The sequence below is a fragment of the Mugil cephalus genome, chromosome 19 (genome assembly GCF_022458985.1).
Source record: "Mugil cephalus isolate CIBA_MC_2020 chromosome 19, CIBA_Mcephalus_1.1, whole genome shotgun sequence".
Lineage (NCBI taxonomy): Eukaryota > Metazoa > Chordata > Actinopteri > Mugiliformes > Mugilidae > Mugil > Mugil cephalus.
The window spans coordinates 21,236,209-21,812,924 of record NC_061788.1 but is presented as its reverse complement, the minus strand read 5'-3'; the positions used below and the strand labels follow the sequence as shown (position 1 = coordinate 21,812,924).

At 40.0% G+C, this 576,716-nt stretch overlaps 31 protein-coding genes and 1 long non-coding RNA gene across 60 annotated transcripts in view; 16 read left to right on the top strand and 16 right to left on the bottom strand.

Moving 5' to 3' along the window:
* The window catches only part of LOC124996413 (E3 ubiquitin-protein ligase MARCHF3-like), a 6,651-nt gene extending 1,185 nt beyond the window's left edge, over window positions 1-5,466 (top strand). For all 3 annotated transcript variants that reach the window (XM_047569405.1, XM_047569406.1, XM_047569407.1), the window contains exons 2-5: window positions 665-975; window positions 1,928-2,132; window positions 2,216-2,425; window positions 4,629-5,466. In XM_047569405.1, coding sequence (XP_047425361.1) covers window positions 722-975; window positions 1,928-2,132; window positions 2,216-2,425; window positions 4,629-4,790 — 831 coding nt within the window. In that variant the 5' untranslated portion in view covers window positions 665-721 and the 3' untranslated portion in view covers window positions 4,791-5,466. The remainder of the gene's footprint in view (window positions 1-664; window positions 976-1,927; window positions 2,133-2,215; window positions 2,426-4,628) is intronic.
* A 1,582-nt stretch (window positions 5,467-7,048) lies between these two features.
* Window positions 7,049-17,364, bottom strand: lmnb1 (lamin B1). The gene is made up of 11 exons (XM_047569404.1): window positions 16,808-17,364; window positions 14,134-14,290; window positions 13,920-14,045; window positions 13,233-13,403; window positions 10,902-11,027; window positions 9,905-10,125; window positions 9,604-9,832; window positions 9,409-9,513; window positions 8,819-8,938; window positions 8,540-8,647; window positions 7,049-8,253 (listed from the first exon to the last, which is right to left on the bottom strand). The coding sequence occupies exons 1-11, from the start codon at window positions 17,161-17,163 to the stop codon at window positions 8,212-8,214; spliced, it is 1,761 nt and encodes a 586-aa protein (XP_047425360.1). The 5' UTR covers window positions 17,164-17,364; the 3' UTR covers window positions 7,049-8,211.
* Window positions 17,365-30,215: 12,851 nt separating this feature from the next.
* LOC124996274 lies at window positions 30,216-40,199 on the bottom strand. Its single transcript, XM_047569109.1, has 2 exons — window positions 39,956-40,199; window positions 30,216-36,006 (listed from the first exon to the last, which is right to left on the bottom strand). The coding sequence occupies exons 1-2, from the start codon at window positions 39,984-39,986 to the stop codon at window positions 35,570-35,572; spliced, it is 468 nt and encodes a 155-aa protein (XP_047425065.1). The 5' UTR covers window positions 39,987-40,199; the 3' UTR covers window positions 30,216-35,569.
* Window positions 40,200-44,321: 4,122 nt separating this feature from the next.
* Window positions 44,322-52,277, bottom strand: prrc1 (proline-rich coiled-coil 1). Its single transcript, XM_047570365.1, has 9 exons — window positions 52,131-52,277; window positions 50,607-50,727; window positions 49,395-49,787; window positions 48,328-48,473; window positions 47,955-48,057; window positions 47,695-47,858; window positions 46,853-46,956; window positions 46,299-46,401; window positions 44,322-46,201 (listed from the first exon to the last, which is right to left on the bottom strand). The coding sequence occupies exons 2-9, from the start codon at window positions 50,704-50,706 to the stop codon at window positions 45,992-45,994; spliced, it is 1,323 nt and encodes a 440-aa protein (XP_047426321.1). The 5' UTR covers window positions 50,707-50,727; window positions 52,131-52,277; the 3' UTR covers window positions 44,322-45,991.
* Window positions 52,278-52,490: 213 nt separating this feature from the next.
* LOC124997075 (very long-chain acyl-CoA synthetase) lies at window positions 52,491-66,175 on the bottom strand. The gene is made up of 10 exons (XM_047570621.1): window positions 65,595-66,175; window positions 63,440-63,643; window positions 62,091-62,249; window positions 60,521-60,645; window positions 59,214-59,408; window positions 57,784-57,874; window positions 57,470-57,668; window positions 55,385-55,482; window positions 54,303-54,433; window positions 52,491-54,217 (listed from the first exon to the last, which is right to left on the bottom strand). Exons 1-10 carry the CDS (start codon window positions 66,070-66,072, stop codon window positions 54,041-54,043), a joined length of 1,857 nt encoding a protein of 618 aa, XP_047426577.1. The 5' UTR covers window positions 66,073-66,175; the 3' UTR covers window positions 52,491-54,040.
* A 2,686-nt stretch (window positions 66,176-68,861) lies between these two features.
* Window positions 68,862-115,981, bottom strand: megf10 (multiple EGF-like-domains 10). Its single transcript, XM_047570599.1, has 25 exons — window positions 115,553-115,981; window positions 105,314-105,449; window positions 103,354-103,455; window positions 101,542-101,642; window positions 98,447-98,539; window positions 86,646-86,892; window positions 85,891-86,011; window positions 85,104-85,240; window positions 83,150-83,362; window positions 81,618-81,792; window positions 80,587-80,707; window positions 79,942-80,105; window positions 78,789-78,891; window positions 78,336-78,482; window positions 78,055-78,189; window positions 77,581-77,709; window positions 77,334-77,462; window positions 76,466-76,594; window positions 76,246-76,374; window positions 75,853-76,080; window positions 74,602-74,717; window positions 74,383-74,506; window positions 73,317-73,361; window positions 73,024-73,233; window positions 68,862-71,858 (listed from the first exon to the last, which is right to left on the bottom strand). Exons 2-25 carry the CDS (start codon window positions 105,430-105,432, stop codon window positions 71,692-71,694), a joined length of 3,384 nt encoding a protein of 1,127 aa, XP_047426555.1. The 5' UTR covers window positions 105,433-105,449; window positions 115,553-115,981; the 3' UTR covers window positions 68,862-71,691.
* A 929-nt stretch (window positions 115,982-116,910) lies between these two features.
* On the top strand, window positions 116,911-123,563 carry chsy3 (chondroitin sulfate synthase 3). Its single transcript, XM_047569660.1, has 4 exons — window positions 116,911-117,528; window positions 117,645-118,342; window positions 118,959-119,242; window positions 119,519-123,563. Exons 2-4 carry the CDS (start codon window positions 117,769-117,771, stop codon window positions 121,088-121,090), a joined length of 2,430 nt encoding a protein of 809 aa, XP_047425616.1. The 5' UTR covers window positions 116,911-117,528; window positions 117,645-117,768; the 3' UTR covers window positions 121,091-123,563.
* Window positions 123,564-124,676: 1,113 nt separating this feature from the next.
* sptlc1 (serine palmitoyltransferase, long chain base subunit 1) lies at window positions 124,677-133,022 on the top strand. Its single transcript, XM_047569661.1, has 15 exons — window positions 124,677-124,780; window positions 126,195-126,302; window positions 126,393-126,487; window positions 127,217-127,310; window positions 127,401-127,473; window positions 127,577-127,709; window positions 127,871-128,000; window positions 128,092-128,181; window positions 129,022-129,129; window positions 129,276-129,371; window positions 129,804-129,900; window positions 130,171-130,225; window positions 131,279-131,396; window positions 131,728-131,801; window positions 132,291-133,022. The coding sequence occupies exons 1-15, from the start codon at window positions 124,727-124,729 to the stop codon at window positions 132,382-132,384; spliced, it is 1,419 nt and encodes a 472-aa protein (XP_047425617.1). The 5' UTR covers window positions 124,677-124,726; the 3' UTR covers window positions 132,385-133,022.
* A 2,751-nt stretch (window positions 133,023-135,773) lies between these two features.
* ror2 (receptor tyrosine kinase-like orphan receptor 2) lies at window positions 135,774-180,923 on the top strand. The gene is made up of 9 exons (XM_047570500.1): window positions 135,774-136,943; window positions 156,571-156,642; window positions 166,655-166,942; window positions 167,220-167,250; window positions 174,365-174,486; window positions 174,631-174,945; window positions 175,288-175,542; window positions 177,506-177,711; window positions 178,359-180,923. Exons 1-9 carry the CDS (start codon window positions 136,880-136,882, stop codon window positions 179,805-179,807), a joined length of 2,802 nt encoding a protein of 933 aa, XP_047426456.1. The 5' UTR covers window positions 135,774-136,879; the 3' UTR covers window positions 179,808-180,923.
* A 3,553-nt stretch (window positions 180,924-184,476) lies between these two features.
* nfil3 (nuclear factor, interleukin 3 regulated) lies at window positions 184,477-191,439 on the top strand. 4 transcript variants are annotated; one of them, XM_047570303.1, is made up of 3 exons: window positions 184,477-184,671; window positions 187,270-187,470; window positions 187,605-191,439. In XM_047570303.1, the coding sequence occupies exon 3, from the start codon at window positions 187,709-187,711 to the stop codon at window positions 189,086-189,088; it is 1,380 nt and encodes a 459-aa protein (XP_047426259.1). In that variant the 5' UTR covers window positions 184,477-184,671; window positions 187,270-187,470; window positions 187,605-187,708; the 3' UTR covers window positions 189,089-191,439. The 4 variants fall into 4 exon arrangements, with proteins under 4 accessions (XP_047426259.1, XP_047426258.1, XP_047426260.1 ...); XM_047570304.1 differs by having other exon boundaries at window positions 184,481-184,540; XM_047570302.1 differs by lacking the exon at window positions 187,270-187,470.
* Window positions 191,440-192,786: 1,347 nt separating this feature from the next.
* auh (AU RNA binding protein/enoyl-CoA hydratase) lies at window positions 192,787-201,952 on the top strand. Its single transcript, XM_047569911.1, has 10 exons — window positions 192,787-193,052; window positions 194,708-194,775; window positions 195,189-195,276; window positions 195,475-195,561; window positions 196,054-196,146; window positions 197,009-197,065; window positions 197,589-197,776; window positions 197,890-197,940; window positions 199,318-199,365; window positions 200,353-201,952. Exons 1-10 carry the CDS (start codon window positions 192,827-192,829, stop codon window positions 200,428-200,430), a joined length of 984 nt encoding a protein of 327 aa, XP_047425867.1. The 5' UTR covers window positions 192,787-192,826; the 3' UTR covers window positions 200,431-201,952.
* Window positions 201,953-209,086: 7,134 nt separating this feature from the next.
* Window positions 209,087-232,700, bottom strand: syk (spleen tyrosine kinase). Of its 2 annotated transcripts, XM_047570553.1 has the most exons (16): window positions 232,555-232,700; window positions 227,508-227,652; window positions 227,332-227,419; window positions 223,747-224,218; window positions 223,166-223,326; window positions 217,457-217,595; window positions 216,469-216,550; window positions 216,102-216,154; window positions 214,790-214,852; window positions 212,830-212,896; window positions 211,971-212,130; window positions 211,092-211,298; window positions 210,159-210,348; window positions 209,805-209,945; window positions 209,504-209,616; window positions 209,087-209,413 (listed from the first exon to the last, which is right to left on the bottom strand). In XM_047570553.1, exons 4-16 carry the CDS (start codon window positions 224,146-224,148, stop codon window positions 209,341-209,343), a joined length of 1,851 nt encoding a protein of 616 aa, XP_047426509.1. In that variant the 5' UTR covers window positions 224,149-224,218; window positions 227,332-227,419; window positions 227,508-227,652; window positions 232,555-232,700; the 3' UTR covers window positions 209,087-209,340. The 2 variants fall into 2 exon arrangements, with proteins under 2 accessions (XP_047426509.1, XP_047426510.1); XM_047570554.1 differs by lacking the exon at window positions 214,790-214,852.
* Window positions 232,701-233,815: 1,115 nt separating this feature from the next.
* On the top strand, window positions 233,816-253,272 carry chd1 (chromodomain helicase DNA binding protein 1). 3 transcript variants are annotated; one of them, XM_047569246.1, is made up of 36 exons: window positions 233,816-234,170; window positions 235,631-235,746; window positions 236,875-237,082; window positions 237,788-237,913; window positions 238,063-238,259; window positions 238,414-238,688; window positions 239,217-239,442; window positions 239,645-239,745; window positions 239,837-240,015; window positions 240,192-240,316; window positions 240,492-240,708; window positions 241,044-241,133; window positions 241,261-241,451; window positions 242,185-242,373; window positions 243,051-243,213; window positions 243,655-243,807; window positions 243,935-244,006; window positions 244,104-244,253; window positions 244,626-244,774; window positions 244,925-245,021; window positions 245,121-245,216; window positions 245,308-245,484; window positions 245,975-246,135; window positions 246,226-246,267; window positions 246,354-246,484; window positions 247,402-247,540; window positions 248,296-248,446; window positions 249,172-249,294; window positions 249,376-249,519; window positions 249,612-249,914; window positions 250,033-250,164; window positions 250,269-250,447; window positions 250,640-250,739; window positions 250,831-250,882; window positions 250,976-251,228; window positions 251,664-253,272. In XM_047569246.1, the coding sequence occupies exons 2-36, from the start codon at window positions 235,694-235,696 to the stop codon at window positions 251,950-251,952; spliced, it is 5,433 nt and encodes a 1,810-aa protein (XP_047425202.1). In that variant the 5' UTR covers window positions 233,816-234,170; window positions 235,631-235,693; the 3' UTR covers window positions 251,953-253,272. The 3 variants fall into 3 exon arrangements, 2 of the variants coding, with proteins under 2 accessions (XP_047425202.1, XP_047425203.1); XM_047569247.1 differs by having other exon boundaries at window positions 233,816-234,231; XR_007110841.1 differs by lacking the exon at window positions 251,664-253,272 and having other exon boundaries at window positions 250,269-250,451; window positions 250,976-251,076.
* A 1,323-nt stretch (window positions 253,273-254,595) lies between these two features.
* Window positions 254,596-263,079, bottom strand: reep5 (receptor accessory protein 5). Its single transcript, XM_047569248.1, has 5 exons — window positions 262,856-263,079; window positions 262,514-262,607; window positions 257,273-257,411; window positions 256,577-256,745; window positions 254,596-254,887 (listed from the first exon to the last, which is right to left on the bottom strand). The coding sequence occupies exons 1-5, from the start codon at window positions 262,971-262,973 to the stop codon at window positions 254,838-254,840; spliced, it is 570 nt and encodes a 189-aa protein (XP_047425204.1). The 5' UTR covers window positions 262,974-263,079; the 3' UTR covers window positions 254,596-254,837.
* Window positions 263,080-268,711: 5,632 nt separating this feature from the next.
* Window positions 268,712-274,304, top strand: macir (macrophage immunometabolism regulator). Its single transcript, XM_047570165.1, has 2 exons — window positions 268,712-268,813; window positions 270,831-274,304. Exon 2 carries the CDS (start codon window positions 270,838-270,840, stop codon window positions 271,486-271,488), a length of 651 nt encoding a protein of 216 aa, XP_047426121.1. The 5' UTR covers window positions 268,712-268,813; window positions 270,831-270,837; the 3' UTR covers window positions 271,489-274,304.
* Window positions 274,305-275,616: 1,312 nt separating this feature from the next.
* Window positions 275,617-285,978, bottom strand: pdzph1 (PDZ and pleckstrin homology domains 1). 2 transcript variants are annotated; one of them, XM_047570163.1, is made up of 13 exons: window positions 285,752-285,978; window positions 284,828-284,916; window positions 281,683-283,854; window positions 281,404-281,565; window positions 280,805-280,966; window positions 280,479-280,580; window positions 280,062-280,172; window positions 279,755-279,933; window positions 279,512-279,669; window positions 279,273-279,315; window positions 278,929-279,115; window positions 277,531-277,666; window positions 275,617-276,931 (listed from the first exon to the last, which is right to left on the bottom strand). In XM_047570163.1, the coding sequence occupies exons 2-13, from the start codon at window positions 284,886-284,888 to the stop codon at window positions 276,832-276,834; spliced, it is 3,573 nt and encodes a 1,190-aa protein (XP_047426119.1). In that variant the 5' UTR covers window positions 284,889-284,916; window positions 285,752-285,978; the 3' UTR covers window positions 275,617-276,831. The 2 variants fall into 2 exon arrangements, with proteins under 2 accessions (XP_047426119.1, XP_047426120.1); XM_047570164.1 differs by lacking the exon at window positions 280,062-280,172.
* Window positions 285,979-287,573: 1,595 nt separating this feature from the next.
* On the bottom strand, window positions 287,574-311,461 carry pam (peptidylglycine alpha-amidating monooxygenase). 4 transcript variants are annotated; one of them, XM_047569274.1, is made up of 27 exons: window positions 311,340-311,461; window positions 309,177-309,270; window positions 308,978-309,088; window positions 307,726-307,846; window positions 307,100-307,157; window positions 306,485-306,572; window positions 305,228-305,319; window positions 304,871-304,954; window positions 303,891-303,939; window positions 302,969-303,036; window positions 302,511-302,591; window positions 302,348-302,424; window positions 301,709-301,812; window positions 300,840-301,030; window positions 300,586-300,645; window positions 298,918-299,193; window positions 296,336-296,462; window positions 295,744-295,860; window positions 295,583-295,655; window positions 295,107-295,317; window positions 294,467-294,670; window positions 293,966-294,084; window positions 293,161-293,254; window positions 292,995-293,045; window positions 292,105-292,350; window positions 291,893-291,952; window positions 287,574-290,315 (listed from the first exon to the last, which is right to left on the bottom strand). In XM_047569274.1, the coding sequence occupies exons 3-27, from the start codon at window positions 309,052-309,054 to the stop codon at window positions 290,137-290,139; spliced, it is 2,907 nt and encodes a 968-aa protein (XP_047425230.1). In that variant the 5' UTR covers window positions 309,055-309,088; window positions 309,177-309,270; window positions 311,340-311,461; the 3' UTR covers window positions 287,574-290,136. The 4 variants fall into 4 exon arrangements, with proteins under 4 accessions (XP_047425230.1, XP_047425231.1, XP_047425232.1 ...); XM_047569275.1 differs by lacking the exon at window positions 311,340-311,461 and adding an exon at window positions 310,359-310,381; XM_047569276.1 differs by lacking the exon at window positions 298,918-299,193.
* On the top strand, window positions 311,029-317,468 carry pomk (protein O-mannose kinase). 2 transcript variants are annotated; one of them, XM_047569278.1, is made up of 4 exons: window positions 311,029-311,148; window positions 312,193-312,322; window positions 315,280-315,561; window positions 316,587-317,468. In XM_047569278.1, the coding sequence occupies exons 3-4, from the start codon at window positions 315,280-315,282 to the stop codon at window positions 317,355-317,357; spliced, it is 1,053 nt and encodes a 350-aa protein (XP_047425234.1). In that variant the 5' UTR covers window positions 311,029-311,148; window positions 312,193-312,322; the 3' UTR covers window positions 317,358-317,468. The 2 variants fall into 2 exon arrangements, with proteins under 2 accessions (XP_047425234.1, XP_047425235.1); XM_047569279.1 differs by lacking the exons at window positions 311,029-311,148; window positions 312,193-312,322 and adding an exon at window positions 314,287-314,344.
* Window positions 317,469-318,165: 697 nt separating this feature from the next.
* LOC124997009 (thyrotropin receptor-like) lies at window positions 318,166-322,437 on the bottom strand. The gene is made up of 11 exons (XM_047570470.1): window positions 322,274-322,437; window positions 322,130-322,201; window positions 321,942-322,016; window positions 321,783-321,857; window positions 321,517-321,591; window positions 321,336-321,413; window positions 320,738-320,806; window positions 320,423-320,500; window positions 320,080-320,268; window positions 318,673-319,759; window positions 318,166-318,593 (listed from the first exon to the last, which is right to left on the bottom strand). The coding sequence occupies exons 1-11, from the start codon at window positions 322,435-322,437 to the stop codon at window positions 318,327-318,329; spliced, it is 2,229 nt and encodes a 742-aa protein (XP_047426426.1). The 3' UTR covers window positions 318,166-318,326.
* A 3,298-nt stretch (window positions 322,438-325,735) lies between these two features.
* On the bottom strand, window positions 325,736-356,096 carry nrg1 (neuregulin 1). 8 transcript variants are annotated; one of them, XM_047570377.1, is made up of 10 exons: window positions 355,519-356,096; window positions 354,422-355,407; window positions 343,980-344,118; window positions 340,775-340,833; window positions 336,327-336,350; window positions 334,036-334,138; window positions 333,130-333,283; window positions 332,906-333,027; window positions 331,002-331,202; window positions 328,681-328,819 (listed from the first exon to the last, which is right to left on the bottom strand). In XM_047570377.1, the coding sequence occupies exons 2-9, from the start codon at window positions 355,125-355,127 to the stop codon at window positions 331,010-331,012; spliced, it is 1,500 nt and encodes a 499-aa protein (XP_047426333.1). In that variant the 5' UTR covers window positions 355,128-355,407; window positions 355,519-356,096; the 3' UTR covers window positions 328,681-328,819; window positions 331,002-331,009. The 8 variants fall into 8 exon arrangements, with proteins under 8 accessions (XP_047426327.1, XP_047426329.1, XP_047426330.1 ...); XM_047570371.1 differs by lacking the exon at window positions 331,002-331,202 and having other exon boundaries at window positions 325,736-328,819; window positions 355,519-356,075; XM_047570378.1 differs by lacking the exon at window positions 336,327-336,350.
* A 9,538-nt stretch (window positions 356,097-365,634) lies between these two features.
* Window positions 365,635-381,393, bottom strand: slc38a9 (solute carrier family 38 member 9). The gene is made up of 15 exons (XM_047570161.1): window positions 381,073-381,393; window positions 378,494-378,622; window positions 376,818-376,950; window positions 375,442-375,560; window positions 375,289-375,352; window positions 375,081-375,174; window positions 372,692-372,862; window positions 372,012-372,071; window positions 371,608-371,817; window positions 371,357-371,464; window positions 370,875-370,981; window positions 370,462-370,575; window positions 369,970-370,118; window positions 369,175-369,264; window positions 365,635-367,619 (listed from the first exon to the last, which is right to left on the bottom strand). Exons 2-15 carry the CDS (start codon window positions 378,574-378,576, stop codon window positions 367,454-367,456), a joined length of 1,668 nt encoding a protein of 555 aa, XP_047426117.1. The 5' UTR covers window positions 378,577-378,622; window positions 381,073-381,393; the 3' UTR covers window positions 365,635-367,453.
* A 5,172-nt stretch (window positions 381,394-386,565) lies between these two features.
* purg (purine-rich element binding protein G) lies at window positions 386,566-397,559 on the bottom strand. Its single transcript, XM_047569054.1, has one exon. The coding sequence runs from the start codon at window positions 396,510-396,512 to the stop codon at window positions 395,475-395,477; it is 1,038 nt and encodes a 345-aa protein (XP_047425010.1). The 5' UTR covers window positions 396,513-397,559; the 3' UTR covers window positions 386,566-395,474.
* A 152-nt stretch (window positions 397,560-397,711) lies between these two features.
* On the bottom strand, window positions 397,712-413,105 carry il6st (interleukin 6 cytokine family signal transduce). 2 transcript variants are annotated; one of them, XM_047569052.1, is made up of 16 exons: window positions 412,940-413,105; window positions 412,123-412,194; window positions 409,685-409,984; window positions 408,603-408,753; window positions 408,025-408,179; window positions 407,736-407,890; window positions 405,811-405,973; window positions 405,467-405,543; window positions 404,800-405,061; window positions 404,099-404,266; window positions 403,672-403,773; window positions 402,330-402,476; window positions 402,099-402,239; window positions 401,355-401,451; window positions 399,937-400,018; window positions 397,712-399,498 (listed from the first exon to the last, which is right to left on the bottom strand). In XM_047569052.1, exons 2-16 carry the CDS (start codon window positions 412,187-412,189, stop codon window positions 398,866-398,868), a joined length of 2,700 nt encoding a protein of 899 aa, XP_047425008.1. In that variant the 5' UTR covers window positions 412,190-412,194; window positions 412,940-413,105; the 3' UTR covers window positions 397,712-398,865. The 2 variants fall into 2 exon arrangements, with proteins under 2 accessions (XP_047425008.1, XP_047425009.1); XM_047569053.1 differs by lacking the exon at window positions 409,685-409,984 and having other exon boundaries at window positions 412,940-413,104.
* Window positions 413,106-415,227: 2,122 nt separating this feature from the next.
* psmb10 (proteasome 20S subunit beta 10) lies at window positions 415,228-419,390 on the top strand. Its single transcript, XM_047569922.1, has 8 exons — window positions 415,228-415,397; window positions 415,521-415,614; window positions 415,836-415,933; window positions 416,990-417,130; window positions 417,274-417,389; window positions 417,573-417,631; window positions 418,245-418,396; window positions 419,163-419,390. Exons 1-8 carry the CDS (start codon window positions 415,333-415,335, stop codon window positions 419,272-419,274), a joined length of 837 nt encoding a protein of 278 aa, XP_047425878.1. The 5' UTR covers window positions 415,228-415,332; the 3' UTR covers window positions 419,275-419,390.
* Window positions 419,391-420,473: 1,083 nt separating this feature from the next.
* Window positions 420,474-425,914, top strand: LOC124996735 (histone H3-like centromeric protein A). The gene is made up of 5 exons (XM_047570016.1): window positions 420,474-420,587; window positions 423,555-423,723; window positions 424,667-424,788; window positions 425,072-425,146; window positions 425,441-425,914. The coding sequence occupies exons 1-5, from the start codon at window positions 420,498-420,500 to the stop codon at window positions 425,567-425,569; spliced, it is 585 nt and encodes a 194-aa protein (XP_047425972.1). The 5' UTR covers window positions 420,474-420,497; the 3' UTR covers window positions 425,570-425,914.
* Window positions 425,915-426,925: 1,011 nt separating this feature from the next.
* Window positions 426,926-438,802, top strand: dcp2 (decapping mRNA 2). 3 transcript variants are annotated; one of them, XM_047570345.1, is made up of 11 exons: window positions 426,926-427,218; window positions 429,226-429,377; window positions 429,688-429,815; window positions 430,275-430,373; window positions 430,481-430,633; window positions 430,718-430,830; window positions 431,180-431,281; window positions 432,963-433,071; window positions 434,352-434,441; window positions 435,045-435,096; window positions 437,071-438,802. In XM_047570345.1, exons 1-11 carry the CDS (start codon window positions 427,151-427,153, stop codon window positions 437,187-437,189), a joined length of 1,185 nt encoding a protein of 394 aa, XP_047426301.1. In that variant the 5' UTR covers window positions 426,926-427,150; the 3' UTR covers window positions 437,190-438,802. The 3 variants fall into 3 exon arrangements, with proteins under 3 accessions (XP_047426301.1, XP_047426298.1, XP_047426302.1); XM_047570342.1 differs by having other exon boundaries at window positions 426,932-427,218; window positions 434,352-434,456; XM_047570346.1 differs by lacking the exon at window positions 434,352-434,441 and having other exon boundaries at window positions 426,932-427,218.
* A 726-nt stretch (window positions 438,803-439,528) lies between these two features.
* On the top strand, window positions 439,529-462,093 carry LOC124997042 (3'-5' RNA helicase YTHDC2). Of its 2 annotated transcripts, none has more exons than XM_047570545.1 (32): window positions 439,529-439,676; window positions 440,602-440,767; window positions 440,944-441,034; window positions 441,721-441,917; window positions 442,516-442,718; window positions 442,934-443,100; window positions 443,598-443,700; window positions 444,911-445,067; window positions 445,632-445,739; window positions 445,823-445,968; window positions 446,095-446,230; window positions 446,517-446,643; window positions 446,914-446,979; window positions 447,710-447,888; window positions 449,730-449,826; window positions 450,157-450,244; window positions 451,501-451,581; window positions 451,674-451,756; window positions 451,903-452,008; window positions 453,124-453,243; window positions 453,346-453,618; window positions 455,649-455,775; window positions 456,269-456,474; window positions 456,918-457,107; window positions 457,862-457,953; window positions 458,385-458,504; window positions 458,597-458,748; window positions 459,343-459,490; window positions 459,655-459,861; window positions 459,947-460,129; window positions 461,417-461,491; window positions 461,581-462,093. In XM_047570545.1, exons 2-31 carry the CDS (start codon window positions 440,608-440,610, stop codon window positions 461,486-461,488), a joined length of 4,185 nt encoding a protein of 1,394 aa, XP_047426501.1. In that variant the 5' UTR covers window positions 439,529-439,676; window positions 440,602-440,607; the 3' UTR covers window positions 461,489-461,491; window positions 461,581-462,093. The 2 variants fall into 2 exon arrangements, with proteins under 2 accessions (XP_047426501.1, XP_047426500.1); XM_047570544.1 differs by having other exon boundaries at window positions 459,652-459,861.
* A 7,371-nt stretch (window positions 462,094-469,464) lies between these two features.
* hmgcs1 (3-hydroxy-3-methylglutaryl-CoA synthase 1 (soluble)) lies at window positions 469,465-479,412 on the top strand. The gene is made up of 10 exons (XM_047569698.1): window positions 469,465-469,627; window positions 470,833-471,281; window positions 471,792-471,917; window positions 472,241-472,405; window positions 473,203-473,371; window positions 473,662-473,832; window positions 474,152-474,258; window positions 474,362-474,487; window positions 475,427-475,584; window positions 476,763-479,412. The coding sequence occupies exons 2-10, from the start codon at window positions 470,834-470,836 to the stop codon at window positions 476,838-476,840; spliced, it is 1,548 nt and encodes a 515-aa protein (XP_047425654.1). The 5' UTR covers window positions 469,465-469,627; window position 470,833; the 3' UTR covers window positions 476,841-479,412.
* LOC124996556 lies at window positions 478,950-482,309 on the bottom strand. The gene is made up of 2 exons (XR_007110866.1): window positions 482,166-482,309; window positions 478,950-481,803 (listed from the first exon to the last, which is right to left on the bottom strand). It is a non-coding gene; the product is annotated as an uncharacterized LOC124996556 (long non-coding RNA).
* tln1 (talin 1) lies at window positions 482,265-543,497 on the top strand. Of its 2 annotated transcripts, XM_047569696.1 has the most exons (58): window positions 482,265-482,425; window positions 497,673-497,741; window positions 500,308-500,470; window positions 504,455-504,552; window positions 505,186-505,315; window positions 505,426-505,578; window positions 506,130-506,272; window positions 506,505-506,632; window positions 506,775-506,835; window positions 507,064-507,168; window positions 509,013-509,168; window positions 510,347-510,448; window positions 510,668-510,744; window positions 510,846-511,026; window positions 511,307-511,420; window positions 512,000-512,108; window positions 512,550-512,758; window positions 512,859-512,957; window positions 514,134-514,301; window positions 514,444-514,738; window positions 516,047-516,213; window positions 516,316-516,444; window positions 517,080-517,193; window positions 517,953-518,066; window positions 519,239-519,373; window positions 519,727-519,855; window positions 519,995-520,097; window positions 520,306-520,514; window positions 520,955-521,074; window positions 521,427-521,624; window positions 521,868-522,007; window positions 522,094-522,187; window positions 522,409-522,498; window positions 523,669-523,791; window positions 523,945-524,088; window positions 524,175-524,336; window positions 524,537-524,677; window positions 524,936-525,117; window positions 525,678-525,810; window positions 526,089-526,190; window positions 526,304-526,474; window positions 526,664-526,912; window positions 527,197-527,316; window positions 527,421-527,567; window positions 527,716-527,882; window positions 528,886-529,069; window positions 529,171-529,296; window positions 529,589-529,705; window positions 529,824-530,009; window positions 530,319-530,426; window positions 530,992-530,994; window positions 533,403-533,508; window positions 535,309-535,433; window positions 535,728-535,853; window positions 536,361-536,423; window positions 536,504-536,686; window positions 540,604-540,729; window positions 541,953-543,497. In XM_047569696.1, exons 3-58 carry the CDS (start codon window positions 500,341-500,343, stop codon window positions 542,085-542,087), a joined length of 7,629 nt encoding a protein of 2,542 aa, XP_047425652.1. In that variant the 5' UTR covers window positions 482,265-482,425; window positions 497,673-497,741; window positions 500,308-500,340; the 3' UTR covers window positions 542,088-543,497. The 2 variants fall into 2 exon arrangements, with proteins under 2 accessions (XP_047425652.1, XP_047425653.1); XM_047569697.1 differs by lacking the exon at window positions 530,992-530,994 and having other exon boundaries at window positions 482,266-482,425.
* A 1,558-nt stretch (window positions 543,498-545,055) lies between these two features.
* On the top strand, window positions 545,056-567,344 carry tpm2 (tropomyosin 2 (beta)). 4 transcript variants are annotated; one of them, XM_047569624.1, is made up of 9 exons: window positions 545,056-545,350; window positions 552,225-552,350; window positions 557,318-557,451; window positions 557,739-557,856; window positions 558,679-558,749; window positions 559,312-559,387; window positions 560,926-560,988; window positions 561,653-561,722; window positions 566,516-567,344. In XM_047569624.1, the coding sequence occupies exons 1-9, from the start codon at window positions 545,237-545,239 to the stop codon at window positions 566,596-566,598; spliced, it is 855 nt and encodes a 284-aa protein (XP_047425580.1). In that variant the 5' UTR covers window positions 545,056-545,236; the 3' UTR covers window positions 566,599-567,344. The 4 variants fall into 4 exon arrangements, with proteins under 4 accessions (XP_047425580.1, XP_047425579.1, XP_047425578.1 ...); XM_047569623.1 differs by lacking the exon at window positions 566,516-567,344 and adding an exon at window positions 563,242-563,616 and having other exon boundaries at window positions 545,058-545,350; XM_047569622.1 differs by lacking the exon at window positions 559,312-559,387 and adding an exon at window positions 560,309-560,384 and having other exon boundaries at window positions 545,060-545,350.
* A 4,104-nt stretch (window positions 567,345-571,448) lies between these two features.
* Window positions 571,449-575,020, bottom strand: tdgf1 (teratocarcinoma-derived growth factor 1). The gene is made up of 6 exons (XM_047570177.1): window positions 574,707-575,020; window positions 574,562-574,617; window positions 573,830-574,030; window positions 573,078-573,192; window positions 572,568-572,677; window positions 571,449-571,766 (listed from the first exon to the last, which is right to left on the bottom strand). The coding sequence occupies exons 1-6, from the start codon at window positions 574,721-574,723 to the stop codon at window positions 571,660-571,662; spliced, it is 606 nt and encodes a 201-aa protein (XP_047426133.1). The 5' UTR covers window positions 574,724-575,020; the 3' UTR covers window positions 571,449-571,659.
* Window positions 575,021-576,716: the final 1,696 nt, after the last annotated feature.

Sequence of the window (576,716 nt, the reverse complement as noted above, 5' to 3'; positions counted from 1 at the left end):
CATTCCATTTAAACACATGCCCCTTTAAGCAGCAGCTGTGTGTGTGTCATTATAGTGTGGCAGTGGTTCATACAGTACATACATTGTTCAGAATACTCAGTTGCAGCCCCCATTTCTCATTGACCTTCAAGTGTGTGATTTCATTGGGGTTGAAAGGATATATATATTACATAAGTTCAGATTTTGCTCTTTATTCCCAGATATAAAGCATTCAAGCAGATCTGTCTGTGTTTTGTGAGTGTCAGTCAGTCAGTTGTGACTGATGCACAGTAAATTGTACAGTGAGAGAATGAGTGCTTCAGGGCTGGGTAGTGTCGAATGCCTGCTAGGATTCTAAGGCTTGTTTTCTTGCTATTTCCTCCCTTAATGCTGGAGGTTATGAGAAGCTCTGTATTTATCTGATTTTCAATGCGTACATTCTCCACACTTGATGGATGTTATTTGATTTTCGTTTTGTGTGATTTTAGCTTGTCCCAGGCCATAATCTCCTATAGTTATGACAGAAACATCATGTAAACGTTGTTGTTGATGTAGAGATTTGGAGACCAAAAACAGACAGACATTTATCATATTGTTGTGTACATACTGTATCAGTGCTTAGTTGTGTGGTTTGCAGAGAAGGGGGTTGTGGATCTATTCTGAATCCCCTCTCTTGTTTCTGTAGATGGGAGATGCCCAGTGAGACCTTAAGAGCATCCTCAGCATTCGACTGTCTGCCATCATGACGACCAGTCACTGCACACTGTTGCCAGAAGTTTTGCCAAGCCAGTGCCTGTCAGTCCATGTGAGATCCCAGTCAGAGCTGGACCTTGGTGAAACCATGTGTGGGTGCTCTGAGGAGCCACCTCTGCCTGGTAAAACCATGGAGGAGTGCAGCGTGTCCACCAGCGACCAGGTTCAGTACTACGCACAGATGCCGACTGGGCTGGAAGGTCAACTGATGTCTGCAGGGATGGATGCTTACAGCAAACAGCAGTAGGTCAAGGATTGTGCCTTAATTCAGCTTATAAATAGTCCAGGTCACTCTGACATGACCAACTCAACTTACAGCTGCTACATCTTGATAGGTTTTGTTGTATTCAATATACTGCATACACACTGTCAGCGTACAAGATACATTATACATACATCATTCAAGATGCCTGTGTTTTAATCTTAAAAACTGCTATATTTTACATATAACTTAATAAAAGGTTTATATATAACTTGCATGGATTCAGTTGGCAATAGTTAGAGGGCAATAATACAACCGGTATCATCAAAACTGCCAAAAAATCCCCCAAATCCCAAAAGCAGACAAAAATGAGAGCCAGCTGAAATAGATGGACAGAGAAAGAGCCCTTATGAATGGCAAGTTCAGCTTCAAAGCCCTGTGAGATGGTTCTCTTGACAAGAACTATGACACTATTGACACTATTCCAAAAATACTGTATTTGTGAGTCTTTGTGTATATTATCATAATATTACCACTAGTAATATTGCAAAAACTAAATAAGCAGTGTTCTCAATTTCCCCTTTTTGCCTTTCCTTCATGCATGTATTTAATTTATGCACACACAGTGTGATAACACACATTTGCATAAATTAAGCATATTTGTCTCCTCTCCTTTTGAAAAGAGTTATAAAAAATGTATCCCTTCCCCGTCTCACACTTCTGAGTGCAGAGTCTGTAGTTGAAGGACACCTGTCCCTGGTCAATTAGTATTACTGGCTACAATTACACCATGAAGACAAAAGAAACCCCAAGTGTCTCAGAGACGGGTCTAAAGAGTTTTAATTGCATCCAGGGTACTCCCAGGCTTCTTTGATTTCCTTGATAACTCTGAAATTTGTTGCATGACTTCTACTACAGGAGTACATGTATCTGGAAAAAGTACACACTGGCACAGTAGTTAATGTAATGCATCCGTCTCATTCTCCTCCCCAGTGCCATACCAGAGAACCCAATGTGCCGTATCTGTCATGACAGTGGAGCCCAGGAAGAGCTGCTGTCCCCCTGTGAATGTTCGGGGACTCTGGCCACCATCCATCGCAGCTGTCTGGAACACTGGCTGTCTGCCTCAGGGACCAGCTTCTGTGAGCTCTGCCACTACCAGTTCACTGTGCAGAGGAAGTCCAGACCGCTTCTCGAGGTAGAGGACGGTCTGGAAGATTAAGTTTCACTCATTTGTTCCCTCACATTTGACGCTGTCTGCTTTAATTCTTGGTGGTGTAGTGGCTACAGAATCCCGGGCTTCGGCAGGAGAAGCGCACACTGTTTGGTGACATGGTGTGTTTTCTGCTCATCACTCCTCTGGCCACCATCTCTGGCTGGCTCTGCCTTCGTGGTGCCATAGATCACCTCAACTTCTCCAGTCGAATGGAGGCTGTGGGGCTCATTGCATTGACCGTTGCCCTCTTCACCATCTATCTTTTCTGGACTCTGGTTGGTATCCAAAAGCATGTTTGTGGGTTTGTGTTTGTGGGTGTTATACGTTTTTATTACATAAGCTATACATACAGCATAAGATCAGTAAGACAGGGGTGTTGAATGGATTTAAGTTTAGATTTTAACCTATAATAACGTATAAATAATGACATATTATTCAATAATGAAATAACTTCCCTTTGTTTTAACGCACAATATGGAGATATTTTCATTTAATGAACTACCCTTTTGTAACACATTTTTTTATACAACACAATCTGAAATTTCTTAAGAAAAATAAGTCAAGTAAAGACCTTTTGATGTGAATCCCAAAAGAGTTTAGGCTTTTCAGAGGTATAGGTTCTTAATTGTGTAGTACTATCAGAGCAGTTTCAGGAAGGATTTCTGCTGCATCACATCATGACCAGCCATAATCTTCAAGATCTAACCTCAGCCACACTGAACCATAGACTGTGTAAAGATGGATGACAGCTACTCTAAAATGAAGCCAAAGAAAGTAGAGCTCCCTCTGGTATCTGGCTTCAGTATGGGAAAGCTCCACCCCCTCCATGTTAGTGGATGGGACTTGGGCCATGCCCTGAACTCTCTCAGGGCACGGCCCTGATTTCAACATCAACCTAACTGCCAAGTAGCAGCTGTACTGAGTGTAAAGCTACATTCATGTACAGTTTCTTTTCATTGGTGAAAGCATTTCAGAGTGGTCTTTTGAAAGCAGCTTGTTATGGTTATGCTACATCTCTGCCTGAAGTCACCACTGCATGTAAATGCTGCGCTTTTTAATCCACACAGCTGTATTCGCGGGAGTCTGCTGGATCACATCTTCTGATACTTTACCAGTAACTAAACTAAACTAAACCTTGGTACACGTCTGCGATCAGTGGGAAAATATAACAGGCATGTCATTATTTTCTGACAGGCAAAGCAACATTTCAGATTACTGAGAAATGGTCATATCAGTCAGCAATCATCAGGGCAGACCTAGCTCAACGTCAAAACACACACCTCGTGTAAAGTCTCACATTTGATGCCTGTGAGCTCTTCAGAGAAGTAACGGTGTTCTTCTTGCTGATGCATGGTGCATCTGCTGTGCTCTACTGGTGGGCTTCAAATGATGGTACACATTGTGGTGAGCGTGTGTTGCAGTATGCGACATCCTGAATGCTGGTGAAAAACGTCACACAAGTTAATGCAACTGAGGGCTGCAGCTGAACTGAATTAGTTTTTCAGTGTGGTCTAGCATTCGTGTTGGTTGTTAACAGATTACAATCTGCCTCTTCATGTCTTGTGACAGGCCTCCACTGTAAATAACCAACCTTTTACTGGTAATTAAAGCTCCGTGTATGAATGTGGGCAAGTCTTAAGTTCCAGCAACATATTATACTGCACTTGGGTTTCACTTGTTTATTTCCCAAGCATGGAATGTCAAGAAGTTATTGTATTTCTGCTGAACAGCACTAACCATGCACAGTGAACTCATGTACAGTAGTGGAAAAAAGTTTTCAGACACCCCATGCATTTATGAAATATTGTATTAAGAATCACTCTTAGGCCTTTGAGTGCAATTTATTTTAGTACAGTCACAGATAAAATACTAAACAAATCCTAAAACAACCATTGAAAACTTAAAATTGATTGGTTCCACAAAAGTACCTGAGATATTTTCTGTTGTTGTGCTTTGTGTCTGTATACAGCCAGTACATTTGAAAGTTCTTCAGAGATAAAAATAGCTGTAACAAGGAACCTAACTCAGGAAACACGCCCCAAGATACAGATTCTCTGAAGAAGATTTTGTGGTCAGATTAGTTTATCTTCCTCCTGCTAATGTGAGGGTACACAGAGGCCAGGTGAAGCATTATCTCCAGCATGTACAATACCTTCTGTAAAAACTGGTGGAGGCAGGGTCATGGTTTGGGGATGCATGAGTGCTGCTGGTGTTGGTCATCTCACTGTCTGTGATATTATGCCATCCTTGAAACCCACATGCTCCCCTCTGCATGTGCTCTGTTCCATCAATGTCTAAACTGGAAGTTTTAACAAGATAATGCCTCTGGCCACACATCCGGGGTCAGTGAAACTTGGCACAGAATCCAGGCACTGCGGCGTATTTAATGTCATTTTATTACTGCAAAATTCATTTTAGTTAGTTCATCATGAAGATGCGTTTCAGGCGACATCCTAATGTGCAACATGTCTTTCACAGGTATCTCTCAGGTATCACTGTCGACTGTACAGTGAGTGGCGTCAGTCCAATCAGAAAGTGGTCCTCCTCCTTCCCAGGTCACGCGGTGATGCCTCGGCGCTGCACTCCTTACAAGGCCTTTCCCAGCGAGGGAAGCAGCCGCTCAAAGAGTCGGTCGTGTGAGCAGAGACCGCTCCGGACAGGCTCTCGTTGGACCCTGTTCGTCTTCTCTTCTCGTTGCACTTTAAAGCTCTGATGTTTTTCTAGAGCTGATGTCACGTGTGTGAATGGCCACAGGTAAGATGGTCCAAGCAGCACTTTTTTCACAAACTCACTGTGAACATAGTGAAAGGTTGTCTGATAGAAGCTGTCAGCTGATGAAGCAGCCACCCCGGCTCCTGATTGGGACTGGAGAGTTTCGCTTGACAAACAGAAGTAAAGGCTGTGACAGTAATCCACAGTAACAGATCTATGTAAAAGCTCTTTGAAATTTGACTTTAATAATGGACACATTATGGCTCTAGTATTACTTAAAGAACAGTTTGACATTTGTAAAGTCCAGTTTCAAAACAAAGGCTGTTCCTTTAAGGACCATTAACATGGAGGAAAAGATGAACCCATTTGATATGAAGTTGGTTAAACTCTTTTTGGAGAGAGCTACACGTCTCAACTGAATCACAGCCTTACAGTCGTCTGCTGTTACAGGTGCATGTATGCCAACAGCTGCAGTCCGTGTGATTATGTCCCGTCTTTGGCACTTTTATTGATTAAACCAAAGGTTATTTTTTTATGTCAAACATTTTTGCTTGTTCAGGTTCATGTGTGTTGATGTAGAAAATAAAATACAATGTCAATACAATCAAGCTGTTGTGATCATTTTAGATTGTAGATTGAGCTCATGTGAATCTCATGTACATTCTGATCCATTGTTTCCACTTACTGATAACAGAACTGAGCCTGTGCTTTCCCACTGTTACGAGTTCAAATAAAGTCCAGAATATAAAGGAAAATGGAAAAATGATGCAGAAAAAATCCAGGTCCAGGCACTAATTTAATGGGCTGGAGTCATTAAAAAAACACCTACACATTTTCTGCGCCTTCTTTAGAGTGTGGAGACAGCGAACAAGAGTAATTGTGAAGCCCAGGATATATTCTAACCATGGATAACAACTGAACATGATTAAGAATGTTAAAGATAAACTGTCAATATTGATAATCCAACTTTATCCACATATTTCAAACTGAAGCTCCATAGAATGATTTTTAGAGACTGTAAAATCCTGAAATATGCTCAATTTGACTGGAAATATCTAGAAATTATACATTCAACTAGGAACTTAAACTCCCATCTGCTTTGAAATCAGTATAGCTCAGAATGAAAAGGAAATCACATTGATGCTCATGAATTACACTGCATTATAACTTTTTGTTACAGCTTTAAACACATTTTCCTATGTTTCATGCAACACATGTAAGCAATCCATATTGGTTTCAAATACTTAATATATCAGAATTTATTTCCAACATGTTATTATGAATTCCACTGTTGTAACCTGAGAAAGGTTCTGGAGAGCACAAAGTTCTTGTTTTAATTGTTCAGAAAACATGGTGCTGTTATGGCAGGTATTAAGTGTAAGGTGTTGCTGCACAGGAACTTCATGTAATGCAACAAACTTAGACTCTGCACCCCACACACTTCCTCTCATCTTTACCCTGCTCCGCTCTTAACATCTTACACACTTCTGTAACATCATGGCACCTATTTTAAAAGTGTGAGAAGAAGTTCAGACTAATTAAGGTCTGTTTGCAGAAAACTAAAAGGACGTTTTTCATAACTCCACACTGGTCTTCCTGATTTTAATCCTTGCCTCGGTGCTTCACATCTCATGCTGAATCCAGATCTGGTCATAGTGTGTCCTGTCTTTCTGAGCAGTAACATTTATGCAAATATTTTTCTTTATCGAGACTTAAGCTACTCAGTCTTGCCATTTTGTAGTTTAAATGCGTGCATCTGCCAACACTTTTAGGTTCATTTGACTTGAGCATTTTAACACCTTTAGTTGCATGGTTACCTCATCCCTTTTCATTGCACCTTAACATCTGACATCACTTTAACATCAGGCTGCCCTCAATTTCTAATCAGCTAGCCACATGTGAGCTCTTACATGTCCAACCAACGTGTCAAAAGAGTGAAATCTGTTCCCTACAGTTCTATCGATCTTGGTACAATTTAATGTTATATGCATTATTGCATTTCAGTGTGCTGATAATTTCAAATTGTCCAAAACCTCACAATGAGGACTGTGCATACAACAAAAATGTTTGGCAGAACAACTTGAAATGATTATTTTCAAGTTAGTTATTTGCGGATGTCTACTTTTCTAAAAATGTATTTCTCACTGTCCCCGTCCTCACAAGTATATAATGAATGGGAAACGAAGTAAAATACAAGAAAACATTTAATCCAACTATGAAGATTACAGACTCAATAGCATGCATAGTAACACACAGCACAAAAGGTACTTCAAACACTTCAAAAATGTCAAAAGGTTAAGAATACAATCAACACTTCTTAATTAGTGGTGCAACGCTTATTCTAAGTCAGCAAAGAGAAACGTGTGGGTGCTGCATGATATCACATTAAAGAACTCTGTGTAAGAAAGTGATTAGAAAATCTGTTAAATGATTTCAAGCCACAGAAAATGCAGACTTCCTGTTGGAAACTGGCCCGTGCCATCACTGTCAGTTCATTTTTGTAGTGTCTGTAAGGTCTGATTACTAAACGGTAGATACTACCACCAGGAGTCACCAAAGTCAATTTTAATTTCAATCCTACACTTAAGAGGGGATTTAAGATTATGCAACAAATTTAACAATCTGTCATATCACTACATTCTAAATTCCATCATACATTGCTTGTATGTTGTTTTTTCTTTAGTCTATTAGACCAATGCCACTGAACAGCATATACCATGCTGTCATTCTGACATTGTGTCCAGTCAAGGTCCAGAAAGCTGGAAGAAGTAACTTATTACACCAACTCTTGTTACCAAAGAGATTCTAGTGTACTGCTTTGCTTATATTTTTTTTTTATTTTTTTTTATTTTTATTTAAAAATCATACAGTAGGTTTTAGATAACTGACACACTGACCTAGACCAGCTGATCTACAGGGATCACTGGCATATTGTTGCTTTTGTTGTGGCTTTAAATGCCTAAAATAATAGCATCAATAACATTAATAATAAAATGATATACAAAATTAAAATAAAATAAAAAAAACACAGTACATGACTCATTGTTTTCACAGCCCATCCTTGAGTTTAGTTCCGTGTTGCTTGGTTTCAAGAAAGAAAAGGTTCTGAACTACAAATACATATTTTGTTCAATAACCATGTTGTTTTGGTTTTCCCAGATGAAATCATCTACAAAAAGCAGTTTTGCATTTCATGACAAACAAAGAGATAAAATAAAGTCATACATTTTGCTGAAATACACTACAAAAGATAGAAAAATAGTTCTAGTATTACAGTTGGCAGCAGACTGGCTGGGCTCACTGGAAGAGGAAGAGGAGGAGGAGGTGGTGGCTGGTTGGTGCTGTTAGATCACATGATGGAGCAGCCTCTCTTGGCAACGCGAGGGTCTCCCTACGGAGTCACCACAAACAATCAATCATGGTCCCATTCAAACACAATGCTACGGTCAGGCTGTTTACAAGTTTTAGAGCATAAGTTTCAGACTATAATTGTAATCTTAACATCTAGACCAACTTTGAGGTTTGAAGAAATGTCTAACCATGAGGAGATGTAATGAGTGGGAGCCTGGAGCCATCTTTATACTGTGACAACTGAGCAAGTTTACTGCAATGTGGGATGTGTGGGATACCTTTAGCAGCTGCACTTAAATTGTCTGTGTACTGAGCTGAAGCCTCACCTGTTGGTGGAAGAGGTCCTCCTCAATGGCTTCTACTCCATTGTCGTCATCATCTTCATCCTGCTCTTCTACTACAGTCTTGTATGTAGTGGTTCTCTTTGCCACTTCCTGCCACACACAAAATAGGTGTCAGGACACCCAGCATCCAAACTAACACACAACTGTTCAGTTGCTTTTTCCAGGAAAAAAACATGATCAGTGAAAATAACACGACTAGACAAAGCACAAGGCACAAAGCATAAGTGGAGATGGTGGATGGAGGTGTGTGCATTCCCTCACCTCTCCTTGGGGGTTGATCAGTGCCACATGGACGTCTTCCCCTGAACCCCAGGATGACTGGTTCTTCCACACCAGGTCTGTGGGAGGTTTGGAGCTCACACCAGCATCAGATGCCCAGACCTACCCACAAAGCCTCACAGTTATATTCAACACAATGCCATACTGACAGACTGAGGACACACACACTGGTAGACTGGGGCCTGTCTGTGTGGGTTTTCTCCACGTATTCCTGCTTGTTTTCACAGTCTGGTGACATGCGTATTAGATTAAGTGGTGATTCTAAATTAGCAGTAAGTGTGGATGTGTGCGTCTGTCTCTCTGTGTTAGCCCTGTAATAGACTGTCACAGGGTGCACCCCGCCTCTCAATCAGTGAGAGCTGGGATAGGCCTCAGGCCCCTGTGATGGTCTAAGGATAAGCAGTAATAGATAATGAATGGAAAAACACACACACACCACATTATTAAAATCCAAACATGGTTCCTCTGCTAGCTTAGTACGCTGTAAACACAACAACTATTTGTAATTTATGTTCAGTGTTACAGTTGCTGAAGTCCTTAAAAGGCTGAGGAGGATCAGAACAAACTCTTACCGTGACTTTCTGCCCAGCCTTCAGGACAAATTTGGGAGTGAACTTGTAGGTGGCCTCAGCATTTCCAATGGTCTTTACCATCTCATAGCCCACCATGGCCTGATCCTGAGACAGATAATGATGGAGAAATAAAACACTAAATCTAATAAACAAAAGACAGCAGGTAACTAAAAGCATATAGGACAAAACCCCCACCTCCTGTCCACTGTTGTGGAGGCAGATGAACTTGCCATCGGTGTCAATCTCTTCAATGGAAATGGATCCTGTGGCTGAAGCAGAGTGAGAGATGGACACTGAGCTGCTGGCTTCCTGTTCCTCCACATCAATGCGCTTCCTCTTTCCCCGAGTGGTTTGCACACTGCGACTGCTGGATGAGGCTCGAGACACTGTAACTCGAGATGAAGGACTGGGAGACAGCTTCAGTCTGGGGAAGAGAGAAAGTGTGTCAAAAGACAAAAAAAAAAAATATACACACCACCACTCTGAGGACCCTCACCTTTCTTCTTCTCCCTCCAGAAGTTTGCGGTAGGCATTGATCTCCATGTCCAGAGCCAGTTTAACATCAAGCAGCTGTTCATACTCATTCAGCTGTTCATGCATCTTGGCTTGGATCTCAGCCACCTCACGGTCTTTCTCTGCCAGAAGCTTGCGGCTCATGTCTTTTTCCTTCACCAGTGCTGCCTCCAGCTCATCTATACGATCACGCCAACCACGAGTCTGCATATAAACAAGGAGGTCAGAAATGAACACAGGGCATGAAGCAGACAACCAGTGTGTCATTTTGCAAGATATGATTTCAGATTTCTACAAATAAAACTGAGCCTGGTGTAAGACTTTGTGACCACTGCTGCGTGTATTTGTTTACTTTAAAGTATATTTAATGTATTTAACATGACTGGTGGTCAGTAAGAAAATTCAGTTATTATAATTGCTTAGTATGTCAGTAAATACATCTGAGCTCCAGAATACGGACAGCATTCATAACCGTTTGTTTTTAAAGGAGATTTTTTCATCTATCTCTCTCTCCTCTGCTCATTGTGTTGTGACCACACATAGAACCTATGTAGAGAGGATGCATGAGGCATAGTAATGTTTATCACTTTAAGACTTTAAGTAACCCATCAACAGCCCTTTATATTAACATTCTTTATAATATTATTATTACGTCTGAAATAAAGAAATAAAGATAAATTAAGACAAAAACTGAAGAATCAGTAGGACCTGAAAACACACTTGTTAAGCTACTTCATATTTACTTGAACTAAAGACGGAGCAAAGCTGATGCATCTGTGCTGGCAAGAGGAGGATCTGTTCAGCTCAGTACAGCCGATCAAAAGAGATTGTTTCATCTAAACAGACCTTTCTAAAATCTTTATGTTATATTTAGCCCTGAGATAAACATTTAGGATTTTACAGGGTTCTACTAAACATTGCTAGTTAAGAATCTATTTTGTCAAAAAGCAAACATTTGCTGAGTAAAATCAAGTGTCAACCTCCTTCTGCAGTCCGGACAGCTGGGCAGTGAGGCTCTCTATCCTCATGGCAGACTCTCTGATCTCCTCTCGGGCCGAGTTGGCAGATGCTCCGTTCATCTCTGATAAACGCTGCAGGTCTTCTAGCTGGATAAAAACACACAAATGGTTCGAAATTCAGCAACATCAACATCAAAACGATTTCCTTCACATCACACCCCGAAAGAGGAACCGAGACGCGTCACTCACTTCCTGACATGCAGGAAGTTAGTAAAGTGACATTTAATACGTCGGTAACTGTTCTACAAACGCTTGTTGTCGTATTTCTAGAGCGTAAAAATACAGATTGTTGCACACTTGGGTCCCATTTATGAAGAATGGTTTAATCCTGCTTGTCAACATACTAGAGAAAGCATGTGATAGTGTGTTGGCAAAAACATTTCAACATTTATTATCATGTCAGTAATCAAGCAGTTGGACACCTGACTCCTGCCAAACAAACATTAATTCCTTCGATCATGTCTTGGATTTTTATTTTAATGTTTGGTGGATCAAACTAAAGGTCCATGTAATGTAAAATCAGAATTACACCCATGTCTGTCCTGCCTCCTGTTTATGGAATAAAATCCTTTAGATTCACTTTTCATCACTGAATTTGCAGCTTAACACATTGCAGGTAGACAGCTCAGGAGTATTGTGTGATTTTCTTTGAACAAAAAATAATTTAGACAACTCTGTGTCAATGTTGTTGGGGGCTTTTCTGTTACTGTGGAAAATCTGGTTTCACACCTTTTGGATGACTGGTGTGGCTGAGTGGGATCAAATCCCTGCTGTTACCTAATATTTGATAATGCACAGTCAGGTAGAACCACAGAATGTTTCCAACATGTTCTTGTTAAATTACAGGAGTGTTGTTTTGACATACTTGGACCATGTAGTGCAGTTACCACTATCAGCAATAACAGTTTATTCTGTGGCTATAAAAATGACTTCTAATTGAATCTTCTGAGGCACCTGTACAAAGTTTCTGTTATGGCTCATCAATTATACAATGCAATAAATTTTTTAAAAGCTTTTGAGGGAAGTTCAATGTACGAGTCAGTGAGTTCACATTCCTCCTGTCACAGCCATTACACACAGACTATCAGGATAGAAATTGAAGCTCAAATGTTTTCTTGAAAAGCAGTGATAACAGTACAAGGATTTTAAGAAGTGCAAGAATAAAGGTTAGTCCAATGGAACTGATATGATACAAGTCAAGAAAGCTGTTGATTGTAATGTACCTGCAGTAACCTAGAGTTTAAATTATTTTTAGCTTTCCCATTAAGCAAAGCTCAAAATAAACATTAGTGCAATTTAGACACAGGTCCTAAGTGTTGGAAGAAAATGTCAAAGAGAGAATTTCACTGAGTATAAATTGTTGACCATCAGTGTGAATTATTTAGAAATAATCACTAATACATATTTATTTATATGAAACAAACTTTTGATGCCACACATGGACAACGCTAATATTTTTTTTGCTTTGGGATGAACGCCTCAAGTGAATAAATAAAGATGGACGTTAAGACATTTGACATTAAATAATTATCATTATATTTGAACAACAACAAATGTAAGCTGTTCAGGTATGCGTTGTTAGACTCCTAGAATATATATTTGTAAGACTTAAGACTAGAAGGCATTTAATGAAACTATATCTGCACAACATTATGATGTTACGGAGAAGTTGGACCTTTAGAATTAAAAATGTCATTCTAATGTCATTCATGTCAAATTCTAATCAGTTCATTTTTGAATCCCAGTGCAGGTTGGGGCCCAATTTGAAGAGATATTGCATCTGTCCATGTTTATACCTCCAGCCATGGATTTTGTTGGCAAGGAGAAATAAAAACTTTGTCTTTATAGTTCTCTGATACTTATATACTTTATATTTGTAGTGGTTTAGAAAGATAAATAAAATTAAAATAAAAAGGCTCTTGTGATGCATCTAGATGTGGAAGCAGATCTGGTTTCTCTAAGGACTGTTATATTTGTTACTGATGTTTGTTAGATGGACAACTACCATTATAATTTATACTATTATGTATAAATATAATATATACTGAAGAATTACTTATTTCTACTCCTTTTCAGACATAATATTATTGGATGGATATCCATGTCTTGTTTAAGTATTTGCTGTATAAGTTTACTCTTAATTTTGTTGTTCTTGATTTTTCTTTTTAGTCCTTACTTGTTGTTGTGAATCTATTGTAATCCCTAATCAAATCTTTTTTCAGACTGAATGAAATATGATGTGAAATGTGTATGGAGGACATGTACAGATTATGAGGCTGGGTGTGTCCATACTTTGGCCACGTAGGTGCTCGCCATGTTGTCTTTGTAGATCTTGATCTGCTCCTCGTTCTGAGCCCTCATCTCAGCCAGGGCCTGAATCAGTTTATATTCATACTCTTCCTTCCGTCCAGAGTCCACCTCCACCAGTCGGGTTTCGTACCGCTCTCGGGCCTCCTTCACTTCCTAAAGCACAGTACACAGTCTTTGTTCAGGCAATATTCTGAGGTGACATTGTGACCACCGACCATTGAAACACAGTGTACCCGAAGGGCTTGGACACCTCAGCTGAGGTAATTAATACCTTCTGTACTTTTGATGAGCACTGTTGTGACAACTGCACCTCCAAACTCCAAGAATAGAGTATGGCTACAACAGGCTATAATATCAATTGGAGGCAAGTCAATACAGTGGAATTTTAAATCACAATTCATTTTATTGCCTTGTTTGTTCATACATACTAACCAAATGCATAATGTTAAATACTTTTCTACTTTCCTGGCCAACTAAATGAATGGATTTGAGGCAGAATATTTTACAAGTGTAAATGCAACAAATGAGAAACTGCTCTGACACAGAGTATAATAGCCTTAGTTAAAGACATAACACATAACCCAATGAGCTACTGATGTTAAAAGTCAATGTGAGCATCACCACTCACTGCTCAAAATGAGGCCAACCATCCAAGAATCAAATACTTACTTCCTCGTGCATGCTCTTACGGAAGTCGTTTTCCTCGGTTAGACTCTGGCAGCGGTTTTCCAAGTCAACACGCAGAAGCATCTCCTCTCCAAGGTGCTTCTTGGTCTGAGCCAGACTTGTATCCAGCTAAAAAAAGCACAAAAACAAGGAAGGCTCAAGATAAACTCTTAGTAGCAAATGGGAATGAAAGCCATCATATTGTAGAGAAGTATACCTCCTGCAGCTGTTCTTGCAGGTCTGCCAGAGTGGCCTCCAAGCCCCTCTTTTCAGATAGTGCAGTAGCTAGCAGGGCCTCCTTTGAGTTCAGCTGAGCCTCCAACTCCTTCAGCCTGGCCTGGGCACCTGCTGCCTCATTATCTTTTTTATTGTAGCTAGACAGAGGAAGACAAAGAACAGTGAGTTTACAGTGCAGAACGCTGGAGACTGCTAGGAGAGTTAAAAGCCCAGAGTTAAGAACCTAACTGACACCTGTACTACCTCTAATGCCTTTATATTCCATTTATAAACATGCTACTCTGTTTATATTTTGTAGTATTCCATGCAATTTGGCATCTTTCTTTAACTGACGTTAACTACAACAGCAGCAAGAATTAAACCAAATAGACTGGCTTTACGGGCCCCCAAAAACTCGTGGAGAAACCAGTGTGGGCTATCTGCTAATAAATCAGTCACCGTGCTTTTTAAATACTGACATTGGCCACTGAAAACCCCATATGGCTCAAGCAATAATACATTCAGGCAAAAGTAATTCCATTCAGTCATCACTTCTGTCAGAAGTGTGTAGGAGTGCATTATCTGCAGACTTGCTCTCTGGCAACTATATTTTCTCTTTTTATTTTGCTGTGTTTGAGATGTTTCTGGGCTATAGCCTTTGGGCAAAGGGTGTGTAACCCTGAGCCAATAACCTCAAGCAGGGTGTGACAGCACAGCTTTATAAAGACATAGCAACATTTAAACAACTGCAGGTTTGTGTGTCTGTTTGACCAAGTGGGGCGGAACCCCTCCCCCACATAGAGTAAAGAGGCAGAAAGTGTGTTTATTTGGGCCTCAGAATTTAGCTGCCACCAGTCTGTCGCAGAGGAGAGGACTGTTGTTTTTACATTAATAAAATTAAATTTTTCTGATTTAACTAATTTAATTTAATGCCATCCCGGCTCCGAGTTTTGGTTACCTAGTCAATAGTGAAACTGTTTCAATGGGTTTGTGACTAAATGCTGTACTGTGCTGAAACTGTGTTTTCATGCGGTGCCTCTGGGTAACAATGGGCAGGTGGGATTGCTGTTCAAGTGCACAAACTATTTGAGGAATGCTGTGTGGTATGCATTCTATACAAAAAGTCAACACATCCTAAAAAGTGTAGACAATGGCATGTACCTGCATTCTTTGTCATGGCCAGCAGGGGGCAAGGCTCTAAAAACCTACATTATAAGTATAAAGTGATATGAATACCTGTTTAGCTTCATTAACTGCTAATTAAACTGTTCTCCATTCCACCAACTGAGAGGATACAAAATGTTAGTCTGGAGCCTTGTAAAGTGCCCTTTGACTGTAGGAGGAAGCCAGACTAAATCTACACATGCAAAGAAGACGCAAACGCAAAAATGCCCCAGCTGGCTAAAACACAGAAGTTCCTTGCTGTGAGACATATGTTAGCAATAAGTTGAAAAAAGAAAATGGTGGATATTTGTTGATTAAATATGCGACAATGTACTCCATAAACTAGTTAAGCAACAGACAGCACTGAAATGAGAACCCTCACCTGCTCCACATACTGAGTATATCAGAAAAATTGAAGTGTGCTCAGCTAGAGAAGGTTTGTGAGAACCCCATTTTTTGTTAATTACCCCAAGTATCTTTTTCTGCATTATTTGCAAAAATTTGTTTTCATATTGAACCAATACCTTTACTGTCATTATTGCATTACGTAACTTTATGGCCTATAAAGTTTAAAAAAAATTGTGCTGCATTCATTTAGACTAACAGCAGCAGTGGCTCAGGGCGACGGTCTTCCTGCCCATCCCGTCCAGCTACATTGATTTCAAATGATGTGAGATTTTTGTGAAAAATTATTACACTACATTTATACATTAATACATACACACACACACACGTGTGTATATATACATACACACACACACACACACACACACACATATGTATATAAAGATTTCAAGTAAAAGGCAATATACTACTAAAACCGCAGCTGAAACAACACACTTTCAGGAGGAAACGCACCCCATTGTCTATTCATGTGCTTTAGGTCAACAGTTGGGAGCAACAGTTGCTGCTGTCAAGCTGGGTAGTAAGCAAGTGACAACACACCACTCGTAGTGTGTACAGAAAGCATCAAGCCCAGTATTTGATTAATACAAGGTTGCTGTTTGTCCTCTCAAATACCTATTTGGTTAAATGTTTACACCAGAAAAAAACGCACATATTCCACTCCATTTGTTTTTAACTAACTTTACCAGTGGAACCCGAAGGTACCACGGGACCTTCTGCCAACGCCTTGCTCTCGACTTTTTTTTTTTTCTTCTTGTCACCATGAGGGGGTTAAAAGCAAATAAACATGGCTCACACATGCAAAAAAATGACAATTCTCTGTTAACAATAGCGGGTGGATAACGGTAACTTTTCATGAAAGAAATATAAGCGTATTTAGGAGTACCCCCGCTCCCTCCTTTTTTTTTTTTTTTTTTTTTTTTTTTTTTTAAAGTAGGCCGAGTTTGAATGACGCCAGACGAGAAAACGTAACCCCTCCACGGACTTACGTACGTAAGGCTGCAAAAGTGGCTCCAAAATCAAAGTCTGCACAGAGCTTGTGCTAATCATTCTGAGTTGGTTTTCGCATTAGACCCAAAAGCACGATTAAAGTTTTAAAGGCTTACTTCTGCAGAAGCTGCTCATGCTCGGATTTGATCTGTCCCAGCTCAATCTGCAGCCAGGCCCTTTCCTTGGAGGAGTCATCCAAAGACCTTCTGGCGTCGGCTAGCTCGGTCTCATACAATGATTTCAGCCCGGTTACTTCGCGGCTCCTCACCTCCTCCTTCTCGCTAATTTGAAGGTGGAGTATGTCGTTTTCGGACTCCAAACTACGAACTTTATCAATGTAGACAGCCAGGCGGTCGTTGAGGTCCCTGAGCTGCTGCTTCTCCTGCAGTCTGCTTATCCTGGTCGGGCTCAATGGTGTGCTGCTGCCGCACGTGCTTTTCTGGCCGGTAGGAGTTGCAGCCGCGGTCGCCATTGTAGCAGAGTGGCTAAATAACCCGTACGAAAGACAGAAACAAAGCCAAACCAAGATAACACTTGTGCAAGCGATCGAATTTAGACTGAGTCGCCGAGCAACAATCAGTATTTCCCAAAACAATCCTGATAGTGTATTCTATCTTTTCTTAACCGAAAGAAAGAGGGTTTGGCTTCCCAATATGGCGGCTTATTGAAAATGTTACGTTGGGTACAACCAGCCAATGGCGTGGCACGACGCAATGCGTTCTTTCAACTTCGATTTGGGGTTCGTTTGTAAATGTTCCTGTCGTATGCCGAATCAACCTGGAGCAGGCGGAGTCGATTTCTGTTACATAGATTGAGTTGGCGGCTCGCCCTGTACGTTGAATCCGAGCGGCCCGGCATCAGTAACGAGCGTTGCCGGACATTTTCATAACGGCTGAGTCTGAATTCGGTAATTTCCCTTGGACTGACTGCAGATCTAGTACAGGATAGAATACAATGGGGAAGGACCGGCGATAACTTTATGAGACTTTATAGTCCTTGTTTGTTCTAGTAATCCCCGAAAACAAAATAAATAGCACAAATATAGACCACTGTAATGACCCATAAATAAAATAGTTATTAATTATATAGACAAATTAATTGTTGATTGTTAAATGTAATTATGCACTCGGTGTTGTATGCAGTTGCTATACACAATATACTATACTATATTATATTATTACAATATTCAACTGTAATCATCTACTGTTTTCCATACTCATTCATTACATCTTGATGCGTTGTTTTCCACAGGCGTGGAAGCTTACTTTTTCTTTTCAGACTTCTTTGGTGCAGTATATCTTTCTCTCATTTTATTTTATTATTTTCAATTTGACAGTAAAATGTTATTAAAAATATGTAAAACTACAGAAGTATGGGACAGTTGATACTACTTAGATGTGATGTCATTGATCAGGTCAGAGCACAATGTTAAAGTAAATGTTAGTCTTCAGGAGTTTAAGTCCCCAGGTCTTAAAAATGCACTTAAGACTAGAGGAGTCTATAAACATCTCTGATAGAAAATAAATTCCAAAGTGAGTTTTATTTAATTTGATAATTAATTACACAAAATGGATGTATTTGGGAACATTCTCAGTCGTAATATGATTAACAGTGGGCTTGTGTGCGGAAACAACTGATACTTTACTACTGCACAAAGTTAATACTAGTTATCTTTAGTGCAGTAAGTTATGCATCTTAAACTTGTTTAGCATGGGAATAAAAATATATGACTAATTCTTCCAGCTAAAGAGGACGTTTATTTACCGTGGGTGATGATCATTGCTGTAATACAAACCACGATTCGGAGTGGTTCATTTGTTCCTATTTTGCGCTTCATAATACGCCACACAATTTTAATGTGAGACAGCTCTGGACTGCAGAGAACTGCAGAGAGTGAAAACATGAAATTGGTGATATATTGTGTAGCCAAATGTAGATATTAACCCCAAAGCATATTTTATTTATTTAGATTAGAAAAATTCTAAAACAGTGGGCTACAATCTTAAAATATATATGCCGAGTTCAGTGGCCTAAGTCATCTGACTACCCAGCCTTGTGGCATAGAGCCTTCATCATCTGTGACTGTGTCAGTGATTGCTAGTGTTAGTTTGCTGTAATGTCTTATTAGGAGCCATTGTTATTACACCTGTACTTCTGTTTTGTGACAAGTCAATGTCTGTCATTGGTTCTGAATTTACGTTAGCATCCATACTGGGAGATACAATCACAAATGACAATGTAAATTACAGGTGTGAACACACCCAAGATGCAGTAAAGTCACATTTGAGAGAATATGAGTACTCTGGGGTTCTCTCATTCAAAAAAAAGTATAACCATGTGTTCAATTATTGATGTGATCATGTTGATGTATAAGGAACTGCGTGAGTTAACTGTTTCTTCAAAAATAACCTGTGTTTTTATTTGCCTTTATTTCCTGGGATTACAGTGCATATTCAAGGATTTTTATTTGTCATTCACAACCATACAGAAGCATGAGCTAGAATGAAATTATGCACTCAGGTCCCGGGTTGTTACCCATAGTAACTATAATATATAGATACTGAAGTAAACAGTACATAATACTAATAGCTGTGTCTAACAAGATAAATAAAAGAAGATAAGCTAGCTAGGGTAGAAAAAATATACATGAGAATAAAAATATAGAACAGCAACAAGCAGCATGAGTGATGGTAGTAGTGCAGTATGGATTATTCAGATGTAAACAGAGTTTTAGATGTGCAAAGCTTTAAGACTTTAAATGTGCAAAAACACTTGAGTTCTGCCAATCACACAGCTTCACCAGAGTTCAACAGTCTTACAGCTTCTGGGATGGTGGTCCTGCTCTTTATACTCCGCAGCCTCTTGCCTGAGGGGAGGTGGACAAAGAGAGAGGGAGTCAGATAGAGGCTGACTCCAACAGTCCTTTGTGCAGCCTTCACCACCCTATGCAGAGCCTTCTTCTCTGCAGCTGAGCAGCTGCCACACAGTGATGCAGGAGCACAGGACTACTGGCTACTAGCCTCCACCACACCTGTAGAATGAGATGAGAACTGAGCGCCCAGACCAGCACGTCTCAGCCGTCTGAGAAAGTAAAGGTACTGGTGTGCCTTTCTGACGCTGATGTGAAGTCCAAAAAGAGCACACAAACTTAAGCATTCCTACTCTCCAGGTGGGTGAGGGTGGTTTGAACCACAGAGGAGACTGCATCCTCTGTGGACTGGTTGCTCCAGAAAGCATACTGGTGTGGGTCCACAGTGACATCGACAGGTTTTGATGCAGGTCATTACCAGTCTCTCAAAGCATTTCATCACTGTCGGGTGAGGGCCACTGGCCAATAGTAATTCAGTCCAGTCTTTAGGCTGGTGGGGACGGCTGCCTGGGTGAGGGAGGAGTTGAAGATGTCCGTCAACACCCCAGAAAGTTGGTCTGCACGGTCCCTCAGAACACGCCCAGGGATGCTGTCCAGGCCAGCAGCTTTGCGTGGGTTAATCCTCTGAAGGGATCTCCTCACTTCTGCTGATGACACGCTGAGGGGCTCTTTAGCGGGTGGTGGGCTGAGCCTGGTGCTGGAGAGGGTGCTGGGGTCCTCAAAGCGGGCATAGAATCTGTTAACAGTGTTGGGCAGGGAAGGATCCTTGGGGCATTATATATCACTAGTGTTATAGTCTGTGATGCATTTAATGCCTTTTCACATGCTGCATGGATCCTGGGAGGAGATGTGTCCCTGCATCTTGAGGGCATATTGAAGCTTCCAGGGCTGGATATATAATCTGGGTTCTGTGCAGATCTAACTAACATCAGGGCGGAGATCAGTAATAATGACTGAATGTGTGTGCCCAAGTCATTAGAGACGGTAGCTGTTAAAATATTCTTCTGTGTCCTAAATCGTGTCTGTGTTTATTGGCACACAGAGCACAAAACTGAGATTGGATCTTAAGAGTTTCCGTATAAGACGCATGTGGACACACTTTTTAAATGTGTGAACCGCAAGTTTTAGAGCTGTGTTTAATGGATTGATTGCAGAATGGTAATGCCATACTGGTGAGCTGTGTGTGATTCCAATATGATTTGAAATCAGCTACTTTTCTGCCCATCCTTGATTAAGGCGATGTTGTGTATACATATTTGTGCGTCAACCAGCTGTCTACAGTCTAACTCCGGTCTACCATTATATTTTGAGGTTCGTTACTGGATATAGCCGCCTCCCTCACCAACTGTATGCTAATACTGGCTTGCCTTCTTTGAATGTAAGACGATTTACATACTGGTTGACTCTGATCTATAAGGCTCTTCTTGGTTTGGTTCCAGGTTATTTATGCTCTTTTCTCCAGAGAATTAAAAAAAGCCACTATTCCTTAAGATCTAATGACATTGTGCACCTAGCTGTTCTGAGTGTTCTGAGTGAATTGAGGAAAAAAAGCTTTTAGTTTCTCTGCTCCCTCTGCTTGGAATCCCTTTCAGTCTAAACTGAATATGTCTGAACGTCTCCCATTCGAGGCCTTTCGCTCCCTTCTAAAAGACAGACAACAGGAATCCATTCAGCAGTGCCTGTGTTTTTAAACTGTTACTGAAGTCATCACCCCTGCATTTTATCTGCTTAACAGTTTTAATGTTTATTTCATGACTGTTGTTATTTGTGTGTTATCTGTGGCTTTGTGCTGCTGCTTTTCTTGGTCAGGTCACCCTTGTGAAAGAGGTCTTGATCTTAGTGGATCTTTTATCTGGCTGAATAAAGGTGAAATAAAAAAAACGTAAGTCTAGATGCTCAAAGATTATACATATGTTGAGCTGGAGTTGGTGATTAAAGTTATTCAGTAATGTAAACTCTAATGGACAAAATGTGAATATATTAATATTGTTTATAAAACAGAAATTTTAAGATTAGCTGAATCCAGAAAAAGATAATAAACGTGTTGTGAGACAGACAAACGATGCATGATTCAAGTTTTGTAATTATAAAACATTGTTTTCTAAAAACAGTAATTGTATACAAAGTTGAATGTCTGTATAACATTAGCATATATATTATGTAAAAATTATTATTTTATTTGCCAGGGAAGGACATGCCTTAAGGACAATTCTGTCCCCACCATATTCTTTGTCTAGGAGGGAAGAGAAGAACAGACAACTTGTCTTGTGCTATAGTTTCTTGTATGTTTGTCTCATGTTTCCACCCTTGGCCTGAACCTTGTCATGGTGAGTGGGCTGGTAACTAAGACAGGCCTTACTAAACGTTCTCTGACACTGATAACCACCTTTTTCTTTTGTAGGACACTAGGGGAAAAGTACGATGCCCAGGCCACTATGATGCGTGCTCAACAGCAAAGAGGTGTGCAGTATAACCAAGCAGCAACCTAAATACAGGATTTTTCTCTACTGTTCTCTTTGTTTCTCTATTGCTTGTATAGCTGTGATTATTATGTTATTAAAAAGGATCAGACGAAAAATAGTTTATAGTAGGAAATTCTTATAATCTGCCATTCATCAGTTTGCTATCTTAATATGATGGTGATCTAAATATGTTTGAGACAATGTTTAAGACATAAAAACATTTCTGTTTTATTTCTCCAGATGATGAACATTTAATGTGAAATGTCATTAGTCATTTCCAGGCTGCATTAAAGGCAAAATTAATGCAGATATAAATTGAATTTAATACAATGAACAATAATGCTATAGAACTCCAAAATATAAAGTTCTAAATAATAAGAACATTAACCACAAATGTTTAAAACTGCATGGGCTGGTAGGGGGAAGTGGGATGAGGAAGAACAGATGGTAACAGTGTCATGGCTACAGAACACACAAATAAAAACATTAACACACATTTGGAGGTGGCTTTGAGGCGCACGGCTAATATACTTAATATCATTTAAATATCATGCTCGGGGTCTCTGCAGGTTTGAACAAGTGAAGTTTAAGATTTTTTAAGACCTTACTTAGCGACAACCAACAGACTTCATGACGTCAAATACAGTGGGCTCATAAACATCAAGAATGGAAAGACCAAAAATAATCTCCATCTAAAAAAGCCTGACCAGTTATATAAGAGCATTTATTTACTTTTTTGGACAGAGGAAGGCCAACCTGATGGAGAGATGGTCACCAGATGTCAACCTGATTGAGCATGTGTTTCATAACACATAACGCAGACAAAACTAAAAGCAGAATTGTATCAACAAACAACTGAAGACGGCTGCACAAAAGGGCATCACAAAGGAAGAAACGCATTCTTTGTTGATCTTCATGGCGTCGAGGCTTCAGGCTGTCACTGCTTTCTTCTGCAACATGTTACATCAGTATTTGCAGTTTATTAATATTCTTATTCGTAACCGACAGAACTGATCATTCCTACCATATTCAGAAAAAAAACCTGAAAATCAAAACTGAGCTGAACCCCCAGTTGCTCCCAGTACATGGCTCTGGAGTGTGAATGTGTGCCTGTTTGTGTGAGTGAATGGCTAGAGGTGCCTATGACTGTAAAGCACTTAGTAGAATATAATAGGTAGAAAAAGCGATATATAAAAACAAGACAGTTTTACCATGAATGATTAGTAGCTGTATTCACAGAGCAACATCTTACTGACTGTTGATGAACTGAGCCTGAACAGACTGGAAAAGACTCAGATAAAGAAACATCATACATTTCAGTATTAAATACATATGTATTTTCTGTGCCTGCAGTTTGTGTTGAATGTTTATCTTCAGAAACATGTAAAGGTCCAGAAAGTCACTCCACTGTGTTTCTTTCTTTTTTTCTGTGCTACTGACTGACTTTTTTGACCTCCACAAATATCATTATTACTGTGGGTTAAAGGGAGCGCAGAGGTTTTTCATGTGTTGTTCTCAGCTGATGGTCCCATTCAGCCTTCTGTTGGCTTTCAAACTGCTTTTGTAACTTTTAGGCGGTTTGAGATCAAATCAAAATGATTGAAACTATATTTTCACAGGTTTGAAAAGTGGAGGAACTCATGAGTGATTAAATGTTCAGCAGGTTTTGCTAGCTTTTCACTCACTTACATTGTTGTCATATGCTGTGAAGTAATGCAGCTGTGTATTTTTGCTCCATCAGAAACCAGCAGCTGCCTGGGGAAAAAGTAAACTGCAAAGAGGAGGGGCCAGTAGTAAAACTTTTATTTCTTTGGTGAGTGTTCACTGCTGGAGCCTTATTCACAGCAGAAGTTAGTAGGAAAGTTACAAGTCTGATTAATAACACTGTTCATCCATATTCTCAGTCCTTTCCACCAAAATGTAGCTGCAAATAAACATTGCTTCTGTCTTGTTCTTTCTGCTGTCACCAGTTTAGGACATACCACTACCCTAAAGAGGAATTTAGGGAGTGACAGACTTCATAAACCTAAACAGCAACAAGGTACTGACACACAGATGATGGACAGCTGTATCAGGAAGATGAATATCACATCTACATCTCATAATTATCTGCACGTCTTAGTAAGACTCAGGCTCTGTGGTCAAATTGCCACTACACCAAGAGCCAAATCACCATCTGGCAACGTAACTATTATTGATTGATTTGAATGATCAGTTTATTAATTTGCAAAATGTTTTGTCACTTTTTAATCTGTTCAGTTTATTCCTTAGTCAATCACGTGTGTAAACATGTTGTAGATATAATATGATGTGAATCCTGATGCTGAACCCTTATCATTAAAGAAGGATGTTGGTCCTGATGCACACACTGGGATTACAAACCAGTAACCCAACCAGTAAGTAATCAGAAAATATTTCATGATAAAGTATCATTCAAATAGAAAGATGTGGTTGTGTTTCTGTTTCCTCTGTTAGCTCCATCATTCTGTTAACAGAGAGAACAGATGCTGAAGCTGAAGTGTTTTAGGTTCACATCATTCTTCAAAATATGGGATCACCTAACGTCCTCCAAACAGGTAAAATGTTCAGTATCTGAAAATAAGAATAAGATTTTTTTATTATCATTGTCCAGTGAAAAACGACGAAATACAGTTTGGCAGCTGTCCGGCTCAGGGGCGAAACTATAGCATCAAAAAAAAAAAAAAAAAAAAAACCTATAGCAGCTATACACAATAAAATGCAACATATGCAATAAAAGCACACAGTAGCATGGACATGAATGTAATTGGTACAATGATGGAAAAAAACAGTATTTAAAACAGTAAACAATTTAACAATAGTGCAAAAGGCATCTGTGTTTGTACAGATGTGCCTATTGAGTATAGGTGATAAAAATAAATATGGTGATTATTGCACATATAACAGTCGAAGATAGGAAGGTTGAAGGTGTGAGGGATTTGATGGCTTGAGGCTAGAAACTGTTAGTCTATTGGTTCTGGATTTGATAACCCGGTATCTTCCCAGAAAGCAATGTAGAGAACAGTCTATATCCAGGGTTTGGTCTATGGAAATGTGACTTACTTAGGTAATGGCATGAAATAGAAACAAGAGAAATCCAGTGTGTCATCCGTTAAATATAGGGTGAATGAAAAAGCTCAGAGCAGGTGGATCCCTGTAGATGACAGAAATTACTTAGAAACATGGAATAAATATAAGTGTGTGTAAGTCTTCATTTGTCTGAACTAGTTCAAACCTATATCAAAGCTGACTTTCGTGTTTGCTGTTAGACATTTTTAGCCTAGCTTAGCAAAAAACATTGGGGTCATGGGCAGTTAGCGTCAGCATAAAAATGTTCTTTCCGTATATAAACTCCGCCAATTTTGTCTTGTTAGTCTTGCTATCAGTATAATTACCAGCAGCCATTTTTAAGTTGGCTAACTGTATTAACGATGCGCTCAGTCACATATATTTTTTCTTTTAACGCTTGAAATACTAGTGCTAGACTATGATCATTGGGAAATGAATCAGACTCCTTTTTATTTTCATGCATTTTATTTTGAAAGCTTTCAACAGTTCATTGGATTTCATTTGTCTGTTTCTTGGTACAGATACTGGAGGTCTATACTTTCTTGACCAAAGGCTTTCCTCCTCCTGCATTTTGCTTTCAGTGCTTTATTGAAGGCTTTTCTTTCTTTTTCTATTTCCTCCTTCTCCTGCTGGAGACCTTCTCTCATCTTCTGGATGCCAGACTTTTCCTTAATGTAGGCCTTCCTCATCATGGCCATCTCTTCCTTCTCTATCTTGAAGGAGTCTCTGTCTGCAGTCAGTGCCTCGGTTTCAGCGTTGAAGGCTTTCCTCTTCATGCGCTGTGCCTTCTGTTCTTTGTTGAACATTTCTCTTTCTTTCTCCATGTTCTCCTTCTCCAGCTGGAAAACTTTCTTTGTCTCCTGCATGTCAGACTCTTCTTGAATGTGAGCCTTTCTCATCATGGCCATCTCTTCCTTTTCCTTGTTGAAGGCCTTCTTTTCTTCAAACATGGCATCTTTTGCCTTATTAAAAACCTTTCTTCTCTGATTGGCTCGGAGTTCTCTCTTGAAGGCTTTTCTTTTTTTTTTCCATGTTCTCCTTTTCCTGCTGGAAACGTTCTCTCATCTTCTGGATGCCAACCTTCTCCCGAATGAAGGCCTTCCTCATCATGGCCATCTCTTCCTTCTCTAACCTGAAGTACTGTCTGTCTTCAGTCATGGCATCGGTTTCAGCGTTGAAGACTTTTCTCTTCATGCAGTGTGCCTTCAGTTTTTTGTTGAAAGTTTCTCTTTCTTTCTCCATGTACTCTTTCTCCAGGTGGAAGGCATTCCTCAACTCGTTCATCTGAGCACACTCTCTTTGAAAGATTTCTCTCTCTGTTCTCAGTCTCTGCCTTTCCATCTCCAGTTCCTCCCAGATTTCTTCAAGAGAGAGTCTTTTGGCTTCAGCCTCCATCTGGACCTCCAGCTCTGGAGCACGATGAAGACAACCAGTGCTCAAGTTGGGATGCAAAGATTGCATCGCGTTGATAACCTCAGGGTTAAGGAGATCAGATTCTTCACTGGAAATCATCTAGAACAAAACAATTTTTTAAATAATTAAGATTTAATATGGCTCTGTCCTCCTTGGATGTACCCATTCTACAATATACAAAGAAGAACTTGCGTTGGTGGGAAGGCTGTCAGTCTGTATCTGGATAAACAACCGGACTGAGGTCCGTATTTGCCAAGGAATCCACACTACAAAAATGATAGCAAATCTGTCCGTGACTCTGGTTTCTGGGTAAGATATTAACATAGAGGACTATTCCAGAGTTTTAAAAACAGCTCCAAACATACAGCGTCATGAAGAACTAGCTTTAGCAATGCAAAGAAAAAAAAATCTGCAACACGTAATAGGTCTATATCCACATGAATGAGTGGATCTAGCTTTATATTTCTACACTCATATCTACACATTGTGGAAATGCAACAACTGTTATTGGTCTGAAATCCATTGCACCACATCATCCTCCCAAATCATCCTCCCACCCTCCTTCTTTGTCCCACACACATCTGATGTCTTCTCTCTTTTCTGCATTGCGGTCATTTGAGTAAAAATATCTGTTGTTAACATTTATTAATTCAGTTCCAGGAGATCGATTAGCTTTTTAGTGGAGTAATTACAGAACAATATAACCAAACCTTTTTCATGTCAGGTTTTTTGAAACATGTAACTAACTAAGAGTATTTATTGTCAAAACAGGTGTTCAAATACAGCAAACCAACTAACATATCCTGCAATATATCTCTGTGAGTCAGCATTAACAACCAGTGTAGCCGTTCATCTGTTTTCCTTCCCATCATCTTGACTTTCTCTCAAAGACATTTATGGTACTTACCACCAACAAAAGTGTCAGAGTACAAATTGCGAGAGCAAAGAGTATTTTTTCTCTCGAAGTATTCTCTTCTTAAATGTCTGTGCTAGCGTCAGCGCTCAGTGTAGTGAAATGGCAGTTGAGCTTCTTTCCAACATTCTCTTGATTCTCTTCCATTATGACAAGTTCTACATTCTAGACTTTTCATGTGGAAACAGTTGACCTCAGTGTGAGGTCACATAAACTCAAAAAAACTCCATCAATCCCATACAAAAGCTAAATGTTACACTGCATATATACCACCATCTTCCTGTTGGTTTTCACTCTCACATTCTTCAGTAGTTAATAACACACTGTAATAATCACCTGTGTGATAGACATTGAGGGGCTCGTCAGATGAAGAAGCAGCAGAAGGTTTAGGATCACTTTGACATATTTCCAATTGATGTGGCTATGTGATTCAATTAACTTTTAATTATACAGTGTCAGTAACAAATTGTCTTGAGTTGCTTTACAAAACCTGGCTTGAAACCCCCAGAGCGAGCAAGAAGGCCATGGTGGCATGTGAACACTCCCTTTTAATTGGAAGAGACCTTGAGCAGAACCCAGCTCCTATGGAGGAACCCATCTGAAAAAGACAGAAGAACTTAAATAAACATGTGAGAATATTTGGTGGATGCCCACTTAGTTTTAGTTTCAATGCCCTGTGTGTTAGGGCAAACCCTGTTGTAAAGTAAAATAAATAAATAAAAGGGACTGGAGCAGAAACCTAAATTAAATTAATTTGTCACATCTCAAGTTTATTCATTATTTATATACATATATTTATTTCAGTGTGTAATGAATGTTTGATGTGGAAACATGAGCATGCTAATTATTTTGGTTTTAAGATAATGATAAAAAGCAATTCAGGCCACCTGTTACAACCATTCAATTAAATGCATTATTGTATTATACAAATTCCCATTTATTGATTTAGATGAAACTTTTAGGTGATGAAATTGTTTTTGATGTGTCCTGTTGACATGTTGATATTGATATTGTTGGTATATAAAAAAAATTAAATTTCCGTGTTCCTTGGTATTAAACGATGATTGATGATTGATTTCAAGTTGCAGTAACTGTAGTAACAAAACTGACCTTGCGAACATGTGGCTTGAACAACTTTGATATAATTTAACATCCAACAAAATATGTTTAACGCCCACATTTTTGTTGGTGCGTATCACCCCACACACCAGTGAGTAGCCAGTGAGGGCTTCTTTGATGCTGACAGGAAACTTACATGATGTTTAGGCTGAGTGTTGTAAAATGTCTCTTATTGACACTATATGTAGAAACTCAAATTGATTTGGCCAACATAAAGTCTCTGTTCAATCATTATAGCTTCATTACAGTCGTTATTCACCAACCAGTAACAAATTTTGTTTTAATTTCTATGACAAGTGATATGTTTATAGTAAATGTAAGAACATTTATATAATACTGCTTTTACAAGAAACCCTGCGTTGTTTCAGTGTAAAGTAGTGCAATTACATTATAAAAAATAATAATATTTACATTTAACGAACTATCCTTTTGCAAAACATTTTATGAACAATCTGAAATTTCTCAAGAAATGTAAGTGCACTTTCAACCCAGATTACAGATGGCGGTTGTTGTTTTTTTTTGTTTGTTTTTTTACCCACGTTTTGTAGGATTGAATCCCCTGTTCGAAAGAGGACCAAGAAATAATATTAATAATAATAATAATAATATTATTATGCATTGTGTGCATTATATGTTTTTGTGCATATAGAGAACTATTTTGTGATATGAAAAACATAGTCCGGCATTAATTAATATATATTATATGTATCTGGGCACTAGCTGGGAGACAGCAGACTAATGACATTAGTTTTACTTATCCAAGTCTCCAGGATTAAATATTCAATATGGCCACAAGAGGGGGTAGTTCGAAAAGATCTTACAACTGAAAAGTTAGTGTCAGCAAAGCTGTATGTGTTGTTCTCCAAGTCTGTGATGCTCATTCATGGGAAAAGCCGAAATGATTGTGCTGTCTTCAATAACTATCTGTTTATCCCTGATGCTGGTAGAAATTTGGTCTGTGGTTTAATTCACAGGGAAGTGACAGTGTCCTGCATTTTGCTTTTACTGCTATGCTCTTCCTGTAATGCGGATGCGGATTAGCATTGTTGCTGTAATCCAGCACATTTACAGTATGTCTATTGCTGTCTGTACAGATGTGCATTAATGTGCACTGTCCCTAGCAAATAAATAAATCATTTTTGGTAGCAGACATTGGTGCTTGCTGTATTTGATTTATTTTATTATTTTTTATTTTATTCTGTTTTATTACATTTAAAAAAATGTTTCAATGGTGTTTTTTTATGTGCAACTGTGAGCAAGCAATTTCCCTAATGGGTCAATAATGTCTATCTCATCTGAAGTTATTAGATACAATAGTGTAATGATCTTGTAAAATGCTCCTTCTGTTTAGTCATTTCCATTTTTACTGCAGGTGATTACTATCAAACAACTTCTTCAGAAATGTGACTCATGGCTGATACCTAACTGAAAAAAAAAACCCTACAAAATATCAATATTGAATTTTTCTTCTTCTTTATTTATTTATTTAGCTTTTTTAAAGTTTGATTACAGCTGTGAGCCTTGGGCATTCAGTTAGGTTTGCTGGATTTGGTCTGAACAGCAGTTTTGCTGACCATAATAAAAAATCCTCTGTAAAACTTTGTGATGACCAGGAGAAAAAGTAGCTCTTGAGAAAAAAGAAAAAAAAAGAGACTAATGCACTGATTTGGAAATAATTTATTCAGAGTTAATCTTTTACACATATTCAATCATATATTCCATTTATTTATTTTCTTTAATAAATGTACTGCTTTCCAAGCAGACACAGACACCACAGTGTACAGTAGCACACTCAGCACTAGAGCTATGGCCCTGCGTATGTACACAGGCTGGGTCACTGATGAGAACATTACAACTCTACATCAGCACTGGAGCATTTTCTTTTTTTCTCCAACAGTGCCTTGGTCATTGTTACAAACAGTTAACGGAGGTTACAGCAGCAGAGGCTCACCAGCAGTATGACACAACAACAGTACTGCAAAACTGAAATTTAGTTTAAATTCACAGTCAGTGTGAAATATAATATAATATAAGCTAAATAAACCAAAAAGCTACCTTAGTTCCATGCTACAGTGGATCCATAAATAAGAGTGAACTGAATTCAACCTCAGTATATTTTGCTTCTATTAGAAAACATGATTCTTTAATATTAGCAGTGTGATTATAATTGTGCATTATTAGTCTTTGTATTGCATGAAGCAATGCTCCTACATGTTGTGGACGTTAATACAACAGCTCAAATGTGCTCGGCTGCATTCATGTCAAATGGACTCTGAGCACCGAGTAAGCACTTAGAATTATTCATGTGGATGCAGTCTTTAGCTCATATCTAATGCAAGAGGGATATATGTTTGTGGTGGCGGTTTTCTAAACTAGTAGCTGAGTTTAAGAAAAGCGCTGATGCAGGCATACAGTCAACAAGATAACAGAGGTAGTTCATGTTGCATGTCTGACTTCACACTATACGATAGGCGACTCTCTCAAATAGCGCCAGCATTAGAAGCTATTATTGTTTTGATGCTGAAAAATACTCAGAAGCTACTTAATCACCTCGTGGAAATCAGGACATTTTCCTTTAAATGCTCAATGCAGCAGCATCACGGTTACAGTACGAAACAAATGTCATAACAACTGACTGCTTATTTTAGTTTTCTCACATCTCCTATTCATCTTCATGTTCTGTATAATTGCTATAAACATTAGACAGTGCTGTAACTTGAATGTAAACACTATTCACTTGCTAAAAGACAGATGCTGTCAGTCCTCTACTGAGGACAGTTTATGGATTTGTAACAATACGCATACAAACAAATGTTTGCTCGGCCGGAATGCAGATCAGATGGGTGTTCTCCTGTTTTCAGCTGTTGGAACAAAGATTCATCTACTAATAACATTGTCGTACAGTGCAGAGGGCTACATGGGAGCAATAGTAAAAACATGGCAGAGGTTGAGTCCACAAAGCCGCACGGCTGCTGCAGCTGCTTACAGAGGCCACTGCTGAAAACCGCTATGAGAGGTATAGCTGATCTTAACGTGATTCTTGTCAAACGCAAAGCTTGAATAGAAATTCTCCATCTTTTAGAGCTTTTTCGCTGTGAAACTGGTTTGCAAACTGATGTGGAGGATGTCAGTAATGTCAGTGCAACAACTTTTTCAGTACATGTTTCATACTTGGTAAAAATAAAGGCCCAACATCATCAACAGTTATTATCAACATTGTCACAAAAGTAGTAATCTCAGCATTTGACATGAATGCAGGGTGACAACACTGAAAAATTAGAGGGGCTTTGCATCATGGTGCCCAGTGCCCTGGCAGAAAGCTATTGTTGTGCGACTTTGAAATATTTGTGCATTACATTTAAACAGTAAATTCAAACAGTCTTCAAAATGTAACCATTCAGACTCATGATTGGTCTAGTGTCAAACCAGTGTCATTAACCGTGAGAAACTCAGAGACAAGTGTTTCTCTACTCACTGATGAGCGTTGACTTGATTAAAACCCACAGGTAAGTTATCTCTGACGGCTGTCAGACGGAGCGGGACCCAGTACACTGGACATGCTATGTACATTCATGTGTTCATTGTACATTCGTTGGTTGTATGTTTTAGAAGAGCAAAGGACGAACTTGTTCCCGAACTACAGCCAGAAAGCCTACGAACAAATGCATCCCACATGTCACTCTGGTTTAAAAGACAGGAGTGAACGTAAATTAGAAAACTGATTGGGCCCAAAGTGGCTGAGACAAACAGCGTGGCAAGCAAGGTGAATAAAAGTTAACAGATGTAGTTTCTTTGGCGGATGGACTCATAATGGGTAGCTTATTAAAACGATAGAACATTACTCTTCTTAATTAAAGCTGTGATTTTCTGCTCTAGGTAGCAGGACAATTAAAGTCTAGTTATGAATTCACATTTTCTGGCTTGTGATAAACTTAGTGTTAACTTCACGTGTGCAAAGGTATCAGTTCCATGCGTGGGTTGTGTGCATCCCTATAAATGAATGCTGTGTGCGTTTATTATAGGTTAAAAGCCTGCATATAGTAAGGTCCGCCTGTTTGAATGTGAAGGAAGGTAAGCGAGTTTTTCAGTTAAGCACATAGAGCCTGTTACTGATGGAGGTTTTTCTGTAGAAAACTTAACATAAATAACAGAATAACCTTCTTGAATGTCACCTGCCAATGATGATCTTATCTTCCCCCGAGAGGACGATCTTCAGTACACAGGCTAGTATGTCAACGATGCAGCTGCATGTTGTTTAAAGTATATCATGGAGTCTAACACAGTCACCTACATGCACACTGTTACCCATAAAGCTGGAATAATTTAGTTTTCTGACACATTTTGCGTTTCAATCCTATGTATATAAATCGCATTGTCACAATCATTTCAAGAGAAGAGGTAAAAAAATGTTTTAATCCAGCATTATGAGCAACAGTGTATGAGAATTTCACCCTTGAACAGATTACATCTGACTCTATTTGGGAAATGTATCCAAAAGGTACAAAATCTAATAACTGCACAGCTTAGTTTAAGTCATTTTTAAACCAATAATCTAAAAAGTAATGATGATTAAAATGCTTGTGCATGGCAAAATGAGCCTTCAACTTGAATCTTGGTTCCGCTACCCTGTTAGCATAAAACCCTGTTTTCTCTTCTATTGAATAATAATTCCAAACATTTTAAACCCCTCACAGGAAAAATGAACGGAAAGTAGCATCGTCAAGGAGTGCTGTTGAGTTTTTGCATTTCACGAATAAGAGCAGCCATGGTAACACCATGGTTTAGCTTGGCTGTCAACAGCTGAACATATACACCCACATTCACAGCCACAGTGTAACTGGCCGTCTGCGAGCGCAGAGAATATGCGTCTCTCTCAGCTCGTTCATCATTCTTGGTTTACCTATTTCTGTCACACACTGGCTACCACTATAAATATCCTCAACAAGAGACTGTCTGAAAATGTGTACTGTTCAACCTATATTTAAACAACATTTTACCTCCCTGCTCTATATGACAGCCTCCCTATCACTCCAGCTCTCACAGCAGCCATTTATGATGTGTTCAGACAGCATGACTTAACACACCAGTTCTGTTTGAACAGAACCCGAACTATAACCCTAGTGAGGACGTCTGATTTCTCACTCAAATAAAGTGGTTATAGTGTTAGATGACCCTTGAAGCTTGACTATTTGGCAGCTTACCACAACAAAGTAGGTTCTTAAACGGAGCAGAGAGACAGTACTAGGCTGAGACAATGAGGCGTTTGAAGAAAACAGCTACCCTGTATGAATGAGCCACCCCAAAGTCAAGTATGTACTCTCTGTCTCTTGTCTCAAAAAAAACTACAAGCGCCGACACTGTAAACAATTCACAGCGGCTGAGATCTCCGCAGAAGTGCACAGGGACTCCACTGTGAAAACTCAGGCTTGTTTTTTTCGGTGGACTATATGAGATAAACATCACATCTCAGTTAATGTAAATGTTCTGGTAGTAGTTCACATGTTCCAGGGGACATTGAAAAATAGACGCACGTACAATTTAACACTAAGGTTGGTCAAACCAGCCACCAAGTGCTTGACTAAAGTGTCACTGTACCCGTCGTAATAAGTGCAGTAGGGCTGGGCATCAATTCTTTCTTCCTACCAACAGATATTTGTCAGTATCGTATCAAAAAACTGACAAATACAAGCTGGAAATAAATAACTATTCAGAACTCTCCTCTTTGACCAGGTACAGTGGTGTAGATAGTCTGAAAGAACAAGTGAATGTGAATGATTGTACTGAATTTCATATAAAATGTTGCATTAGAAATGACACTAAGAGTCTAAGTGAAAAGCTGTGGCTCTGAATTGTCTATGGATTTCAGAATATTTCAGTATTTCTCTGCATTTTCCTCCACAAGAGCGTTTCTCTTCAAGTGCCTCCATACATGTTCAGTGGGGTTGAGGTCAGGTGGCCGTGGAAGAAAGTCTGTGACTGTCAGGATTCCGTGGACTTATTTGTCTTCAAGTACTTCTTGCAAAGCTCTGAGTTGCGCTTGGGATCGTGATCCCTCTCCAAAAAGCTGTAAAACAGATGGCATATCACATCTACAGAATGGGATGCTACTTCAGTCTAGCCATGACATGACACTGACAAGCCCCCCCTCTACTTAGAATTTGACTTGTAACACTTTTTACACTTTTACTTTTAGTTCTGATGCTGTGCTCCCACTATCACAATGCTGTCTATAAGCAATGATGTTTGTAAGACTTGAGGCGCAGCCATATTTAGAATTGGTGGACAATAGCTGCAACTTGATCTGCTCTCACAAGGCTTTATAGTTGACCTAGAAATAGTGTAGAATATGAATGTAAAGTGTAATATAACATTTGTTGTGTGTTAAAACTACATTTGAGGAGACTGGGTGGGTTGTTTTTTAAATAAATTAACACTACAACAAAGAAAAGGATGTTCAAACTGAATGCAAAGAAAACTTTAGGGTTCCCATTGTAGTGGGGACAGAAATGAAGCCAAGCTTGCTGCAGCATGGTGGCATTAATCGAGCCAAAGTCTATATAAGTAGAAGAAAGTTTAAAACGGAGCAATGTGGAAATCTGTGCATATAAAGCTGAAGACTGAAGTTCAACTGGTACTGAAAATTTCCTCAGGATGTCTAATCAGTAAATAACTTGAATAAAGTTCGAAATGAGGATCTTCTCGTTCTTTATTAAAATAGTTTCCCTCTTTGTAAGTACCAGCCTGGCAGGGTAAGCTTAGGCATATTCAGCCACGCTACGGCGTGGAGTCCGTTTGATCTATGTAAAGTAAAATGTGGGTGAAATACACCCACATTATGCTCTCGCTGAACTTTGTTCAGTTTGTGCATGTAAGAGTAAAACAGACAGTGTGTGCACATCAAAAAGGCAGTGTGAAATGGAGCAGTGCAGGAACAGACACATTATGTGTGCACTTTTGCGTGTGTGTGCATAAATACACGCTAATGTGCTGAGACGTATGTATTTGGCTGAGGACCCTAGGCCAGGGTGTAGTCGAACTGGCCCTTCTCCAGACCATCCAGGCCATCAGCCCAGGTGGAGGTCGGCATACTCCGGTAGGGGTCCAGCAGGATCCGGAAGCATCGTACGATGAGGATGAGGAGGAAAACAAAGAGGAAGATGACCAGGGCAAAAGTTGTCTTCTGCTCCAGGGACATGGCAGCAGCAATGGCCGAATCCGACGAGGACGAGGAGGGAGACAAGGAGGAAGACGAAGAGGAGGAGAGGGCCACAAAGTGTCCTCCGGCAGAGTAAATCAGAGAGGAGAGAGCAGAGGTGAAGGGCTCTCCCTCCATCATCCAGGAAGAGAAGTGTGAGAAGGGGGCAGGACAGTGGCACTGCAGCTCCCCCAGGGGGTGCTGTGGCATCCTCTTCACACTGGCCCGGCCAGGCGCCTTCTGATGGACCCCATTGTCTGGAGAGAGAGAACAAGAGAAAAGAGTCAACATTAAGTGTCATTTCACTCAAATAACAAGACAGACATGCAGTTTTATACATTTTCCTGTCTTACTTAACCTAAAAAAATGATTTTTTTTTAAACTCGGATTCAATTCACAGTGAAGCCAAGACACCATGAAAACCATGTACAATACACAATCGCCAATGTGACAACTGGCATTTGTTATAGGTTTACTTAGTCAGACGCAAAGATTGTGCAAAAAATAAAAAATAAAAAAAATGGACTGTTTGTGTATCTGAAGTATATTTGGAAAGCTCTAGAGTACTTTGCTAATATTTGTCCATGATTGCTGAATCCATAAGATGCTAGTGTTTCTCCCCGTATGTCATTTGTTAATCTCTGTGGGCATCTGCTTTCCATCTTTTTTTTTTTTTGTTCCTTCTCTATCTCCAGACACAATATTTGTTTCTCCATCTGTTTTCATGGTCCAAACACAAACAGGCAAAGAGACTCTCTGTGCTTGGAATTTGATTTCAGACTGAAAGTAGAGGGAGGCTGGAAAAATTGAGGCAGGTTCTCTGTAGTTATGATGCAACAATAGTACTGTGTCTGTTGTTATCTAATTAACATTCCAGTTAAAGGACATGTTGGATGTTTGATTTATTACAACACTACAGGGACAGTATTTATCCCTGTGCTCAATGCTGTCACCGTCTAACTCATGGGGCTTCAATTTTGCCCCTTAATCTTCTAACTATCTTCTAACTATTGTAAAGTTTAAAAACTTCACGATAGTTGTTGAGATGTGTGTACAACTGTTGAAAGCTGCTAGTCACAGACGTAGTTAAGGAATTGTGAGTCTAAACCAGTATGTGTAAGTGTAAAGTCTGAAAGCAGAATAACCCACAGATGCAGTGTAACCTCGAAGGAGAATGGCAGCATTAAGTCATTCTCTGCGCTAGAGCTGGGGGAGGTAGAGGTATTAAACTCCGTGGAAAATAGAAAGGTCATCGTGTATGTCTGTAATAGCCCTTCTCACTGTGAAATATTCATTAAAATCCAACAGTGCATGTGAAAATGTAATAGCCAGAGGGGGAACAAGCAGGAGGAGAAATCCATCAGCAGTTCATTCCAAAATGTACAGTCTAAATATATAGATCCCTACAATCATTCTACAGGTTTTCTGGCTCTATAGTCTTAAACATCCTATTAGTTAAACAACTCAAAGTGCCAGTCAAGCTTTTGCACTCTTAAGGATTTTCTACATTTCCACAAAAAATGAGTCAAAACGTCAGCAGATTTTTGATCAAAGACAACCCAAACCAAACAAATGAAACAAATATAATAACAGCAACTGAATGTTTCCAGTAACTGCTGATCAGTCGTCTACAGCAGCTGGGAAGAATGTTAGCCCGTTCCTCAGTACAGAACCACTTCAGGTCTGAGATGTTGGTGGGTTTCCTCACATTAAGTGTTTGCTCCATGTCCTTCCACAACATTTCTATCAGATTAAGGTCAGGAAGTTGACTCCTTTCTCCCTTTTTCTACAACAACTTGTGTTCTTGGCCTCGTTGTCTTGCTGCAGTTTTCTCTTAAAATTCAGCTCATGGACAGATGTCCTGACATTTTCTTTTAGAATTCACTGGTACAATTCAGAATTCATTGGTCCAAGCCAAACCAGGTCCAGGCAAGGACATTACCTCCTCACTGTTTCACAGATGGAGGTTCTGATGCTGGAAAGCAGATCTTTGCAAAGCACTGATTTTCTAAACATAATGGAAACAATGAACAACACCTGAATGTCATCTCGTTGACTGGAAACACTTCAGAACAGATGGACTCTAATTTGGGCTCGAAATGAACTCAATCCCAGAAGTGCTCTTACTTTTCCAACTTTTTTTTGAATATGTAATATTGACTCATTTTCTTGAATAAACAAATGCATTTATAATTGTCTCTCTTTGTCTGCTTTCAGGACTTGAGTGGAAATTGCTGATGTTTTGAGTTATTTCAATGCAGAAATATATATATATAAGGAGTTGCTTAAGGTGACCTGACTCTGCAGTCCCTCATGAAGCTCGACTTTCTACTTTGAGCATTTGCTTTTGTCTTTGCTCCCTCTTGGGCTTTTATGACCCACAGCTCTACATTTTGGTTTGTCTCCTCACCAATCCACCTGGTCCCTTTTGCAGGTTTAAACAATGAAACACAAAATTTAGCAACCAAAACCAAAATGCAGTCTGTTCCCTATCTAATCTTAACACGGTTAATTGCCATATGTCTCCCCTTCTTTCTGCCTCTCCTGCTCTCTTATGGCTGCATCCTAATTCAGGGACTGCATCCTCTAAAGGACACGGCTCACAAGGCGTGTCCTTGATAGGACCTGCAGGCCAGGCTGAACATGTTCCTCCCCAAATAAACCAAAACTCACAAGAACCACTTGAAAAATCAATACACTCATGTATTATTTTTGGGTGTGGATGGCTTCATTTAATCTATTGTAATGGTGAGCATTGAACAACATATGATATTGTCTATAACTACATATACACCGTCATCAATCTCCGTCATGGGATGTGTTGCTTCAAGATGTTTTTTTGTTTTTTTCAGCTTCTAACTTAATACCACTTATTTTCCATTGCTAAATGTCTTGACATGAGCCCACTGATCAGTTCTTCCTTCCAAAGAACAAAAAAACAAAACAAATAATTGAATAATTGGAGGTCCAGCAGGTAGACTTATTAGCAATCTGTGATCACATCTCAGCTACACGCAGTTATGAGCATGCTACATCTGTCAAGTTAAAACAAATGCTTTGGGGAGCTGACTTTGACCTGGAACTGTACTGAAAATGTCAGTCTCCATAAAAAATATTACCTGAATTTATTTCTGTATAGGTATAAGGTAAGAAAAAGGCCATGTACTATAGTTTATAGGTAATACATTGGCGGTTAAAAGTTTGGACACACTTTTTTTCTTTACACAGCACAGTTTCATGATAGTGCTTGCCGCAATTGCACTTGAGGATACGTTGAAAGTTTCTCAAGTTTTCTGGATCGCTCTGTCCCTTCGTGTCTTAAAGTAATGACAGACTCTGTTTCTAAGTAATTTCTCTTGACTTAGTTGAGTAGTTTTGTCATAATATGGACAAGGACAGCAATTGACTAGGGCTATTCACTGCAGTAAACCAGATCTGCACAATACAACTGATGGCATCAAACGCTTTAAGACCACAAATTCACTTTTCACCAAGGCGCACCTGTTAATTTAAAACCACTCCAGGTAACTACCTTATGAAACTGGATGCGAGAAAGCTGTCACCAAAGCAAAAGGCTTTTTTCAACTCCAGTCATATTTTGTCATTTAGTTGGGAGGACCTCTTAATTTAATTGGATGCAACTTATCAACTTGGAGATGTGAAATGGTGTATAAACACACACACACACACACACACACACTTCCAAATCTGCTGTCTGCAACATGAGCAGCTTCATTGTGTATCACAGCAGTTGATCTGATGCAGCCTCGTTCTGTGCAGCACAGAAAACGCACCATCATGTTAAGAGAGAGGGAGAATGGGAGAGGAGCAGGGGCCAGGATGAGAAGTGAAGTTAGCAGCTGCAGCAGCAGCAACAGCAGAGAATAATCCGACAAGGACGCTGCAACCTTATTACTTCCACACATCTGCAAATCACACATTGCAACAGAACTGCAACATGACAGGCTCGGGTCTGACTGAAGCTTACCGTTATACAGTCGTTCACACATCCACATCGCTCAACAAGTGCAGAGCCAACATCCTCACACACACACACACACACACACACACACACACACGGCTGGAGGCTGTCGCAGAGATGCCTCGGCTTACGAGCGCGCACATGCAAAACACAGACGCAAACTGGTAACGTGCGCACACGCACGCGTGGGCATCTTGTTAAGACACCATCGAAGTGATACATACCTTTGTCTGTTTGCGCGGATGTCGGATCCATGTCCACAGTTACAAGGGGGACCAGGGGGTTTGGCCCATTCTACCCTCAGCTCCCTGCGTCAGTGTCGGCAGCATGTGTGACCAGCAGGTGAAATGCAGTGAAGAACAGTGACGGGGGTCGGCAGAGTGTGGTGCTCCGAGTGCGCTGACACCCGACAGGATGCCATCCCAGGCTGAGAGCTCTGCAGCCTCCTCCTGGCTCGCTCAGCTGTTCCCTCGCTCCGCTGGGAGGAAGGAAGGAAGGAAGGAAGGAAGGAAGGAAGGAAGGAAGGAAGGAAGAAAGGGGCGGATCAGCCCGGTCCACATCACAACAGCCCTGCCTCACCCTGGTCCTGCAGAGATAACCTCATGAGTTTTTATCTTTATCAGCATGATCACAAGCAAATACACCACAGTAGTCTGTAATAAATATAAATAAATAAAAAGATGGGCTCCGGCAACATACTGTGCAGAGGATCTATGAGAGATCTAAATATACTTCAAACTAAGAGAAGAAGTCATCAACACACAACTGAAAATGACTTTTATTTTTCCTTACACGTCCATTTCTGTCTGTTTCTTTTTAAACTCTGGCAGCTTGTGATTTTTTTCATTTTTGCAGCTTTCAAACACAAAAACACAGGCGGACAACTAGCACAACAACCTGGCTGTATAAATAGAATACTGTTTCTATTCTATTCCTCCTCTTCTTGGTGCTGTTCAGATTGACTCACTTTCCCTTTGGCTTACATGGAAGTCATTGGCCAGTTAGCGTTTCACTGAAGAGACGATGTCTTGGTATGCGCAAAGAACCCTATTAATTGACCCTATTAAGGGAAGGGAGGTGATAGGTGGAAGGGGTCAAAGGGATGGGATGAGAGCAGTCTGAAGTACAGGACAAAGGAGAGAGATGTGAAGACTGGAGGTGGTCTTCAGTTAGTCCTGCTCCATCAAGAGATGGTGCTCTGTGTCATCTGTATAGTTTTGAAAAGAGAACTAAACTCAAACCTTAGAGAACCTCACATTATTTCAGGGTGCTTTGAGAAACTGTCATCATTTGGTTTGGAAAACTGTGTGACAAGAAGATAAGAAACCAGTTACTACAAGGTCATACAGTGCAATCCTTCTATATACTTAAAATAATATGGGATCTAGCAGACTATCAGTTGTAGAATTAAAATGAGTTTATTCTTTCCCTATTACTGTATATGTGGGGTGTAAAATCAACTGAAGTAGTCTACTTTACATCCTCCTGCATCATTCTTGAAACAGAAACACCCAGTTATAAAGTCCCATTAAATCCTTAACATTGAAAAATTAAACAAAAGCACCTCACAGTCAAAGCTTGGGTGAATCTGCTTTTAATGCACCAGTTCATTGTGTCTACCTGTGTGGTAACTTAATGATCCCACGTTACCATTCCTTTTTAATTGTGCAGTGAGATAGTTTAGGTTTAAGACCAGCTCATAATGAGTGAGAAGACTAACACCCATATGACCATACAACAGTGATCAGCAATATGGTATGATCAGGAGAAAGCACTTTGCAGTTAGTCCAGCAAGATGTAAAGAATAACAAAAACTGGTAATTTCTTAACTGGTGAGAATGGTAGTTGTCAGCCTTAGGCCTTAATGATGCCCTGGTAAGGATACACAGTGCTGTAGCAAGTGTCATGGGATTTTTCTGGAAGCTGATTAAAGTTAAAGACAGGGGAAGCCAATAATCCCCAGATTAGTGTATGGACACAAGAGGAGTTCTAATAGGAACCAAATCATTCAGAGCTTCTGAACAAGGAAGGATCTTTAATGGCTACATTCCCACAATGTTTCATTATCAAATCCCACTGAAGTGCTGTTCAGATGTCTATGATTAGTATGATATGAATATCTACCAAGAAGAATCCTTTACTCAGTGAATTCTCAAGGATGCTTGCATGTCCAGCATACGTTCTTAAAGCCACCACAATCCCATGTGAACGTATGAAGAATTTTTCATTGGCATCCACCTGCACACCAGACTGTTCCATCATGTTTTCTCCAAATGCTAGGGAGCGGAGCGTAGTGGATGTGTTGTCATGTAGTGGCAGCAGTGACCGCACTTCAGTTGTTTCCTGGCAGATATTAAACGACCTTAGCCTCCCGAGGAAATAGAGACAGCTTTCAGTACACTGACTCTATGTTAGCCGACCAGTCCAGTGTGTGATCCAGACGTAGACCCAGGTACTTCTAGGTCTGAGCCACCTCTACACGCTCCCCATTGATGGTTACCTGCAGGTAGGGCCTGGACCTCCAAAAATCCACTACATCTCTTTGGTTTTAGCTGTGTTGATCCAAATGTAGATTGTATTACGTTAACATTGTGTTCGACTGTCAGAAAAAGGTTGACTTTGATTAGCCCTCGTTATCTGTGACCACTTGTCTTCTAGAGGGTTACAGGGGGCCTGGAGACTATCTCAGCCATCACTAGACGAGAGAAGGGGTACACCCTGGACAGGTTTCCAGGACAAACACAGAGAGACAGACAACCATTCACAACAATTTAGAAACACTAATTAACTTAATGAGTATGTATTTGGACCGTGAACAAAGGAGGGAGAATGCCCAAGGGAGAACATGCAAACTCCACAGCGAAAGGCCTCGAGGCATCAGTGCTAACTGCTACACTCATGTAAAGCAGGTCCCTATCAGTATGCATTTCCAAGAACAGTGTCAAGGAACACAGGTAGGAAAATATAAATGTGTAACTTTTCAGCACCCTACAAGTGTACTATATTCACATATAAACAAAGCTGCAATAAATGGCATGTAGTTTGAGGCCTAAGGTCAAACTGTCTCTGTTAATTGAGAACCTCTTTACACTGGAGATGCACAAGGCCTGGTGGTGGTCAGATGAACACAAGTGATTTTTTCTGCAGTCCATTCCTGTCCTGTTCAGCGGCGAGTCCAACCCAGACAGAGATGGATGGGCACAAAGTTGTCTGGATGATGGTGCAGAAAGTGAGGCCCATTACAACAGTTTCAGTTTGGAGCATAGATAGGTCAACAGTTAATGATTATTTGCACATACTGACAATCTACTCAACCATCAGAGATGATCAGAACATGGTTTTACTTGGCCAATAAGGAAATAACATGAAAAACATTCATGTGAGCATAATTTACCGAACCACAAACCTCAAGCGCGTTCGTTGGACCTATACAGCAGCAGTAGATGTTGAGGTACCTGCAACAGTATGGGGAATGTTTACTCCTATAGTGACTGCTTGCCCCAGGCTGCAGTCAGACAGGCCAGATTAAAACACCATGATAAATAATGCATACAACGTCGGTCACATTTATATTTCGAGGCAGCAGGAACATATAGCTGAAGGCAAACTCGTACTCACTCACTTCTAAAAGATGAAATCTATTCAAGTGCAGTGACAGAAGATGCAGTCTAAGGGCTACCAGGTGAAGAGCCACGCGATGCTCAAGGCTCACATGGTTTCCTCTTTGGTTTTCCAAAGCTGCCTTAACATGCCTCGCTCTCAGCGCAGGGATGAGTCAATCTCCTCAGGGTCAGAGACTATTAAAGCATGGAGCTCCAGTGGCAAGAAAGGATTTCTGCCCCCTATGCAGCATGAATCATTGATGTGTAGATACTGTATACCCCCTCTTTACTCTAATTGAAAGCTCAGTGCATGAGGATTTTATTCATCAACTCCGAAACCTGTGCAGAAGCTCAACAGATGAAGCTACACTCAGGCAGAATTTTAAGAGGCTTTATGGGAGCCAGAGAGCGCTTTAGCTTTTAGACCTGGATGAAGTGATTTTAGTCTACATAGAAGATCTGCTCCTCTTAGTCAGGCTGCATTCTCCTCAGTGGTTTTCAGTACAATTTATTTTTGAACACTACAAGCTCTGTCTTGTCAAGACAGAGAGAAACTCAAAAGACGCATGGAGCACATTGTCTTTCTTAGTAAGTGTGGGAGTAACTGTCTTTCTAACAATTATTCTCAAGCAAATTTAAGTGTTAATTGTCGATTGATTCTATAACCAGCTTGGTAAAGGTGTACATAATGCTGATACACAATGATCAGGATCACACTTAACTGTGTGAAAACTTGAAATCAGCATCATTCACCATAAGCATTTCGTATGAGTGGAAGAGCCATTAAGGTCACTTGTGATTTTTTTAAATCAGTGTATCATCATGAATCCTCCGCTAAAGAGCATGAGGAGGAGTGTACCTGTAGCAGGCTGCTCAGTAGTGAAGAATTGTAGTTTCAATTGGCTGACATCACATTTAGAACATCTCATACACATATCAGAATGTGTATGATGTAATCTGTGGGGAAGGGGTGCAGAAGGGGTCAGTCTCAGTAACAACTTTTCATCTTGTAACCTCACATGAAAAAGTTTTTTTTTTTTTATTTGTGTAAAAGGCACATTTACAGAACAAATCACACAGCAGAACGTTCTATCCGCCCATAGTCACAAACAGACTGGTGCTTAGTCTACCGTATGAATAACTTCTGTTCCTGACAGTGTCTGAAACTGCAGAAAATAAATTAATGTCCTACTAATTGAATCCCAGGCTACTGTTAATATCCTGCTATGGTTACCAGTGGGTCAGAGTGTGTTCTTCACAACAGTTGGGGTGGTTAAATGTAATGCAAGAAAACAAGCAAAAATGAATAACTGTGATATTATTTTTTAAAGCAATACATTGTAGCTAAAACATGACAACATCCTTTGACTCATGTGACTTTCTTGCTGTGTCCCAGTCGCACTCATCTATTCCAGACTTTGGAATTTGTGCCAATAGAAGGAGCTGCATGCAGACAAAACATGCAGAGGTGTTGAGGGCAAGGCGGAGAAAGATGAACACAAACAAGTGTGTGTTACAATGCACTCAGTGGTGAGGTCAACACGATCACATAAACATAAACAGACCTGCAAAAGCTCTTTAACATGAGTTTATATTATTCAGCCTTTACTGAACTCTCAATGATCAAAGCACAACTGTTCAATACTGATCCAGTGCTTCTGAAAGCTGCTGTAACTGTCATAGGCCTCTGAGACCTCCTATGCCCGGAGTTCATGTTGTGTGCTTATGTTAAAAAAAAGGCAACAAACTAAGCGTTTTCTGAGTGAATACATATGATAATATGATCAAAATTAGAGAAAACCATAAATGCCCTCGTAAAGTAGGTTTAGATTGTTTAGCTGTTCTTACAGCTCTGTGATAAAACCTAGATTTAAAATGTTTAAGTGTTACACATTCCCAGGTATATTTGTAAGGAACACATTTAATTATTTTCTTTTTTGTGGACGGCAGATTGAGAGCTCTAGCAGCACTTTATAAAATCTTTTAGGCAAAAACTTAGTTAAAAGTAAAACTTTTTAAAATTTCCCTTAGATCTTGATATGTGAAACGATAATTTCCAGTTAATACAAAACAGTTCACTAGTTTCTTTTATACTAAAAACCAAAATAGTGCACTACAAACATTAGTACAAGTAGAATTGAAAATAGAGGACACAGGTCCATTCAATTACTGGTTGAAGATGGACCAAGGTCAGGTCCGCGTTGCATCAGGTAGACTCATGTTACTTTTCTTCATATTTAACGTTTTCCCAAATGCTGGATCTGTGACCTCTAGTATATAGAGTACTACTGGGACACAGTCTCTACAATAACCAGAACAATCATAATCAAAAGAAGAAATATTGCCACAAAAGGTGCTGTTGACACCATGACCAAGAATGATGAAGAGTTAACCAGTTAACCATCCCAATCTCTTCATCCATCAACAAAGTATTGATTTGATATGTGATCAGATTTTGTAAAACACATTGGAATGTCAGTAAACAGCTGTGGGCACGTACATAAATATCTTTAAAGAAATGTGCATTTGGCTTGCCCTGCAAGGACAGGTGGAGGGTAGACGAGGAGCTATGTGGAATCCTCTGCCCCACCAGCTAGTTTATCCTCCAACTTGTCGTCATCTCCTCCAAGTATGGGACCGGAACTAGAACCACTCGCCTCACAGAGTCCTGGGCGGCAGCTGCTGTTTGTAGAGTCCAGCCAGAGCTTTGGCTGCACTGTGTATCATCTGACGCTGGGTCATCCCTGTCATGGCCTGGTGCCAGTCAGTTCTGTTGATGTTGGGCAGGCTACGCTCCAGGACCTCACCTACTGTAACAATCAGACCGGACCAGCGCAGGCTGTAGTCTGGAGGAGTCATGGACTGAGCCTGCATAGGGAAAGGTTACACAATATTACAAAATATAAAAGTGTTGTATATTGTTATCAGTTTCAATCCATCAAGCTGCATCCACTATGGAGCGTACCTGCTGGACGTGATCTAGAGCCAGAGGAGTTGCCTGAGTGAAGACCTCAATACGGACATTGTGTCCAGGGTCCTCCAAAATTAAACAGCCGATGTCAAACCACCTGGACACAAACGAGAGCACTATGAAGATTCATTGCTTTTACACAGCCACTACATTAAAACCACTGAAACCACAGAACACCCTCAGAAGGCTCATGTCCACGCTCTGATGGCTCAATTGGAGGCACAAGGGAGGTGGTCATAATGTTATGTCAGATCAATGTCAATAAAATATTAAGATGCCAAGGGAAGAGATTACACATATTTGTTTTAATTTATTCTGGTTTAGTGTAGACAGAAACTAAAAAGGCTTGTGTCACATGTAAACAGTTTCTGCCCATTGTGACTCATCAGAGAATGGACATGGTCCTTCTGAGGGTGTCTGGAAACAGAATGTTATTGGTGGGGGCCTTTGGGTGCTATGGGTTGAGGGGAACACCATGGCAGCTCCAAGCTGTGTATGTTATTTGTATAAATTCGTATCCAGGCATCGATCAGAGGTTTTCTTCTTACTTGTCAGGAAAAAGCTCGGCAATGAAGTTTTCCAAGGAGACCACAGGTTGTTTCTCATGAATCACTCCAGATCGACGGAGGCTGTCAATGCGCTCCTGAGCCCCCTGCAAACACACACACACTCAAATTATTAACAACTGAAGTCGGAAAAACTCACTGCTGTTGAGAGCTGAACTACAGACTCTCTGTGTGACTTGAACTTATCTTTTAGCATCTATCCAGTTGGAAAGATGAAGGGTTAAACAAACAATTCATTCGCTTTACTTGTATGTGGTTAAAGAGGGAGTCGGAGGATGACTGAAACTGACCAATCATGCCCAATGAATTTAGATTATGCTGGAAAGCTTTAGGACATGTATCCCAGAGAAATGCAGCAACAGGGGCATCACGACAAAAAAAGCTGGACTTGGAGTGGCTGCGCTGCTCTTCAGACAGTATGCAAGTGTGCAAGATTTGAATTTCTTCCAGATCTCAGATTATTTCTAAACTCTGATCAGTTTTTTGTACCTCTGACCAAGCCACATTCATATATGTTTTATGTCCATCTGCTTTTATTACTTAAAGTCTGTATATTGTGCATCCCTCAGTCCTATAAATCTATCCAATCTGTACCTTGTTCAAAATGTAGCAGTATAATAATTGTTGAGCTGAATACATTTGTCCAGCAGTTAAGCAACCCTTGAACCTCCTGTCAAAGTAAAACAATGTTTTATATACTTTTGGCCTCCTCTGATTTTATCTCAAATTCGTGTAACTAAAAATGCAGATATAAATCAGATTTATATGTTCTGCTTTTTCTGTTAAAAATAAAAGTAATGTTTATGAAGTAAGTGGGAACTAACCTTGACACCAGCTGCGTAGCCCACAGGTTGAGGGGCGATGTTGGACTGACCAGGCTCTCCGGTGACCATGGCCATCCCAAAAACCTCCTGGAAGGCGTTTCTGACTGCGTCCACGTTCATCTCCTTATCTGAGGCCACCACTATGTCAATGTCCCCGCCAGACTCTGGAGAGAAGCAAACCAGAAACATTAATGGAAGAGATCTGAATGTTTGGTCACTGGGATAATTCAGTGAGGAGGAGGGACAGCAGGTTAACGTACTGATGTATGGAGCCATGCCAGGATCCAGAGTAGTGATCATAGACTCCACAGAGTGTTTGGTCTTATCCAGGACTGTCTTCACTACAGGGTTACCCGCTACTCCCTGAGGACAACACAGGATATGAAGTGTGACATGACGGTCTCACGTCCTTAAAAGAATGCTGACCTGGTCATTAGGGTGCATATAACTAAAAGCCATCCTGATTACAAAGAAGAACAGAGTGTAAACATAGTGCTGATAGTTAAAGTTAATGAAATTGCAGTTCAATATATCGCTTTCTCTTCTGTAAACACACAATGTTACCTCACTCATTCCACATGGGAAAGCTTCTTCAGAGTAACATAAAGCCACACTGGTTTAGAGTGGTGTTACCTTGAAAAAGCCCCAGAGGCCTCCACCAGCGTTGCTGTCTCCAGACCCTCTCAGATCCTCCTGCTCCTCTGGGAAAGTGATTGGAGATCCGGCATCTAATCTTCCTGTCATGATTGGCTGCTGAACCATGGGGTTGGACACAACACCTGGGGGAAAAAAAAAAAAGAGTGTTACCTGCCCTGATTCTGACCATTCTTAGTTATTCTGTGTCCGTTGACTTTGTAAGAGTGTAATAATGCAAATACATCGGAAGACAAAATAAATAAACTTTTCAAACAGTGACTGCCTTTACTAGTCTCGCCTGTGTCCTATCCTCCGGTCTCTCAGTCAGTCTCTTCCCTTTTCACCTGTGTTCCCTGCTCAAGTTCTTTTATGTATTCCTCATCTGAGTTCCTTGTGTCATGCTGGTTTGAGATTATTATTATTTTATTTTCTACATTTCCTTTGTTCCTAAGTAAATGCTTCAGCCCGTTGCACATTCTTCTTTATGTATATATATTTTTTTTATTTTGCATGAGCCTAAGCCACAACCTGCCCTCCATCATGTCGCAGGAAATTTGTGTGGTTTAACAATTTATCAGTGGGATACAGTTGTTGTTGTAGTACTACACTCTTTTACAACTCATTTACAGCTAACAGGACAGTTACAATGCAGAAATAGAATTGGACAGCAATGGTCAAACTACTTTTAGTTGCTTAAAGAATGAACTTCGTTGTAAACCTCTATTTTTTAATACTTTCAAGCCAGCATGGAGAAGTTATTCAAGCGCTCTAATAAAACGGCAGAGGAAAAATCAAGGGATACAATCGTTAAGCACCGGAAAAGCTGCCAAATGGATATTAAGATAAGACTCCTGAAAGTTTTTCATCTTCTAGCAACTAAGGTTTGGTTGTGTTGGGTTTAGCTGCTTCAATTGTACAAATGACACAATAACCTTCATGTGGAAGTAGCACCGTATGTAAACCGTACATTTGGATTGCAGGTGTTCACATGTTGATTTATGAGACCCTCCTGAAAACAGGTGTCCCCATGTAGTCAGTATGTTACCAATGAAGACGTGTCTGACCTGGCATGGCAGAGGGGCTGGAGAAGGTTGGCATCAGTGGTGTCTGTGGTGTTCGACCCGCGTGACCCCGAGTGATGTCATATCCTGCACTCATAGAAAACGTGGACACTGGTGGGCCAACGGGAGGAGCAGACAGGCCGACAGCCGCAGGAGGTGGTGGTCTCATGGAAGAGGCCATAGGGGGCACAGAGGGGGAGGCGGAGGGAGGGAAGGGGGAGCTGCTGGTGTATGGCGAGGAAAGCATAGAGGAAGGCGGATACTGGGAGGAGAGGGAAGGGGGTGCAGTCAGAGGGCTGCTGAAGGCAGGATTGGAGGGAACTGGAGGGAGAGAGGTGGAGACTGAAGGTGAACCAATGGAGACAGAGCCGGGGAGGGACAGAGGACTGGAGAGACCTGAAACATAAAGAACGGGCTTTGAAGAAACCTCTCACTGTGTACTTTTTCATTGCATCAAAATCTCAACCAACTTTTTCAATCACTGGTTCTTCCACACTGAACGAGCTATATGAGCAAACTTGTTGAGACTTGACCTATTTACTTCAGATGGAAAACCGATGGAATTAATACTGCAGAAACAGCATGACCCAACTGCTGCCTACTGAAAGTCTGAAACAGATTATCATCAATATTTGATTGTTTAATAAAAATGGATCAGCTCAATAATACTTTCTTTCTTTCTTTCTTTCTTTCTTTATGGGCACACTGATAACTGTAGCCAGACATTTAACATTATGTGTGGAACCGCTGATATGTGATGAGTACATTTTTAGGCAGTAATAAAACATATATCCATAATGAAAGCCATCATTCTGGATGACATGTTAGTCTGTGTAATTTCATAGAAGCTGCTTCTGTACACAGCTGTGAGAAAAGTTTTGAGTCACTCTGGCAGGAATTACAAATTTATTTGATTTTCAATGCAATTCAATTCAGTTATATTTTTATATAGCGTCACTAACGATACAAATTGTCTCAAAACACTTGCAAAATTCAGCCCGAAACCTCCAGAGCCAGTCTGAAGGCAACGGTGGCAAGGAAAAACTTCCTTTAAATGTTAGAAACCTTGATCAGAACCCAGCTCATATGGAGGAACTCAACTGCTTGGAATGGAAAAAAAGTAAATAAAATAAACTTGAAAATAACTAAACGGCTTTTCTTTTCCAAATGAAAAATAAAAGAAACACAGAGCAACACATCTTACTCATGTCTTACCGATGGGGAGTGGTGGGCCGCTGGCTGTGGTGGCAGCCACCGTCAGAGGAGGTGTAGGGCTGGCAGGAGGTGTAGTCTCGATCCCACTTTCTTCCATCATCTTCTCAGCTGTGTATGTAAACTTCACCACAGAACAGAGTTGCAAGAAAGATAAGATAAAATAATCCTTAATTTATCCCACTGTGGGGATACACTTGTCCACTTTGCCTTGTGAAATGGATAAGGTATTGACTGTCAGCTTCATGTTAACACTGACTGATGCTAAAAACAATGTCCTCAATATCAATGGACTTATTAAAAGTTAAATGCATTTAGTCACCCATTCAGTGTTATAACTTAGAGAAAAAAGTCAGCCCAGTGTAGTCCTCACATTCAGTCACAGTGCTCGCTCTTAAAGAATCCAACGGGTTGCACTGGAAATGCAAGGTTGAATTACTGGAATACAGACAAAGATCTGCCATACAGATCTATTCCAGTTAAACTAACAATATGTAAACCTGTAAGTTTGTTTTGGAATCAGAATCAGAATAGTCTTTACTGCTACATATGTTCGTACACTACAGTCAAAAGTTAGTATACGCTTTTTCTTTGAATTGAATGAGAAGGTGTGTTCAAACTTTTGACTGGTAGTGTACCTATGAGGGACTTGCTGTTATCGTTGGTACAATAAACATAAACACAAGTCATTAAAACATAAATAAAGAAGAAGCTGCACAAATTGTACCTGAAAAGGGCGCACATTAATAAGCAAGGTGTCAAAATAAAAACATTCATTAAGAAACAAAGTGTGCCAGTAAGATTTACGGGGACCACTGCTGCACAGTTTAAACTGAAACACGGCCCTCAGGGTTCCTACATCCTCTCTAACTTTGAAAACTTATTCCAGAATGTGATCTTAAAATCTTAATTCACCACTGTCCTTAAAAATCACACACAAACACAGCACAGGGTTAGAGCAGGTGACAGCGGGGGGAGGACATCCTGCTTTTGTCCCAGCCCTGAGGACGCTCCAGGACTCCTAACCATCCTAACTTGATGCCTTTAAACAGCAACGAGCAACTATTGCACGAGCACGCAATTAGCAGACACCCGCCACGTCACTTACTGACTCGTGGTTAAAATATAACTAACTTTTTCAGTCTCCAAAGCACACTTAGCTAAAATTTAGGGCTGCTCAGTCTCGCTGGGGACAGAACATCACAGCTCTGTTACTAAAGTCGTTAACGCGACTCGTTTTATACCAAACTTGTCTCATAGTAAGATATTCCTGAAGCATTAAGTCCTAACAGCGCGTCAAAGTGTGTGTAACTTTCATTAACTACTACGGTTTAAATCAACTGTTAGCATCCTTTTACAACTCAGCTGTACACGTGTGACTTACAACCCCTTAAAGGTCAAAACACAAAACAATGAGAATACGGAAAAGTGACATATTAATCTCTGTGTAGTTCTGCACACAATGAGCGTAAGTGAATGGTATGTGTCCTAGTAAATAAACAAAGAACAAGTAGCTTGACTACTCACCTGCTAACTGGACTAGCTCAATAACCCATGAATAGTAGACACCGCCGACCCACTCTGATGACGTAGCGTGTTGCCACGTCTGCTCGACGGTGACTCCTCCCACTACCGGGAGCACCCGGACAAGTCTTCCCAAACCACGTGAACGACGAAACCCTCCGAAAGCCACCGATCATAAATATCAATGCAAAAATAAATTAATTAAAAAAAGAAAGAACCCCTCGATTTATTCATCGCGAACGTGTCTCAGCTATTTCAACTCAACCAACTATTTTAGAAATAATGTTTAATTAAATGTATAATATCGTTTTTGTTAAATCCATCAACAAAAGTACAGTATACAACAAATTACACAAACACGAATAGCATTGTATTCTTTCTTTTATTAGAGATTACATAATTGCTTTCAACTGTAAAGCCATTTTCTTATGTCCTATCAACAAAAAACATATTAAAATACATGTACAAAATACATTAAAATTAGGCCGATGTCCAGTTCAAAGCATATACCCGTTTAGGAAAATCTGTATTGAAATATTTCTACATGTTCAAAGCATCTTCCGCTAAACTAGACGTTGACACAGAGTGCTATGGTCAGTTTTGATGTAGAGTTGGATGGTTACTATGGCGAAATGTACTCAGTGCCTGCAAATACATATCACAAAACTGAGCAATGTTTAATACCTGAAATTCCTGAAACAAAATAGCAATTTCAAAAGTGTTAAATATTTTAAGAAATATTCTCATTCAGATGCTTTAATAACCCGCATAACAGATAGATTCACCTCATTTTTTTGTTTTGTTTTGTTTTGTTTTTTGTTTGATTTGATTTGACATTTGATTTATACAGGATAAGCGGGTATAGTTCATACATTTGCCATTTTACACTCAAGAAAAACAAAAAAACTCAACCTGGAAGTTTGTATTTGTCGTCATGATATGAAATACTGTGCAGAAGTTTTTAACACTTCACTTGTATACAGTCTTATCCATCACTCATAATTATATGAAGAGACAGAAGACACTGAGGCAGTTTAAAGTTACAGAAGAACTGTGGCAACTTTTTCAAGATGTTGAACAACCTTTGTATAATGCTACAGGGCACAGCGCCCACTAGATGTTCAACGGATCAGTAACAGACTGATGGAAGAAGATAAAGATTATCTCTGGAAATAATGCTGGAGTGTAATAGTTGCCCACGTAGGCTGAACGTTAACGCACTGTGGCAGTTACTGCTGAGGGAACATCATAAAAAATCATTCATTCACAACAGCCACTCTTTTTTGTTATTTTCCCCCATTTATGGAATCTGAAACATGCTGCACAAAAAACACACATTCACTTGTGAAACGTCAATGTCATTGTTTCCTTGGGTGAAACATGTGCAGTGGGTGTTAAGCTCCCTTAAAGGCAATACAAATACAGCTATAGCAACACGAGGGAAATGATCATTGAATTCATGGAAGTTGAAGCAGCAGAGTGGTCTGATGTGAATGATGAGGAAGTTTTAACAGACATTTAAAATAAACCAGAACACAAAGTCTAATTAAAATATAAAACTCAAAATATTCTTTAAAATGATAAAGTATATTAACTTCTAATATAAACCTTTCCTCTAAATCTAATAAACCTGATTCTCTTCGATGTAAATAAAATACACGGCATCTATTTGCGGTAAGTATGCTGAATTAAATAAATGACATACATAAAAACACATTTTCTTTAGAATTTCTGGACATAATTACTTATAAATTATTAAAATGTATATGAGAAAAACAAATGGGTTACAAGTAAGTCACTCTTCACTATCATAAAAGAGGCTTGTAAGTGCAGAGGAACTGAAATGTGGCATAACATGGATTACATTTATCTTGTATGTACAGTGGATCCCTGCCATTAACGTCCTAACAAGTTTAGAAACGGATCTTTCCAGACACAATGTCTTGATATAGGGCTGAGGTCAGGGGGATATATTCCTTCTCTGAGACACTTAAGAAATATAGAGGATCATCCGTGACATCTGGATTAAAACCTTCCTGGACCAGCTTCGCCTTCTGCTGCTTAAAAGTTTCTGTCACGTCAAGGGAGGTCTAAATACAGGAGGGACACGTATGAACCACATTAAATTATTTCTGAACACACACGGTGAAGGTGATGAATATCTGCAACACGTACCTGTATTCTGAGGAACAAGGGCCAGGCATATGCAGGAAGTGTTTCCACCAAATGGTGATAGAGTTTATTTCCAACTAACTCTTGATCCCGTTTTAAAACGATAGCAGCCATGCCTGCACGACCTTCATGTCCTGTAGATTAAATAAAAGCACCAATTCAGATGAAAGCTACCCACACCATTGTTTCACTTTAATTTCTTCATTATAGTGCAAAACTGTACTGTTTTCCAAACAATTTATTATAAACTACAGCACCCACGAGCCTCACATTCCTTAAGGAGAAGGTGCCACTTAAAGGACTGAATTGCTGCTTCAGTTCTATTATAGAGCGACACAGAACAACTCAAACTATTTGAGCAGCACTTGGTGACTGTGGGGAGGACTGTCATCAAAACAGATTTTAACCAGATGAAATTAGCCATTTGAATGAAACAACTGCTTTAGTCATTGTCACATTTTAACACACCCACCCAGTTGCACAACCAGTGCTTTCGTCCTTAACAATCAGCATAAAAGCTACACACTGCATGTTGAAGTGCCTCAACAGGAGAAACTGAACTGTTTTCTTAGGGTGTGTATACATACGATCATGATTGGAAGTTTCTTTATGCACTATAATTGCTAGTAATAAAGGCAACTAAGGACAACAGAGATTGAGGAAATATATAAGTTAACCACACAAGGCTCCTCATAAATCAAAATAACCACATCAATAATTAACGCAGAATTGCATTTGTGCACTCATATATTAGATTTATTCTTTTAGTTGATGACAGAATATTTTAAAAGGCTCTCATTACTGGTGAACGGAGATGATTTATGGTGCCTTTCCCTTTTCATGTGATCATTTATTATAGCAGTTGTATGTTTTTTTCTGAATGAATGAGATAACACTCTGCTGATGGTGGAGTCTACATGGTCTTTAACGTGACTCAGGACGCATTTTGTTCACACAACTGAAAGATTGCACACACATGTGACCCAGACCGCCTCCAAATGTGGTCAGAGATTGGATTTCTGGAATGCGACCTCAGTGGGTGTGGGTGTGTTCACATGCGTCTTTTAACGCCCAGGTCATCTCACCTGGTATGGTGACTCCGTACACATTTGCTTCCTGGATAAAATTTAGAAGACCCAATGCCTCAGACACTTCTGTAGTGGATACATTCTCTCCTTTCCACCTGTTTAACATGAGGATAGATGCAGTTAGACCATCAGTGACTGCTACAGAACTACAGATTCAACAGATTATATTCAATACTGGAAACATCTTCCATATGATCACATCATATCTGAAATAATGTTCTTATCGTAGCCACTTTAAAGTAAACTCCACACAAGAAATCTACAATCTACAGCTTTTAAATGGAAATACAAAATGTCTTCAGTTATGCAGTATAACACCATTCATAACAAGGTGTCTGTTTAACCATGTCATTTTGGACAGCAGAGGGCGATGTGGAGCTTGTTTTCAAATCTGTAACAGCTCACATCATCAACAGCTAAATGCACAAGTGTATTTAGCTGTTGTGTGATTTTATCTCATCTCATCTTCTACTACCGCTTATCCTCACTTGGGACATGGGGGATGCTGGAGTCTATCCCAGCTGTCATCAGACAAGAGATGGGGTACACCCTGGACATGTCTCCAGTCTGTCACAGGCTAACACAGAGACAAACAACCATTCGCACTCACACTCACACCTAGGCTCAATTTAGAGTCACCAATCAGACTAACAAGCATGTCTTTGGAGGTGGGAGGAAAACAGAGTACCCAGAGAAAACCCACGCAGACACAGGGAGAACTTGAATCTGGACCTTCTTGATGGGAGGCCATGTGAATTTATATGACACATATATAAGAAATAAACGGAGGGACTGACACCCTTTCAGACATCTAGCAGACATCAAGAGCTGACCGATAATGTGCCAGGGTTGAAACAGAGGAATTGCTGCTTTAGGGGACCTGTCATAAGAAGTGTATGCAACCTTCATCACCTTATTTTATGCTCGTTCTTACTTCCCATGATTACTCAGTTCTTTCTTCTGTTATTCTAAGTATAGTCACATCCTTGCTTGATATTAATTATGTGATACTTTATAATACCATTGTGGTTAATTGGCAAGACGGCTATGCATTTGATTCTACACAATTTGGGTAACCTGAGCAAGAATCTGGTCTACCATCATTAAGCACAACTCACTCTCCTTCTTCCAGCTTGAAATTGGAGGCTTTGAAATCAAATCACAAGTTTTAACATTGGTGTGGACAGGCAAATACCAAATGTAATGCTTTATTTTACTGATGAGTAAAAGCAAATTCATGCTGCTCCAATTTCCTAAAAATTAAAAAAAAAATGTTTATAATGGTAAATACCCACTGAAGTCAATATCAATATAACAAACGGGTAGCTTTTGAAAGTAGGTGGCAGTAATGCACCTCCAAGCTGATTTGCCGACCACTTAGTGGACAAAAGGAAGGTAGGCCAGGTTAGCTGGGGAGGATGTTTTAGCTCAGATAAGTGTTGCAGGTGTGTTGGAAGTATAGACTGTATGAAAATGGATGACAGAGCAGCACTTCAAAAGTGAAGCCAAAGCAAGCAGAGCTCCCCCCGGTGACTGTCTGCAGTCTAAGTCATAAGCTCCATCCCCTCCAACGCAAGTGAGCTTGGAGGAAGTGTGGGCGGATCATCGATAATACGGCTCTGCGCTCTACACTCACAAGATGCTGCCATCCGTATTGACAGAAAGCTAGCATCAGTTGGGTGTATACAGTTTTTATTTATTAAGTACTAGAATTAAGTTCTAGTGTCAGTGCTTCATAGAATTAAGTATCCAAATGTAGGTGTCTGGTCAGATGAAAAGGGGTGTAGGGACATTCCTACACTTTTGGACAGTATATGGCATATTTACTTTTCTAAAAAACTAAGAGAAGCATGTGAGATCCGTATAAGAATGTCATCAGAGGCAGCACACTTAATGGAGATGTGAAAGTATGCATTAAGGGTATTTGTTGCATCAACTGCGCTAAAGACAGATGGGTGAGAGGCACAACTGAAATGTAAGGTGTAGACAGTGTATTGGATGTTGTATGATGATGGTCATTGTTAAACTTAGCTTAGTGACGTTATTACAGCAGAGTCCTAAGTGTACAGACAGTGATGGTACCTGAAGGTGTCTCCAATGCGGTCACGGAAGTAAAGGAAGTCCATGTGATCATGAAGCAGGAGATCTCCAGTGTTGAAGTAGACGTCTCCAGCTTTAAGCACATCCCTGACCAGCTTCTTCTCAGACTGGACCTTGTTCCCAGCGTAACCCAGGAACTGGTTCATAGCCGTGAGAGGAGCTACCAGGATCCCTGCCTCTCCTGCACATAGAAAAAGGATTTACTAGTTTTCAGGATTTACAAGTCAGCACTGTACATACAGTCATGTGTTACAGACTGACTCACCTTCATGTTAGAGGACTTGTTATTCATTTACCTGTTTGTGCTCGTATGCATCTTCCAGAGTCTGTTCGGACTGGTTCATATGTTTGTGGATCATATCTCAGGAGTTCAAAGGGCATGGAGAGCTGAAAAACAAGAAAGGACGGTAGACGCTTTGACTTGGTGGGACACTGCTTCAGCAGGTACCATCTGAGTGATGTGTTATAATACCAGGAAAGCTTCTAAATAATTCAAACCATTATCTGTAAAAATCATTTCAATGCATCGCTGTTATATATCATTCTGTCAGTCTTTCATTTAATAATTTAATTTCACATCCATATGCATCAGACTGTACATTACACTGTACAATGGTCAAACATTTTGAATTTTAAAAACATTTCTTCCTCTCAGATTCTCTATTCTGATTTCAAAATGTGCCTTTTATATTGTTACGTTACGTACTGTTAGTTTCACTATAAAATTCACACTAAATGTTTCTTGTGTGTTTCCTATTATATCTTTCTATCATTTTCTTGAGCTACTTTATCTACTTTAATTGCGCATCAACAGAAAATGGCAAAAATCCTTTCACTGCTCATTGTCCTTGTTGGTCAGTATTTTTAAAAGAACAACTACTACATTGTGTAGTAAATTAGCATCAAGCTATAATATTCCAATTAGTTATCATGCAGCTAATTGGGCTCTTTGAGAGCAGTTTGAGGACTGATCTTGGAGGGCATTATTTTATGCTCACGCTTTGAATGAAGGCAAAGAAAACAGAGCTGATTTGTGTGAGTGGTGTGTTTAGAGTGCTGAACATGTCACGGCAGGTGTATTAGCCAGGTTTTAGCAAACCTTCTCAGCATGCACTTTGGGGAACACATTCCTTGATTCATTTTATCTATGCTACTGCTACTGTTTTGTTAAACAATATGCAAAATGTTTCCATGGGTTCAGAAGCTTAATCACAGTTAAATTAGCAAATATAGTCACATTATACAATCTTGGTGTTGGTGCGTTACTGCTAAGGTTCTCCCCAGGTATGCAAAAAACTCCTAATTATATGCCTTTGATAAAATCTAAACAATTCTATTTTGTATAGTTATCATGTGGACACATATACTTAATTGTAATGTTATATCAGTTGAGCTTAAGGATGTGTCACTAAACTGCACCTTTTCTCTAAAATCATCATTATGTGAACATCCTCTCACAATAACAAAAGGAAACCTTTGTATCTGAATCAGTGGCTTAACAATCATGACTAACACAACATCTTAAATTAACAAACCCATTAACCCATCCAAACGTGGAATACCTGCGTTCTAACACAGGGTGGAATCTTTCAGCCTCTGAAGTGTTGAAATTATCAGCACTATTTGTTTATAGTAGAAAATACTGATACCAATTATTGCTGTGAACGTAAATAAAGATGGAACTCAAATGTCCAGAGGGAACAAGTCCTAATCTTTTCCTGCTGACCTTGTTGAAGTAGCTCGCTCTCCCGATCGGCCCAACCTCATCGGTATAGTTGAGGAAGCCGATGCTGGCTTCAGTCAATCCGTAACCCTCCCTGATCTTTTTTATACGAAAGCGTTTGATGAACTTCTTCCAAACGTCTGTCCTGAGACCACTTCCTGCTGCCAGCCGAACACAGTGAGCTCTCTCCTCTGGAACCTGGAGGACACATATTTAATGGATGAGACAAGTGATGTACAGACAAGAAGAGAGCATGGTAAAAGGTAGAGAACAGGCTGCTTAGAAAGTGTGAACTTTCAGATGCCACGCACATGGTAGTAAATCAATAATTGTATATTTTTTTTCATCATGTCACACAGTGTGTTTACATGTGGATTTTTTTTTAGCCTTAATTGGACTATAACAGGAGAATTTAAGTTCATGTAAACACATTCTCATTATCCGAGAATTATTATCCGATCCGACACCCAGATAATGCAATTGAATTGGAGTTTTCAATCGGATGATGCGTGTGCGCATGCTCCACGACCGCAGCGCTGCTGTGTGATCCCGAAACAAAAATGACCGAGAAAGCCGATCGCAGAAGAAGAAGAAGAGAAACAGAGCTGTCTGAGGGATAGTGCGGATCTTACCTGCACCAGAAGTAGCGCGAACATTACGTACAAGATTTAAAAAAAATGTACTATTATCCGTCTGGCTGTTGTTTGAAATGCCGGTCTGCTGCATGAAAACTCTTGAGCCGGAAATCGGGCCATATTAATGTGGTATTAACCCGCTGAAAAGACACGTATCGCCACCTAGTGTGGAAGAGGAGAACAGTTATTCGATTTTCTTGCGCTGCATGTAAACTGGGACAAGGACTGTAGTGAGAAAGTCTAATTTTGAGCATAGCTCGATTAAGCTCTGCATGTAAACGCACTGAGTGTCTTGCTAAAACACGAAAGGTCCCAGTGTGACATCAGCAACAAGACTCGTGGTTTTAGGGAAAACACAGGAAGCACAAAACCCATTTTTGGCACATGTTTTTTAGGTCTTTATCTATAGACCTATAGAGCTATAGGTGGCAACTTGAGGTAAGCTGTCACCATCAGATCTGAATTTTCAGTTGTACACAAGATTCCATGACATCTTTTGACTTCTCAGTAACCTATTCTATTTATTTTTGTAAGGTCATCACAATGTCCACAAGTATCCAGTTCTCCTGAATATATCCATGTGTTCCATGTTGAAAACATCCAAAACTAAACAAAGACAATATCAGACTTTTGACTTTGAAATGACTTGTGTTTTCAACTAGCAGCCAGTTTTACCATCGGATGGTTCAGCAGGTACCGGCAGAGCTCTCCTATGTACTGCACCACAGTCACTTTGTGTTTCACGCAGTCCTTCCAAAATTGAGTGGCGGAGAACTTCTTCTTTAACACACACGTCGCACCTTTGAAGGCAAGTGAGGAGACAGAGAACAGGCAGGAAAGCAAACATCGAGTGTCAATGTCATTGCAAAGTATTTATAGTTGGAGCTGCGGTGTGAAAGTTCCCCTGCTTTGTTTCAGCCTTTGTGTGAGGAAGTGAGAATTCCTTACAGGCCTATAAAAGGGTTTCTGTGGTCATGTTGGCTTCCTACAGTGTTTGCCCTGGGCATTGTCAATAGTTATCTGGGAAAGCACAAATAGATATAGAAAATAATATATTTTTGGGTGCCACTGTTGGGTGTGATTATACTCACTGTTTCACTTTAACAAGTTGTATCTTGTTTGCTGATGTTCACAGAAGCATATAAAAACAACCTTGTGGAAGGTGGAAGCAGTTGCAACGGTGCAACAGACAGAACAACAGTGACTTTGTTTCTACTCAGGAAGGACAACATCCCTTCTCCTGGTTCACAGACTTTGAAAGATAAAAGATATGTACTAATAAGAAAGAAATGGTATTTGCCTGTAAGATAAGATAAGATAAAAAAGATAAACAAATAAATGTAGCGTCATGATCCCTTTGATTCTGTTGCCTTGCTTGCGGCTGTTTCCTGTTCGTAGGCTGAGGACTTTGTCCTCTGGTCACAAGCAACTGGGAAAAAATACTTTGTGCACACCTGACATTTTAAATTGTTGGGTTTGGGAACAATCAAGTAGAATGTTACTTCTGTTAATTCACCTTATCAATTGTTGTCTTTCGCTTCGCTACAGCTTGCTCACAGACTAGGAGACATTACACCCAAATATCTCACATGCTGGAGACCAGATAAAGCTAATCGGCTACACATAGAAACTCACTGACACATGAGAGGCAGTACTCCTCCCTATTGTCTTACGGGCGGGGTCTAGGTAGACTAAGGTCACTGTACGTCCCTGAAGGGGGTTTTTGGTTCTTTTTACCCCTAAGGTGAACTGACCGAAGGCTCAGCGCTGAATCAATATCTATTTTCTGTGTACCAAATAAATATCCAAAAACGTGAGAAATTGTCGCGTGATTTGTGCGTAGGTGAACTACCCTTTCCAAACGGTATAAAGATCCTGGGCTGAAGGAGAGGAAAAGGTCCGTCCTTCACAAAATGTATCTCCAAATGCACCTCAAAATCCAATCATATACGATCAGCCGCAGCATTGAGACCACTGACAGGTAAAGTAAATACAATTGGCCATCTTATAACAATACAAACTTTCGGACCTGGCATTCTTTAATGTGGATGTTACATGTACCACCCACCTAGACCAGACCAGGCACTCCCACCCCATAGTATCTTATCTTAATGTGACCCATGATGTACTGATCCCTTAAATCCGTCGTCAATGCATTCTGGGTGTGTTCACACCTGTACTTTAACCAGGTCTGAACTGGAGCTGAGATTTAATTCCGGACTGACTGAAGATTCTCTCCTCTTACCAAGCTGGATGCATCCTCCAATCCCCAACAGGGAGGCAGACATGTGGTAAAGAGGGAGAGTGATGTAGATGACGTCATCGGATGTTGCTCCACACATGTGAAAAAAGGCCATGCTCGCGATGGCTTTCAGGTGACCTACACGGGCTGCCTTGGAGAGACCTGGAAGACAATGGCAACATGGACTACAGCTGTAGGTGATGTGCTGGACAGTTCTTTTAAATGAATATTTAGCCAGACATGCTTGCGACAGTTTAACCTATGCTGCCTAAACTGATTTTGTGATTCCATGGGTCCTCTGACACTTAGGCGTAGGTAGGTAAAATATATTTACCACACTCTTATTGCCTTTTGTGCCATGATGTCTTTATAAGGAAGGCCAGAACAGACTCTACAAGGACACTTAGTGAGTTTTAATTCTCTGTGGTGACTTAAGCCATCCTCTGTGGAGCGGCAACACTCTGCAGCACACAACAAAAAACTGAACAGACTGGGAAAGATGGCCGACTCTGTTCTGGGCTGCATTCGAGAGCCCGTGGAGGTGGTGGGTGATCGGAGGAGGAAAACAAGGCTGTCATTGCTGACTGAAAACCAGTCATACATCCTCCATGGTGCTATAGCAGTACTAGACAGCACCTTCAGCAGCCAACTGCTTCCCCCATGCTGCGTGAAGGAGCGTAACCTTAGATCCTTCCTTCCTGCTTCTGTGAGGTTGTACAACCAAACCTGCTGTCCACTGTCCTTTGGACTGTTTGTTGCTGAAACACTGCAATTCACTCCACTGTGGCATAAGTAAAGCATTATCTTATCTTATCTTTAACAAATTCAATAGCTATGTATTTTATCTCTGCTTTGAGGATGATATGTTTTACATGTCTTTTCGATTTCTTTGGCTAAACAAGAACACAAGGTGAATGAAGATAAATGTATTTGTGAGACAATAAATCAGGTTTCATTTATTTACATTTATTTTATTTTTCAAAATGATTTCTACCACTATCTGTGCTCCATAATGACTGTAAAGTTGATGTTTGACTTGTTTTAAACAAGACTAAGTCATGCTCCTGCTCTACGAGGAGGTGCTTTGAGCTACTTGCTGAACATCAGTATGCTAACATGCTGAGGTAGAGCAGGAATACATACTTATTCTAAGTTTGGCACTAAATAAGCACACCTAAGGTTGGACAAAACTCTCCTGGTATTTGCGAATATTTGGTCAATTAAAGATCAACCACTACAAACGTACTTAAGCATACTCTTCACTTGTTAATTCATGTGGCCCAACAGATGTGGTTTTTGAAAGACTGGTCGTCTGTAATTTGTGTGATAACTGAACAGTATTCATACAGTACCTGTGGTGCCAGAGGTAAAGATGTAGACAAAGTTTGACATGATGTCAACTTTAGGAATGTCACTGATGGTTTCTGCAGACATGTTGTCCACCTTATCTAGTAAAGTGTTGAAGTCCTCAGAGGGTGACGTGTGATCCACGACCCACACGGCCACATTGTCCTTCTTCAGGTCAGGTCGCACCTCCTTCACCACACGCAGCAAATCTGCAGGAAACAGAACAGTGGGTCATTCCAGGGAGACAGATCAAAAACAGGATAATTGAGGTAAAACTCTAAATCCCTGTGAATACCATTCACACACATGATGTGTGCTAACGTAGGCTACTTCATGGTATACTGAACTTCACTTTAGTCAAATATCAGTACAACCGGCAGCTTTTTGCATGTTTAGAAATGTTCCTCAGGAATGCTTGACTTGAAAATAAGACACTTAATGATGTTAAAAAAAAGAACATTTCCCTGGTCATAGTTTTTAGGATGTGAAAACTAGCCAGTCAAACATCTGTTGAACTTTACAATTGTAACGATAGAACCTTGTATTGTATTAAATTAAGTATGTAATATTTACTTAGGACAGGCTTAGATCAGATATTCCTTATGTCCTTAGGGTTAAGATAAAATAAGCTCCACTGCAATTTGCTCCAAAAAAATCTACTAACACATATTAATGCACCACCAACAATGGAACATTAATACATCATTATAAATACAAGTCTTACTGCATCGCAATCTATTATTTTTTTCTGCTTTCATCCAGTTTCTTGTTGGGAAAATTTCAGTCTTTCAAATCCTTTCTCTGGATACTGTAGTTCTCTTCTTATAACACTGCTTAAACAGTGGAGTACAAAGCTGTTTGTATTATTGTTTATATGATGAACACATCGGAGGCAAAACAAGTTAATTTGGAATTTAGAGATCTGACTATGTGATGTTCAACTTAAGCAGCAATACCGCCAGTAAATATGAGATGGCGGCCATGCATCAGCTGAACGGCTTCCATTTTTATTTTAAAACTTTGGTCCTCTAAAAAATTCCCCTTTGTGTGCTATCAGGCATGGTCCTAACTAGTTCTGGCTTCTGGCTGTTAGTGCAGGTTCTCTTAAAACCCAATAACTTTGCACTGAGCAGTTATGAGAATGATCCCAGGGATTTTGTCCAAGTAGGCTAGCAGTACTTCATAGAACTCTGTTGACACTGATTGGACTATATCCTTAGAGGTCCAATGTTTACACCATCGACAATCACTGACAGGCAGCCACATTGTGGTTAAATGTAGTAGAACAAATCCCTTTCTTTCACAGGACTGCACCAACGGAAAGGCCACCCATTTTGTTAATTTATTATATCTGATGTGACTACAAGAAGGTTAACATGGGTAATTGCCTTGGGATGAGTCAGAATAATGAGAAGCTTTTTTAGAGCGTAAATGGAACAAAATGGTTGGGCAAGAACGGAGACTTCTTCAGTTGCACTGAAGAAATGTACATTGCACAAAGGCTATGAGCTTTTACCTTAAGAGGGGAAGTTTGTTTTGGGGGGGAATACAAGTGTTTTATTCATATGTATTATAAACATACAAATAAATCTTTACACATCCAAACTACAATGGGCTGAACGTAAACCTGATGGCAACTTTAACAGGGGAACACATTGTGACTGCTGGTGTCTTCACCATCACCAGTTTACCCAGTCTTTACTTTCAAAACAGAATGCTTCCAAACCTAGTCAGAGATCAGATCTCTCAAATGCCCTCTCACACCTGTTTCCTACAAAATCAGATCGCCCAGATCTGATCTTAATACAAGGTCTGAACAGGCCCATACAGTGGATGTTACCATAACACATGCTCCAAAAACTCGTGGAATGAGCCCACCACCACCAGCCCCCTAGCAATTTTTCTTGGGTTCTGCTGCCTGGTCCAATAACAACTAGTGACTTTTTAATGTGCATCTTTTGGCAGATTGCAGCCACTCCCATTTCTGTGGGAGTGGCTGCAATTTGCACGCACACACGAAGGCGACTTTTTAAACACAGCGAAGTCTGTGTTCAGCTTCAGAAACCAGAGCCCAGGGAGCAGGATAGACAGGAGTTTGCCTCAGTCAACAGCGATTGCCCAACTTGCAGGAAAACGTGTAAGAAAACGTGTAGTAGCTACCTGCGCCAACAACGAGCGTCTTGGCTCCGCAGGCCTGGAAGCAGTGGAGCAGAGATTTGGCTTTTATGTTGCTGTTGAGAAAGGCCACTTCACAGTCCAGTTTACATAGCCCCAACCACGCACACATAAAGTCCGGCTCGTTGCACATCAGCACAGCAACAACGTCTCCTTGTTTCAGGAATCCCTCCGACCTGAACGCGTTCGCAAACTGGTTACTCCTCCTGTCCACATCTCTATATGTCAGCGTCTGGTCTTCGAAGACAATAAAGGGTTTGTTCGGGATCGTCCTCGCTTGGTAGAGGAAACAGTCGAGGTATGTGATGATCCCTTGCAGCATGCGAGCCTGCAAAGTCTTTCTGTAGCTCCGAAGCTTCAAGTAATACACCAGGTCCATCCAGAAGAAGGGATACGCGTTTCTCTGGTAAAGAAGCAGAGCCAGTAACCCTGCCAAAACGCTGCTGAACAGCAGGGCTATCATCTTAGAAAAAACACCACACCTCACTTTAGGACTGCTCCAAAACTTTAAATAACAGGCTACAATCGCGCATGCCTATAGGAAGCCCGCAGCCAGCCTGATAGAAGCTCTCATTATGCAATTTGACAGTAGCGCAGTCACAGCCAATCAGCTGCGAGCAAGGAGATGAACAGATTGGAGACTGAACAGGCCTGTCACAAACTATTCTGGGGCCCCCAGGAAAGACTGAATACCCACCTCTACCCCCACACTAAAACAGACAAGGACTTTATACTCTAACTCACAGGTGTCAAACATACGGCCAGTGGGCAAAAAGTGCGAAATTTACATGGGAAACTGCAATTTTTCAACGAAAATAACTTCTAGCCCTAATTTCACCCTGTTTTAGTCAGAGAAGTGGACAGAACACAGTAAGAAACAACAGGCAGCAATGTTCCCTAATTGCACTTTTTTATTTTTTTTAAAAAGGATAGTTTATTAAATGTAACCATTCTCCTAATTTACTTGTTCTTCTTTGCACTAAAACAAATGGAAAAAAATCTATAGGTTATCTTACTGATTTGGCTGAATGTGGCACCCAAACTAAAATGAGTTTGACAAAAAACCTTTCCCACATGAAGCTGGTTCGCAATTTTTTTTTTTCATATTTTTTTTTGTTTGTTTGTTTGTTTCAGCCCTCTGTCCAGAATAAAACTGTATTATCCCAGACTGAAACTTTTCCAAAGTAGACTGTCAATCTGAAGACAAAAGTTGTCTGGTAGTCCAGACTTTCAGCATCAGCAACTGGTAAAACACATCAATGTTTATCTACTATGATGAAGTTTCTGTTTCATATTATGACAGTAAAAAATGAAAATGCTGCGAATGGTCTAGAATGGAATAGAATAGTGTTTTTTGCCATTTGTACAGGTTCATTGGAATTCTTGCTCATTTTGAAAGAAAAATTCAAAATTTTAAAATGCAGGCAGACAAAACTCAAATAGATGATAAAAACAAATACAATTAAATACTAAAAATACTAAAGTTGGAAGGTGGACTCACAGGCACAGAATAATATAGATACAATTTATATAATACAGAAAAAATGGACCTAATATGCAAAAATCCATAAGAGGACCAGTAGCAAAGGAAAATCTTGCAATGCAATCCAGAAGTACCTTAATCAATACTCTCACAACAAAAACAAGGTGGCCAGCAAAAACCAACACAACATAGAAACTTCACCCAGAAAGACCCAAGTAGGACTTGAACCCAGATCTTCTCAGTGGGAGGTATCAATGGTAACCACCACTCCACTATGCCAAAGATGCTCATCACATCAATGATACCATGTGGTCAAGTTCGCACTATATCACATACTCAAGATCAAAACAATAACATGACAACAATAAAATACACATTGCACGGCTCATGCGCACAGTAATCAATATACAAATCAACTACACACAATATTCCAGAATATACCCCCCCAACATGAAAACTACAAACAATTGAGGTCGAAGTTGAACTTATTATTAACTTACACAGGAAAAGCATATATTCCTCCAGTGCCTGTCACTCTGACATGTTTTTACACATGTATGTGTTAAATGCTGACATTTCACATTTCAGGTGTAATGAAGTTTATTTTTGTTGCAACTCGACAGTAAGCACAGTCAAAACTACTCTATATCAGTTAAAATATACAAACATAATTTTTGGTTCATTATATTTGGTTTCAAAAAACTGCAACAGCAATGTGCAGAAATAATTTATAGTGCAATAACGGTAATTGAGTGGTTTGAACATGGTTTAAAAAAATAATATAAAGTTGAGTAATTAGTCTTAAAACTGTGTAAATGTATGGAACTATGAGCAAAAGCTTTAGTTAAAAAAAAAACTAAACTACCTTAATCTACACATTTGAGTTTTTTTTTAATGTTACTCTTCCTCAACACTCCACCCACTCCTTAAAATCTTTGCTTCCTGGAGGCAAAGTCATTTATGACATCATTAATACTAATCACTGCCAGTGTACTCAGTCTTTCTTGTGCCATGGAAGGTCTCAAGTAGTTCTTCATTAATTTGAGCTTGGAAAAGCTCTGCTCTGCAGATACAACAGTCACAGGGAGAGTGGAGGCGTACAGTGTACGCTACAAGAGACAGTTCAAGGCAGAGCTCTGTAGAGGATGGAGATGGACCTACGATGAAAAATGTACACATACACACATATTAATGAGGTACTTTGACTAAATCAATTTCCCTGGGTGTAATTGTTCTGATGCATTACCTACAGTTGAGCCTGAGGATGGACTGACACTGGGCTGATTCTGTCTCTCCAAAGTACTTTAACAGTGCTCCTGGGCAAGTTTCACATAACTTATGAGTTGATATAAAAAGCATATTAGTATCTTAAACTAAATTTAAGGGTGTAACACACAAGTCATGTTTGCTAGCATAACATGTTGCTAGCAAACGTCCCTGTGCTTGCTAGCACAAGGTGACGTCAAAATCAAAGTCTATGAGGCTGAAATCAGAGATATTCTTATTTTCAGTCCACTGGAAAAGACTAAATGCACTTTGTGGGGTTCCACTGTCCACGTCAGAATAGCGACAATGATCACTGTGCAATGGATATACTGGCTTCTCATATTGTCCGTCACCTTTCTTGTAAAATCAGCAGTATAACAGTATAACTGAAACACAGAATTTTGAAAATGACCATAATTAAATTATATTTAGAACTAAACAGTGTCTGTTTAGCAAAGCAAAATGTCAACAATCTCCCGTATAGAAAAAAAGACAAATACCACTGAAGGTCCATCTGTCTTGTCATTTTATTCAAAAGCATTTGCACAAAAACTCTACAATGAAAAACAAACCCCCTGAAAGCACAACAGCGTCCCATGGTGATATTGTGTAAATCACCTTCTTGGATAAGAACTGTGCAGTGGTGGTTTGTGTGTAAATGTGTAAATTCAAACTAGAGGATAGAAATATCAATTAAGAAAAAGATGAGTTTGGCATGTTAATCTTGAGAAAATCTCAAGCATTCAGTTCAGAGCAGAGATCACTTAAATACACAGTACTAGTAATCTGGCGGTTTACATGGGGAAACATCGACAAAAGAACTGCAGCATCCGTAGATGAAGGGTCGTGAGTTGTTACAATCCATCAGTTTGAATCCAAATGCCACATCTGTTCCTTTTTTCAATTTAGAACATAAGACACTTGGCGATGTTAAATATTACATCAGAACTAATCAGACTATGTACATTTTTTACAAACAGGCTCAGAATAATAAAACCGTTTGCTATTTGGACCATTCAGAATACAGGAAACGTAAAAACAAAACAATGTTTAGTGAGATATGACATTATTTATAACACATTAGTAATGTGATCTCTTTTTGTTAGATTCTTTCCAAAAGCCAAAGTCCAGCTTAAGCTTTCATCTCGTCAGATATGCTGAGCCCATTAAATTGCACTCTTATAGAGACTATCAACTAACTTATTGACTTGCTACAATTGTACAAATGACTGGGTTACTTTGGTAATATGAGGATGCTCATTGAAGTGAGACAAGATGAAGATACAATGATGTTGTGAAACTCTTAGCAAACCTGACTTCTTAGCAAATATTCTGGCCACTGGTGGAAATTCTAGCGGCCATGGATCCTAACGATGGAATGAGGTCACAACGTGTCATCACAGCAAAACATAAAGTGTCCTATCAATCTAAATTGCTGCAATTCAATTTTTGGCTCGGCAAATTCCAAGTACTTTCAGGAATTGCCAGCAGTCCTGTCAATTGGGAACGGCCAAGCAAGCTAACACAATCACCGTGTAGTGCAGGTGTAGGACAACCAATACACAAACGAGAAGGAAAGTGGAGACTTTTCGTTGGACAAACCAACATGTCACTGCATACAACAAAGAGAGCTGGAGACATAGGGGAAATTTATAATATGAGTGTACACTATAAATTACCCACTCAAGAAACAAAACATAAAATGACATATCTTAATATACAAACCTTGTCGCATCCTGCATCCTCAGCTTCCATCCACACACTCACTTTATGCATTACATTTTACACCAACCGACCAAAGAACAAAAACAAAAAAACAGAATACATTTAACTTATTTTCAGAATGTCATCATTTGAAGAACAGGATGGTATGATGTGTGTTTTTCTTAAATTTAACAACATTTCATATATAGGATGATTAAGAGGTCTTGAATCTAAATTGTGTAATTTTGCCAATAATTTGACAAAATACTAAATCAAATGCATTTTTAAAAGCAATATTAAAGTAATAGATCTGTACTGGGAGGCTGGGACAAGTGCTTGAAAATTGGGACATAAGGCAGAGGGAGAAAGCATCCGCTAACCAGTTAACTAAACTGAAGGGTTAGCATGTCTGCCATGGCCCCTCTGGATTTTCTTGTTGTGTCACTGTATGGGCTCCATGCATAATTGTTTTTCAAGCAACACACAGGTCTGACACACAGGTTGAGGCAGCAGAAAGTCAGAGGGGAAATGAGTCTCATCCATGTACACACCTTCTACTATCATTTATCTGGGTTGCGAATGCTAGCGCTACATATAGTATAGCCACATTGTTAGTGAGTGGTCCAGTCAAGGACTGAGTTTAGCCAGCGTGCTGCTTTTTGACATGGCGCAGCAGCAGACATGCAAATTTGCCTAAATAATGTAGATCGTTGTCTACTTCTTCAGGGTTTTAACTCAACAATGTTGTTAAGAAAACCATCTGTATTACCATGATATGGCAACAAGAATCTAGGCTATCATCTGTACAATGCAAAAGTTGATTGACTGAGTTGCTTTTGTGAAGTTTAACTATATGGATGTAGATCCACTAAGAAGAGCTCACGTAAATGGCAACAGGTGCCACAGCGTAGTGACCACTCATGATCACTTAGTAATATACTGTATATGACTGATATTATGATATACAAAAATGAATTGTTCTTGTACGAAAAACATTACTGTCTTTTATCTGACAGATGTGTTGATTCACTAAACAGAACTAGTGAATATTGGTAGGACCAGAAGGAGTTTCATGGACAAGGCTTTAAATGGCACTTATACCTTTGGTTAACTTAAATACTAGTCCAACACTCATGACTACATTTGATGTTATTACTATGTGCAAACACCAAATATTGTGTAGATCGAATCCTAACGCATATCATGCTCATATCAAACTCCTGTGGCAATGGCAGAAAAATGCGAAAGCCTACTGAATTCTTGGAGAGAGAACACTGCAAACCTGCAAGGTCACTGTTGAGAGTGGCCATTTCGAACAAGTCGACACTGGCTTTAACAGCAACACATCATACGAAGTACTTTGTTCAAAGCATACACCATCTTTCAGACTTGTGGAATGATCTACAAAGACTTTATCATAGTTACAGCAACTGTTAAAAAAAAATAACAGCCGCAAAACTAACCTGTAAACCTGTAAACCCACTTTAAATCATAGTATATACTTACAACGATAGTATCAAAGATAAAAAAAAAAAAAGAAAAAGAAAAAAAAGAACAGTTGAAAATATGCTGTGGGTACACAGTAAAGTATGCTATTTTGTGAACATCCAGTGCTGAGTCTCTATCCCATCATTCAACTTCCAGCTCCTTGAGCTCTGAAGAAGGACTCTCTCTGGCTGGCAAGAGGTCATAGTGACAGGGGATATGACTGTTTTTCGGTAGATCATATGGATCTTGGCGAAACTGCACATGGCTGCAGCCGTCTTCATTGGTCTGGATCGTGCTTACAGTTGGCTCTGAAATCAAAAAAACAAATTAGAAGGTATTTACAGAAGGAATAGCATTTAAGGCAGTACATTGAAGGGAACACTCTGACATACTGTAAACATACTGTCAATGTTATTTCTATATCAAGATGCTTTACATATCCATCAGCCTGAAAGCCCCAGCGCAAGCACTAAGGTGACTGTGAAAAGAACAAAGTCCCTTTTAAGAGGAAAAAAACAGACTGTGTATAAATATGGACAATGCGTTCCCACACCCTTGCATTGGCCAAACCGACGGATGTTTTCTGAGGATATGATCAGTGTGAGTTTTGTATGCACAGTACAGTCCAAGAGTGGAACCACCTTCTACCAGACTTACTCACACTTTCATTTGTTTAATACTACACTCTGCCCTACTCCAGCAGTTAAAAAGGAATTTAAAAAGAAATGTTGGATTATACATTGTACTTATACCTAACATTGAAAAAAAAGAAAAGAAATGATTTGATGTTTATTTTAGTGTTTTAGTTTAGCTCAAGTCCCATCCATTAACCTGAAGGAGATGCAGCTTATGACCTATACAGTAGTCAGACACAAGGGGAAGCTCTACTTGCTTTGACTTCACTTTTGACAAGCTATTCCACCATCCATCTTTATTCAGTCTATGGGGAAAAAACTTTGAGCAGTCATAAATATATATGAATAAAACACACATTCAGCAGCTAAACAAGATACAACCAAGATTTAGTATTTAAACTTACACTTTGTCATTGAATTCAATGAGAAGGTGTGTCCAAACGTTTGACTGGTAGTGTATGTTACATGATCATGACTGATCATATATATATAGGTAGCATTTCTAATATTAAGCTATTAGGCTAGTAGGTGTAATGCATGAATATAAGAGGCATAGCATGCTATGTAGTAGTAGCAAACAAGCGAATGGATAGCAAGACATAGCAAGAATTTAAATCAAGTAGAAGACAGACTATTCCACTCCCCTCCTCTTTTTATAAAGTAAGTCTGAAAAACAGAAGCTATTCATGGCTTTACTTTTAAAAGCATATCCACTTTACATCTAACTGCACATCACTGACCCACATAGCAATGCAGAATGTTGTTAATCAAACTGAAAAATACGCTTTAATAAATCAGTTTTGGTGACAGCAAACAAATATAAGACTAAGCTCCTCACCAGCTTCATAGACATTCCGGTTATTGGTCGGGCTGCTGTTGCTAATCTCAGCATATGGTGAATCCCTTCTGGCCGGTGATTTCATTTCCACATAGCCACATTCTGTGTTTTTGGCTGTCAGCATGGGAGGGTCCTTTATTGTGGCATATGGGTTTTCAGAGCTGTTGAGGGAACAGGAGCTGGCATGATAGGGTGTGCCCTTCACGAGATCTGAATAACATGGACAAAGGATCCAGTGAGATTTGAATAACAGCATTAAACTGAGTTTTCCAGCTTTGATGTGCAAGACCTACCTCTTAAAGATTTCCCCATGTATCTCCTGTCAACTCCATAGGCTCCTAGCATGAAGAAGCAATGGGATTAAGGGCTGTTGACTAATCTTATGTTCAGGGCTCTCAAGTCTCACATACTGAGCATGAGACACACACATTTCAATAAGTTCACACGCTCTCACGCCACAAATGACATATATCACGCCGAAAAATGATGATAAAACTTGCCACACATAGACTTAGATTAGTAATCTATGAACAGATGAGACGAAAGCAATCACCCAATCGGAAAACATCAGTAATATATATCTATATATCTATATATATATCTATATATATATCTCTATATATATATATATATATATAGAGAGAGAGAGAGAGAGAGAGAGAGAGAGAGAGAGAGAGTTACATCTATGAACTATGTAGGATATTTGCTTATGAGTCAGTAAAAACATCTTAGTCAAACAAATTCAAAAGAGTCCTGCTTATGTTAGGGTCAGGGTTACAATATGTGGTACATGCATGATGTACATCTGTAAATCTGTTTGTTTAAACAGAAGGAGAATCATATTCATTTTAGTTCAGGGGCAACATATAGCCAAATTTTATCTCAAGTAGTCCACACCACTAACGTAATAGCATAACAACCTGTAAGTAACGACAACTCCATTTTCCCCCTTTGTTTAAGTGCAAAGACGTACTTCACAAACTACAACTGGTCCAGAACACTGCAGCCCGCATTATATCCCCCCTTGTTATTTATTTTTGCTTTCACTCATATAATGGTATGAATGGAAATGTTTCTCTGTCACTTATTTTTAAACTTTACACAGACACACAGTTGTCTATCATCTGCATACAGTGGAATTTAACACAAGTGATTGTCTTTATACATTCCCTCAGGGGAGTCATGTTTAAAAACAGAATAGGACCCAGAATGTATGAAAACCACATACAGTCAATAACATGCCTATGTGATAAAGAAAATCCCATGGAGTAAATTAACTAAAACCTGTCTTCTTGAAAAGTATGACCAAAAGTGGTCAAAGAGAGGCTTCTCATTATTTTTTTGTATGCTGCAACTTACCCAGTTCATTGAAGCAGTCATCTTGTTTCCAGTCTGCTGGCAATGTGCCAGTATGATTAACAAGAGGCGCCCGTTTTCTCTGATCCACATTCTTCATGTTAACAAATAGTTGATTGTTCTTGGCCTAAAAATAAGGTGGGATCACAAAAAATGTCGTTACAGTTATGGTCAACTGACAATCTACAGTAAAATGATAATATGCTCCTCTATTTCCCATACCTTTCCGTATGGACCGTTGTTAACATGTGGGGGGCTGACGCACTGGGTCAGAGTATGGTAACTGGGGTTGGAGAAGTAGTTTGTAGGGTGGGTCTCACATGCTGGTGAGTGAGCATCTGATGAATGACATGGTGACAAGACATGTAAACAAGATGCACTGAATGAGTCGTTTTATCAGTTCTGTTAGAATAAGATCCCAAATCTTAATCTGTGATATCATAGAGATCAAGATTGCAATAGGATACACTACAAAACTAAACAATGAATGATATGAGTTTTAGTGAATTTCCAGTACATGTACTCTATTTATAAAAGTCCCCCTTTTCATGCTAAGTGTGGGATGTGCATCTTTTTCCTTGGATGCACTGTCAGTACTCACTGTTACTAATTAAAATAATAATTACGAGTCCAAACGTGGCATTTTCACATCAATCTCCACTCAATAAAGCAAAATGAGATATTTGTGCAAATTGTGTAAATGTGTGTCTGTGAAAGCTCTCAGTCATCTAGGTCATAGTATGTCCCACCAGCTGAAACAAATGCAATTGGACATATTGGAAACCTGAGCCAACAAGTCTAGCTACTAGTGTCAAACTGAACAGACTGTATTTAAATGTCCCACAATTCATGTTGCATGATGGTAGAAAAAACAAGCCAATTTTACACGAGAAAAAGTTTGATGGGGTATAGATCAAGGCAAGGATATAACCCAATTTTAAAGCTTTGCATTGTATGTAAGCAATTCAGACAAAACAAGTATTTCAATGTGCATTACAGTGGACTCTTGTTGCTTTAGTTGTTCTAATGTTTTAATTTCTGTTGGATTAATAACACAATAAAAGCTAATGTGTACATGCAAATAACAGTGTGATATTAGTCTAGTCCAGTTAATAGTGCAGTACATTTTCTCAAATACTCTGAGTTATTCCATTTCAAGCTACTTCCACTCCACTACATTTCAGATGTTAATATTGCACTTTCTCAAAACAGGTGGTATGTCTTTGAAGGTTCTCAATCATCCAGGTCATGACATATCCAAAAACAAAGCTAAAACTGGACTTGTTTGAGTTTGTGTCACTCATTCAAGTAGCTTCTGCAGTCCAAGAAGACTGGTGGGGATTTGGGCACACCTGAAACCCTGATGACTAAGGTCTGTGATTCAGAGCTGAACGTCCTCAAGAAAGCTTAAATGAGTCTTATGTTTTAACTTTGTTTTAGATTTGAAACAAGACACCCTGTAATGTACTGTACCTGCCATGGTGTAATCAGCAGTGACCCTCATAGCAGGAGTGTAGGTCACGGCCGGCATGGTGGGCTCTTTGCCCTTTTGTTTCTTCCTGTAGATGATGAAAAGGAGCAGAAGGAAAAGCACCAGCAGCACCAGGACGATAATTCCTGCGATGGCTCCAATCTGGTAGGTGTCCACGTGCATGGCTGCACTGGTCAAGCTGTTAAGGCTGCCCACCACCACAACACCAGCTGCAGACAGGTAGATTGAGGAAATGTACGACCAGAACATGGTCTTTGAGTCTGTTTGATCAATTTAACATTTTTAAGATGTTTTAGAAGGACACATAAGTCAGTGGAGTCAAAACATTGTGTTTTCACATCCATTGATTCAATTTCATTGAGGTGTGTTCTCACCTTGGTCACATCGAGCCCCCTTCCATCCTGGGTTGCAGTAACATGTGCCAGTCATGTGATCACAGGTGGAGTTATTCATGCAGTCACAAACCTGACGGCAGCCATAGCCATACGAACCAGGGGTACACTCTGGAAGGGACAAATTCAGTTTAGGCAGAGTTCAGCTGTATCAGTTGAACTCTAGTCACCTTTGTGAGAACAGTAAGAGAGTGTAACGTACTTTGTTCACAGTGTTGCCCCATGAAACCAGTGCGACACGTGCACTGTCCAGAGATGTGGTCACAGTCGGCTCCATTCCTACACTGGCAGATCTGAGAACAGTCCTTCCCATAGAAACCCAAGGGGCAGCCTGCAAGGTAGTCATCCCCATCATATGCTATACTTTTATAAGTACCATATGATGCTATTTCTGAGCTCTATTTCTGAAATAAACGACCAATGCTGTGTAACAATCAAGTTTGTTTGCTGTAAATAATTTCTCCATGAAAGTCCAGATGTTGAGTAATGTATTTGAATAGTTTTGCATCTCCTTTGTTCTTGAAACTCTGTGCTTCAGCAAGTTTGGAATAAAGCAATTGAAGCTACATGAAAGTGTCAAAGCTCAGCTTTAATTTGAGCAGATTTATGCTAATAATGAAGCAATGAGACTCCTGGCTGCTAAATGTTTCTTGGACTGCTTTGTGTTCTTTTAATGATTAGCTTGCACACAAAAGAGCTCGCACAAAGCTCACAAAGAGCGGATAAGAATTAAAAACAGAAAGGCTTGCTTCACAAAAAACTTCCAAAAAGTTCTGCAGCTGTGACCTATTGGCTGATAAAACAAATCACATCCTCTGTCAAAATGATGGAAAGAAGAATGTGTGGGAACCAAATCCTGAAAGAAACCTTTGACACAAAATTATCATCTGTTCTGTCAAACATTATGGTACAGCATCACAGCAGATACATCGCTGTGTCTCCAGATGTCTGTTGGTTCTAGATTCCAAATTCCAGCTAAAATTTGGAAGTTTAACATAGTTGTATGTGTATCTGAAACACTGATGGTGTGGACATTTGTCTATGTGTGTGTGTGTGTGTGAGTAACTGACGTTGTGTGCAGTAGAGGCCGGTCCATCCTGGGGTGCACTTGCACTCTCCATCATAAGCGCTGCAGTACGCTCCGTTGTGACAGTTACACGTATGGATGCAGTTGGGTCCCCACTGACCAGGCGGGCATGCTGCAGCAGCACAATAACAATGCAAGAACGTTTCACTACAGTGTGAATAATCTCTTGAAGGAACAAGTACATAAGGACTGCCATGTATCTTATTTATTATTTTACTGAGAGAACCCACGCTGGGAGCAGTCGCTGCCGATCCACCCTGGATAACACTGACAGGAGCCATCAATGGGGTTACAGGTGCCATTGTTGGTGCAGCTGCAGCTCCAGGCACAATTCTTTCCAAAGCGACCACTGGGACACACTGCACAAACGCACATGTGTTAATTCTCCATGTTTCTCAATTCAGTTCTATAACTTCATGAAATCCGGACTGTTTTTTGGCACCCTGGGGTATGAATTGCTGATTAGGTTCATGATTAGGTTCACTGTGACTGTGTTATGCCACTGGGCCCTGTTGAGCAGACCCCTGCGGTGAAATGTGTACACATTATTTGTCTTTAGGCTTTGATCATTTGCAGAAGAAAACTCAGATCACTCTCAGGTGAGGTCACCCTCATCAGATGAACCCTGAAGCTACTCCCATATCCCAGTAGAAACAGTACGCTACATGGCTACATGGCTGTGTGTGTTGTGGTGTGACACTCACCCTCGTTACACAGAGCTCCCTTGAAGCCAGGCAGACAGTCACACTGTCCTGTCACGTGGTGACACGGTCCGTTACTGTGGACGCACTGTGGACAGGTCTGACTGCAGCGATGGCCAAAGTAACCAGGGGAGCAGACTGCAGGCAAACCAGGGCAATCACAATGAGTTTATTCGAAGTAATAGAATCAGGGATTTAGAATGCAATAGAATATTATTCTTATTGGGATCAATCCTTTAAGTCAAGCACCAGCTTGACTGGGAGGATCTTGCTGTAGAACTTACTCCTCTGACAGGTGGTGCCTCTGTATCCTGGAGCGCACTCACAGGTTCCTTCATCAGGAGAGCAGGATGCTCCATTCTTACAGTTACAAGGAAGAGAGCAGTTTGGACCCCAGCGACCCTCTGCACACACACTGTCACAGTGGATGCCTGTTCACACACATAAAGTTCCATCATTTCAGAGGTCATTATTCAGTTACACAACTACCTCTGGAAGCATTCACACCTCTTCACCTTTTGCATACTTTCCGATTGTGGGTTTACATCCAAAATTTGGGTGTTAGACACCTGTGTGGGACTGCCCAGGAAGACTCAAGACAAACTATGACCCGCATACCGTACCTGAACGATCAGGAAGTAACGGGATCTATTTTGGAGAGTATGTTTGAGAAACTATAAGAATAGCATACAGACTATTAATAAAAAATTAGCCAAGAGGACATTATTATTACTTACCAGTCCATCCAGCAAGGCAACGGCAGTGACCAGTGGAGTGGTGACATCCATCAGCATGACTGCAGTCGCAGCGCTCTTTACAATCCAGACCATAAGTACCATCCTGAGGAGGAGGAGCAGAACCATCACAGAGATGAAATGCATGTCCATACATACCACACAACTTTTATTTAGAATTTAGAGAGAGCCTTTAGAGCCTGACTCTTTTAGACTCATATATATACATATATATGGCATGCCATTCAGGAAGTTAATATTTGAATATATTGAATGAACCCCTGAATATATTGAATGAAACTTTGAATATACTGAATGAACCCTGGATATATTGAATGAAACTTTGAATATATTGAATGAAACCCTGAATATATGGAATGAGCTACACTATTTCTATGTTGTCAGAAGGAGCTCAGGGTCAGGGTCTCATCTTAACAAAGTCTGATTGTCACACCGTGGTGAGGGCGTCTTGTCTTGGGGTTGTTCTGTCCTGTCATTTCCTGTTTTATTTTGAAAAGTAACGCTCCTCTCGTTTCAGGCCACTTGCCCTTCCTCATGTGTCACAAGTCTGATTGTCTTCCCTGATTCCTGATTGTGTCCACCTGTCCCCTATTTCCCTCCATGTGTTTAAGTAGTCTGCGTTCCCCTTGTCTTGTGCCAGAGTGTTGTCGTCGTCAACTTGTTCTCGTGCCTTGCTTCATGTTTTCAACCAATGAATTTCCAAGTAAGCCTGTGAATCCTCTCGGAGAGATAGTTTTTGTTTGTCTAGTCTTTTCTTAGTTATTTCCTCAGTTCTGAGGTTTTCCTCCATTCGGAGTGTTTTGTGTTTATTTAGTGATTTGTTTCTTCGATTTGTATTTCCTCCTTTTGGAGAGTTTTTGTTTTCACTGATTAGAATTACGTCCAGGAATTTTTGTGGCCATTTGTTTGTCCCTCTGTGAGGGATCTCTGTACATTCCAATTAAACCCCCTTTGTCATCTCTGCATACTGAGTCCTGAGTTCTGCTTCGAGTCCCGGCCTGACACTGATGCACAAAATGTAATTCATTCCTCTATTGAATTGTAGTTTTACACAGGCTTTAGGACAAATCGTCACCTTTTTAGTTATTTGAAAACACAAACTTGTTATAAGGTCTTAGTTTCCCTATCATCTCACCTGGCAACGCACTTCACACCTCTCTCCTCTCCAGCCTGGAGCACAGGTGCAGCGACCATCCAACGCGTTACATGCTCCTCCATTCCCACACATGCAGGTGAGGTTACAGCCCAGACCCCAGGTCCCACTGGGACAGTTGATGGAGCAGTCCACACCATGCCACCCTGATTAGAGGAAGTAGGTTAGACTCAAAGACACCCACATGATCAACCAGTGACTATCTTCAGCATTCAGTCTTACACATGGATCAAAACATCCACTGACTTCTGATTATTCTGATTCTACATTAACAATTTATTTAACAATATGCTCCATATGGGTCTCTAATGTAGTGTTGTAAGCTGAATTGAAAGAGAGGCATCTAGGAAAGGGGAAGAAGCAGAAGAAGAGAGAAAATATACAAATGATGGTAACATGCAAGTAAAATTAATCATCTTGGGAAAATAACATTTTTATTTTATATAAAATGTGTTTACTGATGGAATGCCAAGATTCCAACAGAGATGATTTAGTATTTTGACATTAAGCCAGTCAACAATAAGGTACTATGAAACCTCTTATTTTCTCTTCCTTTCCAGGTTTTTCTCTCATCTTCTCCCTTAATGCCTCTTCTCTCGCCCTCCACGTGTGGCCTCCACAACTCACCTGGTTTACAGGAGCAGGATCCATCCACAGGTGAACACTGGGCTTTGTTCTTACAGATACAGCTGGAAGAGCAGTTCACTCCATGGGTTCCTGCTGGGCAGGGGATGGAGCAATTGGGACCCTGTGAAGGTCAGTAGACAAATAGTTAAAAGTGACTGTGACGATAACACAATTGGATTTCTTAAATGCACCTCTCAGATTAATTCCTTAATCTTAATTAAGACTAATGAAATTTAGATGATCAACAGGTTGGGATAAAGATTTTTCACCAAATTACAAAACAATTTAGTGAAAAGACTAGGCTTATTTGCTTTTCCTCAGTTTCTGTGCACAGGTACAGAACTGGAGTAAAACTGTGGTTACCACATTTCTCATCTTGGTGTAACAATTGGAGCTGAGACAAACTGCTAACACCTCTAAAACTCATTTAGATTTACAAATATAATTTACTCCACGAGTACACAAATGTAATAATGAAACAGAAAGTATCCAATTAAAATGACTGTTGGCAGTTTCCTGGACTCTTAACACCATGATCAATACAGAAGTTGTCTGTTTTTACAGCACTTTTAGCAGAATCACCAGAATGACCAGCATCCTACTGGAAATACAAACATGAGACCCATTTGATCATGTGAGAATAAACTGTATTTTACATTTTGCTGTCCATCTTGACACCACTTTGCAACCACGTGAAATGTAAATATTCTATTTTTAGTTAGCTAGTGTAAGGTAACACAATTTTTCCTAACTCAAATAAAATAAAATGAGAAACTAATGATGCAGTTTTGAACTTCTGCCACTAGATGTTACCAAAGAGCTATACATTTAATAGATATCCACTCCAGTTTGCATTAAGATAAGTAGGTAGAACTGACATTTTCCCTTAGTTTCTGTAGTGCAAGTATTTTTGTCTATTTGCGGACTATGAGCCCACAGACCACCATATGTGCATAAGCCTAATGAATTAACAGGACTTGTGACCAGAAAAGTTATTCACTGATGTTTAAGCATGCTAAATATGGGCTTACCATAAAGCCTGGAGCACACATGCAGACTCCGGTCACACTGTGGCAGTCTGCGCCATTCTGGCACTGGCACACCTGCTGGCAGGACTCGCCATAAAATCCTGGGGTGCACGTCTCATTGCAGTAGAGGCCTGACCAGCCTGGCTGACAAGTGCACTCCCCTGACATTGGGTGGCAGCTAGTAATAGGGGGAGAAATGCATCATCATCACAAATTGCACTTTTCTGCAGTTTGACTGCTTAAGGCTAGCATTCCTACTTGTGAGTGTATCAGGGCTTTAGTATGTGTGAAACAACCACATTATTAGTCACATGGTTTATTCCTATTCTGAGCGTGTGCCCCCCAGAGGCTCATCTAAATAGCACCGTAAACAATGCTGACTCAGAGAAACAGACGTCACCCAGCTTGTAATGGCTGATCTGTGAAAAGATTGTTTAAACATATACCACAGCATCTCTACCACCTGATAACCAGCAAATGAAAGAGAACTATGCACAGTGTTGTTTCATAATGCATGCATAATGCAATCCCTTCAAGACTCACTGGTGTTTTTGTTAAATTAACACTGCGCTCTGGTCTACCTCCACCAGCTACAAAGAAAGTTTGGATTACACACTGTATTTATTTATTATTTCATTATTATTTTATTTGGCATGGCAACTTGATGTCACATCCTGTTTCTATAACATCAAATAACTAACCTAAAACAAAACCTATCAGAAAAATTGAGTATGTATCAGTATTATATTTATTACCTAAAATGACAGGAACCACCCTTGAAAAATAATTACTTGACGTGTATTTTAGGGTTTTAGTCCCATCCACTAACATGGAGGAGGTGGAGCTTATGACCTATACAGAAGTCAGCCACCAGGGGGAGCTGTATTTGCTTTGGCCTCACTTTTAAGGAGCTTTTCCATCGCATCTTATCAGTTTATCTTTAAGTCGAGTTTGGAGCCAAATCTGAAAGAATGACATAAGTTGGGAACAGCTGCCAGGCATATCTTTATCTATGAGTATTAACAAAATTCCCATAACCACTACCATTGCCAGCGTGGACGCATAAAAACAAATATGAGCTTTACATAACAAAATGACACCAGAACTTGCAATAACTTTTTTTGTTGGGAGCCATTAAGTTTGTTCTGGATAGTTGCAGAACTCACAACAGTGGCTGATGTTTTTTTCATTTCATGCCACCAGTGTGGAGATTATGTGCAGGACCACAGGTGGGGTATTTGTTAATGATTGTATTTGACTGACAGCTGGCCAACCTGACACAGCAGTCCCATTGACAAGGAGCACAGCAGCTGTTCTCTTCAACGACACATGTGACCCTCCAGTTGTGCCAGCCTGACTGATCACTGACTGCAGACAGCTGTCTACAGCGTTAGAAGACAAACTGACAAATACATACGCTCACATTCACCGTTTGAACGCTCAGAGTAAGGTTTTTTGACTTTAGACAACTGAAGGACAACGATTATGACTTTGACCCTCTCATGGTTTGTCACAGGTGGCTATTTGCTGCATACCTGCGAGTGTTCTGGACGTAGCAGGGACACTTCCTATCACAGCGAAGGCCGTATCGTCCCTCGGGACAGAGTCGGACGTCACACGTCTCCCCGGTGTACCCCGGCTCACAGAGACACATTCCGTTGGTGTGGTAGCACTTGCTGTTGTTCTTACAACGACATGTCTTCGCACAGCCAGCGCCATAAGTACCAACTGGACACTGATTCTGACACCTGTTTACAGCAAGAGACACAGTGATTGGAAAGACAGACGTGATTGATACTGTTCCCTCAATAGAGATAAAAATGATTATCTTATTTGTGTGTGTGTGTGTGAGCATGCTGTGTACCAGTACATATATATACAGAAGAAAAAGGACAATTAAAGCAATAAAAAACTGACATGCAGTGTCAGTGTCATATTCTTACTCTCCTACCCATATGTGCAGGATTTTCAATTCCACTTTTCATCCATGACCATATCTTGTCTGCGTACATATAAAACTATGCACAGTGAATGCTTCTTGCTTATTGTTCCTACCTTAACAGATTTAAAATGAGCATGTTCTATCTAGACTCATCTACTTCCCTGAACCCATAAGCTCTTCTTGTGTTGCCTGTAAGACTGATGAGCCAAATGTTAAGATATGCAACCTCAGATCAGTGTTCTAAGTACAGAAGAATTAAGTAGATGACGCCATTAGAAACAGAGAATAGGATTCAAGAAGTTTTCATCACTGTATACTGCTGACTCAAGTCAAAAGGTCCCGGTGATGATTTGGCTTATTCTGAATCCCAGTCATTGCTGGAACACAGAGATTCAACTAATATAGCAAACACTTAATCAAACAAAGGACTCTTGTAAATGAAAGCAGTAGGTCCTAATTATCTCCATTAATACCAGACGCATCTCCATTCCAGCTAACAGTGCGGATACATTTTACAATAACCCTTTCAATATATGAAGCGTTGCCAATATGCACTGCAATTCATTTCACAGTTGTTGGTGTTCTTCTCAAGGGGCAAATAATGCACCCTCCTGTTAATGGATTCCAGCGGTTCGGGTGTGGCATGGACGGCCCAGTTCCAAACAGTGCTATACTGTGACGTTTGGTTTCCCTCAAACTCTTATTTACTCATAAAAGTGCACTTGGAAGGGCTATTCCTGTCTCGTCACTGGTCTGCTTAAGTACATGGTGCATGCTCTGATATTTGTAATTATATGGGCCCGAAACCCTGCGTGGCGCTCTGCTGAGATTAGTCTGTGACAACATACACCGAGCTTCCTGGTTGTGTTTTCTCTCTTCTCCCTGGAGGATGTGGAAGAGTTAAGCAGACACAGACCATTTGATTTGGTTTTTGCATGCATTCATGATGGGGTCCAGTGAGGACAACAAGGTCATGTCCTCTGTATTTCACAGAGATCAGCCTGTACAGACCTAAGATTACAGAATAGGGTCACAAAGCAACTGTCAATCTCTAAATGAATTCCTGCCATATACAAAATGTAGTGCATCATTTAAAATATGAACCAACTGCAATATGGACACTCAAAAGACACTTAAAAATCGACAAAAGAAGGTCTGAAGCTCCAAAAGCTTTCCTAACCTGCCTGTGTCTCTCAGGCCCAAACTCACTGTGTTCTTTTGTGTCAGCACTTAAGTGCTAGTGGAAACACTGGCTAAAACTGATCCTCCTACAGTCAGCTGCCATGTAGAGAGTCCAGGAGCCCAAAAATGTGCAAAACTGACATCTGGAGCTGGACACTCAGTGTGGGAGCAGACAAAACAATTTGAAAAAAAGAAGGGAAAACTGCATCATTACTTGAATAAATGTCAGCAGTCTGTCACATTTTTAACTCCATCCAGCAGCCAGTCCAATCATCATGTATTGGTTCCGCAGCAGCCAGCGACTTAAAAACAACTGTCATCAGCGTGTTGTATACTGTATGGTAAATTCTAAAAAATGATCTTACCGCTCTCCTGTGTATCCAGGGCCGCAAAGACACTGTCCAGTGGATGACAAACAAAAGCCGTTGTTGTGACACTGACATTCCTGGGAACAGTTTTGTCCAAATCTCCCTTCTGGACATGGCTGGCCACACACTGTCCCCTGCAGACCGCAACATCAGGGACATATAAACTGCACTGCTTGCACTGTAAGTCTTTACATTTTTACGCAGTGATGTAATAAAATATTGTGCTGCAATAATATAACTGCATCAATCAGATATAATGTGGACAGCCTGTGGTGTTTCACTATGTAGACAAATGCAGACCAAAAAAAAATAAAAATCTTTATATTTTCCAGAGATTTACGTGCTGATGTTTGTGATTGGCGAAGGAAAGCACAGACTCCTCTTCCTAATGATTGATACAGCTCCTCTTGTCTGCGTTGTCTAAAACATCAAAACCAAACGGCTTCTTGGCAAGAATTCACAGAACCCTGATCTCATTATGACCTCAAGATACTACACAGGAGACTTTCATATGGATGTCTGCTACTTTTCAGGAGACATGATTCACTCCTTGAATCATATCGTGACTTTCTCTCTGGTTCAGCTTGTGTTGATGTGTTATCAGAGGTCTGAGGGTACTGCCATTACTGCGATAGTTAAACTGTCTGCCTGGGTTGGCAGGTCTCTTTCATGTCCATACTGCTCAGAAATGCTGTTGTATGATTTTTTCCATCTATTACAGTCTGTTTAGATGATTTTGCTCATTGTGTTGTATGCAAAAAGATAAAACAAAAGAAATGCGTACCATCCAGCCAGCAGGACAGGAGCACTCTCCAGTCACATGGTGACAAACTCCTCCATTCTGACATGGACATCTTTCCTCACACTGCTGCCCATGTTTACCTGGAGGACACAGGTCTTCACAGCTGCAAAGAAAAGGAAGACTTGTGAATCACTTTAGAAGCTCATGAATTATATGAAAGGACACTTTTTTTTCCTTATTATTATTGCAAATTATGCTACTGACATCATAAAATGGTGTGTATTGTCTGAGCAGCAGTCCAAAACCAAAGACATTTCCTTTAGGTTAATATGAAGCAAAAATAAATAAATAAAAATTGAAATAAATAAATAAATCCTTACATCCTTTTACATTCAGATCAAAATGTAATTCATCACAATTTAAACAAGCTTGTTTGATAGAGTTTTTAAAATGTGATATATTTGCTATACTTAAAACTTCTTTAATCTTGTCCACCTTAATACTAACAATAAATGAAAGTTGTTTTCAGTCATTTTAGGTAGTTAATATAATGCTGATGCAGACTCAAGCGCCATCTGTATCTCTGGGAAAACAGCGTCAGCTTGGCCAATGTGAGGGAGTGGGCGACGCATATTTATACATAGGGGAATCCATGTTTGGAATCCAGTAACACAAAATGTCGGTGCTACTCAAACAGAAAACTGCTTTCTCCACACATACTGTGTTTTTAATTTTGACAACAGCATTGAGATTTAAAACAGAAACAGTTCTGACACAGATGATCTCCCCTGACTTACAAGGCACCGGTGTATCCTGGCGAGCACTTGCATTCTCCGGTTACATGGTGACAAGCGGCTCCATTCTGGCATTGGCATTTCTGTTGGCATCCGTTACCGTAGGTGCCCAGTTCACATTGAGCCTCACAGCGCCAGCCTCTGTACCCAGGAGTGCAGATACAGGCTCCGGTGATGGGGTTACACAGGGCTCCATTCTGACACTGGCATCGGTTACTGCAGTGGGGACCCCAGTGGTTACTGTCACAAGCTGAGGAAAGGTGGAGGAAAGAATTCAAGATTTAAGCTTGCACCGGTTGAAGCTGATTAAGGTCACTTTTGGTTGTCTTACGTCGAAGTGAATACTCATCTATTTTTGACTCTTCCTACTATTTTCAAATTAAAATCTGGAACAATTTACAGTATAATCACCAGAGATGATAAAGTAAAATGAGTCAAATGATGGTAAAAGCAGTTATTTTTGTAAACCACATGTATGATTTTCTCTTTTTTTTTCTTTTTAAAGTCTGACTCAAAATAAGCAGGCTCAAAATAAATATCTGTTATAATTAGTGCACACTCAAATGTTTCTCATACAAATAGTAAAGTGTGCTTTATCCCCTCTCCAGCCTATTGATATACTTCCATGGATAAAGATCTTACTGTATTCATCATTCTAACACTTTCTTTTCAAGGCAGGCATGTTCTATATGCATTGTGGGACCCTTTTACATCAAACCAAATGACATGTAATGTGATATCCCCATGTCAGTCTGTAAACACAAGACACAACATTGAGATGAGGTACATTGTTGTCTGTTGTGTTATCATCTAGGTGATCACTGGACCTGTAATGGTAGTGTTTTTTTTTTTTTCACCAGGTGACTCACGATGGAAGCACATGGCTGACAAAGGAGAGGCGTTTCACACTTGGAGTGGAACCTAGTTCCACAGGAGTACTGTGACAGCTAGGCTAGGATAAGGGTAAGATTGGTGATACATACTGCAATTTGATCTATAGTTTGCAGGTGCTATATTTCATTTCTTTCACACCATGGAAAGGCCAACATTAAATTGGTCCAATTGTCAAAACGGATCCCAATAAACTAAGGTAGCACAGTCACACATTTTCAGTTTCTGATATCAATCAACTAATTTATGCTTTTCTCCTTATTTGGACGCCTGGAACTCTTAACTCCAGTCAGAGCTCATAAGTAAGTTACTTGCCTGCAGCTCATTAAGATGCTGTTGCTGTGGCTTTAACAGACTCTAGAAAATCTGATTAGATCCCATTCTTGCCTCTTCACACTGGCTCATTGTGGCTCAGGATGTTGCTGATAATTACAAAGGTTTTGCACGGAGAAAGGTCCAAGTTGAACTTGTTTATATGTTAATCCCTTATGAGCCACAGCATTGCCTGAACGGAACTTGAAAGTTGACAGCGAGCTGTGTCCCACCACATCATCACTTTAAGCAGCCCACTTGAACTAACTCTTGAGGCTGAAAGCCTGTTCCTCATCATGGGCATGAAAACGCTCTGAATCTAAAAGCAACCAGAGACTCAATTACTGTGCGGCCAGGCGGGGTACAACCTTAACCCACCTCATTAACCTTTGGCTTCTGGATTTTAGCGTTAATCAGACCACACCTCGAAACACATGAGCGAGCTCTGCCATGTATCTGGCCTTCACATCACTGCTTGCAAAGGCAACTTCACCACATGTTGCCACAGTAAATTGATAAACATGAAAATGTGTTGGACCATATGTTTATTCTAGATGTCTTTCATCTTGTAGAGCAAACGTTGGGACCCCAGTGCACGCTCGGGGCAAAATTGGAGGGAGGTTTACAGTGACTGCCAGACCCTTCATTATGGGATCCGACGTCATGGAGGTTCTATATTAAGTTCAGGTTAAAGTGAGATCTTTCAATTGGAAAAAAGACAGAGACTGGATTTTTTGTCAAGGGCTTTGTAACCTACAGTCTGTACATTACTGTTGTCAGCTGACAACTTTCATAGCTTTAGGTGATAACGCACTCAAAAATGAATTCATTGATTATCGGCTACAGTAACTATGTAGATTTACACTACAAACAACAAGCTACAGGCAAAGATGTCAAACGATGTTCACAAGCAATATGAATGTGAATGGCTGTGCTAAGGCTTTTTTTTTTGTTATTGCCGTTAATTTTTTAAATAGGCAATAAAGGCACGCATGTTATGTTATCATGACACTCAAAAAGTAGTTTGGGAAGTCATGAAGTGATCAAAGCTGCACTAATGCCACAGAAAGCAAGTAGAATCTGAAGTGAGGTTGTAGCAAATAATTTGATCTTTTAGAGGCCAAAAATCCCCAAAGAAGCAGAAGAAGCAAATGAGGAAAACAGATAGAAAAACTGGGCTTCTCAACAACAAGTCCAGCTTCAAAGCTGTGCCAGGTCTGTCTACAAGAACAAAGTTACAGCATCAGCATTTACTATTGAAGTGAACTGAGCGGATGAGATGTTGATGAGAGGAATACAAACCTGAAAAATATCCTTTTCTGGAACATTTAAAAGAGACAACCATTAACACGCATTAACTAAGGAAGTCATGAGATAGATAGATAGATAGATAGATAGATAGATAGATAGATAGATAGATAGATAGATAGATAGATAGATAGATAGATAGATAGATAGATAGATAGATAGATAGATAGATAGATAGGTAGGTAGGTAGATAGGTAGATAGATAGATAGATAGATAGGTAGGTAGGTAGGTAGGTAGGTAGGTAGGTAGGTAGGTAGGTAGGTAGGTAGATAGATAGATAGATAGATAGATAGATAGATAGATAGATAGATAGATAAACTTTACTGATCATAATCACGATTAACTAGGGTAATCTATTGACTGCCCTAGTATAAACTGCATGTATAACTTCTTTGAGATCTAATAAGCGGTTTATGCTTCTGTGTCAATTTGACGCCATAGCCTACGCAAACCCTAGCGACGCAGCCTGACGTGCAGCTCCCTGTCACGGTGACACAGACCGTCAGAGCTGTGATTGGTCTGCTTGGTAGCAGCATGTTTCTGCTTTAGCATAACGGGCTGCTTCTCCATCTCTGTCACATTTTAATTGATTGTTTTGGATCAGTAAAGATGGAACATGTCAAAGAAAGACTGGCTGCAGAGGTTCAAAGTTACAAGAATTTGTACGACTCATCTGCTGCGAAGTTACGTGAAAGTTTCTGTCGCCATTGTTGAAAGTGAAGCAGGAAGTAGAAACAAAAATAAACCCGACTGGCAAAAAAGACACAGCGCGGACTAGTGTTTGGGTGGAGTGGTTACAGAGTGAGCCAGACTGAGGAGCTCATAAGTATAAGGGGCTGCATGCGTAGGTTACGGCATCTAGTCACCCATAAACCACACTTTATTACATATTTAGTATTCATGTCATCTGCAAATGCCCAGGACAAACTCTGACATCATTTCCACAACCCACTGTCAACAGCTGGCTATAGGTTCTGATCTTCATATCACTCCTGCTAACTAATACGAATCTGTGCTGCGGTACGGGGCTGTGACTGTTCTCTGCTTTACTGTGGCTTCACTGCCTTGATTAGAGTCTAAACATGGCAGTTGCAGAAAAAACTTAGTGTTTGCAGTGATGATATCCCTGTGGTTTATGGCTGTATGTGACTTTCTTTCTATTTAGATGTGCGTTTAATATGCAGTGCAGAGAAACACAGCAGCTAAGGGGGACGATACATAGAATATACAAAAATCAAACATAGTCTTTTCAGTTTGCTTTGAAAAATGAGCCTCATCCTTAAAACAAAGGTTGCTAGCATCCATCAAAGTGCAATATTTCATATTTCACTTCAGCTCAGTTCAATTAGATAGATACTCCATATCCGTCACATGAACGCATCTATGGTGTTTGTGTAACTACTCTTGCTGCCAGACGGGGGAGACAAAAGTTCCGTACTGTAACTTTAAATAGTACTTTAACTCCATTTCCTTGAGTTCAGTCACGCTTGTCACATTTGTCCTTTAAAGAAGACAGAAGGCTACTGTTAGATGTACTCACAAGGATGGCCTGGAGCACTTTAAATAAATAAATTATGAAGAAAACCATAATAAATACCAAATACACGTGATCGTTTAAATCTGAGTTGATTTTGGAATTAAAAGCTTTTTGAGACCCACAGCCTTGTGGTCCTTAGCTTTGCCCAATCAAATACACTGATTTTTCTGTCTTATTTTCCATAATAAAAAGCATTTCAGTTCTTACTATTTTAACTGGTTGATATTGATTTTTTTGTTAGAGTTTATTTTATTAAGGTTTTATTCACGTGCATTGAGTCGACATAATTACTCACACAAACTGTTCTATAAAGATGCCATCCTCTTAGCTTAGGCTTCTCTCTTCTACATAAGCAGCCTAGTGTTTATGTGCCCAGCATGCAGAATAACAACCATTTCCAACTATTCCACCACTCTGAAGTTGTTCAAGTGATTAACAGGCTCCTTTTATTCCGGCTGCATTAGAGAGCTTCACTCTGACCTGATAAAAGTGCATACTTCCCTTTCCTCGGGCAGTCTGGCCGTGTGTGTCAAACAGTGGCAAGGACTGGGGGGGAGGGGTGGGGGACAAAGAAGAGGAGGAGATTAGAGATACTAAGATGCACATGTAAAACCCTCCCTGCATTTAAGCTTGTCATCCTGGTACCTTTGTGAAACCTGACCTAGATTGAAGAAAGGCCAAACTCCAGGAGCTTGGGGCTCCTCATCCGCTTCCCGGAGAACAGATTGTTCTCTTTCATCGGCCTATTCAAGATGGTTGCGAACAAAAAAGACTGTACTGTGCCAGGGTTTGGTCACAAGGCTGGATGCATCACAGTCTCATGCAGGATCTGATGTTTTTTTTCTTTACTTTAGGTACATGGTGGTAAAAAAAAAATACATAATACCTCACAATGTTATCCAGAGGTCATGTCTCAACACATACTGCAGTGAACTCAATTAGAACTTGTGTATTATCATCATTTGAATGAACGTAGTCACAACAAATCATCACCATGTAAAAATGTTCCTCACATCTCACACCAAGAGAGATTTTAGAGGGAGAGGAGTCGGTGGGGTACAGACAAAGCTGTGAGTAACTCGAGATGCCAGTTGTAGAGAGTTGGCTCAGCTCTGACTCTCCGCACTGGGGAGGGATTGGGACTGGGATGTTTTTCCATCTATTTAGTGATTACCCAGTCTACCAGGAATGGTGCACTCATGGGAACAGAAAGTGCCTTCCACACTACGGAGGATTCCCAGTGAGAAAAAACATCTGTAGGATTCCGGCACTTTTCTGTGCTGGGGCGGAATGTGTGTCCACCCACAGAGTTATGTTTTTATTATTGAAGAAATTACAATAAACCTAATTCACCGTAAAACAGTCTCTGCATATAAAATAAGAGACCTACACCATAGCGCATCTTTCTCCCCTGAGCCTTGGACCACTAGTAGCGTCACCTCTGTACATACTTGCACTTCTGGTTAGATGCTAACTGTATTTGATTCACTTCGTACCTGTACTCTTTCATTTTTTAATTCACAGATTAGACTTAGACCTAGATAGAGTAAGGGAAACAATGAAAATTTCTTATGTGCAACATATTGCACATATATGAGGGATGAATCTCTATGATGGGAGAAATTTCAAATGTGGGAGAATTATTTATCAAGTTCAAGTCACTACAGGAAGGGAGGTAATAATTTGAATGTTTATGGAGCAGGTTTAGGAATTTAAGGCTACTTAGAAATGTTGGATAGCTGTTGTTTTACCTGTGAGGACATTTATGTACTAGGTCTACAGGGTTCTGGTCAGTTTTATTAGAGAGAGATATTTTTTATGAGATATAGGCATTAGTTATTAGTAATTATGAGTTATTAGTCATTTTGGTGCCATCATAAAAACTTGTCATGCAAAGACCAGTAAGTAGATCGAGTAAAACTAAAAAAAAGTTAACTGAGTGAAATCTTCAAATTTAAACACTAAATAAAATGTTTTAACGAATAGGCTGTGTGGTATGCTGTGCTGTTATTTTTTTGCCATATACTCACGGCTGAATTTGAGGCCTCCTGAAGATCTTGTGTCATTATCATGTGTACTAAATCACAAGCTCCAGTGCCCCAGGTCATTTCCTCCCACACAATTTTCTCCCCTTATTATTTCCGCTTCCCCCCTAAACACAGGCTTCTCCCGTTTCCTGCTCTTGGTCCCCAAATTGATCTACAGACATATTGTTGGGGCCCACTGACCTGTATAACACAGTCAATACATTTGGGTTTCTGTGGGTCTTGAGGAAATTAAAGATATGTCACAGAAGGAGAGCATGAAAGAACAGTGGCTGACTGGCTCGGCATATATGTGTGGTGCTGTTTAACAGGAACACACAGGCTGTAGACATAATTCTTCTAAAACTATTTCAATTCAAGTGTGTAGATGGAGCACTGTCACCGTTTAGAGATATGTTTCCCCTCTAAAGCAAAAAAGAAAAATGAATGTCTGAAGACACCTCCCACAGTCTCCCAGACATAAACAACACTTATTAGCTACTCTATTACACACATCACAGCACGAAGCTCAGTGTCTGTCTGGCTTTTATCCATCTGTAGACTACAGTGACTGAACACGAACTTTTTAAGATTAAACCAGATAGGATGATTCTATGCGCTGAGCTAAAACTTTTGTAACATTTTGACTCAAAGTACAAGACTTAAAGTAACCCATTCAATCACAAGACCCATTGGAAAAGTGATGTAAACTCTAGGTCATTGGTCAAGAGCTAAGCTAATGACACATTCGTTTATACTTTATATTTCCGGCTGCTTCTCCAAATTGATTGTTTTGGATCAATAAAGAATTGGCTAACTAAGGAGGTTTGAAGATACAGACATCTATATGACTCTTGTTTGGCCACCGAAAGTTTCAGTCGCCATTGTAAATGAACCCAAATGGCAAAAGAGACAAAGCACAAACAAGCATTTGCGGGCATTGTTACAGAGAGGGTGAGCCAGACTGAAGAGTGCACAGGTATAAATGACTCAGTAGATGACTGCCATTGGCTACATAAGTTACAGCGTTAAGGTCCCGCAGCACTCTAGAAACACCGCAACACATATATAGTACATGATATCACATTTAAAACTAAATATACTTAACTGTAATCAGTACTTGCTATTAATCAGAAGGTGAAACAGCTATCCTGATTAAGTGCTCTATCTGTTCTAATGCAACTTGCCATCAACTGTTTGTAGAGAAGGCCTGGAGTGCCACACCAGGCTTCTCAAATGTTTTCAAATAACATAAATGGAAAGGCCACCTAGCACTACTAGCACTAAAACTGGTGCAGCATTTTTTAAAAAGAAATTCTACCTCAACATTTTGTGGTCTCATTCTGGTCGGGTGACGGGAATTCAAAGACGAACGTGTATTTTAGTCTCACACGTGTCTGTTACCCATAGACCTTAATGCTGCTCCTGTCAGCTTTACAGTTATGAGAGTTACTTAATGATTTAGTGAAGATTAAGCACACTTGGATTTTAATATAAAAATTGATGATGACCTTGATGTATTTTGAGACAGTGAAAAACCTATAAAAGATGAAGACACATGGTTTTGAAAAAAGCATCTGCTGACTTTGAATAACCACTGGAGCAAAGAAAAGAGACGGTTCAAAGGATTCTAGAATGTAAACTAACAGAGAATGTGGACAAAATATGGACAAGCCAAAAAAAATCTAGTGAGACCTTTTGATTTGACAGCACAGCTTTGTCAGATCTCACATCAGCCACACCCCTTTTCTTCTTCTTCTTTTTCCTCTTTTTCATCTCCACTTTGTCTGTTTATTTGCGCATTATGGTGCCTAACAGCACAATATTCAAAATAGGTCAAAGAAAAGAAAAAAAGAGGGAATGAAAAGGGAAGTACTTTCCATCAGTGTCACCCTTCCAAATCATTTATACTTTCATTAAACTGAGAATTTATACTTTTTTTTTTTTTTGTCATAGCTGAACACTGTGTATGAGAGAGCAGACAGACAGGCTGGGCATATTGGGGCCCACTAGAGCCCTGGGGCCCAGACACAACAATAAGCTTCTTTATTACAGGCTGAAACTGAAGACAGCGGGGCACACCCTGTGGGCTCCTCATGCATATCAGCATATAGGTCTGGATGGAGACTCGCTCTTAGTCTCATAAGCAGAAACAAAAATAACCTCCCACAGACAGTGAGTGGACACTGTCTGCAAGTTCGCTGAAAACGGAATAGTTCATGTTTCAAGCGGTGGCTATTAAAGGCACCGCAAAGACAAACACACAACCATATTAATGTGCAAATTAGTTCAAGCCAGTCCAACACTGAAGCCTGAAGACATGTGCTGGTCTGAGGTCAGGGCCAAGTGTTAATTGATGAACTTGGAGAAGCAAGAGACAAGAAGAGAGGAGAGGACTTCCCCACATCTGTCCACTGTTGTTTTTATAGAATTGTATGTCAGATGAACACAACAGATAAGTTTGACAAAGTAAAGACACACAGTAAGAATACATGTTGACTGTACTGTGACTATTTAATCAGCCTGAATCAGGTTGTGTAACAAGAAACATATTGATTTGTATTTATAAAATGCTTTTCTACCTCTTGTCCGTGTTTTACAGTGGCAATGACACATCTACCAATTCATTCTCAAAGTAGACACACATTTACACACTGATGCCAGGGACAGGGAGCAACTCCAGGTTCACTGTCTCGCTCAAGGACATGTCTGGATGTACTGAACTGCTGACCCTTAATCACAGTGATGTGTTGTCCACTTGTGAACTAACCAACAGGAGTGATCCACATTTAGTGTTGCACAGCCATACAGGAAAAAAAACTGTTTACATCTCCCACACTGTAACAGTTCCAACTTTAATTCCACTGCAACAAGAGACAATCGAAGTGCAGGAGAAAATATATCAGTGAGTGGTGATCAAGCTGTGCTAGAGGATATGGATCAAAAGTCAAACTAAGCCTCTTCAAACACCCAACCTTTTGCTTGGTACGCTTTTGAGTTTCTACTTATATTGTTCTCCTTTGTATCTAGTGGTTTTGTTTTCTCCCTCTGTGTAGTTGCCCTCCCAATTTTCTACACACCTGCGTTTGTTTTGTCAGTCACAGACCAGACTATGTGTATTTATAGTCAAGCCTTTTGCTCTCAGTTTGTCGTTGTTTGCGGTGTTCTGCATGCCTTTCTGATTGGTTTAATCCTTTGGTATCCTTTAGTCTGACTTTTCATTCTCATTTTGTTCTATGAACTTTAGTCCATGTTGGCCAAATACACTTTATTCTTGCATTCTACAATAATTAACTGTACTGAACTGCAACTATCTTATGGTTCATGTTGTATAGGAATGTTATAGTAGTCACAAAAAAACAACATTTAATTGCAGTCTGGAATGTGATGTGTGAGCTCAGATACACACAGTTTCACGAGTTCAACCTCTTCATATTCACATTTTCCTTCCCTACATGAGGTATACACTACTTAAGACCAATTCTGAAAGTTAAAGGTGAGCACAAACTTGGTCAATTCTAGAAAACGGATTGTTCAAAAATGCTTTCAATATCTAACTGAACTGTCATTTATCACTGCACATGAATTACAATTACAGTGAAGATCATTGTCAGAGGAAGCATTTCTTCTTAAGGGACAAGCCAGTGTGCCAGTCAGAGGTGTAATAATACTTCATGTATAAACTGGTTGGGGATGTATGTGTTGTTTTAGTTTGCTGTGTTCTGTCTCTTTCAAAAGAAAAAGCAGTGAAGTGACATTATGCTGGCTAGCCTCCTGTTGTCCTTTATAAAGTCAGAAGCCTACAATCTGACGTGGTCCCATTTAGGGCTCTGGTAATCCACATTTGATTGTTCTGAAAAGTTTGGAAAGTTTGATGATCTAATGCAAAACTACTTTAAAAATGGCACAAACATAGATGGATAGCAAATCGTGGGCTTTCCAAATCCTCATCATTCTGATCCACATTTAACTTTTTTTATCAGCTCAGTTATTTCACAAGCATATTTCTATACTTTGGTATAGTGGTACAATAAACAGAATGTTGTGGACCGATCTCTCTTTTTCTTTGGACTGAGATGATGAGCACTGATTTAGTTTTTGCCTGTTTAATAATAATACCATTTATGCATCAACTCTAACTTCCAGAACTACACACTGAAAACTCAGTTCATGTCCGCAGAGACATGTTCTTGGAATGTCTCACTCATAATTCATCGTTCCTTCCGAACATCCTGTTTCATCAGATCACAGTAAGGATGTAATAAAACTGTTTCATGGGACATCTTTCTGTCCAGTGTGCTGTTAAGAAATTAATTAATTAATTAATTTTTTTTTAAAAAAAAGAGCCGTTGCTGCTGGTGATTTCCTGGTGGAAATCTGAAAAGGGTATTTTTCCTCGATGCACTGATGCTAAGGAAATGAAGGGGGTGGGGGAGCAGACACTGTGCCTGGGGTTACAGATCATGATGTTGTGTGAATGAAAGACAGAACTGTAAATGAGTTTCTATGCTACCTAATTCAATTGAGACATGACATCAGTGTTTGTCTGCCAGATCTCGGTGAAGGACACATGAGGTGGTCTTGATAATGTTCTTTGTAAAGTTCTTGGTAAAGTTCTTGGTAAAGGTCCGTGACAACACGCTCCGATTGATTCAGATTCAGAAAGCTTTATTTGTCTCCGGGGGACAATTTCAGACACATGTGAGCAGTATGACATGCAAAAAAAAAAACAACAACAACACTTTTAAAGAAGAAATATATAGAACAGTACACAATATGTACATATGTGTGCTGTGTTATGAATGTTTGAGAAACTTCCAAACCATCCACAGGGGATGCAAACATGCATGTAGGACTTCAAATAACCAACCTTTTGCATCTTCATGTCTTGGTTTCGAGTTTATGTCGATGTTATTTTTTTCTCTTTGGTACTTTTAATGGGTTTATTTCCTTCCTCTGGTTTCACTTCAAATTATGTACACACCTGAGTTTCATTTGTCCTTTAGTCCTTTCTGTATTTATAGACTGGAATTTTGCATCACAGAGTTCAATTCGTTTACAACAAAATGGAACTGATGGTTGTAAGAATTGCCTGCTGATTTTTTTCTCTATATCCACATAGATCAAAATGAAATCCACATGTCGTGTTAATAAATGAGTAAGTCAACGCCAGGTTAGGACAGCATATATTTGCAAACTTAAATTATTAATTTGTTTTGCTTTTGTGAACTGTGATTTTCAGAACTAGAGCTATCAATTGTAGAAAAAAACTTTGAACCTAATGGCATATCTTGTGGTATACTTGTCCAGCAAAGGAGGAAGAATCCATGTCCTTGACATGAAAGCAGATTAACATCAAGCGGACTCAGCATATTCGGTTTCTTTCTGAGAGTGAGATGATGAGTGACATGGCTGTGTGATGACTACAGAGCTGGATTCAGGACTTGGTTAGATTAGTTTAGCCTAGACACTGAAAATACTGGAAACCCGCTAGCTTGTTCAAAGATGGCCGTATCAATGCAAATGCAAACAGTAAGAGTGAAGTTAAACTCTTTGTCTATGAAATTCAGTGGTGTGGTGTCTGTCTGACTGGTGGTGTGGTACAACGCAGCAGTCAGTAAGACGATACCAGTCTGTTTTTCCCCTTGTGTGTTCAGAGTTCTTTCACAGAAAACCAGTCACACACACAAAGACATGATAGCTCACTGACAGCAGCAGCTGGAGGACTTACCGCTGGAGCAGTTGGAGCCTCCCCAGCCCGGCTCACACTGGCAGGTGTTGGGTGCCATGCAGCGGCCATGAACACAGCTCTCTGCACAATGAGCTGGACATGGAGGAGACAGGAAGACAGGCCCATGATCAGTATGCTCATAAAAACATCAAACAAGTAATATGGGCAATATCTATTTAGCCATAGCAGTTGAAACAATGCATGACGAATGAAACATAATGAAAATTGGCTTACTTGAGATTTCCTGAAGAATTGACACAACTTAAAACTGGACCAAAAATATGTCGGTCAATTTATAAATAGACATTGTTTTCAGTTCTAAATTAGTTTCTCTGGAAACACCCAGACTGATGGAAAAGAGCAGATTGGTTTAAAGTGGTTTTTAACTAAGGACTAGACGGGTGTTGGTATTACACTGGCTTAGATGCTTAGGCTTGTTCATTAGCTATTTTTGCTTTTTGGCAATGTGCAGGTGGAACTACAAGACAAGCTGAAAACCATATGTGTTTAGACAAATGTTGTATTAGATAATACATAAATGAAATATATTTCTAGAACTATCAACAGACACAGTGAAAATATGAATATGAAATGAAGCATGGTTTAGCTGGATGGACATGTTTAATGGTTGTGCCTGTGGCAAGGTGGAAAAAAATATTTACACATAACACTTTTGCTACAGTTTTTAGGAAGCAGTCATGTTTTGTTATTAGGACCACGAGTGTGAGTCAATGTTTCTGCCAATCACTGACTTCCATGGGTCAATGGGTCAAATGTTCATTAAATGTAATTTTGGGAAATTATTATTTTTTGTTAGTTTTTTCATAAATAACTGGTTTTGTAAACATACTGGGATCTAAAGGGTTAAAAATCCCCAAAATATAAGTAGTATTAGTATTTGATACTTCTATTTCAGGCTGAAGTTGTTTTAAAAGATCGACTCCTTAAAAGAGAAAAAAAATTAATATATTATACTTTTACAGCAGTTTTACAGCAAGCAAATGTATTAGGATATCAAAGGACCTCTTGTCTGTAATTAATCTGAAGCTACTCAAATAGCTATAATAATACTATAATACGTGTGTGTGTGTGTGTGTGTGTGTGTGTGTGTGTCTGTGAAGCTGGAACTGTATCTGACAGCACCAGTGAGACCATCCCCTCAAACTGTTCATTAGATGGACCAACTTGGCACTGTATTTGTAGATACAGTTTATTCGTGTAAAGGAGTCTTGTTATCGTTCATATACTGTATTTCTTGGACCATTGGATGTAAACCATCAAACCATCTGTGATAACTCTCTATGGAAGAAGAAGTTCTCCGTGTCATTTAAAGACAGGGAAATTCTGTTGAGAAACGTCATGGAAATAAACTATTTAATCTGATTAATTATTTTTCAGCATTTTATCCAAGGCGAACTGGCTCACCATACTTATTTCTTAACCTTAATGAACTTTTATTTCCTTTCCATTCAGACCCGTCTGAAAATGCTATATCGCCCCTAGTATCTAGCACATCCGGAGTTCTGTGATTTTCGGAGCACCATGTGATAGTTGCTTATACAACAGAGCCTATTCATAATAAATTCCCCTCCAAACTCCTGGGGCATATTGACTGTGGTCTATAGCCCCACCAACGCACACAGAAATGGTGTCTTATTTATCACAGACTACTTACATCACAATAACAGCAGGCTGTTTTAACATAATGCTTTCTTTTACTGTTGCTGCTGACCAACAGTTGTTGTTTTTGCCACTGGCTACTGCAGCTTCACACCTGTCACTGCCTGCTGGCTACTCACAGAGAGGGATGTAGTGTGCAGAGCAGTCCCATTGGAAAGTGAGGTCACTGCCGTGACAACAAATGTACTGGACACAGTTCTGTTTTGTTTTGTTTTTTTGTTTTTTTTTTCGGCTGGTGACAGTCATTCAGTTGAACCACATTTTCCAGTTTCCTCAGCACATAGAAGCTGCAATCACAAGTTTCACCACAACCCCCTGCCTCCCACCTCAACAAGACTGAGATGTGCTGATTTATAGCACTTTCACCACGTTGTATTATTTAAGGATTCATATGATTTTCATACCGATCAAAACAATCAATAATCTGTATTGTGCATTTTTTCTTTAATTTCTCACATGTGCGTGTCATGTGTCAAATATTTGTAAATGATCTTCGCTCAAATCACCTGAAACCTAATCACCTAAACTGAAAAGTTTACATCAAAGCATTGAAGAAGTCATCTTGATCAGAAAACGCAGACACCTTCAACTGTGTTCAAGACAATACTTGACTGGAACACAAGCTAACTTGGACCAATAAGATCAACAAGCCATACACCGATCAGGCATAACATTATGACCACCTCCCATAATTGTGTTGGTCTTCCTTTTGCCTCCAAAACAGTTGTGGCTCATCAGAGAATGGACATGGGCCTTCTGAGGGTGTCGTATGGTGTCTGGTAACAGAATGTTGTTAGTGGTGGCTGTTGGGTCCTATGGGTTGAGGGGAGGGGCCTCTGTGGATCATCCCACAGATACTTGATCCGTTTGGGATCTAGTGAATTCAGAGGCCAGGTCAACACATTGTGCTGTTCTTCATGTTTTTTTTTTTTTAGTTGTTCCTAAACCATTTGTGTGTGTGTGTGTCAGGCTGCATCCGGTTGGGGATGGCTGCTGCTACAAGGAGTGTCATTGGTATGGGGTGGAAGTGACTGGTCTGGTCTGGGTGGGTAATACATATCTAAGTAACATCCACACTAATACCAGGTCCAAAAGTTTCAAAGCAGAATATCAAATGGTCAATTCATGTCACCTGTCAATGGTTTCAAAGTTGTGACTGATCAGTGTATTGACTTAAGGGACGCAGTATAGAATTTAAATAGTAGTTTGGCGAGCTTTGAAAGTAAGAGGAGCAAGCATCCAATTTGGATATGCTGTCTATCCAAATAAAAACATTAGTGGAAAGTGCAGAAAGAGTGGAAAATGGTCTTTAAAAAGAGCATCACTCTTATAAGTGGTTCCAGGAAATTTATGTCAGTCTAGTGTTGTCTCTTGGAAGCATGGGAATGTGAACGTGTGAGCATGAAGAAACTCACGAGCACAGATCTCTCCATTTTCAAAAAAGCCTGGACAGCATTGAGACTTTCTCCGGTACATGGTTTTCTCTCCTCTACGATATGCTGTTCGATAGCTCACTCTGCAGAAAGACAGAAGGAGAGGACATATAGAGGGTCAGACACTCACAAGGAAAACTGCTTGAAGACACATACATATATAAGCAGTGTAATTACTGTAGTCTTGTAACCATTACATTCCACAATGTAAAATATGGAGAGTGGATAATCTATAAATGCATTGCTATTAACAGGATATGTGCCCTAGTCTTTTAAGACTACTGTAATTAAATCTTTACTTTAAAAATACTCTAGACACAGATATTTTAGCAAATTATAAACCAATTTTCAACTTTTTGTTTCTGAAAAATTAGAAAAAGTTGTTACTAATCAGTTGTGTGACAATTTAAACAGGGATGATTTGTTTGAAGAGTTTCTGTCAGGTTTTAGAGTTCATCATAGTACATAGCTCTGGTTAAAGTTATTAACAATCTCCTCATGGCTTGTCTCCATACTCATCCAGTTAGATCTTAGTGATGCATCTGACACTACTGATCAAAATATTTTACTGCAAAGACTTGTGTGATCAGGATTAAAGTCATTAGGTTATTTTGAAACATATCTGTTGGACAGATTACAGTTTGTTTAATGATTCTTCAATTTATACAAAAGTAGGTTATGGAGTCCCCCAGGGTTCTATGCTAGAACCAATACGTTTCACATTAGGCAATATTATTAGGAAACACGGCATATACTTCCACTGCTATGCAGATGATACCCAACTCATCACTTTGTCTGTGTGACTGTCCAAATAGCTCTTTAAAAAGTCTCCAATTGATTCAAAATGGAGCAGCAAGAGCACTGGCAGGAATTAGCAAGAAAGATCATATTACTCCAGTTTTAGCTTCTCTTCATTGGCTCCCTGTAAAATCCAGAATAGAATTTAAAGTCCTTACATACAAGGCCATGAAAGCCTGAAGTTGTCAGCTTCCAGGCTCCTCTCCTGTGGAACCAGCTAGCAGATTGGATTCAGGAGGCAGACACCCTCTCTACTTTTAAGGTTAGACTTAAGTCTTTCCTTATTGATGAAGCCTAATAGTTAGGACTGGACTAAGCCATCTCTTAGTTATACTGCACTAGGCCTAGGCTGCAGGGGGACAGTGCACTGAGGATGCACTGTCCTCTACTCTCTTCTCTCTCGCACTGAGCTCCCATCCACTTATTTCTTATCGAATTCTAAGTCTTCTCTATTACTACTCACGCATTTGTGTGCTACTAATGTATAGCATTTTAATAGTTGTTTGTCCTCCTCTCCCTCCAACCTGTCCATGATTCCTCTCTCAAACTGTCACATAAGATCATCAGCTATATCTTGTATTTGTATTACCATCAGATTCTACATGCGTGCTTTAGTCAGATGTATATTTATCTTGTTCCTCCTGCTGCTCTCCTCTCTTTTTTTCTGTCTCTACCCAGCTGTCCTGGTTTCTTCCTTTTAAAGGGGAGTTTTTCCTTGTCACTGTCGCCTTCATGCTTGCTCTGGAGGTTTCAGGCTGGGTTTGGTAAAGCTTCTCGACACAATTTATATTGCTATCAATGCTATATAATTAAAAAAAATAACTGAATTTAATTTAAATGTGTGTCCATACAGATTTAGCTTCTCACAAGTAAAAAATAAATGCATTAAATGGCTGACAAGTAAAGGCTGTCAAAGTGTACAGTACCATGCAAACTGAGTGGTAAAAAAACAACAACAACATGCTCTCTACGCACATTCTGATCTGTGGTCCTCACCTGTGTCTGGTGCACTTGAACCAGTTGAGGATGTCAGTGCAGCTGGTGTAATAAATCTGATCAAACGGATGGGCGTACGACTCCTGTACTGTCACAGAGTAACTGAAACCCAAGGAAGAGAGAAGAGTCAGAGACATCAGACATGAGGAACAGAATTAGTGGGTGTGCGTGTCTGTGTATGTGTGTGTGAGATTTCATGCATGGCATACTGTCTCCATGTTTTCCTGTAGGTCCTGGTGATACATCCTGTTCCACCATTTCACCTCTGCTTTATTCTTTACTCCCATTAACCACTGAAAGTGTGAATCAGGGAACTGGTTAATCTGATTCTGTGTGTGTAGGTGTGTGTGTGAGCGAAGGCCGGATTAGACAGTCTCCCCGCCACTCCATGTTCCATTAACCACTGTACTGTGTGGTCCAGAATTTCTGACAGTACTTATACTGTCAAGACTTATATGAGAGTGTCTTACAGGCAAATGAAAAAGACGTTGGTGGGGTGCTGACAAATGGTACCTCATGACTGCCTCGTGAACTTTCTCTCACAACAATCTCTCTGCTCAGACACTTTCTGTGTTGCAAATAAATGATTATTATTTCATCTAACAAATCTGGCAATGGTAATTCATTCAATTTTTTTTCTTTCCAGGTATTCAAATCAGAAAAGCAGCAAATCTCAAATCACATTAAAGCTATTTTCAGTACATACCTGTGCAATTTCGCATACGTGTGGTTTATTATGTCTGGTTTCAGCAGATTGGATTCCCTCAGTTTCCCTCAAATTAATATCTACTTAGATAGTTATACTAGTAATTTTAAGTAGTCTATACTTAAAATTTAAAAAACAAAACAAAAACATGTTGTTCATGAAAGGGCATGGCAAATTCACAGCATTGCACATGCATATCTCAAACATCCCAAAGATCTCATTGGCTTTCACATGAACCCTCATTATGATTGACTTGATAAACTGTGTGTGTCCTTTCTTCACTGTCTTTTCCCCCTTGATTCTCTCTCTGCCGTCAGTCTTCAGGACAATAATGACACAGAGGGAGGTTCTGAGCGTGTATGCAGCTGTTACCTCAGATTAGTTAGTGAAAGGCAATATAGCTGGGAAATCTGCCTCCACCTTTCTTCTTTTACAGCTCGTGTAATGGATTTCCAAGCTCCCTTTTAATCCCGAAATCACGCAACAGCTTCATTTTACCTTTTAGCTAGCCTGGAAGCCAATCAAATTGTGCGAGTCGGCTTTGTGTGGTGATGGACAGAAGAGTAACAACAACGTAGTCATGTACGTCATCTGGGTGCCGTGGATTTCAGTTTGTTTACAGCAGAATATCTCTGGTTGGAGGACTAGCCAGTTGTGTGCAAAGGGAAGGCATGTTTTGTTTCTCAGTATGGGTGAAAACCCCCATAATGAAATCTCAAAAGCCAGACCTTTTAGCACATTTGTCATAAAAATGATCTTTCTTTCAATGATATATCTAGAGGCAGTAAAGAAGTCCTGTATAAAAAGAGTACAAAGGGCTTTATAAGCATTATACAGGTATTTTGCATAATGTACAGCAGCATTGGAAGGATTAAAAAGTTCGGACAACTGTAATCTATTTTCCCCTAAAACTTTTGTCAGATAAACAACGAGCTTAACAGTAGTGATACTTGACAATGCAAAGTAGTCCACCAGGATTGTGCTGTGGTCTCCCTGCTGAGGTTATAGATCGCTTATAAACTTTCTCACAGTTGAAAAGGTGGTTCTCTCACAAGTTGTGATATTTCTTTGCACATCTGAGCAGTTAGCTGTTCAATCTCAGGCACAGAAACCACATGTCAACATGTTAAGCAAGATACTAAAAAGTGCTTTGCATAGTAGTAGTGGGCCATTTAGTATAATCAGTGAGGACATCATGACACACACCCCTGAGGTGGAACGTCCTAAAGAAGTGATCAGAACATTGTGACTGACCTCTCCCAGTGGCTGCAGACATTGGGATCATCCAGGTTAAGGGAGGAAGTGATCCAAGGCAAGCAACAGAAGACCACAGCCAACAGGACTGCCCCTTGGCAGGGTAGTGACACAGCCATCTCAGTCAGAGCTGCACCTTGGGGCAGGGGAGAATAGGGAGAAAACACAGGTTAGAAGGATTTCAAATTCAAAATAGAAAAGCAGAATCTAAGGAAGTTGCATGTCATAGTGTATATGTTTGTATGCAAGGCGGAGCAAATATCAATATTTTGCAAGTTGCAAATGAGACCATGGTCGTGGCTATGAAGGCCTTAATCAAGAACAGGAGAATACTTCATGACATTTAAATACAAAAATGATCTGGTGTGCTTTTAATGAGTCTAGTTTTGAATTCTAATCAATCCATAGATACACAATTACAATGTACAGAAAGTTAAAAAAAGAAATGTCAAGAATTGTATGGAACAGCAGGACACTCTCCAATCCGTACGTCAGACCTAGGAATATAAAATGAGCTGCCACAGATATGAAGAGCTGCTTCAACAAGACACATTCAAATAATAGCTGTAGCCAAGTGACCATAGCCCACGTCACATCCCATAAGCCACCAAATGCAAATTCTGAGGGCCCAGCGTGCTATTTGGCTCCAAAAGCATTTCACTTGCAAGTATGATTTTGAGTGATGCTTCTTTCAGCTGAATGAGATTAGACTGAGTACACAAACCAACTTGCAGTCAACTTCAATTAATTCAAAGCAGCCACAGGCCTAATTATGCACAACCTTTAGCTTTGATATGATTTAAATGGGTGAGATGCATAAAAAAAATCACCCCATATCATGAATGGAACTACCTATCGTCAAATGTCAAACCTGTTTTTTATGCCAATCTATAAACATATTGAGTGCTCCCAATCCATGAATTTGGTAACACGGTCAAGTCATTCCAAGTGGCAGCCCAAGTGCAGCCTCCACTATTTTTGACCAAGACAACCTGCGTATGCCGGATGCATCTTATCCACTGTCTTAATTTGACAGACACTACAGACTAAAAGGTACATTTGATTTTTCTTATATTTTTTATTCTTACATGTTTTGAAGTCTTTTTTTTTTTTTCTGTCAGCAAAATCTGCTGTAGGAGAATTCTAGCATTGCAGCCTCTTTTTTCTTTTCTTCTTTTATTTGGATTTGTTCACCACTAAACACATCACACAAACTTTCAACTGGAACCTTCAATTTCCAAAGTGGTGCCTTTAGTCCAGCAACATAAATGTTTGATTAAAACAAATATGGGTCATATAATCAACAGCATTCAGCGCCGTTCTATCTTTACTGGACGGTGTGGAACCACAAATATGCAGATACCCAGTTCTCTTCCACACAGTTGTGGGGCTATATCATTGTTTACCAAAATGAAAGAGCTACAGTAAGAGATTGAGGGTTCCACAGTGCTCTGGTATTATTGAGGTATTTTCGAGCTTTGTGTCATCATAAGAAAAATCTACAGTATGGGAGGCACAGTTGTGTCCCACCAAAGCTGCTTGATAAGAAATGGAACACTTTAATTAAAAACACATAACTGAATAACACAGCTGCACATTTGTTCAATTAGGAATAACATCAACTGCATAAATGCATGATTTTATGCACACTTCTGCAGCTTTGTTTATACACATGTTTGTGTGTATATCATGAGAGATGTGAGATGAGAGATGAGAAACATTCCTGAGGGTTTATGTCCATGCAGAAGATGTTCTGGTTTCCCAGCGGGTTTCACTAGCAAGAGAGGAGTATCTTTTTTTACCCATTCAGTAGTGGTGTGGCATACCTCTGACATATTTCAGCAACCAAACTGCAAGACATTTTCAGCTATGAGTTTGCTTTGTACCAGGGCTGTGGTCAGGACAGCCATGCTGTTGGAACACCCAAGATTCTCAGTGTGATGTGACCATAAGATGCTGGTGAATGAGTTCATATTAAATCGACTCTTACTTCTCTTATTTTTGGCATCTTGGCTCTTACTAATAACTAGAAATACCAAGTATAACATAGCATGGAGCAGGGAGTGACAATAGTACCTACACCTCAGTTTAGAAACCCCTTATCAATGTTTCAGGGCTGTTGATGTAGCCAGCAGATACACACACACACATATATATATATATATAAGCCATGACTGCATGGCCCCCCTGTGTTGGTCATTGTGTAAAGTCCTAACTATAGCAACTTGAAACATGAAAATGAAGTTGGACTGCACGCTTTGACACTAATAGTGCCTTCACCATGAGCAACAAAAGCCACAGCTTGGTCAACGCTGCCAGGAACATGGTCACCGTTGGACTGTCGCTCAAGCCCTATATGACACCATTGACTAAAAGGGGGATGATCACTTACCGGATGTACAACACAGGAACGAGCGAAGCAAACAAACACAACTGTTTGAGATGTCACTCAGTTAGTGGAGTAACGACCATAGTTGGAGCTTAACTTAACAGACAAGATCCAGCTCATCACTTACTGCCAGCTTCTACTGAAAATGTAATGTAACTTGTCACGCTCTTAATGCTTGACCGAACGCACCATAAAAGTTAACAGCTTAAGATCACATCAATGTCTTGGTTTAAGGTGTGTTAGCTTGCATGTCAACAGGTTATGACAGAGCGCTCTTCCTCCTTTGTGGTTTTAGTGCATGACACAAAAACTAGCTGAGACTGATTAGCATTTATTAGTACTACAGAGTAAAATCAAATCCAGAAAATTTTCACAATCAAAACCTTGCCATTTGTTGGGTGCGTTGAACATACAGTATGTTAAGCTAAAAGACATCCTAACCTAGCTTGTAGTCTTTGCTTGACGTGTTGTGTTTTGCTCTTGTTTAGCACTTCGGCCTTATTCACTTCATAACTGAGGCAGAATACCCGCTGAGGTTTTCATAAGGCTTACTGCAGATAATTCACAAAGCCAGCCTGGCTACAACTAGACTAATTGTGTTTTAACAAATTGCTCTCATGCAGGGTTAATCCTCTAGGCCTTGGTATAAGCACAGTGTGATCATATCAACAGGGACAAGGAAGACATAGAAACCCCCAATCCTTGGATGTGTGTCCCATAGTCCCCCAGGATTTCTCACACTTCTTAACAAGACACCCTGAGCATCAGTAGCCCTACCTCCACATCACCACCGACATATCAGAAACAAAGACAGACAAAAACAGGAAAAGCTTTACTTCTTGTGTTTCTTTGTTTTTCCACCACTGTTGAATGTTTGCTCTGCCCTCATTAGTTTACCTGTGTCTTGTTTCACAATTAGTTCTGCATGCGTATATATAGTTCTGTCTTTGCCTGAGTTCATCTGTTGATTCCCTGAATCCTTCCTTGCTGTTAGTACTTGTTTTTTTGTGCTTCGTGGTTCTTTGACTGGTTTAAGTTTTTTTTTTTTTTTTGATAACCTTATTCTGGATTGTCCTGTTGTTTTATGAGTCACTTTGGATTTATCTCTTATTTCTCATCTCATCTTACTGCAGGACGTTTTGTATTAGTTTCTTATTCTTATTTCTTCTAATAATTTTCTTTCTTCCTTGTGTATGCTACACTTCGGTCCAACCTCTTTGTTGCTAAACTTGAAACAGGACAGTAGTAGTAATAAAGCAAACAGGAGACAGTTGTAAACATTATCTCGTGGATGTGGGCAGTTAATGACTTCAACATCTGTAACAGTGCAGGAACGGAAACACTCCCACAATTTGGTACTGGAGATGACATTGTGTTTTGTGAGTATAAGGATATGTTTGTCTTTAAAAAAAAAAAAAAAAAAAAAAAAAAAATCTATCTTAGTAAACTATTAACACCCCTACCGTGTCTAAAAACCTCTTTGTCCCTATAATTATTCCTCATGAGAGTTGAAGATGATCAATAGTGGAAAAATATGAGGAAAATTGAAGATGACATGATTCTTCATCAGTTTTTGCACAAACCGTTTCCAAATCTAGTCCCAGTTAAGTTTTCATTGAAATAGCATCTATTCCCTGTGGAACAAAAGGTTCTGAGATGTTCCAGGTAGAGTAAAGAGTTGTACACTATAATTTACAAAGACATGGAGGGAGTTAGAATTTCTAAAATGAGATGCTCTTTAACCTCACCCCAGCCCCAGATGCAACCACAACTAGTTATTTCTACTTAACCATAAACCAACATCCGCCTAAATTAAACCAGCTAAACATTTTTGTTCCCCAGTGAAACAAAGACTTTTGTTTCCAGCTACTAATGCCACCACACAGCAGACTTACACTGTGGAAATGTCCAAACCAGCTCTGTATGTGAGCTGACATGGTTTTCAGTGGCATTACAAATAACTTCTTTAACACAGTTTGTGTCCAACATCACCAGGCATACACCGATCAGCCACAACATTAAAACCACTGACAGGAGACGTGACAAGTGACTATTCAATGTTCTGCTGGGAAAAGTTTGGACTTGGCACTCATGCGGATGTTACCCTTAGAAATGACACTTCCTGATCACTTCCTGAGCATTTTTGTGTGTGTGTGTGTCAGGCTGCATCCTGCTGGGGATGCAGCCTGACACACACACACACACAAAAATGCTTTAGGAACAAGTCAAAAAACACGAAGAACAGCACAAGGTGTTGACCTGGTCTCCACATTCACTAGATCCTAAACTGATCAAGTATCGTGGGATGATCCACAGAGGCCCCTCCCTTCAAACCATAGGACCCCGAAGGCCCTCACTAACAACATCCTGTTGCCAAATACCACATGACACCCTCAGAAGGCTCATGTCCACTCTCTGATGAATTATAATGTTATGCCTGATCGATGTACATATGGTGTACATATGGAATGGGATTGGCTCATAGACTACATGATCTCAGTTTGGGAATGGACATTGTAAACAGTGGACGAGAAGGTGTTAGGTCAGTTGAGACGTTGGGTGTTTAGGCTAAAAACGACCCTAACCAGTCGACTTGTCTTTCTTAACATGAAGTTTCAGTGACTCAGACAGTAGAATACACTCGTCCATTTATTACAGATCATTGATAGAGCGGTCGGCCACTCACACCTTACAAATACAACTGTGATTTGATTGGACTTCATCCTACACTAACTATAGATTAAGAACAAATGTACCAACTACAGGAATTTGGATTTTTCTCCAGAACATTTAAAATGGAGACTAACACCAAATGTCACCACTCAGAAGTAATGTGATTTGACCACATAGAGGAATAATCTCTCAAAAGAGGTGACTTAAAGTCACCTCTGAAAGAACGGTGCAATACAAGTGCAAATCTAAATCCTTATACATCCAAGTTTCCTGATAAGAGTTTGTCCTTAAAAAAGTGAAGTTTCAAGAGTTTAAGATTTTTTTCTTTATAAAAAATGGAAAACAAAACAAAACAACAAAGTGTTTCAAACTTAAAAACATATATTGCACTTTCTAATTGCTGGATGGTATGTCAATTTCAGTAGATACACAAAACATAAATGTCTTTTTCATATTCCATTCATAATTAGCCTCTAGCACAAAAAAAAAGTTTTAATCCTAAAATCTCACGAGTTGCCCCTTTAAAGCCATTTTAAAAACCCCGTAAAGCCCATAAACATTGGAGAAAAAAGTGTGAAAAATATGTGTGAACTAAAAAGGTGCTAAACTCTAATCCAAGTATCAAGTTTAAAAGTATCAGTGAAATCTCCTGAGGGATATTTAGGATTTGTTGGCGTGTCCACAGTTAGTACGTCTGGTCTTCTTCCTTAATGGTACAGAAACAGCTGGTGACTACAGCACGGTATGGCTGCTTTATTAGTCCAGCTGCCTGATGAATCTCTTGGTGATAGTGGGCGAGCTTAATCTTTTGAGGCCAACAAGGTTAGCCCTGTGTCTTCTGGCTAGCCTTCTTTCGAAAACTCTGGTTGACGGAGGAAGCCTGCAAGATGTCTCAAGTCACTGTTTGCCTGCTGACAGTGTGTCTGTGCAGACGCTTTATGGGCCAACAGGGCCAGTCCTCTCTGGTTTCACTGAGCTAAGAGAGGGCACAGCTGCAGCCACCAACGCCAAAACCCTCCCCGCTCCAAGACAACTGCACTGCTTCCCAAACAAGAGCTATGCTGTATGTGTGAAAGGGCTCCAGACACAGGCCCTAATGGAGCGGATTAGGAAGGGACAACTTTGATACACTGTTCCAAGCAGCACAGTAGTGACGCCTCTCTGTCCGTTCACAAAGGACTGCCAGGAACCAAGACCTGCTGTCTGAAGTCCCTCCAGGACCAGACAAAGGCTGCACTCAGGTTACGGACCAATATTTATTTGTCCACACATGCACTTTTGAGTGATGCTTTCTTGAATGCCAGAAGTCAATCTAGATGAGTGAAACACAGATTTCTCTGGATCTTTACTTCCAACCCATCACTCAAAACTTTCATTGCAAGCCATTAATTCAGTACTTGATTCAAATCTTGTACAGTGTAATTTGTTGGCTGTGTGTCACTTCATAGGGCTCTTGGATATAAGGAACATTTTCAGGATGAGTATTTCAGCAACATGACTGAAAATGCTGGTGGTGGTGTGCGGTATGAGAATGGCAGTGATGACAATGAGCACTGAAGGATCAGCTATCTTTGCCTGTGGCCCCGTTGCATGCTCCATCACAGCATATGTCAACCAGGAACACAGTGGAAGCCTAGTACTCAAAAACAGGCTGCAGCAAATTTGTATACAAGTGTGGAAGCAGCATACTAGCAGCTGTACATATTTTATACATATGGTCAAACTCAGCCTGAATTTCATCAGCTAGCATTTGTTAGCATTCAAATACCTTGAAAAACCTTCAAAACACAACTGAGAATGATATTGAAATGGCATTTAAAAACAGTCAGAGCGTATTTATGTCCAACAGAGCATTTGGGAAGAAATAAATAGAAATTGCTGTAATTTATTATTACTTTAATCAATCTATGACTAGAAATAGCAATAAATAATTGAGAATAATTATTTTGTTTGAAGGGTTCTTTAAGAAAGAAGTGGCACAAACAGCACTCAAACTTTCCCATCGAGCGTCATTGGTTGTGCCTGACAAAACAACAGCTGAAGCTGATGAAGTAGGTCCACAGCTGACTCTAATGGATGTTGAGCAAGCCTGACAAAGTACAGCTTAGACTGATTATAGAATACAACTCCGACCACATTGTGTTGACTCAGACAAGCTGAGTCCATGGTGTGCTAAAATGATCATCATACCAAGGGCACGGAAGAAACATTAGAATAGAAGCCAACCTCCCTGACTGGAAGATAACAGTTTTACAGCCAACTTTGAAGGAGACCACCACAAAGACGTTTTCATCATGTTTACTGAACACACATTCTGTTATGACAGCTTCAAGTGGGGGATTTAGAGACAAAGATTTAAACGTCTTTGAATTGTTTACTCAAAAACATCTGTCACTTCTGGTTACTTCTTCGGGTTAACTGAAACCTCTGAGAGACAAAGATATGTATGTATTTTTTAAAGGGTTAATACACATGTTTATGGATTGTCCGAGACAAAAGCTTCTTATTTACAATGTTGCTCACAGACCAGTGGTTGCAGGTATGGCCAGATATTTGCAAGCCAGCATTGCACTGTTCCATCTTGGGGTTACTCAAATTCTTCCATCTTTATTATTTGGTTCTGCTGCCTGTCACTACCGGATCAACTGCCCATTAACACACGTGCGACTTTAACTCAAACTTCCTGAAATATGTTGCCAGAGACGTTCAGAGTCATTCTAATCATTATCTAATCATGTTTGATTAATACACATCAATGCGTTATTTTCACAGAACTAATTAAATATTTAGTTACATTTTAGTGTCAGGACTTATTTTAAGTAGGGATTGGTTTAGAGTAAGTAAGAAATCCTCTGTGTGTGTGTGTGTGTGTGTGTGTGTGTGTGTGTGTGTGTGTGTGTGTGTGTGTGTGTGTGTGTGTGTGTGTGTGCAAGTTCCACACGCAAGTGTGTTTTGGCTTTCGCCTCACACAGTCAGCTGTATCTCCTGCAGTGAGAACTGACTTTCCCTCGCTCACTTTCACTGGGGAAACACTACTCGGTATGTGTTATCCTTTTGTGTGTTTCCATGCATGCCTCTCAGCAAGTCATCCTTCAGGCCAGCAGTTGAGATCAAGATTAAAAGGTCGTCACTAGGCACCGTCGACAGAACATCCACAATATACTGCCTTTACATATCACAACTTGATTGCATTGCATCTTCTGGCATTTAAGGAAAGCAAGGACACAAAGTAGTGAGTTTCAGTTGTTGGCACTGAACAAGCAAAGATGAAATTAATGCAGGCATAGTGATTCTCACTGCAGTCAAACTACTGAAGATGGTGAGTGTCATACTGCTGATTCTCCTGCACCTCCTGGAAGCTGCTCAGTTGCTTTACTACACTATGATATTACTCCTTCAGGTATTTACTATGCTCACAGCTCCTTTCAAGCTCTTCACCATAACTTCATCTAACACTCACTCTTCACTAAGACTCTGACTCCTCTCTTAAATGACCACTTTAAAACTGCCTTGTCAACCTCTTTGAGTGGGATCCTTGAGATAAGATCCAACTTCATACAGGATTATTTCAGTTAAGAGCGTCAGTGTCTCTTACTCAACCCTAACTTTTTAGAAGCTGTCTCAGTTACAGCATCTAAGATGAAGAACAATTTACACATTTTAGTCGACGTCATGGATATTGTTGAATAGACTTAGACAGAAGAAAAGTAATAGTCTATATATGCCTAACAACAGTGTTTAAAATAGTATTATTGAAATACATTTTGCTCATTCTATAGTAACTCATTTAAACCAATATTTTCTCAACACAATACTGGATACAAAACATGGGCAAGTAAGTGAACAGAGATGCAGCTTGTTAACATGTTACCTCCTGACAACACTTGCAGTTGGTGGTCTGGAAAAGTGTAAGTGTGTGTGCGTGTGTGTGATTTTGACAGGTGCAACTTATTAGGCCATTCAAGTCTCTCGGGCCCTACTTGTTGTGTTTCTTCAGTGGTTCCCCTGCTACTCTGGAACAGGTGGAGCATGTGAAAAAGCTATATACACTACAATTAAATGAAAATAGGTCACTGCACAAAAATAAAAACTGTAAAGCAAGCTGATTGTAAAAAAGAATTTCAATAGTATGGAAAAAGGAAGATTTAAAAAAAAATCTTAAAGCATATGCATCATTTGATTGTATTTTTAATGTGAATTACCAAGAGAATTTGTCAGTCATCTGCACCGCATACATCCCATGTCTGCATTAGTATCCATTAACAAAATGAGAAAGCTGATTCTGTAGTAAGCAGATCCGTTCAACAACAGACTTAGAAAGTGAATTTGAAAACAAGCTTCCAACAAATCCAACAAGAGTCCCTGCACTATTATCACCTGATAATATCCCAATGAATCCTGAATCCAGTGTGCTTACCATTCTCCTACCACATACACATCATTATCATCATCATAATATTCAGTGTGCAATAGCTGTGGACTTCGTCATGCAGAACCCATTCTATCTATAGGGCACATCACTTTGACTAGACAATACAGGCTAATACAACACAAATACTGTCAAACAACCATCAGTCTTATCTCCAACATCACTGAGAATGCAGGCTGTCTCAATCACAATAGCTGGTTTTCCTTTGTGTCAAAAGAAAGGGAAAAGGCTATAAGATGAACTCTGTCTGGTTTATCACAAGAATAAGAATCAAACAAGAACATGAGAAACTACTGTATGAAGTTGTTAACTTCTTACTGGGGATGACAACGTTCCCAATAATAAAAACAAAATGATGTACCTTTCACTATGTTGCAAAATTAAACTTATTTAAATGCCTATTGCACATTCATCCACAGACTATTCTGGATGCGACAACCATACATTTACCAGAACTGGCTACTTCCACCCTCTGGAATGGGTAGATGGGCAAACTAAGTCTAAGTAGCACTTTCACTCACTTCTAATTGCCATCTTGAATAAATGCCCTTTCAACTTCCAGCGCTGCTTACAGAGGCTGTGGACTTTCTCACGAGAACAAAATATGCCCTGACTCCACTTTCATGCCAGTCCACTTTACTTCGATAAAGTCTGGGATGAAACTCTTAGTGATGTGCAGTATTAAAAAACTCTCATCACATCAAATGAAATCAGATTACTGAGCTGAGTGGTGAAGAAGACCGTTTACCTGATCTATGAGCGAATACCGATCCTGTCTTGGCTCATGGGTGAGTCCTTCGGTGCTGATGCTGATGATGATATGTCCACTTGTTAAACAGCGCTGGCGTCCTCCTAAAAGTCCGCAAGACATTAAGAGGAAGTCATGCAACGCGCTGTTTACCGCGGAGTTCAATCCGATGAGTGAAAGTTCCCCAGCAGCGTCTCATCAACACCCTGGTGAACTTTTCTCATTGTCAAAATACTGGCCTGACTGCTCCCGTGACGTCACGAGTGCCTCCACCAATCACGGACAGCCCCAGTCCAGCAGGTTTCATTGAAATGAAAATGATATGCAGATTTGCTGGTTTGAACATCGTCTGCAATTCCGCCGTTTGTAATTAATGCACGACTGCGCCAAAATAAGTAAATAAATGCTAATAAAAAAATTAAAAAAAAAAAAAAACATAAGCTAATGCTTTGTTCTTTCAGACCTTTTCCACACATGCAAACTTATCTGGAATACATTTTAAAAGCAGAGAAACCTCATGAAGTACTCATGTTGAGACGTAGAGATAGGGATTGTTTTTTTCACCTTTTTACTTTGTCTACTTTAATACATAGATAGATAGATAGATAGATAGATAGATAGATAGATAGATAGATAGATAGATAGATAGATAGATAGATAGATAGATAGATAGATAGATAGATAGCATATCTATCCACAGCCCCGCCTCATTCACAACTTCATCCCTCATCCCCTGAACCAATAGGACCCAAAGGCATCACAGGGTCCACTCAGAAGGCCCATGTCCATTCATATACTATACATATACTACATCTTAATGAGAGATCGTGGTACAAACCGGGTATTCTGGCTTCAGCATGAAACGTTTGGCTCTGCTGCCACCTGCTGGTACAACAACTGTCCCTAACCCAACAACTGCTACAAATTGTTTGACACAAGCGTATCAGACTTAAACACATATGACTTTACTCTATTTTCAAAAACGATGTTCTTTTTTAACAACCACAGAGTAAAGCATAAGCATTGTGTCTTTCACTAACAGAGTGCATACAGCTTTGTGTTTATTGTGTCTAAAATTGGAAATGACCAACCAATAACCCAAATAAAGCATAAAGCTCAAAAAAAATTTTTTTTGGTTTATTCTGAAGTCCGGAACTGTTGCAATTCACAAAGAAGAGGAAGTTGTTTTCATAGAGTGTAAAAAAGTGTTTAAGTCCAAGTTGCGACTCCTCCACGGGCAAAGTTTTTAATATGTGTGCGTAAAGATTCTCAGTCATTCAGGTTCTGGTATATCCCAAAAATGTTCAAGAAAGGGAACTGGATTTTTTTTTTTCAATTTGTGTCTTTTATTCTGTATTTCTCCAAGCAATGTCCTGTTTGCACATACACTATAAAAAAAGAGTATCGACGTCCCGCTGTGTGACATATTATCAAGTTAATATTAAATTTACGCTTTACTTTATATTTCCGTGTTACTTTTAGTTAGTTAGGTTCGGAATGAAAAATTATGTTTAACTTCCACAGTCGTGCGGGAGTATGAAAATTAAACCTTTATTCTGAAAAATGTAAAACGCGGCAGGAAGTCGTCTTTTTCTTGACAACGGAAAAAAGGACGATAGCAACTCAAGCTGTTCGTGATGAGGACAGGAGCGACTGAGCTTCTGTAAAACTGGCTTATAACCAACAGGCCAAATGTCGACGATAAACCTGATGGTGAGTCGACAGCACGGTACATTGACTGCTGCTGGAAAGACGACGGGAACAGTGGCGTGTCTGCCAGATTAACGGACTAGCTAAAGCCTTGATGCGCACAACGGCAACGGCCAGAGACAGAAAAGACTGATAATTAAAACAAAAAACAAAAAAACAAACAGGAGCACTAAGTTACTAGGAAGTCGGCACATCTGGAAGATTCAACGCAGCTATCAGTCGGGATGGAACTTGTCCATAAAATATTCGTACCGTGGGGCGTTGAGGTACAGTTTGAAATGGGACAGGCGAGAATGGGTCTGACTCTAATGGAGGGGCTACCTTTCTTTTTGACCCCATTCATTATACTGCCAGAAGTGCAAACTGTGTTTTTCCACACCAGGTAGGCACCACAATGCTCCACAGAGATGCTGGATGCCCGTACACGTCAGCAGCTCCCCAGACAACGGCGGCATTCATACGTCCCCATTAACCGCAGAGCTCAACTCCTCGGAAGGTAAACAGCCATGGCTCTGAAGTCCAGGAGACCGTGGACGACCGTGATATTCGGCGTGTTTATTGGCTTCACTGCGTCCTCTTGGCTCATTGTGCCCCACGTGCTGGAAAGCAAAAGGAAAAAGTCCCCCGTGTGTTTGTACTACAGTGACTCGGTCGCCAAAGCTCCTGACACCCTCGGCAACTCCGCGGCTCTCAGAGACCGGGGCGGCCCCCAGTTCAGTCCGGAGGAGGACAGGTTGTTGGGTGCGGGGAATGGCAGCGGACATGCCGGGAGACCCGTAAGCAGACCTCAGCATTTCCTCTATGTCGGAGTAATGACAGCTAAAAAATACCTGGGCACTCGCGCCGTGGCTGCGCACGAGACGTGGGCGGCTTCCATACCCGGGAAGGTGGAGTTCTTCTCGAGCGAGGGGTCTGGCAGCGTCCGCGTGTCCGTCCCAGTGCCGGTGATCTCCCTGGATGGCGTGGACGACTCGTACCCACCACAGAAGAAGTCGTTTATGATGCTCAAGTACATCCACGACCACTACCTGGACAAGTACGAGTGGTTCATGAGGGCGGATGATGATGTTTATATCCGAGGTGATTATACTGGCACTGCAGTGTGAGAGAATGAAATGCAGCATGAGACTTGTACCTGCAAAACGCACTAAATTGCATGTTTTTCTGCCATCTGGTCTGAACATCAAGCTGCACTATCTGTTGAATTGCAAAAACAAGACTCACATTTTAACAAATGTGAATCATCCCTAAATCTAATTTTAGCAGAATGCTTTCATGACTACCCTTTTCCCAGTCAGCCACAGGTGCTGTTTACTTCGAAGAATAAAAGGCTTCAGTACTTTTTTTTATTTAAAGTTGGAATCCGGGCATTAAGTGATTTTCAAATTTTCAGTAAAGCTTTTTATAGATAAATTCTGTTGTGTGTCATGCATCAATGTTGCACAGTCAAGAACCAGGAATTGGACACATGTATCATGTTGTGCTGTCCACTGCACCACAAGTTTTGAGAAGAACCAATGCAGAATATGCTATGTGTTTGGAGCAAGTTCTTTTTCATGGACAATGCAGCTAGTGGAGCTGTGGTTTGTATTGTTATCATTTGCAAGGATACATCTTTTAAGTTATTTGTTAAAAAGACATTTTCCTAAGATGACCATATAACTATATTATTTCTCTCCCGCCCCTTCTGTCCCAGGTGAGAAACTGGAGTTGTTCCTGCGGTCACTGAACAGCAGCAAGCCCTATTACCTTGGCCAAACGGGCCTTGGCACGCCAGAGGAGCTGGGAAGACTGGCCCTTGAGCCTGGGGAAAACTTTTGCATGGGAGGGCCTGGGATGATCTTCAGCAGAGAGGTTCTACGCAGGATGGTTCCTCACATCAGCACCTGCCTGAGGGAGATGTACACCACCCATGAGGATGTGGAAGTGGGCCGCTGTGTGCGACGCTTTGGAGGAACGCAGTGTGTGTGGTCTTATGAGGTACGTATGGACTCAGCCCTGTTCTTGTTCCTTCTGTTGTTGTGTAACATTAGTAACAGTATAAATTGTCTCAAGACACTTGACAGACTCATGTGACAGGAAAAATAAAAATAATTTGCTGTCTTTATTTTCACACTTGTTCTTCTTTGCTGATATCAGATGATGTGGTAACAAAGAATATAACTAATTTGTACATTTGGTTGTAATGTATTTGAATCAAACAGTGAGTCGGGAAACTGAAATTAAATGAATGTAGTATTGCAACTATTTCCACAGATGCAGCAGCTTTTCTATGAGAACTACGAGCACAACAAGAAAGGTTTCATTGAAGAACTCCACAGCAGCAAGATCCACAATGCCATTACACTCCACCCCAACAAAAATCCCGCCTATCAGTACCGGCTCCACAGCTTCATGCTCAGCCGTGAGATCTCGAGGCTACGGTACCACACCATCCTGCTCCACCGCGAAGGCCTGATCATGAGTTACCTCAGCGATTTAGAAGTACAGTGGGAGGACCAACAGCTGGGGTCTCCACCTTCCTTCATGCGCTATCAGCCCAGTGAGAGAAATGATGTAATTGAATGGGATTTCCTGACTGGTCGGCATATTTATTCTGCTGTTGAAAACAAGATGGCCCGGCAAAGCCTTGGCAACTTGCTTCGGACTGCGCTGGAAGACATTATACTGCAGGTCATGGAGATGATTAATGAGAATTCCAAAGCACGTGGCCGTGTTATTGACTTTAAAGAAATTCAGTATGGCTACTACAGGGTAGATCCAATTCATGGTGCAGAATACATCTTAGACTTATTGCTCCTGTATAAGAAACACAAAGGACGTAAAATAACAGTGCCTGTGAGGCGGCACGCTTATCTCCAGCAGTCCTTCAGCCGACCGTTCTTTACTGAAGCTGAAGAGTTGGACGTAGCTGAACTCGTGGCAGCCATCAACTCTGAATCCCAGTCACTGTCCTTCCTATCTAACTCTTTGAAGTTCTTGTCACCTTTCCAGTTCTATGAAACAACTAGGGAAATGTGGGAGCAAAGCCAGAGAAAGGTCAACATTCTTGTCCCACTCTCTGGTCGCTACGACACCTTTGTCCGCTTCATGGAGAACTTTGAGAAAGTATGTTTGATACCCAAACAAAATGTGAAGCTATCCATCATTCTGGTGGACAATGAAAGCAATCAGAGCAGAAGAAACCACCTTCAGTTAATCAAAGACTACAACAGGAAATATCCCAAAGCTGAGCTTTCTGTAATCCCCATGACGGGCAACTTTTCACGAGGCCTGGCTCTGGAGCTGGGCTCCTCACAGCTTGATAATAACACCCTACTCTTCTTCTGCGATGTTGATCTCACCTTTAGTGCAGATGCCTTGCAGCGCTGCAGAGACAATGCTGTTCAAGGGAAACAGGTCTATTTCCCTGTTGTGTTTAGTCAGTACAATCCTAAGATAGTGTACGGTGAAAAGACCCCAAGAGAAAACAAATTTGTGCTCACCAAGAAAAGTGGTTTCTGGCGAGATTATGGTTTTGGAATAACATGTGTTTTCAAGAGTGATTTACTAAAAGCCGGAGGTTTTGACACCTCTATCTTAGGCTGGGGACTGGAAGATGTGGACTTGTTCACAAAAGTTATTAATTCTGGTTTAAAAGTATTACGCAGTCAAGAACCAGGAATTGTCCACATTTATCATCCCGTCCACTGCAACACAAGTCTTGAGCAGAAGCAACACAAAATGTGCCTTGGTTCAAGAGCGAGTACGTTTGCATCGACAATGCAGCTAGCGGAGCTGTGGCTGGAGAAACACATAGAGGCCGGGTATAACAGGTCTTCATCCTGACACTCCAATCCTCCTGGACTCTTGAGTGCAAGTTTACCTCAGTTCAACTTGAACACAAACAGTGATGAAAAACTCCTGTAGCGTGACTGCGGATCAGACATCTTCATAGGCTGGAAGATATGACCCAGAAAGGACACAAGACTACGCTTTCCAACACAGGGGTGATGGCCTAGACCCCAGTTGACCTTGCAGCAGGTAGACCAATGCAGAAGGCCTCCAAAAGAGATCATAAAGAACAGTCTATGATTGATGCACCTGGTACTTGTGGAGGCAAGAAGTGTCTGTTACTTTATCCACTTCCAAACCAGCCGAGAAAATCGCACATGATGTTGAACATTTACACTTCCTACAGCTTTGCAGAAGTATCATTTCCTGCGCCAGTGATGCAAATATAAAGCTTTGGAATCAGCATACAATTTACAGTTTACTCTAACTCTTTACTAGTGTCATTTTTACACATGTGTAAATGAGTATGGCAACTTTGAGAGAATGCCAGTCTGTGCAACTTAAAAAGTTACCCAAAGAGCAAGTTCAGCTCAACCAAATTATTTAATTTCAAGTAAAATGTATTGAAAGGAAATGGGAATCAAAGGGAAAAAAAAGTGAATGTTGGGCTTTATACACTAAGTGACGCTTTAACGTGTTGGAGGTCTCAGTATGCAGTAGAACCATCACTTGCAACCATGTCAATCACTGAAGCGAATCTTCTGTAACTTTAATGGCTAAAGTCACTGAGGAATGTGGATGGCTGCGTTATACAATCTCTTTATTGTGTGTTTCTGTGTGAGTGAGGAAGTGAGCCGACCTTAATACCCTAAATTAATCTACCTTAATCCACGGTAAATTTTTAGAAATGCCCTTGTGCAGACCTGAAGCTGAGGCTGTGTTTTTACTGCCCATGTCACATCTACGCTAGTGATCTAGTGATATTAGCACTGGTTCAGCAGTTCCTCTTATTTTTCAAGACCAGCAGGTTTCTCTTATCTAGAGGGAGTGGCCATAATTTGCACACTGATTTGTTATTCAGAAAGTATCAAATGAGGTCCAAAAACACAGCTGCAATTACTTATGATCATAGGTGGAAACTAAATGAACAGAGATCTTGGAAAGATTGTCAGTTTAAGGTGGGAGAAGGTCATAGATGCAAAGACAGGACCGTGGTTTACAAACAAATCTAAATGGCTATATGAGCATTTTGAGTGGTTCACTGATGGTGCAGGACCTCATATATTATCAGTATATTTTGCCATCGCTGGTCGTGTCCGTTGCAGACAGATCTTACTCCTGATTGTCGTGATTTTAGTCTGACTGGACTAGTGTGTTGGACTGGTTTGAGTAAGGTCTGTTGTTATGTCTTCCCGTTTCCCATTACCTTCCAGTGGCAATTATCGGGCTAAGCCAGTAGTCATTACAATTTCTGATAGGATCCAGCTTCAGAAGCCCAACATTAAATTCACATTCCCCCACTATATTTTCTATCAATCAATAACAATGTCAGTAGAAGCATCTAAGAAAAAAAAACTATCCAATATGAATTTCAGTGGAGTAAAGGTCAGTGAGCTCACTTCAGTAAACATAATTTTCCCTCCAGTCACCCGGCAGTTTGGGATCCAAGTGTAAAACGTTCTTACAGCCATCAATTTGAGATTTGAAATTCATTTTGTCCTGCAACCAACCAGTAAGTTAACAATGAGGTACTTTGTGACTGCTTCTGTACTGTAATTAATCATTGATGTATTGGCTTTTTCTTACTGCCATTGTTATTATAACGTTTACACTTCTGCCTCAGGACCGCATCATACCACCTTGTGCATTGCAACCTTTTGCTTTAACTGATAGGGTACCCACTGCCTATTGTGCATAAGAATGATCTGGTAAATAATAGTTGCACTAGGGCTGCAGAAGATTGTTAGCTAGCCTGTTTCCAACAGTGCTGCTACTCATACTTCATTTGTTGTTACTACACACTAAATTGTTCACTATCACAGAAACATCTAGTAACATTCATCATTTTGAGAAATTGAGCGAATGTTCTTGGTCATGTGCTCAGCAGTTGTTTTCAGACTTGAATCGCTGTACACTCCTCCTCTTGTAGAAAAATCTATCATTGAAATGTTATTATATAGTCAGAACATTTGCCTGTACAGGAACCCTTTATGTTGCATTTTCTGTCTTACATTACCAAAGTGCACTGCAGCCACCAAGAAAAAAAAATGTGTCTCATAACAAGAACATGATTTCATAATTACTTTATTTTTATCTCACAACCGCATCCAACTATTGTAGTAATACTACAATCCTCATAATTATGAGATACTAAATCATTCCTTTGGTGACTACAATTTACTGTGGGTTGTTTGTATAGTTTCTGTCAAGATATAGAGTTAGTTTATGGTTCTGTTGCCCGAGTCTGCTAGCAATAACAGCAGCTATAGTATCATCTGATTATTTATAATAAATGCTTAAACACAAATATTTCATCAGTGCGTCTGCGTTTGTGAGCTCCCTGCTTTCACTGTATGCTATTATACATATTGTTATTCTGTATGGTAAATCTGCCTGCTTATGTACAAGTCAGTACTGAAATCATTTACCAAATGGAAACAACTGCATTGTAAGATTGCCAGCCAAGATTAGCTCATACTATATGTCAGGGACACAGCTATACTCATTGTACTGCCTGCAGAATAGTGTGTATTGCATATTGCACAGACATCCTATCATCAACTCACCATAAATTACTGTGCACATATCTTGACTCCTTGGTGCAGTCTTTAAATAAGCATCCTTTCAGTACAGGACACAGTTCCCACTAAATCTTATTAGGATCAGTCAAGCTTAATATCAGCATCTCCTAAAGAGTTCTCTACAGCTCAGAGCTGGTAAAACAGTAGTTATTTCCGCTCTGCCCACTCTGTTCAAGCATTCAAAAACAATGTGGCATAGGTTTTATGGGTAAAATCCTAAATTTTGATACTTGACTAATCTGAATTTTGATTACTTTTACACCAGCAAAAACTATATATATTTATTTCACCAGAATATCTAAATTCCACCATAGAGGATGTGTTGCGCTATGACCTTTGTGGTGTACAATACAATTGACTGAGTCTAACCTTCACAACATTTCTTTGATTTCCAGGAGTTATAAGTTATTTATCCCACTATTCAATCTGAAGCCTGCATGTGAGCTTCACGCTCACACAGGAAGCTATGCAATTACTGCCCCTTGAACAACTCCACGGAAACTGAAATACTTTGGTGTGTTCAGTGCGGAAGAAGTAACGGATGCACCAGCTGAAGCTGAAAAACAATACAGTGGCTAATTAATTAGTGCAAGAAAGCACAAAAATAATGTTTTGTTTATTGTTATTCTTCTTAAATAAAAACATTTATATGTCTGTAATCTGATTAAACTAAATTAATTATAACTTTCTTTCCCCAATTGACCATCTATTCTTTTATATATTTATGTAATTGACATGATTTACGTTTTTTGAAACGTTGGAATCAAGAAACTGGGGGTGCAGTATGTCTACAATGAGCGCCGTATTTACGACTGACACTCCGGCATACGATTTTCCTTGTGGAACGCAAATGCAGCATTGCTGGTGACGTTGCGGAAGAAAGATAAACATGGCGTCCGGGCAGCAATGGGTGTTGGTGGAAATGGTGCAAGCCTTTTACGAGGTATTTTTTTTTCTTCCACAGTTCTTTCGAGTAGAGTTATGTTTTGTCGTTAAGTAGTAGACCCCTCGTATGTTTTGCTGTACTGCGGAGTTTTGAAATGTGTCCGTAGTTGTCATTTTTAAACTTTTCAGGAATGAAGTCAGAGCCTTAGGTAAGGTGTTTGATAGACAGACTCTCTCAGCCAATCAACTGCGGTGTATTCGCTTCTCCCCGGGCTACTATTCATGTAAGGGCCAATCAGCTTGAAGAGACGAAGAAACAAGGAAGTTGGACGAGTCAGTCTTTGATAGCTAGCTACAAAACTAGAAAATGCCATCAAAACTCTTTAACTGCGAGAGTCACAATGTAGGAGCCCAGATTAATAATGAAGCTGAATTTGTAAGATGATTGTCTGACAACACTGCTGATTTGTGAGCGTGAACATGGTCGAGTTCGAGGCACAGAAACGTGGCTAACACTAAGCCTAGAACTGAAAAGAAATGCAGTCGCCCTTAACAATTCTCTATATTTCTACTTAAACATGACTCCCAACATCCGGGGGGTTTCACACCTATCCTGGCGGTAAACGGAGAAAACCCAGTCAAGCTAATGAAATAGAAATGCTATTTTTTCTTTTATTTTAATTCACAACTTTTACATCTCTCTTGACATGAATTGTTTGCTTTTCAGGTCCCACCACACCAGATGTCAGAAAGTTGACTTGACGAAAACATTGACAAAACATTATATTTTGTATTCAACTTGTTCTTGGTCGTTATCGTGTTGCATGATTTTTTTCTTTTAAGATTCAGCTCATCAACAAATGTCCTGACATTGTTTTAGAAGAATGAATAATTCAGAATTTAGTGGTCCATCAGTGAAAGCAAGACGTCCTAGATGCAGCGAAACAGGCGCAGACGAGAACATTAGCACCCCACGTTTCACAGAGAGTATCGGCTTCTGATGCAGGAGTACAGTATTTTTTTCTTTTTTGTTTCCAAACATGACAGGTCTACTTTAAGTTTGATTTGGTTTCATCTGTGCACAAAACGTTTTCCCAGGAGTCTTCTTGCTTGTCCACATGAAACGTTCTTTTTAGAGAGCAGCGCCTTTGTCAGTGTGACATGCACGCCATAGTTGTCCAGTGTTGACATTACATTAGCCAATGTGAGAAAGCCCTTTAGTCGTATTAGTAACCTTGGGTTCCTTTATGACATCTCAGTCATATTTTTGTTTGGAGTGCCTGCTGTTTGGTTGAGCGTTAAAAGTTGTAAAGAGACAAAAGTAGTAATGTTTTATTGTGTGTGTGCTGTCATTCAATTGGAGTGGTTACTTAATTTCTACTACATGATGCCAATAACTGTCACTGCATGAGTTGTAAACGTTCTGATGGTTTTATTTATATATGTATTAACCTTTACCCTCGTATCCTCAGGCTCCTGCTTATCACCTGATTCTGGAGGGGATCCTCATTCTGTGGATCATCAGGCTTCTTTTCTCTAAGACCTACAAACTTCATGAAACATATAGACTGACAGAGAAGGTAAATTCAGTTCTGGGTAATGGAAAAAAAAAATAACAGCAGTAGTGTATTTGTGTGACCCACCAGCTGTCACATGGTTCCACATTGCAGGAAAAGGAGGACCTGATTGAAGAGTGGCAACCAGAGCCTCTCGTTCCCCCCATCTCCAAAGAGCATCCCTCCCTCAAATATGATGTTGTGACAGGGTAAAATGCACAAGACACCCTTCTGCTTTATTGAACTGCTTTTAAATATTGTCTGAAATGTGCTTACCGCGGTGTTCTCCATCTTTAGTGTGCGACCAATATCACTTAATATATGAAGTTAAACACGAGGTAGAAATAGAAGTCTAAATAAATAACTTATGGTATTGTTGTCCTATATATCTAAGTTCTGTGTGTAATGGGGCTGTACAGGTCAACCACAGTTTGGTGCAAATTTTCACCATATCTTTTCATCAGAGATGAAAAATTAAAAGTTAATGTGACCCATATGTTAGAATTCTCCATGAACAAAGTATTCATGAAACAGCAAAAACAACATATAACAACAACTACGTTCTAATACAACAGTCCTGCACTGAGTCCTCCTTTATGATGCCCCTTTATGTTGAAACTGTGTTAGAAAGGTGGTAATTCAGCTGGATGATCATTGTGGAGGATGTACATTGAGGTGCTATTAAATTGGTTAAATTACACATTCAAGCGTCTGCAACCTAGCCTACTGACTGAAATGTGCAGACAAAATAATACAGTACAGTTCAACAGTACTGCAAACCACAGCCTTCAGAATAAAAACATTTGTGTAAATAATAAGCTGGAAAGTAAGTGTATGTATTTAATACGTCTGAAGAGGAACCAGGCTGTTACGATCCTCATGTAATGTTGTCTACAACAGTGTGTGAAGCCAAGCATTTAAACAGTTTTCCATTACAGACCGCCTAGTCACAAAATCATAATCAACGGAAAAGAGTGCATTAACTTTGCATCCTTTAACTTCCTGGGTCTCCTCGACAATGAGCGCGTTAAGGTGAGAATTCGATATTTGAACTTTACTCTTCATTGATTCCTTGTTTGACTGCAGCTTTGAATAACTTGTTTGTTTCCCTCCTCATCACAGCAAAAGGCTTTATCATCACTGAAGAAATATGGTGTGGGCACGTGTGGTCCGAGAGGCTTCTACGGGACCTTTGGTGAGCAAAACCGTCTTCCTGTCTACTTTTATTAATGTCCCTTATGATGTCCAGATACACAAGAAAACAGAAGTGAACCCTTTGACATGGTTCTTTCCCACAGATGTCCATTTGGAGCTAGAGAGTCGTCTGGCCAAGTTTATGAAAACAGAAGAGGCCATCATCTATTCATATGGCTTTGCAACTATTGCTAGTGCCATCCCTGCCTACTCCAAGAGGGGGGACATCATCTTTGTGTAAGTGCTGACATGCAAAGAGAAACCAAGATTCGGTCTTAGAAATAACCCTTTACAGTGAGTGCCAGTCTGATTTAGTAAAAATATCTACCCTCTGCAGCCTCTGAATGTGACTTGATAGATTTGTGTTCCATGTGTTTGTGTTTTTGTTGTGTGTTCAGGGATGAGGCAGCTTGCTTCTCCATCCAGAAAGGTCTTCAGGCATCCCGCAGCTTCATCAAATACTTCAAACACAACGACATGGAGGATCTGGAACGGCTGCTGAAGGAGCAGGAGCTGGAGGACCAGAAGGTTAGTAGAGGACTAAAAAACAATACTGGCAGTGACTAACATCATTTTTTTTCATAGTTTTTTTAACATTTCTCATATGTGTATCTTCCAGAATCCTCGTAAAGCTCGTGTGACCCGGAAGTTCATCGTGGTGGAGGGGCTGTATATCAACACTGCAGACATCTGTCCTCTTCCTGAACTGGTACATGGAAACACTGCCAAATACATTTCACAGTAAAATATTTTTCATTCATAAACTCAGATGAAGGCTTCACAATTTAGTGATAATCAAAGTGCACATGTATCATAATCATAATCATAATCAGAAAAAACTTTATTTATCCCCGAAGGGCAATTAGGAGGGCGAAGAGCGGTTCATAACATAATAGCAAGAGAATAAGATAACAAAAGAATAAAAATTGCAAAAGTGGGCAAAAGAAAACAAAAAAAACAAACAGCATATTATGTACAATGGCAGGCCTGCTGACAGTAACAGAAGAGAGATGGATTGTGGAAAATAATATCAAGACCAATATGTTAAAAAATAACAAAAAAAAAACTGTAAAACAGCAGATATGTAGGGACACAAACAAGAGAAAGAATCTGTGCAGTTTTCTCATGTCTCATTCTTAAATCGTTGAGATGACAACATGTCGACAACATTCAGGTTGAAGGAAGCACTAGTTGCTCCAACTCCTCAGTCGTTTCTGAGATTACAGATGATATTGTTACATAAGAGTGTGTTAGTCTGCCAGGTTTGTAGAGACTATGTAACAACCGTTTTATAGGAAGGAACTGAAGTTGTTTAGGTAACATCATCAGCATATTTAATATAGCTGGTCCAGTGTCACCCTCCCACATTACTTAATGATGTGTTTCCAAAATTTCAAGTAGTTATTGTAGTTACTGTTAATCACAAACACATCGGCATATGTCAACAACTACCACAGTCTGTGTAGGCAGAGATTTTGACTGTCAGCCTTTAAAGACAAAAGACATACTGGAGATCCCAGAGTGTCTCATTCATTTCTGTAACCTGCAGGTGAAGCTCAAGTACAAGTATAAAGTGCGGATCTTTTTGGAGGAGAGCATGTCGTTTGGTGTGCTGGGAGAGCACGGCCGAGGCGTCACAGAGCACTTCGACGTCAACGTGAGTCAAATAAAAACACTGATACTTTTGTGATAGTCACTACAGGTAGCTACACATGTAGCTTTGGAAAACCCATCGGGGCCTTTCCCTGTTCATTATTTGCAAATATGAATCAAGCAACATGAGGCTGTCTGTGCTCCATGCAGATAGATGACATCGATCTGATCAGTGCCAACATGGAGAATGCTGTGGCCTCTATCGGAGGCTTCTGCTGCGGACGCTCCTTCGTCATCGACCACCAGGTAAATACAAAAACCATTTTCCCACTGCGGAAGATTTCTACTTGCTGCTGTCACCATTAATGATGGCTCCATGTGAGAGCCATTAAGCTTTGTCACTCGTGCTTCACTGTGTCCACTGCAAGAACATATGTTGCAGCATTATTAAATGTCTGATCACATGGTGTTTTTTTTTTGTTTTGTTTTAATAATGCAAAGAACTTTTTCCTATGGACATCTCTAGTTATTTCACTTTTGTGTGAGTTGCTCATACTTTCCATGTATGGCATCTAGCTTTGTTTCCCATGGAACAATAGTAAAGTTGTTTTATTGAGGGCGACGTCTATGCCTTTTTAGAAGTATCCAAAACAGATTTAATGAGGTGTGAACCGTTTCCAGCAGACAAGCAGTCCCAACCGTAAACTGTAACTGATTCGTCTCTTGTGTGCTTCGTAGCGCCTCTCAGGCCAAGGCTACTGTTTCTCCGCCTCACTGCCTCCAATGCTGGCTGCTGCTGCCATTGAGGCTCTCAACATCATGGAGGAAGATCCAGGTACTGGATCTGTTTTCAATTGCTCCCCCCCCCCCCCCCCCCCCCGTGCTCTGTTCCAGCTCAGAGGGCTTTTATTGGCCTCAGCTGTGAGATGTGTTTTTTCTTTTTTTGTTTTTTTTTTTTGAGACAAGTTGTTCTTCTGTTCTGTGAGGACTTCCCGTCTCTTATTCCAGATGATTAGAAGATTAGATTTTTTTTTTTTTTATTGAGAAGCTATTTTGTTGTCAGATCCATTTCCATTCATGCTTCTTTCTATCTTCTGTTCTGCAGATATTTTCACTGTCCTGAGAGAAAAGTGCAAGCATGTTTACAACGCTTTACAGGGGTAAGTTCACTGATACTATGACATTCTTCTGTGAATAGGTGGACACTGTGACTTTAATAAAGAATTACAAAAGCTTTAATAAAATGTAATGTCAGTTTATGAGTGGGATACTCACTAAGGATTTGTAGCCATCTTGGACATAAACAGAGCAATAACTTGATTTTCTAAAAGACAGCACTGAGAACTGACACATCACTGAATCGTATACATGGGGTTTTTACGTGAGTACCCTCATAAAGACTGCTTCAGTTGGGGGCAGTGCAACCTTTTAAAGGACATGTGGCTTTTTGCTGCTTCAGTTCGGAAGTCTCTTGCTCATATTGTACACTACTGTCCTCTTGAGCCATGTCTTTACGTCCACTATTAAAAGGACAGAATGTTACTGACAGATGACAGCTTAATTAAGCCTTTTCATCTTTGTCTTGTGTTATGTTCAAAAGCTTAATTCCAAGCTTTCAAGATTTTCCCTCTCAGAATTTGGTGTGTCCATTTTTTAAGGGGGGATTAGACGTTAGCTCTCCTAATACCCACTTCTTTTAAGAAGAACTCCCAACAGTGATTGGATTTGTAAGCGTCCTCACGGTAGACTCCTGCATCAGAGCACACTTATAGACAGGTTAACTCATGTTTCATACTTCGGTAAAAGCTGGATCACATTGTGCTTGAGCTCAGAGGACATGTACAGGTGGGACAGTCCAGGTACAGCTGGAGGGTTGGTCCGTACCAAGATAACTCTCATGCATTAATGAGAGGATGAAACCAGAGTGATCCACACCGTGAGAGAGGGTGTCATTGTAACTCTTCTCTGCTCTACCGCAGCATCAGTATTTGCTCAAACAGGCTGCAGCGTCCCGCTGAAGCTCGTTGCTGACATAAGATACAGAAGATACAGAATATAAAGTGAAACTGAAAAGTGTTTGGTCCACCTTACTTCCAACAGAGGAAGTTACGCTGTAAATAAATTATAGTAGTTTACTAAAAACCTTTCAGTCTGATTTTCTGCAGTGTATTACATTTTTTTCTTTTCTTTTTTTGATCATTCTTGTGTGACAGAACTCCAGGTCTGAAGTTAGTAGGAGTACCATTTGCCCCGGCTCTTCACTTACAGCTGGAGAAAAGTTCAGGCTCCAGAGAATCCGACATACAGCTGCTCCGTTCTATTGTAGATTATGTAAGTCCTCCCTGATCCAGCTGATCACATCAAACACAGCCTCAGTGTGATACCCAAGACATTGATTTTACGTTTTATGTTTTAGATTAATGCACCAAGATTCATATTTTGAAGTTTGACAGAAGTCATGTGTTACAGTATCAACACGAGGCTCTTGATGATTTTTAGAAGGCTCTTTATTTTTATACCCATATGGTATTGGTTTTATAATTGTTACCATTTCAGATTCAGCTTATTTTTGCACCATACTTTAGAATCCATTATCGTGCATCAATGACGCACTTTGCTGTTTCATTTTCTCATCTCGTCTTCCCCAATTGTTCTGTATCAGTGTTTGGAAAGACATGTGGCTCTGACTCTGGCTCGATACTTGGAAAAAGAGGAGCGCTTCCTCCCCCCACCCAGGTAAGAGACTTTAGCTGACTGTGCAGGCAATCTTGTAGGTTTTTCTTATGTGTCTGAATGAAAGTCTTTGGGAGTTTTTGACAATAGTAGAAATTACCACAATATAAGTTCTTCAGACTTATACTAATAATCTTAAAATGACACAGGTTTAAAAAAAGAAAGAAAAAAATCTAATTTGGGGAAGGAGAAATAAAAACAAGATAAGAAGGTTTAAATGTTTAAAACATTTAAGATGGAAACTTATTCTTTAAGGGTGTACAAGTGGCTGTTGGTATAAAGAGCTCACACTTAACTGATGTCTTTGCATCCAAAAGAAAAGTGGATGGTTAGATTGAAAAAATAGAAAATAAGTGGTATATTACTCATCTTGTTAAGACCTTAAGAATTAGCATGTCCGGGCCACATTTTTAAATGGAATTATTTCTGTATTATATGACATTAGCCTTGACACTGCCTTGTTGTGTCTGACTGCTCCACCTGTTTCCTTAGTATCAGAGTGGTGGTCACCATCGAACAGACGGAGGATGACATCCAGAAGGCTGTGTCTTGCGTCAAAGAAGCAGTTTCAGCCCTTCTCAAGTGACATTGTAGTGTTAATCATTGCTGAACATAAGCAGACGTCACTGGGGCTTTATCAGGAGCCCCACTCCGTTGTTTAGGTAGGACATCACTGTGAGGGCAACACTCCCACCGAACGCTCTCATCCACAGACTGTGAGCTCTACACACTGAATGTGTCATGAGGACCTCGTCTAATAAATACACGACTCCTGGCCTTTTTAATCGTCTTTTATTCATTTGCCTTTTTTCATTTTGATCATGTCTTATAAAACACTTTGCTGTTTGTGTGTGTGGGCCTACAGCAGGACTGACCGTGCTTGTCTTTCTCCTATGATTAAGAATGGCACCCATGAAATACTAAACTAAAAATGTGATGATGAGAACTAGACTTGATATCCACAGACCAAATGACATGTTGCTTTTTATGTACTGACCAAAGAGGAGACTCTGTGCCCATTGTGTTATTTAATATGTCTGCAGTCTACTAGTACAGAAAATGTATGGTTGTGTTTTTATATGCCACTGATTGTTTTACTGCAAATACATTGATTTTTACTTCTGCATTATTTGATCTGTTTTTCAGTTGATGTTACTTTTCTTATGCGAGAGGTCACTGCATCTCTGGCCACTTTTATCAAAAGTAAATGTATCTGATTCAAAATATATGACTGTCTGTGTGTTTTAGGGTAAAACCCTGCTGTGTTAATCTCAGAGATTCCCTTCTGTTGAGATCTAAAATGTCGCCTGTGTGACATCTCAGTCTGTTAAATGTTGGTTAATTGTCTCTGGATGGATCACACACATGGAGGTGTCTCCAAAGAATCCCAAAACTATTATATATTGTTATCAGTGAGTCTTATTATCAGTCACCTTTTTGTTGCCTCCTTTGGTGAGATACTCAACAGACGCTCAATAATATTACAATCTTTTAGCTCTACCTTTTATATTTTGACAATCACACCAACCTAAACAGTTCTATGAGCACATTGAATAAATAGTATTGCGAGGCTGAAACTGTTTGAGAAAGATCAGTGAAAACAAATAACTTTTTAAAATGCCTATGAACAATTAGTCTATTAAGTAAGTATACATTTATTTTGTTCTATAATACTATTAAAGTGAAATACCTATTATTTTACCTAATTTGAAATACTATACATTTACTACAGTGTAAAATATGGAGATTGGGGATTTGGCACAATTCAACACTCTCCCATTGCCTTATCTGACATGGCTAAGTGCCTCCATACCTCAGAAGTCAACTAACTCTACTCCCTCAATCCTAACAAATATATGTTAGTATAATCTGTGGGGTTCAGCCTGAAGTATAAATCCAGATTTGCAATATATACTAATCTATCAAATGTTAAAGTGTTTATTATACAACATAGATGCACCAGTTAGTCTTCTAATATTTGATTATTCTGGCATATTTAGAAGGAAGTTTGATGCTTTGGAAACCTTTAAATACAACAAATTGACTGATTCACTGAAGAAACATTCAAATCACAGAATGGTGAATTTGATTATTGACTCATCAGAGTGCTGCATATTTCATTTGTCTAGGTCTTTGTCAGGTGACGTCACTCTCGCAGAGCCTCGGTGCCTTTTGGGTCATAAGCACCATTTTTGTGGGTAAACTAACAGTGTGAAGCCCAGTATATACAGTCAATGGATGAAGCGCGGTTGCATGAAAGGATGCAATTATCATTAGAACGGTTTCTAACTTTATTCCTCACACAGAAAAAAAACTTAACACTCAAAACATGCAGAATAGTAAATTAACATGTTAAGTAAATTGTTTGGTTTTGTATAGTACAACTGCAAATGTTAGAGTTTTTAACACATTTGTTCCAATTTAACTGCTTTAACAAACTGCGTATAGGACATTTTACATAACTGATGTTATTGACTACAGTTCTTCAACATGCTGACAAGCCAGCAGTGGATATCAATCAAATGAAAGTTTAGGAGAACAACAAACCATGACAATAGTGCAGACTGAAAATTATTACTATTATTTCCTGCAGATACTACCTAACTACTAGAAATTTATAAGAACTTATTCCATATACCAGATAGTTAGTGTCAGGGAAGTTGGATGCAGCAGTTCTGTGTCGGAGCTCCAGCTGTTTGCCCTCAGGTCGAACGGATCGATATTATTTATAGTGACCAACTTAACCAAGTGCCTCTCACTGGCATCTTTGCTGAATTTGTCTCGTCATCCGCTCATTTTTCTTCAGTTTTTCTATTTTCCACCTTCAGTTAAACCCTCCCTTTCCTGTCCTTACGTTTTGTTTACACTCAGGTAACCATCCAAAATGGCGACGGGGGGCGTGTCACTCACGTGACTGGCAAAGCCCGTATCCTCCTCTGCTCCTTGTCAGACTCACACTATATCTGGTTGGTTAACCAACAGCTGTTAGTCAGAGTAAACCCATGGGATCCGATTACTGGTATGGATATAAATGACTCCCTAGTGTCCTCGCTGCACATCCTGGTGAGGTGGATCAATGATGTTTTCCTTGTGTAGGAGGTGGCTGATGGTTTGTCCACTTCAGAATCAGTATCCGTATCCATTTTTCACATCCATCTGTCTGAGGGGGTTCAGGAACAGCAGTGTTGGAGACAATGTACCATGGCATATGTCACACTTGATGGTCACTTGTGTGGTGGCCTTGGAGATCTCTTCCAGAGTTTTCACGTAGCAGAATTGCATCCGTGATTAAGTTTGTAGCTGCTCAAGACAGTTAAGAGAAGGATGAAATAATTATCATGGACTTTTAACTTTGCACATTGTATGCTAGCATTGTGATGTTAGACTTGATGGCCAAGTGTCACTTTTTAGGAAAATCTCCATAACTTGGCCAGGGCTGACATGGTCCACATGTCCATATTAAAGTAACAAATCCCTTTATGTAAATGATTTGCAAACAAATTATAGTTTCTTTGTGTGTGTGCGCGTGTGTGTGTGTGCGTGTGTGTGTGTGTGTGTGTGTGTGTGTGTGTGTGTGTGTGCAAAACTAGTCATTCCCCCCTAAAACATATTCGTGCCACCTTTGACACCAACATTTGCACCCAAACAATAACTGAGATCAGACTCTGACATTCCTGTGGTGGAAGTTGCCCATTCTTTCTGCTGAGTTGCTTTAACGCAGCCACCGAACTGTCAGAGAACACAAGCTCCTTCTTGCCTTCTTGTTGTCAGATACTGTCACAACGTGTCGGTGTGGTTTAGGTAAGTAGAATCCTGGCTGTCACATTAATGCAGTGAACTAGTGAAATAAATACACAGAAGCACTCTGGTACAAGTAGGTATTGTTGACTTTATTAACATGCATTATTTGGCTGAGGAAAAGGAAAAATCTGCATATCTTTGAGGCAGTTACCATTTTTTACCCACTGACTCCAGGTAGAGACAAAGAGTGACCAGGCTCTTTGATCACAGACATACCGGCAGGAGGAGGTAAGCCTCATAAAGGACAGTGAGCAGGAGATTTATAGGTAACAGATGCATCTCAACCACACGTACTTCATCTGACTCTGACTTACAGATGAATCCGCTCAACCTCTGGAGACATTCCACTGTAATGTTGGAGAACAATATGTAAAGAAAAGTTCTTTATCTTTTACCACTTTTATCAAATTTAAATGTATCTGATTCAAAATGTGTGATTGGGTGTGGCTGTTTTTGCATGTTTAATCTTGGCCCTAGGTTATTAGATCTGTTTTCCAGTCAATATCACTTCTATTTTGTAAGATTCCACTGCATCTCTGACCACTCTCTGACAGAAAGATGGGGGTGTCTCCGAAGAAACCAGTTTAGAATACTGCTACACCTTTTTTCTTACCTTTTTGCACTAGTCGTTTATTGAAATTAAATACTTGGAGATATTGTAAGGTTGTAACTTTTGAAAGTAACACCAACAGAAAACCTTAAAAGAAAAATGGGAGAAAATAGAGGAAATGTCACATGCTCCTGCTAGTATGTTTATTTTTATTTCTATAGAGCTGTTAATGTTTAGCTTCTTGGTTCTGGAAAGTCTGTCTGAACATGGTTGATAAGAGGTTTCCTTGGTTGCAGTTAGGACTCCTTCAGTCTCTAGATGGGGCACTCTGCAAAGAGGTCCCTGCACTCCTTGCGCCCCCCAGTTTTCCAGTTTCTTTCCAGCGCGGGGACAGAGCCAGTCTTGGATCGCTGGCTCTCGCTGTGATCGCTGTGGCGGACCGTCCTCGGGATGAACGCGTCTTTGTCTTCCTCACTCCTGAACCCGCATCTGCGCCGCCGCACCTCCATGCCTGACTCCTCCGCCACCTGGACCGTGCGCTTTCCCTCCGCGCCCGGCTGCTGCTGACTTGGAAAAACGAGAGGAAGAAGGAGAAAAAAAGAAGAAGAAGAAGACCCGACTGAGCAACAGCTCCAGGATAATATAATAATAAAAAGAAAAACTGGATAAAATAGTTTTCAGTCTGATTTTAACATTCTCCTGCTCGCGTTTGAGAGAGAAGTCGGACGCTATGGCCACCTTCTCGACGAGTCTTCTCTGGATGCTCCTCTTGGCTCCAAACCTGAGATGTGACGGTGAGTTTCTTTAATACTGCAAATAGAACAAAATCCGAGGTTAGCTGAGAAGTGATGCCCTGCACGAGATAAATCCCAGTTCGCGAGTCTTAGATTGCACATATTATTTAAGATAGTTTCACTCCTTAAAGCGTGGAAAACTTGGGACCCTGTGGCATTCTCTTCCTTTTCTGCGATTAGATAGTCTTACACAATGGACTGAACTTTTTCCTTTGGCTTTTTCTTTCTGCATTTTAAGATAAAAAAGTTCAATATAAATCAGTGGTGACTGTTTGAAGCAGGAGATTTCACATCGTCAATGTAGAAAAAAAAATCTCAGCGAGAGCCCCTTAGAACTGCGTCAAAATCTCACTTAATAGCCTGAGACGCGCACTTTAATGTTGGAGGCGCTCCTCTTAAATTCATTTATTCGCTTTCCTCTAACACTTCTGAGCTTTGATTTAAGAGCAGGTGATTGTTACGTTTTCAAGTTAACTCGTTTGGATTTGTTTCATGGACATTTAGTCGTGCTGAATGATGGTCTTAAGGGGAGGGGGCCGTGTGTGTGTGGAGGGAGGGGGGACTCCCTATAAGTTTCTGTGACCACTTAAACACTCTTTGTCCTCTTTCAGCTTGTTGACATGTGTTCCTCGCGGCTCTAGTCTTCATAAAAAAGGTGCTTGTGTCAGACTCAAAGGGCCACTGTGTCGTTGTCATGTTAATTGAACGCATAGCTCCAGGTGATCTCGCGTCTTTGTCAGTCATGTTAATTCATTTACTCCCCCTGCGGGGGGCGAGGGCTGTGCAGATTTCCTGTTTTCAGCTTTGGCTCTGAGGACTTACCATTTGGTATGAAGTGAAAGGGGCATGGGGGTGGGGCGCAGGGGCCTAAATGATTAGCACCTTCACCCCCCTCGTTCTGCTTCTTGGGTTTGCACGCAGCATTTCTTTGACCCCACTGAGAACTGAAGAAGCAGTGCAGGGACACGAAGGAAAAAAGGTCAAGATGGACATCCTGGTATGCTGCACTAGGCACCACTTGACCCAATTATTCATACATCAACAAGTAGTGTGTATCCTCTTTGACATTCCAGTGTATTTGCATGTGTTCACTCAGTCTGCTAATGTCCATATCCCAACATGTGTCTGACATGAAGTATCTTGTCTTATCTTGTACTTTTATATGTGCATATACACTGATCAGGTAAAACATTATGGCCACCTTCATAATGTTGTGTAGGTCTCCTTTTTGCCTCCAAATCAGTTGTGACTCATCAGAGAATGGACATGGGCCTTCTGAGGGTGTCCTGTGGTGTCTGGAAACAGAATGTTGTTAGTGGGGGTCTTTGGATCCTATGGGTTGAGGGGAGGGGCCTCTGTGGATCATTCCACAGATACTTGATCAGTTTAGGATCTAGTGAATTCAGAGGCCAGGTCAACACCTTGTGCTGTTCTTCATGTTTTGAGTTGCCATCAAGGAGTGTCGTTGCTATGGGGTGGGAGTGTCTGACCTGGTCTAGGTGGGTGCTACGTGGCTAACATCCACATGAATGCCAGGTCCAAAAGTTTCCCAGCAGAACATTGAATTGTCACAAGATGGTCGATGTTATTCATTTCTCTGGTCGTAATGTTGTGGCTGAACGGTGTATGCACATGTAGATGTGTTTCACATATAAAACGAATGAAAGCTACTCGTACTGGCATCCTAGTATGACCATAGGAACATTATCAACATGCAAAATTCTGTTCTACATGAGATTAAATACGAGGTTCTGCAGTTCACACAGAACATACTCAAGAAGCACATGTACTTAGACTTTTGACTTTTAAGACTTTGCACACGTCAAATACTATTTTGTTTGTTTCACACATGTTAAATGTACACATGCTGCTGTTTTTTTTTAGAACATACATGACAAATCCTTGCAAACTCATATATGAAGCCCTATCATGTTTAAAGCAGTCAGTTTTGTGAACGTTGTCCAGTGCTTCGTAGTTAAACGAAAAGGACCCCTTTTTGGTTTGGAATTATGATAAAGTTTTAAGCTTTTAAGACAGTTAGAACTACAGAAATCATTGCACAGTACCTAAAATGCATGTTTCACTGAAGCCATCCATCATGCCTGCTTCTGTTTCAAGTCTCTGCAAGTTTTTCATAGTGTGGTGAAGTGAATGGAAGCCAACTGCTGACTGGAAGCTTGAAAATCAACTCAAATATTGAGGGGCTCTGATGCACCGAGATGATGTTGTCATCAGCAGCAAAATGCACATATGACCTGCAGCTGCATGGGTGGACACAGCTAGAATTCTGAATTCACATATAAAGGATGTATTGCAAAAATAAACTGCTGAACATTTTCACCCTACTGCAGGCCTAATGATTAAATTATATAAGACTTCATCAGTTGTTATGTCCTAGCAACACATGCTGGGGAAGTATCTGTTGCCATTTGTTGGCATAGCTTTGGCATAGAGATGCCACAGGCACTAAGCGAATTCACCGAGTTCCTGTGATGGTTCTGAGCAACAGTCAGTGGGCAGCATTTAAATTACACATGAAAACTATGTGAGAATGATTTATATTAAAATGTGAAATGATGTGAGGACGCTGCACAGAGGGACTCACAGAAATAGCTGAGATCCAAAAGGCAACAGCTGTGACTGACATGGAAGTTTTTTACTAATGAGTACCCACAGCCCTATGACTCACCATGTTGGGTTTAGAGTAGAAAGACAGCACTGCTGCTGCAGGAAACAAGGCCAGAGGGCCTTCTGTTGCTGTGAGGATGTTTAGGAAGAGCTTAATCATTTCTGTGATCACTTTTGAACAAAACCCCGTAGGCGATCCTAAAAAACAACCTAGCTACCCATCACAGAATTGTTCTTTGGTCATAAACAGACATATGAGAACTACACCTCAATTACATGTCTGGAACTTGAAAGATTTTCTTGCCTTAAAATGAATTTTAAAAGTTAAACAAGCATTTCTTGTCATCTTTTGGTACTCAACCCCAGTTAAAAATCTACAGACTTTATACAATACAGGACCATAAATGCCTCTGAAGGCAGAATGTGAAAGTGGGCACTGATCCCCGTTTGAACAAACACAGTTTGTTTATAGCGGCAGGCTTTTCACGCCGCCTTTCAGAGCAGCTATAAACACTTTTCCTTTCGGTCATGTTCAGACACATTTGTTTCAGACACACACCAGCCTTACGTCTGCCCCCGTCCTCAATGACAGAAGGAAGTTTCCATTAGCGAAAGTTGACAGTGCAGAGGAGTTGGAACAATGAAATAACATTTGGTGCGTTGAGGATAGATGGAAGAGTCTCATAAAGACAGGTATGAATAGAGGGATCAGTTCCAGGGGGTTTTGCTTGGTTGAAAGTTGGGATCCCTCCTTTCTTTATTTTAACTCCTGTATTTTCTTTTGTCTCCTATGATTTAGTAAAGCGTTTAGTTTTGTGTAGCTCTTAGCGGTGGTCCAATTGGTTATTTCATTCCCCTAAGTAAGCAGGGAGTCAGACCAAAAGCAGCTGTGCATTAGGATATGTGTGTTGTTTTAGGTCCAGATGAAGCAAGGAAATAAGGTTCAGGAAGTGCAGCTGTAACATAATAACAGATAAATGCTCATCAATCATTCCCCGTCTGATTGTTTTACTGTGAAGACAAGTTAAAGTAGAGCGTTGACGGTACAAAGACATCCGTCAGTCATGCGTGCTTACAGGTATTTGATTGGCACCTTGCTACAGGAAACTTCAAAGAAGTTTCCTAGATGTGCCTGTTTTTGTCTCACAAGAAACAAAAGCTTTAAAAACCAAACAAGCCACATTCATTTAGTTTGACAGAGATAGCGGAGCTCAATGGCAAACACACAAATGCTCTGTCTCATCCGAGGTAATCACTCCTTTACATTTGCAGTGAAGCATGTTTATTAACTAGCATGTTTACGGCCTGTCTGTTTACGTGTCTGTACATGTCTGCCGCGTCGTTGGACCTATTTTTTAGTGACGTAGCTAACTTCAGAGATCTGAGCGAGGACTTTAACGGGTGGTGTTATTATAACAAGTTGTGGTAAAATATTTCAGTTTTCCTTTAATAATGAGCTCCATCCCCGTCGATCTTTTAAGCGTCTTTCTCTTCCTGACATAAAACAGCGGGTGAGGATGATTAATGTGGATACTCATTCATAGTTAGGGGAAACAAGCTCTTAATGGTGTTGTAATCAGGTGCTCCACCAATCAAATTAGACGCAGTTTCATAAATACATGTGCCACTCTGGGGCAGAAGCCGTCTAGGGTCTGAAGTATGAACTAATGACTTTGTTATTTTGCTACAGGCTAAACACTAATGTTACTGATAAACACAAGGAGACATGATTAACTGTTGTATGACACAGTCAGTGCAAGGATTTCCCAAAGTTTTATTGCCCTCACTATTCACTCTATGATCCCCTGGTTTACCCCTCGTCTGTGTGTCCCCTTCCCCCCGTCTAGCTGTGAAGTGAGGCAACGCATAGCATGGCTGGACAAACCAGAAGAGTTAGCCAGAGGTCACTTCCTTCATCTGCAATTTGTGGGAGTCAAGGGGAAATATGTATTGTATCCCCTTTTACAGCAAGGAACTAATTCTAAGCTAGATGCCAAAACTTCAGTTGTCCTAACAGTGGCCTTCTTCCAAGGACAACAGGGGAACAACACGTAATGAGAAAACATAAAAAATGGAGGCACTGTTATGACGTTTTATAAACTTGGGCTGCATGCAGGGCTTTTGCAGGTATAGCCTTTCTTTATGGGATATGTCTAATGGGATACGGTGGCAGTCATTCAGACTCTGTGAAGGAAAGTTGGCCTGGAACCCTTTTGTTGGGAACTGATTATGCTCTGGCTCTATGCATATCTGCTGGGCCATTAAAATTGCTTGGACAGCCTTGATGTGGTGATGGACAGTAATGGCAACATAGTCATCCACATCATCTGAGCACTGTGGAGTTGAATTTATTCTCAAGAAAATTGCTCTGACAATCTAGTGATGTGCTATTTTTTTTAATCTGTATCAGTTGTGGTAATGAAATCACATCAGTGTGCTACCTGACTCATATTCTAACAAGAATTCAAACGGCCTATGCCAGGCTAGCTTGTTTACTTGTGTGACATTTTGTGATGCTTCTTTTTGGGCATCCGTACTGGCTCAAGATTGATATAGAACTCCTCCCTTGCTACTGAAGGCAAAGGTTATGTTTTTTTACTGAATTTCACCTGTGGTTTTTGTAATATTAGCTTTTTCACTTGCTTCATCACGGCATTTCATAGCCACCCTACTCCCATCAGTACCCATGCGTAGTCATCCCTATTGCAACAGTGGTTGCTTTGTTCTAGCTCTGGTTAATTAGTGGCTGGTGACAAGCAGTCAAAGGAGTGTGAAACTACTAGATGGTGGCTGCAGGATGCGTTTGTGTTGATGTACACCATAACATACTGCCACGGCTGGAGAAAGATGACATGTTTATTTTTACATTTCCAGAAGCAGACTTTGACACATACAGACTGAGTGATGCGAAACGCCTGGTCATTGCTTCATGTGGGAGATTTTTTGTTGATCCAATTGGCCACCAAACCCTAATCACCGCTGTTTGTGCTCTACTGTTATTTTGGAATAATTTGGCTTTTTTAGGCCAGAAAGCGTTAGACAAACATCCTTATTGAAAGGAAACAGCTGTAGCGTTGAAGCCACCATGTGTAAAGTTTGAACCATCCTTCGCTTGGCATCTCTGTGGCAGGCAGCAACGCATGCTTCCACCCCATACTCTCCAGTGTAAACACTCCAACAACCATTTTAATGTGAAGAGAGCTCTGGTAACAGACTCAGGTCTTGTGTGAACGGTAATAAGGAGGGATTGACCTACAGCAGCCATCTATGAATGGGTCAAACACAAGCTGAACATGTGCTTATTATCCTGACACTAGATAAACACAAGGGGTTTTGTCTGGGAAGCCGTTAAAGTGACACGTTTGGTATGAAGGAAGGGAGAGGGAGTAGTGGAAATGATAAAGAAGGACAAAGAAAAGACTTTATCTGTCACTTCTGGGGATTTCATTCAGCTCGAGATCACTTTTTGCAACAAACCTTTCTTAACATTTAGGCACCATCTGACTAGTTGTGGTTTGGCATCAATTGTATAGTTTAATTCATTTGAAGCACACTATGGACTTAAGTTTAAAAACAGTATTTGGCATGTTTTTAGCCTGCAGACAACAAACACTACTATGCTCAGAGACTGTGAAAGTCAATTTCTCCATCAGCAGCTAAACTAAACGGAGATGCTAACAAGTTAGGATGAGAGCAAAGAAGAAACGGAAGAAACTCAAAACAGGACGTATGGTAAATGTAACTTCATGTGACAATTTTCATACTTAATGGCGCTATATGAATAAAACTGAACTGAAAAAATAATTTTAGATGTTTCTTTTATCTTTCTTGTCTTTAATACAACTGGCTTAGACCTGATCTGTGAGGTATCAACTCCATAAATATATTTAGTTAGATTTTCACTACACTGACCCAGTTGTAGGCACAGATGCAGCTATCCAAATGTATACATTTTAAAACTTTTAAAAAGATTTCTAGAAGTTAAACTTTTTTTTTTTTTTTTTAAATTTAAAACAAATGTTTTACTTTAAAAATGTGCTGTTTTTATGTCTTTGTGTGTGTTTGTGTTTGTAATTGTGTCTCAATTTCCCCTTGGGGACAATTGAAGTGATGTGAATTGAATTGAACTGAATTACACAAAACTAACAATCAAGTGAAAATGGGCAAAGTTCACAATATAAGCACTACCAGCGTACTTTAGCTAAAAATTAGCATATTGTTGTTGAATGCCAAAGCAGAGAGGAGATCCATGTTGGGCTGTCAGCAAACATGCACCATAGAACGAAAAGGATTATGAGAATAATTATGGAGAGAAACTGTCAGGCCACAATAAAGCTGGAAACAAACAGCAGTAACACTGCAGAGATTTTCTTGTATTTGTTAATGTGACAACACAGAGAAAGATGACTGTCAGGTGGAACACTGCTGTATGTCTTGGGTCTGGTACAAATTATAATCCTGGAACTGGGACTAATTAGAGAAAAGACATTCCCACGGGCAGGCCTCAGTGTGGATTGGCTGGTCGAAAGAATAGGCTATGTTAGCATGCCGCTGTAACTAAAGTAGTTGGCTCGCTTTTTCCACAGAGTTTCTGTTTATTTAATGATCATTTTTTTTCAATATTAATTATACTGCCGATTGTTGAACTTCACGTTGACAACAACATGTGTGAATGTCATAGATGACCTTATCTGGATTGTTTTTTCATGAAAAACCGTCGAGGCATAATGCTGACATATGCTGCTAATTATGCTAGTGGCTAAGCAGGAACAGAGGAGGCAAACTGTTTGCCAGCAACAAGAGAAGTATGACGTGGTTGGAGGAAAAAAACTCTCAGATCTTCCAAAGCTTCATTGTGTTTCTGCAACCTGCTGTATATGTTTGGCTGTTTGTGGCATGAGTGGAGTGTAAGCAGGATAGTTTGTTCACTAGAACCAGCACTGAAGTGGTGCCCAGAAAGATGGAACATTACCAAAGCAGAGAGTTTTTTAATTAAGTATAAAGTTGAGACATCAAGGTTTTTGAAGCTTTCTTTAGAAAAGAAAAGGTTTTAGGCCATGCTGGCTTATAAGTCTGCAACTATATGCCAGAACAATACAGCAACAGGAACATTTGGGACAATACAATGACATTTGGTGGTGAATGAAAACTGAATCTGCACACAGACAGACAAAGAAAAACAGAAATTTATCATTTTATCCACATCAGGGGAAAATTCACATTTTTGAAAGAATCTGAAGACGGAGCCTTGAGGCACTCCACTCACACACTGTTCAGAGAATCACCAGATCACGTGAAAGTGTTAAAAACATAAGCAAAAAACAATAAGGTTGTCATTAAGAATGAGTCACTACATATTTGGTCAGCTCACAGTTTGTGTAGGCTTAGTAAGGAGGTTCAAGTTTGTCAGTTTTTTTAAAAAAAAAACATTGAATATGTCAGGAAGAAGTCAGAATGCCTGCTCTTGTGTGTGTCGTGAAAAATTGGTCATCCTAGCAAAGCTATATTGATTGAAGTACTGTTCTTCCTTCAATCATGCAGTCTATACAGCCACAAAATATTATGTTTCTTTAAAAGTTTAAAGGTTGCCTGTTAAGCATGTGACCTCTACCTCACAACTGGTGTGGGGCCTAGTTGAGGGTGTTTCTATCATGTGGCCACAGTACACACCTGAAGAATACAAAAATACAAGGGTGAAGAAGAAGGGTGGTTTACACAAAGACATCAGTGTAAATGTTTAACTGGCAGATGAGATTCCAACACAGAAAACAAAAGACAAAAGTAACCGTGGGAGACTCTTTTGTGCAGCATACTTTTTTCATCATGTCTTGGATCCAAATGGATTATTCCCGACAGTGATAATGCATCTGAAACAGACATTCCCCTGTTGTGTGTTAGGTGTTAGAAATATCTGGGCCTGATTCTTTGGACATTAGTCTGCGTTCATCTTAGAAAACATCTTTTACTCATCAGTGGGGGTGGAGATGCAGAGGAGGTACGACTGTCACTGCATGTAGTTATCACTCCTGGAGCTTTAGGGAAAACATTTAACTAACAGGTAAATTTGTTGCTTTCTTGGGGATTTCCCACCAGTTTAATTTAGAAAACAGGATGAATTTATAGAGTGTGGGGACCCGAGGAGGCAGACCATGTCTTTGTGAATTAGTCTGGCCTAATTTTCATAGAAGGGCAGGCAGATTTAGCCTGCAGCAGACATAACACACATCATAGATCACACACCCTTCACTGTGCTGGGAGGTTTTTATCAGTGGTTCACATAGGAAGTTGGCCGGATCACCTCCTGAACTGTTCAACATAAACTGTATAGTCTGTTAAGTGAGAGAGGGCTCCACCCCCTCTACACACACATAGAGGTCAAAGTTGAGCTGAGGCACTCATAAGGCCGCCAGGCATTTAGTGTTTATATATTTAGGACACTTTGTTGTATTTTGACGCATTAATCCTGACTTTTTTTCCTGGATAAAACATGAAGGTCTATTATTTATGCGAGTTTCCCAGAAAAAGAAGAGATTGCGGATGTTTTTAATCTCCAACTTTCGCCTGGCCATCGTCTGTTTGGATTCGAAGAAATTTGGAGCCACAGGCAGTTGTTGAGTCTGTTTGTAATTATCCCGTTAAAGTGTCCCAGGATGTGTTCTCATGTTTTATGGTGCATACTTCTCTACCTGTGTAACTGTATTCTTTTTGCATGTATGTATATTTGACTTTGGATCCCTGGCACATTCCTCCTTAACTCAATTAATAGGAGCAGGTCTACTTTAAAAGACGTGCAGCTCAGCACAGTTTGTCTTGGACCCTGGGTTGTTCAGCGTTTTATCAAACTGCTCATGTGTGAAGTGAAAACGTTTTACCCTCATATTGCAAACCTTTTAGGAGCACAAAGAACAACTTGATAGGGATTCAGCTTTCAATTTAAAACGTTTAGAGAGGAGATTCTGAGCTGTTGTGAAAATATGAACTGATCCAAGTCTTTCAGTCACCAGCCTATATGCACTGTTATCTTACATTAACAAGCGATAATCAAATTATTGTCAACACACCCTCACCTAACACTGCAGCTCCCACATATGCATACGAATAAGGCATCTAATCTCACAGCTGTCTTAGAAGCAGAGGGTTTGTACTTAAGAGGTTTGTACTGTAACTTACAGTACTTGATTTAAAAGTGTACTTGTCAAGTTATTTCTATTTGGTAGTACTTGGTGACACCTATTTTTGTATTGGACCATTGCAGTTGTCAGTACTATAATAGTGTTCATTTTAAATCACTATTTTAATGCAAACTGGCTAGATTTCAGAAAATGTAGGCTTAAAAAAGGGAAACTTTGCAAGCTGTTATAAGCTTTTGCTATCTTTAACGGGCTACATAAACAGGCAGGTCACACTTGTTCTCTGTACCATTAAGAACCTCTGCTGCAACGGTTGCTGCAAATGTCTCTCACAAAAAAAAAAAAAAAAATGGTTTTACTGGAGGACAACCCTGATTTACTGGAGTATACCTTTAACTTTTAATGTTTAATGACCATTTGGAGTTTTTTGTTTTGTAGTAGAGTCATTTATTAGGAATTTTATATTTATAATAGTGCTGTCAAACCATTAAAATGTTTAATCAGATTAATCACAGGGTTGCTGTCGATTAATTGCGATTAATCAAGATTAAATATCCTTAAATATCGTGTTTCATTTTGCATGGGCAAACAGACTGAAGAAAGAAGGAAATATATGCACTTAAAGTGTTTATTTAAACACCTTCAACAGTTTGAACAAAATAACTTTAAACAACTTAACAACTTTTTGTCTCTTTTTTTAAACAAACATTTCTCCACATTAATGTGACCTTGTTCCTCCTTTTTCAGCAGCTACTAAGGAAAACTAACTTGTTGACATTGTCCAAGACGAGAGCTGACCGAATCTTGTTAATAACGTTGCCTGCAACTGAGAGCAGTCTGTCACACGGAACAGTGGTTGCAGGAGTGGTCAGATATTTGCAAGCCAGCATTGCCAGCTTGTCTTTGTCTTGGTTTGTCTCAAGCTGGGTGAAGCATTAGCCAAAGTGCTTGCAGCATCCCCGACTAATGTATGCTTGATGTTAATGTAGTTTATTTTATTTTATGTCAGTTGACTGTCTTGTTTTTTGTGTACTCAAATTTCCCATGGGGAGTGCTGTTTAGCGTCTTCCATCGTTATCCATTAGTTCAGCTGCCTGTCACTACCGGATCAACTGCCCATTTGTTCATGTACGACTGTAACTCTACTTTGATAAACTGCCCGAAATGACGTTTGGAGTCATTCTGCTGCAGATGGGTTAATAGCGTTAAAATTTTTAATGAGATAAATCATGATGATGGATTAATCTGCGTTAACCCGTTAATTTTGACAGCCCGAGTTTATAATTTCATTGCAAAAAATTAGGATTTAACACTGAATAAATGAATGAGGGTTATTTAGCCCTATAGTAGTAGGAGAAGGAGCGAGAAAGCATCAGTCAGCAGGAGTTCAACACTGGAAACTGGATAACTTGGATGACTATTGTCAAGTGAATGCTCATCAATTGTGAGTTCTTGCGTAGGTCTCAAAAAGAAAACAGAAATAGAAGAAGAATTAGAAGCTCAAGCATGCCATTGATGACAGAGTTTGGGTTTGTTTGTTGAACTGAAGCACATTGGCTCACAGAGGTGGACATGTATACACTGCATGCTGAAAGCGCTCGGTAAGCAGTGGTCGACCCTCACGGCCTGCCATGGGTCTGGAAATATTTTAACAGCAGGCTTGTCAAAGTAATAGCCTGTCCCTCCTCCTCCAGCAGATGCTTTGTTAATCATAGTTTAGAGACGGGGGCCCAAAGTGGAAGAGTTCTGAAGAGAATGGGAGCAGAGTTTTCACGCTTTTTCACAAGTAAATCTGTGTAACATTCTGCTGCTGGTACCTTCCAGCTCCACATTCCTGCTCCTCCCTCAGACTATTTAGATGATGGAAAGAGTGACTAAGAGTGAGCAAGATAAACAATTGTCACAAGATTTTTGCTTTACCTGCATCCAAAAACCTCCTTTTCCACTGCTCACTCTGGTTTTCAGCAGACCTAAGCTGGTATGCACCCGCTTATCAGTGAGCCAATAAAATGCAAATGACTCAGCTTGTTCCCCATCACGACCTTCCCTGTCTCGTGTATTGTCTTGTCTTTGAGCCTCCAAATGGCCAAACATTTGAAGGGAAGTGCTTGGTTTTTTATGAGATGGCTATTGTTGTTTTAACTCAGTCATGGGGATGGAGTTACCCCTGTGTAAGCTCCCTCAGTGATGATGGCTTGCAGGGTGGGAAGATAGCATCAGAGCCAGAAAGGGGAAATTCCATTGCAGGCAAGTGATACCATCTGACAATCCAGAAAGTGCCATGATACAGTCATTATGGCAGAAAGACCATAAACGCATTTCACATGCATGTTTATTTCTAGATGATAAGAGTGATGGAGCCACTTTGACAAAAGTAATCACATCTGGATATGGTTTGTATTTGAGAGGACCTTCACCACCAGTGCATTTCTGTATGGAACTCTGGTGGTGGCTCTGATGGTGCTGCCGTTTAAAGAATGCTTCCAGTATATAGTGGATTCAGGACGTAAATGTATCGTAGTTATATTTTAAATGGACAGAAGTGTAACTTTCAAAAACTACATAAATCGCTCAAGGTTAGTATCTCCCTGATCAATCAATGTGGGAGCAAGCACAGGGATTCCCAGATGGTGCCAGATTCACAGAGTGAGACTGCTGTGACAAGTTCTCAGATGGTATTTTCCTAAGTATTGTCAAGAGGAAGACTTACAGCGTGGGTGCCATGCACAAAGCATAACAATGCTCAACAGTGGAGTGGAGTGTGTTGTGTTCCTCCATGCCAACTCTCCCTTTCTTACAAATTCACTCTTTATGACTACACCCACTTGAGGCTTAAAGGCACAACGACAATACCTCCCTTTCCATCTCCAGGCTTTTTACACAGAACCCCAGAATAAAGCTTGAAGAGTCCTGCATGGAAACTTAAGTCTTAAAGGGGCTAATGCAATGAAATATGTGCACATGGAATATGTACCTTACCCTTTCTGTTATCTTATCGTAGAGGTTAACCATTGAAAGTGCTTTTTCCTATATTTGTAGCTCACCTTCTCAAGTCCTAGGTGGTAGGTGCGTAAACACGAAAAACTCATCACATCTAAGAAAACTCACCCATCTTATGACAGCCCTATATACGAATATTTTAGTCTTAAATATTTCAGCCTTATTATAATTTCTCTGTCATTTCAACAATCTCCCCCTTTCTCTGTTTTGCTCATTGTAAATGTCATTATGATTGTCAGTGTTGATTAACTTAGTAACTAATGCCACTAATCTTTCCTCATTGTTTCTATTATTTATTCTCATTTTTCTTTCATTTAATCTTTATTTAACCAAGAAGCTCCCATTGACATTAAAAACCCCAAGGAAGTCCGGGGCAAAAAAGGCAGCAGCAAATGCAAAACACAATTATATTTTGGTATATTGAAAGTCATATTGTTGTATGGTCTTTCATGTCTAAATTGCACACAAAGTACAGTTAGTGCTGGTTTGTTATATTTACCCGTTTTGTAGTTAAATTTGTGATTTATGTTCTCACTGAGCCAACTGTAATTAGGCACTCGCTAAAGCAATAATAGACGCTGTGTGTATGGCGTCTTGCGAACTTGTACCATTCATTTGTGATGTTCAGGCCGATACCCTGAACAAATGTAAGGCAGTCACCACACACACACATTTTAGTCAGAGCCAGATATTTGTCTAGGAGTTGATGGAGACAAAACTAGATCAAAAGAAAAGCAAATACTGGACACACTGTATTTACGTCAGATGGAGGAAGCGTTCAGCTACAAGAGGTTAGCCATAGCAATTAAAAAATAAGATGGAAATAAAATGAACAGTTGATACTTTTATGAATTGCAATGTAAGTGTAAAATTATTAAAATAGTTTTAAATTTAAGGTGGAAATTACTACAGTCTAGAGGGTTTTCAATTATATGTATGTCACAGCAAAGGAGGAACTGAAAAATGAATACATACACTGTAAAATATTACAGCCCATTAAGTTATGTGATTGTTTTCCTTCTCTTTAACTCCACTAGTCATGACAAGTTTTTGATATTGAACGCGATTTAATAAGTCATAAGTTATAATAAGTAATCCGTTGTCTTGACTTCCCGTAAGTTTTGTCTCTTCTGAGTTGAAAAAAGTGATGTAGGAGAAGAATTAGGGACGATATGTTATGAATACTGGGAAATATAAAGTCTGCTGCAGTTTTCACAATTTTAAAGTCTATAAAATATATAATATATATATAAAACATATACTTTAAAATGATGATACCTTTGGTACAAGGCTCTACAAAGAGGATTACACCGTGGTATTTTTACGTCAGCAAAGATAGTGGCACCATTAGTGTAATGGATGGGCGGATTTTAGAAACCGTTTCCCTACCAGGAATGCAGTCCAAAGAGGTTACTTTTGGATTTGGACAAATTTGAATGTTTCTAAATAAAATAAAAGTCAGATTTCTGAGCAAACAAGATGTTGAATGAATCTGCAGGAAGTTTAGGTAAACTTTAAATGTAATGTTGCATTAATGTATTTTTAATGTAACATTGAATTTGTATTAACTCATATTAACATTTTTATGGCAGTTTTGCTGACAAAATTTATTCTGTTTTCTTTTGGAGCGATGTGTCAGAGTGACTGGTGAATGGTATATGGCTTCAAGGCAGTTTGACCCAAGGTGCTTCCATCAGATGCACTTACCTCCAACTTTTATGAGAGGAGGAGGTCATAATTTCTGAGTGTCTTTCTGTTTTCTTTCCCAGTGGAGAGAAGGTGTGTGTTGGACAAGTGATTTGATGAAATACCAACAACACATTCCAACACGTTACATTCAGACTTTCCAGCCCACCCTTAACTGGCTTGGGAAAGTAATAATTTAGGATTTCCGCTCTCATTTTTTCCTTGTCTGATTTGGCCATTGATTTAAGTCCATTCCCCTGGCAGCTCGGTCCAGCAGACAGGACGTTACTTGTGGTGGTGCGTAAATGGCTTCTCCACAAAATTAGCCTGTCATTTAGTTTATGGAGGGGTAGTTCACCATTTCTTTCTTCTGCTGGTCATACCGTTCTGGTTTTAACCAGTAACAGAGTAAGGAAGGTATGCTCAGCCCACATAGCACACTCACGTAATTTTACAAGACTTGTGCCTCAGATAGATTTTATCAGGGAAGAATTAAGAGATTAAGTAGGTTGTACTCCTCAGAGGGTGAACTGAACCCTTTCTCAGTTGAAGTCTCCTTGAGATTCCTCCTTTTATATGAGCACATGACTTGTACTTGTTGAGCACATGCATTCTCCAATTTTGCTAAATTCTATAGTTTAAAGTTTATTTTATTTAATGCTCTTTCCTCTAGCCTTGAAACTAACAGTTTTTAGCCTCAGCACCGGTGAGACTTGTACCGTAGCAACCTTTTAATAATCCAGCTTTAAACTTACACATAACATTTTGAGAACAATCCAGAGATGCCCATATCTAGTGATCCCACTGATTTAAAAGCTCAAAGCAGCAGCGTGGGCTTTCTTTTTAAGACTGCACTTAACTCTGTAACTGAGGAGGTCCTGAGTAACTCCCATGACAGAAAACTGAGAGGCTGACCAGGGTAAGAGAGACAGAGGAGGCACACAGTGTGGTCTGAATTGGATATCTAGGAGAGGGTGGTTGACCAGGACTTGACTCATTTAAATTGGGGAGATAATGGCTACTGTAGCAATGTATATGGAGTCTGAATCGCAGCAGGTCAAGTGCCAGATTAAAAGACTGAATGCAGTTGGTTGTGTTGATGCCTTTAGTGGAGAAAGAGAAGTTAAAGCACATTTAAATGAACGTCTTACACCCAACCGAAGCCATTCCAATATTTACCACTACCGTGTAAAACTTAATTTTCACCTATTTCTAAAAAATTTCTAAAAAAAGCAAAATGAATTTTGCTGTGTCATATTATGACCACAGTGGTTTAACATGCCAGCAGCACTTTCTCGTTCCAAATTTATATTTTCTACCAGTCTCTATTGTCTTACGTAAGAGGGCGAAGAAGGGTGGAAACATAAGCAAAAGCTTATTCTTCCCTTTGTTTCAGTCCAGTTTGTTAGACAGTAGGGGTATTGGTAAGACGAGGAGGGACACGGGTCCAGAAGAAAAGTGTTTTTTGTCTCAGTGTGTCAGCAAGGAGAGATGCCGATCAAATTTTTTCGGGAGCTCAGCAGGATGTGCGTCATTAACTACGTTACTTACTGCATACTCCTTACATATTGTTTTAAAATCATCATGCTGCTTGGAGCTTTAAAACACTCCATTAACCACTAACCTTCTTGGAGAGAAGAAAAGCAGTGGTTGAGTTTTCAGTCATGTTTTCCTTCTTTGACACTCTGTGGTTCTTTGCGTCGATCCACTGAGGTTTAACTCAGCCAGCAACACCATTTGTGCCTCTAAAGTAGCTCTGCCTTTGAGACATGTTTGTGTAACTCCCGTCTGCTCTCTTCAAACTGCTTAATCGGCCCATACTGGAATCTCAAGGAAGGGTTGGATGTAAGGGCAAAAATGTAGAGGGGTGGAGGATGGGGAGCAGTGAAGACAAAGGTTAGAGGACTGAGTGGCAGGAGGACACACGCACACACAGACAAACACACACCAAACACACACAAGCAGTTTAGACAGGAGCGGGAAGGAAAGTGTTGAGGTGTGCCAGAAGGCCCTCAGTCAAAACCCCAGTAGATGGAGCCGTGGCCTGGCCTCTCCGCTCTCAAAGGACCCTTTCATGGCAGAGGCAGCAGGCTGTTGGAATGCAGCAACCAGCAGTCTTATTCAGTTCTGGATGGAAAAGCATCCCATTGCTCCCAGTCCCTCATTTTCCAAAGCAGTGGATGTATGCAATCAATCAGGACCGTTGCCTTGTGTAACCAGCTTTAGGAAGTTAAGCCTGGTCTTGGTTGTCTCAGTTTTCTCTTGTGCCTCACAACCCATGTGTTTATTACATAATAAAAGACAACTTTGCCCTGTTGTGGGGTGCCCATGGGTTAACTGGCGACTCTCTCCATCTACGAGACTAAAGTCCCATTAGTCAGTGCGTTTACATGCAGAGCTTAATCGAGCTATGCTCAAAATTCGACTTTCTGACTACAGTCTTTGTCCCAGTTTACATGCAGCGCAAGAAAATCGAATAACTGTTCTCCTCTTCCACACTAGGTGGCGATACGTGTCTTTTCTGTGGGATAATACCACATGAATACGGCACGATTTCCGGGTGACCTATCACGTGATATAATAAACAAGAGTCGTTCATGCGCAGACCGGCATTTCAAACAACAACCAGACGGATAATAGTTTTTCAATCTTGTACGTAAGGTTGGCGTTACTTCTGATGCAGGTAAGATCCACGCTATCCCTCAGACGGCTCCGTTTCTCTTCTTCTGCGATCGGCTTTCTTGGACGTTTTTGTTCCAGGGTCACATACCAGCGCAGCGGTGGTGGAGTATGCGCACACGCATTATCCGATGAAAACTCCGTTTCCAGTCGCATTATCTGGGTGTCTCAATCGGAACATGAGATCTCCGATTTTAAACCGAGTAACGTGTTTACATGCACTTAAATTCTCCTGTTATAGTCCGATTAATTAATTCGTTTTTTTGACGTGCATGTAAACGCACGGACTGACTCCTTAAGGTCGATGTATTCATAACACCTTGCAGTACAATAGTATTAGAAGAAGCATATAACATAGATCTTTACATGTGGAGTGAGACATGTGGCGAGCGTGGATGGATTGATGGATGTGTAACAGAGATAATATTGTTTCCAGTAAAAGGAAAAGAGGCCTCAAAGTAGACCCTGTGGGACACTTTTACCAACTTCCACTCAAAGCAGCAGCTTGAGTTCTTCCTGACAGCGAGCCAGAACACCAGTTAACTGAAAAAGTGCCTCTGGATGTAAAAGGGTTGCATGGTAAGGTACTGCAGCATTAATAAAGCAAAAAAATGTTTTCTTTCCCAACAAACAATACTGCTATGGCAACCCGGGTGTTTGTGTATTGCTACCTAAGCGATATATTCAGATAATTCCTATTTTGTCTTCCCATTATTTTAAATCCACGTAGTTTATCTGACTCCTTTTGAAATATGTGTTGAGACTATCTGGATTCTGGGACTATCATTTTCATTTGACGATATCCCTGGCTGAGAATTAGGAGCCTGCTCGCCTTAATGTTCTGCACATTGCTTATGAAAGATAACGTGTGGGATTCTTTAGATTTGGAGCTCCATCAGCCAGGAACCATTACACCCAACCCTGCTAGATTTAGCTCAGCTCTGTACACATTAGTAACAGAAGGTCAACATGACACATTGGATGTGGGGTTTTATCAGGCAGGGAGGGTTTAATGAAAAAATGTTTTGGCTGCAGTCTTGTGGGAAATGTAGGATCCATTATTTGTGGAGCTTAACCCAAACCGTGGACTTCAGTTTTGATTATTTTGCATCAATCTGGTGAATCCCTTTGTGGAATTGCAATGTTGAATCATTGAAGTAAACCTTCAATATCTAATCATATGTAGCCTACCTGAAGCCTACCTATAGAATGTTTAGCTTTGTATTTTCACATTCACCAATTTATATCAAATTCTTTTTGGGACCAGATCACTCTTCATTGTTTCCATTCAGTTCATTGGGGAATGACTTCTGCAGTAGATTAATAACAGATGGGTGCAGTGGGCTGAGAATGATCAATGGAAAGATCAGAGAAAGACCAGGATTTAGCTTTGATGTGTGTGCTACAAGGATATCGAAGGTCTGATTACGTGTTGTTTCTTAAAGTTCTATGTCTCACATGGCATCGGCCCAAGGGAAACAGTAGAGATAATCTCTAAAACAGGCACCGCAACAACAGTGCCTCTTCATCTGATGCAAACACATTTTGTGAGATAATCTATCCTTTTCATCCTAAATGTGTCTGCCTGCATATAATCTATCTGCGACTGAATTTAACTCTGATCTACGGAGGGGTATTTGGCTACCGAAAGGAATGCTGTATGGTTTTGTTCACTGAAGTCCTCAGCACCACCAATTTCCTCCACCACCCACATCTGTCAAGCATATGTTCTGTATCACAGAGAAGACAGCAGCCTGTGCCAAGTCAAGTGTAGCTAATAACTGAGCCATACATTGTGCCTGCTCGCATGCGCCGGATTCTGATTAGCTCTCAAGGAGAGCGGGCCCCCATCAAACAGAAAATCCAGAGCATGTATTATCCATATTTCTTGTTAAAAAGAAAAATATACACCGATCAGCCTGATCCACAAAGGCCCCTCCTCTCAACCAACTAACAACATTCTGTTGCCAGACACCACAGGACACCCTCAGAAAGTCCTCGCCCATTCTCTGATAAACTGTTTTGGAGGCACAAGGGACACCTACACAATATTAGGAAGATGGTCATAATGTTATGCCTGGTTGGTGTGCAGTGTACAGTGCAGTGAAAAGTGTGTTCTAGTGCCATCAATCCAAAGAATTCCCCCCGCACACAAGAAATATCGAAATCAACGGCTCAACCAACCATCTCATTACATTACCTCTAAATATGCAGTCAATTACTAACTTGCAGATTAACCTAAATGCTACTGGGAACATTTATACTCCTGACCCTTGATATTAAAGGCGTAAAAGCCTTCTAAGCACTACGTTACGGACAAACTTCAAATGTTAGGTATTCTATAAACTATTGTTTATGCAGTTCTTTTTGTCCAGTGTGTTTTGCATTGTTTGTGGTCTTCTTTGCAGCCTCTGGAGACCACCACCGCATAGAGTTATCCTGGTCTTGTTTTTATTTTGGCTTTCGTTTTAACTCTTCTGTCCTCTCCTCTGCTTTTCCTGCAGCTGATCCAGGCCTTTCAGTGGATGCAGATGGTTTGGCTGAGGCTCAGAGTGGCGCTGCCCCCACGGCTGAAGGTAAGAATACTTTTGTTTTTGCGTACAAAGCTCACTAATTAATAACAAGTGTTTGGCCCTATTATACTCATACAGAGAGCCAAATCTGTTCTCATTAGCCTTATCTGATATCCAGTCATGGCGACGATGAATCAGCTCAGACCCAATAGTACAGTATATTATTAATAAGAATGAAAAAGTCTTGTCAAAGTTATGCAGTCTCACTATTCACTCTTACTATTTATACTGGTACATTCCGAGCCCCAAGCCACTAAAACCATGGACTATAAACGACACGTCTAGGGAGCTACATTACAGTCGTCAGTGTGCAGTTCAGGGGGACATTTTAGTTTGCTCTTTCAAATCTGTTGCTTAGCTAAATTTTTGAGGACTGTTCAGGAAAATGATTGATGATGAGGATGACCTACTTAGAATTAACTCAGTAAACTATCTTTCCACTGTGTCTTGTATTTCTTGGTCAGGTTCTTCTCAAAACCTATGTGGGTTAAATCAACGTTCTAAGGGTGTGACATGATTATTTAATGCTAATGCTTCATTTTGGGAAAAATTTGCCAATTTAAACACAGATACACCCGGCCGTGTCCCGTTGGCTAGCTGGTGGTGGCTGCTTCTAGCGTGGCTGTATCTGCTGAGTGGCTGTCCTTGTTAGGCAAATCTGTCTTGTTATATTTGGCAGGTAAAAGATAGAGCTGGAGTTGGGTGGGTGAACAAAACTGGGGCTGGTTTTTATAATTAGTTTTTAGTGCTTATTTGAAACTAACCCTAAGTGCATTTGCGCCTTTCAAGACAGTGTTTGTGTGTATGCCACTGTGTGAGTCCACTGAATCTGCTCTGTGCAGAGAAGGGGATACCTGTTCAGTCTGTCATCAGCGGTTCAAGCAGTTGTTTGAGCTACTGCTCTCCAAAGAGTAGAGGCTATCAGTGGACTACATGATCTCATCAAATGACTTCCTTGTAGCCAGCTGTGAGTTGCTGTGGTTGGCTGCTGAGTTGTTTTGCTGGGTGATTCTATTACACTTTTACTTCTACTACTTTGCTTTTTAGAACAGGCCACACTAACCAACCTGCAGTGTTAAAGTCCTGAACAATATATTCAGCTAATATTTTGGATGATGTTCCTTTCTCCCGTTCACCACTACTGGATTAGAAAGGCCAAAATGATAAGAAAATTGAACACAAACTCAAGATCAATTTCACACTTTATTGCATTGTGGAATGTGTCACCTGAATATTCTTAATGTAGCTCAAGCTCTACTTGCTGGCCTGTTGGTCTGCTATTTAAAATAACAATAGATGTACATGTTCTTATTATAGACATGACAGGCATAATAACACTTACAATAAAGCCGAGCGGCTGAATGCCTTGAAACCCATGGTGGACACTTAGGCAGGGGGTGCAGTAAGTTGGATGGCTGAGGAGGATGTGCGAGTACTAGAGGGCGGGGAGTGTATATTTGGAGAAGTTCAGACAGGAGGTATTTAGTAGGATCTTGTTCTCACTACAGCATTTTATAGAAAGCCACTGGAGCTGCTGAAGAACTGGGGTGGTGGGTGATGGTCCACAGAGGGAGTTCAGGTGATGATGCAAGCTGCGGCATTTTGGACCAGTTGAAGTTTATGAACACACTTGGAGGGTGGACCAACACAAACAGAATTACAGTAATAAATGTGTGATGTAGCAAGGGCGTGGACACTTCATCACCACTTCCTTCAGATAGGAATGTGATTCCTGAGTGAGTTCAGTACTGACCTCCTGGGGTGTGCGTTTCCTCCACCAGTGTGTAAGAAGCCACACTGATTAAGTGTGCAGTCTTGTTACACACAAGATTGCACGTTAAGGGAGTTTACTGGAATTGCATGTTTTTTGTGGACTGAGTCAGGCATGGTCATTTACGTGCTCATAGCTTAAGTAGACTAATTAACCGACCAATAACCAATTTTCTCAGAGGTACCTTCATAGCAAAACAGTGTGAGCACCTGTTCAGCGTGTAACCCTCTGGGTTTAGTGATAATTCAATTTCCGTTGAGGTATCAGTTCATCCTGGGACTGTTTAACCAGAGATGAAAATACTGCAGCTAGGTCAGTGGAGTGCTCTGCATTTATGTTTAACCTGGCTTTTCATGTTTAAGTCAGCCTTATCATGCTGTTAGTGGTATAATCTTCAGGCACCACATTCATTTTACTTTGTTTAACAGGTATACCCGTTTTGGCACATGTATACACTAGTGTGGTTAAATATGATGTGACTGTAGTGATATGCAGATCATATACTCCACTGGGTCCAGTGTAATGAAAGTTTTGTTATACTTGTTTATAGTGTCTCCTACCAAATGACATAGATATGTTAAGTACAAATTGTTGGTGTTATTTTACCTTGTATTGTTTTACATGATTTACCGTACATGCTGGTTTCCTGAAAGAATGAAATATATTGTGGTTATTGTGGTAATTTGTGACTAACTGTTTTTGTATCTATGTACTGTAAGTTAAGATCAATTTGTGGTTCTTGCATAGACCCTCTGTTTTTATACTAGTTTCTTACTCTGAGGATGTTATTGGACTCTTAAAATGAACATACCTTAAGATGATATTGGAGCGTATTCTGTGCAGAGTGTTGGGTAAAGACTCCCATCTGTATTTATGAGGTGTTTTTGAAGATTTACATCTTAGGAAGGAACCTGTTGGCAACAAACTGTGCAGGAAGTGAGGAAGTGTGGACAAATGAAAAACACATTGTACTGGGATATGTTGACAAGATGGAGAATATTAAAAGTAATAGCGGACGTATGTTTAAATGAACTGTAGTTTTGTCCTTCATTTCTATTAGTCATTGGGAACATTCTTTTCACCAGATGTATTGCTGAGACCTAGAAGTGGCAGCAGCAAAGTGAGATAAGCACTCTGCATTTCTTGTTTTAAACTAGGTTTCCCAGGACTTTTGTCCATATTAAAGCATTCATTAATGATTCCAAACAGGTCTGTTAATGGCTGCGCCTTCTGGTTTATAACCCTGTCCTCTTGACTTAGCCCAGTCATGCAGCCTGGTGGGTGTTCAGTGAGGCCTCCTGGCCTGTAAGCATGAATCATGTTATAATTTAAGGGGAAGGTTCAACACTGCTGCTGCAAGGTCTGTTTAATACCAGGGTAGGGAAATTAAATGGTACAATGCAAGGACTGTTTGCATTGACCATCGGAGGCCAAGGAGAGCACTGAGAGTGGTAATTGTGTTTATGAATATTTTCAGTCAGTGTTTAGAAAGGGAAGCAGTTGCTGTATTCTTTACTTTTTTCTAATAATTATGTTCAGTTATGTCTGTTTAGTTGTAAGTGTGGGATGTTCACAGAGGTCACCATTTATCAGTCAACTAAAGGCTCTTTCAGAGTACTGCAGGAGCTAAATGCCATAACCTACACATATAACCTATGCTGGTGTGAGCCATTTATACTCGTCAGTCTAGCATCTGTAAAAACACCACCCAAACGCTAGTCGGCGGCTGTGTCTTTTTTTTTTTTTATCAGTCGGATTAATTTTGGTTTCTGCTTCCTGTTCTCTTCCAACAATGGCAGCTGGAACCTTCGCCAAAATTTCACAGATGAGTCATACAAATGTTTGTATCTCGAAACCTCCTCATTGAATCTTTCTTATGTTGATCCAAAACAATCAATTAGATTATGGCGGAGATGGAGAAGCAGCCAGAAATACTAAACGGAAATACGCAACAACCACCAGACCAATCACAGCTATTATGTGTTGCGGTGGCACATAGTTAGATTGTGCACATAAGTTATTCTGCTAGGGTCTGTGTAAAGAGCCGTGCTGTCGCTGTAGCCTCTGTCAAGTAAACGCACAAGTATACACCACCTATTAAGTGGAATAGTTTATTGCGTGAATGTAGATACATAAAGCATTGTCTTCTGGAGTCTATTGTGGGCTCTAATCACTCCTCACTTACCAAAAATAATTAGGAAAACTCAGGCCAAACTTGAGCAGACCATAATTCAGCTGTAGGTTTAGACCAGGTTTATACTGTACATGGTCTACTTTAGGCAAATGTGTTTGACTTTGGAATAGCTCCTTAACTCTGACTCAGACCATTCATTTGTTGCATTGCTTGAGCAGTCATTAGGCAAACAAGCTGGTGGTCCAAGTGGACCGAGCTTTGGAAGCATGCCAGAGAGTTGACTTTGCGAGAAAGCTGCTTTTCATTACCTCTATCTCTTGGGGATAAAGCTAATCAATCAAGCACTTCAGCCTTGATATTTGAGACAGTCATGCCTTAAGTACTTTAGTAGTCACAAAGTAGTTTGGATTTTGACCAGGATGGATGATGTCTGAATCGCCCAGTGAGGACCCAGCCTGCACGCAGGCATGCTGCCTTTACCTCTGCTGGGTTATATTACATCTCATGAGTGAATGTGAATGATAAGAGAGTTGGACACTTTGACTCATAATAATACAGTCACAATTTGGCAACAAACCTGCATTGCTGCTGGGATAAGACTGTAATTTGGGAGGTGAAGCTCAGTTTTTAAGTTAATATCTGCTGCACTGTGAATCACAGTTTTTTGATGCCACGTCCACATACAACACCAATGTCAACAAAGCTGATTCTAGCTTTTGGAAGGAACTAGTTTTTGATTAGCATAATAACCCAAGGCTGAGAAATAGAAGGAATAGAAGATGACTGTAGTGGTCATGTAAACTTATACAGTAATATTTTGAAAACCTAAAGTACAATGGATTGATATTTAAAAATATGATGCTGTAGGGAGGAATGGTTTGGCTGAACTAGACATGAAACATTGTGAAAAAAAAAATAATAATAAAAAAAAGCTCCATCTTGTGTTAAGCAAAGATCGCTAAATATCAGAATACATTTCCTAAAAACTTTGAGACCAGCAAATGAAACCGTCATCCCAAGAGTTTTTGAAAGACAAAAGTGTGTGATGGAGCAATTCCAATTCCCTGCGCCAGTGATTCGTGTTTGTTTTGAGTCTTTTAATCACTACTGAATGCACGCTGTTTCATCTCTCCTTACCTGCCTTGCCCTTACACACTCATTCACACAGTCGCGGCACTTCCTTAAATGACAGATGAAGACTTTATAATTAAAGAGCTGAGTGGTGACTTCACTCATCTGTAGTCCGCCCTGAGCAGAGCTCTGCTGTGCCAAGATGGGAAACTGGCCACACATCTCTGTTTTTCCATTGCGTAAACCCAAGAGCCTGGCAGCTGCTGGAAATGCAGATGATACCAACAGCTTCAGGACGTCTGAGTGTCTGTGTTTATCATCTCTCTGAGCCCCAACTGTTCATTTTTATTCCCATATACAGTAATCTGCATAGCACTAACTGGGCCCCTTGCAGAGAGGCAAGAATTCTGTAAAGACATTCCTGCATCACCTCTGCCATCACGCTGACTGTGTGATGTAGTACAGTTTGTCAGTTTAAAAGGTTAACACTGGGAATAATGATAATGATTTGGCTAATTACCTTGATATCCCATTATCCTATTATAATATAATAATAAGTTCAATATAATAATATAATACAAGTTCAGGAACAACCTGCACTAATTTGCATACCTACTTGGCCATTTGTTGGTAATCCCTATCAGTGTTTTCCGAATAACAACAACCCTCTGTCCGTCTAACTCCAAGGCCATTTAAGGGAGAATTGTTTTAAATCAACAGTTGGTGAGCAGCCAGTAACGTCTCAAGCCTGCAGAAAGAGGAAACAGAGCTGCAGTCATTTTCCAAATTGGAATATGAATGGCGCAACTCCTGCTCTCTAGCGGCCTGGTTACCCTTGTCCTTGTTTACCTTTGTTTTTCATTTGTGTCCGCTCCTCTCTCTGTCTTTCTATCACCAAAGGCCATTCGCCCAGCTTTATTTCATCTGCAGCCGCACTCACTGCACAAATAAAGACTGTGGTCTCAAGTCATTTTTCTGAAAGGGAGCCGTTCTGTGTAGTGCGTTCTTACTATTACACAGTAAGAAAGACATATTGTTACTATAAATACAGCCTACCAGCACATTTTAATTCCACAGGCTCCCACCCTGATCTCCTTATGTCATGCCTTTTTTGTGGGCTTAATATGATTCACTGTTCCTATATGCTCTGGTGAAATCATCATTCAAAGTTCAGGGGTATGGTCAGATGTAGATGTGATTTTTTTTTTTTATCAAATCACGGTGCATTGGCCTCACAACAAGAAGGTACTAAGTTCCAATCTGCCCTCCAGCTGGGGGCTTTCTGTGCAGAGTTTGTATTTCTTCTCCCCGTGTCCACGTGGGTTTCCTTTAAGTTCTCTAGCATCTTCTGGATATTCATAGTAGAGTTAATTGTTAAATGCAATGATTCCAAACTGACTGCAGGTGTGAGTTTAAGTGGTTGTTTGTTTTCTGTATTAACCCCGTTCATTCGGTTATGAACTGCACAGGGTCTACCATGGTTGTATCCCAGTTATGGCTAGGATAGGCTGCAGTGTGACCTTCTAGAGTCTAGATGATGGATATAATGGTTAGTGTAATAGATCATTGAATGAACTATTCAATAAATCGTATAGAAAAGCTGGCTGCCTCATTATTGTCAATATCTGTTGTTGTGCGGACCTTGGTGCTTCTTGGATCAAGCTGTAAGTTAAAACTGATTATACCTCACATCATCTGCTGATGTGTTCATCAACAGCAGTAATACGCATGTGGTGGTGAAGATTTAATTGCAGCTGACGTGAAAACCAATATGGAAGGAGAAACACTCAATGGACACAACATAAACTATTGAAACCATTGAGAAGAATAAATAAGCCGTGTTCAGCTGTCTGATGATGTGTGCGCAATATTCCTGGGCTGCAAGAGGGAATGAAGTTAGTTTATGACTCCTGACCACACATGCTGACTGCACATGTGTGACCAGGTCTGCATACACACGCATTGGGTGTACTATAAACAGAGCCACATGTGTGTCTGTCATCCACTTCATATTGGAGTATATCTGAGCCTTTAGTTGTTGGTTGTTATTTTTGTAAGTCAGCAACAGTATGGATTTCATTTATGTCTCTTTCCTTCACAATACTCAGTCTGTCCAATTTAGGGGAAAAAAGGAAAAACCCAGTAGTAGGGCATACACAAGGAGGCAAGTCCAGATGGAACTTAATGAGACAAAACTTACAACAAAAGGCACTGCAGGGCTGAGGCAAGGATATCCAAAAAGACTCCAACCGAAGTAATCTAAAACCCTTTCCAAAAAAAAAAACAAAAAACAAAAAAAACAAAAGGATCAAAAACATGATGGAGAAATACAAAGAGCTACGGGCAACGGCAGGCAATCATCTCTGGGAAGAACAGACAAACTGACGGGATAGGAAACAGTAAGGAAATGAGACACAGGTGAAACTAGTGGGGGCCGAGCCAACAATCAGAGTGAAAAACACAAAAAGCAAAAACTAACAGAAAGACACAGGTACAAGGAACACTTCAAGTAACACAGGAAGACAGATCAAATAAAACTTTTACAATAATGTATTTCATTATATTAAGTCAAACAAAACTCAGTTACATGACACAGGCAGTCAGTCTATACAGTCTTTACTATCTAAACTGGGGACACTGATAAAGACTGGATACAAAAAAGGGAAAAAACCCTTTCTTGGCTTCAGAAGCATGGTAATAAACATCCTTTATCTTCTGTATATCCAGAAAAGACAAAATCAGTGGTCATGAGGGACTCACAGGAAGACAATATTTATTTCATCGTGAATGTCTCCTTTGCAAAATCCACACTTCCATGTCACCCAAAGATAAACATACATTTGGCCTTGGGCAAGGCAGTTGTTTCTGCTTGCGTTTGTCTTGTGGTTTAGCGCAGAGATGACACATAGTATAGAGGCAACAAACAAAAACCTAAAGAAAAGATCACCACCAGCTTTTCAATTCAAATATTAGTGAGCTGACAACACAGTATTTCCACAAGAAGCTACAGTAATATTATTATGTATACTATCCAGCCTTTAGAAAAGATAGATTGGCTAATTTCATATGTATCCTCGCATCAGTATTACTGTACTATACGTCAGACATTAAGCAACAAGAATTGTCAACAGTTCATAAAACAAATACAGTTAGCAAAGAAAAACATTATTGCATACTTATGTACTTTATTCACTCTGTTTATACTAATGAGTTTTGACTAAATATTATACAGTTCAACAGTATCACCTCCAAATGAGCAGGAGCTTTAATTAACAGCTTTCTTTTTTAGGTCATATTTAAACATTGGAAGGTGGATTGTGTGTATTTTAATTATTGTATTATACTGCTTTAATTTAGGTAGGTGTCATACACAGTTTATACCTGCGTGTAAATTTAATGCCATACTACTGTGACAGCCCAGACCCCACGCTGACCCCAATGCCCGACGTGCACCTCCCCAGAAATCATATTTCCACTTTACTATTTCCGGCGGCTGCACATCTCTGCAATTTTCTAATTGGTTGTTTCGGATCAATAAAGATGGAAGACATCCAGGGCAGGTCTTCTATGAAATTTTGGTGAAAGTTTCAGTCGCCATTGTTGAAAATGAAGCAGAAAGTAGAAACAAAATTGAACCCAACTGGCAAAAAAGACACAGCACTAACTATGCACTGACATACAAAGTTTTTTTTTTTATTATTGCGTAAAGTTGATCTGGAACTACTCTGTTGGGATCTGCTTATGCTGCACCAAAACAATCAATTCAAATTGACAGAAATTGAGAAGCGGATGGAAATACTTAAGTGGAAACATGCAACAACCAAGCAGACCAATCAAAACACTCTTTATTCTTTATCGCAGAAGCATAAATTGCGGGTCAGGCCAATCATTTGCATGGGCTTTATGTGGTTCTGGACAGAAGACATATTCATACCTGTCATCTGAGAGCTGTTTGGTTCAATTTGTTTACAGCTTAATGGCTCTGATTGGTTGTAGGACTATCCACTTGCATGCAGTGGTATTTTCTTTCGTGTATCTGTTGAAGCATGCACCACAATGACATCCAAATGCTGTGTTACCAGACTCATATTCAATGAGAATTCAGTCTGACTACACCAGTCTGGGCAGGTGTATCGGGTATTAACAAAATGAAAACACAGGGGATACTTAGTGGAGTTTGCATGGTAAATCTAGTGTCTCTTTGACTGCTGCCAGAAGTTTCATCAACCCCTTTGGCAGACCTGCACTGCATCCAGAAAATGGTGGGCTGCTTATACTCCTGCCATATGTTGTTTGTCTCATGTCCCCACACACGGAGCCATACTGGAGGCTTTGGCCTCATTTTGTAAACCCCTGTGGGTCACTGAAGACTGCAATGCACCCTAATCACTACTCACATTTTTTCCTGGTTTATAAAAGAATAGTCACTGCTATCCCAGAGCTAATTTTACCACAAGCTGATCTTTAATCATAGCCATATGATGTACATGTTCTTCATCTGGTTTCATCTAAATGGACTTGATGGGACAGATGGGCCTCTTGGCTGTGACCAAGGACCATGCTTTTGCAGATATTCCTGTATGGAAACTGTGTGCACAATGTCAAAGCAGGAAGTAGGCCTGCAAGCTGTGATAGATTTTTATAGCCGACACTGTTTCACCATTTGTCTTTGTGGGGCTTTGTTTATTGGGGGTTTGTTTACAGTCCGTATGACTGGCTAACAAGCAGTGATGTCACCATGTTCCCTAGCTACAAGATTTAGCACACTGCACACATTATCAGACTCAGGGATCACTTCTCATGCAGTTTTTTTTAATCTTCCTAAGAAAAAAGAAAAAATGCAAAAGTTGGTGCCTGCATAACATTACCCACATTGAAACTAGGACTCCCAGCACCTGGAAATACTTAGATGTGTACACTCAGCTGTGAACGGTCTTATCATAAACACGAGAACAGATGGCAGACCATGAAAACAACATCAGAGCTATATGAAACCGGGACCGTTTTCAATTCTCCCCATTGTTTTTCATCCCTTCAAGGTAATTTCTTGGAGTTCCAGGAGCCAGTCAACAACATCACTCACTTCCAGGGCCAGACAGCCACACTGCACTGCAAAGTGACAGGAAACCCTCGACCGTCCATCCGCTGGCTCAAGAACGACGCCCCCGTAGTTCAAGAGCAGGGCCGCATAACCATACGCAAGACAGAGGCAGGATCCAAACTCCGCATCCAGGACCTGGACACAACAGACACCGGCTACTATCAGTGTGTGGCCTCCAACTCACTCAAGACCATTACTGCTACAGGTGTCCTCTATGTCAAACTAGGTAAGGTTCACAATTACTTACACCACAGCTTAGTTTCATGGGGCCAAAATATCCCTCATAATAAATATCTTGCATTTAATTTATACAACATCTGTTTTACACAGTCAGTAGCTGTGCAGAGCTTGTGTTTTTATTAAGCTGCTCTTAAACGTTACTTTGTACCGTAACTGCACAAACCTGTAATAGCTATGCTTTGCACGTAGAGTGATAAAACCAAACGAGCCACTCCTAATATTTATTATGTGCTCTTTGTTTATGTTTTATTTTGGATTTACAGGACAGATGCCCACACGTGGCCCAGATGAACCGTGAGTAAACACTTTTTACATGACTGTTTGTCTGTGTTCTCATAGGCACAGGGAGGAAAAAGCCTTCTTTTAAGTATTACCGTATTGCACATTAAACGTGCCTATGAGATGTTTGTAACACCACTGATGGAGAGCAGCATCTGTGGTCAGCTCCGATGTATTTCAGCGAAATTAGGCATTCACAGCAGGAAATCATCCTTAGAACCATCTTAAACCACTGTGGCACTGCTACCCACTGTTCTGTGGTAAATCTAGTAAATTAGTTTTGCTTAGAGAAGGCTAAACACACTGCTTCATCAGAGCTGTGACTTGTGTGACACACTTAATGCTTACTGCACACAGCCATCGCACACTGAAGAACAGAGAAGAATTACACAGATGGTGTGACTTGAGAGGCTTCTGTGGATGTTTTAATCCATTTCTAGATTAGAAAACACTGAATTGTGTAGGTCTCCCTTGTGACTCCAAATCAGTTGTGACTCATCAGAGGATGGACATGGGCCTTCTGAGGGTGTCCTGTGGTGTCTGGTAACAGAGAGCTGTTAGTGGGGGTCTTTGGGTCCTATGTATTGAAGGGAGGGGTCTCTGTGAATCATCCAGGTCAACACCGTGTGCTGTTCTTCAAGTTTTTTGAGTTGTTCCTAAAGTGTTTTTTGTGTGTGCCTCTGTCAGGCTGCATCCTGCTGGGGATGACTGCTGAGTGTCATTGCTATGGGGTGGGGGTGTCTCGTCTGGTTGCACGAATGCCAGGTCCAAAAGTTTCCCAGCACAACATTGAATTGTCACAGAATGGTCAATGTTTTACTTCTCAATGACTTACTTCTCCTGTCAGTGGTTTTAATGTTGTGGCAGATTGGTGTAATAAGTCATGTATTTTGTGTTGATGCCGCATGTGTATTATTTTTACAAAGAAATACTAATGAAAATAGACGAATGGCTCTGCTCTGACACCTAAATGGAGAGTGTTTATAAAACTAGTAGTAGAAGCAGCCTGGGCTGAACTGGTTAGTGTTGTGTATACAGGCTTTGAGTTGCTTTCGAGCACTCACGCTAAGTATATGAGAATTTTCTGGAGTCATTACGCACCAGTGCACACTATAAATGTACCACACCAGCAAATATACTCATTTTGTTTGTTTTTGACCAGCCCCAGATTGAGCTCAACAAACCTTTCAGCCACAAAATGACTAAAAATTACACTTAGTTCTTTTAGAGTTTAATTATATTTAGTAATTACATTTAAAAAAACAACAAACAAACTGGATATTTGAGGTCATTGCAAAATTGCAAAATTGCTCTTGTGAAAGAGACCATGGAATAAAACAAGTTAATCTCTCATTCCGTTCCGTTCACCCTGCCTGCCAGAGGGCCAGTCCAGACCTTGCATATATACCTCAGAATGCATTGCGTTCACACTGCCAAAGGAATACAGATACATGTGATCCAGACCACCTTCAAATGTGGTCAGAGATGAGATCTCTCAAATGTGATCTCAGTTTGTCCTGGGGTGTTCACACCTGTCCAGAAGCCCTAGCTTCGTCAGAAGAGCCAATGCTGACAGGAAGACAGTTTCTAAGATGAGCTGACAGCACAGTGAGAGTATGAAGTTGAATCATTTTGCCAACTGAATATTTTATCACTGTTGATATGTCGGCAATATGAAATATCAGGCATGTAATGTGAAAGGTAAATGGTCTTGTATTTGTACATGTTATGCATTTCTACATATTTGGTACTCAAATAGCTTTACAGTCCCAGTGACACATCTATTCATACATTCAATCTAGTGCACACACATTACACACAGGTGCCATGCAGTGGGACTTGGGGTTAAGTGTCTTGCTTGAGGACACATTGCATATTCTGGGGATTGAACCGCTAACCCCCTGGTTTGTAGAGAACCAGCTCCACCTATCTCTACTAATGTAGGGTACTGTTTACCACCGGGGCCTTTTCATCTGGGTTTCTTTCAAGTGTCATTTTAAATTTGTGCTAAGATGATATGGTTAACGGTTATGTTTGGTTTAAGATTGTTTGGTTTTCAAATATCCTGTGGTGTGGATTAAAGTTTTAGGTTTAGAGTTTAGTTTAGATGGAAAAAATACCATGGCAAACAAGCATTTCCCTAATTATATCAGTTAAAGTTGTGAGCATGGATTAGACGGTGGGTGTTGAGGAAATGACTGTGGTCAGTGAATGTCCTTGTAAGATTAGAGGTGCAAATACATGTGTTAGAAGTGCCTCCTCAAAGCTGAGATGGGCCTGTAAGGACATGCCAGCTCATAGTCATACCTTCACTTCTTCGACTGACTATTACAAATGTTGAAGACTTTGTGCTATGCTGCGCTGACTGATGCAACCAAACCATGAGGGTAGCACGGCATGCAGCATTTCTTCTTTCTTCTCTCTCTCTCTTTTGTGGTATTGAGTCACCCGAATGGGGCTCAGATTAGATTCCTGCACCAACAGTCAGACACTAGCTAGTGGTTTGGAAAGACCTACTTTAAACTCGAAAGAATGCTGATTCATGTCCTAAATCAGACCAAGTGTTTCATAAAGCCTCTTCCAGGGACATTATCCCATTAGCCAATATGATTCCTTTGCTGAGTTATATCTAGAGCTGGGGCAGGGAAAAAGATTAGATTTGACAGATGTTGGGGAGGATACAATCACTTTGCTGTCTATCTAAAAAATGTATGTTATCTATTTGCTTTTATAATTTATCAGAAAAGCCATAGTGACACATTATGTTCATTCTTGTATTAGTGGTGTGTGACTTCTTATTTGACGACCAAATCATCGGAGCTTTGATACTTCATTTCCCCCTTCTTTCAAAAATATATAGGCAATCAGATTCTTCACCAGAAGAACATAAAAGTTAGACACAACAGTTAAAATGCAGAGATCACTAACATCTTAAACCCAAAGAGTTTTACTTTGCTGTCACATGTGACAAAGAAAAGCATTCACTTTTCATATTTGAACTGCAGTAACCGTCAAACTGTGTAACTGGTAAACTAATTCAGATGAACTGTATTCATCTTGTGCTCCCAGCTGATTATCTTCTCTCAGCTTTATTGAATTGGTAGCCAAGCCCACCCATAAAATTTCTGTGGGGGAATTTCGCTCTTTACTCCCTCCATTTGAAATGTACAAATCAAATCTTTTGGGCAGGCTCAATGGACAAAAGAGAAACAGCGATACATTTATACACATCCAAGGACAGGTCAGTTGATTTTGTTTAAAATAAAATGACTGATGTTAGAAAGGAGAGATGCTTAGATTCTGTTAAACTTTAAAAGATGAACAGCGATTAAGGCCACTGGCTAGAAGCATATGTCCTATAATGACTGGCTGTGGAACTAATCAGTGATTAGCAGATGTATTCTTATTTACTGAAATTCAAATAGTGAGTTACAAGATTAAAGATATGACAAGAATCAGCCTAGTGATAGCCCAGTAATTTCATGAATCATCGTGGTAGCAATTGTTAAGTTGCCACTGGAGACGTTTTAAATGTAATCTTCACTATGAATCGACCGCTATGAATTCAAGATTCAAGAATCAGTTATTGTCATTATGTGTGTACATAATGAAATTTTAGGTGGTAGCTCCTGGCTCAAGTAGTGCAAATATAAACGCTGCCTCAGCCCAACATAAATCACAGGCCCCCAGACTAAACCCACTGTCATTCTGGTGTATCCGAACCAATCACAGTCCTGAACGCTAAGCCCAGGATGCAGAGACAGTGGATCAGTGGAGCTCGAGGAACTTCTCCTATATTGATATGGCCAGTTCCGTCACCAAAACCCTAAAGGACATAGATTTTCAGACAGACCTTTACTGATAAAAAGAGGCCACTATATCATTAGCCTAATAAGGTAATTGCCCAAGTCATTTTTTGACTTACTGTTACAATATCAATAAAAATATCACTGCTAAAAAATTGAGTTTTTTCTTGTTTTATGTAACCGTTCAAATATGACTTAGGCAATTATGCTATTAGGCTAACGATATGTGGTTCTCTACAGATGCAGCCTGGCTTAGCTCCAGAGGAGCTCACTGCACTCATTCAAGACCATTTACTAGATTGCACATTCCACCAGTCCAGTGTACAATAGTGTCAGGAAAAAGATCATACCAGGTCATCAGCCGCGAACACTGTGAACATATTTTTTGTAGATCCAGTGTCCACTGATAGAAACACACAAATTCCCATCAAGCTGCCATTTTCAATGTATAGATTGCTACTGTGGGGGTTGTTCTTGTTGTTTCCCATGGTAAGGGCTTAGTAACATGTAGACATAGGAAGGGGAGTCGAATGCCATGTGAAAATGCCATGGCTCTACCTCCAACTGTCTACATTCATTGAGTCAGACAACACTCTTATCAGGACACCCAAAACAGTCAAATGAATGCCTTGTTCTGCTCTTTGTACTAAGAAGGATAATTCACAAACTAAATTACCTCCAACATATCTTTGGAAGTTAATAAAAATTGATATCGGAAGATGCAATCAGCTGATAATCATGCAAGTTAACCATTGTGTTGCCCTTTAGCTGCTGAGCCCTGGGCTAATGTTGAGTTATCTTGAAAAATAGCCCACTCCAAGTGGAGTACTTTGTAATGTGGAATGGGTATTTCTACTGTTTACTTAAGACTAAAGATAAAGTAGTTCCTGCTGTGAAAACTTTTCATATGTAAAATCCTCTCTCTAACCAACTGTTTACTCCAGCTGAACTTCCTGATTAGTTTTTCATGTACTTGAAACAACACCCTCCCCATCAGCACAGCACTTTGGTTGTTGGCAGTGCAGGGACAACTATTTTTGGGTCTTCTTTTATTTTGGCAGCTCAGTGATAGGAACATACTTTTGCCTCTATTTAAAGACTTGTATGGATGGGGAAAGAAGCCATTAAAGCCTACTTAAAAGGAATACTACACGGGTACCTCAATTTATTAGTAAGTGGTGGTATGCAATAAAATGGAACAGTACGCTGGATCAGAAGCACTGGTTTGTTCTCTATAGTATCCAATTCGAGCACTGCTGGTAAGAATAGAATTGTTCAGTAGACAACAAGGGTCATTGTCACTATTTCTTCCCATACTTAGTAGCTCAATGCAATTACCTGTGTAAATCCGATTGTAGATCTGTGCTCACAGAGCATGAAAGAGCACCCAGCACAGCCATCTATAGTGTCTGATGTTTACTGTGTGAAATATATCCCATGCTTTGGGCTCTGTCTATTTGTTTTTCGGATTAAGTCTTAAACCGGTACTGGGAGACTAAGCCGTGTAAAAACATAACATATGAAAGCAAAAAGCCAAGTTTACAACAAGTGAGAACCAGTTGGCTTAACCAGAACAACTTCCGGTACAGCATCAGCATTTACTCACAGTTTATATCTTCATTCTCTTTATTTACTCATATCTCTGTGCTGAAGATGTCATTGTTATCCATTAGTCTTGAGTTTTTATACTTTTAGTATGCACCTTTACTCCTAGGTTTTTAAATAAGTGATTTAGAACAGGTCTGTAGAAAGCATGTTATGATACTGGGACACTTGAGAGGCCTATGATGGGGGGTCATGGTCATGGCATAGGGCCTCAAGACTGGCCAGCACTGCCAGGACGGCTACAGGAAGTCATTTTCCAACAGCCACCGTCTGACTCCACAATTCACCCACTGTGTATCAGAGCAGGGCTAACATTGATTAATCTGTGGACCAGCTGTTATACTCTCTGTGAGACAACTAGTGGATTCAGAACCTGAACACAGTACCTGCATTGCTCTTTTATTCATACATTTATCACATTATATATTTTCATTCCAACACATGTTGAAACAACCTGGTCCAGGCTAAACATAACCCCTCTCCCAGCATCACATCTAGCCAGGTTGAAATCATTTACTACTGAGTGAGAGTGGATTAATAAATAATTTTTGAATAAAGTTGGTTTACCATCAGTTCTTTCCTGACTTCCAGTGATGCTAAAAGCAATAGCCAATATCTTCTCTTATGCAGTATTGTTGGGGTCTAATCGTTGCACCCATCAGCACCCACTAGCAGTCCTAGAGTCTTCTAGACGTTAATGTTGGTTCTGATAAAAAGGTGTCAAAATACACATTGTATCACAATTTGTTGCATATGGGATTGCATAGACACAGACCAGTCAGGTTGCCCATGCTGACCCCTGTCCTTCGCCAAAAGCAATGGGCTCATGAGCATCAGAAGTGAGCAATCGTTTCTTTTTTACGTGGATTGCCGGGTCTGTGTGCATCGCTTACCTGGGGACCACATATCACCGGAATACATTATTGGAAGAAGGCAAGCCAGCAGAGGCAGCATGAGGCTGATCTGCTGGGAAATCTTGCCACCCGTGTGTATGTTACTTTGACATGTACCACCTATCTAAACATTGTTGCAGACCATGTACATCCTTTCATGGAAACCGTATTCCCTGGTGGCCTCTTTCAGCAGGATAATGGGATACCACAGGGCAAAGGTGGTTCAGGAATGGTTTGAGGAGCACAACACTGAGTTTGAGGCGTTGACTTGGCCTCCAAACTCCCAAGATCTCAGTCCAGTTGAGCAGCTGTGGGATGTGCTGGACAAACAAGTTCTATGGAGGCCATGCCTCACAACTTACAGGACTTAAAGGATCTGCTGCCAACATCGTGGTGCCAAATACTACAGCACAGTAGTGAAGTCCATGCCTTGACGGGTCAGCAGCACAATATTAAGAAGGCGGTCATAATGTTATTCCTGATCGATGATCGACAAAAATACATAGTTATTAATATCTTAATTTGCCCATGTAAAAGATAGGGGAAGTATGACTATTTGAGACTCTATATTGAATTTGAACATGTGATCTTACTGTACTGAGGTGTAGATGTGACAGTTTCATGTATGTAGGCGTCATCAGTTTTTCATATTTTGACACTGCTTTTTCTCTCCCGGTGAGACTGACTTTCCAAAATCCAAGCAAAAGATTGATCTGCTAGTATGCATGCTGTGAAAGGTAAACAGGGACCTACTCTGCCTTATTAAGCACATGTTCCTAAACTGTAGTTTTTGTTGTTGTTGTTTGTTTGTCTGTTTTCCCTTAGGTCACGTGAGAAAGGTTTCTGCCAGCCATACCGAGGCATCGCCTGTGCTCGATTAATCGGTAACCAGAGCATCTACGTTGAGTCACTGCAGATGCAGGGAGAGAGCGAAAACAGGATCACAGGTGAGCAGATCAGCTGGCTCTCCAAGTTTGTTTATGACGCCACCATCAGTACTGAACTGTGTATTTATGACATAAAAATATAAATAAAAGATATATCAAACATGTTCAACATGTTCATACATGTTCCTCTTTGTTCCCTCCAAGCTGCCTTCACTATGATTGGCACCTCCACCCACCTGTCAGATCAATGCTCCAGTTTTGCCATCCCGTCCTTCTGCTACTATGTCTTCCCTCTGTGTGATGAGGGCTCCAGGGGCCCTCGGCGGCGTCAGCTCTGTCGGGATGAATGCGAGGCCCTGGAGAACGACTTGTGTCACGCCGAGTACACCATAGCTCGATCCAACCCCATGATCCTCATGCAGCTTGAGCTCCCTAACTGCCGCTTGCTGCCACGGCCTGGCACACCTGATGCTGCTTCCTGTATGAGGATTGGAGTGCCGCCAGAAAAACTAGGCTCAGGTAGGTGGATGCTAACACAGAGAGACACCACAATTATTCATGTAAAAACACACCACCTAAAAGTATTTGTAACCATGTGTAAGTGTACATCATAATATTGTGCATTCAGTGGGAAGAAATATCCTCTATTCAGCATCCAGCATTTGCATTCCCTATAATCGTAAGATGTAGTGTGTACTTGATCATAACTTTTAGGAGGCGGGGGTGAGACCAAACTGTCCCTGTCACAATTATAAATCTGTCTTGAAGTCTGAACTTGGAGTCAGCACATTTCCGAGTGTCATGTAAAATAAAAATGTAATGTGTAGGCATATCCATGCTGAGCCACTGTCTTCTCTACAGATTCTCCCCCAGATCACAGCTGCTTCAATGGAAGTGGGGCTGACTATAAAGGCACATTGAGCATCACTAAATCTGGTCACCATTGCCAGCCGTGGAGCGCCCAGTACCCTCACAGTCACCACCTGTTACAGGACTACCCTGAGCTGTGGGGAAGCCACAACTTTTGCCGTAACCCAGGAGGCCAGATGCAAGCGCCCTGGTGCTTCACCCTGGACCCTCAAGTCAGGGTGGACCTTTGTGATATCCAACCCTGCAGTAAGTGCTCTCTTAATACTTATTTAAACAGAAACGCTATGTTCTGAAGTCATTTTATTGTGTAACTGGACAGCAGTGTACATCTATTTCTAGTGGTAGCAATTCAGCCTGTTTCAAACATGATCCTCTGGATGAAAATGTGAGTGTTAAACAGTGTTAAATGAAACACTATACTTGTGTTTAGGTCCATACAACTATGATAAATGTGAGTAAGATTGTGTGTAGCATATGCCTGTGGGAAATGTGCCAAAATTAGTTACATGGAATTTAAGGTTTGAGAAAAAAGTAACAGGAAGAAAGAAAAGAAAGGTCTACATGGCAGTGGTGTAACTAGTAATGCTCTATGGTTTAGAGACAGTGGTTTTGAGGAAAAGAGAGGATGCAGAGCTGGAGGTAGCAGAGCTGAAGATGTTGAGATTTTCTCTAGGTATGACAAGGATGGATAAGATCAGGAATGAGTACATTAGAGCAACAGCTGAGATAAAGTCAGAGAAGCCGAGTTGAGATGGTTTGGACGTGCTCAGAGGTGGCATGGCGAATATGTTGCTGAGGTTAGCAACTGCCAGGCAGGAGGTCTGAATGTCTAGAGGACCAAAAAGGAGGACATGAAGGTAGTTGGTGTGTTAGAAGAGGCTACAGAGATAGGCCAAGATGGAAGCACCTGAAGGGAACAGCCGAAAGGAAGAATTTAGAATTCTGATTTTAAAATAACATAATTCTGTGTGACTGGAAATGAGTGGATCACTGACTGATGAGCTTAAGATGTGTTCCCAGGCTTTGTTGTTAATTTGACCGAATTTCCCAGGGTCGTGTTAAAAGCTGACAGCTAAGGGTGGTAAATCTATTGAGCAGTCAATGAGCACAGATAGGACAGTGTAATGTATCATGATCATTTGTCAGCACACATGGACCAGCAGGGTCTAGTGTTACTGGTTGGTTGTGTGTGAATGTCACACGTTTTTAAAAAAAATCACTTCTGTGAACAAAAGATTCTGCTGCCTTTACTGGAACAGTTGGAGCAAATGATTTCATCACTGTCCCTGATGAATGTGTGAAGGAGATCTTAGACTCCATCTTTTGTTGTGATTAGAGACCCTTCGTTCTTTCAGAATGGAAGTGAGCTGAAACAAGAGACTGTGGCAGCTGGATGGTCTGTAGTGAAGGACAGCACGCAGTAATTTTTCAGCACGCGCTTTGTAATGAAACACTGCAGCGTGATGAAGGATGTCATCCACAAGCTACAGGATATGCGCAGTTTAGCCAGTATCTCCAGACTGTATTTGTTCCAGTGGTTGATGATGGGTTACAGACGCTGACAGTCTTCACACGCCCCAGGTCTTTGTGGCGTGAAGCAGTTCCTCTGCAGGATTAACTACACTGTAGATAGAAGGCTATTTTGAAAGTACAGAAAACACTGGAATTTTTAAAGCTTCCCTATTTGTCTTCTGTACTTCCTCCTCATTCTTTAACTTTTAAAGTGGGTGCTGACATCTTTCAAGGGTATCCTTTGCTCTTTCTGGTCCACTAATTGGTAGCAGGGGATGTTCATTAAAAGTATACTAACAGTGTATACTTTGTGTATGCTTTTACTTACAAGCTTACAAGATTCCATACTTGTACTGTCCTTTTGATACAATATGTATGTGCAATTTATATGTAACTTACATATTTAAAATAAAGTTAAAAATTTGCATATATGTTTTTGATGAACACATAATGTGTTTAATGACAAATAAAAAGAGTACAGTTGACACAAATGTATAAAGCAGATAATACAACTTCCTATTGCCCTATATAAACGGGGTGGTAAGTAGAGCGGGTTGTCCATGAACAGGTTCAAACTCAGGAAAATGCCCATACTGAACTGTGAAACTGTGACTGTAAAATGCTTTGAGTTGCAGTAGGCAGAAAAGTGCTATATAAAATTACAAGACCATTGACCGTGTTATCTTATTTTCTCCAGAGCCTCCAGAAAACCCTAGGAAGGAGATTCTGTTCATTCTGATCCCAGCGATTGCCATCCCACTGGTCATCGCTTGCCTCTTCTTTCTGGTTTGCATGTGTCGGAATAAACAAAAGGCTTCAACTGACACGCCTCCTCGCTGCCAGATCAACAGCTCACCCAACCAGGACATGGAGCTGTCTCTCCTCAGTCAGCAAAAACACCAGGTAACAAGAACATTGAGGATAGTACCTCAGTGATTTAGGAGGATGTCATTCTCATCCTTTCTGTTTGGCTGTATCCACATAAAAATGTCTGATAAATTTCAATATTTTTCAGAGAAATGTATTGCAGAAATTGCACCATGGAAATACAACCCAAAATGCATTCAGACCAACAATTTGACAAGAATTTTGTGGTTAATTGCCCACTCAAGGAACTCAGTTGAGGCCATTTAGAGGCGTTTGTTCACAAAAACACTGCAATCAGTATTGCTGTTTGTTTTTATTGCTCTCACCTACAGCCATGTCTTTGGCAAATCCTTGAAATAGTTTTTAAGTCACAGCTCTTATTCAAGATAGGGCTATAACATGATGTAATACCACAATTTCCACTTGAAGAACCTTGTAATTTCAGTGTAGCATACAGGAATAAGCAAACAAATGCTCTAATTTCTGGTAAGTACACAGAGAACTTTGTGCTTTCTGAACCTCAACTTTTTGGCCCCACATGCTGATTTGGGTCTGCACCCCCAGTAATAAAAGTTAATATGACCTCCACGCACCTGCAAATGATACTGTTGTATTCCGGTGCTAAAATATGACGGGTTTTATTGTTGGCCATACACTTTAATGATATTCCTTTATGCCTACAGGCCAAGCTACGGGAGATTAACATGTCAGCAGTACGATTTATGGAGGAGCTTGGTGAGGATCGGTTTGGAAAGGTTTACAAGGGCCACCTGTATGGCACAGCACCTGGAGAGCAGACCCAGGTGGTGGCCATCAAGACTTTAAAAGACAAGGTTGATACTGCACTGTGTGAGGAATTTCGCCATGAAGCTATGCTCCGCTCTCACCTGCAGCACCAAAATATTGTGTGTTTGCTTGGTGTAGTCACCAAAGAGCAGCCAATGAGCATGATATTTACCTGTTCCAGCCTTGGTGATCTGCATGAGTATTTGGTGATGCGTTCCCCCAACTCAGATGTAAGCAGCTCAGATGATGACAAAACAGTCAAATCAACATTGGAGCAGGCTGATTTCCTTCATGTCATCACCCAGGTTGCGGCTGGAATGGAGTATCTTTCCAGCCATCAAGTAGTCCATAAAGACCTTGCTGCTCGAAACATTCTGGTCTTTGACAAACTCAGTGTCAAGATCCTGGATCTGGGCTTGTTTAGAGACGTCTACTCTGCTGATTACTACAATCTCATGGGGACAAACCCTTTCCCTATTCGGTGGATGTCTCCAGAAGCTATCATGTATGGCAAGTTCTCCAACGACTCTGACATCTGGTCTTATGGTGTGCTGCTGTGGGAGACATTCAGTTATGGTCTTCAGCCTTACTGTGGCTACTCCAACCAGGATGTGATTGAGATGGTGCGCAGCCACCAGCTACTGTCTTGTCCAGATGACTGCCCAGCCTGGATTTATACCCTCATGCTGGAGTGTTGGAGTGAATTCCCAGCAAGAAGGCCTCGCTTTAAAGACATCCATGCACGTCTGCGTTCCTGGGAGAGCCTGTCCAACTACAACAGCTCTGCCCAGACTTCCGGCACCAGCAACACTACCCAGACCAGCTCTCTCAGTACCAGCCCTGTAAGCAACATCAGCATGAGCACAGCAAATGCATCACGCTACACTAGCCCTAAAAAGAGCTCACCATTCCATCAGCCTCAGTTCATGCCAATGAAGGGTCAGATGCATCGGCCAATGGTGCCCCCGCAACTCTACATCCCTGTCAATGGATATCACCCCATGCCAGCCTATCCTTACCTACAGAACTTTTACCCGATGCAAATACCAATGGCGATGCCTCACCAGCAGATGCACCACCAACCACAAATGGTCCCCAAAGCTGGCTCTCACCATAGTGGAAGTGGATCCACATCTACAGGGTATGTCACCACTGCCCCTTCCAACACTTCTGCCACAGAGCGAGTGGCTTTGCTAAATGAGGACTCCAAGACCAATGGTGATGGCTTGGCGTCCCAGGAAGACCTAAACCCAAACGAGGACTTGTCAGTGCCTGAAACAGAATTGCTAGGTGACAATGAGGCTACTCAGACTGACGAATTGGTGATCCACTTGTCAGACACATAAGTGCAGTGTCGATTTAAAGGACAGTGAGGCTGAAATATTTTGTGAGCTGTGCTTGCTTGCCAACAATTCAATGAGCAGCAAAAAGTGAAGGGAGCAATTTTGCAGTGACTGAATGTTTTTTTATGATTATATGTTTTTTGTTTTTTTAAGATGCACTTGAATGTCAAGTGTCGTATTTGTACCTCTCAAACCCCTGTGTCAGTGATTAAGAAAAATGAATCATCCAATTCCTCTTTAGACCTCGCTTTTATTATGTTGCCATTCAGAAGATTTTATGTTCTTGCCGTTGCTGTGCAACATAAAACGTTTTCTTATAACTTAAGCAAAGTACTTTAAAGGGTTCCTTCCATTGATATACTCCTCTGGTGGTGCTACCAGCTGTTTTGTAAGGGAGAGGTTTGTGCTACCAATGCTCAATCTCCCATCTTGGATATCATACTCCTTTATACAAGTATCTTGGCTGACAAATATGAACTGCTAGTTTGACTAAAAGTGTAGTTTTCTACAGGACCAAGGTTGAGGTATTGCTAACCCAGAACTAAAAAGATGTTTCTATAGTGTTGAAGTATTTTGCTTCCTTGCAACTCTTGTGCCCCTTAATAACAACTGTTACGTTGTTTTTGAAGTCATTATTCTGGGGTTGGTGAAAACCACAATCCTAGAATGTGAAAATGTGTGATGAATATAAATGATGTAAAATGAGGTTTGAAATAAACTGTCTCTAAGTAACTTTGTTAATGATTAAAACTCACTGAGATGTATTTTGAAACGCTATCACTCAAAACCATAAATTTAAGACCAGAAACTTTTTTATTTTCAGGCCAGTGACAAAAGTTTTACTGCACATGACATTTCAGTGGAGTCGATGCATTTAACATCAATTGCATTATCCAAGTTGTATAGATGTGTAATTGATGTACTTTTGTTTGAACATTGTATTTGTTTATAGTTTTTCTTTATCGGTAAAGATTGCTAAACTTGGTGTTAATACAGTGTTTTATGTTTTTTTTTCTCACCACATTTGTTTGTTTAAGCATTTTTTTTGCTTACCATATACTGAAGTATCTAATAAAGTCATATGAATAAAATATTGTATTTCACACTGGTTAAATCATCTATCACTTGCAGATTCTATTTTGTCATCTGACCTCTGGCCCAATGACAGCTGCGATTGGCTCCAGCAACCCCCACAACCCTAGTGAGGATTAGGTGGTATTATGAGATGAGATGAGATGAGATGAGATGAGATGAGATGAGATAATAAACCTATCTCATGAGTGTCATTGGGTCGCTTATTAAGAAATGTGCCAATTTGTTTGATACCATAACAGAGTATGGAATTTTTGACCATATAACCAGTGTCTACATATCAAGGCAGAGTCATTTATACATGACACTGTAGTTGTCCTGTAAAACACAAAAAAGCTGACAAAAGGACCATTGCTGAAGATTATCAATTAATATTGTTAAGATCTTGTACATTGAACTTTTCTCAGATGTCTGAGGCTGTGAAGGAAGATGCATTGTCAGTAACACATACTAAGATACCGTACCGCAAGCTCAGCTGATTCTAAAGCTGATGTTCACTTAAAGTCATCATCAGACCACTTGTCAAATATAGATTTGCAAAACTGCATCATACACATGGTGGACACAGATGTCAGGCGAGTAAATGGACAAGAAGACTAGATAGTGATACTAGAAATCTCCAGTCTATAACCAAAAGAGGAAACAAAATAGAGGAATTCATCAAGTGAAAAGTACATTTAAAATTTAACCAAAACATAATAACCAAATGTGTGTGTTACCAAAAGAGCAAAGTCAAATGATATAACTAGAGTAAAACACATTGTATAAAATTCTGTGATACATAACATGAGGAAATCACAGTAAATTCCAGAAAGACTCTTTGCTTCATCTTCTTCAGTTGCACAACTCACAACAAACTGGAACAGTCCTCAGCAGGGACTTTAAACCTAGAGGAACAGTGCATAGCCTTGACCCCACCCCCTACTCTCTGGTAACAAGCAGGAACTCATTACTCACTGGTTCCTTACTCCTCCAACCTATCCACTCTGTACTTAATTACACAGTGTGTAGTTGTCCAGGGAGTTAATGAAATCTGATCTGCGTTGACAAACTTGCTTTACACATATGCTTTAATATGCTTATTGTCTGTGAAGATTGCCATGGATATACAGTACATTATACACATAATTATCTTCTATTATTTCTTTAGAGCGACACCACTGTAGGTGGCCTTACTATTAATATATACTTTGGGCAAGACACTGTGCCACTGTTTATACGTCTGTGTAACATCAGATAATAAAATGGAACAATGCTATCCTGACATTGTGCTGGTATAAATGTGTTTTTACTGATGAGAGACAATGCATGTTACTGTTTATATCATAATTTAAACAACTTGGGTTCTTAGCAAGGTCAACTATACGTATAGTATATCTACTGATTCTGGCAAGAAGGCTCCCCTGCCACCACACAAATGTATAGTGCAAGCAAATGAGTCACAACGCTTTATTTCCTTGATTAAAAGAAAAAGTGAGAAATCTACCCTGGCCATTTATTACCTGAATAACAATGTAACGTAGGGCCAAACATAGCATAACTCTTCATGCCATTGTTACCAAAGACATAGGTTAGTGTGAGTTGTTATGGTTCAGATTATTTGTCCCTTTACTTATTTGTTATTTGTGAGCACCATGATGGGTAAAATAATAAAATTAAAATAAAGAATAGCACAATACACAGTATTTACAAAAAATTATGCCATACATGTATGAACTTTCCAAACCGTCCATGGAGGATGTAAACATGTCTGTATGAGTAAAGTGAATGCAGTTCATGTGCTCTATGAGACGCTGAATAAACTAGCCACTCAATAAAAAATTTAATGGCATATAATGAGATATATCTTCTGAGCTCACAGAATAACTCAATGAAGAAGCTGCACTTTGTCTTATTTGGGACTTCAAATGAAGCAACAGAATTAAATTAGGCCAATTTCCAGATTTCATCAGTAACTGAACAATAAACAACAAAGTAACATGATAATACCTTAATGAAAGTCACTCCAGTTCTTACTACCACACGCTCTGTGCTAGCAAAAAGAGAGAGAAAAGTATGTTTGACCACCTGGTCCCTACTCACAGTTCCTGCTAGATCTTCTAGACTTCTTAGAACTTCAAACCTATTCGTGCCTGGTTGTGCCATTATAACTACATGCAATGTTGTGTAATGCAGCACTTCAAACACATACTTGTATGAATGTTTCATATAAACATTTAGCCATGCCCTACATACAACATCATAGCATTGCACTGTCATCAGTTTTGTTTTGTTTTCTAAAATTTAAAGCTAGTTTCGTGAAAAAATAGTGGGCGTGTAGCTACAAATCTCATTGGTTTCGCAGGCTGAAACTTTGTAACATTTCTTAATTTGTTGTGTCTTTAAAATAAGAATAGACTACCAGTTTAGAGAAGTACACTCCTCAGGAGCACAGATGTAAACTGAAGCCATGGTGCAGCATGCAGCAGCCATTTTAAGTCACTCAAGTAGAAGCGGCATTTAAATTCACATCAGCTATACAACACTGACCCCTAGAGGTGTCTAGCAGCAACGACGCATCGCCACCATAAACCGTGTAGTGTGTTTTCAGCTGAGTTTAAGAGGATCGACCTATATTTAACTGCATCTAGATTAATCATATAGACAAAAGGACCTTTTTTAGAATTAAGATGCAAAATATAATAAACAAACAAGGAATTAATTAATTATTTTCAGACCATTTAAGAATGTTTGTTTTCAAATCAAAATAAAAATAATCTTAAAAAGTAGAAAAAGAATGAGTTAGTAAGTAAGAATTACAGTGTGTCTCAGTGTGATGTTATGTTATATACAGTAAAATATATGTGTGTGTGTGTATTATTTTACACACACACATATATATATTTTATTTATTTATTTATTTACTGCTTATACCACAAGAATCCTGGGGAACTGAAAACTAAATATCAAATATCATACACTATACAATTTGTGTTCTTTGTGTTCAGGCTGAATCCCCCAGAGAAAGCACAAAGTGATGGAGGCAGGGAAGACAGCAACTTTTAACAGCAGGTAGGAGTTGAGGTGGTGTGACATAATGTCGCAAGACATTGTGGACTGTTTATTTATTAAATATTAGCAGCATTCGTGCCATATGTCTAATTAATTTGTCTGATCACACTGAACTTTGTCTTTTTGGCTTGTTAAACAGAGACCAAACACTCAAAATGCTGTATCAGCGACTGATGGACATGTAAAACCATGCTTATATAAAAGTTAGCAGGTAGACGACTGTCTTCTTGATTAGCGCACCGTAGCGTAGAGGTGAGGCGCTGCACGTCGTGAAGCTCTCCGCGGCCTTGTTTATTTACGTGATGAGTGTACTATGAACATTTAACGCGGAAGGTCCATGTGTTGAACTGACGGACCTGAATGCTCCACACGTAGACTACTGTGTATGACGACACTCCGGCACATTTGGGAGAGTTGAGCCCTCTTCTGAAGCCAAGAGTCATTGGCCGAAGTTAGAAAATGCCGCGTCCTGATTGGCTGCGGTGGCTGCCATTTAATCTCGCGCTGCCAATACACTTAACCGCTGACCTACTAACACAGATCCATGAGTCACTAGCCACCTTGAGAGGAAAAAGCCAAGGGAGGAGAGCAAGGTACTTTGTAACTTGAAGGATATTTGTCGACAGTTATTTCCTTATAAACTGATGGAAAACCCATACTGCTTCTCTGTGCTTGGTACGCGGTGGAAGACGAGACCAGCCCCCCTGCCCAGGTGGTAGAAGAGGTACAGTTTTGATTTGAGGATAACACTAACAAGTGTTTGTAACGCTTTAGCGTTAATCCCGTAGATGTCTGCGGGGTGGTGTTGTGTTGACGCGCTCCGGGGCGTCCAAGAGGCGCAGGGATACCTCGTTACATTTCTGTGTCATGAGGATAACGTGTGTTTTTTCTTGCGTAAAGTCATTTTTTCTAAACACAGGGCGGCGACGTTGGTGTTCATCTTAGAGGTGTGACCGGGCTCATGTTCAGCAATTCGTGTTAACGCTTGCATTTGTGTTCGTTAAGGGGGCATATCTGATGAAAGCTGGATAATAATGGCCGGTTAGGGGGTATGTACTGTAGGCCGGCCAGTGGCAGGAGTTTACGGCTTACGAAACTGTTGTAACACGGGAATTTGATGTGGCAGACATTTATGAAAGCTTTGCGGCCGCTTTGACCGCAATGAGCGAGCAAGTTGTGAATGGCCAACAAAGCGGCGTCTGCTGTGTTCTGTGTGTGTTAGTTTGTCCTCACGTTTTAACCGCTCACTTTTTAGGGCGTAGAGCTCCAGCCGCCAGTGTCATGAGTAAGCACGGCAGTGATGTCATGTAACACAGTGAATGGCCACATTGTCTCAGCACAGCCTGTTACACGCAGCGTTAATGATCTAACGCGCGTTCGTTACTTAAGAGACGTTTCACAGTGCAAACTACCGCGGGCCCATATTGTTATTGCCACACAGGCAAATATTGCATAATGTCTGGAGCCGTAGAAATTGCTGCCACTCGGAGGCCGTGAGCTGAGTCGGGTTGGGTGGGGGTTTGAGGGGGGGTTATTGTGTAATACGGACAATGAAGGAATCTGGGGCAATAGGACGTGATGACGGGCCGCTGCTGCTGGGAAGCCGCCGCGATCCATAAGCCCCGAGCCGGCCCGTCGGTAAACTCGCAGTCGCCCTAACCCTAACCCCCCCGACTGTAGTGTATTTAGCACACGTCGAGATAATATTACCACCCATTTTCATCACGTGTGATCCAAATTTAGTCCTGATCATGTCACATGTTGCCCCGTTAGAGAAGACAAAAGGGAGCGACCGTCCTCGCCCAGGGCCAGCTGTGTTGTGCAAACATCAGCATCTGTACAATCTTTACTGGTGATGTAAGAAAAGACAAAGAGAAAGGTCTTTAGTGAGATCAGCTCTCTCTGGCAAATATCAGATGGTTAGAGACTATTAGGCATGACACATTTTAGACAAGTTCGCTACCATAAGACAGAACACAGGGCTTGTTGGGAATTGCATCATTAAGTCAGCATTACATACATTAAGTTAGTTTTATTTGGAAGGTATTGAGCTATGCATTACATGTCTTCCCCTTGATTGGTCAATTCCCAAATGTAAATAGAGATCCGAGTTCAAAATGGGGACAAGTCAGAGGAGACATTTACCTGAAAAATGTTTGCATAGCCCTACAACCTTCCTTACATCTGCAGCCAAGATATTTCTGCAGCAGTCACTATTAACATTATGTGGAAGTATGTTAGAGTGAGTGTGAGTGATGAAGCCTGCAGGTTACAGGCTTCTGCTGGCCACGTGTTATGATTCCAGCTGTCTGTGGTCCTTTGTTTCTTCATGGCTGACTCTATGGGAGCTTGGAAGTCCAAAACACACTGAATCGCATTATTGAATCACTCCCTTCTGAAACCAGGGTTTTAAACCCAGGGTTAGAGATTACATTAAAACTGTATGTTATTTGTAAAGTAGTAATCATTTATTATTACTGAAGTAATGCTTTAGTGAAAACAGTGCTTAACTGTCACTTTAAGAGAAAAAAAACATTAGTGCCTGTGTTGCCACAGGAAGAATAAGTGAACTGCTATTTGAATCTGAAATCCACTGGTACATCAGTGGATGGTCAGTATTTGGACATGTTTTCACGCTGTTAAAAGTCATGAGTGTCAGTGAGTTTTATAGTTTTATATTTTTAAGGCATGGACATTTATGGCATGTGTCACTAACTAAGCATTGTTTGTTGCTACTGTTATTTTTACTACTGATTATTTTCTTTAATCATTCTCTATATCCTAGAGCCCAGGGAATAGTGCTTTGTATTCACGTGTGATCAATTCATTATGAAAATAATGACTTTTTGACTCCTGGGTATTTGAATGAATATGATGAAGGATCAGTCAGGCTTGATACAAAATGAAACTCATTCTGTCACTGTGCTTTGTTCATTTCAATTCCCTTTTGAACTACAGATCTCAACAAAAAACAAAAAAGATGATTTCATAGTTTTATTAGATATGCTATATGGGAGAGAAGTCAAAATGGATGGTGAGATTGTGGAAACTGTATGTAGATCTGTATTGAATCATCTGAAGTCTAATTTATAGTATTGCGCTGACCCACATATGGACCCAAAGCACAGACTCCCCGCTGGTGCTAGACATTTATACATGTGCCTTGTAAGGTGGTGGTTCGCTCTGTAACAACACCGTCCAAACACTTTCCCATTTCCTGGTTCACTTTCAACAATGGTGTCTGAAACTTTCACCAAACGTTTGGCACGTTATTACAAAATTTCGACAAACATGAGTCATACAAATGTTTGTTTCTCCTCAGTTAAGCTTACAGATTCTTTATTGATTCAAATGGAGAAGCAGAAATACTAAACTGGAAACGCGTCACTACCAAGCAGACCAATCTCAGCTCTTGTGCTCTGCATCGCCGCAGTTGTTACATTTCTGGGGAGGTGTACGTCACCTATGGAACTAGACGGGTCTGCAAAGGTGCCTGTGTTAACGCCCCTGTGTCAATTAAACCGTAAGCATAAATTGTAAAAGGGAGAGCTACATCCCATTGTGAAAATATATTACTCATTAAATGGACAACTGGATTAACTTGTTTCAACTTAACACTGACATGTCAAACTTTTGTGTCACCTTGTTATTTCACAGATATTGTCAACTGGATTAATTCAGTGTGGCAGTGGGAGAATACAAACGCTATGATGTATAGTTAAAGACCTTCGAGCAGACTGACACTAGCAAAAAGTGATAATATGCAATCAATCAAGCAAGAATTGGACTCCAGTGAGTCCTACAATGGAGAGGATGCCCTGGTCCTGGCGGTGGCCTTACAAGGAGCTAACAGAGACTTGATAGGCCACAAAATCTCTTCAATTCCCTTCAAGGCTAAATCCGCTTGTCGGAGGAAAAGGGAGTTTATCCCAGAAGAGAAGAAAGACACCATCTACTGGGAGAGGCGTCGTAAAAACAATGAGGCAGCCAAGCGCTCCAGGGAGAAGAGACGCATAAACGACATGGTGCTTGAGAACAAGCTGATGGCCCTTGGGGAGGAGAATGCTTCCCTCAAGGCTGAGCTGCTGTCGCTGAAGCTGAAGTTTGGCCTGGTGAGCTCGGCAGCATATGCCCAAGAAGTCCAGAAGTTATCCAGCCCCGCCACGGTCAACCTCTACCAGGAGTTAGTTCCGCCCAGTACTAGCCAAGGCTCGGTCAGTCGAGATCTGGAGCCTCTTCACATGCGCAGCAGCTGCATATCAGTCATCAAACATTCACCTCACATGCCTGAGACATGTACTGCAACTCAGGGTAGCCTTACTGTCTGCAGAACAGCAGAGGTTAAGCAAGAGCCAGCAGAGCATGGCAGCTATGCACAGGGGCGGAGTAGTCCGTATGAGTTATATAAACACTGCATGGCCAGCCCTTTGTCTGGAGCCTACTCTCAGCCTGCCTCATTCATGCAGATTAACAGGTCATCCAGTAACTCACCCAGGAGCTCAGAGGATGGTGCTGTAAGCAAATCATCAGATGGTGAGGACGAGCAGCAGGTCCCCAAAGGTTTGACGCCATCTGTAGCTGACCCAAGAAGTGTCATTGTTTCCACACACAAAGTGCCGGATGCCAGTTCTTCAGCTTTGCCCCATAAACTGAGGATTAAATCCAGAACCATCCATATCAAAGTTGAGGCCATTGACCCTGAGTATGAGTCCTCTGGAAAGTCTTCATCTCCTGTGAGTGTTTCAGAGGGAGAGTGCTACCCGACCACTCAGGACTCTTCAGAGTACATGCAATCCTCCCGCTGTCCTTGGTCCGTACAGGTCGCCAACATGCAAGACTGGTCCCAGCGTCCTGAGCACTGGCATAAAAGCAGCAGCACAGGGACACTGCAGGGTGGCTTTGAGAGTAGCAAGCAACCCCCAAGCCCTGTCTCAAACAAATCCAGTGGGGATGTAAAAGAAACTTCCTATGCACACTCAGAAGCTGAGGCTCTGTATCTCAAACAGGGTCTTGCCACACTGTCTGCAAAAGTGGCCTCTTTGAAAAGACTGATCACAACAGAGCAAGGATCTGTGATCGAATCAACCAAAAGCACAGCTGATCATCATGAGTCATTATCGAAAGGATGTTCGTCTGAATGACCCTCGTATGTTTTGCATTTCGCCATAACAGCTGTTGCACTGTGTTGTTCACATTCAAGTTAAGCAGTGTTTTAATTTGGTAAAAAATCATCTAAAAGGTGTTTAAATAATGCCAAGAGCCTCAAACAGCCTTTGTGATCCAAACAAGGGCTGTTTGCTAGTCAGATTACTGTATTGTACGGCAATAGTACTGTACTGTAATAGTTCACATGATAAATTCTATATGATGTACAATACCGCCGCACTTGTTCCAACAACAGTTACATCATACCCACCACTGGGCTCCTCAATTCCTTGTCTCTAACACAAATATTGTTTCCATTGTCAGTTCCAGACCCTGATACTTAAAGATTTTTCAACCTCTGTTAATTTACCAAGTGTAGCACTTCACGCAGTTTTTATCTTACTGTAAAAATCTATCAGGAATAGGTGGGGTTATTTTCTTTAAAGAAGCAGGAAAGCTTTCGATGTAAAAATCCAGGAAGGAGGTGTTTCATTGACAGTACTCTATCAGGGATTAAGACTGGAATCAAATGGCTAACGAATTTCAAAAAGCAGCAGATTGGAGATGATGACGTGACTCAAAGACTGATCAAGTTAAGCGCTAAAATGTACATGATATTGAATGTATTCAGTTTGATGCTTTGCAGATAAACATGACTGAGATGTTGTTATTAAGAGTAAATTAAAACGGGGGCAGATCAGACATATAAAGGTTTCAAATAAACACCCCGATCTCTCTGCAGCATAAGTAGCCTACATATCTGCAAGAATTTACCATCAGTCTTTGTGTGACAAACTCCACATATGTGTAGAACACGGTTATGTGTGACACTTTTTTTTTCTTTTACCAAATGACTGCTGTCATGGGGTCTGCCTGTCAGTAGCCACCTGTCATTTTGCTTTTATTGTGTTTTTTTAAAAAAAAGGCCCCAGGTCCTTAGATCATTACTTCATTACTATCATTACTTAATGTGACAGACAGACCATTGTTTGCCTTAAAGTTTCAATTCCTAACGTTTTTAAATAATATGCTGTTGTCATGTCCTTTTATGTGTATGCGTGGTGACAGATTTACGCAAGTTGGAAACACAGTTTGTATTCTTCTCTTTTAGAGGAATAATGTGCTCTGTTTTAAGGATTTGTAATTTCAAAATAATTTCCCAGCGATTTTCATGACATTTACTGGAAATTCAGTTTGATACATACTGTATGAAAGGGAGATGCTTGATGTTCGATGACAGATTAATTCATTCAAATTCCATATCAATGCAACCTATAGACTATTTAGTAAGATCACAGAAGGCCAGCTGAACAGGCAAACCAACACATGTGAGTTAACATTGAATTACATACAGTAGTTCAAAGATAAAGAAAAATCTCAGTTTGCATCACAGCTTTTACCTTGCCATCGGATAGCCACTGTGTGTGGATAGTGCCTCACGCAACCCCACTTCAGAGACACTGTCCCTTTAAATTGACCTTTTCTGTAGAGTACATTCCCGTCTTCTGTATTCTGAGTTTCAAATTAGTTCTTTTCAGGAAACCTTGCAGGAGTTTATAATGGTGTTTCAGACCCATAAAATACAGCATTTGTGTTTTCCCATGTTCTGATTAATGTTAATGCAGCTGACCGCCATCACTTCAATAAACAGTAGTACTGCAGAAGCAACTTCAAAGACATCACAGTACACGCTTCATTGCCTCTGGTGTAGGTTAAAAAAAATAATAATAAAAAAAAGCAGGTAGATGCTTTGCCTCTGACTTTAGTGTAACTTTTAAATAGGCTCCGCTACATTCACTGGTTCACTGTTTGCCAAATAGCCTTTGCTTCTCGTTTTGTTTTTTTGTTTTTTGTTGTTTTTTTATGTTTTATGTTTTAGTAGTTTTACTGATTACTTAAACCTTCAAGGCCGCTGGTTAAACCAATAATATGTGACTGCGTGGTGACTACAACTGGATTTTAGAAAGCTTCAACAAAACATTTGCTTTACTAAGAAGTCACTGTACTCTTACAATTCATGGTATTTCATCATGTTATTAAATGTCATGGAATTCAGACCTGTCAGCTGTTATCAAATAGTTTATTTATTAATTTCTTGGAGCCATTTTGGGATGATAATGTCAAACTACATGATTTTATTTGTAACAGTTGAAAAAGTTAATTTAAATCAACAGTTGTTGATATGATGTCAAATATATATTTTTTTTTTCAGATGAATAGTGTACATTTTCTGGTCACATTTGGAAATATACCAGTGATGGTTATCTTTTTGTCTCTTTGCCCAGCAGCCTCAAGATTTATTGTAATGGTGTGTTTTTGTTTACAATAAATGTCCTGTCACTGATGATCATGTATGCATTTGTGTTGTTTTTATACTATCCAAGAACACACCTTTTTTTTTAGTTTTTACAAATACTTTATAAGTAATATGACATACATTTAAGTGTTTGTAAACAAATCACTCTTTTTCCATGGAAAGGGAGGCAAGAACAGAAGGTCAAACACAGATTCCGACTGTAATTTTAAATGCTGATACTAATGTTTATATGTGTGATTTAAATCACACATTGTTGTAATATTCATATTTTCTTTAAGAAAAAAAGAAAAAACAAAATCATTAGCGATCAAGTCTGAGCAGCCCACTGCAGGTTGGAAAGATTAAATCTATCCAGTTCCACGGTGGACAACTGGTCTGCGGTGTGAAATCTGATGATGAATCACAGAAACAAAATATCCACAAACATTAGTAACGCTATATAGTAAACCAGAACACACAGGGCTCACTTACCTCCTAGACTGAGGGTGGTAGAGGAATTTAAAGAGACAGAAACCTGAAAACCTTCATTCAAACTAAAGATATCCTGAAAGTGGTACAATCCTTTCCAGAGTAACAATGACTATAGTCTTAACATTACGGTAAATGATATGGTATAATGGCCTGGTTAAAACCTCGTATGTGACTTAAGTATGAGTTCAAAAACATGTGATTAATAAGGAGAAACAGGCTGTTCTCCATGTCAACTTTTCATGCTGGCTTAGCTGTGACACTTAACACAGGTGTTGTAAATGTTGTCAGAACTCTTATCAATAGGTCTGATAAAACTCAAAGAGGTGCAAATCATATTTATTATTCAACTGGAAGTTATACGGTATATCAGAGCAATATAGTGGTATTACATACTGTTTGTTGTGACTGCTACAGAAATTCTTTCATGCCCTTTTTAACTCCATATTAATGAACACTATTGCACCTGACTTATTCCTATGTATGTACCGTATATTCTTCTATCTCATCGCTAATTATGGATATATATTTTTTGTTTACATTATTTTCTATTTTATTTTACTATATATTACATTTTATTTTAATCTAATTTTATTGTATCTTTCTTTTAAAGAGTGTGTCTTTTATGCTCAACGAAGCTACTGTGACTAAACAATTTCCCTTGTGAAAAATTACAGTCTAATATTAGCACACTGTGTGAAATAACCACTTTACTTGTTACTACCCCACTACACTACAGACCATAAAGCTGAATAGTTGTGAAATTAAATATATATTTTTTCACCCATACCATGCAACTTTAAACTAGTCGTGTACGAACTTTGCATTACAGTAAAAAAGAATGAGATTAACGAAACGATGCTGAAAGTTAAAGCCAAGTTCGTCACGTGACAGCAGCACGTGACTAAGTTCAAAGTTGAAAGTCAAACGACACTGCGGCTCTTCCAGTATGGCGGTCCTGGCAGGACGCAGAGCCCTATGGCAAGCCTTCCGCCTGCAAGCAGCGGACCGGGACAGCGCGTCCAGGCTGGCGTCTGCCCTCTCCTGCTCCAGACACTATGTTATTACCAGCCCGCACTGTGCTCGCACTAGTGGCCACGGAGCAGCAGCACGACACTACAGCTCCGACAGCAAGGATGACTTGCGCGTCAGGTACTTGGACGACGAAGACACCGGTAAGTTGCCCGGCTTTGACGAAACCTCGTCGTCCGTAGGGCAGTAGGGAGAGTCGCGTTAGCATTTGAACCGACGGAAAGTGACCGTGAAACGGTGCAGAGACGCAATCCGCTTAAAGTAGAAGGTACGCGTTGACGTCACCGTGTAGCGTAAAAGGATACCCCTCACTCACCTCTACGATTACTTAAAACAACTGAAGCCGCTGGTTTAAACATTAAGACTAGCAGGGGGCCTCGAAAAATACAGTCATCAGAGTAAAACAGCATTAACTCTTTATAGCCTGGCACTCATTTAAGTGCTTGGGAATACTAAATTTCAACCCTAGAGTGTTACTGTAAGGAGAAAATGAAGATTAATGAATCAACCATTTATGGTCCAAAGCCATTAAGTGGTAAACAAATGTATATTTAGACCATTAGAGCATAAGTGCTAATTCAGGCACTTGTTAACATCATCACATTAGACAACATTAGGACACTTTGTGTTAGCTAATAAAGCAGTTACACTCAGTGTTCATGCAGAGTTGGACCTTGAAGACCACCTTTGACCGGAGAGAGTGTTCTTGATCTTTTCTGGTTGACTGAATGAAAACCACGTGCTTCTAAACCTCACTGAGAGGAACAGTGGCCGAAGTTACCATATATGCTTCCTTGCCCCATAAAGGGTTAATTATGGGCATTTCAGTGATTAGAAACAGAGCAGCCTGCTCTGTGACTACTGGCTGAGACTCACTCTCTGCTAGTAGTCAGTGTCAGACATCGCCACAAGGTTGTCACTGTCTGCCACATGGAGTGCCCAGAGTCGCCACAGAAGAGAGCTCGATTATAATGTTACGATTATAATGTCATATCGCATGTCACTGCAGTGACATTTTTACTTTCCCAAGGGCTTTTTCTGCCGAAGCCATCCTGAAATACTGCACACATGTGAAACTGATGAGAAAAAGTGAAGGTAAAACAGATGTTTGCTCCTTCAGTTTCAGTGTGAAACCAGAGTCTAGAAGATATTAATGTGTCTCCCCGTGTCATTTTCTCTTTGAATACCCCAGCAGTATCCCTCAGTTCAGTCAATTTTTTTTTCCTCGCCCAAATCTTTACATATTTGTCTCTCTGTTGAAGGGATCAGTAAAATTCTACGAGAACTAATCAAATCACTATTTGAATCCATGAACTTTGTCCAACTTGTAAGCATCTGCTTTCCTCCCTGTTTTGATAGCAGCCCCTTGATTTATTCACTTTCAATTTGAAAGTGACTGATTTTTTTTACTGGATGTTAGGTAACACTGGACTGTAAAAATTGATGTAAACCTTGTTGTTTTTGCACAATGGTACTGAAGAAGTTTAAATTAATGTAGATTAGTCATTTAATGAGTAATATCTGCCAGAAATCTGCTATACAAGCTCCACACTGGCTGAGGTACTGGTTCAGAACCCGTCCTTCATACAAATGGCTCAGTTGGCAGTTTGATGTTTTAATTTCAACTTGTGTAGAACAGGGACATTGCATTTATTTTTATTTTGCGATGTGGTTTTGGTAGATTAATGCTTGTGTGTTTTGTTATGTTAATCATGTTAAATTATGTCTCACCTTCTGCTCTTCATTATTACAGTTAATCAGCGAGACGTTGCACCTTCTATGTCCATTTGTCTTTCAGGTATTGTTGTCGTTGGGATAAATCGTCCAAAAGCCAAAAATGCCATAAGCAAAAACCTTGTCAAAATGGTACGTATTGCTGTCGAACTTTTTTTTAATTTATTTTTTTGATTAGTATTAAATTATTTTTTAGTTGGTATTCCGGTATTGTCAGACATGGATAATGTTTGTGTGTCTGCTTGTTTTCCACCTGTTTATGACATTTCATTTTATTTTTAAATTTTTTATTTTTTTTGGTATTGTTTGTCCAAAACTTTATCTGACACAATATGAATCAACCAGTCAGCTTGCTGGCTACTATTGCACTATGCCAATCAGACAAGATGTGTATCCTCAGAGAAGTGTAATTCCAGCTCAAATATGACGATTCAGCAATTCATAGATTTGGGTATAATATTTAATGTTTTTTGTAATAATATATAATGTGTGTACAGTAAGGTCTTTACTGAAACGTTTTTATGAAAAAATGAATTGTCTTTCAGATGTTTGACACTGTGGAGGATATCAAGAAGAATAACAAAGTGCGTAGTGTGATTTTATGCAGTTTGGTTCCTGGTATCTTCTGTGCAGGTACACTTCTCTTTTTGTTATTGCGCTCGTCGTTTATGTTCATATTTACATTTTGACTGTTGTGTATTCAGCTTGATATTTAGAAGCTGTGGTGCGCCCCAAAGCCCTGTTTCATGTTCCATACTGTACTCCTCGGCTGCATGTTTTAGGAAGCCACAGAACTTTGGCTTGATGCCACTGGTTGGTGTCTGTGTGCAGGTGCAGACCTGAAGGAGAGAGCCAAGATGCACCAGAGTGAAGTGGGACCGTTTGTATCCAAAGCAAGAGCCCTCATCACAGAGCTAGGTAAAGAATAGATTTAATGAAGTGGAAGACTTCTGCTCTTTAGATGGTGATCCTCGTGTAATTCTAATGATAAATATTTGTCCTTTGCTATGATGTAATATTTGTTGTAATCAATAGCTACTTAAAAGAAGAGGAAGGAAATTTTGACGTATTCCAAAAATCAGAATGAATTTACACAGCAATAGAGATATATTTTGGGTGTTTTATGTCCTGTTTTTTTTTTTTTTTTTTTTTTTTTGTGACCTTATTACAGTCACAATGCTTATTTTTGCCAAATGCTGGGTACACATCTCAGTTGATTATGTCTAATATTGAGGGGTACACAACTCAGCCTTTGTGAAGCAAGTATTGGGTAATCAATAACTGGCTCATTCTGACATGACTGGATGCAGCGGGAGCTTCTTTTGTAGTGAAGAAAATGAATTTTGTTAATGGCCTGATGTAGTTGATTCCTTGTACACCTCTTAACTTGAGCGGTCTTTTCTTTTACAGGTAACTTGCCAGTACCCACAATTGCTGCAATTGATGGAGCTGCCCTAGGCGGAGGCTTGGAAATGGCCCTTGCTTGTGACATCAGAATTTCTTGTAAGTCTTAGTTAAATCTTCCTCCGACCTCTGAGCAAAACACTATTTAGCGTCAGTTTTTCTCCTCTCGTTCTCAGTAGTCACCCTCTGTAATTCCCAGGGAGTGGTCTCAGTTAACACATTATAAAATTACGTTTTCTTTTATGTTTTTAGTAATATTACTTTTGTTGAGGTACATACAAATCGTGCATTAATATCCGACCTGGACAATCCAATCCTTAGCGGCCAGCTTTAGATACATGTGTTCACTCAAACATTACAGTGCATCACGACGTGTGTCCCACTTCCATAAGCTTCATAATCTCAGGTAATAAATGGAAGTAAAGACACTGACGATTGAAAAAATACCTAACTTAACCTAAATAATTTTATTTGTTAATTCTTACTTATTTACTTATGTTTTAATTAGTTGTCAGCTACAATGACACAATATTTTATAAGGCTCTCATTAATGAACGAACTTCACTTCCGATCATTTATAAAAGCAGTTTTGTGTTTTATTTTGAATGATTGAAGCAGAGGACGCGGACACAAGTCTTTAATGAGACTCAGGACACACTACCAAAGGAATTTAGACAAATGCAACCAAGACCACCTCCAAATATTGTCAGAGATCAGATCACTCAAATATGATATGTTCAAACCTGTACTCTAAGCTAGTCACTTTGAATCAGATTGTCCAGGACAGGTGTTAATGGAAGGTCTGAACAGGGCCATTGTTGTGTTTTTTTTTTTGTTTTTTTTAACCTTTTTAGGATTGTGACCTTTTGAGGATCCAAATATTCTAAATGATTAACTCATGTAATATTTCTTCTTAATTATTATTGAAAGTGTAAATAATGCTGCTTTTTCATCTCTTTAGCCAGTAATGCAAAAATGGGACTGGTGGAGACTAAACTCGCAATTATTCCTGGAGCAGGTAAGGTTTGCAGGCAGACTGCACACTAAACTAAGAGATCTGTAATCATTAGCTGTGTTTCCATTGAACTTTTTTGCTAAATGAAAGCGATATTTCTGAAACTTCCATAAAGTACAGATGCGTTTTGTACGTGTTTCTGTTGAAAGATGTTTTGTGAAGTCTCCTCTTGCGATATCACTTATTTCTCTTAAATTCTCGTGACACAAGACTTCACTATGAGGTAATGGGCTTCAAATGAACTGCTCACTTCATCTCCAGTGACGTTGGGAACGGGGATTGTGGAATAAGTGTTTCCATTGTACTTTTGTGATACAGTTTTATATCGATACGTCTGAAAAACCACCTCTTTAGAGTGTAAAGACTTTTTAGCAATATTTGAGAGGTATTTTGAAATGTAGGTGTTTTCATTCCCAGTTTTTAAACACAATATCTGGGTTTTGCACATTTTTAGGGGTAATGGAAACTGTGATCTGTGGGTGATGCAGTATTCCATTCAGGTTTTTCATGCTGCTGTTTTGTGCAGGTGGTACACAGCGCCTGCCTAGGGCGATTGGCGTCTCTCTTGCTAAGGAGCTCATCTTTGCTGCACGGGTGGTTGATGGAACAGAGGCGTGCCGCCTGGGTCTTGTCAATCATTCTGTGGAGCAGAATAGCAGTGGAGATGCTGCCTACCTACGGGCTCTGGACCTTGCTCGTGAGATCAACCCTCAGGTACCCAGAACACATTACTGACATGCAGACATTTGTATTCATCGAGTGAAAAACCGACTTAGTGGTGAAAAGTGTATAAGTGATTAACATATTTTGGGATTTTGGCTCAATAGGGTCCAATTGCAATAAGGATGGCAAAACTGGCAATCAACCAGGGAATGGAGGTGAGTCTTAAAGATCTGTGGAGGTCTGCTTTTACACTTCTCGGTCCCCATTTCAAATGAATATTTCATTTACAAAAGCCTTGTAAACGATAAATCATATGTCTCACCCATAACCAGATGGCACCAGTTATGTATGAGGCACCATCCACTTCCATGAATAAAATAACTCTTTTATTTGGAAGTAAGGTTGAAGCGTAGTGTGCAGATTAATTAATATGTACAACTCCTCACTCTGAGGGTGCAGAACCCATACTTATTTCTAACATACTGATAATGTGCGATAACTCATGTTCACTTTATCTCATGTACTAGTACATATTCCCTGGATACTATTAGACTCTAGACCTACTATGGGAAATAAGCCATGTTTATAACTATATTGATCCTGAGATTGTGCAATAACACAGGCTTCACTTCATTATTTTCATATACTTGTGTATATATATTTCCTTTTATATTCTCACCATGTGCAATCATTTTTCCCCACTGGCTGTGCAGTACCCCATATTCAATGTCACTGTAGAGCAACAACTCAGAGCACAGGTTCACTTACACGTGTACATATTGTTATACATATTTCTTATATTTTTTACATTCTCTAACTTATTCTTATTGCCTGCATTGCTCTTTGTTCTTATCATTGGCACACTTGGGTAGGAGCTGCTGTAATGAAAAGTAATGTCCCCCTGGCATCAATAAAGTGATTCTGATACTGATTAGCTACACACCGCTGTCTAGTATAGCCAAGGCTGGATGGAATTGACCTTGTCTCAGACAATGGAAAACCAAAGTATTTATCTCAGATCATTTTCACATTGAAAGTTTAGTGAGCACAGAGCTCTGGAATCCTCTGCTTCTCAACATGTCTGACGTAATGTACTGTGTGGAGACACAGTCTGGGGGTTTGAGGAAGAAGGGCTTACCTTTTACCTAAGGTCACCAAGGTAGTAATAAAACACGGTTATGGTAGGGCCCAAGGGTGTAGAGTTGCCCTGTGGTACTGAAGGCTGTATACATTATGGGGATGTCAGCCTGGGATAGTAGTGTACCTTACATTTACAAAAGAAGATATGAAGAAAGTGTAACTACTAACTGTGTTCATTGTATGTGTAACTTTTAGATCAGGAGAACTTTCAAACACATCCCTTTGTGTTTGTGGCATCATGTGCTTTGAGAATATGGACATGGCAAAGGGAAACTGACCACAGTCAAAAATTAATTTTGATGTGTGTGACAACAAACCTCTTTGGTTTAGATCTTTGGGTCTTTAGATTAGTTCTCCCCATTGTTCCCTGGAAAACATCAGGATTGAGTCACATGAGGAGAACAGCTCTGTTGCATTGTGAGCTTTGACTGACAGATGCTTCTTTTTTTCAGGTGGACTTGGCTACAGGTCTGGCAATTGAAGACGCATGCTATGCCCAGGTGAGGATTTAAACAAGTCAACTACCCAGCTGTTAGAAATATGCATTAGATTTCTTATATAAGAAATGTTAAGGATGTACAACAGAAAGCCTCGTCTTAATATATGTTGAATTCATTTGTGTTGGTTTCATCTAAGAATGACAGTATATGTTCAGGATAAAGGAACAGATTAGAACCAATGAACATCAGCATAAAAGCATGAATAAAACACATAGCTGTTTCTTTTATTGCATCATTACTAAAGATGTATTTGTGTATGGTAGAATACAATTATTTAGAAAGTGAAAAAAGTTAGTAAGATGGATTTTGCCACCATGTTTATGTTCAGAGGCTTTTCAGAAACCACGCCCAGTTTTCCCTAAATGTGACACCTACATTATTACTCAGATATTTACTAGATTTTGGTTGAAATGTCATATTTTGGACAGTATTACACATGTAACTACAGTACATTGAGTGCGTGTTGGGTTGTGAGTTCTGGTAAAAACAACTTGCTACTGGCCTGTGTAATGTGAAACCCTTGGCAGGATTGTGTGTTGCTTCACTCGTTTGCACAAGAACACAAGTGGGACCCACAATGGTGGAAAAATTGTTCCATCCCTACTTTAGTGCAGCACATGTGGGGAGTTACAAACTGTTCCAGGCGAAAAACAACCAGGGAAGCAGAACTGTGCAATAACTGATAATTAAATTAACTCATTTAAATCACGAAACAGAAACTATACGAAAAGCATATAAGAAAGCTTAAGCTACAGAGAGAAAACAGACATATACACAACACATGGCACTGGGCCGTAAAAGTTCCCATTATATTGGATTTTATTCAAACATTACTGTCAGCAATAGAGGCTTTTCAGCCATCCAGCACCTAAGTGAAGGATCTTCCTCAAGAAAGTGATCAACAGATGGAGTAAACATTCCACTGTGACAGGCTTCAAATACAGAGATGCATCCATTGTAGCACTCACATGTCTGTGTCGTTTTTAGGTGATCCCTACTAAAGACCGCCTGGAAGGTTTGGCTGCCTTCAAGGAGAAGAGGCGTCCCCACTTCAAGGGGGAGTGAGGCCACACTCCAGAAACGACCTGCTTTCAGCTCTCCTACTGTTCTCTGCTTCCAACATATTTATGGGTGAAACTGTACACATCTAGACATTAACCTGTGCAGTACCCAGAGGATGCCTTGTTTGACAGCAGGACGTTAGGGTCCTTCTTTGCTGATGTTTTTGCCAGTGATTAAAGTGTAAACCACTTAACTGGGTGAGTCGACTAACTGCTTTAGGATTTGAGAAAACAAGCAAACTAACCAATCATTGGCCACCGCTAATAATAAACCATGATCTACTTCCCATGGTTATTGCTGTTTACAGTATGACTGGTGGATAGTCACTAACAGCAGCCTCTTCAGTAACGAACCCGTCCTTAGTTCTGTGAATCCTGCTCATGAATGAAGGGTTATTATTTTGGATGGGAACATTCTCTCCACAACACTACAGGTTTCTGCATGAAGGCATAGAACAGACAGATTTTTTTCTTTACTAATACTGGGAGGGTGGAGTTTTTAATTTGAGACTATGTTCAAGCTGTGATGATTCCTTACTTTATTGCCTCTCTGTGGAGGAATTGATTAAAAACAACAAAACCCGAGTTGTCTCCTTTATCTACAAGCCAGAGCTTATTTTATGAGATCAATCTCATCGGTCTTTAACTGACCAGCTTTCCTATGTTTTTTTGTTTTGTTTAGTTTTTTTAGATTTTGGTAGACTGATATCAGTAATATTTTTAAAGATGTTTTAATCACAGATATTCACACGTGCCCACCAGAATGATTTTTAGAGAGACAGCATTGCAAGTACACTGATACGTATGTCAGTGTTTCATAAGAGCATCCGTCCATAGATCAGCTGGAAAGGTCAAAGGATTTGTGTGTTTTCAGTGGCTCTTGGCACACATCTGTTGCTGGTATCGATTATTAATACAGGACATTTGTGAAAATGCAATTATTAAGACAATAAAACATTTCAGAAATGTTTATTATTAAAAATACATTGTTTAGATAGTCACATATTGCAAAGTTATGATTCTACAGTATGCAGTGATTTCTGATTTTGCTTGGATGGACTTCTCTTGTTCAGATGGTACTTAATTGGTAGTTTGCTCATACTGAGGCCACTCACTGATATGAAGCAAACTGCTTTAACTGCTTTTCTGAACGAGACACTGTACTGTACTGTGTAATAGTAATGAATATATTGGCAGAATTTGCTTCGCAGGCTACAGCGTAAATACGTCAACAAATTCTTGCTGACCGGATGCCTTGTTTACGGAAGTGTGCGTTCATGTTTTTTTTTTTGACCCACTGTGTATAACCACCGAGAGCATTCATTGCTGTGTCCACACAGTTGAAAGCCATTCTGTTCATTTCCTGCTGCTGTTTCATTTGTACAATGTGTGTCTTCATTGATGTTTTTTTTTTTATGTAAACCAGTATGAAGCCTCAAACTGCTTCTATGAAACTGTAGAATGGAACACAAAGTGAAGTGAGACCATATCACACAGCTACAAATAAAACAACTGTCACACAGAAATGTTCCTCCTTACTACGTTTGTATTGCTTTAAGTGTATAAAATCTGTCCACATGCAGTTTTAGATTAGGTTAGGCTAGATTAGATTAGATTTGTGAGTGAGATGCAGTGTAAACATGTTCATACTGTCTTATGTTTCCTAAGTAGGGACTGCATCTCATCTGCAGTGACCTCAAATACAGGTAGAGACAGTGGAAAGTGTATCACTTGGACTGCTTTAAAGTGACATTCAGGGAATAAAACTAGAAGTAATGATCAGAACTTTGACTACTGTCTTTGATCAGATCTACACAAGGGTGTAAAAATCGAAATGACAAAATACACTCTGAAAATGCAGACCAGTAGAAAATGCCAAATACCAAAGCTGAAGGTACAAAATCCCTGATTAAGAGGACCTCCAAGCAAAGTTACAACAAACAAACATGAAGACAATCATGAAACGCTGCTGTTTTCATCCTTCCTGAGATGTAAATCCAAATGATTGAACAGTCAAAGTTTACTTAGACTATCATTATCATAAATATACTGCAGAGTCTTGAGTCTACATTGGTTACAAAAGGCTTCCTTCTTTGTGCTGCCTTGCCTTGTTTTTGTATCTTTCTGACTTTGGCTTTGTTTTTAGCAAGTGAAATCCTTGATAGGGTATAGATCAGGTGAGTGTCCCTTCCATTGCAGAAAACCTTCAAAAGCTCCTGGGTTGCTTTCACGGTATGTTACGGAACACTGTGCACCTGTATTGTGAAACACCTTGAATGGCCGTGGCTCAGTAGGTGGAATGGGTGTCTAAGGTAGTGGTTGGATTCTAAAGTACTACTGAACCCCCAGTTTCCCCATGCTTGGTACTGGTGTGTCAATTTGTGCATGCTTGTGTGAGCAAATGGGTAGATGCGTCACTGTGACTGTAAAGTGTTTGAGAACCAAGGGGTGGAAAAATGCTGTACAAATACAAGAATATGTACCGCTACATTAGTGTCTACCCTTACATACTTCAGAATTTGTGTCCTGTTTTCTATCAGTAAAGTCTTGTGACACATGACAATGGCTCATGCTTCAGAACATGAGCCATTCAAGGACTCCATATATTTTTCTTCCTCTGTCTTCCACCTGTCCAAAGACAGATTCTATTCTATTCTTGAGATTTGTGAAGGGTTTGCACCTGAACCCTCTGTATTTGCTCTAGTTTAAAGACTGGTTTAACACATTATGCAAGGTAGACTTGGATAAGGTTATGCCTGCCCCCTAAATGATGTTGTCCACCTGGCTGGATGTTGTTTTTCCATAGAAGGGATCCTGTGATCGTTTGAGTGTCGTAACATTCTCTTTTCTAAGAATCTACCTTACTGTTAACTTGCCCAGTCCTAATGTTCCTTCTCCTCCTTCTCTAACGGATTTGCATGGATTTGCAGCCTCAGGATGGCATGTTTCATTTTCATTGAGAGCTCCTTTGAACAATTATTGCTGAGTTCACACCAACAGTCTCCAAATTCAAATGCGACTCTTGAAGGCGACGCCAGACCTATAATGCTTAGTTGATAAGGAAATAGTGAAGGACAGAATCCCACACTCTCCATGAAACAGCTACCAGTGAGCTATCACCTTTGAGCTCTTCAGCATAGGGGATTGCAAAAAAAATGGTTATAGCTCCTACATTTCCTCCAATTTGGATGTAGATACAGTGATTATTTTAATCTCAAGGCTGGAATAAAAGTTTAACCAACAGTCCAAAGCAATGAGTGTTGACACCGAATGGGTGACATTACAGAGGCTACAGCCATGTTGGTGTGCATTGTTTGATTGGGGTTTAGTGCTCAGGCTTTGAAGCAGGCTCCTGTCAGGGTGAACTTTTACATACAGTGCTGATGGTTGGATCGGGGTTATCATGAGGATATAAGTAGAAGGCACGTGTGTGACTGTTGAGGCCCTGACCAGCGGTTGCGTGCAGGCCTGCCCTGTGGCTTCATGTTGCTGCTGCACAGAGCCTGACACCAGACTGAACATCACCACTGTGGCTGGCCTCCTTCCGGCAGATGTCCCAACTCTAAGCCGGGGGGAATCCCACCACAAGTCAGAGTTGCGTAAAGAAAGACCGGTTCCCCAATACTGGAGGCCTGCACCCCAGCCGCTTCTCATGGGAAATGTATAAGGTTCAACTGTAACGGCATCTTTCACTAATTTTTTGTTTTTTGTTTTTCCTCTTTCATTTATGTCTTAGGAACAGTTTTTGTCACCGCACGGCAATCTTGGAGATGTAGCTCTTCCTCCCTGGCTTTGCAGACGGGCTGTTTGTGTTTCAACAGTTTCTCAACAGGTGGTGTGCGCCTCAAAGTCCAACGTAGGCTATCTCAACTGTATTTCTACTATAGTTAACCACTTCAGACTTTGTAACTGAAGTGAGGGCATCATTACAAACTGTTTCTTGGCAGTAAAGTAAATAGGATATTGTTTGACTTATTGTAGAAGAAACCTGGATAAATAAAACCCTGTCTGCACCACAGACTCCGTGGGGGGGACACATACTGTTATTCCTTCTTTAATGTGGTTGAACTGATCCTTTAAGCCCACTTAATGCCTTACTGACATGTTGTTAGTCACCTGGGCAGCTGTGGCACAGTAGATCAGCAGATCATATGGAGCTGGAGAGCAAACTCTCACAACAATGCATGAAGCTGTCTTTACAAAAGATAGTGAGCTGTAAATGCCACTTATTTACACACTGTGTCTTTTAATAAATAATACAAAGGCAAAATATTAAATGTTGAAATTGAGCAATTATTTTTTTGTATGCTTGTGTTGGATTTCCTACCAACAGCACATTTCATAAATGTGGAAATAAGGGCATGTTTACAACTGCATTGCATCACATGTTTTTTTGACAACAGTCTGTGTTCAGAGAAACATTTTGCTGTAGAAAGGAAGTGTTTTTCCAGAGTGGGATGAACTGTTTCAGATCATTTATATTATGGACACAACTGAATCAAAGTCTCACTGGACCCTAAGATGATTTACGGAATCTATGCTTATTTTGTTTGGAAATACTATCTCCTCTACTGTAAACAGAATGGACTATAGGTTATGGATGAACAGAAGAACCTTCCATCTTGAACAGCATCCTGGCCCATTGCATATCTAAGCCATGGATCATGAGGACCCTTAACATTTCAATGGACAATCATGGTTACAAAGAACCTCTTGTCATACAGTACAATATGATCCAATCCCTCCTTGTTTTTTGTTTTACACAACATCAATTGGTTTTAATTTGCATATGATTGCTCTCTCTGGTGGCCTTTAGCCTGTTTGTCTGCTGTGTTGTTTGATAAATAAAGGTGAAAAAAAGCAAAGTTTTCCTGATTTTCTTACATGATGTAGGATTTTTAGCAACATGTATTTTTTTGGATTTCATTCATTCATTCTTTTTCCGTAACCACTTTTTCCTGAAGGGTCACGGGTTTACTGGAGCCTATCACAGCTGTCATCGGGCGGGGAGAGGCGGGGTACACCCTGGACTGGTCTCACAGGTATCACACAGTGTGTTTACATGCATGTGAAAAAAACTAATTACTGCCTTAATCGGACTCTAGCTGTGGCAGGAAGTCAGAGTACCTGGAGAAAATCCACACAGACACAGGGAGAGCATGCAAACTCTACACAGAAACTCTACACGGCTGATGGATTCGAACCCAGAACCTTGTGGATTTCATCATGCACCAAATGTTTTCAGTGGTGACAGATCTGTTTAATACCTGAACTCTTACTATTGAGCCATGCTGTTGTAATACTTCCAGAAGGTCATTATATTGTCTTGATGGAAACACACAAGGCTGGAGGATGCGGCAACCAATATTTCCACGACAGAATAATTTCTGTATTCAGTGCCACGTATTTGAGCCTGAAGATCACAGTCATGTGATATTGATTTTCATTATCCCTTATGTACAGAGTTTCCTCCAGCTTCTCTGAATCATTCAAAGATATGCTGTAGCATAGACTGTACATAAATATGGACAATACATGCCCACTTCATTTGTCAAACTGATGCTAGTTTCCTGGGGATATATCTGTGGCCTTTCAATTTCAATTTCAGCATTTAATAATTTGCCTTTATTAAGTACATATCTACATATGTAGATGATTTGCAAATCTGTGTATCAGAAACAAATATAGTAACACAATGGGGCAACAACTCAAGTATAACAATCATGAGCTACCTAACATGACAAACCAAATACTAGAAAGTTTGTCAAAATGATTCAACAGAAGCCTAACAGATGTTATTCATAAGTAGACAATATGTATAAATCTCTTCTCTCAGAGATAAATAATGGGAAAGGATTTAAGAGTGCATTGTTTTAAAAATCCAGTCTGATCTCCCTCCTTGTAATAAATCTGTCAGTAGAAGTTGGGTTCAGCAACAACATTTAGTGAGATGCAACTGAAAAATCACTTCTCAGTAGATTAAGGTTATTGAACACTGACCACACTCCAGTTGTGTCCTCACAAGGACATATATGTAAGAACATCCTATCATTATTTGTGTGTCCTTTTTTGTAAGACTGCCGTCTGAGGCCATTAACGAACCATTTTCTTTGACTCTGCTGCCATCTGCTGGTGCAGCAGTTCAACTCATCAGAACATAGTGAGTGTTGAATCCAATAGAGATTTCATGGCTGGTATTAGTTGCTGTTGGGAAGCTTCCCCTTAGTGGAATGAACTTGTAATTGCTATACAGTGAACTTGTGCTTTCCCTTCAGAGACAAATCAAGAGATCTGCTGACAAAAGACTTCACAACCATATTTCACATGTTGACATTTTTCATGACAATAGTATTTCTCTGAAGAATTATTCAATTTAAGCCCTCTTTTGGTCTTTTGTATTGTTATTGGTGCTATATAAATGGAATGGAATGGAATGGAATGGAATGGAATGGAATGGAATGGAATAACTTCCTGGGACCTGGAATGGGACTATATGCTCATCTCGTACTAGTACCCAAGTACTCATCTCACTGGTACTCAAATGTTTGACCTGGATTCTGAGCTCTGCTCTGATCAAGGTCTCTTTTCCTTGTCACCATTGCCTCAGAGCTTCTGGGATTTTCAGAGTTTTTCTTGAGAAAACTTTCATTGTTACTGGTAAAACATTAATAAAACATAACTGGATTAAACTGTCAGAAGGTCTAAATGAAAGGTTTGGTTTTGGTGTTTAATGTAATTATTCTCAAGAAAATGGTATACTGAAAAATGAATCATCAGGCCATTTTCTAACTTAGACTTTCTGTGGTGGTGACAGTGTTAAAAAAGATAAACCCAGACATGGTAGAGAATAGTGTTTCTGCTGCGCTTTTTGTCACAGTCAGATAATCCTTTTATTTGTCTTCAGTCTGATTGGCATGCTGCTCAAATAGTTTTCTGGTTAGAGGTATTACTGTGAAGCTAAAATATTTGCTCTTACCACAACAAGGGAGCAGGAATACGATGGCACTGGTACCAAAAGCTAGTTGATGCTCTAAACATTATTTGTTTACGAAGAATAAGATCTTTTCTTGAGCTGGAAAAAACACTTTCCAAACAATTTGTACAGTTATTCCGGCAACGGGCATCAACAACACGTACATCTATGTTATGGAATGCTCTGGTTCAGCAAGAAAAAGTTCCTTTTCAGGTCACTAACTACAGGTTGGATCAACATGAAACTCTTTTTTCACAGATATTTTTGAAAGTACAGTTGCAAGGAAGACTACAAACAGTTTCCCTTTCATCATGTGACTATGGTGTCTTAAACTACAAATGTGTCTGCATTGGTTTCCCAGTTGGGGTGTACAGGTGAACTAGAAGAGGCTGTGCCATCCTGCCAGAAATATGAGGTCAGGCAGCAGGCGAGGGAAATATATATTTAATTCATACAGAAAATACTGCTATCTTTACCTTCTTACCTGGAATCCTTTTTCCTCTGTCAAACATCAAAACATCGGTACAGAGGAGAAAACTATTGGATTCAATGCAGAAATTAGTCCCTTAAATGTCTGGTATAACAAATTTTGATGAGATAACATTGCATCCACCAAGGAGACGCATGTATTATTTGGAGGCTAGCAGCCCAGAGGTAATGTCTTAATTTTACAGTACAGTGTTTACCTTTATGTTATTCACTTTTAAGAGTGCAGTGCACAGAAATACTTTTTTACTGTAATCTAGAACAATGTTTAGTATCTCTGCAGTTGTAGAAGCCTGAGCACATTTAATTTGGGGGAAAATGTCTGTTAAAGGGCTATTACATTGATAGAGGTACATATAAGGTAAATATAGTAGCCCTAAAGAATCATCATAAACAGATTCTACATGTTTGTTTTAGTCAGATGTATATATATCTTGTTCCTCCTGCTCTTCTGTTCTGAGGTAGATGGGTCCCTCCATATGAGCTGAGTTCTGCTCGACGTTTCTTCCTGTTAAAAGGGAGTTTTCCTTGCCACTGTTACCTCAGTGCTTGCTGTGATGGTTTCAGGTTGAGTTGAGTTTATTTATTTTTCAAGTTCTATCCTTTTCTTGTAGAAAATCAAGGTCAAATCAAGGTCAGTGAATTTAATAATAATAATCATATAAATACATTATGATTAATTTCCCTTAAGTGGTAAACAAATATAAACATGTATTTAGACCATTAGCACATAAGTGCTGATTCAGGCGTTGTCAGCATTCACATTATCACATTAGACAACATTAGTCCACTACTTCATGGTACCTAATAAGGTAACCCTCAGTGTTCATGCAGAGGTAGACCTTGTAGACCACATTAGATCCTGATTTGACCTGAGAAGCCTTAATATTCTCTTATTGCCTGGGCGAAACCATCAGACTTCGAAACCTCACTGACAGGCAGAGGAACGTAATTTGAAATGTGTGCTTAAGTGACCATATATGGTTCCTAAGACAAAATCATGGAATTTATTTTGTGAGTTCTGAAACACTACTCAGAAAGCTTTCCTTTCCTTACATTCTGACTTCCAATCAAGGTTCTGAGGATTTCAGTATTTTGACTATTATGACATGCAGTGGTGCAGCTTGAATAGATCTGGAGGATGGAGCACATCTACCAAAAGATTTATGCGGTTAGTTATCAGTAACATTGCTCATGTAAATAAGCCGGACTTGTATCTGTTTATTACAACTTTCATATTGTTCACATTCAGAGAGGAAAAATAAAAGTAATAAAATAAATGTAATTTTGCATAATTAAAGTCAATATTTCAAAGGTGAAAGAGAAACCCCATGCTGATATCTATATTTTACAGCTTTTTATAAGTCGTCCTACTCGAGTCATTGATATATATTTAAATGCAGTATCTCTCAAAAGCCAACAGTTTGCATAGCCTCATAGCGTCCATGTGAACAATCACTGTGCAATGTCGTAGTAATAGTCTCGTAGTCTTGGCTCAACAACAGAAAACGGAGGCCTTTCATCCACCCTGGAAGATATGAAAATAGCAGGCGGTTGTTAAAATGAGGTCTGCTGTCGGCCCAACCTTGTGATGATTATGAGACTATGTGTCACTTACTTGTACGTCCAGCAGGTTCTCATGAGGTCGTACATTTCTGATGGGCAATTTGCTGGTGCTTCCATCCGCTGTCCACTCTCAATCATCTGCATGACATCATTTCCTTTCATGCCCTGTGAACAGTGATACATTCAGATTAAAGCACTCCTTAAATGAGTCTTCTCATTACATATTCATACACTCACATCCTACGTGCAATCAGTAAGTCTGTGTATTTTAAACTTTGTGTCTAGGTTATGTGTCATATATGCCAGTATGTGCAGAATGTGTCATCACCAGTTTGTGTAGCAAGTGTTCATACCTTGTATGGTTTTTGGCCATAGGAGAACGCCTCCCACATGAGCACTCCAAAGCTCCAAACATCACTTTTGGATGAGAATTTGAAGTAGTTTATACACTCAGGAGCGTACCACTTAACCGGCCACTTCCCATGACCCTTGGCCTAGAGGAGGATACAGACACCAGTAGCTGTGATTATATCGTCATTGTTGATTTTGCAGGTTCATATTGAGATTGATTGACAATTTCAGATACAAAAGTAGATACTTAGTATGGCAGCTGTTTATATGCTATAAGTGGTCAATCAAGACCTTTAGTGTGACTATATATGCTTTACTAGACATGCTGAAGTACCCCCAGGCCCATCAGCATTTACCTTGTAGTAGTTTTGCTCCTCAGCGACAGCTTTGGAGAGGCCAAAGTCACTGATCTTGGCGTAGTGCTGTGTGACCAGCAGAACGTTCCTGGCAGCGAGGTCCCTGTGGACGAAGTTATGCTCTTCCAGGTACTTCATCCCCATAGACACCTGGTGGACCAGCTCTGTGATGTTCTTTATGGAAGTTTGTCTGCAGATGATCAGTTGTTACATAAAAGTAAGTGTAAACCATTAAACTCCACACAGAAAGGCCCCAGCCTGGGCCAGCCTTCTTGCTGTGAGGTATCAGTGCTAGTCACCACACCACTGTGCCGGCTCTCTACGTTAGACATGGAAGGTTTTAATGCCCTACCACTTGATTGACGGGTAAGCTCTTCACTTCATTCACTAGATCTATCAGGTGACCAGTAACGCTAGGTAATCTAAAAGTAGTCCTCCTCATATGAAGAAGCTGAGGCAAAGGTCTCACCAGAGGTCTCCTTCATTCTCTTTTTAACTACAATTTCTTCTCCACCAGCACCAGCGTCTTGACTCTGGGGCTCCTGTACCTATCTATTGTCCTAAGTGTCTAAATACTGTGCTTTCTCACATTTCCTCAATAAAGTCCCCCTCCCATGTGATCTCTTCTAATTCAATAAACTGTGGTATTACAAAGTATTTCCACATATTATCACTTTCTTTCAGTGATAATACTTCTACTACATTAAGATATTTCATAACTGTTAAGCTTTTTGACAAAGTCCAAAGCACAGTCATTTATAAGAATCCCTTATCTTCATGATGATTTGAGGTCTAGAGTGGATAGGTGAAACAGACCAGCCTGCTCATCTGTAGAGGAAGAGGTTTGTATACGTTCCTAACAATTAATATGGAAAAAGTCATGTCAGAAGGTCTAAACTGAGAGACAGGACAAGGCCCAGCTAGAGTACATACTTGTTTTTCTGCAGGAACTTGTGGAGTGGTCCAAGCTCAGCCAACTCCATGACCAGCATCAAGCTCTCGGCCTCGCAGATGCCAATCATACGGACGATATAAGGGTTGTCCAGCTGCTGCATGACGTCGGCTTCTCGCAGCATTTCATCTCGTACTGATTGGTTATCATCGTTCTTCAGGATTTTGACAGCGACTGTCTTCTCTGTCCTGATAGGCGAGAAAGGGTTTTTGTGAGGATTACCTCACCATCAATGCATATCTCAGACATTTCAGACATCAGTTCTCAACAGTCCTGGCAGTCTAGGATAAGAGGCAGAAGACACTCAGACAATCCCAGGCCAGAACTGCTGTTGCCCAAGATGCTGAACAACCTCCCTGTCAAGTAGCTTGGGCCAATGTTTGTGTGTTCTGAGGAGAAGTGCTACTGTTCAGAAGGCAACCAGCTTTTTTGTCTTTAATGAATGTAAATGATAAAATAATAATAAAATACATGTTATGTAGCTGTGTTCAGTTGAGTGTTTTCTGAATTTCTGCTTAAATGGATTTAAACTGAATCTGTGTGGAACCGTGAAGGGATGACTAATTATCCTTATGTCAGAGAAAACAAGGTCCATCATGGAAAGTTCCTCATGTGGTTCGGATGCCTGCTTGATATGAGCTGTGGGTGTAGGATTTTCTAAGAATAAATGTGTGTGAGAGTAGGGTATTTTACATTTGGGATGCTGTGCCCATTACATCAGAAATTACTGACTTTGATTTACAATGTGGAGACATTTGGGGGTAGACTGCAGATATCTGACAAACTATAACAACGGCATCACAAGTGATTTAAGTGTAGGGGTCTTGTTGTATGTAGTGATGAGATGTAATGTGACATACTTTCTCATCTTGTAGATGCCCTTCATGACGGTGCCAAAGTTCCCAGAGCCCAGTTCTCCATCCTCTAGGAAAAGCTGGCTCCGGTCCACTGTAGAACTCCTCAGTTCATCTGGATCTGCATATGGACTCTCATATACTTCTGTGTCCATTGGCATGGCCTCTGATGTGGAAAGTTTACAAGTTGGTCATTAACTGATCCTATGCACACTGAAGGTAAAAAAGCTAAACTTAAAAAGGCATTTTAAACGTGAAGTTAATTAGGTAAAGAAAAAATCAGGATGTAAAGAAAACACAATTTTAATGAGAAAAACTTGCTTAATTGAAAATGAATACAAGTGTGAACTGGCAGTTCAGTGTTTAGAAAGGTTGAATGTCATGGTGCCTGATAGACCAGATGTGTGGACTACATGTTGTAAAGCACTCTGTGCATCCGTACTGTGGAGGGTGCTATATAAATAAAGTTTTACTTTTCTTTTGTCTGTGAAGGTTATCAGTCATTCAGGTCATGGTATATCCAAAAAAATGTCAAAGAATCATTCTTCCATTCTAATTTCTATCTAGGAATCAATCTCGGTTTTATTTGCTGAGGCACTGGCATGCTTCTGAGACTATCACCACACAGTGAATGTAGACAACTTAAATGCAGTGTTATTTTGTGTTCTTTAATTCATGTGGACAAACTCTTTTAAGAATAGCCGTGTGGAGAATAATGTGGATGTGTAAATGTCTATAGAGACCTACATACTAGCAGATAACACGTGTACTGACTCGGCAAGTTAGTCATTGCAAATTAACAACACCCACTCATCATTGTCTTGAATACATGGCGCGATTACACATCTATATTTGAATGACTTACCTTTAGTAATCTCATAAGGATTGAAATTACCCTGCCCTGTCTTTTTGCCGTGAGCATCTCGGGTCGACTGTAAGTCCAACACAGAAGACAACATGTGAGAGAGCATACGGTCTGCAATGCATAAAATATGCAATATGTTTGACACTGAGTGCGGAGCTGAAATGTTATCTGCATTTAAAGAAGGGGTGTTGGACATGTTTGGAAACCAATTTACTGTTTGTATTGTAACAGTGATATATCAATGATATGTTAACATTGTCCCTCACCCATGCTTTAAGTATGTATAAGTATGTGAACATACAGAAGGACCGTTCTGAATCTCAAGCAGGTGATTGGAGTTACTTAATTCAATTGTACATTTCAGCAAATAAAAATATAAAAGTGAGAAATGATGATATCAAAAAAAAAAGAAAGAAAAAGGGAAGGCATGAGATTAGCAAAACCAGGCAACAAAGTCAGGCGGTTTTCGTTTCAGGGGCTGCCTCCTTCAAAGATCTCAAACTGGATAAGGGGGATTCACCAGCGTTTTAGCATGGAGACTCACAGGGCCAACTCATTTCACACTAAAACATTTCAAGGTCAGATACACAGTAACAGGCCAACACAGCTGTTCAAACCCAAAGGCTTCTCCAAAAGGACATCCAGCACCGTAGTTACTCATCAGTGTTAAGAATGCCACGGCATTGTTGTTGTTTTTGTCTGATAAATGAGTGTGTCTCCTCATATTGTGGTTTTACATATATGTTGTGGTTTTGAGCGTTCTCCATTTCATGCTACTATATACTTCACCACCTTTGGAGGCGAATATTGTGCTTTTTCCTCCTACACTACATTCATGACTACTGACTAGTTACTCCACAGATTATTAATATAATATTAATAAAGTTACTAGTTGTTACTTTTAACAACTAATATTATGAAACTCATTTATTGATACTTCTCTACCGACTGTAGCAATAAACATGAAAACATGACTGACTCAACAAGTATCAATCTGTACTGTATTTGATCTGTGATGAGTCATTCTCCACATTTGGTTTATTTTAAGGCTACGGTTATAGATGCCTTTTACTTGTATTTCTACAATATGTTATTGACAGTTTTTTATTAAAAGAGCCTTTACCACTGTAAAACAGTATGAAGTAAAATTTAGGTAATGGGTTACCTACAAGAACCTTTCCTGCACATAAATTATTCTTGAGTTAAATAATAGTTTGCCTGGTATTTGCCTCTCATAAAAGTCTAACCAAGCCACTCAAAATGACGTAAGATAAATTTACAATAATAATGTTAAAATGTTCCATTTTTGTCCACTTGTAAATAGGTATTTGTTGGCACATCAACAAGCCAAAATCTTTCCAATTAACACATAAGCCTCTATAATAAGGATATACTTTTTAACAATGAGAAGAATATTCAAAACAGTTTACATTTAATTTATGGTGTTAAAAAAATTAAATCAGATAAATGAATACTGTCATAGAATATTGTAATTGTAATTGGTTTCTGTGGAAATGTATGAAAACTTTACTGAATACGTTTCCCATCAAACTGAACAATCCCAGTGCCCAAAAAGATTCCCCAAGAACACATGGGGGAGCCTTTGGAAGAGAACAGAGGCGTGACCAGTTTATGACGTAGGCACAGAAAGAGGCAGCTACTGAATAGGACCACCGGCTATGGATTGGATGTAACTGCAGTGAGTAACCTCTGGATGGTGTTAGAATGTAATCACAAGTAAGCTGAGCCCTTGTGATCTCACACAAACTTTAACAAGCTGTGCAAGTGTGCAGTGAACTCCAGTTGTGAAACTATGTGCTCTGACGAAAGTCTCTGAGGTTAGTAAGTACCAATCCACACTGAAGCATTAGTGAAGGGGAGGGGGGACGGAAGGGAAGGGCTGGTGTCACACAAAGCTGCCATTAGGTTGACGAGGGGGGTACGAGGTGTGTTAGTGCACCTTTGTTCGGCCAGGTATGGGAATATTTTTGATCATGGAGACAATTCCTTCCGCTGCAGTGTGCTAGAACCCAAAATGTCAGAGAGGTTATGAGTGAATCTGCTAATGTTAAGAACATGCGTGTGATCATTACAGTAGAAATAGATTCAGGGAAAAGGTTAGCTCCAAACAAGCATGACTATTTATGGCCCTCAAATCAATGAGTCATGTCCAAGAATTTCCCATTTGGATACATATTCATTTTAAGGGCAGAATGTAGCATTGAGCAGGACTACAAGTTTAATTAAAAAAAAAGAATGTTCAAAATAACATAACAGGTATAAGTCAGCAAACATGTATTTCAGTCCAAACAAGATAGCATTTAAGGTAAGCAGGTCTTTTGGGTTATATTGTTTGTGGTTTGACTAAAGCAGATCCACACTTCTGTCAACATTAACTCTGAGCAGTAAGAGCTGATGTCTCAGGTTGTGGTTTCTATTCCAGCCAGTTAGAGACAAACCTTCAGCATTACCATCAGCGAGGGGCTGTGTTAGCATCCAAATATTGTTTTCTTTCTTTCATATTGATGTGAACTATTGCTATAGCGCCTGTAATAGTGATCAACTCTGGCTGCTGTTAGATACTACTATTATCTCCATATCCACTATTGCATCCTAATACAATCTATGTCTAATCTAAATGAAGTGCTTGTTTTGAAAGCAGTTTGGTTTTCTGAGTGTAAATTAGGTATGATTTGGATGTAGCCCAATGGTGGTGTGTTATCCTAAATACACATTAAAAACTCTTAATGCATTCATACAAATATGTCATTTAAAAAATCTGAGAAAATGAGAGACACATGTCTAAACAAAGCAAAGCCAATACTAATACCTCTAGATACGTGTTGGATTTTTCATTATTGTTTCCTGAATCAACCCTTTAAATGTCCACGGTCGTTATTTTGACACGATAAACAGAAATTCCACATTGTCGGTAAAATAAAGCATAAACACATGCATCAGCATTTGCCGAGTCCTTATTTCCTTTCACTAATCATGTGACACACAAGTAACTCAGCTCGTGGAGTTCATGTTTTCTGGACATAAAAATCTGCAAATGCATTAATGGTTCCACGTGTTAAACCAATGTTCGACCCAGTTGTGACAACTGATAAGATTCCTCACTGGTAACCTGCGCCAGAGACCCCACTCATGCATAGGCTGTATTTAACCTCGGCTCAGCAGGAGTTGACCCATGCTGGAAGGTCCCTGAGGCAGGGTTAACCAGCCACTGTGTCAGTCCGGATGTGTTAATGCACACGCACACTACTTACAAAAGAAGGCAATAATCCAGAACTGGCCTGTGGATTTGGCAAGGGTCTCGTGTCTATGAAAACAGAATATGGCATTTTTGGATCAGATCTTAGACTAACACTTATTTGACATTCAAGCTACATTTGAATGACATTTCATTACACTAAATCAAAATAGCAACTGCACACAGATGTAAACGAAAACGAAGTTGGAAAAAAGATACTATAGTAATAAGAAATATATATATATATATATATATATATATATATATATATATATATATATATATATATGTATATACAGAGAGAGAGAGAGAGAATGGATTGTTATTAGATATCAATATGCTATGAGCTTTGGTCTGAATGACGGTGTCTTGTGGACTCTTACTAATTTCCCCAGGAGGTCTTGGACAGGGATCTGTCAGCACTCGCAGCAGGCCATCAGGCTTGTACGAGTAATGCTCCACGAGCTGCATTAAAAGACAAGACATGCAATCATGGCAGACACCAGTCACAATGGAGTACATTCATCTGCACCTACACAAGACTAACGGTCTAAAGTCTTTCAACCTTGTTCAGAAGCCAATTTTTTTTTTTTTTTATACCACAGAAAACAGGAACTGAAAGAGTTATTCTTAGAGCCTTCCACAAGCTTAACATGAAAATGCTGAGGGTGAAGCAGAAGGACCTCTGAGCCATGCTAGGCTGATTACCGCGAGCTTGTGTCATCAATTAAGAGGAATAGTCCAACATTTATGGAAATACCATGTTCTCTTTCTTTCAAAAATACAGATCTTAACATTTATTAATCTCACATCTTGATGTCATGTACATTGAGACTGAGTCAGTATGAGGTAAATTCAGCTTTGTATAAAAAGTGCAGAAAAAAATCTATTGGCCCGGCTCCGTACCAAGCTGACGGACACCTCTAAATACTGTATGTAAAGACATTATGTACATCAATTGATTAATCTGTACACAAACAAAATATAACGGATGGTACACATGCTCTAGTGCAGAGAACACGTCTGGAAGTAGCCAGAGAAGACAGTTAAGAACTACACAGAGCCACCTGCAAAACTGACTGTAACATCCAGTATCATATAGACTAAATTAATGAATATTACATGTAAGGACAATTGAGCACAGTGTTTCCTAAAACAGAAACAGTCAAATATCTTTTGCCAAATACGTGCAGTCATGTGGATGATACTTGATCCCTAACCTCAGTATTTCTAAATTTTTGATGCTTCACAATGCAGTGTCCAGAATTAATATCTATGTAACATACATCCAAACATTATCATTATTTTATCACAGTTTCTGATAAAATGGGTGAAAATTGCTGAGCAACACAGAAAATCTGTTGTATTAACCTGCCACAGGGTGTCAAACTTCTTTCCGTCTGGGATGGAGAGCTTGCCAGTCCTGTCCCTGTCAATGCGATAATGCATGACTTGTCCTTCGTGTAGTAAACACAGGGCATAGGATCCATCCTGGTCCCTCTGTCGAATCCTGCACAGAGACAAGACAGGGCCGATAAGACACTTGTTGTTTGTAGTGTCAGTAGAAGGAGGTTCGGGTTGATGGTGCCGTCTGACTGTGTGCGCTTGATGGGACCCAGAGGGAGTGTGTCATGAAGTGCTTTGGAGACCTGGTTCATAGGACCACAAGTACGTCTGTGCCTTCATTCAGACTCTACGGGCGGATACATGTTTGCATCCCTCCCTCAGCAACAAGGAAACACCATGCGATGACATGCAACTGGCCAAACATCCACATCACCTTGGACACTGTTGCCAACTACTTTGGTATTTTGCTTATAATGCTGATTCTGTAATTTTTTTATAAATTACGCGGTTTAGTTTATTTTGCTAAATAATACTTATTTTTATTTTACTTTAATTTAATCTCATTTTATTTTATCTTTCTAGAGTGTTTACTTTTGCAACAAAGCTACGGTAACAAAGTAATTTCCCTTGTGGATCATTAAAGTCCGTCTTAGTCTCAGTCTATTGTGGAATAGCATTGTTTCATGCTGGAAAAGTAGCATCAGACATTTAGACTTGGACAGACAAAAAAAAAAACTCATCTCGGGGCCTTTCTGTGTGAGGTTTGCATGTCCGCATGTTTGCATGTCTGCAGGCGTTTCCTCTGCACAGTGCAGTACAATTGTACAGTAATGTATAATGACAAATAAAAAAACACTTTACCTTACTTTGCTTACTTTGTTGTCATTGTATAAGGTATGGCTTCATACACAAAGGCATACAGTTTGGCATCTTATCAGAAGTGCATAGATAGATAGATAGATAGATAGATAGATAGATAGATAGATAGATAGACAGATAGATCGATGCTGTGGTTAACACTGTGGTCCCACAGCATGAAAGAAGTCGACCACAACCCGAGTTTAAAGATTTTCTCTGGGTATTCCAGCGTCCACTGATCTGCATATTGACATGTGGCTCACTGTAGGGCTCAAATGTGATGGTTGTCCATGTCTATATTTTGACTTTGACACAGACTGAGAGCCACCGGATAAAGCAAATATAGCTGATGGATGTCATCAGCCACCGTAGGTTTCAGTTAATCAACCTAAAATATCTATCGCTATTGTTTTTTTGTTTGTCGGCTTTTTTGTCTGTGGTACCTCAGAGTTCCACACAGATCAACTTTGTTGTGCCTCTTTGACCAGATGCCAGAAAGTTTAAGATTATCTTCAAAGCCCCTCATCTTCTGTGTTTTGCCAAAACGCAGTATAAAAATCTAATTTTTACGATGTTGAGATGTCTATCAATTAACAGCACCAAGCTAAATGCAATGGACCTCAAACACACAAGACCCAGAGATGGGTAGGCTACCATAGTGGAGGATAAGTCTTCAAATTAATCAAGTAAAAAGAATATTAAAATATCGTATCGTATATCGTAACCATTCATCACATCGAATTTATCAGTACAAGATCGAAAAATAAACCATACAGGAAATACATCAAAGTTACAAGAGACGCTCAACTCAAGTTGAAAAGTCTGAAGGGAAGAGAGGTGGCTCTTTGAAGAATATGGCTTTCTTCTTTTAAGTAACGGATTTCTGTAACAGCTCTTTCTGTGTCTGTGCTGTTTCTACTAATTTTGGCATATTGAATTTTTGCTCCTGTGAAGTCGAGTGGGCTCCATGCACCAAGAATTTCATTACTGGTAATGATTGTTACAGTGTAGTGTTACAGTGAGTATTTGACAATAAAAAATCTTGAATTTTGGATCTTGAAACTCATTTTGTTGTAAATTGTGAATTTTGTCAGTATTTAAATCACCAAATCAAAATGCTTGTCATTTTTTAATTAAAAACTGTTATTTGTCTCACAGAACGAGAGTTTTGTAGGCATCTAAAAACTACACAGAGAGGAATTAAGCGTCATTGAAACGCCGCTCTAGGCAACGGTTTTTGTTGAAGACATTAAGTATTTCTCTGCCAGCAAGAATTCAGTTCAGTTTGCAAATTTATTTATACAGCGTCAATAATAATACCAATTGTCTCAAGGCGCTTTATGAAACCCAGTCTGAAACCTCCAGGTGAAGCACAAAGGTGACGGTGGAGAGAAAAAATCCCTTTTAACAGGAAGAAACCTGGGAACCTGTTTTTTGGTGATTTATTTTCTTGTAGCTTGTATTACTGGAGTTGTTTTATGGTTATGGCCCCTGTTTACTCATTAAACCAGCTAACTGCTGCGTCTACTGTATGTCACTTGGTTTATTTGATTTTCCTGGTCGTTTCAATCGTTTGTTTCCATTTCTTCTACCAAAGCATCATGTCTTCATTACCTCACTATTATACCGTTTTATTAAAAAAAATGTAGTCTTTTTGTTTTTCATTTCAAAAATCCCTGCGGAGCAAATGGAACATTTTATTTAAATTTACAGGTGTTTATTTCTGTTTTATTTTTCACACTTTGCAATTCTTGAGATGGTTTTGATAATACTTAACCCCACCTGCAACCACACAGTATGTCAGCCATGACTGGGTGTAACTATTTTAAAAATGAAGGATCTGAGAAAAGCTGAGACATTACAGTAAGACAGAGGAGGCAAGTTTACAGGAACAAAACAGGAACCTAAAGAGACGGCCTGTATGTCACTATAAATAGCTGCTCTGCTCCTCCAAAATTATGTTCGAAAACATAAAAACATGAGAAAAAGAAATATTTGTTGTCATTTTGTATTGGTATGACCAGGTCATTTTTTTCGTGGGCATAATAACTTCAGAATATTGTACCCGAAACATCTGAAACATGAATTAATTTTTCAATTTCAAACTAAAACTGTAACGTTTCAGTGGAACAAAAAAACAAAGCTTCCTGCGCAACGCTTCATGAGAAAAGGGACTGAACAGTCACATCTCGCCCTGCTGTCATTCTTCCTCTTGCTTTGGCTACTTCAGGAAGTCCTTTGCTAACTGCCAGAGCGGAAACCACACTGTTTGTGTATGTGTTCCCTTGTGTTTCTTCAGCTGAGACCACTGCTGCTCAAGCGAAGCATCTGCAGCTATAAATACTCCACGTGCACTTCATTCAAATGTAACGAGGCAAAAGAAACATTTAAGTCATCAATGCTGCACTAGATTAACTTGGTCAGAATGTTGACTTTTGCAGCTTTTTTGCACATTTCACATCTTGCACCACATACTTATATAACATTTACAGCAGAGTAACAACACCTTTCTGCTAAAACTCCGACTAAGTCCCCTTGGTCTGACTTTCAACAAGTCACTACAGTTAATGAATAGGAACAATAACTACTAACATCAAATATCAGGCTCCAGGACCATTGGCAAAAAGAAAGCACATCATTTTAATGCATGGATTTTTAAATGGTATTTCTTACTGACACAAGCAGACTTTTTGCCCTGTATCTCTGAAGGTTCTGTGGCAAATTGTGAAACCATTTAACAATAAAGTCAAAAAATCTCAAAATATGAACCACTAGCTTAGCAGTGTCTTACTGGAGACTCACAGGTGTCTGGAACTGGTTCCACCATTTGTGTCATAGTTTGAAAGAAAATTTAAATAGTCAAAAAAATATATATATTTTGACCTGCTCTTGTTTCCACTGTGCAACGTCAACTCTCTCAAACTAAAATTTTTACTCAAGTACAATATCAACTACTGTATTAAAGCCTCACATGGTTATTGAAAGTTCAAGTTGTAGCCTCAGGTTGCAGTTGTCTCTGTCACAGACAGAATTAAGCAGACAGTATGTGGTTTACTTTCAGTCTGGGACAGCTGAACAGACGATCAAGTTCAGAGCTAGAGAATAAATAACTTCAGGTGACTACGACCCCCACAGCATGACAAGAATTGTGAGACCTGCAGACCAGGTCTGATTTCAATGCTTCGCAATTTGAGCTCAGATAAGGGCATGCTGCATCTTAATGAATGAATATACAGGAAAGCACACAATGGGCACTGGGTCACCACATGACCACAGTCAGCGGTTCATTTGTTCCGATATGGTGTTGACTTTTATGCTTCATTTCATTTATTCTTATTTTAAATAGCAACAACAGCAGGTCAACCTTTACAAACAACAAACACATTCTGACTGATCATTTTTACATTTTTAAATTCTTTGTATCAATTAGCCAGGGGACTCTAAGAGTGGGTCTAGAATAGATCTAGATGCTAATGTAGATCTGATGCTAAAAAAAAAAAAAAAAAAAAATCCAAAGAATAATTTCAAAAACAATGGTATGAATAAGAACAATCAATTCCAACAAAATGCAGGAAAGAGAAAAGGGTAAATCCAAGTAAATAATTCATCAATACTTGATATAAGCAACTTATACTGGGAAGCAGCACCAGCTGCCACCAATGCACTTTTAAGCCACTTGGCAGGTGGGTTGTTCCAGCATCTAGGCTTCTTCATATAAAAGACTAACTGAATGATGTTGAGATCATGTAATCTTGAGTCTGTGGGGGTCATGTGTTGAAGAATCATGATAAAACATATAGCTGATGATGTTACATGACAGTTTGAGAATGAATATAAATATATATGTTAGCGACAGCAGTAGTTCTGACATGGAAGCTGCATTATTAGTAGGAGAGAGCCGTTAATGTGCACTTGAGCATGCATCATAAAATTTAAGTTAATTTGTGAGGTAACTCTTCCTGTTCACAACCTGTATATCTGTGTCAATCAAATGCACACTTCAAGCATCTTCACGCCACTGTATACACACTAGTTCTTGTCAATCTGGTTCGCTCTGTAACAACGCCACCGAAATGCTAGTTGTTGCTGTGTCATTTTTGTTTCTACTTCCTGCTTCAATTTCTACCAAGCGCACCAATCACAGCTCTTGTGGTCTGCGTCGCTGTGAAGTGTAGTTATATTTCTGTTGAGGTGTACATCAGGCTATAGTGTTAGAGTCTGCGTAGGGTTTGGGCGTAGCTGTGATGTTACATTGGTGCAGAAGCCTAAACGCATTTAATTTTATGCAGCAACTTTTGCTGTTTTTTTTTGTTTTTTTAACTCTTGTTAATAATTTTAAAGAATACCATCCTTCATTTCCACTTGGTGATCTCTTATCTTGGTTTCTCTCCTGGTTGACTGGTTCACTAAGCCAAACAGCCAGTCAGAGTGATGTTTCTTTCAACATGTTCATTCAGCCCAAAAGCTAGGGCCACAGGAGTCAGCCCAAAAGCTAGGGCCACTGATGCTCACCAGCCTAGCACCAGGGCCAGCTGCCAGCTTAGTGTGTCATGGCGTTTTGGAATACTTCGTCAAGATGGTTCAAGACGTGTGAAATGGTTTGAATTGATGAAAGTTGTTGGGGGGCTATCACATACTAGAAGTAAAAACCCTGCTTAACAAGAGGATTTCAACCTCTCTAGAAACACACAAACTTACATTTGCAATTCCATCTTTTGAGGCAAAAGTTTGATTGCGTGTGACTGGTGTTAGACAGAGAAGAATTTCAGTTTCATGAGGGGAATTGTGGCCTTAATGAAAGTCTGGATATATTAATTATAGTATTTACTGTGAATACAGCCATAACTTACACAAAGACATTTATAAAATACTTACAAGAACTTTCCATTTGTACGGGAGCCATTCTGAAGCCTTGGCTCGGACGCTTCTCGCGTTATTGCTCCATGGAACCAGGGCATTTTTTCATGGGCAGTGGTGGCAATGCGTTTCTCCAGTTGAGGCCTCTGGCTGATGATGGCCTGCTCCAGAGCTGCCCCCTGTACACATGCATGATAAACTTAATTGTCATTACAATTACATTATATAAGCAACTGAGTATTGAATTTTTAACTATCATATGTTTGATTTTCAATGCATGGTCAACACTGAAAACACACCAAACACAGTGGTACCAGTAATCAGTATGAAGCAGCAAAAGCTCAGTGAGTCCTTAATCCAATTCTATTCATCATCATCAACAATATTACAATTTGTCTCAGTATGTTTTACAGAACCCAGAGCCCGAAACCACAAGAGCAAGTACTAATGTAGAAGAAAAAGCCCTTTTAACAATCAGGAACCTTGAGTAAAACCCAGCTCATATGAGGGATCCATCTGCATGAAGTCACTACAAAGAAGTCAGATGTGTCAAAAAACTAAATTATTGAACAACTTTCCTTATCACAGGTGAAACTAACCTGCAGGTTCCAGGTCTGCTTCACGTACTCCCGGATCAGCTTTTCTTTCAGGTCCTCAAATGGGCCCACCTTGGGCTGCATGTTTTTGGGCCTGTTGCAGGGCTTCCTCAGTAAACACACAAGACCATCCATCTCCTGGGAATGGTAGTCAATTACATCCACAGGATTCCGGTGACTCTTACCACCAGCGATTGCATACATTTCATTGGGTTGTCTTTCAATGGTGTAGTGGTAGCAGCGACCTGAATGTGACACAGACAGTGCAAAGCCTCCGAGGTAGTTACGGCTTTGCCTTAAGAGGTATAAGCCGTTGCCCATGCCTGTCTGCCGCAGGTATTCCTCTGCTTCCTCCCTGGTGATATTGCCATAGAAGAAGGGCAATGAATTCACATTGTCAGCCATGTTGGCTTCCAGGTGGAGTCTCCCTTAAGGAAGTCCCTCCGCAATATTCAGCCACCAGGATGCAATTAACCTGAAAACAAAAACACAACCAAATAACAAGAATATTATTAATATTAAGTAAATTGTGAAGTTTCTATTACATTTTACAGGTAGCCTCAAATATGGAGCCATCTGACAGGAAGCGCTAGCTGTCTACTTCATTACTGTGGTAATGAGGTTTGTAGGCTCCCTTTTGTACAGCTTATAACAGGTGCATGACAACATTTGCACAACCCTAAACAGTGGGTTGTAATTTGAACACTCTAGTATGAGAAATAAACACACTTTAAAACTTCTGCCATGTATAGAGCCATGGTTCTGTCATAAAAAAAAAAAAAAAATTACTAAATGGCTTGTAGTTGTTAAGATATCCTTCAGCGGACCAGGTTCATTTTACTTACGCAAAAGCCAGTGAGTCATAAAGCTATTTTCTTAACTTCTCAACATTAGCGTTATGTTGTGGGTTACATAGTTCTTAAGCTTCCTTATTTAACTTTATTCTTAACTCTTTAATTTATTATGTGAAACCATGTCACTTGACTCATCACAATATACGCCAAAAACACACGTTTTAGACTCACGCTTTGATAAATAACACTGTATATGAACATCAAAGAAGCAATCTATTTCAGTGCTGAGTAGAGGATTAACAGTATGAAATGCTTTTTGTAGAAGCACACATTTTCAACAGATGGATGGAATCTAATTCAAATTCAGCAAAAACAGCAATCAGTCAGAACATTAAAGGTGAAGTGAATAATTGATTATCATGTGACAATACTACGTTCTGCTGGAAAACTACTGGACCAGGCATTCATGTGGATATTACTTAAACATGTACCACCCACCTACACTAGACCACACCAGACCAGTCACTAGTAAATAAATGGATCAAGTATCTGCGGGATAATCCACAGAGGGCCCTTACCTCAACCCATAGCACCCAAAGCCCCCCCACTAACAACATTCTGTTACCAGACACCCAATATATGGGACATACGTAAGAAAATAAGCAACGTTTGGGTTAATATAATTTAGGTTAGACCTTGAATCCAGAATTTCTGTAGGAAATAAAACAGGATGAAGGCGAACCTCCACCTTCCCCCTATTAGGCCCCCACTAACAGCATCCTGTTGCCACAGTTATCCTTCTCAAAACATATGATAAACATTAATGTTACACACTGAAAACACATGTCATACACAGACAAGGTGAAAGACACAAAACCTTGATGCTCCACTGTCCAAACCCCGTGAGAGTCAGTCAAACAGCCTTACAGTTTCATTGCGGCCACATTCTGAATTGTGGAATACATTTATCACAGTCATGTGTCTTTATGCTATGTGTTCTCCGTTTGTTAATTTTCTTTGTCCCACAGTAACATTTTTTTGGTACGAGTGTGTATAGAATTCTAGACGTAGTGGCTGACCTCCATTAAAGTCTTTCACTTCAAACTAGGCAAGCTTTTGTCTTAGTTTCTAACACAACATAAAATAAAACACATGTCTATCTATTCTCAATCATCTTCGGTACCATGTCAAAATATTAGGCCAGCTTCATAGCATCCAGAGCTGCAAACATTAGATCTGCTTCCTGAGAAAAGCTCAATCTAAATTTCAGCTTTTGTTTAGTTTGGTGTTCAGTTGGATTATTAGTATACCTAATACACTTTGAACGGCACTTATTTATTTTTTTTAGCTTTGGGTACTTGACCAGAAGTTATACCACTCACACATAATTAATTACATAAACATATTACAATGGTTAGACGAGAACCCTCCATACTCGTGAGTCTGCATGCTTTAAACCTCATTGTCACACTTTCATACTACCCAAACAACTCTCAATCTTTGAAATGCCCCTTAAAAACTCCTCCTCCTTCTTGAAAAAACAAAAGGTTAAAAACAGACTTTCTGTGCACATAAGCGAATCAGAACAGACATTCAGCTTTAAAGAGTCAAAACTGGGCCACAATCATGCCGTAAGTGAGTTTGTGTGCCGTTTCCATCTTCCATGGTAACTGACTGTGTAACAATGAAGGTAGGTGGACTTCAGCAGAATATCAGACCCCTGGATACGGGCCTCTTCAAAATAAAAAAATAAGAAAAAAAAAAAAAAAAAACTTATATGTTAGGCCGTGTTTTTCCAAACTACTACAAATGTACTTAGATTGAAATTCTTTAAAATATCCATAAAAAACAACTTTACGGGGGCAAAATGTTAACATGAAACGTTGCTTCCAGTCACTTGTAGGAGTCTTTCCTCTGAGTTCATCAGATACCAGCAGGATTTATCTATTCATCTCCAAAGCGAGAAAGTTGTGAACTTTTAAGCACATGACACAGCGGTGTTAACTCCACTGATCATCTCATCTCATCTCATCTCGTCTCATCTTCTTCTGCTACTTATCTTACTTATACTAGGGTCGTGGGGGTTACTGGAGCCTATCCCAGCTGTCAGGCAAGATGTGGGGTATACCCTGTACAGGTCACCCGTCTATCGCAGTGCTAACACAAACAACCATTCACATTCACACTCACACCTAGGGTCAGTTTAGAATCACCAATTAATCTAATGAGCATGTCTTTGGAGGGTGGGAGAAAACTGGAGTACTCCACTGATCATATATTATAAACTATCCACAATATTGAGGAGGAGATCTAACCTATCTCACGTGAAGAGACGTGCAAACTATCACACAACATTTTTTATTTCACTGTTAATAATCCATTGATCCATTCCCTAAAGTCTAGAATATTTTCTGTAATGTCGAGCAGGACATTTGCAGTAATAACATTATTATGAACCAGACAATATATTGTGAATCCTACATTTAAATACTCGTTATAAATGGTTATCTTTAACTACTTTGTTTTCAGTTAGGCAGTTAATATTGTCAAATTATCAGCCCTGGGGTTGAGCATACTCAAACAAGAGCAACAGCAGTTCATTCTTTTTTTTTTTTTTTTTTTTTTTTTTTTAGATGAAACGAGTCAGAAGTCTGAAACGACACGACTCGGTAACACCAAAAACTCAGTAAGAAAAAAAGGGGAACTGTAAATGTCGACTTACACAAAAGTACAACATTTATAAACGGGGAACCGAGCTAAAGACTGAACAGACTGAACAGAATACTGCACTTACCGTATGTAATGTGGTAAACTAGTTCCAGACTTTGATACTCCTCGAGTTCGGTCTTTTTCAGTCCTTCAGCATATCAGCTGCCAGCAGTCTGAACAACATAAGAACATGTCATCTTTAATTCGCCAGCTCCCGACAAACAAAAACCACATAAGAAAAACCCACAGTCAGTTACTCACGGGCGATACCGGCTGAGTTTTCCTGCAGGAGCAACTTTAACTTCAGTCCATGTACTGACACACAGCAAAGTGGTGGAGCTCTGATGCTTCCTCATTTCAACGACTTTTACTTCCTTTTTTATGTTCTGCACACTGACCAACACATCTGTAGAGCGCCAAGAAATGAGGTGACGACAGTTATCATACAAATGACGAGAAACTACCTTTTCCGTAATGCAAACTTTTGCACAAACTATATATTTTATTTTATTTTTTAAATTAGCTACCGAGGAAGATGTCTAGATGCAGTTGAAAGTAACAGAATTTATAAATTCAAATTTATACTTTATTTTTAATATTTAGTTTTGGTGTCTGGCCTGTAATCTAACATTTTAACGTGAGTATTTGATAAAACATATTAAGTGGAATTATTTGCTTTTCATTGTTCTATGTATTTTCGTGTCTTTTCAAGACATTTTAAATATATGACGCTGTATATCTGTTAGAAATTAGAATAATGCATAGATATAAATAACAGATTTGAGTACAACTGACTCTATAAAGCTGGTGTTATATGAACACATATATGAATATTAGAAAGGACATGGGAATGATTTACATACTTTTATTAAAGGCAAATTTTATGTTTTATGTATAATATATTGTCGTGCAGTTTTTGGAACATGAATTGTGCCACGAATTGTAATTATTGGTCGATTAATTTGAATATTTTATTTTTGCTTCATTAATTTAGTTATATATGTTGATATAAATGTTATACTGTAAATGTTATGTCACACATATGTCAAAATGTTAAATACTGTACTGTACCTGACAATAATAGTACATGCATCACATGAAAATTCTGGTAGATGTTTTATTGTATAGATTGTCATTGAAATCAGTTGGGACTTTATTATTATTATTAACAATAATATATTTTGTACAATGCAGTGTGTAAGCTTGTCTTGTGCTTTGGATAGAGCAATATTATCCAAAAATTAAGAAGCAAGTTTTATGGGAATGAAAATTGACTAAATTCTTATAACCTCAAATCTGTATTTTAGTTAAATGTTTGCACAAATAGTTTTCTAAACTCGACACAGATCTGTTGACTTAGCTGGGAGTGTTCATCAGCCATTACTGACGGAATATCTCCATAAATATCATCTGCGTGTCAATTTGAAATTAAAACAAAAAAAGAAGAAGTTTAAACTTGTGTTTTCTCACATTTTGTGTGGACTGGGTGTATGTGCTAGCATCGAGCTGAGATAAGCATGCAGGGACACTCTTAACGCTCTTCACACACTCAGGAAGTGCCAGCTGGCTTTGGTGTGTATTGTGTACCCTAAACACAAACACATTCACACGCACAGACACACACACAGAAACTGAAGCCACAGCCTTTTGCTGATTGGTGAACATGACCGACGGAGAAATACAGGTAAATATAAAATGATTTCACTGAGACTACAGGAGGAGAGATTACGCGTCTGTGTGTGTGTGGTTGTGTGTGTGTGTGTGTGTGTGTGTGTAGAGCTCTAGAGGCTGGTTGAAGGCTTGGCCCTTGTTGAAGGATGAGGTTTAGGTGAAATTAAAGGATGGAATTTGAGCATGCAGTTAGAAGTACGTCCTCACAGATATAGAAATACAAACGTGGAGTTTATATTTGTTTGTGCGGCCTGTATGCCATTTGCACTTCCTCAAACTTCAGAGTACATCAGCACTGTCTGTATCATAAGAGTGATCACCCTTATCGCGCAGTCTACTTCTACTTCTTGTGTTTCTTTCAGTCAATGAAATGGACTGTTTTGAGCATGAATTGTTCTTATTTGTATTTTTCTTTTAACAGGAAATATATACTAGCCCCAAATTGCAACAAGCAGTAAATGGACACTATGCCAACACTATGCACAACAAATGTGAAAGTACTCACTGATCCCTTCATTTTATCAAGGCCATTTTTCTATCTCTATGTTACGTGTTTGTCTGCTGTGAAGATGAGAAAAAGGAACAACAAATGTTTCTTTTCATTTCTACTCCATCTAAAACTAAGCCGGCACTAGTAATAGTATTGTCTTATAAAATTACTGAAACACGCAGATCTTATTTATGTTTTCTTTCTTCTTCACTTTCAAAGACTTCTTCAGATTTTAGATAATATTGATATTTAGTGAAATAATTTGATGAAATTGATAGAAATAAATAATAAAATAATAATAATAAATCACAAGTCTCTGATTAATATCAAATATTAACTGTAAGAAAATATCACCTAGTTATTCACTTTAGGTGAAGTTAGCGTTTTCTTTATCATGCTACAGCAACTTCCGTCGTATGATCTGAGAAAAAGTGAAAAGGAGAACAGTAGATCTATCTACCACACAGTATGACAGAGATTGCGCAACACTGACATTTCAGTCTAAAGAGGCTACATGCCGTTTTTAGATCATCTTCAAAGTGATGTGGCTCCTGTTTGTTTGGACTCGATGCACTGAGGAACGGAAAAATCTTACTGTGTGGTGTGTATTTTACACTTTGCGGTTTTTGCACTGTCCCCTCTCTGCAACTATGTCAAACTGCTCAAGTGTCTTCCCACTGAAGGAAGTGAACTATCTTGGCTTCCTCGACTGCTCTTTGAAATGCAGCCTTAAAAAGCTGTCGAGCTATAATGAAGAAAGAAAAAAACATTTTCAGTGTCGCCCTTTCTTATCTACTATTGATAACCACAACTAATATAAATATGTGAAGTTAGATACAGTGAGTTGGAGGGACTGTGCTTTTTTAAGAAGAAATTTGATAAGAAAAAAAAGATGATCAGGACTTAAATTAAAAATTCTGGTAGACACATTTACCTACACAACACAGTGTACTATGGCTCCACCTTGTGGAAGAACTCATCATTCTAAGGTATTTTAATCACTAATGTAGTCATGTCACATTAACATGAAAGCACTTATCTAATATATCTGACAGTTTTAAATGTTGTATAATACCTTTGGATAATATTCATTATTCATTATATATATATCATTGTTCAAATGTAGCTTCTAACCAACACCACAGGAGTTCTTAGTTCAAATCTCTCTGCAGAGGCTGCAGGCCTCTCTGGATTCTGAATGTTTCTGCTATTTACTGACCGATTACACCATTTCCTCTCTGTAGAAAATATAGATGGAGCAACACATAGCAGATTGTTTGACATATACTTTAAATTGTTCAAGCAAATGCCAGCTTGCGTGACTGGGCTTGGTCAGAGACCAACATTTCTTTTCTTGAGCTGCAGTAGTGTTCTCTTTTTTGCATTCATCAAGTTCCTGTTTTCTATTATTAAAAATAAAATTTATGCTGTGTGACTGTCATTATTACATGCTCCAGCAGTGCTGCTGGTAGCTGTTAGGTATGCATGTGGACAGATTTTGTGTATAATATTCTGAACTTTTTTGAAGAAGTAAAATCAACTTATTAGATAAGTTAAGGATTCAAATTATTAAAATGTCTGACACAATAACTACCCCCACCTACTTCAAGGTCAGTGTACAAAATGAATCCCTTTGTAAACAAAACAAAAAAATGACAAAGGACAACGCATACAAGTTGTTAAACGTAACAGAAAGAAGCTTTCATAAGCTCTTCCACTTATGAAAAAAAATAAATAAATATTGAGCCAGAAACCAAGGTAATCAGTATGACAAAATAAATAAAGTATAGACAGATGACAGGTATGATTTGTTTCAGTGTTCATATTTTATTGCACTCACACCCACTTTGTACACAGTCACTGACAGTTACTTCGCTGATGTGAAAAAGGATTTAAATATACAGTAAATATCAAATCACAGGTGTACACGATGAAAATGCAAACTGCTAAATAGTGCTGCACAATACATTTGTGTGATAAAAGGCATGAGCAATGTTATTATTTGCTCTCTTTTAGTCTCTGTCAAGTTCTTTAAAATTGACAGATTCTGTATGAATATAATAGGAAAGAGAAAAGTAGGAGTATAGGAAAGTACAGGACAATACAAGAAAAATTAAAAATAAACGAGTGAGTGCACTTGTGGCTGCTCCCAGTGTTAAGATGTGGAGAAAACCACGGTGTGGTGATGTTTTTACACACACACAAAGATGTCAAATAAAAGTAAATAAAACTAGTTCAACTCAACCAAGGCTTTCCTATACACTCCCATCTTTAATCAGCAGGTGGCGGACTGACAGCTGTTTGTGAAACACTGTGCACGGACTGTGACGGTTTCATTTCTGTATAACCCACTAAACACTTTAAACAATGTCCTCTTCTCAGTTGTTCCAGCAATAATAAAGTATACTACATTAAACCAAATTGTAGGCGATAGGCATTGTGAGAATAAGCCAGATCACTACTGCAATTATAGCGTTGTTAATGAAAATAACATCAAATGTCTTCTTCACGGTTTTAACACATACATTACAGGCAGTGTGTGTATAATGCAAAACATAACTTTTTTTTAAGTATTACCGCTTACATTAATGTATCTTAGTATTTTCTGTCTTAGTGTTGTTCTACAATGTATTTGTAGAACAATGTTTTTTGTAAAGAAAACTCCATGAATGAGTGGGTGTGTGCAAATACTTTTGTCTCGTAATGCAATGGAAATGAAATTCAAAATATGAGTACAGACACGCAGCTATGGCTATGCAATGCATGAGCCCACAGCTCATTTTGCTCCATGAGGACACAGTTCATATGAGCCTGGCTCCTGTCCCGTGTTTACTTTGCATAATTAGTCATATTGAAGATGATATCCAGTGACCAGTGCCTTTGAAATAATCCCCGTAGAAGCACTGCAGAGTAAAATGCTCGTGTCTGCGACATATGGGTTCTCTCTGATGATCATTTGGGACGCGACTCCCTAATTTGTCTCATTCCATTCACCGCACTGCGTTTAGTTCTCTTACTGGGACACTGGTCATCGACAATTTATCTCTTCTTTCTAACTGCTGCCACCCCTGACGGTTCGTGTTTGCTGTGAATGCTCCCAAACTGTGAGAATGCGCCGATACTTGGGTTGCCGTGCATGCTACTCACCTTCTGGAGGTGCAGTGCATTTATTCTGGACAGTCGCTGTCTGTCATCTCATTGCTGTTCGGAAAGGTCGTCCAGAACTTTAATATTAAAACACTCGAAGGGTCTGGACTGTGTGCCTCCTCACAGCTGAGCAGCAACATCCTAATATTACTGCTTTGGGATATTTTGTAGATGCAGAATATGTGCTTCCGTTCCGGAGCTGCTACATTCCTGGATCACTTCCTATTGGTCCACAGTCATAAACACAATCATCCAGCCAAGAAACAAATGGCGTTGCCTGTTTAACTAGGCCAATGTTGTTGTTTTTTTTAAATGTATTTATCATAGTTTATTATCACCTATATAATACACGTGTTGTAATCAAAACGGTTAAACATGTAATATATTAGGATAGAGTCCTGATTTTAGACTACTCCATAATGTGTTAACCGGTACCGCCAGCAGGTGGTGCTGCTACATAAACACTGACAAAGAACTGCTGCGCACTTATCCAAGCAGTTCACTGTTAAATACTCACAGGCACCACGTCAAAAGTACTACACGCGTGAATGAAAATGTGTGGCATCTGGCATGAAATAGATTTTCTCGTTTGGCTTCCATTTTATCTTCATTCTCACATTTCAAGTCTCAAGTCTAATTCACCTGTAAAATTCAAAAATGGAAGTGGAGATTAAACACAAACAAAAACATAACTCGGACATAAAAAAAAAAAACAATACAAAAGAAAATGCATGGGCGAAGCACTGAGTAGAATAGGCTTTCGTTTGAATGCAAAGGACTGGTTCTGATTAAACGGTTAAAAATAACAGCTTAATTGTTGCCAACTTGAGGAGAGGGTTGGTGCCTTGTGCCGATTTTTGTTGGAAATCTTAGAAACGAGGATAATGCCAATACGCTACGATTTGGAGAAATACTCTCACAGATTTTGCCAAAACGGCATCATCAGCAGGCAATAAAGGCGATACAGTACTACATACTATACGCCCAACAAAATATCCTTTAATTGTCTTTAGGCAGGTGAAAATCACAGATCGGCAGGTGCACACGTGCACGCACAAAATGTTACTGGGATCATTATTTATTTTTTAATCCTTTAATCAAACTGCGATCTCGCGTTTTAGTTTTGCTGTTGGTGATCAAGTTAATTTGACCCGTGTTTATTTCAATCACTTAAGTAAGCATTTCTTGTTAAAATACCCGCTGCCAGATGTTTACTGCTGTTGCAGCGTAGTAAGGAACACAGTCGTTACGTCACTGTCCGGGGTTTCCTAGTGAAGTGAACCCTACGGCGTCATGGCGGAGGCCGGTTGTTGGAAGACCCTGGATTGACATGCCAGCTTTCTACAATCGCTGCTGACCAACGGGCACTAGACTTTGCTTACACCCTTAACGGCAAAGGGGATTTACCAGATTTTTGAACGGAGAGGAAAACCAACATTCCACAAGTTCTACCGAACTGAGTGGTTCGGGGCTGCTCTCCCTAACCGGGAGATAGCCAGCTAGCGTACGGTAGCGTTAGCTATCAGTAGCTGCTAGCTCACCAGATAAATAAAAGAAGAAAGGACCTCTGGAGTGGAAAGGCCAATTTTGACAACTATTTTGTTGGAGTTTCCCAGGTAATCCAACTGAACGCCAGATACCACGCAGAGTGGAGTTACTTATTCCCTTGTTCAGCCAGTAAGTAAGCTAACGTTGCATGTTGATGGGGTAAAAGCCGCGAGAAGTGAGCGGCGAATGAAAACAAGATGGAAGAGGGTGAAGTTAGGTTAGGTTAGCTCATTTGGATTTGCGGGTTTAATAATGAATGCTAAATAGGCTTAACACTTTGCTGTGGTTCATTACGTACATAGCCATTTGCATAGTGAAATATCACAGACGGCCGGGCGCAGAGTGCCGCGTCTATCCAGAAAGTGAACATTCCAGTGGTTCCCTATTAGCGCAAAGTTTGGTCATTTTGTTAGCCTGCGCGCTAGCCTCGTGCTTAATAGCACTAGCTAACGCCACTTTTCCTTGACAACCACTGGAAACGCAAAGCTACGATTCCTCTCTTCGTGTTTACACCACCCAGTTTTACCTAAAACAGTATGAACCTCTTGGCCGTGGCACATGTTGCGGAGTTATCACACTGAATGTTGCTTTTATTGTTTTACACGAGTTATGACTCACTAACCTAGAACACCTAAATACTAGCACAACACTTGTGAGCTAGCAAACTATAATTGGTTAAACATATGAAATGTCTCTAGCCTTTAGCAATAAAGTCGCTCTGGTGGCAGTGTAATAACAGATTAACTCAGTTTATTGTTCCTAGTTTGAATTTGGAGAAAAATAAAGGCTGGCGCGTTGTGAGAGTATGCATACATTATTGCTAACCTACCCCGCCAATAGCTAATACTGGTGGATTTAGCCGCTAGCCAGTTTAGCTCGGTAGCTAACGCTACAAGCTCAACTGTAGCCACACAAAGTCTAAAGGATAACCCAAATCGATGACACCGGTTGGCATAAGATCGTTTACAACTAGACAGTGAGGGGGCTTCTGTTATTTCGCGTTTATTTGGTGCGTGGAGCTTTTTGTGGATGTGAAAACACGCTGCTGATGTACAGGCCCAATAGGCCTTTGCTGCGGTGAGTGAACAAATAGCGTTCAGCTAAGTTACATGTAGCTAACGCCAGCCACACGGGTCTGTTTGTTGTGGTTTTAACTTCAGGTATTCATAGAAATAGATGCGTAGGTGAACTACGGTTAACTTCTCTCAAAGCTTAATTGCGAAGTATAAACTAATTTAGAATCACATCTTTAAAATAACTGGCATTGAGTGTCTTGACATCTCCACAGGGAGAGTTCATTGGCTGAACTTTGATGCACGGGTTGTAGTTGACCAAGGATGGTGTGGTGTTCCCCAAATGCATTTTATTTGTACAAACATGAGTACTGTTTTATTTTGCCATGTTTTTGATTGGCCACTCGTGGTGCATTTTGCTGGAAAAGCATAATATTACTCCACTGTGGCATAATACTGGTATTTCCCAGGCAGACAGCTTTTCTGAAATGATTAATATGTATTTTATCTCACAGGTCAATCACGTGGAACGTTATACTACAGATTGTCAGGGGGAAGTCTATAATTTGGACTTCAGCATGGCTGGACGCAGCGAGAATGAAAGTGTAAGCAACAGCAGTGGCGAATCAAGGTAAAGTCAATTCATCACCCCTCATAAATGACATAAAAGTAGCTTTAGAGATCCTAATTTAAATCTTGATGCAGATCACAGTATGTTGAATTACCTCTTTTACATGACCGTAATATTGCTGATTGGAAGAAAACGCTTTAAGGCCTTTTGCCTACCACTTCTGTGCTTGGGATACACTCATCTCCTGATGTACGCTACCGTTGTTGATAGTGTTGTGTTTTGTACAAGTCTGTTTATGCACTGGGATGGGATTATACAAATTGGGATACCTGGATAGTCAAATTATTTGCATAACATATTGTGTGACCTGAATGATAAATTTAGTCTAACACTTTTGCACTTTACAACGCACTGCTGGAAATTTGTAAAACGTCAGCTACATGCCTTTTTTCACTCAACATACACAATCTATACATATGCAAGTTTTTTTTGGGGGGGTAAATGATTTCTCCTGCATAATTGAAAGTCTGTTCTAAGCGTTTATGTGGTGTAAGCTTTAGTTTTCTACATCATGCTTGTTTTAGTTACTATTTGGTCCAGGATTAGCTTGCAGTTTGTTCTGACGTAAACAAAGCTGGTACGCATCATGCAATGAGAATGAGAACTTACTCAGAAATTTCCCACTTTTGAAACTTAACCAGCTGTTCAGTGTCAAACACTGCTCATACATCAGTGGAGCACAAACATCAAGAGAAGCAACCAGAGCACACATTTAAGCGATGGGGTGGTATTCCAGATGCATTAATACAATTATGTAATTGAAATTATTGACCGGGTGTGTTTATGTATTTTGTTTCTCATATAAATATGTGAGCTACACACACGTAGTCACTCAAATTACTATGCGTTACTGTGTTTATCTACGTACCTGATTGGAATGGATACCGATGTAGTAAGCAGAGTCCAACTAGTCCATCTGTAAACGATGTATTGTGGAAGAACACGTTGATTCTTTGTAAAGGCTGATATAGATAGGGATTGCCAGGAATATAAAGGCCACTATTACAAAAGATTTTAAATCACTCCGATAAACAGACTAAATCACTCTGTACAACATTTTCATTTGAGTATGATTCATGTGACATTTACTAATGCACAATTATGTATTTTTGTCTTTACACTTGACAGTAATTCTGATGATGAATCCGGTTCTGGATCGGGCTCAGCATCAGGGTCTGGCTCAGGCTCCAGTTCCAGCTCATCCAGCAGCAGCAGCCAATCAGGGAGCAGTGACTCAGGAAGTGGCTCAGACTCTGGCAGTCAGTCAGATTCTGATACAGAGAAATCAAAGGAGAAGATGGAACCACCAAATAAGTCAAACATTGATGGAGCTGAGGTAAACAATTTAGTTGGAAAATATCAAAGACTGACTGCCTAATTTGGCATCTGGAGACACAATATTCATGATATGATAAATGTACTTTTTATATCATCTGTGTTAAACCATAAAACATTGAGAGGAACTATCTGTCAGAGTAAACTCAACATTTACTTGCAACTGCAGTAATGTTGATGACATGGTTTTACACTTTTACACAGTGCTGTTTTTGGAATTTATTTATTTATTATCGGATCTCCATTAGCTGCTGGAACTTATCTACACCTACTCTTCCTGGGGTCTTGCCAGTTTCATCAACCGAACAATGCAGCAAACAGAAAACACTGTTACATCAATACACATTCATACACACAAACAAACACGACACTACACACCTGCTCAAAAGTTGATACAACTAATACTCTCACTCTATTTACTGACAATTCATTTCAAAATCATTCATGAGGATCACTTGACATTAACATTGACGTTAACATATTAATATATTTAGTCAGCATATTACAGTGAGAAGTTATTATTTTTAGTTAACACAGTTAACTAAGGGTGTTAAACATCGTGGTCAACAGTGAAGGTTCTCAGTCATTCAGGTTGTGGTCATTTAAAAGGTGGTCTTTTGGATGGTAGTCAACACTTATCAGGAAATAAGTTCTTAACCTTTTTGTTTATTTTTGTCTAACCTTTCAATACATTAATTGATTGCAGTTCTGGAAGTCAAACCCAAGTATCCTAGCAGTGCAAAGGTCTGCTATGCTCAGGAAACAGCAGCTTCAGCAGCAGCAGCAACAACAGCAACAGAGACAAAGCTCATCAAATAGTGGATCTGATGAGGTTTGTTTCAAACTGCATCCTTTCATATGTTTTCCTGTTGCTTGATTGAAAAGTAATTTGCATCAATTGGAGATGTCATTAGTGTACTTAAATTTTGTCAACATTACTATCTGCTTATTGATTTTGTCTTTGGTGCTAATCTTTCCTAGGACTCCTCAAGTAGTGATGAATCTGATTCATCAAGTGGATCCAAAAGGAGAAAAAATTCAGGCTCCTCTGACTCGGGATCAGGTTCTGAATCTGGGAGTGGTTCTGGGTCAGACTCATCAGCACGGAACAACAGTGACGAAACAGCGTCAGACTATGAGCCCAGCCATAAAAGCAAAAGCAAAAAGCCTCCCACCAAGTAAGTGGACATTTACTTGTAACTTCTTTTCTAAATATTTCATAGTGGCCTCTCAATTCAACTATTAAGGTTGATCAGAAGTGCTACAAACTTGTGAAGGAATATACCAAGTGGTTTATCTCTGCTGAAGCACCAACTCTTAATCTTGTCCCAGGATGAATTTTCGGAATGGAAAGAAAAGCAGCACCCAGAAGAAGAAACCCCCAAAATGTTCTTCTTCCGACGATGAGGGTGATAACTACAAGAAAGTGGTGTCTGCAGGGCCACGGCGGCAGGCCACAGTCAACATCAGCTACAAGGAGGACGAGGAGCTGAAGACGGACTCAGACGATTTGGTAGAGGTTCTGGGTGAAGATGTCCCACAGCCTGAGGAAGATGAGTTTGAAACACTGGAGAGAGTGATGGATAGCAGAACGGGAAGGAAAAGAGGTAAGGACACAGTACTTAGTCATATGGTGTTACCCACTGTAGCTTAATTTGGCCTGTTGACAGGGTTGTAGTCAAAATTTGCAGGATGTAGGTAGGGCTGGGCAGTATGACCAAAAATGTATATCACAGTATTTTTCAAAATTCTGAAGGATGGACTATTTTACTTTGATGATGAGTAAATATTGTAGAATAATCCCACAATAGTAGTAAACTGGTTTGCATGGCCCTGTGTTAGTGCTGCCTGCTGATGTGGAAATCCGGGGACACTGATGGCTCAAAGCTTGAGGGGAAAAAAAATGAATAAATGTTATCAAGATTAAAAGGAAGAAACAGGGACAATTACGGTTTAATTTATTTTGACATATTTATTCGTATTAAAACTGCTATGTCTCTAATGTGTGTAATTCCAATAGCAGTGTGATCGGCTACTGTAATAATTGTAGTCTGTGCGCATTATTTCTTTTCTGTACTGTCTACCTTCAAAACAAAATACAAATATTTTGTACCCTTTATTTTACTCCCTAACAGCAACAGGAAGTTCAACAACAGTGTACGCTATAGAAGCAGATGGGGACCCCAATGCCAACTTTAATCCCCACAAAGAAGCTGGTGAGATCCAGTATTTAATAAAGTGGAAGAACTGGGCCCACATCCATAACACTTGGGAGACAGAGGAGACACTGAAACTGCAAAACGTTAAAGGCATGAAGAAACTGGATAATTTCAAGAAGAAAGATCAGGAGAAAAAGAAATGGTGAGCGCTTTCTTAATGCCAAGTTGGAATATTGGGTTAATCTTGCCTCAGCACTTAATGCCTATAGTTTTCTGGTTTTCTATGTAGTTTCAAAGTCTTGTCACTAGTTGCCCTGTTTTTGATTAAGAAAAAGAGCTAAATTTGTATACATTTTGGATTTCCAAAAATAGAAATGACTCTAATTTTGTTTCTATGTCCCTAGGTTGAAAGCGGCATCACCAGAGGATATAGAATATTTAAATTGTCAAGAAGAATTAATGGACGACTTGCACTCTCAGTACCAGCTTGTAGAGCGAATCATAGGTATTACTGTCAGTATGAAGCACTCTGTTCTGAATATTTTGACACTTCTAGATTTGTGGAACTAAATATGTCTCTGATTTTCTTTGAGCAGGACATTCAAACCAGAAATCAGCAGCTGGCTATCCTGACTACCTGTGTAAATGGCAGGGTTTACCATACTCTGAATGTAGCTGGGAAGATGGTGCTCTGATTGCCAAAAAGTTTCAGAAGTGCATTGATGACTACATGAGCAGAAACCAGTCTAAAACCATTCCATTCAGAGACTGCAAGGTAACTCACTGCCAAGATTTTTTTTCTGATAGAGGTAATATTACACGTGGGTAATGCTTACACTTTTGGTGGACTGGTCAGGTGTTACATTTAATTTGCCAGTTCAGCCTTTCAGTCTTAATATACTGAACTGTGACTTAAACGCTAAACGCTCTGGTTTCTGTTCTTTTCTTTAGGTGCTGAAACAGAGACCCAGGTTCGTGCCTATGAAGAAGCAGCCATCTTACATAGGAGGTGAAGGACTGGAGCTCAGAGACTACCAGTTGGACAGTTTGAACTGGATGGCCCACTCCTGGTGCAAGTATGACTCAACAATCCTTGAATTCTTATCAAATGTATCAAATATTGCCATTCTAATGTGACTTTCCCTGGTTCCATGCCAATTTACATGGAAATCTTTTATATTAAGTTATTTGCAGTGTGTGCGCTTTCTGAACCTTTGCTGTTGCTCTCCTCTGGTCTGTCCTGATTCATAGAGGCAACAGTTGCATCCTTGCTGATGAGATGGGTTTAGGAAAGACAATTCAGACCATCTCCTTCCTCAACTACCTGTTCAATGAGCACCAACTCTATGGGCCCTTCTTACTGGTGGTACCTCTCTCCACGCTAACATCTTGGCAGAGAGAAATCCAGTTATGGGCCCCTCAGATGAATATTGTGGTCTACCTGGGAGACATCAGCAGCAGGAACATGGTATGGTGGTTAAAACATCTGTTACACACACAGTAGTGGACATAGTTGTGCGTTGTGCAACAGCTGCAAAAAAAAAAAACAATACCGTGTTGTAGACTTGAGAACCATATCCAGCATAATTGGTGGTTTTGTGTGTACTGTATACTCTGCTGTATGCCATCCCTCTCTGAGTTGGTGGACATAATCTCTTTAAGGTAGGAGGTTCTGGTTATGGTAAGCTAGTGGTGTAAGATGAAGTGTGCTCTGTTGCAATGAAATTGTATGCCCTGCTTTAATTTCGCCTCCACAATTACTGGATATATTTTAATTGTAAGATGTGCCTTTTCATTTAACAGATCAGAACACATGAGTGGATGCATGTCCATAACAAGAGGCTTAAATTCAACATCCTCCTCACAACGTATGAGATTCTTCTCAAGGACAAGGTAAGCACCTGCATCGCTTTACCATCCATCACACACTTTTTGATTGTTACTTACAGTTAAGTTCTGAAGCTGTGGAGTGTGGTGTAAGCACATATAAAACTTGTCATGAATGGGTGTCTGTCTCCAGTCATTTTTGGGCAGTGTTAACTGGGCCTTCATTGGTGTGGATGAGGCCCACCGACTGAAAAATGATGACTCCCTCCTCTACAAGACAATGATCGACTTCAAGTCCAATCACAGGCTTCTGATCACAGGAACACCACTCCAGAACTCCCTGAAAGAGCTATGGTCTTTGCTGCACTTCATCATGCCTGAGAAGTAAGCAATATCAGTTGATTTAAATTTAATTATTTTTCTTGCTGCTGAGACTTTCTTGTACTCTGAATATGGTCTGTACTCCTTCATTCTACTGTTGGATGAGCAAACCTTACAAAACAGTAAGATGACCCACCAGAGCTGTGGGATATCAGGCCTTATACCATGGTCTGGGTGAATCCTCGACTCTGATTGGCTGCGAGGTTTACATTAAAAAGTGATAATGGACACCTATAAAGACGTTCCAGTCAAATTACCTGATGACAGTTCTAAATGACTGCGCTGGCTCAAACGCTTTGGTAACCGTGGCAACAGAAACACAGAACATAGGTTTTTTTCACAGTTTATTTATCACAACAGTAATACAGTTTTCCCTGGCAGCGATTTAAACGGTAAAAAACAACATTAACGTATTAATAATTGACCTAATATTTATTTATTTGGTAAGTGACCGTAGTATAAGCGGGATAATGCCCTTTGACGTGTCCATTATCAGAAATGAATGGACTTCACGGAAGTCCATTCATTTCTGATAATGGACATCTCGTCGGGCATTATCCCTTACTTAACTGCAACTGTGGAATAATTTGTATCAATTCTTTATATCCCCAGATGTGTACGTATAGCTTTCTCTCTGAAGTTTGGTAAACCTCAAGTGAGGTTGTCAAGAGAACTGTTCAAAGTTAAGTAATATCTACACCCTCGCTGAAGTGTGCTCTATGTGTTGTTTCTTAAGGTTTCATTCTTGGGAGATGTTTGAGGAGGAGCATGGTAAGGGCAGGGACTCAGGATACACCAGTCTACACAAAGAGCTGGAACCTTTTCTGCTACGACGTGTCAAGAAGGATGTGGAGAAATCTCTTCCGGCTAAAGTGGAGCAGATCCTGAGAGTGGAGATGAGTGCTATCCAGAAACAGTATTACAAGTAAGAGCTGAAGTCATTATGTTCCTGTCAGTCTATTTAAGGTGTCCCAACTTTGACCTATAATGACTTTTTATTAAGAAGAAATTAAGATTTAATGAACTGAACTGGACACATAACCAGGTGCAGTACTTGCTTTTCTAATGTGACAATATTAAAATTAATAAAGATTTTGAATATTTGTTATAGAAGGCATAGAAGGTGACCTGACTTTTTGGAATTAAATAAGTGCCAAGGAATGCATTTTACATCCACCATAGGCAATGGCTGGCTATTTTAATATTTTGTCCAGTTTCGTACAACTGCTATTATGTATTTACCTTTAGGTTGCATATATATGTGGCTGATTTATCCAAATAATTCCTGTTTTAAAATGTGCCAGGTACAGTTGGCTGACTGATTGTCTGGTCCTAGAAGTTAAAGCTCCTGACTATGGAAGTCTGAACTTGGCAGACAGAGAAATGTGTATTTTCAGTCTAAAAAGAGCACTTCTTCCACAATATATATAGAAATCCATGAAAGTGTCATTTAACCATGTGGTCATTGATCTTTAATCACTTCCTGCTCATGTGACACAGTTAGTCAGCTGTGGAAGATGGTACATTATTATACCATCTATAATTATGACAATAGTAATGTTTTCATAGTAATGTGTGTGTATGTTATCTGTTGATAATCAGATGGATCCTGACCCGGAACTACAAGGCTCTGAGTAAAGGTACCAAAGGTAGCACTTCAGGCTTCCTAAACATCATGATGGAGCTGAAGAAGTGTTGCAACCACTGTTACCTTATCAAGCCACCAGAGGACAACGAGTTTCTCAACAGAGCTGAAGCTTTACAGGTTTGTCCAATTTGTTATTGTGTTACAACTTCTGCATTTCTGGGACAGCTCTACCCATCAAAATAAAAAGTTTCCCAGTGTAAATACAAATGGTATCCGTTTACTGTCATTTCACAGTTTTAAACTTGATTGGTGCTCTTTCAGTATCAATTTCATATACTCTCCTTATGTCTTGCCAACTCTTAACATAATATTAGACTGAATCATTTCTCTCTTATTATGTAATATGCATTCATTTGGTTTCATTTACCAACATTTGTAAAAAAAAAAAAAAAAAATTTAAAAAAATAGGTAAAATTTAATCTTCATTTGGATGGAAGCCTTATATGTTGAGACGGTGAACTGATTTTTAAATAACTGTGATTCATTACAGCAACACATAAATTTCAGGATATTTCTGGGTGACAGTATATCATTTTCTGCTCCTCTCTCTTCTTACAGCAACTGATCCGCAGCAGTGGAAAGCTGGTTTTGTTGGACAAACTGCTGGTGCGCTTGAAGGAGCGAGGTCACAGAGTTCTCATCTTCTCCCAGATGGTACGGATGCTGGATATCCTCGCTGAATATCTGAAGAGTCGGCAATTCCTTTTCCAGGTAGCTACACACTTTTACTTACTACATATTATGCGTATATGTGAGAATTGTGTTCCACCTAACTCAGAAAAGGTAAAGTGCTATGTGTATATGTGTCCTAATGTTTCCATGTTGTAACTTTCTGTAGAGATTAGACGGCTCCATCAAAGGGGAGATGAGGAAACAGGCATTGGATCATTTTAATGCTGAAGGTTCAGAGGTACAGTGAGATTTCTGTTGATACAACAAATACAGTTTTATAAATATAAGTAAACCAGGATTGTTAACATGAATCAAATGTCTTCTTGCGTGCCCAGGATTTCTGCTTTTTGCTATCTACACGTGCTGGTGGTCTGGGTATCAATCTGGCATCAGCTGACACAGTAGTCATCTTTGACTCAGACTGGAACCCCCAAAATGACCTGCAGGCCCAGGCCCGAGCCCACAGGATTGGACAGAAAAGACAGGTCAGCAGTTTGCAAGAAATCGTCCATTCCCACTGCTTTGCCTGCAGTGGAATGTTGCGTCCGTGTTTTGTAGATATGCAAGCTGTTGCCAATATTTACACATCATGGAGCTGGTTTTTCAATTACTTCAGAAGTAGCAGTGAGGAAGCATTGTTCGGTATTAACAAAATTGCATTTCAACTAAGTCCTAAAAGCTTTACCTCACTTAAAAATGACCTTTCCACAATTTTGAAATGTTCTGTAGATTTCCATAAAAAAAAAACTTTCATATTATTCCAGTAGTGACCATGTTAATTCAGCCTGTCAAAGTGTACTGCCGGAACATGTTCAAATGTTGTTCTGTATCTGATTGTGTGCTTGTGTGACTGGCAGGTGAATATTTACCGTCTGGTGACAAAAGGCTCAGTGGAGGAAGACATTATTGAGAGGGCAAAGAAGAAAATGGTGCTGGATCACCTTGTCATTCAGAGGATGGACACCACAGGGAAGACTGTCCTCCATACTGGTTCTGCTCCTTCCAGGCAAGTCATTCATAAAACATTCTGCCGCTTGAATGACTCTCCTCCCTTTTTCTATTGTGTATTGTTTCTGTGCTTGTTGGCCTCATTGTTTCTGGTATTGTTGTATTGTTTCTGAGTTGATCTCAATAGAATGTGTTTTATTGCATACAGTTCCGCACCGTTCAACAAGGAGGAGCTGTCTGCCATCTTGAAGTTTGGTGCTGAGGAACTTTTCAAAGAACCAGAAGGTGAAGAGCAGGAACCTCAGGTATGTACTTAAAAACTATGTCTAAAATTCTTACACTGGACTGTACACAATTGCACAATGTATAATGGTAAATATGGATGTTATGATGGTGTTTTATAGGAAATGGACATTGATGAGATTCTTAAAAGAGCTGAGACCAGAGAGAACGACCCTGGACCCTCTACAGTAGGAGAGGAGCTGCTGTCTCAATTCAAGGTTGGAAGAAATTTCTCCAAAAACATCCAAAATTGTTATGTTCTGCTATTTAGCAAGTACACTTACAGTTTGTGTGGCCTGACATACACAGGTGGCCAACTTCACCATGATGGAGGACGAGGATATAGACCTGGACTCTGAGCGAAGTCAGCGGAGTTGGGATGACATCATTCCTGAGGAACAGAGGAGGAGGATGGAGGAGGAGGAGAGACAGAAGGAGCTGGAAGAAATCTACATGCTACCACGCATGAGGAATTGTGCCAAACAGGTACACCTGCAGCCATATCCGCTTTAATCATAGCGCATCTACACAAGGTGTTTAAGCTACGTTCCATTTTAATTAATCCTGTCCATGGAAACATAGTTAACATGCCATGTTTTCAGTCACTCAGTCACTCTGTGACTGAAAACATGGCCTGTTGCAAGTCTCTTGTACTTGTTGACATGCAAAACTGTCACAGTGTCATGGACTGTGTTTGACCTATATTTAGTAGGGAGGCAGCGGTAGCAGATATTAGTCCAGTGCTTCAACCCTAGCATCTGTTCTGGGGGAAAAAAAAAAAAATCAAACCATGTTAGAACTGCAATTGTAATTGTATTAACCCAGCACTTAGAAAAAGCTCGGTTACAGCAATATATGCAAATGTGAGTTGTTGTTTTTTTAAATTGCAACATTTGACCCACTGGAGAAATAATTTCCGTGGTATTTTGTGCATTTTGGTGTATTAATTAGCCTGTTTTCTTGTTTTCACTAACAGATAAGCTTTAATTCTAATGAGGGGCGGCAAAGCAGGAACAGGAGGTACTCTGGGTCCGACAGCGACTCCCCATCAGATCGAAAGAGGCCAAAGAAGAGAGGACGGCCTCGGACCATTCCACGAGAAAATATTAAGGGTTTTAGTGATGCGGAGATTCGAAGGTGATTATACTGAACAACTGATTTCTTTGTGTAGTTATTCCTCTGCTTATCCTCACCTAATCCTGTTCAATGTGTGTGAATTACTGGCAGGTTTGTAAAGAGCTATAAAAAATTTGGAGGACCACTGGAAAGGTAAGCTGGATTAGATGTTCTTTTTATTTTTATTCCGAACAACAAGATGCCACACATTCTGCTTAGCATGTATTGTCTCCACTCAGGTTGGATGCTATTGCTCGTGATGCTGAACTTGTGGACAAGACGGAACACGACCTGAAACGGTTGGCGGAGACTGTTCACAACGGTTGTGTGAGAACACTGCGAGAAAACCCCTGTGGAGAGAGGACTTCAGGTACTCCAAGAGATCTGTTTCAGTTATAATGAAAGTTTATTTTATTGATTGGATACCAGTGGATCTAATCATTAAATCATGGAAGATGTTTTAATGTCAGGCACACATTAAATTGGAGCATGTGGTGCTAGAACACAACCACTAGTGGATTTTTGGGATCAATAATATTAGGGATATTTATAGTGGTTAAACATTGATGACTTGCTTATTCCTACACTTCCTCCATGTTCTCTTTGCAATCGTCATTTTTTTGTTGTATTAAGGATGTGAGTCTTGACATTTAATCACCACCGTGGTGCAGAGTTGTTGAGGAGATTGTGTTGGTTTCCTATGGAAACGTAGCAGCCAATGGAATGGAATGGTCTTAAACAGACACTAGTCACGCCAGCGTCTGACGGGCAACACCCACAGGTGTTCCTATTTAAACCCCAACTCTCCACCAGTCTTTTAGAACTGAAGATGTGTTTGTTTTATTGTTTGCTTTTGCTGACACTCTTGGCAGTAGGGCAGGTATACCTAAACATACAACATTCACATAAAGTAGCAGACCGTTTCTAACTTGTTTGTTTGTTTTTTTTGTTATCTGATGCACAGTTTCTTTACTAACATACAGAATACCTTTCTTTGTGGCCATATTTTACCTTTCAGTGCAGTTTTCCACAATACTGTCCAGTGTTTGTGCTGGATTTAGATCTAGTGGAAAGAAGGACTAAGCTATAAACACTGTGCTAATGAATTGCGCTCTCACCTGGTTGTTTCTTGCATTGTATTGAAAGACATCGGCTTGTAATGTCAGCCCATACCTTAGTTGCAAGAGCGGGACACATTAACAATAACACGTTTTGTTTACTGACGTGTATGTTGCTCTAATATGAATTAATTTCTTTTCATTCTTTTACCACTGGTTTGGTCATCAGGAGGAAGAAGAGGGAAGGTAAAGGGCCCCACATTCAGGATCTCTGGAGTGCAAGTTAATGCCAAGCTTGTTATCTCACATGAGGAAGAGCTGGCTCCTCTCCATAAGGCCATTCCTGCAGACCCTGAGGAGAGAAAGAAGTAAGGCTCCTGGTGTAAAACTTAGTGACTTATTCTGTTGATCAGAGTGATTTGTTATTTACTAAACAACGGTTGTATGGCAATATTAAGTCATCTCATAGAATTTATTTAGAAATCCAGGTAGTATGACTTGTGCCACAACTGACAGCTGAGCTGAGACAGATGGTTTGTTGTGAGAAAGCATGTAGCGCATCAGTTACTTTCCAAAGTGACCTTTAGTTTCTGTGCCTGTGAGCTTCAAGTGTAGCATTTAAAAGAACATCAAAATCCCACCAATCTACCTTTAATGGAACCTAATGTATATTCTTGTAGATAATGGTGTTTCTGTTTCATTATCTATTTTTTTATTGAATGTATATGACATTCTGTATTTTCTATGGTAATCTGCAGTAAAGTTATGTGAAATAAAGAGGGATAGAGGTGTATTTAATTGGTTGAAGAAAATTAAGACTAAAATGGTGTAATTTATTCATACGATATATTCACACTACTTGATTTAGCAGTATTTAATCCCTCCATATACTGGAGTGTATGACTCTAATTTAAGACAGAATCTGTTTAACAGACTTTTGCTAAACCATTTTGCATTTTATATGTGAGAGTGAATATGGCAGTCTTGACTTGTCTTTACTGTTCACTGTACACCAAGAAGCATATTTTGATAAAAAATGAAATAAGACAAAGGTGACCAACCCGCTTGATACTATATGATACAACAGAATATATTTGTATTTTAAACGTGTGTGTTTGATTAGGTATATGATTCCATGCCACTCGAAGGCAGCGCACTTTGATATTGAGTGGGGTAAGGAGGACGACTCAAGCCTCCTCATAGGAATCTATGAGTATGGTTACGGCAGCTGGGAGATGATTAAGATGGACCCAGACCTCAATCTCACACACAAGGTAAGTCCATTTCTCTTCTCCTTATTTGTACAATAAACATTGTTGTAATATTATTGATGAAGTTATGTCAATGCATTTAATGATGACCAAAAAGATAGATAATGTAAAACTACCATGAAATGTTAATTAACTGTAGACATAAGTTAAGGTACTTCATGAAAGAAACGGCCAGCCTGCTTTAAGATCTAAAAGGGAAAAAATGTCTACAAACTCTTTGCATCCTGTCCATCCCTTATTAAAGTCTGGCCTGTCTTTTTTCCCATGAAGTCCCGTCTATGACTGAGTCCTAACATGAACATGAGGAGATTTGAAGCTTTAAGATCTTGTTATTTTCACTGTTAAGAACAGCCGCGCTTGCAGTGTGACTTTAGAATCCTTTTGTGTTTTTATCACATGAAACGAGACTCTCTGGCCTTTCTAAACATACCAAATTGGGAAAAAATAAAATAAAAGTTATCATTACAGTCACATGGTTAACCTGAACGTCTATTTAATATAAATATTTTTTAGCAAATAACTTCTTGATCTTATATTTCTATCCCTCAGAACACACATCTATTCCTTTTTATACAGTAGAACAGCAGTCTTTAATATTGGGACATTTACTCTGATTTCCTTCCTAATTTTGTAATTAATATAATTATATTGTATTAATATCTTTAAGCCAACAAGGTATAAAAAGTATCCCATATGAAAATTACACATCACTGTAATTTGTTGATCAGCTCCTACCAGATGACCCTGACAAGAAGCCACAGGCCAAACAGCTACAGACCAGAGCAGACTACCTCATCAAGTTACTGAGCAAGGACCTGGCAAAAAAAGAAGCGCAGAAACAAGCAGGCACAGTAAGTGTGAACACATCTCCAAATATCAACATCATGCTGTATGTGTGCCACGGTGTACCATGTTTCTTTGTTCTTATTTAGGCCAATTCACGGAAGAGGAAACCAAGAAGTAAAAAGAGCAAGACTCTGAAGCCAACTAAGACAGAAGAGGTGATAAAGAGCCCATCCTCAGATCTCCCATCGGACAAGAGGTCAGATGATGAGGATGAAATTGAGGAAGAAAAGGTACATTTAGAAAATACTCTTTTTCTCTTTGATGCCTGAAGTGTTGAGTGTTTTCTGTTTGGAGTTAATGTGACATGCTTCCACCGGTTCAGGAGGTGGCACCAGTGAAGGCACCAACGAGACGGAGTCGGGCGGACAGAGTGGTGGTGAAAGAGGAGGAGGAAGAGGAGGAGGAGGATGACGACGATGAGGACGACGACGACGACGATGAGCCTGAGCAGGAGGAGGCTTCTTCATCAGGGGAGATGGAGGTCAAAGAAAAGGAGATCAAAAAAGAAGGAAAAAAGGATAAGAAGGAGGAAAGTTGTGACATAAAAGAGGCAAAGGAACCAAAAGAGAAAAAGGAGACAAAGCCTCTGGAGGCGGTATACAAACTGGAGGAGAGCCTGGAAAAGGTAAGTCATAATTCTGTATGTTAAGTGATTAAATGGCTGGATGGTTCTGCTCTGTTGTAGCCATCCGGTTGAAAAACAAATCTTATCAGGAATTCATTTTTCATCAACTCTTCATCAGAATGACACAAAGCCTGAGGTACGAGAACGGACGAAAAAACCCTCTGACGGGCCGGTTCATATAACAGCCAGTGGAGAGAATGTGCCAGTATCTGAGGAGTCTGAAGAACTGGACCAGAGGACCTTCAGTGTGGTAGGTTCAGCTTAAGCTCACTGATTAATGACTAAGAAGCAACTCGTTCGGCGAGGGGTTGTCGATGAGACTTCCTGCAGTTGACGTTTGCTTTGATGTTGCAGTGTAAAGAGAGGATGCGGCCAGTGAAAGCAGCCCTGAAGCAGCTAGACAGGCCAGAGAAAGGGCTGTCGGAGCGCGAGCAGCTGGAGCACACGAGACAGTGTCTCATCAAGATTGGAGACCACATCACAGAGTGTCTGAAGGAGTACTCAAATCCTGACCTGATCAAACAGTGGAGAAAGTTAGTATACACAAATGTATTCTTAAGAAATGCATTTAACAAATATACTGTATATCATTAATTCCACAAAAATGTTGTCAGTTCTCTGCATTGGAGGTCAGACCAGTGTGATCCACATTTGTTCACGAGAAGGTCGTCACAAACAGAACTTTGTTAGTATGTTACATTTGATAAACTCTTTGTTCTTTACAGAAACCTGTGGATATTTGTTTCCAAATTCACTGAGTTTGATGCCAGAAAACTACATAAACTGTATAAGCATGCAATCAAGAAAAGGCAAGAGAATGCCCAGGTATGTGACGGTCCAACAGTGATTCTCAATCAGTATGACCACCTGAACTCATACCATGATGATGATGATGATGATGATTCTGTTTCTTCAGGCAATGGAGCAGAACACTAGAAGTATAAATACCCACAGCTATAAACATGCAGGTACAGTCAGTTTCCCTCTGTCCTAACACAGAAGATTACATGAGATGAGATAGTTGTCACGGTTGACTAATAATTTATGGTCTTCGCCCTCAGATATTGAAAGACTGAAGGACAACTCCCACCAGGACGAGAGCAGCAGGGACAGCTACAGCTCAGACAGGCATCAGCCTTCAAGTCGATACCACGAAAGCAGCAGCAGCAAGGAGAGACACAGCTCTGAATCCCACAGGAAGACGACAGTGGGAGAGTCCAGGAAAAGACCGTACTCCTCCTTCAGCAACGGCAAAGACCACCGAGACAGAGACCACTACAGACCAGACAGCCGGGACAGAGACAGACAGGACAGGTGAGGAGCAAAGGATCAGAAGTTCTTCTTTTGTTGTATTATCTACCCTGGACATTGAAGAAAGGAAAACTGTGTTTGTATTCTGTATTAGTTTCAAAAATTCCATGGGCACACCTAAACCAGCAATAAGTGAAGAGATAAACGGACAAACCTGTGGTTATTGGAGGTTTAATTCTCAGAGTATTTGTTTGTTAGACGGTCTTATCACATATTGCAGTTGAAGATGGTTTCCTATCTTTTAAGCTGTCAGCAGGTGTCTGACCATGCAGTTCAGTGTGTAGCCACATTCTAAATTTGATGGAAAGTCTTTGGAAAAACTTAAATGGGAAGAAGATTAACATCTTTTTAATATCTTACCGTCTTTACACTAGCATTGAAAGAGTTAAATTTTCTGTGTTGATGCTCAGTCACGCCAATGCTGCTGTGTATGTGCAGATACTACAACGACAGTAAACACAGGAAGCTGGATGAATTCCGCACCAGCAGAGACCGAGACCATCGGCTGGACGTGAAGGAACATTCCCACTCAGACCACCGCTCTTCCTACCGATACCACTCAGACTGGCAGACAGAGCAGAGAGCCTCAGCCAGCGGGCCCCGCTCTCCACGAGACCAGCGCTCACCCTACAACTCCCGCTCACCAATGGGACACCGCTCACCTTTCGACTACTCGTCAGACCACAAGAGCACACCGGAGCAGATCTGGAGCAGCCGCAAGACATAACAGGAGCTGTCCGGGTCTGCTCGTAGCAGCCATAGACTCAGCAACACAGCAAATGCCTTAAATGGACTGTGGACTCCAACCTGAAGCTGTTTGAAGCACTGTGTATCAGTCAGTTCAGCATGGCTGTCATCTCCTCGCTTCAGCAGCAGATCATCTCTGGAATCTGGAAGATGAACACCAGGGGTTGGCTCAAACCCAGCAGCAGATTGAAAAAAAAAAAATCTAAGCTTATTTTTATATTTAAGAGTTTAAGCTGCATTGTTGTGTGGGCTCAACAGCATGCAGCACTTTTTTTTTGGGTTATTTTTATAAAACATTTTTGTTAAACTCTGGACACAATTGACCCTGAGTGCTGCCTCATACTCCCACCAACCCATGACACTGGATCCTGTATTTGACTGTTCTCTATGTTTGTCTGTCTGTCTCTGTGTCTCTATCATACTTAACATGATTATCTACCTTATTTAAGTGTTAACTCAATGAGAAGTCGGTCGTCACATGAATCATGTTACAAGGTGATATAACGGTGTCTGGTTGAATCCAGTCTGGGCTCAGGCTCACCACCTGAAGTACCTCATTTACAGCATTTGTCATTTCCTCGGCAGGTTTTCTTTTTTCCACCAGGTGTGAATTATTTAATAACATATCCTAGCTGTAAAAAAAAAAAACAATAACCTGCTTTTTTTTCTGAGAGCAACTCATGTTTTTTTCTTAAATAATACCGTTGTAAATTTTTTGTAAAATAGTAAATCAGTGGTCTTTTTCCTCAGGCTTTTTGGATTTGTCATGACTCTACTTTCCCCATCAACTCAGGCTTTTTTGTCGTTCTACGAGTGAGTTTGTGTATAATAGTACTTTCATGATAATGCTTTCAGAATGTAACTTTTGGTAAAGGGAAAGTTCTTTAACGATACTCAGTTTTATTCACTAGTTCTTAGTTGTTGTTTTTTTTTTCCTCAGTGTGTTTAAATCAGAGTTGGCAGGAACTGACTTGTCTGGACAGAAGACGGTTGTCTTTCTATAGAAGCTCCTGTTAGATCTAAATGAAATAGACTTTTTACATGACCTTTTTTCTTTTTTTTTTACCTTTCCTTTTATTTTTCTATGTAGGCAATAATAATGTCAATGTTTTCTATGCAGCCAACTATATTTGTGGTGAACCACCCAACTGAATGAAGTCACTGTTATGGTTCGCACTGTTGTACATAAATTTCCTCTATATTTCCAAATGAATTTACACTGAAAGTGCATGAATTTTTATGAACTGTTTTATATAGTTGTTTATGAAGCCATTAAAATCAATCACTGTACTCACTCGTACCAACTCTCTTGAACAAAGTGTCACTTTTTGGATTTGTCACAGCAATAATATCTGTCGAGACAATTACTTAAAGTAAATCTATTTTACATTTCAGTCCTGTTTAAATGGAGGAGGGGATGTATTGGGCTTCACTTGTGCCCCCTGCAGGAGCAAAAAGCCACTGCTGTTATACACTACACTTATACATTTGCTATGGAAATCCTTTCAACAAGCTGTTAACTCTACAGGAAGCAGACTCAGGAGAGCAGATTGTCTCAAAACAGAAATGTTTAATGGTTTCTTGACATGTTCCAACTCTTAACACAGAAGCCACTCCTATTCTAAACTCACCCTGGCTGCAAGGCTCACCACATCTCCCGCTAAGACCAGCTCTCTGCATGTCCAAATAAGGATTCTCTACTCATGTGCCGAGCTTCTGTTTGCTAAATAATATAATAATGATAATTATTCCAAATCATTCACGCAGAGGCTTATGTAGCACACACACACAGAAGGCAAAGCACAGGAACACAGGCCCCTCAACTTCACTGCTGATGAACCAAGTTTGTTGCCAGTTGAATACAAAAACCGCCAAACACCTTAAAACCACACAGACTCAGGGTGGCATGCTGCTCAGAGGTGAGTAACGAATGTAAGCTTTTCATTCATGACACATTTCCACATCTCATGAGGAGAAGCACGAAAATGAAAGTTTCTGACACCGACAGTTATTTTTACCCATGAACGTGGTTCAGTTGCTGCTGTCAGCTCTTCAGTGCCAGTTTTCAGTACACACGTGTTTCTAATCTGTGGAGCTGCTACTCATTTGACCTCATTACTCTGCACCATTCATTCCTAGATGAATGTCATTCTCCAACCTGCCCATGATACCTTATTTATGTATTACACCAACTTACCCATCTGTAATAGAAGTACTGCTGTCACTGACAGTCTTATGACCTTGTACTCTTGTTCGTCCCTATAACAGTAACATCATGAGCACTCTGTATACTTAGTAAACCTTGAAGATTGTACTCGAGCTTTCTTCCCATGACCTGAATCAAACAGTTAAAAATAGAAAGACTCGCCTTAGAGATCATTTCATCTTGTAACGCGCTCATCACACCAGCGCACCTGTTCTACAACAGAGGTGCTTATGTTGCAGAGGGCCTCCTCCTAAGTACACAGTCCTGCTGTAAAAGCCTGAGAGCAAACTAACCCTGCTCTCTTTCTTCTGTGGACAGAAACTCTAAGGAAAATGAGTGGACATGATACTATTTATTTACCTTTTTGCATGTAGTTTGACGTTTATCCGTTTTTCTACTGAGACAGACCAAAAAGAATCCACATTAGAGTGAGTTTATTTTTATTTATTTCATAAAGCAAACCCCGACCAGTTGTCTGAGAGCCCTCCAGAAGTTAAATAAGTAAACTGACACGTGGAACGGCTTTAATGGATGCATGTGTAACACTAATACAGCTGGGAGGGTGATTACGTTTATGTACTGAACAAACATTTTCAAGGCCACATATCTTCTGTAACAGGGTTGGATCCAGAGCGGACACTGTGGTCAAGGCCTCGTTCTTAGGAGCTCTTCTTCTCCTCAAACATGATGTTTGCTGTGGCTTTCTTGGCTGTGAACAAAAAAACAAACAAGGTACCACGTTGGTTATCAGGAGTATTTATCAGCGTGAAGCTGCTGTCAGTCAAAGTCAGCACTTCCTGCTGATGTTTGACCTCAGACACCTGTGAGCCCCTTTCAGCCACTGGAAGGATGTTCATGTATATCTGTGCAGGAAATGACGACTATCTTTCATATAAGACCTCGTTCTGAACAAGACTAAAGTGAGAAGAAGTGGCAAAAAATAATGAATTAATTAAAATTTATGTTTGTAAAATATATATACTAGGGCGGTCAATAGATTTGAATTTTGATCACAGTTAACACACTTTAACGCAAATCATTTACTACAACTGCACTGCTGATCCTGCAGCATACAATTATCAGAGGCCTGTTTTTTCCTGCAGTTCAGGTGTAGAACTACCATCACAGTCAGGACTCGGCCAAAAAGACCAAAACTATAGTTCAACACAAGTGAATCTTTGCAAGAAACATCACTTAAAATGATCTTTTTATCTTATGATATTATTGATGTTTTTACAACTCGTTTTCAATAGCTACTTGTCCGAATTTCTCTTTGGCAGGGCTGAGCACAAAAAACAAAACAAACAGAGAAATCTTTTGAATGTTTAAAAGTTGTAGGAATAAACACACAATCTCAGGGACAATGACTCACGTGGGTTGTTCCAAAGAACTGTTAAAACATTTCAAAGGAAACAATAAAAGGGATTATATGCTTCGTTCTTATCACATCACAGGATGTGATAACAGCTCAGCTGTTATCTTATGTGATAATAAGTGAGCCAGACTTAACACTTTTGGGCTTTGGCTCCCTCTAGTGACACCATCACCACACCGTCAGTAAGAGTGACCTGACAGGACAGAAGGCCTGGCTTGTTTTTACCATTCAGTTGATAACATTATGAACAATATGTTTTCAAACTTTCTATGATCACTAACTTTCTTTGATCACTAAATAATTTGATCTACTTTGGGCATAGAGCTCAGACACAGAGTAATTCATAATGTTACTCTAAAGCCTCACTCTGTTCTACCTCCACCAGTTACAAAGACATGTTGGATTATACACTGTACTTATTTATTTGTTTATTTATTTATTCCAACTCTCACGGCCCTATGGACCTGCTTCACGGAGTGGTTGGCATGATGGCTTCTGTTTCTGTAGCATCACATAACAAAACCTGGTGAATGTGGACACTTGAACAAACATCATCAATATATTAACTACTATCTTAAATGACAGAAACTATCCTTTTATAAAAAGTATATATGTTTGACATGTATTTCAGTGTTTTATTTTGGCCCAAGTCCCACCCACTAACATGGAGGGGGTGGAGCTTATGACATATACTACAGCCAGACACCAGGGGGAGCTCTACTAGCTTGACTTTACTTAAGAGGAGCTGTTCCATCCATCTTCATACAGTCTATGGTATATGCAGGATATACATATTGATTTATATAGATAATGTTTCATAATTCTTAATGTTTCGTTTTAATTCTTTCTTAGCACTTTTTATCTCTTATCCTTATTAATGATGTTTACCATTACAAACCTAATGTTTTTCTCTTTTGCTGTTGTTGCTGTATATTGTCTGATACCGTACAATGCATGTACAGTGTAGTACTAGGTACTTAGGTTTTTCTCTGTTTACTGTCAACACTATACAAACATTCTCACCCTCATCCTTGAACTTGTCAGCAGCCTCTGACGCCTTGTCCTTGAGGTTCTTCACCACGTCGTCAATCTTGGCTTCGTTCTTCAGGAAAAACGGTCGAATGATGCGGTTATAAATCTGGACTGATCCGTTGGAGGGTGTCGGAGCCATGCACCACACCAAGAAGGCACACTGAGAAAGAAGACAAGAGCTCTCTCATCAAACTGGAACAGGACACAGTCTGGCAAAACTGCCAGCATCTGGTTTACAGTAGCCTACAGAGACTGCACACGGCTGCACATTTTAAAAGTTTACCACATCAGAATTTATATTTGACTGTATGACAGGGGTTCATGACAAAAAAAAAACATTAACCTCAACAACAGAGCGGACGGGGGCTGTATCTACCTCTCCCTGCCTGTCAGTCCTCTGTTTGGATGAAGATTATCTCATACATTTCACATCCCTTAAAGCAAACACAGTCTCTGCGAATTACCGGCTGCTGGAGAACCTGCTGACAGAGCCTTCAGCACTCAGATATTCTTTATCATCAGTGCAGCATGTCCACACTCACAGGCACTCCCTCACCACGTCACACACCAAAGGCGAGGATATGTACACTCACTTCTCATTGAGGTATGGCTGAGTGCTGGAACACATTTACCATTTACCTGCGTGCTCACTGATATAGGAACAAGCCCAGGGTGTTTCTTAATTACCTTTCCAATATAGTAGAATGGGAACCAGGAGAGGAAGATGTCAGCAAAAAACTCGGCCACGCTGAAGACTCCATACACCACCCAGTAGGTCAGCCATTTAGTATCATCATCTTTGGTAGCACTTTCAATGGCCTTAATCCTGAGGGGGAGAAGCACAGCATGTTAGTTATTAGTTTAACATGTTATCTGCTCCAGTGTGTGGTTCTCTTTAGTTTTAGATCCATTCCTATTCTCTACATCCTTTCTCCCACTTCTGACGGTGAGTTATTGCAGATGACATGATATAAGTCTGCAGTCAACAACCCTAGACCCTTCTTTTCTTTCAGCACTTGCCAGTAAGGGGAAGTCATATTTATTTTTGTTCTTGCGGTCAATCAATTTATTTTGAAGACCATGTTCCTTCCTGTGAATCATTAATCCTCTTAATGAAATTGTTCTTTAAGGTGAAACATCAGAAACTTTTCCCGGAGGCTTCCTTGATTGTACTTCATGCTTGTTTACTGCCAGAGGAACCATAGCAACTGTGGTTTCTAGCTCATGGACTCCTCCACACTCCTAGTTGCTGTAGGATATTCAATCCCCTCGTTATGGTTGCTCCACTCTTCACCTATGGCCAACTGTCTGGCTGATGTAAAATGAGGACAGGTGTTCATACATATGTAAATATAGACACTATATTTGTGTAGTCAGTTTACCTTCTTAATACAAGACCTTCTAACAGTTGACAAAACAGATTCAGTGCAAGTTCAAGCATAATTCCATATCATCTGTAGCCTTTTTCATTTGTACAGTGTCCACTTCTCTCTTATTTTCCCTCTTTCATCACAGGAACCGCGGCAGACCAGGACCAAAGAAATCTGAGATGTGCCCCCATCCTGAGTCTCATTCCCTTGGTTCCTCCGTATATCTGAAGAACATCATCCCTTCCCTACGACCCCTTTCATCCATCCACTTGACCCACCATCATACTTCTCCCCTCCCTAGTTTAGTAGAGTGGAAAGTTCCAAAACACAGTAGTTTCTCTGTTATTTGTAATAATATAAATAGAAGTATAGCATCTATTCAGTTTCACCTTAACACCAATTCTGTAAACAGCGGTATGTCCCTGTTTTGAATACCAGCTGAAGCAGTCGAGCTGCTGGCTCTTGCTCTCAAGCTGCTTCAGCCAGCTCTACGTCTACACAAGGACATCCACACAAAGTCTTTCACAACAGCTGCACATTCAGCTGTTGAATGACCCCACCTTCTTTTTGGGTGCCATTGTGAGACGGCCATATCGCTGTCTCTGACCCATCGTCTTCCTGATCGAACAAGTTGCCAGCTTCTGCCCACTTTCTCTTTACTCTTTGTGTATTGTGAAGACTAGTGCAATATGATATCAAACCTGCCTGTTCCTCTGACATCTAAGTACACAGTGCTGTACAGATGTTGAGGACAGCACTCGTTTGTGAACCCTAGCTCCCCTAGGTAATGAAACCTGGCGAGGAATCATGCTCACTTGACCTGTTTGCATGCGGAGTCACAGACAATCATCTGATCATGATTGGTTGATAAGTGAACCTGGAACCAGGAACAAACCAGCTTGTTATTACTTGTCTGGACAATCCATCTAGTATTGTAAAGCTGCTTACTGAGATGTCAGGTGTGGTAACACTAGTATATCTGCTAACTGTTGAACTTACAAAATGATCCCACTGACACAAAAGTAGTGAGTGTCTGTGTTTTGATTTCATTTCCACCGTAGCAGAAATACCAGCGCCCTGAACTAAAGTTCACTGCAATGTCTGAAGATAATGAAATCCTGTGAATTAAGCATTGTAAACAGACCCATCAACCCGTCCAAATCTTTAGTGACACCTTGACACTTTGTCTGCACTAACCCTTTAAATCCCTGCACCCACCTAAGACAGCACAACAGCTATGTGTAATAAATCCGCAGGTTCCAGTTTTAGAAGTGCAATCAGAGGCGTATTACATGTTCGCCTTCACTGTCTGTTTCTGTTCCCAAACTAGTCTTAATGTTGCCTACACAAGCACTAAAACCACACAAAAACAAATACTATTGAAGCCAAGCACTGTGCTCCTAAGCTATAATATACTATACATCAGCGCGTCGCAATGTGACAACGTGGAAAAGCACAGCAGAAATGTAACAACAGGTCTTTCAGCTCTGCAATTGGCCTCGAGTGCCCATTTGTGGTTGCTGCACTCATGCTCTGTGTCTAACGTTACACACTCCCTGTACCGAGAGGCATTTTTGTCCCTTCTCTTGTAACAAAATTGTGGTTGTTATTAACTCTCAACAATAGTCGTTTAATGGTACAAACCAGTGTTTTATTATGCAATTCAGTTGGACAATGCAGTGTCTTTTATTCCTGCTCATTCATTTCAACAGAGGCACGCAAAGTCACATATCCATTACACTTTCAGCTATATTAGTGGAGTCATTTGAATTAAGTTAATGAATAATATAATAGACTACCATCTGTTATGAATCATTTGTGCTCATAAGTCTTTACTTTTATGTGCAACAAAGCTACAGTGACAAAGTAATTTCCCTGATGGATCATTAAAGTCTGTCTCTATAGCATAGGTAACCTGACTATTTCATTCATATGAAGACTTTTTAAAACAGAGGCTGTATTGTTACATGGGCATACGGGAACAGACACTGCCATCTTGTTCCTGTTCGATTTGAATACATTTCATGCATTGTTGTCAAACAGGAAGCAGCACTGAACAGCCAGTAGTTCGTCTTCTCTTGAGCTTTCTGCGTTTCTCTCGTCCCAATCTTTGTCGTGACTTTATATCCACCCTGAGGGCTCTCTGCAAACACTAGCAAACAGCTCAGCTATATTCTAGATTGTCACACTCCACTAAACAGCCTGGAAATGTTACTGCTGTCATGGCACTGCTGGATAGACGCGTGTGGACAGTCAGTGAACACTGTGGCCTTTCAGAAGGTGGTACTGTATATGCAAAGCTGTTGGTAACGACACTGAAAGGACGGTAATCATTAAAATACTGAGCTGCCTAACGTGACCCTCCACAAGTCTGCTACTAATGTCACTGACCTCATGTTAGTTAATCCTAATTTTAGATTTCACTTTATCACTAGTGCCGTACTGGATAGTCGTAATCACCTCCAGGTGTAGACGCAACTCTCACATCAAGCGTACTAAAGGCACCAGAACTAAGACACTTCACAGTTCACTCTGAAATGTCTGAGTGTTTGTGGTTCCCTTAAAGTTCCCATGAAATCTAATTTGTTGCTCGGGTGTTTTTATATGATGTATATTGAATCATATGTCGTCACGGTGGCATCTGGTCCAACTTTGACTCTATTCATTCAAGTATGAGTAAAAGACTGGTGGGAGATTATTAGACTTAAATACGAGCTCATATAGTCACAAAATAACTCACCATTGTGTAATCGATAACTCCATCTGTGTCATTGCACCTTATCATTATCCTTCCTATGTATATAGTGTAGATTTTTTTTTATCTCTTGTCAATTTGTATCAATGCAAGTACATATTTTTGCTACTTACATATTGTATCCTATTGTATTTACTGCATTTGTTTCATTATTTCTGTTTTATTTTATTTTTATTTTTACACCTTACACCTACTTCCTTTACTAGTGGTTTTCAAAAGTGGTTTCTTTTATGTGCAATCAGGTGCGACTATTGTTTCTACCATTACCAAGCAACTTCTCTAGTTGACGAGCACAGACTATCCTTCATCAAACTCTGTAAAACGAGTATTAACGGTAGAGTCACAGATTTTCTTTCAACAGAAACGGAGCAATTAGACTAAATCAGCGCTTTAACCCTGCTCACATCTGCCTGACCCACTATTTATCAAGGAGGTGATATGAACAGGAGGTATCCCTGGCCTGATGCCACCGTAACAACCTGGGTGTAACCACTGCTCAGACCAGCTCCTTTTAATATTTAATAACCGTGCTCACTTTGCGAATGACTGATCAATGTGACGATCAATTCAAAAACCATCACAGACGTGAAAAGAGCCGAGCTTAAAAACCAGTTTCAGCAGTCAAACGTCATGTTGGTGGCCGTTCACTGATCACATATAATAACTGCTAGCTTTAGGTGTTCTTAACCACATGATTGTCTCCACATTAACGCATGCGCACAAAGCCCAGCAGGTTTGGGGTGTTGGATCCCCTTTAGTAATGAATCAATAGACAGGAAACTGCGTACCTCAGCATGACTATGCTGTGAAACTGGAGCAGTCGTTTGCGTATTCACATATTAGTCACGACTACTTGATGGAAAAAGACGATACAAATACACTTTGCAGCCACTTTAACACACCATCATATCACTGGCACAACATATATGAAACTCAATCACCATGGCAACAAGAATAGGAAGGAAGCAGAGTGGTTGCGGTCCTATCAGACTGACTGCGTTAGGTCAATACTACTTTTTAAAGACAGCAAATGGCGCATTAGCAACGTCAAAGCGATCATGTGATTGTAGCAGTCTTGTATTTTCACATCAAACTTTCAGCAACCGAGGATAATCACTCTCTGTCAGCGTCATCCTCGAGCCACAAACCTCAGCCTTAAAACGAGGAGGCGTCCCGGGAACAAAGCAGAGCCGAAGGGACAGATGAGGACGACGCTGATGGGCCGACATGTGACACAGCACTGACTGCACAGAGGCATTGTGAAATCCTCCCAAAATGATCTTTCATAACTTCACATTGAGAACCCAATTAAAACCATCTCTGGGTTCAAAATCAGATGCTTAGGCACATCCGTCAGAAACGATCACAAGGTTATCACAGGGGAGCATCACACACACAGAGGATCAGTCACTTTACTAGCAAGTAGTAAAAACATGCATGTGATGTCTTTGTAGGTTTGTGGTGAGAAAACTAAAAAACAACACCCATAATTCTCTTTCTCTAATGTCAGATATCAGAAGATTTAGTTAAATGAGAAAGATTCAATAATATGTGTACATATATATATATATATATATATAAATATATATATATATACATATATATATATATATATATATATATTGCACTGAGACCTATTCCAGTGTGTGTGTGTGTGTGTCTGTGTGTGTTTGTGTGTTTGTGTGTGTTTGTGTGTGTGTGTTTGGTGGCGGTGCAGGCCCCTCCTCCCCTTCCTCCTCTTCCTCCCCCTCCTCTTCCCTCCCCAGGAGCGTTATACTGAGAATAAGAGAATAATATACTTACGATATGTAGGCTGGATAAATAAATCCGATGAGGTTACACAGCAGCGAGGCTCCGTAACCGATCACCAAGTAGATAGCGATGACAGCGATGACAACTGCAAGAAATCACACCACATGTTGGCCACGTTTTGTTTTTTAACACATATACTACATGATAGAAAACAGCTGGGTTACAGCTGATTAAAAAACAGAGCATAGTCAGTGTTCTTCTGTTCGACTGAGATTGAAAGCAAATTCATCTGACTCTTCACATCTATAGATCCGTTCCTTTGTGATGCAGGCAGTCTCCTTCCGTTTTTTTCCCTCCTTCTCTTTTTCCATCCCTCTCCCTGTCAACACTCACCGATCGCGATGTATGTCCTGCTCACTCCGGTCTTGCCCTCGACTTTGGCCAGAAGATCTGTCATAAGATTCTTCTCATGGAGAAACTTTTCAAATCTTTCTTTGATCCCCTGCGCCATGGCTGCACTTCCTCCTTCGGCGATGAATTACGAAATAGACCTGAATCAAACTGCGACACCCCTGCAACCCAACACGCCGCTGCTCGTCTCAGATTCTCAGAGCGAGTCTGATCGGTCAAGCGAGACGGGATGTGAGAGAGCTGCCTTCCTCAGCATGCTCCAAAATAAAAGCACGATTATGCTCATCAAGTCACATGTGCATTAAGTAGCTAAATGTTTTATTTTTAGTTAACTTTATTCAACCTGCAGTAAAAATAAAAAGGTGTGATTTGTCTTTTTGATTTGATCTGTCTCAGTGAGCTGTTTCTCCATATGACGTATAGCATGTTAACTGCTGTATCTCCCCCGCCCCTCCTCCCCCTACTTCTCCATCTTCTTGCCGGTGTCTCTGTCCTGGAGTTGTGTGTTTTTGTGTGTTTCTGTTGTCATGGTCTCATCAGTCTCCCAGGTCTTCATGGCCAGCAGTTATCTACGTCTTATATTCTCAAACTGTCACGTGACATCATCAGCTTTATCTTGCATCTGTATCATCATCAGATTTGTATGTACGCTTTAGTCAGATATGTGTATCTGTGACAGATGGATGTTTATCTTGTTTCTCCTGCTGTTCTCTCTCTCTTCTCTGTTTCTGCCGGGCTGGTCTTGGGCAGATGGCTCCCTCCATATGAGCTGGGTTCTGCTCAAGGTTTCTCTGGAGATTTTGTAAAGCGCCTTGAGACGATTTGTATAGTTATTGATGCTATATAAATAAAACTGAATCAAACTGAATTTCAGATTGACTGCATGAGGTTAAGATCACAGCTCAGATTGCTCTTTATTGGCCCCCTTCATAACTCACATCAACATGTGTCTTAGGAATGTGATTACAAGTGACCAGCTTAAAGTGCAGGTGTGAAAACACACGGGACGAACCATTTTACTCTGGCTGGATGTTGGGGAATGTTGTCCTGCTGCAGAATAAATGTGGAAACAATTTGATACTTCCCAGAAGGCATTTTATGCAGTATCAGATATGTATATGTACTCAGAATCAGCTTAATCAGTTTAAATCTTTCGCAGAGCACGTTCTCTCTCATCAGCACATGATCTTTCTCATCACATGGTTTAAAGAGTTGACCACTGCTGTATCTGCAGTGACGAGTGAGCAAACTCAAGCAGCTGATGAAAACCTTTGAAAATGGCCGCCTTCTTCCTGTTACCTCTGCAAGCTGCACAGGATGTATCCATAACATGAGCCTCAGAGCAGTCGTGTATGAGAACTCTACTGTCTTAATATGTGTTTTAATGCATTCATCATCACCCACTCACTGCATGCAAACACCTTAATATGCACAAGGCCCAAGTTTTTGGCTTTTCATTTTATATGCAGGGCCCTGCAGAAAAACGGAAAACGTGACCTCAAGCCGCTGTTCTACATGTCTCAGCGTGGTTCATCTGTCTGGAGTCAATGCACCGTCAACAAGCTCCTCTATTTTGGTTAGGCGCTTTTCCCGTTTCCCCTTTTGATCTGCATTTACTGTGAAGGTAAACGGAAGTGTCAGCTACTGTAACCATGGCTGCCTTGATGCAGCTGGTGCGCAACACATACAAGAAAAGGCTTTGCCCTGACTGTTGTCTTGCAGGCTTTGCATGTTTACAGAGTTTTCTGGCAAAAAAAGCTGGAGCCATCAGCAGCCCTCCGGTTATGGGTTTATGAGATTAATCGTAGATCAGCCTTTTTTTAGAAAATACCGCTAGCTGCTAGAGCTGATGACCTCAGAGGAGTGTCTCCTGTGAGGTTGCAGTGAGGGCACAAATAATGGAAAGCTAGCACTAGCCTCTGCAGACACACCCTTCCTTCTGCCTGATGACAATGCAAAACACAACTGCTAGCACAAAATGAATGCATTTATCTTAGACAGCTGGCTGCTTGTTTCCAGCTGCTGCTTCTGACATTAGAAGAGTTTTAATACCAGGGTACATTTTCTTTCCTTTCCTTTTTTAATACTGTCCACTTTATGATCAATAATTTATGATGCATTTAGGCTTTGCTCGTTTGCTCTGTTTAGTTGATTTGGTATTCCTAAAATTGTTGTTTCAAATATGAGGCCAAACCGGCCTGGTGGGTTGGACCCTCTGACGTGATGGAATCAATCTGCAAAGGAAGAAGAAAATAAGAAGGAAGGAGGAAGAGAGAAAAGAGGATGAGGAGAAGGAGATGGGCAAGAAGGAGAAGATGAAAAGGAGAAAGAAGCGGGAAGAGAAGGAGATGAAGGAGGAGAAGTGGGTGGGGAAGGAGGTAGGAGATAAAAATGAGAAAGACAGAAGCAGAAGAAAGGGAAGAGGAGAATAAGGAACAGAAGATGAAGGGGGGAGGAGGAAAAGGAGGAACACAAAAATCAGGAGGAGAAGGAGTACTGAAAATCAGAAAGAAGGAAGAAGAAGAAGAAGGCATGAAGGAAGAGGAGGAGCAGCTAACAATATAATCAATGTTATAGCATAACGTAATGCACACAATACATATTATTGAACATAAGCATGTAAATATGCCAGACTGTAGCCAGAGGCTAGTGGAGAAAAACAAAAAAAGAGGACCGAAAATCAGAAGAAGCAGAACGGGGAGATGGAAGGAGAGGAGCAGCTAACAATACAATCATGAGTCTGTTGTTTAAAATGAAAATTTATCAAAGGTAACTTTCTTTCTGTCAAAAGTCACCGTCACTGTCGCTTTAGTGCTTGCTCTGAGAGTCTCATCTAAAGAAAATATATATTATTATAGTATTAAACTGAAGTGAATTAACTAATAGTATCCACACTCAAATATAATCACCTCTATATCAGTGATTCTTTCATTGTATCTAAGAGAGACGTGTCAAAGCTGCACTTTTGCACATTTGGTTTTAAGGATTTGTTTCTCTATGACAACAACCTCAAAAAACTATCCACTGCAGCTGCCATTCCAACGAAAATGAGAAGAAAGACATAAAACAAACGTTATAAATAGGTATAACGGATGCCTAAAGTAGATAGTGAACACTGTGTTCAAGTTTCAGATCTGGAAGATCGGGAGACTGGAATCACAGGTACTGCAGGTTACGTCTTGCATTGCAAGAAACCTACGCTGTACTGTAGATACACAAACAGACAATCACTAGACACAGTTAGTTGCCATGTTCCATTATGTCAGTGGTCCCCAAAGGGCCTGTTCAGACCTTGGATTAACCCTTTATAGGGCACTCATTGAAATACTTGGAAATTGGGAATTTCAACCCTAAAGTGTTACTGTAGTGTGTGTTCTAATTTTGTGAAACTATTCAGAATTTTACATTTTCGTGGAAAAATTCATTATTAATGAATTTAACATTTCCTTGCCCTTAGCTAGTAAAGAAATGTAAACAGGTATTTAGACCATTAGAACATAAGTGCCAGTTCTGGCACTTGTCAGTATTCATATTATCACACAAGACAACAACACCTAATAAAGCAGGTGAGAAAGTTGAATCTTAAGACAAAGTCTGAACAGGCCCAAACTGAAGGACTATAATTTAATGTGGTGGAAAAAAGAAAAAAAAAGTTTCCTGATCCTATCTAATCATTATGTTACACGAAAGCATGTTGGTACCAGGAAACTGGGTGGAAACATTCAATATCCATCAGATGTTTTACATACTGGGCGAAAGTATCACTTTATAAAATATGTAAACTTGCACTGAACTATAATATTGTGTCTGTGGTTAAGAAAGAAGAAGAAAGTTAGAGTAGAAGAAGAGGAGAAGATGAAGAAGAAAAAGAAGAGAAGAAGATGAAGAAAAAGGAAAAGATAGTGGGTTGACTGTAAGTAATTTTCCAGAAACACCAACGTTTTTATTTTATTCTCTTTGCCTGGCAGTGTCAGAGGCATTTATGAAATGTAGAATATCAGTAATAATTTCCTTATTTCTTACAATCATCTGGAGATACAGTGTTAACACTCACTGTAGGTGGATATACTGGAAAATTCCATAATATGCAGTAAAAGTGAAACACCTGTTCAGTAGAAATATTGCCAAGTCAGAAAAATAAACAGATCTGTGTTAAATTTGAGCCCAGATTTAGTATTGTTGGGACTGATCATAGCTGGTGTCTGTTCCTGAGATCTGTCTCCTGTCTTACCTCAGCCATACACCAGATGTCCCCATACTTTCCTTCTGCTCACCTGATTATAACAAACACCTGCATGTTACACTTGATCTTGTTTTATAATGCCTGTTTCCATTCTCTCCTGGTTTTTCCTGTTCTTGTCACGTGACAACTTGCACGTAAGCTTGCCTTCGATCTTTAAGGAACCATCTAAACTGTTCCTGCCTGCCTGGCCAACTCTGTACATGGGTCATCCTTCCTGTTCTACTTGCACCAACCGTCCACTTGCCCATGGGAAAAAGAAGTCTAGCAATTAAATGTAAGAAGCGGGAGCATACCTTGAAAACAAAATCATTATCAAAGGTGAAAAGAACTCCAGCAACAGCTATATAGAAAAAAAACAGAACAGGAAATGAAATCAGAGCAAAAATTCTAATTAAAGCAAAAATGCTATTTCACCACAAGCTCAATTTTTATCTTGCCAGTGCTGAAATGTTATCAACATCATTTAATATGGGGAAAGATGAAGTGGTTTGTGCTGCTATCTTCACAATTGAAAGGTCATATGTATACAACAACAGAGAAGAGTCAGCGTTCTCAAGCTACGTTCAAGTGCATGAACATTCAAGTCCTGACATGCACCAATAAGTGAGTCTGGACAAAAGCTAATGATAACAGTGTGAGAAGTCACCATTTTATGAGAGTAAAATGCATGGTCATAGGTAAAATAAATAAAAGATGAGGATTTGTGGAAAGCACTGAAATACTTGGGTAACTGAGGTTTATTTTAAAGCATGCGCGACTACATTTAACTACATTTAAAAGTATGAGCAAGAGATAGCCACTTACAAGGAAAGAAATGGTGCAGAGGATGTGTGAAAGACCACGATGAGAGAGCTTGTGATGAAGTTTAAAGATGTTGCAAGTGTGCAGAGTGGAGAGGATACTCCAACTTCTCGCAGTGGATGCCCAAAATATGTCAAAACAGATGGCACAAGGTACAAAGCAAAAGGTACAATTCCAATGTTGTGGGAGCACTCTAACAATCTCTTACCAGAATCAATCAATGTGCACTCATTATAGGTGTTAAAAGAGCAGATAGTGTGGCTGCAGACTCACTGGAATATCAAAAATGATGTTGCGGGACTGGTGAAAGAGAAAAACTGGCATTGATCAGCATATCTAAAAAGTGGACGGAAAAACATTTTTCCGTTCACATAAACCCTGTGTCCTTTTACTTCTACCATCTAGCAACAACTACAACAAGCTACAAAAAACAGGAATGGGGGCAAGGGGTGTCAGCAGCACCTGCTCCACCTCTTCTGCCAACCACTGCAGCATTATTGGAAAGACCAAGTGTTTATGTTCGTGTGTCTGCTGATGTTTGTCAGTTTTTTGGGTGAAAAATTACCACAGTGGGTTTAGTACTGTTACCATCACTAGCAACTGAAAAATATTTTTCTTTAAAGGTCAACTTTTCTTAAAATTTAATTTAATTTAATTTAATTTAATTTAATTTAATTGTCCGTTAAGCGCAACCTTACGACGTAGGAAAATGACTTTTTGTTTTTTTATTTGTGTATTTTTGGTTTGTGCGCGTGCGTGCGCGCGAAGGAGAGACCGGAAGTGTACCTCTTCCTCGCTGCTGTTGACGGAACAAGGGCGTGAGACAGCGGAGTGCACTGTACTAGACCGTACAGAGGGACGAGAAGGTTGAATTTGGATTCTCCGCTGTCAATCAGGTTAGTGTTAAAAATAATAATAATTAGACAGTTTTGTCACAGTTTGTGAAACTATGACATATTTGAAGGAGAACGTTAAACGGCGAAGATGAAGTGTCCTTATTTATTCCCCGTAAACGTCGCTCGTGGTCTGGTCCTGACAGTCATGTGTTAGCAGAGCTGACGTTAAAAATGACCGATGTGTCGCGTTTAAGAGTGTGTTAGACAAATGGAAACGTGTGCTTTGAGATGATGCTTGTTCTCATGACAGTGCGGCGTTGCTTGGAGTCCTGTTCGGCGGAGACGGAATGAACCCGGCCTGTCGCTTGTTGCAACAGCCATCTTTTACACTGTCATGTTATCTGTATTAGCTGCTGCTCTCATAGTGCTAGCTTACATGTATTAAAGATTAGGACCTACATCGTACCAGTTATGTCCGTGTGTATGTATGTATGTGTCTGTGTGTGTCAGGTCCGAGACGTGAAGCCTGTTACATCAGGGGGGAAGATCTTTAATTGTCGCTGTTGCAGCTTTTCCAGACTGGCTCAAACTGGCCCCGCCATTCTGCTGCGGCTTCGCTCCTCTCGTGTTAAACATCTCAGTTCACCTTCGTAACTATCAGTGGAAACCGCATAGCCTATTTTTCTTAGCTTCAATCATAAAATAGCGCACGACGTGTAAACCAGGAATTAGCATGCACCTTCCCTATTTACAAATGACAAGTATATGTCGAGTAATGTATATCTAGTATTTCATTCAGATTGTGGTGTTTAGACTAGATTCGACTTTATTATCACTGCATGTAGTGTGGGTACACAACATACTTTGAATGGGCAAAATTAGCCCAGTGATAGGGTACAAGTCATGCCACATTTGCACTTGGATGTACATAGGGATGAAAAAGTGTTTGCACCCTTGCTGATTTCTCTTTCTCTCTTTTTTTTGCATGTTTGTCTCATCTAAATGTTTCAGTTCAGATCATCAGACAAAGATAACACAAGTAAACACCAAATGCAGTTTTTAAATTAACCTACAAAAACATGAAAACATGACAGTCACTAAGATACCTCTGTTAATACATAACTTAACTGTGGTTTATCACATCTCAGTTCATTTTGTAGTCACACCCAGGCCTGATCACTGCCACACCTGTTCTCAATCAAGAAATTGTTTCAATAGGACCTGCCTGACAAAGTGAAGTAGAACAATAGATCCTCAAGAGCTAGACGTCAGGACAAACTAAATCAAGACTTTGGACTTTGGCAAAGTCCTTACCTGGATCCTATTGAGATGCTGTACCCTGACCTTAAAAAGGTGGTTCATGCTGGAAAACCCTGAAGAAATGATCCAGAATTCATTGGTGGTGTCAATAGTGTCAAGCTGCCCCAACTCAGTTCTAGCAGAACAGGCCCCGACAACTACACTAGCACCCCCATGTTTCATGGATGAGATGAGGTTCTGATGCTGGAGTACAGTGTTTTTTTTTTAGTCTCCAGACATGAGCCTCTCATTTAAATCAAATAATTCTGCTTTGGTTTCATTTGTCCACAAAACTGTTAGTCTCCCGGCTTGTTCATATGATGTTTAGAAAATTGCAGATTGTTGAAAATGTTCTTTTTACAGAGCAGTGTCTTTGTCCTTGCCACTCTGCCATGCCACGGTTGTTCAGTGTTGAAGAGAGGCCTCGAGTTGCTTAGAAGTTACATCCCAACTGAGTCATGAGTTCAGGATTAACACCTCATTCATTCACTTGCTGCCAGACTGTAATTCACTGTAATTCCCTCGTTCATTCAGAAGTTAGTTAGATGTGTGGTTAGCAATAAATATCTGCATGTATCACCAAGACGTGATCCTGTTCATTTCTTCAAAGCCAAAGTCTACGATTATGAGAATCATTATTTGTTGTCACTTTACAGTCCTTTAGAAATGTCTGAGGCTCTTTCCATGAGATGTTCAATGAATGTTTGCTCTTTAGTGTTTGTTTTCAGTGTAACTGTTTTACCCCCAAGTAATGTTTTTTTTCTCTACCTCTCCTCAGTCAGGATATGTCTGTAGGAATGGAAATGGACATCAGTGGGGTGTCCAGGGCACATGTCTCCATTCCCACAGCTGAGATCAAAGCCACATTGAAGCCAGAAGTAGAGAGACCCCGCTGTGCCAGCACCCCGTGCTCCCCCATCAGAGGTACTGTTGCAGGATATCAGATCCTCCACATGGACTCTAACTACTTGGTGGGCTTCACCACTGGTGAGGAGCTGCTCAAACTGGCCCACAAGTGGTCAGAGGGCACACCAGAGAAGGGCTCTGTATCAGAGGCCGTGCCTACCTCCATCCAGAGCACTGCCCCCAAGTCTGCGGACTTGGGCGTCCACCGGTCCTCACGAATCTTCAAAGCCAAAGGTCGCTACTACCAACCCTACGACATTCCTGCTGCCAACGGCCGGAGACGAAGGCGTATGCCCAGCTCGAGTGAAACCCTCCTCAGGTCCATGGCCCTCAGTGAGCCTGGGAAGGCTCTGCACTCTCCACTTCCCCTCTGTTTGCTCAAAGGGAAAGGGGCCCAGTCCAAGTCTCTGGACTACCTTAATCTGGACAAAATCAGTATCAAAGAGTCATCAGACACTGAGGTGTTACAGTACCAACTGCAACACCTCAACCTGCGAGGGGAACGAGTATTTACCAGAAACAAGACATGAAAGCACAGTGGAGGGACTTTTTTAGGCGTCTTTTCACCCTCCTTGGGATTTAGGTGCTATTTCCAGCTTGTTTCTTTCTACTCAGATTATAAACAGTTCTCTAAGCAGACAGCCTGATAATCCTGTTATATTATTATGTGAGGGGTTTACTGTGTACTGTACGCATAACATTGTGAGGTCATTGAGGTTAAAAATGTGAACTATATAAACTTAGCAATAACTGGTGGACCTATGTGTTGACAGCATTGTGTGTGTGTGTGTGTGTGTGTGTACTGGTTAGATACACACTGGTAAATCAGCTTACAGCTGAGAGAAGCACATATCACATACTGTATCAGCTTTAAAACGCTCCATCGCTATCAGTCCAATGCTAGTTTTACTGTTGAGCCGTGAGGAGTTGTTAATGGTTGTTGTTTTTTTAGATTATGAAATTGAATAGGACTGTCAGTTCAACAAGATGATGCTTTATTGTGTTGCAAATGTAGGGTATTTATTTATTTATTAATTTATTTACGTTTTCTTGCTGTCAGTCAATGCCAATAGACGTTTAAACCTGTTATATACCATAAGGAAGTGATGTAAGAGATAATACTCCTTTTCATATTTGATATTTGAAGAATGAGTAAAGATATATTTCTTACAGTTGGTCTTACATTAGGACTCTTAAAATGGCATAAGAATATTGTATTAGGATTCATATGCCACTTTTAGGAGTTAGTGTATGTTGCAAACATTCTCTCAGTCCATACTGTTGCTAAGGTGAACCCTTAGTTTTCTTTTATACACTGGAATGATTTAGCACCATTAGAGGGATGTAGGAAATAATGAGGAGGGGAGGAATGCACCACATGTCCCATGGCTGGATTTGGCCCAAAGACTTTGGTCAGCTACATTGGTTAAAAATGTATTTTACACAGAATGGTGACTGTGCCGTGCTTCTTAAGTCACACACGGAGCACTACTTCCTGTAGCCGGACTGGACAGAAGAATGATATTTACCTATACCTATGACACCTTTGTGGGCTTTTCAGTGCTTTAATGCAGTGGTTCTCAAACTTTTTGAAATATAGCCAAAACAAGTTTTTCGCCCCACAGCTAGTAACCAGTTAACAAAGACAGTGAAAGCATTAATCCATCAATCATATTAACTCTGCTTAGTTTCTCTCCGTACCACGCCCAGCTCATCCACAGTTCTGTGTCCTGCCAGGGGGCCAGTCCCCCAGTTTGGGAACCACTGCTGCAGCGTGTACTGTTTTCAGATGCTACAGAATTCTACACTCCACATAGAGAGTGGGAAAGATCCACAGACACACAGATGCACACGAGTGGAGTGTCACTTCATTTTTTTCTTCAACTACTTATTGGTTATTTTTTGCAAATATACTTGGGAATATGTTGGCTTTTGTAAACCATATTGGTGTGTCATCAGTTTTGTATATTGGTTGTGAGCGCACAGCAGTGTGTAGACGTGTGTCTTTTTAAGTGTGTGTGTATGTGAGTCCTTACAGCTGGTAATGGACGGGTTCCCAATGCCTCTACTGCAGAAACAGGCTTTCTGCACATGATTGCACTGTTGGACATCTACTGTCAGACTATCTCTGGAAATGTCAGTGCACCTTGATATCATCACCGTCATGGCACCGATTCGACGTTCACTGTAAACGCTGGAATATTGTATATAAGTAAGCCATTCGAACACTTACACTCCTCTGGAAGAATCTCTACACCCCTTGAGTTTATCACAGTTCGTTGTACTCTTTTGTCTCATTTTGTCTCAGAACTTTGTGTTCTCTGTTACACTGAAACACTAGAACATTAATTTTATTTAAACCACTTGTAACATGCTTCTGTGTTGAATTTGAAAATGATAAATGCATCTTTCTAATTGTTCTGTTGTAGAAAATGAAATGATCTGAGTAAACCTGGTGAAGTCTGTGAGACCGTTCATCTCGATATTCTCAGGTCAGATTATTAGGGACAGAAGTGTTCAGTGACACATCTCTAAATAGATGTTATGTTTCATTTCTAATTTAGAATATGTACATTCATTCTTTAAGTATTGCAGTTGGTCAGAAAGTGTCAGTTAGGATCAATGTGAAGAGCATGAATTTGAAATTGAAGTATTTTGAATAATTTAGTGATTGTCCTTTTAAGTGAATATGCTGATTATTACTATGATGAGTTTTTCCAAATGTATTGTGACACACAAAAACTGAAGCTGCAACAAAAATGGCCATAGTCATAAACATATCTCTGTGGACTGATGAGGAGAATGTGACCTTCCTCAAATGAATACATGAAACTAGCAACATGGCACATTTCTCTTGTGTTTGTCTTGAGGTTTAAGTGCAGTTCTCTCATCCTCATATTGCCTGGCTGACCTCTGCAATGTTTAATGTTTACGTGGCCTAACCTTACTGGAACAGGAGCGGATGGAAACATCATTAATTTGTATTTGATTGTGGTGATTTAGTTGAGATTTGAAATGCTGAATGGAGCCGACTCTTATGTGCGCTTGAAATGGATGTCACATGATGTTTCAAAACTCTTTAGAATTTCACTGAGACCTTTTATAAATGTTTAGAGGAAAAAGACGATATTACATCCATTTTTACGCTAGGCATCAGTGAGCCAGTGTGCGACTAAAATCTGAATCTGAGCAGTGAAGGATGTGAAGTGTTGGTCATTTAGGCAACAGTTAAATTACCATCCTTTAGACATGTTGGGTGGTAATCTTCTTTTCTTCAACTTTGTTGTACTCATCTTATTGTGTTCAGTATTTCTAGGTTAATCAATAAATTCATAAAAGTAACTTTCTTATGGGTACTGTCCTGTTTTGTTGCAAATATTTGTAAAGGCTCCTGTTGTGATCCACAATGCACAATAGTAAAGAAAAGACCTTATAGTTGCTGCATTGAATGCTGCTGTATGTTACAGACACATACCGGAGTAACCACCTCTTTCCTATCACAGTCTCACTGTAGTAGAGGACACATAGCAGTACATGCTACACAGTAGTAGCACAGAAGTGCATGACTTGTAATGGAGAAAAAGAGCTCTGTACCAGAGAAAGGATCCCCCAGCAGTCTAGGCCTATTTCAGCAACAATAATAATTCAGTGTCAGCTGAGTCAGCCTTAGAACTACAAGCTGTACCAAAAGCCCTAAACCTAACCTTAAAAGTAGAGAGGAAGAAAGATTCTAGATATTAAAGCGCGCCAGTGAAGAGAAGCTAAAACTCGAATGATATGATCTCTATTACTAATTCCTGTCAGTGCTCTTGCTGCAGCGTTTTGAATCAGTTGGAGGCTTTTTAAAGAGCTACTTGGACAGACAGGAATGAGTTACAATAATCCAGCCTGGAAGATACAAATGAATCAACTAGTTTTTCAGCATCACTCTGAGACAGGATGTTCCTAATTTTGATTATATTATGCAGGTGAAAGAAGGCAGTTGTGGTTATTTGCTTTATGCGAAAATTCAAGGACATTCAAGGTTTCTCACACACTGGAGGCTAAGATACTGCCATCCGAAGAGCTAAGTGATTAGATAATGAATCTCTGAGATGTTTCAGGCCAAATACAAATCTGTTCTGAGTTTAAGAGTAGGAACTTATGTGTCATTCTAGGCGTTATGTCTTTAGGGCACATTTCTATTTTTTCATATTACAATCATATTATTAGTTATTAGTGACACATTTTTGTAGAATAAAGTAAATCTTAGCTACTAATATGGCTAAATTTAATACTGGCTGAAATTATTTTGTTGTTTTGTGTGAAAATTCTTTATTTCTAATTTTTCTTATTAAAACTTAAGGGGTGTTCAGCTTGTTTAACTCTATAATGTATGTCTCTTCTATTAATCCCTATATTCAATAGAAAATGTACATTTTGATGTTAAACAGTGACTGTTAACTAAATGAATTAAAGGTCGTTAAACAGACCGCTGAGAAGATACAGGTGTTTCTGCCTGAGACGATTTGAACCTGTTTATTGTTTGATCTTTCCCAGAAGTACAAGTACAAGGAGTACAAGAAGATGTACTGTCATAAGTCACACACGGTGGACAGTTGTTTCAGTCTACTACTGTAAGACAAAAATGGAAATTGCAATAAAGTAGCCACAAATCATAATGTCAGAAGAATTTATTTGGCTAACACTTTGAGGCTTTACTCTGTCCTACAGTGAATAAAAGCAGTATCAAAACATCATCACACATAATTATTCTACGTGTAGCAGAACACATGGTGTCAGTATAAAAACATGCAAATCTCAGAAGTACACATGACAAAATGAGACTGCCTCGAGGATTTTTAGACAAATACTGAAAGATTGTCTAAAAGGTTATGAATTAATATGCAGCACATGCAAACGGAAGAGAATAAAAGCAGGTCACATTCCCATTCAGAAAACAATTGGGCCATCACAAGTTTTATAAATTACTGACTCTTATTTTGAAAGCCTATGGCACAATCCAAATACCTGACACAGACAATAACCTTCAGCCTGCTCAGGTAGCAGGTGTTGATGATAGAAACAAAGGGACTGTAAAGAGTGGCAAGGGTCATTTCCCAAAGATAAATTAGTACATTTAAGTTAAAAGTAAATACATGCCTTAGACATGGCTGTCTCTTTTTCACATACAGTATCTGAAATAGTTTCCAGTTGAAATGACAGTTTTTTTTTTACTTCATACTTAATTTAAACGTTTCCTTGCAATGTGTTTCTTAATGACCCAGATGAAGGAAGGCCATGAGCTGAAACGCGTCAGTCTAATAAAGTTGATCCATTTACTACAGTTTCATTTCCTCCTCCATGCACCTTGGGAGCAGGCATAAAAAATAAACATTTGATCTTCTTTGACACAGAGTCCACAGATAGAGTTGATATATTTGAACAATATAAAAGGAAAAGGAAAAAATGTATTTCTTCTTTCTTTTTTTATTTTTATATGGACCACCCCTGATGATGATGATAAAGGATAAAATATAAAGTAGTTTTTTTGTTTGTTTTGTTTTTATTCTATTTACATTTTCAAACATAACCCTGGATGAATTGCTTGAATCAGCTGCACATTTGAAACTGTGACATCGTCTTTAAGAGAGAGTAACATTTCTGGTGCTACTTAGGTGCATGAAGGAGGAAAAGAATTTGTGAAAAGATGAAGACTCCAGCAGCACTTGTAGTAAATGGAACAACTGTGTTAGGCCGACGGTGACCCCGATGAAGACAACGAGTCTCAACTGAATGCCAGCACCTCGAAAAAAATAAAGTGCAGTGATCTTCAAACCGGAGGCTCATCCAGTGGTCAACAGGCTGACTGAACTTGTAGAGTTTGCTGTGTCTCACATTCTGGTCTCTTCTGAGGGGCAGTTCATGTAGTCCTGAAGGGCCTGGTGTAGAAGCAGCCACTTATTGATGGAGGCTTTGATAGCAGCGATCCATCTGTAAAGAGCAGAAAGGTCAATATGAATTAACTTCATCTGGTGTCTCTTTTCACTGAAGGAACCCAGGGCTGGGTTACCGAGCACTAAATTAGGTTTGATTTGGAAAAACTAATGAAAAGCTACATACAAATTGTTCTATTTGTCTTACACAATACTATAATATACAATACAACTATCAAATTATCACTGTTGTGTTGGGAATAAGTTTTATGGCCCTATTGCTTTCAGTGGCAATCAACTGCATTTCCCACCTCTCCTTCAAAACAAATGTGTCCAAATAGTCACCCAGTGCAACTAATACAGCTTCCTCTGTCAACTGTGAGCCTCATATTTGTTGGATAACCAGGAACGAAGGTGGGAAACTCAACCCAAAACCACACAGACTGAGTCAGAACATAAACAATACTGAGAGATGAACACTTTCTGGCTTAGGCAGATGTGCTGGTGTCCCCGTGAATATGGACTAAACTGTCGCTCACTGCACTACTATGCAGTAAATGTAGTCAGAAATAATGAAAAACAACAGTGACAATTAAACCAAACACCCACAGAAAACGGCAACTGATAAGTTTGTGTCTCATCTTAACAAGTTCTTACCTTTTATTTTCATTAGGGTTTTCAGCACAGAAGTAGAAAGTCTTGAACTCATCAGATGGTGGTTTAAGCTCAATGGTGGATTTCTTGGGGCCGTAGGACTGTTCTCGCACCATATAACCCTGAAGGTAGATCCCACCTGAACACACACAAGAAGACTAATATGTAACTCTTTTAGATTAGCATAGATCACTCATAGAACATTAAACACGAAAAATGCAAAAAAAAAAAAAAAGAAAGAAAAAAGTTTATCTCAACCACATTACCTTATAACAGTTAATTTTAGTTAATTTTAGTGAATTAAATTACATTTCAGTTCCAATAAAAGACATCAGTCACACCATATACCACTTAGGACCAAGACCAAGGTTAGTCAAATCTCCAAAATTCCTCAAACAGTATTCTTCTAAATGAACCGATAGTGTGCAAATGTTCTTTCTACTTTTAAGAACAAAGATAGAATGTCTTTCGTTTTTCACAAATATAATAAAGCTTTTGTAGATCAGAAACTGGGACAATCTAGGTTTGACTAGAAAGTGTGAATAAAGAGGTAACTTCTGATATGTATGTATTCCGCCTTTGGTTCAGTACTGACACAAAACAAGATGGGAATCTACTTCGGCGAAAAAACAAAAAACACAAAAGCAAATCGTTGGTGCTCCCCTAGTCGCTAACCAGGACTTAAACTATTCAAGAACCTGGAATCAAACAGGCAAATCCAAATGACTGCGATACAGGAGCTTACAACTACCGAACACAGGAGCCATTTCTTTCCTCTTGTCATCAACCCCATTAACAGTTTGTAAAATCTTATACATGTAAGTCATGATACACATAAGTGCAGTTGGCACCACCATACACATTTGTCTCATAAATATATATACACTATACAGTATAGCTAGTCTTATATTGTCTCTGTGTTGTCAGTATATTATTTTATATAATCTCTATACTGCGTCTTCTCTGTTGCTGATATTAATGCACATTTCCTGCTACTTGACCTTGACCAAACAGAACTGTATTGTCATCTTACACACAATTGACTACATGTGTACAACTCTGGCTATCCTCTGCAGCTCATTATTTGATCCAGGAGAGGCAACATGAAATTACAGTATCAGGAGAAATACGTCATATATTACAAAGCTAATTTGTCAATAGTAAAACCACATCAAACACAAATGTTCTGTCTGGTGATGCCTTATGACTTGCTTCAATAGGCATAAAGTAAGAGGCTTAAGTTAAGCCCTACTACTGAGCAAGCACCGGCCCTTTAGCACAACCTGCTGGTGACGCATGGTAACCTGTCAAATCAATTCTACAGTTAAACATTTTACAGTTTGACTGCAGTTTTTAGCACCCTGTGCAGCCACTTGTTTAAAACATGAAACACATCCGTACCATGTGCATGAGTTGCGCGTATGCCGCTGTACAAGTACAGGCAACTATCCTTCAGAATGCAGTAGTTCTGGACCCACGTGTCCTTGCTTTTGTCCATTTTATGGAGCAACCCGAGGCAGTCTGGGTTCTTCACAGCAAGCGGCGGCAGATTGGAGTTGTGTCTGGTGACATCCACCCACACATGGTTCTGAAACACGAGAGTTAATTGAGGAGATCAGTGTCGGCCTGAGAGGCTAACGTGACAGGTGATAAACCAGTTTGATCAACAGCCAGAGCAGTCTAATGCAGCTCAATGATAAACAACAGTCACAGGTTCACTACAGGTGAACCATCTGATCTGTTACCTGTGTGACGGGATGAATGGCTTTCTCCATTGCTTCCAGCCACCTAAAGTCAAATCCACAGCATAAACATGATGTGTACCACCAAACATTTTGAACCAGAAAGCGACTATCATCAGCATTCCTCACTCTGAGCCTACACAATATATACAACCATTTGAATGAAGTTATCTGGCTTCCAGGCTTAATATAAATACTTTTAGTATGATATTTGTTCTAGACGGTTCTTTTCTGCAATGTACCTTTTCATTTCCTGGTTTGAGGTGGCGCAGAAGAAGTACATTCGACTGCCGGACTGCGGGCAGCACTTGAAGACAAATGGCTTCCCCAGGGAAAGATCTGGTCCCACCTCGGCGCCTTCCAGCTTTACTGCTGACAAAGCCCGTCTCTTGCCTTCATCCTGCAGGGAATATAGAGTCATTTTAAAAAGAGGATGGATGGATCCATCTCAACTGTTCTAGAATGCATGACTTTCTCCTTCTTACCCGTTTATGCCTGTAGTAGTAAAGGCAGCAGTCATGTGTGAGCACAAACCACCTCTTCCTCCAGCCTTTAATCAGACCAGACTGGGTACGCTTATGAAGGTAACCACGACATGCTGGCCTGGGTGTGTTTGGAGCACGAGCAATGTCTGACCCAATGGTCAAAGTTAGAACATCTGGACCTGCGTTATGGAAAAGAGTGATTTTCACATATGTTTTAAACCTGTACTCCACTAAGGCACTTATTGGATCAAGGCTGTAAATGTGCAGTGTGATTACTAGCTGTTATCAGGCTGATAGCATAGCATACCTTGTCTGGCTAAATCAGCTGCCTCAGAATGAGGAATGCTGGTGACATCTATTCCATTGACAGCTAGGACATAGTCCCCTACCAACAAGCCTGCTTCCTCTGCAGCTCCATCTGAAACCACATAAATGAAAACTGTACCTTGAACATATGACGACACCAAGGTAGATAAACAGACGGACTGTTTGTTGCAGCTCTTTCCCAAAGACTGCTGGAATACATTTCCTGGCAATTCAATATCAGCCATTGAGAGGAGTCTGGACATAAGTGCTATAATTTTCCAGAGATTTGAACAAAGGTTATCTGCAGCAGCACCAGCCACGGATTAAAACCCTGGTTTGCCATTTCATGGAGAAGCCTCTCAATTCAGAGTTGATAACACCATGTGAAGTCAGCACTGGGAAGTAGGAATTCACTTACTTGTGTCAACCTCTGTAACCACAATGGGTTTAGAAAACTGTATCCGAAAGCCCCAAGGATACTCTCCCGTCCCTTTGCTGATCTTGACAGTCCTCTCTCGAACTGAGAGAAAAGCAGAAGGTCATGATTAACTGAACGCAGGAACATATGGTATGCAGTGTGTGTTTCATTTGTTTAGCTTGATCTACAAGAACATTTCTGAACCATTTTTCAGCAACATCAACTCAATAATCTGAATGAGATAAAACACTAAACAGTCCCATTGGCCAAGCTCAATCAAAAAGCTTAATTAAAGTTGATTTTCAAGCAAATTTAGAAAATCTTACTTGAGACGGCTCTAGTTCTGTTGGTGAGGCCGGGACAAATGGCCCCCGAGACTACATCATCTCCCTGGTAAATCCATGCTGAAGAGTGGAACGTCTCTGTGTAAAAGCCCCTGTCTTCATTGTCTTGAACTGTCACGTCCATAGAGCGAGTGTCCTCAGATACTGGGAAATAAAAATATACAGTCCCAGTATGAGAAAGATAGAAAGAGTGCAATAAGTATGTTACATGAACAATAATCTTCTACTCTAATTCTAAATAAACAGTATTCCAAATTATTGCATTTAAACCATTTGGATTTGTAGAAATGGGGCTTTTTACAGCACAGTATTTTTCACCTATTTTAGGCGTATTATCTGAACATGAGGTCAGAACATATGTCTGGGTTGGTTTTTTCACCATAGTTTGCAGTACATGACATCACATCGCATTAAAGTTAAAATCTTAAATAAAATTTCCTGGTGGCTGTTATTTTTACCTGGTCTGTTCAAGGCACTACAAATGAGTGGAGCAATAGCTGCACTCGAAGTTATGCACTCATGGTGAATGTGGCCGTTCACCATTGTGCCACATCCTGTAAGATGTCCCCTGTGGGATGTACCTGATTCTTCTGTGATGTCGCTGGTGATTGAGCTTCCTCCAGCAGAGCTCCACTGCTTGCTCTCCTTGAAGAGTGTTCTCCTCTTGGCCCAGTGGTCAGAGCCACAACTCTCCTGGTCTTTAGGAGCCACAGGTTTCAGATGCTCCTTGCCTTCTAAAGATGCTGGAAATTGACGTGAAAAGCCACACAGGGTCAATTCCATGTCCACTACATTTCACATGAAAATAATTCTATAAAACAGATTTTAGAAAGCATTTTACAAACATTAGTAGAACTTACATCTGGACGGTATTGGTTTACTGAGCAGCTCTTTAGCTTTGGTTTGTGTGTCTGTGCATCCTTTGGCAGGACATGATGCGGGTTTATTTGAATCGTCTGTACCAACATTTCCTGGGTGCAGCTGCAGATGATCTGCCCCCTGTGGCAGAGAAAGGCTTCTACTTCCTGTTTGTTCAGCAGTCGGTTTAGAATCATTCTCCTCTGGAACATCATTTGTGTTTAATGAACTTGCATCTGACTCTTGCAAAGGGGAATTGCAAGAGTCCTCCGAACCATTTCTATCCTTTTCCATACAGCTACCCAATGAAGATCTTGAGTCCATCTGCAGGAATCTTTGTTCCAGAGCACCAACGGTTATCGTCATGACCGAGGACTTCCTGTTTACGGGGAAAACGGACACAGCTTCCTTTTGACCTGGCTGTAGCTGTTCCTCTGAGCCACTGCAAGATGGAGGGATGACTTGTATAGCAAGGGTTCTTCTACTTAGCTCATGTTTGAGGGGCTCTGGGCTGTGATATTCTACATCTCCCATTTCTTGGTCAAATCCACTGTCTGCTACTTCACTCTGATCAACTTTATATTCACATTCATCAGTGTCCAGACTTTCCATGTCCTTACAGACTCTCCCTATTAATTCTGTGTCCTGTTGTTTATTGCTGCTTCGCCTTCTATATTGTTCACTGACAGCAAACACATCATCTGGATTCTCCTCAGAGCTGGTCACATAGAATGGACTGAGCAGCGTCTGTTTTCCATCATGCCTGTCTGAGATTTCTGAGACGGCCTGAGAACTCCCTTTGATTTGCGAAGAAATATGGCTTCCTATTCCAAATGCATCGCCTTGGTGAATCCTCCCCATCCTTTCTGTCTGGAAAGGAAGTGAACACATGACCAAAGAGGAAAAAGATTCACTAGAGGGCAGCAGAAAATCTTCTTGCATCAATCCGAGACCCTGTGACATCCCAGGAAATGTCTGCCGTCTCTTCTTTGGCAATGAACAAGCTCTGTGTTCAACAGTGCCAATACTATTGTTTCTAATCCAGGACTTTCTCTTCTGACAACTGATGAAATCTTTGGTGAAGCTGGACCTGTTGGTAGATAAGGAGGGTCTCATGAACATGGGTTCATAGTTGTCAGATTCTGATAACTGATCAAAAGGATATGCCAGATCTGCTCGTTCCTCTTCTTGTGGGCATTTAGATTCTTCGCTGTAGGTCTGGTAAAATTCCCTTTGCTGCTTGTCAGCAGGACTGTATGTGTCAATCCTGCAGGAAGCCAGGTCGTGTGTCAGGTCTTCTAAAGTGTTACATTTAATGTCTGCAAACTCTTGCGGTGGAGGAATGTCACAGTGATCACAGCTGGAGCTTTTGTAAAAACATTTCCTCTTCTCTTGAGGGCTGACATTTACCAGCAGTGATGGGTTAAATGGATGATTTGCGGCTGATTGGCGTTGTTTGTGAGCGCTGCAGCACTGGCAGCAGTTTTGGTTGTCCCACATGTCTGTTGAGCTAATAGATTTAGAATCATTACAAGCTTTAGTTTGTTCACTCATGCTGCCAAAGGTGAATGTGTAATTAGAGTTCGGATGTCCACAGTGATCGCTCACATTTTGCGAGGACTTCTCAGATGACTCATTGTTGGACATCGACGTCCTCTCACATTTACCGTTAAACAACATCTCAGAATTGCTCCTGTTTTCATTCATAAAAACGAACGTGGTCTTGATGCCAGACACATCACGCTGCAGCATTTCTTGAATTTCGAGCCTGACATGTGATCCGGTGCAGTTAATTTTCAGGATGTTGGTAACTGGCTTCGATGAGTGGGATGTATTTTCAGACAAGGGTTCATGAGACTGCTGAAACAGGATGTTTGGAGAGGAATCCTTCGTGTCACTGACGGACACCGACGTTACTATCTTTACTCCGTTCTCTTCGTCCTCTGTCGTCTTGGTATAAATACTCCTCTGGTGGGGGAATGAGTTTATGTGATAATCTTGTTTAAACCTTTTCTCCTTGGGTGGAGCACTGTTGTATTTCTCTTCATCTTCAGATACCGACAGAATGCTTTCCTTTCGAAGACAGTCTGTTTCCCCCTTTTCAACAACGTCATCTTTGTAACAGATGCTGTTACTTTTGTTCTGCTTTTGAAAGATGTATGGCGAGACACTCTCTGAAAGTAAAAGACAGCAAAAAAGCTCATGTCAAAAACAGTACACGTACAAAATCTTGACATTAATTAAAGCTTTGTAGTGTTATGTCAGATTCAAATATGTTTTTAAATTCTGATTTATAGCCTTCCACAGTATAGATGAATGATAGATTAATATTATACTGACAATCGAATTAAGTTGTAAAGTGAGGGGAAACACTGTATTCTGATGTATGTTATGCCATATCTTTCTTTATTAAGAATTTAGCTGAACTCAACTTTCTGATATACCTGTGCCTGTACCCCATTAAGATCAGCCTATCAGAACCCCTCTATACCCCACATTGGATTACATGTCACATCTTTGCATGCTACAGCCTACAAATGCCACATGCCATGGTGGATAATGGTGAACAGATGAAAATAAACACTCAGAAATTCTGTTCAGTTTCATCTAGATGCAAATGTTCAATCTGAAGATTAGGTTTCAGTCATGATATTGGTTGATTGCTCATATTACTTGCCTATCAAACAGCAGAACTGTTTGTTCTGCTTTTTTCTGACTGGCTGTCACAGAGAGACATCTGAGTAGGCTCATAATTTATGGTGGATTTGGTTTTAACTTCGCTAATGTCCCATGTTTACTGACCAGTCACTGTTTCATATCATTCGTCTTTGTTGTATTACATTAAATTAATATATATAAAAAAACTAAATCTGAATGGTAATTTGTTTTCTGGAGTAATGGAAATGGCAACCTTTATTACAGGGACAGTGCATGTGAACAGGCTGATAATGATTGATTATCAGCTGAGCCCATCATCATCATACAAACTGATAAAAACCAGAGTTTTTCAGAGTCTCCAGAGTCTTCTACTGTTCTAGATGAATCCAAGTGCTGGAAAACTACATGCAGGTGTGGGAAAAATGTGACTCAGCTAAGCACAAGATTAACCTCACTCCCTCCACGCCCCCAGCCAAAGCTCCAACTCACGTTTGCTGCTGCTGGAGCTCTTCCTCCTCCTGCTGTTCCTCCTCCTCCCCCTCTTGCTCATTCTTAAATACGCCACAGCCTCACATCGACTGCAAGATGAATCAAAGAAAATAAACAGGTTTTGTATCCGTGTAAGCTATAACACAACATTTTAAATGTAAATGACAGCATTGTTGGACAGCACATAGAGCAGATTGCGTTTGACTTAAGTTTGGATGCCTTGTGTGATGTGTGGGAAGTTAAGTTTTCTGTGTTCTCCTTCTAATATGGACATGAACAGTGCCCAAGTAAACAGAAAACTTTAAATGTCAAATATTCAATCAGCATACTGAATACATCATCATTGAGATGATTGCTGAATTATTTCATAGTGCTGAGCAAAAGGGAATATTAAGATATTTAAAGTTATAAACAGCAATGTGTAATTACATGTTTTAAGCACATTCAGTACTTGAGGCTAAACTTTTGGCATCCAAATAAACACGACTGTGCTGACATGTGCATCCGACACCTGCAGTGTTCCTGCCAACAGAGCCAGCAGATCAGTGATTAAGTGTCTGGTCAGATGTAAAAGATTCATTCTGAATGAACTCTGGCTACACAGACAGACAAAACTGAAACAATATTGTCAGAGCTTGTTATATATTATCCATTTGTTAAAGTTATAAGTTTCTTTTTAACAAGAGAGATACAAACAGTTGATAGTCTATGGAACTACACTAAATAAAGTCAATCAGACACATTCTGAGCAATTTTAATTTGAGAATTACATTTATTTCCAGTCAAGCCCAGTTGGATAGCTACAGTGCAATGCAATGAGAACACATTTTAAAAATGTGTATCTATGGGGTTCATGATGACCTGGTTTATTAAAGATTACAGGCACCTCTACAGAACAAACCCATACAAAACAGCTGAACTTACCTACTGGTGTCAAGTCCTTAGGTGCTATCAAAACTTTAAATGTTGGATATGATAGGACAGACACACGGATGGTCTGTGAGCAGCTGCTGCCTCTCCACACCGTCCACATTGTCTGTGCCTCTCAGACTGCTCCACTTCTTATTGTTTCTATTCTCAACGTAAAGCAGCTTAAAGGTGTTTAATCTCATCAGCCACTGGGGATGCCAGAATGAAGCTTGTTTTTTCCATCACGCTTCCACTCTCAAATGAGGACAATTGAGAAAAAGATCATGTAGCTGTAAATTAAATACAGTATGTACATCTTTACCAGATGTTTATCAAGCCTACTTTCCAGCTTAGCTCTCTGCATTACTCTGTGTTACCAGCTGTATCTTTGTGGAGACAGTCCTTGTCATAATGCCTTACTAACTAGATGCTGCTTTTGACACTATTGATCACAATATTTCACTACAGAAACTTGAAAGTGCGATCAAGATAAAAGTACTCACATTAGACTGATTTGAATCCTATCTGTCAGATTCCAGTTTTTCCAAGTCAACCATAATTCAAAAATAAGTTATGGAGTTTCTCAGGGTTCTGTGCTAGGACCAATAATGTTCACATTTCCATTGTTATGCAGATGACACCCAGTGACAGATGATTATCTGTCTAATTGTATAGTTACTCTGGATGACATTGCCTTGACCTCCAGTTCTACAGTAAAAAATAGTAGGAACATTTTGTCTCAAAGTGATGCTGAAAAACTGTCTTCCAGGTTGGATTACTGTAATTCAGTACTGTGTGTCAATCCAAATAGCTCTTTAAAAAGTCTCCAATTGATTCAAAATGTTGCAGCAAGAGCTCTGATGGGAATTAGCAAGAGAAATCCTATTTTTATTTTAGCCCCTCTTCAGTGGCTCTGTGTATGTGACACCCCTCAGCTGCAGTTTGCTTTTGTCTGGTGACCACCAGCTGATACACACAGGTGCAGGGGTTCAGCTGGGTATTTAAAACACAAGATGCCTAAAACATAAGATGCCCAGTGGGTTCTCTGTGCCATCACCTTACCCCCCTTTGTTCATGGCTTTTATAAATTCCTAGCTGAGTGTTAATTATCCAACGTACTAGGTTATGATACCTCTTATGTCATCATATAATCTTACTTACCTTTAATTAACTGGAATTGCTACAGACAGTTTTGCACCGTTGTTCTCTGCATACCCACTAAAAATTTCTATGAATATTTGGAACGCTAGATCCATCAATTCTTTTCAAATTCATTTTCAATCTGTCACATAAAAAGGGTCAGATATATTGTATCTTGTACTGCATGTTTACTCAGATGTATATATCATCTTGATCTGCCTGCTGCTCACTTCTCCTCCGATTTTCTCTTTCTGTCTCTACCCGGCTGGCATCAAGCAGGGTCCCCTCCATATGAGCTGGCTTCTGCTTACCACTACTCATGGTGCTTGCTCTGGCGGTTTCAGGCTTGGGGTTCTGTAAAGTGTTGTGACCATTTGAATTGTATACAAGTAAAATTATATTGTACTGAATTTAGCCGAATTCTAACCTAAAATGAAGTCTTAACCCTCATTTAAAGGGTTAACTCTGAGTGGTCCCTGCATTTTAGTCCCCACATAGTAGTCGGCCAACATAAAGTTTGGAAAAACCTGAAGAGCACACACAAACCCTGCATGGCTGGAGTATTAGAGAACTTCAAACCTGACCCTACCTCCAAGGTGTGCGTGAGAGTGTGTGTGTACAGCTCTCAAGGCTAATTCAAATAACTAATGTCAAAGAATGTAAAGTCACTATAAAAATCACTTTCATAACATTGCGGTGCTTTGCAGACACTTTATTACACAAATAACATAGTTGCTGAAAATAGTACTCTTGCAGCATAACCAGTGTGTCACAACAAATATATAGCCAACATGTGACTGTAATATCAGCAATCTATGGCATGCTGTTAAGGAAATGATTGATTTCATGGGGATATGGAAATAAATATTTGACAAAGATCTGGAAAGTAAAAATAACAAGAATGAGCAAACAAAACCTGAGAATGAAACTAAATGTTCTGGATGGATAAACATCAGTCTTCATCCCAGCTTGTTGCTTACTTTGTGTGTTTTCAGGTACATCTGAAGTTGGCAGCACAGAAAATGACACCGAATAAAGGAATTCATCACTTTCTAATCATGACTAATTGGTGGTTAAATCCATTTCCAATTAACATACTTGGTCCCACCACTATTCGTCCTCTTTCATACTGTGCAGGTCCTGACAGTATCCTAATGATCCACCATAACACAGCAGCTGTTAATTTGTGGGGTATTTAAGTTTGCAGTTTTTAACATATGATTCACAGTGAACAAAGGATTGGGACTGGATTACACTGCTAATAAAGATCCCTAAAACTGGAGAGAAGCTACTGATGACGACCAAAGAAAAGCATTTAAAGAGACCACACTAGCCATTTCACACGTTTTAGCCCGTCTGCTACAAATGGGGTACTTTAAAATACAACTAACCTGAGCTATGATGTTTTTGCTGTTCCAGGTATCAACTAATTTCCACAGGATTCTTGTAAACACTTGTTAGAGAGGTGAAGCAATAAGATGATTTACATTTTTAAATCAAATGTATATCATCATCCAATGTCTCAAATATACTGTTGTCTGTGATAGTCATTGGCACATTTAGAGTTGGCGGGACTGTTGTCAGAAGAAACAAAAGATTAGAATAATTCAATTTGGGCTCTTGGGCTTAAAGGTGGAACTGTATGGTTTGAGATTCTACTGAAAGGAACATGGATTAAATAATTTAGTTGATTCAGAGCATTAACAACAATAACATTCACTACCATTATCTACACAAGTCAATGGTTTGAAGGCAAGACGCTACAAAAACAGACTGATGTGGTCCCTTTAAGCCACAACCAAAGAGTGTAAATATATTTTGTATATATATATATATATATACACACTCTATGGTCAGCACATAAGAAGCATGTAGCAACTGTTTCTCAGTTCAATTTAGCTGTTGGAGAATGGCTGATTGGCATCAAACACACACACATTCAGACATAAATATACATCTATTATATCAATTTTCTGTTCAATTGAAGGGAAGAGAAATCTGTATAGTACAAGCTTACTAGCAGCAGTTGTTTTTTGTTTGTTTTTTTTATCCCATGGTACACGTTGTAATGGCAGGTGATAAATAAAGGCAAAATACAAATGCAAAAAGGCACAGAAGAACAAGTGAAACGACACTGAACTGAAACATAAACAGTTATAATGAAATAATGCTGTGTGTATTGTTACTATATGGAAGAGATTTACGTGAGGAAGTTTCACTGTTTTTCAGGAAAACAAAACTGGACATACTCTGTTGGTGCTGAGATTCATTCATTTATGAATCCCAATGATACCGCAAGCTTTCCCTAACTGATCCCACTTCACTGATTTCTTGCTTCGACGGAGAAATGCTGTGGACAAACTGTTTAAGTCCAGTTCTGAAAGTGCAGATAAAAATATCAAAATGAACATTCAACTACTTAAATTATGGCATCAATTTTCAGTCAGGGCTCTGTTTTAATGGAATAAGCACAACGACCAGCTGTTGACATGATACATCAAACCACAACTAAGGCCAATTGTAAAGTCTAGTCTAGAGAAGTCATTTTCCATTACAATGTTTAAGAACTAAAGTATCTGTGTTGCTGGAACAAAAATCACAACACAGAAGCAGCATGTGCTGGTCATAGTACCACCATGAAAACAGAACCCTTCAGCTTTTCAAACATGTCGCTTTGAGTGCAATTGATTAATAACATTAATTGAATAAAGGTGAAATATCTGACCACGTTTCAGTCGCAGAAATTACCTATTGTAAAAAGTCATCAAGTGAAGATCATTATGAGTCTAAGTAAAAATCCACTAGTGGGATGAGGTTTGAGTTTTTCTGTTTCCAATACAAAACTATTGAGCTGAAGAAATTTCTTTGATATCCTATTTCAAGACAATGTCAAAAAACAATTAGAATTATCTCAAGCCATTAGCAGATTTATTTTTTTCGTCTTAAGGCTGAATCTGACTCTAGACTTCACAGACGTTTGTCCTGTGGACTGTGCTAATCGTTTCAGTAAAAGCAAGTTTGATGAGTGGAGAACAAACAGGGACGTGGGTGAGCCAAGTCACCAAGGCTGTATCACCACCACGGGCAGTTTAAATTAAGATGAAATAAATTAAACCTTAATTATGCCAAATTATATTCATATACAGTATCATATTTAAATATATAAACCGTAAGATTGGCAGCTGACACAACAGTTACACATGATGAATAACCACATCTCAGCAAGGTAAGCAGAATGTTGGCGGCCGGCTCCGGGGCGTCTAAGAGGATGGCTGAGGAGGCGGGAGAGCAGAGTACTCCTCGTTTTCAGAGTCGCTGCTGTCCTCATCGTTCCTCTCTTGGTCGCTGCCTTCAGTGCTCAGCTGATCAAAACCCTGGCGAGTGTAACCCTTATGGGATGCAAAGAAGTTCCCCAGGTTCAGACTGCCCACTGCTTTACCTGGACAGACGGGAAACACCAGAGAGGACAAAATTAAAGGACTGTCTTATTCTCAAAGAAGACTTGTAACTCCCGTCCTCAATCTGCCCATGTGCATTTATATAGAAATACTAAACGCATACACTGCTGAAAAAATAAAAGATAAAGGAACACTCTTTTATCAGAGTACAGCATCAAGTCAGTTAAACCTGTGATACTGTTGTGGTTAGTTAAGAAGCAGTGGGAGCTCCAAGGGGTGGATTAGATGGGCAAAAATGAGAGAGACCCCAAAACAGGAAACGTTTTACTGATATTTCTTCCCTCCTCTTCTTTTCTGACTGTTTCTCTCTACTTATGCATTTGACACAGGCAGGTAGTCTAGGAGAGCTGGACAGGGCCGTAGAAGGTCCTCAACCCACCAGCAGAGCTGGCATCAGCTCTTTCGTGCAAGGAAGAATCAGAATCAGAAAACTTTATTAATCCTTGAAGGAAATTGTTTTGTTACTGTGGCTCTCAAAAAGTGACAGTAAAAATGGATATATAGGGGCTTCTGTTACAGGGTGGTGAGACGCATCTCAGCATCGAGGCTAGCTAACTTGTTATTAAGCAGACCACAAATAGCTTAAACTGTACATATTTTAACAGCAGACAACCAGTCAACATCATGGTCAACACCAAAGCTCAGCAAAATCCAACAAAATCGAAACTACCACCGTATATTCCACAAGCCAAAGCTAGCTCAGCTGTGGCTAGTATGGAGCCAGGTCCACTTTTCACATCTGATGTCCTTTAATTTTTTAAGCAGTATAAAAATCAGTGTCACTATGGAAATAACTCATTTTGAAATGTTTTCTGTGGGTGAGGTCGATACGGTAAACGAGTCAGAGGTGACGGCTAATCCAAGATATATAAATGAAGTCAAACAAATATCTAATACCATTCCTCAGCCACTGCATTAACTATTCCATCCGATAGGCTAAATGTGAATGCATCACAAGTTTCAGATGTTTTTTGTGATTGTGTTTAATGATGACAATAAACATATGATTCATCAGTCATGAGTAGACAGGGACACTCAGGGTGTTATTGGGATTTTAACATGATTGTGATACCAGTTGTATGTTTATCAGTTAAATGTCAATCTTTGTCAGTCTTACATACTTACATACTGTAGCTATATGCTTCAAATTCAAATTAATTTATCTTCCCTTCGTAAACTTTAATTCATATAATATTAATAATTACTATCATTTATATATTTAACTTAAAACATTCAATCACTTGGATCAGGATTGGTTGGTTTTTACTGGGAAAGCTACTAGGAAACATACAGTAGCTGTCACATATATGGTAATACACAGGTAAAGCCACCCACATGCAGGTCAGAAATTGTGGAAAAACCATTACGCAATTCTTAATGTAATAAACGACGCTGACAACAGACTTGGCAATAAAATGATCCACCATCAGTTCACAAATGTAGCCAATGAGTGTGTGGACATGAAAAAACCTGGCTGAGGATTGTGTAATATAGCTCGGTCAAACGTCACCTGCTTGCTTTAGGAATCTCAACTAATATAATGTCATAAACGACTTGCCTCTTATTTTTCCCAAGATCCCTCCCACAGAGCTGGGTTCAGATTTCACCTCACATCGGTCTGCAAATAGAAAAGAATGTTATTTTGGAAGGTGACCAAATGTAAAAGTACAAATGACAACAAAGCAAACAGAGCACAGCAATATGCAGCCAGTACGGGCAAATCAAATCAGTCAAACTCTCAGAGCTCATCATGGTTAACATCATACATACTGTTTTTCCTCCAGCAAATGAAGACTCCTACAGAGATGACAACCACCAGAGGTATGAGCAGCAGGGTGGTGATGACGGCCGGGAGTAGACCCCCCTCTTTGTTTGGCTTTGCTGCACTCTCCTTCTTCTCCTCGTTTCCGACTCTCTGAGGAGCTGGTTGATTCACCGTTTGCTTCCCTTGGATGGCCGCTGGATTCGATATCTTGTGATCGGGCTTCAACTTGGTTTGGACGATTGTCTCTATTTCTGCACAGACAGAGCCGCTATCATTAACAGAGTTCCCACACTGTAGTGGTCCTTTAGTAGTAGGACTCCTGACTCGGTCCTGGAACATCTATTCAACAGCCAGCACCAGCTTTGTACTGCTTCAGCTGAACTAATTCACATTTAAGGTCAACAATACTTTGAGCTGGTAAAGTAATGCTCGGAAATAAAAGTTTAAAAGTGTGTAGAAGTAAATTAACATCTATAAACCTGTGAAATAAATCTGCATGGATAACCTGCAATTAGTATGTGTAAAAATAAAAGTGGTGCAAAGTACTTTTGCAAACATGTAGGAATGCAAAGAAAGACATTTTTGAATAAACATCACTTTACTAGTTCTAAATCATACGATCTTTGATGTGAGTCCATGTCAGACATATGCAAATTTCACAATCAGAAAAAAAAAAAAAAACATATTGCAACCCATATCTACTGCGTTGCCTCCTTCCATGTCCATTACACAATCTGAACATTCTAAACGCGTCACACAGGAAGAAGCAGCAGTTAGGGTAGAATAACCCAAATGTGCCAGTTATATAATGAATGCTGGATGCTGATGGCACATGGTAAATACGATCATTAAAGCAGAAGGCCAGACCCCCAGGAACCAACTCAATGGAACTCACCTGCAAGTTCCTGAACCTCAATCCCAGCTTTCTTGACAGAGCGATGAGACTCTGAAAAATTAAGATAATTAATTGAGAAATTGAATGAAACAAAATGTCACTTAACACATATGTAAAGCACATCTGATCATGTGATTCATCACGGTTTTAAGGAAGAAGAGCTTACTCTCAGAGGTGAACTTGAAGACTGATTTACTGCCTACATCCCCAACAAATACGCTGCCATTTCTTTCAACTATGTCGTGAGGCATCTTAAACTCCTGCAAATAGAGGAAAACACAGATTAGTGACAACAGACTTGGCAATAAAATGATCCACCATCAGTTCACAAATGTAGCCAATGAGTGTGTGGACATGCAAAACTTGGCTGAGGATTATGTAATATAGCTCGGTCAAACATCACCTCTGTTTGCTTTAGGAATCTCAACCAATATAGTGTGCAAACATTAGGAGGTGGATGGAATATTATATCCACTACACACAAGCAGAGGAAGTCAAAAGCCTGTACCAGCAATGTCCTGTGTTTGACCTGGTTGATGCATGGAGCCTGATAAAAAGCTTGATCCTTAGTAGTCTCTAGGATATCACATACATGACTGACTACAGTAATTACTGTATTTCTGAAGTGCTCTGCGTGTGCATAATGACTGCTTCATGTATCCTGTGACGTTTTAGAACAAAGATGGTGCACATTCTCAAGATTCAATACATGCAGGACAGTGTATGCTGTCCAAACGGTAAATGAAACAAGTGTGAGGCAGTCGTGTCAGTGCGCAGTGGTAAATGTTTAATAAACGTGTTCCGTCCCTCATCATTCCACTGATACTTCATTCCAACAAAGTAATTTGGTAAGTGAATAATACAGAAGCTCTAGACAGCCTGATGTAGCTGTTTATGGAGATGAATGTTAAAAAGCATACTTTATGTTGATGTAAGTCAGTGTAACGTGTTTTGTCTTGTTGTGTGCTTACCTTCTTGTTTGGGCTAAAGGTATCCACAATATCCTTGGTTGAATAATTTATAACAAAACCTCTGAGTGGAACTGAGTGATACAGAGATTCCCCATTTACTGCGAAGATCAAGCCATCATCTGGTAAACACAACACACACAACAAAGAAAATGCTTTACTGTCATTGCAGAGAGGACATTTAGTCCCTACTAATGGCCACACTCTAAAAACCTTGGCTTCTGTATCTCTATCATTATTACTAACAACATGTCTGTTTGATCCTCTCCGTCTTATGCTGTAATTACTAATTCAGTCACCCTGACATTATACACCTTTATATAACACAGTTTGGGTAGTCCTAAACAACTGCTCCTTCAACCTTTCATTAGGTCATCAGTGTAATACATGTAAAATAAGAGATTTCCATTAAGGGAAGACGCACTATTGAAACAGTTGTGGCTCAGTTTGGCAGAGCGACAAGAAAAACAAAGAGAGACAAGTGGACATGATGTGATGACTCACCTCCAGCAGGGCGGTAGGTGATGGCAAACACCTCCCTACCAAACTCCTCCTTCTTTATCTCCTTGACGAACTCTCCGGTCTCAGCTATGAAGCACTGGATGCGTCCGTTCTCTCTGTCGGCCACACAAATTTCCTTTCTGTCGGGAAGGAAGACGAGGCTGTGGGGGATCCTGAACGGTGTGCGCCTTCTCCGGTCCGACGTACCTTCAGTCAGGAAAAATAAGGCAGATTGATATTTGCAAACTGTTTCCCGTGACGTACTGGTGGCAGTGATGTGTGAACCTTTTCTTGCTTATTGACCACCAAGGCCTTTCTTGTATGTATGATCATATGCTACAAGGCTTACTGCAAATTAGTTCCCCTAGAGATAAAAACAAATAAATAAACCAATATTATCTAAGCTAGCAAGTATACGTCAAGTATAACTAAGAATAATACTCACACTTTAAAAAGCAGAGAAAGAAGCTTTAAAGAAATAACACTACAGAATGTGCAGTGCACTACATTGCTTGGCAGATATCAAAAGTGTCATGGTTGCCCCTTCCAGTGCAAGAGAAATACTGAGATTCCTGGTCTAAAAATAACTAAAGGTAACTTATGCTTAAATCTATGTGTGTATTTGTGTGTTATGGTTGAATACCTGCGCCCCACTCAGACAGGTATTTGCCATCGGCAGAGAACTTTAGTATCCTGGCATTGCAGTACCCGTCAGACACGAAGATGTTGCCAGTTTCGGTGTCTACTGCCACATCAGTGGGCTGGCAGAAGTGGTCCTTGTCACTTCCTGGCATGAAGGCCTCTCCCAGTGTCAGCAAGGTTCTGTCTCTGCCGTCGCTGCTCACTTTTAACACCTGAGGTGCATACAAAGGGAGGAGTACTCAGATCACATCATGTTAAAAAACAACATCTAAACAATTTGGTGAGATAATTAATAGAGTATTATTATAAATGTCGCATTTTCTTATGAGAACGAACTCACCGATTTCCAAAATATTATTCACACCTAATCTCAGTCATACGCTTTATCTATATGTACTAGATATTAATTATTGCTTAGGAAAAATAATCCTAAATGACTTAAATACACAACACACTCAGTTTCCAGGTACAGCTTACCTGATGGAGTGCCACATCAGTCACCCAGTAATTATTCTCCTTATCTGTAGTTATTCCATGAGGCAAGTAAAACCTACATCACCAGAGAAACACATCAGTACTCAGTAGTCTTGACAGCAGTCTAATTCTAATTGTGGAAAATGAAACACACAATCACTCACATGTTTCTGCCAGAGGCCTTCAGGATGTTGCCATTTGCCGGGTCCACAACCAAAATAGTGGACTGCTGAATAGGCCCACGGGACCTCTGCTGGTAAACAGCCTCGCTGTTAAAGGACCTGAAAACAAATAAAACAGCTAGTTTCACCAGGGGTGGATGTGGTGATTTATTTTCACATTAAATTTTCATCTCTCGGGATGGTATTTAGCTCAATGAGTAGAGCACCCGCCCCATATGCTCAGGCTACAGTCCTCATCATGGTTCGAATCCCACACTGGGGGCCCTTTCCTGCATGGCTTTCAATTAAAGGCTGAAAATGCCCTATATATATATATATATATATATATATATATATACATATAGATTTAATTTTCCTCTCTTATGGGATGCTCATCCTTAAATGCTCATTAATCACATCACTGCTCATGGCTAAACTAATACTGAAAGAGAGAATAACGCTTCTCTTAATTAACACTCTGTTTATGTTAAATTTAAATGTCATTTTGGAGATATAGTCACAGTAACACACTGTGTTACATTGGAAATATTTTAGATAAAAGAAGTCTTATATATTATGAGTGAAAGTGACTTACTCTGCCCCCCAGTGGTGATCACCTCTGTGGAAAATGACCAGGTTAGAATCTGTGTCCACAGCAAGTCCTGACACTTGACCCAGCTGGAGAGAACTCTGAGGCCATGCTGAGACTTGCTCCAGGTGATCTACACACAGAGACACACTCATGAGTTGAGGTATTCAACACGGCATAGATGAAACACAAATATAATGTTGCGATGGAGTCACATGGACACAAATAGATGGCAAAAATTAGTGCCTTACATAGAAAACATGACACGTCTGTGTGTATACAGTATATACTGTATATGTTTATATATGTACACAAACATACATGTATGCATGTATGAATAAAGTGGTTGGATAGGTCAGTGGGTAACAACACTGATTTTGGTGTCAGTCGAGGCTGAAGACTGAACAACACTGGAAAAACATTCAGGAGAAGGAGGCATCACACAACAGCGTTGCTCAGTGGTTAGTGGAACTGTGAGGACACCACAGCCATCTCCTTGAACACGATCTAATAACAATCACAATTTCAGACGTCCAAGAATGGGCATTGGGTATAAAGAACTCTGCAGCATCAGGCCCTGACGTGATCCACGCCTACTGGCTGGAGAAGCTGCCTGCAGTGTATGAGAGCCTGGCAGAACAAATGTACCAGCTGCTCATGAATGAGACCGGTCCCGAGTAGGCAGATGGATAAATACACAAAGGCCTAGAGAAGAACTAGGAACAACAGCGGTGCAAAGCACCGGCAACCGGTACATACGCCACTCACTTGAGAATATAAGACCAGACGGACAAGCTTCCCTAATCCAATATGTGGGCTATAAACAACTATGCCCTACCAGTCATCAGAGCCACTGTCAAGGATGGATATACACAGAACATACATTCATCTCCATAATCTCCATCCTCTGGACACGGCAGTGGAGGACCAGACAGTACCGGAGCACTGTGATAGGTTGGTGTTGCTCACAGAAGGGAAGGAAGAAGGAAATGTTGTTGGTGTTACAACATCAACAGACACATCAGTGGAGTGTTGCCAGTATGGAGCAAATTATTTGACCTACAACTGATCTATGTTCCAACCCTCACTGATGGTTGTGAGCTTTGTGTGTGACAGAATGGAGCAGTGTATTATTTGAGCAGAGCATTCAATACCATGCCTGCATTATTAATTAGCAGCACCTTGTTGTAGTTGCCATTAGCCAACTGGCCTCAGCTGCTTCATTTATGTTCCACCACAAGGTGCTTGGCTACCAGCTGATTAGTTAGAATCATATTCACATTTTAACAGAAGCGTTCATAATATGATACCACTAACTGATATTCTGTTGTGCTTATGACCAGCGTTAAAAGGCAACAGATTTAAACAGTTATAGTATGGTGTTAGGGGGGACTACTTGATGATAGGGTCCATGATGCCGAGTATAGAGTATAGTATAGGACTTACTTCTGTGTGTCAGGGAGATTGAGATCCAAGGTTTGTTCGGACTCAGTGTAATTATGGAGCACTTCACACAGCTTCAGTGATCCACAGTGCAAAACTTTGTTATGCTTGTCTACTTTCCTGTACTTCTCTGTGTCTGAACTGACATGCATCGTCTCAACAGAACTGAGTGCAGCAGTGGAGGATGAGGTGAAGCAGATTTTTTAAGGGATGCAGTCGGTAATTTGATGTCTGAGGTAGTGCTATATCTGGACTATAGCTGTTGATTTATCCTCCCTAAACAGTGTGTTTAAAGGATTCCCACACTATAAAATCTCAAAATACTGGTGTTCTATGTATCTGTGTAAAATCAGAAAGTTTTCTCTTTTTTTTTTTGCAACTACTAGGATTCTTCATGTGGTTGTTCTCAGACAACTGCGCATGTATATGAACGCAGGGCAATTCAAGCACCATGAAAAGTAATTAGTGACATGGTATGCCAGAATTGCTCTGCATCACACAAAGGAATTAAAGGCTCTTAAAAAGGTTAACATTTTATCCGTGTTGCACATGTGCACAAGCAAACATGCAAGAACATTCCTGTCAACAGTTTCACAGGATAGTAATGTGCCAGGATTTCTAGAAATTAACCCACAAAAACAAACAAGTACACTGGACTGGGAAAAAAATGCAGGATTCATAGTCCTCAAAGAAGTGCGAAACAAATCTCCTGGAGGACTGAAGACACAATAAGTTCTTACGGGGCATACAAACCAGATATCAGGCACTACAACGTTAAAAAAAATGCAAGGGGCTGCTTTGGAGGAGGCCAGGTAACATTATCAATGAGTGACAAAACAAAAAGAAGAAGGAGGAGAAAAAGTGAGCAGGAAACACGGGATGCAACAGCCAGAGAATACGAGAAACATGGGAAGCTCACGTCAAAACATAACTGGTTTACTAATATGTGTGTATTTTCTCCACACATTGATTGTTTTATTTGCTTAATTTCATAATGACACAGCTAACTTGCATGTAAAACTGAGGGTGTCCCAACACATATGGAATGGGCATGTTTTACTGCTAAAGAACACACACAAACCAAAAAGAAGAAGGGGTATGTTTTCAGCACCAATGACGAGAACAATACAGCATCCAGGACCCACCTTGTCCTTCAGCTAGCAGCTTGCTTCTTGGCGGCTTGGCCGTGGCCTCAAGCTGTAGGAATTTGTGAACTCTGTCCCTCACCAAGACAGGGTCCTCCCTGGTTTGGAAGGCTAGTGTAGAACTAGGGAAGCCCAGGTCTTTCTTTTGCAATAATCTATCAATTTCAGCCACCAACTCAGCCTGGGCTCTCTGCATCTCACTGGGGTTGTATTTATGAATTTGAACTACATCCTTACCCTGGCCTAGCAGCTTTGACATAAGAGAATAGAAGTCACCTGCACAGACAGACAGAGAAGGACAGGAAAAGGTGGAAATAAAAGACAAGACTGTAGGCTGAGCAAAGTCCACACAGGGCACATTCAACAGTGCTGTTAGAAAGGCTGGTATAATACGTCTCATCAAAAGTGATGTTAAAAAGATAATCATTTACTGTCCACCACATGGACTAAAATGTAACAGTTTGTTAGATGATAGCTACATGTTGGCGTCATGTGAACCAGTTTTAGGTGTAAGACCTAGTTCCAGTACTCATGTGGGGTGTGAGCCTACAAATGTACCTGTAATGTAAATAATGTATATCCAATCCTTCTCAGTTTGTAAAACACAGCAAATCACAACTGACCAACAGTAATCAGCACAAAGATTAATGGACTGCCTCTTTGCAGAAAAATGGCAAATGATAACATTTAAGTCACACAAACCCTTAAAACATCAGTTCTCCTAAAGGCCAGACACTGATTACTTTGTAACATCAGTGTATCTCAGCATCTAAGACAAAAGAATACTATAGGATTTTAAAAAGTAAAATCCTGTCTCTAAATAATATGAATTGTTCTGTATTTCATCCTTTTCCAGTAGGAACACATCCCCACCGACACAACCCTTTGCCTCAGTCATTGTTCACAAGCTGACAGGCTGATATTACCCTTCACAACAAGAACAAGGAGAACTACTTTGCCAAAATGATGAAACTAATAGCTTTTAGTAAAAGTGACGATTTCAGAGTAGCTTGTCTGTTACCAGCTTAAACATTCAGTATACTAAATTTTCCTTTCTCTCACACATCAACACCACTATATAGCCACTAACACCACAAACTGGTGCCTTCCAAACATCTGATCTGAAAATAAAGCAGCTTTTTGAAAGTCACTGTTAGAACTGTACTGTTATTAGGCACTACCTAGGCATTGCCTAATGAGTTGTAAATAGTAGCACATACATTCACATCAATACACAATTATATATTGACAGACACTGTGCAGACACTACTGGACCAAACTACCGTATTTCTGTGAATGAATCATTCTGCAACAGGATGCCTAACATCCTTTTATACAAATACTTCTGTAAGACAAAGTCTGTGATGCGATTTATTGGTTTTATAAATTTATGAGTGCAGTATCCGATCTCACACACCCCAGAAGCTAATTCTAGCTTCTCTAATTCCTAATTACAATCATGGCAAAACGTAAGTTCATCCAAGGTTAAAATACTTGTTTGTTTTTGTTACTTTTTATGTTTTTGTGTCACGTCCTATATTAATTACTAGACCTTGAAAATCTTATTCTTCTGTATATATGTATATATTTTCATAGACATGATAATGTTCATGTCCAGGAGGGTTTTAGCCTGGTGTAGTCCATTCAGCTCTTTGTCATCAAACTTACCCTGATCCAGAACTTGCTCTGCTCTGCTGGTATCTATCATCAATTTCTTATTTTGAACATCTTTAGGAGAAGGTACAAATGAAAATGTTTTTAAATTGCCAGTTAAATCAAACAAAACAAGACAAGGAGGCATAGATAGAATGTTAGAACTTTTTCACATTCTATTCAACAGAAAAGTAAATGTTAAACTGGTTTAACAGGTTTAGGTTACAGATACGAAAGGACTACGATGAGAACGTTTGATTCATTTGTACCTGTTGAGTGTCCCATATGCATCATATTCATATGACCTGGAGTGACAGCGATGGGTTCGTTTGCCTCAGCTGGAATGTGCTCAAACAGCTCTTTAGAGCCGGTCTCCATGCAGTTCATGAAGGGAATGGCATGTCTGCTGTCCATGTAATACATTATATAGAAGTTGCACATTTCGTCACTGGAGGTACCACTGCAGACAAAAAAAAGAAAAAATACCAAACACTCACTCATTATACAGTACGTAAAAAGTTGGATCAATCAATCAGTCAGATTCTATATGTGAAGCATCTGTCAAACAAACAGAATGTAAAACACAAGAACTATCCACAGCACAAACTGGCTGAATAATATAAAACTAAAGCCGGGCAAATTTCTAAAATATCAACTGCCCCTGCTGTCTTCAGGAAGAAGGCTGGTTGATAAGGCCGGTTGAGAGACAGGGACCATAATTTTAGGCATGGGTTTTTGTTGTGTATAATTAAAAGGCCACTACCAGGAGACCTGAGAAGATTTTAAAATGAATTAAGAAGCAAACAGGTGGCCAATGTAGAGACATCAAAATGCCTGTAGGCTCTCTTTCCAGTGTTCCAGTTTCCAGCCAATCCAGTTCCTAAGTAATTGTAGTTCAGATATACATTCATCAGGCATAACATTAAAACCACTGACAGGAGACGTGAATAACATTGACCATATTGTGACAACTCAATGATCTGACCATAAAATGAATTCTTAATTATTGTGAAGTTAAAGCTGAGGACTAAGCCAAAGATGGTTTCTAAGATTTTTAGAAACAAATATACATTAAAAGGCACTTAAGAGGCATTATATCTAATCACAGAAGCAGTGCAATCACACGTTAGTAACTCACCCAATATACGTTTTGGAGTTTTGGCCCTCACCAGTAAACATACATCTGGCAGCGAGGGTGTCACCATATTTCACATTCACGTCCTTGTTAGCAGGATAGAAAGCCTAGAGAGGAAACACAATCACAACAATGAACAAACAGCACACTACTTTAAAAACTGTGATTAATGTTAAATTCAGATTCAGACTGGTTGATTAGTTGTCACAATAAACACTGTGCATCTAACGTGTTATTTATTAACTCATTAAAAATCTGGGAACACATTGGAGAAGCTTATGGATGATTAGAACAACATTAGAATCCTAGACAGAGTGCCAACTGGCTCATTAAATGATTAATGAGGCTGTATTATGAATATAATACCAGATATGCATGCATCCCATCCCCTTGAACTCAAGAGGTCAGAGACGCTCAAGAAAAATCTGTCTGCATTAAATAGAGCAAGTCTTGATTATCACAGATAAAATTCAGACCCTTGGTTAAGTTTTACACCGATTTTTTGTATTTATTTGTTGCTACTTTCTTTTAAATTTCAGTTTACAGTAACTCCTGCATTCAGAAGACAAATGTGCCAACAGCTCACATGTCTTCACAGACGTGCAACAATTTACATGTCTCTGATATTATGTGTTAACACACCTGTGGAAGCTGAGGGGACTGCCTTCCAATCAGGCTCCACTTTCCACCACGAATCCTGTAGCCACTGACCACTTTACCTGTAAAAGAAACACTCATCTGGGCCACTGATACTGATACAAGATGCTCTGGAACAACAGACAAGAAATTCCGTTATATGACTCACCAAGGTGGTGTGTGTGGGTCCTGAAGGCAAATGGGTAGATAGGATATGAAGAGTAATCGCAGGCGATGTCTGCATTTGTAACTAATAAAGACAACATCAAGAAACAAAAACATCAAGTCATTTCCTCTCCTTCCTCTTTTCAGCCTAACAGGTCATTAGAGGGTAGACAAACAGTAGACAGTGTTGTACACCAATAGTGAGTTCAATACTATTTTTTTGCATTTAGGTCCGTGTAACAATGCACTTTTAATTGTCTTAATTAAAAATTATATTTCAAAAAGTGAAATAAAGTTTCCCTTCCTCCCTCCTGAACGTCTCCTCCTCTAGTTGCGTTGCCAGCTTGAAGACATATAAATATGCACTCATGATGCGAAGAACGCATCAATAGCACTTAGCTAGCACTTTCATGGGCTCTTTAATACTTTCAGCTAAACAATATTAAATTGCAGAAAACATACCTCTTTTTCCTGGAAGGATAACTGTGTCCACAGACATAAGCAAGTATATACCAGCAATGAATGGCTGCCTTTGAGAAAAAAAAAGAAGAGGATGGAAAAATGTTAGTTTTTAATCTCAGAGAACCGAGTTTCACAGAGTTTCAATTTTATTTTTTGCTGCATCATTCAAGTCATAAACACAATGTGGTCAAACGACTGCTTTGACATTATGCCAAAGATATCTTTAGTATGCACTGGTCTGAGGAAATGTTAACCAGCTTGTTCGGTCCCATTCTGTCTCATCCCCCCCACCAATCTTTTGAGACAGGGAGTCACTAGAGCATTCAGTCTTGCCACAATCCAACACAAACAAGAAGAAAACAAAGCAATTAGGTTTGACGCAGACCTTCTGACTCATAAGTAAGTTGGCTATGTAGCAAAGGTTAACAGATAGAGCGGCATTAAGTTCCTTCCAGTGATTATATGCTGGCTAAGTTTGATGTTTTAAAATAGTTGTATGTGTATGTGACTCAATAAGCTTTTTATTTTGCTACCTATCAGGTGAGGTCATTTTCTACAGCAAACAGCCCAGGTGTTCTTCTATTCCAAGTGGTAGCTACTGCTGTCTACTTAAAAGCTGAGCCTAGAAACCAACTACGCCATTAAGGTCATACATGAAGATTATGAGAAAGCAATGTTAACCTGACTGGATCTCAGAGTTTCAGCTTTAGATTAGAGATACTGAGGTAGTGAGTCTGTCTGCAGACTGTCCAGCTTGACTTTCGGGTATCGTTGCTGAATTATGACTAACACAGCCTCAGTGAAATGAGGCGTTAAGGAGGAACAGACTGGACATTACAGGACACGCTATCATCCCTTGAGGTACAGACTGGTATTGTGTTTTCAACTAAAATACTTTCAGTTCCTATAAGCAAGTACTTACGGTTTGGTTGTCATTCTTAATGCAAGGCCTGAGCAATCTCTATGATGATCTGAACAGAAAGGAAATTAAAAGGTTTATTTTTTCATGTGAATGAACACTAATAAATAAAAAAAATCATTTGACATTTAAATCATAACATCAGTTTAGATGAGTTAGAAACACCTTTTTAACACAAGCAAACACTTAAAAGTATGAGCTTTGTAATTAGTTTTGCTTGGGTCATGGTCACTGGCCTAAGACATAATGCTTTTCTACTTATTGGTACTCAACGATCTTTACAGTCACACTCTGATCAGTCTAATTCATATACTGACGACCGAAGGTCTGTGGACAACCTGCCACAGCCGCCCATAGTCCGGACATTCATAAAAATTTAATGAAAAGTGTGTGTACAAACATTCATGACAACACATCCAACATTTAATATTCAGCTGTGGACCTGACAGTGGTGCTAGAGGAAGAGAGGAGTACCGTCAGAGTCACAGGAATCCCTGTTCTGGGGAACATGAAATTCTATGGTGGGTTTTGTGCATATCCACTCACAGACACAAACTACCACGTGTCGCCTAAACCACTGCAATCTGCAAATAGAACTGTACTGAAATGATAGAACTCATTTTGTGTTTTGATGATGGTGGTGGTGGAGAGCACAATCTAACATGGCCCCATAGGTGTTCAATTAGGTTGTGCCCTGGTGGCTGTCAAGGCCACATCAAATCAGTTATATAAATAAATCATTAAATCATTCAGTGACCCCTCCGACTTGTCATCATAGAAGAGACCGCCTCCATCAAGACAAAAATATTGGAATCAAGCATTCAGCTCTTCAATGTGTTCAATTGTTTTTGGTGACACAGTCTGATCAAGTCATGGGCTAAAAGTCCATGTTTTTATTAACCCTTTGACATTCCTTTGACTACTACTGTATACCTCCTGTATGGTGGATGTTAAACTACAGACAACATTCAATTAGGACTCACCTTTGAAAGCAGAGACATCTCCATAATGAATTTGCAGCACAAAGTAGGACATTCCTGAATTTCTTCCAACTTTAAATCCAACATCTGATAATGAAAAATAGACACGAATACATCATATCGATACATAACATGTATGCTATAACATTTGAACCATTTTAATTTAACAACATCAAAGAACCATACATATAGAAAGTAAGTAGAGAAGATGCCAAAATCTCAGACACACATATTTCAAAATCAAAACAAACGACAGTGAAAATCTGTACATGGCTTAATTCAGCTAAGGGTCAGTGAACAATTATAATTACTGAGAGATAACTGTGAGCCAACATTTGGCTATGAGAGACATTGACATACCTTTGGGTAATTTAGTAGGTGGTGCATTCCGAGCCCAGGCATACATGATGGAGGCTTCATCCTCACAAGTGCCCTGTACACTACCACAGTCCCTTGAGATAGAAACGACACAATCAATACCACTTACAACCACATGGGAAAACACAATGAATCACAGAGGCACAAACACAGTCACAAAGCACAAACACCTGTTTCCACTTAGGTCAATTGCTGTAATGTAACATTGCATGTAGACACTTCTATAACAAAGAATTGAGCCCAGCAGTGTACATTGTCCATCCATCATAATGCCACAGTAAATCCAAAAGGGAAAAAAATCAAAGACAACTTCTGACTATCTATAATAGTCAGTCCAAGCCACAACATATTAACACATCATAAAGTCACTGAACCTATTTGTCTGTTGGTATATTCAGCAGACATGGAGAAACATTTATTTTGGTGTTGTGTTTGTATCCATTAGATATTCCTTCTCCTTTTAGCTTGGTTTTGATGTAAACCCAACTATGTTTACCAGCTAGTCTCTAACTCTGAATGCAGTTTGGTGCAGTTTTGTCCTTTATATAGGAAGTGCAGTAAAAATGGAACCAATGCTGCCATTACTATGTTTTGTGGAGCTGATGTTCAAGAAAGTCATGTAAAGCTTTAATATGGATAAGAAAGAAATTTCAAAGTTCGCATGGGAATTTGTGGGCTTTACACATGGCAACAAAGTTCAGTTTCATAGTTGCTTTTGGCAAACAAAGCTTAACAACAAAGTCAAAAAGCCATAGGCCCCAACAAATTAAAGTCTGTTGAACCGGATTAGAAACGTCATATGTAATGTTGCTTCTCTCTTCCACTAGCAGAGCTTGGTCTTAACATGCATTTACTGGTGACCGTTGGTGTATACTAAATGAACAAAAAAAGGTATGCTGGTAGCTGCTTCAGTGGACAGCTCAAGGATGGTTTGGCATGTGGCATATTCCGGGGATCGTTTGTGGACGACCCACTCTACCTACTGAGACACAGCCACTCTGAATACAACAGAAGAAGACAGAACATTTGCTGTACTCTCTTCACAACTAGTCATCATTTTAATACCTAACCGGTTTTTAAATTATTATTTGTGTGTTAAACTATAACTGCAAATATTGTACAATAGCTGTTCTGCAGTCAACTTGTCCTCTTACCAAATATGTCTACAACAGGTACAGTATTCTATGGATAATTTTTCCTGATGTTAAAAAAAAAGAGCTATGTAGAGTTAGACATTACCAATAGTTGCGGGTGGAGACAGGGGTCTCGCAGCCAAACAGCAGCATGTGATGGACAGTGTCCATACTGGCATGTGGTATGAAGTCCACTGTGGAGGAAAAACACTGAGGTTAAAATATTTAATATTTAATGAAATGCCTGGAGTCACTCAATGTGCTTCATGTATATCGGCTAAATTGTTTTGACCATTTCCGTCTCACGTTGCTTTCAGATTCAAGCACAAACTCTGGGCTGCACCAGTCTGTGTCCCACAGTTCACAGAGGTCTGAACACATTTTATGTGTGGAAACAGACTACTGTTTGGATGAGTCATTAGTAATTAAATGCATGCCAACACCTGAAATATGTTTAAGAAACAGTAATTAAATTCCAAACCGTTCGTTTTGGACAAACAGATTTTACTGTATGTGTCCTGAGCAGAAACAAAAACAGTACAGCAGATATATACTATAAAGTCATGTCTAAAGACAAACAAGGTATTCACTACAGCTGGCCTATAATCATCTCACACAAAAGTAATGTCTTTTCTGTGTAATTTCCAGTTTCTATTTTTTTTCTAACATACTATACATTCATGTTTGTGAACACTAACTATTTGAAAGAATATACACTTACCAATATATGCATCCCGAGTAGTTGGAACAGGAAATGCCATGCAAAGGTAAGTGTCAGACTGAAACATTACAGAACACAATGACAGTAATTAATTACTGAATAACACATAATAGTCATCAAATTGTTGTTATGTTTAGCAGCCCCCAATTAAATTTATATTTGGGCAGATTAAAGATATTTAGGTGTTACCAAAGACACATGGATATTTCCAGTACCATCAGTTAACACTGCACCAGAGCAGACCCTTATTTTATATCACGAGCTATGACTGAATCCTAAAAGTTGTTCCCTCCTGTCAAAATGTAACCAGGTTCCTCGCATCATGAAATGCTACACAGATGATGAATTCCCTTAAGACTATTTTCACCAGCCTTGTCTTTCCTCCTTCATTGTTCCCAAATCTAATTGGACGTTGGTGTTAGCAACTTGGTTATCAAGGACATTTCTTCTTTGTCAGTTGTAGTAAAATGCAAAGTTTATGTGCTGAGCTCACGCCAAGTAACAGTGTCAGATATGCTAAAAACTCTTGAGATCCACTTGATAGGACAGTATTTGGACACTATTTGGTTGTGGTTAAATTAATTAGCAAGGCTACTAGAAAGCATGTTTTAGAGAAACACACTCACCGCACTTGGTATAACACCAGGCATCCGGATATCCACAGAGAAGTTGTTAGAGTTTGTGAAAACCGGCTGCTGCTTGGTTCTCAACGCACAGTCACTTGGGTTCAAGACATTTTCCTGAGACCTGGGAGGAACACAGCAATTATAAAGTGTTACATTCCTGATTTGCAAGATGATAGCAGTATTACTAAAGTCATATGCTCTTTAGTACAACACAATAACCATTATGTGATCCATATACAATTGCATCAGGACATAGTCAGACCCCTTCACTTTATATATATATATATTATTGTGCATTATCTCATCCTGCTGTTGGCTGTCCAGCCAGAATTAGTACACGTTGAAGGGCCTTGACCAGGGAAGTGGCCAAAAAAGCTACAAGTCACTCTAGAGGCAGAAGTTATTAGCAAAAGAGGGAGAAATTGCAAAATGCACAGTCATCTCAGCAGCACTCCATCGATCAGGCCTTCATGGCAGAATAACCGAAAAGAAAGCAATCTTGAGTAAAGGATGTGACCGTCTGTTATTGTCTGCTAAAACAGCCTTTGACTCGAGGAAGTTTTCACTTAGTTTGGCAGTGCTACAAAGGGATCAGCAAAAGCCCAGACATGAATTGCACAAAAACATCTGTGGAGAAACCTAAAGGTGGTCGTTCACAGATGCCTCCCAGCCAGTCTGACAAAGTCTAACAAGAAGGATGGGATGAAGTGCAGAAAATCCAGGTGTGCCAAACTTGTAGACTTACTCAAGAAGAGTTGCAACTGCTGTTGCTACAATGTCTACAAAGTAGACTACTAAGGTCTACCAAGTATAAATGAATGCTTTTGATGCTTTGCTTTTAAATGAGAGACTACAGTCTTTACAGTGAGATTAGAAAAAAATGTTTTAAACAAAACATGTTTTCAGTTATTGGGTTATTAATGAGGAAAACTGACCTGTATATTTAAAGTTAAACAGCACAAAGCACGCACCATGACAGTGCATACATGAACTGTACCCAAAAATACATGTGGTCAAAAAACAGAAGTTACCGTGTAGAGTTAGTTTACAACAAAAAAAGAGCACTCAGCACCTTGAAGTCCGCAGGTAAAAACTTCAAGGGTATAAATTCATGATAAATAAGACAACCATCTAAGACACCAGATGTAAGAACAAACACTATGCTCCTAACCTGATTTATAACTGAAACTTGACATTTAAGTACTGGTTTTGAACCATCATTTACAAGATCTTAAAAGAGCTTTTATCTTACCTTTCATACCCATGGAGGCTGTGGCTGTGACAGATGACTGCTAGCACCACCATACAAAACACAGGGACTCCCATCATTTTTGTGGTTATCACAGCGTAATTTGCTACCAGGCTGCAAATGGATAAAAATAAAGACTGTCAGCACTATCCTGTGGGAGACAGCAAGGTGGATAAAATGCAGAAAAGTGTGGCTGTCACACCTGCTTTTGTTGCTCAGCTTGAAGAGTAAGGATATGTCAGGAGGTGAGGGTAGTATTCCACAGAGACCTCACTCTGTCACCATGGTTTAAAAATCTGTAACCAAAACACAAGATGTGTTAACCGAAAGACAAACTAAAGTGACAACACACGGAATACGGAAACCTGAAACAGCAGACTGTGTCAGTTAATTTTAATTATTTTATTTTATTTTATTTTGTTCATGGTATGCAGTTTTTATGTCACAGTGACCACTGACAATGCAGTTATAGCTCCCTCCCCATTTCCTAACCCTAACCCTTACTATCCCTAACCCTAGTGCCCTGGTATTGTTAGTCCCAACTGACTGCTCAGGACCATTACCAAGATGACTGCCAAGTGGTCAGACTTGCCTTGAAGGATAGCATTTTATATCCTCTGCCAATTAAGCATATAAATTCTTTAGTAATTTTCAAAAACATGCATTGTGACATTTCACCCCCAAAGTTGAATCTGTTCCATCCTTGAGTCCAAGGGTCCAAATTTGAGAAAATGCCTTCAAGATATCAAGTTGATAAGAAAGGACCAGATGCACAGATGGAAGGACAGGTGGACAACCCAAAAATATAATGACAGCAAAGCGTTGTAAAAAAACGCACGGGCACCCCGGTGAGCAAGAAGCTCCAGTGTTATAAGCGATCTCTGCGATTCCACCCTTGCTTGCTTTCAACACACACTAATTAGGAGACAAGCTGAACTTGTTAAAGATAAATATTACACATGTAAAAGCTGTTAAAGGACTACAGGGTAATATGATTCATCATCCAAACTACTGATCGCACATCTAACTTTATTTCACTGAGTGGCTATGTTGGATTCTTTTCCCAAATAGTTATGTTTCTTTCAAAAACCAGCATCAGTAATTAATAGAGAACGCACAGCACAGATAATCGGCTACTATGTCCTCAATCCCCCAAAGAGTTCACCAACTTTCTTATAAGACACTTAGGGGACATGCTGTCTGATATTATGATACAGGAGTTTGTTCTTTTCTGGTGAATAAACTCTCAACCTTAACAATTAATAATGGGAATTGATCCCATCTATGCATAAATCATATATGGTCATAAATCAGTCACGGCAACCATTTGCAAACATGGAATTGTTGAATGTGCAACTGTTGAGACATTAAACTGATCACGTACCAGAATGTGAAGTGTCAACCCTGCTGCTCAGCACGGAGGTCCTGCCTCACTCATCTAAGCGTGCTAACTGCCTTATCTAACATTTAACCTAGGATCCAGAGGATGTTTATAAATGGCAAAGGGAAAAATCCTTGAGCTTGCTGGGTGACTCATCCCTGTCATCAGAGTAAGGTGGTATAACAGAGAGGGGAGGAGTGTGAAGGGCCAGGGCTGTGCTGCTGACATCACAACCCAGCGAGGAGATAGAGGAAACTATGGAAACAAGGCTCTACCCACTCATGGACCACAGCACGTACTCCACCAGAAAACATCACAGGGTTAACACTGAGCACGGCCATAGTCGCACATACCGCTAAACGCATGTAAATCACTTCCACGATACAAAAACCATGTTAGACACCACTGTTAGTTTAATTATCAAGTATCAGCTGGCCTATGGCAATAATAGCTGAGACATAGCTCACGTTGGAGCGAGTTCGAGCTATGAGCGTGGAGGGAAATACATATTGATTTAAACGCAACAAAAGAAAAACATGTTTTATCGTGTCATTTTCAATAAAATAAAAAATATATCATCTCCATTTATCTTGACGCAAGGACACCTTCGACGTTTCGGACAAACAGATGTCACGCCTGAAGCAAACAGGAAGCGACAAAAGAAAACAGCCATTTTTAACCAGAGCTAAGCTGTTGCTACAGTGTACACACCTGGCCCTATATCTGGTGAGCAAAATGCAAACATAAAAAAAGGCAGGTAGAGTTTGCTGCGACTTCTCAGCCAGCCGATAAGGTGAGCTATCTTGTCGGTGTGTATATGAGCTAATGTTAGCCCGTCCCCTTACATTGGTATGTATTTTGACAGGGTAAACATGACATCAGATATTAGCTACGATCACTTTCATTGAACAAGTCTAAACTGTAATTAAACTGCGACTAAGCTAGACGAGAGGCTTTAAAAATACATGTAAATAGAGGGAGTACCTGTTAGCTGCCCCCGGACGTCTTTCGAGTGCCTGTATTGAGGCGATAACCTGTGTTTCGTTGCTAATGACCATTAACGTCCACACTTCCACTTTTCAGAATAAAAGCATCATGCCCGCAAACGTACAGTCCGAATAGAGACCTTCCCGTATCTGTTATCAACACGACCCCGCCCCTTTACGAGTAGAGACAACTCCCCGATAATCATAGATCCCAATAATGGACCCGTTTTACACACGTTTCCAAACATTCAGTGGTCTCTTTCACACTTAAGGCTGGGGAGTATGCTGTGTGTCGGTGTACGTGTGTTTAAATGAGGGTCTAGGGTATGGGGGTGAGGGTGGTTAATGTAAAGCACTTTGTGTTGCATTGTTGCATGCTCTATAAATAAAGACTGATAGAGTGATTAATTGATTAATTTAGATATCATCGGGCAACTCAAGACATGAGGACTTAATATTGAAGACTATGTTATGCCATTTGTGCACTGCAGCTCGTAATGCATCATCTTTGGTAACGGATGCAGTTTACAAACTTGTGCGCAAGGTAGTAGACACAAAAAAATAATCGTTAAATGTCAAGGGTGTCCAACTCATTTTAGTTCGGGGGCCATATGCAACCCAGTTTGATCTCCAGCGGGTTAGACTAGTAAAATAATAAAAGCATAATAACCTATACATAACAACAGCCACAGATGTCTTCCATTTGTTTTGGTGCAAAGAAGAGTACGCATTAGAAGAATGTTTACATTTAATAAACTATCGTTTAAAATAAAATAAAATAAAATAAAATAAATGTCCTAAAAAAATAGTACTTTTATTCTGTAAATCTGACCGGAAGTCGTTTCTTGTAGATCCGGCTCCTGAATGCTGTTGGAAAACAAGCCTAAAGAAGACTTCATAGAAATGGTGTGTAGTTGGACCAAGAAGCCTGTGGCCAAAAACCGTCAACCATGTAATACCATGTGAGCCCAGTTCCAACAGGTATGTCAGCAGATTGGTAAATAATGAAATGCTTACGCCGTTCTCCTGTGTTGTTGCTTTACATTAGCCGGTCGCAAGCTTGCTGCGCCTGACCCTTCAACTAATAATAGCCTAAATAACATAACGTTTTTTATGAGTTTCTTAAATGCCCAGCGTTTGGAAGCTTGTTAATGAACCATTAATGAAACGTGGTTTTAATTTAAGCGCACTCAAAGAATTCCACTTACTTAAACACTCACACTAAACGTTTACTGCGTTGCTTTTTGTTAAAACTCATACTTACGTTAGTTATGCTGCTGTAGGTCTAGGCTGTTGGGGGGTTAAAGATGCACTGAACACCTACACTCACTGCCCACTTTATTAGGTAACGTTAGACCTGTTCAATTGCACACCAATAGCTAATCAGCCAATAAAATGGCTGCAGTTCAATGCATTTAGATATGTAGAGGTGATCAAGACAACTTGCTGAAATTCAGACCGAGCATCAGAATGGTGATGATAGCAGATGATAGAAAGGCAACAGTAACTCAAATAACCACTCGTTACAACCAAGGAATGCAGAATACCATCTCTGAAAGCATAACACGTGGAACCTTGAAGAAGATGGACGACAACAGCAGAAGACCACACCGGGGGCCATTCCTGTCAGCTACGAACAGGAAACTGAGACTACAGTTTGCAAACACTCACTAACATTGGACAATAGAAGATTGGAAAAACATTTCCTGGTCTGACGAGTCTCAATTTCAGCTGTGACATTCAGATGGCAGAGTCAGAATTCAGTAAACAACATGAAAGCATGGATCCATCCTGCCTTTTTATTAACGGTTCAGGCTGGTGGTGGTGGTGTAATGGTGTGAGGGATATTTTCTTGCCACACTTTGGGCCCCTTGGCACAAACTGAGCATGGTTTAAATGCCACAGGCTACCTGAGTATTGTTGCTGACCATGTCCATCCCTTTATGGCCACAATTGACCATCTTCTGACGGCTACTTCCAGCAGGATAATGCACCATGTCACAAAGTTCATATCATCTCAAACTGGTTTCTTGAACATGACAATGAGTTCACTGTACTCCAATGACCTCCACAGTCACCAGATCTCAATCTAATAGAGCACATTTGGGATGTGGTGGAACGGGAGATTCACGTCATAGACGTGCAGTCAGCAAATCTGCAGCGGCTGCGTGATGCTATCTTGTCAATGTGGACCAAAACCTCTGAGGAATGTTTCCATCACAGCACAAGGGGATCCAACCTTTTACTAGCAAGGTGTACCTAATAAAGTGGCCGGTAGTGTGTATATCATCTTGTTCCTTCTGCTACTCTCTCCTCTCTCCCCTTCTCTTTCCTTTTCTGTCTATCTATATGGCTGACGTCACAAGCAGATGGGTTCCTCCATATGAGGAACTTATCTGGTACGTCAAGGTTTCTTGTTTAAAGAGAGTTTTTCTTTCCACCGTTATCTTAGCGCTTACTTTGGAGTTATCATGTTCTAGTTTCTGTAAATTATTTGAGGCAATTTGAATTGTTTTTTAAGCAATATAAATAAAATTGAATTGAACTGAACTATGAAAAAGAAAGGTCAAAATAAGTGATCTAATATTCATCCAAGTCATAAGTACAGGCACAAATGAATTTAGATTAAAATATTCATAGCTCTTTTTTAATTTATGTATAATTCCCTTTTTGTTTTGTTTACTTGTAATGAGCCCTTGTATATAGGGTCCTTTCCACAGAAGCCAGCAGAGAATATCTCAAACTGTCACATAAGATCATCAGCTATATCTAGTATTATTAGTTTCTACGTGGTCCTTCAACTTGATGTATGTATCTGTGACAGGAGTTTATTTATCTTGTTTCTCCTGTTCTTCTTCTCTCTCTATCTTCTCTGTTTCTACCCGGCTGGCCTTTGGCAGATGGGTCGATCCATATGAGTTTTGTTCTGCTCAAGGTTTCTTCCTGTTAAAAGGGAGTTTTTCCTTGCCACTGTCACCCTCAGGCTTGCTCTGGAGGTTTCAGGTTGGTTTTTGTAAAGCATCTTGAGACAATTTGTATTGCTACTGACGCTATAAAATTAAAATTGAATTGAATTGAATGTTGCGTTGCAATTTTTTCTACAATAGCTCAAAATGGGCAAGCCAAACACGGAAATTTGGGGAGGACATTTCATATTTGCGCATTTAGCTGGCTGTCACTTGTTCTACACGCTTGGAAAAGTAGTGGTGAAGGACAAATATTCTGTTGATTATAATCTGCCACATCAACACTAGATGGAGCTAATTGTACACAACGGACCTTTAACTGATAATTTTAAGAAAATCTCTCCTAGCTTCACTACTTATTGTAATACATTTGTCTTTTATTTTAAAACAATGGCATAGAACGATGCATTTCTATGCTGAATATCTTCATTTATTGTCATTATACCCTGATGCATTTTACTCTAATATTTTTATCTTGGAGAAAAACCAAAAGAATGTTGTCATTGCAGCCAAATTTCAGATGGAACACATTCACTCAAGCAACTTTACAAAGGAAACTGTATCATTGAAATAATTGCAACAATATTTGACTACAAATGATCTGAACATGAAGTATTTCATATGTTTATGGTTCTCTGACTGTGTTATCACAAATGGTTTACCTGTAGTTTGCTTTAAATGTACAACTGCCCGTAAAATAAGTACAGGCTCTGTAACTTCTTTAAAGCTGTAATCTGGAGGGTTCACTTTTTTTGAAATATTAAAAAGCAGGTTAATACTTGGCCTAGACTTAACTGTTGGATGAGGTCACAGAACACATCACAACAGGTTCAACCACCCTTCCAGACCTGTATTATCTCTGACCACATTGGTGCAGGACTTTAACGCCAAAATACTGCTGCCTCACATAAAGTTATTCGTTCCTGCTTTGAGCTGTAGCTAATATATCTTCTCTCTTGTTTTTCGTTTTAGATGCAGAGCACCATGGTTCAGCGCAGCAGCAGTTCTATCTCTCACAGTGTTCCAGTAGTGGCAGTGTGCATTGCTGCTTTACTCCTCAGCAATGCATTGATTTACCTGTACCTGGACTCTGTGTATCAGACTGATGGGCAGCTGGTGTCCCCTCAGACGGGCTGTGCATCTCAACACTTTAAAATGGTGCCCATGAAGAACTGCACCCCATGGCTCCAGTGTTCACAGATAAATGCTGAAGTACGCAAACTGAAGCTGATTGGCCAGGGAGTGGTTAAGAAGGTAGGTGGTTTATTGTCTTTGAATGAGACAAAATTTACCAGTCTAATTGCATTTTCAATTATAGACCTTAAAATAGACGGACTTTAATGATCCACAAGGGAAATTACTTTGTCACCTAGTTGACTAGGGTTAGGTAAAAACTAATTCACATAGGCATTGCTAATCTTGCCTTTAAGTGTTTAACTGTCTTACTAGAACAAAAATAACACTATGTTACTATGGAATGAAAGAGGCGGAATGCTCCTCCACTCTTGAGCGAATTTGTGGTTGGTAATTAATGAAGGAATTTTTCTGGAGTAGTAGATCTGCCAAATAAATAAATAAAACGCTTTACACAATTTCCAGAGACCTTGTTAGGTTGTACGGTTGTACAAAGATACTTAAATAGTTTCATATCAAAATCTGCCCCACCATCCTGTATGTCTCTGTCGGGTCAAAGGGTCAAATTCCCAAAATCCCCAAAACTTCCATGTGCAATAGGTCATAGCATTGGAGCAAAGAGGTGTTCTCCACTACTGGAGATATATATGTGTATATATATATACACACACACATACACGTTATACTCTACACTCTACAAGTTTTTGGTTTTTGGGTTGACAGCTTAGCAAGTGGTCTAATTAATAATCTTAATGATGGCTGAGTGCTATTAAGTGCCCTATTAAGCAATGTCAGTCAGTGAGCTTTCACAATACCAAGAGCCAAGGAAGGGCTCACATAAACCCAATCCAGGCCTTGTTAATGTTATCACTGATGTCTGAGGTTTGATGTTTCCATTTAAATTGTCTACCAAGAATAGGTCTATCCTTTGTGCCACTCTTATGAATATGCTACTACTAAATTACAAGTGACATCCATCAAGTTGAAATGAGCAATTTATGCCAAGTTTGTACAGAATACAACAGTAGAGAACTCTTGCTGCTTGTGGCTTGTTTTTTGGCAGCAGCAATTGGCAGTAGCCAGTATGATTTGTGTGACTTTAAATCTAGTCTTGCCCACTTCAACATTTGCTTTTCTTTCCTCAGGTCTATTTGGCAGAGTGGAGAGGTCAGAAGGTGGCTCTTTCCAAACTGACCTCTCTAGATTACCTGGAGGATTTTCTCCATGGATTATCCATGTTAAAGGCCCTACAGGGCTCCCGGGTTGTGCAGTTGGTGGGGTTTTGCCTTGAAGACCACATCTTTGTTACAGAGCACCACCCACTTGGCTCACTGCTTAACTTGGATTCAGTTCTTGCACAAAAGCAGCACCAGAAACATGACACATGGCAGAGAAGGCTGAGGCTTGCTACAGATTATGTCTCCCTCCTCCATTACCTCCATAACAGCCCAGCTGGAAGACGAGTTATGTGTGATTCAAACAGCCTGGAGAAAACCCTCTCCCAGTTTCTGCTGACAAATGACTTTCATCTGGTAGTCAACGACTTGGACGCACTGCCTGAGGTGGACCCGTTCAAAGGCCTGTTGGTAAAATGTGGCCACAGGGAGCTAACTGGAGACTTTGTGGCCCCAGAGCAGTTGTGGCCGTTTAGAAACAATGGGAAGCCATTTTCAGACGATCTCATGCCTGGTTATGATGAGAAGACAGATATCTGGAAGATCCCAGACGTGACATTGTTCCTGATGGGAAGGGTGCATGGAGGGGATTTAGTCCACTTCCATCTTTTTCAGATCCACAAGGAATGCAAGAATGAAGACCCCAAGCTCCGCCCTTCAGCTTTAGATGTTTTGAATGTGTATAAGTCAGTCTACAGCAGCATTCAGAGAGACAGTTATGGCTCTAGAGATATGCTGTAGAATAATGAGTTACAAAGACCATAAATCTACAATAAAAAAATGGAAGGTACAGTCTTGTAATGCTGTGCAGTACAATAAATACCACTAGATTTGTGTGTTTACTTTTTACAATTTAGTGTCACTTAATCACATTTATGTATTTCTTTTCCAACACATTTTAGAGGTGAGCTCAGCTGAGTATTGTTGCAGCTGAGAGGGTCCTAAACTAAGCTTATTTTGACATCATTTTTGAATAACTTAAAGGGAAAATAGTGGTAACTAAATTTACCAGTTGACTTAAAGGCCTTTCTACTGCAATGCAGAAAAAGTATCTTTTTTTAATATTTTACAAGTTCACAATGAAAAATGGGTCAGGAATGAAGTGCAGCAGCGCACAGTCAGTTCCCTCAATTATTCTGTAGGACTATTCAAGCCATGAATTCCTAATAGGGCTAACAGGCACCTGTGGAAGAGAGCACTAAAAGCTGTACGTAGGCAGTCTGAAAGACACATTAAACAGTATAAAAACATTTTTGCAGAGACAATTAGCAACTGTAGAGTATGCAAATGGAGGACTTGTAAATGCACACACGTATTCTATTTCAGTCAATCCTATGAGAACATGAGAAACTTTTTATACTTTATTCACAATTTATAGATATAATATTGAAATAAAAAAAATCAACATTTTTCACCTTAACTTTCCATAGTAATAGAAGCTCTTATTGACAGCCTGCATTTAAGCTTTATATAGTTTAGCTTAGCTTAACATGTTATATCAACATCAGCAAATTGGAGCATTTGAAATGTAATTGGCATTGCCAGACAACCTGCTGTGGTCCCACAAGTAGGCAAATATAAGACTAGCAATGATGGTCTTAAAACTGCTAACAGAACTTTTTAATGAATCGGCAGTACCAGGTAACTTACACTGTATGTAAACATTGTACAATTTGAACCACGTGATCGACATATGTTTCAGAAAATGACTCAGTCGCATTTAAAAAGCCAGCTATGTAGCCTGGTGATTCCTGTACGTTTTGGGATGTCGTGGCTGGTCTTCCCTGCAGACATTGTTTGTCTGTATATGCCAGGAGTAATACTGACGAGCTGACTTTTATAGAGGTGTGCTTGTCGCTGGCACAGCCCCATCCGGCTCAGCAACATCAGGATGTCTCTGTGGAATGCCTTTGTGAGAATAGCATAAAAGAATGGGTGTGCGCAAGCGTTGAGAGGATAAAAAAACACCAACAGCACCTATGGAGAAAAAGCATAAATGAACCTTTGTTTAACCGAAAGAAAATAAAATCCTTTAAAGTTAAAGAGAAAGTCACACCTTGGAGTCAGTGATAGTCATAAGGGGTTGGTGCAGAGCTGCAGACAAGCCGTAGAAAGAAATGGGAGCCAGACACAGGAAGTTGGTAAAAACGAGAACAGCCATACGTTTGGCCATGTTGGTGTCACATCTACTGGAGTCATGCTGTGGGTTGTGCACTATACAGTAGATGTGGATGTAACAAAGGCACACCACTATAAAAGCAACAACATTAACCATCAGGACAGTAACAATATAGGCCCGAGCAGCTGTTGTCTCAGTGTCCATAGGTAAGCAGATGCTCACTTTCTGGTAACTGCTCACACCAACCACTGGCAGCAGTGCTAACATCACACACAACAACCAGCCGACAAGCATCAGCACAGCTGCATGGCGTAACCTCATCTTTCTGTCCGGCCTCATTGCATAGAAGATGGCATGCCAGCGCTGGAGGCTGATTAAGGTCAGCGTGTAAACTGACAGCTCGCTAGCAAACACGGATAATGTCCCCGCTAGATTACAGCCACTTCCTGTCTGCCAGGCAATAGCATAATGGTAATAATGGGAGCGTGTGTAGAAGTCAACAGATGCAATAAGCATTAAGTACATCCCCATACAGCAGTCTGCAAATGCCAGCTGACCCATAAGGAAACGGGTAACGGACAACTTCTGTTGACTGGTCAGCAGGATAAACAGCACAAGAAGATTGGCTGAAATGGCTAACAAACTGACGACCCAGACCAAAACCCTCAGAAAGCCATGACTCATTACATCCTCACACGGGTTCAGTGCATCAGGCAGAGGTGTGCACAAGAGTTCATCATCTGCGAGACGTTCATTACACAGTGCAAAGTCAAAACCTTCACTGACAGGCTCTGTGGATAAATCCACGTAAAACAATCCATCACTCTGAAATGGTTTTGTTGGGCATAGGATGCTATTGTTGTTGGGTTTGTGAGTCCCACTGCCAGCAGCTAGGGTACCAAAGCTTTCTTTGAGATATTGTGAGATTTTGTGTTGCAGATACTTCTGAGAGAGAGCTTCAGAGGATTCCTGCAGCTTTCCTGAAGCAGCCCAGGTCAGGTTGCAGATTACTGCCTCTGAGTGCCTTAAAGATAGATGATGAGATTTATCAGAGAATGAGCTGCAGACACTAGTAAGATGCATGCAAACACTGAAATAGTAAAATGACACCACAACAAAGAGTTGCATATGCTGTGTAATTTCTACCACAAGTCTAAAAAGCAAAGTACAAAACTATAGTAATCTATATTGTACAGTTTTTTCATTTGTTTCATTAAATTGATTCTATGTACCTTTTGTGACTATCCCAAGATACTGTGAGTGTGGTATGTAGAGGACAAATTCATGAACTAAAAAGAGCACAGTGGGAAAATGTTTCCCAACTCTTAGAATTCTCTTACTTACCCTCTCCATCTTTTCAGCATGTTTAGACCACAGCAATGGCTTGGAAAGGTCAATTCAGCTCTCTGTAAGTGGGGAAAGGCTCGAATGGGAGGCAATACTTTGAGGTCCCATGTGTTTTTAGCTTGCAGATTTTCAATGGTCTCCATACCTATTGAAGGCAGAGAACGTACTTTGGTTTCTGAGAGGTCTCTGCAAAGACAAAAGTGAATTCAGTAGGCACAAAGCTGGCTGTTCCTGTGCTCTATTCCATGCAAACACATTCTTTAATGAAGGAAATCTCTATTCTTCCAAGAACAACTCTAATTCCTTGTCTAGAAAATTTCTGTTCATTTCAGTCACTCACAAGTGGGTTGGGCCGTGAATAACACCATAAAATGCAAATTCATCTATTCGCTCCAAATCCACATTCCTGTGAAGGTACCTGAATAACATGGGGGATAAATGAGAGGAAAGGTAATGAGCAAAATGCATCTGTTTTGTTTTATATAACCCTGCTACGGTAACATACACAAAATGTCATAAATTTTCCAGCACTTCACGAGATCACAAAAAATTACCAAATGCAACATAGGAGTGCTTTGTAGTTAATAGTGATGAAGTAAATCCTGTGTTATCACTTTGAACTCTAGTTGTTTGATAGTCACTTAAAATGTCCTACACTTCCTCCAGTCTGCTCCCATTGAAAGCATAGTGCTGGATGTCTTTCACTCCATTGCTATTCAGCATGCTGAAAAAAAAATGAAAAGAATAATGAATTCAGTATTCATTCCAAAAGGTGAAACATTGACTGTCAACAGTGAAATACATGCAGTATTTAAAATGCGTCTCAACAGCAGAATCATTTCCCCCAGTTTGAAATTAAGTGATTACTTAAGTAAGTTATACATAAAATCAAATACAATCCTCTTAAATTCTAGTGAGATAATATGACTGACCTAATATTTCAGTGATATCAATTTTGTTGTGACATTGATTATCAATTGCCTGAACTGCTGCAGAATATGCTATTAAAAAAAAATACCATTATTAGGTGTTTTTCAATTTTGCTTATGCAGATCGTTAAGTCCCATAACTGTATTGCTTTCTTATTTATTTGTGTTTGACAACTGGGACATTTGATTGAATTTCTTTATTTATTGTTTTATGTCAAGTCAGTGACAATTAAACTAAAAATCACAATGACATTTGCTTGAACTAAATCCTTGATAACTGACAAACTACTACTACTACTGCTACTACTACTACTGCCAACTTACATAGTCAGAGCATTCACAGATATTCCATTAAAAGAGTTAGGGGGGATGACTTGTATGAAGACATTCTCCACTATCTCCCTGTTAAAAGGGAGGAAGGAACATAAAGTATTTTCCATCAGCCAACAGTTCATCATTTTCAACAAGCAAAAGACACAGTTATTTATACTTAAACGCTACGTACAAAATAAAATCCTCTTGGCTGGACTGAATATAGTGTAGTACTGGAAAGGAGGTGAGCCCTGTGTTTGTGATCCCACTGTACAGAAAGAAACCAAATGCTTGAAAAGAAACTTACATCACAGATGACAGCTACTATTTATAGGTCTCTTACATTTCTTACTCCATGTAAGAATACAGCAATATAATGAATAATAATAATGATTAAATATGGTGTGCATTATCTGGGTTTGCGATATTTGGTAAAAAGGCAAATAGAATCATACTTACAGGTATTTTAAATTGGGCAGATCCTTAAAGGCCTCTGGGTCAATGTATGACAGCGTTTTGATTCCAGTTAGTTGACTGTTTGACACACAAACAGCAGAGGCAACATTATATGAAACTTCACAGAGACACAGAGGCTTATTTGAATCACAGTCAACATACATGTGCGTGAGTCTGGACAGGTTGTAGAAAGAATGCCTCTCAAGACATCTTAAAGTGTCATCATCAGAGATGTATCTGGGAAACACACAAGCACACAAACGACAAAGACCGTAGTCATTTGCAACTTAATGAATTCAGTTTTCAGTGTTAAGATTTAAAGGGCCAAATGGATAATAATTCAGTCTTACATGCGAGAAATGTTGGCCAAGTTGGCAAAGACATTCTGAGGAATAGAAAAAAGTTTTGTACCAACAAGCCACCTGAAACAGAGAGAGTAAACTTTTCAGTCGTAGAACAATTGTCTTTAGTTGGAGAAGAACTTGGTTACTTACAGCTCCTGCGTGCTGGATGGAAAAACAGGCATGACCTGAGCTCCAAAACATGACACGCTAAGGATGTCCCAATCACACTGGCAATGAGATGGACAATGCTCCAAAGAGAGAACAACTCTGACAGTAACTAAGATCAAAAAGAGTAGATTCCACCCAGGCTTCATTGTAGAAGGGGTCAATCAGAGGCGAAGGCTCTGCTCAAAGAAGGATGTTTAGAAAGTGACTGGGCTGAAGTGGAGACCACAAAACCTGCACTTCTGGTCAGGACCTTCAAAATAAAACTGTTAAACTGAGGCAATTTATATCAGACAAGAAATTCAAAAGTTAAAAATCTTTCAATTTTAACTTTTGGATTGTGCAGACAATGGAGCGTTGCTTTGTTTGTTCGTTTGTTTGTTTGTTTAAAATGACACACATTCTTATTATTTGTTTTCAGTCTTGGGTGAAGACCACAAATTACACCTTGGGTCTGTGACTGATCTGACTAACTGAAATGAGAGACTACTGGTGTTGGAAATGATTTCAATTTGCTATTTTTCTTAACATTGTGATCTGTGTACAGTATGCAAGTGAAGGAGAAAGGGCACAGCTCTGTGGTGAATGGATGGAAGTACAAAGAGAGCTCGGGCCTTTCTGGGTGGAGTTTGCATATTCTCCCTGTGGCTGCGTGGGTTTTCTCTGCGTCCAAAGACATGCTCATTAGGCTAATTGGTGACCCTAAATTGTGTGTGAGTGGGAGTGCGAATGGTTGTGTTGGCCCTGTGATACACTGGTAACCTGTCCAGGGACTGGTGACCTGTCTGTTGTGTACCCCACCTCTCGCCCGATGACAGCTGGGATAGCTGGGATGATGGCCGCGACCCTGGTGAGGATAAGCAGTAGTAGATATTGAGATGAGATGAACAATGTTCACATTGTTTTTGATGGTTTGTTTTTGGTGGTGCCCAGTGGATTGTTTTGAACATGCTACCATGGTTCAATTAATTTAGACTCATTTAAATTCATTTGCCTGACTCACTTGGCCTCCAATTGATTTAAAATCCTACAGTGTGAGCAGGAATTAGCAAGAGAGATCCTATCACTCCAGTTTTAGCTTCATTGGTTCATTGTTAAATCCAGAATAGAATTTAAAATCCTCCTACTTACATACAACGCCCTTAAAGGCCTAACTAAGGCCTAACCATCCTATCACATAGACCTCATAGTACCGTATCATCCCAACGGATTGCTTTGATCTCAAAGTGCAGCCCTACTTGTGGTTTGTAGCATTTCAAAAAGTGGAATGGATGGTAGAGCCTTCAACTATTAGGCCCCTCTTCTGTGGAACCAGCAACCAGATCTCCTAACCAGTCTCTACTTTCATGGTTAGCCTTAACACTTTCATTTTTGATAAACTTCACAGTTTCCTTAAATCTTATCTTTCTCAGGGGACCCTGATCTGGGTTTAGGTAGCTGGCAGACTTCCCACAATAGACAGCTGAGAACATGTCCATTTCTTTCACATACTGAGCATCTATCCTCTAATTTCTTCTCTCTTACTAGTTGTGCATTCTTGTACTACTACTGTTATTAATGTTAAGAGCTGCATGTTCCACTCTTGATCTTCTTTTCCTTCCTCACCTTTCTTTGGGTAAGAAGCTTTGTGTCATGACATGTAGCAGTGCCTCAGATGAACCAAAAGGATTTAATACATTTGGACAGAGACAGTGTTTTTGTTTTGGTTTGTTTTGTTTTTGCAACAGATGTGTCTGATCAGGAATTACTTAATTATTGTATAAATATACAGGACCTATACGTCCCAATTCTAAACCGGTTCACTCTTTAGTAGGGTCATAAAGTGATGACTTTTTCCAAGTCAAAGTTGGGATTGTGGATAACAGCTGACTCAAACTGGTAGCAGTGAAGGTACCCAAAATGGTTCTAAAAAGTCTTGCAACATCTTCCAATTGAAAGTTGAGGTTGATTTACCCTCAGGTTGAGAGCTAAGCCATTCTCACTGCACTATACAACATTCTCATCTTCTGCAACATGATGGACAGAAGGGTACAGTACAGTTCAAAATCAGTACGTAATGACCAATCATTCCATGATGTTGGTAGGAAGACTGTGGCTGCCCTGAACAAATTCAAGGACTACCAAAATTATTTTGGCCTGCACCTATGTTGTTGTGTTTTTCTTACTGAACATCTGTCAAAGACCATACAGACTAAATCTTTCATTACAAGAAAGTCATGGATGATATTCATAGCTTTACTCAGTATATTGAATGTTGATGGAGCCAACCAATTCAATATACCTTCTATTGTCCATGGTGCAATCCAGTGCATTTATTTACCTACAAATTCTATGCCTTTCATCAGTTCATCAGGTCCTTAAAGAAGGGTTTTTCATAATGCATTGTTTGTTAAAAGGGATATGTCACCTCTGTTAAATTTAGTCACTCACCTTATTCCCCAGAGTTGGATAAATGAGAAAAAAAAAACTTTTTTAAATTGGTCCAGGCATTGTCCTAATCCAGCATTGCAGCTGTTAGCTTTAGCTTAGCATAGGCACTGTAATGTATTAGCCAGTCATTCGCAAAAGTGAGAAATAAACTCAAGAATTTTCCTAAGTACTTCTTGTGACCTGTACATTCACATCAAGGACAAATGTCAATGCAATTAACATGAAGGGATTGCCTAGGTCAGATACAGACTTTCGTCAAGACACCAGCATGACCAGGCAATCCCTTCGTGTTAATTGCATTGACATTTGTCCTCGATGTAAATGTACAGGTCACAAGAAGTAATTAGGAAAGTTCTTGAGTACTGTAACAGTACAGTATGTACTGCTAAAATAGAAGTCTCAATAAAGGACAGCAGCTGGATCCATTTGTACGGACTTGGGAGTCCTCATTGTTCATCCAGGTCAGGTGTAGTTTAGGTGTAGGTTCTGTTTTCAATAGGCTGTGTGTATAAATTACTTTATTTATGCGCACAAATGAACAGAAAATAAACAGGATTATATTCTACTTCTGCAATATAAATGATTGTAAATGTTGACATTAATATTTGTATTGGAAGTGCTCTGTGTCTGTCACTGTGTGTTTGTACAGCTATCTTTCTGAGGACAAGTTTTACAGCTTCGGAGTGAGGATATTTGTGTAAAGTAAGGACATTATGGCCCATCCTCACTTCTTTACTGGACTGTTTGGTTAAGATGCAATTTTAGGGTAGAGGGTACAATTAGGTTATCCTTAGGGTTAGGCATAGTCACTTAGTTGAGATGGGTGGAGATAGGGTAAGGGGCCAGGGAATGCATTCTGTTTATGAATGTCCTCACAAAGATGACATACAAATGTGTGTGTGTGTGCGTGCACACTTGTGTGGGTGTTTGTAAGTAAATTAATGTATCATTACAGCTGCAAAAGTGTAGTTAAGTGTGTACTTAACTGTAGTAGGGACCAGAAATATGTGAGATAAGTGAGACACAAACTACAGAACTGATTTAATATTCATTGAGGGACAACAGAGCTCAAGGTTTTCATGGTGTATTTACATAATTTGAAGACACTCCTAGATCTAAAAGAAATGCATTGTGAGTTATGCTAAGCAAACAAGTGACAAAATGTGCAAGTAGTTAATTTCTGTTCAGTACCAATAATTATTGGATGAAATGACTATACATACTGTATATATATCTTACAACTTTGAAATCAATTTAGCTCATAATAAATTTATACTCTATACAACGGTAATTAAAAGTCAAATAAATAATAAATAATCTTAACCTAAATGTGAAATATAGAAGTATAGCCACCATTAATATGTATTCATATGCTAGGCTGCTGATTCTACATACATACATTTTAAGAAACTATGGTTGATTACAGAGCCCATGAGTTGCTATGTTGATTTTCTTTTCATAAATCTGTTTATTCTATAGTCTAGAAGTGACACTTTTTGGCAGATTTTCACAAACTATGCTCACATTAGCAAACACTGTGAAATCTTTCAAATCACACATACATTGAGACTGCACATTTGGAAACAAGCTGTGGTAGCTGAAACAGAAGCATACATTATTTGGAAGTTGAATTTGGCAAAAAAATAAAATAAACATCTATCAGATATATGACTCATTTTAAAACAGATAATCATCATGTATACACGTAGCGGTTTCTTTAAGCCCCAAAATGCATTAGTCAGGAGCACATGGACGTCTTCACACAGGACAAAAGCTGTGTATTCAGCATTTCATTCACAATTTGTACATAATTTTGATTTAAAGATGCTATTGTTGGGAACTGCTGGTCTCCAAGCTTATAGTTGCTTCTTTGTGGACACATCTCAACTGAGTTTGTTTGTACTCAGTGAAGATGTGGATACTTGCCAGCATAGATACAAATAAAATGCTATTTTTAAAAGGATACTTTCAAGGATTATGGGAAATGCAGGATCCAGCATCATGGTTGACCCATGCTAGGGACTTGAGGTCAGGATATCAGGCCTCTGTTGTTTCAGTTGACCATTCTCTATATGTTAAGGCCTCACCACAGCAGCCCTTTTAATATAGAACTGGTAAACTTGAAATATGTAATTCAAAACCCAACACAGAATCAAACCAACCAATCTTCAGGTTTATGTTAAATACACAGGTGACAACATTAGCAACACTAAAGAGGCAGACTTTAGTGGTTGTACATTTATCCAGCAGTTCTTATATTCATCAACTGGCAGAATACAGTGTTTGACATTTCATTTGTAGTGTAGTCCAACGATGAATAAAAACATTATGATCTCTAACAGCTTCTCATCAAATGCAGGTAATGAGCTGATTAATAGCATGTTCATGAATGTCAATCCAGGCGTCAGTACTGTATTTCTGGAAAAGCCTTAGTGAGACAGCCCTTAATCAGATAAGGACATCAGATAAGTGACCAGTCAAGTCAAATGGCTGCGGAGGAAACCACAAACTGCTTATTATTCTATCACAGCATTTAAGTATAGCATCGCATGCTCCGTGAACTCCATTTGTATTTTTCATGTCAGTGGGTGCTTCCAACAACAGGACGTTAAAGGCAGCCAGCAAGCAATTTTTTGTTATTGTTAACCAGAAGATTAAGATGGTGATAAATGGCCCAGTATGCATTGTTACAGTTCCCTTAAAAGACCAGTATCTAGGATTTAGAAGTTGCAAACTGCAACCAACTTAGTACCCTATGTTCACTCCATCCATTCCAAGCACCTAGGAGATCCTTCAGGGGCCATCAGGTGCCAGTAGTTATTTCCATTTCCATTATTCATAATTAAGTGATGAGATTTGTTCATATAACTGTTCAGAAATTGCATTTAGTTACTTAGCATATGCAACTACGGCTTCCATGTGATATAGTGAATATTATTGTAACTTATTCAGCATTGCGGTAGCATTCGTTTTGTTTGTTATGGGCTACTATAGCAAGATGGCGGTGCAACATGGAAAGCTGAAAACAGCTGGACAGATATAAGGAGTGTGAAGCTCTAAGCCACAGAAATCACAAAGACTTTTAGTTACAGGTGATTATACACTAAACTGAAAACATTATCATGATTTTCCACTTCTACTAATAGGTCCCCCATAAATCCTACACACTGGTCCTTTAAGTATACTAAACAGAAAGGCACCATTGATATTTTTCTGCATTGAAATATACTGTGAACTGTTGCTACATACTAGTGTATGGCACTTTACCTACAAGACATGACCACATTTGTACATTTTTTTTTTTATATAAAACTCTTTATTCACTACTTCACTAAAATAAAAGTTTTTTTATTTTTAAAAGTCTATACACAGCAAATAATTTATAGAAAATAAAGGTTTAATAGTGTTTTTTTTTTTTTTTCATTTTTTTCTTCAACATAAAGGAGTTTCAGCAATTTCTTTTTACTTTACACAGTAACTGGATCTTGTTGGATGGTGGAGCTTGATGACTTGACTTGCATGTCATCATTTAGTGATGCTGGGTTAGTCCTGCTGCTGTCCATAGCCCTCAGCAAAAGGGCTGTAGTGCTATCTGTAGTAAGGAAGGGTATATGTTCCCCCTGAGGCACCTCTGCTTCGCTCACTAGCATGATGTCACCACAGGATTCTATATAATGCAGCACTTGGCCAGCAACGATTTTGGTGTTACAGTCGTTGATATTGTTGTTTGTATTAATGAATTTCTCAGGTGATGCTGAAAACATATGGCTGGCAGCTGTGGTATCACCTTTGATCTGGTAGTTTTCGTTCTCCGTAGTAAACAGGGGGCTAGGTGGTAAGCTATGCGCCACATGGCCGTGATTGTAGTGGGAAGAGTTCCTCTTCTGTTCATCTCGACTTGAGGACTTTTGTGGCTGACACCTCTTTGACAGTAGCAAGGGGCGCTCCTCCTCACCAGAAGGACTTAAAGCCACTGATGGGACAGAGATGGCTAGGCTGGACAGGGGCGCTGACATCTCTGATGGTGGAGAACCTGGAGTCGCGAGAGAGGTCTGGGACTCCGCAGACATCCGCGTCAGAGGTGTCGTGGCAGATACGAACCTACAGACACATAATTACAACAAAAAAACATTTTGGTGACAACACCAGACATTGAGGAATAGATTTTTACCGCAGCTTTTCCAGATAAACGAGTTCAAAGTGTTAGTAGTGTCAGCAGCATTGCACATCAACATATGTTCCCAAAAATCGGAGCAAGTTCTCTGTGAATACAGTGCTGAAAAAGTTATTAATGTAGTTATGATGTACATAACTTTATATTGCCAGCTCACAAATGGAATCTGTGGCTTTCATGTCATTTGTCGTGGTACTGAGTATAATGTCAATCATAGTAAGCATCACCGCCACTATCCGCAATGAAACAACAAAGACCCAAGAGTACTCCAGCGAGATGAACCTGTTTGATGAAATGCTTAGTAAAATCCCTCAGGTAGCAGAAAACAGGGGAAGAAGAAGAACAGCACAGCACAGAGGCGCTAATCATGGCGGTACAGGAACAGACTCTAAGACAAAACCAACAGAGGCCAGGGGATCCCACCCCGGGAGTGACCCAAAAGGCAGGCTGTGCCCCTAAAGTAATTATTTCAATTAAATTCAATTTATATAGTGTCAATAACAATACAAATTGTCTTAAGACACTTTATAAAACCTTGCCTGAAACCCAGAATGAAAACACCAGAGAAGGGACGAAGGCAATGGTGTCGAGGAAAAACTTTTTAACAGGAAGAAACCATGAACAGAACCCAGCTCATATGTGCAATTCAGCACATAACAGTAGGGTGTAAGATGCCTGCAGGCTAGATACACACTGAACGCCATGACCAAGTGTCTGGCATAGTGTCCCAAGGACACTTCCAAAGGTAGTGGTGAATGGCCGAGCCAAGATCCTGTGGAGCTAACAGCTACAGTCTGACAAACTGGTGATAACTAACCAACCGTACATAGGAGGAGGACAAGTGACACAAGACGGCTGCCGTGATAGATGAACCAATCCTGAGTCATAGCAACATTAGTAAGAAGGATCATACTGTGGATTTTATTAAACACTGTCCTTTTGGGAATTTTGGGAAACTTCTTTTTATTGTTCTTCAAATTCTAGTGTGGGGTTGGTGGCATGGGCTTTTATTAGATTTTTAGTGTTTTTGCTTTAGATGGCTTTTCTTTGGATGTAAATGATTTATTGATAATTAATACCATACTAACCTGCTCTAACATACTGTGTAAGACAAAGGTTACTATAGAAAAGGACAGTGTCACTGAAATATTTTTTCAAAGTTTTTAATTTGATGTTAAAACCATTATACGGAGATGGCAGAGGTGGCAAAGAAACAACAGTTAATAAGTTTCAGTTGTGTCAGTTAGGTTGACGATGCCACAGGCATTTTGTTTACCAACTTTTTAAGTTAGTATTGTTAGAGGAACAAGCAACATTAATGCCTAGAGGATCAATGTGATCCCATGCTACACACCGTATCTGAGTAACTTAAAATGGCTGCATTAGAATATTCTTCTATTCTTCGTGAGAAATAATCAGAGATTAAGAGTGAGTGAGTTAATGTGTCTGATACGATATGATACGATACGATTGTTTAATTTATATAGTGGGAATATTAAAAATAATGAATTCAAAATGTTTGGGAAAAAAGTTAAACACATGGAATGAAAAAAAAAACAGTGTTGGTGTGAAACCTGGAGGTTTAAGATGGCCAAATCAGTTATGTCTTATTTGTAATTTTCTCCTTTCCTGCTCCTTCACATTTACTTTCTGCTAAGACGTGAATAAATAATAATGTATAGATGATTACATCAAATGAAATTTCAAAAAGGAATCACTTCCCTCTATTAACTCTAACTGAAACACCGCTTGTCTTGAGTGTTGAGTTATAGAAAGCTGATAAAATGTATCTGAATAATGGCATTCAGTATTTTATAAAGATAGAGTTCTACCCAGTGGTTACACTTGGCTATAAACATAGTTTAATAACACTATGTTTTACATCCTTTATTTTTTTACTCATACATTATGACAGAGAAAGGATTCTCGTTAACAATACATACCACAAACCTGTGGCATAAAATAACATAAATGTTTAGCTTAGATGTAAAATAGTAATTGTCTATGTTTTGCTAATTCAGTCTTAACTGTTTTATTTGTGTATTCTGAAAGTCATTTCTTTATGGGTCTGTCTTTGTAACGCAAGTTTAGAATTAATCAGTCAGTTACCTTGTACTTTAAGGCAAGTCCCTGTTGGAGTTGGGTGTGTCTCGGCACTTCTTTGAATGAGCGCTTAAGTCACTGGTGCCACCAGTGGCATTCAGACGACCCCGGACGCCCTGTGTTGCCCGTTGGCTATTCTCCGCCAATGACATCACCGAGACAGACTCAGTGTCAGACAAAACACTGTTGCTCCAGTCATTACTCCAGCTGCAGAGACAGGGAGGGTGTCGTTTACATGAGGACCAGTTCAGACAAGCCCCAAATTTGATTTGGATTTAGGGAGAAAACAGTTGATGATGTAATCAGAAAATAGAACTTTCAAATTTGCAACTGTATTGTCAGATAATCTGTATTTACTTTGACAAAATACAAGATATTGGAGTTTTTTTTTTTTTTTTTTGATAGCTTGTCTTTGTTATTGGCTATATTTTTGTTGCTGAATGAGATGGCATCGTAGAATATGGGATGATTTGGCGCACAGGTGGCACAGCAAACAAATGGGGACTCATTTTTTGTTAAGGTGACTATCTTGATCAAACTTGACCTGAATAAAATGTGTGCATAAAACACCAGATTGTCATGGTGTTTGGTTTGGTGGTTGACTGTAAGAAATGGCCAGTCTTATGCAGATGACTGTAGTGACATGTTTTATGACAGGTGCAGCTAAGGCTGTCTTCATTGTTTTGATGCTATGATCTTCATCTGTTTCTTCGGATTGCAGGGTGTCACTTTTCTGGTCACTTTTGCAGAAGTGCCCTCTGGAGAACAGTGAGATTGTTGAGGAGCTCATTTTTAAATGAAAGGAATCCAACAGTCCCAGGATCTAGTGGCATGCTTTATGCAGGATGTAGTACATGTAGTATGCTGTCTCTTTTTAAAGACTGTTGAGCTGCACTCAAATGTCTTCCACATGGAAGTAGGCTAAGACAGAATGATGGAAATATACAATCTGCCACTACGGCAACACAAAGTTCTCACACATAAATACTATATATATATATATATATACTATATAAAGGTGCATTATATCAACAATACAAAGCATCGGAGAAATTGATGAAAGGATTCACTGGCTTAGGAGAAATAGTTGTTCAAGGTACATCTCACCTTTGGCAACTGTCAGCCCTTATGGGACGTTTCATGAAATTACACACTGTGCACAGGGACTAGCACCTTCATTGAGCCTTTAGTAGCATTAATTCGCCAAAATATCAACATCAAAGAATCTTAAAACCAAGCACACATCATGAGATTACTTTCTATGCAGATGACATGTTGCTATGTCTACAAAATCCTCCATCGTTTATGACAAGAAACCTCAACTATAGATCATACATCATCTCTTCCCATAATGCAACAGTATCAAGGCATTCACATTTTCCCCAGGCCTTCAAAGAAGTTCAGTCTCAACTTCACTTCCGGTTTCCATAACCAATATTAAAAATTCATCAGTCACAACCAAGCAAACAACCATTTTTATCCAGTCCATCCAACTTAAGCCTCATACAAACACTGTCAAAATCCTTTATCATCAAAGTACACTTCCATTGATGTGCAGATTGCAGTCACAAAACCATTGATAACTGCAATGACCATGGCATTCTCTTAGTAAATCCATGGAAATGCCAGTTCACTGATGTGGTGTTTGTGTGTCCCAAGAGCAACAAAAAGTCCACAGAGATATAATTGAATAGTGTATGGGCACTTATTATGTGATAATTTTGAGTCACATGACTATAAACGCATGCAGGTAGCCAGAATTCAACCACACAATTGCAATGTCAGATGTAATAACATTATGTGAATTTAGAGTTTATAGAGCATGTTGCACGGAAAGCACAAAGGCTGGGACCATGGACTAACTGACAAGGCTGCTGAAGAACATACATAAATGTCACTTCTGTCCTTACCTTTGACTTGAGATTTGGGTGAGTGTGGTATTTTCATGTGCAGATAAGGCATATTTGTTCGTGGAGAATGTTGTTTCGGTTTCCTTCTCAGCTGCATGCTGTATAGTCGTCCCATTGCATTGCTGTACACACAGGAGCAAAAACCAGAATGACATCAGCAATGAGTGTATAGATTCATTTTGATTTCATTTGCTTTCATTTTACTCCAACCAGCATCTGCATACATTGGTAAGCTGCAAATCCTGAAGAGGCAAATTAGAAATCGGACGTCCTCTAGTAGAGTTCACAGGGTTGGAGCCAGTACCCGCATTGGTATTCTTTTTTCTCTTATTCCTTAGGCTCTGTCTCAGGCGGTCACGTAGCTTCTTCCTCTGACTCCTGTTTGTGAAAAAACAAAGTAAACTGTGAAGCAGCTCATATCACAACTGCACAACATACTATAAAGTGAAGGGTGTTCCACATGTACCGGAAAGAACGCTTTTATCCAAAATTTCATGTAATGTTATTGCTTGTAGGAATAATAATTATTGTTTTCTGTGTACTTAGATCTAAAACGTAGTTTGGAATATTTTTATAGTGTCCAAAAGGACCACAAAATGCCATACCCTTGAAAATTTTTAATTCTGCTACACATGTCTGAAGTAGATCAATGCCTTCATGTCTCAATCAAACACTGGAAATGTTGGCTTCAGAATCCTGGTTTTTGATCCTTAGTTAAACTTTGAAAACCATAGTTCATTTATTCAAGCTAGTTATTTTCAATTGCCAACATATGACTTGGTTACTCTCATCTTGACTATATAATTTGCACATGATAACGCTCAACTACAGTAACCCAATTAGTGGATCATTTTGCTGGACGATGGATAATTTAGAATTATCCATTGAATGTAACTATATTAGTCATATTTTTCTAGAGTACTTCAAATCTCATTGTAACAACTGATTTCTTCACTTCCTGGTTGTGTACTTGCAAGTATTCATTCATTCATTCTGTTATTAACATGCACTTATTTATAACACAGTTGAAGACATATGGGCTATTTGAGCACTATTAGGCATTATTTGCTAACAATTGTGATAAGTACCTACATGTTACAAATTAATTGTAAAAATGTGACATGAATTACTTTGTTTTGCAGTAGGCAACCACACACATGATTCCCACGACTAGGAGTGCAATGCAGATTCCTGATATTGTTAAAATACGTTTCTGATACAGCTCCTCAGCTTCTGAAAAAGAGGACAACCATTCTTTAAAATGTCATGTCTACAACACACAGTCACACACATACACTTTCTGTACATAAAGACTGTTCCACTCAAACAATAAGAAAAGGCTCTGTAGGTTTCTTTTATTTTTTTTACGTTAACCAAAATACCAAATGCATCCTTGTATTACAGTTCAATTTCTGCTATTAATATGTCAATTGAGTGGTCTAAAATCTTTAGAATCCAAATTTAAGGTCTCCTTATCCGAAGTGTTTGTTTAAGTCGTGTCTTTATGTCAAAAACAGAGTACCTGCAAAAATACTGACACCAGCATACAGTCAGCTAGTAAACAAAGAAATTATTCTAACACACCAAATTATCTTGAATTTTCATCTATCATCTTACCTTATTATCTTACCTCAAAAGAAATATTAATATCTTATAAAGGAGGAAATTGTAGCATGGTCTGTGCTGTGAGGATACATCCGCACTAATAGGTTTTCATGGTAAAATAGCAGTAATAAAAAAAAAAAAAAGCAAAATAACATGACTGGCACATTGCTTGCTATCGTTCAACAACTAATAGCCACAGACTGTAAATAAAGATGGAAGACCTAACAGCTCCCAAAAAGTGAAGTCAAAGCAAGTAGAGCCCCCCCTGGAGACTGTACTTTAGCTCCATCTCCTCCATGTTAGTGGATGGGACTTGGCCAAACCGAGTCTGTCTACTAAAATATTGGTGTAAAACATTCTAAGTTTTGTTATAGTTAACTATACAAACAGGATGTGACCTCATGATAACTCCCAGTTGCCTTGTCAACCACTTCATGAAGTGGCCTGTAGAGCTGTGAGAGTTGAAAAAATAAATAACTGTAACTGGTAGAGGTGGAACAGAGTGCAGTATTAAATAAACAAAAATGAGCAGGAATCTGGCAGAAGTGTGGGCGGGTCATTAATAACATGGTTCTGCAGCGCTCCATTCTCAGGTTGTAGTCTACTGCACAGACTGTGGCTCCAAACTCCAAGACGCTGCCACCACTTTCCCTAGGAAACTAGCATCGTTTGGCTAATGCAAGGCAGTGGGGACACATTGTCCATATTTATATACAGTCTTTGCTTAGGCAACATGGTCAGCAGCATTATCCATGTTGAATTTACCATCTTTGGTTTCTTCTGGAAAAGGGTAATGTAGCATGATGAGTCAGGGAAGGACACAAAGTGGCTCTGTTGCATTTAAGTCAACAGCATTTTCAATAGTCTTAGTTTTAGGGCTCTAAAAAGCTGGAGCATTGTTGACACCAAACACGAGCTCAGCAAAAGTCAGTTCACATCCGTATTAGTAGGGATGTAGCCTTAGGCGAAAAATTATAATTCAAACAGTTCACTTCACTAAGAATAAGAATGTGAATATGGCTAAAACCTTTAGTCACTCATTTCAAACACTATAATATTACACATTTATGATTGCATGAAATCATGCCTAAGATGGTTCTCATGTCTAACATTTTAAGCATTTGACTGGCCTGGAGAAGGAATTGTTTAAGAGCATATGGCATTGTATTTTAACTGTCGCATAAAATCAGAAACAACATATTGTTAATCATTATCAATGTACTAGTGCACAAGAAATGTGTCAAATTTAACCAAAAGGCAAATTTTCATCTGCTTTCACCAAGCATGTTCATATTACATATATCAGTAGGATGTCAGCAGATACACAATGTCCTGCCCTCACTATGATGAGAAGAAACAGAAACTGTAGTTTGTGGGGCTGCTGTAAGGAATAGTGGGTATGATGAACACTTGGAAACATACAGCCTGATGGAGGTGGACCAGTTGGACACAGGCAGATGGAGAACAATGATGCCACTATTTTGTTTCATGCTGTACATAAAATGCAGGGAGGGACAGCTGAAGGGATGTGAACATACAGCATCGGAAATGCACAGCCTCTCTGGCTGTCATGATGTCATTTCACGTGTGACATTTGTTAGTTAGCAGATGCATCACAGGTGTCATAAACATGGTCCATGTGCTGTTGTTACTTTGGTTTTCTAAAATTTGAGGAGAGTGTGACATCTAATGTGTGCTGATGGTCAAAGCTGTATGGTCCCCTCATCTAACAAGAGGAAAATAGCTGTAGTAAAGGGTATCAGGTTACAGTCTTACATCTTACATCTGCAAACTAAGAGGAAGGAATAATTCATACCCATAAATTCAATCCCAAGATGTTCTGTCAGTGCAGACAGGTGACAAAAGAAGGAAAAAAGAAAAGAAAATAAGATTTTTAGATGAGGAAATATTTCTCATGTGTTTTCAAATGAAGAGGTGTAGTCATATTTAGGAGGTAACACAAAAGTCATTATACATAAATGTGCACAAAGGAATTCTACACAATCTACACAATGTCGTGTTGCCAGATACCAGGATGGGACATGCTTTTCTATGCATGTAAGCAAAATCTTGAACAAACTGTTATGACACTATACAAACATAAAACACGCTGAAAATTCACACAGTAATATGAAGCTTGGGTGAAAGTTCCATAAGGAAGGTCCGTTGCCTCACGATCTGTTCCTTTCCTTTCTGGTGAATGTGGGCTGTTGCTCTATTTCCTCAACTTTTCCTCAATGTCACTATTTCCATTCTATGAAGTATTTGCCCACCTTCTCCCAGTTAATCATCTCTCATCCCTGTGTTTTAAAGTCATTGTCATTCTGTCACTTGAGGTGGTTCATTCCACCTCCCCATGGTCATCCCATAAGTCTTCATCAGAGGTCTCCTTCAGCCACTCATCATCTCTATCTCCATCACTAACACCACCGGCATCTAGACTCCAGGGTTCCTGTCCCTGTCTATCTCCAGGAGAGATCCAGCACAATGACATCATCTCTTGGCAACTGCCAAACTTTTACCTTACATGTTCATGTTTCTGTTCCTTCCAGTAAAAATTCATTCTGCACCACTTGAACTCACAGTCATAAACAGTATGAGTCACATAAGCTTTTGACAATTTTTTGATCAACTGTCCCCAGGTACTGGGATCCTTTGAAGGTACTCAGTGAGTTTCCAGTGAGATGACCTGGGTCTAGATTCAGTTCTGGGGGTATTATCTGGGGTAGTAAATTTCAAAAACATAAATTTTCAATTGTAATGCTTTAAAAAAAAATTACATGCCCTTTTCCATACATCAATGGACTACTGTTAGCTTTTGCATGTCTTACGGGCTGCTCAGACTACATGAGTTCTATCCATTTCTATCCATCCATTCTATCCATTTTTTAAATCAGATTGCATCACACATTTAAGGAGAAACACAGATCACACAGTACAGTATTTTCTTCACTAATCTTGAAAATAACAGCACAACACATTGAATGCACCACCTCACTTGATCTCATGGTGAAAATAGATGATTTTTCCATTACCATTATTTTCCATTACCTTACAATTCCCGTACAATTCCTTCTTTCTATAATATCAGATAATCAGATCATTCCAGGCCTGTGCTACAAATCCATCTAAATACTGACATATCTTGGCACCAGACTTGAGCCCAAGGTCATTACTCTAAATTGCATAGGCAGCGCATACTGCTGCCATTTCAAATTAATTGACAAAAAGTGAAAAATGTCCCATTTCTTCTTCACAAATTTTTCAACTCAGTTTGTGGCTGAAATGTGTGTTGCACATAAATAATTGATGTTCTTGGCCAGAGGAATTAATTGTAATAGCCCTTCAAAGTAGCTTTTATAACACCACCTACTGTCAATCACACATCAGAGACACAATTTTAAGCTTAGATGCTGGTAAATGTACCCCGTGTATTCTTAACACAACACTAGTTCAATTAAAGCATTTTACTGGACTGATCTGGGTATGATGTTAAATGTAATATGTTCAAATTTTAGGCACTACTGCTGCAACGATGTGTACTTACATCATTGGTCTTGCATGTTAGATTGCCATGCCACAAGTTCAGGAGACAGGTATGCACTCGGTCTGAAACACTCTAAATTTAGCATGCTGTGATCATCATGCACCATTTGCAAACACATGCTTAAGGCTCATTGTCTTCAATGAAAATGTCTGAAGGTCTGAAAATAACTAATGCTACAAAACATACTGAAAACATGTGATTTCAAACACACGGAGCAAACACTGTGATCGCTGTCACATCTTATCTATGTCAGTCATAGAAATATGTATAAATGGCACACCACCACAGGCACATTTCACATGTCTTGCCACGCAGTTTTGCATCTTTTGCATGTCATTTATGAGAAGGCTAGGGTAATGGCTAAGGCAAGGCATAAGGCAGTCATTCATCCATAGTACAACATTTGAGAATGCAAAATGAGTAATAGTAATTTAAAATGTAACTCAGCTTGTTACTAGTATGCTGTAAGATGACACCAGCCTTAGTGCACCAATGCATCCAATGAGAAAATGTCAAACCAGATTTTCCATCAAAAAGTCCATCAATCCATCAAAGCGGTTGTATTAGGGGGGAACACTAGGAGTGACCAAATGAACAGTTTGCTATACTATAGGAAAAAAAGAACAGGTAGACAAGCAAAGGACACTCTGAGAGATAGGTCAAAGATATCATCATCCAAGTGTACCATAAAGAGGAGAATAAAAACTGTATGTAATTCCTACATTTAATTTGGAAGTGACTACCCTCACATTAGAGTGGATCTAGCACTTTAAGACCATATTCACAAGGTAACTGTTACTCAAATTTATTTAGGGGACCACTGTCCTGAAACGACTAAAATTGTGTCAGTTTCCAAAAATATATGGACCTGGTTAAAGGTCCATCCATACTCAAATTTATATCTTATTCAGACGTAGCTGGCTATGATATCATATCCAAGGGATCACTCAGTTCTACTGGGAAGGTCTGAGGTCTAGAATGCAAGACATATAGTATATAGTATAGTCATTTTTGAAGTGCACTGGTACATCACAACTCTTTTCTTTTTCTGCATTTCACCAAAGACGTTGGAAAGCGTCCAGCAGTAATAGTCATCAAGAGATCAGAACATAACTGATCTCTTGCCATAACCCAATGGCTTATGCTCTGAGCTTCAGCGTCATAACAGGTTAAATGAATATTAAGTAGTAGAAAAGAATCCACTCGACGGAACCAGGAAAACTGAAACACAACAGGATGCAGGGTTACGGTGTTTCCACAAAACCGATGCAAGAGGATGAAGATGTCTTGCCTCTTATGAATCTTTAGAATCTGTTGGATTAATTTTTGTAGGGACATACAGTACACAGCACCTACTTGCTGGTAGGTGGTTTAGTTTGATCAATTTGATGTAACAGACAGGGTTCCAATTGCCAATTGCTCCTATATTGTATGGCCTTGAGTCATTGTCCGAACCACGTACTGCTTACCAGACTACATCCAACCTGCACAATCTTAGTGGAAATAGTCTGAGTAGATTGTAACAAAAGTAGAAAGAAGTTGGGTATTTGTTTGCTTGCTGTTTGAAACCTAGGATGATGAGCTGATTGTACTATGTTGAACATGGGAAGTTATTGACTCAACATGCACTTCATTAGGAACACTTGGATACATGCTTATTCATGCAATTATCAAGTCAGTAAATCATGTGGCAAAAGTGAACTGCAGGTAATTCAGTTAAAGTTCACATTAAACAGCTAAATGTGGAAAAGAAAAAACTGTGTTTCCAAATCCAAAAAAACGTTGAATAAGGTCAGCTGGACTTGTAGAATTTCTTGAAAGTCCAGCTGACCTTATTCAACGCTTTTTTGGATTACCATGACCTGGATGACTGAGAACCTTCACAGACATACTGTGTTTCCAAATGTTCTTGTCTCAATGCACAATGTTTAGTTATGAGTTATGAGTTTTCTTATACTAGGTCACAACAGCAGAAGACCACATCCTGTCAGAACAGAAAATCTGAGGCTGCAGCGGAACACAAGTTCACCAAAACCGGACAGCTGAAAACTGATTTCATTTAATCCAGGATGCTCCTGGTTATGTAACAATATAAGAATCTTTTAGCACAGTTTGGGCCTCTTACCACCAATCAGTATTGGAGTACTGATGCTGATATTACTACACACCCTTTTAGGGCCACAGTTTACCATCTTCTGATTGCTACAATGCACCATGTCACAAAGCTAAAGTTATTTCAAATAATTTTCATGAACAGTTTGCTTCCCAAGCAGCAGAGCAGAGGATTTGCAGCACAAATGTGCAGCTGACTAATCTAACGAAATGATGTGATCCTTTTGTGGAACCCACGTGGCAAAGAATTTAGGCTGTACTGCGAGCAAAGGAAAGTCCTACCTAGTATTAGTGCTGTTCCTAACATGAGATTTTTTGTTGAGTGTATATAACACACTCAACAAAACATATTTAAGCACAGTGACAATAAGGATGGGAATGTAGGTAATTCATCCTCTATTTTGAAAATATAAACACAATGTCCAAAACTTCTTCATTACCCCATGCAATATAAATGTAAAACATGAAAGAGAAACACTAACATCAGCATGCAAAACATTGGATAAATCACAGATCTACAGAGGAAACACAACCAGACATGTACAAATGTTAATCAGGCATGCTCAAGTCCAAGAGGAGGAAGATAAAAGAGGAAATAGACATACTGTAAAAGCTAGCCATTACATAGTTTTGGCAGCGATCACCAGTAAATTCATTTGGACACCTGAGTAGGAGACACAAGAAACAGACAAGAAGAGAGAGGGAGTTAGTTTAGACAAGAGCTGTGCAAAGCCCACAACAGTCATCACTGGTGTTTGTAGGGAGCACCACTAGACCAGTATGTCTAGCTATGATCAGTGAGTCTGAGTTCAATTAATCATCTCAGACGCAAATACATCAGTCTTGGACTATATAGCATTTGTATTTTGCACAGGCTCTCCAGCAAAGTAGCTTGAACACTCTCTTCATAGCAGACTGGAATTTGCATGTACGTACGACAACTCAGGATAAGTCCAGATTTTGGAATATAATCCTACATGTGGGGTGAGGTAACCCCAACTCTAAAAGCTACATACAGGAGCTATTGCATGGCAATCATACAGTATGTCCATCAGAAAGAGAATGGGGTCGCACTGGCTCGTTTCCACCAACTTGAATGCAGTTTGCTTTGCCATGGGCTTGAGAGCCACCACAGAGCTACATCATTACATCAGCAAGCTGCCCAACCAGCAATTCTTTAGTTGGCAGATAAAAACTTGGCTCCAAATTGGCACTCGAACTGCCGAAGTGGAAAGTCCTGATGGTTTAGTAAACCCAACTTGGCTGTAAAAGGTGGTCAGTCTATCACTGAGCTACTGGGACCAAGTAATGATGTTAGAGGTATGTTCTCCCATGTTTGGTTTCTTAGGGAATGGTGTAAGGCTGAATGGAAAGAGTTGCTGGGGATATGCATCACCTCCACACAAGACATAACACTTCAACCTGAAGTGAAGGTTGTTCACTGCTTTGAACAACATGGATGGAATGAGATGAGGTGTGAAGTACAGTACATGCAAATATTTAGTGTGCTACTCTGCAAAAGCCTTTAAAACCCTGTTTGAGGGCTTCATTTGATGCTATATAAATAGTTAGGCCTAATCAATATACAAGGGAATTGTGGATTTCTCCATCAATTCATGAAGGGGGTGAAACACCAGCAATGACATGTGGGACTGAATACAGTTATGTTCACATACGTTTTGGGTTTGAGACTTTGTTAAGCACAGCTTGTTCACATCGGTGTCCGGTGAATCCGGCCAAGCACCTGGTTGATGGGTCAAAAGGAAAAGACAAAAACACCATCTACATGTTACACACAAGACATGACCACATATGGACAAACACAGAGACATCCAGTATACAGTCACGCTCCAGGATCGATAAATGATGTTGACATTGGACAGTCATTGAAAACCCGTCCTTACATTCAGTGGCAAACTTGGTGTTCAAATGCAGTCTCAATGTTACCTTCTGTAATTAGATCAGGTTAATCAACATAAGCATGTTGTCCAAGTTTATATCCAGCACTCCGTTTCCCTTAATGTTCTCAAATCTGTCCACCTAATATAGATACAGACATCTTCATATTGTACTTAAAAAGTTTGGGAACTATTTCCAGACTGTCTTGTAAGACCCAACCACCATAACAAATATCAGGGTCCCATGGCCATTGGAGGTAGTATACGAGGTAGTAATATGATATTGGTCAATTGGTTTGACGCCTCGTTACTATACACTTTGCATCACTACATCTATTAAGTTAGGCAAGACAGCTTTGGGAGGGTGCATGTGGTTTTCCATTTACACTGCAGACTGTCTTAAACTGGAAACAGATGCCTTGGGATGGCCCAGAATTTACTGGATCATATATTTTGAGCTGTAAATCTATAAAGAGATTTATGGTCAGAATCACAATAAATAATAACAAATGTCTTTAAATCTGTCAAAAATGATGACATCTTGTGGCCAAAATCTTCGACTTGCATTGGTTTGGGTGGAAGTATTATCAGGAACCTGGTCTAGTTTAAAAAGACAAATCAAGGAATCTGAATCAAGTGTAAACTGCTGGTTTGATTTGGTTTGATTTTCATCTTTAATTTATGATACCTGACTGCTAGCAAACAATTACAGGTCCCATAAATTAAGAGGTTTACAACTTTTATTATTTACTGTGATCAAAGATTAGTTAGCTTGCTAGCCCATATATTGGCATGTCCATGCTAAGCCAGCACAATTTCAGACCTACACTGACCACACTGAAATGTCCAATCAGTGATAAACATTCCTGACAACAGCCATGACAGGAATCTTTGGCTAATCCTAGCGGATATCCTACAAATGTCACTTGTATGTCCCTCCAGATAGTGGACACGTGGCAGTGGCGGAGGGTGGAGAACTCTGCAGGACAAGTAATTGTTACAGCATTCACAAAAACTGTTTACACCTAACCCCCAAAACAGAGAGATGGTTATTCAGAATGGAGTCTGACAATAAACCATGTGTCAGTACTGACAAGTGTTTCATAGATGGAGAGCCTCAGGCGGAGTGCAATCTTGATGTACCTCTCCAAGATAGGCTGCTAACTTGTTATTTTTTTCTTAGACAGGCAATCATTTGCTATGTTAAATACTGCTAATACTTAGCCTTCTGCTAACCACAGCTTTGGAGCTATCTTTGGAGCTACTTCAGGTTATGTAGCTAACTAGCTTGAGTCAGATTCACAGATTTCACACAAACATCCCACTACATAGGATCACAATCACAGTTCGAGTGAGCACTTGTGAAGATTGTGCATAAGCCTGTGCTTGTCAGATGGGTGGGACCTTTTTTAGTGCGTCAGTGAAAACTGATAAGTACATTCTGTTACTTCCCCTGGTGGTTATCTCAGATTTTTTACCATCCAAGTTCTGTCCTTCAGACATATTACACACATACCACAGGTCCTGTAGAAACATTACACTGCAGGCATTTTTGCTTGTCATGATAAGAAAGAAATGTTAAAAACGATTGCATCCATTAATTTCCACGATCCTTACAGTTTAGCTCTTGATCAGCCACTAAACAGGATGTGAAAAATGTTTTTGCTATTTATTCTTTCACTCTTTCCCTCAAAACATCTAAAAAATCTAAACATTCAAATCCAACCCTTTCATTTAAGTAAGAAGGCTTTTTTTTTCTTTAATGGACCTTGGTTGCATTTCAGCAATCTGAAGCACATCTCAAAATCTACAAGTGAAAGTTTTAGAAAAGGCTATCACAATCCTCTGACCAGGACACAATACTCAAAACATAGAGACTTAGACAGATTGCATTAAATGAACCCACTCATACCTGCAGAGAAATTTCACACTGCCCGGTGTGATTTCAAAAGTGTAGCAGTCCCCTCCGTTAACACAGTAGTTCTTCTTGCTGTCACTGCAGGGAGTCACATGGCTGGAGGTCTTGGCTGTAGTGGTGGTGCTGGTGGTAGCTGCAGAAGGACATTCAATATTAGTGTATCAAGGAAAGAACACAGCTAAACAGGTTTCTCTCAGTTTGCAAAATGAAAGCAGCTTGTTAGCCAAAGCCAGAGCCAGCCTGTTTGTCTTTTTTTGCAACGTGTGGAAGAGAACCTCCCTTACTTTAATTCAACTAGCATTTCTATCTTGTGTGTTTCAGACATGGAGTATTGTCTGGCCTGAATGTTCGAGCTGTAGCCCTGTTTACTTCTCTATTGATCATTTTCATCTTCAGGAAGTTTGTCAATCCATATCTGACATGAGAAGAATAGAACTGAAAGAATATGGTAGCAATATCTTCAATAAACAGAGACCATGTTCCTCAATAAAATGTTGCAGTACCAATTCAAACATCTGTCAAATATTTACACAGATTTATTACTGGTAAAGGGGATTGAGCTGGTGCATAAATGTCCTCTCATGCTGAGGTTTACAGATGTCTATACCAAGTTATGTAATATGAGCAGAGAATAGGTTTTATAAGTTGAAGTTCTTTGCCCAATAAAGGTAGCTTAACTGTGCAACCTATTCTGATGACAGATAGGCTAAATGTATTATTCTGATATCATTTATGTATGATGTCAGAATAGAGTGTTTCTTTAAATTCTTACATTGCTATTGCCATTTTAATTCTATCCACTTCAGGAGAGACTCCCTACAGTAAAAGTGTCATTTATCAGAGAACACAATGTTGCTCTAAAATAACCTGACACATCGGATTTTTGTCATACAAAACCATCTGAGCTGTCGTCCTTGGAGACACTTTTGAAAGAGCAGGCACTTTTAAAAAGTACCTGGCAGTACTTTGAGCATTTTGAGTATATTGAATGAATCCTCTGTCTATCACCGTCCATCACAGGCTAACTTCAACCTATCCGACAGCTTCTACCTAAAACACGCCTCTAGCTGTTCCTCATAGGATGGTCAGAGCGAATGATAGCCAGTATCAAGTGCATTGGTTGAAGTCTGGCATTAAGGACTGCTGTCTGTGTGATCCCATAAATGTCGGGAGAATCCTGCCCACTACGCACTGCACCATCGCAAAACAAACCCTTGGAAGGGATTGCCATATTAGATTTCAAAAATTTCAGTGGAAAAGAACTTGATGAGTAAGACGTCAGCAGAGGTATGACAACAAGCCTTTTTCCAGCCTGACTCATCTCAGGTCAGCATCTCTGAGTGGAAACACTTTTTGCTGTGTCACTACAGGCCCCTCCCCTTTAAGCTCTTTCCTTATCTTCATATCATTTGTGGCAATGCACACATCATCTAGTTTGGATGTGAATAACCTCAAATTAAAGTGTAAAAGAAAATATGGAAAAGCGTAATTGGTGCCCTTTTAACGTACAAATCAGTAACGTCTTGGTTGTAGTGTCTAAATGATGCAGACGTGATCGCATGATTACAGATGATTCATAAAAAAGTCTCAGGGGGGAACGGCTGCAATGAGTAAAATACTGTCAACATGTGGAGGCATTATCTGCAACACACAACACACTTCAGCACTGCTACGTGCAGCTACCTCAGATTACCATCCCTGATAAAAGTATGAATGAGAGGATGAGAAGAGCGATTATGCAGTTGAGTAGAGATACAGATCGATCAGGGTGTAAGACATGCATTACAAATAGGGATGAATCAGAACCTGCATTATTGCCTTTAAAGATTGACGTTTAACCCTTTCCAATCTGGATGTCCCAGTGCCAGGGCCAGGACATGTCTGTATTGTCAACTACGTCAAATTTAGAAACATCTGTAAGACCGCATTTATTAGTAGTTAGTGTACTAGATTTCTGTAATATGTATCTCGATTGTTCTAAACCATAAACATACACCGATCAGGTGTAACATTATGACCACCTTCCTAATATTGTGTAGGTCTCCCTTGTACCTCTTAAACAGTTGTGACTCATCAGTGAATGGACATGAGTCTCCTAAGGGTGTCCTGTGGTGTCTGGCAGCAGAATGTTATAAGTGGGGGTCTTTGGGGTCCAATGGTTCGAAGGGTGGGGTATCTGCGGAGTGTCATTGCACTTTGGTGCCTGGTCTGGTCTAGGTGGATGGTACATGTCTTAGGTTACATCTACATGAATGTAAGGTCCAAAAGTTTCCCAACAGACCATTAAACTTGCAACGTTCTCATTAAAATGGCCTCATCCCCACACATATCCTGTTAGATCTTGTCTGTACTTGACTCCACTGTCATTGGGATTAAAGGAATAACACTTTGCTGCTTTATGGTGGTCATACTTATCATACTGATTCCAGTTTTTTTGTGTTAACAATAATTTTCTCTATGCACACAAGAGTTGTGTCATGGAACTCCACAGTGGTCTCTTCTGTCGCCTGCTCTGTTTAAGAACTGACATTTTTCTTCAGTGATAGTATTTGAAAACACTATAATAACTGTTGTTGGTGAGATGGAGACACAGCTAAGAACATGCTCTACAGTAATATATGAACACATGGACAGCGGGAGAGATGAAAGGAGAGGTGCTCATTGCATCACGGGAAGTCCCCCAGCAGCCTAGCAGCTAGGCATAAAGCAACATAACTAAGGGATAGTTCAGACCAGCACTAACTATAACTTTTATTAATAAGCAAGTCCCAATCTCATTCTACATTTTGAAACTCTAGGAACCACAAGTAAGTCTTCACTTTGATATGGTACTATGAGGTCTTTGAGATAGAATCGAGCTAGGCCTTTAAGGGCTATATGCAATGAGGAGAATTTTGCATTCAAGATCTAATAGAAAGTCGATGAAGAAAATTTAAAACTAGAGTAATATGATCTGTCTTGCTAATTCCCGTCAGTGCTCTTACTGCAGCATTTTCAATTAGTTGGAGGCTTTTTACAGAGCTATTTGTACAACCTGACAATAATGAATTACAGTAATCCAGCCTGGAACACATAAACGCAATGTTACTTGGAGACAGGATGTTCCTAGTTTATATATTATTTCGCAGGGGAATGAAAGCAGTCATGGGCACTTGTTTTATGAAAAAATGACATGTCTTGGTCAAATTAAAAGTAAAGTAAGTAAAACTGTAATTTCTTGGTGAGGTTTTTTTTTTTTCTAAATCTCACTGGTGGCCTGGCAATAGTTACTCACTTTATCCATAAATTTGAATATTCTGTCCTTCCACTTACAGGACCTCGTATAGACTTTGATTATTTTGTGAATTTGCGTTACAGCAATTACTGATGAATCTTTGTCTGTGGATGTATTAGAAACCAGAGCCAACCAATAGCATCCTAGCAATGGGGGTGTGTCCCTGAAGGGTTTCAGTTACTCTGCTCAAAGCATACTGCTGTTTCCGTCTTCATCACACTCGTGCAGAGAGGAATGCAGATATCCTCGCTTAGTTTATGCCGGTGGATCAGAAGCATCAAACCAATAGGCAGTTACACGGTACTGGAGCCTAGCCAAAGGCTGTTTCATGGCTCTGCTAGTCAGGCTCTTTGGGCAGAGCTGCTGGGGTTATGCTTGCACAGAAATCAGTCTGCTGCAGTGGATGGGGTTTCTGTCAGGTGTTGTCAAGGGCAAACCATGATGCACTGCAGCAGCAGCAGAGATCTCGCTCTGCGTGATTTACCGGAATCACAGCAGGCACATCTGAGACTAGGGAAAAGAAGTTGGAAAAGAAATCATCCAAATGTGAATCAAATATTTACACCTTTTTATGAACACAGGCTACTTTTACCAAACGTTGGATTTAACTGTCCAAAACTTTTTAAAATTTTGTTGAAATAAAGAATATAGAGAATATAATCTCTAAAATTAATAAATAGAAGAGTTGCTACGGCAGAGACACATATGCCTTTCAAACATTTTGAAAGAAAACAGAACTGAACAATTATGAAGTAAGTGGGGAATACAGAAGTTGATTCACACTATCTCTGACTGAGAGACACATCAGTACATTCACAGACACTAGTGGTGATGACACATCACACTACATCTGGTCACAACTATGCAAACTGAATAAATGATGATGCAGACCCAGATGACCACACAAACACATATTGCAACTAAGCCTTCTGAAATGTTGATGTATGTTCAAAAATTGATAAATTGGTTGGATTATTTCTACTTGTTAGTTTACAAAACCCCAACAAAGGAAGACGCAAAACACAACAGTGAGTAATATGTACACCAGTCACTGGGTGAAGCATGTCTACAACATGCAAATTTGTTAACTGAAATGCTGAACTGTGAGCTGTACAGATACTACATGTTCGGGCATTTTACTTATCTGCAGCACTGTCCAGATTTTGATTGCCCGTTAGTGACGGAGGAAAATGCACCGACGGTTACAACACGGAAATTGCTACATTTTGAATGAGAGTAAAAATGTGCTTCAGTGATTTATTGCGACTCTTTTTGTTCTCCCACCTGAAGGCCAATGTATATTTTGTTCACCCTTAAGCAGCTGTGTGAATTTATTATTTCACAGCATTCATCAGCATCACCCTCATAAAACAATAGAGTGCACTTTTTGTCAATTTCCCATCCAGCAATCACATTAAATCCAACTAATGCTATTCTGACAGACAACATTTGGTGATAAAATATTAAGGGTAGACATTTGCCACTTACATCATTCATTACAGCTGTATGATTCATGGCTACTTCACTCAAACCAGCTGTCACAAACTTAAGTAGGTCAAATGACAAGAACATTAATCTGCCTTTTCTCCTATTATATAACCGTTTGACCCTAAAAATATTCCAGTATTTGTAATTGAATGAAATTTATACTTGAAAGGTTGTAAGAGCATGGGCTGGGATCTAATACTGAGTTGATTTAGTCTAATTCCATTAAATCCTTACATGATGAAGATAACACAGTTTGCTGACACCTTACAATGGACATAGGGGAAAGTTCAGTTTGTGTTCAGACTATTTTAGTGAGGTGTGGATTTCATTGCTTTTCATTCATTTCATCGTTACTTTGAAGGCTTTAGTTTGTATCCACCCACATAGTATTTGGATGCCATTTAGAATGAATTAATTAGTGAACTGGTTCATGGTGGAGAGGGTTTTCCACAAAGTTTTTCTTTTCACAACTATCCACAAAAATAATAAAGTCGCATTGCTTTATGGTGGTTTGAAACCAATAGCTGTTTTGTTGGATGTAAGTTTGAACAGGACGATTCAGTGGCTCACAGCCTCTATTTTGTTTCCAGGTGTGGTATTAAAGCAAGAAGTAGTGTGCCGTTATGTAGTGTAGAAGAGACTAATGGTGTGGAAGTGGCAGTGGTTCATAATGTTATTGTATGACTTCTTAGACAATGACTGACAATGATGCAGCTGTGGCTCAGTAGGTAGAGGTAGGTTGTCCAGTTGGATCCCACACAACCACATGTCGAAGTGTTTTTGAGCAGGACCCTGAACCCCGAGTTACTCCCAGTACTTCATACTATGTGTGTAAATGTGTGTTCAGTTGAATGAAGGAGCAGGTGGGCGTGTCACTGTGACTGCAAAAGCTCTATTTGGAACCAATGGGTGGAAAAGCCCTGTATGAATACAAGATGATTCCATAGAAAAACCTGATACAGGGGCTATAGTCTGAATTCCTCACTTGGCCCAACACGCACAAGAGGAAAAATGACAGCCCTTATAAAACAACCTGGCAAGAATCTTTATTGCCAAACCTCTGTCTCTCGTCAGTGATATAGAGGAAATCAGACTGAGGATTATGTCTTGAACTACTGCGCCGTGATAAGAGAGCAAGCTGGACAGAAATATCTCTGATGTTGATATTGAAATTAAGCTTAGGTAAAAGTTCAATAAGGACGATTTGATCTCTTGAATTTTCCCACGCTGTCAAAATCAGTCTGTCCTCTTCCAGTCAATCACTGGGGGTGAGTTTATCAAAAAAAAAAAATCCACATTTGGAAATCCCATTTTTTGCTATCTGGGATCAGGGTTCAGGTTTTTCAAAGCAGCATTGGGTTGGATCACCCCGATCCAGATACACAGTTTGGGCTAACAGCTATGTAAGGAACAACAGGTAGAAGAGCCAAAATGGGCTCACTGTTTCTTATTTTAAGACAAAACACAAAAATAACATAAAAACTTATAATTTCTTTTCAACCCCTCATCTGAGCCACAGCAATTGAACAAAAATACATTGTGCATATTTTAAAAATGTCTTTTTGTTTGTTGTTGAAATCTGTTTGGGGGATTACTTCATGGGGACAACATCATTTTTATTTTATTTTTATCTTTTTCACTGTCATTGTTAAACAAGTCAAGTGCAAAATATGAATAAAAGCATAAATGATACAAATGTTGTATTATTCGACCAATACATAAATTTCACTACATTTTCTTCCTGAAATCCACCTTGAAATCCTGCCCCCTGTTGGGATCAGGATGACCTTGTTATTTTGGATCAAAGTTATCCATATGCTACTGAAAAGTTTTGAACAACACAAACTGAAGGTTTGATCCAGATTAAAACTGGGATTGGATTATGTGATCTAATCCGATTTCAGAATCCTTCTTTCCCCTTTGAACAACCCTTTTTCAAAATGTGATCCAATCCGATAACCGAAATCCGATCAGATTACCTTTGAACAACTGGCCCTGGAAGAGGACACCAATGACTCCAGTAAGACCAAATGAGGGCCGATTGCATTCCTGGCACCTTAGTGTGCACCATCCTCATTTGTACCTCCACAAGCCAGCTGACTGCTCACACAGGAGCAGAGGTTACAGTCGCAGAGGTCTTTAATCAGGCACACTTAAAGATAGCACTTCCTACAGCCCATAAAAAAGTTTTTAAAAAAAGCAACATACCAAGAGCTTATGACTTTCAAAAGAAGCATGTTCACTGTATGTGAACAGAAATCATAGAAGATACAAACTATAACTTTTGATTTTGATGCCTTTAACCAGTTTTTGCTCAGTTTGACAGACCAAATGAAAGACCTCTGCCCCACTAACTATACTTCACCACCTGACATGGATCACACAGACCCATGATGCACAAGAACACAATAAAAGGCAGCTGGTCCAGTTGGGATATCAGGGTGCAAGTTCACTTAGCAAGGGCGTTTGCTGACATATTCAACCTCTCGCTGTGCAAGTGGTGTTCCCACTTGCTTAATAAGTTAGTACCTATAACTGGACTTCAGAGTCCTGAGTCCTGACTGGAAGAGACAGCTTCTCTGTGTGTAGAAATGTTTTCTAAAGACCAAATCCAGCGCCTATACTTTAGACTTAGACAAACCATGTTTGAGAATCATCTTAAGGTACACTACTAGTATGTACTAGTATGTCAGACTAGTGTATGACACATACATCAGGATGTTGAGGCTTGATTCTTGAAGTGCCCTCACCACCATACGTCCTCATGAACTGCCTTTAAAACTCTTTAAACTAGGCTTTGGCTCCTCACTGTACTCTTGGATTATTTTGTCATGGTTTGAAGTCAGTAGCTCTGTTTTGCAGAAATTACGTTACTGTACTGCAGAAGAGACTAATGGCGTGGAAGTGGATACTCATGTAGTGCCTTGAATTTACAAAGAGTTTACAAATCCTTTGAATTCTGCATTGTTCAAATCTGTTTACTATCTAGCACTGTCATTCCTTACCCTTCTTAGTACATACCATCTACTGTCAACAAGTAGTGTGAAGCCAAAAAGCAAAATATGAATTACTGAACCCTCATACACTCATGAATTATACCACAGTGGTCACTATGGGTTTCACCACTGCTAGTGATAGCTATTATTTATCAGAACCACAACAGTTCTTTTAAGGCCTTAAGGTATGCTTATGAAGAAGCCACGCCATTGTAAGGATTTGTATTTGTGCACTGGTGAGTTGTAATCACTGAACAATTAAAACAGAACAACAACCAAAGCAGTAATTCACCCTGATTAGTGTGACTTCTATGCCTTTGTGTTGAGCTTCTTAGTTTACAGTATTTCAAACGACGCCGACTGGAAATGATGTTACTTTTACTGAAATCAGAAAGGAAAACGGACAGCACTGTGTTTCTTGTGTCTGCCCAGCCTACCTCAGGCTACAGCGTAGATCCAACGTGGAAGTATGAATCAGCTTTAGCACTGATTCATAAAAGTAAACCTTGCCCTTGAGGAGCATTTTATTTGTCAGAAATTAGACGGATATACAGCAAATGCAAGATTTAACCTCACATGCTCACACTGCCATTTCTAAGAGATTTGTTCTTAAGTGTTAAGAGAATTTGCGGCATTCATCTTATGTTCTGTGTTGTAGGTAAACATGTACATCTAGTCTAACTTTATGTATTTCCAATAGTGTGAAATATACACCCTGTTCTGAAATTATGATACCACAGTAATTGATATGACATGATATTGTAACAAACTAAAATGAAACAAAATACAGGAGACAAACTTGTAAATCATCTCGTAATAATGATTTAGTTTTTTTAATTACATATATGGAACATTGACGTTTTTGTACTTTTAACATTTGCATAATTCAGTATTATCCGTCTTCATTAGAACTTAACCTACTGCAGACATTAAGGCCATGACACCATCAGTCTGATGGCCAGGTGCTAGTGTCGAGCCATCTGTAAGCATCGGTGCTCCTCTTTTCCCCAGTGCCAGATCCTGGTCTGCGGCTTTTATGTCAACTGACCATGTTGCATGTGCAATGGGACTCTGATTAGCTGTTCAGTTTCATCAAAATGTGCATGGCTTTTCATCTTCGCTCTATCTGGACATTCCAATATGCAAGTCATTGCAAAAACAGCAAGGTCATCTGGAGAGTCCAGCTACCTCTGCCAAGCTGCTCAGCTAATACTTAGCTCTTCTGGTTTCCAACAACAAATACAGACAACTAATTTTCTGTTATCTGTGCTATATGTACCTGAAAGCCGTTGTCTGTCATCTCTGAGGTGTGTTCAAGTGCAACTTTTTGGTCCAGACACAGGACAGAAGGAGTAACATTATAGTTAGCCTTCATCGCTAGCAGTTTGTGTCCTTTCGTGTCTTCGTGTCTGGGACATTTATATTATCCCTTCAGTTGTCTCTTGTTTGTGAGCCTTAGACAAGTGTGCTATAGATTTTTGGCTACTTACTTTATGCCACACTCTTTACCTTTATTTATGACACAGTGTAGTCACAGACACATATACTACTTTCTAGTTGTTTTCTTCACTGGCACTGGTAAACATGTTGCGTGTTGCATTCAGGTTTGAAAATGCGTGGCGGAAAATCTTACTTTTTACTCTTTGCTACAGTTTGTCTTTGTTACAGTTTTGTGAACAAAATTAAGCTGAAAAGAAAATATACTTCAGGATGAAACAGGAGATTTATGAAGAGATTTAAGAGACTTTGAGGAATTTGAGCTTTAACATAAGAATGTGGAGCGTTTCATGCGTGAGGCCTACTGACAGTCAGTGCTGCTGTATATAGCTTTGGTGAGGCATGGCTGGAAGCTAACACCCCACCTACCACCATTACCTCGGATCAGCTAACCCGCATAAAGCCTAATAAATCACAGCGATGTGACTACAACAGTAACATCACAGTGGCGACCCACTGGCAGACAGACTGTATTAGTGGGTTGTTTTCCCCTGCGGTGGAGGGATGGAAGGGGCATCAATTAGCCAGCAGGCTCTGACCTTGAAATGGAGCACAGGCAGAAAACAGGAAGTCTCCCCGTACCACAGCCTGGAGTTTTAGTTTCTGTCATGCATCATTTATCGATTTTCATTTTTTCATCTGACTGGAAGTGTGCATCCACACATTTTAAGGACCTTCTGCATTGATTACACAGGCAGTCTGCCAGGTAAATCATTCAAAATAACACTATGACAGCCTCCATTTATTTTAGTGTGCCTAAATTACTGCGATATAAACGAAGGGGTCATTAATACTTAAAGGGGATGGAGTGAATGCTCACACACTGACTCACTGTAGTGGCAAAGTAGGCTTGAATGGAAGTGTTTCTTGCACACCTATCTATCTATCTGTGTAGCAATAGTTCAGAGGCTTAGTCATGGGCCTCTCTGCAACACTCTGCAAGTCACAGCGTGTCTGTTTTCAGGCAAAACCCTGAAAACAACACCTGTCGCAGCTGATAGTTGAAGGACAAAACATTTGAAGACTCTGTAACACTTATTTTGTCTTAAGAACAACAACGACGACTTGTTTCTCTTGTTCATGGTTACATCCTTTATGTTAATGTTAGAGCCAGCGACAAAGGAGATCCTGTTTAAAGGGAAAATTCCACCACTTCTATGTAACAAGTGTTGAGTACTTACTGATAGTCGGGATGATGTTGTTTAATCCCTGTGTTGTCTTTGCGTGGGGAGTCTGCTTTGGGCCTGTGGTACGTTCAGCATTGTATTGCAGTGTAACAGAGGGGTCAGTCACTCGTGGAGGCTGAGACACGTATGGCCCTCGTGTAGATTTCTCCTCCACTAAAACCTCAGGATGTCCTGGGGTAATGGCGATGGTGGTGGTCAGGGAGACAGTAGAGGGAGATGAATGAGGAATGGAGACAGTTATGACCAGCGTGGGGTCTACTGATATGATAATTGGGTCCTGTCCGATGGGTTTAGGATCTAAGTGTGTGGGTGGTTCGTACTCAAAGATCTTGTCTACGAACACCCATTTGAGTCCAGCTGTACAGAGGGCTAAGCTAAGCAGACAGGCCAGGATGGGCAGAATGCAGATTTTCTCTGAGTGCAAGCAGTTATTAATCTGTTCCATCTCTATGCAGACGCAGCAGGTCCCTGGCAAGGCCACAATTCCCAAAGCCCCCACATGCTCCCCATCGTCACCATCACCACCTCCACCTCCATCTGCTGCTCCATCCACAGCCTCTTCCTCACTCTCACCAGCTGCCTCCGTCTCCTCTGGTTTCTCCTCAGGGACTTGTCCAGTATCAACAGTAGAGCCGGAGGGGGAGGCCGGACCAGGAGGGGGAGTTGGCCCTGCGGAGAGGTCCTCCATTCCCTCAGTCATCCTTTCCAGCTGCTGGATAAAGTGTCTCAGAACACCTCAACTATTAACTCAGAGCATCACACAGTGACTGTCTGCCACCGGTGTCCTTGAGTAGGTTTGCCATCATGATGCTGCAGAGTGAGAGCTGGGATTTCACAAGAAGGTAAAAGATTGGTTCAGCGAGACGAACCTTGCTAACAGTGCGGGACGTATGTAGGAAGCCTGTGCACGAGGGAAAGGAATTCCTTACTCATGCTTTTTCACAAGAGGGCACACTGGATCTGTACAGTCATCAATGTTGCTGCAGGCAAAAAAAGAAAAGAAAAGAAAAAGATTGATCCGGAGGTTAGATTCTTTAAATGTTCTTCGTGGTCTAATAGTGAGCAGCAGTGAAACAGTAGCACTCACTCACCTGAACACTTGGAAAGAAGAGGCGGTGTCGATGTGGTGGGGCAGCTGCAGCTGCAGCAACTGTAGCGCAGAGGACAGGACGGCCGAGCACTGCAGTGGCAGGAGGGACATGCTGTCTGGTCTACGGAGCTCCAAGCAGCTGAAAGGCTGAATCATCAGGGAGCGGCAGGTGCCCTTCCTCTCAGCCCAGCCAAGGAAATAGATGAGTAAGGGGAAAGAGAGAGAAAGAGAATCATAGAGGGAGGGAGGGGGGATGCAGTAGCACAGAAGAGCAGGGAAGACTGGATACTCCCCTTTTTTCTGCTCTCACCCCTCCTCTCTTAGTCTTTCCTCTCCAAGTCGTGAGCAGGGCAGCCTCGGGCCTCCTCCCTCTCTGCCTCTCTTCCTGTCTGGTGCCGTGTCCGTGCTCTCTTTGTAGGCTGCTCCCAATCCCAGCACAAAGCATCCAGCTAAGCAAGTTCCTACTTGATCCAATTAGAGTGCATGTCAGCGAATCACACACAGGCTAACTGCTGTAGCCACCCCCCCTCCAGCACCACTCCCCATTGATTATGCTGATACTAAAGGGTGTGTTTTTTGTCAAGGGGAAAGAGCCAAGGAAGCAGACATATGATCCGCCCCAAGGGGATGCAGCCATTGTGTGCTACTCCTTTCAAGTAGCTGCATTAATTATTGTAATAACATAATAGCACAGATGATAATAGGAAGGATATATATATATATATATTGCATACATTGATATATTTGTAGAACTGTATAAAAAAGAAGAAAAGCAAAAGAAAATAATTAAAAATGTTTGTTTTTGTTGTTCTGTGATTTATTTCTCTCGCTTCCAACACATAAATCAAACCCATTTTGCAGCAATATTTTAATACTTAGTATTAAAACTAACTAATACTACTAATGCACATCCTGAGTCAGTAGGTTTTGATTTTGTCAAAACTTGAAATGGTGCCAATTTTTTTTTTATTTTTCGCTGACAAAGTTAATACTTTAATGTTACCCAAATACGAAGAAATTATCCAACTGAATATATATATTAAGTCATTTTCGCCAGCCACATTTATATACTGACAAATAATTACACATCCCTCAGTCAAACTTCCAACATGTATTTAGTTTTTTTAGTTTTTCCTCCATGATGCTGGTAAACCAGAGCTATTGATCCCAAATCTCACACTTCCTCTAATGCAAGTGTGACCGAAAGCCCCCAGACCGCCAATAAAACTATTACCTCCCCAGCCCCCAGCCACACTAGCAAATGGGCTAACAGGATGGTCCACCGTCTTCAGGAGGAGTCCTCTCTTCAACCAGATGAAGACAGTCAGAAAGGTCAGGTCACTGCCACCCTGAACATTGACACCGCTGCGACCCTTTCCAATCCTCAGACAGAATTAATACCAGTAATGGTATCTGTGGGAGAGGACTTCCTGTCAGGCCTCTGAATTAGTGACCTGCATATTGATTAACTTCTCAGCATTTTCACCCTCTTTAACTGGTGGGGGGTGGGGGGTCGGGGGGGTGTTAAAATGTGCAATGGTATGGTATAAATGGGATAAATAAATAGTAGCTGAATTAAGTACAGATAAATAAATAAAATAAATTAATGGAATTTATACCTAACTAGGATGAATGAACAGAACACAAGGAAATAAATAATATTGTTTTATCTGTATCTGGGATGTTTTGTCTTCAATGAGGAAGTTCATATATCACCTATATGCATATTTACAGACATTACCCGACAAGAGGTATGGGGATAAGCAATGCTTGTGGAAATCAGTTAAAAGTAAAACAAATTAAAAAAGGGAACAGATGAAACTGTCAAGAGAGACCTTGCCACAAGCTTGTGCATTTGTGCTTTTTACACTCTCAAGCAGAAGTACACGATGAGACAACCTACTCACTTGTGTGAAAAATTCATGGGGCTTTGGGGACCTGCTACAAAAAATACCAGCTCTTTTTGCTATGGTGGTGGGCATTTGGTTTGTTGAATCCTTTCTTGTGGATGGACCTGAAGACGAGACACTATAATCCAGAAAACCTTTAACTCTGGCTGCCCAATGAACACAGTGCTCATCTCCACAGCCGGCATCCAGCGTTGTCTTCTTGTTATTCTATTTTTTTGTTGTTCTATTTTTTCACCCTGACAATAGGTACCTAATATATGCCACTACATTCACTACTTTTCTTTCACCGATAAAAACCTCAACATTTTATACTTATTTCTTTTTTACTTAAATAAATACTTGCTTAGCTCCAACTCAATAGAGTGGATGAAGGCAAAGGTCTGGACCCAGGCAAAAGCTAATCTGTTTTAATCTGCTTTAGTCTGCTAATCTGCCAGCTCTTCTTTAACTAACACTCACTCAGTCTCTCAGACAGTGTCTGTTACCTGCCTTATGTTCTGGCCTCTCTGCTGGCCCGTGCCATATTCAGTGTCTTAACCAGCCAGATTCTGGACAGCACCTGGGTGTGCCTCTCCTCAAACCAGCACCTCAGACCTGTGGGAGGCTACATGTGCTTGGGATAGAGATTTGGGAGATGAACCAAAGCTGCTTCTCTAACCTCTCTAATTGGGCTGTATTCTCCCTCTCTTTGTACAAAGGAGCACTCCCACAATATGATGCTACATCTGACTAATCTGACTTGCTAGCCTTGACCTCAGTCTATGAGTTGAGTAGATTGAAATTCGGTGGCCAATCCAAGAACATCCAATTCTTTGTTACTGATCTAAGCCTTGATGAGCATGGGTTTGGGTCATATGTTTGTTGCAGAGTGAAGAATCTAGCCAGTCGGGCTGGGGGAATTGTTTTGTACATAGCTAGATAAAGAGTATCCATCCATACTTCTGAATTCCCTGGATTGTGGCCACAATTTTCCACTGTCCAAACCTTTCCAGATTTTCCAGGTCTGCTGTTCAGTGAGCTTTCTTGTATTCTCCTCAAATAAGTGGGTCATCTGATCTTGTTTACAGTGAATAATACCTGCGCCCACATGGGTTTGACCTTTCGAAAATGTTGCTGTGACAACCGACAAATCAAGAACTGTAAAAAAAAACTCTAATCCAACTAGGAAGGGCACCCTGTCTCCATGTTGGTAGAGTTTTGTGGCTCCGAGTACAATAGTGCAATCTCAACAGATAAATGAAGGCATCGAATTGATTTTTTTTTTTTTTTTTTTTTTTTTTGGTGTGTGTGTGCACAGTAGAAGGAAACACCTGACGTACTTTGATCAAATTTGATGAGTTGATAATGGCTCCATGCGTGCACCACAGGTTGAAGGCAAATAAATAACATTTCACTTTAATTAAATGAACAAAGTGCCACATTTATAAACAGCATTGCTGTATGAAGGAAAAGGTTTGGGTGGATGTCACACATACTGACACACACAAGATTAGTCTTTACAACAGGGGGGTGAAATTTATTTTAGTTAGAGGGCCACATTCAGTACAGTTTGATATCAAGCGGGCTGAACCAGTAAGAATATAGAACAATAATCTATGTGACCAAGATTTTTCAATTTCTTTTAGTGCAAAGAAGAAAGAAGATGTGGAAAAACTGTAGTCTTTTTTGGACTTCCAAACCCATACTGCAGGCAAGATTAGACCCTCTGGTAGACCACTTTTGGAGTGCGGGCCATATGTATGATGCCTGTGATTTACAATGTTAGAGGCTGATTCTTGCAACAGAAGAAAGCATTCAAACTGGAAAATAGGTTCCCCATTCATGCTGGATTGCCAGGTTGACTGACCTACTAATGTTAGCGACACCCAGTTTCTTTGTAGCACATGGTTCATATTCTGACATCAAGGTGAGGAGTTAGCAACAAGGCTGGAAACTGTCCAAAGCAACTACCAGCCATGTAATAATGTCATTAATCTTCTTATTAATCTTTAGGAATAATGCCAACCTCCTCTAATTTCTTTGCAATGGAGGACAGTTGTTCACGGCCTCACCAGAGGGTGCTGCTGTGCAGGGGAGGATTATACGCTTTTATAAGTTTTCCTGTGAACGTTAATAATAAATTCAATAAAACTAGGTCATTCAACCAGGAGTAATTTAAGCAGAATACTTGGTTAACTGGAGCTTGTCAAAAAGACAATTGGTGGGCCTAATTTATTTTTAATCCAAATGGAACTGATAATGTAGTTTACATAATGTTTGAATTATAACTAATTAATTAATTATAATTGAAATGAGCAAGTAGCACACACATTACTTATAAGATTAAAAAGTTGTTCTATTATCTATCTGGTTGTTGTTTAAAATGCCGGTGTAGGTACCAGATCTGCGATCTTAATCCTGTGCGAATCGTCGATGTCCATGATTTGTAAAGTAAAGGATAAAACTAATGATCGACATCTCCGAGTTTTTACTTTTTCACAACTTTTGTTTGATTTGCAGCTTTTTTCTGTCTCTTGTCACTTAAGAATTATGAAGGGTGTTTGTCTGGACAGATGTTAGAGCTAAAAGTCGAGATGTCGCTGAACTATTCACCCATTTACACGGATGAAATCATTAAATCAATCATTAATGTGTTCATCGCAAAGGTGGAGCTGATTTAAATACCACCGGTTCGTTGGTAATCTCTTCCAAGGATACTGTAAATAGTAACAAAAATATATATATTTTTTATCATCTGTTATAACTCATGAAATAAGTAAAACTGTGTCTAAAATGCAGTGGAGTGAGGCAGAAAATAGCAGACATTACAACACCTAGCAGAACGAACATGAATTGAGTTTGTTGAATGAACCACATCTAAGGTAAACCTAACCATGCAAACAGGGCTGTATTCAGAAAGCCCAATTTTGAGCATAGCTTGATAAAGCTGTACATGCATCGTCAGGAACAAAACATGAAAAACCAAACTTTAAATAATCAGGGTTATACTTCCTCCGTTTCTGCTCGCCCCACACTGTTTTGTCATTTCACTTGAGGTAGCCTACTAAAATCGATCCATTTTGCCCCTCGCATGGACTGTAGTTAGCTAACCAGACATTTGTACTTTTTTTCAGGTTTATTTTTTCTCACACCTTAAGTCCTCTGATGCTCCCCAGGGGAGGCTCGTGTCACACTTTGAAAACTGCTGAATTAAAGGATTAAAGAAAGACGTGGAAAGTTGGTCTGATTTGAAAATGAATATAATTGGTAGAATAAATCTGTTTAAGATGATGTGGCTGCCTAGATTTTTATAAACTAAACATAACTCCTCTAAATGCATTCTTTAAAGAGGCTAATTCTCGCTTCATTCTTTTGGTCAAACAAAGCTCACAGAGCAAAAGACAGAGAAAGTTATTGTATTACCCATGGGAGGAGGTTTAAATTTATCCAATTTAAAATATTACCACCATGCAGCTCAAATGTTGTACATTGACCATATAATAAATAATGCAAATGAAAGTTCAGGGATAGATAGCTCTCTAATCAAAAGGGTTTAACTGTAAACTTTATAATCAATAGTACATTCAATGGCTGGAAAAAAAAATAGAAAAGCACATTGGATTAAAATTTAAATCCCAAAACACATAAATTTGGAATAGCTCCTCTATAGTGATTCAAAATACAAAACTCAGTTGGGAAACATAGACAATCTTAGGAATCCAAACAAAAGCAGATATCACAAACCAAGGTTCAATGTGCTCATATAAGGAACTAGAAGATGAATATGGACTAAAAGATATAGAAATGTTTAGGTACAAAATGGACCTCAAATACGGAATAGCAAAAGAAATATGGGAAAAAGGAAGGGGATAAAAGGATGAGAGTAATAGGGGCTACATATGATATCCTAATTAAGGCTGAAAATAATGAGAAATTATTAGACAAATAAGGTTACTACAAATGAAAATCTACGACAGAGATAAAAATACATAAATGTGATAGTAACTCCTCAGATAAATGCTTAAAGTGCAGTACACAAAGCGACTTCCTCACTCATGCCTTTTGGTATTGTGTGAAAATTCAAGAAATTTGTAAGAAGACCAAGAATCTGCCAACGTAAGTTTGTGTTCACTCCAAAGACGTTGGCTAAGCTTCATGCTGTATTTATGTCATGGTTCATTAATTTAAGATCATGGAATGATTATGAATTGATGACAGATGTCACACATTACTGGGCGATTCAACGATGTAGGAGTAAATGTCTGGGTATGACACCTCTGGAATCTGAGTTGGGTCTTTCACCCATTTCTTGATCAGTAGGCTATATGGACATATAGCCCCTATGTCAAGTTTTTCTATATTACGACCCCGATCGTCGCTCAGCAACGACATTATGTATGTGTCTGACTGACTAATCTTAGCCTTTTCACTTGCTTTCTGACCAACAAATGCTAGCAACACAAAATAAACATGGATTACAGGGGATTTGTATTTACCGCAAGTGGTTGGTTTTCATCCAAATGGGGGTGTGGCCTAATTTGAAGATATCTACTGTTACAATTCTTTACTGTAATTGTTTCCTAATCCAATGGATGACAGTTACAACCCAGAACCAGTGTGGAGGGTGAGCAATGTTCCCAGAAGAGGTTTTGGACGTAGTCCTCTTCAGGAAAACCCAAGGGGGCAATTGCCTACAATGGCCCCCAACCCAGAGAGGGGCATGTGGTCAAAACTACCCAACCCAAAGGGGCGATCATCTGCAATGCTTCTCAATCCATAGAGGGGTGTGTGGGCAACACCCCCAACTGCCTACAGGGGGATTCACAGGCAATGCTCCTCAACGCAGTGGGCAATTGCCTGTAATATTCCCAATTAACTGAAGAGCATGTGGTCAATGCTCCCCAACCCAAGGAGGCGATCGCCTGCAATTCTCCCCACCCTAGTGAGTCAATCAGGTTCAACCCTTACTTCATTCAGCTGCAAAACCAAATGGAGGTCATTAAACATGACAATCACTTCTTAAGAGAGATCATGCACTTTTTTCATTCACATGTGCTTAACCTGTTTAGGCAAAGAGCAGACCTTAAGAACCAGCTGAGTGAAGCTGAGAAGAACAGCGAGCTGAAGGCTCAACAGAGATAAAGACAGACTAAGAAAGAAAATGAAAGAGAGGGAAAAGAAAGAGAAAGAATAAAAGAAAGCAATGGAAAAGAAAGAGAAAGAAAAAAGAAGGCAATGGAAAAGAAAGAGAAAGAAAAGAGAGAAGCGCTTAAAAAAGAAAGAGAAAGAAGAGAAGAAGGAGCATTGATAGGGGTGTGCAAAGCTTCCAGTATTTGTATTTGTATTTGTAGAGGTTTAAAAAGTATTTCTATTCAAATAAATTTAAAATAGCTGTAAAAGTCAATTTTTTGAGTTGCACTTCTAAGTTAGGATATGTATGTGTAAAAATAAGCAGCTATTATAATAATTAGGGATAAATATGAAATATTGGTTGATGTTTTGCATTTGATGCATCTAATATAAGTGATTTAGATTGACTTGAAGGGGCAGAACATGACTGTAATGGTGATATTTTTAATTTTGTTTTTAATTTCTTTTTCTTTTTTTTAAATTTCAGTGCCTGTTTATATAAAGATTTGACTGGTTTGATGGTTGTAGTTCCTGACAGAGACCAAGTGATAATACAGTAACTCAAATGGAAAAAAATCATGGAGTATTAAAATATCAGGGCAGCACTTTTAGTCAATGATGATTTTATTTGTTTAAAATCATAGAGATTGTACATTTTTTATGATCTAGCAGAATGCCCAAATATTTAACTTTATTAGCAATATCAACATCCATGCAAATATCAAGCAGATCATTGATATATAATGAAAATAAAATTGGGCCCAGAATAGACCCCTGAGAGACCCCCACTGCGGAACCAAGGTGAGGAGATCTGACACCGCTGACCATAGTGCAATGTTCTCTCTCTATCAAATATGACTCAAACCATTTAATGGCTTGAGTGAGATTAAAATGAGTTTTGAAAGAAGCACTTTAGAGATCTAGAAACACAACCATTTTTATCCAGCATGTATTTGCCTTTCTTTCAAAACAATACGAAAGCGGACTTGGTGGAATGATGAGTTTGAAATCCAAATTGTAGAGGATGCAAGGGGGTTTGGCTGTCTTTAAGATGTTCTATTATTTGATTAGCAATAACATTCCGAATTACTGAGCTAACAGATGAATGCTAACATAAGAGAATCCTGAACGACACTCAATCCGGGCAGGTGCACAAATATTCACTGTGGTCACATGGGGAAAGGCAACATTTTGATAGGATGTTTTTCTTGAACTTGCTTTAAACCTATTTGTTCAAAATAAGTACTTTTATAAATACTTCTGCTGAACCCATGCCACCAGGTGGGGCCTAACATTTATATTTGCGGCAATTAAGAAAGCATCTGTTCATAAATGCTGACGTGAGATGTCAGATTTTGCATGATAAAGTGTGTCTGGTGACTTTCTGTATTGACTGCTATGTGTTAGGTGTGCGCTGTTCACGTCATGGGTCATGCATTGTGTATTTTATTGTTGTCACGTTATTATGATATTATAGTGAGAGCTTGAACACCGCCATTTGATGGTATTATTGATATAGTATTATGTTGTCAGACTGGCACAGTGATAGTGGTTAGCACTAACACCTCCCAGCGAGAACGTCCGGGTTTGAGTCTGACTCAGGCCTTTCTGGGTGGCGTTTGCATGTTGCGTGTTTTTTCTCCGGGCACTCCAGCTACTGTGTTTTTGTTGTGAGGATATTATTATGGTATTTCTGGTTTGCATTATATTATATTATTTGCATCTAGTTTGCCCACCAGAATTTCCAAACCAAAATAGCCACTGATACCAACTAAAGTTCTCCTAGTCTATGAACGCACTTCCAATGTGCCCTCTTGTTTATATCCCTTGTCTTTTTTGTCCCTAGGTTCTTTTTCTTTGATGACTACTGTACATATGTTGTTCCACTGACAACTTGGACAAACAGGGACACGCTTCCCCTGTGCTGGAAACCAAATCTATCTTAAAAAACAAACAAAAAAAAGCTGAAGTAAGGGGCAAAGCTCTATAGAAGCCCTTCTCTTCAGTTCAGTGATTTTAGACATAAGATCATGACCTGGATGACTGAGAACCTTCACAGATATAAATCAAATCTTAAAATTACCATAACAATTTCAAAGACAGGGAAACAGTTGAAACATCAGTGATGTCATTATTCTATAGCTATGACATTGAACAATAATTTGCTTTATATCTAGTTGTAGGAGCCAATATGAGTTTTTGTTGATTATTTAGTTTTTTCCCAATGATGTGTATGTGAGTGAATGTATGTGGTGAGTGACTGGGTGTGTCTAGCCCCATCTGGTGGGTACCTGAAAGGAGGGTGGAGCCAGAGAGGCAGAGAAAGGCATAAGACCCAGCAGGACTGCAGCCAGGTGTGGCTGGAAAAGAGGCAACAGGTTCTTGACCATGCTGGACCGTGCTGGTGGACCTGCAATCCTCCCCTACCTGCCTGTTAGTTGTCATGATCAAATTTCATTTACTTGGAATAAATGGTCAGAAGGGATCGACCGGAACACTGTTACCTAGTCATCATTCAAACTGCATGTGTCAAACCCAGCCATTAAAAGGAGTGAAATTGCGATTACACTAGTCATTTCTACAAGCTTTGAGTTGTTCATCCAATTTTCCCTGGCACATTTTATGATTGAAAGAGGAGCCTGTGTGAATTGCCAAGTTCTCACCTCAGGGGGTTTAAACCTGTGCTACTCAATGACAGGGACAGATGTGAAGCCACCATCTTGGCTCAATGTCTTTGGTTTTACCACCCTAGTGTCAGACAGCTCCTCTTGATTTCCATCATCTCTGCATTCATTCTCTCTTCACAAGTTACCTGTCTCCTTTTCCTTACACAGAGAACCACCACAGTATGATGCTTGCGGATGAGAAACACCTGGTGTTCACTGGATCTAACGCCCGACGTTCTACCCCAAAACTTCATTTATTGACTCATCAAATCAGATTATTTTTCTTTATGCTCTTAGACTTTTGGAAAATTCAAAATTTCAATCTTCAAAAAAAAAAAAAAAAGTGTTAAAGTATGACGAGGGCTGAACATTTCATGCCGAATACTGAGACGTCTCTGTGTGAATTAGGAAGGACACTCAAGGGACACTCCATCACCCACTGATTTTGGTTTTAATCAAGCTGACTTCAAGGCAAATCTCATGGAATCAACCATTCATACCTTTATTATAGCTAACACAGCGACCCAGGTTCCTGGCTTGTCATCATTCAAGCATTTCACAATCATGAGAATATGACAATAACACAATGATGCCACATTTGTGGTACTATCGCCACAAGTTCCTTTAGAGAAAGTCACACAGAATTTGATGGCAGACACACAGCCTGATTAAACAAACCATCACTGTCTTGTTCTAGATGTTCATAAATATGTGCCAGAGAACCTGGTCATTGGGGAGTCGTGCTGGAAGTAGTGGCTGTTAACATGTATGATTTTTGGAGAAATCTGGGCCATCACCATGTGGCCTTATAAATTATGGACTAACAGAGTTAAAGGTGGGCTGATTCAGGCACGGGACTGTAGTTGCATTACAGTTCTGCACTCTTGCAGCTCTCCTATCCATCTATAAAGCAGACAGTTCCCATAATGAAAATCCCACAGTGATAACTGTATCATATCGACCAGTAGTACAAATTAAACAGCGGTTACTTGTGAGTGACCGCTCATTACATTGTGAGTACAATGTTTTTGATTGTAATACTAACGGACAACACTTTTCAAATCCCAGTGAACCCGAAACTATTCTTCACAGTGTTACAAGTCAATTAAACGTCAAGAGGAAGCTACATTTCTTATAGGCTGTTATGGTTTTTCCACATGCACATTCCCTTTGTCTATCCTACAATTAGTAAAAACTCATTGGGCACAGAAAATAAACACCACGGAAACATATAAATCAACACCGCTCATAAAAGTTAAAAGATTGTGCTGAAAGATGAGACTTCAAAATACATAAACAATTTGCATAATCACAAAGTTAGTAATATGATTCCCTGTTCTCAGCGACATCTGAGTGATTGTACAATCCAGCTCTAATAACGTGGAACACATTTAAACCTGCAGTAACTCGTTTTCTTTCTCACCACTTGGGGGCAGAAGGAATAAGTGTGAACACAAAGGGAACATATCACCATACAAGTCCACAAACAGCTGCTTGTTTCAGCGTCCACGTGTTATGAACAACACCTCTATTCCATGGGACTGGTATTTGTGTCCACCTGATAAATGTTAGTCCAGTGTTCACTCATTGTTGCAACTGGTGTCGTTTGAGGACACTGTCTTCGGGTGAAAAATACTCCATAAGCAAGTCTCTAACTTTGTCTGTCTGCTAGAGCAGGGAGTGCGGAGTTGGTCTGAAGAGCTTTTTCTGTGGAAACAGCAGCTTAACATAAGGCTGTAAGAGCAGATAAGTGTAAGCTTTCAACCAGACAGCTGAACAATGAGCTGAAACTCACTGCGGTGCTACATATAACCAAGCACTGCTGAGTCAACTGACATGTTTATGTTGAAATTTAATATACTTCTATTGATATAAAATGATCAATTCCATATTTTGAGGTTAACTAAAAAAAAGTTATAAAACTCTGTAGGTTTTGTCTGTGTATGTCTATGATCAATGTTTGTAGGAATAATCAACAGCATCATGGGAAACTTTTATCAGAGGCCTGTCTGTGTGACATAAAAAGATAGACTTATCATCCCAAGAAATCAGATTCCTGTTAATACACATATCAGTAACAAAGACAGTATATCTGATTGCTTGGAGGTTGTAGCATAACTGTTATGGAATGATGCACACTGTTGTTCTACACTTCATTCAATGTTCCCCATTGAGTTTGAGTGGCTGTCATCTTTAGTTTCCATCAACTGCCCTTTGACCAAACTTACGTCAATGTTTAACTGACTGCTCTTTACATAAAGAACTGAGCAACCAAGTTGGCGATGCCCAGCAGGATCAGCATGCTGTGGAAGAGGGCTGATGGCCAGCGCAGCCGGCCCTGCCGTTTCTGGGAGATCATGTGGACTAAGGCAGGGAAGACGAACACTAAAGCCAGTCCACAAGTTGCTCCAGAATACCTGTGAGACACACAAAGTTCATCAGCATCACAACGTCAGGAAACTTCAACACTAGCAGTGAGGAATATACAATGACAATGGCAAACTACTTGACATGCTAAAGTCTACGTTAATGTGGCTCGCCTGTGGACAAATAAAACTAAATATTGAATTGAGTTATGCTGCCCTCAAACGGTGATCAACTGACAATGAGGTCATGCTACAGTCTGAAGAAAGATTGTATTTGGACGTACAAAGGTATTTACCAGAATATGCAGTCATGATGTAACATGGAGATTGAAACACCTGGTCTGCTGGTCTACATCAAACATCTAGTCTGATGTCTCTGCGACCCAACTCCAGACAACCAATGTAATACAATCTACAAAGCAATCAAATGCGGTCTTGGCCTTTACAGTTTACTTCAATGGGACATCTGCACTTCTTCAGTGATTTTTCTAATTTTTCTTTTACCAATGACATCAAAAGTCTCCGTCTGCTCCAGTACCAGGATGTGATTATAACCACATTATGAACAGTCCCGTATTCTCAGAGCCTCAAATGTAACTAGAGAATAAATGAATTTTAAGCAGCCTAAAGTCTGAAACCCTTGTCATCACATTACAAAGAGTGTATTTCCACCTTCAATGCATAACTGAGTTAATGTTATTTCATAGTTTTATGGTTGTCTGTTTTGTTCTTATATTGCAGACAATAACCCTTAAATGAGCACGTGTGTCCAAACTGTTTACTGGTATTCTACCTGTCATCAAATTCTGGCAACACTAAATCCCTTGAGATGTCTGCAATTACATTCTGACAAGCCTAGAGCAACTAGAGTTAGGTTGCATGAGAAAACTAATTAAAGACAGCCCCGATTTAATTGAACGGTTATCTTTAAGTAAAGATAAGAAGTCACAATTCTTCTGACTTAAAAATATATATGTAAGATACGTGTAATTGAATACTGAATAGAAAAAAATCCAAATCCGTCCTCACTTTTTGACTAATAACAATGTTCAATGAGTTAAATGAAGTAGCTCATTACAGACTCTTGTCAAATTTCAACTGATGTATTGAACGGACATCTCAGCCGAGTAAAACAGAAGTGTTACTCCCACTCCAGACACATATGATAAATACACCGTATGTAGTAATCCAAAGTGTCATCACTCCATTGGTTTATCTTATTGCACATTTGTGTGGAATTTTGTCATAATCAGGATAGGACCTCCTGAGTTTTGGTTAAAAAGGTGTGCTGTGATGTTAAAAGGCCCTTTAACCTTTGACCAACAAATTCAAATCAGTTCATCCTTGAGTCCAAATGATCATTGGGTACTAATGTGAAGAAATGACATCAAGGTATATGTGACATATCACAATCAATTAATAAAAAAATCAACAGACAAGAAAATAAAAAAAATGAAATAATTACAAAAATACATGAGAATTACAGATCAATAAATAGAATCGAAATAAATGAAAAATCCCATAAATAAATAAAGTTCTTTACACATCAGTGCGGCAAAAGTCCCAAATATCTGTTGTGAAATAGACAGAAACTGTTTAAACGTACCGTATGATTGATCCAATATTAGGGTAAAACATGGCCATCAGAACACCAGCTCCGACGATTAAGACGTTCAGCACAAAAACATGACAGAAACTAAAGAGAGACAATCAAGTATCAAGTTAAGACATAATCAAAGACTAGTCAAAGGAAAAAAGAATATAATACAGACATCAGTCTGTATTGAACAAAGGACTGTTGTGTTCCTTTGTCATCTGGGTTAGGCGCTAATGAAATAAAATAAATTACAGAAGTAGTCAAACAGGGCTAATTACGTCTAGATAGGCTGGTGTGATTGGACACCATTCCATGGGACAAGCTCATGATTTCTGATTATGATATCACCAATAGCAAGGAAAGACATCATAAAGGTAAACAAGGGTACTTTGAAGAATGTAATGGAAAAATCTGAGCCTTGTTTAAAAATTGTTTTGCTAACCACTAGGCTGTCCCGGTACTGGTATTGATGATAATCGTGGTATTAAAAACAATACCATAATATCATGTAATGATCAACTATCACTTGAATACAGGATGTGTTTTACATCTGTCCATTTTCTTTAAAATACAGTATGCTAAATATAAAGAGCCTTAAAATAAATAGTTTTCCCCAAACTTTAACCAGTATTTTACGTTTTCAAAATGTATGCCTCTCCCCAAAAGAGCAATTTGCTCACTTTTAACCGAACGAGGGTTATAGTGTGAACAAAAATATGTTTATCTGTGCATGTCAAATGTGCTCTTTTGGGAAGCACTGGTTCTTACACATTACACATTAATGACAAAATCTTTACTAGGTACCTGGGGTAAAGATTTCCAAATATCTGACTCATTATCTGCACCCGCACCAAATATCCCAACAGGGGGTAGACTGTGATCATCTGGAACAGCAGGAAGAACCGAGCCACGAACACCATCACATCACTGCTGGGGAAGTTGTCTAAGAAGTTCTGGAAGAGAAAAACACCAGTTGGCCTTCTTTGACAAATCTGCTGGGAAGATGCAACCACAGTACTATGCAGATGGAGACGCAGAAATAGATTCAAACTAAGAAAATCAATATTTTGGAGTGCCCCATCCCTAACCCAGAACGACATGGAATAAAAGCAAAAGAACGCTTCTCTCCAAACATTACTCAAATCTGTTATGTGTTACGTATGTTGAAGCAATGACGTTTCTGCTACCAAAGGCCCAAGGACTATCAAACAGTTATGAAATACTAGGTTTCACTCATTAAAAAAAAATAATAATAATACATTCTGAAAGGAATAAAAACTTAAGTGTAAATCTTACTGGTTCGATGCATTCTTTGAAGAGAGGAGGTGCGGGAAAGGAACCAAAGATCAACACTCCAACATACAGATAGGTCACCCCTACTAGAAGATAAGCCACAGACAAATCCCGCACCTGGAACCAACAACATACTTGGTATTAGGCATGACTTGAGTCACTCTGGGGTCAATAATCAGTGATAGACAGGAGGCTTGTTTTGACTACATTTGTTAACATTTTATCTGAAGACTCCTCCTTATCTTAGGACGATAAAAATGCTGCCATGGCTGGCATTGATTCACATAGTCCACTGATGAAACTTGTGAGATTGAACTGTGTTTATTTGAATTAAGAGAGCAGAGAGCATTTTAGAGTGCTATGCAGTGGCGTAGTGTATGAAGCTTCATGTGAGAAAAGTGGGGAGAGGGGCTCACATTCTTCTCTTGGTTTTTGTTGCTCTTCATGAGGGTGATGATGCAGTTGTGAATGAAGAAGGCCAGAGTGAGAACACCTGTCAGCTGAGGGAAGAACTTTCTGAACTCTGAAAGAACAACAAAAAAAGATCCTCAATAACAGTTTTGCTTCCCCAGTGGTTGTACTATTCATAATTCCCACAGTCAATGTATTCAAAGGAAAAGGGACGTTTGATTTACACTCAGGGATCTGACCATATCCAACCGGGTGGCAATCTTGTCAGTACCTACTGAGCTGTTTGGACATCAAGCGATGGACAGACCAATACCAGTGTCCTAACTCGATAGGGCTAAAATATTTTCCCTGATTACGTCAATAGGTTCAGCAATAACGACACTAATTATAGTACCATTTCCAAATAGATTGATAATGAATACCTGGGCAAGAATGCCTTTGTTGCTGTGTGGACACACATAAGCTTTAAAAGTTGCGGCTGCTTTACCTGGAACAAAGAACTGGGTTGACTCAATCCAGTGGAACTCTAGGTGGAAGCCAAGGTGGGCAGTTTTGACAGTGACCAGCACAATGAGGTAGACCACTGATATGGTACCTGGAAGGAATGACACAACAATGGATATATGAGTGACGTGGAACAATATTAAAGAATGAAAACACTAGTAGACACTGTGTCGCACCTCAGTTAACTTATCCAAAAATGTTTACCCACTCTTTACTGCTATTGGTCTATCTTACCCAAGAATGTGAACCTTGCGAAAAAGGAAGCTGAGCGGAAGCAGAGCAGAGGCAGCAGCAGTAGGATGAGGTAGAGGGGAATGGTGCCGGTTTTATTCCAATAGTGTTCGAAAGAGCTGCCGTCAGAGGAATCATTTCCTCTGCTGCCGAGATACATCATGCTGACGCTGTAGTTCTTTCCAGGGTCAGGATATGGGTGTGGACAAATAACTGGCGATCAAAAATAAGAGAATTAACATACACACAGGTCACTGACTGGTTTTTTTCCTATTTGCCTCACAACTGTGAGGCAAATAGGAAAAAATATGTCTACAGACAGCGGACACATCCAGCATGAAAGTCTACAATGAGACTACAGCTAAAACTTCAACAGAGGTGAAGAATGCATAGTGTAATAGACTTACCCTTCTCTGAGCCGTTGGTTCCAAATACTGAATCTGATATATTGACATTGTGAGAATAGTCTACAGACAGGAGAGAGAAAAGCAAATTTAGAAGGACAATCACAAATTTTCCCCTGTCTACAAAAAATTATTTTTCCTTTTTTTAAAAGACACAGCCATTAATGCAATAGACACCAGAAGCTGAAATCAAAACCCAAATTGAGCAAATGTCTTTTGTCGGAAATACCCAGAACATCCAGTTTGTTACAGCTTTATAAATATATAAATACTCAGATGCAATTTGAAATACATTTTATGGTTAATGTCAAATTGAATGCTTGCTATTGGCTCCACCTTTGCTGAGTGAGTCACTACAAACATTTTCCTTAAAAAAAAATGTGGAGAGCATTCTAATCATTTGAAATTTTGATGCTACACACATTAAAAACTTAGAGGTGAACACATGACTAGGAAGACATTGGATTTTAAACACTGGACTGATCCCTAAGAGCAACACAACAGCTTTGTCAGGACATTAATGATGGACTCACAACCCCAGCACTTTGTACGGATACAAGTGGCCACAGTACAGACACAGAATAATGTTAAAACTGATGTGTTCATTTAAACAATCCAGGAAGAGGAACTACACATTTGTGTGATACTTCCTTTCTTTTGCTGACAAGCAGACTGTGACTTACTGAAAATAAACTGCCCAGTGTTGTAGAGGAAGTTGGACATGAGGACCCAGTAGACCACCATGGCTCCAATAATTGACACCATGGAGAAGAACAAGCTGGACCACTGACCGAACTTTCCGAAGTAGAACTTACAAACATCTGGAAATTCCCAGTCGGATGTGTCCAAGTGTGCTGAAAAGAATACAGGGAATAACTTTAAAAGCTGTTATTTGAATTTGAAAAAAGTAAAAGGTGAAAGAATATATTTTTAAGATTCCCAAGGGGCGACTTGTTTCAAGGGAAACATCTGTGTCACTGTATGCATTTGTACGGAAACATCTGTCTCAGTCATGTAAGTTAGGAAATTAACTTTAAAATTTTTGTTAGGCTGTAGTTCACAAACACCCAACACCCAAAGAGTTGTTGAACTAGTGTCTACGCACAGAACAAGATAAAACCAACTAAACCTCGGTCCAAATCATGAAAAAAAGAAAAGCGTGGCAGAAAAAGAGGAACAGCGCCTGACACAAAGCAAAAAACACCTCATCTGTCAAACAGGTGCTGACAAAACAAAATGAAGAGAACCCACAGTGTGACTCATCATGGTCTAGTGCAGTGTCACGGTACAGTACGTGTCATCTGCTGATGTCTGATGTCTGACATTAAAAATGATGACTTTTTAATTTAATGTGATTGTTCTGTTACGTTTGAATCATTAAAATCAGGAACTGTGAGAAAGGGATCCTCTATCTCTCACTTCCAGTTGTGACAAACCTGAGACACACTCAAGTCCATTTTGGGATGGGAGGACAAAATCTAAAAAGAACAAAAAACTACTGTGCAAACACTTAAAGCACAGGCACAGAGCTTACATTAAGATGTGACCTGGGCGATCCAGTATGCACTGAGGTTGCATTTGACCACATTTGGAGGTGGTCTGAGTCACAATAAAGACCAGCTTTACTCAACAGAAGTGCTCTGCGTCAGCAGTTTTCCCTGATCTATTCAGAACAAACAACAACTATCATAAATACCGTGATCCGTAACACCGTACAAACTACCATAAGTGATGTCTGTTCACTAGCAATGGAAGCTTTTTAAAATATTCTTTCTGTGTAGCTGTTAACTAAGCTGTCTAGCTTTTTAGAAAATAAATAAATCTCAGTAAGAATTCACAAATTAAAGTGTTTAATATGAGTACGGGAGTGTGATTCTGTGTTAATTACTGATGCAGACATGCTGATGTATGAAAGTAAGTGTAATGTTGTAAGAACGTGATCATATCATAATATAAGTATATAAGTCCTCAATCACCAGTGTCTTTATTTACCTTAATTACAGGAGCTTACAGTGTGTCTAGAAATGCCTGAGTGGAGATCAATAAGTAATAACTTAACGTGTGTGCTAAAGTCATGACCCACATACATAAAACAGCTCAGTTTTCAGATCTGGAACAGTGGTAGAGATCCATTAGAGACGGCAGCTGTTAAAATATTCTGCTGTGCCCCAGATGATGTTGGGGTTTATTTGCACACAGAGCATGAAACTGAGATCGGATCTGGAGACACGTCTCAATGTCAGGTCAGACCACGTTTATCTAAAACTCAAATGCAACCGGATTTCCCAAGATCAACAGAATTTCACTTATGATTAAGTCCAATCATGAGAACTGACATCTGCACCGTCAGTGTCATATCTAACTTGGAGTGAGGTGTGAGGTGTGAAATCTGGCAATGACATGCTGAATGAGCCACTCCTCTGTGAAAACACACAACAAATACCAGTTGCAGACATGAGACATAATAGAAATCGGTTAACAAACACTACCAAAGCTCAGGATTTCATCATTTATAAAATTAAAGAGCCCACACAAGATCCAATACTCTAAGTTATTACTTTACCACAAGATGAATGTAGATACATTCAAACTCTGTATCTCAACGCTGACCTATTCAAATATTTAAAAGGACCATTGTACAAGAAAACCTCTATTTAAGAACATTCTTTTCGCATTTCTGTTGACCTAAACTGTGATGACAATTTAGTTATTCCAACTTTCTCTCGTGGTGTAAAGCAGACCCATCAACACTCACACCTTTGTTGTGAAGCACCCACTTTCAGGCTTTATGACACGCCCAAATAAATCTTACGTCAAATATAAGAAAGCCAGAAAGCCTCTCCTTGATGTAAAACAACTATGACGTTTTTATAGGCTTTCTCGGCGCACACACAATGCAAACCACTGGTTTGCCGTTTTAGGTGAATGGTAAACCAAATCAAAACCTAGCACTCAGCAGAGAACGGGTTCTAAAAAAAAATAGAGCTATACTACTACTACTACTAATGCCATCATCATCATAATAGTTGGCTGTTAGTTTTACATTTTAGAACAAAATGTTGCAGCACTTACGTATTGTCTTTGGTGATTTCAGGACAATGTAACAACAGTACAACATCAGCAGGCCTACGAGGATGATGATGATAATGCCCAGAGTGAAACCGGCCTGAAGGAATGAAGCAAACATTGACTATCAGTTCTCTATATTTGTCCTGTAGGACTAATTTAATATGCTTCGAACAATCTTAGGTCCTGAAGTGTGTGAGATAAAGCAATTCACCTGCTTCATTCCCCAGGGCATGCTGAGTATAGATGTGCCCATCATTGTGTTCCATATGGCAAATCTGTGAGGAGAGAAAAGTTGGGTGATCAAAGCAGTCAAAGACAATCGTTCAAGACAAAGAAACCGGTTACTGACAATAACAGGGCTTACATGGTAACAATACTGGGGTTTTTAGAGGCATGGTCGCTGCCGCTCACTTTGAAAGCTGTCCCAAGAGGACTGTAGACGTAGATCTCCTCTGGTGTGGGGATCACATGGTTTGGAGGACTCTGGAGAAAATAAATTAGAAGGACACTAAAGATGAAGTCCTCAAATGGAGACTAACAACCTACAATTTGAACGGAAAGCTACCATGAAATATGCAGCATTCATTTACCTGATGGAATCAATTCTACTAATGTTAACCCATGTGGCTATAAATAATTAATCAACCATGAAACTATCAACTATGAAACAGAAGTCATGCTATCATATCCCCCGTATCTCTGTTGTGCAGGAAATGAAGATAAGATAATCCTTTATATATCCCACAGTGGCTCTAACTAAGCTAGCAACAAACTCCTTACAGCCCCAGAAACACATTTGTTTCATTATTTGTAATGCTAGTTCATAGTGCTACATCTGACACCACTGATGGCAACATATTATTACAGGAAATGGAACATAGAACTCAGATTAAAGGATCTATACTCAAGTTTAAATCACATTAAATAGACAAAATCTATTTTTTAATTATTCCACATACACAAAAGTTATATAGTGTGTATATCATCCGAATCCTATGCCAAAACCTGACATGCACCTCCCAGAAATGCAACGACACGGGTTGTAAAAGCGGTGACTGGTCCGAAATGCCAAAATATTGCCAAAACTAAAACTTAATGGGATGACGGAAAAACATGGTCCATGCGTGCGTTACTTCTGGGCCTGACTATTGTACGTCCTTATTGTCAGAATTCCCCCAAAAACTTTCTGAAAAGCCTCCATTTGATAGGAACTCAAAGACATTTAAATTCCTTCTCCTTAAACTTATAAGTTACAAGTTCTATCATGTCTTATCTGAGTACCCCATTATGCTAACTGAGCATTTATCTCTCAGCTTACTTGTGGTTCCTAGAGTTTCCCAAAGGATAACAGGAGGCAGAGCCTTCAGCTACTATCTGCTCTCCTTACATGTCCAACCAGAATCACAGGCGGAATCTTTGTTGTCATTGTATAATTGTATACAACTAAATTACTATCAGCAGGAGCATAAGTGGTGTATTTATTCACCATAAAACACTACAGGACAGGACATCAAGCAAAGTATCAAATGGAATTTACAAATATGTATATAATTTATCAAAATTACACATACACTACACTGAAGAGGCTTGCGATTTTGATAAAGTTTGCTTAGGTGATCCCCAAACCATCCCGTAGTTACGATGCTATAGGTCCGGGCTGCTGGGGGAAACTCTGGCCCATCTTTATATATCCCTTTATTGCTTGTCATTCTCTCTATCATAGCTTATTACTCAACCTACCAACAGTCTGTCAGAAGAGCCAGTCAGTCTGCCGTAATAATGTACTCTGCTGTTGAGGATGGCAGCCTCAGCAGAGATTCTTTCCTGTGGGTCGTTAACATCTACAATGTTCCTGGGCTCCACATGGAAAGGCCTAGAACAAAAACAAAAAAACATTCCATTCATCAAACTATTTGAGTTCTGAGAGCTGGCCATAAGCAACCAATGTTCATGTTTTCTTGCACTTTTTACCATTTTCTCACATTCTGTAGACATTTAACTGATCAAAATGTAATTGAGAAATTTCATTCCATCAATTTACTTATACAGAGAACAAATACATACACACGCAATACATGGCTTGAGTTAAGAAATTCTCACATAAAACAAAAACACCTGTATGTGGCTTGTTAGAAGAGAGTGCTTATGATGCTTTGTGCTAGGAGGCTAGTTGGTCACTGTGAAATACCTAACTGGATTAAAATCACACAAACTGCTAATACAGTAGGGAATGATCCTATGTGGTGCCAAACTCACACATACACACTCACACAGCTAACATCTTAGTACCTGCTCGCCAATTGAATCCCAGGAAGCCAAGTTCATAGAAAGTACCTTGTTTATTATCTGACAAACACTGCCAGCAAAAAGAAACATGCAGGGTCTAGGTCAGCTGACCACCGCCCATGCTAGACCAACTCTGTATTTGATCATTGCATTGCATTTGGGGGGAAAAATGACATCCAGATTTGGTGCTGAGTACAGAGAAAAACCTATTTAACATTCAGTATAGAGCTTTGTCAAGGAGTGGCTTATGAAGCTTCCTCTTATGTGCTGTAAGGTTTGAGAGCTTGATTTAAGAGAGATTAGAGCATCTTGGCAACCCTGTTTGTGTCACATTAACCAAAAAGATAAAAAAAAAGGTTTGGGCGAGAACTCTGCCGCCACTATTGAAAGAGAAGCAGGAAGTAGAAACAACAATTAACCCGACAGGTAGAGAAAAGGTACTGTAGACACAACAGACATGTAGACAATAAAACGCATGCATCAACAGTGACTGTAGATTTACTCTCACTGTCAAAAGAGAAAGAAAAATTTCTGCACCAGGTCTGGATGACATGACGTTTTGGCCTTCTGCATCCAGTCACTGAGTCAGGACATGAACACCTCAGAACACAGAATTACTCTCGGTGACGATGTCTTGCCTCCGCATTACTTTCAGGACGACTCGATTTATTTTTAAGTTTATAGGGAACCTCTGAGAACCTCTTGTCTTAAAGCAATGCTAAAAAACAAATACATGCATTTGTTACATTTGGGTGGGACTAAAATGATGCAGTGCAAGTAAAGAAAATTTGAGGAAAAGATTATCATTGTCATTATAATTATCTTTTTATTATACTCTTGATTTTCTTTACTAAAAAAGGATTACTGTAACTTCAATGAAGACCTGACCACATATTAAGTAAATTGTGGAACCTTGATTTTTCAAGTGTTTACTATCTCTGTATTAGCTGTACCTCTGAGGCTTGGGGTGCCAGTAAAAGCAAAGAACTCTTTCAAGTTATCTAATGAACGGCATGAACCAATGTGCAGCTCTGTCTCAAAGGATAGACTTATTCTGTGTCACGTTGCAGACAAGAGCAATGCTGGTAAATACTGCGTATTGATTGGTGTAGTGTTTCATAGTCGACTACCTTTTAGTCTTGACGTCCAGTGAGTCTGTGGAACTCTCCCCCATATGCTCCGTGCTCAGCAGAGGCCTTGATTCCTCCTCCATGATCCTCCTGACTTTGAGCTACAGCCTCTCAACTCACATCACCTGACTGGGAGGAAATAAAATCATAAAATCTAACTGGATACAAACATAGCAACCATAAAATACTGGCCATGCAGTACAATTGCTAACGCCAAGTGCATGCAACTGCATGGACTTTTGAAACATATGAAAACCAACGGAAACAGGAAGCATCAATTTCAAGCCTGTGGGATCAATTTAATTCTCTCAGTCTGACCTGCTTATTTTTTCAGGAGAAAAAAAATTAACTCAGTCCTTAATAAAACAGGACATAATAGTAGAAACAAATTCTAGATTGTGGAATCAACATATTAGGTCCCTTTTCCAAAGATTCAAAACACAGTTCCCAAGGTCTTCATAAAATGTCCACAAGGATCAAGCCCTTCTCACCATGAATAAACAACCCTGTTCAGAACAGATCACACATGCAAAAATATATGAAAATATATGAAAAAACGTTGCTGCCATGAAACATCTTCTCTTTTCTACAGTCACCAGATTACAAGAAGAACACAGTAGCTTCAGATTCTACTATCATAGTGGATCATCCTCATCTCTAGTGAGAAGACCCTCAAACCTCTATAGAGTGAACTATATGAGATTGTCCATTCAAGGGAAACTTATGCATACATTTTCAATTATAATAAAACACTAATATGAGGAGTGAGTATATAGTGTTCTATGCCCCCACAAAATTTATATAGACTTTTAATGTGACAAAGATTACTACTGCAAATACCACATTTAATTCATTTAATCACTGGGGATGGCCGTTTAACAATAGACAAAAATTATAATAAAAACCAAATGATCAGCTTGGTTTCACAGAGGCTGGACTATATCAACAATTATCATCATGGACTAAAGTAGACAAAGCCTATTTAAAATCAACTGTGTCATAGTGACGTCGCCAACAAACAGCTTTCTTAACTGGTGTTTTTCATAGTACATCATGGTAGTGTGTGTAGCTGGCCTCCCTTGGGAATTCTCATATCTCACAGTAGAGGCCAGTGACAATATTATCCAGAGCTACAACACATGACTCCGACCAATGCAGCCTCCCGTTTATTCTCAGTCTCTTCATGTGGTAAACCTCACCTACTTTATTGCCCTGACTACAAGAAAAAAAAAGCAGACACGTGCCATCCTATGTACTTCTTGTGATTGCCATAAAAATAAAGACACTCTTAAGACCTCTGTGCTCAATTCACTCATTATGTCAGATCATTACACAGGTCAGATGTTGGTTCCTGCTTCGGCCTTCAGGTCTGTCACACCTCCTCCAGTGCGGAGTTTCAACCAGATGGAGTTCATCAGCATACAAACCTAATATGATTTGTCCACATTACTGTGGATGCTGCAGCTAGTAATGACAGTAACATTATAGAAAATTACATTTAACCTCAGCTATTAGCCTCAGCTATTAGACTTGGTAAAACAGCAAGCAAAAAACAAAACAAAAACAACAACAACAACAACAACAAAAAAACATTGAGCACAAGTATTTCTTATTTGTCAGTAGTTTTGGAAGAGACAGAGAGTATTGATTGGCATTTTAGGAAAATATTTGCTCAGGTAGCGTTTCAGTCGACGCTTGAGAGAAAATGTTTCCCTTAAAAGGCTAGTAAACAAACTCTAATCTGAATGGACAGCAGAATCACATTTTTGACCACGGCATACCAGAGAAAATGACTGCTTCTGCTTCTACATCCTGCAGTTTGTGTTTCATAATACATTCCCTTTAAGCTACAAGCAAGCTAATGACAGCCCACACAAGCTTTTCTCGTGTTTATTTGAAACCACTTTTCCACCATGTTCTTTTTGTAATGTATAATAAATTACATTTCATAGTGTGGTTGTCATGTACAATGTTTGCCTCATTTATTTCTCCACAATAGGAGAAAACAAATAAACAGGTCTCTCAGTTATTTGAACAATACAATGTATCTATTCTTTCATCTGTCTTTCATCAGTATCTGTACACATCCTTTGCTTAATGCAGTTACATACTGCAGCTGCTATCTGACTCAGACCGAACTGTCACATTCAGACCTTGCCTTGCATTAAAATTCGTATTGGTGAATCCGATGTCAAGTGACCACCTTAAAAAGTACAAGTGTGAGCGCACGCATGGCGCATAGAGATTTTTCCCTCCTTCTTCGCATCAAACAGTCAGTCATGTCATCTACATACCGGCAGTTCCAGTGCTGTCTCAGCAAACCCCGTACACAACCAGGGGCCCTGTGACAACACAAGTACACCCCAGGACAAAGTACACCGACTCTGTCTGAGGTGTCACGCTCTAAGGGAAGAGTACATTTGAAAGACTTACCGGCGTCACGTTCAACGACGAACAAGAAAGAGCAAAGTTTTATGTGACTTTTCAGTAGTTTCGCTTATTAACTATAACTAAGCTAACAGCCCGCGAACGAAATGACCAATGAAAAAAATAATAACGATAATAATATTAATACGTACCAAAATTTGAAGTGTTTCTTTCTTCAGGCCATCTCCGGTTTGCTACCTGTTAAAAATGTTTTTCCAACACAAAGTTGAGCTGAAAATCAGACGTAAACACAGCGGCGACGACGGCGGTCTACCGGCTTTAGCCCTTTTAGACAGTAGCAGCTCAAAGAAGGAAATACAAACATTCAATCAGCATAACCGACCACAATATGAATGTAGAAGAAGTGACGCTTAGGATAAGTTTAGCATATCGCCTTCATATTGCGAGTATGTCGTGTTGTTGTGGTTGTTACTGCCAGTCCGTCTTCATCTACTTCTTCTTCGTCTTTCGTTTTAATGTCGTAGATTAGTATCGATATACAAATATCGATACTTCGTGATTCAGCCATGTGTGTGATTTTTTAGAATCGATCTTCACATCAAAATATCGATACCAAAGTAAAAAGAGTGACAGAGAGGTAGCTCAGGAAAATGACCCTACTCTTCAGACAGACGCCCTTCAGAGAGGCAGGCAGGCAACATCCAGGTAGTGAAAAAAAAATCACAGTGCCCATCACAGGCATATTACACGTAGATCATGTCAACATGCTGTTGTTTCTTAACAAAATCATAAATGGGAGCACGCAGAACGTGACTTTTGTTATCAAAGTTCAAGTTCTGTCAAGTTCTAACCTGAAAACCACTCTAATCCAAAAAGGATTATATCTAAGTGAGGGAGACTGTTCTTATTTATTTATTTATTTATTGCTCAGACTTTCAGTTGACTTGTTCATTTGCACAGACTGTCTATAATTGCTCTGATTAAAGAGAAGTCTGATATTTGGCAACTTGTTTAATTCTTATACGGACGTATAAAACACAATTTTCATAGTTACATTCACAAATGTTCATTGTAAAAGTCGTAATTTTCATATATATACAAGCTGACATTTAAAGGTATCGATATGGATGTAGGTATCGGGATATTAGCCTTGGTATTTCTTGGTATCTGATCGAAAAGAAAAATAGTGGTATCGCACATCCCTCATAGATGTGCAGGGCTGCCACCGACTGGACTGGAGGGTGGACCCAATGCGGAAGTGCCCAAAACATCAGGTTCATCCGAGTTCATGGAGTGGCCGCTTGAGGCTCGCTCCATAACGAAGTCAATCCCTCGATTTTACAGTACATATAAACACAGTGTTTATTATCTTATTTATCTAAATCTAAAATTCATAAACTCTATTGATGATATATATCTTTTTTTATCCGGGGTATACTTCTGCGCCTGCACGGCCTGGATCTCTGCATTCATCTGTAAATATGAATATTGATTTTGAGAAATACTACTTGCTCCCCTTCCCTTCTTGGTAGACAACGGAAAAAATGTTTCTACCGTTTGACATTTGCTCTTAATTTTAACAAAGTTCACATTCCATGTAAGCTTTTAATCACACCACATGCCAAGAAACCAATCTGCTTTAACTTTCCAAAGATCTTGTTCATGCAGTTAACAGGATAAGTGTGGTCAAATAATCTGGATCTTTATAGATATTTGCAATTTAGGTATTATGTACTTAGTACTATGTACTTAGTTATAGGTCAGACAATGGATGTTGAAACATATCAAAATTATACATGGTGTCACAAGAGCTAGATAGATAGATAGATAGATAGATAGATAGATAGATAGATAGATAGATAGATAGATAGATAGATAGATAGATAGATAGATAGATAGATAGATAGATAGATAGATAGATAGATAGATGGGAGAAAGAGAGTAGCATGACAATGCAGCTTGAGACGTGGGGGAAAAAAACTAATTTCAGAACAATGGAATAGTACATTATCTCTTTGTTGGAGGGAATTTGGGTGGAAAAATATGATTTGTTTTTTAGAGCCCCAGCTCAGAGGATGTCTGATGTGTTCTGGGACTGTCTAGTCATTTCAAAATATTGGGAATAAACTAAGGTGACTGTGGAAAAAATCACGGTCGTATCACTGCTCTCTGCAAGACAGGACTATTCATCCACATTTCAGATCTGTGTATATAGCACAGCATCATGTAGAAACAGAGAAACTGTTTCTGTAATCAGAACCTGGTTCTCAAAGATAAATAAAAGTAAAGATTTACCAGAAAAAGACAAAAGGCCTAGATCAGACAGTCTCTAAAATGCTTTTCTTTTTGTCCTACATGACATATTCCAGTAAAACTTTTACAAGTACACTTTTAGACTGAATACAAAAGTGCTCTGGCTGCAGCTCCCTCCCTCACTCCACCCTCTCCCCTGGCTGATTGAACTCACTTGCTTCCCATATACTCATCAAGCCTTCATAAAGTCCCATTCAGTGGTGATTATGCAGCAGAGCCTCTGAGATCTGTTAGGCTTTTTCTAGTTCTTGCCTGCCACTTTTTGACCCTTGTCTTTCCTTTGTCCCATTTGTTTGGGTGAGCTTTGATTAACCTCATCATCCAGTCCAACTCTCTCCATACTACAGTGCTATGACCACCTGCCACCAGCTGCCAAGGGAGTCCACCATCTTCACCCATTTCCCACCTCTTGTGTATTTTGTTATTAGGCGGTTCAGTTGCCCAGGTTTGTGTCAGTGTCTGCATTGGCCTCCAGGTGTTGAGGAAACCTAACAGATCATGCAGTTGAATTAGCAGTTTCTTGTCCCTCAACCACAGCATGCTCTAGGAAACCAGTAGCGCTTTTCATGAGCACCTGCTCCCCCTAATTTAAACAAAACAAAATCTCTTCAATGACATCCAATCAAGATTTTAAATATACTATATTGTTTTAAATGTACTGTGTCACAGATAGCCCATCAGACCCTACAGCTCAGCACAGGTGAAATGTTTTTGGTCTACCACTTGACTTTTTGTCCTATAACTCTCAGGATCTTTTAAGAAATTAGAATTTACTGTCTTACTGCCACCAGCCTCAGCGGTGATGGCGCATTGCGAGAGGCTTAATGTGCAGGTCATCGATGCTGCCACGCTGAAAGACAGAAACCCCTTTTGCCCTTGCCATCAGGAGCTCATAACGGTGCGAATGCCTAAAAGAAGATTACATATAAGCCAGATTTTTACACAGAGTTTTCCTTTTAAAGGCTAAGGTCTTCATTTTTGATCAGCTGCTGAACACATGGTCTAGTTTTTGTCTCTTGCTCCAGTTTGTTCTTTTTGCATTTTGAAGCTCTACTTACAATCTGGTTACAATTCACCTTCATCAAAAGCAAATATTTGTAGTTTTTCACAGGTATAAACCAAATCCTGCTCTCCTGCTCTCCTGCTCTCTGGGTCACTGGAACCGTCTATTAATATTTTTAAATAAGAAGTCATTGTTCTGTTCAGATATTACATTATTCACAAGTTAATTTCTCTAGAATCCTCATATTAGACAAAAAGGAACTGAGAACCATCCTTGTTTGCTATGTTCCTGTTTTCTACAATCCTGGTGCGTTTTCACTTTCCTTTTCCCTGGCCATTCATGGACACAGTGATGCCCTTCTACCTCTTCCTCTCATGTATTTGTTCTTCTTCTGGTGTTTTGCATAGAATTAGCACCAGTCGCTGAAGTGGAAGTTGTAACCAGTTAAAAATACGATCATATGCAGTATGTTCAGATACTAATATATGAGTTTTACTTAAGTATTTGGGTTTTTAGCACATTATCATTTTGCAGTGCAACTTAAAATACATGTATAAATTACACATTTTTAGTGTAATGGTGTAGTGTAGTGAAGTCCAAGCAGTTGCATTTTAATAGTGCATTATAAAGGTTCCAGAAGTGTTTGAAGGTATTCTTTACAATCACATTTAATGCATTCATAATGTTTGTATGCACTGTGTAAACACAGCCTGTGCTGCATTTAAGATAATAATTTGACCATTCTATTACTGTAACAGCTGACATAACGAGAAAAAGATAAGAGGAGAACCAACCATCAAATCAAACTGTCTCTTTACAACAAAAGTTGGCATTCGCGCTTCAGAATGAGCGAATGTCAGCGTAGCTTTATGTTATTCAGCCTTGAGTAAAGAGGCCATAAAAACCATTAAAAGAGCAAAGGTTTCAAACAATATGACAGGCAGTCACATACGGGGGCCAGTGACAGAAGTTCCTAAATTCTTCGTCATTTTACATCTTTTAACGGCAAAAAAACAAAACTTGGTGGTCGCTTGTCTGCATGACTCTCATTCCTTCTCACTGTAATAAGCAAAGCTTTATTTTACAGTGGTGTTCTTTGTGAATCTATCTGTCTATCTATTGAAACTGGCAGCTTTTTTGAGTGCAAACCTATATTTTAATAAAAATTGCTGTTGAGTTTCAACAGTGCAAATAATAACATTATCATAGTAACAATTATTATGGTCAGTGCTTCCGCTGACTCCTTCTCAGTGGCCACTCCTTCTCCTTCTCCCCTTTTGTGTGACTGACGGTTCTGTTAAGTCAATAAACTTATTCTGCCTCGTACGGGCCTGTTTGTCTGCACTTGTGTTCGCCAGCTTCAAAAAGGAAACCGCTCAGTTCCCTCTTTGTAATTTCAGCTGTAAGAAACAGCACCAACCCCTCTGCCACCTCATGGGCCAGGGTGATAAGCCCTGACATCAAAATATCTGATGTACTTACATATGTTTCCTGTTTTCATTTTGTGAAGAAGTGTGTGTGTGTGATTCCACATATCTGTCTTGCCTTGTGTCTTTTGTCTGCGTGCTTTTCCCCTCATTTGTCTCTTCTGACTCTTGTTATATAGTGCATATATAACCCCACTTTTCGTACTTGTCTAGTCGTCTGTGACATTTCTCCTGTTCTGAAGCTCCTCCAAGATGAGTTATCATCTGTGTTGGTTTCTCTGTGCTGTGAATTGTGTGTTAATGTTCATTTCCTTGTGTTCTTTGTTTCTGGAGTACACCTGTGTTTGGATCTGTGGTTTCGGTTCACGTGCCTCCCATGATTTTGAGTTGTCTTTAAAATAATTTTGCCTGCCTCCCTCTGTGTCCTGCATTTGGGTGCAACTGCTACGAAACCTTGACGTTATCCGATTGATATATTTCGTCAAATCCACTGAAAAGATTCAATCATGGATTCCAAATCATTCTCCTCGTACAACAATACACTGCATCACTGTATGAGGTACCTTCCCACAGTCAGTGTATTTCTTATAGAAGATGGTGGTCAGCATGCCCCCAGCACAGAAACCATGCAATGAACAGCTACAGAGGGGGTGACAAAACATTTCAAAAAAGAAAGTCAACCTAAATAAAATCTGCTTTACATGGTGCACACTCAGCATGTTTCCTTCTGATGATGTAAACCTTTAAGAACAGATCTAAAATGTTCTCTCAGAGAGCTTTCTCTCCATCTCTACTGAATAGTTTATGTATATGTAATGTGTAATATGTTAATGTATATACTTTATGATTAAATACAACCTTTCCAATGGTTACAGTTCAAAAATAATACACAGCCTGCAGGCCCTGACTGGATTCAACAAATTGGAAACAAATGAAAGCACTGATAATTCTGCTAAACATTTAATGAAAAACATAAAAGAACAATGATCAATACAACCAATAAACGTACACATTTTCATTTCTCCAAATGCCAGCGATAATCAACACAAATTCTAAACTCAAGCACCTCCGACCGTTCCATGACTAAACTGATGTTTGCTGTCCAATAACTCTGCTACATGTAAAATTACTTAAATACATAAACATCTGAAGAATTAAGAGTACAAAAAAGATGTCATTAGATTGTCTGTAGATCTTTTAGACTTTGTCACAAAGGCAGTGTAACTGTAAATAGACATGACTGTTCATTTGTCTGTTCTTAGAAATAAAAACCACCTCATGACTGGGCGAGTTTAAGATACTCCTGGTTTACAATGTTTTAGTGATGCTGCTCAGAGCCACAAACAGGTTCAGGCTGATCCTGCTTCTAGTTCATCTAAGAGCTCAAGAGGCTGGTAATGATAGTATTTACAGTTAGACTTCACCGTTTGCGATCCCATAAGATATCTGCCACTTGCTATGCATTTCAGAGATACAATGCACTACAAAACTAGTTGGAAATTGCCAACGGACTGATTGTAATAACACCCTCCATGCATTCTAGTGATGCAGCCCAGAAAAAAAACTATAAAAAAAAACAGGGAAGAACGGGAACACTTTAACTTTCCTTGTCCGAGTTAAACATACCCACGAAACAGACACGTGTTCGGAGGGTAATAAATGGGCTGAAAGCAACACTGTGTGCTCATATCTGCAGAGGAAGCTGTCGTGTCACCACTGCTCTGCCTTGTAAGCCAGAACTGGATTACTAACTTGAAGGGCTGTGTCATTTTAACAAATAGAAAGTTGGATTTTCCAAATTTCTGACATCTTTGGGAAGCAGCACTATTCGAGAACAGCAGTAGGACATCAGTTTTCTCTTTTTTTTTCTTTTGATAGTTCCTCTTTGCATGCATTCAGCTAGGGTCCATAGAAGCACCTTTATATAATATAACATAGCACCATTTTTCATATAGTTTTCCTATTATAGTGGGACCCAACCATTGGCATGCATACACTCTAAAAACATTGTTTTCTTGGTTACCATTTCTAAACGTAGCATCATTTCAAACGTTACAAGGCAAGTAATGAATATTCATACAGTACTTTACAAGTAGAAGATGAACTTATACAGTACACAGTAAAGAAAGTGCTAGAGTACAAAACTTCCTTGTTTTTTAAGTCTTAGTTACAGGACTATAGGACACACCAATGTATTACATTACATGTATCTGAATTTACACCTTTTCACATTTTCATTATTCACTTCAGTTCATTTTTAAAAGAATACCAAACATCTATATCTCTACATTTCCCGCTCCCAAACTCTGATGGTGAACTCAAGTCAAAACAAAACAACAGAATGTCTTCTTCACTAGCGTACATTCACATCACTCTACCTGTACAACCACAGAAAAACACAGACACTGTCAGGGTGAGTTCCACCTCTGTTCTTCGAATGATTACCATTGTAAAACGATTATTTTCATCCAGGATGTGGCTACGCCATCTGGGTCTAGTATTAGCAACAATCTTATGAAACTAGTTCTCGGTTGGCTTTGGCCAGTTGGTTATTTTTAATCATTTTTATCTGCTAAAACAAAAGACAAGAGTCAAAATAAGCAGAGATACAGTAAAACGGTAAAAGTGCTTTAAGGCGTCAGGGTTGGAAATATTCAATCATTGATAACAGTCAAGATTCTTTTAAATCAAGCTGTTAATTCAAGTCCAACATCCTGCAGCCTTCTATCTCTAACCTGTAACCACAAAGATTTAAATGACCTTAAGAGCCATATGTATGTATCATATGTAAATCCCCAATGGTCTCCTTACTATGAAACAGTCTGTACTGTTTATAACCTCCTGCATGAAAACCAAAAGCACCTGTGGTCAGAAAATGGCTCAAAACACCGCTTCTTGTTGTGCTTCCATATTACTAAGGTGACGGTATTTCTGACACCAACATGTGCATTCAGATGCACATGGAAAAATATTATTTAAAGTACAAAAAATAAAAAACGCTTGAAATAAAGACTAACATGTTACTGGCTCTTTTTTTTTTTCGAATTGACAGTGAGATGAATTTCTTCTCATGGTATACCTCAGGTAGATCAAGGGCCAGCCATCTCAAGACGAGGCTGAAGGCTCAAGAACAATTTAGGCAGCAGACCTTTTTGTCACCCTTTTGTTTTTTTGAGTGAGTGTGTCAAGCTGGTTCCACTGTATAATCATAAATCACAGAGGTTAAATTCAATAAAATAAACATTTTTACCCAGTGTTTCTTAAGCCAACCTGACCACAGCTGCCGTTCTCTGTCAGTAAGGAACATAAAGCCCCTTACGACCACATATTACATTTATGGAGCGTGATAGTTCATCATTTTTTTCTAGGTAATGTGGCGCTAATTATAGAGGAAATTGTACTGTTGAGGTGGCCCTAGCTCCTGTGCTTGAAGGAATCTGAAAGTGAGCACACCTACAATGTCATATAAAGGTAAATTGAGAAAGCACAAGCAAGGAACTTAGAAGAGAAGATTAAAGCTGAATCAGGAAATGGATTGGTCTAGTGTGGCGGACAGGTTATTCCAGTTGGACCAGGATGAAAAATGTTTCGGTTTATCGCATTTCACTTCTGTAATGTATGGGTTTGCTTTGTTATACGAACACAGATCTTAGAAACGTTGTTTCTTACTGGCAATCTTGTCTTTAGTGGTCAGATTCAGCATGTGCAGGTATGGTATCCATGTTTGGTTTTTAATATAAATGCAGTATTTTTAAATCTCAGACAGCTTTCTATAGAATATTTTATCACTTGGGATCCACCACTAACATGACCTTACTTCAGTGTTACAAACTGGGTGTCTATGGATATGAATTCCTAATGGCTAAACATTTCCTTCTGCTGCAGCATCACATTAAACACATTTAACTAGCTAAACGGAAGTTGACTTTTATTATAAGGTAGTGATGTTCGTCAGTTTTTGACAGCGGGTCGGTTGGAAATATTGCTGGGAGTAATGGAACAAGAATTAGCAACGACATTGAGCTGTTAGATGAGGGGCTGCAGGTGACAGGCTGCTGTTTAAATATGGACAAGACGTCCCCGGTTCCTTGCATTAGCCAAACTGACGCTATTTTCCTAGGGGGTACAGGTAATGTCATCTTGCAAGGTTGGAGCCAGAGTCTGGACAGTACGGTACAAGAGTGCAGCATGCTGAGCCACGATATCAATGAACCGACCACATTTCCTCCAGAGTCACTACAGTTTTTGTTTAATTAATACTACACTACTATTTTTTCAGTGTTTAGCATGGCAACTTGTAGTCATGATGATGTCACATCCTGTTTCAATAGCATTATATAACAATCTAAAATGAAATTGACACTTGAGTGTGCATCAACATTATCTTAACTACCTAAAATGATGGAAACTATCACTGAAAAAAAAAATTGAAAACTGAATTCACGCGTATTTTAGTGTTATAGTTCGGCCCAAGTACCATCCACTAACATAGGAGGAGGTGCAGATACGACCTATACTGCAGTCAATCACCAGGGGGAGCTCTACTTGCTTTGGTTTCACTTTTGAGGATTTGATCCGTCATCCATATTTATACAGCCTGTGTGCTGCATACCTCCAAATTCTTAGTAACTGACTAATGTTTAACACAAAATCGGATCTCATTTGCCCAAAGAATTATGTAAAAGGGCCAACTACTCTGCCTGACTTCTTCAAATGATAAGTTTATTCAGCTCCCCTCAGAACTGTGTAGCATGTAGTATCAACCACATTTGCAGTAAGTTTGTCAACACCGGTCACTTCAGTTGTTGCTAACTTAATCACGCCGGAAATGTCACAGATTGGCACTTTTCTTTTGCGGAGTATTAAAATAATATGATATTTTTAATAAAAAGTGACAGCCTTAGGTTGTGCAGTTTATAATCAAGTAATTTTCACACTATTCATGTTTACAGAATGGGCTCCTTTCACAAGATTCAATGAAATTCTAGAGTCTCGGTACATCTAACTGACAGTGATTATTTCATATCATGTTTGCATGAATATTCTCTAATACTGTAGATGATCCACTCCACAGGCTGTCACTTGGAGCTGTCAAACTCTGGCACAGAGCATGATGGGAATTTTTGAGCTCAGGTAATCAGTTTCTATAATCAGGGATCCATGATTGTCACGTTACACCAAAGGCATGGAAAGAAATGGTCCCTCTAGGTCAACTGAAGACAAAGCAGCAGAAAAAAGTGCAGCTTTTATTTAAAGTGCTTTTTGGAGCAATACTTGTAATTTTAAAGACATATAACCGTCATACTTTAAAAGGATATTCCATTTTACACCTAGTAGATTATTTGTCTTTATATGAATATCTTGGCTGAGGCAAGACTTAATTTTGAGAATATTGGCCTCACAAGTTCAGTTCACTGACCGTCACTTCTGAATCAATTTCATGTAGTGGATTGAGCATCTTGAGCATTTTGATTCCATGGCATTCCATTTCATTTTCAAAATAAATTGTGCTTTGAATTATAGTGGTTAATATATCTTTTGTCATCTATATGAAAATAAAACTCACTGTGTCCTTAAAGTTCAAACTCTTCACCATACTGTACAACAAACACACCAAACCCAACTAGTCCTGTGCTTCTCATGCACTAAAGGCATCACAAGAATTGTTTTCCATCACGATGCATCTTTTAACACTGATTTCTTTTTTTTCCTCCATTTTTGCCCACTCTCTGTCACCAAGACCTTTGAGTCTCGTAGCGACTTAGTGGTCAGAACACCATAGAGTTACACTGAGACAAAGAGCCCAGCTCAGACACTTCTGAGGGGTTTCAAAAGAGCGTAACTGAGTTGCCTCTGTTCAGATCCAGTCTTATGATAGGGTGTATAAAAGTAAAATTCTACACGTTTGCTTTCAAAGCTGCAAATCTGAAGGATTTTCATTTCATTACATGTCTGTTTGGTCACTGTCTGACGCCAAGTGTTGGATAATCATCTGGTACACTGACATTATTAGAAGGAAGTTCTTTCATTTGCTGAAATAAAACTAGGTGAGCAAACAAGACAGGGATCCCTAAAATTTCAACTTTGAATTATGAGTTTAATTTTACTTCACTCAATTGGACCTTTAGTCCAATAGTGCCGTTGGGACTAGTTAGTCCAAACTAATCAAACTGTTGCTTAGCTGAGAGTTAACTGGAAATGCTGTGAAGTGTCAGCATTGTTGCAATGAATTCCTGCAGTTTAATACACTTGGCACAGATTACTATTGTTAGAATTGTCTGAGTCACAATACACTTTCAATGGGCACCAGGGGACTCGGGCGTTTTCCATAATGAGTGTATGAGACACCAACATCCCCCATATACCCAACCATGTATCTAATGATTCTCAAGTACATGTGGAACTATATTTTATATATAACATCTATTCTCAAATGGTATGCCTATATTTAATAGATCTAAGAGCCAAAAAGTCCCCTGTAGAAACCTGCTTTTCTAATTTGCTCTTATTAGAACTGTACATTTTTGTAAATTGGTCATTTGTGCACTTTGGCTGGCTTCTTTTTCGGAAGATAAAGGCTGTGACAGCGATCATGTCAGCGTCTGATCTTAAAGAAGACCCTACTGAGTCCAAGGTTCACTATCCCCGGAGCATAACAGCTGATTAAACAATGTTGTGCAACGCTAAATTCAAAGTCTGGATCGAGCTCTTGGTCAATAATGTCCAGCTCTACTTTCATACAGGTCACGCAGCTCAAAGTACAGCAAACTGCCATTCAAGCCCAAACTGAGAAGCAGCTAACGGATGGATACTTGGGACTCACAGTCATACAGAACACACACATAAGACGTGGACACTTTCAGGCCACACCATAACTCACTCATCAGTAGACAGTAGGGAAAGGTAAAATACACGGTTCTGCAGAAAGAAGCACATTGGTGCAAATGTGGCTGAAAGGCTTGTCTGAGCAGCATGTTGAGCCCTTTCTACGCTACCACTCATCTGTCACCCTGTTTACCAGTGAGCACGGAGGTGTTCCCTGGCTTCAAGCCCAGTTTCTACCATGACCTGTTACTGTCATGTAGAAAACAGCAGAGAACTGTAGACCTTTATTGTGAAATATCAGCAACTTTGTAGGACAGAAAATGCGACAACACATTTCCGTAGCACCAAAAACTTTTAAAAAGATTATTCGCACAGATTAGCACTAGATTTGAAAGCCACTGGTCGAAGATATGAAAGATATGACATATGAGAGAAACGCATTTTGATGTTTCGAACTTTATCTGTTGTCTGCGTAAAGGTTTGGGGGGCATTTTATAAAATAATATTAAGAATAATTGTCAAGTATCCAAAAGAGTTTTAAAGGCATTACTATACAACCTGGGTTTATAAGACAGCGACAGGATGAAGAAGCAGATTAACCATTCATATGAAGGAAACGTGTACAGTTTTCTTTGTTCTAATTTGGCAAATTCGACCTTTAGAAGCTTCAGGACTATTTTTGCTGTAACGGTGTGTGACTGGAATCTGTGCAGCAACTGATGGAGGGCCAAGGAGGCAGCTGAATGCAAGCTCCGTATGATCGTCTCATGTGTGCTCAGCAGAACACATGTACAATACCTTTCCTCCAGAAATGTAAGTGTATAAAACTAATGTAACAGCAGTAACACACTTATCTTTAGGAGACCTTTACAATCTACTGTATGTGTAGATTTTTTTTTCTTCTGTCAAAGCTGCAATTTTACACAACACATATTCATTAGGTGATATATTCAGGCAGCAGATTCTTCCAGTCAATTCTTCAAGTGTTTGAGGGCTTCAAAGAAAGTACCAGCTAACTCAAATCTTGGTATATGAATGCGACTCAAAGAAACACAAAGCCATCTAAGATGAACACCATCGTCACAAGACAAACAGCCTTGTGTGTATGGACTGAGTGCCTAAGCTAGATAGAGTAATAAGAGATGGACTGCAGTAGCGATGATGTTTTGGATTCATTTCGGCGTCCTTGACAAATTTTTGGTGCTTTTACCCAAAGACAGCGCTTCACCTCACTGCATCGCTGCGCCGCCACGTGTGAATGAAACAGACACCGTTAGTCCAGTGTGAAGGCATCACGAAAAACCAGGCCGACACGCAGGGGTTTGCGTGCTTGTACTCCTGCAACGCTGGACACAGCGGCTCTTCTAAGTTAGTTTCTCCCCTCATCGTGATGCTGATGAGGTAAGCAGCAAGTCAGCACGATGTTACATTTGCTAAATACCCAGACATACCCTAGTCTGGGTATGTGCGCATATTTAATTGGCATCTAACACTGCACTGCAGGGAAAATTTGTGAGAAAGCCTCAGTTCATTTTTGCCAATGTTATAGTTGATAGTCTAACCTCTATATAGATGAACATCTACTGTGTGTGTGTGTGTGTGTGTGTGTGTACCAACTGGAACTGGAATTCTCAAATGTCCAGTGTATACAATAACACTAGGGAAACACACCAGCAGCACATGATGCACGCCACTACATATGTGTGTTATTTTTACAGTAAGCCTGCACCGGTAGCATGAGCTTCTCACACCATTGTCCCGTTTTCCAGAGACGACACTTTGTTATTGCAGGGAAGCAACAACTAAACGTGTCTTATCACATTATCACAGCACATTCTGCTGGCTGTGACCTAAACTACCACATCCTTCTCTGTGGTCGGCTCCAGTATGGCTGCTGTGTGCGTTAGCTGATGTTGCTGGTGTGTATTGCACTTATCTCAATTTAAGCTTCTGTGCTGGGTCTACGCCGTTGTGAGCACTTACACATGAATGCTGGTGTTTTTTGCATTGTTATCTGACTACACGGCTAGAATGCGAGTCAGCGGCCGGTTACTTCGAACAGCGGCGACCGGAACCGAACGGCTCATGTTGGAGTTGGGGCATTTTTTTTTTTTGTTGTTTGTTTTTTTCTGCACAGAAAAGAGGGAAGACGTCTAGCGATAATTTTCTGTGCTTGGGTGGCCAGTGAGAGACATTGCACAAGTGTATTTTGGATGATCTATTGTCAGAGTGATGTGTAGTTACATTTCTGATGTAAAGTAGAGAGCCACACCGCGCCTTCGGCGACGATCCAACGCAGAAGTTTAAATCTAGTAAAAAAATGAATTTCTGCTTGAGGCTCGGGGCTCAGCTGGAGGCCAGAGGCCGCACCGACCAAGCAAACGTAACATGGGAAGTCTTCTGTTCAATTTTGGTTGTAATTGAATAATAAATGTAAATCTAATATTTATCTTTTTGTATAATTTCTCAAATTGCACTTTTTATATAGCTCTACTACTTAGGGCAGTTCATTGTATATATGTTTTCAGTCTTCGACAAATTCTCTGCACATTTGCGTGCCATAAAACTATTCACTGTTATACTTTGGAAGAGTATAAAAAGAGATTTCTAGCCAACACTATACCTCCAAACTCTCCCTGTGGCTTCACCATCCCCTGTCATTTCTAATTGAACGTTTACATTGTACATTGCACAGGTAAATTTAAATGGCATGGTGGTGGTGGTGTGGGGGTGGGTGTACTCTGGGCCCCTAATAAGCCTGGGCCGGCCCTGAATATGTGGATAAAGTGCATTGCACAGCACTGAGAAAGAAAAATGGAATCAGGCTGTGAATGAATGACTTCTTGGCAGGTTAGAATTTAGAGTTTACCAGCCCTTGGCAAATTGGCCAAAAAAGTGAACGTGGTACGCGGCATTGAGAGTAAGAGCATGGTGGGGGCACATAGAGTACATCATGTCACGTCTGCACACCATCATCAACACAATCCCTACACGACATGCAAAAGCACAGGCAGGCCTGCAGAGGTCAGTCCTCCTGCTCCTCGCTGTCCTGCCGGGCGTCTGTCCTCTTCTCTTTGTGACAAGAGAAGATTCTTCTCATCTCCTCCTCATACCTGATGAAATTCTCTCCGAACCTAGCCCAGGCTTTCAGGGGCACGGTGATTGTGTTTCTATACGGCTGCCGCACCTCGCTAATCTTTAAAAAGATACCGTACCGGTTGGAACCGACGTCAAAGTAAAACCTCTTGTTGTCCACCCGAAAGGACGCGGCCTCTGGGAGCTCGGGGTTGTCGTCGCGGCTCCTGGAGCCGGTTCGGCCGCGGTCGTCGCTGTCTTCGTCGCCATAGTCTTCAATGAGCTGCGACAGCGCGTCTCTGAACTCGATGAGCCCCTGCGCGGGCAGCACGATGGTCTGCTCGATGCCCTGACCGTAGTAGCCCATGGTGCCGTGTCCTTTGCTGACAGTCTGTCGTATGCGGAGGAACCTGCCCCTCTGGTTCTCCTTCAGGTCCAGAAAGTACTTCCTGTTGTCTCTCTCGATGAATTCGCTCTTGAGGACGCGGTGTGCGTGGTCGTCGGACGCCGCAGAGCCGGTGGGAGACAGCGTCGCCTGCGTCTCCTGTGCCCTCCTGCGGGACTCGTGCCCGCGGCCCAGACCGTTGTTGCTGTGCTCGTCCACCTGCGGAGGCGCCAGGCCCCCCCGCAGTCCGATGCGGGCGTAGTAATCTATAAAGTCCCCCAAACTGTAGCGTAGAGCTGGAGCCATCGACATAGACAGCGTCAGTTTGCTCTTCCTGATGTTATCGTGGCGGCCTCTCCCGATCCATACCTCGGCTATTTTGAGGAAGCGGCCGCGCACGCTCTGCTTGACATCCAGGTAGAAACGCTTCTTCTGGATGTCGACGCGTTTGGAGGCTAATTCCTGGATGTCATTCCCCTGCTGCTGCTGCTGCTGCGATCCGCTCTGCACATACTGCTGAGGATACGGATGCCTCGGTAAAGAATCTGATGCAATCTTCCCCCTGCCTCTTTCCATCCCCCTGCAACATCCATCAGCCATCATGATTTATATTCCACCGCTTGACAGCACAGGACAAAGCGATCCCCCCATTCCAGTGGGCTGCTTGTCGGGCAAATGGAGCGGGCTTGTTCGCGCAACTGGCTGGAGCCACACAAGAAGTTAGAGAGATGCCTCGAATGACCTGAAAAATGGCAGCGAGTTTGGAGTCATCAGCTGATCGAGCCTCTGTGTCCTCATTAAAGGTCAAGCTCCACTATTTAGCCTTGTCCGCCGTAAACCTCCACTCGGTTTTCCATCACTTGTTCGCCCCGTGCCGCCGCTTTCGTCGAGGGAAGCAGGGAATCAGCCAACCTGGAATGGGAGGAGGCGCCCGGTACTACATGAACCCGATGAACCCATCCACCAATCCCCCCTTCTCCCCTCCTCCCCCTTCCCGTCCTGAGAATACCTCCGTTAAAGAGACACGGCTCGCCGTGGCTGGGGGCTGTAATCCTCCTCGCCGTCACTCCTGCAGCATCACCACCATCATATATCTGCAGCTGATCTTAACAGGAATATCGACTTCATTTACTGAGCAACTAGTTCATCCTTACAGGTTAGAAGAGCCCAGATATGAAACAAAAGCATTTCGAGTATGTAGGTCAAATGAGAGAACTGTGTTGCATGATAGCACTGTAAACCAGAACAGATCACATGCATCAATATGGAGATAATTTAGAGATGAATAACACTGCATTAGGTCTGCTTTTTCCTTACATGTGCCAAGACAGTCTTAAAGGAAACCCATTTAACCGGCTAACTCATTGGTATTCAACCCTACAGCTTAGCCCAGTGTGTCACCTCATCCCTGGTCCGCAAAGCGTTCACAATCACAATCATACATGGCCCTGACCACCCACTCCAGACCAGCACTTCACTCCCCTTCCCCCCCGGCTGGAGGTACAGACCAGCCACCGTCAGAAAGGCCCTTTTCAGAAAGAGCTTTGTTCCTTTAGTCATGTAAACTTTAAATAAGCATCCACAGACCATAGACTGTCCGTTCAGTTTTGTATGCGCCCACCGTGAAAATGAATTTCCTCCTTAAAGGACAAGGAAAGTCTAACTACCTCATTTAAAAAGGAAGATAATAATGAAAAGTTTTTCTCTTTTTAGCATTTCAAATGCCAGTCAATCCGTTTTTTCCCCTGATGGAAATGTGCTTCCGGCTCTTTGGAATACTAAAATAAGACCAAAACACAGCATTACCAGGTGACATGAATACGTTGAATGTTTATTGTGGATTTCATGTTTACAGTGTTAACCTTTGCCGCCTACGCTTAGCATGTAACTTTTCCCATGTAACATGTGGCTCGAGGGACCTTTGCAGGAAAGCGGAGTTTGAACCTTACATTTTGCCCAGAAGATCGTGGCCATCCTCATGACCAGAGCAGTTAAGCAAGGCATTCTTTGCTTGTCTGCTGTGTGTGTGTGTATGTCGAGGAAAATGAGAAGAATGTCCTTTAAAAAAAAACAAAAAAAAAAAAAGCACAGCTACTTGTGATGAGAGTACGTTCGAGGTTGTGATGTAAAATTATAAAGTGAGAAGAAATGAAGATGTAATGCTTGCTCTGACACAGAAAAGGGTGAAAGGGTCCATCTCAAAATGCAGTATCCACAGGCAACACTGAAAATAAATCAACTCTCCCACTGTTGACTGTAAACTTGGCAAGATATCCACACATAAAGCAGCGATTTTCCAACTAAACTATGTCCTGTGAGCTAGAGACGGTACATTAAAAAGATATGGTTTTTACCCATTTCCTATGTTTCTATATTTTCTAAGGCAAATAAACTTTAATTATCATGCACTCATTAGCAGTATTAGCATTAGCACATGTAGCTTGATTACCTTCATGTGCAGTGTATATACTTCAGCTGAAAACATACTTTTCTGTATGTTAAACAAGGCCTAGCAGGGCAAAAAAACATCCACTAGAGGGCAATGCAGCAAAGCACTAGTAACAGAGAAACCAACTGAAAGCAAGTGCCCATCACTTCCTAAACTAGGGTCCATGCTCATGTCAAGCCAGACATTTCGGCAAACAGTTGTATTTTAAAATAAAAAAATAAGAATTATAAACTGTTGTCACATGTCAGATGTGTCAGTATGTTTTGGGCACAGTTTTAATATAAAGATATGGCTATGTGAACGCAAGTGCTAAGCTAGCAAACTACCACTACAAGCTCTAGTTGACATTGCACTTTAAAGAGTACTCTCCCTCAGCATACAGGAGTATCGATACTTGGTGAAATGCAAAGATATATTGGGTCAGTCTTCTTTACTTATTTATAAGACCTGAAATGAAACCATGATAGTCAAAATAGTTCCCAGGTGACTCCTGAGTCATCTCTGTCCTTACTGTGGCCTATAGCCACCCAGCTGAGGCATGTAGCTGGAGGGTGGGGGTGCTTGCTGCCAGTCACCTGACAGGCTGTCTGAAGGGGTCGCCTGCTCACTGTCCTCTTCCAGGGGACCGAAGTCCAGAGACTCCAGTGTCTCCTGCTGCTCCATCTCCATCAGATTGAAGTCATCGGAGTCGGCCGGGTCTCCATTCCCAGCCCTGCGTGCAAAGCAGGGCTGTCTGTGGAAATGCTGGAAATGTCTGCTGCCCTCCTGCATCAATATGTCTGGGTGCTCCTCGGAATCTAGCAGTGGTTGTGTGGACTCGGAGCGCGAGAAAATGGACTGCTGTGGTTGAGAGCTTGGGGTCTGGCCCTTGTAACCACTGGAGGCCACCACAGATGAGTACTGAACGGTGCTGGATGTGGTGTCAGCCATATCACCGCCCTCGTCACTGTCGGACACACTCTGGCGAGGAGAGGACATGCAGGAAGACCCACCGATGCCACTGCTGTGCTCCTCTGACAGATACTTGTCTTTCTTCAGAGCCAGACTAGCCTTGTCCTCCTCAAACATGCACTTCGAATCACACATATCCACATCAAGAACACTGATGCCAGAAAGACAGCTCTCCTTTGGTATCTCTGTCTGTAGGAGGACATGGTCAGGAGAAATGTATCAGACCAAATAACAATGTACATGATGTTCCACATTAGTTTTTGTGGGTATCCATACGTAACATTTGGGCAGTACTCTTAGAAGGCTAAAGCTTTACCACTACTTATTTTACCATGGAGGGGTTAGATCTTATCAAGTAACTATTAAAAGTCACGGTTCCATTTGTTGCAACTAGAGCCATTGAGGATAAGACTGTGCTCAAGCCACCCCCCTGATATCTCTTGGGTCATTATGGTGAGGGCCGTCTTGGATTAAGGACGATGTTTAGTATTGACAGGTGCTTGCTACACACCGTCAGCTGCTGATCTACTGACTGACTCAGAATAAACTATGCCAATAGCACACACTATAGTATGTTAAACCCCCCACATGCAGCCTCACATGTGTGTGAGGTAAATAAACCCTTACTTTTAACGGATGATCAGGAGCCCATGTCCCAATGGTGCTATCGCCAGGGTTTGGAATCTGAGGCCAGAAGTTGTTCTTGATCCTGTAAGAGAGGAAGCACTGGAGATTACACAGTATATCAGCACAGAAACATATATAACAATAAAATCTTTCCATTCACAATCATTTGAAACGATGGAGCCGACATGTTTTTTGTTTTTAATTTCAATAAACAGTGTTGATGGCCTATTCTATTACTTTAACAAGAAAAATTAAACTAGCACACTATTCAAAAATACAATACAGAAATGGATTCATTTTTTTAATTCAAAGGATTTCTCCACATTTACTTGTCCAACCTGGCCAGTAGACTGCACTACCCCCTTAAACCAACTAAGATATGTGATTTTTTTATAATCTATTTTTGATAACATCCACTATTTGTGTATGAATCAAACCTGTACTAGATAAAATGGTCCGATTTAACCAAACTTAGTTTCAGCTTTGTGTAACACTTGTTCTATTCGTCTGTGAAGGTTCTCAGTCATCCAGGTCATGGTGATCCAAAAGACGGTGAATAAAGACAACTGGACAATTTCTTGAAGATGTTTCGCAACTCATCCAAGTAGCTTCTTCAGTTCTGATAGACTAGTGGGAAGTTGAGGTTTAAATGGTAAAACTCTGTGAGTACACCCACCAAAGAACTTGCTTGACCACAAACTGGTTCCACTAATTACATAATGGCTGGGTACTTACCTATCATTAAGAGTGGGACTGTGTACTTACCCTATGAATGGTGCTCTAACAATTATGTAATTAGTGGCACCAGTTTCTGGTCATCCAAGTCCTTTGGTGGGTGTACCCACAGAGTTTTCCCATTTAAACCTCAATTTCCCACTTGTCTGTCAGAACTGAAGGAGCTACTCAGATGAGTGGCTAAACGTCTTCAAGAAATTCTACAAGTCCAGTTGCCTTTATTCAACGCCTTTCCGATTTGTTTAATTCCTTTATGACAAAGTCTTTGAGCTGATCCTTATGTTGTCCATGTGACTTTTTATCTGTAACCAAGAAAAGAACATTTTCACGAAGCTGAAAAAAGTGGGTTTTAAAGCACTCTAAGGAGTGTTTCAGCCTACAAACCGTCACTCTGACATTCTAATGTAATGTGTATCCATGCTGGCTAACCCGAATCACCTGGCAGCTCAATCACAATCACATCACCCCGGAGCACCCCCGTAGATTTGAAGGGGAAAGAATTGGGCATGGGGGATGTTACAGGGTGTTATGGGAATTGAAACCCCCATAACACCCCCCTGTTTCCACAACTGTCTTCTGGAATCTAATTGGTGGAAAGTTCAATGCCTTATAAAAGGGATGTGGTGGAATGAGTAAATTCTTCACTGATGGCCAGTGATGAGAGGTGTTTAAGTGCAACTTACACATCTTTTGTGTAGATACAGATCAGCATGGCCATGAGAAAAAGAAACAGAAAGCCAATGCTCACACCTACAACGATGCCCTCGATTTCACCTTGTGCTGAGGGGAAAACAAGAGCATATTTAGAGAAGAAAATAGATTATCAACAGTCTAACATGATTAGCTAAATAATAAAATATTTAGGTTAATGCAAAAATCATTAAACCGTTTTTTTTTATTGATGGATAGTATCAACCAAGTACAAAGTACGCTTTACTGGTTTCTCTCAAAATAATAGCACAAATTTGAAAAAAGAACATCCTTTTGAGAAATGCAAAAAATAAATGCCTTGAATTGATGATTTGAGAAAACATAATAGATTTCATTCAAACATTTACATATACTACATTATATTAATTCATTTATTCGTCATCTGTAACCTCTTATCCTCTAGTGGATCGCAGGGGGGCTGGAACCTACCCCAGATACCACTGCGTGAGACAGGTCACGAGTCTACCACAGGGCCAACAACAATTCGCACTCACAGCCACACATAGGGCCAATCAACATAACGAGCATGACTTTGGACTGTGGGAGGACACCAGAGCACCTGCTGAAACCCCACGCGAAAACATGCAAATTCCACACAAAAAGGGCCCAGAAGCCTCTCCCTGCGTCACCCTACCTTAGATTTTCATTAGTTAAACATGTACTATAATAATCTCACAGTTGGAACAGTTGAACAGCGTGTAAAAGTCAACACTTACCATATGTCATAGTGGTGAACGTGTGACTACTGCCATTTGTTGACCCTCCGATGGTTGAGGCCCGGATAACCACTTCATACTTTGTGTTGCGTGACAAAGACTTGAGAGTGTATGAGGTGGTATTGAATGGCACTGTTATGCCTGGAGATGAGACAACCGAAATCAAGAAGTTAGACCTTTGAAACAGTATCTGCAAAACATCATCATCGATACTATGCAGCGAATACATACTGTGAACTGTTGTCCCATTTGAATAGAATATTGTGTAGTTTGTGATGAAGCCTCTTCGGCTGGTTCGGGGAATCTCCTCCAATGCCAGCACAGCCTCATTGCTACCTGGGGGACCCTTTAGTCTGACAGCAGGGCCTTGTAACGGAGCTGCAAACAAAACAGAAACATCGTGCATTCCAATAAACCCTTTACATGAATGTTCAAATAACAACACAGTTTGAAGTACAGTAAAAGTAGCACCATGCAAGTAATATGCAAAATATTACCAACATCTAAAAATACAAACAGGGATGTAGAAGTGAAACTGAACTATAAACCACAGAAGTTAATACAGAAGCTGTTAAGTGATGCAAGCTGATCACAGGAGCAGGAAATATAATTTGCATGTGCTTGGGAAAATGTACAGAAGTTGTGCAATGTAAGAAAAACACACTCGCATGTTTGTGTTGATTTAAACAACAAATTCACATTTGTCTATTTGTGTCTACATATTCATACAAGGAAGTACATTGGCCCTTGCTGGTCATTATTGAGCCTGCAACTCAACACAGCAGCACAGCTCAACACCTTTATTCCCTGGTGTGAGACAGTTTAGAGCTGCATGATATGAGCACAGACCACATCAAGGAAAACCTTGTGCTGGCCGAAACCCTTAGTTTTAAGTAAAAATAACCCTACATGTTCTTTGCATTAACATAATTTGGCTCATTCTGTGAGAAGAAAGGCACTTCCCCCTTTTATGAAATGATGGTACACACATCTGGAGACGCTAGGGACTGCAAGCCATGAGCAGACACTAGTGTTCTCAGATGTGAGATCCAGTCATTCCCTTAGGGCCCCAGAGGTATCACTTCCCTATGTTCCACAAAGGTAAACAAGCCAACATCGCACTACTGCTATGTTTAAGTTTACTCCTCAAGACCAGAATGAAATGGAAACAATATCTTGTATGATATTCATTTTTTATGATGCATTATCCTGTGACGGATCGCTCCTTGAAGACCCTGCAGCTGGTACTCAGGCATTGGTCGAGGTGCAACAAGCAGAAATGGCGTGCAGGTACTAACATCTGCCTGTGAATCAGTTTAATTTAGCAGTATTGTATTAAGTATTATCCAGCAGTCAGCAGCAGATATCTGACAATATTAAGTGTAAGGAGTTGTTAATAGACTTCCTAATAAGTGTTGACAATAAAAAGAACAAAAAATTGTATCTGTGAAAGTAACTTTCGAATTCAAACGTCACTGGTTTCTGTTATTCACACTACATCAATAATTTAATACAATTAATTTGACAATAATTTAATAGTTTCACTAAGTACCTAAAAAGTTTGATACCTTACCTCCTTCCTCCAGAAAGGCTTGTACACGAGTTGGCTTCCCAATCCACCGATGGTATATAGGATACACAGAAATATTGTAGCAGACATATGGCCTCAGGTTCCCTGGATTGGACATTGAAAATGTACGGTTAACTGGTTAATTAGACTTTACAGTGGAGCAAAGTAATGCATAATTTGTTGTTTAAGTAAAAACTATCCATAGCATAGTCAGTACAGAGTTCAGTACTTTAGCTGTATAGAGTTATTCAGGCTGCTCTCCATGGAATAAACCACATAATATTTTATATCCACTGTACTATACAAATGTGGTTGCATGGTTTGTCATAAATAAGGCTACATGTGTAATAATGGGTGACCTTTGATCAACCTTACTTCACAAACTCCACAGATACTTTACATCCTAATTCTCGAAGAAGAAAGAGATTACCTTTAATGGCAGTGAATGTGGTGCCCCTATTTTCCCGCTGCCAGTCTAGGTCACCATCACTGAGCCATTCCACCACATATTCTGAGAGTTGTGTAGCGTTGAGAGGTTTCCATTTCACCCAAAGCCGGCCTTCGTGGGACCACACCTTCACTTCTTCTGGGGCAGGACCTGTATTAACACACACAGATACAAGTATAACCCTAATAGATGATATCACATCATTGATGATATACTGTCTAAAGTGTCGAGATCAGCCAAGCCCACTCAGCCCACTAACAACACCGTGTTGCCAGACACCACAGGACACCCTCCGAAGGCCCATGTCCTTTCTCTGATGAGTCACAACTGTATTAGAGGCACAAGGGAGACCTACACAATATCAGGAAGGTGGTCATAATCCTTTGCCGGATCTCTATATTTAGTTACCATTCATGTAATTTTTACAAATAGAATCTCTAAAAAATTGGAAATCCTTGTTACATGTCATTATCCATCCATCTACTCATCAGTCTAATGTCTACTGGACCTTAAGTCAACTGAACAGGAGACATGCACTACTGAATACCACTTACTCACAAGGATTTATTCATTTTGACGATTTGCTGCAGTGACTGTGGCTTTACCAGGTCTAGATATTGCTACATGCCAATAATTAAGATTTTCTGGTGTGCGTTTGGCTCAAAGGTATGGTGTCCACCTACCACGTGGTTGTGCATCGATGCCCAAGACTCCCTCACTCGATTGCCCCACAGAATTGACAGCGACGACAGACACTTTAAAACTCCATTTCTTGTCAGGCAGGGAAATCTTTTTAAGCGTGAAAGACCCTTGACTGGAGAGGGTTTCAGCCTCGGTCCTGTTGACTGGGATACTCTCCCACTTGCCACTTCCATTCTTGGCTTCTTTATTGTTGTAAATTCTCATGTTGAAACTTGTTATTCTGCCATTGGGATACTTGGGATCCTGGAAGGACAAAGTCACATGACGTTGACTATCTTATCCATCACGAAGTAGAACAAACAAGGGTACAGATAAAAAATAACAACAAAAGAACAACAGGACTGGTAATGAAAATGATGAATTAATGAAAACAGGATTCCACTATCTCTAAGAAATTGTATCACTGTAAGACTGAACTGTGTTGTGGTTACTGTCCTGTGCAGGCCACTGTGTATTCCACTACTTTAACTACATAGCTCAAGTTATTGGTGACCCAGAACTACCGTATATCACAAACTGTTCATTCATTTCATTTATTGATTTCATTAATTCCATGGGGTTCCTCAAATTATTTGTCTATTACAATACTGCAGTGTTGAATGTTGGTAGGTTTTTATATTAACCGGGATGGGATATGTGATGATTTACCTTACAAATTATCTCCACTTGTCGTTCATTTGTCCCATCATCAATTATTTTCCATATATCCGGTTTCCCTCCTGGTCCTAGAAAGGCCAAAGAAAAAGATGACACAACCACTTTCAGCTTGACTACCAAAGGAAACTAGTCACACCACATCCCTTTTATTCAATAGAAATTGTGCTTTCTGGCCTGCATATGCTGTGGCAGTGTGACCAAAAGTGCTGTTATCTTTCTACATATTTTCTTGACTGAGGGCAACAAAATACTAAATGAGTTAGGGCGACGACGGTATCAATGATTCATTGATTTATCAAGAATCACTAGGATGAACTAGCAGCCATGATACTCACGATCCTCTGGTGTTCTCACGGTAGCGTTGGTACTCCAGTTGCTCCAGTAAACGTTGCACTTGTCAGAATATTTGCAGCGTACCTGGATGTCATAAACTGTGTCGGGTTGAAGACTTTGGAGTCTGAAGGACTGTATGTAGTAAGCAGTATCCGAAAGAGGCACCTAAAATACATAATCAACGTCTCTGTCAGAGATTTTGTCAACTAATTATTTAAAAAAAGGCAAAAATATCCACATGTGTAATGACAGAAACAGGATACTTGACTGAAAAGACACATGAATGTTTTAACTGCATGCCGTGAGGTGCTGCTTTGTCCAAAATACAAGAAAAATACAACCTTGTCAAAATCAAGAAAAGAAGGATAGAGTCATTTTTTTAGCGAAGCTAATGCATAAATGAAAATGTTATTTAATTACTTTGATCTGTGCGAATTAGATAACTAGCCAAGTGCGTTTCTATCTTCTCAAATTCAGCAACAACAATAAAATGGTACTGTTTAGGTATTCGGTAGCAAGAAACGATTTACTGTCTATGAAGAATAATGAAGAAACTCCAGCATTATTTGTTGAACTGTTATCTTCGTCTGTCAATTATCATCCATCAGGCACAGTTTACCTCCATATACGTATTCATTCTAAAACCCCTTCATCTGATATTATAAAAATGTGCGAGTGTTTAATACACAGCCTATTCTATTTAACATACAGTAGATATATTTCTAGAAATCAAAGTTTAATAAATGGCAATGTTATCAAGCTGTTGTCAAATGATTCCTCAATTCTTGTTTTTCATTACAGGTATAAGCAGAATATCCAGGGAACAGCCTCATTGGTCACTCGTGACCCATTAGAATTGTGTGAGGACGTATTTATCCAAGACCCTACGCCTTCATATGTTTTATTTCTAAAATATTTTTCTGTCGGGGGAATTTCTGGACCGCAACCATTGGGCTGTGTCGCTCCTAACCAATAACAACATGCAGTACGCTGTGAGAACAGGACCATCGCACTAAGGTGTCCCGCTCTTTCTGATCTCAATCAACATCATGCATGCCGACAGAGTCACAGGTCGAAGTGTCTACATGACTGAGAGCGGGGGTGAAATACTTTTGGAGAACACAGAGGCCACTATGTAGCATTCGCACCAAACCCAGAAATGCAACACTTTGCTGCAGAGTTGCATGGGAATGTGGAGAATCAATCAGAAAATAACCATTGTCACTGCTCTATTCTCACCAACTCCAGTCCTGGTCATTATCCAGTTTTCAAACTAACTGCATTATTCAGAGGAAAGGTTGTGCAACCTTTTTTTTTTTTGCCAGACAACAATGAGCACACTGAAGCAGTGCACATAGTTTCGTTACGTGTTCTCCCGTTACTTTATTTCTTTAGAAAATTTTTAAAAAACAAATCCACCCACACCTTCTTTTGATTATACCGGGTGCATCTGAACAGAAACTGAAATAAGCACAGACATTTCAAACTGCCATCTTGATAGCTGGTGCGGAGTGATTTTCTGTGTGTGGCTCTTTCTACGTGTTTGTATCGCTGAAATGTTGCTTAAAACATTCATTTTTCAAAAAAAAGAAAAAAGAAAAAAAAGAGTGCTGTATATTTTACAGTCTTCGCATTAAAAACAATTGAAACATTTTTTCTAACTACCTCATATATAACTGCCCCATCGTGCACATTGGGGAAGTTTTAATGTTAAAACAGCAGCCAACAAAATGACACATGTTAATAAATTGTTATTTGAAAGAGTATACAATAATATGTGGCAGCCTGTCTGGCACGCTTTGAATGCTTTTATATTAAATAAACCAGAATTCTACTTATGGTCACACTGTACATTTTTTAAACCAGGTGTTAGGAGAACATGGAAAACTGGTCACTTAATGAGTTAATGGAGCACAAATGTACTTACATCAATCCAAGTCTGAAGGCCGCGTGGACAGTATCTGATATGATAATGCAGAGCCACATATTCGTGGCGAAGAGGAACTGTCCAGTTTATGAGAACAGAGGTGGGGAAAGTTTTCTCTGGAATGACCATGACATTTGATGGAGGGTTTGTTTTCACTGCAAAAACAGACCCCAACAACACAAGTTGTTTAATGCTGCATTAAAACACTGGAGTATTACAACAGTTTTAGACCTGACAAGATGACAAACAGCAGAAAATCTTACTCGAACCATACTACATGTTTACTTACCAAAGCAATTAGCGGAATTTACCAGATGCTCAGACTCTGTTGTTCCAAATTCATTGCGTGCCTCCACTCGGATGTCCAGTCGCAAATAATGCGGAAAGATGTTCATTGCCACATCAACACTGTTTTGCGTTGTTGTCGCATTAAAGGTGTTATCCCTGTTAAATGAATAGTGTAATATCATTTAGATAACTCAGTAGTAAGGCCTACACAACAGAACACATTAGAAATTAGAATTTTAACCATTTAAGAGAATAAATGGCACATGTATGAGCCTAAAAAGCATAGCACCTCATGTAAAAGGGTTACTGTCCTTAACTATAAAGCTTTAAATCCTCTTGATATTAGCCAGCCCATACTAGACAATGGAAGAAGGAAAACACAACTGAGCTAGACATTTCCAGAAACTACATACCAGCATTTTGATATCAAAACATTCAACACAACTACTTCAACAACCAGCTTGACTTGATTTCACTGTAATAGAATGTGTCAAAAACAGAACAGCAACCAAATTGACTAATAATGTAACTTCCAAATAAACATGGCAGTGATCCAAAAACATGTCAGGATGTACTCACGCTGGGGACTCTGTCACAAACACTGTGTATGTCGTAGGGACATCTTTAGTCTGGCGTCCAGTTACATTCCACCAACATGCGAGGTTTGAAGAGATTAAATGACCCTTCTGAACTGCTTGACAGGACAGATTCATGGGCTTCTGTGGGGCATCTGTGATTGGGAAAAACACAACATGGACACCTTGTTGACTTGATTTTCTTAAATTTTTTTTTTTTTTTTTTTTTAATGCAGAAAACTGCATGTGCAATTTTCTAGATTTTCACCTAGTTTTAAAATTCAAATGCTTACTACTTCTCAGCCATAGCAAAACCAAATCAAACAAAGTTAGATACAGTAATCACTAGGGGTGTCCCGATCCAATATTGATAATGAATATCAGTCCGATATGAGTAAAAAAAAAAAAAAAAAAGAGTACCGGATTCTATCAACCTGCATCCAAAATCTCTGATAAAAACACTCTCCGTTTCTATGCACATTTCTATCCAGCAGTGGCTGGATCCAGCATGCAGAGCACACACGGTCACAACAATAGCCTGCGCTAAAGTGCTAACAAAGTAGTAAAACAGGAGTGATGTCAGCCATGTGCCAGTAATTTTCGTTAAAGTCCAAAAAAGGAATTGTAGCTGAGTGCATTTTTTGTTTTTATTGGATTCATTTTTTATCCATTTTATTAAACTGTAGAATATTTTTGTTTAAGGTTAAAATTATGTAACCCATTGGTTAATAATAAATGAGTCAGTTTATCTCATACCTACCTACTGACTATTGACTGATTTCAGTAATATTCCTTGGTCAAGCCTTTTCTAACATTCTGCCCTACAAAATAAGTAAGTATGATTCGAGTCAATCGTATCAGATGAATATCGGTATCGGCCAATACTCAAGGCTGCAATATCGGTATCATATAGGAAGTACAAAAGCTGGGTCGGGACACCCCTAGTAATATTCCACAGCTGTGGATGCAAACTTGCCTGAACTCAAAACTAGAAATAATGGACAAACTTTTGATCATTAAATACACGCTTATGAAGAAAAAAAAAAAAACAGCTATAGGTTTTGAATTTCAGACACAAAAACTTACAGCCTTTCCTGAGTAATATCCCATGAAAATATTTGCCGTTGTTCAATTTAACTTCGGGTGAGACTTCTTCGGAGTAGCAATATAAATATTCCAATTTGTCACTTGTGATGAGGACAGTGACATTAAGCGCTGAGCTGTTGATCTTGATGTACTGTTCTTTGGGTATAACATTTGAAGCCAACTTCCAGTAGAGATTATCTGCTGTGATTGTATCTGTGTGGACGATCACGCATGTAGCTGTGAAGTTAGTCCCAACCTCAATTACTGGAGACTGTGGAGACGTCACCAAATGGCAGTATTCTACCAATGACAAACAAAACAAGTGGAGAAAAAAAAATATTTAATTTTCACTGTTCTTATGTCAGCAACCACATAGTTAACATATTACTGTGAGTGCTGAGCCAGCAAATACCCACAGTTCCTCATTACTACTATTACACACAGCTGTTTTCCACACAGATCTAACAATCTTATATCGTCTCTTCATAAAATACATGGAACTGATGACCAAATATTCCTAGTCCACATCTACTAAGTAAAGGTGTGATCCATTGTGACACAATTGATAAAGCTCAAAGAGGGCACTTCTAAACACAAGACAGCATGGCAGACAAAAAAAGGGAGGGAGGGAGAGAGAGAGGGAGAGATAGAGAGCATGGCAAAAATGTATCTTTGTAAATATTTCACAGTATGTGGAAGGGAGGAAAAGGGAGGTGACAAATACATGGTTCCATTCCAAGTGGTCTGTGGTCAAGTTGCACATCTGACAACACGACACATTCACACTTGGAACTACGCAGCAGTAAGCAACATCAACAAATTTGAAAAACTGAAGATTATTTTCTCTCAGCTGCTGCACTGGACATTTTGGTGTGCATGCATTTCAATATATGTCGCCCAAATGTACTTTCTTTCTTTGTGAACCTGTGAACCAATACCAGTACAAACCAAATAGGTTTATATATATTCTATGCAAGGACATATACTTGAGTTTTGATTGAGTACTTGGTTTTTATATAACCGTAGACTGTATAGAGTGTTGTCTGTTTCTCTAAGAGCAACAAGTAATCATAAAAAGTAGTTTTTCCTAGCGCCTATGGACTTGCTGCTTGCTCCGGGGTTTTAGGCTCTGGGTTAAATAAAGCATCTTCAATTCCATTAAACTGAATTCAACTGACGTCTGACTACTTAAAACTTACATTTACACCCACTGACAGATCATTTATGTTCATTAATTTTTCAATAAGATCATAATTAAGTAGGTTAGGGTTAGGACAACAAGCACCGTGCATTACTGTCATCCACTCGATGACCACGGCCTTGGGAGAGTTGCTTGGTTGCCATATGCACATAAGACAAGCAAAAGTATAAGTGCAGACAACACAAGAAAAGGAAAGAACCACATCCTCCACTCGGCAACACACACACATTTAGGACACAAAAGTACAAAAAAATACAGCACAAGCCAATTTACGCAACATATTTGTAGATTTGGGAACACATACAGTAAGTAGTGTTTAAGACACACCTACCCTAAAACTATTAAAAAGAACCACATGCCACATTGATGCAAAGTCAGCAGACTGTGAAAAAGAACAGGAACTAAAAGCTTCATTCCAGCTTGTTCATGCGTGTGTGTGTGTGTGTGTGTGTGTGTGTTCACACATTGTAATAAAGTGGTTAGCTCAAGTGCTAATGCTGCAGTCACAACAAACAGACACACACAAATCAGCTACTTTTGCGGTCTGTACTTACTATAAGATTAGAAAAAATAGCAGATTTTTATGTTATATTTTCAGAACATGTTTTTTAGCAGCTAGCCCGTCAATATTAAATCTAAATGCTTAAAGGTAAGTTAAGATGCCACAGTGGGGGATAAATAATAACTGACTTACTTAATATCTTAATTCAGTGTAAACATAGTACCCCTTGAATGTTTTCCCCTTACAGCAGTCTTATAAATGGAATAATACATTTTGGGTTTTTCCTTTTGTCAAGAATTTACACAAAAAAATAACTTACCATCAAAATGAAAAACTATTTTGACAGAGCAAAGTCCATTATTTGAAAATAAAAATGGAGGCATCTACTGTATAATAAACTATTTTACAATATATGTTATGAATTAACCAATATTACTCTGTAGGAATCTGGAAAGATGATTTAATTTATAAAACAACTAAAAGGGGAATTCAGACAGTGACACATCAGTGAGACACCATGGCTAACACCAGGGTCCTTGAACTGAGTGGAATGCAGCCAATTCACTTTATCCTGATTCTCCTGCTGTGACCTGTCAAGATTACACTGGAAAACGTGTGCTGGACACTGATAATGCATTAAATATGCAGACAACACTCCAAGGAACTATGGTGTGACATGAAGTGGCTATCATATATGACAGATGTAAATAGTAGTGTTAAAATTGTAGTGGTTACCTTCAGCAGAGGAAACAGAAGCGAGGCAGGCCAGTGCCAACAGTTGCAACACCTTGCCAGATACCATGATGACTGAATAGGAACATTAAAATAAGACAGGTTCAGGGAGGAGGACAGAACAGTAGCAGTTCTGTCAAAAACATTACACCCAGACAAATAGTCTGGGTAGCCTTACAGCAGAGGCGTCACCGATTTTAGCTCAGGGGCTACGTACAGCCCAGTTTGAGCTCAAGTGGGCCAGACTAGTAACACAATAGTGTATTAACCTATAAATAATGACAGCTCCAAAGTTAGTGTTTACATTTAATAGTTATTACTGCACCATTACAAAGCTTTTTATAAACAACCAATACAAAGAAGCTAAATTTCTGTATAGTTCTGTGTCTCAGTGTTGTGTAATGTCCACAAATCTTTCTAAAACTGCGTGAACCCTCGGAATAGCAGTTACTTTTATTGGACAAAAATGCAGCTAATGTCTTCAATGTAACTTGTATTTTTGTATATTGTGCAGTAATCCATTATCAAACGGCGGCCCGTTTTTGGTCCGTGGGCCGTATGTTTGACACCTGTACCTTAAGGTTAGCATAGTTATTTTTCCACAATCTCCCCAACAGTTCAGTAACAGTTTTGCTAAGACACCTAGCTCTTCGTGAGAACTTATTCACACTTTACTACACAATGGTAAGTTCTAACAAAAAAATCATGCCATCGTTTGGGTATCGGTAGCAGACAGTCACGACTAGTTAGCATCGAGGTCTCACATTGCCACCCCTAGCTGGCTTGTTTCCGTAATCAGAAGAAATAAAGTATTACTGACCTAAGTGGCGTCAGTCGCATTCCATGTATAACGTGGGCTACCTAAATGCTACCTTTGCCTCTTCTTAATCCCAACGAGCGTCGAAGAAAGACAAATTAGTTTTAGTTCGTGGTCGTCTCTGATCTGTCCCAATGGCCCTCCTCTTGTGTGTGCGTGTGGGCCCGCCCACTTCCCGTCAACGCAAAAGCGTGTCGCAACGGGCTGCGGAGCGGCGCCATATTCACGCGATCTCACAACGCACTGATGGACCAGAGCCATTTCAGCCACGGGTCTGCTCAGCCACTGGTAGTTTACAAATTTACGTATATGCGCAGCGAATACAAACTGCGTGATGATTGGACAAAAAAGATGTCTGTCAAACACTTTCGACAAATTAGAGTTTCGGATTTCACTATGCACATTTTGCGTGTCCTTCGCAGTTGTTTTCCAGTATGTCTCCGCCTCTCGCCTTCAGAGGAAAGTACAGCGTCGTGTATCTCTTGATATGGACAATAGACTGTGGCTCCGAAAAATGTGGATCATTTCACAAACACTGATAATCCAACATTTACCACTGAAAATGCCCCAAATTGTTAATACAAATTCTTGTAGATATCAGTATCGACTAACCTCTTCGTTGAAAATAGTTCTTACTAAGCCAAGCATCATAAGCACAAAACTAATTGAAAAAAATATATATATTAATTAATAATAATTAGTAGCTTAATTATATTTTGCAAGCCTAATGTAGAAAGTCCCAATACTGTCCATGTAATGTTTCTCAGAGAATTCTGACATTCTAATGGTTCAAAGAAACCTGCACATAACATCTTGTCTTTCAGATGTTCAAGGAGGTAATTTCTCTTCTCCTTCTACCAGGATCTTTATACCTATAGGAAAGGATAATCTGCTCACTGCTCTGGGCACAGAAACACATTTAAAACTCAACGCAACTCAATAGTTATGCTGTTGTGGTTTTAAAGGCATGCATTATTGCCAGACAAACATGTTTTGAACTAAAATCTCTTCTTGGAAGTATTACGTGTTGTACGTGTTGTACACACACACACACACACACACAAAAATAATAATAAAAAAAAAAATCGATGCAAGGGCCAGCAGAGCAGAAAAACTGTTTAATTTCAGTTAAAATTTAACCAGTCGTTTTGTTAAAATGAATGTAATGCTTTAATCTGACACTAGAGGGCGACCACTTTCTTAAGTAGTTCATCTAAAATAAGATAAGATACGATAAGAAAAGATAGTACTTTATTGATCCCCATTGGTGAAATTCAAATGTTACAGCAGCACAACAGTGACCAGAAAGAAAGAATCAAAGAAATTAAAAATTAAATAGGACAACATTAGATATTAAACAGGACAACAGGCAAGGGATCCTGCCATACTGTAGGTCAGCCCATTCCTGGTCAGGTCTGCAGGACCCAGATCTGCAGAATTTCAATCTCAAATGAATACAAAAGGTATTATATATATATATAAATATATATATAAATATATATATATAAATATACATATAAATATATATATAAAGGTATTATATATATAAATATATATATATATTTATATATATATATACATATATATATATATATATATATAGTATGTATGTACATTACTGTTATCAACATTATCAGGATCAATATTACAATCCACAAAACACTAAATTAGCAAGTACCGTTTTCTCACTGTATTTATTTATCCCCATTCATTCTCTGCAAACATGTACCTGCTTCCAGACTCAGACATTCACGTTATGTCATCTCATCTCATCTTCCATACCGCTTAATCCTTCATTAGGATCACGGGGGTTGCTGGAGCCTGTCCCAGCATTCATCGGGCGAGAAACTCGTAAATTCAAATAATAATTTGAAATAAATAAAAAAATGGAAATAATTGACAGTGGTGAACCAGAAAGAAGACAGTGAAAACATTAAAATTAATTAGATATTTTTTAAAACTCGTTATGTTGCTAATTGTTAAAAAAAAAAAGAGAGAGAGAGAGAGAAGTAAAACAAAAATGTAACTATTACAACCAGGTGCCATCTTTTTTCATACACTGTAAAAAAGAAACTCAGTAATGTGATTCAGCAGTTCATGTCAGTGGCTCCTGAGATGCCTTCTGTCTCTAAAAAAGTGATAAAGGGCTGAAGAAATTCACTTTTTCTGACAGCAGTTGAAGACAAAAAAATTCCTCCCTATAACCTGAAGCAAAATGAGAACAGATGTCTGCTTAATGGCGCTGCTTTTTACAGTGGAGATCAGGGAGGCTTGGCTTATGCTGTCGTTGTGAAAGTAAAAGTAAAAACTGAAAAACACAGAGGCCTAGTCTGAGGCACAGAGTGACGAAGCTTTTCTTAAAGCTTTAAGTCTTCATTTCAGAATCCGCTCTCAAGATGCTCCACAGTTTGAATCCCTGTCAGCCAGGGACAGGAGGCTTCAACTTCGAAAACAGCCGCAGGTAAAGAAGCTTCAGTATCCACGCGATTTTAAAGACAGGAGAAGAGGACAAAGAAGGCTTGCAGTGAACTGCTACTAGCATTGTCTTTCTCTTCGATTGTCTCACGCACATTATCATTTTCAGAAATGCAGTACTGGAGTCCAGCTTGTCAGAGGTCGGCTACAAAGCTCCCACTGCCAGGAAGACAGGGACCACCATCGCTGGGATTATGTACAAGGTGAGGATCTGTTGAAAGATGCATACAGGCTAACAGAAGCTGTTCACCAGCAACATGCGGATATTTGTTAGCCTTTTTATTTTATTTTTCTTGAATACTGGTTTTGATTATACAAACTTGCTGGTTGGAACACATGACTGGAATAACCCAGGAAGCCATTTTAGGGTGTACAAGGTAAACTCTTGACAGGTGTGATGAGTATTTCCTGTCCTTGTTCTCAGGACGGAGTGATCCTGGGAGCAGATACCAGGGCCACAGATGACATGGTGGTGGCTGACAAGAACTGCATGAAGATTCACTACATCGCTCCGAAGATCTAGTGAGTAAAAACAGATTATTATTTTTTCTCAGTTATACAGCGGGATGAGGCTTATTGTGTCAACACCGAAATGTCCAGTGTTGCTTCTTCATCGCACATGAACGATCAATAGATAGATAGATAGATAGATAGATAGATAGTGTCACCTGAACTCTGACTGCTGACAAGAATAAGCTTGAAAATGAAAGCTTCTCTAGCTTTTCCCGTCACACTTCACAAACCGTCACAAACCAAAAGGGATTTATTCAATGAGGTCACACGCTCTAATATTTCGTTGGACCACCTTTAGCTTTGATTGCAGCACACATTCATTGTTTCGGTAAGCTTCTGCAATGTCACAAGAATTATTTCCATCCAGTGTTGCATTAATGCTTCACCAGTATCTTGTATTGATGATGGGAGAGTCTGACCACTGTGCAAAGCCTTCTTCAGCACATCCTAAAGATTCCCACTTAGACTCATCTGCCTCTGTTCTTACCCTGATGCCCCATCACTCTGGGACAGGGTAAATCTGGACTCATCAGACCACATGATCTTCTTTCATTGCTAATCTTCATGCATGAGGCCTTTTTCCCAGATAGTCTCACTGATTGGTGGTATTCTTAAGAAAACACAGATGTTCAGTCCCTCTTGTAAACACTTTTATATTTTGATATGCGTTGATGACTTAAATTGTAATATACAGTGAAATAATCCCTGTGTCCACATTTTTTTTGCAAAAACTACTTCCAGTTCAAAGATGATGGATATTTTTTTTTTTATACTTCTTAGGTCCTACTTATCCCACATACTTAAAGATCTTAATCTTATCTTAAAGAAATTAAGATCAATCAAGCTATCAGTGTAGCACTGTGGCAAAATATTTTAAGGATTTTACATTTCTTCAAATGTGTCTTGTGGGTTTCTCCCGGTGGTTGACCAAGGGCTCAAACCTGCACCCCACGTTCGCTTTCATTTTTTACTCCCATTTTCACTGGACAGACAGCAGGCGTTATGCTAGTAAGTCAACGGAGACATGCTTCATCTGATGGTTAATCTGTCCTGTATCTGCTCTAGCTGCTGCGGAGCTGGTGTTGCTGCAGATGCAGAGATCACCACACAGATCATGTCATCCAACGTGGAGCTCCACATGCTTAACACAGGGCGTCCCCCACTTGTCGCCATGGTAACCAGGCAGCTAAAACAAATGCTGTACAGGTAAGGGTACCAGAGATGAGATCAAAACTCAGTAATGGTCCAGTGATAAAGTTTTGTTTGTCTGTGTTCATTAATATCCACACATATCCTTTCCACTGACAGGAGACAGGATACTAGTGACTGGTTTCTGTCTGGTTTTGCAGGTACCAGGGTCATGTGGGTTCATCTCTGATTGTTGGAGGGGTCGATGTGACTGGACCTCATCTGTACAGTGTTTACCCACACGGCTCCTACGACAAGCTACCCTTCCTCACCATGGGTATGTGTTAGGTACAGCATGTTTGCTGTCGGCTTATACTATAGGGGTTCAGAAGTTTCAAAAAGAAAGAACAAAAGCTATTTTTTTTTAATGTTATTCAGGAACTATGGTTTCATCCAAGTTACAAAACTCAACCAAGCTAAACCCAGACAACATTTAAATAAAATCTGATTTTGGTTTCAGGTTCTGGAGCTGCAGCTGCTGTATCTGTGTTTGAGGACAGGTTCAAACCAAACATGGAGGTGAGAATGACTGTTTACTCTCATGGCACATTCAATCATGACTGAATGAAAAGTTCACGCTGAAGGAGTGATTTCAAATCCAAAAATGTTAAAGTAAGGCAACCGGACTTGTAGAGTTTCTTGAAGATGTTTTGCCACTCATCCAAAAATCTGCTTCAGTTCTGAGGAACTGCCCCCCTCCACCAGTTAGAACTGAAGAAGATACTTAGATGAGCAGAGGAAAGAGTCCAGTTACCTTTCTTTAACATTTTTGGATATACCATGACCTGGATTACTGAGAACCTTCACAGAATGGTTTCAAAACGTCTGTCGTGTAAAGATATACCTATTGGTGCACAAAACACAATCACTATATACAAGAACGTAGAAAGAATCCATATGTCCTGCTTGTGGTATTATGGTATTAGAAAGAACTGCACAGACCTCGTCAGTCTCTGTCATTGCCATAGTTGTACATAAGATAAGATGAACATTAAAAAGAACAACCTTTCCTCTCTGGATTGTGGCCACCAGACAATGGTTCTAGTTGATATTCAGTTATGAGCACTTCTTCTTCCTCTATTAATAGTCTGCCTGACAGAAATTTTCCTGTTTTCCCCCCTTTCCCTTTCAGCTGGAGGATGCCAAGCAGCTAGTACGTGACGCCATCGCTGCAGGGATCTTCTGTGATCTGGGTTCAGGCAGCAACGTGGACCTATGTATCATCACAGAGGCTGGAGTCGAGTTCCTGCGAGGCTATGACAAGCCAGTCACGAAGGGAAAGAAGTGAGTTATTTACACATACCTTCCACCAGAGAAGAAGCAGCCGAGTCAGTTTTTCTCTCAGATGTAGAACAGTGCAATCAAAATGTTTGTTCCAGGGTCAAACATGCAACAATGATGAGATGAAGATAGTTGCCAAACTAAAAGTTTTGGCTTGATATGGGATCAGATTGTAATATTATGAATAAAAAAAATAAATCTTTGAACACATGCTGGGGCAAGTAACTGGTAACACACATGACATAACATACTAAAAAATAAATACATAAAGAGACCAGTCACAGAAGGTGAACATCTGGACATTTATTGTCAAAAAGTAGTGTTGGAAAACTGGTCACGTATAATAAAATTAAAATTAGATACCAATTTATATTAAAACAAAAACATGTCCCAAAGGTCCTTGAATTAAAACCTGATTAAATGTACACATCATGCTGCATGCTTATTGCATAAATCTAAATAGAGCCCCCAGGTGTGTGAGCAGCTCACACATGCACAAAATGAGAATCAGAATGCTTTATTTTGAAAATTAGATCTTTTATTTATTAATTGGTGTAGTTGAAATAAGATCTGCTGCCACATCTAACAAATTCAACTAAATGTGTGATTATACTTTAATCCAAACTTTGTATTAATTATACCACATGCAGGACTCCTCAGTGTATCTATCCACTTGAACTGAGTGGGGTACAAAAGATACATTACAATCCAATAGTGCACTTAAAAAAATGAATGTGATTCATGTCATATCTCTGTCTTTTCTTTACAGAGAGGGACAGTACAGGTATAAGCCTGGCACCACAGCCGTCCTGACCAAAACTGTGACCCCCCTCACTCTGGATGTGGTCGACCAATCTGTTCAAGTTATGGACACTGAATAAGAATAATAATAATAATGATAAATTGTTCCGGCTGTGCTCCACGTGTGGAGACACTTTAGATTGTGCACTCATAAAAAGACAGAAGCTTTTTGTAATAAAATTGTTTGAGTGATAAACGCCTGTGAGTTATTTTGTGAGCGCAGACAGCTGTTTTTACAGTACCTTGAATTGTCATTGACTTGTCTTAATAAAAACAGAACCATAGGCAAAGCATATAGTCAACTTAAGAACACATCAAAACCTTAGAGGAAATTATTAAAAAATGATTGCCACAGACAGGCAAAAAGGAACCAGAAGGGTAAATGCAAAGCTCTCGGTCGGGAAGAGAAGCCAAAAATAACTCCCAGGGTGGTAGACAGAGAAGGTGAATCAGAGACATACACAGTCAGCAACGAGAAGTCAAGCAGACGAGCACTGGAAAGTCCCACATGACAAACAGCAATCTGGTAAAGAAGTGTGTGTTGAAATGGTGAACATCTGCTGGCCTGATTACAGTGGATGAGGAGCAGATGCACAGTTGAACTCGGTTTACTGATGAGGAAAGTAGCCAGCAAGCTAAATGGAAAACAGTGAGAGGGAGACGGGTACTGCACTGGGACAGAGGACACAATGAATTTAAGTTTATTCATTTGACAAGGACAATGCAGTTTGCTTTAAAAACACAATATGTGTTGCACTGTGTAGTTGTTTCTAATTTAAACTCCTGAACAGTAGGAACCATTCAAATTTCATTGTTAGATATTTCTCATTAAACATGAAGTGTGTGATGTGTTGACATGTATTTAATTATATGGGAGCCATAATTACCAGGAGCTTACAGAAGCAACTTCGAGAAAAGGAAGAACAGGAAGAAAAGGAAGGAAGGGAGGAAAATGTCTTATTTTTATTGAAGAAACAATAATTGGAAACCCATCCGAAATCACATAGCAAATATCTCTAATTACAGGTAGGTACATTACAGGTACGATATTACAATGGAAAGAGCTACTTGGACGAGTCTTCAACAATACTCAAAAAACCCAGATGGCTTTGTTTGTAGCCTCGTTTTGTTGCTTTAAGAAATAATTTACACTCCAGTCCAGCTGGTGATAGTGCACCCTTGCACCGTATTGCCGATAGAAGCAAATCTAGGAGACGACGAAGAAGAAGAAACCGCGCCCCCTTGCTCCGATGTGATTGGTTGCTGGTTAAAAGGCGTCGTTTGAATGTCAGTTTGGTGTTGAATGCTGTGGAGGCTGGATGCGAGGTCCAAACGAAGAATTTTAGAAAGCATTGGATTCGACAGTAGTGTTGGAGTCACCAGCATCCTAAAGGTACGTTTTAGATAAAGAGGATAAAACTTAAATTTATCCCGTCACTGGGTTAGCAAGCGTTTATGTTTGGCATGAGAATAAATGTGACGCCGTGCGCAAATAAAGAACAAAAACAAAAAGTTCTTTTTAAATAAGAAAGCATAGCTAGACTTAACGCTAGACTTGGATAGAGGGGCTAACGCTAGCTGTAGTTAAACACGGTCTGGTGAATCATGAGTCTCTTGAGATATGACATAATTTGTTGTCTCTAGCAACTAGAGTCGTGTTTGCTTTGGTTATAACGCACTGGCTTTAATTTATCATTCACTCCGTTCAGCAGTTTGTAGTATGCGTGCATGCATATAAATGAAACATATTCAAACATAATTCAAACTCTTACTCTTGCATGCACAAACAAGCATTTCTTGGGAAAATGGTTCAGTCTGGCGGTGTAGAGTATTGATACTTATCTTTCTATATAGAATGCTGCAATTACAGAATGTTTGGTTTTATGCTACTAAAGTGTACAGAGGGCGTATCTGACGCTACATAAAAAATGGCTTTGTACTAGGGTACCCCCTTATTTGGAAAGTGGATTAGCCTCAGTTTCAGTTAGTTTAAGTTAGTTTTAGTTCATTTCAGTTGTGATGCATATACAACAGCTACCCCCCCCCCCCCTTTTTAATTTAGTTTACAGTTTAGACAGTATTAAAGCCATAGTAGTTGCACATAAGAGAAACATTCATAAAAACCACAGTAAAAAGAAAGATAACATAAAATAAGGTTACATTAAAATAAAAACAAGTATTATATAGTAAAATAGAAATTGGTTTAGTCAAAATATGCACATAATAAGCATTATGAACACATTTACAAAAGTAGCTGGCAAAAGAGTGTCCAGTAGTTTGTTCAGTTGCTTAGCAACAGTGGCATGGATTGTGTCACTTGGTGTTTCGTTGTCCACTGAGGGAAGGATGTAAACTCCAACACCCAGGAGCACGTCTCCATCTGTCCGTAGAGTCCTGAAGCCGGGCACAGACATGCAGAGCTTAATCGAGCTATGCTCCAAATTCGACTTTCCGGCTCTGTTTATTTTCTTCTGCGACTGACTTTCTTGGATGTTTTTGTTCCGGGGTCACATGCCAGCGCAGCGGTTGTGGAGCATGCACACACGCGTTATCCAATTGAAAATTGCGATTCACTGTATAAAATCGAATTCCAATCGCATTATCTGGGTGTTTCAATCGGATAATGAGAACTCCGATTTTAATCGGAGCAACGTGTTTACATGCACTTAAGTTCTCCTGTTATAGTCCGATAAAGGCAATAATTTGTTGTTTTTTTTTTCACGTGCATGTAAATGACTGTAGTTAGTATGAACCCAGGTCTCCTCAAAACACAAAGCACTTCTCATGACACACCCTCTCTGGGTCCCAATAAGTGCAACTAGACGGAACTGTCCAAGGAGGATATTTTCCTCTCCTTCAGCCCAGGATCTTTATACCTTTTGGAAAGGGTAGTTCACCTACGCACAAATCACGCGACAATTTCTCACATTTAGGATATTTATTTGGTACACAGAAAATAGGTATTGATTTCAGCTCTGAGGCTTCGGTCAGTTCACCTTAGGGGTAGAAAAACCAAAAGCCCCACTTCAGGGACGTACAGTGACCTTATTCTACCTAGACCCCGCCCGTAAGACGATGGGGAGGAGTACTACCTCATGTGTCAGTGAGTTTCTATGTGTAGCCAATTAGCTTTATCTGGGTTCCAGCATGTGAGATATCAGGGTGTGATGTGTCTGTGAGAAAGCTGTAGCAAAGCGGAAGACAACTCCTTATACAGTGAGATAGCGTAAATAACATTCTTCCTGATTCTTCCCGATTAACAATACTGAATTACTTAATATCTAGCACGAGACTGCCTGCATCATAGTACGTACCATTTACTTCTGTTGTAACCAACAATACCTAGAACTAACTCAGGTCCCCAGATAGATTGTGCTTTGCCTTATGTACTGTTCAAAACTCATGCCCGATTAAAGGTGCACAACTTTTATTTCATTTTGTATTTTATGTTTTGAAGTGAATGTTTAGATTCAATCACATATTTATTTGCTCAGTGTACCTTTTTTTGACTGAGAACTAGATTTTGCTCAATCAACAGTTTATTGTCTGTGAAGGTTCTCAGTCATCCAGGTCATGGTAATCCAAAAGGCGTTGAATAAAGACAACTGGACTTGTAGAATTTCTTTAAGACGTTTTGCCACTCATCCGGGTAGCTTCTTCAGTTCTGATAGACAAGTGGGAAATTGAGGTTTAAATAGGAAAAACTCTGTGGGTAACACCCACCAGGATCGTTGAAAGGGGGACTTGTGTGCCTGGGGTGCTTACCCTATTAATGGAGCTCTAATGAGACTATTGTTAGTGGGAGCCTCCAGTCTCAAGGTGTGGATGTTGTTGAAACTTCTTGGGGATAGAAGTCAAAACTGAATTGTAAATAGATGGTAAATCTAATCTCAGTCCACCTCCTCTGTTTAGAGAATTTTTTTTCACTTTGACATAGATGGCTTCTTTTACTCCTCTCTCAAACCATCCGTCCTCTCTGGCCAGGACATTGTTATCTTCAAAGTAGGCCTGGACGATTATGGAAAAAATAATGATCAGTTATTTTTGATTGATATTGAAATCACGATTAATAAACACAATTAGTCATTGATTAAAAAAAAAAAAAAAAGTATTTATTGAACCATCAAAACTCAACCTCCGTTATCTCTTGCTGTCACCAGGATCCGGTGGGATATGTAGTGGCATTGTAAAGCTTTTAAACTGCCTCTCGTATGCCTCTTTATGGATAGGAAAATGAACGTGAAAATGACCACGTTTATCTGAAAATAATTAGATAAAAAGTAGTCATGTCGTATAATAATGTGGTTTGGTTTAGTTTAAGAGTGATAAAGCATGTAGTAATACACTCAATCTTTTCCAGTCAGCCTGTGCCTGCCATACTATTCCTCTTGTGGTCCTGAACTTTGTGTTGGAGGCCATGCGTCACGATACATCTTCCAGCCGCCGGAAGGGCAAAACACCTCAACGACGTCCCCCAGCTCCTGCCCCAGAGACACCCTCATCCTCATCAAAACGAAAAGCACCTTCAAGTGAGTGGACAAAGTAGCAGGGCTCAGAATCAGAATTACTTTATTGATCCCAGGGTGAAATGACTTAACAAACATGTTTCAGTCAGCAAAAGCTGTACATAAGAAATCTCTCCTCAGGAACACACACTGTGGCTGTGGGTTGCAAACAAGTATATTTAAATTCAGTTTGGTTTATAGTTGTGCATCCTATCTTCACTTGAGCCTTTGGTGTAGCCTGACACGCACCTCCCCGGAAATGTAACTTCTTGTACTTGTCACAGCGATGTAGACCACAGCTGTGATTGGTACAAACAAATTTTCTTGTTCACGTCTTAGTGGCAAGCGGAGAAAGTTCTACGTTGTTCAGGCACGTCCACACCATCCATTCAAGTGACTTCTCTATGCCCCGTGCTGCAGTGACTTCTTTCCCACATTTATTTATCCTCTCGTCATTATGTGAAGTGCAGCGCAACCGGTTGATGTCTGTCATTTTAGTGGTGTAATCATCAGTACAATACCAACACGCCGGAGCAGAAGTCTAAAGCCTCGCATCTCCCTATGTTGTAGGCTCTGTGTAATGCCAAGCTTCACGCTTAAATCATACTGTGTTCTTGTACTCTAACAAGCATTTTGAATGTGTTTCCAGACCCGTTAACAGTGTGGAACTTACTTTGCTTATTGCCATTAAGCTAGATAGAAAAAACGTGCTGCTAATATTTGACAAGACCCTTCCACCACATAGCAAAAGTTTATTTGAAATCTAAAATGTTGGCAAAAGCAACTAGTTTACTCTGTGCCCTTTAACAATCTGGGTCTCACTCGACAAGAACAACGATTTTTAGCATAGAGTGAGATATATTTTGCTTTATTCTTACACAAACTAACTTCCACACTTAAGTGGTGTAATGATTGTAGTTGCCCACCCCACCCTGTCCTGTCAACAAACGCCGTATCTGTTTTTCAGAGCAACCTCCCGCATCTCCCAGGAAGAGAAGATTTCGACCAGGAACCAAGGCCTTAATGGAGATTCGCAAGTACCAGAAGAGCACTGACCTCCTGCTCAGGAAGAGACCCTTCTCTCGTCTGGTGAGTTAGATAGCAACAAACCATGAAGAGCTCTCATACTTGCAGCTTCATGAAGACATAATGGAGATAGGGTAGTATAAACTGGTGAAAAAATGGTATTAATACACCTGCTCTGATGCATTTGTTAATTGAATTTGTTTACAAGAACATCACACATTATATGGTGTTCATTTGATATTAAAGAAATTATGCAACAGCAGGGTAAGTCATCATGTTGTGTTATTATGTGTTTGTCTCTTAACGGTGTGAGGGAGGCCTGGGTTAATCTTGCTTCTTGGTCCAGGTTCGTGAGGTGTCTCAGGAGTTATCGATTGAAGCTCTCCGATGGCAGGTCTTGGCTCTTATGGCGCTTCAGGAGGTAGCTGCTACAATTTCTTACATGTCTGAATATTTTCTTTTTCTGGCTAGACAACTATAAAGAAAGAAATGTAAAACTGACTTATCACGTTAAGGCTTCAGCATGCTGATCCACACTTTTTGATGTTCTGTGTGAGTTGTATGTTAAAATTTATAACAAAGCTGATATTGTGCTTAAAGTGTAAATCTGCCTGTTGCATCTATTTAGTTTGTTGTTAGACGGTGCTATGCCCTCTATGCAAGCATGAAATAATGGACCTAACCTGGACCCTCTTCTTTTCCCTTGTCCTTCCAGGCTGCAGAGGCATTTCTTGTCTTTTTGTTCTCAGACGCCAACCTGTGCGCCATCCACGCGAAGAGGGTCACCGTATTCCCCCGTGACATTCAGCTGGCCAGGAGGATCCGTGGAGTGGATAACCTGTAAAAATAATGCAATGCTGTTTGGCCAAGAGTGTAGCAGCAACCTTCTGTCCACCTCTGTTTGATATGTTAATAATGTGTTTATCCAGTTAAAAAGTTTTTCTACCTGTTTTACAGTTTTTCTGACTGGGATATACTTTGTTTTTTGTACACCTTTTTATAAGTTGAGTTAAAAAAAAAAAAAAAATAAGGATCCAGTGACTGGAAAAAAACAGAAAATTTCTGTCAGGAAGTTGTGTTTTTATGTTGTTTAATTTACTGTACAGATTTTGAATTCCATTTGTTGTATTGATTTTGATGTTATTTGATAAAATGTGACAAAATTGAAATAAACCTTTTTTTTATTTTTTTCTGATAAATTATTGTGTTTTTTTTTTTTTTTTTTTTTAATTATATATACCTAATACTGTCCTCGGGTTTAGACAAAATGTATTCTCTTATGAGATTTTAGTTTTGTATTTGAAAATTGTCATTTTCAGTTTTATAAGAAAAATTCGAAAAACAAAATGACATTCTCTTTGTACAGACATTTGTTGATGTTTGCTGAAAGGTCTGCTCTGGGCTAGATTTGCTGAACAAGCTGGCAGTTGTAGTAGTCAGTAGTAGTTTTCCTTACAGTAAAAGTAATTATTGCAAACACAGATATTTTTACATCACATGCCACCTGAGTCAGAACAACTGGTTCAAATCTACTAGGTTAAGATGTAAGCTGCAAATGCATATTATTAAAAGAATAGATACAATTTTAAAAACACAACTAAATCAACTGAATTTCCACTCCACCGCAAATATCAGTGTGCTTAATCTACTGTACATTGCTGAATGAATCTCCCATATAAAATGAACCAAAGGTATCTGCATATTCTAGTGTGTACGGTACTTTAGAGCATATGGATCTCGGTGTGCTTAATACTGCATAAATAATATCAATGAACGCCCGGTTCACTTGGTTGACCGGAAATGTCACGTGGTCAAATTTTAAGACTGGGATTGGATGACCAACTTCCGGTTGTAAACTCATGTGGCATTCAGGTCATAAGAAGTATGTCGTAATTACGATTATCACAATTGTACTCAGCGTTCGCGCTAACATCCAAGTTTTACTTGATTAAAATTAATTCGGAAAACACCGGTATATCTAAGTTGGCAATAAAATCTCCGAAACTTAAAAAAGAATTTGGGTCAAACAAAGTTCGCCATTCAGCGCAATTAAAACCATATTTCACTAGTATGTTTTTTAAAATATGAATACGCTATATTTTGGCCTCAACCAACGTGTTTAGCTTATACCCAGGTTTGTGTAGTTAACCGGACTCGAGAGACGAGACGAATGCTCGCAGTGAAAAACACAACCTTCCGAAGTCTTTCGTTTATCCTACTAACATGAATGCAGCATAGACAACAGATTCGGCGCAGTTCCTGGTGGACGGACACGAAGACTTATTAGTCGATAAAAGCTACTTTTCAACAGCTAATGCAAACCCAGGGGTGAATTAAGTTGGAGGAACAATATAAACGGAGAAATGCGGCACTAGCTTGCGCCTCTAATGGCTTTTGTAGCTGAATGCTCTGAGATAGAGTCGGGATGTTTTCAACCAACATGGAAACAAAAAGAGTGGAGATCCCCTCCGGAGTACTTGACGACCTCTGCAGGTAACCAAACGTTTACTGGCCTCAAACATCATTAAGACTGCAAATCTGAGTGTAGTCCTACGGAATTAGGTTTAACTGTATGTTTTTCCGAGACGCTTGAATTCATAGCACAAGACTAGAGATAGCGTTTTCAGGTGTTCCCAGCTCAGTGGATATTACCGCTTGTTGTGTTTTCATTGGAGACACGCGAAGCTCCATCTGCGGAAATATAAGTCTGTAGAATCTATTTGTGTTTTAACTCACTTTCAGTGTGATGTACAGCAAGCACAGTTACACAGGGTATAAAGGCGGGACCGCAGTGCAGCAGCTACATTAGCTGCGTAGATTTGATCAAACAAAACCATGAATAAAAACACAGATAATAGTTTGTGTTGCGATGTTGATGTAGAATGATATTCACTTCTCCTGTCGGTAGTTATAATGTTGTGGCTGATCGGTATATGCTGTAGAGTAGCAGATAGGGTAGTGAAGTGGTTCAGCAGTAGTTGCAGTTATAGTAGTTGTTGTGTGTCTTATGTGTATGTAACACAGTGGGGCTAGAAGAAACATTATTTCACATCTCTGTATGTTTTTTTTATTAACATATCATGGAAGTGACAATAAACACGACCGGAATCTTGAATGTTGAAAGAGTAGAGTGTCTGCTTTAATTTCAGGGCATTCACATCAATATTGGATGACGGGACTGGAACTCTTTAACCTGTTGCTTCCTCCCTTGAAGATAATTGACTCCAAAGTGTTTCATGGACAGGCGTGGGACATTCGATAATGAGCTCTTCATCAGTTAAGCAGATAAACAGATGGAGTTGATCCCAAATGCCCAACAGCCTCAGCTCTTAGTGCAAGTGATCCTTCAAGAACAAAACAAATCCAACAGAGAGATGGCAAAAATGTAAGCCATGGCCAAATCAGTTTTAGTCTGCTGTTTTGGATGATCACAGGATTATTCCAGTGATAAAGACAAACCTCTTTGCAACTTCTAGTCAAGAGAACAATACTCTGCGGGTGGTACCCATGTCATTTTCTAACTCAGAGGATTCACCAGAAAGGGCAAACCATTCATAAAACCTCAGAACACAAAGATCAGCTGGACATCTGGAACAGCATTTTTGAACAGTTTAAACTAACCTGCACTAAAATGATCGGAAGAAAATAGTATTGCAGAAGCCTTAGAGCGGTTCATGATCGGAAGCGTACAGCACTAGTGTCTGTGGATGATGGGATAGAAGCAGACGAAATAAATTCTCGAGTGTATAGACTCATACTGTCTGCTCATATTTGGCAATGCTGAAGCAAAGTTGATTGAAAGTTGCTGCACAGTATAAGTGTACTATGACCCAAACACAAAGGCTCACAAAGGAGAAAACCCCATTCTTTGATGGGGCCGATGGATTTCAGACTTTCACTCATGTATGATTGTGTTAATTTGTGAGCGAGGCTAAACGGATGAAATTCCTTAATGTTTCATATGATGTTTTTGTTCCACCCCTTAAATTAAAGCTGAAAGCATGTCACGTCCATCTCAGTACTTTTATTTATAATTACTGGACAAGGCTGTGCACTTTGAGTTCCATCTGTCAGCCTGCTACTGGCTGGTGTGGGACTTCTGCTATAGGTCGGTCAAACATCTGAGGACTTGAAGAAGCCACACAAAGGTTTATGCTTTACTGTATGGGTTCTGACAGCGTTCAGGGTTCAAAGGAGAAAAGACTAACTATTCTGTGTAGCAGATGTCCAGCTGAACAGTTCACACAAGTTTGCAGACGGGATACAACAGCTAAGTTTTGGTGCAGTGATCACTGTTACATTAAGTCATTTATTTGATATGTATTTACAGGGGGAAAAATGAGGACTGATGCTACGCATAACAACATAAAAAGTGTAATTTAATCACCTGCAGTGCCCTTAATGAACATAAAATTCAACCAAAATATCATCCAACTTAACAGAAATAACACAGATGCATAATCTGATCCTTTCTCTGTCTCTGTATTGTGTTTATTCTAGCCGGTTCATTCTACACATCCCCAGTGAGGAGAGGGACAATGCCATCCGTGTGTGCTTCCAGATTGAACTGGCCCACTGGTTCTACCTGGACTTCTGCATGCAGAACACTCCAGGAGCCCCTCACTGTGGGATAAGAGACTTCGCCAAAGCTGATATCCTTAATTTGACTGATGATGTTAAGCAAGCTTATCACTTTTTAAATTCATGTGTTACATTATTGTTATTGTGTGTTGCGTTTCGTTTTACTTTATCGCCTCTACTTGGAACCTTTCCATTATTACTTTTTGTTCCTCATGACACTCACACAAGATAAGTGATCAGTGATGTGCAACACAAACGTACATGAGTGATGTGGTGTTCTTGGCACTGCTTTAGGCTCATTCTCAGAGCAAGGAACCAGATGTGTTATGTGCTCATTTTAGTTCATGCCAGTGGACGTTATTTTCTTTGACGGCTGCAAACTCTTCCATCACTGTCCATTTCTGCTGCCTCATGGCGAAGATGTGCAGAAAGTTTTCGAGCGGTGGAAGGAGTACAAGATGGGTGTTCCTACATATGGGGCAATCATTCTAGATGAAGCACTGGAAAATGTGAGTTGCTGTTCCATTCATAAACTACATAAATATCTGACACAGTTTTTACCAAGTAAATCAAAGGATATATTCTGTTAACAACAATTTTTTTTTTTTAATTAGCTCATTATCCCTTGAGAATACAATCCCTCGTATTTGATAATAATCTCAGCAGAGACACATGCGAATTGGTGTCTCCCGTGTCCATGACCAGCGTGACAGAATCGACCTCTGTCTTCCTCAGGATCACGGCTATGTGGTGTTGTCATCTTACTTCTGCCTTGCTAACTTAATTGTCTTCTTCACAAGACTGGCAAAAACATCTTTTGAATGACAGCAGGCTTTTCATTTTTAAGTTAAAGGGAAATCTAACTGCCCTTTACTGTCTGAAGCATGTCATGACCCATCCTTCTCCATTCTATACCTAGTGTTATCGTATGGACCCCTGCAGCTGACCAGTGCATGCTGTCTTTTCAGGTACTCCTTGTTCAGGGCTACCTTGCAAAATCCGGCTGGGGCTTTCCAAAGGGGAAAGTAAATGAGGACGAAGCTCCTTATGACTGTGCTGTTCGTGAAGTGAGTCGCAGTCTTCTTTAGCACTTGACCAACTTAAAGCAGTAGAAGTCATATGGAGCTTAATGCTTGTAGTTTGTAGTTGTTGTGTAATACTGGTTGCTTTCCAGGTGATGGAGGAGACAGGCTTCGACATCAAGTATCGCATCTCCAAAGACAAGTACATAGAGCAGAAGATCACTGATCAGCTGGTGCGGCTCTACATCATACCAGGAGTGTCCAAGGATACAAAGTTTAACCCCAAAACAAGGAAAGAGATCAGGGTAGGAATACTTGCTTTGTTAACAAATTGGAAATCTTTGTAGCCAACAGAAATGTTTCACAGTCTCGTCCTATTTTTCTTACAGAACATTGAATGGTTTCCCATCGAGAAGCTGCCCTGTCACCGGAATGACATGACCCCAAAGTCTAAACTTGGACTTGCCCCCAACAGGTTTTTCATGGCCATTCCATTCATAAGGTACGCATACGAAAGCAAGCATTCCATTATTCTGATATTGTATGAAATTAAAGCAGTAACACACATATTTTTTTTCCGAAATATGTGTAGATACATATTTTTTGAGTTCTTTTATGAGACAGAGATCAGCCAGTTAGTATCTGATGTTTGTCTGACCGATACAGAGCTGGTGTCAGAATATGCTTAGAGTAAAAACACCTCTAAAACTCACTTAATGAAAAAATGTAGCATCTCATTTGTTTAACCCAAATTAGTGAAAATTTAAATAGCAACAGCTATGTGCGATTTCCATGTGTCATTATAGCAACTGGTATGTATTGATAGTATAATCTCTGCTTCCTCTGCTCAGACCACTGCGGGAATGGATTAGCAAGCAGAAAGGCGAGTCAACAGACAGCGATGAGGACCTGGCAAACAGCAACACTCCGTCCAAACCTGCAGACAACATTCGGTAAATGCAACTGTCATACAGATAGAGTTTCATTTTTTTGTTCGTTTTATTATTATTGTCCGTTTTGCAGTTCTGCTCAGTTCTACAGAGCCCGTTGACTTCTGTGAGCTCACAAAAATACTGCAGGTATTGATAAAAGATTGATAAAAGATTCTGACCCATCAGCAGGCCACCGATTGTTATCAGCTGATGTTCCCCCTAAACAATTTGGATCGACGGATCAGAACTTCTCAGGGCACATCTAAAATATGCTCAAGCCTCGTATTTGTGATCTGCTGAATGTACGACCCACCAACTGGCTCCTTTCATGCTAGGTGTGCTGCTGTGAAATCTGTATATAAATATAGATGCCGCTTCCTTGCATTGGCCAAACTAGCGCTAGTTTCCTAGGGATACAGGCAGCGCTGTCTTGTGAGTTTGGAGCCAGAGTCTGTGCAGTACAGTTAGAGAGTGGAACCACGTGAAGCCGCGTTATCGAAGATGCGCCCACACTTCCACCAGACTCACTCACGTTTTTGTTTAGTTATTACTGCGCTCTGCTCTATCTCCACCAGTTACAAAGAAATATTGGATTATACACTGTACTTATTTATTTAATTCTTTTTGTCCAACTGTCATGGTCCTACAGGCATGGCAACTTGTGATCAACATGACATCACACCCTGTTTCTATAGTGTCAAACAAGTAATTTTAACTAAACGTTTTAGAAAAATGGACACTTGAACATGCATCACTATTTTATTAACAGCCTTTAATGACTGAAACCATCCTTGGGGGAAAAAAAATATATATATATATATTTGACGTTTACTGCAACCAGTGTCAGTCACTTTTGATGAGTGACAACATACATACATACAGTCTGTGGCCGGCATCAACAGCCAAATGGGCTTGTCATCCCTCAAAGCAGACTCCCGTTTGGTTTTTAGCGCAACACCAAAAGGCCTAAGCAGCACCAGTGCACCTCTACATGTACATAAGTGTAGATAGCGAGCAATTTTTCTGCTCTGCGGGTCAGCCTATTAAAGTTCATGAAGGAGTTAACTCATAAGACTCTCTTTTCATTCTTTCACTAGCGTTAAAGTTAAATGCTAAATGGATACGACTGTTTTTGTTCCTTCCATCAACCAACTGAAACCTCATCATAATTTAATTTATTTTAAAATTTGCCATTCTGTGCACATTTTCCTTTTTTTATTTTTTTAAGCTGTACAAATATTTATTTTATTCCGCAGTAGAGCAGGACTATATTTGTTCTCCTTTTATGTGTTACACATGGTTTCTGTCTTACCTTCTATCAACTATCCAGGTTCAGTATTCCTGAGAAACTGATATAGAAAAAACATGGTAAAATACTATGTTTACCCCTTATTGGAACCACACTCATAGAAATGAATCAAAGTCAGTACTTTTTGGAGTGTTTTCTGGTATATCCAAGACCAGTGGTGCCTCCCATCATTGGCGTTTGTTTGTTTCTCTATAGGCTTCTCTACATTTGCATCAAATATCCTATTATATTAAATAGTTTTTACATGAAAGAAAATAAATAAATAAAATATATTCATCCAAACCCTATCATCAGTTGTAAAGATACAGAAAGCCAATAAGTTTATGCTGATTAGTTTTGCCATCCTCCCTGTACAATAGAAAAGATCCACTTTGTTTTTCTTCCATCTCTTAGGTCAAAATCCCGTCACCTCACAGCTACAGATGCATTTCCTGTGGAGAGCTGGCCCAAACACAAGCAGCAGAAAACTCTGGGCCAGCTGAGCCAGTTTGAACTGAGCCAGGTAAGAGGAAGATGAGTGTTTGTGACTGCAGCATTGTTGAGCTACACAGCACATTTGCGCAGATGAAGACAATAATGACTAAATGACTAAATAATTGTTTTCCTCTTGCCCGCTGTGATGCCCAACAACAATATGTCAAATGCTTTGAGGGTTGAGAACCCTGTAACACCTCAATGCTCCAGTTCAACTGGCTCACTACACATTCTCTGCTTAGGCATTATTCCACTAGTACATGGTACTTGCTGCACTTTTCTTAATTTGCTTTCACCCAGAAACCCTGTAACAAAAAAAAAATCTGAAAAGACTGTCAAACTGTAAAGTTGTAATCAGGAAATCTCAGCCGTCTTTTCAGGTCTGCCTTTAGCTGCCAGTCAGCATCTGTGTGAAGTATGTCAGGTGGTTGCTTTGGCTGACTTTTTTTACATCTCCAGCTCTTCTTTGGTAAATCCATCTTTGTGCTGGATATTTCCTGGCCCTCCTCCTCAAGTTTGTAGTGGCCCCTGGTGGTGAGCTGGGCTACTGGCCAGAGCCTTCCTCTGAAAATATATTATTTTTGTTATAACCAGAAACCCTTTGTGAAGGACATGAGCACCAGGTATACGGGTGTGAGTATGTAGGGAAGCCACATCCTTGGAGCTTCTTAAGACTGAATAGGAAGCATCTGTGAGCTACCATACTCCAGTCTCTACAAACAAAAATCTGAGCATGTTTGCTCAAGCACAGTCAAGGCCTTCGTAGGTTTCTTGACTCAACCCAACACTGTTGAGAGATCTGCCCAACCATCAGACCAGGGAGTCTTTCTCTGGTTTGTTTCTGACTAGTAGCTCTCCCACAAAACCCCGATTTGAGGCGTGACAGCATTACAAAAAATGACAGGTTCCTGGCATAATAAATTCTGCCTGTCTTGCAGCCTTTTATTTCACAAAGCCCTTTCCAGGATTTAGTCATGTTGTCGGGACACTTGCATAACCACTCTGTCTTTCCCGCTAGACTTCCCCCGTCAACTTCCTCTTTATTTTCTTCACTTCTGCCGTGATGTCCGTACTGAGAATCATCTTCTTCTTTCAATTTCATGGCGATACAGAATAGCTATGCCTGTTGAACACCCAGTGCACTTGGGTATCACAGAATTTGCCAGATCTTTTCAAAACTAGCTACTACTTACTAGACATTGTTCACAAAGTTTACAACTGCAGTCCTAAAACTGGACACAGAATCTATTAGCACCTTGCCACAGAACTGGTTAAAACTACATAACCACTGTGCCCTTTGCTCTGTAGAAACCAAATTTGAAGGGAAATGGGAAGAAATGTCAGGACTCACCTTACATGAAGAAAGGAGGGAATGATAATGGAGCCAGCAGCCAGCTGGTGAAAACCCCATTAGTAAGTGCAAAGCCATAATTGTTTCAGGTACCTGTCTCTAGTAAGCAGAGTGAAATATCAAGGCATTCTGACTCCATTCATAAATGGGGAAAAAGCTCAGACCAGGTACTTGTACTTAACTTGGGCACTTTGAGAAATTGTATGCTCCTTTCATCTTTGTCTCACTCCATTTCAGAGGGCAATTTTGTACTTTTTAACTCTGCTACATTTACTCTGCAGCAGGTTTACCCTGTCATAGGCAGATTTATTTATTTCTTATCAGAATATGAATCTGGTAACAATCACTATGGGGTGTGTTTCAACTTATAGAGAGAAAATAAATACCTTTGCACACATTTGGATAATGATACAACAATTCAGAGGCAGTTTGTTGAAAACAGATATGAGTCACGGTGCTCAGATAATGTGTGTGAGTACAGTGCTGTTACTCTTCTGTTTTACATGTAGAATTTTACATGTAACCACGTATTTGGTATGGTACAGATACTTATATTTCTCTAAAATATCACAATACTTCCTCCACCTCTGATACTGCCACAATACTGCTTGTTTGTGTGATTTATTAATTACGTTAAACTCTTTTTGTAGAAAGACGATAAGAAGCTTCAGCCCAGAAGACTACAAGACAGTTTTGATAAAGGTATGACTTGTACTGTTACCATGTCTAATTTTGAGGCTACACAAGTAAACTTTATAACGTTAACTTGGACAAATAATAATAATATACTTTTACTATTCCACTGCAATTGGGATAGTGCTGAATTCAGCCTATGTACAGGTGCTGGCCAGTAAATTAGAATATCATCAAAAAGTTGAATTATTTCAGTAATTCCATTCAAAAGGTGAAATTTGTACATTATATTCATGCAATGCACACAGACCGATGTATTTCCAATGTTTATTTCTTTTAATTTTGATATTTATAAGTGACAACTAATGAAAACTCCAAATTTGGCATCTCAAAAAATTAGAATATTGAAAAGGCCAATGAAAAAAAATGTTTTTTTTAGAAATGTTGGCCAACTGAAAAGAATGAACATGAAAAGCATGCGCATGTATAGCACTCAATACTTAGTCGGGGCTCCTTTTGCCTCAATCACTGCATTAATGCGGCGTGGCATGGACTCGATCAGTCTGTGGCACTGCTCAGGTGTTATGAGAGCCCAGGTTGCTCTGATAGTCGTCTTCAGCTCCTCTGCATTGTTGGGTCTAGCGCATTGCATCTTCCGCTTCACAATACCCCATAGATTTTCTATGGGGTTAAGGTCAGGCGAGTTTGCTGGCCAATCAAGGACAGGGATACCATGGTCCTTGAACCAGGTACTGGTGGTTTTGGCACTGTGTGCAGGTGCCAAGTCCTGTTGAAAAGTGAAATCTGCATCTCCATAAAGTTGGTCAGCAGCAGGAAGCATGAAGTGCTCTAAAACTTCCTGGTAGACAGCTGCATTGACCTTGGACCTCAGGAAACAGAGTGGGCCAACACCGGCAGATGACATGGCACCCCACACCATCACTGACGGTGGAAACTTTACACTGGACCTCATGCAACGTGGATTCTGTGCTTCTCCGCTCTTCCTCCAGACTCTGGGTCCTTGATTTCCAAAGGAAATGCAAAATTTGCTTTCATCAGAAAACATAACTTTGGACCACTCAGCAGCAGTCCAGTCCTTTTTATCCTTGGCCCAGGCGAGACGCTTCTTACGCTGTTTCTTGTTCAAGAGTGGCTTGACACACGGAATGCGACAGCTGAATCCCATGTCTTTCATGCGTCTCTTCATGGTGGTTCTTGAAGCGCTGACTCCAGCTGCAGTCCACTCTTTGTGGATCTCCCCCACATTTTTGAATGGGTTTGTCGTCACAATTCTCTGCAGGGTGCGGTTATCCCTAGAGCTTGTACACTTTTTTCTACCACATTTTTTCCGTCCCTTCGCCTGTCTGTTAATGTGCTTGGACACAGAGCTCTGCGAACAGCCAGCTTCTTTAGCAATCAACTTTTGTGTCTTGCCCTCCTTGTACAAGGTGTCAATGGTCGTCTTTTGGACAACTGTTAAGTCAGAAGTCTTCCCCATGATTGTGGAGCCTTCAGAACAAGACTGAGGAACCTTTTAAAGGCCTTTGCAGGCGTTTTGAGTTAATCAGCTGATTGGTGTGGCACCAGGTGTCTTCTATGTTGAGCCTTTTCAGAATATTCTAATTTTCTGAGATACTGAATTTGGTGTTTTCATTAGCTGTCAGTTGTAATAATAAAAATGAAAATGAATAAACACTTGAAATATATCACTATGTGTGGAAGGAAAGTATACAGTATACAAGTTTCACCTTTTGAATGGAATTACTGAAATAATTCAACTTTTTGATGATATTCTAATTTACTGGCCAGCACCTGTAGAAAGATTAGCCACCTTTATCAGCTTCATGAGTTCACTTTCATGATGGAGAATGTGTGTCCAAAGTTTGAATGAACCAACAATTTGTAAAAGCAAACTTCTAGAAATTTCTTCTAGAAACATTGAAAATCTTACCTTTGCAATAGTTTTGAACTGTAAGCTTAAAGACAAATTGAATGTATTCCACAAAAGAAACATGTACTGTAAATGAGCTTCTCTTTTCACAGATGGGACTCCTAGCAGCTCCAACGGTGACAGCAGAGACTGTGAGCAATTTCTGTCCTCCAAGACTTTCCTGAACTTCAGATTTGACAGAGATGCCATCATGAAATGTTTTGACTACTAACATGATGCTCTCTCCCGCTCCTGTAACAACATCAAACCCCGACGCCAACAGGCTTTTCATCAAACAGTCCACGCAAGGATGTTACTGATGTTTTCCTTCTTGGCTCGCTTATCATGACTGCAGCTTTGCTAGGGGATTTTGCCCATTTGCCACTGACCAAGTAGATTCAGCTGAACTCTTTGCGTTCATTACCCAAACTTTCAGACCTTTTAAAATGGCACTGTCTTTGGTCATCCAGAATCCTAATTTCAGTCAGCTTGATACAATACTGCAAGACTGCATAGGTCGATTATTAGGCTTTTAAAAGCAGAAGATATATTTTGAGAACATGGATTTTTAATCACAGGAAGAGAAAGGAAAAAAGCTAATTACTGTTATAACTTGAAACAGGCCGGTGAATTATTGTTGAATATAACATTTTATTTTAAGATGTAATCATTTCTACGCATTCAGTTGAAACCCATAAATGTTTGGGATGATGACTACATTTTGGTTTTAACAGTATTTTTGGCTTTATTATTCTACAGTGTTATTTGCCTTTTACCAACATTACTTACGATTTTATTCAGAAACGTAGAATTTAACATTGAATATTGATCTGGGAAAGGAAGAACAATACGTCTTTGCAACTTCATCTTTGTAAATTGAATGTCATTAAATTCATGTTGCACATTTGTATGGAAGTCTATGGTTGCAAATATTAAAATAGATTCACTAAATTAAACGGACATTTCATTTACAATGTCATGAAACAAGGTCACGAAAATCAAAATAATAAAATTCATCTAACAAATTTCAGTTTACTCTACGGCATGCGCACAACGATACTAAGACAGCATCTGTGACCAAAAACAGGAGCCTTGATTGTAACTTGATTGTGATTTTATTTTCAGCTCTAGACTGTACATGGTCTACCAGTGTCATTTAATGATAATGATAATTCATTTACATTCAGTTTGTTAAGCCTATTGGGAGAGAAATGCTCAGGAAATTAATCAGTCAGCAGAATTTAATTTACATTTCTCACATTTCATGCATTTTCCACGAAACTGGTTCATTTTCTTATTTTCATGACTTTCAGAGACTTCCACACTTTGTCTTGTTGTTTGCCTTAAAGTGAGCCACACCGCATTTATATTTGTCTGGTTTTTAGCACTCTTACAAGTAGTCTGTTCTGTACTGCAGACAAACCATTTACATGTGAAATTTTTAGTTTAGATTTCCAAATGTGGATTTCTTAGCTACAATAGTGTTTGGTGGGTATGGAAACTGACAGAAGATTTGGTCTGTGTACCATCTTTGACCACTGTGTTATAAACTGCTTTTTCAGAAGGCTATTTAAGGGATTTCTACATGCTTCATAAGAAAATACAAGCGAAGAAAAAATTCATAGAATGACTGGCAACTTTTTCAGTCGAAAGTCAAACAACTGATATTTTCTAAAGAGCGTGTTGTCTCCATGCATGTCTGGATGTGACACTGATTCTTGGGACATTTGTTACTGCGGGTCTTTGTAATTGATTGTACAGATGGTGATCTCAAGTTCTCCTTTGGTTTCAGATGTATTTTGACTTTAAATGTGAATATTAATAAAGACTGTTTTTTCACTCTCAGCTGTTCACTCCATATGATTTACATGAATGATACATGTGTTCTATTGTATGTCAAATAATTCAGTTTCCTTGTTCTGAAGAATGCCTCCTATTGTAGATCTAATTATACATTGACACCCCCTAGTGTAATAGATTCTTCCTGTCTTTAATGTGTTCTTATACTAATAATTTACTGTTAACGTTACATACCAAACATCAAAATGGGAAGATATATGTGAATGTAAGCTAAATATATCAAATTAAATTTTCCTTATGAAGCGATTGTACAGGTGCTCCATCTGCCCAAACTTAGAGCAAGTTATTTTGATGATTAGGGGGAAGCTTTTTTTTTTTTTACCTTCAATGAGTTGAATTCAAATAATCTTGCCAAACGTGTTCTTGGTCCTTATCAAACCTGGGAAAATACTCATAATTCTTTATTATTATTATTATTATTATTATTATTATTATTATTATTATTATTATTATTATTACTTATACATTATTTTTTGGCTTCGTGGAGGGAGGCCGGAAGTAAAGGATGAGAGAGGAGAATGAAAGGACGCATATTATCATTATTACTACTACTATTACAGTTGTTGTTTTAAGCCTCGGCAGTAGTAATAATAGTATTGCTATGATCACCCCGAGACACTTTTTTGAGTGTGCTCGAATTATCTGGTCTCAAATTATACTCGCTGTTACTTATCTCGCCTCCCGACTCTGATTTTGAAAGTTCCGTAGCGGATGCAGCGTCGCGGTGTGTCCCCTTCAGAGCAGATAAACCTTCAGTCCCAAAGCGCCAGAGGAAGAAGTAGAGCAGCAGCCTTCGCCGCTGCACGTCCGTCCCTCACTAGAGAGCCGATTGTACTGGCGAAGCTCCACACTAACCAAGGTACACTACAGTGCAGTTAGCCACTGTGTCGATGACATTCGCTGCGGCATTTTACCACGATGTTTCTCTCACTCCTAGCTAAACCTCTTCTCTGTTTCGATACCAGTGAAACGAAAGCCGCTTTAGTGTAGGGTTCTGAACACAAAACTTAGCTAGTTAGCTAACACAATAACACTTACTCAGAACTGCGACACGACTTAAAATGACATTATTCGTTATCCCATATAGATGATGCGGTTTGGACGTGGCTTCGCGCTTTTTTTTTTAACACTTAACACGAGAGACTGCTCCAAGGCAGCAAGCCTGTGAGAAATACAAAACATTAACAGGCTTTAACTGGATATATTAAAAAAAAGTCACTTTATGAGCGCAGACCTAACGTTCAACAAGTAACGTTACCGCTTACATAGTTTTGTTGTTGTTGTGACTTCAGTTCTTCTTCAACTGCTACCTATAAAAAAATGTACATTAGGAAACACTAGTTGTGGTAAATTATCTATCTATCTATCTATCTATCTATCTATCTATCTATCTATCTATCTATCTATTTTTCTGTCTATCTATCTGTCTCGTCACGTGAAACTCACCTTTGGTGCAAGGTTGAACAAATCGCAGCCTATTTATTGGAATTGCTCCTCATGACTAATTTAAACCATTTAAAATAGGTTGTGTTCCCCTTTTCCACAACATCTACACTTAGACACACTTAAGATGCATACATGTTATAGTGTCATGATCATCAGAGAGCAGAGCTCAAGATTATAACAAACAATAAATAAATCAAGTTTTTATGCCAAGGGTCTTGGCATAAAAACTTCACAATTACAAACAAAAGTTATTAACTAAATCAGGAAGCATCTGAAGTGTGAACCCTTCACTTGATCTTTGATGAGATGTGGTAACATGAACTGTTGTTGTCTTGCAGGTCATCATGTCGAATGCTGGTGCAGCCTCACAAAGACCAGTTAGGAGCCGTGACAAAGGCCGTCACGGTCCCAACTCCTCTGGTGTGAAAGAAATTCACATTGATGAAGAAGTCAAGATAGCAGTGAACAACTCTTTGGACAGGTTTCGCTACAGTGACCAGAGAGGTACCAAATCTTTTTATTGTTTTGTAAAAGCTGAACACTTCTGTGCAGTCAGACTTGTTAAAAGACGTTATTGACAAATGACAAAGGAGTGATTATGCTCAGTGCTCATCCCAGTCCAGAACGGTATGGTGGTGGAGTTTTGCAGAGTGTGCTAATATTTATTCTTTCCTGAACAGAGATGGAATTTCCTTCCTCCTTGTCCAGTACTGAGAGGGCTTTCATTCATCGATTGGCGCAGTCCTTGGGTTACATTTCTAAGAGCAAAGGGTAAGTTCACCCACTAGGAAGTGTCCTCATCAGTAGCTTAGAAAATTAATAACTACAACTGAAAAGGACTTGGGAAATTTACAAAGTTATTTACACTTACTTTATTAAGCATCCATGGTAAGTTGGAAGCCTGAGCATGTAGCTGATGTGGATCTTTTCTAAATGGAAACTACATGGTTACTACAGAGATACCACAAGGTGATAACACGTGTTGCTGGAATTGTCTGCTGTAGGTGTAAACTGACAGCAAATATAACATTAAGGAAGTGGCAGAAAGACACTAGCCTCATTTTCATCAAAACACATTTACCAAAGTGATCTCGACTATAAACTGTCTCCTCACTCCATTCACCTCTAATTAACAAAGGAACGTAAGCAATGTAAACACAGTGACTACATGACTGTAGTTTTGTATTTGGTAGTGACACAAAGAAGAAGTTAAAGTCCGTTGCTGGTCAGTGTGAAACGACATTTATTATAGAAAATGTACTGCACTGTTCAGTGGTACTGAATGTCAATACTGGCTTTATTGGTATTTTATTTGGTGCAGGGATGTTGTCCGTCCTTCCATATTAATAGTTTAATATAATTACTCTAATCACTGTGGTACTGGTTCGTTCCAGCTAGACTGTTTATGAAACTGTGATGTACTCTTTAGGCTAATGCAAGACTTGTCTCTCTTTTAGAAAGGGAACAAATCGCTTCCTCACTGTCAGGAAGAAGGATGGCTCGGACAAGCCTCAGCCGACCACGGCCCTCACGCTTTCCCAAAATTCCATGTATTTCGTCCGCAACCTGCTTCAGAGGTTTCCCTCCAGCAAGAGGGAGCGTACAGACGTGCAGATCAACAGCAAGGGCGGCATGTCTCTGGCTGCAGAACCTGGTGATTGTTTATGTCTGTGTGTGAAGTGGCGCCATGTGTCAGGTTGCAGTGATGCACGTGTGACCATTAATATCCACTCTAGATGAGTTCCTTCTGCTTTCTTGCTGTGAAACAACGAAACAACGTCACACTTCACACGAGGAAAACATTAGTCGATGTGCAACACCCAAAATTTTGAAGAAACTTGTTCACATTTCAGGAGACATAAAATTAGTTGGTAGGTAGCAATTAACAGTTGCTACGTTCACAGTTTCTTTACTCAACATTCACAATTTGCAACTCCTCCCTGAGTCAACAAGCCAATCAGTGAAGTGGTGGTCAGATTGGCTGGAGCAAGAATGAAGAGAGGTAGCAGCATTACTGGCAAATAGTAAAACAGAGATATACATTTTATAACCACAGCAGGCAGTTACATTCTGGTGCGCAAACGTCCACATCACTGCACAAGCAGAATTACTGTATTTTTGAAGTGCATGCTTGTCCTGTGTTATACTCTATGCTGTGTGTGTTTAGCTCAGAGCTTAATATTGCATGCATATCGTTTACTCAGCAGAATTATTTCACTGGGTCACATAATATTCTGTCTCTCCCCCTTCAGACAACGGCTATGACAGGAACAGGGCGAGCGGGTGCCTAAACAACGGTATTCCTATGGTACCTCGGAGGAGGAGTCCATCAGAGCTGGACAGTTTCCGACGTGCCCTGCCTGTGTATGAACATCAGGAAGAGATCGTCCAGCTTATCAGAGAAAATAGGGTGGTGCTCGTGGTGGGAGAGACCGGCTCTGGAAAAACTACACAGGTGGGTCTGTGTATGACGGACACATCTAACTGAAACTAAGTGACATATTTCCTGACTTTTTCAGAAATGCTCCATCATTAAAACTAAAATACAAGATCTGGGAAATGTGCTGCGGTGTTTTTTTTTTTGTTTGTTTGTTTTTTATTTCTATTCAGTCAATCCCCTGACACTGGACAACTTTTTAATCAAAGCACTTTCTTCTTTCTGTTGTGAAGATTCCACAGTTCCTGCTGGACGACTGCAGCAAGAATGGAGAGCCCTGCAGGATCTTCTGCACTCAGCCCAGACGGCTGGCTGCCATCGCAGTGGCTGAGAGAGTGGCAGCCGAGAGAGGGGAGAGTGTGGGCCAGACAGTTGGTTACCACATCAGACTGGAGAGCAGGTAGAATTGACCAAAGCAAATGAAGAAAAGTACATTTCAAGTCCAGTTAAATAAAAAAGCTGCTTTGGATAGACTTATCAGGTTTGTTATAAAAAAACAAAAGGGAAGAATAGTCATTTTTCTACCAGGGATACAGAATTTCATCAGTTTTTTACTGTACATGTTGTACAGTCGACATTATTTCTATAGACAAATGGAAGCGTTATTTGACAACTGAAGCATGCAAGCATTTTATTTCTATTAATAATGATCCCACACTTAAACAAGTAACACATAAATATGTTAATGTACCCTGAAGGTTTGCTTAAAGTCAGTATTTATATTTATACATCCTGGTTTTCCTTGCTTTCTATGGAATTGACTGGTTGAGGATGATCATGAAGTTTAACCCGGACAACCAGCTTCACAGCAGTATAGAGATGAGAGACAACGATAGGGTTTAAAAAAAAAAAAAAAAAACGCATTCAAGAACTAACTGTTGACTTTGCGAACCTTAGGGTCTCTCCCAAGACGCTGCTGACGTTCTGCACATGTGGCGTGTTCCTCAGAACACTGATGGCTGGAGATTCTCGTCTAGCAACTGTATCCCATGTTATTGTGGTAAGCATCAAGGCTATAAATGTAGGCGTCGTTCATTCCCAGAAAGAAAAAAACAAGGTTTATTTCCCGTAAATGTAACTGTACTGAAAACAGGATTTTTATATAAAGCTCGTTCATTTTCTCTGACCAAAAGTAAACGCAGACGTCACATACCTGGAGGAGTAATTTTGCTAACTGCATTGTGGATCTGCACCCAATGCAACTTGCTAGTTAATCACTGCCAGATTCTTCCTCCCATGATTCAGAAAACTTTGTGTTCCTGGAGGAAATTTTAAGGCACAAATGAGAAGTATGACATGCAAGTACAAGACTCTTTTAAGGAACAAAAAACAAAAAATAAAACAATACAAAGTACATACAAATCACTATGGAATAAATGTGTAACTATCCAACCCGTCAGTGGAGAACGTAAACATGACTGTTTGAGTAAAGTGACTGAAGTACAAATGTAAACAGCAATTACAGGGATTATATATTCACATGTTATTGCAGAGGCAACATGGGTAATAAATCTATTGAAAAATAATATAAAGAAATAGGAAAGTGAGATGCTTCTGGTTTATTTACATGTGTGAAGCAGGCTCTGTGGTTCTCCAGCAGCTAAATAACATAATTCAGCTCAATTCAGTTTTATATTCATTTTATAAATAAGAAAAGGCCATTTGCAAAACCCGACCTGGCCAGCCAGGTAGAGACAGAAAAGAGAGGAGAGAGCATCAGGATGAACAGCAGAAGGTATAAAATAAAATATTACATACAGAACTATATATACAGTATATATGTAGAATTAATAGAAATAAAACTTAGCGATAGCTGAAAAGTCATTTCGTTTTGATGATTAAGCATAAGCAGCTAACTCAAATAGAAGACAAAACACAGAGGATGGTGGCAGTTGCAGAATATACTCCCTATTTGCACAAAATATGACAGCATGATGCCACCGCAGCGACATTAAGGGGTAATACGCCATAGTGAAATAAACCAGAACTATTCCCCAAAAGAGTGACTAACCAGTCGGCTTTTTACTGCCCTCTTTAGTTGAGTATTTAAAGCGTGTTTCACATCTGCCTGGTGCTACACACTCCCGTAGTACACCAGGTTAAACCACTGGAGGTCAGCAAAACAAGGTCTTCAACTTCCTGTTTGAGTTGTCTTGTGAACTGAAAGCACAAACACAGTACATCATCTTGAACTGTCTTGCTCTGAACAGGATGAGGTGCACGAGCGTGATGGTCTAACTGATTTCCTGCTAACTAAGATGAGGGAGGTGACTCAGAAGATCCCCACTTTGAAAGTGATCCTCTCCAGTGCTGCTCTGGATATAGAACTGTTCCTTAAGTACTTTGGCTCCTGTCCTGTTATCTACCGTAAGTCATATGAACCGTCATGGTTGGCTTTTCTGTGACAGCTGCAGATAACCTACAAGGAAGGTTAATGTGTAACAACAACCAACACTTCTTAGCTAGACTAAATGCTTGTTTTATCATAACGAAGGCTGAATATTTACTATGTTTCGGGATATTTTACATCCCTGCCACACAACAGTCTTCTCTATAGTGTGTATAAATATCTGTTCTGCTTTTGAGGACATAAAGGAGAAAACAGAATATATTGAATAAGTATTTCCTTCTTTAATAGGATTGCTAGTCAACATGTACAGGAAAACTCTTGCAAATAGGTTGGGCAACAAAGCTGAACAAAAAGGTGCAATCGTATGTACTGCAGCAACACAGGGACATAATGAGGTCCAGCTGTTGCAATATCACCTGTAAAGCTTTAACCATGGTAGAAACAATTTCTCAATAGGAAGACCTGTTTTATTTCAGAGAAATGTATTTATTTACAGAACAAATTCAGTGTTTCTCTAATATGTATAATTGTATATATGGAATATACAATTAGAAGTGTTTTTATGTTTGTTTTTCCTCTAGTCAAAGGGAGACAATTTGAAGTGAAGGATTTTTTTCTAGAGGACATTCTGAGACTGACGGGCTTCAACAGTAAGGACGTCCGGAAATACAAGGAGGACACACAGAGAAGTATGAAGTGTTTACTCAGAAGTCTAGAGCTCTGGGTCTGGTCTGTCTAACTCACTGTGTCTACACTTTATTGTGGTGCTCAGAAGAGAAAAAGGAGAAACGTTTGAGTGAGTGGTGTGAGGCATTGGAGACTGGAGCTGGGGACAAACCGAGGACCCATGTGCTTGCTACAAGCTTACTGCAGGACAGCAGCTGTGGAGACAGAGAGGACAGGCCCTTCAACAAGCTGGTAAACCAAGTCACACACATTTAGTTCAGTTACATTATACACATTCACTGTCAGGATGCTTCTCTACCTGGTGATAGTTTTATGTTTTTGTGTGAAACCTCACTGCTGAATCCGTTTGTGTCACAGACTGAGAACGGCAGAGAGCAGCTGGAGCCGTGGTTGATAAAAGAGATGGACTCCTGCATTACCAACATTTTCCTCAATGAAGACCAGGATGGCTTTATTCAGCTCTTCAACCTCATCCTCAATGAAAGTGTTAACGGTATGACTCTTGTGGCTGATCTGTGTCAGCAGTCTCTGGAATCATTCCATGTTCATGTAAATGATGTATGACATATGATAATAGCGTACATGTGGAGAATAAATCATGTATTTTTTGTATATTTAAATAAATCAAAGGAGCACCTCTGATTGTCATGATGAAACGACAATAATAAATCAAATCTGATTTTCTCCCATGAGCAGATATGTACGGTGTGCTTAAGCAAACACATTCTGTGACGTTTAATGTAATCAGTAGCGTTTTCTTCATGTGTTCTCTTATTCAGTGGACTACACACACAGTGAGACGGGGGCCACGCCTCTGATGGTAGCAGCAGGTCGAGGATTCCTTGTACAGATGGAGCAGCTGCTCCACATGGGCGCAGACATCAACATGAAGGCATCCAATGGATGGTAGGAAAATGTTAAATTACTTTGGTCAAACAGACAATTTCCAATATTTCAAAGATGGAATTATATGATTCAGATTGTTGATGTTGGCTTCCTTTCATTGCCATAGAAGTAGATGACCCATGTAATGTATTAGACTTTTGAAAAGAATAATGTAACATTTAAATAGTCAGTGGTTGTTTTCATAATGTACCCAGTAATGTAGCAGCGTACATTTTAAACCTTACTCTCAAGTCAACATCTTCAAAGATCTCCAAACCCATCTCATTTTAGGACTGCCTTAGACTTTGCCAAACACTTCCAGCAGACAGATGCCTTGGATCTACTCAAATCCTCCATGTGAGTGTAACGTTTACCTTAATGCACAGAACATGTCTTTACACAGTCAGATAAAATACACGTTGTATATTTGTATATTTTTTTTTCTTTTTCTTTTAAACTTTGGAAAAAGGAGAATTCAAAAAGTAGAATTCTCTAGAGCGGCTCGATAGAAATCACTCTGAAGTAAAAGACATATGACAGATCAAGCACTATATCCAGAGACACTCCTTATTTCATGCCTATCCTTGTTATCCTTATAACGTAAAGTACTCTGGTGGCAGCATCCCTCTATCGGGGTAGCAGCAGGGACAGGTTGGTTGTAGTTCAGGGAAGAATGGATGCAGACAATAATATAAGGGCCACTTAAAGCAGAGTGGGGTGAGCCTGGGTGACCATTCATCATCTAAGACAATGCTGGAGTGGATTCAGTGTTTTTGAATGCCCCAACCAAAGGCCAGATGTAAACGCAACAGGTCATCTGCAGAAAGACCCAAAGATGGTAGTTCAGATAGGTCCAATCCAGTCTGGTGCAGTTTGACTGGATCTACAGGAAGAAGGGAATAAACTACCCAAATACAGGTGTGCAAAGCTTTTACAGAGCGATTTCAGTTTGGATTTGTAATAACTTCCAAAAACATGTTTCAGAAGTGTAATTTTTTTAGGTTACAACACAACACTACACATTATGCAAAAAGTGAACAGTTCTAAATAGTCCCTGAAGCCACTGTATGTTCTTGTTGCTGAGCAGTCCTTTGGGAGAGGTGAGAAGCATGGATGAGTCCGCTCTGGTGCAGTGTGCCACTGCAGAGATGAGCGCTGAAGAGCAGGATATGCTCAAACTCTACCACCACAGCTTTGATGATCAGTGGGTGGACCTGGATCTCATCATGGATCTGCTGCACAACATCTGCTCCACTACCAGTGACGGTGAGGCTCGCCATTGCAGACTTAACTTGGGTTAACAACACAGCTGCTTAGTGAGGTTGGTAGACAATGACCTTCTGCCAAGTAAACGTGCACACAGTGACGTGATACGGTTATTAATACTTAGAGAAAATACATCCAGTGGAAAATGTTGACATCAATATAAATGTTGGATTTCCTTTCTGCTATTAAATGGTGTTGTTTGCCATACCAACCTCTAAAACAGGCATGTCAAACATACGGCCCGCGGGCCGGACCCGGCCCGTTGGGTCATTTAATCCGGCCCGGCATAAATTTCTGAGTATGTCAAAAAAAGAAGCGAGTCTCTAGCTAATTTCTATTAAAAGTTGTGATTTTTTAAAATAAATACAAACCAAATGCTCCCTCCGGCCGCTAGGGGGCAGTAAATGTGTAAAAGCGCTCACGTCAAGCATGCGGCACTGACACGAGTTAGTCACAGGAAATAAACATTCGCAACGTGATGTGTCCAAGTAAAAATAAACCGGCAATCTTGCTTTACCATTCACCACTACTAAACAAGTTATCGGTCAACACACCCTTCCCAAAATGGCACTGTCAAAAAAAGAGAGTGGACACGGAGTGCAGAGTTTTCCAGGAGAAATGGACTGAGAAGTATTTATTCACAGAACTGAATGCAAAACCAGTGTGCTTGGTATGTAATCAGCAAGTTGCAGTGTTCAAAGAGTTTAATATTCGGCGCCACTCATCATAAAGACAAGTATGTCATATTAAAGACAATTAATATTGTGCAGTATATTCTCAGCTTCAGTAGGCCCAGCCTAGTAGTTTGATCTGATGTAGTCTAATCTTATTGCCCATGCACTGCTATAACTTTTTTATTTATTTATTTATTTATTTTATTTTATATTTCTTTTTTCATTTATTTCAGAGCAGTATGACAATTAAGGCGAAAATATTTTTTTATAGCTCCCACTTGAGTTTGTTTAGTGTGGTGAGTTGGTTCAGGTGTAAAACTGCATTCACTCAACTGTTAAAATAAACCAGTTGTGAACACATTCACGGCCAAACATGAAAAATCATTTTTTTCCCATTGTTTTTGAATAAATGTGTTGTGCTTAGAAAAGATCCCTTGTCATCCGTGATTATAATATGCAGGGTAGGCTACAAATGTAGGCTGAATGATAAAGCATAGTACTTAAAAACAAAGCTAAATATTTGGAGTTGACATTCTTTTACTGATCCGGCCCACCTGAGAACAGAACGTCTGGATCCGGCCCCAGAGCCAAACTGAGTTTGACATGCCTGCTCTAAAAGGTTCTGTGATGCCCTTCAGAACCTGCCTTGTGGTTGAGTGAGGCTGAACCCACAAATATTTGACTCATGCTAATGCAATAAGACAAATCTGGTGGTAGACTTTCAGGTTAGAAGACCACCATTACTAAGTCGTGTAAGTCAGTGGCCAAAGTTTCTCTTATATTATCCGAATAGACAGAAACAGTAAGCAGTTTAATAATAAGAATGTGGAATTGAAGCAATGGAGGATCATAAAAACAAAGGAGGAGAAATTGGTATCGAGGTAGGGCGACTTCCCTAAACCAATGATCACCAAAGTTGTCTTTGCTTGGTGTCTTTGGAATAGCTTTCCTCCCCCCTGGAATGGCGTCTGTTTTGGTGTTGTTGCACGTAGATCGCCCTCCAGATCTAAAAGCTGCAGCTTAGCTCTTGGAGTTTGATACTTGTATGCAAGTAGTTGCCTCCCTTCATCAACTAGACCGTTTTAATACTGAGAATACTTGATAACTGAGAGAATACATCTACATGGCAGACAGAATGTCACCAGAATGTGTGCTTTTGGTCTTCAGGTGCTGTCCTGATTTTTCTTCCTGGATATGATGACATAGTGGCACTCAGGGACCGCATCATGTATGATGATAAGAGATTCTCCACCCACTCTGAGAGGTAAGATTTATACTGTACATAAGAAGAATGTCACCATCATGTTTTGGTGTGGTAAACATATAAGTAAGAGTAGGCTGTGTTACTGTCCTTGTCCAGATATCATGTTAGATATATTCCAGTCTTGCACTTCTTGCCTCTAGGTGTCGAGCTTTGGGCCTGGGTGGTTGTGAGTGTAACCATTAATGTAACAAACCAGGTTGAATGAATAATCTCAGAAACAACACTACGTTTTAATCGTTTGTGCCATTAGCCCTGTCTGTTGTGCTAAGAACAGATTAGCTTGCAGAGATCGTGTCATTTGTTTGACGTTTATTTTGTGTTCTCTCTAAGCTATCAGGTCTTCACTCTGCATTCAGACATGCAGACTCAGGATCAGAAAAGAGCCATGAAGACCTCTCCCCCTGGTGTCAGGAAGATAGTAAGTCACTGATGTTGCTATTGGCAGTAAATTCTCTATTGAATGCATCTTTCCAATCTGCTTCATATATCTGAATGAATAAGTTGTAGCATATTTTTCATTACTCAAATGCAACTCACACCAGCAGCATCATAACACTTCTCCAAACCTGTTTACTGTGTAACGACTAGTGTTGCCAATTAAAAACCAGGCTGGCATTGGAGGTACCAATCCAACTACAGACACTTGCTGTGTACAAAGGTTTAAATGGTCCAAAGAAAGAAGATAAAATGTAATGCGTAGAAAGAAATGCAGTCAGACTATACTGATTGCGTTTCCCCAGCATCTTGCTCTTGGAGCATCATAGACAAATAATACAATAGCTACAGTAAAGTAGTACGGAGCTGACAGGGAAGCTTGCTCTTTCAAATAGAATGCTGGCAAAATTGAAATAAAAATTTCCATCACGATATTACATGAAATAAATAAATACCATAATAAATATATGAAAATGAGTCCGTAATCTGTCAGCTGTCCATCAAAAGGAATTAGTCTTCACTAAGTACATTAGTGATTGCTCTTATCCCAACATTTATAAGGTAAGGTTTGTTGGTAATTTAAAATTGGTATCCAGGTGTCTTAAAATATACGTTTGGAAAAATAATATGAAGTTTTGGAAAATATACCTCCATTGCTTTTAATATTACAGAACAATTGAGAAACTTTTCATTGAATTGAGTCAGGGATTCTCAGGAAGACCAATCTTACCAATCTGTGTGCCTTGTTTAGGATAAAATACAGTTCAGATAATGAACTCTTTACATTTAAATTGATTTGTGGAACACAAAGGAGCTGATATTTCAGCAGTGCAGTTTCTTTAAATTTTGGAACTGATTTTTTTAGACCGTTTTCATACCAGTACTTGCATATATACAATACTGTACAGTACTGTACAATACTTTTCAGGTGCCTAATGTTTACATTCTCATCCATACCAGTAAGAGAGGGGTAGGGTCAATCACATGGTTATTCAGCAGTAGTACACAGCACAAAGAACAATACCAGCAACAATACCAATCACCAGTCCCTAGAACAACACACATCCTGGAACAGCCTAGCTGCCAAGAACTGTACAGTAGTGATTTCTATTATGAGTCAATAGTATGGTTTTCCCTTTTTATGTCATTTGTATCATGTGTTTTCTTTCAGTTCATATTGCAGTATTCTATGATCCACTCACTATGAAATAGATTATACCGTGTCTTTTTTTCTTGCAGATTCTCTCTACTAATATTGCTGAGACAAGCATCACCATCAACGATGTGGTCTTTGTCATTGATTCGGGAAAAGTCAAGGAGGTGCTGCCGCTGTTCGATTTGCAATATGAGAGCAGCATCTAACAATGGGAAAAATATGTGTGGTCGCTAATACATGTTGTTTCCCTTTTTAGAAGTCTTTTGATACCCTCAGTCATGTATCCATGTTAAAGACAGTCTGGATTTCAAAAGCCAGCGCTCTGCAACGGAAAGGAAGGTAACATAAATAATGTCAGTACATTCTTTACATTCAGTCCCCAGCAGCAGGTCTTTTTTTTACTTGTCTCCTGCCATTTTATTCTCTTAACATTCAATGGTTTATTTTTCAATCATCTAAAAAAAAATCATGTGACGTGTCCACAGAGCCGGACGCTGCAGACCAGGGGTTTGCTTCCATCTGTTTAGTCGACTCAGGTTCAAAAACATGCTGGATTTCCAGGTTCCACAGTTGCTGCGGATGCCACTGCAGGTAGAGACACGCACACAGCCATATTTCACTCTTTACTATGTTATACCGACATTAATGGTTCAAAAAGTATATTAACAAGTCATTTCTTTTTTAATTTACTATTTCCTGGAGTTATTGAATTTACTTGTACATAATAGTGTTAAAAACATATTGGGTCCATCATGTGCTTATAGGCCTGTTAACACAGATTCTGTTTATCATGAGAAATAGTGAATGGGTATACTTTGATTCCTGATGCCATCGAATATTTATATATATATTTGTATTTGAATAAAATTCAAGGTGTAAAAATAATTTTTTTTGAGTTACACATTTTGGATATGTAAGTGTAAAATAAGTATTCTTTAATTATCTATCCTAATAATTATGGATGTATATGCACTATTGGTAGTTAGCACTGATGCCTCACAGCAAAAAGGTCCAGGTTTGAGTCCAGCTCAGGCCTTTCTGGGTGGAGTTTGCATGTTCTCCCTGTGTCTACATGGGTTTTCTCTGGGTACTCCGGTTTCCTCCCACCTCCAAACACATGATTACATCACCTGATTGGTGACTTCAGTTTGACCCTGGTTGTGAGTGTGAGTGCAAATGGTTGTTTGTCTGTATGTTAGCCCTGCGATCGACAGGACAAGCGGTAGTAGAAGATGAGATAATGGAGTATTGCTCGATGTTCTGCATTAAATGCTCAGTAGACTGTGGCTCAGTAAGTAGAGCTGCTAGCGGTTTGATAGCAGGAAGACACTGAACCTACAGTTGCTCTGGTTTGTGTTAATGTGTGTGTACTTCTGTGAGCGAAAGGGGAAGATGGGTCTGTGACTGTAAAGCGCTTTGAGTACCAATAGCTATAAAAACAAGACCATCACCAATAGACAATAGTGACTTACCAAGCTAACAGACAAATGCTAACATGAGAGAACCTGACTGTAGACGTGTCAGTTGAGTCGTGTTTCGTCCAGTCACAGCCTCCTCTGTCGCAGAGTCGAGACTGCACCCTGACTCCTGAACGTCACTCAGTCAGAGCAGGGCACAAACGGTCTGAAATAAAATCTAGTTTAGTGATGTTTTGTTTCCTCCTCTTGTCTGGTGTATGCAGACTCATGTCATGTTGTGTGTTTAAGGAATTGTGTCTGCAGACCAAACTGCTGGCTCCCTCCTCATGTCCAGTAGCTGATTTCTTGTCCAGAGCTCCTCAGCCTCCTCCTGCACATGCAGTCCGTAACGCTGTTCAAATGCTAAAGGTAACAAAACTGACACAATGCATATACAGTATGGGATTTACTTTGTGTAGATTCACACATGCCAACGTTTTCTTTGTGTTTGTATTAACACCGTCTCTTCAGACAATAGATGCTATGGACCAGTATGAGAACCTGACAGATCTGGGCTACCACCTGGCTGATCTACCTGTGGAGCCTCACCTGGGCAAGATGGTGCTGTGCGCTGTTGTGCTCAAGTGTCTGGACCCCATTCTAACCATTGCATGTACCCTAGCCTATCGAGATCCCTTCATCCTTCCCACCGAGAGCTCCCAGAAAAAAGCGGCCCTACACTGCCGCAAGCGTTTCACTTCCAACAGTTTCAGTGACCACATGGCCTTGCTGAGAGCTTTCCAGGTAAGTGGTTGTTGTTTTTGTTGTTGTTGTTGGTTGTTGCTGTTGCTGTTGCTGTTGTTGTTGTTTCTCTCAGCAGTGTGGTTTGTTATGTCTCTTAGATATGATCAAGATATGTTATATACAGTCCCCTCCAAAAGTATTGGAACAGCAAGGCAAAGTCCCTTGTTTTACATTTGGGTTTAAGATCAAAATAATGTCAGCTTTTATTTCCTGGTATTCACATCTAGATGTGTTAAACAACTCAGGATATATGACCGTTTGTATTACACCACAGCATTTTTAGGTGAGCAAAAGTAATGGAACAAATAATCTTATAGTAAATAACATTTAATATTTGGTGGCATAACCCTTGCTTGCAATGATTGCCTCAAGCCTGCGACCCATCGACATCACCGAACTGTTGCATTCTTCATCTGTGATACTATTCCAGGCTTTTACCGCAGCTTCTTTCAGTTCTTCATTGTTTGGGGGGGTTCTCCCTTCAGTCTCCTCTTCAGGAGGTGAAATGCTGCTCAGTTGGGTTAAGGTCAACTGATTGACTTGGCCAGTCTAAAACCTTCCACTTTTTTCTCCTGAAGAAGTCCTTTGTTTTGTTGGCAGTGTGCTTTGGGTCATTGTCCTGTTGCATGATAAAATTACTCCTGATTAGTTTGGATGAATTTCTCCGTAAACTGGCAGACAAAATGTTTCTGTACACTTTGGAATTCATTCTGTTGTTACCATCATCAGTTACATCAGCAATAAATATTAATGAGCCTGTTCCAGAAGCCGCCATGCACGCCCAAGCCATGACATTACCTCCACCATGCTTCAGATGAGCTTGCATGCTTTGGATCATAAACAGTTCCTTTCTTTCTCCACACTTTTGCCTTTCCATCACTTTGGAAGAGATTAATCTTGGTCTCATTAGTCCATAAGATTGTGTTCCAGAACTTTTGTGGCTCATCTCTGTACTTCTTTGGAGATCTCAATCTGACCTTCTGATTCTTACTACTGATGAGTGCTTGCATCTTTTGGTATGGCCTCTATTTTTTGCTCTCAGAGTCTTCTTCAAACAGTGGATTGTGATACCTTCACCCCTGCACTGTGGAGGTCGTTGGTGATGTTTGGGGGGTTTTCTTCACAGCTCTCACAATATTTCTGTCATCAACTACTGTTGTTTTCCTTGGCCGACCTCTTTGACGTCTGTTGCTCAGTCCACCAGTAGTTTCTTTCTTATTAAGGACATTCCAAATTGTTGTGCTTGCTATGCCCAGTGTTTGTCCAATGGCTCTGATTGATTTTCCTTCTTTTCTCAGCTTGAAAATGGCTTGCTTTTCTTCCATAGACAGCTCTCTGGTCTACATGTTGGTTTATCCTCTATAAGAAGAAATTCATACTTTATAGGTTTCAACCCAGGCCAAAAAGTAGACTAGTCATGCAGAGCTATTTAATGTTTGAACAATCAACCTTAAAGGAAACACCTGGTCAACAATGTTCATGTTCCAATAGTTTTGCTCACTTGAAAAATGGGTGGGTTCAAACAAAGGGCAGTGTGTCCCAAAAACAGTAAATACCAGGAAATAAAAGCTGACATTCTGAACTCTTGCCTCATACTCATCGTTTGAGTCATTTAAATCCAAATATCTTAAGTGAACAACAGAAACAAGGGAATTTGCCTTGCTGTTGTAATACTTTTGGAGGGGACGATATAAAGGAAAATCATCATTAGTATCTTATCTTTTATCATTTTTTTCAGTCACATTGAACAGCCTTTATTGAATTACTACTGGTTTGACTTTCATTGATCTATTATTTACCCATGTCCTATTTTATATTCAAGCCTCCCACGTCAGCAGACCCTTTTAACAGAATCCAAACTAAATTTGCTGATGATTTAATGATTAATGAGGAGATATGTGAAACATCAGGACAGGGTTATTGTCTTCTGGTTAAAGAGGGATGTTATGTGTGGCACTTTATCATGTTATAGACACAGTACGAGGACTAGTGTTGGATGATTTTGTCATGTATGTCCTCTGTGGTGTCAGGCATGGCAGAAGGCTCAGAGCGATGGTTGGGGGAGAGCTTTCTGTGAGAAGAACTTCCTGTCCCAGGCTACCATGGACATGATACTTGGCATGAGGACACAGCTGCTGGGACAACTCCGTGCCATTGGTGAGTTCAAATTGCATTTTGTTTATCTTCCATTTAGTTATTTACTTAGTAAGTGTGTTGTAGAACCCAGAATAAACTAGTTCTGGGTTGCGTTTCTAGATGTTCAGCACTAGTGAGTTCCATTATACGCACTGGGTAGTGCTACATAGAGAACCCTCAAAACACCCTGTAATTGAAAACATTTCGCATTTAAAAGTGGGAAGAGATGTCAGTAAGCTAATGTTATAGAGTGGTAGACAAATGCAAGAAGTGAATTCAGATTCAGAATTCAACTAAAGGCCACTATACCTGGAATACAGAGGGGAGGTTAAAATAAAAATATAAAAGACAGATTTCTGTTTAATAATAAATGTAAAAAAAATAAATTTAATAAATGTTAATTTTTTTTTTCTGATTGGAAAATTACACGTAAAAAGTGGAGCCATTGTTTTTTGGTCAGTTTTAAAGAATTTACAAAAACTTCCATCAAAACATTGTGCCTGTTTTCCCCCAGGTTTTGTGCGGGCCCGTGGGGGCAGCGACATCCGTGATGTGAATCTAAACTCGGAGAACTGGGCCGTGGTGAAGGCAGCCCTGGTGGCTGGCATGTATCCAAAAATGGTCCATATCAACCAGGAGACCTCCCTGCCCTCTAGTAGCAGGGAGAAGAAGGTTCACTTTCATCCTACGTCTATCCTGAACCAGTCCAAGTTCAAGGAGGTACGAGTACTAGTATCACTAGAAGGATCTTCTTCACCCTCTACCCCCTAGGCATTGCCACGTGGACTAGACCTTTACAGCAGTGTTTATGAGTGCATTTGTTTTATTCAGCACTCGTAACCAGTTATCACAAATACTAAGGACCCATATGTAAATGTCTTGGTTATAAAACAAAAAGCAAACCCATAAACCACATAAAACTTTACAGTAAGGCAGTTGAGAAGAGCAAAATTTGTTTGCCATTTACCTAATGATTTAGTAGTAGTATTTTTTTTATACTTGCTTTATGCATAATATATAAATAAATTGCAATTATATGTTATTATTTAGTACAATTTCCTCACTTTCTTTCTATTAGTAGTTATTTACCAGGTAGAGGACAGGAGCTGTGTAAATGAGAGTGTTGTACTGTAGGTGTGTAGTCATCGTTTTTTGCTCTTTAGAACAGTCCAGCCAAGTCGACCCAGGCCCTTCCCACAGACTGGCTCATCTATGACGAGATGAGCCGAGGACACAGGATGGCCAGTGTCCGCTGTTGCTCCCTTGTGACGTCCATCACTATTGCTATATTTGGAGGTTGTGCCAAACTACCCAGCTCCACCCTCCACGAACCTGCCGTACAGAACAGTACTGGTAAACAGAAACTTAACTCTTTGACTGCATATTTTCTGCTCTACTATGTCGTGTTCGTATCAGTAAAATCCTATGTTCTACCATGTCATATGCCACAAAATATGTCTGTCAGCTTATGGCCCCAAAGAACACATAACAGAGAACAATGAACAAAGGTGGATAAGGACAAAAACATCACAACCCGATCTGTGTCAAGGCTTGCTATTATTTTCAAACGATATAGTGTGTCCAAGTTTGTGATTAAAGAGAATAATGTAGGTTAGTTCGCATGAATCACTAGTTTGTGAACATTACTCTGTACATAATCTGCAATCTGGGGCTCTCCTTCTCATTCTGTCCACAAGCCAATAGACACAGATAACGTCCTGAGTTCCAACCAAGAATAAGGACACAACAGCCTTTGTAGATACAGAAAAACTGATGGCTACTCAAACAAAACACCCAGAGGAATATGGTCACGAGCCTTTGACACAAATCACATGAAAGCTGAATGAGCATCTCCCAGGACGTCTCCAGGACATGAACAAGTGTGAGGTGGACCAGGATCTAATTCTCTTCCCTGAGATTCTGATAACAAGATTGGGAATAAACCGAGTCGTCCATTCAGTTTGTCTGGTTTCTGTCATTGTCTTGTCCTTCTGACTGTATTGGTAGCTGAGCACCACACTTGTACCAACTGAAAGGGAACATTGCCTCCTTGTTGTTACCATTGTTAGTCACTTCACAGTATTTCAGGTCTGTCTGTTTTCTTTAGACAGTCCACTAGATGACTTCAGTGACAGTGACACAGAGGACCTCACAGAGATGAGGATAGATGAGTGGCTCGTCTTCCATTTGGACAGAGAGGTGAAAGAACATCCCCATCAAAACCAACCTCTCAACCTTTTGAACCTTACTTTATGAGCAGTGAAGACATTCTTCTTCTTAAGAGATTGTGTTCTATGCCAGTGTTTGCCAAAATATTTGACGACGGTGTTCTCGTTGATAGAATAAGATAATCAGTCAGTCAATTTTCACTCAATTGTTTAATTAAAATGTTTCAGGACCAGTGATTTCTGTGTAGACAACACTATCATCCACAATATCTAGATCTAAAATTTAGGTGTCAAGAGTAACAGGAGCACACTGACTGATTTGGCCTAAATGAAATAAATTTGCAATGGGAGCAGTACTACTATTTTTCTATAACCTTAAGACACTGCATCTCTGTTATATTTTTACTGCTAATGGTGGATAGGACGTGACACCACATCCCTCGCTGTGTATGTTGTTGTCAGACTGCTGGACTGGTGTTTGACCTGAGGCACAAGTGGCAAAATTTGTTCATCAAGAGGATCCGTTGTCCTTCAAAGCCCTGGTCTCAACAGGATGAGGCTATCATCCAGGCTCTGGTTTCTGTATGTGATACTCTTCATTGTTCCTCTTATATCTCACTTGATTGGCGAGATGGCCTCTGCTTACTGACTGGAGTTCACATGACCTCCTCCAGGTGCTTGGAGCAGAGGAGCAGGCAGCAGGCCTGCAGCAGCCCACAGGGATTGGTCAGCGACCCAGGCCAATGACATTAGAAGAAGGGCCGAGGGCCTCTGTGAAGAACTCCAAGAACAACCCCCAGCCACCCACCAGCAGCACCAGTGACAGGTAGCAGGAATTCTCAGAATTACTTGCATGATAGTATTTTTTTGGTGTTATATATTCAGAGTTACTTGCTTGGTATTACAGTAACGCTCAATGTTACCTCTCATGTAGGCAATCTCAGTGCTGCTCTTCCTATCTACTCTGCTACTTTTTTGTCTCTTTTTCAAATGTCTGTTCACACCAGAAACATACGCACCATAAAGTCACTGTTTGTAAATAACCCGCTGTGAGACTATGAAATTAAAAGAATTCTATAATAAGAAACTAGATAAGTAAGCACATGAATGAAAGTTACTACACCTGCACGACGCAACACACTCATGATCCTGGATCCTGCTGTTTTACAACATCACAAGTGTTATATTATCACATTCATTACTGGTGAATTTCATTAATCTGTTCCTGTAGTTTTATAATGATAGATGTGTGTGACCTTTCACCCAAGACCTGGGGCTTAACATGGCCACAGGGTGAACAGGGTGTGTTCTTGATGACGTTTCATACAGTGTGTCATTCTGTGCTTGCCTGGGCTTGTGTTTTCTAAGAATCCGTCATGCTTCGTTAATGCTACTCTACCATTTAACCGTTTCCCTTCAGGGCTTGTCGGATTCCAGCGAACAGCAGAAATGAGTCTTCACTGTCCATAAATCTGCTTTCTGAAGACCCTCACTCTTCCAGTAGTTCTGCTTGCTCTCTGGCTTTGGACAGACCCTCTGACTCAAAGGGTCCTTCCACCTCAGGAAAGGTATCCACTGTCTGCCAAACACTGCTGATATTACAACATCTGCACATTTGAATACAACCACCATCATTCATGCATGCTGTAATCCATTTCATCTCTCTTTTATAATCTTTTAAACGTGTACAGTATATTTACACCGACATTGTTGTTGTCTTTGTTCCCAGCAGGTCTTAAAGCCGGCGTCCCCTAGGCCGGGCTTTTCATCAGTCCGATACTTCATTATGAAGAGCAGCAACATCAGGAATGTAGAAATTTCTCAGCAGAAAGGGATCTGGTCTACTACACAAAGCAATGAGAACAAACTCAGCAAGGCCTTCCTGGGAAATAGCCTCATCATCCTCATCTTCTCTGTCCAGAGTTCTGGACACTTCCAGGTAAAACTGACAGGAAAACAGAACTTTGACATGGTTGTCAAAGTCTTTTAACAGTCAAAACTAATACATTTGACCTTTTTCCCAGGGTTATGCCCGCATGACGTCAGCCATCAGTCAGGAGAACTGTCAGGACTGGGGCCTGGTGGGACTAGGTGGAGTTTTCAGTGTAGAGTGGATTCACAAAGAGAGTCTTCCCTTCCAGTGCACCCAACACATCCTCAACCCATGGAACGACAACAAGAAGGTCCAGATCAGCAGGGATGGACAGGTACATAGACAGAGTTCAGCTGAGTATGTGCTTCATATCGTACACAGATGGAGAGAACCCCATTCTAGAAACATGTGCTTGGTGAGAGCTTGTCTTGCCCCCTTCCACAAGAGAACAACAAAGTAGTGCCCACAACATGTACGGTTTGGTCCACATATGTACACACATTGTAGCTTTCAATCAAATATATTCAAGTCACAGTTTTATGATGAATATTGAGTGTTTATAGATCAGCTATAATTTGATGGTATTCACTTCCAAATTGTGGGAGGGGCTTAGGAACTTTTAGAAGATTTAGGATTTTCCTTCAATATGTCATCATCAACTGAGCAGATAAAAGGTCTGGAGTAGTTTGTGAGTGTGGCATTTATGTGTGGAAGATGTTGCTCTGTTGCTCAAATGAGCTCTAAATGCAAAAGAAACAGATCCTCCTAAGGATATAACAACAACAACAACAAACCCAATAGGGATGTAGCAGGAGCATTTTCAACGATCAGATCAAGAATAAAAAAACAACATAGGAAGCCCTGAATGTCTGAAGAAAATTATTACTTGGCAGAAAGTGAAGAAAAAGGAATATTAGACTGTTCAAAAAATATCAGTGTCTGCTTTTTTTTTTCTTTACAAACTGTATAAGCTATAAAATGCTTAAATATTCAGCTTCCTTGTGAATCACTGAACTAATATTTAGTTTGGAATCGACCTACTTCTGACATTCCAGCCGAGGACTGCAGTCCACAATTCCTCTTTATTTCTTGGGTTTTCCACAGAAACAGGCTTTCTGATTCTTATCCCACAAGTTGTGTATTGGGTGAAGGTCCAGTGATTGGGCTGACTACTCCAGAACATTTATCTTGCTAGTCTGAAACCAAGATGCTACTCCATTGCTGTGTTGTTTGAGGTTGTTGTTGTCTTGTTGAAACATACACACAACTCATTTCAAGGGAATCTCCTCTTTGGCATAAGACAACCGGTATTTTGATCATGATCTTGGTATATCATTAATAGGCCTGACACCATAGTACAAGAAACATCCCCATATCATGATGCTGGCACCACCATGCTTTGTGTGTAGGCTGCTGTGGCTTGAATTCAGTGTTGTTTAACAGTCTGCGGCTCCTTGGAGTAAATGTTGCTTTCATTGGTCTGTTACTCTACACATCATATTGGTTACACACTGGTATTTTCATTTGCCATTGTAGGTGCCACAAAATGAGCACAAAATATTTATATAATTTTGAAAAATACTACAGACAAACATTTGCTCATCGTTTTTGTTTCATGTAGGAGTTAGAGCCCCAAGCAGGCAGCCAGTTGCTATTACTGTGGGAGAGAAACTCTGGGAATCAACTTCACTAAGAGGTAACATACATTGTGCACTAAAATAATCATCGGTTGAGTGATAGATATTTTCCATATGTCATGTTTCACTTCTGTTTGACTTCCAACAGTTCACTGCACGACAAAAGATTGATCCGAAGAAGAGGAGTTCATCTCCTGTGTTCCGTTTGTCTTTTGCTTTTGTTTTTAATATGTGAGTTCTCTGAAATTTTTATTCATAAAGGTACATGCATTCTTAAGCAGTTTGTTCACAATAAAATGTCTGTGGTTCGATGAAATGTCCTAAAATGAATTTCAAAAAAGAAAATCATTCTGTTTGTTAAGATGATGTCTAGTTTGTTTTCATGCTTTGCTTTGACGGCTGAGTGAGTCTGTGTTAGTGTTCTGTTCTGTTTGGTCAAGCTTTGTTCTGGTGCCTTTTATTATACCTCAGATTAACTGGACATTGTCAGAGACTGTTTATGGAACTGATGAATATACACTAATTTATGGTTTTACAATTTAAACATTAAAATCTAGTTTGTTTTTTTATGCTTTTTGAGAATGAGGGATGAGCTGTGGACTGTTGAGGTGAGACATGATTGTGTAAATGGTGCGACTAAATAAATTAGAGGTTCATTTCACTTATGTTTGGTTCAGTTTCATTTTTATAGCACCAATAACAATTCCAATAGTCTCAAGATGCTTTACAGAATCCAGAGCCTGAAACACCCAGAGCTAGTACTAAGAGGGTGGGGGCAAGAAGAACCCATCCGCTGAGAGGAGCAGGAGGAACGAGATGACACATCTGTCATACATACCTAAAAGAATACATGCAGCGTCTAAACATCATACCAACGAGATTACAAGATATAGATGCATGTTACATGAGACACTGACAATGAACAGAGGACAGAGACGGTATAAAAACATTAATGGAAGAAAGATTTAATGGGCATGGAGTGCTCATAAAGGTACTTTTATGGGAATAACAAGGCCACACGGTTCATAACATGCAATAGAGCAGTAACAGGACATAAGAAAGTAAAGGAGAAGTCCCTCAGTAGCCTAGAGCTATGGCAGCATAACTATTGGACTAAATAAAGTGCAGACAGGGTAAGTGTAAATATAGTTACAGTAGAGATGGCGTCCCAAACCCACTCTTAATCATGAGCTCATCTTAAAACCCAGTTATCACTGATGTCCTCTCAGCTGTCTCACCCAGCCCTCTGACTGAGATCTAAGAGCAGCCAGGATCTGTATGAAGGATGAAACGGCCTGATTAGAAAAAAACAAAAATAAACAAAAACGTAGGTCCATTAATCGATTGTTAATCATTAATTCAGGTTAATCCTATCAATGGAACAGGAATGGCAGGGATCACTTCAGTGTCTGATTGGCTGTAGTCATGGGATGGACTCATTCATTCAGTCTGGTGATTCTCTGTGTTCATGCTTCCTGTTTTACTTTGACACGTTACTTCCTCATGTGTCTTGTTTTTCCTTCTGGTCTTCACCTGTGCCTTCCTGACCTGTGGTAAATGGTCTTGAGTTTGCACAGCCCTTTTCAACGTATTGGTACTCAAAGCACTTTATATGTATGCGCTCGTTCATCACACACATTCACATGTGATATAGTAGTTACCAGGCCAGTTATCAGGATGACTGGAAGCTGACCGTGAGTGTGTTTGAAAGGTTGCTGCATGTCACTAACTGCAGAAATGGGCAAGTCTGGTTTGAGCTGGAATGAGAAGCACACTGATAAATATCTAATCGACTTAATTAATAGACTATTGCGATTGTCCCATCATTGGATCACAAATACAGTAATTCTGACGGTAATCGTCTTGGTGAAGACTCCTCCATTAAATGAATGTGTCGACTACATGATGTAAGCTTCATATTTGTTGTGTATTTAGCTGCAAGGCAACAGTCAAATGAACGTAGGAGCAAACTAAAAAGCCCTTAAGAAAAGAAAACTAGTTTCAAAGTAATAAGTTACTGCTATCTTAATATGCTTTGAAACCACTTTTAATGCTTCTCTATTGTAGGATGATATTGGTATAAAATAGCACAATAGTGACTAGTGAAAGTCATGCAAAACAATGCCTACAATCTTACCTCCAACAAGACTCCATATCCGATTAAAGCTGGTATATTATACATATCAGTTGTAGCTTGTCAACTTTTTAAATTCACACTTGGCTCAGGTTTTGTACTTTATTTGAACTTTGGACTCTACCTCGGCCTAGAGCCTGCGCTACAGAGGAAGTTCAACATATTTAGGATATCTTTTCATTATCTGGTTTCAGTAAGCCTAACAATGACAATGCCGCTGATCTGTCACGTGATGGTGGTTATCAGGCCGGCTGCCCCAGGATTTCTGGGTTTGCTGGAAACTGACTGAGTGAGTGTGTCTGAATCCAAGCAGTGGCGGTTGCTGCACAGAAATGGGCAAGGCTATTTAGAGCAGAGTGACATATTTTACAAGTGAGGAGCACGGTAATAGCCAAGACAAATACATTCACGTTAAAGACCTAATCTAGACTTAAAGCAACAGATGCAGCTGCATTAGGTCACAGTGAATGTGTACGTTAATAAAATCACTGCTGCATTGTTGGGGTACTGATAATTTAAGACGTCTCCTTTCAGATGCAACCCAGTGCACAGAGTCTGAGTAAATAGTGCAAAGTGTCAGTAACAACAGTAACAACATCGTGCCCTGCAGTGTAATGAATCTTCTGGACTGTAAACCAAGCACACCAAGCTCTATGCAGGGTTTTTTCAAGACACTGTGGGGGCCCCAGGCAAGAGGCACCTTGGGGGCCCCATTAGGAAGACTCCCAACAGGTCGTTGTTACAATGTAGTGTCTAAGGGGGTTTCAAGTTGTGTCACTGATTAGCAACTGAACGTCAGCGGCCCCCAGGAGCCTCCCTCTAGCCACCAGCAAGCAGTCACTAGAAGGGGGCCCTGTTAGTGTCAGTAGGGTTTCCATCATTATCATTGATATGGATCAATATCAGCCGTCTCTGGGGGCCCTCTTCCAGCTCGGGGCCCTAGGCAATTGCCTAGTTTGTCTGTCTGCTTGCGGCGGCCCTGGCTCTATGGTTTTGTTCATACAGGAATGCTTGCAGGCCTCTCTGGCTTCTTCCAGTATAGCCCTCCAATCTACAGCTGAGCAGTTTCATCTTCTTTTTCAGATGACCGGCCACAATCCAGGTCTTGAGCTAGCCTGCTGCCTCTTCACCACCCTGAGCCAGAAAGACACTTTCCTCTTAACTCCATGCACTTCTCAGCATGCTCTGCTCTTAAACTTCCAAGGTTCTCCTGTTGAACTGGATCCTGCCTGATGACTCGGCCTAGTCCCCGCCCCACACTCTTCATCTGGTGTTTTCTTCACTGAGGCTTACCATCCCACTTCTGACACCATGTGTTACATATAAGGATGGTCGACGGAGAGTAGGAAGGAGGAATCAGCAAAAAGTCTGGATTTCTTCTGTTTTATTTTAGGCTGGTCACAAGGAAACAAAACAAAACACAACGACAAAACCAGTTCTTCCCGTCTTTTCAAAGAAATAAAATCAATTGTCTGCTGCAGCATGGTATCCTCCTCTATTGAAAAAACAAAACAAAAAACAAACCTTGAGTGAGGAGTAGCCTCCTCCTTTTAAACCTTTGCAATCATTTTCAACTCAATTCAGGTAGCATCAATAAAACACAGAAACCTGTGTGATAATCAAACAACATTACAACATTCATAATATTTGTTGTGATACTCAGAGGCTCTGTAGAATACTACTTTTCTTTTGCCCCAAGTCAGAACAAAGCTCATTCACTTTGAAATATAATTCACTATAAAGAAATCATCACCCCTCCTTCGTCACTCAACATGTTTATCATAATCACATTGGTTCAGGTCCATCAGGACCAAAACCATCTGACACCTGAACAGTTGTTTCCCTACGCCTCCTCCCAGACCCCTACCCCTCACCATTCCCTAAGACACTCAAAACAGTAGCAAACACCAACCATTTCTACATGCACCATCCACGGCAACAGACGTTTCTTGCATGTAATTATTCTGGTCATTGGATCACATGTATATTTCCTTTTTTTTTTGTTATCTTTCTAAACTGTATACATTGTTTTTTTCTTCTTTCATGCTAAGTTAACTTTTATTTAATGTTATGTGGCACTGATACACCAGGTAAAATTCCTGTGTACCTTGTACATTTGGCCAATAAAGAGATTCAGAGTCTGATTCTGGTTCTGCATGTGATCCACAGAACTGATTTGCCTCTGTAAAATGGAAAAGTTGAGTCTATTTGAAGCTATATTTTTAAAGGGACGACTAAATGGCATGAACACATTTGTTTGATGTATGGATCTGGGAAGTCACGATGGGGAGGTTCTCAGATATGAATGTGCTTTAGGAGACGAAGGTGGAGAGTAAGAACAAACTCCCGCTGGTCTTTTGTGTGTATTCAGTTAGTCCAGACTAATTAGACTAACAAACATGAGAACATGCAAACATAAGTTATACCTATATACATGAAAGGAGAAATATGACCACACAGCTGTTAAGGGATAATTAGTCAAATAAGTACAAATACAGCTTTAGGCAAAGAAGATTAGCTACAGAACATAAATGATGGGCAGTTTAGTTGATATCTTTCCTAACTTCCTTAATGTCAGTCATCTGGTCAGCTAGCATGGAATTTGACAGCTTCATGTCTGCCCTGAAAAGTCCCCAGGGGTCAACATTTGAACGACTTTTTGCCTCTCCTTTTCTTGAGCCCAAGGACCTGTAAATATGTTTTATAATTACCAGTAATTCTCTCCAGGAAAACCTTTCTACAAAAACCTGTGATTTTGAGTTACAATGTGGAATGACAGGCTCAACTGCCCAAGGAGAGTCATTGGTCAGACAGGTATAAAGGGATAAACCATTAAGAATTTTGTATGTTATTAGAAGTGTGCTGATCTGACATGGACATGAAGCTAATTGGAAGGAAGCTAATTTTTTTGTTTTACCAAAACTAAAACACATCTATGCCACGCTGGGCCCATGATTTAAGGAGCAGGAGACCTAAAGAAAACCTTAAGTTAAATCACGTATAATGAAGGTGCTCTTTGGTAGAGAACATGGCAGTTTGAAAAGAAAGACCCGGGCACTCTTCTGTTAAAAAAGCCTAGACAATGCCACTGTATAAATAAAACAATATGCGGCTACAACGTGTAGCAGCACAAAAAGTTCACCAGACACCAGAGGGTTGCAAACACCTGACTAGTGGGACCACCCATCGGGAAGCCAATGGACTCATGGCTATAAATACACAACATGGCCATTATATAACTCTGTAATATACTGTATAACAAAAATAAATGCATTTCAGCAAAGGCACCAGATTTCATGCTGGATCAGCCCTCTGAATGTTCTTCTTAATGTCTTTCAGGCCTTTAACTATGAGACTCTCTGTATATTGCCAACAGTATTACAGCATATAACCTAAGGGGACTCCAAATTTACTTTATGTGGTTGTGCTCAGAGATCGAAGTCATCTCTTTGTCTAACCTCTGCAAAAACAAGCAGGATAACAGCACAAAACAAACATATCGTTAGCCTACTAGCATAATTGCCTAAGTAATTTTTGAACATTTTCCGAAAACAAGATAAAACAGAATTTTCAGCAAACCCATTATATTTATTTACTGGTATTGTAAAAGTAAGTCAAAAAATGACTTGGGGGATTATGCTATTAGGCTAACTATATAGTGTAACAGCATTGATACAGTGAGCCTCACAAAGTAAGGGAACTGCTTACATTTTCCTATACTGGCATGGTTGTTTTAAAAGCCACTGAAAACTTTGTGATTTTTCTCAGATGTTCCATGAAACCACTTAGCTTGGCAGAGAGGTGACTTCACGCTAATCTGCTCTATGGTGTCAGGGTCCTCCTGAAACTAATCTTAACAAAGACCAGAAAAGCTCCCTTAAGAATAAGGTCACTTTTAATAGGATTCTTTAACAAGATAAGATGTGGTGTAGCTCAAAGTGACATCAGCAGCAGTTTTGGATCACAGCTACAACGGCGGGATGTTTTGAAGAGAAACTCTTAAACCTTGTCTGTCACGGTCTTATATTAATTTTAAATTAATTGTACTGTTTGCCTCATTGCAGTCCTGAAATGTTTTAATTCTGGTATGAAGCCCAAATGACAGACAATACAAACATATTCAAATGTGAGTTTAATCTACGAGGCTAAATTTAAAATGTTTTAAATTTGTCTGGATTTGTTTGATTGACCATAGAAACACTGATCCACTGTATTTAGAAAAGACATTTATTTTATACAGTGACTGAAAATGGGATGTGATGAAAATGTGAGGGAAAAGTAATGTTAAATGCCCTTAACCCGTGCTAATCTTGTGATCAACCCCACTCTTGCTACATTGACTTGTACAGCACGAACCATTTTCTTCAACTTAGTATTAAACTGATTTAGACTGGGCTATGACAGTAGTGAAAGAAAACAGAATCCCAGTGCAATGATGCATTAGGGCAAATAATAATTTTATGAAGCTTGTCGTTTGTCTGAGAAATATTTAAAACTTAAAGGCACGTAAGGCCCATTTAGGTTGTTGTTACAACTGAACAACTAGTGAATCACACATGAATGAGGAACACGCAAAGCTGGTGGGTGTGGATTTCTCTTTATGTGTCAGTGAGACGGAGACGGAATGTAGGACATACTGTGTCAGTGGATGTGTTAATCTCGTAATTGTTGACAGGACAATACAGCTGATTGATTGTATTCATACTGATCAAACAACATTTAGGAAGATACTTGCTAAGGTGTTGCCTTTTAGTAGTTTCACTGTTACGTGAATAGTGTCCTTACTGTTGAGCCTTGGCTGGCAAGACTGCAGTCTCCTTCCTCTTATCTGAACAGACTCTGAGCAGGATTGACTTGAGCGTCATAGATAATAAAAAAAAATTTAATAATAATTTTGCAAGAATTATTAACTCTGGCCATTCTAGAATAAGAAATAAGATCAGGAGGCAGAAAATCTGTATGGAACTTTCCCCCTCGTGTGGTTTAAATACTATTAAAACATCTAATGTAAGTTGAGAAACTAATTACTAACTGTTTTTTCTTTGCATCAGATATGGAACAATTTCGATTTTTTACATGACATTACTGCCTCATTATTAAAAGCCCATTCTTCACTCTCTAACTTAGAACTCAGATGAGCCAAAAGTACAAATGTGACATTTTGCTGTTAATATTTCAAACTTTACTGACCTGCTTATGGGGTCAGAGTGTTGGCACAAAGTCTGAGGTTGTTCAGTTTGACCTTGGAGTTGAGTTATCAGTTGATTGAAATAAATGATGGCCTTGAAGCTGAAGTGACCGAAATGTTCTCTTCAGCAGGAAAAGTCCAGAAATGACAAGTTGGTCTGCATATTTTTGGAGCAAACATAATACACACTATGCACCGTTTTTAAAATGTAATGTTACACATCAAATTACCCACTGCAGCAATACAGTATACACATTAAGTCACTGGAACCTCAAAGCAGAAGATAATATGTCTAAAATAATATTATATAACACTGAAAGAACTTTCTTTGGATGTTTTAATTATATTTTTATGTTATGTTAATAAAGTTTTATTTTGTAAATGGGGACTCGTAAAAAGTATTCGGAAGTAAAGGCACGTAACTTATTATTCTTATTTATTAAATGATATGCCAGGAAAGTGCAAAGAGCTTATCGGTGAATGTATCCATGTTGCCATGGACACGCTCCTACCGTGCTGGAGGCGCTGGTGCTGCCCAGTAATGTGTCTACCGCGCCAGGAATTACTTTCACGCTTTGATTGGCTCGCTCTCTCTCACCAGACATCGTACAAGTCTTGCAATTGGACAGTCAACACGGCCCTGGCGCGTGGTTTCGATCCCCAGTCTCCTATTGGCTAGAAGGCTGCTGGGTCCGTGGCGCATGGTGTCCGTGGGCTGCGATTGGACGTGAAGCCAGGTGCCGTAGTGCATGGTGTACGTCGCCCTGTCAGCGTCATATGTATAAATACACGTCTGCCTGTCACAGGGTACTGAATAGGATACAAACAACACTGGAATAATACTACTTCTCCGCTGGAGTTGACTTCATACAGGTGAGGAGGTCTAAGTAGAACCTGTCGCTTCATAATGGTTAATTCTAAAAAAAAGAAAGAATTCATAACGTAAACGCAGTCGCGTTCGACTCATCTTCAGATAATATGATTTAATCGGGTTCGATTTCAATTTGTGCTGTTGGTGAAGAGTGATCTTTGTAGAACGTTAGGACCAGAGATACGGAGTCGCAATCTTAACGTGATTCAGTAGGTAGAGAAACTACTTAACACACAAGCCAGCTAAGTTGTTGTAGGTCAACATATAGCAGGTCCGTCGGCTATAATCTTCCGGATAGAAAATTGTCTGGAAGCAAATTCGTGTTATCGGTCAAATTTGTCCCATCGAGTAGATATTTTTCTACCCAGCTAGTCTTGCTGTTAAAAAAAAACTGCCGTCGCACAGAGTTCTGTTGAACAAACCAATCTTTTTCATGCTTAACGGTCCCGTCGGTGTGTCTGAATCCAGTCGTTCACCTCTGGCCGTAAACTACTTAAGGTCCACGAAATCCCACTACCCTTTCACCCAGTTTTGCCCCCTCCTCTCTCACCCACATCCCCGTTCCCCAAACAACACGTTTTATGAAGCTGATTAGGCACGTAGAAAACCAAACACAGCAGCGTGCGCTCATTGTTTACCGCTCACATCGTTGGACATGACACACTTCATGTTAAACTAGCTTAGCCTCCGTTAGGTCTGAAGATGTCCTGCTCATGCCATACGTTAGCGGCTTTTGGCATAGTCTATAGCTGTATAAAAAGCTACGTTTTTTGTCATTATTGGCTTATGTAAATTAGCAAGTTGTTTGGTGTATAAACGTAATACTAACATAATAGTAACATGCTAGCATGCTACCTAGCCACTGTGTTCTTAGTAACCTTGCTGGATGGCTAACTTCACTTTAGCTTAATAACGCTAACTACTGGATTTCTATGCTATTAGGTGTATTACGGCACAAACTATGACTCGTGTCTAATGTTACTCAAACTATCTTGTAAACTGTATTGTTGGACAGCCTAGCTGGTAGCTTGCTGGTGTGAAACATTAATTGTTTGGATAAATGAAAACAGTGGTTTGGATGCACTTAGACCTGCTTCTCTTTGTGGATTGTGCATTAAGTGACTTGGAAATTGATATATCTCAAGACTTATTTATTCATGTACTCCAGTTAAATTAATGTCATGTTGAACTCTCTCAACTTTTTCAGGATGCCCGGTTCAGCCCCGATTAGTTGCTTGGGACCATGGCCCAAAGATGTGGGTATCATTGCCATGGAACTGTACTTCCCATCCCAGTATGTGGACCAGACTGAGCTGGAGCAGTATGACGGTGTTGCAGCTGGCAAATACACCGTGGGCCTCGGCCAAGCTCGCATGGGCTTCTGCTCTGACCGCGAGGACATCAACTCCCTGTGTCTGACTGTGGTCCAGAGGCTGATGGAGAAGAACGGCTTGTCCTACGACAGCATTGGTCGACTGGAGGTCGGCACAGAGACCCTTATAGACAAATCCAAGTCTGTGAAAACGGTCATCATGCAGCTGTTTGAGGACTCTGGCAATACAGATGTGGAGGGCATTGACACCACAAACGCCTGCTACGGTGGCACAGCTGCACTCTTCAATGCTGTCAACTGGGTTGAGTCCAGCTCATGGGACGGTGAGTGAGCACATTTCTGTTTGTATGTGTGTTAATATGTTCCATCATTTGTTTGTTTGTTTTTTTTTATCTGCTGCTTTTCTAAAATATCAGAAAACTGTCTGTAAATACAATAATCTAAAGACGATTAGAAAATCAAAACTTGTGAAATGCAGGAACCAGATTTGTCGCAAGTTTTGATTGATTTAAAAAGTAAGAAGTGTCATAAGTGTCATTTTATTTTGATTAAATAACTGAGTCATTGACCAGTTTTAGCTCAGACATAATGATCAGTCATGTCTGCACAAGCATATTTTGATGAAGTCAAATTAAATATAAAAGACACTTGCACACAGAAATGTGTCCGCAGACTCTACTCTATCTGCAGTGGGGCTTCACAACATAATTTTGATATGACAAAAATTTAGAAATAAGCTACAATGAAGAAAATCATTCAAACTGACTGGATGGGAAAAAAAAATCTAAACAGATTTAGTCTAATGTAATGTGTATCATATTTCTTTTCTGCAGGCCGCTATGCTTTGGTGGTGGCAGGTGACATCGCCGTCTATGCCTCAGGAAGTGCCCGACCTACGGGGGGTGCTGGGGCGGTGGCCATGTTGGTCGGGCCTAATGCTCCTCTGGCCTTTGAAAGAGGTGAGTGTGCCTAGAACTTTGTTGTCTTTAGTTTGTCAGGTAGCACTCCTCAGTGACCTGTATAGCAGCTCCCACTGTTTGAACTTGTGCTCTAAGTCACTGAATCTTTAATCCCCTCAAGCGGTCCGCACTGAGCTGATTCTGATTCTGTCCTTTATTTATTTATTTTTTTTTTTGATTAAGGTAGTGTGTTTATTAGGTGTTGAAATGTACATTAAAATGTCTACCTCGCCCGTTCTGTTATAGATTATTAATGGCACTTTAAGGTAAGCAGGAATCAAAGGTCACAGTTTTTCAATTTATTTATTTTTTAAACGATGCAGGTCTGCGGGGAACACACATGCAGCATGCATATGACTTCTACAAGCCAGACATGGTGTCAGAATACCCTGTGGTGGACGGCAAACTGTCAATTGAGTGCTACCTGAGTGCCTTGGACCGCTGTTATTCCGTGTATCGCAACAAGATCCATGCACAGTGGCAAAGAGGTGGGTGAGAAAATGATGAGGCCAAATTGTCTCTTCATGTACAGATGTTTCTGAGATCACTATGCAGTTTTAGACTCAGCATCTGGCAATAAAATGATGTTCTGTTATGAACATAAAACTGCTATTTTGTTTGTTATATTACAGTTGTAACTTTACAGAACCAACTTTAAAGAAAAACAAAATGCATAAAAAGCCTGTTTAATTTGAAAAGGCCTGTACTCGTACAGAAATGCTAACCAGAGCGGCTGATGCTACAAAAGAGAAAAATTAAACAAACACTCATATTTACCCATCTTCTCTCCTGCATTAAAAAACACATGCGTTGAAATATTTTAACTAATGGAGTTAGCTTATGCAAATAACTTTACAAATAAAAAAAAAGTTTATATTGTCAAGCATTTTTCCCTGCTTTGTTGAAATAGTACAGGAGTAGCGGGCAAACAATGTAATGAATCAAATTTACTGACTCATTTTGAACCTAGAATCATGATCAGACATATTAATTGATGTTAATTGATGTGTCCCTTCCTGTTGTAAAGGTACTCTATCTTCTCTCTGTGGAGGGGAGTGTAGTTAAGATGCTGGCTGGATAATAACTTAATTACTTAACAAGGTTTAGGACGTTGACTGCTTGCTCAGCTAAGAAGTTTACTTAAGTTCATTGACCATGAAGTAGTTTAATAAGATGCACCATATATATAATGTCAAAGAACAGGATGGTATTAAAGACGCATAATAAAGAGCAATGTTTTTCAAGCTCTGACAATGTTTTTTTTTTTTATTTGTTTTCCTGACAGAGGGTTCAGAGAAGCATTTCAGCCTGGAGGACTTTGGCTTTTTAGTCTTCCACTCTCCCTACTGCAAGTTGGTACAGAAGTCGTTGGCTAGACTGATGCTGAATGACTTCCTGGTAGATCCCAGCCCCAACACTGAGACGGGACCGTACACTGGCCTGGACGCCTTCAGGTACTCTCAAAAAAAAAAAAAAAAGCTGGACAACACACAGGTCCTGAACTTTTTATAAAAAATTCTTCTTCCCCTCTCACCTTCATTACCTACCATCATATATTTTCTCAGTTATTTTTTGATTTCATCTTTGGCCCAGTATCAAAAGTCAATTTGTTGTAGTCATATTTAGTCGCTCCGTCACTTTTCTTTTTTACTGACTAAACCCTTGGTGTAACTTCTTGAAATGAGCAGAAGCACAACTCCAGCTCACACACAAAATTTGCTCATGGCATGTGTGTTGTTTCCAGAGATGTTCGGCCAGAGGAGACCTACTTTGACCGGGATGTGGAGAAGGCCTTCATGAAGGCCAGTGCAGATCTGTTTGAGAGGAAGACCAAGCTCTCTCTGCTGGTCTCCAACCTGAACGGAAACATGTACACCCCGTCTGTCTATGGCTGCCTGGCATCACTCATTGCACAGTACGTATAAGAGTTTTCCTGACTTGCATTAATTCACCTGCTGTTTCCTAACAAAGCATTGATGTGTTTAATGTGTGGGAAAACCGACCTGGAAAAACTGAATTAAAACTCTAAAACACATTATTTGTCTTCCTCGAATTCCAGAGCCACAGATTAACATAGAAAACATTCAGATTGTAGTCCTGTTAAACAAGAATCTAAAAATACAATATTTTGCACTGTAATGTATGTTTTGAAGTTTTTTACATAGAAAAGAGGGACAAAAAAGTGAGGAAAAGTATCAGTGTGTAAGAAGAATCTGTTTTGTGTGTTATTGTAGGAAAACATCATCACAGATAGCCGGACAGAGGATTGGAGTTTTCTCCTATGGTTCAGGGTTTGCTGCTACTCTGTATTCCCTGCGAGTCACACAGGACCACACCCCCGGTAAGTCAGGCACTTTTTAGTTCATACGTGAACAAAATTTGAATGTAGTCAATGTAAAACTGTAGAAAGGAACATGTTCTTATCTATTGATTGTTTGTGTCAGGCTCTAGTCTGGACAAACTCGTGTCCAGCCTGAGTGACCTGAAGGCCAGACTGGACTCCAGGAACAAGGTTTCTCCTGCTGTCTTCTCTGAGAACATGAAGCTGAGGGAGGAGACACACCATTTAGGTACGACCTGATTTCACTGCTGCCCGCGTATGATTCTGTAGATATTAGAATTGCTTCTTAATCTACAAAGAAGCTCCTTTTGAGTTAGTGTTCAGTTTCTTTGTGTGTCTATTTTTACTGAACACATTGGCTGTTTGGGGGTGGGGGGAGAGTGGAGTACATCTGTTGATCCCTAAATAATGGAGAATGAACTTGACAATGACTCACAAACTGAGACACCTTTGTGGCTGTAGTAATTCACTGTGAGCTATCACGGGGCTGATGCAGTCATAACTGTAGTCCACTGCAAGAAGAAACATGATTGACATTGATTGATCATTATGAGTCTCTCTCTCTCTCTTCCGATAGAAGAAGAAGAAACTTGTGCAGCTCTTTGGTTAATTTTAACTAAAGAGTTGTTACCTTTAGTTAGATGGGACAGTGTACGTGTAGAGGCCAAGGAGGAGAGAAGAGAGCTGTATTAAACATATGTTCCTGGCTGGCTTCAGGCCATCGATGTTGCACTCATGTTGTGTGTACCTTAACCAAATAGTCCCACTTCCCTGACAATCTCTCTTATCTCGGCTGCGGAAGTTTTACATCCTGCTATTGATTTTATCGTGTAATGCAGAGAGGTTGTAAGGACATTTAGGGCCATTCATGTTTTGTAATATGCTGCTACACAGTCCATCTGTAATGTTGGAGCTGAATGAAAACAGTCCATTCCTTTACACCCTGCCCTTTTTTAACAAAAGTGTATTAAAAAAAAAAAAAACAAGATAAAATGGTGAGTATCAAATGTTGGCTCCATCCTAATCTTAAGTCCACATTGCCAGTACACACACTGCAACAAAATCAGTGAAGTGGTAGCAGACATTCTGGAATGTTCCAAAGACGTAAACCACTTGCTCAGATGCAGACTATACACTCATCTCTTTTCTTTTCTTTCTGTCCATACAGCCAGCTATGTCCCCCGAGGCTCAGTGGAGGAACTGTTTCCAGGCACATGGTACTTGACACGAGTGGACGACAAACACCGCAGGGAATACGCCCGCAGGCCCCTGCACGACGACCTCTCAGCAGAGCCAGAAGTTGTGCGCTCGAGCACTGCCACTGAGGTAAACGATGTAATGCGACTTAAGTCCAGAATAAAAAGTATGGGTTTGCTGTTTACTCATCAGTGTGCTGATGTGCTGAGTTTGAATGCCTCCACACCAGCAGCAGCATGCAGACTCCATTAGCATAGAAAACAAGCAGCATGCTTGTTTTCAGACTTGTTGTGTTCAACTCAAATGGCATCAATTGAGGACATTTATTGGGCCCACACAGCTCCCTCTGGGGGCAATAAATGTCTCCAAAACACGTGCTGATGTGGAAAATTGAGGAAATGCTGACAGTGATTTTTTTTTTTTTTTTAAACTGTGTGTTTGATTTTTAAAGCTTGCCAGTAAGCACAGGGGTTATATATTTTGCGGTAACAGTTTTTACAGCAAGACATCAGGAAGGAGGAATTGCTGCGCATCATTGGCAACAACAAAAATAAACTGCAAAGTGACTCCAAATAATCGGCAAATGAAAATTGTGTATGAATAAGCATAAGTGAAAACGGAAGGTGCAAATTAGTGCCAATTAAAACAGGATTAACCAAGACTATATAAAGCGGAGGTTAGAGGCAAGTACAGGTCACTGTTGGGGAATTTATTGCAGCAGCAGCAGCAGCAGTATTGAAACATCTCAAACCATACCCAGCCCTAATTTGCAGAAGTGTGCATTCCTTCCAGCCCTGTCAGTACTGTTTGTTTAAATGCTTGACATGCAGTGGCCTTCAAGTGTTGGCTTGTGTATTGGTTTCAAAGCATGGCAGGTTTGTTGGTATTTCAACAACAAGGCAATTCAAGGTGTTTTCTGTAAGAGAGGAAACCGTTAAAAGATGCATGTGGTGTATAGGCACATATCTTATCTAATCAGTCAATGTAATTGGAAAAAAATAAAAATACTGAACATAAATGGGGCACAAGGGAAATATATTCTAAGTTAAAGTATAATAAGATAGAATAAACATATACACATATAAACATATACTGATCAATAAACCCTAACTTCACGCAAACTCTTTGACCATTTAGATCAGCTGAAAGTTAGGAGTCAGGCAAAGACCAGATTCACACTCTACTTGAAATTTGCTATTCAGGAATTGATCTTTTCAGTCAAGATCTTGGTCAAGAGCAGATATGAATGGTTAGAAACCAGCAATTGGTTAATGACGTTGATGGTCTGGTCTGTTTTCCTCCTCCAGCATATCCCCAGTCCTGCCAAGAAGATGCCTCGCATCCCTGCAGCCGCAGCTGGCCCAGAGACCACTGTCAGCAACTGAGAGCACTGCTCTACTTCTGACAGTTATCAAGGTCCAACAGTCTGGAAACTGTAACAACTATAATACGACTCTAGAGGTGATGGCTAGCAAGAGAGGGCGGGGGTTGCCTTCAGAATTATTCAGTTAATTAATTAGTTTGGAGAAGTGTGTTATTGAAGTGTCCAGGAGAGGACTGTGGACAGCTGGGGACACTCCTGTGTCACCCACTTGTCGTCAACATGCAATACAATGGGACAGTAAATTCCACATCTGACCAGAGCCTATTTTCACCTCAATAGTTAGTTTTAGCAGTCCCTTATTTCATAGTTTACATTTTTATATATTTTACCTTTGCACTTGTGCAAAAAAGACAGGATTTGGGAGGAGCAGAGGCACACGCTAGAATTGAGTATTGCAGATATTAAGTTTGCAGCTTCCAGCCAGTGACACTAAGCTGGACATAAGTTCATGTGGCTGTAGGCCTCCTGCTGAAAAGGACAAAGAGGAGTGGGCCTCCACTGTGTTTATGAATCAAAATGGTTCTGCTGCCACAGCATGTGATGGAGCCTTATGGTTTGTGTTCATTACCTCAGTTTTCTATGAAAAGACAGTTTTCTTTCCAGACCCGACAGGTTCGTCACGTAACCTCATGACCATACATCAGGAACAGTGGGACTTGAGACACAAAATACTGCTCTACCGTGAAGGCTGCAGAATCCTCTCAGTCTGCAGACTGCTGTAGTCATGCCATGTCTAAACCTGTTGTGATCTGACACAGTGAGTTCTTCATCACGTCTACTTAAGACATCAGTTATGATGGAAAACAACATGAGGAGATGAACTGAAACAAATATTTTAGTTTTTCATTTATTTTTGTCAGTGAAACAATTAGTTGACTATTTGATAAGTTTATTATCAGGAAATGTTGGGTAATGGTCGTATCATTTAAATAATCGGTCAAAAATACCAAATTCTCTCTGTCTCAATACCTGCTGAAAATTGGGAACTGAAGACAAAACAAGCTATTTGAAGACATCCTTCTAGACTTGACGTTTTTGCAGACTAGATGATCAATCTGACGTCCTGTTTTTTTTCCCAGACCACTTGGTAAGACTACAAGTGTTTTCCCTAATTGCATACACATATATACATATCAAGACCATTTGACAAATCGGAGAAAACAAGTAATGCTGAAGTTTGGTGAAAAACGTTGCTGTGACAACATTATTTATGGTGTTTGCAAGCTGCTCTTATTGTAATGTTGCTCAGCGGACACAGTGGCTGACATCAGGATGTTTAGCCATTTCCATCAGTGAAGAAAACGAAGCAATTCTGTTGAGAATGAACACATGGGACTTAATATCATAGTGATGACTGACAAATCTACCCTACACAAGTTTATGCTGCAAAGTTTCACCCTTGTCCTTCATGCATTCATGTATGTACGTATGTATGTATGTACGTATGTACGTACGTACATATGTATGTATGTATGTACGTGCGTAAGTATGTATGTATGTACGTACGTATGTACGTATGTTTGTATGTGCGTATGTACGTATGTATGTATGTACGTACGTACGTATGTACATGGAAGGACAAAGCATTTCAGCATCCTCACTCATCCTACAAATATAATCCAGCTTTTCTCCAGTTCTTACTCTGGTTTTACAGACACTAGAGTGCAGAGGAAGTGATGGACAGTCGAAGGACCAGGGGTTTGTGCAAACAGACAATAATATATCGTTTAATGGTATATACTGTATGACCCTTATGTAAGAGTTGTAGTGATTGTTACAGTTAGTACGACCGTTGCCTCTCCTCATTATGCCAAACTGTAACACAATATAAACTAGTGTCAGGGCTGCTGTACATGGGGACTGCAGTATTCCAGTGGTGTTGTCTTAGTTTCAGTGTACTACATTCATTCATATTTGAGCCTTAACATGAAGGGCTTTATTTAGTGAAACTATAGGACATTAAATTGATATTTAAATGCTACAATCCACATTTTTCTCATTGCTCATTGTCCCAATGTGGTTTCTTTTTTCTGTTTAGTATTTGACATTTCTTTGACTTGACAACAGCTGCATCTAGCAGTGACAAAAAAACAAAATGACTAATGTTGAGCTCAGGCAGAAAAAAAATATCAGCCTTAAAAATGACAGTCTTGTTGTGTTTATGTTCCTGTTGATTGTTTGACTGGCTCATAGACTTGAACACATGGATCAGTCAGAACAGTTGTAGTAAAGGGGACTTAATTCTTGAGAAGCCTTACAACAAGCATGTATAAACTGTAGACAAAGCTTTTCATCCAATAATGTACAGATTCTTTTTAATTGTACAGCTCATACCAGCTTCAAACCGTGCCGCTGTGAGTGGGTATGACTGCAACATTAATTGTGTGGTCCATGTTTGTACAGCCTGTCTCAGAGATCACATGGTCTTTTGCAGTGTTGATGGCAATGTACAGTACAAACTGTAAGATTATTTATTCTATATAGATATGAATGTACTGAGGTCTCATCAGATGAATTTTATCTTAACAATTTGTATAAACACATAGATTCTGAATAAATGGACATTGAACATGTGTGGTGTCAGTATGATTATTTATCGTTGAAAGTACAAAATACAGTACTCTACATGTTGCCTGAAAAGTAGACCAAGAGAACCCAGTTAAACAAATGAAACAGAAACACTTGTGTATTTGTTTTTTTGTTATTGTTGTTGATTGTTTTTGGAAAAATGAGCCAAGATTACATATCAGTGGGGTAGGAAAGTAAGTGCACCTCTAGGACTACAAGTTCAAGGCCAAATTAGATTCCAGTCAATGTATTGACAGCGAAACAAGCCCATAGTCTCACTGTTGAAATGGCATTCTTAAGATTCAAGTCAAGTGCATTGTCACTTCTACAATATGTTAATGAAAACAGGTGTAAAATACTCTGATTTTGTTACATATATTTAAAAAAGACATTAAATTTAAGGTAACATGACTTTATTGATCTGCAAGGGGAAATGTACGGTGTTACATTGTGTGGGCAATGGAAAAAAAAAAAGGTCACAAAACAACAATGTGCAAGAAAATACATTAACAAATGTACAAGAAATGTTTACAGGTGATGTATCAAGCTTAAGCAACCAACTACCTACAGTTTGGTGAAAGAACAACCACAGGAGAGTTAGATGAAAAAGAGAACAGTGTTTGAAGTGGCAGAGGCTGGATATACAGAGTGGGCATCACTTTAAGAGGAGTATTGCTCTTAAGAAAACAGATATTGCACAGAAATGACACGATCTGGTAATGTTCAAGTCATTTTTATGCTTAAATGCAGAAAACCTTGAGGGATGCTAGAACATTTAAAACACAGTGTTATTGAACAGAAATGACAAAATATATAAGTAACATTCCTGAGATGCAGGCAGATGTATTGTCCAGGGGGTGTCCGTGGTCCTTTAGGTGCGGAGGAAAGTCAGCAGCATGGCTAAGAAATGCTGATGTTAAAGAGTTTACAGTGGCTGTGGTCCCTCTTGCTCTGTGGTTGCACCACTGTCTGGCTGAAGGAACTCCCTAAGACCCCATTAGTCTCATACAGGTGGGTGAGAGGAGTTGTTTGACAGTTTGGCCACCGTCGTCCTCTCAACCAACTGCTCCACCGAGTCCGGATATGAACCCTGGATTAGACTTAGATTTAGACCGGCTTTAATGGTCCGAGGGAAAATCAAGGGAGATTACTCGGTCACAGTAGATTTGTTGCAAAAGTAACACCACAAGATTAGATTAGGTTTGATTTAAATAAAATAAAATAAAATAAAATATTATCTAGTAAAATAAAATAAACAGTGTAATCAAAAAAAAAAAAAAAAGGCATACTCTGCATTTGGGTAGTTGGGAGACCGGCTGTCAGTCACTCTGGGGAATTCATGTGCTCATTTGGGGATGTCAAGTGTCAAAGTTTATACTATAAAGCACACAAGCAGAAATGCTGTGCATTTCCCTGTGTCCGAGAAGCGCCACATGATGGCACCATTTCTACATATTTAACACTTCCTTGACATCACTGCAGAGGAATTATGATATGACCTCTAACCCATTCATACCTGACTTTGACCGGCTGTGTGCGAAACACAGAATAGTAAAAATGTACAAATCACAATGTGGCCATTAGACTTTCAATCAAAACTGTAGCGTAATATTAATAGTTCTAGTTCTTTTGTTTGACTCATATGTTCCCAATTTATATCAAACACTTTGGTAATGAAACGACTGATCTATTAGTAATACAGTTATGAACATTATAATGGTTAAAAAACATTCAACTGACTTTAATTTCAATTATTTTCACTGTTTTATTTAATAACTGTTCCCATTCTTACAGCAGTTTTATTTACTGGTTTATTTTTTGTCAGATATGATCAACACCAATTAACAGCACCAACAATGAGGACTCTCTGTTAATGTTCTTCTTCTTATTATTATTAAAGCACAAATTCTTTCACACTTTTGGCGTTTGCACTTATGACTTGAATAAATTGTGTAATGTATTTTTGTAACAAGCCTTTAGTAAGTCAGTCACCTGTTATTATAATTATAAGTATTAGTAAATCATGTCTTCCAAAATCCATCAGAATGCAGATGTCAATGTTAATAAGCAGTTTTGATCCAAATACCCTCCAACCACTAAGTGATCACTGTGAAATACAAAAGAAGCTGACACAGAGAACCCAATTTAACGAATTAAATTAAAATATTACACCTGTGTGTTTGTTTATTCAGGAAAATGAGCCAGATGTAAGAGTTAGCGCTACCGATGTGATGTGGAAACCTAAATTCTCATTCTTACCACTGCCACTTTCTCTTACATACCTTGTGCAAGCGTCCGTGTTGGATTTTTGCCACGACTTTGAGTCATCTCAGTGACATTTGAAAGCCTGGCTGCTCCGTGGAAAGCTGATGTTGGATCGTGAGCAGGGTTTGAGACTATAAATAAAAAAGGCTCTTTAACATTCCTCTTGCATTGCTAAGGTGTGCACCAATGTAGATTTGTTGCCTCTACTTGGCAGTTTGGCTTTAGCTGTTTCTTCCATCTGTGTACTAATGTATCAAATAGGCTGGAAATGTCATTTCAGTTTGACTGTCTGGATAAAACACTCATAGACAAACTCAAAGATCCTCAAATGGCTGTCGAATGAGAGGTATTCTAGTTCCGAAATTATGCGTTTTTTATAATGACTGGCTATTTTTTTTTCAGTTAATATTACAGTACAAGGAATATATTGCAATTTTAACCACGTTTCCACTGGACAGGACACTTAACTGCTTGATTAACACTAAATACTTACCGTTGACCACAGTCGTTCGTGGCACTGCTAGCTAGACACCGCCCCACTGTACGTCGACGCACCCAGCCAGGGTGGGGTTTATGCAGCACCACGACCCAGAGCGGATACGGAGGGGAACCGAGAAAAAGTCTCTCTTTTTTTGGCCTTTCCCCTTTGCTGAAATCTTTGCATTCTGTCGGGGACTAATTGAAAACCGCGCGACAACTCCGGTTTTCACCGTTCGAGGGGGGCCGCGGACCGGAGAGGACTCACGCGCTCAGGTCAGACCAAAAGTTTTCTAACTTTGAAAAGTTTGTAGAAGGTCCTGACGTCAGCAAGGACTCGGAGTGGAAGTAGGAGCAGTCGGTAACCGTACGCAGACGCAGGCCTGCTCCGGTTCACACAGCATCGACTGCCGCGTATGTGATAACAATTGCGGTCCACACAAAGAGGAAATGGGTCGCCGTTCTTAAACAAGCACCACTCAAACGCCAAATAACCCCCCCTCTGCCCCCCGTGCCGTGGTACTGTCCAACAAGAAACATGCACTTTGTTTTAGTTTCCGTACAATGAGAAGGGCGTCTGACATTTTGACGGGGTGACGTGTGAGTGGTTGCTTTCTTGAGTGTTACGACACGATGGGGGCTCTGTCAAAGTCCTCTGTTTTAAAGAAGTCAATCTCTTGAGACCACCTCCACACGTAGCTGTTCACTCCCAGACCTACAGCTCTACTTCAGCTCTTGTTCCTCATTGTGAAGGTTGCTGCTGCTGCTCAGAGGTGGATGCTGGGCGTGTTATGCAGCTGCCAGACAAGCAGGGAAGAAAAAATATAGCCTCTGGGTGTAAATTCTTACACCACTGTGATGTGGTGTTCAGCAGAGTCAAGGAATTTGCCCAGAGACAAGTTGACTTTCGAGTGATTAGTTGGTGTCAGTAATGGGCTATAAGGCAGGTTGAGGGGATTCTGTGAGGCCTAATAGCAGTGTGTACTCGGAGCTGCATGGCTTTTTCAGCTCCATCCTGTAAGGGACTTTTGGGAGAAATCACATATTTCTGAGAACTGTGTTGGCACTTCAGATTAAACACTGTCAGTTTCAATTCCTGTGTAGTCGAAAAATTCTTCTCCCAAACTGCATCTCTGTGGGAGGTGCGGTGAAGTGGTTAGAGAAGCAGCTTTGGATCCAAAGGGTCAACCCAGTGTACATGGCTGAGGTGCCTTAAGCAAGCGCCTAACCCCCAAACTGCTCCCTGGGAACTGCACAACTGCACAACTACTATACTGTAGTGTACATCCTACTATGTGGAAGAATGAATGGGTCAAATGCAGAGAAAGCATTTCCCCATCAGGGATCAACAAAACAAAACGATTCAATATTATCATTAATACTTAGATGCAGTGTTGTCTGTCCACTGTGGATGTTGTTTTATTGTGCACAAGTATGCATCCAACTTTGATCATGAGAATATTTTCAAGTTTTATCATCTTGTAGTCGTCTTAGGAACTAGTTTTGATTTTACTTTGAAGGAAGCTAATTTCAAAATGCTAAGGTTTTTTTGACATTTGAATGTTTGGCTGCTCTGTTGACAGTTGGATCACGCTCTGGATTTCATTACTCAAGATTCCTTGCACTACATGTGGAAAGGTTCTTAAACATTCCGTCTCTGTATTGCCAAGGTGAGCTCCAGTCTGTCAGGTTCTTCGTGTCTTCTTGACAGAAAAATAGTATTTGATGTGGCTTTTGGTCCCTCTTCCGTATGTGTATTAATGTATCACATAGGCTGGCTTAAAATGTCAGTTTCACACGCCCACCTTAGACTGTTGGGATAAAAACTTTCTCAGAGACAAACTGAATTATCCAAAAATGGCTGTTGAATGAGAGACGTTCCAGTTCTGAAATGATTAGTCAATTAACCAATAAGCTTTTTTTTTTTTTTTTACTTGTTATGGGACCGTACAAGGAATATATTGTCCTTAAACACATGTTTCCACTGCATTTGGCACCAAAGAGTCCAAACCTGATAATGATACAAAGCTGTTGGAACCAGAAGATGTCAGGTGGTTTTGTGTGATTACTTAGCAGAAATGCTTCAGCTGACTATTGATGAATTATTTGAGTTAATACGGTCGTTGTGCAGTGGGCTAGTAAAATATTTTCCTGCTAACGGTGCAGTTGCATAAGGAAGTAGGTAGCAGGTTGTTGATGGTTGTCTTCCTGTGTGGGCATAGCCAATTCCGCTGCATTGTGAATCACTGCTGTCCTCAGCAGGGTGTAGGGAGCACTGCATCTGTTCCAGGACACAAGAAGTCATAAGCTAGCAGTAAAGTCCTCAGGGTCTATCCCACAATATGATATTCTATCTTCTCTGTTTCTACCCGGCTGGCCGGGTATGAGCTGGGTTCTGCTCAAGGTTTCTTTCTGTTAAAAGGGAGTTTTTCCTTGCCACCGTCGCCCTCAGGCTTACTCTGGAGGTTGCAGGCTGGTTTTTGTGAAGCGTCTTGAGACGTTTTGTATTGTTATCGGCGCTATATAAATAAAACTGAATTGAATTGAATTGAAGATGGGTCAGTTTCAGATTACGTCTTCAGTGACAGCTGGAGAGATGTGTTTTAAGACTCACGTTTAAAGAGATAAATGAGAAGGAAGACATCTTACCCAGAATGCCTTGTATTTATTGCCGCCAATATTTGTGCTTGATGCAGATCAGTTCTATGTAATGAGTTATTTTGATGTTCTCTACACATGATGAATGTTGAATGCTTCCATGCCTGTCCTTTAATTTTATGCCCTTGATTGTTAAGGCATTGAGTGTTTGATTAATACGCACCTTAATCGGAGAACTGTCACTAAGATTATTATTTTATTTTAGATATATGTTTTGAACAGACTTACTGAGCTGATGATTCTTAGTTTATTGTTGTGGTCCCACCAGCATTTTGACAGCTACCATACTGTCTGAGTATGCCCCAGATATCCTTATTTGGACTAATTTCTTTGCATTATTTTTTATTTTAATCAGGAATACTGAGCCTGGATAGTTGGTAGAAGGTTGTACGAATATAGCTGAAAAAGTACAAAAAAAAACAACTCAAATGCACACAGAAGAATAGAGTAAAAAGGGAACAAAGTTTATTTAAGAGAAACTCTTTATTATTGAACTGCCTAAGTAGATTTCAGGAAGTTGAAACAAGAAGCCAAGGTGGTATTCTTTTTGTCTGATGTGTGATCTGCAGTGCTGATAAGACTGTCTACACTTGCCTTGCTGCACTTGCTGCAGTCGTCTCTCTAAAAGACGACTGCCTCTGATAGGTAGATGTGCATTTTGGATGGCTGCTGATGCCAGCACAGACATGCAAGGAGGCAGCTGTGACTCAGTAGGTAGAGCACGCTGTCCATGAACCAGAGGGTTAGAGGATTAGTGATTCGATCCCAAGTAGTCATGGGCTTTCCTTGCCGAAGTGTCCTTGAGCAAGACACTGTATGTTTTCTGCTTTCTGTGCTGCTCCAGTCCGGCAGCCAGCCAATCCTAAAGGTGGCCAGTCCCACCTATTGGTTGTACATAGAACCTATTGGGTGGAATGTCAGCTATGGATTAGTACTATTTTGTGCTATTTCCTGAGAAACACTTTTGGCCACGGGAAGGCACATTGGGAAGAATCCAAAAGAACAGAGACAAAAAAGAGAGGCAGATTTTATGCCTGGCGACCAGACCTCAGAATCAGAAATACTTTATTGATCCCAGGGGGAAATTACCTCCCTAATCTGTTATCTCCAACAAACTTGACCCAGATCTTGCAATGCAAGATTATAAAAGTGACAGACGAAGAGAGACGATTGATAAGCACTCTGCAGAGCTCAACAATGCTTTCAAAAGGTCAGATGAAGTTGAAGCCTCAGTGCGTCAGTCCTAGGGGTTGACTACTTTGTTACAGCATAAGAACTGACGATAACTGATTTGGAGAAGAAGGTCAGTGTCCAAACAGAGAGATGCCCTGCCAGTCATGATGATGTACAATGAATCCAGGTTCTTATTCCACAGTAAACTCTCAGCAAGTGATGGAAAAGGTGCAAAGCGTATTATGATAAAAGTGGCCATTAGAGCGTAGGATACCATTTATTTCCTCCCAGCTATTCTGTGGATCCCATTGATTCTCCAAGAAGATGCTTTTAACCTGTAGCAATGACACAACTACTACCTGCTCCCAGAACAGGGACCAAAGGCAGAAGTTGTCTCATCATTGACATTTGTTTCTTTCTGTAATGATAAATTTTCTCCCATTCAGCGTCACTGGATAGTGACGCGCTCTGAACACGTTGAACATCTTCAGACTGGATGGCCCTGCTGATTAAAACTTGATCTTTGTGTTTGATCTTGGTCAGTCACTCCCCCAGGGAGGATGGGCCATACATGCAAAATGCATGCATAAACGTGAACCTGAGGACTGAGGAGTTTTGTAACCCGAGTGCTACTCCACCAGCCACTTATCCAGCCTATGGAGTAGGAGCTCACTTGGATAGCTGTCAGTGTGTTGTGTCATGGCCCACTCTCACACCAGTTAAGGAAACCTGCTTTTCATTCCAGCGTGCTGCAGAGATTGGGCTGCAGTGTTTTCACTCGGCCATATTTGGTCAAGACAACATGTGCTGCCACTACTCCGGCACAAGAAATCATTTGTTTTAGACTTGAGCCAATTCCCAAGCCTGCGTCAGATGCTTGGGGAGTTCAGTCAGACCACTGCGGAGTATCCAGAGCCAAAAGCTACTCTTCATTTAAAGATCATATAAAGTAGTAAGGTGCTTTTTCACAACTACCATGAATTCTTTTGATTCCTTCTGATCTGTCAGTGCAACAAACGTGCCGAGGAGCATAGAGGTTTAGATATACACAGAAAGAAAGGGATTTCTTTCCTTTCTAACAGACTAGTGAATAGTTTTTACGTAAAAGGTGGCCTTCCCTTGAGACAACGGCTGCTTGGCTGCTTACGTGCAAGCCAACACTGTTAACTGTGATGGATTCAATTTCTTGCGTAGGCCTAAAAAAATTACAAACGGTACACTGTGTGCTTCAGTGGGCCTGAGGAGGGGATGTTTGCTGAGCCAAAGTTTTTTTTTTTTTTTATATTTAGCCCTAATGACTAAGAGCGTGCATCCTTTATTCTACACTGAGGTAGAATGTAAAGAGCGTGGCCTGTTATTCTTCAATATATCATCAACACAAATACAAGGAATTCATTTTTCCTGGTCCATGTAGATGCAGATGTGGAGTTGATATTCTTTATTTTTACACCGCTCAGCTACAACATTGAGTATCAAGTGTCTGTGCAATGCACGAGAACAAGCCTGATCCTCAGAGGCCCCTCCCCTCAACCCATAGGACCCAAAGGCCCCCACTAACAACATCCTGTTGTCAGACACCACAGGACGCCCTCAGAAGGCCCATGTCCATTCTCTGATGAGAGTATTAAAGTATGCTTGGTGTACTCTACGCTACCATGTAGGTCCACCGTCTGTGTTCATGCTTTTTTTTCATGCTGGGATCCATCAGAATTCCACCAAATTCCAGGTTAAGCTCCAAGTATGAAGCATAATATTGAGTTAAACAACACAGAAACTACACAAGCCAACAGATACATGTTCGAATAATAATAAAAAAGGTACAGAAAGTTGGAAACTTTTATTACTTTTATTCAGTCTTCATGCCATTTGTGTGAAGATGCTTTATAAAAGACAAATCTTGAATAAAGCGAGTGTTCCTCGTTTATGTATGCTTTTACCACCATACATTGTAGATGCCTACTTTTCCCAAAAAATATTTATTATATCCCCCATATAACATACTGGAGCTGATGACCAGTCTAAGGCAGCAGAGCTGTATAATGTATTTGCTCATCAAATTAAATTAAAACTGAGAACGTGTAAAATAAAAAAAGAACTACACGTGTAGACTTATCCACCAGTGAGACGTTGGACACGCCCATTCATTTAAGGGATTTTCTTTATTCTTATAGTTTCCTACAGTTTATAACAAAAGTGAGACCAATTGAGTTATGCTGTGGACAAAAAAAAAACTGTTAAAGAATGTTTAGGTTAAGTACTGGTGGCTCTGAACAGCTTCACGAGGCCATCATCTGGAATGACTTCCTGGTAACGGCCGACCTTTGAATGGTGGAATTTCTTGACATCTAACTTCTGCCGCGATCCGTTAAATGGTTACAACTTCTCAACTAAGTCAAAGTCAATAAAGACCCTTGTTTGAGTAGGTGTGTCTAAATGGTGGGAGGTGTGATTTTTATTCTTCAGTCTGAAGTTCCTCAGCAGAAAGCTCCTTTGTGCATGAACTAGCTGAACTCAGTTCAGGCCTGGTTTCAGGCTGGGTTTTGTGAAGCTCATTGATGCTCTATAAATAAAATTGTATCGATAGCATGGACTGTTTAAAGACAAACCATGTCACCCCAAATAACCAATCTTGGTCAGTACAATTTTAAGACAGAAGTTATATTAAAATGCTCATCTGTATTTTAGTTATACTATTAATTTAATTAAATTTGGGCATTTTATCATGGCGGACGGGAGGGGAACTGACTCACTTCTGAAGTCGGCCTTAAGTGGCCATTTTAGATACTGCAGTTTTTGGCACCTTATTTCTCAGCTCCGGATGTTGGTGCATGGTTTGCAGGACACACAGTTTCCTAAGAAGCAGTGTCCAAGAGTTCTTTCAGTTTGGACACTATCAGTTAAGAGATTATAGCTCCCATTATACGATTAACATAAAACCAACTTGAATTAAAGTTCCAGACTTGGAACTTCAATGTGTATTTTATTTCACATTTCTGAAGCACAGAGCCTAAAAAAATATAAAGAATGAATGCATATACTGTATACAGTGTAGATACTTATAATCTGGAGTGTATATTCCAAACAGCTTTGTTCTCTCTGAGGTTGAAAACAGTCTAAAATGATGAGATGTTATCTTCCCTCTGCCACAGAATCGCTCCCTCTTCACATTCCTCTATTCCGCTGGGATTGGCTGCATTTAGTTCTTATGCTGGCTGCCAGTGACATAAGGCCGAATAAAGCTTCTCTTCTTTCTTCTCTTCCTCTGCCTGTGTTTTGACGCTGGTATTCCAGAGGAATGCGCCGCTGAATTCCTCTTCAGCGCTGGAGGTAGAAGAGAAGAAATACAGTGTGGAGCTCATGACGAGCTGCTGATTTTCTTTTTGACTGACTGGAAAATGAACTGCATGTTTATTTGTTAGGAATGGCACCAGGTCCGGTGGTGAAGTGGATGGTGGAATGAAATTGAAGCCTTTCAGATTCTTTCAGCATACTCTATTTCTGTCTTGTTTTGGCGGCATATGTGTGTACTGGTAGTGCTGCACTAGGTAGTGACACTGACAAAATGTATGACACTCGTGCTCCACTGACGGAGAACAATTTCTAATGACACTTCTCTTTTAGAAATGAGCACTGCTCACTGGTGGACACAGATCCACTGCCTCAGCAAGATACAGATTCTACGTTTACAGTGAAATGATGGAAATAGTCTCTTTTCCATACGTATGTTCCATTGTATTTTCCATGTCAGAGTTTATTTAAGAGGCCAAGCTTCAGAGTCAGAGCCAGTGAGTCAACTTGCCCATCGCCACTTCTGCTTATAAGGATTGAAGCCTCTAATGTGTTTTTAAGCCAACTTATTACAAAGACTGTGTGGCTATATACTTTTAAAAAAATCCAAATGTTTGATTGTTTATATTTATTCATCAAATCATTGCGATATGGACCCTTTCTGATGCCGGTCCACATGTGAGTGCTGGTGCCATAGCCAGGAGAGAGTCACTGTCTCTGCAGGGATTAGTACCAACAGCCAAAGCAGATCATTTAAAGAGCATTTTTGCATCGTTGCTGTTCGTAAACTACCTGGTTCAAAAAGTGACGATGAGAGAGCAGCAGTTGTCGAGTTAGCCAGCGAGTGAATGACAAGAGGGAGAGAGGAAGTGAATCACCGAAAATTGTTATTTTTGGATTGTTTCACGTTGCTATAAAGCTGACATCAGCACGCCCATACCCCTGCACAGTTAGTTCAGTAGAAGGGCATTGATCTCCCGCGCTCTGTTTAGCGTGAAGCTCAGCACTGTCGTGTGTTGAACACACACAGACCTGTAGCTCTGTATACAGGTGCTGGCCAGTAAATTAGAATATCATCAAAAAGTTGAATTATTTCAGTAATTCCATTCAAAAGGTGAAACTTGTATACTGTATACTTTCCTTCCACACATAGTGATATATTTCAAGTGTTTATTCATTTTCATTTTTTTTATTACAACTGACAGCTAATGAAAACACCAAATTCAGTATCTCAGAAAATTAGAATATTCTGAAAAGGCTCAATATAGAAGACACCTGGTGCCACACTAATCAGCTGATTAACTCAAAACACCTGCAAAGGCCTTTAAAAGGTTCCTCAGTCTTGTTCTGAAGGCTCCACAATCATAGGGAAGACTTCTGACTTAACAGTTGTCCAAAAGACGACCATTGACACCTTGTACAAGGAGGGCAAGACACAAAAGTTGATTGCTAAAGAAGCTGGCTGTTCGCAGAGCTCTGTGTCCAAGCACATTAACAGACAGGCGAAGGGACGGAAAAAATGTGGTAGAAAAAAGTGTACAAGCTCTAGGGATAACCGCACCCTGCAGAGAATTGTGACGACAAACCCATTCAAAAATGTGGGGGAGATCCACAAAGAGTGGACTGCAGCTGGAGTCAGCGCTTCAAGAACCACCACGAAGAGACGCATGGAAGACATGGGATTCAGCTGTCGCATTCCGTGTGTCAAGCCACTCTTGAACAAGAAACAGCGTAAGAAGCGTCTCGCCTGGGCCAAGGACTGGACTGCTGCTGAGTGGTCCAAAGTTATGTTTTCTGATGAAAGCAAATTTTGCATTTCCTTTGGAAATCAAGGACCCAGAGTCTGGAGGAAGAGCGGAGAAGCACAGAATCAACGTTGCATGAGGTCCAGTGTAAAGTTTCCACCGTCAGTGATGGTGTGGGGTGCCATGTCATCTGCCGGTGTTGGCCCACTCTGTTTCCTGAGGTCCAAGGTCAATGCAGCTGTCTACCAGGAAGTTTTAGAGCACTTCATGCTTCCTGCTGCTGACCAACTTTATGGAGATGCAGATTTCACTTTTCAACAGGACTTGGCACCTGCACACAGTGCCAAAACCACCAGTACCTGGTTCAAGGACCATGGTATCCCTGTCCTTGATTGGCCAGCAAACTCGCCTGACCGTAACCCCATAGAAAATCTATGGGGTATTGTGAAGCGGAAGATGCAATGCGCTAGACCCAACAATGCAGAGGAGCTGAAGACGACTATCAGAGCAACCTGGGCTCTCATAACACCTGAGCAGTGCCACAGACTGATCGAGTCCATGCCACGCCGCATTAATGCAGTGACTGAGGCAAAAGGAGCCCCGACTAAGTATTGAGTGCTATACATGCGCATGCTTTTCATGTTCATTCTTTTCAGTTGGCCAACATTTCTAAAAAAAAACATTTTTTTCATTGGCCTTTTCAATATTCTAATTTTTTGAGATGCCAAATTTGGAGTTTTCATTAGTTGTCACTTATAAATATCAAAATTAAAAGAAATAAACATTGGAAATACATCGGTCTGTGTGCATTGCATGAATATAATGTACAAATTTCACCTTTTGAATGGAATTACTGAAATAATTCAACTTTTTGATGATATTCTAATTTACTGGCCAGCACCTGTAGATGCAACACTGCTGCAGATCAGCTGGGGCTACACACCCATTGCTCAAAGGTTGCAGCTTATGACACAGTAGAACAAGAATATACCGGCAGCAGGCCTGGTCTCTGCTAATAAAGCCACAGCCACCTACTTCCTGTTGGTGGACAGTTCGGAGAGATTTCTCTTCTCTTGTAATTAAATCAGTTTGACTTTGCACTTAAAGTACCTGTTTATCGTCCAAAAGTGTTGCACGTTTAAAAAGGAATATGACCTCACTGGTTGCTTTGCAGTTGTCAAAAACATTCACAACACAAGACTCGCACCGAACACAAGTTTCCCCACATACTGATGACTACCTTATAATCCTATAAACACGCAGTTTGCCTGATGCGTCTGTGGACACGTGAACACCTAGTAGTGTACGCTGCTGTGTAGAGTTGTTTGGCAGCAGCAATGAGCCTTCCCAGCATAAATGTTGGTCACAACTTGTAGCTTAGGTGCTTGATCAAAGTGAACATGTTGTTATACACAGAACACTGGCCCATTCACCACAGAGCAGCAATTAATGCCAGTGCCAGACTCGCTGATGATATCTCATTTTCAATTGCATTAATTCCTGATTATGAAATCCTTCTTTTCTGGCGATGTTATGACCAACCACAATACCGTTTGCTAGCTCATAGTGTTGGGGACAGTTGTCTCAATAAAATGCAACATTGTAACAGTACTGTATCTATCATACCCAAGGTCAGACAGGGATAGCATACATTTAAGTTGCCTCTGGTAAGTTGTGTGTCCCTACTTAGGCGTGCTGCCAGAGGCTGATCAGAATGAATTAGACTGTGAAAATTGTTGGTCTTTTTTTTAATGTGTGTAGACCTAGAAACCACTGGAATCATTTTGCAGGTGTCAACCCTCGTTACTTTCTGCTTGGCGACTTCGTCTCGTGATTCAAATTTTCGCAACAACTTGTAAAATGCGTCGGATTGTTGGATTAAAAAATCCCAATGAATGCAGCCAAATTCTGATCATATACGGTTCCCCACACCAGACTAATGTCCACTGAAACCAGTGAAATCTGATCTATAGTACAGCCCAAAACAGAGGTAATTAGCCTCATTTCCTTTTTTTTTTCTTTTCTTTTTTTAAAATTCCATCCCAGGTTTCCTGTTTACTTAAATCTTCCAGTCTACTGGATGTTCAGCTCCAAAGACAATATTCAAGACACTGAGGAACGAAGAGAATTAGAGAGGGCAGTAACGAAGGCGTTCTCGCTATTTGAGTCTGTAGTAGAATGCAGGCAGAAAGTATGACAGCAGAAAGAGAGGCCGTGTCATCTGAGCAAGAATTTCACATGGGGGTGTTGCGGTTTGGTTGTTGGTTGGACAAGGCCTAACACCCTATCACTTTGACAGCATCGTTGCAGAGTAAACATGGCCCGTTCTCATTTCAGCGTAGGTGTGCCTGGTAGGGAGCAGTGTAATAACTACTACTGTCATGATCTCCTCATTGTCCCACATTCATCAGACTGAGCTGCAGCTGTGTCTACCTTGCTTTCACACACGTGTGATCAGACTTCCTGTAGCAGCAGAGTGATGCTGAGCAAATGTTATTTTCAGATATTCTGACCGCTACCTTTTATTAACAGCAGCAATGACTTTCACCTTGGTTGTTTGCTTCTTTTTCTCTAACTAGTGGCTGCAGATGAGTGTATGCAGCAACTGTGAGTGGTGGGCACACTGATCTTCAGCAGCTTTCTCACTGAGCTGGTGAACGCAGCACTCACACAGGATGTGCGAGCGTGGCTGGGAACAGCGATGGTAGAGCTGACTCTGTCTGCACCCATACAGAGCTGTATGCACCCATATGAACTCGGTGTGAACTGTTCCTCACCACAAGCTTGTTTTAACGCTTTACTGTCAGCGCTCGTGTGCTTTACGTGATGGCCGAGGACAGGTGCTTTACGCTTTTGTCAGAACTCCATTTTCTGTAGTCGGCCCAGGTTTTTTGTCCAGTGTGAAAGGGGCCTAATACTGGGGGTTGATGCTGATTTCCTGAATCTATTTGCTTCTGATTCAATATCAGTTGATATCAATGTAGATTTTGAGATTTCAGTTTTGAAATTTTGGCAGAAATTTTTCTTGGTACCAGAAATGTGTGGTATAGCCGCAATATTTTTCCTCTTCTTTCAAATCTTTCATGTTTTTTTTTTTCTTTTGTGCAGCTCTTCCTTGCCTCTTTTTTCCTCTTTTTTTTTATATATATATGTATATATATATATATATAACACAATCAGCTTTCAGACCTGGGCTATCAGTGCTGTAACTCCTGTTATGTTTCAGATCTCCCTCACTTGTGGACTAACCATGGCAACATGCCTAATGAGTAGATTCAGGACAGTAGCATGTATTTAAAAAAAAAAAAAAAAGCTGAGGATTTTATGAATTGATATTAGATTTTTCAGATAAAGATTGCTTTGAATCGAAAAATAGATTTTTTTTATTTTTTTGTTTTAATCCAGTCCTGTACAGTAACTATATATATATGTGTGTGTGTGTGTGTGTGTGTGTGTGTGTGTGTGTGTGTGTGTGTGTGTGTGTATGTGTATATATATATATATATATATAAACAGTGTAGTGAACAGCTGTTTTCACTCACTATTTTTGGGGCGTTTTTGCTTTTGACATCAGGGGAGATGTGGAAGTAGCTATGCTGCAAGGACAAATATTGAAATGGGTCGTTATTGGCTAAAATAACAGCATTCTTGTTGTGGCTTCCTCTCCTTAATGCTACAGTTCACTTCCTGGGCCATTTATGTGTGAGCACACCAGTTTGCACTAATAGTGACAACCTGAGGTATTAAAATGAAAGAAGATGAAGGGTCCATCATTGCTTATTATGGCTGTGGATGTGGATTCAGTGTTTGGTACTGGAGCTCAAGGCTGTGAATTTAAGTTGTCAGTGCAGTGGTAGTGTGACAGGTGACGGGCTCACTGCCACCTCCTGACCTCATTCAGTCAATGACTCTTGTCTTGCAAACTCTGGACTTGCATACATGATAGTTCAGACTTGACAGATTGAACTCGGGGGTGCAGTCATTCTGAAACTGGAACAGTGTACTTGTGATGCCTGTGCAGTTCACTCTGGGATACCAGATACCTGCCTGTCCCAGGTCCACAGTTACCTCATCGATCGGTTCAGAACACGTCCTAGCGTTCTGACTATACTTGTTCAGATGCGTACCTTGAATTGGAACAGTTCTTAGGTAACAATTGATGATATTTCACAAGCACTCAAGTACAGACAAGAAGGAATACTGACAAACTCCCTCCATTTCCGTTCCCCACGCTCTTCGACCTGCATGTCCTTCCTGAGTGGATCTCACAAACCGGCAGATGGATTTGGTTCTAGCTTAGATTTTATTTTATATTATAAATGGAACAGATGTGTTTTGCAGCTGGGTATAACTGTCATGTGTACACTAGTCACACTAACATCTTGTCTGTGGATAGTGCAGCTATATGAGGAATTCTGCTACCTGTAAGCTGATCCAGGGCCAAGCACTTTTAAAATGCTCTACTGTGTTTCAGTGGCTCATATGGCTGCACTGAACCTGACATGACAACAGCATCTCCTTAGCCACTGTGCACTCATCTTATCTTCCATACCGCTTATCCTCCCCAGGGTTGCAGCGCAGTGGGTGCTGGAGTCTATCCCAGCTGGCATCAGTCGAGACACAGGGTCCACCCTGGACAGGTTGCCAGTCTATCGCAGGGCTAACACAGACAAACAACCATTTGCACTCATACCTAGGGACAATTTAGGGTCCTGTGCAGTTGGTCTTCAAGAAAAATAAATGAATATGTGTTGTGCTTTTTTTTGTTTTTTACAGTGGTATACACAACAAGTGTCAGGCATTAGCTTTTTGCAGAGGCCCTATAGTATCACATAATGAACTTATCACCCTCTGAGAGCAGTTGTGAGTCAGAAGTGTTGTTCTGGTATCATAAGATAAGTTGTTGGAATATTTCTCTGGCTGTTGGTAGACAGTTCCGCCAAAACGTTAAAAGACTCTGGTCAGGCCTGAAGGACATGAGATAGAAACCGTCATGTTCAGTATCTGACTGCTGGAGATAGACCGGATGTTTGGTTGCAGCATGACAACTGGCTGCTGTCACTTTACAGTGGAAGTCTGCACATGATGGTCAGGAAGTCAAGTTAGTGAGGCTAGTGTTAGTTAGTGTGTTTTTCTACTGTAATTGTGTAAAAGAAAATGTGCTGATTAATGTTTTGTATCGTGTTGTTTTGCAGTATTCTTAGCGTATGCAAGCACTTTAGAGGGGCTCTTCCTCATTTCTCTCTAACTACAGTAATTACTGCTCTAACTCTGTACTTCCTCTTTCAGTCAGGGTGGAGCGGGAAGCCGTCCGATGTCTGAAGTCGGTAGACTTTATGTTTTGAAACAAGATTATCTCTCTGTCTTGGGCTTGATGCTGATTAAACAGGAAGGGTGGAAGGTCAAAGTAGCCTTGACTTTATGGTCTGTGGCGGTTAAGGGCCATGGAGTTGCTAAATGCCTTCAGTGTTAATGTAGCAACACTGATGACAGGGGAGCCTTTGCGGCACCTGTAACATACAGACCGGAATGAGTGTTAGATTAGTCAGCTTTTATCTTTCCTTGAGTCAAACAGACCAGCCTTACGCTCACTGCAGACAGGATTCCCAGCTCCCAGCTGAATCATAGCTGGAAGTATGCTGATGTCTGAAATGCCCTTTTATGGCATTGAAGGGCTTTTTTAAAACAGGAAATGACATCAGGAGATCTGACTGGGACCTCGCAAGAACCCTGTCATTCCAGAGTAGAGGACGATCCAATTTTGTCTGTAGAAGAAGCCACAGACACCTGACCCACCGGCCACTCTGAACTAAAATAGCTGTAAAGATATATGACTGAATGAAAGATATGATTTCATTTCATGACAGATGGACGACGGGCACAAAACAAAGGATGTCAATAAATGAGTAGAATAAGAAGGAAAAGATGAGTCAAATGGTACCTTTACATGAAAAAGTAGCATTTAAAACGAGTAACTGGAATAAATTTAACAGTTTGTTGAATAATATAATAATAATCATAGAGAATATAGAAAAAGAGTTAAAAAAAAAGAAGCAAAAATTAAGCAATTGATTTGTTCATGTTGACCAAGTCCGCAACTATTATCTGACACCCAGCTTTAACATTTCTTTTTTAGTTGGATTTTTTTAATTAATGAAATAAAATATAAAACATATTTGAGCCTATCTTTGCTGGTTCCTGTGAAATAATATAATAAGCCCTTCAGTGTGCTCTGCTGCAGTCAGTGACACGTCCCATTAACAGCTTAACCTCATAGGTGCGTCGATATTAGCCTAAATTAGCTCCTGCCACTGTATTTTAGCCAGAACAATACTACATTCTTGAGTGTGATGAACCTCCTGGTGTTCACAACACTCTGCATTAAGCGCGTGTCCAACCCATCTTCCCCACAGCTTTTCACCATATTTGTTGCTCTTAGGCTGGTTTCAGCCTTCTTCTTGTTAGGACTCCCCCAGCCCATTGACAAGTAAAGAGAATACGGAACTTAATTTGAATTTACTTGAAATTAAAATTGCAAGGTAACAAATTGCAGTCTGTGTTTCAATGGTGTTAGAGGTGTCAGAGTTGATGTCACGTCTGTAAATGCAATGAATAATATCATTGTAACCTGGTTTCTGTCTTATTTTTTCTCCAACCAGGAAGAAGAAACCCAGGTTCATCATTTGACTGGGCAGGAGGGCCGTCACTAAAACATTGGTTTACATCAGGTATTTGCTTCTGATTTGAGCTTTTACTTTTTTTTCTAGTTTAAATGAGCTAATGTGGATATTAGAGAATTGAAAATGGACAGGGAGAACAATAGCAGTTGATTGGAGATGAGTCTGATACTAGGATTCAGTGGTCATTGTAGGATAACTACGAGATGGACATTACAAAATAATGATCAGAGGGAAAAACTAAAAATAAATAATTAAACGATTAAGTTGTGAGACTAAATATATTCATTACCTTCTTGTATTTACCAGGAAAAGGAGAGTTTCTTGCATATTTTCCATTTCAGACAGTTTTTATCTGTTACTTCAATGCCCTTCACTCATTTGGACATCCGTATCCTAAGAAATGATCCACCGCATACTCCAGCTACATCCACCTGTCAGCGAGCAGTGAGCGTGAAAAAGTAGGAGAAACGGATAGTGATAGGGTGTCAGCAGGATGCGAGGCTGAGGGTGTCGGGGTGTCTGTGTTGTGACATTTGATCTCCTCTGAGTGCTGATGGCGGACACATGCCATCTCTGCATCAAGATGTCACGTCCAGACAGCCTCAAAAGAAACTAGCTTAGCAGCGTCCCTTAGTGTATATTAGCTGTCATAAATACACTCCCCCATTCATTCACTCAGTTTTTTGTTCTCTTATATGAGATCAATTGTAGTTATGGTAAAAGCTATGCAAGTCAAAAAGTGTCTCAAAAGACCATCATTTGAACATTCTATTCCAAGTGTTAAACCACAGACCACTATCAGCTACCTTGTAGTTCCACTTCCACGTATATGGGTTATTTAAGTATTTCAGTGTTGATGCTTGCAACACCCTCACACCACGAATACTGTCTTGGATATTTTTTCTTCATTGGAGGCTGTACATCAAATAAATATCAGGATCTTCGAAAAGGACATGCAAATTATGTATTGTGTAGTAAAACTATACAGGATTTGGCATAGGTGAACATACTCTCCAATTTTAGTATTTTGTACTTCTGCGTCAAATTGACACCCTAGCTACAGTGTTGGCCCAGACTTTACACTGACAATATGCGGACCCAGCGCCATGTAACTATGCAACGCAAAACCACAAGAGCTGTGACTGGTCCGCTTGGTAGTAGCATGTTTCTCCTCTTCGTATTTCCTAGTGCTTCTCCATTTTATCAATTTTCAGATTGATTGTTTTTGATCATTACAAATGGAACACAACTCGAAAGTTCCAGTCACCATTGCTGAAAGTAAAGCAGGAAGTAAAAACTAAAATGAATTCGACTGACAAAAAAAAGACACAGCGTCGGCTAGTGTTTGGTGGTGTCTTGACAGAGCGAGCCAGACTGGCTACACCAGTATAAATGGCTCACACGTGCGTAAGCTACGTGCATAGGTTACGCATGTTTTTTAAGTCGAGTCAACTTATTACATTTTACAGTGTAGACGTTCGATTTGAAAACTTGAGACTAAGCAGAGAAAGCAGGTTAAGGTTAAGGCAATGAGTCTGTTCAATTAAATTGTTAAAGATGCAAAAAGTAAATTCTAGGTTAAAAACGATATCTCAGAGTCATAAACGCTGTCATTCTTTCCGTCTGATAATTTGGTCGTACAAAATCTAATTGGGAATCATTGTGGTTCATTAAATACAATGTCCACACAGAAGGCACTTCTCTTTTTATTCGTTTTGCAACAGCTTTCAGTGGCTTTCAGTCTAGGGCTTGGTCAGACACAGTTTGTTCTGTATTAATTCATGATTATACTCTAAAATTCTGACAGGGCCGCTGCATATGGGTTAAAAGTTTCAAGTCAGCTTGTTTTTATATAGCCACACACTTAAGACAGTTTCCTGTCTCAACTGTGTTTCCCACAGTCTTTTTTTCATGTGCATGTAAATAACGGCGGTGTTCCTCATTTTAACGTCAGCTTAACACTTTACTGGGAAATGAAGAATTTAGAAATCTAAAATTGAGTAGGCAAGAGGGTGAGACCATTGCCATGTACTTCCCATTGCTGAACTTCTTTTGACCCATGCTAATAATGATAAACCATGAGAGATTCAAAGAATATAACTCCTTCACATAAAGAGGAATATGATTTTGAGCTCGCCTCTTCTACAAATGCAAAAGTCTTTTTTTCCCCTCTATGGACGACTTTACAAAGGTTTATTTATAACTACAAGCCATGAAATAATTTGTCTGTCTTTACAATTCAAATTCAGCTAAATTTGAGTCCATGCACTAGCCCCTTTTTTTCCAGAGCTTCTACAATAGCACGCAGTGTTCATCTGTTTCCTGAAGTGCTGATAGTGATAGATCTGCGACATGGAAGCACAGCAGCTGTTAAAATACATCCATAGAAATGATCCATAGTATTTGTCACGTTCCTATAGTAAAAGGTTGGGATGTACCCATTTTGCCTAGTGAGATAAGATTTAGTAACTAAAATTGTCAATTTAAATATATTTAGAAGGTCAAATCTGTCTGGATTGACCAGACAGATTTGGTCAAATCTGTCCCTGCCATGTTGACACATTCAGTATGGTGTGACACTTTTCTTGACTAACAGTTTGTGGATATCTTGCAGGTGTGAGTCGGGTGGAGGTGCAGAGCAGCAATCATGGTGGCTCTGTCATTAAAGATCGGCGTGGGGAATGTGGTGAAAACCATGCAGTTTGAGCCCTCCACCATGGTCTACGACGCCTGCCGCATCATCAGGGAGAGGGTTCCTGAGGCGCAGCTCGGCCAGCGTGAGTTCTCTTCCTACACGTGCACACACACACGTTCATAGAGATAGCACCACATGCGTCTAATTGTTGGTTTGCGTCAAAAACATATATATATCCTGATCAGCTGTAAGATTTTGCCTACCTTCCTGATATTGTGTAGGTCTCCCTTGTTCCTCCAAAACAGTTGTGACTCATCAGAGAATGGACATGGACTTTCTGAGGGTGTCCTGTGGTGTCTGATAACAGAATGATGTTAGTGGGGGTCTTTGGGTCTTATGTGTTGAGGGGAGGGACCTCTGTGGATCATCCCACAGATACTTGATCAGTTTGGGATCTACTGAATTTGGAGGCTAGAAGAAATTAAGCTTGTTCTACTGAAAACGTTTTTAGCTAAATGTGGATTAGTGGTTAAAGAAGCATCTTTGTGACCATGAGGTCACTGGTTCAATCCCATGTATGTCCAGGCCTGAGATTCCTGGAGTAAAACTGTCTTGTCCCCGGGCCCTTTGCATGGCTGCCTACAACTCTTAAGTGTGCTCACTTGGATGGGTTAAACAGAACTAATTCCTTGTAAGCGTGTACATAAATGCACATCAAATAAAACTGATTTGATTACTGTTTATTACCTGTACACCCATAATTACATACAGCACATATGTTAAAGCCTAATTAATTTAACTACAGAAACTGAGAATGCTTTGTTTTAACATGGAGGTCTATGGGGATTGACATGCTCTGGAGCTATCAAACAAAGGTTGCCTTACAGGTTTTTTAAGTTATCAATGCCGCTAACTAAATACTGACAAAGACACAAGCATCTGTAATGAAAAACGCTATCCAGGAGCTATTTTTGTAGTGCTACTCAGTATATCCAAATAAGTTTCACATGGATACTGTACCCATTCAGTTCACTGGCAGATCAGCTGACACACACAGAGCTGGCCTCATCTGATCTGGACAACAATAATACAAGACTCAAATTTTGAATTGCATTTTTGTAAGCGTTCATGTGAGGTTTATATCATACCAAGCATTATATCCAGTCATATTATCACTGAACGTAAATTAAGGTAAAAAAAAAAAGAGCTTCTAAATGTAGGTGTCACATCAAAAGGTACAATAATGGAACAAAGATGTAGATAGATAGATGGATGGATGGATGGATGGATGGATGGATGGATGGATGGATGGATGGATGGATGGATGGATAGATAGATAGATAGATAGATAGATAGATAGATAGATAGATAGATAGATAGATAGATAGATAGATAGATAGATAGATAGATAGATAGATAGATAGATATTTTAAGTCTGTGGTAGTGGTTATCTTCAGATAAGGAGCAAAAACATAGAGCACCAGATGAAAGAGCAGATAGTCTGATGGAAACATGGTTTTGGTGGAGATGGGGAGAAGGAGGGATGTGATGAGTGACAACATTATAAAGCATTTAAAGGGCGGGACCATCGGACTGATTGGCTTGGGGAATGTGGTCAAAGTAGCGACGATAAATTTGAGAATGAAGCAGAAATAATGAAAGATGTTTCATTACTACCTTATTATTTATAACTCAGCCTATTATCAATCTCGTTTAACCTCAGTATGTCTGTGATGGTTGGATTAATTCACCTGGTTATTATATGGTTAGTATATAGAAGAAGAGCCATAGCTCCTATCCTCACTCTGCTGACTCACACAAACATGAGGAGCTGATAAACGGAAGATCTTAATTCACTCATTTAAAAGTAAACATAGCTCCGTACCCTCCCACTCTCCTCTGTTCCCAGAAGAATTGATGACTTTGATTGTCATTTTGTTTTGTTGCAGCTGCTTTAATTCATAAAATCACAGTCCCTGGGAGATCAACAGTTAACAACAGTTTCTGATGGCTGTGTTACCCCTAGGAAGTGTTTTCCATAGTGTGGTAGTGACTATATACTGTATGTCCTCATGCGGACTGCCGGCCTGGATATGTTTGTAAAGAGTGCACGATAGAAAAAGAACTGTTAACAGAAAACCTTTCTGGATGGAGAAGTTGAGTAAAAATGAAGTGAAACTCGACGCAGAACTGGGGCAAAGACGACCCAGAACAGAATGTTCTAAAAGCCAGCGAATTGCGGCCTTGCTACCTTTGTCTTGTTGATTACAGGCTCTGCTGCAGAGCTGCAGCTGAAAACCCACTGCCATCTGCTCCACAGATCTATTAAGTGAAGTGTGTGTGGAGTTATGTCTCATTACGCAAGCTATTTCGACAGCAGCCCTCCGCGTTGCTTGTTCCAGCCTGTAGGACGCTGAAATACTCGGGGGTGTTTGACACTAGTTCCTTCAGATATTTCTTCCTCAAAAAGTTACAACCACTAGCGAAATCGGACGGCTCTGTGTGTGCCCCTATCTTTAAAGGAAAAGCTGGAAACTTTCTGACTCTGATTCACCCTGCCTTCGTACTGATAGTATCTTCCTTTTGTTCATCACACCCTGTACTTGACTCTCATCTTCCCAAAGTGGCCCACAGAGTCTTGAACAATCTAGTTGTTTCTTGTATCATGCACCTATTGCCTTCATTAGTACATCAGCCAGTGATCTTGGTTAGATACTGACTCACTGTATATAAGGATGGAGTTTTATCATCCTTTACACCTCTGTAAGTTAAACATAACCTCCCCCGCAGGGAAACTATGAGGAAGTTTCATCCCCTCAATTCCCAATGCAGGAACGTAGACCCTAGAGATCCAGTCCCTGCTATCTCCTTTGAGTACTGGGAGCATGACTTGAGTGTTGACATTTTTGACAGCCTGTACATCTTCACTAGGTATAGTGCCATACGCAAAGCAACAGTCAGACCTCACATTAACATCCTACCCAATCCTGTTGCAAGTGGTCACACCTGGTATTAAGATGTGTCCCTAGACATCTGTTGGCTGTGTGTGTGTGCGTCATATCACATTTTAGAACAAGCTGTGAAATATTTTTCACTCATTGAAAGCATGTGCATTAAGTTATTATTTATTTATTCACCGAACAAGCATCACACATGTTTTTTTTTCTTCTTTCCATGTATAATAGTGGCGTTTTGTTTTTCTGAATGAACGAGGCAAAACGCTGCTTATTAAAGAGGACCCCCACCAAGCAAGAGGTTTTTAAGGTTTTTAATTCACACTACCAAAGGAATGCAGACAAATGCGTTCCAGACCACCTCCAAATGTAGTCCATGATGGGATCACTCAAATGCATCCTCGCTACATCCTTGGTCTGTTGACACCTGTACTTAAACCTGGCCACTTGCAATCAGATTGACCAGGACAGATGTTAAAGCAAGTCTGAACAGGGCCGTAGCGACCATCAGACCTTCCCCATATATATATTCCCCAGGAGCAACAAAGCCAGAAATGGATGTCATACAGAAAATCATTAGCATATATTATGGACATTTTTGAGGCTGACTAAAATTTGGTCCAATATGTAAAGCTCTGAAACAGGTCACCAATACAGGAATGGACACAGGAAGGTTTACAATGTGTACAACTGTTTAATGTTCCTATTAAATTGATCTGAAAGACCTGGTTTTCATAAATAGAGCTTTCTGGTTAGAAAACAAGAGACCCAGTTTTGTTTTTTAATTACAGACACAGACATCATGTTCTGCAAAGGCTGCACCAACACGCCTGCAAAAAAATTCAATAAAACTCTTTGCTAAGTCAGCAGCTTGTCCCTACCGTACAGCCAGTTAAACAGCTCTCCTTATGTTTTCCCTCAAGTCATCCTTCATGAGATGAGTGGTCACATGTGGATGCGTGCGACCTGATATGCCTGGAGCACATGTATCCTTGAAAACAAATGCAAATCACCTAGTGATCCACTGACCTGGTTAACGTGGACAGGAAGTTATATCCAGCACAAGCACTTGAGACAATAGTAGCTTCTCAGCCGCTGCCTATACACATGTGCAGGAGTGCCAGGAAACAGAGTTACGGTGACTCACTCTGTATTTCTGTTTCCTTACGTAGCCAATGACTATGGGCTGTTTCTGTCTGATGAAGACCCAAAGAAAGGCATCTGGCTGGAGGCTGGAAAGGCCCTGGACTACTACATGCTGAGGAATGGGGTGAATCATTTACACACACTCAAACACCTCATTATTTCTTTAGACTCTTATGTCATTGTCTTTTCTGATCAGTCCTGTGTTTCTTTCTCTACTTTTCTGCCTTCGGTCAACATTTAATGTTTTTAAATGGTCTCTAATAATTAGTATGTATCAGAGTTAATATTTGAAGCTTTATTTGCTAAATTCATTTGAGTCAGATTAATGAAACAGAGCAGCATTCATCCATAGATTCATTTAAAAAAGCTCCACACCTGTTGAGCGGACGATTATTCTCCTCTGCTGGAGACCTAATGTTAACAAGAACACAACAGGTTAAGAGTTTGAGAGACTGTTCCTCTCTCTTAAGAACCTGAATCTAGGTCCCCTTTACATCACTGTTACAAATCAAGAGTTTTCCTCAGTAGCATTTTTGTTTTAACCATGCAAGTACAACAGGTATAAAAAGGTTAGTTATTGACACGTGGACTGTGTGGGGAACTCCATGCAAACATGCCATCTTATTTTATTAGAAAACTAGATTATTGTCTGGAAGATGAAGAGCAGGATAATGTGAACAACAAATAATAACTCCTTAAGTCCTCAGATGTCTGTCACCTAAACCCCAGCGACTGACCTGTCTCCTCTGTCTGCCAGGACACTCTGGAATACAAGAAGAAGCAGAGGCCTCTGAAGATCCGCATGTTGGATGGCACGGTGAAGACTGTCATGGTGGACGACTCCAAGATTGTTAGTGACATGCTCATGACCATCTGTGCTAGAATAGGTCAGCTCTGTCACACACAGCTCACACCTTACACGTGCAACTATCAGTGATACACATCCTGCTTTATGTCACTAAAGTTAATGTACCAATCTTGACCGTTTGTTTGTCAGGTATTACAAACTATGACGAGTACTCACTGGTGCGAGACATTGGCGAGGAGAAGAAGGAGGAGACCACAGGCACCCTGAAAAGAGACAAGACTCTGCTAAGAGACGACAAGAAGATGGAGAAGCTCAAGCAGAAGCTCCACACAGACGATGAGTGTAAGGCAAATACTAGTTCTCACTCTCAAACTCACACCAGCGCCACGGCCTGTACCACCACCGATGTTAGGAGATGACAGGCCAACTATGAGAGCGAAGAGAGACAAGATGATCAGTGATTAACTACAAACCATGAACACTGGACTGATGGGTAAAGCTTTTAAAATACAGATCAGAAACATTATGCTCCACAGACAAATACACCAGCAGAAACTTTCAGAAAGAGACAGGATGGAGCGAGAAGACACAATAATAATGACACATAATGGTGGGATATAAAAGTTAAGCTTATTGCTGTATATCTGAGGGATGGTTCTGTGTGTTCTGTTGTAATAATACACTATGAGGTCTGTAAATTAACATGGACCATTTTAATTAACTTTTTAATTAATTTTTGATTAAGTGCTTTAAGGAGAGTAACAACATGAGTGATTATAACCAGTTTATGAGGAAGACTATGTTCGAACAAATATTCTCTTGTCAACACATTTTATGAACCCTGTGTACCAGCCAGTCTGTTTATAAGTTTGTGCGACTGACACTTTCCACAGTGAACTGGTTGGACCATGGTAGGACGTTGAGGGAACAGGGTGTGGAGGAGACAGAGATGTTGCTGCTGAGGAGGAAGTTCTTCTACTCGGATCAGAACGTGGACTCCAGAGACCCCGTCCAGCTCAACCTGCTCTATGTACAGGTAGGAAACCACCTGAAGGCTGTCTCAGGGTTTACTGGCTTTGTTTACTGGACAAGTTCAGTTTTCTTTTTTCCTTGTTCTCCTCGGCATAGCTTGGGATTTTTGCATTATTAGTCATTATTAGCAGGTTTGATGATTGTCTGTTCACATTGTTTATTCATTTCGTGGATTTGACTAGTTATATCTTTTCCTGGATAATACTTGATATGTGTGTGTTTGTGTATGTGTACAGGCCCGTGATGACATTCTGAACGGATCCCATCCTGTCTCCTTTGACAAGGCCTGTGAGTTTGCAGGCTATCAATGTCAGATTCAGTTCGGTGACCACAACGAGTCCAAACACAAGCCTGGATTCTTAGAGTAAGCACTGACTTCATACTGAAAATCATTTCTCACGCAGCTTTCTGTTTTTGTTTAGTCTGTTATTACTTAGGTTATGTGTTTGGAATTGACTTTGTGCTGTAAGGCTTTTATTGATTCTACTGAGCTGTTTATTCCTCAGTTTGAAGGAGTTCCTTCCCAAAGAGTACATCAAGAACAAAGGAGAGAAAAAGATCTTTCAGGTAAACACTGGGTTCTGTTTAGGTAGAGGAGCATGTTGCTTCTGATCTCACAGTCATGCATATTAATCAGATTCTTAATTCTTTGCTATATGAACAGAACGTTTAGTTTTATTGCTTAAAGATACACAGATGTGTCCATGAATCAGATTAGGTAGTAGATTAGTAAGAAACTTTTTTGGCATTTTGTTCTTGGTGTGACTCCTCTGACTGTTTCTCTTGTTTCTGCAGGCACATAAAAACTGTCAGAACATGACTGAGATCGAGGCCAAAGTTAGCTATGTGAAGCTGGCCAGATCTCTGAAAACCTATGGTGTGTCGTTCTTTCTGGTCAAGGTGAGAAGGGGTTTCATTTCTGTTTGATGAATTGCAGAACCGATACATGGAGAAGTACACTTTTCATTTGAGACTCTATCAAGACAAGTTTAAAAGTTACAGAGACATTTTGACAGTCTAGTCAGTGACGAAGAAGCCTCCCATGGAACAGCTAGTGGAAAAAAGTTTGGTTTTATAGGCTTTAAATGTAAAATCAAGGCTAGCAATGTTTAGTCTGCTCAGATTGGCCTTCTCCAGTGGCCTGTGCACCTACAGTTATACCGGTGAAGGAAAGACGTAGATGAATGTCGGGTCAGAAACTGGGGTATTCTAGTATAGTGCATAACACACCATGTAGAAACTAGCGCTCTTAAAGTTAATGCAGTTTTCTTTTAACGTCGTTCATGTTTTGAATGTGCCATTTCATGATGATTTTGGCCCAAATCTTCTCTAAGAGTAGAAGAATGAAGCACAAGACGACGCGACGGCTCGTTTGAATTGATGATTCAGCTTCAGAAGCTGAGATGTTGCTAAGAGTATCTGTTGTTCAGCGGTCACATTTCAAACCTAATTACTTTGCTGGCACCTGATGTGTTGTACAGCTTGTTTAGATGCTTTGTGAAACACAGACACAGCAGCTATTTTAATACAGCTGTCATTCTGACAGACGAGGAATGAAAGTAACATAACTTTAGTTTACTATGGTTGCCCACAATATCACATTTCACACCAGTTCTGACATGTAAGTAAGGAAAACTAAACTGAATTCATCTGCATCAGACACAGATCAAATTCTTTGCGCGTCTCTTTCACCTTTTTTTTTATTTTCACAAGTATTTGCACAGCTCTGTAGACACAAACAGCAGTAGAATGACAGTGTCTCCCTGGTGCAGATGACGCTGTGGACATGGTGGATTACATTACATTGCTTTTCTGGACAGATTCTGACACGCTATGACAGCAAGCTACGGTACACAGCTTCCTACGGTCCAAACACTAAGTCATAGGTCACTAACAGGCACATCGTGGGCCAGGCCAGGTTGTGTGAGACGCTGCAATATGTGTTCAGGTCAAGAATATATATTTCTGTGTCTTTATGTGTACCGTCATACGCTAGTTGACGCAAATTTCAACACATACTAGTCGACTTTAAAGTATGATTAAATAACCCCTACTGTGCACACAGTTACACATGAAAAGACGGTAAATAGAAAACAAAGAGAGCAAACTGTAAAATTGGTTCAGACTTGTTGAATCGAGTTTCGAAACAGAAAAGGGGAAATTGAAGACTTTTCTCTTTTCTTTTTTTATAATTCTGAAGTTAAAGGCAGGGTATGTAAAATCTGTGCTGCCCCCCTTCGCCTTCCCCTTCTTGTTTACAGCCACAGTTCCACTCCCTCCTCAACAAAACGACGTACCCTGCCTTTAAGCGCTGGACTTGCAGAGTTTCTTGAAGAGTAGCTTTTTCAGTTCTAGAGACTGGTGGGAAGTTGAGGTTTAAAGAAGTTTCTGTAATGAAACGGAAAATTGTGCAACTCACTCCCATTATCAGTAGTAGCTGCTTCTGTGACAGAAAGTGTGTTTTAGAGAAATTTGGAGAATAATAATGGTGTCAGGGTTGAAATATCACAAGTAAATCGTGACCCCTCTCTCTCCTATTATTATTTCACTTACATGTTGATGTAGACGTTATAATGTAGTCTTCAAGTTCTTAAACGACCTGTAGATAAGTGCCATATCTCAACTTAACAATGTGAGTGAAAGAGTGTGTGATGCAGACCTGCAGAAAAAAAGAGTTATGAAACATAATAAAATTATTGGTTTAGTTCCAGTAAGGACATTCTGTTTCCTTTAACTTCCTGCAGGAGAAAATGAAGGGTAAGAACAAACTGGTGCCTCGTCTGCTGGGTATCACCAAGGAGAGTGTGATGAGGGTGGACGAGAAGACCAAGGAGGTGATCCAGGAGTGGAACCTGACCAACATCAAGCGATGGGCTGCCTCACCCAAGAGCTTCACCCTGGTGAGTTGTTCAGTGAAATACAGAAGGGGCACGACTGTCAGTATTGTTAATTAATTTCTAACAAAAGTTCGTGCAATTTGAATAAGTTGCATTTTGAGCAGCTGGAATGAGTTCCCATGTCAGTGTGTTTGTACCTCACACTCATGTTACTTGTCCATTATCCTTGTCTATTATTAAATATTATACTGTGGTTACATGTGATGCGTAATGTCATTTACAATGGATAGTTGTTTTTTTTTTTTAACTCTACAAAAAATGTGTCTGACAACTGCACTTTATGCAATGAAATTAGAATGGATACATTGATAATTGCTGAGAGCTAGAGGGAGACAAAGACAGTGGATTCAGACTGACAAAGACTATGATTGGGACAGTCAGAAAATGGCTGAGACACGTTTTAGTTGCTTTCAAGGAATTGAAAATAGTTTTGTATATTTAATAACAAAAAAATAAAATTATCTCAGGTTTTTGTCATAACAATACAGTTTTAGGAACAATGTTCATGCCTTTGACATTTCAGCCAAATGAGAATGGTTTTGGTTTGTGAATAAATAATATACAAAATAAGTTTGTGAACCTTGTATAAGTGGAACTCCTACTACTGATTGTGGTACATAAATGTAGAATGGTCAGGAGATAAAAATATCGGGAATTTAATTTGGATCTTTTAATTATGAATTATGAAGACTCTATTAATGGAAAATGTTATTTTTTTTATATAAAATGGTCTTCGATCTAAACATGATGAGTTTAAAACAATAGGCAAAAAACTATTTATAGGATTCATAAAATGGAAAAAGGTAGGAAATAAGTTCTTGTTTTAGAGAAGGAATAACAATATTAAGGTCTCTGGGGATCAGACTGGATTCTGCATATATCTGCAGTATGAAGATGCGGCAGCAATCAACAGCTGAAAGTTCTTTCTTATATAGTAGAACTAAGATGCTGTGCTTCAAGTCACAGTCTCTTCAGAATGAGGAGCTGGGAGAATCTAAGGTGTGACAAACGAGCAGTAAATCTCAGTGGTGTCTGACCAAAGCTTTTGTGAAGATTTTCATGCCTTGTTTTTGTTTTTGACGCTTGAGCTCACAGTACATATACAACATACTGTATTTAGTTATTGTACAAATGCTTGTGTTCATACTTAAACCTAATGTTAACATTTGTTCTGCTTTCAGGATTTTGGAGACTACCAGGACGGTTACTACTCTGTGCAGACCACTGAGGGAGAGCAGATAGCTCAGCTTATCGCTGGTTACATCGACATCATTCTTAAAAAGGTCAGCAGTAATTTAGCAACATTATACATGAAAAAACTCCTATCACTTCTATTCAGTATTCAGAGAGAAAACCATAACATCATATTTGTAGGTACTGTTTGATATATTACGGAAACATTGCTGATTAAATTGCATTTATGATTGTGTTAAAAGGATTAAAAAGGTTTCTGTCATATAGCATGATGACTATTTTTTGACACATTCCTTATCTTCACACAGAAAAAGAGCAAAGACCACTTTGGCTTGGAGGGAGATGAGGAGTCCACCATGCTGGAAGACTCTGTGTCACCCAAAAAGTGAGTTTGTGTGTTCTCCATAGTATCCCTACCCCAGAAAGATGTGCACAGTTCCTGAAATCGCTGTTTCACTGACTGAGCTGTCTGTCGTCCTCCGGCAGGTCCACTGTGTTGCAGCAGCAGTTCAACAGGGTGGGTAAGGTGGAGACGGGCTCTGTGGCCCTGCCAGCCATCATGCGCTCAGGAGCTGGAGGACCGGAGAGCATCCACATGGGTTCCATGCCTCAGGCCAAGCAACACATCACCACTGGACAGATGCACAAAGGACACATGGCTCCGCTGGTAAATGAGAGACAGAAATCACAAAGCATGACACCTGCAATTGCATATTGATTTTCAAGAATTCCATTTCAGTAGCAATAAGGGATGGAGGATGAGAGACACAGATGGATAATGATATCGATCTATTGGGAGAACTAACACATTGTTGGCTTTGATTTATTGGTGAACTAATACAAGTAATACAATAATATTCCAAATATAGTAATGTAATTACTGTTGAGTTCACTGAGCCATATTAGATTTTGTATTCATAATGAAGGTCACTTTTGTGTGTTCTCAGACTTCAGCTCAGCAGGCCTTGACTGGAACCATCAACTCCAGCATGCAGGCTGTCCAGGCAGCCAAAGCCTCTCTGGATGACTTCGATACCCTGCCTCCACTGGGAGAAGATGCTGTGAGATATAATTTTTTTTTTTTTTTTTTTACTATTTATAGTTAAATTAGTTTGAATTCAGTTCTGATCATATGGACGCTTTTGTCCAAACTGACACTAGTTTCCTGGGAATATGGGCAGTGCCATCTTGCTAGTTAGAGTCTGTGCAGTACATCTGCATTATCGATGACCTGTCACTCACATTTTCGGTTGACTGTGCTCTCCCCCCACAAGTTACAAAGAAATGCTGGATTATACACTGTCCTTATTTACTGAGGTATTTTTCCCACTGGACCTCTTCACTGAGCAAGTAGCTAACTAAACGAAACGCATCGGAAAAATTGACACTTTAGCATGCATCAGCATTATATTAACTACCTAAAAACTAAAACTACTTTAGCCCAAGCCCCTTCCACCGACATGGAGGGAATGGAGCTTATGACCTTTACTGTAGCCAGACATCAGGGAGAGCTCTACTTGGTTTGGCGTCACTTTAGAGGAGCTGTTCTGTCTTTATACAGTCAATGGTTCTGATATGATATGAGAACCGTGTCATTCATTCTACATCCAAGACCAAATGCATTCTTTTCTTTGTTTAAGGCGTCCCAAGCCTGGCGCAAAAACAAGATGGACGAGTCCAAGCATGAGATCCACTCCCAGGTTGATGCAATCACAGCAGGCACAGCCTCCATGGTCAACCTCACTGCAGGTAGGAATAGCGCAAAGTCTACCTGTTTTCATGGTATTCGTTCAAACATCTGGAATGAAAAGGTCCTACAACAATTCAGAGCCATTTTGTCGTAACTAAATTTAACTCCATAATGCTCAGATGATATTGTGCTCAAGTGAGTATGACACTGTTACTCTTCTGTACATTATTGCATTAAGCTCGCCCAAACAATTTGACTGGCCCGGCAGATCAGATTAGATTAAACTATATTGTCATTGCATATAGTATGTGTTCATACGCAACGAAATGCAGCTCGGCATCTAACAAGAAGTGCAAATGGCATCATCAGCAACACTAAACAATTCCCTGTTGTGGTCATTTCTAATCAGGTTTAACTTCCGTTAATGAAGAACACACAAGACAGTTATCGTATTATCCCCCTGCACACTCTTTATGTCTTCACTACCTATATGTCCTCAGGCGATCCAGCTGAGACGGACTACACGGCCGTGGGCTGTGCCGTTACCACAATCTCCTCCAACCTCACAGAGATGTCAAAGGGCGTCAAACTACTGGCAGCGCTCATGGAGGATGAAGGAGCAAACGGGCAGCAGCTGCTGGGTGCCGCCAAGAACCTGGCTTATGCTGTCTCTGAGATGCTCAAGACCGCCCAACCTGCAAACACAGAGGTGCTTAGCCAAACTTAAAGGAAGACAAAGATATTGCATGTCATAGTTTGTTCCGCTCTTTGTTGTTTGCGTGTATATTGATTATATATTTGGGTTCCAGCCTCGTCAGAACCTGCTGCAGGCTGCAGGAAACGTGGGCCAGGCCAGTGGAGAGCTGCTGTCACACATAGGAGAGACGGACACTGATCCACAGTTCCAGGTGTGCCAACCTTAACTCGGGCTATTGCACATTTTGTAGTTGTGGTGGTTTTTCATTTGCGGTTCAGCACTACAGCAAAACATCAGAAAATACTGTACTGCACGTGTATATGAAAGCAGTAGGTGATTGGCCGTCAGTGGTTGCTTTGTAACCCTCCTGGGCCTTTATCACTAAACTTGATGGTAAATTAAAGTCATGAGTAATGAATGTAAACATAAAATATTTCACTTAAAATTAAGGTGTGTGTGAGATGCTGAATTTAAATCATGAGTGCTAAGTAAATTTGACAGTGAAATACTTCTTCCTGTTACTCAGGCAGTGCTTAACCTGAGGAGTTTTGAGTTCTGTAAAGCACCTTGAGACAGTTTGTATTTTTATATACGGTACATAAATATGAATGAGCTGATATGTGTGTGTGATACGTGGTTTAATAGGAAACTGTGTCCTTTGTTGCTTTCCGTTTGATATTTATGTTTAACAGTTTCTAGGTACAGGATCTGTCAGGGGTATCCGACGGAGAGTCCCCTCTTATTTTCAGATGATGGTAACCAATGCGTCCTCTAGACAAAAAAATAATAATAATAATTCTAAAATGTCAATCAAAACAATATCTTGGTGAAGAAGGTAATAGTACATCAACTTGAAAAAAATAATTGTGTTTGTCGATCATAATTCAGTACCAACCCAAATCTGACCCAGATGACTCCAGAGAAAATTTATACAGAAGTAATCATGCCAAGGCAGGTTCAATTAAACCTGGAAGCCCATCATTTAAAGCTACACTTCAGTAGTTCAAATTCATCCAACATTGGGATGGATTTTAAGATTTTTGTACAATGACAGATCTAAAAAAAAAAATAATAATAATCCAACTTTTATGAAGTGTGGCTCTCACTGATGGGGACAACACTACATAGAACCTTTAAATGTTCGCTGGAGGCATCAATGAGGAGATCAAACCTAATCAAGTTTAATTAAACCAACTTCTGAGACACTTCCTTTCCATATAACAAAATGCACTATCCATTTACAATGTCAGATTCAATCGTGCACTACTGAATAACTTCTTAAATAATCTACCAAATTCCATGTGTTTTTACAAGGCATTCTAACCAGAAACTGTCCATCCTCTAGCAATGTCTAATTAGCAGTACTGTTTGTGTGTGCGGTTGCCAGGACATGCTGATGCAGCTGGCCAAAGCGGTGGCTAACGCTGCAGCGGCTCTGGTGCTCAAAGCTAAGAACGTGGCCCAGAAGACAGAGGACTCAGCCCAGCAGAACCGGGTCATTGCAGCAGCCACTCAGTGTGCTCTGTCCACCTCTCAGCTGGTCGCCTGCACCAGGGTGAGTAGCCCATCGGGGACATATCCACTATGACCTGGTCTGTGCATTTATCACCTGAAAGTTGTAGATTCTCTGAATTTGGATGTTCCTAAAAGCTTGAACTTACCCTAAGCTGTTTTTGTTCTTCTCATCCCTTGTCCAGGTGGTGGCTCCAACCATCAGCTCCCCCGTGTGCCAGGAGCAGCTGATTGAGGCCGGCAAGCTGGTGGCCAAGTCAGTGGAGGGCTGCGTAGAAGCATCACAGGGGGCCACCAACGACGAGGGCCTCCTGAAACAGGTGGGCGCGGCCGCACAAGGTGTCACCCAGGCCCTCAACGAGCTGCTTCAGCACATCAAACAGTACGCCAGCGGAGGGCATCCCATCGGACGGCACGGAGAGGCCACCGACCGCATTCTGGATGTCACAGAGAACATCTTCAGCTCCATGGGAGACGCTGGTAAGGGAAGGAAGCTCAGATCTGAGACTCACATTTAACATCTGGGCCTCAGTAAAAGGTCACGGATTTGTTCATCACTCCAAAATTCATGCAAGATGAATGAAAAGTATTCGGCTGGATATTTGTACTCTCCAGAGCAAGAGCCATGACAGCACTATGAAAACTGGGTCGTAGACTCTGCCCATGCCTATGGGAAACTGCGTCATTTTCATTGTGTTTGCCAAACTCCAGTGTGTAATTTTTAAAATTGCTGGGTGGAGTTTCACTGCTATGGACGCCCCATCAGAAGAAAAAGGAAGTAGCAAACACACTGTTCAATTGCTTGAAAAGATTATAATCCCACTCAGATAAAGAACCGCTTTTGCAAGGGAGTCCTGGCTGAGATAGGCAGCAGCAAATATAAATAATGACACATTCAAAACACAGACGAAAGACAAATAAAAGAAAAAAGGTTAAAGTAGTAGTAAAACAAAACAAGTGCATATTGTGGCCTTTCCTCGAGTGCTCCCTTTGAGCTCAATAACATTTACTCTGCTTCCAGTCATTCTGCAAAAGATGTAGACAAAATCATTTTTCACAGTTCAGTACATGCAAATGGAACAGAAAGCAACCACTGATCTTTTGAATGGAAAGTGAGACAGTCTTCTCTTGCAATTAGGTACAATGTAGGAGGCTTAGTCCAAGTGTTAATTAAAAGTAACCAAGATTGATCGTTGGGGGCAGGCAGCCATCCACCCAGAGTAACTCACAGTTGTAGGTCAGTACTTCACAATTCATGATGAACAACTTGTTTTGGAAATAAAAATCCAATTTTAGAGTCAGCTTCTTTAAAAGGTTCTGCCTTTTATTTCCATTTTGAGAGGGGATCATCTTTGGCCACTTCCTAGAATTGGAAAATGATTTGTCTGCAGTTAACAAATCCCATGTGAAAATGTGCAACATAGCAATTATCACATTACACTACAAAACATTTTAAAGATATCTCAGTTTAGCGAGCAATAAAGCAAAGTTTGCTGCAATGGAATTTCTTTCCATAAAGAAGAGCATTTCCTTACATTAAACTAGGAGGCATAGTCTGTATAACAAAAGGAATGGCTGACGGCAAGGAAACAAGGCATAAGTCATCATAGTGATGACACTATGTGACCTATGACTTTCAATAAAAGTCACTCTTAGACTTTTATTGAACAGTATTGCAAGACGAAGGCATATTCGCCTTTTTAACCACATACTGTCAATTAATTAAATGGTGTCTAAATGATATCAGGATGTTTCTTATGTTCCTTTCACTCTTCTTTAAATCACCAGGTGAGATGGTTCGTCAGGCTCGTATCCTTGCTCAGGCCACGTCCGACCTGGTTAATGCCATCAAGATGGATGCAGAGGGAGAGTCCGATCTGGAGAACTCGCGCAAGCTTCTCTCTGCCGCCAAACTCCTGGCTGATGCCACCGCCAAGATGGTGGAGGCTGCCAAGGTCTGACTCAGCTTTGACATTGTGTTCACACTAAGATGAACTTCCTCACCACTGTTGTCATTCTTGTCTTTGTTGCGTAATGATGCGTGTGTTTCACCCCAGGGTGCAGCAGCTAACCCTGACAGCGAGGAGCAGCAGCAGAGGTTGCGAGAGGCTGCTGAAGGTCTCCGCATGGCCACCAACGCCGCCGCCCAGAATGCTATCAAGAAGCGGCTGGTCAACAAGTTGGAGGTAAAAAATAAAAATTAAAATCTGAGGGACACGTATAAACCTTGTATTTGTGCTATATTGCCTACAAAGATATGTTATTATTCGATTCAACAAACCTGTTTACAGTGTATCACTGACCAGTACAACAATCCAACATACAAAATCCTAAATGTGCAGAAAAAAATCGCGCAATTAGAAAAGCAGCCGGAAATAGTAAAGCAGAAATAGGCTACCACCAAGTGGACCAATGACAACTCTTCTAGTTACATTTTTGGGGAGGTTCACGTCTACGGCGCTATGTAGCAATGGTATTAAATTGAAGGAGAAGCCTATAACATCTAAAGCATCTACCTGCACTGTCTTTGTGATCTACCAGCCAATAGCAGTTGACATGTAAAACTTCACAGAAATTCAAATTTCCATATGTTTACAAGGTGTGCTCATTAGGGTCAGTATATGCTAGAGCGCATCAAGTGTTAAGTTCCGTCAGTTGTACCACTTTTTAGCTTAAAGATGCTCAAACCTGCTCTGAACAGTATTACGCTACTGCTTTTAGATTGGGTTGAACATGAATTACCGTATTAATCTGCTAACCAGATGATATCAGCTGCTGAACACGTTCGGTGCTTTACACTGACACGTCTGTCCTCTGCCAGAATGCAGCCAAACAAGCGGCGGCAGCAGCCACTCAGACTATAGCCGCTGCCCAGCACGCGGCCTCGACCAACAAGAACCAGGCGGCCCAGCAGCAGCTCGTACAAAGCTGCAAGGTAAGCACTGAACTGCAGCTCTTCATCTTCAGCTCAACACACTGCACGGACACAACTTACCGAAATCCTGAACTTTTTTGACATGTTTGACAAAGAAAACATTTGGTCATCTAATTAATAAAGGTGATATTCTCTTAAAATTGGATGATGAATTGGTAATAAAAGAAAATGAAAGAGGATCATATTTTCGCTTCTCAGAATATGTCAAAGACGTTGCCCTTGGGGCATGAATCTAGTTTTCACTTGACTCTATCAGAACACGCTGCAAGTAAAAACACATATGCTGCAAATATAACACAATGAATACAGAAACGAAACTGTATGTTAATTTTAAAAGGACAATCGCAGTGTTTCCGGGGAACATAAAAAGTGATGAACCTTGCTGGGATGCACTTCATGACTTTTGGAATTGTTCACTTAAATTGCAACATCGTGACCTTATCATTAGCCTGTCACTTCAAATAATCTGACACAAATAATTTTCAGATTGACAGCTTCAAAAAATGTTGAAGCCTTTGTGCTACATGCAGCACATTTCTGTATTTGCTGCTTTCTGTATTCAGTTAATCTCTTATGTTCCCTGTTATATCCTGATTTGTGTGTACTCCTTCACTAAAAACATCCTCCACAAAACTGGATCTTAGTTTAGAGCATTTTTTCAAAGCAGGTTTCTCCAACACAGCCACTTGATTTAACCGGATTAACATTTCATTTTTAATGTGAGATTAAGAATCGTGTGTGTTCTGGTTCGTGTGTCAGGTGGTGGCCGAGCAGATCCCTCAGCTGGTCCAGGGAGTCAGAGGCAGCCAGTCTCAGCCCGACAGCCCCAGCGCTCAGCTCGCTCTCATCAGTGCCAGCCAGAACTTCCTGCAGGTGATTGTCACACTACTAGATTCTTCAGAGGAGGTAGAAGTTGTAAAAAAGAAAAAAAGAGAGAGAGACAAAACAGGACATGCAACACACAGTAATCATAGATTTATTCGCAAACAAGTTGTGTGTTTTCAGCCTTGTTGTTTTATATTTTTAAAGATTTCCTGAGGCGGGTGACTGTACAAATTCTGCAACCTTATCTACTGTGATGATTACTCAAAAGAAACATCCTGTTTCAGAGTCGGGTTGACAAATATGAACCCAACAGAATAGCATATGTTCAGTTGACTCATTTGACTGCTCCCACAGTAACTGGTTATGTTTCATCTGTCATATCAGTATTCTTTATGCTCATATAGCTGAGGTAGATATTTGGGCAAGGAAGAACCTTAAATCTACAGGTTTACATATTTCAGTTTTAACAAAAATTGAATAAGACTACACAAAACTAAATCTTGATCTTCAAATTTTAAAGCTTTATATTCTGATGTTTTGATCCGTTTTTAATACAGCCTGCTTAAAAAAAAAAAAAAAAAACATCCGTTATTTACCACTTCCTGTGAGAGAAGCGCAACAGCATGGCTCACTAGCGCCCTCTTCCATGAGGCAGAAATGCTGCCTCATCTTGTGCTTTTTCAGATCAGCATGACTAAATAGATACTTCATTAAACACACAAATACATGAAATGCATTACCTTGACTATGGAAAGTCAGGACATAGGATTAAAATGTGAACCAACGTGATGCTGGAGACAGGCAGAGAGACAGACACCAGTAGCACGAGCCTTACCAAGTTTCTGAGAGATTGCTCAATCCAAGGACTCACTTCTCTCCCTGTATCATAACAGGAACCAGATTTTATCATATACAAATGATTAAAATGACTGAAATCATACTACATGGTAGCAGAGAGTGTTGAATAAGCATCATAATTTAATTCATATTGTTATGACAGCATGCCCTTGGCCTTTAGTCTGTTCTGGTTTGTTTAAAAGCGTTAAGAATAATGGCGTGAATCAGTGTCTCTGTGGAGAACTGAAAAATCACACTCTTACAAACGTGTATCTTTCAACTTTTTGAGTTATATAACAGCCTAGTGTTGTGCTTTCTGGTACTTCTGTTACATTTCCGTATTAAAATAAACTCACAATTTGTATGTTCTTCTCTGCTACCAGCCTGGTGCCAAGATGGTTACAGCCTCCAAAGCCACTGTTCCCACCATCAGTGACCAGGCCTCAGCTATGCAGCTCAGCCAGTGTGCCAAGAACCTGGCCAGCGCCTTGGCAGAGCTCCGCACGGCCTCACAGAAGGTAGCACACATCATGATTTACATTCATTTAATTTAGTTCTTTCAGAATAAGACGTTCGTATCTTTGCTGTCTGTACTCCTGGACAAACTGACAGCAGTTTTGAAATATGCACCACACAGAGTGTAATCATTTATTTTAAATGATATATAGTAGTCATCTTTTCAAATTCCTTGCCAGAGTAATAACCTCCACAAATTTACAGAGCTTTTCTGTAGATGTCGGCATAATGACACATGCACTTCAGTAATAAAGACAATAGTAGACCCTCGATAAAGAAGTGTAATACATCATAAAATGATATTGATTTCCACCATCGTGTTTTTCTAACTTTAGTTTTGTCTGTGTACGTGCAGGCTCAGGAAGCTTGTGGTCCTCTGGAGATAGACAACGCTCTGTCAATGGTGAGAAATCTGGAGAAGGACATCCAAGAGGCCAAAGCTTCAGCTGAAGAGGGCAAACTCAAGCCGCTGCCAGGAGAGACGGTGAGAGACGCTCAGAACCTTAATATGCTTCTGTTCTCAACAATGCGCTTCATTAGTTAGATTACAGATTGTATTGTAAACAGTAGGAATAACTCGTTAACTTGTGCCTTCTGTCTTCTTCTCTCCTTTCTGTGGTCAGCTCGAGAAGTGCTCACAGGATCTGGGTACCAGCACCAAGGCTGTGAGCTCAGCCATCGCCCAGCTGCTGAGTGAAGCCACACAAGGAAACGAGAACTACACAGGTGGGTTTAACATGAACACAATCAGACATTCACTCTATGATCACATTCCAAGCCCAACTAACCCACATCCACAACATGTTGCCAGTATAAAGATGGAATCAAAATCCAAAATATCAATTGTCTATACTTAGACATGGATTCATCCTTTCCGAATATAAAGTCTGACATTCACACACGGTGTTCCTCTCCTCTCTCTGCATGGATCCAGGCATGGCAGCCAGGGACGTGGCCCAGGCTCTGAAGTCTTTGGCCTCAGCCGCCAGAGGAGTCGCCGCCAACACCAAGGAATCAGCACCACGCAGCGCCATGCTGGACTGCGCCGGTGACGTCATGGATAAGTCCGGTAACCTGATTGAAGAAACCAAGAGGGCCATTGCCAAACCAGGAGATGCAGAGAGTCAACAGAGGCTGGCCCAGGTCAGACACAGAGAGAATGTGGGGTTTTAGGAATGCACACAGCTTTTCCATGTCAGCTACAGCGGTTTATTCGCAACTGATGGCTGGTGAACTACCTTCTTTCACAGTATTTAATTCAAGGGCTATCTAGAAACCATCTTATGATTAGATCACACCACCTTCATATTCTGACAGATGAATACTCCAGGACCACACCCACCTCATCGTTGATTTTGATCTCAACTACATGCCTGTAAAATGTCCATAAAATGCATTTATGATCTTATGAAAACCTCACAGTTTGAATAATAAGACCAATCATGCTGCCACACCTGCAATTCATGCTGTAGATGATAGCTTTAGTTTTGGCAAGTAAGGAAATGAGTGCTATTTGCAAAATGACACTGCTGACAATGATGATGACAATGAAGTTCATTTTGTATTTATTTGTGTTTGCATAGGTGGCCAAGGCTGTATCTCAGGCCCTGAACAGATGTGTCAACTGCCTGCCTGGCCAGAGGGATGTGGACAACGCCATCCGCACCGTGGGCGAAGCCAGCAAGTCTCTCCTGGCGGACTCGGTTAGTACATCAGAGCATTGATTTTAGTGATATAGACTGCATTGCTTTTTATGCATTAATAAAACTGATGTGAATGCTTTTTTTACTTTGATGAAGGGGTTTCATAGTGAGGATCCTCCATACTCATGGACACATAAACAGAAAACAAAACTGCATGGTCTAGTCCCAAAATACAAAAGAGAATTGAGTCTATAATAAACATATAATCTTAAAAGTGATTTTAATGCCCTAATGCCTTTGCATAATAATTCCAGTTAAATTTTTTGTTTGTTTTGTTTTCACCTTTCACCACTACGCACTCATTGCTTTAGTGCTATTTGCAGCCCTCATTCTTCTCCTCTTCCCGCTGTAGTTCCCATCCAGTGGAAGGAGCTTCCAAGAGGTTCAGGCTCACCTCAACGAGGTGGCAGCCGGTCTAAACCAGTCGGCCAATGAGGTCGTTCAGTCATCCAGAGGGACCACGCAGGACCTGGCCAGGGCCACCAGCAAGTTCGGACAGGACTTCAGCAACTTCCTGGACGCTGGTGTCGACATGGCTGGAACATCCCAGGTCAGTATGGCGCTTTAATTTCATTGATACCTGCTCAGAGAAAGGCCTTTGAATTATTTGTCTATAGAAATGACAGTATGTGTTCTAAACGTATGAGCTACTTTATGCTGATTTTCAAAACTCATAAGGAATTATGTCATATTTTCAGGTTTTAAATATTTAAGTATCATACCATAGCTGTATTGCATAGTAGCTGTTAAGTTTCCCAAGCTCACTACATGTCTCCTTCCTATTTCCTTTCAGTCTAAAGAGGACCAGACGCAGGTTGTGTCCAACCTGAAGACAATCTCCATGTCATCAAGCAAGCTCCTACTGGCAGCAAAGGCCCTGTCCACCGACCCCAGCTCCCCCAACCTCAAGAACCAGCTAGCAGCAGCTGCTCGGTAAGGAACATTTCTCTCCCACCCTCCCTTTTTTGTTTGTTTGGTTCTTTTACATCTTTGTCAACTTTACATCTTTGCACCTACAGGGCAGTTACAGACAGTATCAACCAGCTCATCACCATGTGCACTCAGCAGGCTCCGGGTCAGAAGGAGTGTGATAATGCTCTCAGAGAGCTGGAGGTAACAACTATCACCTCTCTCTTCTTTAGTGATTGATTTAGTGTCAGGTTCAACATTAGCAACAATGCATCATGTCCCTAATTGAATCTTGAAGCTCAAGTCATAGATACATTAGAAAAAAATGACTAAGTATGTATTATAGTTAATCCTGTCATAAAACATGACATGATGTTGGTCATGATGTTGGTCTGAGTTACTATCATTACATTCTCTGTGTGCAGTCTGTGAGGGGGATGTTGGAGAACCCGACTGAAGCCGTTACTGAACAGTCGTACTTTGACTGCATCGACAGCGTCATGGAGAACTCAAAGGTAAGAAGAACATTATTTCTGCTCTTCTTCTGAGTGTTTGGCTCTTCCATCACTCCTCTATCATTTCTGTGCCTTCTTCTTCAATGGAGGCATTCATTGTTGTGATTAACCTGGATTAACATGGAATTTGTAAGGAGGGGGGCCTTTTGTTTAATAAGGTTGGGGAATCTCATTGTATTCTGTGGACGTGTATTATCCAGAGAAATAAGGATCTTCTTCTGGAAAGAAATGCTTCAGCTGATTCTTCTGAAACTGTACCACTAACTAAATTCCTTTCAGCTCACCTATATATTAGAAATTAAGTTAAGATCATAATAATCAGATAACAATCCAGCCCTATTTTGTTTTACTGGAAGTGTGTGCTTTCTGCTTTCATTTAAAAAGGAAAAGTTCACCTTTGTGAAGCTATGAAGGATAACTATATAACTCCCCAAATATTTAAGCCTTAAGCCATATACACCGTGGCAGACCAGTTTTTACACCTGTACAGGTGCTCCACTTTATGGCACCTAGTTCAACTTGTGAACGCAGAATTGCTCCATGGGGAAATGTCCCATAAAAGCCGACTTGGAGCTGACATGAATTTGATGATCGAATGTCATAGGTCACAAATGTGGTCATAAATCAAGAGGTTATAATGTAATGATGGTACAATTTTATTTGAATGTCTAATAGGGTCTGATAATAGTTTATGTTCAAGGTGAACTGACATCATTCATTCATTTTCCATCCCCTCTGTCATTGGGCGAGACATGGGGTACTTCCTGGACAGGTCACCAGTCTTTTGCAGGGCTAACTTTACATAATGAAAAATTAAAAAAAAAAAAAACATTCAGTTCCTAAATTGCCTACTCCTGCATATGACATGGGTCTAGATAGAGCCGGATGTAAAGTGTAAGTAAATTGTTGGTGCAGCATACAGATTCAAGGCAGCAGTTTCAACCCTAACCCCTATCACATGTAACTGATGGTTCAGAAAGCACAAACTGTCATGGACAAAAACAGATGAATCAGTGACCCAGTGAAAATACAGTACTACAGTATCATGTTGGCTACACATAATAAACTATGATTTCAAAGCATTTTTACGCTATCTGTGGACTTATTTTATATTTGAGTGCATCGACAGGTTCCATGTCCTTGTCTGAATCTCTTGTTTTGTTTTTTAAGGTTCTGGGCGAGTCCATGGCTGGCATTTCCCACAATGCCAAGAACTCAAACCTGCCAGAGTTTGGTGATTCAGTCAGTGCTGGCTCTAAAGCCCTGTGTGGACTCACTGAAGCAGCTGCACAGGTAAAATCCTCACTGAACGTTTCCCTGTAGTTGTCGTATTCTATAGAAACAGCATTCAGAATCGGAAGGAGTAGGCTTGTGTGGTGTTCATTTTGTTTGTTTGTAACATATCGGCATATTTTAACATGACCAGCGATCTGCTCGTGTCTCTAGGCTGCCTATCTGGTGGGAGTATCCGACCCCAACAGTACAGCAGGTCAGAAAGGCCTGGTGGACCCCGCTCAGTTTGCTCGGGCTAATCAGTCTATTCAGATGGCCTGCCAGAACCTGGTAGACCCAGCCTGCACCCAGTCTCAGGTACAGACTTACCTCACTGCAACATCACGGTGTTCTTTGTCTTGGCAGTCAGTGTCTGAATAAATCTTTACTGTCTCTCTGTCCAGGTGCTCTCAGCAGCCACCATTGTGGCCAAACACACCTCTGCGCTGTGTAACGCCTGCCGCCTGGCCTCCTCCAAGACTCCTAATGCCGTCGCCAAGAGGCAGTTTGTCCAGTCAGCCAAAGAGGTGGCCAACACCACTGCCAACCTGGTGAAATCCATAAAGGTAAGAAGTCATTTCCAATTATTCACCGATCAATTGAAGCAAAGAACCTTAGTTGAGTGAAAGCAGCTAACCCCCCATGTCAGGTTTCTTAACCCTGAGATAACCTTAAAGGCAGCTGACCTTTGGCCATGTCTAAAGTGTTTAAAGCCAATATAATAAAATGTCTTTTTGAAAGTTCTGACGCCATGTCCCCTGCACAGGCTTTGGATGGAGCCTTTAACCATGAGAACAGAGAGAAGTGTAGAGCTGCCACTGGTCCTCTGATAGAAGCCGTGGACAACCTGACAGCCTTCGCCTCCAACCCAGAGTTCGCCAGCATTCCTGCTCAGATCAGCCCTGAGGTATGTCTTAAATGTTATTTTTTTACATTATAGTAATGTTAACCTAATCGTAACCTTTATCCATTATAATGCATCTAAGTGAGAAATGAAATCTAAATCATAGGATTATTCATGTGGCTCAGGTAGATGATTTTTGTACACATGAAGGTGTCAGTGCTGATCTGCAGATCACATTAAGGCTGTGTATGTGGGGTTTCAACAGTAAGACTCTTTGCCTTTCAGTACTGACTCATTTCCATCTTCGTCTGTGTTCCTCAGGGTCATGCAGCCATGGAGCCTATCGTGGCGGCAGCAAAGACCATGCTGGAAAGCTCAACCGGCCTGATCCAGACTGCCCGCTCCCTGGCAGTCAACCCCAAAGACCCCCCCAAATGGTCAGTTCTGGCAGGACACTCCAGGACTGTGTCAGACTCCATCAAGAAACTCATCACCAACATGAGGTAATCTCTGCTCTGTTACAGCTGCTACTGGTTGGGCTATAAATCCTTGTATGATAAAGCAGCTCTTAAACACTAGACTAATAAAATGGAAAACTGGAAATAAAAAGATTTTATTGCTCAACGTTGGGGTTCCAACAGCCAAGGGGGTCATTTGGTGTCCAGATGGATATACAGGAAAAATGAAATAACATACGTTAGACTTAGGTTTGAAATGGGTTTTACATTACGACGCCTGCACCAGTGATATCATTTGTCTTAGAATAGATTTGATGTGTGTGAGAATCAAAGGTCAAAGACAGTAAATCACAAATAGCCCTTGATGGTCCGACCAGAACCTTGCAGGGTAGTCTTCAGTGTAGTCTTTAAGTCTGAGTTGTGTAATTGTATACATAAATGAGTGAATGCGAGATGATTTGTGAATCACTTTGGATGACACCCATGCAAGTATTTACACTCGAAACTAATTAGATTTCTTTCCTTAGTTAGCAGAAGTGTCTAGTGTGTTTAAAACCACTAATCACTGCATATGTCCTCGTTGTTGTGTGTGTGTATTTGTGCAGAGAGAAGGCTCCAGGCCAGAGAGAATGCGACGACGCTATTGAGGTGCTGAATGGCTGCATCCGTGAAGTTGACCAGGCCTCTCTGGCTGCTATAAGCCAGCAGCTAACACCTCGGGAGGACATCTCTATGGAGGTAAGCACATTCACGCTACCATGTTAGTTTTCATTGTAAATACAGTACATAGTAGTACAAGTATTGTGTAAGTGCAGTAATAGTACATACGTTCCATAATAAGCATTCAGATAATAAAATGATGAATAATGTAATCCAGTGTGAATTGTTCCTGACCTTATCTGGAAAAACATCCGTCTGTAGACATACTGTAGACTTCTGTAGTAGATGAAGGTATATTCGTCCTTGAATGAAGTTATGTGAAGACAGCTTACAGTAAATGTGTGTGTGTATTGTAGACCCTCCACGAGCAGATGGCGGCCTCAGTCCATGAGATCAGCAACTTGATCGATCCTGTAGCCGTGGCTGCTCGATCTGAAGCTTCACATCTGGGACACAAGGTAAAAATCTGAACAGAAAGTGATCCATCTAAAGGTTAACTAGGGCTACTTTATTCCACGATCTCTGTTTTGAAATTGTCATGATGCACCATTTGTTCCCCACACACTTACAGGTATCTCAGATGGCCAGCTACTTTGAGCCTCTGATCATGGCAGCCATTGGCACGGCGTCCAAGATCGTCAGCAGCCAACAGCAGATGGCTGTCTTAGACCAGACTAAAACCCTGACAGAGTCGGCCCTGCAGATGCTCTACACTGCCAAGGAGGCTGGAGGAAACCCCAAGGTACTGAAGCTGGCACCTGTCATATGAAGTCCTCTGAATATCTCGTAGAGAAACATGGAGACATATTTTGTTTATGCGGAAAGAAATTTTTGCATATTACCATTGCAATTTAATTAAATAGTGGTTCTGAGCTGTTTTAACAGTTTAATGCTTTAGAATGACCCTCTCCAATGTGTTTCCTCTCACCAGGCAGCACACATGCAAGACGCCCTGGAAGAGTCGGTACAGATGATGAAGGAGGCAGTGGATGATCTGGGTGCCACGCTGGCTGAGGCCGCCAGTGCAGCAGGTGCAGTGGGTGGCATGGTGGACTCCATCAACGATGCCATCAATAAGATGGAAGATACACCTACTCTTGAACCTGAAGGCACCTTCGTGGACTACCAGACTACCATGGTTAAGACGGCCAAGGCCATCGCCGTCACTGTGCAGGAGATGGTAAGCCACACAGCCTTGTTATGATATTACAATCCTAAAGTGCAAGAGTTTCTGGTGTGTCCAAAAACTCTTGTGCATTTATATGTAAAGGATTTACAATGTTAAAAAGTGTATTTTTTTCTTTTGCTTCTTTTTCTATCAAATACAATTAATGAAACTGTAACACACTGAAATAGAAGTAAGAACTGTAAATGGTACATACAGTACAGCACAGAAATGGACAAAAACACTGGTTTTATCTGAACAAACTAACTGTATAAATATATTTTCTTATCTCTTTTCAGGTGACCAAGTCTAACACCAACCCAGATGATCTCGGAGGACTGGCCAACCAGCTGACCAATGAGTTTGGTAACCTGGCAGATGAGGCCAAATACGCAGCCGTGACTGCAGAGAATGATGAAGTAAGTAACATCTGTTTGCTGTATCCTAATAAGCCATTGCAGCTGCATATTTTTATAGATTTGTGGTGTTAATTGTCTCTCTCTCTCTCTCTGTTAATTTCCAGATTGGTTCTCATATTAAGAAGCAGGTTGGAGAGTTGGGTTTCAGTTGCACAGGTTTGGTGACCAAAGCTGGAGCTCTGCAGTGCAGTCCCAACGACTCCTTCACTAAAAAGGAGCTGATTGAAAGCGCCCGCAAAGTCTCTGAGAAGGTCAGACCACAAATTCACTTCACTTTGTTTTCTCCTACGTAAACATAAATTCACATGCTTTTTGTTCTTGATTTAAAATTTATTTTGTATAGCTTTAGTTGATATGCACATTAACCCTGACTTCCACTCACAACACCTCTTCTTGCAGGTTTCCCATGTGTTGGCATCCCTGCAGGCCGGCAACCGTGGCACCCAGGCCTGCATCACAGCAGCCAGCGCTGTGTCAGGAATCATTGCAGATCTCGACACCACCATCATGTTTGCCACTGCTGGTACTCTGAACAGAGAGAACGCAGAGACCTTCGCTGACCACAGGTGCCAGTTACCAAAAATATCCTCTATCAAAGATATTACAGTAGAAGAAATGCACGAAAAGTGTGTTTCCATGCACGCTAATATGTTGGTCATGATCTGGTTTTTGGAGAATGACTGATATATTTTGCACATCTTATTCTAGTTTTAGAAACCTGAACATGCTAACCAGAGTGGTAGTGCTTAAGAAGTTGAAAGGGGGAGTAAGAGGCAAACAATTGTGCACAGATGATCAGAATCAGAATAATTTTATGACGCTGTGCTATCGACTAAATACAGCATAGTAAATAGTAGATAAAGATGGATGCTGGAACTGCTCCTCAAAGTGAAGCTGAAAACCAAAGTAGGGCTCCCCCTGGTGACTGACTACCCCTTCCTTGTTAGTGGATGGGACTGGGTCAAACTAAAACACTAAAAGAAATGTCATACACATTTTTTAATGTTAAATTGCAAATCAGAAAAAATATCAACGATGGCTTCTCTTATTTTAGGTAGTTAATATAATACAGATGCATTTTTTAAGTGTTCATTTTACTGATTAGTTTTGTCTTAGTTATCTGACTCTATAGAAACATAGAAATAGGTAGTGGGGATGCATTGTCCATATTTACATACAGTCTAGGCCCTATACAAAGGAGTATCAATAACCATGTGTATCCATGGAAACATTACAAAAAAAAAATTATGAGAAGCTAATAGTATTAGGCTACTAGGATAATATTGTGCGGGCACACCTAAACCCCAGAACTCACATTTTATCCCTCTATTCTCTTTCATTCTGTTTAATTTTGTTAAGTAAAGTTCTATTCAGATTATGGTATTCAAGAAAACAAGAATAACATTACATGATTTCAATGGTATTCAATTTTATGAATAGTACATTCATGTACCATTCATTTTTCTAACTTCTCTTGATTGTTTAGATTATTTGGGAGGTTTAACTGACTACGGTACTACTTATGAATAAGTTTGTATTACTGAGACTCTGTGACCTTCCCTTCTTCAGAGAATGCATCCTGAAGACAGCTAAGGCTCTGGTGGAGGACACCAAATTGTTGGTGTCTGGTGCTGGAGCCAGTCAGGAGAAACTGGCCCAGGCTGCCCAGTCATCAGTGTGCACCATTACCAAACTGGCAGAAGTGGTCAAACTGGGAGCTGCCAGCCTGGGTTCTGAAGACCCAGAGACTCAGGTACGGACTTAATTGCCTGTCTCCACAGCTGCTTCTTTAGGTGTCTAGATAAAATCACTCCTAAGATGGACCGGTAAAATACTCTGTTCTGCTTTCTACAGGTGGTTTTGATCAATGCAGTGAAGGATGTGGCCAAAGCTCTGGGTAACCTCATTAGCACCACCAAGGCAGCTGCAGGCAAGCCTCATGATGACCCCAGTATGCTGCAGCTAAAGAATTCTGCTAAGGTAAGATTCAAAACCCATAGTCAAGCATCACTCAGCGGTTTTATTTATCTTGTGGATTATACCCATTCATACAAGAACCAGTACTGTTTGCTTAATGTTAAACTGGTAACATCTGCTGAACACACACGTATGCACTTTTAGCTAGAAATGCTGTTCTATATCGAGGACAAGTTCTTTATCGTCTGCTGTGAAAACTGTACTCACTACATCTCTTTGTTAGATCTGTTTCTTAAGTTGCATCAGTTTTCCTCAGTCTAATCTGTGGCCGTGTGCTCTGACCTGGCTGCCATAGGTGATGGTGACCAATGTAACATCCCTCCTGAAGACTGTGAAGGCAGTAGAGGATGAAGCCACGAAGGGAACCAGAGCTCTGGAGGCCACTATCGAGCACATCAAGCAGGAGCTGACTGTGAGTGCTTACATGTTTGTGAACGGTGAACACTGTAGGAGATGTCCCTTCCAAGGATTCAGTCAGAATGCTGATCTGTGGTATTACTATTGAGCATCTCTCTGATTTTACCATCCAGGTGTTCAGCAGTTCTGATCCACCACCAAAGACAACCACACCAGAGGAATTCATTCGCATGACTAAAGGAATCACGATGGCAACAGCAAAGGCAGTGGCTGCTGGGAACTCTTGTCGCCAGGAAGATATCATTGCCACGGCCAACCTCAGCAGAAGAGCCATTGCTGACATGTTGCACTCCTGCAAGGTACACAGGAGACTTAGGATGTAAATCATGATCCATTATACAGGGCCAACGCAGCTGCTTAGAGATGAGAGAAACAGACGGCAGACATAAATTAGAAAGGCAAAGGATATTGTAATTAATGCATGCATTTAAAAATATTGTTCATATTTAATATTACACTTACAAATATAAAAACATACATTACTATAAGTTACACTGCATTACATTACTATGTATCAGTTTTTTCCCCATGTTTGGTAAAAAGTTACATTTCTTGTATATAAAAGATTACCATACACAATTTTTCTCTCTTTTTTTTTTGCCTTCCAGCAAGCTGCCTATCACCCAGAGGTCAACAAGGAGGTGCAGATGAGAGCTCTGCGCTATGGCAGTGAATGTGCTACTGGATACCTGGGGTTGCTGGAGCATGTTCTGGTGGTAAGAGTTCAATGCCGACAGGCGTTTCCATTTCAAAAGTTGGTGAGAAGTCCTTAAAATGCAGGAATTCTTGAGCCCCGCATGACAACATCCATAGCACAACACTTTTAACATCAGCTAGGTTAAATGAAGTAATCAAATAACAAGCACTGCTTTCAGAAGTTTCGTGTCGGTGTACAGGAAGGAAGAATAAAGGGACAAATGGCTGAAAAGTGCAGAGGTTGCATTTACTAAAATAGCAGCATTTGTTACATTCTGTAGAGGGTGACACGGGCAGAAGCCTGTCCCTTGACACCTTCGCCTTATTAGTGCTTGTTCTGGTCAGGAATAAATCAGTTCAAACAATGAAACCTCCACATCCCTTCACATCTGTAATCTCCATTTTCTTTTGCTCCCAGAGAGTATTTGTTCTTTTGGGCTTCATGGCACGCTGGCTGCATGCTTACAAACCTCTCTCTATATATATGTTGCAGCTGTCAATGTGTTTGATTTCCTCTTTTCTTTCCTTTCTCCAACGATGTGTCAATGTTCACTTAAACTTGTGGCTCACTGATGTGGGTGAAAGCCGGTGAGTACACCGCATGACTGACCTGCACAAGTGTGGGTCTGCATTGTTTGAATGCTTCGCTGAATACATTATACCACAACAATCCTGCAAAATACCGTTAGCAGCGTGTTAGCAGCTGCCAGATCAGCTCTGCTTATGGACCAAAGGGGATGTTTGGATAACCTGCTTTCTTATAAGGCGTCAATCATCTGCACTGGTTGTCAGAGTTAAGACACTGATGGAATCTGACTTAACTTGTGTTTGAACATATATCACTTACCAGTGCTCATATACCATTAGACTGATATAGGACCCGCCTGTGCAGTCACACCATTGGTAGGAAGATCTGATCACATGAATATGTTGGTCTGGTGCTGTATATAGATACTGTAGGTATTAATAGACTGTATATAAATATGGACAACTTGTCCCCATTTCCTTTGCATTGACTAGTGTCCTGAGAATACGGGGAGCGCCATCTTACAAGTTAAAGAGTGGAACGACGTGGAGCTTTTTTATCAGACACACTCACATTTTCGTTTAACCAATACTGCACTCTACCTCCACCAGTTACAAAGAAATGTTTGATTATACACTGTACTTTTTTTTATTTATTGCTACTCTCATGGTCCTACAGGACCGCTTCACACAGCGGTTCAGATTCAGATCCTTTGTCCCATTGAATAATAAATGTTGTTTATTAATATGCTTAGTGTAAAAAAATCCAACACAAGACATTACTCGGTATAGAATAGCGTACTTTCTCCTGCACTGCAGATGTGTCTGTGTCCCCTATTGGTTGCAAAAGAGCAACAACCAGTTTACTTAGTTTTTGACTTCTGTTGAGAATACACTAGACATTCTTATCATATTGCTCAGTGACATGGTTAGCCAGTTATCTTTGCTTTCCATTAAATGAACACAATTACATGCCACAACATTAGTAATGGATGAACCTCTAACAGAATTGGTGCATGGAGTTGTTTGTTTTTGTGTGACTCGAAACATCTCACATGTCCTGTTTGTCTGCTAGAATGTTTAACCGGGGGATTGTTGTTGGCACACAATCCAAAAGATGTAAAACAGTAGCACACCACAAACTTCTCAAATCTATACAAGGGCGGTACCAATACACTGCTGAGTGTTAATCCATTTTATTAGAGGATCAATCACTTTCTTTAATCTGGTTAAAGTCCAAGTCATAGATATTGTAATCACAATCATAGTTAATACATTTTCCAAGTTTACATGGGATTGAGTGTATGATTGTCCCTTCTTTAGTTGGTGTGCAATTTTGTGGCATAAGTTTTGCTTGTGGCATGCATTCCAGCACTGTTACCTCCTCCTCTCTATTTTGTTGTGACATCATGTGAATCAACTTGAGCTGGGTCCGTGCTGAGCCCCGCTAATTCCCTGCACCTGTCACAGGCTGCTCCGATCTGAATACTGCCTGTCCACCTAGGACAGTTTGAGGACACCAGCTGAACCCACACATCTGAGCACCAATTATTATTGCCATTTAGTTGGGAGATGTGCACTTCACACTTCAACACCTCACCGTCCCAATTTCCTCTCTAAATTATATGCTTAATAAAAAGTTTATTTCCAGACAAAATTACTTACCTGTTTGCAAATGAAAAGGTTTGCTCATTACAGTTTGATAGTTCATGAGTACACTGACCAGCCACGACATTAAAACTACTACAGGTGACCATCTTGTGTCAATGCAGCGTTACTTCGACCACCCACCTAGACCAGATCAGGCAACCCACTGACACGCCTTGATGGATGCTGCCCATTCATCCCCTGCAGGATGCAGCCTGCTTATGGACTGAAGGAGATGTTTGGATAGCCTACTTTTTTCTAAGGCGTTGATGAACTGCACTGGTTGTCAGAATTGAGACACTGAAGGAATCTGACTTAACTTGTGTTTGAACATATATCACTTACCAGTGGTCATATATCATTAGACTGATATAGGACCCGTCTGTGCAGTCACACCATTGGTAGGAAGATCTATTCACATGTATATGTTAGTCTCGTGCATAGACTGTATATAAATATGGACAATGCGACACCGCTTCCTTGCACTGGCTACTGATGCTAGTGTCCTGGGAATACAGGCAGCAGAAACAGTTTAAGAACAACTCCAAAACCTTAAAAACAGCACAAGGTGTTGACCTGGACTCCAAATCCACTAAATCCCAAAATGATCAAGTATCTGTGGGATGATCCATAGAGGCTCCACAAGCCACCATCTGCTCAAGAGATTTTGAAACATGTACATTGTGTGAGTACTTAGCCACATGAATAAGCTTATCTTTAGGTTAGCACACACTAGGATTTGAGTCATTCAAGTCAACATGTCAATAAGATGAATGCCAAAAAAATTTAATTAAAAGCTGCAATTTCTTTCCCTTAATTTACAGATCATCCAGAAGCCCACTCACGATCTGAAGCAGCAGCTGGCCGGCTACTCGAAGCGGGTGGCAGGCTCTGTCACTGAGCTCATCCAGGCGGCTGAGGCCATGAAAGGTATCTTAACATTTGACCTCTAACAAGAGAGTGACAACAGGAGAAAACTATATTTCCCAGCGCATCTTTCCATGCTTATTGGTGACAGTCCTTCATGTGGGGTAGCCAAAACATGGATTTGCATAAAACCCAAAAAATATAGTACAGTTATATAAGATCAAATAGGAAGTTGCAGTTACAAGCCACTAAGTATATAGCGTTAAATTCTCACTTGGTAACCCCAGTGGAAATATCTAAACAGGCAGATAGGAATGCTTACTGGCTTACAGACAAACTCTGGGCATCAGCTCTTATTTAGAACTCTCCATGCAAATGAGCCCTGGCAGTAACTTGAAGTAGGATTAGTAAATACTCTACTTAGAGTTCTACAGTTTCACACAGCTCTGTTCTGGGATGCCCCTCTTTAAGTACAAATTACAGTACATTAAACTCAAGGCAATTCCATGAATGCTTCAGCTGGCTAATGCAAGAAAAACTCTTCTGCAGGGCTTTATATCCAAGATTCATGACCCTCTGCTCCAGACTGAGAAACATTTGCAGTAACTGAACCCTGCTGCTTACATGACTGTAGGATCAGGACTTTCTTCATCTGATGATGAGATGAAAGAACTGTAGCTGACGTGTGTCATTGGGACTCTGCAAGATTTTTGATCTGATCCAAATCCAGCATCAAATTCCCCTACCTAGTGTGAATTCCTTCAAGCAGCCTCCCCAGCTGATTGAGGTTCAGCTTTCTGCAAAAGCCATAAATAAAAACTCAAACATTCCGTCAGGATCTGTAGAAGCTCCAACCTAAGAACTGTGATGAACAACAGAAAATAACACCTAATGAAACTGATATGAGACTTTGAACTTGTCACAGCTTAAATTGTAACAAATATTGTTGTTTTAGTAATGATGTATTAAGCTGAGAAGACATGACATATTGACCAATTATTCACATTTATCTTCTGCAAACTACTGAAATAAGTGTGAAACAGTGAAAGAAGTGTTGCCACTATCACTGAGCCACAAATAGGTAGGTAGTTATTAGAGAGTGGTGCTTCTATTTTTAGCAATAACACTTAATCGGAGCTCTGAAACATGCATGTAGAGAGACAATAATTTTATGTATTTTGAATTGCATATCCTTGAATAAATATGCACTGCAAACATATTCATGAAAACATATGGGTCAGCGTTTGCAAGGACCTCGGCTTGACACATGCAAACCAACTACACCAAGGTGTAGTATTCCCTGATGATGGCTTTGGGCCCGTTCAGACCTTGCATTAACATCCACCATGGGAATACAGAACGCAAGTGGCCAGCTAGTACAGGTGTGAAAATACCCAGGTCACATTTGATCCAATCTCTGATCACATTTGGAGGTGGTCTGTGCATTTGCACATTCATTTGGATGTGAGAACGCATAATCCACCCGGGGTCAAATCAAAGACCATTTTTTCTGTCACTGTTTCAAACAGCACAGCAATGAAATTGCAGTTCTTACGGAAGAATATGAGTTCAAGGTTTCATTTTGGTCTACAAAATTAGAACTTAAAGGATTGTCTGCTAACAACTTACCACAGGGATGAGTCATCAAAATGAGTAGCATGACAATCTTAACAGAGGTTAACATGTGGTATGTGAGTTTAAGAAATTTGTTTTTAAATTTGTCGCAGGGAAGGATATTTTGAAGTCCAAGGGCATGCTTGGGTGAAACCACAGCTTTGTGTTAAGGGTGTGTTGTCGTGGAGAAGTGTTGAATGTCAATGTTTTATGCACAGACTAAGCCAACATTATTTGTGTTTGCTGCAGGAACAGAGTGGGTGGACCCTGAGGATCCGACTGTCATCGCAGAGAATGAGCTGTTGGGAGCAGCGGCAGCCATTGAAGCCGCTGCCAAGAAACTGGAGCAGCTGAGGCCGAGGACCAAACCCAAGGTTAAGATTGGGCTTTTTACAGAGCAGGACCATTCACACTGAGCTTGTTAACCTCACCACAAGGTCACAGTCAGACACTTCTTCTAGACAGTCAGTTCCTCATATCATGTATGACGGCTGTCCTTCAGACATTAACCTGCTGGCGTTTTAATATTTCTTCTGAATAATCATGTGCTGCTGTATACAATATGAACCCTGTTTATTTAAAGATGAGCCCATATTATCTTAACATGGCTATCTTGACATCAAGTGCACTCTGTTTATTGCCTATTGGTGTCTTTACCTTGTAAACAGGAGGCAGATGAGAGCCTGAACTTTGAGGAGCAGATTCTGGAGGCTGCCAAGTCCATCGCTGCAGCCACCAGTGCTCTGGTCAAAGCTGCTTCAGCAGCGCAGAGAGAGCTGGTGGCTCAAGGGAAGGTACGTCACAGCCCAACTAAAGATGAACATTCAATAAGATGTACTCACTTAGTAACTTCTAAGTACAACAAGGTGTTTCTCTGGTGATATTCAGCACAAAGTTTCTCCAACAAAGCAAATACATGAGCTACTCTTCCCCATGACACAAGTTTCCCACCAAAACGGCTAACTAAAATAAAGAAAAAGGTATTTTATAGCAGTTCCATCAAGTTTTAAAGCTCATTGAAATTATAATTAAATTACATATCATAATTACAATACCTGTTTCCAAACCGTCACCCACCACTGATAATGTTATTACTCAGCCATTTGACCTTATTTACCTTGTTTGAGTCCTTCCTAGTGGTGTTTCTCTGTAGATAGGGTGGGGATTTCATTTTATCCACTCCAAGGATGGAATTTTCAGTTTTCCCTGGAAACCAGAATGATTCCTACATTTTATGTTTTCTGATAACCATTAACATTAAAATAAAATCTGGTTTGATTTATTTTTTCTCATATTTCCAGGTGGGAGCTATCCCAGCCAATGCGGTAGATGATGGGCAGTGGTCTCAGGGCCTGATTTCAGCTGTAAGTCTCTGTCCAGAAGCTTAATCCTTACATTTTAGGTTAGTTTTTTAGTAAAAACATCAATGTGTTTGATTCTTCAGGCCCGAATGGTTGCCGCAGCAACCAACAACCTGTGCGAGGCTGCCAACTCCGCAGTGCAAGGACACGCCAGTGAGGAGAAGCTCATCTCATCAGCCAAGCAGGTGGCAGCATCCACTGCTCAGCTGCTGGTGGCCTGCAAGGTTAAGGCTGACCAAGACTCCCAGACAATGAAGAGACTCCAGGTCAGCCCTGCATGTTGAATCTGTCATGCTGTTCAACACACACTACTGAACTACTGCTTTTAAGTGTGCTCTTGAGTTCCAACTTATTTAGTTCTCTGCAAAGGGCAGAGCTGCAACTGAAGAGGGGAAATGCAGATCTCTGAAAGTCCTAGACTGATACAGTCACAAAGACAGAGAAGTAGTTTAACATTACATTAGTAGTTTGTTATGGGTCATTGGAGGAAAAAAAAAAGGTTCATCACTTGGCTTTTGTTACCATCTTTCGGTTGAAAGGACTTGAAAACACGAAATAGGAAATACAGTACACTTGGTCCAGGATGCAGGACCAAGGCAGAGTTCCAGAAAAGGCAGGATCAAAACAGTCCATCCAAAAGCTTCAAAAAAGAAAAGAGTCATAACTGACTAGATATAGCACATAATACAGTCATTGTTTCATTGGAACAGCTGTGTTTTGATGATACTCACAAAATGCATGGGATTCTTGTCCACTCCTAGCTATCCTGATGCATCCTTCATTAAAACAAGCAGGGAAAGAACACATGCAGGCATTCTGACTGTACTTGGTCAGATGTGTACTTTGAGTTGGAACAGTGCTTCGGCAGCTACTGATGCAGATTGATAAACGGCCACACTCAGGACCTCTGATGGTTGGAGCTGGAGATAAGCCAAAAGCTAACCCTAACCCTAGGGCTGTCAGGGATGGCACCCTGACAGTCCAAACAGAGCTGGATGTGTGATGGTGCTGCTGGTGAAAGTGACAAAAGTCCAGGTGACTGGAGATCAGATGAATTTGAGACCAAGTATAGCAGTAACACAGGGAAGACACGCAGGCTATGAAGGAGAGTCATCTCCACAGGTTGAGCAGAAGGCGCATGCAGACATGCAGACAAACAGATGCTCCTCAAAGGCCGACTCTGGATCCTACTGGATCTCAAAGCCACTTACACTTTCCAGCTTCAGCCACCGGACGTATATTATTTCCACTTGTGTAAACACGTAGCCAGCAGATGAACTGTTCCGTCTTCAGTGACGTTTAATTGAATTATAGCGACCAGCTGTTTTACGTTTTGTCTTTAGTTTATTGCAGCTTTAATTATTTCATCGAGACTGAAAATCCAGATTTAAGTCCTAGGTTTTCTTGTCCTCCTTCGTCTTTTATTAGCAAATGCACAGTGAGATGTGTGACCCTCATCTGTACCATGATTCAGAGAGAACAATAACGTTGGTCATGCTGCAACAGCTGAGGTGGTTGGAGAGCACACTGTATATTATAGTGTATTAATAGGCTGGAATTTGAACGTTTAGAGTTACAGGTGAGATGAATGATTTGAAGCGCTGCGGCATAAGGATTAGCGTGCTCTATATTTAGCACAGGTAAGCGTGCTGCGTGTCAGTCTGTTCAAATGGTACTTCGGAGGTTTATTTCCAAAAAGTTGGGGGACTCTCAGGAGACGAACATTAATCAGAGCAGTAGAGGCTGGGATATTTTAATCTTTAGTCTCCAGTTAGGCTCAAGATCCAAAAACAGTGGGTCCTACATTTGCCCACCTTAAGAGAATCTTAATGACAGTCACCCTGCCTGGTGCTAATCGTTTTCCACACCTCCACTGAGATGAGATCACAAGAAGGATGTTTTTGGACTTGATGAAACTTCTCTGGAGCGGCAGAAGACGTCATAGAACTAGAGAGGGCTCGCTATCTCAAAACTAAATGGTGTGTAAAATCTGGGTCGTGAAGATTTTCTTCTTAAACTGGGCCAAACACACTGACTCAGTGGTGAAAATAATTTAGCACTGAATGGTTGTGACCTTTATGTGTAACTGATGCGGTGAGTTGCAGGACATAACAGAAAGTACAAGTGTCTCCCGTCACCTCATCCACCCAAAAATACTATATTTAAGGCTGTGTGCACGGTGGCTTTGCACATCGGCCCGCCCAGGCCAGCTCATATTCTCTGATCCAATCAGCAGTGGCTTATCTCCTCCTCTTCTGGGCCTGCAGCTGCCGCCACAGTAATTCCCATACATTTATGTCTACAGAAGCTCTGGAAACAATCCACTCAGTCCTCCCATGGCAACAAGAACTGGAAACATTAGCCCTGATCTATGATTACCCTAGCTGCATTTGTTCTCTTCACTCTTTGCTGAGGTGCTTTTTAAGGTTGTAATTGTCAGAGAGGTGAATAATGTTCAGCAGTTCTGTTAAATGTGTTGAGTACCTGGGCAAGTTGACTCTTTGGCATTTGAGTTTTGGGTACCTCAGGCAGTACCATCTCTAATAATGCATTTTGATAGCAGTCACATAATTTTCAGAAGGAATTAGTTCTCGTGTTTGTTTTGTATATATCAGTATATGTAGTAAGAGGAAAGTATTGTAACAATAATAAGATTTAAGATTACAGTTGTGTTTATTGTCCCTTCTGTAATATGATAATGAAAAAAATATGCAGAGCTGTGGAATACTCCTAGTCCCACTGGGATACCAACTGTATATGCTGACAGTTAACAGACGATAACTACTATAACTTCTTACTCTAACTTAGGGAGTACTCTTCTACTACAATACATTATGTTACAAAATACATAAAACAGAAAATATACAGTTGGAAACTACAACTACTTTCTGACATCTATACTGAAAAATTCAAAATAGTTTTTAGCTGTGGGTAGAAGAACTTAATTTTACGGTAAAGTTAAAATCTTGTATATAATAACTATACAGCCAACCTCTAGATATTCCCACGGATTTCAAATTGATTGTCCAGATATCTATCCTTGTAGTCAAATATAGTCCGACTAGGGAAATAATTAAGCCACAGCTCTAGGCTTTGACTGGGCGCACAAATGTGATTCATCGATGCTTTAGACTCCCTCCCGGCCATATGTATGCAGGAGTGTATCTTGGAGTCGACATATAAAGCAAACTGTGTCTGAACTACCTTTATTGGAATAAAGGTTCTTCAAGCCTGCGTTTGAACTGCATTACTCTACCATTACGAGCCATTACATTACAAGTGCCATCTGCCATCTTTAAACACAGGACTTAAGAAGCAGTAACTTGCCGTGTAAAGAATTCCATCTGGATTACAATATGCTATGAGTAGCTGTGAGTAAATGAAACATGAGCTGTTAGGTCACTTGTGTAGAAAGCTGTTTTTTAAAATGATAAATAATTGCTGTAGGGAGTCTGTTTAAACAGTCAGGAGGAAGATAGATGCTGGATGAACAGTCTGAGATAAGATGTCCCTGGATTTCAGTGGATATTTTTCAGCTGTACAATCTGATCTTTTAACAATTCATTTGATGTGATTTTTCAAATCAGCCCCTGTGGTACCTTCACTGACAAAAACTATTACATTTCCAGTTTGGCTTGTAACATTTTTCAAGCTGATGCTGTACATCAGAGCCAACATTCCAGCCAAAGATAAACCAGGGGAGGAAGATTTACAAATGTCTGTGTGAGTGCTCAGCTCTCAACCAGCTCTCTGACTGATTTCAGCCCCCACAGCCGCAAAAGGAGAAAACTTGCCCCGAGTCGAACTTGTAACAGCCCAGTCCAATGAGAAAGTGTTTGGCTCCGAGCGTTGTTCAGCAGGCCTGTCCCCGTTGCCTTTTACAGCTATTCTGAAGTGCAGGCACGAAAAAAAAAATGTTATGGTTTTCTCTCTGAGCACTGGTGGAGCTAACATTCCCTTTCCTGGAGTTGCTGTTCAGTAGCAGCAGAATTCATGAGTCTGCTGTGATTGAGTTTTAATGTGGAACAGATTGATACAGTTATGGATATTAGACATCCATTAAGCATTGTTTTTATATTCAGTGTCTTAACCTGATCTCCCATTTATGTAAATTCACGTCAGGTCAGTTTTTTTTTTTTTTTTTTGCTTCAAATGTGTTTTAATTCTGACCCTGTTTCTGTAGGCGGCTGGAAATGCTGTGAAGAGAGCCTCTGACAACCTGGTCAAAGCAGCACAGAAAGCAGCATTTGAAGCTCAGGATGACCAGGCTGTGGTGGTCCAGAGTAAGATGGTGGGAGGCATTGCTCAGGTGAGTCTAGAGCCTCAAACAGAATTATCTGCAGTTACAATAACAAACAAATAACACAATCCTTAATAACACACAAATCAAATAATGGTTTGTCTGAAACAGTGTTAGACTTAGAAAAACACTGAAAAGGCTTTTGAGTTGCTATTCTCAATGAGCTACTCTGGATGTGAGCCACTTCTTACAAAAAGCATCACAAAAGACAGTTAAATAAACCTATAAAGTCCAGTCACCATCAACTGATTAACAGAAATTTTTCAATAAGCATGGTGTCCCCAAATCTCCTTTATAATTGGTTCTTCCATACAGTACACTGGGTTTGTCCCTTAACGCCATAGACTGTATATAAATATGGACAACACGTCCTCACTTTCTAGCATTGGCCAAAATGACAGTATTTTCCCGGGGATACGGGCGGCGCCACACAGAGCCACATTATCAGTGGCCCGCCCACACTTCTTCCAAACTCAGTAGTGTTTTTGATTTTTTTCAACTCTCACAATCCTAAGGGACTGCTTCATGGAGCGGTTGGTGGTTGGTGGTCATCACAGTGTCGCATCCTGTTCCTATAGCTAACTAATTTACTAATTTAAACTAAAGTTCTCCGAAAATGGAACTGAGAGACACTGTTTTGGCCCAAGTCCCATCCACTAACATGGAGGGGATGGCGCTTATGACCTATATTCCAGCCAGTCACCAGGGCGAGCTATACTTGCTTTGGCTTCACTTTTCAAGCCTAAGACATTCCTTGTGCCTTAATACATATGATCCAACAGAATAATCTTAATTTCTAACAAAGGTCACAGGTCTTGACTTATACTGAAGATGTGATGATTTCAATACTAATTTCTATAAATACAATGAGCAAACAAGCTAACATTAGCCTTAATGTTAATTGTGTAAGAAGATGTTCGTGCATTCTATCTCCTAAATGGGGCTTCTTTTTTTAATGAATATCCACTGACATTCAGCCCCACAGTATCATACTTACTGATGTTACTAATGTAAGTGTGATGATGGTAAGTCACTGGGTTCAACTCTTTTTAGAGCAGCAGATAAGCACAGTTTAATGATTTCTGATTCTTCTGTTACACCACCATGTCCACCACCTCCCTAGCCATGGTTTCTAAATGACTGTAGCTAACAATAAAACTGGGAGTTTTAACTAAAGGTTACTAGTTATATTTTGCCTCAGACTTCTGCTGACAGACTTTGTTGGATTGCAGATCATTGCGGCTCAGGAGGAGATGTTGCGGAAAGAAAGGGAGCTGGAGGAGGCCAGGAAGAAGCTGGCCATGATCAGACAGCAGCAGTACAAGTTCCTTCCTTCTGAGCTGCGGGAGGACGGCCAAGAACAGTGAGCTGTGTCATCCGTAATGCAGAAGTCATCCTTGGAATGCTCAGGACCTTTCCTCAGCTCATGCTTCAGTAGAAATGTAATATTAGGCAGACTCACTCTATTTCCACAGTAATGTATCAGGAGGGTTTTTATCAATCTGTTTCTGTATTTAATTTTCAAAGTCTAAAGCATAACGATGCCAATAATTATGAATTTTATAATACTGAGATATATGTGCCTTAAGTCCTTATCAAGGTATCTATGCTTTTGATTACATATGATTATATACATTTCAATATATCTGCCTTTTTCATCTTTTTTTTCTTCAAGTTTGTGTGTACATGTTATGTGGCTTAGTAAATTTACAAAGTCCTGCCAGGAAATTCTGCTCGCCTTCACTGTTAGAACTTTACTGTTACATCTTAGAGATGTGAAGGCAAGCATAATTTATGCTTCTTGCCATTTAAGCCTAATCTATGCAAAGTTGTATGCAGATTATTTTTGTGTGTGCGCGTAAACTGAAAAACAGCCTTGATGCGTAGGTGATGCTTCTTCGTGAAGCCAGGGGTCTAGGGTCACATGACAGTGATGATATCCAGTATGTTGCTTATCAAACTATTTAAAGTTGAACAACAAAATACAAATTTTAAGGTTAGATTTGAAAAAAATGAAAATAAAAAATACTGCGTTGTAACAAATCAAAAACAAAGAAAATTCATGTTTTTTTGATATAAAAGAATGATATATGAAATGTATTAAAAAGCTATGATCTGATAAGTTGCTATCTTATTTGTGTGTTAGGATTTAAGCAGCTCCAGTATTTAGATCTGGATTACATTCGTGTAATGATCATGAAGCCATATATTTAATTTCAAAAGCTTTTGACATCAAATTGACTGTATTTGGGTGCTCAGTGTTTATTTACTTACTCCAATAACATGTTATCTGTGCCAAAATTTGTGTTGGATGCGTTTCCATCTTCTGTAGAATTCCTGTCCCAGTAATAACGCTGGTCTGGCATATATCTGTTGATGTTTTGCTAATGAATCCTTTGTCAGATATGACTTATAGAGTTTAGCTTATTACCAAGAGCCTTATGTTCACACACTCTTATAGTGTATAAACGCTATATTTGTTCTCATAGTGCCTTTACTTGATCAAGTCAAGTATAAATATCTGATTTCATTTACCCTTTATGTGCACTTAAATGTCAGATCACAGTTTAAAATCATCTTTACATCACATGTGGCTTTATTTTCTTTGACGTTTTTGTTTTTAGAGCGAATAGCTAGAGCAGTATGCAGAACATGACCAGAGCCTTTTGTTCAAATTTTGACTTTACTGTGCTATAATTAGAATGCTGGTGCACACTAGTACGACCTGATGGGCACTGTAACAGAGATTTATATTCAATAAAGCCAGTTTTCAGTGACACTGCCTGTTTTTATTGACTGCCCGTTGAACTTTAAATTTTGTCTCGTATGAACGGATTAATCACCTTTACTCCACCTTTGGGAAACAATGTGCTGTTGGGGCCCAGATTAGACCCCCAATATTTCACTCCCTTGTACCAAGTCTGTGGGAAAAAACATCACAAAGACCTAAAAATTATTTTTTAAAAATCGTTTTCCAAATGGTGCCTCCTGTGGTCAGAAGATGGATGGATGCTTTTTTTCCCCCATCTTTATGTACTGTCAGGGCTCGGTACTTGTGTACAAACATTATATTGTTATGTGGTAATCAGAGTAATGAATTTAAGACTTTATATCATATGAATGAAATAATGTGAATGTGGAAACCTGGCCTTACAATTACAATGTGTTGCTATGTTCTAGGGTCTGAAGCTACTCTGAATGTTACAAGTAACATCCACGGCACATATGCTAATCCAATAAATTAGAAACGTGAATGCACACTGAGGTGGAGAGCCAGACACTGAGCTCACTCCAGTGTGCATCCCTGGTGTTAAATCCCAAATTTAAATGCCATAACTTGAGAGCACCACATCACACTCTGCACAGCATTGCTTGTCATCAGGATATACACATCCAAGTTACGCTGCACAGTATCTGTTCTTTTGGCCTGCCAGGCCTCTTTCCCTTCAACCACTGCATGCACAAAACAAAGACTAATATCAACACAAGACCATCTCAATATTTTTTTTTATTTGTTTGAATATTTTTGCTAGTAGGGGTGCTTCATGGCTGTTTAAAGTGTTGATATAGTGGTACAGTTTCAGTTTAGTGAAAGGTGAATATTTGCAGATAAAAAAAGACAACAAGAAATGCACTTAACCCTCTTCAATTGTAACAAATGAAAAGTTTGAATGGGTTTTGGATCTTGTGTATGCAGATGTGCTTGCCACATTTTATATATGTATATATATGTGTGTTTATTATTTTTAATCATGTCCATTCTGTTTCTAATGCCTACTAACCTGGTTTTGTTGACAGTAGGGCCACGACTCGCTAATGAAAGAAATGAGGAAGACATGTCTGTTTTGATCCATTCCCATTTTCAAAACACATGCAGATGTTGCTCTGATTCTTATTTTAGTCTGTAGGAAGTCATTTTGTGTTTTCAGTTGGTTCTCCAATTATAACTCACAGTCAAAAATAATTCTTACTCAAGTGCGTGACCAACATGTATGGGCAACCAAATAATTCTACTTCTATTTTACATTTATTCAACAGACGAAACTCAAGTACTTTACTCAAGCAGAAGACTACTTACTGGCTTTATCACTTGACAGAGGTATTGTGGAGGAGAGTGAAAATGGATGTATTGCTAAATGTTTCCTCTCCCCTTGAAGCTTTCCTCCACAAATATTTTGGATATTGCTGATCACCGAGGAGGAGACTTGGCACATCGTCTGCCAATGTCTGCCGTCTGAGCAGAGACGTCAGGCTCAGACCGGACAACTTTCACTGCCTAAATATGGGCAACGACCCGCGAGGATCCACTCTGGGATATAGAGAGAGAGAGAGAAAAAAAAACTGTCTGGGGCTCGTGCAGCTGGTATTCCATCCTCGAGCTCAGTCAAGCCGCACGCGCGCTCCTGTGCACCTCCTCCCTGTGCGACTCTCCGGACAACCGAGCACTCTTCTCTTCTCTTCTCTCCTCTTCTCTGCTCTTCTCCTCTGCCCAGACCGCCACAACACCTGAGGAAACATGGAGGCCATCAAGAAGAAAATGCAGATGCTGAAGCTGGATAAGGAGAATGCTATAGACCGTGCGGAGCAGGCTGAGGCGGACAAGAAGGGAGCAGAGGACAAATGCAAACAGGTAGAAGGATGAGGCTCGCTTTTTAGTGGTGAATAAGGCAAAATATATGTATATATATATAGTTACCTGGGAGACTGAAGACCTTCATGTAGACACTTATGAAACAGCTCTTAAAATACAGCGATATCACTGAGAAAAAAAGGAATGTGAAAGATAAAAGAACATTCTGTATGTAAGTCTGCATGTATAAGTTTGGTGTGGGTTTTAAGCAGAGGCAACAAACCAATTTTCCTGGGTAGTGTGTTCTAATGCACAAAGGATTTAACTACCTGGACACTGGCACCAAGGAGGCCCCAACAGCTCCAGGTTAGACAGGATTAACAAGTCTCCTAAAAAAGGAGTTCTACAGCTATAGTCTTACTTGGTGTTAAATGATAAGCATCTTGTGGGTGGGCTGTCGATTCCATGACTCAGGAGTAGGTGGTGATCCCCAACCATACATATCATCAGTGTTGGGCACGTTACTCTTCCTTTTTTAAAGTTTAAATATGTTTAATAATTAAATTTTTTTCTTAGCAGGTTTCAAAGCCCAGTTGCATAAAGTAGAATTGTATAGACACATACCTACACAGAACTTTTAATATTCATTGCACCTCAGACCCCTACTGGTAGACATATAAGGCTTTCACATCGGCAAAAGTCCCGGGTCGGACCTCCTGTTGTGAGAGCTGCGTGCCTGTTTTTTCCTCCCTCATACGTCATCGCGTACATTGCAGATAAAGTTACAATTGTTGATGACCTGAAGAATGGACCTGTCAAACCTCCACTCTTTCTAAATGCTGCTGATATCAGAAAAAATCACTGTGTCCTGCACAGAGCCCGATAAATGCCGCCAAATCTCCTCTTTTCTCGGATGCACAGCGCTGCCATGCTCGTTAAAGTGGAAGATCGCTATACAAGCTGGATATAGACACAGTCGTACAGTCGCCGTTCGCCTATGCGCTTCCATTAACGATCGTGTAACAACACATTTGATTTGTTTGGGGGGAAAAAAGGGAACAACAATCTCTGCCCTTCAGAGATCGGTCTTTATGAGCAAGACCAAAGACCAAAACTTGTTTTTGAGCTGAAGCTTCTTCAATGATACAGTCTGTCAGGCCGTCGAGTCAGAATGTAACAGGCAGATGCAAAATCAGACCGAAAAACCAATCAGTGACGGCTCGCAACTTTTCCTCCACATTCAGCATTGCTGCCGCTTACCTCTGCTAGTTGGGTGTGGGTGTGATTTGTGTATAAACTGAACACTGTCTGTGATTGGTTATCGTGAAAGCCTACTCCACCTTAGCCAACCATTATCACCTATGTGGTTGTTTAGCCCCTCCCTCCTCTCCTCGCAAGAAACAGCTTCGCGGCTCCCGTAGCTGAGAACCAAGTAACGCGTCCCATTTCATTTTCAGTAACGGAAACGGCGTTATAAAGATGGACATAGTAATTAGTTAGATTACCCCGTTACTGGAAAAAGTAACGCCGTTTATTTTAACGCCGTTACTCCCATCACTGCATACCATACTTGACCTTAATTTAGACCTATTCTAAACACTAAGCCATTATCTGTTATGATGCTCATCTGACCCCAATCCAAAGCCTGCTCTCAACAGATATTACTGACGTTCACTAGAATCTTCAAATGGCTAATTCACTTTTATGACTTTTCTTTTCTTGTGGTTCTACACCACAGTATTTACCGTTAACTCATAGTTATTTAGTTTTAAACTGATTCGACCCCACCACGCGCAGATGACACTGACGACACTGAAGCTTTCTGCCGAAGCATAATCAGTTTCCAACAGAGCAGTTCCAGACCAGCTCTGCTCCCTTAGGAAAGAAAAAGAAATCTACAGGCAAGGACGTACATCTGTCTTTGTCTGGCCCCACTGTTAAACAAAAGCTGTGTTGTGTTGCTTTGAAGGTGAAGCAAAATCTTCTGTTAAAGAATCATTTGTTAAGTATTTCAGTGGCTGATGATTAGCTTATTGCATATAAATTGTATTAGCATATCTGTCTAACAATATGTGTAAAGTCCAAAAGTCTTTAAGATACTTTTGAGACAATTAGGAACTCATTAATTTCTCAATTAGTTTACACACACTGTGCATTGCAGCCTTTTTGTCTAAATAAGTTTATAAGAAGCTTGTGGAAGAATATCCAAAACATCACTCTGCCTTATTTATTTAAGGTATAGTATCAAAGTCTTGTTGTTGATATCATGAGATAAAAAAATTCCATTCCAAAAATTTCCATTTCTTCCTGAAGGTACTCTATTCATTTGTTACAAATAATACTATTATGTTGAAAACTAAGAAATCAAGGAGGGGACTCAGGAGTTTAGGTTCCAAAACATGAGGTTGATGGAAATAAGGTTTACAAAAACTGGAATCGAGTTCCAAAAGGAAGTGAAGGAGTCTGCAGAAGCTGGCTGATGAACACTGCAGCCAAGATGAAAAGCAGACAGATTGGAAGCAGGTGAGTCAGTAGCCCAGCTGCTCCAATCACCACACCTGAGGCAGAGAGGAAACACAGACAGGAAGATAGCAATGCAGGCAAGCAGAGGATGACGGGTCACTCATCCTCACTAGAGTCTTGGGGGTTGCTGGAGCCTATCCCCGCTGTCATCGGCCGCCTGTCTATCGCAGGGCTGACACATAGACAAACAACCATTCACACTCGCACAAACACCTTGGGTAAATTTAGAGTTACCAATGAACCTAACAAGCATGTCTTTGGAGGTGGAGGAAACTGGAATACCCGGAGAAAATCCACACAGACACAGGGAGAACAGGCAAACGCCACCATCTTGGACCATCTTGCTGGGAGGCATCAGTGCTAACCACAGAGCCACTGTGTCGCCCCAGGTCATCTCTTGACAAGACATTTCTGCCTGGAGATGAATGAACTTTGATACTAAATGTATACATAAATTCCAGAAGATCAACAAAGGACTTTGTGAAGGTGGAGACTGAAAGGTGTAGCCATGATGACCGTCATTATGTATGGAGGAAAAAAGAGAGAATCTTGCAAGCTAAATAAATCATCCCAACCATGGGCATGGAGTGGCAGCATTATTTTGTCAGGGTGCTTTTTGCACTTCCCTTAGATGGCATCATAATGACGGACAATTATGTGGATATACTGAAGCAACATCTCAAGACATCCACCAAAGAGTTAAAGCTCTATCAAATATAGGACTTCCAAATGGACCAGGTCAGCAACCATACCTTCAAAGTCATTCCAAAATGACTTAAGAACAACAATGCTGAGGTGGATATCACGAAGCTCTGACCTCAATCCAAAAGAAAAATAGAGGGCAGAAGAGAAAAAGCATATGCAAGCAGGATCCTTCGAACCACACTGTGGGTAGGAATGAGCGAAAACTTCTGCATCTTATTATAAGAAGCTTATGTAGGACTACCCTCAAACATCTGACCCAAAGGCATTGCCATCAAACACTAAATGACATCCACACACTACCAAACATCCATGATTTGAACTCTGGTTTTTATGCCGATGTAAATACCACTCATAGTTAATGTGTGGTTAAAAATGTATTTGAGCTTTAAGCTTTTTTTGTATTTGAACTTAACTTTAGTGTACTAGAAGCACGAACTTAGCGTGTGGTTACAAAACCGCGAGAAACCCCACCCACCCTATGAACATGTAGGGTGATTGTCAGATTTCCAAGTCTACAGGCTTGAAAGGCAAAAGCTATAGTGTTGGTTTGAGGACACCAAAAACATATTGTCCAGTGATTCCTGCTCAAGATACCTTATACAAGCAGAATCTGCATCAGGAGAATACAACCTATCAATGGTCACTTTTGCTTTTGTCCCTCTAAAGAAACTAGTTCCAGTATTTATTGCTTTCAAATACCAAACAGCACGCCAGATCTTTATAAAGCTTCAACATGACATTTCCATGGCTACATTGTTGTACCCCCTTTTGCAAAGCCCATTATGGATACTGTCAGCAACCACTTTAAAAAATGGTAGACATGTGTTGCAGGGTCAAGAACTTGCTTTCAAGTCTGAACTCCAGTCACATTGTAAATTTTATTTTCTCATAAACCCTTACAGACACAATGTGATGATAGTGGATGTCTCATGGAAAACCTGATCAGAATATGTGTGTGAAGGTTCAGTGTGTAAGCCTGGGGGTGGCCATTTAGACTCCATTTCTAACCATTCCATGAATATCATCCACCACATTTAAATTGATGCTGTTTCTAGCTGTGGACATGTGACAAACAGAGTTTATTTTCCACAATAATATTCTCTTATGGCTTGCAGTCTCTCCTCTATGGATTTGACAAGATCAGGTAACAATCTATAAATAGATAGCAACTATTCAACTATGCAACTGCCAACATAGCATTTGTTCCCAGATGATCCCAGCTTGTAGTTATTACAATGCCTGTACAATCTCTTTGCCCAGGAGCATTGAATAGTGGCATGTCTATTTCTGTGTCCCCCTAAAGACCCCAACCTTCTTTGAGTTGTCGCTGCTCATAGAGAGATTCAAGGTTGTTGGTTTGGGAGTTACAACTATGACTGTAGGATCAGAACTGCCTGGTGCTATTTGTGAGCGAGAGCCCTTACATGGTTAGTATCTGGGACAGGCGGTCAGAAGTGAAATAGAAAGGACATTTGTTCTGGGGACATTGTCATCTGGCCACATCACTGTCATCTACAATTGGCTTTTTATAGTCCTCGAGCCTGCTGTAGCAAATGGCAGCCTGCTGAACCAATCTTTGGAAAAGAGTCATTGGATAACAAAAGCCAAGTTCAAAATGGAAAGGGCAAATCTTATTCTGAGCACGATTACACTGTCCACACTCTGCTGTGTATATTTTCTCTGGTGGGGTCAAATTAAAGGGTTTATCCAATCGGAAGCATGAATGTGCAAACTTCATACCAAATTTCTTATTGGAAAATTGCGAGGGGGCTCCAAATTACCTCTCCACTGAGCAGCACAAATCAAAATGTCATAATTTGCCTGTAAAAGATTTTCTAGAATATGATTTACTATGATCTTCAGAGCCACTCACATCAGTTTATCAATAAAATTAATGATTACACAGCTAACTTCTGAATTTACTAGATGAACTTACTTGTCATATGCACGAATCAGTCAAAACATTAAAACCACTGACAAGAGAAGTAAATGACACTGAACATCTTCAAAGTTCACTGTTCTGCTGGGAAACTTTTGGACCTGGCATTCATGTGATTGTTACCTGGACATGTAGCACCCACCGAGATCAGATGAGGCACCTGCACCCCAAAGCAATGACACTACTTAGTCATCCCCAGCAGGATGCAGCCCGACAGACACACACAAAAATGGTTTAGGAACAACTCAAAAAACATGAAGAACAACACAAGGTGTTGACCTGGCCTCCAAATTCACTAGATCCCAAACTGATCAGGTATCTGTGGGATGATCCACAAAGGCCTCTCCACTCAACAGGACAGAGAACAGGACATCAGAACTGTTGCACTGGGAACAACTGGGGGTTCAGTGTCTTGCTCAAAGACACTTCGACATATGGCACATACCGGGGATCCCGCTCTACCTACTGAGTCACAGCCACCCAGTGGTTGAATGGTTTGCTTGATTTTTTTGTTAGTCAACCACTGCAGTTTACTAGTTGTCAGAAAAAGCACTGTTAAAAGTTGCAAAGGAAATCTAAAAATCTATAGCCTCAGACATGGGACTTGCCTCAGTACTTGTCCTACTGCACCTCACCTTATCTCCCCGGGTTCCACAGTTTTCTGTATTGGGATTGATACTTAACCTGCTACTCTTATGCAGTATTATCAGGAAACAGTATATAAATTCCCATTTTTCCAGCTGTATTTGTCCATGAAGCCACATGAAACTAATCAGTTGGTCAAACTGTAAGCATGTCTTAAAAACAGAGGAAATATTCTACTGAAGTTCTTGGGTTTGGCCTAAAACCCTACCTAAAACCCCTAAAATTGCATAACTTCTGTCTCCAGTAATAATATGAGAAACATTTTTGAGTAAGATATGTCATTATAAACCTAGAACACAGTCTTCAAGACTGCCTTCCTTCACATATAGAGTTTAATCAAAATTATTCTTAAAGTAATGCTGAAAAACTAGTCTATGTATTCATTTCTTCTAGGCTTGACTATTGGAGTCCTTATTATCAGCCTCTAGCTGCCCACATTGATACTGACAGAATATTTTAACACATTGCCTGCATATTGGATACAAACAAAGCCCTTAATTTGTGGTTACTTGGTCCATCATCCTGCCCACGGTTTATTGTTCATTTTTCAGAAAGCGCTTGCTCTTTGGAGATTAGTTATATTTCTCTGTGAAATATCGTATGATTTATTCCCAATTATTCAGTTCATATCATCATGTATGCACCTATACTATATTAATTGAAAATGAAGTCCAATGAATCTAATCTAATATTTATTTTATAAGATATGCCATATGTCACGCTTGGAACTGAACCGAAAGTTAAACAAATACAGCAGCCTACTCAACTATGGAGTCCAAAAGCCATGATGAGTATTATTCCACTGAGCGCTCAGGTAACATCCTGATATGGACTAAAATGGTGAATGACATGTGATAATAACATGACAAGGAAAAAGCCACAGTGAAAACATGTTATGCATCTCACTTTGACACAGGAGTCCAGTAGGATTTACTTACTAAAACCAGTTGGTTGCATGAAGCTGTTATATCCCCATAAGTATCCCTCACAAACTGGTTCACTATAGCTGCTTCCCCACTATCCCTTTATGCAACGGCCACTTTTGTTTGCTTATTTTGTTATTTTCTTTCAAGTATCTGACATGTTCTGCTTCTCTTGTGTGTTGGTGTATTTTGCCTGTAGCTGGAGGAGGAGCTCTTGGGTCTGCAGAAGAAGTTGAAAGGAGTTGAGGATGAGTTGGACAAATACTCTGAGTCACTGAAGGATGCCCAGGAGAAGCTGGAGCAGGCAGAGAAAAAGGCTGCAGATGTAAGTGAACTATGTATACAGAGCGTCAACGATGTTAAGACCACATTCACAAATTGTTGCCGACAACATGTGCTGTCCTTCTCTTCATTGAAAGGTATTTACTAAAAGTGCCATTGGGCTGTAGCTCTAATTACTGAACACTTATAAATTTAAACCATCACTGACATTATTCCTGCTCAAATTAGAAAGACACGTCTGTGCTCCCACTGTGAAATATGCACAGGCCAGTTTGTTAGTGTCAATCAAGCTTCCCACTAATGTAGCTCAAACAAGTCCAATAATTATAAACCATGACATATTTAAATTTAGTGCAATTTAAAGGTTTTTCAAATCTCTAAAGCATCATGTTTAGTTCCAGTGAAAATTGCTGTTGAGTTGTGTCACTGCTGACAGTGACAGTACAGGCGGTATTAAATCTTGTATAGTATCAGATACTACCAACATATCATGAAACTTGTCAGCACGCCGAGAGAAATGCCAGCTATTCTAACCAGTCTCAAGCGAGCTAGGTGCAGAGGATTTTGTTTCTTGAGTGCTTGTGTGGCATCTACATGTATAACTGCTGCTTCTTAGGCTGAAGAGTACATATCTTCTTTTATGTACTGTACTGTACATTTCTGCACACAAATGACTCAAAACATCTACCTACAGATCCACACAAGTCCTGACAGTAGACATAAGGAATCCAATCAGATCAAATTAAACAGAAATATTATACTTAATTTAGGAAAGTAAGTCAATATTACATATCTATGAGCTGAAAAACTGTGTGCCAAATTAAGCCATCTCTTCAGTTTTACGAATGCATTCCCATTGATCCCAGGTATTCCCATTTCCACAGTGTTATGTTGTGAAATTTAATGTAAAAGAACTTTAGGAAAGATTATTTCAAGTCTTCCTCACAACAGTATTCATGTGAATATAACATCAAAATGGTATTTGCTCACTATTTTCTCTTTCATTTGGAACTGGGAGGAAGTTGGTGTAAAAATACCCAATTTGCCCAGGTGCCTGAGTTCTGTTACGCAATTCCTAAACACTGTTCCTAGTTTACTTTATGAATTCAGGATACTAGTATGCTCGACAAATTAGAATTGACATGTCAATATGATGTTAGGCTTTATTACGTCAGAGATTATAACGTAATGTTAGGCTAGTGACATTATTTCTGTATAGTTATGAAATTCATGTAAGAGTTTATGACCAATTTTAGTGTAAAATGTCACAGTGTCACTGGGAGGAGCGAAGCCTTGTGTATTTGTCCTTAAAGGAGTGGGACCTTCTTGTGAGCAGAGTTACTGGGATGTTACCAAAGATGGCAAAGAATTGGAGCAATGCATGGATTTGTTTATACTTCCTCTGCTTACATGAGTCCGTTATTCTAGGCGGTGTTCACTTGAACATGAATGTCTCTGCCTCAGAACATCAAGCTCTATTCACAAACACATTTTTGTTGTGCTGCAGGACTTGATGGGAACTAAGCCACTGCTTAAGTCAGATGCCATTTACAGTCAGCAGTGTCTGTGAAATGATCCGTCTTAAATAGTTTCAAAATGTTGCCAAGCACCAACAGCACCCTCTGCTGACTCCCTTATGGTGTTGCATTTTAACCATATCACTGTCTAAATTCTAATTTGTATTTACAATGCTGTTAGCCCACTATTTATTTATTAGCCTTTAGCCTACTGTCACTTATCACACAGACATTTTTCTGTGCATTTTAAATGTGCTATGCAGCTAAAGGAACAATGGAATCGCAGGCTCTCCAAGGAGCCATGGCGGCTTAAACAAATGACGCTTGACTGCAGATTTTACTTTTACATCCTGTTTATTGAATGGCCAGTTGAAAATGGCTTTTTACGTTAAAAAAAAAAAAAAAATTAAAACAATAAATAATACTTTCTTGATGGGACTGTAGAATCAGTGTCAACGTGAGCAACCAGGCTCAGAACACTGAATTTTCTTTTTTTTTTTTTTTTTTTTTTTTTTAAGAAGGGCTACGGACGAGCTATAGAATGATTAAAAGTATGAACACAATTTTCTCTTCTTCTTCTTAGAGAAATATTTCCACAAGCTCATCTGGAAATGCAGTCAGCAGTTACATCATGGCGTGTAGATATTATCTTAATGCTATCAATTGTACCGCTTTCACGGGTCGACGCGGCATTTTCAGACCCGGGTCGACTCGCGTTTGGTGCGCTTTCACATCGGCAAAAGTCCCGGGTCGGACCTCCCGCTGTGAGAGCCGTGTGCCTGTTTTCCTCCTTATACGTCATCGCGTACATTGCAGATAACATTGCAGTTTGTTGATGACCTGAAGAATGGACCTGTCAAACCCCCGCTCCTTCAAAAGACTGCATATATTAGAATAAATCACTGTGTCCTGCACAGAACCCGATATCTGCTGCCAAATCTCCTCTTTTCCTCGGATGCAGAGTTCTGCCATAATAATCCAAAAAGCGTTGAATAAGGTCAGCTGGACTTGTAGGATTTCTTGAGGACGTTTCGCCACTTATCCGATTAGCTACTTCAGTTACTGAAGAAGGGACCTCCCACACTTTTTTAAACTATCAGGGCAGAATGTCTGTGAAGGTTCTCACTCATCCACGTCATGGTAATCCAAAAAGCGTTGAATAAGGTCAGCTAGACTTGCAGGATTTCTTGAAGACATTCTGCCATGATAGTTTAACTATCACAGACTTCTGCCATGATAGTTACAAAAAAGTGTGGGAGGTCGCTGTACAAGCTGTATATAAACACAGTCGCACAGTCGCCGTTCACCTATGCGCTTCCATTCATGGTCGTGTAACAACACATTTGAATAGTTACATTAAAAAAAAAACAAAAAAAACATCAAAAATCTCTGCACTCACGCTCTCGCGAGTAATTAACGTTCCCCCACTCCCTACCCCGCCCTCCCAAAGAGTAGATACTGAGCAAGATAAATCATTCGTATCATTCGAGGAGTAAAAGACCCAAATACACCCAAATGTCCTTCAAAATACATTACAGCAGGTGCTTTCTCAGTTCATTTTATTAATTTTTCAAACTGTCTTTAGGGCTTCCTGGACTGACATGATCTGATCCCTTCACTAATGTCTCCTACACCTTGTGCCCCCTGGGCTGGTGCCCTGTAGGTCCATTTAGTGATTTGTCCCTGCCTCCACCTTAGTATGTGGCCCCACAGCAGCTGCACTGGCCAGTGACCAACTGGAATGCTGCGAGATTCTAGACCTTGAACACCAGGACTGTGTGTCGAGTGACTTACAGTCACTGCGAGCTGTATCTTGTGTTTTGACAACCGTTGAACACATAGTAAGCATTTGTAAAGTATGGTATGGTAAAGTTTGCCCAAGGCCCTTGTAAGTATTCTTCCCTGGCGAGGCAGTGCCAATAGTCGATTCGTTACATATTTGAGCCTTCAGTAGAATACGTTTAGGCTCTGCTACTCTTCAAAAAAGTTCAGTTTTAAACCACTAATAGCGAATTATGCGCGCAAATAATATAAAACAATGCCTTGTCTAGCAGATGTTTTATGTAGCTTCCAAAAATTACGAGGTTTATCGGTATTGACTTTTATTTTGAAGCACAGTTTTAAGTAGTGACCGGAAAAATCGAGCGTTGATTCCGGCCTCTTACTGTCGCCATGGAAACACAGTGACACCAGCAAGAAGCCAGGAGTTGAATCCACACGGCATGGCGACTTTTACATCCATAGACTCGGTGAGAAGGAAAATCCAAACACTGCAGCAAGTGGCGTACGAGGCGGAGGACCGAGCCGAAATGCTGCAGGTGGAAGCGGACATGGAGAGGCAGGCCAGAGAGAGGGTAACACACTGAAAAGAAAATACGTCTCAAGCCTCACAACCGGAACTCTGGGAGTTCATGAATGAACTTCTTGACACGCTGAAAGGCTCGGACGTTTGGAATGGGATGAATGGCAAATAATAAAATGTACAACAACAATAAAATAGTCAGTAACACGTAATTAGCAAATTAACGTAGTCACACGTCACTTTGCAAAGTGTGACCGGAAGTAGCAGTAATACTTAACCTTTATGTATTAATATAATAATAACAAAATGTATAAAGTGTGTTCTACTCCATTAGGTTTGTGATAGGCAGCAGAGCTCAGGTTCTCTGGAAGAACACACAACTTAACAAAACAATATTGCCTACAAGATTACAAGAATGTTTTAGTTGTTTTTTTTTTTTTTTAGTTAGTCTTTAAATGTAAGTGATAATTTTAGTCCTTTAATTAGACAAAAAATGGCGACTCATATTACACAGGCTTAGTTATGTAGAAGCGGCACTATAGGTGGTCCTTAAAAAACAGTCCAACAGCATGTTAAAAGCCTCCCTAGGGTTTAAAATATTCACAATCATTTCCATTCTAAACAAACATATTGTAGAACTGTAATGTAAATGCAAAATTAGAAAATACATTAATAACCAATATCTGGGGAGATGAATAATGAGAATAAAACCAAAACAAATAAATGAAATAATAAAGCTTTCTGTCCCACTCCACCCATCAACTGCTAGTCGGGGTTGTAATGCCTTCCTAGGGACATGATACATGACAATGATACCTGTATTATCTCCACACTGGCTTGTCTTCTTTGGTTTTGCTATTGTGCTCTTTCTTCAACTTTTAAGGAGCTCTCACCCAAAGGCGTGCTTCTTTAATGGGTGTGGATTCTACTTTCTCTTACGTTTTACAACTTTACCTAATGAATGGTCATCAGAGTGTTCTCACTTTCCTTGGAGTAAAACTGTCTTTGTGTCTGAGATATTGCATTGCTCATATTTTGTGTGCAGAAGTACACTGTTCGTTTTCTTGTGCGGTATGTATCTGACGTAATGATATTGATTATATCCTGCCTTCTCTTTTGAAGACAACCGTCAGATAGATGGATATGATTATTGTTATTTCAACAATGGGACCTCCGTGTGCTCCCCTACAGGCCGAGGCAGAAGTAGCATCTCTAAACAGGCGCATCCAGCTGGTAGAGGAGGAGTTGGATCGTGCCCAGGAGAGACTGGCCACTGCACTGCAGAAGCTGGAGGAGGCCGAGAAAGCTGCAGACGAGAGCGAGAGGTTAAGCCTTAATTCAGTTATTTTCATTTCCAACTTAATTCTTAACACTCCTGCTCTCCAGTCACTCATCTTGTGCTCTGGGTGTTTAGTTTTTTTTGTTGGTAAGTCACATTTTTTTAGTTTGGTAGTGTTTAGTTTAAAATGTTTGTCTCACACTCCTAGCTGAAATAACCCCAATGACAGAAATAGGGTCAAGCTCCTTCACAGCCATTCTTTATATATTATAGTTTGATGACTAATCATTCACATGTAATTGATTGCTTATTGTTGTCCGTCTTGTCATTCAGAGGAATGAAGGTCATAGAGAACAGAGCATCAAAAGATGAAGAGAAAATGGAGATCCAGGAGATGCAGCTGAAGGAGGCCAAGCACATTGCTGAGGAGGCTGACCGCAAATATGAAGAGGTGGGACTACGGCTTTTTCATGGTCATTGCATGAAGCTAAAACTAATTCTACACACATAGTCTAAGCAGGACTTCAGAATGCAACATGTTCATCTGTAAAATATACCTTTAGACAGTGAAATATGTCTGATGTACAAGTTCTAAAGATGTAACCCTGTATTAATTGTTCATTAATTTATTCTTCAAATATGTGACATGTCTGTCAAAAAATGTTTTGGTGGTAAAATTGTGAAAACTAGGAATGTCGTTATGGACCACTTTTAACCTTTTTCTGATGTCTCCTGATCTGACAACAAAAGTGAGGGAGGCATTACCATATTGCTACTCCCATTTTGCAAAATCTAACATGCAAACTACATAGTCAGTTTCACTCTAAAATACATAACATTACTTAATAGACAGGTTTAACATCTGTTCCACCAGATGAAAAATCATTGCATTCGGATGCAAAGTAAAAATTCCAAATTTTTGAAATTATGAGGACACATCCGGTGTTCTAAAATGTATTTGAAAAGCAAAATGAAAACATGCATTCATTTATGTAATTGACAGTATTAATCACTCATTAATCACTCATTACTCTGTTTGGAAAAATACTTTTTCAGGGAACAATGATTTACAATTGCAATTCAATGTAATCCACACATAACAATAACACATACAGTGTATAATGTGGAATTTTAACACTTAATAATTGTGGTCAGTAAAAAATAAATGCCAGAAGTGATTGTAAAGACAGACCCTCTTTATAAAATGAACAATTGAAGAGACTTGTTATATTAGTTTGAATGAGTCAGTTGAGCATGTGCTGAATGTCTGCAGGTTGCTCGTAAGCTGGTGATCCTTGAGGGTGATCTGGAGCGCTCAGAGGAGCGTGCTGAGGTGGCTGAGGCGTAAGTCAATACCTGAACCATGAAAATTCACACCGACATAAGAGCCACTATGCATTATTCATGTTGTCATAGTAGAGATCATGTGATCACTACTGTTTTAACATGTGACCTTACACATTCACTTCTCATTGATGAATTTCTGACTTTACAACAATGTGTTTAGGACACACTGTAAGTGTTGCATGGACATAATGTCATAGTGGCTCTTTTAACAAGTTCAACTAATAATCGCTTTTGTTTGATCCCCTGATTCAGATTTCGTTTTGTTTGATAAATGAGCTAAATGATTATCTTGTTATTAAAATTGTTTGTTTATTTTAGTATTAATGACTAATTTATTGTTTGTCTAATAATGTTATCATCAGGGCAAAGTAGTGAATAGGCTATAACAAATGTACTAATCACCAAGAGACCTGGATGTGTGTTTTTTTTTTCTTTCTGTGTGTTTTATGCATCATGAATGCATGAATGCACCCCCACTGCCTGTATGGGACTTGTGCTGTTTTATGGTTGCCCTGCACACTGTCCCCCACACCCCCAACCTCCCGGACTAACTCCTCAGACGAGGGAGGGAGCTGGAGGAGGAGCTCAAGCAAATGGACCAGAATGTGAAGTCCATGATGTGCGGCGAGGAAGAGGTATTTATTGTACAAAGTTCACCAGGGTCTTATTGTGACCTCCTACCTTGTGCTCGTCTGACCTGTAGCCGCTCAACTTCTCTGTCTGTGTTTTCTCTCTAACCTGCACTTAACCTCTTTGACAGCATCTTTCAAGTATTATGGAATGCATCAGTGTGGTCATAGTCTCTGCTGTTTTTTCTTTTTCTCCTATAATTCTAAACTTCTCTTTATAACAAGACTAACTAACACGCAATGGTTTTGCATTTGGGTACAACAAAGTAAAAGTTCAAATGTAGTGCGAATTATTACATAGATAGATAGATAGATAGATAGATAGATAGATAGATAGATAGATAGATAGATAGATAGATAGATAGATAGATAGATAGATAGATAGATAGATAGATAGATAGATAGATTTTAAATTAACAATCTCACCTCAACATTATAACCTCACATAAAAAATGTGAGCGAAATGGTAATCTATTTATTGATCTGTCTATATTCTGCCAATTCTGGTCAGGTCACTGTTGCAGTAGACTAAACGAGATAGTGCAGACATCACACCTCCATTGTGGCAGGGTAGGCACAGAGATGTTTATCACATCAAAAATAGAATAACAGACCTATTCTATTTATGTCTATCTATATCTATATTTATGACCTGGCATTAAACTAGATTAGAGTTATGACTACATTTAGCTCCTACCCACACTTTATATTTAAAATCACCTTGGCATTTTGCTGAAACCCCAGTTCACTGTCTTATTCAGAGTTGGATGTAATGATTCCTGGATTCTCTATTTGACTAAGACAGACGAAAAAGTTTTTTAAATAGTGATCCTTCAGACAGTGTCAAGGTCCAATCTTTTCTGCTCGCCTACCTTTCAAATCACTGCTTTTTCTTCTTTTGCTTGTCCTCTTTCTTACATTGTTCAGTAAATCAGGTGACCTTGAGGAAGAGTTGAAAAATGTGACCAACAACTTGAAGTCACTGGAAGCCCAGGCTGAGAAGGTACAGTAGGACTTAAGGGGCAGCAGTCTCAGGAGTGCTCAGTCTGGACGTATAGATCCGGTCCACACTGAAGTGTGGAATGTAATCTGTAAATAACTACTATACAAAACAAAATTCATTAAATAAATTTGGAGAAAGATTAAAAATCCAAGCCCAATCAGCTAAGACCAGACCGTTTGACAAGATGTGGCTTTACAGTAAATGATCTCATGCTATGTTAATAATTATGCAACAAGTATTTAATTTGTGACACAAAAACTAAAAAAAGAAATACTCTTTTTTTAAATATATTTTTAATGAACATACATGAGGTGCGTAGGCTGTTATTAAGATAATATGGCAAGACAGTGACCTTCAAATGCCCCCTAGCTGTCTATATATCTTATTTGTTTTTCAGATGCAGATATTCTCCCACAGTATTACAACAAAGAATGGATTGAGCATTTATAAGATTTTAGTTTTTCAGTTCATACCATAGATGTAGTTGTTAACGTATTTTCATTGTGCTTTATTGACACCTATGTTTATGTTTTCATTTTAGTACTCGCAAAAGGAGGACAAATATGAAGAAGAAATCAAAGTTCTTACTGACAAACTGAAAGAGGTGAGATTTTTCTCATCACATTCTGTTTCATGTGTTTCTGCGTCAAACGCAGATGATATATCTCTCTGTTACATTCTGACTCGACCCCCTGACAGACTGTATCATTGTGGAAGCTTCAGCTCAAAAACAAGTTTTGGTCTACTCCCATAAAGATTGATCTCTGAAGGGCAGAGATTTTTCTTCATTTTTTTCAATCAAACAAATCAAATGTGTTGTTACAAGATCATTAATGGAAGCGCATAGGTGAACACCGACTGTGCTTATATACTACTTGAATAGCAATATCCCACACTTTGTTAATGATCATGGCAGCGCTCTGCATCCGAGGAGAAGAGGACATTTGGCGGCAGATATCCGGCTCTGTGCAGGACACAGTGATTTATTGTAACAATAGCAGTCTTTTGAAGCAATGTGGGTTTGACATTCTTCAGGTCATCAACAAACTTCAATGTTATCTGCAATGTACGCGATGACGTATGAGGGAGGAAAAAACAGGCACACAGCTCTCACAGTGGGAGGTCCGACCCGGGACTTTTGCCGATGTGAAAGCGCACCAACGGCAAGTCGACCTGGGTCTGAAAATGCCGGGTCGACCCGGCATTTTCCGTGAAACTGGTATATGTTATACATGCCAGACTGAGTCTTGCTGTGGTTTGTGTTCCAGGCCGAGACCCGTGCAGAGTTTGCTGAGAGATCTGTGGCCAAATTGGAGAAGACCATTGATGATTTGGAAGGTATTCAAAACTCACCTCTTGTTTCACACAGTACTTCCACTAACATTTCTGCTCGTTGTCCTTCTGTGAATAATGATAACGCAAGAAACAACTTCACTAAAGCTAGTTCTACTGTTAGAGCGAAGTGAATGATTTATTAGACAGCTGTGCTGTGTACTGCATTTTCAAATTAACAAACCACTACTAACTGCAGGATCAAATTATCTTTAACTCAGTTAATTGCTTTTTATGTAATCTGAGTAGTGACCTGTAGTTACACAGTGGCCAGTATGAGTGACATGATCAAAATGCTGAGACTCTGCATTCTTTCTGTGGGATTTACTTTTGGATTTACTTAAATGAAACCTTAAGTCTTCATGTAGAAAGAGTCTGAGATGTAGAAATTCATCTCAAATTCATCTTTTGTCTAAGTAGGAAATCAACTTTCCTTCCTTAGCTATGCTTGCTGCTTTAGTCATATATTAATCAAGAACAGATGTGTTTTCAGAAGAAAGTGCTTCAGGCTTCAACAGAAGAGAGAGGAATGCAGGATGCAGTTTAGGACAAGGCTACTGTCAAAGGGCAGGACAATGCAACTGAAAAAGAAATTACTGAAATAGTCATAGAACACATACAAGAAAAAAAGTATAACAAGGCAATGGATAAGGTGCAGATATATGTGTCCAAACTTTTCATTGGTAGTGAACGTTTTAAGACACGTTCCAAATGTTTTTAACATCCATATTAATGGTCAAATGGCAAACACCCAGCAGGGGGCATATGAGCGTACCCTGCCTCCAAGAAAGCAAGGTGTTACACAATAACATACTGTACAATGACAGACTGTACTGGGGTCAGCATGAAACACTCTGCAAAATCACTATCAAGCAGTTTGTGTAGGCTACAACAGGAGACTTCTGAGCAGACAGTATAATGTCCAGTCTAGATAAGAGATATTCTGACCAGCTATAACATAACATAACTTTTTTTTTATGGATTTTTACACTGTGGAATACCTATATTCTTTATTTAGCTATATAACAGATCACAGGGGAATAACAGGTAGTAAATGTCTAGCCAACCAGGAATCAAACCAGAAACTTACACGAACTTGTATGAATCCACCTCACTTGGATATCAGGTTTCCCTGTGTTGTGATGATATAAATGCACTAATCATTTCATTAACAAAAATCAGTTTAGGTTGAGAAGGGTTTGTTTGGCCTGTCCTGGTACTCATCCTTGGCATTTGTTGGATTTGGATGTGTTGTATATGGAGCACTGATTGCATGATGCGTTCAGATTGTAGATCTCTCCAGTCTACGGAGCTTGGGATTTTATGTGATTTGGTTGATCGAGCTTCATGTTGAAAGCTGCATGCTTTGTCTTTGAAGGTTTCTAGTTTCATTTATGCTTTAAATTTCTCACTGTTGCACTTTTCTTTTTCCTGTCCTTTCTCTTCAATCCGTTTCCCTTGTGTGTGTGTGTCTTTCTGTACAATCCCTCGTCTATGTGTGTTTCTGTCTGGTGTCCTCTTGCAGATGAAGTGTACGCTCAGAAGCTAAAGGGCAAGGCTCTCAGTGAGGAGCTGGATCTGGCCCTGAACGACATGACTACACTGTAGACGCTCTGTTACTTCCTTTCTGCCCTGCTTCCTGTCTGAACTCTTCTCCGCCTCGTCTATGTCCTTTTGTTCCATTCCACAGTGGCTCGAATATTCTAGAAACTTAATGCGCTGAATTCACCCTCAATTTATTTAACTGGATTGTCTATTACACGAAACTAGTCTTTTCAAAGAAGGTCATGTTACTGCTCGCCCAGTCACTGCTGCGTGTCTACTAGTCAATGTCCTCTCATTGGTGAATTTATTCAGTCGTTCCCCTCTTCCGTCATGGAATAAATGGTTTAAAATGCTTCTCAGTTTTTCCTTCTTTTCCTGCTGTCTGCTTCCTGTGTTTCATATTTATAAACGGTGTGTGAGTAATAAATTACAGTTTTGTGAAGCACATTGTAATGTGCATAGACTGTATAAAGATGGATGGTGAAACAGCTCCTCCCAAGTGAAGCCAAAGCAAGCAGAGCTCCCCCTGGTGACTGGCAATAGTATAGGTCATAAGCTCCACCTCCTCCCTCCAGTGGATGGGACTTGGGTTAAATTAAATCACTAAAATTCACATCTGATAATTTTTTTAAGGATTGTTTCTGCCATTTTAGGCAGTTATTATAATATTATGCAGGTTCAAGTATCAATTTTGTGGCTTTGTTTTAGTTAGTTATTTGATGCTATAGAAAAAGTGGATGTGACATATAGCAACCACCAGTTGACATGACAACTGCTCCATAAAGTGGTCCCATGGGGCCATGACAGTTGTAAAAATCTGCTTACATCTGCTTGTAACTGGTGGAGGTAGAGCAGGGCACAGTATTAATTAAATGAAAATGTGAGTGAGTCTCTAGGAAGTGTGCTGGGGTCATGGCTCCACGTGGCTCTACTCTCAGATTATACTGCACAGACTCTGGCTCCTAAGTGGCAAAATGGAACTGCCTGTATCCCTGGGAAAATGGTGTCAGTTTGGCCAGTGAGAGGAAGTGGTGAGACGTTGTCCATACTTACATACATACAGTCTATGGTAATATGCTTCATGTAACAACTATACTATATCAAGACCACTTTGGAATGATCTGGATGTAAGCATAAATTTGCCTTAAGATCCAGTCGTCATCTGAGTTACAATTATGAACTGATACATTTTTACTAATAGCATGGATCGCTGTGTCTCAATATGTTGTTCAAACTGCCACAGTGTACATTACACAGATTTGTGTGGTCCCCTAACCTCAAAGAGATAATTGGGGATAGTTAATATTTCTGATCATGAGTCTACCATACACAAATCACAATCACGAGCATGTTTTCTATCACAACACCAGAAACATCTGCAGCTTTCAGCCAAAAGCATTTGGTACTCCACAGTACTGCTGGCATAATACAGTAATGGATTAAACAAACGTTGTTATGCACTATGGTTGGTGCACGAAAGGCATTTCTTTCCTAATCTGTCATGCTGTGGAGTCAGTCAGTTGTCAGGACACTCTCAAGTTTACATGTTACATACAGCCCTTCTCAGAGGAATGGATGGCAGACATTTGTGCCGTGATTTCCTGGGACTCTCCACATCATTTCTCTTCTACCTGTGGGATCTATGACTGACTGAGAAAGTTAGACACTCACTGGCCTGTTGTCCTATCTGACAATTTGAACACATACCAAGATGTTTCCTCAAATCCCAGGATGATTATCTGTGTATGCTTCGCTGTAACAATGGCAACCACTGAATTCATCCAGCTATGCCCTTCTAAAAAACAGTGACAGCACTGTAAATGTAATCAAAGAGATAAAGCTGAAATAGTGAAATTATAACTTTTCTCTCTACTATAATTTTGACATTTCGCATTATTAAAATAGGGATCCTTACTGCGTTTGTTCTGGTCCTGAGATTTGCGGATGAGGGAGTGCAAATTGGACAAGAATGAATCAAGGGTCAGTTGTCAGACAGAGCTGTCAGTCAGTTTACACTTAGCACATTTCAGCACCTTCTACAATACGTTATCTATCTGCAATTAAATTGCTAGTTTGAGCGTCTGAATTTGAGAAACAGAGAATAACCACTGGTCAACCATGACATGAAAACCACCGGGTCTACCTTGCTCTGCCAAAGCAGCTCCTGTGATGTCTGGCTCAGGAAAGTTGCCAGTGGATTGGACCTGTTCCAGTGCATGTTTAATTGGACTGGGTCAGTGCCTTGTTGGTTGGGTTTGTAAATTTTTCATAGTGGTGCTAGACAAGGCCACTGCCACCAGGGAGCGCTGTTACTGTGGACCCAAGCTTTCCCATCACATAAATGCATGGCAGCAACATCATTAATGTTATTTGTGTCACCTGTTTGTGGTTTTAGTATTGTGACTGATGGGTATTCATACAATACTTATATAATATACACCATGTGTATGTAATAGTGTTCCTTAAACACAGAAGTTTGGATTAACTACTTACTTGATTATATTGTGGGTGAAGTCTCTCTGAGAAAGGGGGAGGGGGTTACCTGCTAGTGTACATATTATTTTTTATGTATCAGTCCACCAGTGTTAATGACCTGTGAATACAGTTTGGGCTTATTAACCACACACCAAACTCCCTGGAATTGGTCAGTTATAAGTTTGGTAATTTCACAGACTTATTTACAGACTATCACATTAATAACTGATCAATAAGTGATAAATAAAAATAACTGAAACCCACTTGAATTATAGAATAGAATAGAACACAGGTTGTACAGTGCAGCAAGATTTTGTTTACAGCTCTGCAGTAAAAAACATACAGTTGTCAAAAAATAAAAATAAACTGAAATAAAAATAAAATATTGTGAAATGGAATTAAATTATATATAAATAAGAATATAAATATGACAGTGAAATAGAAAGTAAATGTATAGTAATCTGCGAATTGCCATCCAGTATAGATAAAGATTATTTTGAGTGTCTACATATTTATTTATTTGCCAGAAAAGTTGACACTTTTAAAAAATTACAGTCTTGTTAAGTAAAATGTAATGCAGTGTTTGTGGTGCTGTCCAGCAGCATTTCATTTACCTGTTCTGATCTTCGTAAATTTGTCAGATGAGCTTTACTCATTTATGTCATCTTTTATCAACTAATAAACTGGTAAACTTGCGTGTACCACTAGATTTTTAGTATGTTTTGTCCCAGATGTAAATGTGTTTTGTAGCTCACCTGTGACTTTGTTTCCAACTCCAGAGAAACTGGCCCATGCCAAAGAAGAAAATCTGGACATGCACCAGGTGTTGGATCAAACCCTTCTGGAACTCAACAATCTATAAAGACCACTACAGAGCTGGGTCAACAACGGCCTGAAAGAAAGAATGTCCCAAGCTAACAGCCTGCACCCTCACAGACGGAACCTTACTCTAATCATCTGTTACAGTGAAAAAAGAACAGCAACAACATGTACATGTAACATTTGGTACATCCAAAGAGTCCCTGAAAAGAAAATGAGAGAGTGGAAGGTATTTTGTGCGCAATAGAAACTATAGCATACACTATCCAGTTATTCAGAAATGATTGGATCATCATTAATAAGAACATCATTGCAACAAATGCAACAATCATTACAACATCATCTCAAAAGCAAATATTTCATCTGCAAATGTTTCTCTCATTAGATTAGAACTGATGAAGCGTTTCTCATTGGATGCATTCATGACTGTGGTGCAGCCCACCTGTTTTAATATCACCTTCAGAACAGTGATAGTACGCAAAATAGTCTCTACTGCACACAAGAAAACATTCTCATTATTTGTTAATGCCTCACTGACCTATGCTCAAGTTCTTCTGACCCACATCAATTGATCTCTAAACATATGCCTGCATGTTTCTGAAGGCAGTGATAAACGGTGTGTGTTTTTTTCGTTTAATTTGGAGGATTAGATCAAATGTTTTAGTTTTTAAACTCTTCTGGGGCAACATCCAAGTTGTGAGAAGTGAGACTCTTGTTCCATTTTAACAGAGCTTTGTTCTGGCAAATTTAATATTGACATCCACTTTAAAATAAATGCTTTATTCTTGACATGAGATGTTTCTAAATGTTTTTAAGGGTGTGAATTTTTGCAGAAGCAAGAACTGAACTTACAGGAACTTCCATACAGCACTTCATTTATGGTACTGATGTTCTCACTGTGTCCATGTTAATGAGGGAGTAACTCTCATTTTCTCTATCCATATTTAGCCTATTATAGACAATTTTGTCAAATTTGTTCTATTTGTCACATAAAGCACGGAAGGCAGGACCCAAATGCAGTCACGGGAGGAGACATGAACAGGAAACAAAAAAAGAAAGAAATATAATGAAATTACTTCATATACAAAAGGTGCTGCCACGATACAACAGGTTAATACAAACAGTCCAACCAAAGGTTCCAAGATGTACCAACAGAAGTACTATGAAAATACAAAACCAGATCACAGAAAGCACAGAAACAGGGCCCAAAATCACAAGTAGCAGAGAAACATGAGGAACAGGAAAAGGACTCAAGGCAAGACAGGTGAGATTAACGAAGGAGGAAAAGACAAAGTCAGTAAGTTCATCTATGTTAAATGCAAAGAAGAAACCAATTACAAAATAAAAATACAAGAAAATCTATCTGGAGAACAAAAGGCACCAAAACACAACATCATCACAATATGAAGGATGAACCATCACCCTTTCAAGGGTGTACATAAAGAATAAAATGCATCACCCAAACATAAACTGCACAAGAAATGACACAACTAAACAATAGCAAGGCCTTTACCACTACTGGCTATAGAGATTTAAGTTTAAATGTCCTTCGTCAGTTTCCCCAGAGGCAAATGGCAGCAAGTGGTCAGTGCACAGGTACGAAGAGAGGGACACTCAGGTGGGTAGTTTATTCATATGAAGTCATGCAAAACTGAAGAACAGCACAAGGTGTTGACCTGGCCTCCAAATTCACTAGTATGTGTGGGATGATCCACAGAGGCCCCTCCCCTCAGTGCATAGGACCCTACTAACAACATCCTGTTTCCAGACACCATCAGAAGGCCCATGTCCATTCTTTGATGAGTCACAACTCTCCTGGAGGAATAACAGAGACCTACACAATATCAGGAATCATTATTAGGTTATGATGTTATGCCTGATCGCTGTAGATTATCAGAGGTCCATTTAAACAAACATTATAACCTTCCTCTGAGAAACAAACAAAAAAGAATTCACCTTTCACATTTCTGTAAGATAATGCCTTTCAACTAAAATGTATGTGTAACCATTCTTAGAGTAGATTGATTCTTTATTCTTTATATATACTGAAGGTTTGTTCTTATTTACTGCTGAAAACAGCTGCCTTACTGCCTTCTGCTCAAAATAGACACTGAGCAACAAATACAAATGTTTTTAGTGTGTGTTACCAGCAGATTGTGTGTCTGCAGTGTGTGGCTGCTATCAGCTAATGGAGCTGTTTGAGGAACCTGGAGAGATAAGAAGCACTCCCACAGTTTCCTTCTCATTATTTTTATCTCTCCACTCCCTCCCGTTGTATTTGCAGAACTCACACATACAAAAAAAAAACTAAAGGCTTGTCTGAAGTTAAGACATTTGGTTTGTTAGCATTCATGGAACAACAATGGCTGAGCGTTGAGGTGGAAGACGCCACAAAGGGCCACAGGAGGAAGTGGAAATGTTCTTTAAAATACTTTCTTCTCTCATTCATGTCTTCCTAAGTCCTTCTTAATCGTGATCTCATCTCCTGCTGCTCCTCTGTTCAGACCCTTCTCCGCCCACAGCTCCTTAGGCTCTGACTCCAGCCGTCACCCTGCTCAACATGAACATTTATACTCAGACTGCCAATGGTTTGATTCTTCAGCGTCAAAGCAACATTAGTGATCCAGTGAGGGAATATCTGACAGGATCCATGGTATAATCACATTTTCTGGTTTTCTATAAAGATGTTGTTGTGCGTCCAATCAGAACTTTCGCTCACAAACGAGTTGTTATTGAGTTGCTGGATAACAAAAGAGAGATTACGTTCAGATTAGCATGGGATTAAACTGTGAAAGATCCTCTGTGTCTCATCCAAAGCCTTGAAATCCATCCTCTTCCTCCATCCATTTTTTTCTCTTCGCCTCACTCCATGAGAACATTGAACCTGTTTTGATTGGATTTTAAAATAACCATAAACAAATGAATTTTATATTTCATAGCATGAGGACCATGTTAGTCCTGCACAGTGATGATACAACAGCGTAAATCAAACAGGAAGAGGTAGCATAACTCAATCAGCCATCACTCTAATAAAAATTGGCCAACCCCTGGCTTCGTATGACTCTGACATCAGCTTGTTACTTTCACCTGCAGCTCTTTATTCAGCGGTTCTCTCTGTGTAGCTGCTCCTTCTTGTTCCATGACTCTTTACAATAGTTCAAAGTGACCCACTGCAGGTCTCTGAGCTCCGTCTTGTTTTGCTGTCTTGCTCTAATTCAACCTCTGGGTTCTCACACAATATGGATCGTTGTTGAGATGAATTAAATTATATTAAACTGAACTGAATCAAATCAATTTGTGTTAACTAAAATCTCTGAAGCCTTCAGTGTTGTCAAGTTAGCATTCTGCATTTATTTCTAATCCTTTCATAGAGATTACATTAGCATTTTAATACAGTCACACTTATCCAGTTCATTTAAATATATATATATATAAATATTGGAATCATTTTGTCGGTAGTCAATAGACCCTTGTGTTACAGGTAGCTCCTTCAGCCAGAGACTGCTGCATCCAGTTTACATAGGAGCACTTCCTCCTTTGTCCCTTAGGCAGTGACACTCTTCAGCATCAGCATTTCTTAGCACTGTTGTCATTTTTGTGCAATACTTAGATCTCAATAGTAATTCCTCCTGATGGAATTTGTCTTTATTCATGATATTCATGAATGCTATTATGAATGGTTTGCCACTTAATAACTGTAGTAGTCACAGTAACAGTAATAGTTGTTTAGTCACTTTAAACCTGATGCAGTATGTGAATATTCTTTGTATCTTCAACTTATTTACGTTTCTATAGTGTCTCTTATTTTATCCTATATTCTTATTTTGCACTGTTGTTCCTTGCCACTGTGACGCCTTAATTTCTCCCATGGGGATAAATAAAGTCCGATCTTATCTCATCTAATAGATAATGACCTGACACACATTTAAATGAATACCTTCATTTACGCTTTGCGCTTGTTGTATACATTGTTTTTTGGCCTGTTAATTATAGAAGTGAGAGCTGTAAGAGCCAGCAGGCTGGATGTGTTTGTTTAAGATAAGAGAGCAGCAGATAATCAATTCAAACCTCATCAATAAACACAGTGAGACAACAGCTCCCACTGAAAATACCTACAGATAACAGAGAGAGTCGAGGGAAAGCAAAGAAAGACCAACAACAAAATAATATTAGTTTGACCATGTGAGCCTGGTGGAGTTTTGTTAATGTCCAGAATTCCACAGATGTTACATTCAGTATCATTTGTCTTAAATGTCTTTTCTTCCAGATTATTTTTCACAAACCACATACAGAGCAACAGCGCCATACGACTTTAATAAACACACAATGCCTACATGTTTAGATTTAAGGACAGGTAGTCACATCACATCAGCTCAGTTTGTGCAAACAGACAGTACAGAGAGTTCAGACTAACTCTGCATCTTCTTTTACAAAGAAATATGAAAAATTACAAAGAACATTTTTTCCATAAAAATCTTATGTACAGCTTCCTTCACATGCATTTCATTTTGTTCTTCGAGACACTGGAGACGCACAGATGACCTTCCACTGGAAGGAAAAATTAAAAGTAAAAAAGGGGGCACACACACACACAGAGTCTGGAAGAGGTCACAGCTGCTGCTGCATTCACTGTTAAAACTATGATTCAGGACTGACAATGAGTATTAGGATACTGAAGATCATGCTGTTAACACTTGGGGTTGTTACCTTCAAAAGTTCATATTAAATGTCAGATTTAACATAGTTGTCATTTCATGGTCTTAAATGAGTTCTTTAAAATGGTGATTCCCTGGTTCAGCTTTCAGTCCTCAAAAAAAAAACATGTAAATAAATAGCTCAGTTTAGTGCTGAGGACTGACTGTAAAGGTCATAAATCATAACAAAGACTTCCAATTCTAGATGTGCCTGTTTGACCTGGATGCAAAAACTGATGGATTTTAGAAAATGTGTATGTGAAGGAACGCCTCCCGACTTAATTTACCAACAATATGTCTGCTCATGAAGCTCAGATTCATTTGAAATTGGAAGGTTGGAAACCAGTAGATGTAACACCAGAGTTTCTGACCAGTAGCCCCCCTTTTTTTAAAAAAAGGAATAAAAATCATCAGAGGAAGGGGAGCATGGGAAGAAGCAGAGTCAGACAAAGGAAGTAGCTGGTTGGAATCATCCTAACAGCTGATGAATGATACCAATGGACCTCCTCAGAGTCATCTGAAACGTAGAGAGACAGGAAATATTATTAATGACAGGCTGCTTTCATCATTCATTCCATCTACCAGAGTTCAGGTGCTACGTTTGAAATATAGTATTTCAGTAACTATTTCTTGCTACAACATGTATGTAGTTTAAGAGGCGATGAACCAAATGAAGTCACCACATCTTGAACCAGACAATATAGAGTGGCCAAAATGGTAGAATGATGCTTATTTCAACTGATTAATGAATAACAAATTCTAAAAATTACTGCAGGATAACCAACATTACAATGTTTTGCATTTAATGTCCAATATCTGGAGCCTTTTTGAAACCTCTGTCTTTCGGGTGAAAAGGGTGGATTAGCGTAGTCTTTGTATTCAAATGGCTTACTGTCAATTTGTTTGTGTGGGGGTTAAAGGCAGGAATGTTCTGCATTTTGGAATAAAAGCCTTGAATTGGAAGTGGGTGGGCGGGGTATGCAGTCGTTCAAAGATGCATTTACACTCAGAGGGAATTGTTTCTCTTTGGAACACCGAAGTGCGAACGACTCAGTTTTCGAACCACCTTTGTGACTCCCCCGTGCCTCGGTACAGACAAAAACACTTCGGCTCAACTGAACGGACAGCATAGAAAACCGGCACTTCAACCAGAACTCCCTCTTACCTCTGAAGTAAAACTAACCCTTAACACAGACTGGGGTGGACTACTGTATCTGTGTGCAGCTTCTCTCCAAAATGGGCGTAGCACAGGTCCACTCCAGACCCCAGCTCTACTCAGTCTACCTCTCGTGTCTGATGCATAGAAAGTGTATCTTACCACAGTCTTTATGGAAAACGTGGGGGAAGCAGTGCAGGAAGCCGTAACCGCAGCGACAGTAGGAGCAGCCTTTGCGGACCCACTCCCCATGAGGAATCAAACCGCAACTCCTGCAGACACACAAAAATAGACACAAATTACAGAAAGAGAGTCAGAAAGCTTCTTCGTTATGGGTTGGGTTTGGACCTCCGTGTTTGTTTTCAATGTGGACGTCCCATTACAACAACCCAAATAATAGCTGCTTGACAAGGATACAACAATACAAGAATCCACTGACTGACTCAGCAAAAACAACCCTCAGGGCGTACTTTCAATTTAGTCCCAGTGCATCATTGTTGGGTGACGTAAGTTCTCGTAGTCGTAGTCCTGTTCAAACTGATTTAGTCTGAACAAGAGCTTGGAGTCGGTGCCTGAACTGAATGGTGTCTCTAATAGACTGACGGTCCCATTAGAAAAAGAAGTGTGCGGTAGCTGCAGGGCGGGAAGCAGCTGTGCTTTCTTGTTGTTTACCTGATGCGCTGATCGTACTCACAGCTCCTCCCGGTGAAGAACGGGGGGCAGGCACAGAAGCTGCCCAGGATACAGGTCCCCCCGTTTTTGCAGCAGCTACGACTCTGTTCAGCACCTCCAAGAAAAAAAAAAGAAAAAAGACAAGACATTAGATCTGCGACATATTGTTTAAAGCCTCTCACTTAGTTTCATTGATTACATTTCCAATCTTCATCTCCATGAGTTTTCCTCCTTTCAGACTTTTGGTCACACTATATTATTGTTGCTAATATATGATCTGTGTGGGTAATCATTGGCTGATCAGAGGCTGGTGAAGCCTCTCCCTCTCTGTATCAGTGAGATTAACCAGAGTCTCCATCTGGCAGTGCATTCCTGTGGTGCTCTGCTTCACATCAGCAAACACAGAGTCTGGACAAACATCTAAAATTAACAGCTAAACACTAAAACTGAACAGCTGAAGAAACCCACAACTGTCTCATTCCAGGAGGTTTTGTTAGTTTTTAAACAAAAAACGTAACTTAAAATTATAATTCTCATTGTATTCATTTACATTTTAAAATACGCTACTGTTTGATTGTCTGGTTGGTCTAAAACTGCCAATTGCCAAAAAGACAATTGAGGAAATAAATGTTCTGCTTCACTGTGTGAAATTCTCACTACAGTACAAACTATCTGTCTGCTTTGGGTAAACTGTCAAATTCTTTTTTGGTGTTTGTCACCCCCGCCCCTCCATCTGTGGTGTGTTAACTCACTGCCAGTGAGGCCGATGAAGGGCAGGACGGCGCTGGCATCCCGGTGTTTGCGGTCCCCGCTGTTTGGTGAATTCACCTGGGCAAACTGGCCCAGGAAGTCCTGGGAGGTCCGTGAGGATTTCACCACCGAAGAAGAAGCATCCGCAGGAGGGAGTGATGGAGAAGGAGTAGTTGAAGGCGAAACCACTTCTCCTTCACTGTCTGAAATTCCAGCAAAGTTACACTTAGAAAAACAGTGAGATGACATGGGATGTGACTGCAAAGAAGACCTGCAGTGGAGTGGGTGGACAAGGGCTCTGATCTGCACCAGTCACCTCTGCGTGTTCCTGCATATTTATGTAAAAATACTACAAACCACATTAGACATCCCACACAACTGCAAATGATGCTGATGCGTCGGTGGTGTGGTGGATATTTGAGGTCGTGAACTGTTTTCTCATAAATAGTATCATGACATCAATCATAAGCTAGAAAAGTAAAACTGAGACCCATCACCTGGCAATTGCACAACGATCCGAACCACACCAACACAAAATGTAGTCAACTCATTTCACTTTTTATGGAGCTTCAGAAACAAACCGCACTACATGGAGACATTCTCCCAAATAAACACAATGTTTCTATCAGTGACTGACAAATCTGGCAGAATTTTCAAAATGTTGATGCAATATACGGAGTTATAGACCAGGAAAAGACGTGTGTGTGTGTGTACACAGAAGGTTGAAAACTAACCTGGAGCAGGCAGAGCAGCAGTGAACTGGAGACACGTCAAAGCACAAAGCACCATCCTGCAAAAAGCAAACACACTTAATGAAGACTCACAAATTAAAATACAGCAAAAAACAACATTCATCATTCATTTGGTCTCCAGACTCACCTTTGGGGCCAACTCATTCTAACAGAGAAATAAAAAAATAAAAATAACTGAAAATCAACACTTCCTTGACCTTTCTCAGCTCACAATAAAATCCGAAGCATGTAACGGGAATATTCCCAAACTTTCTGTTTGCTCCTCACAGGTCAGAAGTAAGTGAAACAAGTTAAAAAAATAAAATAAAATAAAAAAAAAGTCCAAAGGACCTGCGTGGGTTTACTAAAATATTCCTACTCCGCCAACGATTTGAGAGAGGGAAAATGGGTTAATCCACAGGAGAAGTCGTAAATCCTGCGTCCTTTCAGCCTCAGCTCTGTCTTGTCTTGGCTTCACTTCTCCTCCAGGTGACTCTCCTACAGTGGGCGGAGTCACGAAGCCACGCCCACTCTCGATCGCTCTCCGTTTCCGTCTGTCTGGCTTTCAGTGAATCAACAATGACGGAAACTCACTTCAGAACAAAGGAGAAGTTTTGCAAATGATTATTTCTTTATTTCTTTCCTAAGTTTAAAAATTAAACAGTTTCCTGCCATGCAACTCAAGCTGACAATAAACAACACCGACTAGTGGTATCTTGTCTCATATTGTTTACCTGTCATGAGTTTCAGAGGTTTTATGTTTATATGTCACATCAGCCTGTATTGATGTCCATGGAAGCTGAATTAAATGAGTTATGTCTAAATTTTTCAGCAGGAGGCTCGGAGGGGAAGAGAGGGCACACGGAAGAGCAGATCAAAATCATTGGCCTTGAAGAGGCACAGTGAAAGGCATTCCCCTGACTGGGGAGATTTACACATCATAATAATGTGAACCTCAGTCAAATGAAAGTCCCACACCTGCACCTCATGGTACAACCAGCCAGGTCTCTAAGTCCTACACAACACATTATTCTCATGGTGACTGATGTGGGTTAGGATGCTGCTTCATGCAGGGAAAAACAAAACAAGAAGCAAATTATCTGACACACAAAAAATAAGTTTATCACCAGTAGTTCTCATTCTTACATTCAGTCATTTTCTGTACTCAGTTTTGGATTTGGATTCCTTCTGGGTGTGATCAGCTGACCCCTGCAGACGAGGTGTGAGTACTGTACTGTTTAGAAAAAGTAGAAGTTGCCACAGTGATATCGCCCACTATCCTACTCCCTCCTCTGTGACAATCATCCTGTTCAGTCAGTCTGTCAAATACCATCTTATGGAGATTATTTTCTTCTGTACCATCAAAAGGAAACAAGTTCTGTGTATTATTTTATATGACAGCCACCAGAGCCTTATTTATCCTCCTTTTTACCTGCTGTCATCTTGTTTCTCATGAAATGCACCCCCACCCCCTCCACCTCTCTCACTGACCATCACCCCCACCCTCCTCTCTCACTCTCTCATTTCATACACATGTATATTAACCTCCCTCACCCTTCCAGTCTTACCTTCACATGTTAATGAGCCTACTGCTAAATGGAAATCTACCTCATGGGGGAACATTCTTCACTGCAGACAACAAGGAACTCTTTAGATTTTTGACATGCATACATACAAACATATACAGACAAACTTATCCTCATCATCCCATAGGCTGGCCTTGATGCTAACTAATGGTAAAATCTAAAGGTTTCTGGTACTAATATCAAAGAAAACAGAGGCACTGACTTTTCAGTTTCGCTTTTTGTGTTGATGTTGTGAATATATTTGAAAACCACAGCACATACTAGTATCATGAATTCCATGTCATAGTTGGTTTAAATAGAAGGAGATTCAAAACAAAGTTTTAAAGTTTTTAGCCAAAATACTGGGTGAATGTTTGCAAAGTCTAGGTGACAGAGAGGGACGTATCAATTAATTTATTTTTTCACAGGAGCACAGGATCCACTTTTTATGTGGCAGTTTATTGCAAAGTTTTTTTCAAAACTAGTTACTTGTCAAATGAAAAGCCACAAATGAAAAGCCTTTGTGAACTTCCGTGTCAAAATGTCTCCTAACAGGTATATTTGTCTTCCTCTGCATTAATAACCACGACTGA

Bases quoted from the DNA above. Each gene is read 5' to 3' on its own strand.
- lmnb1 (XM_047569404.1), bottom strand. From the start codon at position 17,163: ATGGCGACCGCGGCTGCAACTCCTACCGGCCAGAAAAGCACGTGCGGC. The intron at 14,291-16,807 runs GTAAGCCTTTAA...TCCTCTGTCTAG, and splicing joins CATGAGCAGCTTCTGCAGAA to CTACAATAAAAAAGATAATG. The intron at 9,514-9,603 runs GTGGGGGTTTTG...TATCTGTCTCAG, and splicing joins TCCACAACAGTGGACAGGAG to GATCAGGCCATGGTGGGCTA.
- LOC124996274 (XM_047569109.1), bottom strand. From the start codon at position 39,986: ATGGATCCGACATCCGCGCAAACAGACAAAG. The intron at 36,007-39,955 runs GTATGTATCACT...CTCTCTCTCCAG, and splicing joins ATCCGCGCAAACAGACAAAG to ACAATGGGGTCCATCAGAAG.
- prrc1 (XM_047570365.1), bottom strand. From the start codon at position 50,706: ATGATGGAAGAAAGTGGGATCGAGACTACACCTCCTGCCAGCCCTACA. The intron at 49,788-50,606 runs GTAAGACATGAG...TTTATGTTTCAG, and splicing joins CGGCCCACCACTCCCCATCG to GTCTCTCCAGTCCTCTGTCC. The intron at 47,859-47,954 runs GTACGTTAACCT...GCTTCTCTCCAG, and splicing joins TGGCATGGCTCCATACATCA to AGTCTGGCGGGGACATTGAC.
- LOC124997075 (XM_047570621.1), bottom strand. From the start codon at position 66,072: ATGATAGCCCTGCTGTTCAGCAGCGTTTTGGCAGGGTTACTGGCTCTG. The intron at 62,250-63,439 runs GTACTGTATGAA...ATTGTCTTCCAG, and splicing joins CTTTACCTCTGGCACCACAG to GTCTCTCCAAGGCAGCCCGT. The intron at 54,218-54,302 runs GTACGTGTTGCA...TCCTGTATTTAG, and splicing joins CCTTGTTCCTCAGAATACAG to ACCTCCCTTGACGTGACAGA.
- megf10 (XM_047570599.1), bottom strand. From the start codon at position 105,432: ATGGCTGTGTCACTACCCTGCCAAGGGGCAGTCCTGTTGGCTGTGGTC. The intron at 103,456-105,313 runs GTCAGTCACAAT...CTTGGGTTTCAG, and splicing joins GTCTGCAGCCACTGGGAGAG to TTACTCTGTGACAGTACAGG. The intron at 85,241-85,890 runs GTACGCATTTCT...TGCGGTCTGCAG, and splicing joins CCTGTCCTGCTGGCTGGATG to GGGACAGTGTGTGGCCAGCC.
- chsy3 (XM_047569660.1), top strand. From the start codon at position 117,769: ATGGCTCTGAAGTCCAGGAGACCGTGGACGACCGTGATATTCGGCGTG. The intron at 118,343-118,958 runs GTGATTATACTG...CTTCTGTCCCAG, and splicing joins TGATGATGTTTATATCCGAG to GTGAGAAACTGGAGTTGTTC. The intron at 119,243-119,518 runs GTACGTATGGAC...CTATTTCCACAG, and splicing joins AGTGTGTGTGGTCTTATGAG to ATGCAGCAGCTTTTCTATGA.
- sptlc1 (XM_047569661.1), top strand. From the start codon at position 124,727: ATGGCGTCCGGGCAGCAATGGGTGTTGGTGGAAATGGTGCAAGCCTTT. The intron at 127,311-127,400 runs GTGAGAATTCGA...TCCTCATCACAG, and splicing joins TCGACAATGAGCGCGTTAAG to CAAAAGGCTTTATCATCACT. The intron at 130,226-131,278 runs GTAAGTTCACTG...CTTGTGTGACAG, and splicing joins GTTTACAACGCTTTACAGGG to AACTCCAGGTCTGAAGTTAG.
- ror2 (XM_047570500.1), top strand. From the start codon at position 136,880: ATGGCCACCTTCTCGACGAGTCTTCTCTGGATGCTCCTCTTGGCTCCA. The intron at 136,944-156,570 runs GTGAGTTTCTTT...CTTTTCCTGCAG, and splicing joins TCCAAACCTGAGATGTGACG to CTGATCCAGGCCTTTCAGTG. The intron at 174,487-174,630 runs GTGAGCAGATCA...GTTCCCTCCAAG, and splicing joins GAGCGAAAACAGGATCACAG to CTGCCTTCACTATGATTGGC.
- nfil3 (XM_047570302.1), top strand. From the start codon at position 187,709: ATGCAATCAATCAAGCAAGAATTGGACTCCAGTGAGTCCTACAATGGA.
- auh (XM_047569911.1), top strand. From the start codon at position 192,827: ATGGCGGTCCTGGCAGGACGCAGAGCCCTATGGCAAGCCTTCCGCCTG. The intron at 195,277-195,474 runs GTACACTTCTCT...GTCTGTGTGCAG, and splicing joins TCCTGGTATCTTCTGTGCAG to GTGCAGACCTGAAGGAGAGA. The intron at 197,777-197,889 runs GTACCCAGAACA...TTGGCTCAATAG, and splicing joins CTCGTGAGATCAACCCTCAG to GGTCCAATTGCAATAAGGAT.
- syk (XM_047570553.1), bottom strand. From the start codon at position 224,148: ATGGCTGACAATGTGAATTCATTGCCCTTCTTCTATGGCAATATCACC. The intron at 212,897-214,789 runs GTGCACTAACAC...TTGGACTTACAG, and splicing joins CCATACCTGGCCGAACAAAG to TCGACCCGAGATGCTCACGG. The intron at 209,617-209,804 runs GTATGAACACTT...CACTGTTCACAG, and splicing joins ATGGCCAAAAACCATACAAG to GGCATGAAAGGAAATGATGT.
- chd1 (XM_047569246.1), top strand. From the start codon at position 235,694: ATGGCTGGACGCAGCGAGAATGAAAGTGTAAGCAACAGCAGTGGCGAA. The intron at 248,447-249,171 runs GTAAGTCCATTT...TTTGTTGATCAG, and splicing joins ACCTCAATCTCACACACAAG to CTCCTACCAGATGACCCTGA. The intron at 249,915-250,032 runs GTAAGTCATAAT...ACTCTTCATCAG, and splicing joins TGGAGGAGAGCCTGGAAAAG to AATGACACAAAGCCTGAGGT.
- reep5 (XM_047569248.1), bottom strand. From the start codon at position 262,973: ATGGCGCAGGGGATCAAAGAAAGATTTGAAAAGTTTCTCCATGAGAAG. The intron at 262,608-262,855 runs GTGAGTGTTGAC...GATTTCTTGCAG, and splicing joins CAGGACATACATCGCGATCG to TTGTCATCGCTGTCATCGCT. The intron at 254,888-256,576 runs GTGAGAATGTTT...TTTTGTTCACAG, and splicing joins TGACAAGTTCAAGGATGAGG to CCAAGAAAGCCACAGCAAAC.
- macir (XM_047570165.1), top strand. From the start codon at position 270,838: ATGTCTGTAGGAATGGAAATGGACATCAGTGGGGTGTCCAGGGCACAT.
- pdzph1 (XM_047570163.1), bottom strand. From the start codon at position 284,888: ATGAGCAAGAGGGGGAGGAGGAGGAACAGCAGGAGGAGGAAGAGCTCC. The intron at 281,566-281,682 runs GTAAGTTCTACT...GTCAATTTCCAG, and splicing joins TAAACCAATACCGTCCAGAT to CATCTTTAGAAGGCAAGGAG. The intron at 280,581-280,804 runs GTAAGATTTTCT...CTTTTCTCTCAG, and splicing joins CAGAACTAGAGCCGTCTCAA to TTCGAGAGAGGACTGTCAAG.
- pam (XM_047569274.1), bottom strand. From the start codon at position 309,054: ATGATGGGAGTCCCTGTGTTTTGTATGGTGGTGCTAGCAGTCATCTGT. The intron at 307,847-308,977 runs GTAAGATAAAAG...TGTTCCTCCCAG, and splicing joins AGCCTCCATGGGTATGAAAG to GTCTCAGGAAAATGTCTTGA. The intron at 307,158-307,725 runs GTGAGTGTGTTT...GTAATGTTTCAG, and splicing joins CTGGTGTTATACCAAGTGCG to TCTGACACTTACCTTTGCAT.
- pomk (XM_047569278.1), top strand. From the start codon at position 315,280: ATGCAGAGCACCATGGTTCAGCGCAGCAGCAGTTCTATCTCTCACAGT. The intron at 315,562-316,586 runs GTAGGTGGTTTA...TTCTTTCCTCAG, and splicing joins GCCAGGGAGTGGTTAAGAAG to GTCTATTTGGCAGAGTGGAG.
- LOC124997009 (XM_047570470.1), bottom strand. From the start codon at position 322,437: ATGAAGCCTGGGTGGAATCTACTCTTTTTGATCTTAGTTACTGTCAGA. The intron at 321,858-321,941 runs GTATGTTGACTG...TGTGTCAAACAG, and splicing joins CTGTCCAGACTCACGCACAT to TCAACTAACTGGAATCAAAA. The intron at 321,414-321,516 runs GTACGTAGCGTT...CCCTTTTAACAG, and splicing joins AGCCAAGAGGATTTTATTTT to GGAGATAGTGGAGAATGTCT.
- nrg1 (XM_047570371.1), bottom strand. From the start codon at position 355,127: ATGACTGAGGGAATGGAGGACCTCTCCGCAGGGCCAACTCCCCCTCCT. The intron at 340,834-343,979 runs GTATGAGTGGGT...TCTCCTACTCAG, and splicing joins AGTGTGAAATTTCTCTGCAG to GTGTCCAAATGAATTTACTG. The intron at 334,139-336,326 runs GTATGAATTATT...CCTCTTTTTCAG, and splicing joins TCTTGGGATTGAATTTATGG to AAGCTGAGGAGCTGTATCAG.
- slc38a9 (XM_047570161.1), bottom strand. From the start codon at position 378,576: ATGGAGGAGGAATCAAGGCCTCTGCTGAGCACGGAGCATATGGGGGAG. The intron at 375,175-375,288 runs GTGAATTGCTTT...TCATTCCTTCAG, and splicing joins TGCCCTGGGGAATGAAGCAG to GCCGGTTTCACTCTGGGCAT. The intron at 371,465-371,607 runs GTAAGATAGACC...CATTCCTTCCAG, and splicing joins CGCAAGGTTCACATTCTTGG to GTACCATATCAGTGGTCTAC.
- purg (XM_047569054.1), bottom strand. From the start codon at position 396,512: ATGATGGCTGATGGATGTTGCAGGGGGATGGAAAGAGGCAGGGGGAAG.
- il6st (XM_047569052.1), bottom strand. From the start codon at position 412,189: ATGGTATCTGGCAAGGTGTTGCAACTGTTGGCACTGGCCTGCCTCGCT. The intron at 409,985-412,122 runs GTAACCACTACA...TGTCATTGGTAG, and splicing joins TTCTGTTTCCTCTGCTGAAG to AATACTGCCATTTGGTGACG. The intron at 402,240-402,329 runs GTATGTATTCGC...TCTCATCTCCAG, and splicing joins AAATGGGACAACAGTTCACA to GCATAACAGTGCCATTCAAT.
- psmb10 (XM_047569922.1), top strand. From the start codon at position 415,333: ATGCTCCACAGTTTGAATCCCTGTCAGCCAGGGACAGGAGGCTTCAAC. The intron at 415,615-415,835 runs GTGAGGATCTGT...CCTTGTTCTCAG, and splicing joins TCGCTGGGATTATGTACAAG to GACGGAGTGATCCTGGGAGC. The intron at 415,934-416,989 runs GTGAGTAAAAAC...TATCTGCTCTAG, and splicing joins TACATCGCTCCGAAGATCTA to CTGCTGCGGAGCTGGTGTTG.
- LOC124996735 (XM_047570016.1), top strand. From the start codon at position 420,498: ATGCTGTGGAGGCTGGATGCGAGGTCCAAACGAAGAATTTTAGAAAGC. The intron at 420,588-423,554 runs GTACGTTTTAGA...AATCTTTTCCAG, and splicing joins GAGTCACCAGCATCCTAAAG to TCAGCCTGTGCCTGCCATAC. The intron at 425,147-425,440 runs GTAGCTGCTACA...TTGTCCTTCCAG, and splicing joins CTCTTATGGCGCTTCAGGAG to GCTGCAGAGGCATTTCTTGT.
- dcp2 (XM_047570342.1), top strand. From the start codon at position 427,151: ATGTTTTCAACCAACATGGAAACAAAAAGAGTGGAGATCCCCTCCGGA. The intron at 429,816-430,274 runs GTGAGTTGCTGT...CTGTCTTTTCAG, and splicing joins TAGATGAAGCACTGGAAAAT to GTACTCCTTGTTCAGGGCTA. The intron at 433,072-434,351 runs GTAAGAGGAAGA...TTTGCTCTGTAG, and splicing joins GCCAGTTTGAACTGAGCCAG to AAACCAAATTTGAAGGGAAA.
- LOC124997042 (XM_047570544.1), top strand. From the start codon at position 440,608: ATGTCGAATGCTGGTGCAGCCTCACAAAGACCAGTTAGGAGCCGTGAC. The intron at 441,035-441,720 runs GTAAGTTCACCC...TCTCTCTTTTAG, and splicing joins TACATTTCTAAGAGCAAAGG to AAAGGGAACAAATCGCTTCC. The intron at 451,582-451,673 runs GTGCTGCCGCTG...TTCCCTTTTTAG, and splicing joins ATTCGGGAAAAGTCAAGGAG to AAGTCTTTTGATACCCTCAG.
- hmgcs1 (XM_047569698.1), top strand. From the start codon at position 470,834: ATGCCCGGTTCAGCCCCGATTAGTTGCTTGGGACCATGGCCCAAAGAT. The intron at 471,918-472,240 runs GTGAGTGTGCCT...TAAACGATGCAG, and splicing joins TCCTCTGGCCTTTGAAAGAG to GTCTGCGGGGAACACACATG. The intron at 474,259-474,361 runs GTAAGTCAGGCA...TGTTTGTGTCAG, and splicing joins CACACAGGACCACACCCCCG to GCTCTAGTCTGGACAAACTC.
- tln1 (XM_047569696.1), top strand. From the start codon at position 500,341: ATGGTGGCTCTGTCATTAAAGATCGGCGTGGGGAATGTGGTGAAAACC. The intron at 516,214-516,315 runs GTCTGACTCAGC...GTTTCACCCCAG, and splicing joins AGATGGTGGAGGCTGCCAAG to GGTGCAGCAGCTAACCCTGA. The intron at 533,509-535,308 runs GTATCTTAACAT...TGTTTGCTGCAG, and splicing joins GGCGGCTGAGGCCATGAAAG to GAACAGAGTGGGTGGACCCT.
- tpm2 (XM_047569624.1), top strand. From the start codon at position 545,237: ATGGAGGCCATCAAGAAGAAAATGCAGATGCTGAAGCTGGATAAGGAG. The intron at 552,351-557,317 runs GTAAGTGAACTA...GCTCCCCTACAG, and splicing joins CAGAGAAAAAGGCTGCAGAT to GCCGAGGCAGAAGTAGCATC. The intron at 558,750-559,311 runs GTAAGTCAATAC...CTAACTCCTCAG, and splicing joins CGTGCTGAGGTGGCTGAGGC to ACGAGGGAGGGAGCTGGAGG.
- tdgf1 (XM_047570177.1), bottom strand. The intron at 574,031-574,561 runs GTTAGTTTTCAA...CTGGAATTTCAG, and splicing joins TGCTGCTCTGCCTGCTCCAG to ACAGTGAAGGAGAAGTGGTT. The intron at 572,678-573,077 runs GTAAACAACAAG...GTGTGTCTGCAG, and splicing joins GAGTACGATCAGCGCATCAG to GAGTTGCGGTTTGATTCCTC.